The sequence below is a fragment of the Dicentrarchus labrax genome, unplaced genomic scaffold, assembly GCF_905237075.1.
Source record: "Dicentrarchus labrax unplaced genomic scaffold, dlabrax2021, whole genome shotgun sequence".
Classification (NCBI taxonomy): Eukaryota; Metazoa; Chordata; class Actinopteri; family Moronidae; genus Dicentrarchus; species Dicentrarchus labrax.
Genome location: NW_026136704.1, coordinates 22,596,448 through 23,091,922, shown reverse-complemented (window position 1 = coordinate 23,091,922; position 495,475 = coordinate 22,596,448). Strand labels below are relative to the sequence as shown.

Sequence of the window (495,475 nt, the reverse complement as noted above, 5' to 3'; positions counted from 1 at the left end):
TAGGCTACTTAAGTACAAGTCTGTACTTTACACTATATTTCAGAAGTCAATAGCTACTTTTTCTGATACATTTACTTTATAAACTTTGGTAATAATAGTGTATTATAATTAATTATGCCACCCAGCAGTTTATAAAGTTTATGAAATCAGCCCCACCTTTACCAGCTGCATCATTAGTGACTCATTAATGCATTAATACTCTAATATAATTATTTTGAAATAGGGCATTCTGCATAATAAGTACTTTTACTTTTGGTACTTTAAGCAGCATATATTTTGATGCTGATACTTATGAAGGCTACTTTTAATAAGTTTTGAGTATTTGAGTATTTGTATGCTCTGGTATTGCTACTTTTACCCAAATATATAAAAGATAAGAGTACTTAGGACACAAGACACCCATCACTCTGTTGAACAAATAAATCTGTGTCTATAGTGTCAGAAAACATCCACCGTATCTCGGTAAGTTATTTATTTTATAGTTTAAATACACCATTTTTTACACATCATCCATCACTGTCAAATATAAACCTAAGCACGCTGTATATACTTAGACATTTACATGCAGTCCTATATGCACCTACTTTATTCCAGCTCTCTTTTCACTGTTGTATTCTCAGAAACCGTTGACTAGTACATAGACATTGTATGTTGTAGTTCCTTGTTGCTGTTTATTTATATTTATACACAATGTTTTATCTACTTGTGTGTACATAATAGTTATGATTACTTATCTTTGTTCAGCTTATCCTTCCTTTTAACTGTAAGTCTACATCTTCCTGTAAATTGTTATAGGGTCTCCACTTTACTGGCCATGTTCACACATGGCCAGTAAAGTGGATTATGATTATGGTGTGACAACGTTTCAGAGAAATTCATCCTTACATAGAAAATTAGCAAAAATTACTCAGTGGAAACATATATAGCATCCATAGTCCCTCTTTGAAACAACCAAATCAAAACCCAGATATGATGATGAAAAAGTGAAAAAACAAACAACTGTTTAGTTTTTAATTCACTGGAAGGGTAATGGGGGCAGTAGGCCTGTGTTGAGACCTCTTATGCCTATGAGTCTATAAGATATAGACATAAAGAGACTGATATTTACCATAATACAGTGAGTACAATCTATGCTGCTTCATACTTACTGGTGTCACAATATTGAAAAGAAAATTCCTTATTAAAAGGTCTCAGTGGAGACCTAAATGGTGTCTGGTGTACCACCGCCAGGTGTTAGTTTTTAGTTATACAGACATTTCTGGTAGTATTTCGAGACTTCTTATGTATATGACTAAGTTTTGCTCCATCCAAGATCTATATATCTAAAAGAGATATCAAAAAATGATGGATTTTTCTGTCACTGCAAAGCACTAAAATTCAGTGGAAACATTATTTTGTTCACTGAAGGCAACCTCATTTGTCTCCAGGCTGTCTTTATCTATAAACCAAAGATGTTTCATGTTGATGGTCTTTTTCCACCTAAACATTGCTTGATGACTTTTTTTGAAGCAGCCAAAACAAAACCCCCCTGATGAGCTGTGAGGGGCATATTGAGACTTCTTATGCATCACGAGTCTGTGAGACATGTAGAGAGTAACCTTTATGGTAACGAACCAGATTTAGAAAGGTGATGGATTTGGATGTTTTTTCTAGATACTAACATCTTTTGCATTAAAGCAATTTCCAGGATGTTCACTAATAATCACTAAAGAAAGCTTGACTTTACTTCAGGTTGACAGACTAGGACATTTCTATAAAGTAAATGGTTTGTTTATTTTAGTAAAAACATTATTTACATTTCTGAATTAAGTGTTTTTTTCTGTTCCCTTCCTGGTCTCTTTTAACTCTTTCAATTTGGGTCATATGGTCATCTATGTTAAGTATTTTAATGTCTGTTAGAATTTTTTTTACTTGGTTTCTGAATAGTCGTTATTCATACAAATAATCGTTATTACTGGTTGCTGTATCAACTGTGTTATACAACTTGATGTTCAAAGGGAAATTCACCCTGATATTTAGGTATATAGGTGCCTCTTATGTGTACAGTTATTTAAAACATTCTACATATTAAGAAAAAAAATGAAAGCAAAGGCATTTTAAATGCCGACTGAGTGTCTTTCTGTTACACTGGACTCATTCATGGTTTATTTTAGCAGGTTAAAATAAACTTAATAATGTCAAACATTTGTGATGCAAATGCAATTTCTGCACAAAAATCCTCCTTAACATAAAATTCAACTTTACTGGAAGCTAAGGTATATTCCGATTTTTTAGTTTTAAAAGTTATCAATACCACTGTGTGGAAATACTGTTAAAATTAAGTCAAACATTCAAAAATTTCCTCAAGTATAAATACAAAAGTGTTAGCTATAACAATATATCATCCTTTATTAGTTGATTATATTTTGTTGATAATAATGGCAATCAACAAAGTAGCTAAGAACTAAAGTTGTCAGATAAATGTAGTGGAGTGAAAAGTATAACATGCGCCTAGTATAAAGTGGCATAAGATAGAATTACTCAAGTAAAGTCCAAGTACCTCAGAACTGTGTAAAGTAGTAGCAGCAGCAGCAGCAGTGTTGATCAGTGGAGGCTGCGGCTCTGATGCTGTGTAACACAGTGAACACACGGGGGCAGCGCAGTGCCATGATTATCTCCAAACATAAAGTCTTGCTTACTTATGGATAAATTATCAGCCCAAATTGATAAAACATTAATACAGATTTTCCACAAGTTCAGACAGTGAGACCGTTTACTGAAAACAATCCAATCAAATGTTAAAATGTGAAGTAAAATATTCCATCTCTTCCTTAGATTTTTCACTATAATTAAAAATGTAGGCTTCATTTCTTTATTTTTAAAGTTGAATTTACCAAATTCAGTTTTACAACCTATTAACTTATTCAAATGTGTTTTGGATACTTTAGCTTTTAGTTTTAATGAACAAAAGATCAGATTTTAGCCTGATTCTTCAGCTTAATAAATACTAAAACAATACCTAATAATTTACATTTTTATTACAACATGAATAGTTTAATCTGCATTATTCTGTATCTACATGATCTGGAATTCCTTGATCCATGTGTGAATATATGAACTGTATGAGAGATACACATAGCTACAGTTTCCTCTGAGTGATACATCCTTGACAAGGTCATGTTAAAAGAAAAGCAGAGCCCCTCACATGTTCTCTTAATACAGGGTTGAGTTTCATACATAAACAATCAGTCACCCTGTTGTTTTCTCTTCTCACCTGGGAGGTTTTTAGCCCAACAAAACACAGTCAAAGGCCTCTGGAAAAAACATTCTCACTTTGTAATGAAAACGGGTCTTTTTATTTTCCCTTTTTTAGCCGAAATCAGCTTGCGAAACAAACTCTGCTTTTATTAATAATCTGCATCAGTAGTGCAACATTAGACTTAAATTATTATTATTATAGTTTCACCTTTTTATGTTTATGTGCACTACTTTAATTTGTACTGTCATCTTTGGCAAAAAATAAACAATCTTTTTTACCCAAGTACATTGTGCAATCGCTACTCTGCTGAGTTTTTGGCTTTTGGAAACATTAGTCACTGGGGATCAAATCGCAGCAGGGCCTTTGATGAGGGCTTTACTTTCCTGCCTGTGTTAAAAACTGGAGCGTCAGATTACAGACGCACTCTCACGGGTTTTGTGATGCAGCCCAGATTGTGTGATTTAGATGTCTGTTTGTTGAGTCTGGATGTTTCAGGTTGATCAGATACAGACAGCTCTATCAGGCAGATCTAAGTGTGGCGGTTGGTCCTGAGCCATTTAAAGTCTCTGAGCACAACGACCTGCAGGAAACATTCACAAATCTCAGGAGAGTTGTGACTCATGGTATAATAGTGTAAGAAAAAGAAAGTTTCTCTTCAACACTGCTAGTAGAGGAGGTCCAACAAAAGGTGAAATAGGGGAGCTTCCCACAGATCGTGCTATGATTTTAATGCTGAAATAACTTAATTTCTGATGAAAATTACAATGAAGTAAAATAATATCATACGTAAGACATTGGGCATTGTTTTGGGTGTAATAGGCACGTGTTTTTCACAGACCTCACCTTATATTTTAAAGAAAGTCATGTGACTGAAACACAAGCAGAAGAATACCACATGGCTATACATTGGCTAAATAGGTCATTTGCTGGGTGGGATTTGAAAAATAATAACGATGGTAATGGGTTCACCATATGTATTCATTTCATGAGTATGTGGCCATCTGATCCTGTTTGTGCTGAATGCCACTTGTCTGCTTGTAAGTGTTTCATATTTGATTTCAGCCCTACCTCATCAGAGGGGCAGGTGAGCAGCAGTAAATAGCAAACACCTGCAGCCAGCTGTGTTTCTCAGGGCTCTGCAGGGCCTGAAGGTGCCTGTATGGCTTCAAGTCCGGATCTGAGTCTGACACGTGAGGCCACAGGCCAGGATGAGTCTACAATGAGTGACGCACAGGAGATGTGTTAGATGAGGTATCATGGGTGGGAAGGGAACAAATATCCAAGTATATAATGTTCCTATGCGCTCATACACAAATAAGTGTAAAAAAAAAAGTGAATGTGAATTTGGCTAAAAAAACATTTTCCCACATTGGTTTTAAAAAAAAGGATGCATCAAAAGTTACAGAATTATTTTTAAGCTTTGAAACAATTGCTATGAGTCTGCACAGGGCCAGATCAACCCACTGGGGGGCCCCAGGGCAAAAATTAGATAAAAAAAAACATGAGCAACCTGTTTTGGCCAGAGCCCCAAAAAACCAACCAGTACACTGGAATAATCAGCATTTCTACAGCAGACATTTTGACTTGTTAAAGTATGAAAAGCAGTAATGTTACTAATAGCATTGTTTCTATTCAAATGTCATGACACATGCCTCATTCATTTTATTATTTGCTTTTCTTACTCTGACCATTTGTGTAATCACAACCTTTGCCTAACCTGAACAAAATATTGTAGCAGCCTAACCTTCACAATTCCTTAACTGTTATTTATTTATTTATTTATTGCTATAAATTAGATATTCCCCTAACCTTAACTGTAGTTGCCATGCACAGATATGGCTGAAATCACAAGAAAGAATAAGAAAGAAGTGTCTACAACCAATGCTAATGGGTCTGTGAGGCTGTAATACTCATTGCTAAGAAATGTTAGAAATGTTAACAAATTTTACCTAGATGTACATGAAAAGAGAAGGATCACCAAAAAAAAGACAAACAATGTCTGAACCAAATCTAATGGTTATTCATCCAACATTTGCTGTTTTTACACTGAACTTATCAGAGTGTCTGGAGTTTTGCAGCATTGTCCAATATTAATGTTCTTGTCTGGTGAAAGGCTTGTGTAACCACAATATAAACTTAAATATTAAAGGTATCAGGACTAGATTTTGACACAAAGCCTCCACTGTAAGACATCAGGACTAAAGTAAGAATGCTGGAACCACCTTGGGGCCCTCTGTGTTTCAGTTTTTGTTGTGTTTTACAAGTATGTACTACCTCAAGATTTGTAATTAAACAAATTACCACAAAGCAGTTGTCATACAGGCAACATGGGGCCTCCAGGGAAGATGCCTGCTTTGCCTGGTTGTTAATCCAGCCTTGGGCCTAAAGACATGTCTAATGCATACAATCTTTAAACAAATCTTTGAATTAGTAAGAAACTTGAGCATTCCACCCCAAGTGCCACCCCATTCTCCTTACCTCTTTTACTTTGTATTGCCTTTCAGAGGCGGTAGCAGGCTCCGTTTTGAAACTGGAGTGAAGATGCTAGTGTCAAATGAAACTAGATGACCTAATCATCCATTGATATCAACCATGTCCTTGCCCATGTTATGCTAATCCCATGCAGTTTTAGGCAAAACAATGCGGTTTTTTGCATGTGGTATTTAGTTTAGTTATTTCCATTTAGTGTAATTGAATATTTATGCATACTGGGGTCCCTGAGCAGTTTTAAAATTGTATAAATTGGGAATGACAGGAGGGCTAAGACACATATTCATGCCACCCCAGCATATAACAGTGCCCCTCTTGTGCCACCGCAGTCCAAAAAGTCTGGAAACGCCCCTGCTTGAAGGACCTCCAGAACTAACCAATCCTTAGACCTTGGTCGTGATTTGAGCACCATGTAATGGGTAATGACTATTTATATATATAGAAGCAAATGCTGTGTTCATCCCACTGCCTGATAAAGAATACAATGGTATATTCTAAAATGACATTTGACACCTGGGCAAACTCCATCTGCTAAGTTAGATTGTGTGATACGACTGAAAGATCCAGAAAAGGTAATAAATGGACCTTGTGACCATGAAGACAGATTGCACATGCAACAGTGCACCCAATGAAAACAGGCAGTGAAACTATTTGTTGCACAGTATTCTGTCTGTATTCTGTCAAAGTAAAGACTTCAAGGGAAAGAATAATAATAAGAAGGTAAGACAGCAAATAAGCTGTTGATGATTTTGTCAATAAAACAGCCACATACCAGACTTTTATTGATTGAAACCACCAATCAAATAAGTCAGACAATGGATTAGTTTTCAGATATTTCTTCTTGGTGCTTTGCTTATAATCTTTTCATTCTTTTATAATAAAGCAACTTGAGGTTTTGCTAAAAAGACAACTACATTTTAAAGAATAAGGCTATTGTATATTTCTCTGTAAACAGATCCCATTAAAATACCAAAGCCAATAATAAATTGATCTGTCTGTGAAGTACTGACTGTGTAGCAAAACCTGGTATGGCTTATTCCTCTGGGCCAAAAACTACTAAAAAGGTTTGAACTTGGGCACTCATTTATTTGAAGTTAATTTAACGTACACCGCCCTGCTGCCGTAAACACTCGTCAGAGCACCAAATGTGTAATATTTCCTTAAAACTACAGTACTCAGGTTTTTTTAGGAAATTACTTTTGTTAAACATTATATTTGCAAGGTGTTTTTGAAGATTTATGTCTTCAGTATGAACAAATAGTTTGGACTAAGTTGAAAAGTATTGTGGGATGGATATATCTAACATTACACAGATCAATTTAAAGGTGAAATAACTTAAAATCTGCAGAAGAGGAAAAGTTGTTCCTCCTGATACTCCTCATGTTGAACATATTAATATTGTTTTGTTAGATGGACTGCAGTGAAATCAAAGAAGGGCGAGTTATCTGGAGGAAGAGTGTTAAACAGGCTCAAGATTCCACTTTTACCCTCTGCAATGCTGGAGCTGTACACACCACTGAATGCCTTTACTCTAAGTGATGCCTTGTGCATCACAATTACCCACACACAGCCCTGCATCAGACCGTGAGTTGACTTTTATGTTCATGTGAATGTGGGCTGCAGCGGCAGCCGATGACAGCTTAATTCCCGGGATGGGCCCCCCCTGCTGAGGCCCACCATTTGTGTGAGATGACAGACGGAGATCAGACCGAGGAGAGACGAGTGGGAACCCTCTGAGTACGCTCAGGTTTCTGGGCGCTGTGAAAAGATTTGTCCAGGCCATTCACATTTGACGGAGTTTCCCATGTTCTGCACTCCAGCGGGTTTTTGTCAAAGTGTTTGAATAATGAGCCCTTCTATCTTTCTCATCTGTTCACGTAAAGGCTGACGTTGTGTTTAGTTTGGGTCCTTGATGCCACCAAAAACTACATGTTGAACTTTTCTCTCGTCACAAGCCAGCAGAAGAGGAGTCCCAAACAATTACTTTAGAAAAGGCAGGAAACAGGTAAACAGGTGTAGAAAAAATAGAATTCGGGGTAGAGAGAGGGGAGTGGGGTGAAATGAGCTGGAAAGAGGGGTGACCTCAGTTTAAAAGGGGCTGGGTAATAGAGGTTTTGGACTGACATGAGCGACTAAGGTAAAAAGGGGGCAGAGGAAGCAGGATAAGAAGGATTAGGGGACCTGGGGAAAGAAGGTTGTACTACTTTGATAGAGGTCAGAGCGTGCAGCAGTCGAGGAAACAGGCGACAGGAGAGCATTGTTTCTGAACATCTAATTTTGAGATAAGTGTTGTTTTTTAACACATACCTGAGGAATGTGGCTAATGCAATGTTGACCTTCTGAAGATGACAGCGGGCAAACGTCTCTTGAGTGCTGAAATGACACGAATGTGCTTCATCTTCCTGCTGATGAGTAATGCCATTTCAGTCTCCACACAGTTTAATGGATACAACTGTGATGCCAACTACCACAGCAGGTTTCCTGGTGAGAACACAATCCACACACTCGTCTTTCATTCTGCCTACAGGTGTGGAACACTTTAATACATGATTTATAACACACAACTATAAGGGCATTTGAATATTATTTATTTATTATTTGTTTCATTTGACCAATTATAATTCCTTCTATGAAGCATCTGTAACCTGTTTATAAATGCAGTTTCGTACAATGTTTTGTACTTGTGATACTTAAAATATATTTTTCTAAAAATGCTTTTAAATATGTGTGTTACAGCTAGGGCACTTAAGATCATGGCCTCTGTATATTGTCAGTGAATTTGGAGGATGGTAGTACCACAGGGGAGAATAATTGTATTCCTTGGCAACATGGAGAGGGCTTTTAATTAGGAAATTATTGGGAAAGGGATGTTTTTTGAATTAGTCTGTAATGTCCTAATACTTTGCTAAAGAGGTTTCCTAAAATGATTTGGCCACCTGCCTGAATAGATCAAATGTAAAAAAATATCAAGTCATTTAAACATAATAGACACTTTCTTTTCAGCATTTAGATTTGTGCCTACCACCCTGATATAATATAAACACTTCATAGAAAAGAACAAATGTTGAAGTTGTTATATCACCCACTGTGGTCCATAAAAATAACAATAATAAATGTTTTTATTAATGCTTCTATAATTTGGGTGATTTGGCCTCTGAGCTCTGTTATTTGCACAACATTGATTTGAAAATTCACATAATGAAAGTGTTGATTTTCAGACCTCTTTTATAGCTGGTGAATATTAACCGGACTTCAAGCCTCACCTTTGCAGCAGTCTTTTTTTCCCCATCCCACACTATAAGTTACATGTTTTTTCACCAAAAATTCAGCGGCAGTTTGCAGCATTTTTCCTGCATATTTCCTTTTTACGTTATTAACCTTCAGTTTTGACACAACTCAAAAATATATCTGTAATTTCTCAAACCACACATCTAACTAGCTAACATTCTCTAAAGTTAAAGAGATGCTGTTAAATCCTCTCTCTGCCTCCCATCCTCTCTGTTCCTCCAGGCGAGCGGGACATCAGTGTATACTGCGGGGTTCAGACCATCACCTTGAAGATCAACTTCTGCCCTGTGCTCTTCTCCGGCTACACTGACGCAGATTTGGCCCTGAATGGTCACCACAGTGAATCCCAATGCCGTGGCTTCATCAACAACAACACCTTTCCCACTGCCGTCCTGTTTAGCATCAGTCTCAGCACTCTAGAGGCCTGCGGTAACAGCCTGGTGGTAAAGAACCCACAAACACAAGAACATGGTTTTAATATAATCAATAAGCAACTTCATCATGTTGTTTATTGACTTGGGAGAAAGCACAGTGACATGGCTGAGATCTCTGTCTCTCTCTGCAGGTCAGCACAGCCTACGGGGCCAATGCCTACGGGAACATGTCTCTGGTACAAATTGGGAACGTCTCAGGCTATATCGACACCCCTGACCCACCGACTATAATCAGCTACCTGCCTGGTTTGTTGTATAAATTCAGCTGCAGCTATCCACTGGAGTACCTGGTCAATAACTCACAGCTGGCATCGTAAGTTACTAAAAGAAACTCTGACCTTTCAGAAGTTTGTGGATTTGATATTAAGATGTATTAATTTAATTATGAATTAATTAAGATTTGATTATTGTTCTCCTAAACTGTGGTGACAATTCAGCAACTGCCTGAGTGGGTTTGTGTCTTAAGGTTTTCTGAAAACTATTTGTTTTAGAATTTGCATATTTTCTTAATGACCTCGATGCTAATTCACATTCACGCATTCCTCTAAACTGTCATGTAAATAAATACATGTACTATAGCTTTATCATACATCAAAACCTTTGTTTTCCAAAACTATGTTTAATCAGTAAACACCCACAAAAGATGAATAAATAAAAAGCATCCAAATAAATGTGTTGCATCTCTTCCCAGCTCCTCTGCTGCTGTATCTGTCAAGGACAGCAACGGTACATTTGTGAGCACGTTGAGTATGATCCTGTACAATGTGAGTAACACAGTTCATCTTATTATATAGTCGATGATAATTTCCATTGCAATGCGTGAACTCTGAAGCTGAGGTTCAGATGGATTTTCTTTTCTTTTTTTATATGAAAATTGAGTTCATGATCTTTGAATCAAGTTAGTGTTTTAGTTTAATTAAAAAGTATCAGTAGTAGTTAGGAGGCTGAAATATCACCAGATTTATACTTATAAGTGACATTTCATATTTTTCTTACTGTCAACAAATGCTGTGAAAAGACACAGCAAAAATCCTTCATTATAACGAGTGTGGGCACTGTGGTTTATTTTGACTAAATCCTACTGTAAATGTTCACTAGAGCACCAGATGATGCGTTTTAATACATCACTGAAAATAGCCCTGAACAAATGCACTATTTATATTTATCTTTGGGTAACCTTTGCTAAAAACTACACTGGGTACTGTAGTGACTGACATGGTTTTGAGGCTGAGAGACACAAACAAGGCAGCATTAGAAACTATTGTGAGACGGATTAATACATCGGTTTATGGTTTCAGTTATTTCAAGGGATTTATTGACAATAGCAAAAATTTTGAATACGGACAGCATTGTAATTTAATAATAAGTAAATTTTCTTTTTATGTCAGGACTGAGCCCCTTTTATTAATTTCAAGTTTCCAATTTAATGTTGACCCTTTTTGGTTTTCCTCTCCACTTTTTTTTTTCCTGTTACAGGATTCGACATACAATCAACCTCTCTCTATTCCAATGGCAGGACTGGCTCTGAAAACCAGAGTATTTGCTGCTGTGAAAGCCACAAACTTAGACAAACGGTACAAGATGACAGCCAATTATTCACTATACTGAACATTGGTTTTCAGATGTGACAAATCTTTGCAGAAATATTGCTTAACTAGATTGAGATTTTACCATAACAACTTCACTGAAGCGAAGATGATATTTTGAACAATTGCAACATTTTCCCACCCCAATTTTTTTCAGTCCTTTTTTTCCCTATGGTTTGCCTACATTCATTATGCCATTATGTTATTATTCAAAATGAAGGCGCCAGTCCACAGCAGAGAAAGCCATGATCTGTGCTTTCCCATGTTCAGTTAGATCTCTATCCTCCACCCCAGCTTATAGTTTTGTCTCTCTGCAGGTGGAACATCTTGATGGACTACTGTTACACAACCCCCTCAGGGAATCCTAATGATGAACTCCGCTATGACCTTTTCTTTGGGTAATCTTGCTTTTTTTCCCCCTTCAAGATGATGACTTGATAAACCACAAAAGAGAGTCATTACCTATTCAGGCTCTCCAAACGGCTTATCCCAAATGAATGCTACTTTTTCCCCTTTTCAGTGAGTGCTTAAGCACATATCTAGGCATCAAATCTGTCATTTTCAGTGTGTGCATGTACATGTGTGCATCAGTGTGTTGTACTTATTTGACACAGCTGCTACAAAGACCCACAGACGACGGTCTTGGAGAATGGGAAGAGTCAGATGGGACGTTTTTCCTTTGAGGTTTTCCGTTTTGTTAAACACAGACATCAGAAGATGTCAACTGTGTTTTTGCACTGCGTCACCAAGCTGTGCCGGGCAGACGACTGCATCATGCTCATACCAGTAAGTGTAAAAAATCATGATTCTCAGTTTGTGCCTTACTGTGTGGCCTCAATGAGGACTGAAATCTCATGATGTGATTGGCAGATTTGTGGGCGACGGCGCAGGCGGGATGAAGGGCAGAGCCTTGATTCCCCACCAGCAGCATCTGGGAACGCCGTCATCACCGCTGGACCAATCATCACCAGGAGTGGTATGAACAATAAACCGACTCTCAAAAGAGAATGAAAGAAAATCAATTCCACTCACACATCTGTACGATAAATATGAAGCTATTTGGCGTAGCTTAGCATAAAGATTGGATACAAGGGGCCAAAGGTAAAAAAGAACTAGTAAATCTAAAGCTCACTAATTAACACATTATATTTGGTTTGTTTAATCTGTACAAAAAATGAAGATAAAAATATCATGTTATGTTATGTTCGGGGCTATCTCTTGGTCCTTCACAGTGACTTCCTGGAGTAGGCTAGTAGAAATAGTCTAATAGTCTAAAAACCACAAATGGTCATATTTACACTTCAGTTTTTGTATGCATATTAGATGAGATATAACATGTTAATTAGTGGTAGCTCATTCCCCCTACCTCAAGTCTTTATGCAAGGCTAAGCTAACTGGCTGCTTGCTGTTGCTTCATATTAAATGTCACAAGTAATATCTATATTTTCATGTAACTCTCAGAAAGATTGAAAACAGGGGGAAACCATAGATTCTCGCACATAGTCTGTAAAAACTCAGTTTGTTATTTTGACACTTTGGTTTCTGTACAGATTTAAAAAAAAAAAAAAACACCTGATATAACAGATTCATTACTGAGGTGCTGCTAGACAGGTTTTTGTTACTTTTCGACAGAGCTGTCGAAAACTGTTTCCCCTGTTTGCAGTTGTTAGGCTAAGCTAACTGTCTCCTGGCTACAGCTTCATATTCGACACAGACATGAGAGTGGGAATATTTCTCTCAGCAGTCTCAACAAGAAAGTGAAAAAGCACACTTCTCAAATGTCAAACAAATTTAGATCAATACATCCACAGAGCCACTGAAGATTAAAGTATGTGCAAAAATGACTCAATAAACACTTTCCTAACTCTCATTTTTCAGATGAAACTCCTGTCAACAACTCTCAACTTGGTAAGCTCCCAAGGCAATGTTACAAAACATAGAAAGGTTCAAAATATCACCCATGACTAAGTCCTGGGATAGGTGCAAAGACAGAAGATACCCATGGAAATCACTGATTTATGGAACCAACAAAAAGGGCTCCACTTCTTTTTCTGAAAGAAAAAAAGACACAAGCTCAAATCACGTTAAGCCTACGTCAAAGAACATGTCTGTTTCAAGTTTCTGGTTTTCTTCACCTTTTCAGCATCTGGCAACCCCTCCCAGCCAATGAACCCGGTGACTAGTGCTCTAATCTCAGGCGTGGTCATCCTGGGCGGGGTCAGCGTGGGCTTCTTGCTGCTGTCAATACGCCTCCTGCTGAAGTCCCGCCTACCAACAGCCACAGCCTCAGGTGTTTGGAGCCCCAGCTTTAAATGAATAAACATCTGTATATAATGTTGTCTTTATACTGACATATGTGCAGAATGTGTTTAACAAACTGATAATGTAATGTGCATGTGCGCTTTCCTTTGTACGCACATTATTAAATATGTATATTGTATTGTTTTAGGTGTTGTGTATTTATTGCCTTCAATACCTCATTCGTGTTACTCATTGTTCGGTCAGTTACGGTGTTTACAGAAGCTTTATAACTCTGATGAAAATGGAGAAAACGTTCATCCTTAGAACTTGCAATAAAGGACTGCATCAGAAATATTGGTGCGTAGCTTTCAATTTCTTTCTTTGAGCCTTCAGTTCTTCACATTAGCTCTGGAACCAAGACAAAAGAAAAGCCCAAATACATTTTTTATGTTTGTTTGTTTGTTTCACTGTCAAAATTATATCATAACTGCAAAATTTGAAGGCCATGTCAAACTCACTGAAAGCTCGGGGAAAGCACGAGTAGAGCTTGAGCTGATGTGTTTTTTTTCAGCTGCCGTTTCCAAGGTCAAGTCCAAGTTGGATTCAAACAATGATTTTGAATTCTTCATAAACACTGAATGATTCGTTTTTCCTTTATGGGTTGATGGGTTGAATATTTTCTTAGTTCTTAAGCTAAGCAAACAATTTTGAAACCCAATGGATTAAATGAAAAGTGTTAATACTTGAAGCCCCTACATGGACCTTGTGGACAAAAGCTGAGGTGTTTCCACCACCTCGTTTCATTGATTTCAAGGGGAATTCAACCAAATCTAACCCAGTGGCAGCCAGTAGGAATAACTATACAGAAATAGCCCATTTTCTTGCTGATGTTTATATTTATAGGTCATATAGAGGCATCTGTATTAAACTGGGACTGTTTCATAACCAGTTTAAACCTCCTTTTAGTACGTATAATATCAATATAACTAAACAACTTTATTTTTATGTTCTACAACCTATCATCTCCTAATGAATGGCTGTGTACTGACACATATTTGTATTTTTGGTTATAAACAAATCTTTATTTCATACGATTTCCTGCATGATTTATCTGACTACGATCAGTTAAGTCTGCTTTATTCTTTAATATTGGCTCATATCTATGAAAGTTTTCCAAATGTCATGGCCTCATGGGTGTCCAATCTCCAGGAAAATGAATAAAATACCAGGCACTGCCAGAGCTCATTTGATGACTGCCAGAATTAATCTTTCAATTTTTGCCGTATTGATTTGCTTTTCCGATGACCTATATAAATGTCTGTTGGCGGCAGCTGCGTCTCACGTGTCTGACTCCGCGGCTGTTTTTGTGACCCGCACGGCTCGGCTGCATTCACTGCTCTTTATCACTCTAATCCCTCATTTCAACAGCCATTTTGTGATGTATTCAGCGTCCACAATGACCACAGATAACTGAAATGAGAGGAATAAATGTTATCCTCCAGCCTCTCAGTTTACTATCAGCGATAATTGATTAAACCCTCCTTCTTTCTTGAATCCAAGTTCAGGCAGAGTCAAGTCCACAGAAAACTTATTTTTTAAAGACCCGTGGATATATTTGTGTGGGGGCGAGAGGACAGAAGGACTCTTGTCATGTTTAAGTGCACACATCATGACATAATACCATTTGACAGCGTGGTTTCATATGTTTGACGAAATATTGACGGAGACGCCCATCCTCCACCTTGACCCCGATTAGAGCTTTCTCTTCCCAGGTGGCTCAACTGACAAGATCAGGTTTCCAACTGTCCTTCAATCATTTTTTCTCAGTTAAAACTCAACATCAACCTAATTTTAGATGATGCTCCAAATATATGGGAATTTCTACTTTGGCTCTCAAGCACGAACACAAATATTCTTACATAATTCTTCAATATCTGAATAAATAAATGGAAATAAAAAATAAAAATTCACAAGGCATAAACGTGATACACGCCAGTCACATGATCAGTCTGACTAACATGTTTGTTGATATTAATAAATTATGAGCATCAAAAGCCCTCATATAAAAAATCTTTTGTGCCAATTTGTCAAATTAAGGGTGATCCAGGTCACATTTAACTACCAAACACCTCAGAAGACAACAGGTCCTCTTTCCTCTATTATGCGTGAGGTCCCAGGTGAATAGAAACCATACATACTCTTTCTTTATTAAGTTTCATATTAGTAGGCAAAGGCATTTCACACACAAAGTCACAAAGCCTTATGGACATTGTCTGAGCATGTAACTTTGAAGGGGACTGTGTTGGGTTTCCTCATTTGCCTCCAGGAGAAGACCACAGAACCTCAGCCACAAAAAGTGACTTGTTTACGCAAACTGAGGCAGCCCCACCAAAGTGGCTTTGACCCTGTTTCCATCCAATCCTAAAACAGTGTTGTGACCACACAATGGTGATGCTTGCCATATATAAAACAGCCAACTGCTGTCTTGTCCTAAACCAGAAAAGAGACTGAGGAGGTAAGATCCAGGCTAAGATGCAAACAAGGTTTCTCGACTTGACAGCCCTGGATTAAGCTTCTAAATTTGGATCTTAATTGTTAACACCACCTCATTGGATCTTACAGATGTTTTCTTCTGCAATGTGTTGGATTTTTTTATTTACTATTTTTCTGTGTTTGACATCTGTGTGTTTGCCTCAGAATTTTCACAGAGGGCAGAGCAGAGAGATGGCTTTATTCAGGGTCCTCTTCCTGATCTCCTTGTGTATTGCGGGCCGTGAGGCCCTCAGCGTATTGGACTGCGGGGCGTACGCCAGACGACCAGGTAAGATGGCCGTGACCTTCAGGTCATATTGACTTTATTTCAGATATAGATCTTTTAGGGAGGTCATATTGATTTTAGTTTACTTCAGATATTCAATTAACACATGTGAAAGAATGCTGTAAATTGTGCTGGTAAATATGTGTTTACAGAAGAAATTAGGCTAAACCAGTTTAATTAATTAATAGTTATGACTTGATTAATTGTGGTTCTTGTTGTGGAACTATTGTATTCCATTTGAATAGATATATTTGTAATTTTAAATGCACTTTAATTAAGAAATTTCTGCCTTTTTTATTATATTTGTCCATACATGCACAAGAATCTTAATTTTTCTCACAATTCTTCCATATGATTGTACATGCAGAACAGTGGGTTGGGTTAACATGATTCTATTAGTTTATAAGTGAATAAAAATCACATCACAATCTTTAAATTAAAATGTCATCTTATCACCATCAGAATACAGTGATATTTCTGTGGTGTGCGGCACATCTGCCATTGACCTGGCAATTCAAATCTGTCCGGTTATCTACACCGGCTACAACAAGAGCTTACTGATCCTCAACCGCATCCGGGACAATGCGGACTGTCAGGGGACGCTGGACACCTCGGTGGCACCGCCAGTGCTGAGATTTAGCTTCCCCATCAGAGAAGGAAACGCCTGTGGGAGTAACTTCTTGGTGAGTATTGCATCAGTGAAGTGTCCTGAGGGAGTCGTGAGAGGTAGCGTTCTTGGGAGAGTTAGGGCTGATTAAAGAAACTAAAAGGATATCTGAGTGCTGTGTTTTAGGCCAGGTGAAGAAGTGAAAACGAGAGCACTCATGGTAAAAATAGGAGAATTTCACCAAGACATACATGAGGTGAATCAGTCTACTCTTGACTTATTGTAACACAGACACACGCAATTCCACCAGTCTCCTTTACTGAGAGTGAGAAAGTTGTTCCACTTTCTCGCTGCAGTTTCATCACCGCAGCCTGCTGTGCCAGAGACGCTGGCCAACATTTATTTTTAACCATTTCTTAAATAATCATGTTTGTGTTAAATAATTCCTCAGACCACGAGCGCACCAGGGACAGGATTATTCTCAGACTTCTCCAACATCCAGACGGTCAACGTCAGCGGGGTGGTCCGATCCTTTGACCCCACCATTGGGACGATCACCTACAATGCTGAGCTCAAGTATTACTACTCATGTGCTTATCCTCTGGAGTATCTCATCAACAACACCCAGGTGGATGTGTAAGTCATAGCATGTGGGTTAAAACATACATTAACACTTCTAACATTTCACTTGCGTGCCAAGTGTGACCTCATTTCTTTCTTCCTCATAGGTCATCCTCCTCCATTGCTTTGAAGGACAACAATGGGAGCTTCATCAGTACCCTCAGCATGGCCTTGTACCAGGTGCCACCTTACACCTTCCTCACATACTATACATCATATATGCCTGGCACAGACTTAAACTGTAACTTCAGAAGACTGATATTATTCTTTTCTTTTACCTCCTCTTCCTTTGCCAGGATATAAATTACACCACGCCCCTTGTCTTGCCACGCCTGGGTGTCGAGCTGAGAACAAACATCTACGTGCAAGTGGCTGCATCCAACCTGACATCCCAGTAAGAACCATTGACACTGTACGGGTTTTCCTTTGTCTAGTTCACACCTGGACTCAGATTTTACTTCTAAGAAAAACACTGAGGGGTGAGATCCAGAGTGAGATCCAAGACAAGTCAGGCCCCCCCAACCCCAACCCCTACCCGCATACACGCACTAAAAGAATAAAGTATATATATATATATATATATATATATATATATATTGAAAATATGTTTCAATTTGGATTATAGAGAGTTTTGATTATCCAACTGGGTGTGTTATTGGGATTTCATAAATTTAATTTTTGTAAATAATAATTTTGGTGACCTCACAACCTCAGCAAACAAAGTTGTGTGCTGTGATCTCTGGCGCCCCCCCCAGAGGGGGCACGGACCCCAGGTTGGGAACCACTGCCTTAAGTGACATTTGATCAACTTTACAGGAGAGCTGAAGCAAAAGATGTCCATACATGTGGAAGACAATACTTAATGAACAATATTTTTACATTTATTGAAAAAAATATATATATATATATCTTTTAAATACATTTATTTGCTTTTTGATTAATAAATCTGGATTGGTTTAAAATTCACATGTGCCCTCTTGGCAGTAGAAAGAGCTCAAGAGGTTTCATTTAAAATTTTATATAACTAATTTTCTCCCAAAATGTCACTTATGCCCCTCTGGTTCTCACCCCTTGGCATATTTAAGCAAATCTGGTACTTAAGGACAATTTTGTACTTTACTTATGCTAATTTCCTCCACATTTTAGTGAGAAATGTTTTATATTGTACTCAACTTTCAGAGTAAGGTTTTAGATTATAAACAAAACAAAACAAAACAAAACAAAACATGATGAGCTTATAAAATACTGAATGATTAAACCAGATGTGAACCAGATGTACCCAAGATTTTTGGGTTGTGGCCCCTTACAAAATAGACATGTCTAAATTTACCCTCTAAACTTCTCAGATGCCTTCATTTAAAAATATCAAATAAAGTCCCAAAAATTAATCCAGTATTGTGTATCAGGGGCCCATCAGTCATCTGCAGAAGAAGAAAGTACATTTATATGTACATTTTGCTGATAATACATACACTTTACTTTCACTTCAGTAGGATTTTGAATGCAGGTATTTCTACTTAAAGGACCAGTGTGCAGGATTTAGTGGCATCTAGTGGTGCAGATTTCAAACATTTGGAAACAGCTCAACCTTCCAAGCGCGTAGGAGAAAATACAGTGGGCCTGTGAAACACAATAGACCCTATCTAGAGCCAGTGTCCATTCTGGGCTACTGTAGAAACATAACGGTTCAACATATCTATGAACATTATATTCCATTTATGCCAATAGATCCTCCTAAATGTTGCACACTGGACCTTTAAGTAAATGATCTGCGTACCTCACTCCTACTTACAGCAAAGTGTAAGCGTGTCAGTAACATTTAAGGGTAGTTTTCCAGTGATCACATGATAACTCATGTATGACGAGCCCATCAGAGACAAGGATTTACCCTGCCATGTTGGTCATTTTTTCAAAAAGAAAACCCTTAGATTTGACTCAGTGAAAATATGAAATCCTTAACATCTCCAGTACCAATTGACATGTCAAATTAACAACAATATATAAATTAAATAATAGGAAAACAAAAAGAAATGGAGCAGGAATGAAATCCTGCTGCCAGTAGATGACAACATTTGACAAATTCACAGAGAGAGTTTAGTACAACATTTAAAAGTGCAGACAATAAAGGACCCCAAGAGTGACTGTTCATCAATCAGTGGCAGCTTTGTTCTTGTTGTTTGGACACCTGAAAAAGAATCTAATAAAAATAATAGGCCAAAAAGCTTCCCTATTGTGATTTTGTACATTCACTCCAAAACATGTCTCAGTAGATGTGTGCTTATCTGTCTCTGTAGTCATTTTAGTGTCTACTCTTAATCAATTAAACTACAAAAGTATTTTTCAGTTGTAAGAAATGTGATAAACATCTTTTATTCTGAAGTTTGTGAGTTTTAAGGTTAAAAGTTTGACTTTTAGCAGTTTAATAAATGTGGGCCTGGATGTCGGTAATATACCAATGGCTGGTGTGGAAACTGAGTCAGTGTCTAGATTAAAAACAAGACATTTCCTGTCTATTTTAGTCTTCAACCACCTGACTGTTGATAGATTGTAAATCTGAGGATTCTACCTGTGATCTGGAGTCTCTGACTCGGTGCTGGGGGCCTCATTCTTTCTCCACAGGTACTTTGTTCTTCTGGACCGGTGCTACGCCTCGGTGAATCTGCAGCCCTCCAACTCCACCTACTTTAATCTGTTTGTCTCGTAAGTCACGAAAACTCCTAAAGAAATTCTGACAAAAAAAGCGTGAGCTGCCTACTTATTGTAACTTGTGGATTTCTTCCAGTCCTTCAAGGATTGTAAATTGGTTCTGTCTCTCGGTTCAGCAGTCTAGCTTTAAATTTAAACCTTTACACATATCTACAGGTTTTCCTCTTCCGTGCAATAAATGCAGCACAGCTAAATCCAAAGGGAGCCCTAGTCTTGATTTTGTTTCCCTGCCCTTCTACCATTAATACATTGCCTGTATGCCTGTATGTGTGCAAATGGGGCACTTGTGAGGTTCGCCTTCTATTGAAAGGTGCTCCATAGATCAGCTCACCACCATGCTGGAGAACGGGGATAGCCAAAAGGCCCGCTTCTACTTCCCGGCATTCCGCTTCATTGAGCAGCAGAATGAGACCATCTCCACCTACTATCTGCACTGCATCACCCGACTCTGTGAGCGCAGCACCTGCAGCACCTTAAAGGTAGGAAGGCAGCGCATGCATTTCAAGCTGAAATCCCCAATTCCACCAGTCAGATCATCAACTCGTCTCTCCGTCTGGTTTAATCCGCAGCAATGCAACAGGAAGAGGAGGAGTGTGGAGACCACGGTTGTCCAGGAGAGCATCACTGAGCCTTCGGTGCTCACAGTGGCTATAAGGGCCGAGACAGAAACCTGTATGTCCCCTATGTGTCTTCCTTTTTGTGCAAATGAGTAATAGGAGTCAGACTAAAGATCTGCACGCTGTAATGATAGCCACCAGTAGATTTAATAAAGCAAATGTAAATCTTGGTCAGACATCATCAAATAAACACCACAGAGAAAACAGAACAAGCCATATTAATGGAAAACTTTGATATTGTTTGCTTTCTTGCTGAGGTGAGATAGATTGATACCATTCTCATGTCTGCAAGCTAAATGAAGCCACTAGCGGGCAGCTAGTTAGCTTAGCTTCTCATAAAGACCAGAAACAGTTGGAAACAGCTAGCCTGACTCTGTCCAAACAAAACAAAACCCAACTGCCAGAACCCCTGACACGCACTCATCAACACCTTCTATCTCATTCGCTGTTTTGTTCTCACCCTAAGGCTGCCAGACAGTTATTGCTCCCAGCCAAGAAGAAGTCTAGCACACAAACCCCCATAGAAACAGATGTTTTACAGATTAAAAGGTTAAATCACTAAACCTCTTTAATATTTCTAATTATTTCTTGTAAATGCTGACATAGATGCTGATGATAGATGATATGGGCTGATCTTCTTATTAGAATCAGGACTAGTACATCTTAAATAGTCACTAAAATGTGCATAAATATTTTTAAAAAAAGGAAACATCCAAAAAAGAACAGTACATAGAAAAACATAGTCAGACTCCCAACACCTGTAAAAGTTTCTGTATTTGTCAACTCATGATTTTCTGACTTTTCTCTTCTGCTATATTATTTTTCCAACGTTTTGGCAAATATAATATTTTGGATATAATCTCTCATAATGAAATACTGACTCTTATTGTCTTCCTTGCAGCCATTCTCTCAAAAGAAGAGGGTAAGTATGTTATTTAATAACTTGACAGCCATGAGAACAGTCATTCACAAAGTTTTTACTAATTAGATTTCTCCAGAAATGAAAAGCATTTCTTATCTGTAGCAAGTCATAATGTCTTCTGTTGTGTGCTGGAATTAAACATCCCATAATGGTGTCACTCTCATTTGTGCACAGCCTTGTCTGCTGGCCAGTCTGATGGCAAGGGCGCGTCTGTTGGCCTGGGAATTGCTGTGGCTGTCCTCATTGTGATAGGGATGGCAGCTATTTTGATGGCCACATCTTTTTATCGAAAACTGAAGCGGTTAAGCTAGCAGCAGCACCATAATGTTGATGAACAGAGGTCAGCCTGGGCTAAATGACATAACGAGTTTGACAGGGTGACATTCACATACTGGTGGAGGTGCATAATGTATGTATGTAGGACTCTGCTTTACTGAATCAAACTATTGATTGGAGCACTTAATGTTTCTTTCCAATCCTTCACAGACTGTTAGAAGTTATGGAAGGTGAAGTCTGAATAATGCACCTGCCGTGATACACTGCATGTTAAAAAGGAAAGAAAGAAAGAAAGAAAGAAAGAAAGAAAGAAAGAAGATATTTAATTGTCACCTTGAAGGAGTAGTTCAACATTTTGAGAAATACTTATTTGCTTCCTCCAAGAAGTTATAGTCGGTACATACAGTAACTGCCTATAAAACAGCAAATTCTCCATTTTACAAATGAATTAAACAAACAAGATATAAAGTGTTAATTAAAGCTTTAGAAGTTCTGGTGGTTGAACTAACTTAGTTACTCAGAGCCAGACTCGCTGTGTTTCCAGTCTTGACACTAAGCTAAGCTAATCTGCTGCTGGTTCCAGCTACATGTTTAGTTTACAGACATAATTTGGCATTTATGTTCTGATCGCAAGTGTATTTTCCACAATGTCGAACTTTTCCTTTAACTTACAGCCAGAGTCAAAGCAAAAGATCATGGCTAAGAATTGTAATCCTTTTTGTCTCACATTAAATTTGGTTTATTGTCAGTGAGTAAATATTATTTGATTCAAGTACTCAGACGTCTTGTTTATCTAACCTATAGGCCATAAATAAATATCTACATCTGTATATGAATCATGAACATGGATGACACAGTGACAGTGGATTGCACTCCTTGTAACATCTAATAGACTTTTGATGCTTTCACAAGCAGCATAGATTATTTTGTGCAAGCCAGAGCTGACCTGTTGCATGTTATATGTAGAAACACATGTGTTATTAATTAAATTCAAGCTGCAAAATGAGTGTCCCATTGCCCATTCTGTTTGTCATGACAGAAATCCAAAGGTATCACATGAAATGCAACGATACCAAAAGAATGAGCGGGTACATTTAGTTATTTATTTGCATTATTTTTATGTTTGTAAAGCCTGCATTATATCAGGGGGATTTGCTTTATGTACTACTAGTTTTAACAGTTGTAATAATGTATAATCTATATTGTGGCAACTGTTCTGAGAAAGTTTGTACATTTCCACAAAGTGAATGATTGCTGTGTGTATATGTGCACCTTTTTTTCGTGTCACACATGCATTATTTTTACTATTAAAGCTTGCAAGAAATGAAACAAGAGGTTGTGTCTTCTAACAGTAGACACTCACCTGCAGTCCAAAGTATACTCTGCATGCCGTGAATTACAATCCTATGTTAGAGTGCATTTCACAGTCCACATGAAACAGTCCCTGACATACAAGAAGGCTTCGGTTAGCTTTTGTGCAATGTGGGAATAAAAAGGAAATGAAAAGGATTAATTCATCAAACTAGTATAACTGGCACACACACATATGCTGTTTTATAACTGGAGGAATGTAGATTGTACAAAAAGTAGAGCTGTTCAATATGAATATTAGTATTTCAAATTCATACTGTCAGGAGTTTCCTTCAGTTTGAGGTTTGATGTGCTTGGCTTTGGAAGCACAGCGGATAAAAGAAAGTTTGTGTTGAGGTTGTGATGTTTTTGTAATGATCCTCCACTAGAGGGTGTCTAATCACCATATTTTTTTATCTCGTTTTTTTTTAAGGCTTACGAGTACTACAGTTGTGATTTTCAAGCTTACCTGTCCACAGTGCCAGTAGTTATTATGAGGGCTGGATTTGTTTTATTGCCCACACACTACATTACAAGCTTATTTTTTCTTCATGTCAGCTTTCTGAAGGGCACAGGCTGCTTGTATTTCCAGTTTAAGTGGTCATGGGAAGGTAAGATCAATAATTTTCTGAGTGACCCAGTGAAAAGCTAGATGTCTTCTCCTGTACACCGTAAAAAGAACAGGCAAAGCAATCAGCTGGCTTGACAAATGATCTAATTACAAGTTCCTGTATTGTTAAGTAGGCCATGAAAAACTCCATGACAAGACGACCCACTTTGAACGTGATGGGGATAAATCAGCTGAGCTGGTATGTAGTGCTCCATTAGGACTGCAGCAACTGTATGTTCAGGATAAATCCCCCTTTTATGAGTTCCCTGTAATTTAATTAAACCAACAGGAATAAACGCATGCTCTGTCGCTCTCTAATGGTGTGGACATTAACCTTTGGATCCAGCTGCTTTGCCCTCTATAATGTTAATAGCTGTGGGGAAACAGGAGTGAAGAGCAGGAATTTGTAATTCACTTGCTGCTTATGTTGCTCTTGACGCTGCATATTTTACTGTATCTTACCATATTTAAAGTCAACTCATGTTGTGATGCATCTTTATAAGCAGCATTTGTATTGCTGCCATTAAAACTTGCTCTGTTTATTTCAGACTTATCTGCTAAAGGCATTAAATCTCTGTCAGGATGATTGTGTCCTTTTTTACTGGCTTCAACATTTTGGTCGGTTTTGTCCTCAGCTGAAAGAATAATTGTCCTGTCATTTCTATTCTAATTAATATGCATATGAGTCTGTCTGTGGGCTATACATTAGGTTTAGGAGACAGCACAATCATAAAAAATTGATGGACCAATTGTAATTTAGGGCAGGCACATGAACATGAAGACTCTTGGAATATGATGACTTTGAATAAACAGTGTCAGAGTTTTGCTAATGGGCTGATGTGATGTGCTAATGTGCTGAAAAAACGAAGAGAAAGACGGGATGGGTTCAAGGCAGGTAAATGTGAAAAACTTTACAAAGGTTTGAATGTGCTGGACTGCTGAGCAGGCGAAGTCACGCTGGAAGGTCCAGCTGTTCCATTAACCTTTGGTAATGAGACATTGCAGCTGGGAAACTGTGGGCAAAGTGTAATGTCATGTTCACGTCATATCAGAGGAAGCAGAGGAAGAACGAATAGGACACAATTTCTTTGCTACATCCTGTACATGTTAAAGGAAATAATTCAACATTCAACAGGAAATATAATTATTTGGTTCCTTGCCGAGAGTTATGTGGATGAGATGATCGACACTGCTGTCATATCTCTTTCTGTTAAGTCAAGGCCAGGCTGGAGCCATTAGTTTAGCTTAGCATAAAGACTGGAAACAGCTAGCCCGGCTCTGTCTGAAGGTAAAAGAATCTGAATACTAGCACCTCTAAAGGTCACTAATGAACATGTCATATCTTGTTTGACTATTTCTTGAAACAGCCTGCCACAACCCTCCGTAAAACTGCAATATCTGTATTTTTTTCAACTGAAAAATGACAGTATGTTAATTAGTAAGTTTTAGAGTTGCTGCTGGTAGTCAGATTCTGCTACCTTTGGTCTGAGCCAGGCTTCATTTCACAAAGAAAGAGTGCTGAAACATCTTTCTATGAAACATGGGCTTAAAGTCCAGGAATGCCATGTATTTTGACAGCCTTTACATGACTGCTACTGTACCAATTCAATATTATAATAATATAAGTGCCATGCAGGTAGGCTTAGCAGACTTTTTCTTTGACTGAGAAAACCTAAATGAAAATGAAAGCTGTACAAATATTCTCTAATTTCTCGAGATGGGAATTGAGAACCGGTTCCAAATTAAACAGCGATCAAACAGTGGAGCTTTTGTACACCTGAGTCACATGCCTTTTTTCTACTGTGTTTCCACATTGTGTTCATTCTCACAGATAATAAAACAGTTGTGTTGACACTGAAAACCTGGAGGCATACTTTTTGAATTGATAAAAAGTCAGACCAATAAGAAGAATCATTTGAAGCAATAAAATCCTATAAATCCCCATCCCTAACGTCACCTGACCCAAACACGATACATTGAGATGTAGTCTAATCCCTATGTGTCTGTATGAGACAAAAACAAAAGTGTTTGTATTTGACTCCCAATGAATGAGAACAAGCAGGAGGGCTCGCAATATGGGTCAAAAATGTCTACCTGATAATGGTAGGATACATGTTTCCGTGCTTCCTTTGCTTTTGTACTAAGCCAAATTAACAGTCTAACTCTCGCTAAGAAAGCCAAGAAGCAATTGTCCTAAAATGTCACACTATTCCCTCCTTTGCCCATATAAGAAAATCCAAAGTGGCACACACTGGACCTTGCAGGAAAAATATCCTTTCTGTGATTTCAACAAAGACTTGGCAAGGTTTCCCCAGCCAGCATCTGGTGTTTACGTGATACAGTATGAATTCAGCATATACCCAAGTGTATGTAGCTACAGCATCAGTGCAGCCGGTCGTTCTATGTGGAGCATGTGAGTTAGTGTTGGTCCAATTAGTGTTGAGAGCGGAGTGGACAAGGGTGAATGTAGAACACCAGAACACACTGTTAAGCCTTCAGGGGGTGTTGTGGGATAAATTCAACAATCTTTCTATTCTGGTGCCCACTTGGCCGTAAATGTCTTACAAGGGAAGATTATTTCCAATCATTGATCACTGCAAAATGCAAGACAAAAAGAGAAGCCAAAGGGAAGCAAATCTGAGTCATGAATTATATCTGTCAGATCTCAAGACAGTGTGATTGGCATGTAGCTTGAAGCGTAATATGTGAATATGCGAGTTTGAACCTCTAATTAGCATTCATTTTATTTTTATGAAGAAAATCAGTTGCTGTGGAGATTTCAAATCTGGCTTACAACTCTAGAAAGAAAAAACTTGCCTGGTATGATTTAAGGGATAGAAAGTGAACTTGGAGCCAATCAGACTCTAGTGTTCAGCTCAGTTAAATGCCAACAATGAAATTAGTTGTGAGAACACATTTGAATGAGAGCTACAAACGTGTGAGTCATTATTAAAATTAGTAGCAAAGTTCTTTTTCAAAATGTGTTTCAATTTGTGGATCAGAGTGCAATCAGGAACTCTGATTACCAAAATGAGAGGGGACATTTGGCAACAGAAAAAAGGTCATGACACAAGGTGTTGATGATTATTCATCTGAGCAATATATTTAGATTTTTTACATGTGAAATTTAATTTTAGTTATCTGTGATGCCCCTAAAATAACTTTTCTCAACTTTCTTGATGAATGAAACCAAATGTAGCTTATTCCTCTGTGGCACAGAGCTCTGATGTTGTCCAAAAACTATTAAAAGGCGATCAGTGAGCCATTTCAATGGGTGGCATGTTCCCCTTCTTTACTATGGACATGGGCACTTGGTCAGTCCCACATACACCATCCTGATGCTGTTAATACTCACCAAAAACACTATTTGAGTAACTTTTCCTAACACCTACAGTGTCCAGTTGTTTTAGGAAATTATTTTGCCTTTTAAGTATATATTGATGACCTGTTTTTAAAGATTTTGTCTTCAGTAGGCACTAGTGGGCTTGATGCTGAGTGCCACACACAGGTTGGGGAAGTTGGAAAATATTGAGAAACGGACCTACTGTTGGTTTTGTGTTTTTATGAAATTTGCTGACAATATAAATGATCGAATATTAACAGCCTTATCCTTTAATATGTAAATCTGGATTAACAGATTTTTTTGGCAACTTGGGGGCAGTGCAACAGGAGATAAACACAATGCTGACATATCATCACCTAAATAGATTTAAAATGGTGGCAAACAGCTTTCATTTGGAGCCTTTGTCCAGCTGATTAGTATTAGTTCAATATTCATTATACCTTTAGCTCTGTTTTTGGTTTCTACCTACTGCAGAAGGAAATACTTGGCTTTTTAGCTTCAAAATGCTATGCTATGTTCTCCTATCAGTACTGGTTAGGTAGTGTACAGCTGGTTAAAAATAACTTTTTTTCTGAACTGCCTGCTGCAGATGAAAACAGTGTTGAGGATTATGGTGAGTGAACCAAACCAGTAAAGTTTCAATTGGCTAAAAGACTAGAGTTGAGGAAAACTGCAGAGTAAGGTGAGGATTCTCTAACTCTCCATGTCAAGTAGTCATTTGATCCATTGAACTTTAAACACCGTTGTCTGTGCCTTCAGCACCAGATTACAGAACTCATCAGGTAAAATTACAAGTGGGTGCAAGTCTTAGGTATGCTGACAGACGACAAACAGATTTGAGGTTTTGGTCCTTGTGCAAACTTTAGTCAGAATAAAGACAGCTAAAATGTCAGATCCCTACAAAAGGGGGAATAATCCTGCAGATGGCTCCAGTTGTTCTCTGCATCAGCAGTTAAAATCCTCTCAAAGGTTTTTTTCAGGACGGTTAGATTATCAGAGTATGCATCCCTTTACCTGGGTGAGTCCAAAAAAATCCCACTGGAATTTCTCTCTTGCTGGCCACCCATGAGAAAAGTATTAAGTGTCGTCTGTGCCCTAGCACTTCAGAATCCCTAAAAGCATCTGCAAAATTCACTCTGCAAGTTCCGTTTATATCTGTCCACGAGAGAACCCATTATCCATTATTTTCTTCCTCTTAAAATTATGCCAATTTCTATTCAAGATCATTTCATTGCCTGCATTTGGATATTCTATTGTTGTGTCTTGAATAAATTGGCAGAAAAGTGAGAAAAGGCCAGCATCACCTTGTCCTGCTTCATCTTAACTTATTTGTCAAGCTGTCCATCATCCTTTCAACAGGGGGCTACTTGTTAATGATTGATGCGGCACCTCTTAATGTGATGGATGAATCGCCTGCTGCATGATGGGACGGGGTGAGTCACCCACCCCTGCTCCCCTCCCCCAACACTCACCACTACTCTCCATGTAAGGGAGACACACGCCTTGTGTCCATCGATGGAGGAACAAAGGCACATTCAATTTAAGCCCTATCAATAATGTACAGCTGAGGAGGCCTTTTGCTCAAGGAGCCCTGTAAAAGCTTGGGCATTGTTATGGTGTAGCAATGGTTTTTGACTGGTTTATTATCTCCGGATCTGTACACTGAGTCATGTATGGTATCATCTTTTTATTTATTGTTGCATGGCAGCGTCACTGTGATGTCTGAGAGCCCTCTTGAGCTGCTTTGTTTCTCTGGAGGCTGCAGCCCAGGCGCTGGAGAATATGTCAAAAGCAAGATAAGAAGAATGCCATAGTTTTTGATTTATCGCCCATGTCATACATTTACACATGCTGTCTATAAAAAAGGAAATATTTTTGCTTTAAGTAGAAGCTGGACTGTGAATAAAATCTGACGTGTTGAGAGTTTGTTTTTTTATATATTTATATAAAAACACTTAAAAGACACAGTATGGTATGAGACAGGGAGTGATAGTATAAGAAGCAAAGGAATAGGAAATGCAGCAAGCAATCACTAAATGACCTAAATAAGTAAGAACATAAAATCAGAGAAAAACAAGGCTGTAAAAATAGGCCTTAGACAAAAGAAGATGTAATCTCCAATCTTGTCTTTACAGAGTTGAGGAGTGTAAAAACACAGCCCATGACTTTACGGTGACCTGAAATGCCCCATGTGAAGGTACCGGGCTATGCACAATATCTAATGAGCAGTTTAAAGGTCAGGGTCATAGCTTGGGGATAACTCAGACGTGCTTTAGAATAATCAATATCTACCCTAAAATGGAAAGAGAAACAAGTGCCAATGCTGCACTGCTTGATGTTATTGGTTTTGCACCAATTAAAATTCATACACAAACATTTTCTACAACAGAAAACTGAAAGACTATCACTTTCCAAGTTTTTAGCTGCTTTGATGTTTCCAAATTTGGAAGAAGCACCACTCCATAAATGTTTGCATATACAAAGAAAGCTGTCAGAGAGTTTAACAAGAGATTCCAGCCTTGGCAGCTCTCTATACTTTGAACTAAATGCTAACATCAGATTGCTCACAATGCCAATGCTAACATGCCAAGGTTTAACAGGTATAATGTTTACCATCTTGGTTTATCATATTAGTGTGCTAACATTTGCTAATTAGCACAAAACATAAGGTGCAGCTGAGGCTGATTGGAATGTCATTAGTTTATGCAGGTGATCTGCTGTACTTCCATGACTGCTTGGCCACCTACCGCTTCAACACCACAGAGTTTGCTGATGACATGACCGTCAGGCCAGGACAACAACCGCCATCTCAACGTCAGCAAGTTGATTGTGGACTACAGGAAGTAGTCCTATACACCGACACCACCACAATGACATCAAGACAATGGCTCTTCTTCTGCAGGCTGAGGGAGATCAACATGGTCTCCAGCCTGCATACCTAATAGGTAGAATATCCTGACTGGCTGCATTACTAGCTGGTGTGGTTGTTGCACTACCCTTAGCCGTAAGGCTCTACAGCTTCCTCCCACAGGCCATGTCTGTTGAATTCCTGAGCTCTCAATACTACATCACTTTGCTCCTTACTTGTTTATACATGCACAGCTCTCAGTATACATACATATGTATTTTTTTGCTGCTTAAAAACTGCATATTTATGTGCACTTCTTGACTACATGCTTTTCTCACCTGTCCATAACCAGTTCTCATTAAGCATTTATTACGTTACTGTACAAACTGTGTACATACAGTTTATTCATTTAATCACTACTGTACTATAGCATTATATTTTATATTCAGTTGTATTGTATTTTATGTCCTAAAATACAGGACATGTTCTTGTTTTTTTCTTCACTTCTCTTTTATCTAATTTCTTATTTACTTGCATGTTTCTCTTTTCATGTATATTGTGTGAGATTTTTTTCAGGGCACCAGGGAATTAAGAATTTAATTGCCAATGAAAGCTTAATTTTAACTGTTGTGCTTATGACAAATAAAGAACTTGAAACACTATCCAACAGAGAAAGTCAAACTGCTTTAAAGGAGTTTCAAGGCAGCGCAGTGTTTGAGCCTGTCAGGCAGAATCACATGATCAATGGTGTCAAAAGCCGCAGAAAGGTCTAGAAGGATCAAAACAGATGTTTTCCTTCCATCGGCTGCTAAAAGACAGCCATTTACCACTTTCATAACAGTTGGTTTAAAAGTCACGCTGAAACTTTTTTCAAAAGATTATTTCTGTTCCTGAATGCAATCAGCTGATTAGCAATTAACATTTCAAGGACCACAAGTGAAGTTGACTCTGTCTCCCTAAAGACTGGATGAAGAGCTTCACACTGGTCTGAGATTTGAGTATTGTGCTGGAATAAACCTCATAATAGGCATCCCGGTTGGCCAAAAGCAGCAGGACCTCTTTGTAACATGTCAGTCCACCAATTTCCTCCTCATATTTCCTGTCACTATAAAAAAAAAAAACATGAAATTAAAAAAAGGTCTTTTTACCATTGCCAGTTAGGGCCAAACAGCAGTCACACCTGTTCACACGAAGGAATCTTTGGCCCATTTAGCCCTTCTTTTAACCCGACACCAATGTGGTGCACAGAGGGCAAGAGGACACGCAGCACTTTACACAAACAACTGCATCCCCTCATACAATACAAATGCCCTTCGACACCACTACTGAGATGGGCAGCTTTTCCCCCAATCCATCTGTGGCCACTGGGGAGCCTGTGGGGATCATGGTTCATAATTCATAGAAGGAGCCAGAGAGAGACAACCCAAGGCAGGGGGTGGGTAGGAGTTGCCAAAATGAAGCATCCCTTTTCATTATGCATTGGATCTGTGACTCCAAGACTCAGAAAGCAAACGCTGGATGCTCTGTGATTTTTTGAGATCTGTGAATGTGGGTTATTAGCTTAGTCAGATGTGCACTCACAGTCACACTCTCTAGGCTGGCAGGATATACAGAATATACAGTAATTGCATAAATTCCAATGTGAAGTAGACTCTACTCTGTGTTTGCATAGGTCAGTGATTAAGCTGGATGAGCTGGAGCACTCCTGGGATGTAAAGCAGTGACAAACAGAACTGCACTAAAGGGTTTGATAAATCCCCTTAGTGAAGTCAGACTCCCAGTTCTCGGTTAAATCCTGCAGAGCTGCATTCTTAAGAGTTAAGGGAGATGAGAAATGCTAATAGGATGCTAAACCCTGAATTAAATTACTCTATTTTTACCTAAGTCATGTCTTAGGTGATGTTTAATGTTTTACACGTGTTTTCTCTATAATGTCCTGTGTCTTAATGTTGCCATGACACATTTCCACTAAAGTGGGCAATAGAGTTGTATTGCTTTGTATAACAGTGTTTGTTCAGCCTTAGAGGTCCAGAGCTCTGCAACCCAACCAGAACCTGATGGATTTCTTTTCAGTTTCAGACCAGTTTGTTGTCTAAAGCTTCAGGCTCAAAGTGGGTTCAGTCATTTTCAAATGTAATTTATTAAGAAATCTCTTTCTGTCTGACTGTGCCAATTGTCTGTCTATGTGTAGCTCATGGTGCAAGTGGATACACAATTCCCCCTGTAGAAATAGGAAAAGAGACAGATTATAGCCTATGTGTTGCATTAGCCTTGTGAGCTAACATTTTGTTATGGATAAAATAGAGCAAAGTATAGCCTCGCAATGGTACCAGTTGTGTTTAGTTGGGATGGGTCTTAAAGGTCCAGTGTGTAGGATTTAGTGGCATCTACCAGTGTAGCTGCAGATCTCGACCCAGTCACTTCCCGCTAGCCTTCCAAGCCAGATGGAAGAACAACGGAACTCAAACATCACGCTCTAGAGTCAATCAATATTTTTATGTTAACAATAGATCAAATGATTTTGTATGATATGGCAGTTCATAGTGATAAACCCACAGATACTTATTACAGACTCTGCAGCAACTTTTAAGTGCTGGGTTTATTTATGACATGCAACTTTAATGTTTTGGTTCACTCTAAACGCTCTCATCAGTCATTTTCAGACACCGCAAACCGATGTTTTCAGCAGAAAAGCGAGCACTTAGCTAGTTAGCAACTAACTGGTGAACATAGCACAGCACTTAGCAGCTGAATACCCAGGTATTTCCCTCTTGCATTGGTGGAGACCAAATCAGAGCTAAAAGGAGAGTAAATATTGGACTTTTATTCATCAGGTGATCAGAAACATGACACCAAACGAATGATAAAGTCGCTCCGTGTCTGCTGGACAATATCCATACAGCTTGTTGCACTACCTCCAAGCAATCAAAAAAGCTGATTTTCTCTTCCTCCGGCCAAAACAGCCTCACAACCAGAGGACCTCATGTTGGCAGGATTCCACCCTGCTGGAGTGCCTTTCAGTAAGACTCTGCCAGCTCGAAGGGCGCCACTGTGCTGCTCACTGTGCACTTTGACCTCCATGTGTACAAAGTGAAACACAAATGTTCTAGTGGGACCAAGCCAGACCAATGAAATACAACATTATTATTACACTGCTTTAAATAATTTAGTGTAATGTTAAGCTGTTTGTATCCGGTTGACATTTCCTCCAAGCTTTCAATCGATGGAGTGATCGATTTATGTTTATTTGATTATTTCATCTAGATAAAGATATGTATACTATATTACGAAGACAAACACAATAAAGCTGTTAATGTATTGTGTCTGTCACTGAGAACAATGGAGTTATAAACAGAAGACATAATAGTTAATAACATATTTCCATTATGGTCCATATGACAAAGTAGGAATGTTTGCCTGTCCAGCTATAACACACTCCATAACTCTCTCGCACATTAAAATATTTGATTCCACCTTTAGTGGAACAGAATGATGAATTGCATTTTATGCTCTTCATTTGTCTCTTCTGTCTTCATCAGCATTTTTTAAAAACATTCTCTCATTTTTCTCTCTGATAGACTGTGAAAGAGTGATTTCTCACTTTAAGGTGCAAAACATTCAATGACTTTCCTTTTCCACTCCACCTGCAGTATCTGTCTCCTTTTGTCTGACTGTCTGTCTCTGTTTAGTTTTGTAAACTTTATGTATAGTTTGATAGATTTAATTAGACTTTTGGACAAATTATGGATACTAAACTCATGCAGCCTCCCTGTTGTTTTTCCTCTTCTGCTGAAAACAACTGCCTGCTGATTGGGCCATGTGTAAGACTTCTATACCCTCCATATTGTTTACACCGCAGTTGTGTATCCCTCCATTCTCAGGCATTGTTTTGGACAGAGCCCCACAGTACATCTCTCACGTGTGGAAGTCATTCTGTCTGGCCCTTTTTGCATATCTTAGTCCCTCCTCCGGTTTTCCTCCCCAGACAAACCTGGAGGTTCCTCTCCGCTGTGCACCGCCAGAAACCCCTGTTCCTGGAAGTCTCAGCTTTCCTAGATTGGGTACACCCACAAGTTCCAGTCCCATGCAGCTACCAGCATGTCAAGTCTCTTTGAGCTATGAACTCCCTTTGTTTTCCTGCTCAGGACATTGCAGTACCATCAGTGCAGGCCCATCACTGCAGTGACCGCAACATATGGAAAAATGCTCCGGCTGCTGACTGTAATCGGTGCCTCACTGGCCTTCCACCAGATCCCTGCTCCCACTTATCCACCAGGTCGGAAAGTTTGGCTTATATCTAAAGACACTGCACTAAAAAATTAGTTAATTAAAAAATAAGAAGCTTTCACCCCTGCTTCATTGGTTTACATGAGAATGAAACCATCATTAATCTCTATGTTCAGAAACTGAAGCTGCCAGATCCATTAGGGATTCATCCCACCTTTCATCTCTCCAGTTGAAACCTGTTATTCCTTTACCTACACATCCCCTCCGAGCTGCATACCTGCACTCAGTCTACTAATCAAATCAAATTATTTGATGTTATTATTGTCCTCAGTCAGTGGGCAGCCACTGGTCAGTTATACACAAGGGTAAAGGGCACTGGCCTGTGAGACGTACCTAACACAGGGGTTTATTGATGGTGCTGGAAGGCAGAGTACCCCACACAAACACAAGGAGAACATACAAACTCCACACAGAAAGGCCCTGCTCCAGCTGGGAATCGAATCCAACACCATCTTGCACGTTGAGCCACCACACTGCCCAACTCTGTCTTTGTCCACTCCTTGCCAGATCGTTGTTTCAGCCACAGTGGTAGTTCACGTCTCAGGCCCCTTGAACTGTGCATTTAAGTTATTTCTCTTGTGTGTTATTTTGGTTCATCTCTAACCTTGTCTCTCTGTGCCACAGGACCACTACCTGCCTGCCTGCGTGCCTGCCAGCTGCTCAGCCACGCTCACTTCCAGCCATTTCCCTGCTCTGCCACGCTTCATCAACCACAAGCTCCCCTCTTTCCCCTCTGCCTCCTCCATCCGGACTTTTCCCTTCATCCACCTTCATCCCCTGGAATCCAGACAATAAATCTCTTTCTTAATCATTCCAAATTCCCTGAGTCTGTGTCCTGTATTTGTTGATCATTACAGTACTTCTCCATTTCTCTGCCATCTGTGTCTGCTCGGCCTCCTCGGTACTTCATTTTATTTCGTTTCATTTCCTTTATCATTTATTAGACACACACACTTTTATAAGGGCACGGGATAATTAGACATTACATTTGTTTCTACCAGATTAATTTCTTTAATAAATCATCAGGTAATGATTACTTCAATAAATAATCTTTCTTCACGACTTGTTCCTGATTAACGCTGAACCAGCTGCTGAGTGGCACAAAATGAACGGCTGATTACCTAATCATTAGTTACTCTTTTTGTCCCCCTCAAGTAAAGTGATATATCATACTAAGTAGTTACTAAGTAATCCACTATTACTTCATAAATATGACAAGTAGCTCCGTAACTTACCGGTTATACATCTTCTGTGTTGGTCTGTCTATGTCGTCTTTCTTTGAAACACTTTTCTCTGAGCTGCCTTTGTCTTCCTTCTCCAACCTGAGTGGACTACTGGCCTCTGCTATTTATGGGACCTATAAGGTTTTCTATTATGTGACCAATGTGGCCTTTTAAAGGGCCTATAAGGCCTTATGAAACCAGTGTTGACGTCCGTTCATCTGCTCTTTATGACAAACGTAACCACTTTGAAGTCATTGTTCATTTCACTCTGGGATATGATGTCACGTTGTTTTATGTGTTAGTGTGAGACAGAAGATTTGCAAAGATTTTCTTCCTGTAAGTGCAATTTTTTGAACGGTACAGGCAGTTATACATCACCAGGAAAAAAAGAATGATTTTTGCCTTTCAGTGTGTATGCAGTTTATTATCTTTTTGTGCTTCGAGCTACATGAAAACTTCATAATGTGACTATGTGCCTTTGCTTTGCTAAAATGCTTTGCCATGATGAATACATCGTCAGTGTATTATAACACTTCACATGAATTCAGTAATACAAATAGCACTCACTTCACTGATGCACTGATTACAGCAATACCGTATGAAACCATGTCTACAGTCTAATGCACCACATGGTTATCTCCCTGAAATTTCCATCTCCTGCTGCCATTAATCCGTTTCATTCATAAATAATCACTTCCTCTTTTTACTACAGTAATGCATGGTGTTCAAGCAGCACTTATCATAAAATCTATATACTGTCAAGACGCCAGTAATGTAAACTACTGACGAAGAAAGACACTCTTGTGGTTAGCACTCCAGGAAGTAATCAGTAACATGGATGTATTACAATAAAATGTGTGAAAATTGCATTTTAAAAGTAGATCTGTATAAAATAGGAGCTCGGTGTGCAAGTATCATTTCCATTTGCAAAACAAAACTTGACTCAGTGAAAAAAAATCTACATTTCATGAATCCTACATACATTTCCGGTGTCACTTTTCTTATTCAGCCCATGCTCAATCTGCTATGAACTTAATTAACAATCTCACTTTTGCATGTTTATATGAGGACTGTTTTAGATCTTTAACCGGAGGCAAAATGATTAAGTATGTGCTTCACTACCTCCTGTTCCTTACCCTTTTTAAAATGCTGAAATAGTGCAGGGTCCCTGTGGGAGTTTCTGAGGAGGGAACCCAAAACACAGCAGCTTCAGTGCACAGAGAGCCGCTCCCATGACACATTTGTACTGGAGAAGGGGATTTATCCTGTTTTGGGGGAAGCAAGATCTGAGATCTCAGCATCTGCTCTCCAGCTTGGCACAGTGAGTGCTGGAGGCAAGGCACATCACCACCGTTTGATTAAAGATTTATACCCTTTCAGACATGTTTTCTCTCATTTTTAGCAAACCATATCTCCTGCGTTTTGCTGAGAGCTGTTTAAGGTGAGGGAGTGGCTCCTGTCTCAATTGTTTTGCTGCGGTTTTTCAGCATCCCAAACAACAGAGGTGTAGATTTTTAATAAATGTATTCAGTTTGTCTGAGTTAAATATGCAGTAATAAATGATTCAATGGGGCAATATTTAGATTTTCTCATTTTATAACAGAGCAAAAATCATTAAATTTTTTAAAAATTCTATTGATTTTTAGATGTGGATTATCTCCAGTTAACGCATGACTGGACAGGAGTTGAACTCTATTCACTCTCTACTCTAAACAAATGTTTAAAAGCCTCCTTTCAGCAGATTTGCATTTGAATTGGGGATGGCTCTGTACTCTCTGTAAATCATGGTCCACTATTGTAGCGGTTGTCCGTGTTGATGTTCTCCCTCAAATTCATCCAATAAATACACTTTTAATCAAACCATATTTGTGTGAAAAACACCCTGAAGCACAATTTTATAGTCTGAGTGCATTTGAAAACAAATGTATGGAAGGTGAATAATATGACCTATAACGAAAAAATCCCAACATTAAAGGTACTTTGGGGATGCACCCTGCATTCCTGGCTCCATTTTGTTGTTTATTTCTCTGATTACGTCAGATACAGACGAAAGGTTGGCCAGCTGATGTTACATCCAGATAATTCAGTATAGCTGTGATACATTTTAATGGGACAACATGGTAAATGTCAAATGTTCTAGTATTAGTCTTCCAGAATGAGAGAAAAGGCTTTATTCCCCAATATAATAAGCAAGGGGACATTGTTATGCTTTAGATTACAATTTACACTGTAAATGTTTTGTAAATGTGCTGTGCCAATTAAATATTTACTGGGCACCAACCAGTAAGTACAAGGAGGGAAGTACAGGCAGCAGGGGGTAACTAATTTGCCTTTAGGAATAAATTGCACCATAAGTAGCCTACTATTCTAATTACCCAGCATGTATTAAATAATTACAGTGTACACAAAGGACCTTTTTTTTTAGACATTTTGATTTAGAATAGAAAAAGCATGTGTTACTAATAACATTAATGGCTCTTGTCTGTTGGAGTGTCCCAGTAAGTCATGATAGAGTGACAGCACTAATACCAAGACCCTAAAAGACTGGGGCAGATAAATGGAATTCAGCCATCAGTCTTTTCCTACTCTGACAAATGTATTGTTATAGCTACATCTGGTCCCCATGCACACTATTAATAACAATACGTACTACACATTTAAAACGTTTTTACGATGTAATTTTCCAAAGTGACCATTTGTGACAGTATAGAATTTTAAAATAAATGATACCATGACTCATTTTATTGATTATCAGTTTGGTCCAGACAGATGTATTAAAAAAAATATTGGATGGATTGCCATGAAATGTGGTACAAATATTCATGTTGCCCAGAGGATGAACCTTAAAAATCTTGTTTAGTGCTCATTAGCAAATGTTGGCATGCTACGCTAAACTAGGATGGTGAACATGGAAAACATCATACCTGCTAAATGTCATCATGTTAGCATTGTCATTGATGCTGTTAGAATTTAGCTTAAAGTACTGCAGTGCCTAAGTACAGCCTCACAGAGCTGTATGGCTGTAGGCTTTGGTTGATAAATTAGTTAAAAGATTGCTTTCAGACAGCGAGCAGTTGCCAGCAACATCAATGTTCTGTTTGAACCGACAGCAGCAGGGCGCATGACTACCTTCGATCCTCGGATCAACCTGGTATAATCTCATCACACAGCTAGCAAGAGTACAATATAACACAATTAATACAGCCCAGATAGAAAACTATGTGGTGCCCAGGCTGACAGATACAACATGGGTGACAGACCCTTTTTTATTGGGTCCCCAAGTGGCATAACAATGATATGTGAATTAATTTTCCTAATTAAAATAGAAGAGTAGAGAACGCTCTTCTTCTAGTTTAATTAGGAATATTAAATTAGAGGGCTTATATCCCATAAATACTAGTCTTTGCTAAACTCAAAATGCAGAGGAGAGGCCTCGGTGATTTTTATGTGGAGAGGTGCTCAGTAATGAGAAATTAACAAATTGGACAGTCATCTCCAAACGAAGCATTCTCAGTATCAAGTCAAATAATTTCAGTCACATGTTTGAATTGTTTTGGGACTAATCTGTTGATCGCTTCTTTATCAGTAGTTTACAAATGTAAATGTTACAGCAAATCATCATGCATTTTTGTACAGACGTTTCACACACTTCAGTGAACTTTGCGCATTAGAGCAAAATCAGTTTCATGCATGTGGGTGGCATCTGTTTCATGCACCTACCATCATGATCAAAACCGCTTCTTCCCCTCTGCTGCCCTCAGTGACTGCAGGTGACAAGTTACCGTGCAGGGTTGTGAAAGCCCTGTAAGCCACCAAATTTCTCTTTTGGGTCTCGAGCTGAAAAAGTTTGAAAAACCTCTGTTCTACATTGATCAACGCTGATGAAGAGTGAATCATTCAGATACCTATCATATCCCTCGCCGTAGTTTCAGTGGTTGCCATGGTCGCACAGTCGAAAAAGGTGAAGCATCTTCAACTCTGAATGCAGCGGCAAATAGACCCATAAACCCTGTAGTCTTGTCTTCTTACTGTAAACACAGAATTGTTACCCCCTTATTCCCTAACCTGCCGCCATCTTCCCTTCTACTTACATATCTGAAAACATACCCACTATGTACAAAATAATTACACTGTAATTTGTAGCCTGTAATCTAGTGTCACAGGATACGCTGCAGCCACAAGCCATGATGTGTTTTGAAAAAGGATGGTTGACTTTTTGTTTTTCTGGAAAACTGGAAAAACTGGTTCTCTCGCTATTGATTTTATTAGAATTGGGCTTGCTGTTATTGCCCTACGTCTGCAGGAGGCATGCAACAAGTCTGGGCAAACTCTGTGGGGAGTGTTGAAAATAATTCTGGAAATGGAAAACATTAACCGCGGTTAAAATAAGAGGTGGGGTGAGGTAAAGAGAAAACAGCATATATAAATCATAGCTCTGGATCACAACGACCTACTAGAAAACGTCACAATCTGATGATAAATGAGAGGAGTAATTTTGCTTTAAAGGCTGTTGGTTCATATCCACCTGAGTGGGCTGTTTTCTACCAAGGGTGTCAGTCTGTCTTTGCCCTGCAGCCTTGGACAACACCAGTGATTTTAATTGGTCTCTCTGTCAAAGAATCAAAATGCAAAGCCTGCTCTCAGCCCTTTAATTCTCCACTGATTTGCAGGAATAAGCTTAAAGAAGTTCCACTTTTTTTTATGAAGTCATAAGATGTAAATGAGCGAGCACAGGATGAGTTTGTCATCGCAAACATTTCCTTATAAGATGAAAAATTGGTTTTGCTCAGCGACGTTAGGGATCGGGATGAACGAATTAGCTCTTTAATTAATTGTTTTTTTTAATTGGTTCATCAATATTTTCACAAAGAGCAACACAGACACCATCAAATCATCGCGAAAAAAGAGAAGGATGTACGAAATGAAAAATTAAATACAGTAGTTTCGGCAAGCTTGAGGGTTAACCTCGGGCTGATAGTGTTCATTTTTTATAAGATGTGTTTACAGTTGACTCATCGCAAGCGACTGAGTGAGAGATGAATGTGGAAGCAGTGGACGGTGATTCATTACTCAGAAACTTGATGGACTTGCTCACAAGCACATCATTGTTGCTGTAAAGCCTCTGGAAATAGAGGTCTCCTCTCTGAATTAGAGAGGGTACTGGCTGTCAGGATTCAGGGAAGGCTGGGGAGTCGACCTCTGACCCTTGTAAGAGGGATGTGGCCGGTGTTGGCAAGGACGCCTTGTTTGCAGGGAGAAAAAACCAGAAGGCCATGCGGGGGCCTCAGTAGTTAAATCGTCCCTGGAAGCAGAAAAACCACCTTGGGGATCGTTTATTGGAGATAATATAACATGACACTCAAGGAAATTGTGTTTTGCTACAACCTGTCTTATTTTTGTAGTTTTGGCCGGGCAAGGTTACAACAATATTTTACCCACTAATATATTACTGCGAGACAGCGTTAACACTACACTACACTAAACACAAGAGTCAAGTGGGACGAGAAACATCAGTAATGAGATTATCAGGAAGGGTGTAAGCAAATCCCCCGTTTCACACAAAAATAAAATTACTTGGAAGTGAAAATGAAAGAGAATGCACCTGTAATGTGTTCGTTACATTATAAATTTCGACCTTTCTTTTAACTTACAAACAATTTATTTTACAACTGTGTGTTGTTAAGAATTAATATACTCCTACTTGATTTGCCAAGAATGTTTTGAAAGAAACGCAACCGCCACCTTGGCCATGAGGGACAAAGTTTTTCTAGTTAAAGAAGTGTTGCACTGTTGTACTGCACAGAAGTCATAGGGAGATTGTTAGGATGCACTGTTTAAGCAAACAGGAAATGTTTTGGCTTAATATTGAAAAAGAGAAGGCATCCTGTCTCATGTTTCAAGTAACTGTTGAACTTTTTATTATGTAAGCCAGTCCACAATCTTTCCCTAACCAAGTACTTTGAGTTACCTAAACATAACCATAAAAACATTAGGCATGCTTTAGTTGCAAATATTGTAGAGAAAACAAATAAAATATGTGTTTTGCTGATATTTTTCATGAAAAATCGTGAAGAATCTCTGGTCAAAAACACTTCAGCAGCATCTTACATTAGACTCTAAGCTCCCTTACCCCAGAATACCACAGAGAACAACACAACTGTTTTTATAGTCTGTGTATTGCCCATGATCTTGAAGTGTAAAGGCTGCTATATACTCGCCATTCCCGACCTGTAGCGCGACAATGTGACGTCACGGGAGTGCAGTAACTATTTATACTTGCGCGTGGTGGTCGCGACACTAGTTGCAGTCTTCTCCTGAACAGAGGTGTCGCAACTGAGGAAAGGCTACCGACTTTGCTACTTCTACGCACTCGAAGAAGAAGAGGTCGCGGAGGTTCTTCCAAATTTTCCGGCATATGGCCTCCTCTTTTCCAACATTCATGGTGATTTCTCGCCATGAATTCTGGCACCTCTGGGCATCTCTGTGTTCCCTCGTTAAAGGTTCGTACAGATGCCTGTAGAGGCGCACTTGCTCGGAAAACTTGCCCTAGAACTCGTCCATCTTCCTGTTTCCGCTTTGGCGCACTCAGCTGGAAAAAAAAAAGTGGTGCGCAACCTGGCCTAAATCCTGGCGCGCCAGCGAGATCTACGTCATTCTGACGTCACATTGTCGCGCGACAGGTCGGGAACAGCGAGTATATAACAGCCTTAAAATTGGTGAAATGCCCCTTTCGAGATAATCTAAGATTAGGGATGAGTTTACGTTTATGGGTTTGATCTTCTATGATGATGTTACAGGCCGTCAGATTAGCAAAAAAGTTGGTGGGTGTAAGTGAAATGTTACATAACCAACATGAATGATGGCCAAAACTCAGAAAATACAACTCAGGTTGTGAAAAATGATGCATTCTTAATACATTCATGTAAGATTTTGAGCAAGAAAGCTCACAGTAGATTTAAGATCAAAGCAATAGCTCAAAGCAATTTTAAAATGTTTAAACCTCTAGCAGGTCCTGCATACAGAGGAACTGTAGTACACACATATATATACATACATTATATATATATATATATATATATATATATATATCAGATAATTCTCACTATTTTCCCTGAACTCTATTAGTGAAATGACAAACACAGACCAAGGATTAACTTTTGTATTCTGGTAAATATCACACATTTGTTTTCAGGAATGTGAACAGGTCATTATGCTGTCCACGTATCAGGCCAGATTAATGGTTTGTTGTCCTCGTGGCAGTTACCAAGGCTCCTGGAAGATGAATGAAATGTGACTTGTTTCTGTATAAAAGGGACAGCGGGATACACAAAGAAGGAGATTTAAAGAGGTTGTCTAATTGGAGAGAGATAAAGGCAGTCCTACCCATTATCAATACATACAGACACCCGACGTGAAAACAGGGTTGACATCGGTGAGTAATTGCATTACCCCTCACCTCTATCTCCCCTATGCACTGCAACAATATGCAAGAGGTGCACCAAATCTCCCACATGAGCAGGAAGTAAGATGGACTACTTCAATGTAAACAAGCACATATTTAAAGGAAAATGCATTAAAATACCTGGCAGGTGATTGGATGAACCATCTGTCTACCACCAATCTATCAAGGATGAACTTCAACCATCAATGAACCATTAAACATAGTCAAACTTTTATCAATCAGTTGGGAGAAGAGCCAAAACATCTTTTCCATCGAGAAAAGCCTTTTCAGTTAAATTCAGTTTTATTTGTATAACACCAAATCATAACAGCAGTTATCTCAGGACGCTTTTCATATAGTCCAGTTCTGCTATAAGTGCTAGCAGCATCTACACTCACCCCTATGGGAGCCGCCATTGTTGTTTAACGAACAGTGTCCTCTCGCTGTGTCACACCCACCACCCGTCCCAGTAACTGACAGTACATCCTCAAAGGACACTGATTGATCTGGTACCAATGTACCAGGCACAAACGCACAGATTAAAGCAGGGCAAGACGGATTCTTGCATGATTTTTTCACATCATGAGTCCAGCTGCCTCTCAAGGCTAACTTAGCGTAAAGTTTAGAATGACTGCTGACCTTAAGCTTCGGTAGATTATTTGATATAGAAAATAATAATTTACAGCCCCATGCTGAACATTTACCTACATAATTCAAAAACCAAAGAACAAATTCTTTTTCTAAAACATATTTGAGTCATATTCTGATTTGATTTTCCCATTTTATTATAAACAGAAACCAAACATTGCCTGAAAAGTCATAAAAATGGAAAATATCCATTTTGTCCAGTACTCTTAGTATACAGTGTTCTCCAGCCATGCTAACAGCGCTGTGGTGGTTTGAACTAAATTCTCACATTGGATAAGCTGGGACCAAGCAAATGTTTGGCTTTTGTGCTTGACTAATTGCTTAAACAATTAATCAGTAATCAAAATAGTGACAGATTGATTTCCTGATGATCTACCAACCAAATAATCAACTAATTGTTTCAGCTCTAGTTCACCAACCAACATGTCAAATGTCAGATATCAGTGTGTCCCTGAATGCACCAATGGCTAGTTTTCAAAACAGCCTTTAGTACCACACAATGTAAACATACCATTGACAAAATCTGAGGCAGCAGCTTGTCCACAGTGATGGATTACCTGTCTCGAGCAAGTTTCAGATCTCGACAGGCTGATTTTAATAGTGCACAGAAATGAATGGAAAATAATAGCTGGCTAGAAGATAGGAAATCAATCCGCAATCTTATGGTTTGCTTTGGAAAATAGCCAGTAAAATTTAGCAAAGTATACATGATTTGTAGCTAATGAGATGGAAGATTCAAAACTGCCATTATGAGCTTTAAAAGACATCCATGATAATATGGTGTGTGCAGGAGAAACTCATTCAGCACCAGTAACATTAGCCCTGATGTTAAATATTTCGCAGTATGCAAGCTTGGAGGCGTGGCAGGTTCACAGGAGGTGTAAGCAGCCCATTAACCATAAGAGCTGCCGAGCCTCGCTAGAGACAGCTAATCTTGTTTTACTTTGCAAATGCATTTGCTTGCACTTAATTGCAACAGCAAGCAGCCTCTGAGTGGATCAAAATACAAATTTGAGTGATTGTTTGGGCTGCTGTTGACCTCTCATAAATTTAAGGGGTTAATCTGGTTAAATTACTGACTAATAAATTACATTTTGAAAATGTGGTTATCACCGAAATACTAGTGGTGTAAGTGAGGGACAAAGCAGACAAAGGCTTACATTTAGCAGTAATAATGGGCAGTGAAAAGTCATGCAGAGCATTTAATGGATATCTCAAAAATATTCTTCCTCACGCCAAGGACTTTTAAAAATAGGACTGTTGATTCTTTTTTTAGAGCTGAATGGTTTACCTACGATGACTCTGATATTTGCATGGTTGACTCAGACACTGCAGAAACTTTCTCTGCAGTGGATGATAAGCTGCACCTCCTGATTCAGCCTGACAGCAGCCCGACAAGCTAATAATGGTTCACAGAGACACTTAGGTTTCCCTTAATGTTTTCCATTTCACTAACAGAAGGCTGGTTTTTGAATAGCAAGTGAGTGAAATGTTTATTTAATGACCGTTATATATCTTTAGACCCTAGACATGACAGCACATTTATTTTGAAAAAGACCTAAATATAATATATTAATATATTATTAACAATGGATTAAACGTAACGTGAAAGTTGCGGTGGATCATCTGTAGAGCTGCAGTGCATTTTGCTGTCTTTCAGGATAATGTCCAAAGAACTCTGTGCTAGAATATCCTCAGCACCAAACAGCAGACAGAAGAAAATTAGTGAACGCAGTGGAGCATTTAGCAGCTAAAGGAGGCCAGAAACATGACTCCAAATAAATACTAATACTGCTCTGTATCTGCTGAATGTGTAAAAAGGCAACTGTTTGCTAACAATTTCACCATATCAACTTAAAAGATGTTAATATGTCAATGTTGTGTCTACAGCTTTGTCCTGCCGCCTCCAAGTGGCCAAACAATAAATGAGTCAGTCGCTGCAGTTACATGCAGACTTTGAAATCATTACGATTAAAGATTTTAGGTCAACTGTACATGGGATATGATCTATTGCAGTCTTGTGTTTACATGCGTTGACGCATTTAATCGGAACTGTTGTGTGACATGCACGAAAGAGATGAATGTGTCCATGCTTTCATAAAACGGTTGTTGGCCGGGGGCTCATCCACTTTGTTTGGGATTTAGCCTTGTAATAGGCGGTCTTAGAGGTTTTTCAGCATTTTTTAATTTGTTCCACTCATCAGTCTATCCTGGTTTCGTTCATGTTTTTGTGGACTTCTTTGGATAGGTTGTTATTTCTTATTTTTCTACTGTCAGTGTGTTCAGTTCTTGAGTTTGTATCAAAAAATAAACTCTCAGTGGAGGTCCAGTTCAGTTAGGAAGCTGCCATCTTTAGGAAGTGGAGAAACGTACACACACACACATTTATGTCACAGCGGAGGCAATGCACAAAAAGAACGCAGCCAGAAAGTAAATTAAAAATAAACTATAACATAACTATATTTAAATATAACTATAAATGATCCTGGCCATTCAAATTCAAAAAAACCCCTGAATGTCATGCATTTAGCATATAGACTGACTTTCACTCAGCACTCTCAACTCTGACTGACAATTAGCTTCCCTGTAGACTGTAGAGATTTAGAGAGTTACTCTGGATATTGCATGATATATTTTCCAGTTTGAGGTGTACCGTCTGATTCTGAAAACAAAAGTTAAATTTGCCCCTCATAAACCAGAAACTAGCATTTCTGAAATTCAGTTTAGGAAAGGAGTGCAGGGCATTTCAATTAAAGATGGGGTTAAGAGGTCAGTTTTAGTTGGTGACAGCAAATTCATTAAAAAGTTCCCACTTTTTAAAGTTGGTGTTCCTTGTGAAAGGCTGTCCAATCAATGGTTGCTCATCAAATACTTTAACAACTTGCTAAATGAACTGCTAACAAACTACAGGCGTGCATCATAACACTCAAAGTGTTTCTAATAAACACCATCTGTGTCTGGAAGATTTTGCTGCCGCTTACTTTTTTTTTTTTTTAAAGAAAAAAAAAAAAAAAAAAGGTTATTTAGAGTCGATCAGCCTCAGTAATAAAAAGTCATGAAATTCAGAGCTGTCTCACCAGAGCAGGTCTGGGTTGAATGGCAGAGCTAGCTAATCTCCATATGAAATGCATACAACAAAGGGGAAAATTAGCTGCAAAGAGTAATTGTTTGGAGTGAGGCATGGAGAAAGTAAGCATGAGGGAGTAGGGAGCAGAGAAGGGACACGTCAAGTAATGAACTACCCTGTAAATGCCCCACGGGTTTTTTTTGTTTTGTAGTTTTTTGCCCAAAGTAAGGTAAAGAAATCCACAGTGCTTAGCAGGATTATTTCCACCTTGACTGGAGTTTAAAATGCAGAATCAAACCTGGAGAATTTAAATCAAAAAGCTGATTTAAGCCTTTCATGTCTATAAAATCTTTAGCATTTAATGCCATAAACAGTTCCTTGCCATTGGAATCATTTGATCTGAAATATTGTTGTGGCAGAAAGAGGTGAATCAAAATAGAATCAGATGTCCGAGACACAGATGTCAGATGGGGAATCTCTGTATTTCAGACAGATCTTACCACCAACGCAGTCAGAGATATTGATTACAGATTGTAACATGCCTTTTATACAAAAATCAGGCTGTGTGTGTGTATGGGCATACCGGTCTCATCATGTCTTCCAGAACTCTCTGGCCAACTTATTTTACCAGGAAAGGATCATATCTCATGTTGTACTTTGGCCACTTAAGGACATGCTTTTTGGCATCAACACTATGTGTATGATTGTGTGTGTGTGTGTGTGTGGTGACGCTCACTATTTCCCGACATCTGGCTGATGTTCCCGGCTCTATTCCAAGTTCTGATGTTCTTGCTCTTTCACTCCTAACTTTCCTACATATCCTGTTGTTGTTCCCGGCTCTGTTCCAGGTCATGGTGGCCTCTCACCCTTCCAATGGTACCCTAAACAGGAGGGGTCATAATGAAATTCTCCTACAATATCTTTGTACATAAATCAACAAAAATATCACAGAGACAAACCAAAACAACCTAATTTTATTAAAAGTACACCCCAAAGCCTACACAAGTCAAAAAGCCATGTCATGGTTATTTAAATGTAAACATTAACAACAGAGCAAAACATGTAAACACTAAACAGAGCCATTGTATGCAAGGCCAGATTCTAGATATGTGCTGTTTTTGTAAACCATGGCATGGCCTCAGGCTTGTTTCAGTGTCATTTGCATTCTTTTTAACAGTCCTAGAATAAAACAATGCCAAACACCATGCCCTCCTCTACCGCTGCTTCTGCAGCAGCCGGCCCTGCACCACCCAACTGTCTCCCTCTGCAGCTGAAGTTGCATTGTCATGGGCACGGCATGAGGTGGAGGGAAAACTGGTTAGAAACAGAGCTGATTGTTATGGTAACATCCGTTTGTTTGGAGGTGTGGTGTAAATGTAGGTGTGGCTAATTGCACTGTGTTCTCGTAGGTCACCGTCAGTGAGCATAAACTCTAGGGTTTGTTATTCAGAGCCTAAGGGCGTTGAAGAGATAATGTCAGCCCCGGCTTGGGCCAACAAACAGGCCCACTGCTCCTGGCCCTGACTGGTATTAAACCTTCAGGGCAAAGATGCTCCAATCCCTCCACATTCTAGAGTCAGGGGGCTTTAGTCATCCCTCCTTTGCAGTGCAACTGCCTGTGTTTAAACAATCTTAATCAGATCTATGTCGGACTGTTGAGGGCAGGGTTGGATCCGCATTGTTACCTTGGACAATGGCTGGTTTTAGTGCGGCGGTGTGAGGTGACACCTGTAAGGTGCTTCTTTCACACTCTGCAAACAAGGTATTAGGAAGTCAGTAAGTAAGCAAACTTTTTCTATGTGGTGCTTTTCAAAACAGGAGTCACAAAGTGCTCCCCAGACTGAGGCCAGAGAAAAGACCATTAAAATCTGAAAATATAAAGCTAAAGTGATTACAGTACAATGCTGTTTTTAATTTCAAAATAATGTAGCTCAATATAATCTCTCATTAGGTTTAATTTGATCATTGCAGGATGTGAAAGATGCTTCATCTATAATTGTTTTGCAAGGGATTCACTAAAGACATTTAGCAAACCTCTAGCAATCAGAAAAGTCTGAAGAGAAATCACCCAGCACCTGATCACTGAGACATTTTGGAATCACACAAATCTGGTATAATTGCAGGACAAAAACAACGTGCAGTAAAACTGCTTCGCCACTGAGGAACTTGATGCAATTAATGAATTCAGGGGGGGAAAAGTTTTGTGAATGCACGCAGTGTGTTTGTATTTGTGTGTGACTGTCACCAATTGGGACCTGCACAAGGCTCGTGAGCAGCAGTGCATTCAGAAATCTGACACCCCCTCAGAATAAAAGACAAGTCCTATTCTCTGTTGGAGACAAGCATAAATTCAGAGGTCGGGGAGCTATAGATGTTGCACTGCAAACTAGCTTCAATGGAGATAAATGCTGGCTATTTTGGACACTGGCCATATTTATTTCATGCAAAACTGGAATGAATCAAGAGAGGGCTTGATAATAAGATAAAAGCAACAGCCTCCTGCTTTTAGGTAGATATTTAAACTAATAAAACTGACTAACAGGAAAAGGCTTAAAGACATCAGCAGCTCTGTCAAGGAACAATACTTCTGGTCATCGGTCAGACTCATAAAAAAATCAATTTGCTATCTATCACTTGCAGTGCTTCATGATATTCAAAGTTTTATGTGGTTCATCACAAGATTTACTTTCATACATTAAATATAGTGGTCCTATGTTATGTTCCCATCTAAAATGTGATCAAAAGGAAAAGAGTATGAGCAGGGTTGCAAAAATCTACACACATTTAGACTACACATTTAGTTATGTAATGCATAACACAGTTTTATGCATTAGATTATTTGCTTCACACTGAAAGCTGCTATAATCCTTGTTTTTATATTAACATTGGCTCAAATGACTGGGTGTAATGTGAAAGAGACAGTGAGAAACCTACTAATAATAATTATCTCCCAATGCCACAGTTCTCCTCAGCTCTTTGGAGCTTCTCTGGTCTTTCACCTTAATGTGTTTCAAATATACTGGTTTGGTTCACTCTCTCTGCTCTCATCCACTTGTTTTCAGCATTAAAAACACCTCTAGTAAACCCAAAGACAGTCAAAAACAGCCAAAGATAGCAGCGTGTGAAGATTGTGTCTGATATTGTTGCTCCGTATCTGTTGGATGTAAAAAAAAATATCATCATAAACATGATTGCCATATCAACTTAAAAGGAGACACACAATATGTCACGGTTGTTATTTTCCCCAAACTGTCCAAAGACATCAGTTATGCAGGTTTAAGTTACGGTGTGACTTCTACATGAAGCTCAAGCTGATATACCGTATAATGGTGCGTTTCAAATTTTGGATAGCTAGCCGATAAGATCGCACGTCACCATTTTAAATTTGCTAATATCTGTAAATGCCAACATATCCAGGTTCCTCAGGCGCTCAGTGACATGAAGAAACCTCTCGGGGTTTCTGGCACAGTCACCCAGGGGCATCTAAGGGGAATTGTGAGGTGTCATTTTGTAAAAAGTAATTTCTCTGTTGGGACTCCATACCGCCTCACAAATGTGAAAACATAAGTTGAACAGTTTTGTCAGAATCAGATATGTAGTTTTCTCGTGCTATTTTGTAAGTGTTTCCCTGTTTCATTGAAGTCAAAGCGTGGCACTAGCTTAGGTTTAGGGATGGGAAGATTTTATTGATACCAGTAACACTATTGAGTCTTTTTATTGGTCCAATTCTTTACTGATTCCCTTATTGATTTCTGATTAATTTAAATACCATTGTTTTGGTACACCCATTCTGCTTATTGGTCTGATTCTATTTTGATTCCCTCATTAATTGCTGACCAAGTTTCTGTGTGGAAAAAGCAGGTTTTTAGTGCCAATACAACATTTTATTATCTGAGTTTGAACACAGGGTAGAAACAAAGGGTGTACAAAAGCACCGCTGTTTAGTTTGGAACAGGTTCTCAACTGAAACCGGTTCTTGATTACCATCTCCAGAAGTACAAGAATATTTGTTCAGCATTCGTATTTAGGTCTTCTTAGTCAAGAAAAGAACTGCTATGCTATGTTTTAGCATATTGTTGGTATTTTCACCCTTACTTGAAATGATCATTTCATTTTACAGACATTACAACCAGCCCTTTTGTTGTCTTTCTTTGCAAAATTAACCCACTTCTTGTTTAAAGTTTCTAGCGTAGTTCCAGTTTAGTTCCAGCGTAGTTCCAGCGGGATGAGTCTGAGGTCATTGCAACTGTCAGAAAAACATGCTGGCATTGCTAAAAGGAAAATATAAGCTTGGATGCACATGATTCTGATGAATCCGATAATTTGGAACCGGTTTTCAAATGGAAGGCGTTTCGGTCTCTGTAATCCTTTAGATTACAGCGTGAAATCTAGAGAGAAATTATACTGTCATTATTATTTATTTACTGGGTACCTATTCTAGAGCTTTGCAGCATATAGTTATGAGAGTTGTTGAGCTATGTGCCAAAGATCAACACGGCAGTTTGTAGATGTGGTAAAGTGATTATGAAATTGTAGTCTTAGTGCAACACGCATGGCTCTCTAACCTGTCTCTACTACTTCGCCCACATCAGACTGAAACAAAGCTATAGTTGATCAGCTGGATGGTCTAGTACCTAGGATAGGTACTAGTAATTAAATAGTAACTACAGTATATTTTTTCTCTAAATTCTCACAACCGTTCAGATTATTACTAAATAGGTCATACATACCCCGTAATAGCATAATACGTACCCAGTGGTTAAAAAATAACTACAGTATAAGTTCCAGATCCAGAATTGTTACCCCCTTAGTCCATACCTTCACATCCTGTTCCCCAGTAACTACATATGCACTGGTATGTACTTTGTTGTAAAGATTATACCGTAACTCCGGAGTGATTATGCTGTAATCTAAAATGTTACCCTCGATTCCCCTCCCTCGGTTTTAGTATGTGGCGTTTGGCATCAATCTGTGAAATAAACTATTTCTAACAGTGACAATAAATTTATATAGCTACTTGTGTAGCCCCCCAAACTCTCCAAACCTCATCTGGTGACACATTTTTAAACAGCCAAATGAGCATATAGCAGGATTATTGCAATGTATGCAAAGCTCAGAAACAGAACATACAGGCCTCTGTGTCTTACAGCAGGATTTCTTCTTCTACTGCACAAACTACACTTTGCTGAAATCCCAGCAGTCCTACCCAGACCATAAATGGCACCACCTGATTCAGTTGTTGTGGGAAGAAAAAAAAAGTTCTTCTATCTTTTATATTTGATTACTTTGTCATCTGTTTGATATTCTTGACATGCCCTTTTCACTCCAATATATCAAGAGATTGTATCTCACTTCAGCTGGTATCTACTCCTTCTGCTTTAAAGATTATCCAGCAAACAGAATGTCAACCTGCTTTCACCACTGTATTGTAAAAAAAAAAAAAAAAAAAAAAAGAAAGAAAGCAGAAAATGATAGTGCACACAGACAAATTATTCCAGCAACTTTGCCTTTGAAATCCTTGCACAGCGAGGAGTTGTAACTTTTTTAATTCTAGTAAGAGAATTGCCATAACATGACTTATCTTTTGTTTAAGAGTTAATTTCATGGGACATTTGGGTGTTGCTCGTCATTATGAGAAAGAGGCGGAAGACGTATTCCCAAAATGTTCACTGCCATACTAAGGAGGGATAAGAAGAATCTGCCATTTGTGTTTATTCTGGGTTGTTGCTCAAAGCGTCTGCCTGCAGCAGGCGGCATTTAAGTACTGCCGAATCCACCGGCAACGAGCCGCCATTAACTGACAAACCAACAAATAGTTTCAGGCTTAGGTGAGAAATAAACAATACTGACAGCTGACAGATGCCTGAGTTGTAGCAGACCGGTCTACATCTTCATGAATAATTTCTCTGCCTTTCATGTTGCCAATGAATTACATTTATGCATTCACAACCAGGTAATTTGAGAAAACAGACACAACCAGGAGCCAAGCCTGCCAGACTGGGTCGAATATATCACAAATCAACAGCTGCATCCAACGCAGAGCATTTCACCTGTAATACATCTGAACTCTATTTTTCCCCTCAGACCTTGGTGTAATTGATTCTCCCTCACAGATTTTATCCAAAATCAGCAGAGTTGGTTTCCTTGTCTGTTAAATGAGTATAAACAATCCTTGCTTGATTTCATGCTTTCACTCAATACTTGGTCTCCGTCTGTGGTAACAGAAATCTCAAAAACATGACGAATATAGAGATTTTTTATCCAAATCATCACTGCTGATCAAGACTTTACTGTCTTGTTATACATTTTAAAACAGCTTGGATCTAAAGGAGACAGCAAATGCATCATACATAGAAAAGTTACTTGTTTACTCCACTGCATAAATGTATTGTGTGTAATTTGTTCTTGAGAAGACATATATCATGAGCTGTAAGAGAGCAGAATCTCAGAGTTCTTATTCATCACTCTTCTGCTGATACTTATGAAAACTGCAGCAGTTTCTCTGCAGCATCTTTTCCAACAGGTCATAGGCCTGTAGGATTCGCTTTCTTTCACCCAGCACAATGCTTTCACAAGGAATTTGTCTCGGTAAATTTGCGCTGACATGCTGCAACACAGTTCCACAATACAGGATTAACTGACTGCACACAGGATAAAAACCTCACACATGTTAAAAAAGACATTGAGTATGATAATAAAATAAAGACTGTATAATTACATGTTTAAAGCTAAGGAATTGTTCCAGTCTGAAATTCAGCTCAATGGTTAAATATGCAACAGATAGAAGCGCTACTGCAGTGAGGTGTTCTTGACCAGTCATGGAAGAAGCATCACAAGCCTGGCAGCCAGCATAGTGCAGTTTTATTTAGTGTGTTATTCAAAAGAACTTTACATCTTTGCACACTAAATAATTATTGTCTTAACTGGTCAAACTGGTGTTTAATTTATTTGACAGAATAATGAAGAGCCATGAAAGACAGACAGATAAAGAACTGATTATATTACAGCAATACCAGCCAATAGCACTGAAGAATCCGTCAGCACGGAAAAGCATCTTCACACTTTTAACTTGTTAGGACGTGTTAGCCACTTGGTGTGTAAGAAAAATAAAGCTGCTATAGTCAAAATTTTATACAAACAATGGATCAAATGATGACAGAGAATTATCACCCGATTCTGCAGTTCCTCTCAGCTCTACTGAGCTTTTTTCTTTTGCATCTTTCAGCTCATTGTTTTGGTCCACTGGCCCACAAACTTTACTGGTTTGGTTCAGTTCACCACTGTCATCAGTGTTAAATCAAAATGCAGCAGTCAGTGAAAATGCTCTAAAAACCAACTGGGTGCTACCTGCGCAGCAGCAAATGGCAAAAAGACAAAGATAGCTGGTGAACATTGTGGAGCAGCTGAAGAGCCAGATATTTCTCTCAGGGGTTGGTAGACAACAAAAACAGAGTTAAAATTAATTAATTTTGGACTTCAAGTAATCAGATGGCCAAAAACATGATTTCAAATGAGAGCTAATGTTACTTGTGGATTTATAAAGTAGGCAACTGTTCACTAACACATGCGCCATATAAACTTTTTCAGTGTTTACCCATAAAATATCAGGGAAAACAGCTTTAAAGGTCATACATGACAAGATGCATGGAAGAAACTATGTTTTCTGCATGACATCAGTTAGTAATACACACTCAATTTAAAAAGGATTAGAAATATGCGTAACATTGTGTGCATGCTAAATATTGTTGGTACAGTTGCTCACAGTTCCTTTAAGCCAGAAGGAACACAGCAAACCTGGCAACATAAGACATGTCATTTGGTCTCCTGATTTGATTCACTGTTGCTATCAAGAAACAGTTTGTATTGATCAGCTTTAATAGAAGTGAGGTATAGATGGCATGAGGAGCTCAAACAAAGAGATCCATTCTCCTTTTCTTTGTGTAAATGTGAGGATTAGTTGGGGGGAAAAGTTAGGCTCTACAGAGAACAATGAAATCAATAAAACACAGACTCCTCACAGAAAGAGAGGTAACTCTGCATCGACTACAGGCTGCTCACACACTCAATCAGATTAACTAATGAAGCAATTATCGATCCAAAGTGGGGCTGTGGGCTGGCACAGGACTGGCCATTAAGTGGATCTTCCCCTCCCTTGGCCATGCTGAAAATGTCAGGGTCACTGTGTTCGCTGCTTGACACAGTTTACTGAAGCCCAATCTGTAGGAGACTAATCACTCGTCTGCCTTCCCAGGAGAAGTTGTAAAGGGGCCGACACCTCCTCGGGACAGGGGAGAAATTTCATTTTCACAAAGCCTAGAGAGGAGCCAAATTAACCTGTGCCATATTTCCTGCTTGAACCTGGTGAAAATGAAGGAATGCAAGGGAGGACTGACCACTGCAAGGCTGCAAATGAGCAGTATCCTTTTCAGTCTGTAACCCAAGTCACTGGCGTTGTCATACTGTCATTCTAATAAAGCTGGATTTAATTATTTTTATACCCAAACACACCTATGATAATTAGTGTCGACCTGCTACGTGAAGTTGTGGGGGAAGGAAGAAAAAAAAAAGATTTCCTGTCTGCAGCATCCCTGAATGTCAAAAATCTGTACTTTCATTGCCCGAGTCCATAGCAACGCAAGGTTGTTTGTTTCCATGCTCATAGCAGGAGCAGTGTCACAAGATGCCTCACAACATGTCAAAATAGGAGCGCTCATTCTTTCATCAAATAAAAGACAGCAGGAGCTGGTACAGTTCCTCCAATCTGACATGATATATTGTAATTCATTAGTCTGTGTGTAATCTCTTTCTCCAGTCATGGAGACTGACTGAAAATGTTCTCCTGTGAATACGAAATTAACCCGAGCTACAGCTGCGTTTATTCCACTGAAAAGGAACAAGCATGACATAAAGTTGCAGCAGCCTGCTCACTGGTTTACTGTAGATTGTTTTGGTTGGATGAATTATCTGCTTTTGTTGTTTGGTGTTTTTCAATATTTAGTCCTTGACCAGCTTCACCTGAAATCCAAATTATGACCGAGATGTTATTGTTTGGTAATTGAACACCACGCTCCAGGCTTGGTCATCAGTCAGTCTCATTCACTTTCACCCACACGGAAAAAAAGCAAATAGTTCTTTTTTCTCTCGGCGCACTGAGGCAGGAAAAATATTGCTTTGCGGTTAACTTCTAATCAAATTGCATTAGGTTTTCACAGCCTGTGCCCTCACTCCATTTGCACAAACCATCACAGACCTACATGAATTTCACACCCAGGGTGAGGAATACTTACTTCTTCACCCCGATAGATTTCTCCCCTAGCCCAACACACACTGTGCGCACACGCAGACACACACATTTTGTGATCAGACAAGCATGATCATGCAGTTACAGCACAGTGGTAAATCATTTTATTTGCAGCAAGTGTGGTTTTAATGACATTTTACATGCTCTGATGTTATTTTTACCAACTTCTGAAATGGACTCTGGAACTGTCACTGTTACGCTCATTTTAGAGCATGGTACTTTTTTGGCAGAAAACAGCCCTCATCTATAGCCACAATCTATTTGTCATCATGACTTGAAAACGCAACACACCGTGCAAGTAAATATAGATAACTACTGACATTACACAGAGCCAAAAATGAGGAAAGTGTAGAGAAGTAACAGCTATCTCTCTCTACCAAAGCACTCGCATTAATTCGAATTATTAGCATAGTCATTATATGGATATTAATTATTGTGGTGGTGTTCTTGAATGTGCGCAGTGAAATAATTGAAAAGTAAGGAGATGTGAGCAAGGATTTTAATAATTAATCTTGGATTAATTATTTACGTGGAAATTTCTTATAATTAACCTTGGACCCACATCCTATAGCTCCACAGCTTCACAATGGACCTTCTGTCCTCAGCCTGTGAGGCACAGTGTCATTTTCCCTGCGAGAAACAAGTCTAAGGCGGGGGTTGATTGAAACTATACCTCGGGCGTGTGTGCATGTCTGTGTGTTTACATGTAAGTGTGCGCGCGTGGTGTGTGTGTGTGTGTGTGTGTGTGTATGTGTGTTTGTGTGTGTGTGTGTGAGAGAGAGAGAGAGACTGCATTTTGGAGACCACAGAGGTTGCATGTACATTTAGTCAAGTGCAGCAGCAGCAATTTGGAGCTTCTGGCACTTTCCACAGTCCTTTCTTGGCAGACATCTTCCACATTTCACATTTATACATTGTACTTTTTTACCTCACAGCATATAGGCGTGATAGGCGTGATGGACGTAGTTACAAGCTACTTTGCAGATTCCCGGGTTCCTCAATGTGATAAGCTCATAAAATGTCAGTGTTGTCAGTTAAAAATAACAAATAAATAAATAAATGATCTAAATGTCAACTTTTCTGGAACTCTCAAAAAATAGCCTTGTCTATCTTGATGACATACATTTTTGACATTGAACTGACATTGAACTGAGGAGGAATTGTTTACTCTTTTTTAAGGGAGGGGTTCAATATTCACACAACCACAATATTTAAACACTCCGAGATGTAGGCCGTTCTGTTGATACCTGGCTGAAACGATTAGCTGATGAATCCGTTATTCGATGGACAGGAAATCAATCTGCAGCCGTATGACGGTGGTCAACGATTTTTAAAATCAGAAATGACAAACATTACGTGGTTCCAGCTTTTCAAATGGGAGATTTTGCTGCTTTTTATTTTTTATTTTTTGAATCATTGTAAACTGAATATTTTTTAAGGGTTTTGGACCGAAAATTTCACCTGGGCATCTGTGAAACTGTGATTGGCACCTTTCACTATTTTCTGATGTGTAATAGATCAGCCGACCCAACTGAGAAAAATTCAGATAACTAGCTGAGTAGATTTCACTGCTAACACTCACAAACATGTACTTTTCCATCAGTTAAGTTCTTTAAGGCGTGTTAAGGATCGGGTTGTGTTTATTCCACCTCTGGGTATTCTGCATGAAACAAGTCTGAGGAGCAGCTTGACTTAAGGTTTCCCCTCTGTTTCTGTGTGCATGCAGAGTGAGGGTGCATGTTAGAAAGAGAGAAGGGGGGGATGGGGGGGGGGAGTGAAGATGAGCATAAAGGGGGTGAGAGGGAGGAGAAGGATGGGGCATGAGGGGAGAGTTGAGTGTGTGTGTGTGTGTGTGTGTGTGGGGGGGGGGTTCTTAAGAAAAGGGGTGGGGTAAGGGGGGGATACACTTGTGTGTGGGAGGAGGAGGGGGGAGGTGCTGCTGGAGGGGAAGAGGGGAAAGGGAGGAGGGGGCGGTGGGGGGGGGAGGAGGAGGAGTGGTGGAGGTGGGGGTTGTCAGGGGCGGAGCTGCAGACAGCAGCCCCCGCCCTCGCGCTCGTCTGTGTGCCCCTCGCAATTACCTGTTCTACCAGAACTGATGTGAGCTCGAGCACATGCCACGTTGGGAGGAGAGCCAAGTCTGAACTGAACTGCCAGCAACAGGGGCTCGCGAGGACCATTTTTAATTTAACCCACCTCCAAACTCAACTCAACCAAGTGGTTTTTAAACAAACCCTTTTGAAAACAAACTGAGCCCACTGAGGATCTTGAGAGACTCGCAAGGATGCACTTGTTGTCCGCCAGCTGCGTGTGTGCCCTCCTCATCACCGTGCTCGTCCGCCAAGGTAAGCTATTGTCTCATTAACCGGGAAGCGCTGGTGCTCACGCGGGGTGCGCCCGTGCGCTGTAGCCGCAGGTATGGAGGGAAAGTCCCAGCAGTCGCACGCAGGTGCCACCAAAACTTCAGCCCGGCTTATCGATTTTATTTCCGGGGATAAGTGGAGCTGGGGGACGCTGGCGGTTTTTAGTTATAAGTTAGTGAGCTGTTATATAGTTTCTGTTCCTCGGAAGGTCATCGAAGTATTTAAACATGGATGCTCATTTATGTGGTTTGCATATGAATGTATGCTAGAAATTTCCCTCTTTTTTTTTTTTTTAAATGACCAAATCTTGCCAAATCATAATCTTAATGTTGCTTCTGGTAGCTTATAAACCACATATAATGCAGTGGTTACTTTTCTACATGGAAATTGTGTTAAATTATCAAATAAATCCACGTCTAAATGTCTATAATGTATGAAAAAGTCCACAGAAATAGGGCAGAGCAGTTTATTTTAACTTCACCCACCTCACTAAATGGTTTATTGTTGTAAATTCCTGCTCTTATCTCTAAAAGTGACTACTATGTGTATAAACTGCTTATGTGACATGAAATATTATCCATTGTGCCAGCCTTTTTTTTTTTTATCCCCCACATGATGGGAGAGGCAGGCAGGGAGGTAGTCATCACCCAGCCTTCACATGTTCTCATGCCATGATGACATCATGATGCCTCATTTTTAATGTGTTTTCTTTCCAGTTAACAGGATGATGCTGCGTTCACATCCTGTCTGATTTATTGTAATTATGGGCTGCCTGTTTTTTTTTTTTTTTGGGGGGGGAGAGCACTCTTGACAGGCTCCCTCTAGTAATTACACGTAGGATTGGACTCATTTTGGATGTGGGCAGTTGTAATGGGTTGTGTAAGAGAATGCTTCCAAGTTTTATTTGGTTCTTTTGGTATGACGTGAATGCAGCAACTTGGCATTAAGTGGTGGCTCTAAAATGTGCTTTGAAAAATGGATCATTGTGCCCATGGTGGCTCTCTGGAAAGAAAAAAAAAAAGATTAAACAAGGACAAAAAATGTTTTTTGGCAAACACAGTTATGCTTGGTGTTTAATGTGCAGAAGATGTTTCCGCCTTTCTCCAGTTTTCCTTGTTGTCTGCTCTCTCAGGCCAACAGGTAGCAGCACCATGTGTTCACATCACTCAGCCAGGCCATTAAGCAAAGCTGCACAGGAGCTCAGAGCACTCCCTTGGAAAGGAAAGGGGCGGAGAGGTTGATCTCACTGTACTCCCTTCCACCTCGTCACACTACAGTGGCGCCTGTTGTTGTAAATTAACACCACACAGCACCTATCAGTCAGGCTCAGGTGGTTTATTTGAGAGGAAACGAATGGCCCCTTTTAAGGTGTTTTTACACTGCTGTGCCGCTGCAGTGCCGTGTGCTTGAGACTGGAGGAGAGTGCACTGAGTTGGTAATGAGGTTAGACTTTATGGCCGTCCACACTGCTGTGTGTTTAGCAGACGTGCTGCCTGAAGTGATGGTCAAAACATGTGTGTGTGTGTGTGTTGTGTGTGTGTGTGTGTGTTTGCTTGCTTTCACAACAGATGGTCAGAGTTGTCCACTCTGTGTTCTCGGAGAAAGTGAACCTCAAAAGGTTTCTCCTGAGTTATTACAAAACAAAAATATTCGTGGTTCTTTGTCAATTTGCTCCATATGAGCAAAATCTGACTGAGAGGCTTTATTGAGTTTGAGATTTGCAATAAAAACTGCATCGATACTTGTAATAAAAAAAAACCATGCTCTGTGTTTATTATATTTGAAGAGATGAAAAAGCAACAGCTCCCGGGGCTTCGGCGTTAAAGGCCGAGCCAGGGCCACAACCAGATAGAAAAACAGCCCTGAATTACTCTTAGAACAAATAGTCTAGAAAGATGCATCTGTTTTTTTGTTCACTGCCTTGTCTCCACCCTTCCCCCACCACCACCCTCACCCCCTCCTGAACAGACAGACAGCGCGCGGTGTCACAGCTGGTATTACTTGTCGAGCGAGTGGGGCTCTCCCTTTTGCTAATGGACTAATCTCTTTCGGGGGTCACCCAATTTCACCTGAGATAGATTCACTCTCCTTTCTTTCATCTTTAACTAGGTTATGTCGAGACTCGTCTCATGAATGCAATGATGTTAAAGCGCAGGAAAAAGTACGCTTGTGTTGCATGTAAGATTTTGTACAACTGTGTATTTGTGTGCTTGTGCACGTCTCGTCTTGTTTATAGCCGGTTTGCTTTTGAAGTTTGAAGACTGCTCGTCGTTGTTTCTTCTTTGAAAAGAAATTTCTTTGTGACTTGCAAAGTATTGTATCCCTTCATGCAAAATTCAGATGCAGTCATGAGCAAGTATGGCAACTCAGCCGAATCATGGATTTGAATAGAAATGCTGCATCTGTACTTCACTTTGTGCGATCACTTTAATACTTCCACTGAAATAGTTTGGTTATTTGTTGATCCAATTTTGCAAACAGCTTGCTAGCTAGCGATAGAACATAATCAGCGATTATGAAATCAATACTGACCATCTGAATAACATGAGGAAATTGGAGAATATGCAGAATTTAAAGAATTGAATTGGGCTGTAAAAGATCTTGAACTCACAAAGGAAACCTCCTATTAAACCATAGTTCATCTCACTTATTAGAACAGGAATGCTTAAAATGGCTTCAAAATGTGAAATCTACCAACTCATTATCTGCTGGATGCTTAACCCATTATGGCAGCTCATAATGTCTCTCAAAAGGCTCTGTAGCACTCTCAGTACTGTGTGTGGCACGGAAGTGTGAAGTGGAATCTTTTCTAGTGTCGCACAGTTAGTGTACTTGTGTTTTTTTGATCAAAGAGACCCTGAGTAGAAAGTGAGATAGATGCCATTACTCACCCAAGAATGGCAAGATGAGTAAGATATAAGAAAGAAGATGTTCAGTAAGGGGAATTATGTTTTTCTGTGCTTGATTGTGTGCATTATGTCCTCCTCAGGCCATGATCAGAATAAGAAATAAGTGGAAATGTGAGCATAGGGGGGAGCGATGTTGCTGGAAGGGAAAAAAGGGGGACACTATTATGGGCTCCTCAGACAAGAGAGGGCCGTTCAGACAAGCAGGATCGTACTGTAAATTAAAGCAGCATTAGGGTGGGGAGCCCAGTGTCACTTCCCATCAGGGGGTGCAGGATTCCTACCGGCGCCCCTAGCAGCAACGCTTTATAGCCTTGATGTGGAGGATCAAGCTTAATTAACTAGTGACATTGTAATTTGAGCTTTAAATTACCAATAAATAGAAAATAAAGATGAAGTTTTGGGTGAAACTAAAAATGATCAAAAGTTATAATGACATTAAAACTTGTCTGTTACATAATCTTTGATGCAGCTCAAAAAAGGAGAGCAAAGAGCAGGGTTCAGTGCAAAACTAAAATTAGGAAAATATCAGATAAGAGTCAACCATTAACCTGCTCTACTTCTGTGAGAGGAGAAAAATCTTTGGATACTACCGTTTCCAAGAAATTAGGTCGATGCATCAACCTGTCCCCAGAGAAATGATGCTTATAACATATGCATCTGGACCATATGGTATGGTAAGCGCGGACTACGTACAGTAGACCTGAAATTAGACAAAGCAATTGTCTAATTTAGAGTGTGAAAATATATACATAAGTGCGTGAAAGTGTAATTCTGATGTAACACAGTTTAATATAGACATGCATTAATGATTTCTTTGTGTGTGCCCTGCACCCCTCACACAGTGGGTTGGAGTGGTGCACACCGACACACTCACACACTCTCTTGTTTCCACCCCCAGCAGGACACTGAACAGGTGGAGCAGTGTTGGTTTTTAGGGCTGTGAAGGGAGCGAGTGTCTCTTTATGGTTCCTGTTTGTGTGTGCAGTTGTTGAAAAGAAAAAGCAGTTTGCCCCCTTCAACTCATGTTGAGTGAAATTATAATTTTAAAGTTTTAGCTTCATTATTCACTTGATTATAACTTTTTAGATGTCGTCGTTTCATGGCCAGTGCTCTAAAACGGTTTCAGCGCTGTATATATTTTTAGATTTGTTCCAGAATCTCATTACTAGAACAAATAAAACCTTTAGATTAGATGCAGTGAGACAACAGTGCAAGAAATACAAGTTATCACATGAACATGCTGAGTTTCCTACATATCAGAGAGAGCAATTCACTCTCAGCTGGACTCACCAAGTTGGGAGATGTATGAGTGGCTTTGCCTTGAGAAAATGAAAGGACTTGTGTGGCAAAAGTAATCACTCTCAGGCAATGACTCAATGAGAAAAAGGTCTTTTGTTCGCCTGTGACAGTTTTACACACAGGATTATCAGTAAAACAGCAGCAAGTGAATCTTAATTACACTTTGGTGATTGGCTTGGCCCACTTTTAGAGCCAGCGTGTGAGATATATTCAATTTTTATAATCTCGGCTGAAATTGCCTCTTCAGCTGTCCATTTTCTTAAACGTAATTTACCAGTTAGGTTAAGAAAGGCTTGAATTTGGCACTTTATTGGCTTTTTATACATGCTTGTTCATGCTTAGGTGAGATCAGTGAGAAAAAACATTATGATGTTTTACCAAACAGACTACGTCTCAGTTTTCTCTTCGCAATTTTCTCACTTTCCTCACTTGTTTGTTGCTCTGTCGTGCAAAATAATGGTTTATTTGTTATCCAAGGGGAGGGACCAGAGTTCTATTGTTTCAGCTATAAAGAAAAGGCTTAACAACAGGAGAGAGATGACTGTGCTATGCAGTAGTGCTTCTTTCTTTATGCAGGAATACCCCCATTGAAATGCATGAAGGTATCCTTGGTTTTGGTGAAAGACCAACAGCACTCTGAAATTGGGCGGCCCTTGTTTCAGGGACAAAAAGTGAGGTTGTTTCTGTCTTTTGTCATTGACGCAGCCCCCAGCTTTCACTGGATTCCTGTGGACTCCCGCCGACTGTATTGTGAGGCTGGCTCTTTTTAAACAAATGAGTGTATGATAGCGACTTCTTGCTCCTGCTCCTCTCTTTGTCATTAATATGGAACAGCACACACCCCTCGGAGAGGGCACAGAGTAGCTGCTGCCTGTCCCTGCACTTCACATGTGCAACCTGACTGTGGGGGGGGGCATCTCTCCTCCATATGAAAAGCCTGTGGCCACACCCATATTTAACCAGGCCTGGATCTTTGTTCAAATTCTCCATTAGAGTCATTGCTCTGTTTTAATGAATTCTTTGAGAGGCCTCCATTAACTGTGATGTTAATCATTCGACCTCAGAGAATATTCAAGGAATACCATAAAGGGACACATATGTATGGAAAGCCAGAGGGTGCGTGCCTATGTGGCCTTTGTTTTTGTGAATTGCATTTAATGAACTTCTTTTTCTCATTAAAATTCATATTAAAGATTAAGCAAAGACAAAAGAGTAACACTGCTCTCAGCACTGACAGTGTCAGCAGCAGGGTCTCCTACTGACCCACAAAGGGGGGGGGGTCATTGTTGAGCCTCTGATATTTATGCCTGCACTCCCATAAAGTCATTAATTCTGCCTATTTATGAGAGTCAAGTGGCAGGACAGGAGGTTGCCATTGTATCAAACCTGTATTTTGACTTTGTCTGAGGTTCAGGGAAGTCAGTCGGGTTGACACAGCTTTTGTGCAAAAGGTGAAACATTCATTTCAAGCCCCAGGCCAACTAATAAAACGACATGGAGTTTTGTCTTCCCATTCATTTCTGAATCATCCTCTGTTAGTTTCCAACCCTCTTTTGCAATACTAAGAAGTCGCTCTATTCACTCAGACGCTGTTTAGCGATTTTTCATTCATGAAACATCACACTGCTCGCTGTTACGTCTTGCCTTTGGGACTCAACAGAACAGCCCTGTGTCTGTATTTGACCCTGGTATTCACATTCTTGCCATTTTAAAAGCTGGTTCTTTGTGTTGTGCTGATGTCCACCATCCTTTCTTCATAGACTGCAGCAGCAGTCTGCAGTGCCTGAAGCTGTCTTTGATTACATGCTGCTTCAGTTGAATTTGCAGGAGACAGGAGTTCTCATTCAGGGAGACTCTCTCTCATAGGGGATAGCAAGAGTATATCTCTGATTGGAATTAAAAGCCTGTCTTTCTGTTATTGCCTTAATACAAAACAAGATAGAAGGTTAAACGGTTGGCCTGTCTCTGTGGGTCGTCAATGTATCATTACACTTGGGATTACCCCTGAACATTTATAGAGGTCTAAAACATGCTCATGGGGACAAAACCCTGCTCTCATATACTGGATGCCTCTCTTGACATTTTCAAATCACAGTAGACTTTGAGGGTGTTTTTCTTACAATGGTAGATATCTTTTTAAAACTCTCATTTATTGGATTTCAAGCTGCTCTGTATATTAGATTCTCAACCAGAAGCAGTGGTAAAGTTGCCAAGGATCACGAGGAAAGATTGTGCAGCAGGTCGATTAATTAAAAGGAAAAACCCATGAGTTAAAATATCCAAATAGGAAGATCACATATTGGTGTGATGTTGATCTTAAGTTATTTTGTCACAATAACCAGCAAGCAGCTACAATATGACGGACTGACCCTAACCCAGCCTCCAACCAACCTGAGTCAGCTTTAACACCTGAACACTATGTGTTGAAATAGCAATGGATAAACAGTTTAGAATAGCTAAAAGTAATCCATAATAATTTAAAATAATTGATACATTGTCAAAGCGTCGTCTGCCAATCAAAGTGGTAAAATGGTATGAAAAATAATATTAGTGTATAAGGGGTACTTGAGATGGTGTGGTATGTGGTGATATGTCAGACTGAAAACCATGTTGCATATTCTTTGGCTGTCGTTGTAACTACCAACTGATAATTATATGATTTATTGAACAAATTTACCGTAATGAAAATAAGGTTATTATTGGAACCTGTCTGGTTCCCCATTCCCTTTTGAAAGCAAGACATTTTTTACGTTCCAATCCATGAAAACTTTGCCTCAGGGCATGTAATTCCTAATGAGCAACTTCTTGGAAGAAAAAAAACATGATTAAGTGAGAAGAAATATAATCCACATTACAGTATGTTAGTGAAAACTACCTTGTTGTAAGCAAAATTCATCAGCAATAGCGGCAGTGTTTCCTCAGACTCGACATTGGTTTTTGTTCAAAGAAGCCAAGTGGTGGCTTTTTGCATGTCAATTACCACACGAGTGATTCTTACGCTGATACATGACCTGTGGATGTGTTCGAGATAAGTTTCGTGATAAGACGCTCTGCTTTTGCTGTTAAGTATTCAGCTGTTCCACTGCCAGACCTTACGAGGAAGGTGAAGAGATTCTTGTCTGGTAATTGGATGCAATACTTAATTTTCTAATGGGACATCTTAAGAGGTCAAGTAGCCTCATGTTCCTGGGGAGAATTTCTAAGCATTACACATCCCACTGGTGCAATTTAAATACCAACTTTTGTACTGACTTATCCTCTTAGCACAAAAAAAAAACGTTTATTACTCTGGCTCAACTGTAGTGCAGTTGCAAAAGTAAAGGGAGTAATGTGTGATAGTAAACTCACAAGAAGCCAGTCTACCCAAGGCCCTTGTCATATAAAATGCTTTATTACCGTGCCTGGCTATTCTATAGAGTGAGGACGTTGTTAAATGAACTTTGCAGTGTTTAATTTTGAGTAATGAAGACGCCATAACTCATTATGCTTCCATTCATTTCCCCTCCATACAAGTGGTAGATACAGAGGAGATGACACATCATTCCCTCATATAATGATAGTGATTTAATTGGATTGCGCAGGTTCACACAGCAAAAAGTTTGACACTGAAAAATGGACAGTTATTTTCTTTTTTAGTGAGTCTAAGTCAGGGACGTTTAGGGTAAAGTGTATTTTTTTTACTCTTTACCGAGGAAATCCAAGGATTACCTGTCTTATTGCAGAGGGCTTGCTGCAGCACGCTCATCTGCAAACAGAGCAAACACAAACGGATACACCAAACCAAGACAACATCACAGCTACTGTATGCCATTACGAGGATATTTGTTCAAACAATATTATCCCCCAGTGGCTTTCTAATAATTGTCTGTTACCTTTCTGCTCAGGATGGCATTTCTTCAGATGTCATGCTTGAATGAATATATTTCTTATTGTCCTCAGTAATGTCTTGTGTTCACATTTTCATATACCAGGTCATTAAATCTGCAAATATGCATGTTCTTTATATTAATAACAACTGAAGACAAGTGGAATTTTTTACCCCTCTTGTTCTGTTTGTAGTGATATCTTTTTTCCATTTTAGTGAGAAGTTCTTGTTGAACTACAAAATGACTGATTCTACAGTCATGCTAACACCAGCGCACTAACATGCTCACAGTGCTGTTTATCAGGTATAATATCCTGCTAACATCTTAGAACCATCTGAGCATGCTAACACATTATACTACAATAACAACTAAACCAAAGTTATTACAATTTATTCTGAAAGGAGCATCGATGTCTGTATGAGGGCTGCAACTAATGATTATTTTCATTGTTGTTTAATCTGACAATTATGGCCTTGATTAAATTATTAGTTAATTTGTCTGTAAAACTAAAAATAATAAAAATGAACATCATAGTTTCTCACAGCTCATGTCTTCAAATGGCGTTTGTTGTTCTACCAACAGTGCAGAACCCAGTCACTCAAAAGCCCATTAAGTATTGGTTAAGTTACACATCTGACCTTATGGTGGCGCTAGACGAAACATCAGGGATCACCAAAGTCACCAGGCTTAATTATCTGGTTAAAATAAATGTCTTTCATAAAAATCTGTTCAATAGTTGTTGAGATATTTCAGTTTGGAACAAAGACCATTGCCTTCTCTAACCACATTGCATATTTCCAAATAAGTGCATAGCTTCTACCACTAAGATTTAGTTTTTTTAAATCACAATGTGCTCCTCATTATCAGAGATGTTTTGTTCTGTTACAATTTATAGCCTTTTCTGGTCTTTCAGGGGAGCCTTCGCCTCGAGCTCCTACCTTTTTTTGTCTGACCGGGCAGTAAAACCAGCTCATTGCTCCAGAGGACTGAACAGCGTGTTGACTCAGTTTGCTTGAAGGGGGCTAGTCTGTGTAGAACATTCCCATGGAGATTTTAACTCCTGAGTTCTTTTGGCAACATTGTAGATATTTTTATATTTTTTGTAGATATCTCGGTATGTGGAAGAAGAGGTGTTTTTTGCTTATTGACAGGTTTTGTGCGAGGTGGGGTGTTTCTCTGCTGCTCACTATCAGTTAGATCTGCAGGGATTCTTTTGCTCCTGTTGTGGATGTACCACACAAGACAAGAAGCAGAATGGGACCGGTTAGAGATTCGCAATGCCAGAGTGGATGGTTAAAAGCACTTACCTTGATGTATGGCTTCTCCAAATGTCATGATGGAAGAAGAAAATGTAATAGCCACTGCTAATGAAATTACTGTGCCTTAAAGGACCTGTGGAACCAAGACAACAGTGACATATGCTGAATTACATAAACTAAGAGGGGTTATCTCATCTTATAGAAAGAAAAAGACACAAACAAAAGAATAAGATTGGCCTTGTTGGGATCATTTTATTTGCTTTATGTCTTTAAAATAAGGAGGCTATTAGTGACCTTGCTTCAACAAAAGATACGTTGTCGTTTTGGAGATGTATTTATTTCACACAAACAAACATTTTCCCCTTTATAGAATCTACAAATTCATTGTACACAAAAACCAGCTTGGCGCCATCGGAGTTTACACTAATAAAACCTTTCAGCCAAATCATGTTAGTGGTTTTCCCACCACGTAAATCTGAAAGTCCTGAAGTCGTAGGAAGACTCGGTGGTGTGACAGTGCATGTTAATCTCCAACCTTTCACAGTACTCCATCAAAGCAGACGTTGGTCCATGGGTATTAAATTTGAAACCACACAGATTTGATGTGCAAGCAGGTACATAATCCTTTGTGTGTATTATCTGCATTCCATGTATTCCTCCCACCGCTCTCTGCTCTGTTTAGCCAGCAGAGGCTTTAGGACCCCCCCAGAGCCAGAAGCTGAAGCAGGACCCAATTTGAAACCGTCATGCCCTCTTAATACCAACCAGGCTGTTTGGCTTATTGGAATGGGGAGCATTGCCTGCACTGTTTCACAGTGAAGGGTTAGAAGGTCAGGTCTGTCATTATGAGTGCACAACAGCATACATGACTCCTTGCTCAACTAATGTGAAAGTATCACCCTCGCCACGGCAATTACCATAGATGAAAGCTACACAAGCCATCTGCTGAACAAATGAAAATATCTATGTAATAATAATGAATATTTTCTGTTGTTTACAGCATAACAAGGCATACATTATTGATATGGCAATGTAGGTGCTGTGCGTTCAGTTCAGATAATAATAAGACTATCGCACATATATCCATGAATCATCCATTTTGTGTTGGGAAAATATTAGTCCACACCTCATGCACCGCCTAATGAAGCTCTTTAAGATCAATAAGTGGATGCATTCTTGTTTACCCACAAAGAAAAGTGATGGGGTCTGTGCTGATTCATCTCCCTCTTTCTCCATTGCTCTGGTCAGGGCTGTGCGTGGGTTTGTTGTCAGCTCTGCTGTGTACAAAAAGGCTCAATTTACCTTCAACAGGGGTGTGTTGTGGCAGCAGGTTTGATTGGTATCCTCAGGCACCACCTGCAACTGTAATATTGTCATACAGGTTGTATAATAGTAAACACAACTGCTCCTCCAGGACCAACAGGCTGCACATGTTCAAAGGATTTCCTATTGAAAGAGATGTGGGGGCAGGGCCTGGGCGGGGCCAATTTTACAGGAAAGGGAGCACTTGTGGTACAGACAGACAGGCAGATACTTGAACAAACAGCCTGATTGCACTTAGGTAAATAGTAGATTCTGTAGCTGCCAGCTGGGCTAATATTTCAAAATAAAAATTAATTGTGATTCACTGAATTTGCTACCAGTAGGAGGATGCTTTTAGTCTGATGGTGCAGTGGGTATTTCCATCTTGACCCTCCTGTAGTGCCGTGTTTGTTCGCATATATAATATGTCGAGCATGAGGGGTTGTCATGGGTCCTGGCTAGGGCTGCAACTAACAATTATTTTCATTACAGATTCAGCTGACATTTGTGTCAGAAAATAAGGGGGGAAATGCCCATCACATGTTGCCAGAGCGTAAAGTGATGTGTGCAAATTGCTTGCTTTTTAACTATTTTCTGACATTTCATAGACCAAAAGATTACTTAAAACAATCAAATAAAAAATCATTTTATTAGGAAATCTGTTGTGCAGGAGGGTGTGTAATGGGTCTTAATTGCATTACAAAAGAAATTTCTCAATTAACTCATTAATCTTTTAGTCCAAAGAAATAATGAAAAATCCATCTCATTTCCCAGAGATCAAGGTGACATCTTTGAATTGCTTGTTTTGTCTGACAAACAGCCCCAAGACATTCAATTTAGTTTCATAAAACAGAAAAACAGCAAATCCGTATACTTGGAAGTTGTTTGCAGTTAATGATAAATTACATAAACTGTGAATTAATTCTAAAAATTGTTGACTTTTCTGTCAATTGATTAATCAATTAATTGACTAATTGTTCCAGTACCAGTCTGTCGCTCTTTGTCTACCTTTTGCTGTATGGCATTATAGCTGAAAACTCTTCAGACTAATGATAAAATTGATTACAAATAATGTTCAATCTATAATCCAGAGAGCAGACACTTACCCCTAGAAGTCAGTCGTGCTCTAGTTGGCTTGGTTGCTTCAGGCAAGCAAAGCTGGCAGGTTTTATGGACTGTATGCAAAAAAACTGATACCTCCTGTGTGATGTGATACCTCTTGAAGAGACCTGGTGAAACGACGAACACTTTGATCTCAAGAAGGTTGTTTTGAATGTGTCAGGAATATTTTAAAGCTGCCTATTAACACATATTTGTCCGAACAGGAGGGAGAAAAACGTAAATGTTGGAAGAACTTGACTGAGGAATTTATTTCTTGCACTTAGATTTATGGATATCAGTTCAAACACCTCAGCAATTCAAAGGGCACTATATTCATTAGTGAGAAGCATTAATCAGTGTTAGAGGCTCCATCTGGAGTATCACACCATCTGCTGTACCTCTTTAACCCTAGCATTTATTTTATTAGGCTGTAAACATTTATTATATTATCACAGTGACTGTGACTGTTTTAAGCCTTAATTGGGTTGATTATACTTCCCTGTGATTGCTGGAGGAAAAGGGTCTGTGATTTTAATTACATAGGTTTAAAAAAAAGAGTTTTCAAACAGCAAGTTTCTACCCTCGAAGAAAGCGTGTGCATTTATCTGCGCCCCGTAATCTCAAACCCAATAAAAACACCAGGAAACCATGTGATCAGATATCCGTTATGGAGGCTCTGCTAAACTCAGATGCATGCAACTGAAATGTTTTATGTCTAGTTGGAAATCCCAAGAATACACAGTATGGACATGAATCAGAGCTGCAGGTTTTCAGTACCTGTAGGGCCTTCCATGCACACACCCACGATGTAAAGCTGATCACGTGTTAGTATTCTCCTGTATGAACTAGCAAAGTGTGCTATATCGGTGCGGCTGAAAAATCGTTAAACACTGGCCAAAACAAAAAAAAAATTATCTTTGGATTTAAGCTTGAGCTCAACTTTAGCCACCCAAAACAGACTCTTTGAAGAGTTTCAGTAAACTGCGAGACTAAGTAAGTTCAAATTCAAAGCCTCTGTGATTAGAAGCAGAGTTGTTGCGTGTGGATACAAGCTCTTCATTAGGCATGAGTGAGCAGGACAAATTAAATAACGCTTGCAGGATCCTCCAATATAATAAAGTTTGAAGGCTCCTTGGCATATGAGAAAGTTATCACATTTAAATTACTCAGAAATAATTAAAAATGAATGAGTGGTTTCGAATCACACGTCTAAATGGACTGAATTGAGAGTTAATAGGCCTCAGCCTCGCTGTCCTCTACACAAAAGCAACATTTAAAATAAACTAATAAGCAAACTCAATAGGCCTCCGTTCTTTGGTGGTGGCAGTTCATGTATTTCATAAAGATACAATATTCTTATTTCTGTTAAGATTGAAGGTCACTAGTTTTTTATTACTTCTATCTCAAAGGTTTTAAACTCCTGATTGACCTGTCAAAGTCTGTAGATGGCCTTAAGTGCAAGTGAACTCAGAAAGGTGCTGTACGATCATTTGCACATGTCACAACCCTAATTAAAATGAACTTTATCTGTGCAGCAGAGGGATTCAAGTTGGCAATGCCCAGTTTTTCCATTTTAATAGCTAGAAATGATTTGATAGTCCCATTTACCCTGTAAACTAGTGATTGGCTTTCAGGCTCTCAGGCTGTGTCTATTTTTAGGGAATTGCTTTTAATGGATTGGAGGGGGGTGGGCTTTAATATGTCTTTTTGGTGATGGACTTTTTAAAAGTCTTACCTGGGAAACACAGTCACTGTGAAGCAGAGATACGTAGGCTTCCATACACATGCTGGCTTGGCTTGACCAGCACGGCAGGGATTTGCATATCCAAGGTGAAGGTGTGTCTTTGCAGAACAAGTAGGACTTGTCGGTTTCTGTATGTAAAAGCTGTCCCCTCCTCCCCGGCTCAACACACTTGAAGTGAATGAAGAGAGAGCGGCATTAGAGAGAAATAGAAAAGTAAAACATTTTCCGATCGATTCATGTCGTTTACATTCTAAAGCGCAATTGAACACAGCCACTACTCCGCACAACCCTGCGGGAAGGTGCCACATTGTCATATTTTGTGTGAATGCAGCCGAAGCGCATGCTACTGCTATCTGCTACTGACAGGGAATTTAAGTATCTGTCTTGTTCATTCATAACCCAGAGGCTTGGGGGAGGTAACGTCAGCGGAAACAGAAGAATGAAGTCATTGCCAAAATGTTAGGCACTGAGTTGCATTAGGTAGAGTTAATGGATAAGTAGGAAGCGGTGTTCCTGTGCTTTGTTAATGACCTAATGTTGCCTTTAATGGCAAGTCGTTAATGGGAGTTCTTGGTGGATGTTTAGAGTCTGGATTGTGAGCTTGCCTATGATCGCCCCCCCAAGTCTACCCACCGGCATCTCACAACCACTTCTCCCCTCGGGTCCCGTGGCCTGGACCCCTCAAATACATAATTCACGATATAATGGACGTGATTTCTGAGTGCACTTACCACCCGATCACTCCAGCAGGCTGCTGTCTTAAGAGCAGTCCCTGAACCGGCGCAGCTCATATGCTGACGCAATTTATGTCATTTTTTAAGAGGGTTTTTACGGACCCTCGTGTGGTCGAGTGTATAGAGGAGAACATTTCAAAGACTAATGATCATGCCACAAGATCAATTTCTAAGAAACCTTATGGCAAGTCATTTAGAGTGATAATCACCCTTCTTGTAATATGCTTTTATCTTTCCCATCTGTCTCGCCCAGAGAAAAATGTAACAAAATGACTCTGTGATACTGCCAATAATGTGGAAAGGCATAGACTAAATATTAGATACTGTTTCACAGATATTCCACATAAAAAGGCATGTGTTTTCCTTCCTTATTGTGTATACATATGTTCTTCAGCATTATGGTAACATTTATTTGTGCTTCATTCAAGCAGATATTATTGTTCTTTGCTGAAACTTGGCAGAGCAATCTAAATCAAAGCTGAATTATCTGCTTTGATTGTGCTGTCAGCATCGTTAGAGTGAGACAGTAATTTAAAGGAAATTGAACATAATTTATTCAAAACACTTGACAATTGTTCCCCTTTAAAATCTCATATTAAACACACTTGTTAATCAAAGGGAAAAATGCAAGAGATTCTTACATAATCAAATTTTTTCTGAATTCTCTAAATCTTTCAAAGCTTAGTTAGTCAATTAATGATGATGCAGAAATTCAAATTGCACTTGCATTCTGTGTAGTTGTGGATGTATGTAACCCTGGTGGAAGCGTGAATGGGACATGGTTTTGGCAATCTACCTGGCAGTCTGAGGTGTATTTTGTTGCTTGGCACTGGGTTTTTCTTATTACCTTGGATAATGCATCAAACACAGACAAGGTGACACCATGTTGAGATACTTCCACTGCATCCTCATTGAAATTTAATGGAAAACTTTACTATCTAAAACATCAACAGGAAATATAACTTTTTGATGCCAGTCCCTCAAAATCACATACTTTCCTCATTACTTAAAACAGATTGAAAACCAAGAGTAGACAATAAAACAATAAGTTAGTCCGACAGTGTCCTTAATAGACCAGAATGCAATGCAGTCACGAGACATCTTGTGTTTTGAGCTACAGAGCAGGGCTCATTTCTTCCTTTGGGCTTATTATTCCAGTCCACACACTATTATTCTCCTCACCTATAACCCACAGCTGATGCAAAGTGTTTGCATCTGTTCTCTGGGGACTGTCAGCAAGTATTCTGGGAATTGTAGGAAATCACAGAAGCAGAAGCAAACAAGACATGATATGTACATGTACTGTGCAGTCAGAAAGTCTCACATTCAGACTACTAGGTAGGAAAAAGAAGGAAAATAAAGAAAGCGTCTGAAAACTTGGTTTCAAACCTTGTTTTAAAACATTTTCCAACTAAGCCCCACCCATTTAAAAATAAGCAAAAAGCCATAGGAAATTGATCTAATTGAAAATATTGTGTTCATATAAGACTCCATCAGTCGTTAAAAATCTGATAAAAAATAGGATTAAAGGGCCTTTAAAACCTCCATTGCTCATCACAGATTCATGATATATATATTTAACAAGACATTTCTCTAGGCTTTATCACACCGTTCATTACACAAGTGGCTAGAAACACCTGAAGGCAAAATAATTCTTTTTCTGCTTCTTGAGCCCTCCCCTATTTCTTTGTCCCCTCTTCTCAATCCCTGACGAGAGGCGGAAGCAGCAACCTGATCCCTCAGCATCAGGTCTGCACAAGTACTGAGCCCTCCTCAGGATAAGTCTGAAACCAGAGAAAATGGAGCCAGCATTTTCAGTCACAAGGCAACAATAGGAACCCGACAGGTGGGACTGCAGGCGATGCATTAGCCCTGTTCCCACCTGCTGTCGTCTGTAGGTGTCTGTTGACCACACATGATGCAGCAAATGAACATTGTTTTCTTTGCCTGAGGGGGAGAGAACTACCTATATGTCTCTCCAGAAAATATGTTTCACCCTGGAAACTACATTTTATATCTGGCAAGAGGAGAGGGTGAAACAGGTTAGGCCATTCATTTCTCGGGTACATTGAAGTATAAAGATGCATGGAGAACACTGATGAGGGTTATTTTAGAGTACTTTACTCCTCTCTGCCTTTGCATTCTTATATTTTGTTAAACCTCTTATGCACATTAGAGTTCTTTTCCTTTATTTTCCTGAATAACATGCAGTATTAACATGAGTTTTGTGATTGGGTATTTTGTTTGCCAAGCATGATCACTTTTGTTGGCTTGGTTGCACAGTGGTCTAAAAATGTGTCCATGCTGCTGGGGTGAAGGAGGGGAGCCATTATGCTTAATAGACTCAGACTAATAATACTGTGTGTTGTATACTCTACATAATTCCCCATTTGCTGTCCATCCTCCTCCTTAGCAGAGCACAGGCTTGCTTTGCCCTGAGGTGACAAACATGGCTCTGCTCAGTGCAGGCTGTGAAAATGTGAGGGCTTTTTATTTATGTTATTTTACTCTAGCTTTTAAGGCTGTTCGGTTTTTGACACAAAAAAAAAGTTAGAGCTCAAATGATTAATGGATCGACAGAACATTTGCAACTATTTTATTAATCGAACAATCGTTGAAGTCATTTTCGAGCAAAAACTATTCTCTGGTTCCAGTTCCTCTAGTCTGAGGATTTGCTGCTTTTCTCTCTTCTATATAGTTGTAAACTGAATATATTTGGGAAATTAGAAATTAATCTACACACTGCATCTGTATTCCTGCAGATTATTGTCTGGATCAATCATAATGTCTATAAAATGTCAAAGAAAACATTTGCTGGAGCCCGTGACATATTCACATTGGATTTTTTGTCTGACTGACAAAACCCAAATATGTTCAAAATAAAACAAAGAAAAGCAGCAAAAGTTCACATTTAACAAGTTTAAACCAGCAAATGTTTCCCATTTTTCCTTGACAAATGACTTAAAGATATTTAAGAAGATAGAAGAGGAAGATCTTTTTTATTATTATCAAAATAATTGCGAATCAGTTCTCTGTCAATTGACTACCCAGCACTAAAGTAGCTGTTTAGATTCTAAAATTCTAAAAAATATATTCTAAAAAGATATTTTATCATGCATGGTAAAACTGAGCAGGTTTTCAGTTATCTGAATAGTAGAACAGGATGAATTAATTGAAACTTTAAGGACACAAGCCTTGAAAGAGATACCTTGCCTATATGTTGCACAGACAACATAATATTTCATAAGTAGGAAAATAAATTGTTCTCCTGTTCTTTAGACTAATTAACCACTCCGATATTATTTCATTGCATTGTTCTGCATCAATTCAGTGTTATATATTAATGTTAGAAAATATTACACACTCCTTTCAGTCATAAAACTAATAAATATGTTATACTTTGGACAATGTTTCTCATGGTGCTTGTAGATAAGAGAGAGAGTGGATCACTTATTAAAAACAAAAAAAGACTAGACAGGCCTGTTCAGCTGGACAGCATTGACCCTGTGGGGAACATTGTCTGTGAATGAAACCTTTGTCCCAAGTTGTTCTGTCCATAAATGGACCTTCTTTTCAGATTGGCTCTCTCCGAAGGTCAAAGAGACGCAGGGCACCATCTTTAGGGTGTTGGGTAGCTTTCTGTGTCCTGAAACAGATGCAGGGCATAAAATGAGGCTTGGAAAATGGCTCCAAATCTACACATCAGTGCGGTTTGTTTCACATAATGCGGCTTTTGTCAACCCCAGGGTACTTGAACAAACTCATATCTTACTTCTGCAAAATAGATGAATTTAGGCAGCCTGTCGACATCAGCACTACAGCTGAAATGATTTTCAGCAGTTATTCAGCAACTATTTGGATAATCGAGATGATTTGCTGCTTTTCTTCGTCACATAAGATAGTAAACTGCATATCTTTGGGTTTTGTTAATTGCGTGAAATAAGATTCAAGACGTCATCTTCGGATTTGGAAAGATTTTATAGCAATTTTTTGATATTTTCTGGCGACTTCAGACAAAATGGTCAATTGATTGATTAATCAAGAAAATAATCTGCTGATTATGGCACCAGGTGAAAAGTTAAGGGATCACCAAAGTTATTGCAGTTCATCCTGAGGAGAACTGTAATGTCTTTCTCAAAAATAGTAATTATCATCTGGGGACCATGAATGTCTCTACTACATGTTAAGGCAGTCCATCCAACAGTTGTTGACATCGCCATTATAAGAGCTAGCATGGCTAAAAGGTCTGTACCCCACCCATAGAAATGAGAGCGATGTAATATCTTGGAGAATTACTACCATCCTCCTCTTACTGCAACGTACAGAACAGAACATACAGGACAATTCGATGTGCGTGCTTACTCCATTACATGTTTCAAAAATGGAGAGTCACTCAGCTGCGGACATTAGTCGTTTTTGCCAACCAGCTCTCGACACTCCGGTTAAAAACAAAAAAAAAAACACACAAGCTGATGCCCTTAGTTTTATGCTATAAAGACACTGACAGGCAATTACAGTAGGCAGGAAAAAGCAAAATTATAGAGCACACAATGTTGACGTTTGGAATGGTGCTTCCATGGTTCAGCCAGCAACAAAAAGAGAAGCAGTGTGAAAGGGATGTTGTGCAAGTGTGCTGTCAGTTATCCATCAGTGACATGATTACATCCCTTCCCTTGAGAGAGACAGACAGAGATAGTGAGGATGTAGCTGTGTATTTAAAAAAAAAATCCCTCTTAAAGCGAGCTGGTCTGGAACACTTCCTCAGCATGAATTGATACTGTAACAGAATTCAAATACAGTCAGACTTGTCATAGTTAGTAAAGTATGAGCTAAGAGTGTGTACGGAGTGAACGAGCTGACAAAACAGCAGCCTATAGTGCTCATATATTACCAAATAGCTACAAGGATGCTTTGGGGACCCTGGAAGTAGACTGAGCAATTTATCCCAAAAAACCTTCCCACACTTTTTCCATACATATGACAGCAGTCCCTCGGTTTGTCTTGACAGCAAGTAATGACAGATTGAGCGCATTAAATCACTGATCTTTTCTCATTTCTCATATTTTATATAGCTAATCAAAATGCAGCACTTGTTAAATTATTAAAGAAAAGACAAGGACGAGAAGCAGAATGTCATGGAAGGTTAGGTATTCTTTGATTTCTCCCTTCTTAGGCAAGCACTGTTCACTATAAGAATCTAGCCTTTCCTCAAGTATTATTGATCTAGTTGAAGTGGTTCTGTCTGCCCTCCTCACCGCTGAACCGCTTCTGAAGCGAGGCTATTTGCCATCAAGTCTTTGTGGACATGTGCCATGGGATCTTCATTCACTGCACAATCCTCATTTTCAGTACTTAATAAGTTTTGGCCTCGGTTTTTGTTGCAGCCGAAAGATGTGCGCACACACTCAGACACACACACACACACACACACAAATGGGAGGGCGTAAGGTAGCAAAACAGGGATCTAGAGACTAGTGTGGGGAGGTAGCTGATTTCCCTGGTGAGCTTATATCTGAGCTGTCGTCACCTGTCTCTTCTGTGGGATAGAGGCGCCTTAATCAGGAACATGAAAGTGTCTCCTGTGGTGCTGCCTCCTGTCTCTGTCACTCGGTTGTCTATTACTTGATTTTCCATCGCCAAGTGTATACACAAATTTTTTTGTGTCCAGTATGAGAACTCTTAAATTCACATCAAGCCTGAGACGAGTTATTTTGGGTAGGTGTAGTGAATTAGAATACAGTTTTATTTAAGTCAGATCTTCTGTTTGCCCTACTGGAGATCCATCAGTTTGACGCATTATTTCTATTTGAAGTCTCCAACTTTCCAACAATGGAATTTCATATGTTCTGCATCTGTGAGTGGTGTTGACAGTAGTTATTACATTGCACAATCTATATTGAGTTCTGTTTTTTATAACAGTTTAAAACAGTTTGTTCACCATTTCTCTCCAAAACATTGCTAACTTTACAGTGCAGGGTAACATACTGTAAATATATAGAGATGTTCCAATACCATTTTTTTCCTTAAACTCATGATTTCACTATCCTAGGACAAAAATGGTGAAAGGGACACACAACTTAATTATTACTATTTTTTTCACATGCAGCAGTGGGGTCTGTGGGACCCCAAACATTAAGAGGGTAAAGTAACAAAAAAAAAGGTCTGTCTGTTAACCCTTTTCTTCTGTTGCCACCTCATCATATAGACAACTGTTAGCCTTTTTCTGTATGCACAGTGTGTGTGCATGTGTTTGCCAATGTGAAGTCACACTGTTCACCTACTTTTGTTGCGAAGGATTACCTTATCTCAGTAAGCAGCAGGAGCTTTGTCTTCTGTAACTCAACATGTGCGATTAGTTCTCATTGTGTAGCAGTGTAATCTGTTCAGATAAAGCCTTTTCCTTAATACAGACTCTTTTAAAGTTCTCAGAGAGGCTGAACACAGCTTTATTTGAATATTCAAAAATGCCTATTTGAATTTGAAATGTAAGGAGTCTATTAAACAGGAAGTTTGATAACCTTTCCAACACAGCAATGCTTGCAGTGAAACCTGAATATAACTGACTGTTGTTATTTAACAATTGTAAGATTCAGCAGAGAAGGATGTGCAGAACTCTCTCCTGAGAAGTTTGGTTTTCAACACAGAGAGAACATACGTGGACTAGGTTGCCAACTAGACAAAATTTGGATGTTTCCTCAACCATTAGAGTATTCTGGCACCAACACAGCCAGGTGTAGCACATAATCTAGATACTGACAGATTATTTTTGGCACTCTAAACAACTCCAAAAATGAAATGTAGCAGGGTATCATCAGATTTGACACATATGCAAAACATGTCCCCATGTCTTGCACAGAGGGCTCATTAACTGCCTCCCCTTAATAGATTCACAATGTCTCCATTTTCCTTTTTCCGCCCAGCGTGTGCAATCTTTTCTGCCTGGACCAGAAACCTGCATGCCTAGCTGAAGCCCGTTCAAGCATGAGAGTCAGTTTCATTAGATTTACATCAGAAAGACAAAACAAGGGAGTGTGGGATGGCTACATGAGCGTGCTGTGTCCGCACTAGCAATCTGCATTACCATTTCAGGTGGATCGGACTGATGTACACCACAGTTGCCAGAATCTGGATGTGAGCAAGACTCTGTGAAATGTGGGAACACATTTACAGTCCAGCACACTGCCCATTTTATGCTGGGCCTGTAGACGATCAAATAGAACTTCATCAAGTGTTTAAGAAAAGAACTGCTGTGCCTATTTATGAATACAAGAATGCAGAAAATACCCGCAGTGATATTTTGACCGAGCAAATTGTTATATTGAGATCGATCAATGCATGACTTGATTCTAAATAAGCTTTTAATGCTTTTAATCCACTTCATAATGCGAGAGGAACAGATTTTAGGTGTGGCAAATCATGGACAATAAAGGGAATCAATGCAGGAAGTAGTTTTAATTGTGCTGCACTTGACAAGTGACAGGGCTTATCCCTGTGTTTGGTGAAGAATTCCTGGTAAAACTGTCAGCAGTTGAAATGTGTTGAGGTTTGTTTTGTCCCGTGCTGTCACTATTAAACGTCGGCAAGCCTTATTTAAATGCTGGGGTTGTATCTATGTGGGTGAAGGGTTGTGGTATCAGTGTTTCTCAAATAGTTTTTATTGGGTGGGTTACACAGCTTTGATGCTCACATAAGCGGCTACTGCTTCAAGGATAGAGCTGTATTTGGTTTCCTTTTTATGTATTATTATTATTATTATTATTATTATTAGATTATTTTTTTAATTCTATCTAATTTTATATGGATGTCCTGATTAATTAGGAAATCCAAAAACTTGAAAAGTAAATCACACTGTAATGCCATAAATTGGCATTTTGGTTATCTTTGGGAATAGTTTGACATTTTGGGAAATACACTGATTCACTTTTTTTTGCTGACTGGCTGCTGGCTATAGCTTCATATTTAACAGACACACGAGTGGTATCATCTTCTCATCTTACTCTGTGCAAGAGAATTAATTGTATTTCCCATATTTAGCCCTTTAAATTGAGAGTGGCAGGGCACTCATATCAGCAACAGCAAAAAGCAGAAAACAACTTGAAAAAGACAGTACAGCAGAGCTAAAGCAGAGGCAGAACATGCCCTGTTTGAAATCATGAAATTGTCTGTTGTTTGTCATCTGCTTGCCGCAGTGGCTTTGCTGACAGGTTTTACTGGTTAGTTCAGTATCGGACCCCGATGTTGTTTGAGACCTGACAGTTCATAAAGATGAGTGACAAGCATCAGACTCTGAACTTGTTCAGCTGAATGTCAGGAGGACAGCAGCAACAGCAGACTGTGTTGACTTGAGGCAAACTGTTTGATGTCGTTGTGTATCTTTAGCAAAGTAATGCATTTCAAGAGCACATCACCATTTTATGAACTTGTTTAATCGTCTCGATTTCAAATAACACTTGACAAAAGGGGGTTTAACATGAGGGAAACAGAACAGGCAGAGTGGGAAGCAGGCATTTGTGCACCTCTGAACTTGTCCGCTTATCCTGACATCACAGGCCACTGTGCAAATATGCCTTCAGGGTCCCAGTTGTTACTCTGTCCTGATGTAGACAATGGTAACCATAGTAAAAGTATTTACTTTCATTCAAACAGGATTCAAATGAGTATCACGCACAAAGCAAATGAATTAACCGCCCCATCTTTGTACTACTGCGAGGAAACGTTTAAAACTCTGATAAGTTAGGAGGGAAAGTGACAATAAAACTTTTGTTGCAGTGCAGAAATGGCATTGCAGTTCGCAGCTGTTTGTGCATGAATATAATCAGACAATTTCCTGGTTGAATGCACACAGAATATTTGAGCATCTTCATTGTTTTGCGCTTTTCCTGTAAATACACGAACATTGCCACTGATTCACCAGATAGAAACTGGTTGGCCGCTGCGTCGTTCTCTTACACTTAACTGAACTGCTGATGAGCTGTTTTGGAGTTTTGCTGTCAGATTTTCGTTTCAACACACCCACTCGTGCGTTTACCTTAGCTTGAACTCTGAGAGGTCTGAAATGTGAATCTGAATACCAAAAAACAGAGCAACACCTCATTTTCAGTCGGGCCATGGCAGCCTCTTCTTCCCCTGCGGCCCTCTGGCTCTAACCTCTCATCTCAGCCCATTGAGACACTTCTGCTGGCTCCCTCCTCCCATCCCCCTCTCAAGCACTTTGTCTCCATGGCGATGTTTTGAATGAAATTTAGGGCAGGAAAGGTTTGGGTTTGGGAACTCCTAGAAACTGCTGCTCTTAGTGTATGTAGGCGAAGACTAAGTGGTATTGATAAATGTCAGTCAAATATGTACAGAAAGGGGAGACTTTGAAGCATTCAGAATTATAACGGATTTCAATTTTCAGTCAAAAATATCATGCTGTGTTGAAGCTGACCAGATTAGCCCCTCCGGAAAAGTAATTGAAAAATGTGCCTCTGCTTTTCTCTTTTGCAGTCAGCGGTTTAGAGACTGTTATCGGCCTGCATGGGGAAACACTCGAGATCCCCTGCAACAATGGAGCCATAAAAGCAGAAGACATCCTAATCACTAAATGGAAATATGTAAGTCACAGTGGAGGTCAATAGATTCAAAATGGGGAAATCTGTCTGACACCCACTTATCATGTCTGAACCACGCCCAGTCTGAGTGCATATGCCGTGCATTAGACCATGCATCTGTCTCTCCATATGACACCGCATGAACAGAGGGTGTGGAGCAGAGCGCTGTGTGCTTTCATTTGAAATGGAAGCCAATGCCATGTGTGACAGACGTGTAACAAGTGCACTCTACTCTGCTCTCCAGGACAAAGGAGAGGGACTTCCAGGAGACCTGCTGGTCAAGCAGAAAAACCAGAATGTCTCAATCAGTGCCACTGATGAATATAAGGGTCGTGTGAGCATGGCTGCAAACTCCAGCCTGCTGCTTTCTGAGGCCAAGTTGACTGACCAGCGGACTTTCACCTGCATGGTGGTGGCTGGTGCAGACATCACAGAATATCCTGTCAATGTTGTGATTTACAGTGAGTACAAGCTGGCATAAATCTAGAATAACTTTCCTTTTTTCAGACTGTGTTAGTGTAAGTGCTAGAATGAAGAAATCACCTACAATAACACTCCGTTCATTAACACGTTTTTTTTTTTTTTTTATGTTGCAGAGGCACCGTCAAACCTGGAAATTTCTGACAAAGCGGAGGAAATAGAGATTGGCAAGCGTACAAAGGTGAGGTTTTTAATGAAAAACATTTCTTATACCTACATTATTTTAGAAAGTAAACCATGAAGGGAAATCCCTCACTTGAGGTATCTTGAGGCATAGCAGAGACCATGTTACTAGAGTAATAAGTTCTTTCAAGTGATTCTCATGAATTAGTAAAGAGCATTTTCCCCCTCCCCTCCTATTGCAATTAAAATACCCAAAGGATATGAGGGGCTTTAGAAATGCTTTGGGCATTTCATGGTCTATTGCCTTGAAAACTACTTGATTCTGAAATTCTGGAGAGGCACCAAAAAAAAGCTAATTCGCTCTGATGTTTGGTCAATTGAAACGACCAAACCAAGAATCAGATTTATTCTAAATACTTGAAATGGTGATTTTTCTATCAATATTTTATTCCTTGAGTGCTGGCTTTTGCTTTTTTCTCATGTTTTTGATTTCTTTGTTCCACAGCTAGGAAAATGTGTTGCACAAGACGCCAATCCAGCTGCAGAAATCACATGGTTAAAGAACAATAAACCTCTGGTGGCTGATGGGAAAGGTATGCATTCTTCATCCTGTTGCATGATTATAAATGCTAACAAAACAGCTCTTTGGAGTGGTTCTGACATTTATAAATATTACATTTACAAATGTATTTATTCTCCCTGACTGGGACCCTTAGTGTAAATTGTTGTTCAGTGATGAATTATGCTGCACTCGCCAACAGTGTGAATGCAGTGTGTTTTGGTCATTACACCATTTTCTTCCTTGTTAGAGTTTTCAGACGGAGTTGTTTTTTTTCTGTCCAGGGATTTTCATTAAAGCCTCGGTGCTGGTAGACCCTGTTACTGGCCTTACGACCACTACCTCTGAACTGGAGTACTCGGCCGAGAAGGAAGACATGGACGCCCAGTTCACCTGCAGCACTCAGCACGCCGTGGGTGCAGAGCTGGTGTCCTCTCCAGTGATCTTCACTATCACCTGTGAGTCACTGAACCCCACTAACAACTTTCACTGGACTCACTTTCTAAACTGCACCAACTGCTGTCTGCAGACAAGCTGTTGTCAGAGTAACTTCTGCACAAAATGAAAGCCTAAAAGCTGGTTGATCAATGAAAATGTAATACTATAGTTTTATATTTAGGAAGTATTTTTTTTATCTCGATTGTTTCATTGTTGTTGTGTTCTTTTTAACTTGTTAGCAGGATATTTCAAAAACCCGCTCACAGACTTGACTCTGAAGTAGATGAGAGTATCAATACCACTCTCATTTCAGTGAAGTAAATATAGAGCTACAGCCAGCAGGTTAGCTTAGCTTAGCATCAAGACTGGAAACTGCTAGCCAGCCAAGAAATAACCCTGTTTAAAACCACAACTTGTCATTTTTACACCATGGTTTCAATGTAATATTTGAATTACTAAGCTTTAGAGGTGTTGATATGCTGATTTTTGTTTTTTTACCTTTGCACAGAGCCGGGCTAGTTGTTTACAGTCTTTATGCTAAGCTAAGCTGACCATCTCCTGCTGTAGCTTCGTATTTAACAGCGAGATGTGAGAGTGGTATCGATCCTTTCATCTAACGCTCAAGCAAGTCTCTAGCTAATAAGAGTATTTACCAAAATGTCGAGCCATTCCTTTTATCAAAGACTTTAACTCAGTCACTTTCGTATGTCCATATATGAAAACAACAAAAATCCAGCCCATGTATCTCATGATTATCTATCACCTTGGGTATTTTTTGGTAGAGATTGAAATCGAGATGCAAACTATAAATTTCTATGTTGTATTCTTAGAAACAGCAAAAAATACAGCAGTGCAGACTTAGAGCAAGTATGTTCTGTATGAATTCATTCCAGTTTTGTTAAAAATATGAAAAATTTAAAAACAACATTGCAGCAAGGGATTTTTCCACTTTTAGAGAATCACTCTGACCATGCTGTTTTCTACCAGGTTTCTGTGTTTAAGAATTTTCTTATCGATATCTGTGCTTTTTTCCCTCATGAGCTTCATCATTTTTTTCACTTGGAAAAATGTTTTTAAAGTATCGAGAGAAGTGTTTTCAGTTTTCAATTCTGAGCTTTAATTATTGAAGTGGTTTCTATTGACTGTAGTGATATTTAATACGACATGGCATGAATCTAAAAATGCAGTCAGACGTAACCTCAGTCTGACTATTTAATTGAAGTTTTTCCAGCATTACATACAGTGTCTCGCTGGGCTTGTCAGGACTTCATCACTCATGACCCACAAGCTCTCACAAAGACCAAGAAAAATTCTTTAAAAACCTCAGACTGTGGCCTCTGTTATTCTTCAGACTATATTAACAATACTTTTGCTTCCAGCGAGGAAAGACAACAGTAACGACACCTTTAATGGTGGCAGTTGAAAAATGAGGTGTGCATCCTGTAGCTCTGTACTGGGGTTCATACTGAACGCAGCCTGAAATATTGAAGTTACCTGCTCAAACTGGCTTTTTAAAGTAGAACTTATCTGTGCTGGAACGTTTTCTTAGAAGAAATGTGGAGTTTGTCTCAGATGGAGCAGAAACATTGAGCTTTGAAAGGATTGTTTGGTTGAATGCCTCAGAATGTGGCTGCAATTCAACCATCTCCTCTGCTGCATTTGGAAGTTGGTCATAACTAATACTGAGGCACAAAGTCACAGCTCTCCGTAGCGTACTGACACAGTCGGTCACTGCAGTCCCCGCTGTGAGCTGTTGGGGGCACATGCTCCACTTAATATACATCCAGTCTCTGACTTTCTATCTCCTATTTTGTGCACAGATTCCACAGAGAACATTGTCCTTCAGGTCATTGCTCAGGACCCTCTAGTAGAAGGAGCCAACATGACTCTGAAGTGTGTGGCAGATGGTAACCCAGCTCCTACCAGCTTTAACTTCCACATTCAGGTACATATGCTGTTCCTTCCATCACGCTTATTACACCTTTCCATCTGAAACGTATTAAGTTATACTAGGCATCCTAAACTAATCACCTGCCGTTTGTATGTCTTTAAAGGGCGAAGTGGTGAAAGTGGAAGACACAGACTCTTACACCATCACAAAGGTCTCACGTGACACCACTGGTGAATACAAATGCTCTCTCATTGACAACCCAACAATGGAAGCATCTAAGGACATCACAGTCAAATGTAAGAAACCAAAACATGTTGTGTTTCTTCAAAAATAGAAATTACTGCAATTTTGCCACACATCTGTCATTGTCACTGTGATTGCCTTTACTGCCTGTAATCGTATTTGTTACTATGAAAGCAGAAAGTGTTTGCTAGAAAAAAGAAAGTCCTAATGTCTCTCTTTTCCAGCCTATACCTGTCTTGCTGTGCTTTGTGGAGAAAAGTGTTGTGTCAACTGCACTGCCTCTAATAAGCTGCTTCTGCAGGGCTGTGAGCCAAGTGCAGGGTTGTGTGGTTAACAACAGGAATGTTTCGACCCTTGTCAGGCCTCTGAACCATCTTTTCACCGTCCTCACCTCTCTTTTTAGACCTAGACATCAATTTAAACCCCTCTGGAAATATCGTCAAGAGTGCCGGTGAGACCTTGGATATAACTCTCCAGATTGATGCTTCCGGAGAATCAAAGGTCTCATGGACAAAGGTAAAAGCAATCTTTTATACAACAAAGCCGAAATAAATTAAGACAAGTTTAGTGGTTGTTATTCACAGTGCTAATATTTTTCCCCTTTTTTTTTAGGATAATCTTAAACTGGACAAAGAGCCCAAGTTTACCAAGGTGACTTACGCGGACTCCGGTCGCTATGAGTGCGAAGTGACAATGGGGCTCCTCAGCCGGAAAGCTTCTTTTGAGCTGGTTGTCGAAGGTAAGGACTTAAAGGAAGCTCGGAGGCTTTGGGTAATATGCTCATTTGCTTTGTTGCTGAGAGTTAGACAAAAAGATCAACAGCACTCTCATGTCCATACAGCAAATAGGAAGCTACAGCCTGCAGCTAACCCTAACCTACCTAAAAACTACCCCTAACATTCACAAATTAACATATTGTTTCATGTTGATTGTTAATTAAGGTTGTAAGGTTTCTGCTGTGCGGCAGATTTTCTCAGTTAGACTAGCTGGTTCCTGTCTTTATGCTAAGCTTAACTAATTGGCTGCTGGCTGTAGCTCCATATTTCCTGTACAGACTTGTGAGTGGTATGTATTTTCTCTTCTGACCCTCAGCAAGAGGTAAGTGAATAAGGGGATTTCTTAAAATGTCAAACTATTTCTTTAAGCAAAGATTTTCCATAGTGACTGTGGGTGTGTTCGTGAATGAAAAGCAGCCATGATAAAACCATTTTCTCATTCAGATGTATCTGAAGAGTTACGTCCTGTTGCAGGTGCTCCAGTTATCAGGCAGCTATCCAAACAGCGCGGTGAAGACGGCAAACATGAAGTCTTGATTTGTGAAGCTGAAGGTTCTCCAAAACCATCTGTTTCCTGGAGCATCAATGGCACCTCGGTATGCACACTCGCACTCTACACTACAGCATTAGCCTTTATCGTAATTACATTTAAGTCTTCCACTGATAATTGTTACTATCTCTGAAGGTCATATCTATCAATTTATTTATAACTGCACCTACATTTATTCATTGTAATTGCAGGAGGTTTTTATTTTTTCATGAACACTCAGCTCCCTTTGTGCCAGCGCACAGAAAATTATTTTTATTCCTCTAGGCTTTAAGAAACCCCGAAAGGAAACATGCTGTATTATTAACACTAACAAATACAGTAGTAAATGTAAATGTAGTAGTTCTTCTGCTTATTGTCACACGGGAACTAAATGGGAAAATATTATATGTAGTTTGTACGTAAGGATACAAGCTCAAATGTGTGAATTTAAAACCATCTATTCATCAATGGTCTGTTTTGTAACGTGCTAAGATGTTTGGGTTGCAATACTGGAGGTTGGAGGTATCAAACAGCATCTAGGCTTCACAAGATTCTGTGATATCCCCAATGCAGTTACACGCAGGACTTTCCAGATTGATACACGCAGTTAACAAAATCGAATTCAGTGCAAGGCTGAATGCAAACTGTCCAGTGTACTCGGAGTAAGTTTGTTTATGATGTCCATGGAATTGCATTCGAGTTTTAGTGGGAGCAGATGCAGCATACAATCATGAAGCAGTGGGTAAAAACAAGCATAGTGTAGGCACTTGATATCTTGACCAGTTTTAGGACAATGATGTATTGGCGGAGCTATGAGGGAGGGTGTAGGACAGTTACGCAACTTTGATATGCTAGCCTGCGCACACTGTGGTGACTGAATGCAAATTCATGTTAGGTGTTCACTGCCATTGTGAACAGTTCATGCCATATTTCCCCATTTTTTGCAAAGGGGTATTGTTCACAAGCCCATTTAAAAGTTATTGTCTTCATTTGGAAACACCCATGGTTACCGTGGTAATATTAAATGTGGTTTAATACTACAGCAAACACCTCTTGAGCAGCTCCTTTGTCAGAAATAACAGGAGATCAATTACGGCGCAACCAAGCAAACTTGTGTTGTTTTGATGAAGAAGTCGAGTCCTATGAATCCCTTGTGTGTAGGACTAAAAACTACTAAGTGGTCATTAATATACAAGGGCTATTGCTGAATAAAATGCAGAAAATCTCAACAATTATACCTTTAAAAGTGAAATCCGCATTGTTTCACGTGCTACAGCAAAAAATGGCTGTGGACGGTTGTCTTGGTCGTAGAAGCTTGCTCTTAGCTTGAATCAGTCATTGTGAAACTTGCAAAATGTGCCAGCATGGTTGACACTGCTGGGCTTATGGCTCATTTTGATAACTGAACCACAGAATTTATTGTCAGCGTCATCTAGCAGCTGCAACGCATCAAGATGGATATCAGCTTTTACAAGTAACCACACATACTGGTTATTCTTCAGATCCTTCCCTTGCCACTTACAAACACACTCATGGGTGACAGATACACATCATGCTATAAATGAAAGCAGTCATTGTTTCGCTGATAAATCAACTAGTTTTCACAGAAATTCATGAACCATGGTCTTCTTATGTAAGATGGGAGATAGCAGATTTTTCCGGCAGTAACAATTGCAAAGACATCTTTAGTCAGCAGCATCTGAATGTTGTCAACACAGTAGCCAAGACATATTGTAGATTCTGTCTATCTGCAGAAGGTGAATGGGACACTGGGATACACTTAAGGGTTATATTCAGTTTGGTTCATCAAACTACTTCTGAAATAACATCAGCAGAGATGGGAAAGTGTGACTAAACAGATGCAGTCTGTTTAAGCCTCCTCCTCTTAGACAAAGCAAAACAGTCCAGGGTTTGCCAGCATCCTGGTCCTGAGACAGCTCTTGCTTTGCTTTTGCCACTCACCCTGTACTGCAGAGTGAGTGAATACTCCCTGTTATGTGCATAGCAGTTTGCACTGTTAGTATTTTCCCCAGCTGTCACACTTTTGAACTTATCTAGTCCAAACATTTCTTGGCGGTTGAGTAAATTTCTTCATTTTCTCACAGGCTCAAAAACAGTATTTTGCAGCAAACTGTCATGAAGACAATTTGTTTTAAATGGGCCTTTTTTCTCTTTTGTTTCTGTGGCGTACCTGTGTGCACACTGATAGCAGACCCACTCAATGAAGCAGTCTGAATTGCATATGAACCTGAGGGTGTCTGTATGATGTTTTCAATTCTTTTCAGCCCTTTCAGTCAATGCCTCACCTAAAAAATAACCTCACAACCTGAACCTGTGTGCAATAATTAATCAGTTACAAAGGTGCACAGAACTCTTTCACTGAAGGACAATGCATTTTAGAGATAACACACGTTTTCTACATTTCAGTCAAAGTTTATGTTTTTCTCCTCTCTCGTCCCAACATTTAAAGCCTATTCAGAGAGAATAATGTACGGCTTGAATGCAGACTCAGAAATGGGTATTTACAAAATGTCTACATCCGCTTGTATATGTAGGGGATGTGAAAAGGGTGTTGGCAGTTTGTCTTTGTGTCTGAGGTTCTCCTCTGAGACTCAAGTGTCTATATCCCAGAGGCTCACATGCTGTGTCTTTGTCATGGAAAGGCTGAGTCACATTACAATCCAACGTCCCCCCCTAGTGGTACAAAATATTCCACTTCTTATGTGCCGTTGCAGGTTTATAAATCCTACAGTGTCAGATATGTAAATACTAACATTTGTGGGTTTTCTTCTCTGATTGTTCAGCTTGATGAGAGTCCCTTCGTCAACGGAAAGATAACACACAAGATCGCAGTTGTGCCTACTGCAAATCTGACTGTCTCTTGTACAGTGTCCAATGACTTTGGCGTGGACACCAAAAATATAAGTGTGTCATCCCGTAAGTACAAAGTGGTAATATAGTCCCTTGTCTCTCTCCGCTTCCTATTTTTCCTAAAAGCCTAACTCTGCTGTTGTGGATGTTTTTTTTCTGCTCTTGCTCACTCACTCTTTCTGTCTGCATGTTGACTTTACATAATGTTGAGATGCTTAAGTAAAACTATAGTCATTCAGCAGGTATGTACATGAGGGTAAAAACACCTAAATTAGGATTTTGTAATCTGTAGCTAAAAAAATCACATTATTTTGGGTTCATATATACCTTTTTGATATGCTTTTGGCAGAATGTAACAATCAGTTTACTTAAGTGCCAAATTTTAGTCCATAGTAGGGAAAGATAAGTAGTAAGAGATGAGAAGAAAACACGATTTATCAATTAGAAGCAAAAATAAATGCTGCCTTTGAGGTTTTTATCAGATTTTGTAATATTGGTGGTTTGGTTTTTGATCATCTTTTTCACTAAATCACTGCAAATACCTAACCGATGCATGCACTTAGCACTTTGTACACACTGTAGTCCAAAACCGTGCAGTGTTAATCATTCCTTGCTCTCTCTTGCTTACTCATTCCTGCGTGTTTGAGACAGCATTTCACCTCTCTTTTCCCCCCTCGCTCAGTGTGTGTATGTTGGGATGCTGGATTTAATCTGTTTCCTCTTTGAACTACCTGCATGCAAAAGTAGAATAGAAGTAGAGTAGTGATTTTTCTGAACATCAAGCTTGTTTATTCTTTTCTTCTTTTGGTTGGACGTTAATTTTATTTTATATCTGATTTCAGTATTTGAGGATGTGAGAGTGGATAAACAAGGTAAGTTGTAGCAGTCTTCTTGCTTGTAAGAAACGGTGGGGGGAGGGGGGTGAGTAAAGACTATTGGGGAATCAAATGTTCTTTACTGAAAGAAGGATCTTGATAAAATATTTACCTTTATCATCACCTTGGACTCTACGGCTGGAAAATTAATCTTTGGACAGTTTGTTTCCATTAATAAAACACAGATATGAAGGAATAAGAGGAATGGAGCTACCAGCATCCTGACAAAATGTCAACATTGCCCATAATCCCATTGGCTTATGAAATGATTCATAAACTAATAGTATCTGTCATTAACATTTAACTTGATGAGTCATAACCATGTGCAGTGCGGATGTGTCCACTCATCAATGCTTTTATTGCACATACGACTTTTTCCCCCTTCCCTTTATTCATATGCACTGAGGCTGGGGTTTCATACTGCAAAGTGTCTCCTAGGTCTCTGATGTTTCTGTTTTGTCATTGTTACAGACCAATTAGAGGATAGTGACCAAACCAAGTTGGTGGTTGGAGTTGTAGTCGGCCTCCTCGTCGCAACTCTTGTTATAGGCCTGGCATACTGGGTCTACATGAAGAAATCCAAGTAAGAAATGATCCTAATCTTAATAAAATGATTGAATTTACGTATTCATTTCCCCCCCAGGGGTCGTGCAGTGTTGCCCAGTGAACTTACATGGCCTCTTTTTTGTCAGTAGCTTTCTCACATAATCGTATATTAACAGTTGCACAGCTTTTATTTAGACTTAGTTTATTCTTACTTTTTAAAATTATTTTTTAGAGGTGCAGAACAAATCCTGCTTTATTGTCTGATTAATTTACGTACATGGTTTAAATATTATGTTGCAAATGTTATTTTGTGGGTAGCTAAACTGATACATGTATGTAAAAGGAGTATTCTTTTTTTTATTATATAACAGATACAGATAGTAACTTTGCGATATACTCGTAGTGCATACCCAGTTCCTACCAAGTTCCCATCAAATACCCATTGAGTGCACAGCAAAATATTACATCTCAGCTTCATTATGTACCCAGAGAGGAGTAATTTAGTAATATTATCCATGTGAGTATGATAAAAACTAATGAACTGAAAACTATATTTTCATACAGCAATTAAAGGAATAGTTCAACATTTAGGGAAATATGCGTATTAGCTTTCTAGCCAAGAGCAGATCGATATTCATTCTCAAGTATATACATTAGATATTAAGATGAGGCCAGGAGGTGGTTAGCCTAGCTTAGCATAAAGCCTGGAAACAGAAGGAAACAACTAAGTACTAAGCAATAATCAAACAAACAAAACAAAATGAACAGATTAAACAAACAATATGAAATGTGTTAATTGGTGAGTTTAAGAGGCAGATTTCTGTTACATTTGTGATCTAGGTTTTTCTCCCTGCTTTCAGTCTTGATACTAAGCTAAGCTAATTGGCTGCTTGCTCGTGCTTCATATTTGACAGACATAGACATAAGAGTGGTATTGATCTTCTCTTCTAGCTTTTGAATCTTCCTTTAATTGAATTAATAAAAAATCAAACTACCTCATTGAATCTGGGGCTTTTAAGTACGCTTGGGGATTTGGTGTAGTATCCCGTTTTGCTCACCTGGTAATCAATCTTGCAATTGATCATGAACACATAACTAGTAAGTTTATATTAATAGCACAGAGATGTACGCAGCTTCCATTTAATGTAAACAGTTTGTTTTTTCATACTGACTGAAGTGAAGGATTATCAGCATGTTAACAGTGTTTTCTTCTAAACAGGCAAGGAAGCTGGAAGACTGGTGAAAAGGAGAACGGGTCTTCTGAGGAGGAGAAAAAGCTGGAGGAGAAAGTGGAGGAGAACAGCCAAAAAGCTGAGGTGTAAAGAAACCGCAACCATCCTTTTGGGAATGTGAAAGGTAAAAAAACAAAACATTCTCATTTTATGTGTAAATAAGGATGAATAAAATCATCATCTTTTAAATAACACTGTTTTTATTGAATATCTTCTTTTCAGTGAGAACATGGAACTTTTGCACATTTCTCTCCACCTCTGTCTTTGGAAATGAAAAATTGAGTGTACATTGGGATGAAGACGGTTTGGATTTGGTTTCAGGGAGAATTTTACTAAAAAGCATATCCAAACACCCCTCCCCCCCACCCCACTCCGAGACCCTCATACCCTCATACCCTCACCCCTCCATTCCTAAAAAAAAAAAAAGAATGGATACTGTATGTGATATACATAACTTGTCTGCACTACTGATACATGTGTAAACTTGTCTACTATTAGGATTCATGTTTGTTAGAATGGAATTTGGGAAAACCTGAGAAAATGCAGATTCATTTTGGTTTTGTTAGTTGATTCAAGTAAAATTACTACTAGACCAGTTGCCTTTGCTGTAGGGATGTGTAGGCCTGCATTAGTCTGTGTTTTGACTCTTTGGCCCTCAGAAACATAGCAGGAAACGAGGGACAACACCGCCATCGCTTCTTAGTTTAATATCATCACAGTCAAAACAACCTTCTGCCTTCAACATCGTGGTACTAAATCTGTTTATTTGTGCATTTGTTTCAGTTTATTCATTCAGGTGTAAAAAGATGTTGAAATTGAGATGAACTTCCTGAAAGGGCTAAGGGTATATTGTCATACTCGGCGTTAGTTGTAGATGATAATATGATTTGTGTTATGTTGCATTGCAGGAAGTAGGTGATGTGCCAGAGTTCTTTGGTTGTACATGATTTTTTTAATTTTCTGTTCTTGATGTGTACCTCTTTGCAAAGTAAGCGGGAGAGAAAATGACAGAAACTCATTTTGCCAGTCTCTTTTTTCAGATGAACTGTACATTTAACATAACCACTGACGACACAGGCAGGTAGATTATTGAGAGAATGTATAGCGTAACTCAACTCATTTTTACTGGCTTTGGTTTGGCTGTGCAGATTGTTTAACACAAAGCCATTGTTTGCTTTCATTTAATTCAAGAAAATGTCCTTGAGCCTAAAAGGGTTTTTTTTTTTTTTTTTGATTGATCTGTCAAGGCTGTAAGTGAATTCAAAATTTTTGCTCCATCAGTGTTGAGGTATGATTGTTAACTGTGTAGCTATGGAATTATTTTGTAATCGAAAACACAGCGGGGACACGATGTTTGCCTCAAAGTAGCCGTTATGATATGTTTGCCTTCTTTTGAAAATCTACCTGTGATTGCTTCAGTTTGTGATGTGCACTAGGATTCATGTTTTCATGTCACATTTGTGTAGAATACAATGGAAAACACGCAGCTGTACATGTCACAATTTTGGTCCTTTGAGAACATTTGCTAAATTTGAACATATATCAAGACCAGGATGTAATTGTGAAGTATGTGGTTTTAATTTTCTTTTTGCTATTTATATTGTACAAGATAAACCTGGCAGGCAAATTCAATAATTGTCACATAATTCATAACTTGGATTTAAGTCGTTGATAAAATTGCTTGCAGACTTAACAAAAATGTAATTAAGTTCTGAGTCATCAGTAGGTTGCTCAGCGTCTGGTTGAATATAGATTCAGCATGTGATAATCTCAGACCTCCAAGCTGCTGTTTGTTGCCTACCTTGTTAAAAACCATCCAATTGGAAGAATGACCAAAGAAAGTGAACATTGCCATGCAAGTATTGTAAATACCTGATGTTTGTTTTTGTACTTTTGTTTAAAATAAAGTGTACATTTGGAAAAGTTATGTCCACTGAATATTAATTATTGTTGTCACAGTTTTCATCTGATCATCTTTTGAAATAAAGATGGATTTTATACATGCAGAGAATGTCTGGGATGATGGCGTAGAATGACTGTGTGATGACTATAGTTGTACAGTAATTGTACAAAACTAACAATATTGTTGAAAATAACCTGCTGTTATGAAGCATTATGTCAAAATTCTAACCTCTGTGCAGAAAACTGATCAGGATTCTGCATTATTACTGCACCATATATGCTAGACTACTATATCAGGATACCATCTTATAGAAATGGGTTCCTGAACAAGAAACCTGGAAGCCTGACTGTTTCTGAAACTAGCGGGCAAGACGTCACATTTCAAAGAAGGAAACCGTGACCTAAATAGGCTTGAATATCCGTGTGTGACCACAAACACCTTGGAAACAGATGGATCAACGGGATTTGCATCAACCGCTTGTGAACTTTCAGAACCATGTATGCCTTTTTACCATTAGTGGAAAGTTATTACATTACTCAGGTACTGTATTTAAGTACAGTTTTTAGGTACTTGTACTTTACTTTTCATTTACTGCCACTATATTCCTTTACTGCACCACATTTCAGAGGGAAATATTGTATTTTTTACTACACTACATTAATGTCGCAGTTATAGTTACTAGTTAGCTCTGGTCAAGATTTCATATTCAAAATATACGATCAACAAATAAGATATGATGCATTTTTATAGTGTAAATTATCCAAAAGGATATAAAATAGTTAATATTAGCTCTGCCTCCAACAGGTGCAACATCAAAATGCTGCTTAAATGTTAATGCATCAATAATGATAATCCAATAATTCAATGCATACAGTATATAGAATAATATAACATAGCAATACAACACTTCTGTACTTTAGATAGATAGCAGATTTACACTGTGGTACTACTACTTACTTCCACCACTACCGTTAACTGAGAATACTAATCTCTGAAATCTATTTTGACTCAGTATGGCGTCTCTGCATTATGTTATGTTGATGGAAACACCATTAAATCCACCGAACAGCCCACAGATGGAATTGGAAAAGGTCTGTGAGCACATTCATGAGCAGAAAAGGCAGAAATATTTGATCTGCTTTTGAAGGCCACAAGGACATGGCAGATGCCATTAATGCAAAAGACATGCTGAACAGCTGATTTAAAAAATATTTTTCTACTTTAACTAGACACATAAATGTACTTCACACAACCTAAAAACACACTGTTTGATAATCACATAAAATGCAAGATTATCCTTAGTTCAGTGTCCCTAGTGGTTCCACTCTCTTGGCCCTGTGAGAGATACTGCATATGATTAGTCATTACCTTTAACCGTTTAGGCATCATGGACGTCATCACCAGATGGCCTGCATAATGCCAAACAAAATGAGCTTCTGCTGCCATCCTGTGGTTAAACAATATACTGTAATGGGCTGTGTTGGAATCAGGGAAAAATCTGGGTTTTTTTTCTGGGAACAGAGACTGTAGTCACATAGCTGATGTCTGAGAGCATAAGCTACACAGTGGTCTTTTATTTGAAGTTTTAGAATGTGGGGATAAATCTGATTAAGGATCAGAGCTTTATTTAGATTGGAAAAACACCAAACTTTCATACAAAAAGCTGTGTGCTATTTGCTTAACAGTATCGGTCACTGGTGACAGCTTTCTCTCCTGTCTCGTTTGTATAAGTCAAACAGAAAGGAACCCTTTATTTCACACGTTATGGGACAATTCTTGTAACATTTAAACTACAATTTTAATCACATGTGTCCGTTGATTATAGACAATTAGAATCTCAACAGTCTGGTTTATGCTCAAATGGTGACAGTACGTGCATCTCTACATTTTTAGATAATTACATAGTTACAACAGTATTTGGTAACAACAACTTTATGTGCATAGACTACAGTTTATAGAGAATTTATAACATTTCAACTGTTTCTGTTTGTCTGTAGATGTTTAGCAGATTATATGTGACAATTGCGCCTAAACCTAACCTAACCAAAACCAAAACACAGTGGTGTAACATCAGAAAACAATTATTGTTGAATCTCAACTTAAAAGCTGTTAAAATGTTACAAATATTCTTTATCGTTATGAAAACTATCTGTAGGCGGACTATCCAAATAAGGTGTTACCTATAGAATTTCATGAACTTGGAACACAGTAATCACTAAATAACAATTTTGTGATCATGTCACACAACAAACTATTAAAGTGATTACACACACGAGCTCTCAGGCCCTCCATAACCATACTGTTTGTCTAGGGCTACATTGGGGATTAAAAAAATATATTTGAAAACCCCCTTCTCTCAATGTAAAGATCACTTTGAACATGATATTCTAAGTGCTTTCATTGTTTTACTTTGGGTGCATGTGCTTTGAACATTAGGTGCGGTTCGACAGTAGTCATGTATTTGTCTTGCAAAACATTGTTTTCTGTTGCTTCACGTGCATTAGGGTCTGTGTGATGATTGCTGAGGTTTGTGTGTTGTGGTTGAATGCTGTGATGTGATGCAGACACAGATGTTGTTGTGGGCTACAAGTAACATTTTTTGGTCAATCGCTCACTAATACACTCACTCAAAGACACTCAGATGTGACTCTATAGTGACTCTATAGTGTTGGGTTATAAAGTAAAAACGATACAGTAAGGCCAGTAATGACATAGTAGATATAAGTCTTACGAAGCCTGCGTTTCACTTGCAGTTAGATAAGCTTTTAGTGTTGTTAAATGGCCAATATGTCTAACCTGAATAAAAACTATTTCATCCCTCTATCAGTGGATCTGCTAAAGACAAAGGGTGTGAAATGAGGGGTTGTGTTGCATGTATTTGTATTGTATGTGGCAGCCTGTCCAAATTTCCTATGGGGATCAATAAAGTAATCTTGAATGTTTTGTTTTTTTTTTTTTAGAAGAAGAAGAAGAAGTGAAACTTTCATGTAAAAAATTCCTGGCTGAAAAGTGTTGAGAAGTTACTGGAGAAATCATCTTGGTGAAGTTTTCCTTTCAGCTAATGTATTGGCTCTCTCTTGTAAACCTGAGCAGTAACACCAAGGGGGATAGAAATGATTCAACTTTTAAGAAAAAAAAAAAGATGTTGTAATATTGTCATGGAAAAAGGCCATTAAAGCAGTTCATATTGTATGTTTAAAAAAAGGCTTAGTTGGATGTGTTTGTTGTCTGGTTGGTAAAGAAAAGGAGGAAAAATCCGAAGGGAAAATCAAAAGAAAAGCTATAAAAAAAGACAGGAGTGACATATAGGAAAATTGCAAAAAATTAAGGATGACAAGTTTGCCATGCAGGACAGTTTGCCTACATTTAACCATAAGTAGGGTGATATTTCTCTGATGCAGATTTTCCATATATGTTTTACAAAAAGTTTCATAAATATTCAGATGTTATGAAACTTTCCAGTGGTGTACAAGTACAACAAGTACTAAACTTAAGTACATATTTACTACTACTTTTGGTACTATAAATGATGACGTAATATTGCGCAGGTTAAGATACAGCATGATAAATGGGAAAATTCACAAGCTACAGCAGCATATAATGAGCCCCACCTTTAATAGCTGCAACATCAATCAATAATTAAGTAATATCAATCATATATGCATTATTGTGAAATGGTTCTGCATAATGAGAGCTTTTACTATTAGTATGTTTTTATGCTTATTTCTGTACTTTTAAAAAGTAACAATTTGAATGCTGTACCTTTACTTCTAACAGAGTATTTCTACTCTGGAGTTTTGTGACTTAAATAAATCTGAGGACTTGCTCCACAGGGCCAGTGGCATCCACATCAGTGTTGAACTCAGTCAGTAATGAACTTCTGCACTGGACAGTCACTATTTAGGCATGGCAGTGGTTAGTACTGGTGCAAAGTCAGAGGAGATACAGGTTAAGTGAATTGTTAATAGAGACACACGTGGCCACAAACCTTCTCTAGGACTTACTGCAAGCCAACAGGTAAGAAACCTTGGTGTCATCTTTAACTCAGAAGTAAACTTCAGGGCTCATATGGGGTATTGTCACTAAATCTGCTTTTTATCATCTCAAAACTACAGCTAAAGTGCGGCCATTTCTGTCCCTTAGCTACACAGAGAGAGTAATGTATATTTTTATATCCAGCAGGCCCGACAAGTGCAACACTCTCCTATCTGGTCTACCCAAAAAAGTCATAAATCAGTTACAATTGATTCCGAACTTCTGCTGCCTGAGTGCTGATTAGGACCAGAGGGAGAGAACGCATTAAACCTAGTTTAAAGTCCTTACTTTGGTTGCTTGTCAGTTTTTGTATTGATTTAAAAATGATTTTACTTGTCTTTAAAACACTTCATGGTCTTGCACCAGCCTATTGGTCGGACATGCAACGTATGAACCAGGATGGGCCCTCAGGTCCTTTGAGTCTTTTAGTTGCCCTAAAGTGCCGGACAAAAACTTCTGGTGAGGCAGCTTTTAGTTTTTATGCTCCTATCTTTGAATGTAAACACACAACCTGCCTAACCTGTCTTTGAATGTTTCATGGCCATTATTTATTTCTAAATAATTCTGTACTTTATTGTTTTATTTTAAAAAGTCTTAATCTTCTATTTTATTTGTGATAGTGTTTATTTAAATTATTTTTTCTCCATTTTATTGGTTTTATTATTACATTTGCATTATTTTTATTTCTTGTGTGCACTATTCTTAAATAGTTTTGGCTGTAAAACATTTTGAATTGCACTATTCTGTATGGAGGAAGCTATACAAATAAAGTTTGATTGAATGGTTAATTGATATAATAACTTTAAATGAAGTAAAGCCATGTGACTTGCCAACACAAAGGAAATGGCTGTGTTTATTGGTAGCATCTGCCCTTATGAAGAAATATAAAAGAACAAACCCCATGGGAATAACCGGAATATGGTATTCATACAGTTAATCATGTGAAATGTTTATCTGAGTTGGTTTCCCTGCACCACTTGATGACATGAGTGACAATGACTCTCAGTTTATTTCCTAAGAATTTGGGAGGTCCTTAACTCCTTAGTGGGTGGTGTGAAATATGTTCATTCTGCTCCACAAATGGATTAGTGGAAACATTTGTTCAAAGCATGAAACATTATGAAAACTTCATCAGTATTAGTAGTAGTCAATAGTTTTCTGTCTTTTAGAAATGTCTCGCGTGCAACCTTAAACGTTGCAAAATTCTGTGGAAGCACTGATCCCATGTTTAATTTGGCCAGCATCACCGGTGATACTGATCCAGTATAAGTATTAGATCACTAATAAAATGGCAGCAATACACCACCTTAAAGATGGGCCAAAATGTTTTTTTTCTCACATTAATGGCACAGACAAACCCCAGGCCGTTGGGTTGCTCTACAGCACCTCTGGAAACTCCAGCAGCAGTGGTAGAGCTGGAGACAGTGTTGCACTGAAGCCAGTTGCGGGTTGCAGCTGCCAATGGGCCGGCAAGGTCCATATAATGTCTTTACAGTACTTTCATGAAAAACACCCACCCACCCACACACACACACACACAACATCTGACATCTGTACACACAAGACCCAACAAAACAACCAATAGCTTTACGTAATTATATCACCTACAAGATCTAAAATAGGTTAATCAATATAGCAACATGATTTCAAATAAATCAGAATTGATAGCTACACCAATATCATATCTTTAGGAGTAAAACAAACCAGGACTGCATTTGGCAACTCCATTTCTTGCATAAATAAATACAATCTTAATCTGAATTAAAGAGTGTAAAGCAGTGATGTCTGTCCCTTTCTCAGTCCTAACTAACTGCAGCTGTGGGGAGAGGAAGTCATCATTCTTTGGATACAAAATTGGCCATCAAAATGTAAAGTGAAATAAACATATACATCTTTAATTTATATTTTTCCAAAGTAGAATCCAAACCTGTTGCTGTGATGACATCTGCGTTACGGACGTCAAGTAAAGCTGTAGCTATAGCTGTTTGTTTTGTTTAGTAAGTGGTGGTTTAAATGCACTTGAAGTTTTTAGTTTTTAAGAAATCCCCCTATGGGGTTTAGATACAGCAGATGTCATGACTTGACAATTTCCCTCAGATATTATTCTACCTGACATCATGTGACTCAGGATTTAGGGAGATAATGTCCATTGCTATGCAGTGGTTAACTGTCATTACAGTCTGAGATAGATAAAAGCAAGGATCTCAAACTCTGGCCCTCCATTATTTTTAATAATTTTGTTTAGTTGTTTTATATCAATTTAAACTATTCCTTTATATGCAATTAAAATAAAAACTGAATTATTTTGTTGGTGCAAATAATGACAAAAGTAAAGAGTTCCCTCAAATGCGTACAAACGGTTGATAAGATGAGAGCAGGTGTCAGGCCTTCATTTGTTGTTTGGCTGTGAACAACAAAGATGACATAAAATAATTATATTATATAAATGTACAGAAACTGATGTTGTTAATGTTAGTAATGGAAGAATTTTCAGAATGTTCTTGCAGTACTTGAATGTTGAAGTGGCCCTCCTATGAGATGACAATACCAGCAGTGGCCCCAAGCCAATTTAAGTTTGACCCCTGGAATAAAGAGTTTTGGGAGCAGCAGAAAATCTGTCCTAATCAATCAATCAAATTTACTTTTCACACTGGTTTCATTTTTAACCTTTGGCCTAAGTCCCTCCTCTGACTCTTGTTATTTAGCATTGTTGTTACTCTACACACGCCTGAAGTCTGAAGGGTTAAATAGGGGTTTAAGACAATACTATTTTTATTTCAGAAGACTGTAGTTGAAACTAAAGTATACATTTAAATTTTTTCAGGTATGTTTTAAAACAATAGTCAGCTGCTCATGTGTACATTGAAACATGATTGTCTTGCTGTAATCACTATTCTTGTTCTATAGAGATAATTTCCTAAAGCAACTGCAATGTAAGGGGTGTCAGTCCGCTCTGTGCAAAAATATATCCCAAAGTTTATCTTAGGCATATGAGGCCACAGTAGTCCGAGTTACATGAGTGCAGTGGATCTCTTCCAAACTTAGTGTTTTAGTGAAGTTTTTGTTTCTGTTCTTCCTCTACAGCTCAACAGGGCAACCCTGTCTGTGGAAACACAAAGAGAGAACTTTATACTAAAAAGACTGTAAAGAAAAAGAGGAAATACATTTGTTTTTATTTAAAATATATATTAAACTTATAATAATAATAATAATAATAAAATGATTTTTTTTATTGTTCTTGCTGTTCTTAAGAGAAACCTTATTTTTGCTTTCTGGAAAAAAACTGTTTGAGGGTGGTAAAGGGTGTTTTGGGGAGGGGCTTATGACCTCTGTATTTTTATTATTTTTTTAAAACCCTAGCTATGGCTCTACCTGCAAATTATTTTTGGGTTATTATTCTTCAGGTCACCAACACCAAGAAAGAAAACAGTAAAACACAGAGCCAAACATACTGTGAGAGAAGCAACGTACCACAAAGTCACAATCATAAAAGGCAATGGTAAGTTTCAAAATGTAAAAATAAACACAGTCTGGAGATATGCATCTCTGCCGGATGGTAGCAACAGGCCAAACACGGTTAAAAAAGACAGACAGGGACACCACTGGAGTTATATGTGTCCTGTAACTCTGGCCAGTGAGATTTTATTCGTCATTGGAGCATCCGGGTACTTTATTTTTTGATTGACAGTTGCCATGGCAACAAGCTAGAGCATCGCCATTTTGTCAGGAGGTTTTTTTCCCAGCTCAGTCTTTTCAAATGTTCTCCCTTCCCGCCGGAATAATGCTGTCAGTGGATATATATTTGACGTTTTTGGATATCGAAACGCGTCTAGTGGATCGGATTAAGAAGATCAAGAGGCCGACGTTTTAACATTGTTGAAATAATTAGGCGGCGCCGCACTAACTCAGTTGTCCGTGTCTCTGGTCCACCGGGCCGGTTCACTGCGCAGGTTTGGACCGCGCGCCATTTTGTGAAAATTGACACAAAATTCCTAACCAAAATTATCAGAGGACACGGTTTCTGTTTCATGTTTAAAACAGTCTGGGTTTAACCGCACTGTCGTATTTATCGAAGAGGCCGACGCTACACTTTGCACAGACAACGAAAATAAGAATTTGGCATAACGTTTATTTAGCCGTAGCTGGACCTGTTAGCTTGAGGCTAGCCAGAGAAGCTACAGCTAGCCAGGGCAGGTAGCTAATGCTAGCTGCGTTCATTTTGTCAACTAGCTAGCCAGTTCGCTAAGGTTAGCTAGTAAGTTATGCGTGCTAGTTAACGTTAGCATGTTGCTAGTCACCAGCTGATAGTAACGATAGTCAAAAGTTGCTTCGATCGCCGATGTTGCTCGTCAAAGCTGGGGATATGAAAAGCGTGTTAAATCTGGCTGCCGGCGGATTATTTTAAGAGTTTGTGCCGAGCAGAGGACGGGGATTGGATTTATCGTTGACATTACTCGCTAACCGTGCAGGGAGGGGAGAAATCTCAAGCTGGATAAGTTTCCTCATCATACAGGTTATTGGACTTTAAATGAAGATCGTGCCATCAGAGGTGAGTGCAATTCTAACACGTTATCCTCGACATCAAGCTCAACATTTCACGGTAGCGGCACCTGCGGATGTTATATATATTATATTATATATATATAAATGTAACGCGAATGGTTAACAATGATGGACGCGACAGCGAAGTTGAGAATGGTAGCTTATGGTAACGTTATGGCGGCTAGCTAACATTTCGTGGCGGTGCCGACACCGCTGAAGCCAGCGTTAACATTTGCTTCCAGTCAGGAGGTCACCGGACTACTGGTAGCGGGAGACGGGGGCAGTTTTTCCCCGGTTGTTGTGAGCCAGACGGTGCGACGGGATCGTGTGGGCTTGGACGGAGAGTCATGCTGGCACGGTGTTAACGTTACAGCTAACCCTGCGATATTAACACACTGTCATTGTATGATATAAGCGAAATGTTGCCGTTTGATTTCCTCCCAATGCAATACCTGACTGTGTTTATATTTTATATATATATATATATGTGTGTGTGTGTGTGTTTGTGTGTGTTTTAGAGTTACACAGTGCGGAAGCTCACCTAGCTAACCTGGCTAACGCCTGGTAGCTAATTCGGCTAACCTGGCTAATGGTTAACGTTGACTTGTTGACGAACCAGCTGAATGGGCCCCGCAACCCGCTGGCTCAAACACAGCGTCACTAGCTAGCGTTAACGCTGGATTGGTGAGAGATATGCTCGCTTGTCCCGCAGTTTTTTTTTTTTCTTCTTCTTCTTCTTCTTTCCAGGGGGGGGTAACGTTAACGACGACAACGTTTTAGCTAGTTAGACCGCTAACGGTAAACGTGAGCCCCGAATACGTTTTGCCCATTTATATACGACGGGGATCGGAGGCACACACACGGACGATAATGTAGAGAGAGAGGACGCAAATTAACACTGAATATGCTTTCTAAATTCCAACCATGACGAGATCTACCCCATCATCTGTAAGTACAGGTCTACCCGGGCACCGTCTTTATACACGAACCGCAGGCTTTTAATTGTTTTGGATGGGTTGCGTTTGATTCAGCTTTCGGAGTGGATCTAATCGGTTGGGCGTGAGAAGATGACACATAGGCTTGTTACTGAGGTCTTTAGCTATCACTTATGATATGATACAGCTACTAATAGCAAGCTAGCTGTCGTTATATTTACACCTAAATAGGCCCCTTGATGCCGTGATGATGAGTCGAGTCCGGAAAGGAACTGTTCAATATGTCAGTACTGAAAATGAAGAATAATCAAAGGTTTAGGAGAGAGTAAAAAAAAAAAAAAAGCTACAAGTGCGCTTGCACAATGGCTTTGTGGTCAAATACAGCTTAGATTTTACCTAGTAGGGTTAGTGGGTTTTTTTTTTTTTTAAACGTCAAATTCAACCTATAGTTAGGTTAGTCTGATATCAGGTATTGTTTGTAAAAAAAAAAAAAAAAAATGGGCTCAAACCAAACTTTTTAAATTCTTTGTCAATTTGCATAATCCTGTACAGTAATTTTAGTTGGGCTACCTATTTTTTAAAAGTATATTTCAGGTCTTTAACTATTATTTAACAGGTATATTGACAAAGGACATGATGGGAGTAGATCTTGTTAAGTCCACAGTAATATTAATCCTGAAGTGTTATGTAGTCTAGGCCTCTCTGAGTGACAGTTTAACAAGAGCTTCAAATCTTTTGTGTTTTGGAAATGTAATTGCCTGGGCATTAGTTGCTTTTGAATGTTGATCTACAAGCAGCTTACTTCTTTTATTTTTATTTTAGCTTTTTAAAAAAATCCCCCAAAGTTCACACATTTACCCCAAGCCACACTTTTTAAAGTTTTGGGGGTGCCCTCTGTTCTTTAGGGGTCCTCTGTTCTCCTTCTCAACAAAAGTTAAACCACTGTGAAGTTAAATCCCCACCAAAGATGCACAATGATAATGATCTGTTTTTATTCTTTGTAGTGGGTTGTGGTTTGCTGCTGGACTCTCCTCCCAGGATGATATGAAATTTTACAGGAGATGATGCATCCAGGTTAGCTGCTATATATTAAGCCTTAACCCTTTGGTGGGAAGGGTTACATCTAAGATCTTCTTCTCTATCAGTTCTTTTGCTTTTTTTGAATTTGACATCCAGACTGACACATTTTAGCACCTTCTTAAGTGGGGAGAAGTCAAACAACCATTATTCAGATAGGCCAATGTAGAATTAAAATGTGCATTTAATGCAGTTTACTTTTTATTTGAAAGAGCTTAAAGTGATTAAAATTGGACATAATTGTTTTCAGGTCTTAGCTGAACAAACAACAAAAATGGACACATCATATCATGACAAATCAGTCTTGTAATTTCAGTCCTTTGAATTTAAATGTATATAAAATGATTAAAAAGAAAATTATTGGATTTAAGCTTATGTCATTTAACGTAATTAGTTTTATTTTAACAGTTTAGTTGTGTCCATCGTTGCAGCATTATTTTTTTATTAAAAAAATATTTTTACAATAGATCAAAACATTAAAAAAATATATATAATATGTGTATATGTATTCATATATAGCGAGATATATAGATATAGATATATAGAATAAATAAAATATCTTAGTTTCTTAAAATACAGCCTTTCCCTGTGCTCTACCATCTTACAGTTCCTCTTATTTCTGTCAGTGGATGTGTATTTTTTCCTTTTCCAAAGCTGGGTCAGCTTTCTAATGCTCTCAGATGGAGTGCAGGTTTTGGGCTGTGCAGCTATTTTGCTGTCAGGCTCTTGTGTTGAAAGCAGCGTCTAAGTGTGCCAAAGTTCAATTTTATTTCTTGTTTATTTCTTGTTTTCTCATTGGAAAATGGGAGCAGCTCTGCCCTGGCAACAAAAGTAGGCTATTTGCATACTGCGTTGTGATTGGTCTGTGCATTGATGGGCTTGCCAAATCACGCTGTATCTCTGTGGTGATAGGCTATGCTAATTAGGTGCTGTTGCTGGGATTCTGAATAGTGGTTACTGTGTAGCACTGGTGAATTGTGTTGTCTGGTGAGAGATGCTGATAGCTGAACATGCTATTTGATAATTTTTTGATTCCTTCTGGCTTAAAATGAAGGATGATTCACTGTATAGTGTGGAGATGCTTTATTTTCACCCCTTTTCACTGTTAAACCTGCTGTTTTGCTCCTTTTTCTTCACAAAGGTTGATATATTACTGTTATAATTTATTTTGTGGTTATCCTTTGATGCATTTTTCTTAGTTTACATGTTTAACAAAAGACACTGTATTAACCTGACATTTCTTTTAACAATGAATTAATCCTTGTTATTGTTCTCAACATCTTATGGTGTTTTTTGTCTGTGTTAAAGCATGAGCTTGATGATTTCAACATACATGTAAATATTAGACATTTATAATTTGCATTTTGCATATTTCTTTCTGTCCCAAAGGTACATTTAGACCTTTTTGTGTTAAGGAAATTGTCACTGCTTGGATTAAGCAGCAAATAATGCCTATTTATATTGAATCTGTACAATAAGTAGCACATATTTACCTGTATTATTTTGAGGGCAAAAATCTCTTGTGTTAAAGAGGAAATACAGCTGGTTATAGCTACAGTACTACCCTATTTCCTTCATTGTGCTTTGTTGCCTATAATGCTGAATTAAGGTAATATGCAACTCATAGCAGTGTTAATTTCTTCCAGGAGGAGAGACTTCAGCATGCAAACCTTCGTCCGTCCGGCTTGCGCCCTCTTTTTCTTTACACACTGCTGGTCTTCAGATGGCTGCTCCAATGCCCCATACGCACCAGCAGTACAGTGACCGCCACCAGCCAAGCACTGACCAATCTGTTACGGTCTTACCGTACAGCGACCAGACACCACAGCTCACTGCCAATCAGGTACACTAACCCTACCCTACTCCAGCTGTTGGATTGCTTTAAGTCTTAATGTGTAGTGTTACAAGAATTGCAATACTTAATGTGATATGAAAGTCTACTTCCCTTTTTGCTGCTGTCACCAGGCAGAGTAGCTGCTTGTCAAATGTTCTTTCAGTCTAGCCATTTAATATTGTGCAACGTTTATTGTATTAAATTTATGAATTGCTTCTAAGATTTATCATTTGCAATTTAGATTAGTCCCTGTTATTTACAAAAGTATTGCGCATATTTGTTTGTTTATGAAATGTTGTGATTTTCCCTTTCTATACTTCAGAGGCACATGCCCCAGTGCTTTCGTGACCCAACTTCAGCTCCCCTGAGGAAGCTCTCCATTGACCTTATCAAAACATACAAACACATCAATGAGGTTAGATTTGTTTTTCATTGAAGACATATTTCTGTATCATTTGTTTGTTACATTGTAAAGATTTGACATTTTAAAAAGTTAAGAGTAAGATAAAGATTTTGATCATGTGAATTGTGTTATTGTTCATTTTTAGGTGTATTATGCAAAAAAGAAGCGACGGCACCAACAGGGTCAGGGTGAAGACTCCAGTCACAAAAAAGAGAGGAAGGTCTTTAATGATGGCTATGACGATGATAACTATGACTACATCGTCAAGAATGGGGAGAAGTGGATGGACCGATATGAGATTGATTCCTTGATAGGAAAAGGATCATTTGGACAGGTGCTTAATTACTAACTACTCACACATACACACAGTCTTGAGTTTGGAGGAACAATTAATGGTTTTATTTTGTTCTCTATAAAAAAAACCTCAAGATATTTGAAGCCACTTGCTGAAGATTTTTCATTTGCAGTCAACATTTGAAATGTTGATGTGTATTACCACACAAACAATTCTGATTTTACTTTCTGGAATATTACAATATGCTTTTGTGGTATCTTTAGGTTGTGAAAGCATATGACCGTGCTGAGCAGGAATGGGTTGCCATTAAGATCATCAAGAACAAGAAAGCTTTCCTCAATCAAGCCCAGATTGAAGTGCGCCTCCTAGAGCTCATGAACAAACATGATACCGAGATGAAATACTACATCGGTAATGCACTCTTGAAATTTGCCTCTAATCTGACTAAACACATAAAATAAATTTAAAAGCATTTTTCCTGTATTTGACTAACTTGGGTACAATTTGGTTTTCTTCAGTTCACCTAAAGCGTCACTTCATGTTCCGGAACCACCTCTGCCTCGTGTTTGAGATGCTTTCATATAACCTGTATGATCTACTCCGAAATACCAACTTCCGTGGCGTCTCACTCAACCTCACCCGGAAGTTTGCCCAGCAGCTATGCACGGCGCTGCTCTTCCTGGCCACGCCTGAGCTCAGCATCATCCACTGTGACCTGAAGCCTGAGAACATCCTCCTCTGTAACCCCAAGAGGAGTGCCATCAAAATAGTGGACTTTGGCAGCTCATGCCAACTGGGACAAAGGGTATCTAGCTGCAGTTTTTCCTTATCAGCAATAAAATGAATGTATGCAAGAATGTCCCTTCGACATTTCTGATAGTTGTTGCTTCAAAACAACACATTAGGTGTAATGAATAGGTAATTCACAGTTTACAGGCAAATGGGGAGTCTGACCGGCTGTGCTTTCTTTTTGTAGATATACCAATATATCCAGAGTCGCTTCTACCGTTCCCCAGAGGTGCTGCTGGGAATGCCCTATGACCTGGCCATTGACATGTGGTCCCTGGGTTGCATCTTGGTAGAGATGCACACTGGAGAACCTCTCTTCAGCGGAGCCAATGAGGTATAAAGAAAGTGAAAGACTACTCAGACATGTTCTGTGTTGTGTTTTATAATATAACTGTGAATGACATTGATGAGCCTAAAACATATCACACAACACTCAGGTGTCAAGCTTTGAAATTGTTGTCTCCAGTTATTGTGGCCACTCGTCTGAGCCTAAATATTTTGACAATTGTCATCTCAGAATTGGGACTTTTGATGACATTTAACTTCACATACACCGCATATAGAAATGTATCCAGTGTGTAAATGTTACAGTAACTTGATCACTAACGTTTCCCCCAGGTGGACCAGATGAACAAAATAGTCGAGGTTCTTGGTATCCCGCCTAATCACATAATGGACCTAGCCCCAAAAGCCAGGAAGTTCTTTGAGAAGCTTTCGGATGGTACATGGAGTGTTAAGAAGACCAAAGATGGCAAAAGGGTAAGCTCAGTTCTTTGCTGCAGTTAGACTCTGACTTAAATTTGTGTTTTTGTGATCATTGTTAAAAACGAGGTAGATTGTGTGATCATATACTTGAGTCATGGTTGAGCAAATCTCTTAATCTTTGCGTCGTCTGCCTTAAACAGTATAAGCCTCCAGCCTCGCGGAAGCTCCACTCCATCCTAGGTGTGGAGACAGGGGGTCCAGGTGGCCGGCGGGCGGGGGAGTCTGGCCATGCTGTTGCTGACTACTTGAAGTTCAAGGACCTGATCCTCCGGATGTTGGACTATGACCCTAAGAGCCGCATCCAGCCCTACTATGCCCTGCAGCACAGCTTCTTCAAGAAGACTGCGGACGAGGGGACCAATACAAGCAGCAGCGTGTCTACAAGCCCCGCATTAGAGCAGTCCCAGTCTTCAGGAACCACCTCCAGCACCTCCTCTAGTTCAGGTAACTGTCAGCAGAAAACTATGGGCAGACGCTCCACTGTTCTTCCTTTACAGTAGTGAAGCATATTGTCAGTTGTGTGTTCTAAGATAACACAAGAAATTGATCATACCACTTCCCTACAATGATCTTTTTGTAAGGGGTATTTATTTTGTGGAACTTGGTATCAATACTGTAAACTGTAGCAAGTTATTAACAAGAAATAATAATATTTAAACTGTTGAATCTAATCCTGTTGTACCATACGACATATTTTATGTGCTGGTATTAAGGCTGCACTCGTGACACTTCTGTTTAATCCTAAGGAGGATCATCTGGGACAAGTACCAGTGGCAGAGCAAGATCGGACCCTACCCATCACCACTTGCACAGTGGAGGACACTTCGGCACGGCCCTGCCTGCCATCGATGGTGACAGCCTCTGCCCACAGGTCAGTTCGTGATCTGGAACGATCTGAAATTTTATCCGATACTGAGCAGAGTGGTGGTTTTAAACAACAACAAAATTAATACATTTGTCTAATAAACAACTGATAACAAACAAAACAAATGATTTTATGGAAGTGTGACTGTCTCAGTGCTTCCTAAACTGAGAATGATATCAACCTTTAAACTTTATTTCATTAAGTGTACTGAAAACCAGTATGCAGCCATATTCCACAACTGACGCTTGTTATTTCCTTGACGTTGACAGGCAAGACAGCCTTACCCACCCCCACTGGTGTGGGGAGGTGGCGTTGGACCAGAGTCAGTCACTGGAGAGACCCACCCAGTCCAGGAGACCACCTTCCATGTTCCCCCTCAGCACCCTAAGGCCCTGCATCCCCACTCACATACTCATCACCACCACGGGCAGATGATGGCTACACGGCCACGCCCACGCCACTACACCTCCCCGACACACAGCTCCTCGACACAGGACTCCATGGAGGTGGTTCATGGCCATCTGTCCATGACCTCCCTGTCTTCCTCTGCCTCCTCTTCCTCTACATCGTCCTCTTCCACTGGGAACCATGGCAACCAGGCCTACCAGCTCCGCCATTTGCCTGCCGGAGCCCTTGACTTTGGTCAGAATGGTGGGCTGAGCATGGGGCTAGGTGCCTTCTCGAACCCACGGCAGGAGACTGGCATGGCAGCGCACCCTGCATTCTCCATGGGCACGAACACAGGGCCTGCCCACTACCTAGCGGAAGGCCACCTGGGCATGAGGCAGGGCATGGACCGGGAGGAGTCTCCAATGACTGGAGTGTGTGTGCAGCAGAGTTCTATGGCCAGCTCGTGACTGCACTGACATTTGGCTGTGTGTTCCCCCTGTGCGTCATTTTTAAGGTGGTGTTTTTTACTACAAGGTGTGTTGAGAACAAAAGCTGCTCACGTCAGAAGGGAGATATCACTGAACCGCTACTACAGAGAAAAACCTTTGTTAAAAAGTATATATGTAATTTTCATCAGTTTTTCTTTTGCAATCATTAGGCACAAAATAATACTGCGGAATAACCATAGTGAGATTGAGACATCCATCTTACCATTTCACCAGTTTCATGTAACCACCAAGTAATCACCATATGGTATTATGTGGCAAAATCTTCTAAGGAGCATTTCAGAGCGAAGTTTGAAGCTGTTTTGCAGGTAGCTGTTGGTGATGAAATGCTTGGCGTCCTCTTTCGGTTCAAACCGTGGACTGCCTGACATTACTGTTCCACTGGTTCTTAATTATTTTGCCCTTTTTAAGTGAAATTTCTCGTAAAAGCTGCTTGTAAATCCTGTAGCTTGACAATGAGGGGAATTGTTTGCGGTGATATTTCTTGTTGTTGGTCGGTATTGTGTAACTCTGTTAAAGGGGAGCACATAGCAGTGGAGTCCCTGTAGCGTGTGCTGGCCGGGTGGAGAGGAGACCCCGCAGGTGGATACTGACACCAACCGGGTCAAAGGAGAGGGAAGCACCACCCCTCAGGCCTAGAGGCCCCGTAGTCCTGCAAGCTGCAACCGGGCCCGGCACAGATGAGAGCAGCGATGGGGCACGGGAGACGAAAGGATCCAGCCCAGTGAAAGGAAGACAGTCAGTGGCTGGTTCTAGATAACCCTTTGGCCTTATGACTCATGGACTTGGAATGGGATGGAGCTGGACATTATCATTTGAATTAAGATGGCTTTTCTCTATTTTTCTCTCTAGACAGCCCTTAATTCTTTAAGGAAATTAAAAACAACTTAGAAAAGGTAAATAAGAATGGTAATTTGAGGCCTTTCTCGACAAAGATTTCTTCTTCAGCAGGGCCCCACATAACAGGGTCTTATTGTACACAACAACCTCCTAAACATTACTTCCTTGAAAATCTTATTCACTGATTAAGGATTTTGCAGTGGAAAGAACTATCTATTCCAGAGTCTACCCTTTTATGTTTTGTTATTTTTCCCTTTTGCATGTAGTTCCTCATCAGAACCACCTGCACAAGTCTCTCCATCCAAAACATGGAAACTGAAGAAAAAAATGAGTTAAGTGACTGCCTTTTTTCTCCTCAAATTATGCTGTGAATTTTACAAGAATTTATTTTCCCTTTGGATATGTTTTTATACCAAAGCAGTTGTTTTATAGCATATAGGTGTCTGTAACCAATAATGTAGCAGTTCACCACTTTGACGCAAAGTTTATCAAGATCTTATTTTAACGTCAATACAAACAGCTGCAATATATTACTTTAGCAAAACTGGAGACCGTTGTTGAGACCGTTGGCTATTGTGTATTCTGGCCAGATTTGTTTGCAACGTTTTACCAAAACTGTTTCCATATTAATTGGTAGATTATTTTGGGAGTCTTTTAAAACTTTGGTATGTTAGAGAATTTGGTAGTTACTCTGCAGGCTCCGGAGTAGCAAGATAGAAGCTGATGGTTTAAAAAAAAAAAGGAGACTAATGCGTTCTATTTCTGTGTCGTCGTTTTTCTTTTGCCCCCATCATACTATTTCAAAGGGTTTTGCTGCCTTTCATACATCATTTGGTCAACTTGGCTAGTTTCTGCCGTGAAGCAAGACTTAATGTCATTGTCTTGGCAGGGTAAGGATAATTGTGTTGAATGGTATTTTTCTGGATTTGGTAGGGCAGATCCCCCATGATTGTTGTCCTATTCAAAGGGAAAGGGTGTCCGTCAGCCCACAATCACATGCTTTGCCTAAGCAGACATGCATGTCCTCAAAACATTACAGTCAATAACCAGATTTTTTTTTTATATCAGGGATTTTGAAGTGCTTTCTTTCTTCTGTTGCTCATTTTACCAGCTTTGAAATTAGACAGAAAAACCTGCCCACAGCCACCATTCAAATTAAGGGCAGGCCACAGGTCATGCTGTTGCCATTTTAAAGGAGAAACCATCATAAGAAATCATGCTTGGTATTTCCACAAACACAAATGTAAAGCTACCTATATTGAGATTGGGGTTTTATCTGGATGTCAAGGTTAATTGCAAATTTGCAATCATTTTTCATACCCCGCAGAATTTGAGACATTTAGAAATTGCCAGTGGTTTTATTACTGGCACTCATACTGGTACTAAACATTCCAAAAATAAAGACTGAAGAAAAAAAATTGACTGCAGTGACTCGTAAGTGTGCGCCTATTTCAGATCATGCTGATTGACCTCTTATTTAGAGCAGTTGTCATGAAATGCAGCCCCTTTTTAATAGTTGAAATAGAATTTATGTATATATTTATATTTTTTTAATAAAGGAAGTATAGAACTCACTACCTTGCTCCTGCTGGTATGTTGATTATGTTTGTCAATTTGGTGACCATTCAGTGGGCAGGAACTCCTGTTTTCTTAGTGGCAAAACCTTGCCTTTTGGCAAAGGTACTTGACTACATCAGGACAACACTATGAGGTAGGGTTTGAATCAAACAGGGAAAGCTAGATCTTCAAACCTTAATAATTTTCACAGGGTATATTGTAAGTGCATGTACATCACAAACCTTACTTTTTGGTTATATGAGAAGCACATGGTTGAAAAAAAGGTTCCATCTTTCATAAGCCTGTTGAGTTTGTGGGTTATACACAAACACGTATACTTGTTGACATATCTGAACACCCAACAGAAGTTGAAATCCTCTTATTTAATTTGGATTTATCCTTTTCATTTTTGATTTCACATTTTTTCACTTTTTTTGTACATGCAACATGCACTATAGAATTGAACAGCATGGGGGAAAGGATAAGTCCATGTATCCACAGATTGTAAGATCTAGTCAAGACTTTGCTGTGTTTATGACAATGCCCTTTGTATTATATTAAGACAGTCTTATGTATGATATATAAAAAGAAGTTAATTGAATTGCTCTGTGTGTCTTTATTGTTCTCTGACAACTTCATTAGCCACTTTACAAGAAGTCTTCACCCTTCACCCTTCACCCCTGGTAACAAAATCATACATAATCCCAAGAAAGACATAATCTCACAGTGCTTTCGCTATCGTTACCATGCCTAGAGCACATCAATTTACATAACAAAGACAAAAAGATTATGCAATGCCCGACTATGTCTTGTTACAGAATTTTATAAAAGATGAGGAGCTCCGTCCATACGTTCCGGCTCGTTGGTCTAGGGGTATGATTCTCGCTTCGGGTGCGAGAGGTCCCGGGTTCAAATCCCGGACGAGCCCTCTATCTTTTGCTACACAGGGAGGGGCGTTGCTACGCGCCGACGGACTGCGGCTAATACGTGAATGCGTAGGAACACGAAGCAGCCTCAAAGGATATGGTGAGGATGGATGCCACTCGCCTCACCCCCATCCCCATTCCTGCTGTCTCTGCAAGGTTTCCGGGGGCTCGCCATTGTCCCTGTGCTTGCATGTTGCTGTCCGTCTCGAGGGGCCCTGGCCACAGAAAACACAGTGTGCATGTATCTTCGCCACAAAAACGCACTGATAATGCTGCCGAAGCATAGGGTGGGGGGAGAAAATAAAAGGCGGGCTCGTCCGGGATTTGAACCCGGGACCTCTCGCACCCTAAGCGAGAATCATACCCCTAGACCAACGAGCCAGGTATCAATACCATCACATCAGCCACGTTTAGTACCTGGGTTGAACACTAACGTTACCTCATATCTTCTCTTACTTTTATATCGTACATTTATCCATATTATAAACATTATAGCAAAGCTTTTACAGTAATAAATAACGTACATGCGGTTAAGTAGCCACTGATCGAGAGGAATCCGTGAGGGGAACCAATAGCAACACACAACGTCAGCTAGCGTTTATCGATTGGATTACTTTTCTAGAATAGCACTACATACGGTCAGTTAATGGTCTACATCAGAAACAGGTCATCGCATGATAGCCAGCGTACATCAACCAGTTCAGTAAATACAATGACCATCAAACGGGTCGCCCCATCCCTGTAGCTGGCTAACAGTTAGCTCCTGTCTTGCAGTGATGTGGCCGGTTGATGGCAGCAGACCGCGCTCCCTGAAGAGCCGCTGCAACCATGTCCAACGGCGAAGAAGAAACATCGGTTGGCTGTCTTTTCATTGGTCGACAGAATAGATCTGGAACGCGAACGACCAATAGTTGCGCCTCAGAGTTTAGAGAAGGCCAATCAGATTAATTGTGGGCGGGGCATAGCTCTGCAAAAATCGACCTACTCAAAATTCAACCGTTGTGAATGTTCTGTGGAAACAGTCTGCACTCTCGATAGTTGTTTACGGAAACGGCTATCGGACTCTGTTTGAGGTCATATAAGTTGTCAGTCAGTGTTAGTAAACACCTGTGTCCACGCAACCCCCCAACGAAAGCGCTCAAGTTAGCAGATGGTAATAGTAAGCTCAGTTAGCTAAGCTAACTACCTAGCCTGAAGCATGCCCAATTTTTGCGCGGCCCCGAACTGTACACGGAAGAGCACACAGTCAGATTTGGCTTTTTTTAGGTTTCCACGGGACCCAGAGAGGTAAGACATCATATATAACGTTAATAAAGTCAAATATTCATGTAGCTGCCGTTAAACTGTGCGATTTCTTTGTCCGAGTTACTAGAATGACTGAAAGCATAACACTGGTATGTTACTCATCAACACAAATGTTTTCATGTGGAGTGTAGAAATCATTTTCCTGCTGTTTAACCATAAATGTCTGTGCCAATTTTTTGGTATTTTAACTTGAATATGCAGGCTTATTACGAGATTCAAGAGGTTCATTATCGTATGTACAGTATAAACACAACTGTTATTCTGTCATTCTGTGGCAGGTAATGGGAAAGTTAGTGGTTAGTTATTGTAGCATACTGTCAGCTGATGTCTCTGTAATACACAATCTAGCTATGAAAAACTACAACCACTTTCATGTTTGATTATTCCACATAAAACAAGGATTTATTACAGTATCTCTTCATATTCTAACTTGTGATGAGGGCAGTTTTCACCGCAGTGTGACATTTTTCTCACAGCTCTGATTAGCTCTTTGATATTGTTATATATTGTATAACATTTGTCAATATCACTTTAGTTGATGTTGTAATTTTCTAACTTGTATGAACATACTTAATTTATAGACGTTTATACAGACACAGCTATTGTCTTAATGCATTGTGATGTTTATAAATGTCACATGAAGCTGGTTTTTGTGTCTTTTTAGATGCAGAATCTGGGTAGAGAACTGCCGCAGGGCAGATCTAGAGGCAAAAACATCAGATCAGTTGAACAAGCACTACCGATTATGTGCCAAACACTTCGACCCGGCTATGGTGTGCAAAACAGTGAGTATTTCACATAGTTCTAGCCAACAGCCTAATAGCATGTTTCCTCTTATCTCCCAAAAATGGCTTATTTGATTTTATTGTTTTTCAGAGCCCTTATAGGACTGTATTGAAGGATACAGCCATTCCAACTATATTTGATCTGACAAGCCATCTAAGGAATCCTCATACCAGACATCGCAAGCGGATTAAAGAACTTGTAAGGAAAATATTTGTTAACTCTTAGGTCACCTTTTATGGTTGTTTTTAAATGTACCTCCTACACTTCATGGTTTGACCAACCTTTGTCTGATTTTAATTTTAAGTTTTTAATTTCAGACTGAAGAAGACCTAAGGAAGATCAAAGAAAGGAGATGTAAGTAAATATGACATTTAATTATGGTCGTACATGTAAACTAATTGAATATTATTTTAGTCAGTATCCATTTACTTAAAACGATAACTATTCCTTTCTTGTCTGTCTGTCTGTCTGTCTGTTTCTAGTGGCATCTTCTATTGAACAGCTAAACTCCAAAAAAGATGCAGCAGTTGAGGACAGCGCAAGCACAAATGAGGATGAACCTCAGCTGTCCACAGAGGAGAAGGCATTTCGTGAATACCTGAGATCCTTGTTTGAGGTTTTGGTCATGTTGGGAAAACAGAGTATCCCATTAGTGGCTGAAAAAGCATCTGAAGCTGAACACGTGTCCAACAACTTCCAGGCTCTTCTAGACTACCGCATGAATGCTGGAGACGAGGCTTTGAAGAAGCGGTTTGAGGCGACAGCTGTTAACACAGAATACCTCTCTGCAACCCAGCAGAGCCAGCTCCTGGACGTCTGTGAGAACACAGTGAGGGAAGAGATGCTGATGGAGGTGAGAGAGAGTCGCTTCTTCTCCCTAGTGACCGGCGACCTTGTTGAATTTGCCAACGAGAAACACCTGCCTCTATTTTTGCGCTTTGTAAATCAGCAGAACGTCCTTCGAGAGGAGTTTTTGGACTTTATGGCGTTTGATGGCGATGAGTCTGCCCTGGTAGAGAGGCTGGAGGCCCAGCTGACCGACCGTTGGGGGCTCAGCATGGAGGACTGCCGTGGTCAGGCCCACAAGGCCACTGGCACCTCTACCACCAAAATGAAAGCTGTGGCAGTATTATTGATGGAGAAATATCCCCTGGCGTTGCACATGCCTTGCTCTCATATTGCACTGAACCTCCACCTGGCAAACAGTCTGCCTTTTCCTAATGTCCAGGTCGTCATGGAGATTCTGAGGAGGATTGGTGCTTTCTTTAGAACCCCGTTTACGCAGGGTGCGCTAGAAAAAGCCATCTCTACTCACTACCAGAAGAATGAAGAGAAAGGAACTGCGCTGATACAGGCCTGTAGGTTAGGATGGACAGAGCAGCACAATGTATTTGACGTGCTGCTAGACATGTTGCCGCCCCTGCTGCTGTGCATGGACAGCATCCGGGACAACGAAGATGGAAAGTTTGCTGATACTGTCACAGCGGACGCATATTCCATCACAGAAACTCTGGCTGATTTCGAGATCATTGTCACCGTCATCATCTTGAAGAACGTTCTCACATTCACCAGAGCCTTCGGGAGGAATCTCCAAGGGGAAACTCTCGACGTGTTTTTTGCTGCCAACAGCCTAACTGCTGTCCTGCATTCGCTAAACGAGGTCAATGACAACATTGACGTCTACCACGAGTTCTGGTACGAGGAGGCTGTGAGCGTGGCCAATGTAATGGAGATTCCCGTCAAGATCCCGAGGCTGTTTCTTCGGAAACAGCGCGCAGCCGACATGGGCGAAATCCAAGCAGAGGTGTATTTTAAGGAGTACGTGACTATCCCCATTATCCAGGGAATCATGCAGGAGGTGGGGGACATGTTCTCTGAGACCAACCTCAAAGCTCTCAAATGCCTGTCACTGGTCCCAGCTGTCATGGGCCAGATGAAGTTCAACACCACCGAGGAGAACTACGCAGATGTTTACCGCAACGACCTCCCCAACCCAGACACACTTCCCGCAGAGCTACACTGCTGGAGGATCAAGTGGAAGCACAGGGGCAAAGAGGTGCGCCTGCCCACCACCATCCACGAAACCCTTCAGCTGCCAGACGTCAAGTTCTTTCCCAACGTGAACTCCTTCCTCAAGGTGCTCTCCACCTTGCCAGTGCTGAAATTAGAGGACAACAAAAGCGACACCGCAAGTACACGGCTGCAGGCCTATCTTGACGGCATGCCCGCCAAGCAGTGGAACAAAAGTCTCGCGATGCTTAACGTTAACACTCACGTCAAACACGACTTGGATGTTATGGTTGACAAATACTGCAGACTCTATCCAGAGGATGATCCTGAAGCTGAAGCTGAAGCTGAGGCTGAGGCTGAGGCCGAGGCTGAGGCCGAGGCCGAGGCCGAGGAAGTGGCTGAGGAAGTGGCTGAGGAAGTGGCTGAGGAAGATGCTGCGACGAAATGATAATGACAAAGACACTGAGCTAAGCTGTTCGGGACAAAAATGAATGAACAGATATGCTGTCAGTCATTAACACACTCTCCTCTGGTCACTCATTCATGTTTTTGTACACCTTGATGTGAAGTACAAATTTTACTGCAGATGTAATGGATGCCATTTGTATTCAGTCCCGGAGGTCCCCAAGAAAAAATACATTTGTTCTTAATGTTGTATTTAAATGCTTAATCTTGCATTGTAAATAAGCAAATCTGGTAGGAGGAAAACATTGAAATAAATACTCACCGAAGGCTCAATAAAAATCGTAACACCACAAAATGTCTAGAAATATAAGGCAGGTGGGCATGATCTGTAAATATTGGATGTTTTGAGTCTTTGTCAGGCTGTTTCCTTAGACCAGCCTCCTTTGTAATTATACAGTGATCTTAATGAAAGTATTTTCTAACCTTTTTTTTTTCTTCATTGTTTTATTTGCTAAATATGGTGGATGTGGATTATTCTGCACAAATGAACTGCCGTACACAGCTAATTTATTGCTTTCTTTATTATTGGAGGCAAGTGGCCATGTTGATCTACATTACACTGATTCCTTTCCACTGACTATGATGCAGGAAAAGCACAAGAGGGAGCAGTTACACCAACATTGGCAGTATTCCTTGATTCATGCTCAATGGGAAGCACTCTTGTTATAAATAAGAAGCTTATGCAGCTAAGTATTTTGGGTAGTTAAGATGTTTACCTCTTATAGGGTGCATTCTGATTTAAATAGTTCTTGATCAAATAACTGGCATTGAACGAGAGGAATATATCCTGATATGTTGTGAGAAACAAAAAAACTCCGGATGTTGCAGTGATTGTAAGTTATTGTGATCGTTATGGAAACGTGGTTCTCTTTCAGCCAAAATACTCATTAACTAGTTTTGATTTTACATAAACTTTAACAATCTTTATTTTTTTCAGTTTTGTTTAATAAAATAATTTGTGTATAATGCAAAATGGCACTTTGAGTGAGGTTTGTGACATTTTTATTATTTTTGTCTTTTTGTTTTCAGTTGCATACTTCATTTTTGGATCCATCCAGCTTCCACCTGAAACTGAAAAACATGTCAATGTAAAAAAAAATATATATATATGATTCTTATTTCAGATTTTCAGCAATATTATCTGCCATTTCCTCCAAAGGCACCAACAAAAGGCTGCTGTTTTCATGCATCCACTGTGGTATTAAGCTGGTATTCTCTGAGCATGGCAGCACAGGGGTTAAACGTGTCTCCTCCCTCTTTGCTGGCCAGACGGTGACGAGCTCAGGTGATAGTTCACCGTGCAGACTCACGGTGCAGACCCCGGGCATCTCGAAGCATCATACAAATGTGGGTGGGGTCGCTTTGATGCGCAACCAGACAGCAATGTGCACTCCACAGCAAACCCCAAACTCCATTTAAACTTCCAATAAGAACAAATAGCCTGCAAGAGGAGAGAGAGAGAGAGAAAGAGAGAGAGGGTGAGTGAGGGGGAAGCGTGGGGGCTCTACTTCCTTAGTCTCATGCAAAGATTGGTGAGATATACTCATCTGAGAATTACATAAAGCTAGAAGGAGGAATAACCCTGACTGGACAAAAACTGAGAGGGCACAGGGTGAGGGACCGAGCACTTGCAGGTCTTCGAGTCGTGAGTAGGACGTTTATTAACACGTTTATCCCTCATTTAGAGGGTTTTTTTCTCTGTGCATTTATTTTTTTCCTGTCAGACTCCTAGTATTTATCATGGCATGGCCGTGCATTACGCGTGCTTGCTGCATCAACCGCTTTTGGACCGAGCTGGACAAAGCGGACATCGCGGTGCCTTTGGTTTTCACCAAATACTCGGATGTGGCCGACGTGCAGCATCTGCCCCATCACCCGCAGCCGAGACAGAAGAGGGCCGGTGGCATTGCCATAGAAACCCAGCCCCATCCCGACGAGCAGGAGGCAGGGAAGGCACCGCCCGCGACGGGTGCCGCAGCGGGCAAAGATGGCTCTTCTGCGTCCGTCATGCGCCAAGACTTCAAGGCGTGGAGAGTGCGCCCCGAGCCCAGCTGCAAGCCCAGAAACGAGTACCAACGCTCGGCGACCCCGTTCAATAACGAAACTCAGTATCAGAAGGACTACAAGCCCTGGCCTATACCGAAAAAGCACGACCACCCCTGGATCCCCAAACCGAGCCCCACCGGCGGGCCGGAGCGCAGCGCGGGGAGCGGTAAACAGGAGCAGGCGGCCGCCGAGGCCGAGAGCGGCGTGGAGAAGAGTGCGATCGAGGAGAAAACGCAGGAGAAAGAGTCAAAGGAGGCGGTGAAGAAAAGCACCAAGAGGGAAAAGTCAGCGGAGAGACAAACGGGTGAAAAGACGGAGGGACAGGTGGCCGCGGGTGTGGGTGCCGAGCAGAGGAAAGGCAGAGCAGCCGCAGACGCTCTCAACAGACAGATAAAGGAGGTTATGTCGTCTTCCAGCAGCTACAGGTAAAGTGTGTGAGAGAGGGAGACACGATCATGTGTGGTGGCAGGAATGATTTATTCTAAGCCGACTGGAATAAACGTTTTATTCTGTTTTGCTACGACTTTACAACTGTGGCACTGTTACACAACATCTCTTTAAAACTACCAACAGCCCTTTCGAGGTAACCTCTGTATGCCACACAGCCCTGTCCAGTGATAAAACATCATTCAGAGATCATCAGGGGATATTTGGCATTGCGTGGTATCTCCTTACAGTCTCCAGTGATTTCCAAAGCAAACTGATATTGCCACAGATAAAGGTTGCATTATTGATTTTCTGCCTTATCCTCCCTAAGAGTACCAAATCAATGCAATAGCCCATGAACGAGTACAGCCAGTAAAAGGGTCTGAATGTAATCATGTGTTATCCTGGTTTCTTTGCACAGACTTCCTCGGAATTGAATTGGGGATGCATAATGCAAGTTAATAAGACCGGATGGCTTCAGTCCGCCTACTGAAACATTGAAGTTAACATACAATATACCAGTGCAACACAGTTCTGTTCGTTTGTTAAACTTATTCCACATGAACTGAACTGGCCAATAAATTTAATGTGCTACTTATTAAAGCGCAGTTATTATATTATTTCTAGGCCATAAAACACAACCAACTCTTTCATAATTAATGGGATCCCAGATTGATAATTAGAAGCAGTTGTGCAGAAGAACACAACAAACAACAATAATAAACATTAGAGATATTCCTCAGACGTTGACCTTTTATCTTTTAACAAAAACCCTAAATCTGTTTGATAAAAACATTGTTTGCTGCAATTCAAATTAAAATAGTCAGTTAAACACTTTCTTAGTCACTGAAAAAAATAAGATAAAAACAAAATTCAGTACACACTCCAACACCAAAATCAGGAGCATTAGTGGCATTTCAGTTTAAAATAAGAATGATTGTGTTTTCCTTACCTTAGAATTAGACATTTTTATGTAGGGAGCAGGTCCTCTTCCACAGAGGCTGCCATGTTGAACCACCATGTTTCTACAGTATCCCAGAACAAACAAACCAAACAGTGGCTCTAGATAGAGTCCCGGGCCATTGTAGTCTCTCCTACATGCTTGCAACAGGAGGGTGAGGCGAGGGGGTTGCAACTACACCTCTAGATGCCATTAAAGCCTACACACTGGTCCTTTAATATCTAGTTGCTGATTTTATAAATAGGCTATTCTCTAAGTAAGTTTCTTAATACAATAGAAAATATTTACTGTATTTAAAAGTCCATGAGCCTCTATTTTAGTCTATATGATCTATAAAAAGCTAACTGTTACCCTGTCAGAGCTTACAGAGCTAAAGATCAAATTTTGACATCAGTGCGAAAAATAACAGTTAGCCAATATGGAGAAATGAATGGGCGAATATGATCCTGTGACATGAATCAAGTATTCAGCAAAAAACTGGCAGCAGAGCTCTGCACAGCCTGGTGCTGAGCTGCAGTCAACATGAGACCTTATAAATGCTTGAGCAATATAAAAGTCTCTCATTATGTCCAACCTAGTTAGGTCCTGCCATGTTTCAAAATGGACAGCAGTTTGTATTAAACCACATTCAGCTGCACCTGGTGATAAGTAAGTTTGTTTGTGTTTTCTACATTTTTATCAGGACTGAGTTCAAGGCATATAAGGATGTGAAACTAGTGAAGCCCATCAAAGCTCCAGCTCAGTATAAACCCCCGTTGGAGGAGAGCAGTCTGGAAACGAGCTACACTGCCACATTCAAGGGGGAGCAGGTGAAGCCTCACCCCACCGACAACAAGCTGCTGGACCGCAGGAGGATACGCAGCCTGTACAGTGAGCCTGGCAAGGAACCTGCTAAGGTGAGCGCATGCCCACCCACAGATCCTCTTATGTTAGTGTAGGCGTGTGAAAAACTCGTACCACTATTTTAGAGTTACCTGAGTTTCCTTTTAAGTACATTGATTTAAAGTCATGTCTAAATCTTAATTACTCCTGCTATACACTTGATTTTGTCAATTTACTTTGTTTTGAACTTGAGTTCCTACTCACTGGAAGCGCTGCTGCATAAATGTTACGTTATTTTACCCTTCATCCGGGTCACACTGGGGCCTAATGGCAGGTGATTGGTTCTCAGACTTATCAAACACCAACGAAACAGGTTTAAATTTAAATGATAAGACATTTTAAATGACAAAATAAGCATTTGTCATTGCTTTATTATTCGATCATGCATATAAATCGCCCAGTAAAATGTTTAAAAAGCCATTCTGAAAACTATAACTAAACAAACAAGGTAATTAAGCAAATTTTACATATACAGAAAATATTGATTACATGAGTTTGAAATGTTACATTAATATCCCAACTTCAGATTTTATCACCCAGTGACTTCATCCAATATTAAAGTAGGCCTTTATTTTGAAGATATTCTTACATAGATTGGTATGTGCGTGCATGTTATAGACAGTTCAGACGAAAATTGGTTAATAATGTGTCTATAGTAGTGTGTTCATATGGCCACTCCCTCTCTCATTCTTGTAGGACTTCTCAGAGACTGAGAGCAGCTCTGTTCTAAATCTGCTGTAGTCAGGTGTGTTTTCTGTTTCTTCTGGAAGGCATGGAGACTGACCTCAAATTGATCAGAACGCAAACGTGCATACTGTACACACACATGCACACACACACACACACACACACACACACACACACACACACACACACAGTATGCGCCTTGGCTAGTACGAGCCACAATCACATATATATTACCCAGCTGCCAGATGCAATCCTGTAAAAAGTAGCAGCCACATCTTCACTGTTTGCCCACCTCTCAGCCTGCACAATCCACCACCCTGTATGCAGCTTAATAGTTAAAAAAACTGGCCATGCATATTCTGTGCAAGAGGGTTGAGTAACTAATAAAGGGAAGGAAAAATAATCTTAGATTATATTAACAAGTAACAGATAAGAATCAAAAGAGAATGATTTATTGCATCATTGCATTTTTAAAACAGATCTGTGCTGTTTAGGGCTCTATTTTGGTGACCATGTATGGTGCAAATTACACAATGAAAAAATGTTTTTTCATGTCTGCACACAATTGGCTCATGATTAATATGACAGCATAAAAGTGGGTAGAGTGACACAGAAGGGTGTGTGCCAATGGCAGTGGCAAGTGGTGCAGTACAGTTATGGTATCAAGCATTAGTAACACTTGTTTGCAGACGATGTTATCCTTTTGGCTATTGATGTCTAAATGGCGTGGTAGCAGTTTGCAACTGATACAGCTGTGCAGATCTAATTTTATTATTCAAGGTCCACAACATCAAGAAGTGTACTGAAAATGAATACATTTGTTGACTCTAATCTGGGCCGTGAAAATGACTGACCATCGTGGTGCAGAGTGCACTGCTTTTAATTTGTTTTGGGGTCATGAATGGCACAATACCCTTTCACACCCAATGTTAACACATTCATCTGAATTCCATCTTGACTCTTTGTGGCAACAAAATTTATGAGAACTATTGCAATTCCTTACGCATCCTTACTAATCACTTTACACCACAACCCTTTTATTCACAGAAATAGAGCCCTTCATTTTTACTGTCAGAAAGAGCCTTTTACAAACATTTGTCATCTCTTACAATATACACGTTTTTAAGGTTTATTTATTCAGCAAAAGTTGAGCATGTTTGCAACTTTTTTTTGCTGTGCACCTACTCATTTATACAACTTGGACATTTGGAACTCATCCAGAAGTTTTTTTATTGTTGTGGAAACTCCACAACAGCAGAAATAAGTTAATCTCTCATTTTCCCAGTCGGTATGGGAATTTGAACCAGTGATCTTTACCTGCTTCTTAAGCAGCTGGTTTTTGCCACCACTATTAATGGTTGAATGTTAAAAACCTTATATAATTCTTTAAAGTGTAAGACTAACCTCATATACTAATATAAACCATGTACTTTGTATGTTATGGTTTCTTTAAAAGTTGATTGTTAATGTAAAATTGCACGAACCACTGCGCAGGCACAAATACACCTTTTGTGCTGTGTTTTTTTAAAATCTTCATTGCACTAACCACATTAAGCAAATATCACCTGTAGGTGTCATTTGCCTGTCATTATATTAAGTAACAGGATAGAAAAGGTATGTATTGCATGCTAAAATAGGACATTGACATGTTTTAGAGTCTCAATATATTAAGCAGTTGTTTAAAGGAATAGTTTGACAAGTTTTTTGAAATGCACTGATTTGTTTGCCAAGAGTTTGATAAGAATATTGATACCACTGTCATACCTATTGTTTGCTATTAAGTTACAGCCAGTAGCTGATTATACTAGCTCAGCACAAAGACTGCAAACTTGATGGAGTCTTGCTGTAATGGGTAGTCACGACTCCAAGCCAAGACACAGTCCCCTGTAAAACGTTGTTTTTAACCTTTAGAAGGAACCAGGCTAGCCGTTTCAAGTTTGTATGCTAAGCTAACTGGCTGTTAGCAGTAGCTACATATTTGATGAGAGGGTGGTATTGATCTTCTCATCTTAGTCTCTGCAACAAAGCAAATGAAGTGCATCTCCCAAAATACTGAACTATTGCTTTATCAGTTCAATTGACTATTTTTGATATTTTAATCTCAGTGTTTTCCCCTCTCTTTTCTTTCAGGTGGATAAACCAGTGTCTCGCACCAAACCAAAAAAGACACCAACAACAACAACAGGGAAGATGGTGAAAAAATCTAAAGAGAAGCAGATTGCTAGTTCCCAGTCAGCCAAGAAGAAGCCGTCTTTGGGTGCCGCCGAAGCCAAACCAGAGGGAGTTGTCACAAAGAAGAGCAAAGAAATCAGCAATAGACTGGCTGAATCAAAGCATTAAAAGTAGTTAATCTCTACACTTTTATGTGCGTGATCAAAGGCTACTTGACGAATTAGGCAAATTTCTTCCCTTTTGTTTATTTCCTTACCTGTTGTTTTTGCTGTCTTGTCATATATTGTTCACCTTTGAATGGGCACTAATGTTGAGCTTTAGAATAATGCAAATAATTTCACTGTAAACTGCGTGTGAGTGTATGTAAATGTGTGAAAGTATATGATTCCTTGTATTTTGGTGCACAGAACCGCTTTATATTATTGAGCACATAATTTGCACATTATTTATATGAGTTCCATTTGGCATCATATAAAAAAGAGCCATCAGTACACATGTAGTATGTGTATGAAAGGGCATTTTTACCTTTGTCTGAATGGATGACAATTCAGATCAAAATTAAAATGATTGTAGAAAATGTCAAGAGGATGCTTCTTCTCTGAGACTGTATCACATGAGAGGTTTTGTGAAGATACAAAATCTGTTTTACGGTTGTGTTTCCTAGTTACAGTGCCTCCGCTGTATGGTCCTGGTTTTCATTTCATTGTTCTGGATGATATCTGGTCTCATCAGTTTGGTTGCTAAGAAACCAAATGAACTGTAATATAATTGCTACAGCTTGCATGCAAGACCCCGTTTTTGGTTGAGTAGCAACATTTTAGCGGACTATATTGTCACAGTCACATTTTAGCTTGTAAATTGAGCCATTAAAGATAAATGTATAGGGGCGAGACCTTTTGAAATATAATGCATGTGTAGTAATAGATTCTGGTCACCGAAAAACTAAAGTACATACATTAACTAAAATCATAGTCTAGCGGCTGTTAAAGCTATAAAATTAACACACCAGCAAGATGGTTTCACCCACAAACATATTTCTTGCAATCTACATAGAGATCCACTCCTTTGATTTAATGGGAACACTGCAGATTTCAGGATGACTCTGTATTTTGTGACATTGTACGCCATCCTCTCCTCTGAGCTGTGACGCTGTCATTGTGCTAAATAAGAAAACAAAAGGCCTGAAAAAAAGATAACCTACTGTATTAACTTGATAATTTTCACTCTGAATGGGCTGATCTCTCCAGGTGTTGAAGGACAAGGAATGGGCCAGGACTTGTAGTTCAGCTCTTCAATATGCTGCTGTCTGAAAATGCGCAAAATTACATCTGTTCATTGTGAGTGTGACATGTTTTTACTAAAAATGTCATCACAGCCTTCCCTGTCTGATTATAAACACAGTCATCTACCGTGATACCCTTAGCGGCTAACATGGCTGCAATGTGTGAGGGCCGAGTCGAGCACTACCCACCGTGAGCCTGCTTCCAGTTATAGCTTCAGTGTGTGTGTGAGTGAGAGTTTTTCGTGTCTGACCTCTACAGCCTGCTGCCTGCTAGCATCAAGTCTGACCCAACCACTAGACGTGCTGCTATGCACTCCACACCCTGGTGCTATATCTCTCATCGTATATGCTGTCTGGTTTGAACTGTGTGTGTTGTCAGACCAGAGTGAAATGATGATATGACAATGTCATACCGCTGCAGACATGTTGTGATATTGTGCTTGTATTCTCAGCTTGCTCTGAATGAACTCATGATTAAAATGATGATACAGAATCGTGTGTTCTTATTGTATCCTTTGTGTTGGGCATTAGTATTTTGTAAATTGTATAACAGTTTTCTACCTTCACACTGACAAAAATATTGCTTTTGAGTTGCAGAAATGTTAAATGATATATTCTTTAATAAATAATCAAATTTGGTATTTTTTTTGTATTCGCTGTAACAGCATTTGGATGCTATAATAATGAATAATTTAACATATCAAAAAATGTATTTATATATTTTTCTGTCATTTTTCTAAATAAATTAGAAAAATACCAATTGCACAGAAAACATGGCTAACTATATTGCAGAGAACACAAAAAAATGGTGGAAAGTACATGTTTGACATATTATGTCTCAGCAATGTTGTTTACAATTTCCACCCCTAAATATAGTTATATAACCTACATTTTTGATTATATTCATTTGCACCAGTAAAATACCACACTGTGAACTGATACTAAAATGGAGTTTTAAGAAGAGGCTACTGTTGTTAAAGGGGGAATTAAAGTGTTCATACCGGTGTTTATGTCCCTTAATAAATTAAAAAAGCATTTGGGAAATGATATATACAGGCCTGAATTATTTTCCCAAAGCACTCCTGGAGGCCAAAGTAAGCATGGTTTTATAAAGAGTAAGCATGTCGTGCCTCAGCTAGTTTTTGGAGCCACTCAAAGGCTTGTTTCTCTTAATATGACATGTCATCCATGCATTGTTCTCTCCATCTTTCTTACACTTCCAGGATAAACTTAGAGATGCAAAAATGGTCTCATCTCAAAACAAAAAAATCCTCTTAATGAAATAAAGGTCAAATGGAAAATGAAAACGTTATTTGATCATTTTTCAGTCCATTCACTTGCTTATCTTTTAGAAGCGGGTGGTCATTTTCCTGTGAATCAGTCATCCTGACATAAAACTGCATGAATAATTCAGTTGTTATGGGTCCTTATGTTTGCAGAGCAGCATGAAATATTGAATAACAGATCAGCGATGGCACCAGAGTTGCCTAAGCTCTGTCCCCTCTCTAAAAGACTTGTCTGACTGGTTACTGTCTCACCTACATAGCTTATTACATTGTGTTGAAAGGAAAAAAAATGAGATTAGAGATCAAACTGTCAATTTTTGTCATGTTGAAGCAGTAACTGCCATAAATAAAACATTACTGTACAAGCCTTTAGCTTTACCTGTTTATGTGAAAATGGCATCTAGCCATAAAATGTAAACTGATAAAAGGCCAATAAACAGCATGTGGAGAGACTACAGATGGGAGTTCTGCATCAGACCATTTTTGACACACAAATGTGTCTACCTGAAACAAACATTTGGATGAAATGTGCACCACAACATAACTGGCTACTTTTAACATGTGCATTGTTGATATCAGTGTACAATATTGTGTGACTTGCATGCACAATCATGAAACTATTGTATTTCGTGGACAGACCAGACCGGTGCACAGTATGGCACTGATAGTCAGCAAATTATGACCTCTAGTGGTTAGGAGCTATTGCACACTCTCATAGCATCATGTGAATCTGGATAAAAAGCCAAGTGGATGCAGCAAAGTCAGAAAAGTAGCTGAAATGTCCTCCTCCAGTTCTCATGGGTGTCCGCAGATTGGTTGGGATATATAATTCCTCCAGACATAAATTACCTTTCTTCCTGCTTGGCTCTAATCTCTGTTGATGTCACAGACATCTGAATACTTGCCAGCACAAAGAAAACTTTACCAACATGTTGGTTCACCATCTGCTGTGAGTTTTAAACATTTAAAAACAGGGATTCAACTAAATCATTATAACAATTTATTAGTGGCAATCAAGGATGAATGGATGATGTTTTCTACATGAAAAGGAATAATACAAAGAAAATATTACAAACTAGTGTTAAACAAAGGGTTAAACAAAGGGTTTAATTTATAGAGTAAATCATCATTCATCCACAATCTTGGCATTTAGGTATCTCTTCAGGCCTTACTAAACATAGAAATCTCATATAAGTGCAATTCAAACCTATTTCAAATTCATGGAGGAAAAGCCTAAAGTAAGATTATAAAGGTAAAAAGTCATTACCCGTTAACTTATGATTATTTCTTCAATCAGCAACAATGGAAAGGGGTGACTATATGGAGGAGTTTCTATAACTTTCTGGGAGTGTTTAGACTTTTTAAAACTCTATATGAGGAGCTTAGTGTGGTGGTCAATGGTAAAATCAGGCTTGAAGACTTCTGATCAGTGGTGGATCTAGAGGGGTGGCAAAGAGTGGTAGCTGCCTCCCCAGTTTGGTGTCAAAGCGAACACCATAATTTAGATCAGATTTTAAAAATAACTTGTTAAAAACTGAAAATAATTTAATGATCGGTTATGGACACTTTTTAGAAGTTTAGGAGAAGTTTAATTTAAAAAAAGACATGTATTTGGAAAAACAAATAGGTAATAAAACAATTTACTGATTTCTAATGGCGCCTTTAGATATTTCCACTCAATGCTTAACTAATGTGCCTCAATAATGTAATGTTTTTGAATTAAAAAAAAAACTTACCTGGGGGCTTTTCCAACATTTATATATACGATTGTTTGCAATTAAATCAGCATATATTTCTGCCCTATTTATTATTGGCACAATTCATCAACTTCACTGTCACTGCACACAGAAAGTACTGTACATCACTAACAGCAGCTTAGTACTGGCCCAGCAGCAGGTATGTAAGCAGACTTTGCCATTTATATCTCTTAAACTGAATAATAGTTTGGATTTTGTTTTAATTTTATTTTTGTTTTTTTTTGCTCCACTCCCTCGCTCGTTTTGGAAGGGACGAAGAAGAACAACTTCCGCTTTGAGGCTCCCCCCACTGACCGGAAATAAACAAACCCAGACAAGCTCGGAGGAGGGAAGACATCCAGCGCTGCTGCTGCCACTGACATTAATACTCGTAAGAAAGCTTTTACTTAAAAGTTCGCGTTATCACAACTGTCGGAAACTTCAGTGCGTGTTTATTAATCCACCATTAAGACGTTAAAGATGTCTCATACTTTAAAATGTTTAAAAATAGACGATTAACGATGTTTAGAAAAAGTCCGACAGGGAGGGCAAACCTGTGACAGTTTGAGCGGCAGCTACACTGTTAGCCAAAATACTAACTGGAATATAAAAATAAAAAAAACATATTAAACTAGAAATAATCAGCAGTTAGCTAGCGTTAATTGCTGGAGTCGTTTGCTAGTAAAACGCTTGCAGACGTGTTTTGTGTGAAATGTAAACCTTCAACCAGATCGTCTAAGATAGATAATCAGCTAACTTGAGCTAACGTCGGTTAAAATAATCCCTAAGTTACCTACATTAACCTGTGTTCACATATTCCAGCCACCTCTAGGTAGCATTAACTATTTGCTAACCTGTGAAATTGTTTCTAAATGAAAGTGTCGTGGCTCTAAGTGTGTGTCGCTGTGTGTGTTTCTGGTTTAAGTGGTCAGGATTGTGTGCAGCAGCAGCAGCAGCAGCAGCTGGGCTCACAGTGATCACCATCATGATGACAACGAAGAGACTGGACAACTTTGAGGTGGTGTGTGAGTGGGCTTCATGCAACTTCAAGGGCCACACCATGGAGGAGCTGAGCGACCATATGTCCCTGCATCTGAAGGACTACCTGGGGGACAACGATGCCTTAGAGGAGCTGGGTGAGTGAGGAGGACCTGAAATCAATAGGACAGGTCGTTTATTCCACGCTTCATGCTGTCAGGGCTTCTCTTTGAGGTCGAGATCAAGAGAGCCGAGCACAGTAGAAGAAATTAGTACAATAAAGAGACAGAACAGCATCAGAATCGATCGCAGATGTCTTGAAAAGTTCCCATGTTCAGTGTTTACTTGTGGGCTCTTCTATTTTCGCCAATTCTAGGATCTCATCTGTGAACTGTAGTTTTAAATTTGAGAAGAGACGTGATACACAAAGGCATCTAAAATTCAGCTTGTGTTCTTTTGCATTAGTCCTTTTACCCTATCATTGTCAATGTTTGACACAAGGTGTGGGGTGTGAACCTTTTTCAACTCTTGAAGGGGGACAATTGAGAACCACTGCAGTACACAATGTAGAGTACAATCTTTATCTCCTGTAATGATGAGCGGGGAGCACTTGTGAACTAGATTAAATTGTTTTCAAGTGGAATGAGCAGTATGTGTACAGAATGTATCATAGTACAAGTATAGACACGATTGTCAGTTGCACAAGGGTCATCCTGTCCCCTAGACAGACTTCAGTAACACAAAATAAACAGTATCTATTGGAACTTGCAGTGGAAAGTAAATCTATATACTGCTAGCCAATGAAACAGAAAAGAGTAACATTTAATTTAAACACATATTGGTTCATAACCCTTTGAGGCACATGTTTGCTAAGACATAAAAAAGCTAAATAAAAATAGGCTCTTTCATATATAATGCAGCTCTATTATAATTAAATATAAATAATAATAAGAAGAATTGACATTTGCATGTGCAATAGACTATTGTATCTGAAACATGCTCTGATGAGTGATTCTTATGTCTGTACTTTTTTCTTCACCATCCACAAATTCCTTGTGTTTTCTCTCAATGCAACCACGACCGACATGTCATCTTTTTTGCTTTTAATAAACTCTTCGTCATCTGCACTTGGGCCCCCAGCAGTTTATCCAATATCTGATATGATGATATGAGATGTTGTTGGACTTTCAGGTACATTATAACAGCTAGTCTGAAGGAATTTACTTAACATACTGGCATTATTTATACAGTTTTAAGTTGGTTAAAGGTACATTTTCAGTGAGTTGCCCAGCTCAGTCAAATCTCTTTAACCTTTTCTTTCTTCATTGCAACATTTGCTCCTTCCCTCCCTTTGTACAGATGAGTATGCTTGTCTCTGGAATGGATGTGAATTTCTATCCATGGGTAGCCCTGCGGAGCTGGAGGTCCATGCTTACTTCCACAACTACCATGGTAAGCTCAAGTTCGTCGGGTCACAGCTGCTCAAGTCCCGTCCTGATCTGCCCAGCTGCAACCAAGGCTTGCACAGCAACAACCTGGTTCCCGAAGGATCAGACGGATACGTTTGCCAGTGGGAGCACTGTGATGTAGGTATTTTCAGTTCAGAGTTATTCATTGGTCATCAAATGATTGATAGCTGCAGCATTATTATAGAATTTATTTCTTTGTCTTCATACAGAGTACATTTAACAATCCTGAGTGGTTCTACCGACATGTGGACAATCATGTTGAAAGTGCTGAGCCACAGTCTCTCTTACACCAACAGCAGGCTCTCTTCTGCCACTGGACAGGTATGACTGATTAAAGAGGAGATTAAAGAGATGTCCCTGGTGTGTCTTACGTCGCCTGCTCTGTCATAGTGATATCTATACGTCATGTTTTTATTACAGGCTGCGATGCTTTCTTCAAAATCAAGTACCGTTTGAGAGAACACATGCGGAGTCACACTCAGGAGAGACTTGTAGCCTGTCCCACGTGTGGCAGCATGTTCTCCAGCAACACAAAGTTGTTTGACCACTTACACAGGCAGGCCGAGCCAGTAGGTGAGGAAGGACATATTTAATATTTTATAGGATGCTGGTGTGGTAAATGTATTGCATAAATGCATACGTCTGACCATTTACCATTTATCTCATTCGAACAGAGTCGCTGGTATGTGAACATTGTGGCAAAGCTTTTTCCAGCGAGAGGCTTTTGAGGGATCACGTCCGTCAGCATGGTAATCATTTACTTTTATTTACATTTGTTTTGTTTACTAATTAACAAAAAAAATCTAAGAAATGTTTGTTTGTTGTTTGATTATTGTTTTTTGTTTGATGATGAGATACATTTCAATTAGTATTTGAAATATTTAGTTTCACCCAGATAACTATGGCATTATATCATGTTAAAGTAAGTAGATGTGAACAATAAAACTGTATACAAGTTGTTGATCAGATTATTATACAATGCTGCCCATATTATTTTTTTAAGATTTACTCATCTGTTTACTCATCAGTTGGGTTTCAGTTAAGGCAGTCCTTTTCGAGGCTCATCAGTATTATATTGTCAGAGAGGGAGCAATGTGAAAACTCTCAAAGATCATATGGGCTGACGTTAAAAAAGCATTATTGATCGATAAATATCAATCAAGGCTTGATCCATGTCAGATTCTTTCAAAATGTAACAGTGCTCTCTGACATGCTAATTCTTAAAAATGCTTCATTCCTGCAATTGATCAGACACGTTTACATGTCATAATAAAAGACAAAAACTACATTTAACATAATCTGCAGTTAAAAGGGTGGCAGGTGGTTGTTAAGGAGCCCTTTGGCAGGTATTGTATCTAATTATTTGTGTTCTTTTCTTTTGCCCTCAGTCAATCAGGTGAAGTGTCCATTCTGTGACATGACCTGCACCACTTTGGCAGCTCTGAAGATCCACATCCGGTTCCGCCACTGTGATGAGCGGCCCTTCCCGTGTGACTTCTGTGACAAGAGGTAGACCTTCAGAACGGCTGATTAGATTCAACAGCTGTACTTTTGCAAAATCCAGGCTCGGAGATAGTTTGTTAAACATTGTGTAAAACCCCTATAAATCGTGTCTTATTGTAAATGTATCATTACAAGTAGTGATATAAAGCGTCTGCATTCACCAGCTGCAACCATATGTGATTTTTACATATTAATGCATCAATAATCATAATCCAATAATATAATATACATTATAATAAAATGGGCTGTTCTGCCTAATACTTTTGGTACTTTTGATCTTAATACTTTTGTTGTTTTACTTAAATTTTGAATGCAGGACTTACAGTATTTCTACACTGTGGTATTGCTACTTTTACTGAAGTGAAGAGTACGTCTTTCCCCAGAGGTAGTAATGTACTTGACAGTACATTTGTATGGACTCTATCTATGAAATATACTATAAAATAAGAAAAAGACTTTTTGCAAATTAGATTGTGAGCAAATTATGTTAGTAATTATAACGCAACCTTTGTGTAAAGTAGTATTTAAGGACTGTTTCAGTATTGGACTCATATCAGCAGCATAAAATGGTGTCATATTTTCCGTCTTTCTTGTTTTACAGATTTAAGAACCAGCGAGATCTACAAAAGCACACAGAGGTTCACAATGAGGGCACCGTGTATCACTGCACAGTGGAGGGCTGTGATTATTCTTGTCACACATTCCAAACCATGAGCCACCACTTCAAGAGAGTGCACGAGGTTCGTTAGTGCCGACATTAAGCATACAACCTCTTTAGATCATCGTTAGAACGTGCTGTAATCTTGTTGAACGTTATGATGTTAAAGTCATTACATAATATTTACCAACAGGTCGGAGGGATGTCCAAATATAAATGTCATATCTGTGATAAGGTCTTCTCCTGGTGTTACACTCTCACGCTTCACCTTCGCAAGAAGCATGAGCTGAAGTGGCCGTCTGGACATTCCCGCTTTAGGTAACAGCAGTTTCTTAGACCCACTTGACTTCCCCGTCATCAGGGTTGCATCAGATGTAATTAAAGTGATTGTATATATGTATCAAGTAAAACCAAACATGTATTTACTTTCTTCACAGATACAGGAAGGACGTGGATGGCTTCTTAAAAGTAAATATGGTGCGTTTTGAGACTGTGGAAGTGACAAAGGAGATCATGAAGAACATGGCCAAAAAGCCGCAGAGCCTTCGGAAAAGTCAAAGAACCAGCAGTCGGAACAAGAGGGACGCGGTCACGCCAGAGAGTGGCCGAAGCTCCCCTGCAGGATCCTCCTCGCCCTCCTCCAGCTCCTCCTCCTCGTACTCCTCGGAGTTCTCTGGAGGTGAAGACGTTTCGTCTCAGCCCAGCCCCAGAGGCAGTGACTCTCCTGTCTACTGTGTCATGAGCACCATCCCTCACATTGAGGAGGAGCCAGGAGGATTATCTCTGGAGGACTGTGATGGTAGTGGGACATCGGGAGCGGTCCAGGCCTTGACGGAGGTGGCGAGGGGCCTGGGCATGGACGTGGTGTGATTCTTCCACACTTCACTGCACCATGCATCCATTCTGGGCTCCCTTGTAGCTGTTATGCAATTGAATTGGTCTGCTTGTTTTGTATATTTTGCCGTGGAGGTGTCACCGGCTTTCTCATGGTCTGTTTTTACTGTGGTATTACTTGAGATCTCTGCACTGGTTTTGGAGACCACGCTTTCATTATATCAGCTAAATGCCTCAGCTTAGCTTTGTGACGTGTCCTGTGAATGATGTTTCTGACAGTTTACATGAAGGAGATGAGTTAAAGCACTACAAAGCCAGTTCTATGTAATGTTGTTCTGTATGTGTTTTACACGCAATGCTCCATTTTGTGTGATATTTCCATGATCTTGCCCGATGAAGAATTTCATAAGACATTATTTTTTATTGTAGCCTTGGAATGATGCTTAATTTTATTGTTACAAAGTTTAAATACATTTTTGATACAAAACTAAACTTTTCGTTTTTGTACATTTATTTGAAACCTTTAGTTAGTTTGGAGATTCAGATTAATAATACAAAATATAGTCAGCAAATTAATTAGGATTTATTATTAAAGGTTGAAATGAGACTTAATTGATCCTTGGTGAAATTCACAAGCTACTGGCCTCACCTTTACCAGCTGCAACATTAAATGTCCATATTAAAGCTGCAGTAGACAAAACCTGTGCAAACCTATGCACCACCTTCTGCCTCTCTCTGCTGTCTCATATCACTCCGTTAAAGCCCTCCCATCTAAACCACCAGTTTGAATGGCAGCAGAAGGAGTCCCTACAAAACTTCATCCCTCGTAGGGTCCACTCTCCAAGGCTTGAGCCTCACGAAGACCTCTCGGGCAGGTCATCACGACTCTTCTTCTAATAGATGCCCCTCCAGTGCTTTGGAGCCCCATGGTGGGGTATCCCGGCCTTCAGAAGCAGCTGCGATGCAGAACAGCAGGGTGAGAGGCTAGTACGTACACACACGCACACACACCACTGTGCCCACTGTTTTTCGTAACGCCTCTTTGCCACAAGAGCACCGTGGTATGTTTTGTACTATACGCCAAAGGAGGTATGGGAAATAAGTTGCAGGTTGTGCCATTGAATCAAGCTTTCACCATTTGAATGGATGTGCAACCAATAGGAACGCCCTCTCCTCAAAATGACTTATGATTCAAGTCTCCCATCACTCGCTAGATTTTCTAAAGCCTGAATACAGCCAAGAGGAGGCGCCATTGACAGTTTATATAAGGGAGGAGCAGAGGACTAGTTTCCTCAGTCTCAGACCTCTTGGATTACAATATGCTGAAAGCTTACTATGGAATTTTTTCCCAGTGACACCAAAACAAAAACAGCCTACCCCAGCTTTAATGCATCAGTAATTATAATTCAATAATAATAATATGCATTATTCTGACATGTATATTTTGATGCTAATACTTTTGTAAGATATCTGCGTATTTCTGCCACCACTGTTGGTCGGTCCACTGCTTTGGTCCTCACAGAAATATCTCATCAGCTATAATGAGATATATGAGAATATTATACATGCTAAACATCAGGATGATAGCATTGACCTTGTGAGCATTTAGCTCAACGCACTGCTGTGCCAAAGGAGCCTCTTAGAGAAACTAGCATGGCTGTGTAAGGTAACAATGAGCCCATCGTGTTTTAACTCGGCCACATTCAATTTTAGGTTTGCAGATTTACAAAAAAAAAAAATCTTTGCTTTTTCTTCCTACAAACAAGAGCATTGATATCACGTGACCACTTCATGTTCCAAATAGTTTATTGTGAACTTAACATTAATATGAGCAAGCACATGCATCTTAACATATTTAATCAATGAGGGAATCAATACAGTGTAAGCATGACTGCACAGTTGCAAAGTTCCTCTAAGACACTGATGTCAAATATGTCCTTTTATTAATAATGTTAATTTCCTTATTAAAGCTGTTCCAGGGCAAAGAGTATCTTCTGTTATTAATATTTGAGACTTTAATCAAAAGCTTCCCTTTTTCGATGTTTTTTTTCCATATGTTGGACATTGTGGAGCTCTGTTGACTTCATACACAGACCAGAATGACCACTGAACCTAACAGACGTACTGTAAATGAGTGATTGTCGTTTTGGGTACAGCTGCTTTCATTTTCTTGCTCAGGGCCCCAGATAGGGTGTTGCCAGAAATCCGGGATGAGAGAGCTGATGTCTGCAGCGGTGGAGATGACAGTTGTCGTAGCGCGGCTGTAGAAACTCCCTCCCTCTGAGGTAAACGGTGTCCTGCTGCCTCAAAGCAAGAGGTAAATAAAGAGGTGGCGCAAAGAAACCATGAAAAGCCTCTATTTGGCTCTGCGCTACAAGAGGTATCCTGATCGCCTTGCAGGTATTCTGTGAATAGTCTTTTAGGACATTTTGTCCAGAGTGGAGATCCATTCTCTGGTGAACGTCCCACATTGCATCCCATGAAGCAGCTTGGTAGGGATGCACTTCAGCTGCTGGATAAGAGATGAGTCCCCCAGGAATTCTGGTGACATTAAATCTGCTGTTAGGATGCAGATCACTTATGTGTTGCACTGGTACTGTGTGTGACGATGGATGTGTATAAGTTGGATCAGTGTGCAAAGTCTTTGAAGAATCAAACTGGTCATCTGTAACTTCCTTCTTCACCCTCTTCACTTGGATGAAGCCGTCGCACTCAAACTGCCTTTTTCTGCCACGCGAGCCGCTCTGTCTCCCGTGAAGTTCAGGAGTCATTGTTAGATCCCAAGATGTGTCTTTCGCTGTGTCAGTTTGTTGGCACCCGTGTTTCTCCTTCTCAGGGTGCAGGTTCTGGGCCTGTTCCAGCTTCTCCCTCTTGGTCGTAGGGATGTGGCAAGGTGAACGTGGGTTAAGGTCAGAGGGATAACTTGTGTTCATGTCTCTTTCATTTTTGGCTGTTTTTCCCGAGTGTCCACGTGGAGAGTCTAAAAAAATCAGAAGCAAATGAGTTTTAATAATATCACACATACTGTATCATACTGTTGCTATAAGAATTTCTTATACTGTTGGTCTTAAGACTCACCCAGATTTGGGTGAATGCAGGAGGACTGGTCTGATTCCTTGAGTTGCACTGAGTTATGTAGACTGGTGGCAGGATACTCGGGTGTCAGATCTCGACAGACACTGTTGGGCTTTTGCTGTGTTCTCTGTTTAATTATGCATTAAATACAGTTTGTAAAGCACAAATTAGTTTTGAAATCAGATACAAAAGTATAAAACTCCCAATGAGAACATGTAACTGAGAGATATCAGCGTTTTCCAGACTAATGAGCTCGAAGAATGTATAAAATTTTTACTATATGTGCAGCTCCTTAAAACAATGTTTGTAAATCTCCTTTTGTTGTTATTAATAAGACAAATTATAAAACAAATGCAATCAGAATTTAGATACTATTATTATTTTATATGGATAACTAAAGAAAGTGTGTTTAACTGACAGTAATCTCACACAAAAAAAAAGCAAAATAATGAGTTTTACCTTGAGTTGTTCGTGGTAATAAATCTTCCATGCAATGCAGACATGCATTGCACCCCATTTCCCTCGTTTCTAAGACCAAAGTGAAAACACTGATTAACAAACTGTTTTAAATGGAAACAGAAGTAGGGCAGTAAGGCAGTAGTTTCACTCATATGTTTCTACATTTCAATTGCTGTATTGAGCAGTTAGTTTTGATTGTTGCATTTTGGACTCACTGTTGACCCGAAGGACTTCTGTGTTGCTCTGTGAAAGGCAGTGACAGGAGCAAAAGAGGGTCTTGTTGTTCCTCTGGGAAGGTGGGTGCTGAACTGTAGAAAGAGGTAAAGGTAACGCCTTTAACTTATTATTGGTGGCTTTATATAAAAATGGGAGAAGGAAATGGTCATATGACCTTGCAGAAATTATATGTATTATTATTTATTACTATATTAAATATTCAGGTCAGAAGTGGCTTCAGATGGAAAACAAAAAAATCTAATCTAGCTACTAATTAAATGTTAATAATACAATATTGTGACACATCACCTTACCTTATTGTCCTGAGATGCCATTGGAGCAGGTAGGATGGTCAAGGATTGGTGCAGGGTGGGAGGGAAGGCATGCGGGTGAGTGTGCTGATGCATTTGGATATGCTGATGAACCAGGCAGTGAACATATGGAGCGGACTGCTGAGATACAAGGAAAGAAAGTGTGCTTTCATGTTCTGAGCAGGTTGGATAACTCATTCAGTCAATTCAGCTGTGGGCTACAACTTGAGCCTTGTTTTCTTAGCCTATATTTGTTTACATTTTGGCAAGTTGGCTCCATTAAACGTATGCCAAATCGGCTATTAACAGTTCCTGTGTGCAATGTACCCACTGGTGAACTATCACTGGTTTTCTTAGATACTGGTGAAAACTTAAAAACATGATGATTCTTAGGGAAGTTCTGCAGTTACAATAAGGATTACCTGTGATTTTCTAAGCAGATTAATGGCCGTTTATGTGTTATGATACACATTGGACATAAAGCTATCTGTGTGTAAGTATAAGTCATTCTGAATTTACAAAAGCATTATCCTGTCTGTGTGCTCAGGAAGTAGTGCCATTTTTGAAGAAATTTCGGGCACCTGTCCATTTGACCCTTACACATTATCTTTGCCTGAGTCTCACGTCTCTCCCTCATGGTTTGAAAACCTCACAAATAAACACCTTTTTTGTTCAAACCTTCAGTTTGAACAAAGATATGTTTTAACTCAACTAACTTAAACAGTAGAAACAGGGCAAAAATGTTTGAATGTAACCGAGACTGCTGTTGGTTGTACCAGACTGTGGGGTGTGTTTTGGAGCTTGAGGAACTTGAATCAATAGGTTCGGTACATTTCTTTAAGAATGTAAATCGTACATTTTTTTTTTTTTTAATCGTAATTCTTTTTAGGCAATTTGCCTTGCAAATCACATGCAAATGACAATATCTTGTTAGATTGCATTACTGACGGTAATCCAATTGAGACATTCAGTGTGCCAATCCATTTAATTCATTTAGGAGCTATCCGTTCCAAGGACACATGATTAGTAATGCTGTTAGTGAATGGGGAGCACTGAGATATGCAGCATGTCTAAACTATAGAGAGAAGAGGCTACCACTGGGATTTACTGTGTTCTTACTGTATACAAGTGAAGAGAACAAGACTTCCGAGAAGAATCTGAGATACATAAAGAGTTTTAAGCATTTATTGAAGCTTCTGATTCTGAATATAAAGTGGACTTTTGCTGGATTTTGAGTCTCTAAAGCAACCGATTGGTTTGTCGTCAGATTATCAATTGGCACCTATTTTGACAAATGATCATTTGTTTACATTTTCAAGTAAAACCCCACACATGCTCTGGTTTCAGCTACTCAGATGTGAGGATTTTTAGTTTCTTTGGATTTTGGACATTTTAAGACATTCGCCTTGGACTTTGGAAATAGTTACAATCCTTTTCAAAGAATTTTCTGACATTTTATAAATAATTTACAATAATCTGCAGATGAATCAGTCTAATTATCTTCATAAGATTATTAAAATGACAGGAGTGCCTTACAATATAATGGAATCCAATACATCACAAATAAACCCTCTAAAATGATTTTGAATCCAAACCTTTGTGTCAGACAATTAAACATTTCAAAGGTTTCTCAAAGATAATATTTAGCCTCTGTCTGTGGTTTTGGTCACTGAGAGTAAATAATAATTATAAATCCTCCTCCTCTGCATTTAAATTAAAGACCAGAGTTGATTCCTCTCTGTGACTCACCAAACGTTTCTATGAAGGATCTCTTCAATTGCCCCTTTAACCTCTCTAGGCCACAGCAATCCAATAGCCTGATCCCTCCTTTCTCATAAAGACAAGATTAGCTGGAGGTTACACATCCTGTGTTCTCTAAATTTCGTCCATGTCAGCGTGCCACAGAAATCTCTTAATCTCATAAAGGAGATGGTTGTTAGCAGCACAAACAGAGTGAATGAGGCATCAGAAACAGCTTGCTGTGTCATCTGAGGGCACTGAGACCACCAGTGCTCACTTCTAAGGCAAAACATGCTCCATCCTGCATCAGCTGAATCTTAATACTTTAGAACCAACTTGGTGCCTTTTTTATTCTCAGTAGTCCTCAGGTGTCAGACGTATCAAACTGATATCAATTCATATGAAACACTTGTAATTAAAACGCACACTAATATCCAACACATGCATTTTACACCTTGAATATTTCTTTAAGAATTTAAAACTGCAGCAAATAAACTGATTAGACAATTAATCAGTAAGAATTCTGATACGATTTGGTGATTTTTAAGCTAAATTGTGAACATTAACTGGTTCGAGCTTCAAGTTTTCTTTCTCTTTTGGTCTTATATGATTGAAACTGAATATCCTTGGGTTTAGAAATTTAAGACATCGCCTCAGGCTCTGGAAAATAGTGTTTGGAATTTTACTGTCATTTTCTTACACTTTACCAAACAATTTGGTAGTTAATTTGGTAAATGATTCATTAAAAACCGTTAACACCAATGTAAACAGTCCTAAATGGATAAACTGTTGCACATGGACTAATATCAGCAGAATAAAAATAAAAAATAAGTAATTTTGTATCTCTAGATACAATATAAATTAAAGCTTCACTGTATGTTTATTTAAATTTTTTAAAGTTACTTAGACTGAAACATATGAAAAAAACCTGTTTACCTGTCATAGAGGCACCCATCTCACTATGTGATGCTGCAGTGTTTCTCTATTCTGATAAAAAAACAAATGCATTTATTCTATAAACATGCTCCTTACCTGTGTTATGAAGTGGATATAAAATCTTGACTTCCTGATGCTTAAGTGTTTTTATCCAGTGAACAACGTCCAGCTCCTCCGGCCTGTTTATCAGCCAACAAAGTGAAGATTTCTAAAATGTCATTTCCTTCAGTTAAATATCAGCCACATTAACCGTGTCAGTCCATTCAGCTGATAGGACGAAGAATACCCTCCGCAGGTCCTGGACAGTGACTTCAGTGCTGCGGGGACCACCTGTTGCTGCGGGCCAGTGTCAGCTGTCTGCTGGCTCTGGTCAATTAGTCAGTGTTACTTACCAACACCAGGAAAGACCATTAACTACTCCTAATGGCTTAAAGTAATCCCATCAGCCCCCTAAACCCTTCTGATTCAGTTTAGAGAAAGACAGCTTATGTGGCAACTGGACAGATTTTCAGATAGATGCTGTGGAGACAGTTGGACATACAAACAAACAAACAGGTCTCCAAATGCCAAGTGACCAAACCGTTCATGTCTGCACTAAATAATGTGACACTGGCTCTTTAAAGTTCATTTTATTTTTACTTTATGGTTTTTGATATGTTTAGGTTATATGAAACCATTTTGCACATACTTAGGTATATTCTTTTTCTCTTATTTGTTGTATTTCTTGTACTTTGTGCATTTTAATATGTTCTAATGTATATTGGTATGCTTTGTTGAATGTTGTCCTGTCTGTCCTTTTGCACTGAGCTCACCAAGTAAGTTAACTCAGAAACTCACATAACAGATTACTTTACACAGACTATTTTCTTCTATTTCTTCTATTTAATGCATTTCCAGAAACATTCCAATAAATAATATCAATAAATAGTTTGGCACACAACAACTTTTACAGTTACTTACTTACATATTTATTACATAAGTAATAGTACATTTATTTTTAGTTTCTGTATCTTGGAAAGCAGTTAGTATACAAGAAATCAATATATTTTAGTTTCATACTAAAATGAAATTATGCAATAAGGTACTGATGGACATTCATTAGACTGCAACTTTAAAATGTGAATTAAACTTTGCAAACATCAAGCAAACATTTTGTTTTACAAGATTGATGGATGGATAAACTGTTTTGTTTTCACACATGTTCCTGTTTCACCAGGATAACATAGAGTAAGATGCAATTAATGTTGTTGAGCATAAAGAATGATGAGTTTTTTTTATTGTTTTTTTTTACATTTTAAAGGAGCAGAGACATATATTTTTTCTACTTCAAATTTAAAGGTCTTTTAACCTACTAAAGACACTAGATTATGTTCTCTGGTGTGTAGTCTACAGTATGTAGATTTTTTTCTGGGTGTATATATTTATGTATATATGTCTATAAATAACTATATATGTTGTTTTATTTTGTGTTATTGTATATATGTTACTAACAGGAGGTTCGTTTTTTGAGCCACAAGCAGCATGTGAGGTCACTGTGGAGCACACAGAGACACTGAACACAATCAACGTAACATATGCTGGTCACAGACACACTCAATATAGCTCCCATGTTTGGGTTTCCTGATGAAACGCTTTAAACAGATTCTTTAAATTCCGCGATCCGGCTGAAACTCATTGTCCCGAATGGCCCCAGACAAATTAGGCTACCCTTCAATTGGATCCCATTAAGCAGAACATAAGACAGTGATTGGATGAGGCCTTGGGATGACATGTTCTCCTTGATTAGCTAATTCCATTCTCACTAACCATCCAAATCCTGTTAGTATAGTCAGAGTTAAAGCCGCTGCTCCGTCGAGGAACAGTGTTCACACGGCCACGAACCATTACCCTTTATAACCCACAATTCAGTCACATGCCAAGACTTATTAGACAACTTTAAACAGCCTCTCAAACAATGGGAGTCACTGTAGTCTCACTTTGTTCATGGACAGCTATTAAAATGATGTTCTGGTATCTTAAATTCCTAATTCACCGAATCACAAATGAAAATATTCCTGCTAATAAAGAAATTGCAGCACAGAAATGCCAAAGATGTATTCGAGGTATTTCAGAAAGTGTCGCCATTACATAGTTCTATCACCAGAGTGCACTGACGGCTTTCTATTTCGACTGTAAAATGTCCTGTGCAGTACATATTTGGTCACAATTCTATATAAAATAAATAAATAAACTGAAGGATATCATATATTGTTATCATATATTTTAACTCTCAAATATCAGTCAGGGTATCGGCCTCAGAAATCCGACATCGGTCAGGCTCTACAAGTGACAAAAATATAGTATATATACATAGTAAAGATCATAGTGATCATGATGATCTTGTTTCTGTAGCATGAGCATACAAATATAAAGCAGTAAGAAAATAAATAGAGCTGTAGAAGGAAGTAATGTTGCTCTCTTTCTGTGAAGAAAAGGAGTTATATCCTGTAAGTACCTTTAGACTGTTCTTATTTCATAGTCTGACATTATCTGCTTCTTGTTGTGCCTCATTGAAGATGGATGACGTACATACTGTAACTTGAGTGACGTCTGTGTCTTTTGTATGTCCAGACACCATTTTTATGCCTTCACCATTACGTCAAATGGAAAATTCTGTGTCTTGTGCATGTTTTTTTAATAACATGTTTTGTAACGATGCTACGGAAGGTTAAAAAGGCAAATATCACAGATTTTACACGTGAAAATCAATTCACTATTGTAGCAGTTTTGTCTCCAAGGGACCCTGAGAACAGTACTTTGGCTTGGAGACTACAGATGTTTAACTGAATGTGAATGTAGTGTGTATTAACAAGTAAATGTCCTCAAAACAGTCAATATGCATACTAAAAACAAACTGTTGTCCAATATTGTGCTGCAATGTAATACTCAAAGGAACCATTCACATCTGTAAAAGAGACAAATAACTTGTGGTGAAACGGCCCCAAAAATGTATTGGGGAAAATAAAAAGTATTAAATCTGAATAGAGATTTTTCTTCTTATTTGTGAAGTTGAATTGGCAGTGGCTTCCTGGAGTTACAGTTTGATTGACAGTGCATGTGTTGCATAATGTTCTTTTTGTGTAAAAGTATGTGGATTTCTTGTATACTAAAGCCAAGACATTAAGAATATTGTATGTACTGTGTATAACAAGCATGTAGTATAGAATTAAAGACAACGAGGCGAGGACTGTTTAATAAATGATGCTACAAAGTTGCATTAGAAGAAGTGTAGTTTCAGTGTTTTGGAGCTTGACCTATAAAACACCCTTTAAAAGTCTTAACGGCAGCGTAATATTAAATTGCTGAAGTCCTGTTTCAAGAGGAGAAATATTTATTTACCCAAACCTGTTCAAACTTGTCAAAAACAAGCCAACAAGAACAAAGAGGATAAGGTAGACGCACTTTATTCCTAAAACAGAAGCTGCACCATCAGTAGCGGCACACAATTATATGTACACATATACACACACAATTACCTAAATCTGTTATATAAAATATATAATCTGACAATGTACCTTTTAATTCCTCTTCAGAGCTCATTGAGTTACTGTGCGAGAGACTCTGGAGCCAAAGCAGACAGAGAGGTAAGTCTCATCCACTCATTGGGTGGGACACAAATGCCCAGGCCAGCTTTTACTTCATTTTTACAGCATGGCAATAAAAAGGTCTGTACCCTTTGAAAAAATAATATTCTAAAAGCAATCTACAGCAAATTCACTTGAACAGGTTTTTCCATGTTGTAATTGAGAAAATTACACTTTTTAAACCAATTCCTTTACAGTGAGATGTACACACCCTCTAGGATTTGTAATATATAAAAGATATTAAGCATTAAAAATTCCACATTTAAAAACTTACAATAAATAATATATGCAGGCATTTCATTAAGATAAAATTTCATAGATTGCAATCTACAGTCATTAAAAAGACAATTTATTCTCCTTTATGAAACGTCCCTTGATCTTCCAAAATGCTAAAATGGATTCTTGGCATCTGATTGATTGATTGGAAACTTCCAGTCAGTCAGTGTTGTGTGAGATACACCAGGGAGGAGGAGGACGAGGAGGAGGAGGAGGAGGAGGAGGGATGCTTCCTCCACATTTGCCCTGATGGAGTGTGAGGTCCTTTGAGTGTTGGGGGATTCGTCGTAGCAGGAAATCCACGATTCGACTGAGCGATCCATCCAATCAAATCTCAGCAGTTTGATCCCGTTAGAGTTCAGAGCATGTTCATGATAAAGTTGTACATCTGAGTGAGCACCACAAAGTGAACGGGCAGACAGGAGCGTCGGTCCTGGGTGGCAGGGTCGCACGTCAGCCAGGAGAGGGCGTTGTACTGCTCTAGAACAAATCTATCGTGTAGAGGGGCAGACGGAGCAGTGTTAATGTGTGACATTCTCCTTCATTTTAAAAACAAACAGTTCTTCAAGTTTACACACTCTTTGGATTAGATCAGCTTACCGGAGCACATCAGAGGTGTGGTTAGAGTCCAGGGGGTGGGAGTGCTTACTGTGGAGAAGCTCGTCTGATTGGACAGAAGACACGTGCAGGTGCAAAGAGGCCTGGGAAAAAAAAAAAAAAGATGGAAATACAAATTAAATATAAGTCTTTAGAATCATTCACACATCACCTCCTGTCTGAGTACTATGAGATACAGGCCTAAGCAGACAGTATTTAAATAGTATTTTGTCTCATCACTAGTGCTAAATGAAGACTTATTTAGCCTGTGTCTGATTTTTCCAGCTAGAAATGCCTGTATCTTTGTATATTTGTATAAAAATAAGTGTTAGTTGTGGCCCTACTTCAACGTGATTGCCTCCAACAAGCAGTTTCTAGTGCTAATGTACCTTGAGGAAGAGTGGGCACTGGTTCTGGGCTTGAGGGCAGGCCGACCAGAACCAGTCGGGCAGTGGTCCAGCCTTGGCTGTGGAGACAAAGTAGCCCAAAGCCATTGGCTGCTGCAGGATGTTCAGAGCCTCCTCGTGGGACTCCATACGGTCTGCACTCTGGCCCTGCAAGACAACGACCATAAAAATTAATGAACAGAGCAGAATTTGTTTTCTACAACGTGAGCTTTGGATTTAAATAGTCTCTTTCCAGCCATTTTGTGTTATTTATATCCTGTTTATGGCACTGCATATGAATGAAAGGACTTGAACTCTGCAACCAATTCCATTTTACTGGTTAAGGTTTACTGTGAGGTTATGATATAGTGAGCTCAGGGGAAGGATCATTTTTCCTTTACTCAGGAGCAGTTACTTCATTATTTGAGCACACTGGCACACATGTAAGTGTGTATTTATTCAAATGAGTCTTTTCCAATTTCTTGTTTCAACCTTCATCTACAAGTAAAATGGGATTCAATTTTCTTGCATTCTGCTCCACCTGAAGCACACTGGGACATTACATTTAACATTTTGACACTAAATTATAATTTATTCTCCAATTTGAGGGTAAAACAAACAGGAAAACTAAAATTCCACAGTAAGAATTGATGTATGTGTTGATCATGTCAACTGTGTAAACAACACTGTTCTGCATCACAACAGGCATGCAGATAAATAATCTTTATGGTCTGTAATGGACTTATCAATGAGGTGACAGACCTTGCTTCCGTCTCCCCCCTGGTGGTAGTGGGAACCAGGAGAGTGAACAGGGGAGGTTGTGGGGGAGTTGGGCAGGATGTTGATGAGGTCTGGATCCACCATGTCATTGTCAAACAGGTCAAAGAGGCCCATTCCATCAGATCCATCTGCAGAGAAAAAAAAACAGAGTTCATAACACTGTAAACATAACATCTCTGGATAGCAAGAAGATACGGAGGGGATGGATTTCTTATGCCGCCTCGTCAGCTACAGAACCTACCAGGATTTATGGGATTGAAATTGATGTCGATGGGCTCTGAAGTGTTAGTGTTGACCTGCACCATGGCTGAAGTGGGGAACACCAGGATGTGAGTGCAGGATGTGTCCTGAGGTGTGCTCAGCTGCGATGTCTGCATGTTGAGTGTGGTGCTGCGACCAAACACCGAACCTGTTGACACAGAGTCTGCAGACACAAGACAGAAGATCTTGAGTGAGCTTGAGAACGTACAAACGGAACTGTTACAAAGTCCAAATAACCTTGTTACTACTTTTTTCTACCTGGCATGATGACGAAGGAACCCTGGGGCTCCATGGCAACCAGACAGGCGCTAAGGATGCTGGGAGTGTCAGCAGCAGAGATGCCACACATCCTACAAGTCTCCTTCAGACGTTTACTGAGAGACTGCAAGTTCCTCCTGCTCAGCAGAATACTCCAGTCTGAAACGGGGACAGGGTAAGAGCACGTTAGTGTGTGTTAACACATGTAAATACGCCACAATACATGTTCTACAAACACTGCAGGTGTGTGTAAGTACCTCTAAGCTCGCCGTGGCCCATTCTACCAAGCCGGCCAATGACCACCCTCCATGGCAACGATGTCACCTGCACCAGGCCGAGACACCACTCCCACAGCTTCTGCAAACCCACTCTCCTCGCAGAGCCCTTTTTTCTGCGGGCCCAACACACACACACACACACACACACACACACACACACACACACACACACACACACAAACACACAACACATTTACATTTAATAAAAAGATAACTAAACTGGCCATGCTGTGGGGATTGATGGATGTTTTTGTTCCTGCACCCAGCATACCTGTTGGGTACATCAATGCTAATGATGCAGGTTTCCAGGAGTTCTCCGTGTTGGTCGGTGCAGGAGGCCAGCAGCCAGCGCTGGTCATGAGACAAACAGTAGCCGACAAAAAGGACGTTGTATTTCTGGGAGGCCTCGCCGAACGTCTCCCCGAGTTCCGTCTGCTTGTCTTTCACGGGAGCCAAAATGAAGGGCGGCGTGTACAGACGTAGACACTCTGGCCTCTGCACAGAGGGGGGAAACTTGTTAGTTTAAAAAGAGAAACAACAACAACAACAACACAATGTTGGCTGACTTGCTTTTACCAGAAGTCACACCAGTTTCGGATATACAACCAGCATTAAAAGGCAGTTTACCTCTGGGTTTTTGAGTGCCATGTCGATGGCAAGGCCGGGGCCAAAGCCTGTCAGAGCCTTGAAGTTGGTGGAGTTGGGCAGAGGCCGACGGCACTGAGTGAATACTGAGAAGGCCAGCGATTTAAGGTGCTGGCCATAGACGTGACGTTCCCCACTGTGCACCGGCTGCAGCAGATACTGGCAGGGAACAATCTGAAAGAAAGAAAATAACAGTGTTACTTCAGACAGGGTTGACAGATCACACTGAGCTTCACAACGGCCCTTCAGGAACTGATGGGTGGCGTCACTGAGACTACGTCCATTTTTATTTATAAAGCCAATGGTGCATAGTCATGGATTTTCTGTTCTTCAAATGTCATTGTATGTAGGTAAAAATCACTGGTTGCTCTTTTTTGTTTTGTTTCGGTGATAGTGGTTGGATAACTTTTGAGAAGTTGAAAGAAAATTGTGGGTGGCATCAAATGATTTTATTTGTATAATAAAAGTATTTGTGATGTACAAAGCAATGTCCAGCCATTCTTGCCAAGTTACTAGATAGCACAGCTAAGCAGGGAAGTGGAAAAAGTTCTCTATTAAACAGAATAAAATGCTAAAATGCTTAATTTGATGTTTGTAAAAAAAACAGTTTCCAACTGTTTTTATTTGAGTTAGTTGAGTTATTCTTTTTTAATCAATCAATCATCTGCATTTGACCCAGTATCAGGAGCAGCCACCGTGCAACGCCTTTTTTTTTTTTTTTTTTTTTTTTTAAAATGGTGGAGGAAACCAACACAAACACGGGGAGAACATGCAAAAATTGTCCGTCTACCAGATAAAGCTGAATATACTCATTGAACCCAAACACATTTTCTAAAGCTGTTACCTGTGTAAAGGCAATGCATAAATAAATAAGTAATAAATATCACAACAGCAAAACACTGAACCACCATATGTCAAAATATGTATCTGCATACTGGCTTATTAACACTTAGTGAAAAGGCACAGGGGTACACAATTACCACTATATCCAAATAAGATACTGCTTTAACTGGAGCTTTGCTTTACTGAATAAACAAACAATCCTACTTCAAATAATCTGAATCTTCAATCATCAATGACAACATACTGCTTATAAGACAGACATATGCATGTTATGATTGGTGGGTATTATTATATCGGTATGCATCTTCTACCAGTTGTGGTGAAATCAAACATTAAAGATGTGTTATATTCTAATACTTAATATAAAATAAAATGCAATGTGCAGTAGTAGGGTATTAAACATGCTCTATTCTGACCCTGCGCTGATGCTGCAACCATTAACACATTCACACCTCCAGTGCTTCAAAATCCCCTCTGGCATGTTGACGCAATCTTGTGTCACTATATCACAGGTGTAGCAGTTACCACCTCTATTAGTGTCTGCTAATGAGTCCCCTGCTCCTTCTCACCTCCCTCTGTGTCTGCTGGTAACCTGCTCTGTTGTAACTAAACTGTCAAATATGACATCAATCACAGCTCACCAGCAGAGAGACAACTAACTGTGTGAACTTAACTTGTCTCTCTAGTAACACCATGATAGACTTACCGACCTTTAAAATCTTACACATGAAAGAAAGAAAGAAAGAAAGCATCAAGACAGTGAGACAGTCACGGTGGCCTGTACCTGTACTGAAACAGCATTTCTGATGCGAGCTGGCAGGAACTGGAGCATCTCCATGTAGCAGCGCAGTAGGCCCAGTGTGTAGGTGCTGGAGTGGACCTCTCGGTCCGCGTCTTCGTAGCTGAAGGGGTCGACGATGTACACCACGATGGCAGGTGGGTAAGACACAGCGTGGGACTCTCCATCTGTTGGCTTGCCTACTTTGTCTCTCTCCATTGTGCTGTTGATATAAAAGAAGATAATTATTTAGAAAGGCTGTATGTGAATACAACACAGACAAGTCATCAGAGGTCACTAGGCAAACAACATAACACCATCATTTTTGTCCCCAGTTTGTCCCATAGAAACATCACACAGGGAAAAGATTTTCTAAATATAAACTAAAATAAAAACAATGCTTTACTAATATGCCGATTTTGAACGATTTAATCAGCATATATTTCTGCCACACCTTAAAGTCTCTATGCCACCCCGTGAATATTTCTATAGATCCGCCTCTGAACAACACATTTTTCATCCAGTGTCACTTCTGCTTAAATGCATAGTACACTGCGTATACTGCATTTTACACACTGCTCAGTATTCACCAACAGAAAGTCATTTTATGTACACATGGACTTTATGTATGCAAAAATGCTGTAGTTCTGCTTTCGAGCAGACCTTTTGAGTAGCCAGTCAGGAGGAAATGTTTGAGTGGTGTTAATTTATCAAACAAGCCAATTATTTAACTCAAAAAACGTGTCAATAAAAACAAGGTAATTGAAAGAGCATTGATAAACATGGGTAGCCCTACCCCAAAACATGAAACTTTAGAATAGTCTATAAAAGATAAAACTATATAAATTATTACCAGACAGTTTGTTATGTGAACCAAAACAATCAAGTGAGGCCAAAATAACATTAAAAAAACAAGTACACACAGATGAGTTTAAACAGGAACAGGAACAGGAAAAAGCCTGAATTCTACAGTGTCATAGATCCACAACCTCAGTGCAACTATACCTTTGACCACAATCAACTTATTTGTGGTTTCTAAAAAAGGAGTTCAATCGCCATCCTTCCTGTCTGCTCGCTGTCTCACAGCACTGCTATAGCTGTCGCGCTGACAGTAACGTGAAATGATCGTGCTCTGCTATGTCATGTTCTGTATTTTCACATGCGCAACTGGATGACATGCATGCCAAGACAGCTCGCTCTGCGTCAAAACAGCTGGAGACCGCAGTGTCTGTCACAGCCTAAAATAATAATAACTGTGACAGCATTTGTCCACTGTACGAGTACATGCACACCTGGTTTGACAATGCTATAATATAAAATGGTGTATATAAAAGTGTTAACTTACTGAGATATTAAATGTTTCTTGGGTGAAATCAGAGGATCAGAGTGATGGCTTTGTCAGTAATAAGTATTAAAAACAAAACAACTAAACATGCTTGCCAAGAGTGGTTAAAAAAAAGAAAGAAGCAATCTCTCCATCTGGATGATTAATTGACTCTCATAGTGGTAACCTACCTCTCTGGCGCCTCGGTGGGCCCTTGAGGCTGGTTGGCAGAGGGTCCGTTTTCTGCCAGCCCCGCTGCACTCTGTGGGTTTGACTGGGGTCCATTCTGTGACGCGTTTCCCTGCAAGCCTGCTGTCCCAAACGGCGAGTAGGAACTTGGCTTGGCTGAGGCCATTCCCCCGATGGTCTGGGAGCCTGAGGAGGACGCGGGAGGGGTGCTGTTGTTGGTGTAGTGTTGTTGCTCTGGGGGTCCTGAGGAGGTGCTGGAAGAGCTGGAGGTCTGGGAGGCGGCAGAGGCCACAACGGGGCTGCGCTGGGACAATAGAGAGCTATCCAAAGACTGCTCTGACAGGTATGGAGCTGTGTGGCAAAGTAAAAGGAAAAAGATTAGCACTTTTACAAACAACGCGACAATAACAACTTTGGGTTTTAAGATTAACGAGTAAACGCGTTACCTAGATCGTAGCGGCACACTTGAGCAAAGAGTTTGAGCTTATTAAAGGCTTCATTGTTTCCATCTCTGGCAGCCATCTTAAGAAACCAGTCACTAAGGGGCTGCTCCGTCATGCTCCTTCCGTCTGTGGTGCCGACCTTCAATACGCCTTCTGGGTGAGTCTTACAGATGGGCCTGTGTTGCCCAAGCTGGCATGCCTGTCAAGACAAAGGGAGGGAATGCGAAAACGAAAGTGTAAATCATTTCACAGGAGATTAAACTGTTTCTGTGGGCATGTCTGTACAAGATGGGTTGGGCTTTATCCCGCCAGGTGCGTACCTCATACATAGCACTCAGATCTTTGAAGAACGTCTTTGCTCTGCCGAGCAGAGCTTCATTTTCTGGGCAGATGACAACATATCCAACATCCCTCTGGGAACCAAAAGGATCCAGGAGAAGCTTCTCCCAGTAGGGCAACCCAAAAGGAGACAGCACCACAAAATCATACTCATAACCGACCAAAAAGGTGGGGATGGGCAGAGGCTCAGGAGACTCATCTGTGCCTGTAGGGAAAAGAGAACAAAGGGTCAGTCAGCAACCACTACAATATTCCAAAACGGATCTCTGAATGTGTTAAGAGACTAGGTCCAAACACTCTCCACGTACCATATGATCCCCTCCCGGCCATCTTGTGGAACTGTTGCCAGGTGAGCGGTCCCTGAACACCCCAGGAACGCACACTCCTCTTTTTCTGAATGGTGTCCTGCAGCACAGGCTGGAGGGACAACAACACCCGCAGGACGTCCTGAGAGAATAGCTTGCTCATGTCTGCTGCTACAAAGGAACAACAAAGAGAAAGAAGTCTTAGCTTTAACACGTTTGAGTTCAGGAATTACAATTTTTTTTTTAAAACAAGTAAGTAAGAAGATTCAAATGTGTGATACACAAATACATACATTTGCATTTTGGCCACTGATGAAGACAGGTGCTTTTCACTAGTGTTTCATCTACTTTTCCGCCTGACATATTGTCCATGAACTGCCTGCCATGCTCCAGTGCCATGAAGCAGTCATTGTAACAGTCTCTCTCTTCCACCCTCAGAAATGAACTGGGGGCTGAGCCCGGCTTGGGGTATTCCACGCCCGCCATCGGGGCAAAAGGGTTGGTGCACTGGTCCTGCAACAGTAGGATTAGCTCGTCTGGAGGCTTCTCCGTCAGGCTGCCAGCTTTGTGCGTCGTGGAAGCTCGCAGCTCTTCAAAACACCGCTCTGTGTCCCGACTAGAGTCTGAGCCCCGTCCCACCACGTCCAGTTCGTCCTCCAGAAACAGCCCTGCCGATTGGCCAAAGCGTCGGTTGGTGACGGCGCTGAAGCCGCATGTGCAGGGGTACTGGGCCTCGCCGTTATCCTTGAGGTACACGCCTACGTCTGCCCCTCTGATGTTCATGTTGCAGACGCAAACACAACAACTGTCAAAGTTGCAGTCCTTGAAGAGATTCATGACTGACTCAGAAAGTATGAGGGTGACGTAGAGACTGTGAGCCTCGGGGATGGAGGGCACGGTGGCCGGCTCAACAGAGCTGAGTGGTCGGCAGGTGGAGGGAGTGGAGGCGGGGGAGTAAAAGTCAGAGTTGTCGTACTTCATCGAGCCCTGGACGCTTGATGGGCCGCGAGGCGTCCGTGGAGTGCGTGGCGTGCGAGGCGTGGGCACGGAGAACCGTGGCGTGGCTGGGGAGGGCAGAATGCCTGTGCCGCTGTTGCTGGGAGGGGCACTGCTGGACAAAAAGGGTGTGTGGGTCTGAGGCGTGTAGGTCTGGCTGTAGTCTGGCTCCACACTGGGGACGTTACTGTCATACAGAGATAAACAGTGATTAAAATGTTGTTGTTCAAACACATTTTCAAACAACTGACATGTTAACAAACATCTACTGTAATAGACTGCATCTGTGGTGGCTTTAATTAGTCCCCAAATGGTCGCCCATCCCACTGTTCTGAAAAACAGACTAACTGAGGAACACTGCCTGCTATTCAGGACAGCACTGACCCACAGTTAACCCTAACTGCACTAACCTGTCTTTGGTGAGGAGGTTGACGTTCGTCACTGGGGGTATCAGTTCCATTTTGCCCATGGTCCAGCTGGGCGTGTACACAGTGTCTTCGGGCAGTTTGATAGGCAACAGACACTGGCTGGGTAGCATCTTCAGGGGGGCGTACATGGAACAGCCGATGAACAACTGACTCGTCTCCGGCTTGTACACAAAGGAGAAGTCCTAAAGGCAAAGTAAAATTAATGGTGAAGAACACTGATGTAGCAATGTTTCCGACTTGCTCCACACTTGGCAGGTGTGCGTCATCTCTTACCTTTATTTCAGATGGCTTCGGGCTGCAGAACCCCTCCTCCACCTCCATCTTGAAGTGGTTGTTGAGTTGGCTGCCATCAAGCAGGGTGAGGCCCGCCCCTGCTTCTAGGCTATCCTTGCTGCCGGAGTTCATGGGGGAGTATCCCTGCTGCTCCAGGGAGGGCGGGGTGGGAAACATCTGGTGCAGGTCTGCTGAGCCTGGAGAAATAAGACATTATTACTTCTCTTGAAAAAAACATGTGTATAAAAGTGATTAACTGATGCTTAGTCTCCTTACTTATGCAAGACAGGGGGTCCAACGTGGCTGCTTTAGATTCTTTACAGCCAAACTTGTCCTCTGTACCAACTCCAGCTCTTTTAGATCCAGGCTGCGGGGAGAAAAACAAAACTAAATATCTAATACAGCTTCCTTTTCAGGGTTTCAACAGGCTTTAACGGGCCCACATGAGCAGCAGTTCCCAAGCAAATCAAAACACTGAAGTAGTGGTGCAAAGGGTCAGTTGATCTGTGATCCGTATGGACGGCCCCCCACGGTTTGACACGCTTGTGAACGGCAGACTACATTTAACCATCATATAATACAGTTTTACTGCCACGGTTACTTCTTAACGTAATACATTTCCTAAATCTCGATGCAGAGTTGCAGTGAAAATAGGCAGATGCATGCTGGGTTTTTCTCTGAAGCACAAAGAGCAGCTGATGTAAAAGTGGTCGCTTTTAGCCTTCTCCATTGAGTGAAATGCTGCAGACTGATGGGCATTTTCAGCGGTGTAACTGGGGAAACTGGGCATCATAAAAATCAATCATAAGACTGTGATGTTTATTCCATCTTCAGAAATATCTGCTGCCTTCTTCTCAACAAACAACTCCAGTCTCTGCCTGTCTGATCAATCAGATAGTGCTGTGGGTGGGATATTGAGTGAGACTACAAAGTGCAGTGTTATTACACTGTATGGTGTATAACTATTATTCTTATGGAAAGTATAGCATTTATATTTTTTAATAGTCATAGTAGTACTGTATGGTTTTATTACTGAGTGCATTATTATGATTTTTACCATTACTATGGTTGTGACTAAAGGCAGAGAAAGGTGGGTACATTAGAGCCAAAACAAAACATGTTGGATGTGTTAGAAGTTAAACTTTTGGACCAACAATTTCATTTACGATACTGATGCACTTACCGCTAGCTCATCTTCATCAGAATTGAAGATTTTATCCAGGTCGCTGTAGGACACCGCCAAGTCATTCTCGTGGATGAGGCTGGTCGAGGCTAGAGGTTTATTACCTGATGGACCCTGACCATCTAAACAGCAAAAAAAATTGGAGAGGAGACCTTGAATAAGACGTCAAACATTTTTTTTAAAATACATTTGGGGCCAAATGTAAAAAGGGAAGGCGTTCTCACCGTCTGCTGAATTTCCACTTCCATCGTCCCCCTGGGTAAAAAAAAAAATCATTATTATTATTTTTAAGTTGCAGAGAGCCTAATTAAATCATTTTACACAATGTATATTTTTTCAAGGAAACTGCTGCCATTTTACTCTAATTCTAAAAATCATAATGTTATAATGTTAATGTTATAATACTGTTAGGGTTTGTTTTTACCACTGGTATCAAAATTTTACCCCAATAATTTGCGGAACATAAACATGTATTTCTACAAAAACCTTTTTCTTTCATTTTTACAAAAGAAGCAAAACATCTAAAATGATAATATCAGTAAATATATGATGACAGAGGAGGTCAACAAGACTTTTATCTGTGTAAAGACTGTACAGACATTGAAACCAAAACCTGGCTGTGCTCTTCTGTTAAAGAATTTATCAGGAATGAAGTTGAAGGCTGTTTTGTGATTTTGAAATTATTACTTCTCAGGAATAAATAAATCTTTTAATTTAAAGCACACATCCTGAAAGTCCCAGGAAATGGAAGCAGATTTTTGGCGAGAATTCCTGCGATCTCAACCCAGGATATCAACCCTCGTTAGGAACTCACCTTGTGTTTCTTGCTGCCGTCTCTCTCAGCTCCAGGCTTGTCCTTCTTCTCGGTGAAGCTGAACTCCTCATCTCCCTCTACGAAGGCGTAAGGGTCTGGCTCCTCACTGTGTTCTCCGTCTCCCGTGGAGGAGGCAAGATGGCTGTTTCTCCGCTGCGCGTACGTATTGACCAGCTCCTGGGACACCTTCAGAGGCTGCGTGGAGCCCGACATCAATCTGAGAGGAAAGAAACGGTGCACAGATGCTCAGACAGATGTAGGCATGCTGTTTTAAGAAACAGCTACATTTTGTTTTGATGTATTTGAGGATGGGTAATTAAATACTTACTCAGTGACAGACACTACACTTTCTGTCCCTCCGCCCCCTCCAGAATCATCTCGAACTTTATCCACAGGCAACTGGGGTGTCAGGAAGTTGGAGGCCTTCTTCCTGGGCAGGTTGAAATACTTCCATGGGTTGTGGGTGGAGTCTTCATTGGGGTTGATGGCTGAGCCCACAAAGACGGTGGGTTCCAAGGTTTCGCTGTAGGCTGGGGGGAAAGGCAGAGGCATAGGCATGTTCTCCAACTGAGGCTCCTCAGATGAGCCCTTCTGTGGCAGCAGACAGGGCTCCACTGATGGCGGGTAAAACGGTTGGTGAATGGGCGTGGACGAGTTCTTCATACCACCTGGAGTCATGTCACCTTCTACGTGATCGCAGGGATGTGGGCTGAGAGGAGGGGGAGGCGGGGATCCGACGAGGTCTGCGGGGGGACCGTGGGTGTGCAGCGTAGGGGCTTTGGAGGGCACAGTGTCCACATGGTGCAGACTGGGATATGAGCCCTCCTCCTGTGATCTTAAACAAAGCCTCTGGGTCTGCGGCTCCAGGGACTGCTCCTCGCTCACAGAGTTGCGGTGGTGGAAAGGCGTCTGCGGCCTCTTCTGCTGCTTCTCCCCCTTTTCTAGCTTCTCGCCCAGCTTGTGCTTGGGGGCCGGCTGGGCAGGCTGGCCCGATGAAGGCGGATGTCCTGAGGTGCTGCTGGATCGCTGTTTCTGATTCTTGTGTCTGTGTGACAAAACGAATAATGATTAGAAGATACTTTATCTATACTGAGAACCAAAGTCACATGTGAGTGCATTCCATTCGACATACCTTGAGCAGCTGCAATGTGGCCTGTGAGTGGGCTCCACAAAATCCCAAAGTCTAGTCTTATCTGACTCCTCCTCACAGGTGCCATTGGTCAAAGTTGTAAACTTCCTCCTATTAATAAATAGGGCAGATAGGCATTTCATCAGTCAGCATGGAGGCACCTCTTTGAGCAGAAATGCAAATTTTGAGGAAGAGATCACATCAAACATACTTGTGCCCTGTACGGTTTATGTTATACTCCTGCCACACAGATTCCACCATCTGGCTGGCTAGCCTGCGAGGGATTTTACCCCCATGAAGAGTGTTGTTAGAGCTATAGCCATCGGATGAAGACGACAACTTCAGCCACCTCTGGGCAGGCTGATAATCTAAGGAGAAAAAAAACCCCCACATGTGCAAAACTGTTAGTATGCATAATCTCACAGACATAAAGGCATATACACGTGTTTAATTGTGGTCAGTGTGCAGTCTTACCAGTTTGAGCCTCCTCCGGTGACGTTGGGGGAGTCAGAGTGACAGAGGACATGGCAGGATCTCTGTGAGCGGCCTGGCCCTGCTGAGCACCACACAGGCTTCCTGAGGTGTTGGCTGAGCCCTGAGGGACCACAGCAGGGAGGTCCGACAGGGGGAGAAGCACCAGGCAGGAAGGGTAAACCATCCTTACTCCCGCTGCGACCAAACAAACATTTATTTATTTATTTATTTATTTCAAAAATGTGTAAATGCACACCGAGTGCAGAGAAATCATTTGTTCACATCGCAATTAATTTCCACAGATGGTAAATTTGAGGGATTGATAATTCATCATCTTCATTTCAGTTCAATCAAGGCTCTGGACGTTTTTCATGGGCAATTTAATCTCCAATCCATCTTTTTTTCCCCATGAAACTACCAAAATAGTCGTTTTTCAACCCTTTCCAACTTTCCTATCGTGAGACCCAACCAATACCCGAAAAATACACATATCACTAAACGTATCCTTTAACATTTATTTAATATTTATCAAACGTATGTTTGATAAATGTTTGAGCACAGCAACCATCAACACCTTATAATAAACATGATGATGTCTTACCGACAAGGACCTCCACAGCTGCCAGGGAGTCGTCCTCCCAGTCCGTATCTTCCATCTTGTCTTCCTGGACCTCCTTGGGATTGGGGCTGATGGGATAAAACTGCCTCCACTCTTCTATGAGCTTCTGAGTAGGGTGGTCTGACATCTTAAAAGCCTGACCGGTGAGGGTCCCATTCAAGCCGTATGGGCTCAGGATGACTGGAGAGCAGAGGGGAGTGAAAGTACTTAGTAGTGGCTGACACCATCATAAAACTAAAAAATAATAATAATACTAATATTTTTGCAATTGTGCACAGCAGGTGTTTTCCTACCTTGCAAAGGGTTGGAGCTCTGCTGGGCGAGGCTGAGATGCTCCTCGCTCAGTCGCTGGAGAGGCTGATGTTGAGCGATCTCCACACTCGTGCACACGTTGCTGTCGCCGTGTACGAAGAAGGTGAACGCGCAAGACAGGTGCTCGCTGCAAGATGAGTCAAAGACAAAAGAGGCATTTTAACGTTTGTCCCCGAGCATAAACACATCATTAAGTGAAAAAAAAAAAAACACTTTGCAGTCAGCAACCAAAAGCTGAAGTAAAGCCCTGCAGGCTATTGAGGTTATCAGTGTACTCTCCATCATTGTTAGGGGAATGACTGAAGAGAGGAAGAGAGGACTGAAAAGGGTGGAGACAATGAGAGTAGTGCAATTCTTTGCATATTTGGCAGGGCACTTTGATCCGTATCTTGCTTTCAGGTGACAACTGTTGCTTTCACAGATATTGGGTAGAGACATGAAGGCCTCCTAATACCTCCAATCAGATGGTGCACAAAACACGCACTCCGCTTCAACAGAGTCTGAGCCTTTATCAAAACCTTCTCGCAACGCTCGGGCACAAAAATACACATGGGAGATTATTATAGCCCTGAAATGTTAAAACAATATTCATATTTATTCTCTAACTACTTCTGGAAGGCCAGGCGGCTAAATGCACTAAAATAGTACTTGTTGACATGGTTGCTGTAAAACCACATTGCACACTCAGCATTTTCCAAAGACTGCCCTGTTTACCAGCCAGAGAGGGCAGGCGACAGCGAGACTGCCAGACTCTTCTGTTAGAGGTGCTGCACTGTTGCCTCAACACACACACACACACACACACACACACACACACACACATTTATGTAAAGACAGAAGCTGAACACCAGTGAGCAAGAAATTCCCTCCTGTTCTATGCAACAACTCTTTTATATAGCTGCTAAAACTCTCTGAAAGCATTGCCAATGCTGCCAGAGGGAGCTGAGCCAAAGGGCTGTGCATCAAACACAAGTCAGCTTGGATCAACACAGCCAAAAAGCAGAGGCTCAAATTAGCTTGTTAGGGAACTCCAGGATACACCAGCCCCCTCATTCAAGAGCACGGGGGGCGCTAAATCTATGCCACTACCCTTATGTGCGAGAGGTAGGAAATACAGCTGCACAGAACCCCACTCTGAACCAGGCAGTTATTTATGTGCTGCTGCTGGTCCACCTCAAGCTTGTATTTCTACAACAACAACAACAACACAGAGCCGTTTTACCTTGCAGTTGGGAAAAGTGGAGGTGTGGACATTAAACATTACCCTGGAAGTGTTTCTTCACTACCTTAGAAAAGTCTCAACTGCACATAAATTACGCAACACGTCGGATGAAAAATGTGTCACGCTGATGATGCAATTAGAAAACCGAAATAGTCCCGTCATACTATGTCACATTATTACATCTGATTTAATTCCAGGAATCAACATTCTTGATTACGCAAGATCTTGGTGACTCAAAGCGAGTTGTAAATGCCTCATTAATAAGAGTTTAAACTGACTTCAAAAGTATCCACCACGAAAAAAACCTAAAATCAGAGCAGCAGGTACGCAGTCAACAGTCTTGTGTCATGGTTACACTGCTTAACGAAAGCCTTGTGTGTATTTGTTCAAGCTATTTTTCTTATAAAAGAGGATGATCAGTCCAGAAAAGGCGACTTACAAAAACAGTTGAAACAATACAGCTGCGCAGCAACATCTCTCCAGTTGAATCCCAAATGGGAATTTTAACGATTCAAGGCCAGGAATGGTTATAAGACGTTCAGAGCACAACTTTCACATCAATGAGGACGTGTGCCCAGTGAGGCTTTTCCCCCACTGCAGTACACATATGCATAACACACATAATCATCTCTCTTTAAGCTGTCTTGAACAAGCATAATGCTCCACGCATTGATCCCAGCAAATGTCACGTATCACAGTAAATCCATCTATTTGTACAGTAATAGCCAACCCCCACATGCTGCAAATCTCGACCAATACTCTAACACGAAATACTGACTGATATTCGACCCTCCAGCACAGATACAATCCACAACATCTTCTGCTGCCATATGTTTCAGCAACTGTGCTCCTTCTTTTGTTATTAAGAAATTACCATTATGGTGTAGGTGGAAAGGACCTTCGCTGTAGCTACACTAGTTGATAGCCAACAATGCTCTTCTCCACCAAGTTAGCTGACCAATAATCTCTGACCTCGGAGCATTTTCAAAAAATGTCAGCAAGTTAGCATATTCTTATTAAAACCTTCCAGGGTATCCGGGCAGCCTAATATCTTCCATCTACAGGAGGTACTATGATTAATTAACCCCAGCTTAGCTTAACACTGACAAAAGTAGAATCAGTCAGGAGTAAGAGAGTGAATGAGTCAGTGAGAAGAGTATTTCTGTAAAAAAAAGAGAGAAAGAGCAACAGATAGACAAGTATGGCATGACTGTGTTGTACCAATACAACAGGTAAAGGTACTTCCCGCTGACCACAAACAGAGTTTGGGCTTTCATTTGACAATTTATGGCGTGTCATATAACTTTGTTGTCTGCTATTAGGAAGCAGGACTTACCTTTTATTAATGGTCTTCTCTTCCTTCTGGTATGGCTTAACAAACCACTTGCCGATGCGAACAAAGCCACGGTTCATGAGACAGCGCTCCAGCAGGTTGTGGATGGCCTTGAACAGGAGTGTTCGACACTCGTAGGACAGGCCACTCTCCCACTCACCATCCTCCTCACCTGAAAAATAAGGCAAATATGTTACACCTGATACTTCTCACAAAACAAACTTGTCTCCTTACTTATAAAAAGGATAATGCCAACTGTAAACTGTGGTGTGCTAGATGGGTGTGACACATATACAGAGTCCCAGTTTGGTTTGTCAACAACTGACTACAGCACTACGTGAAGTGACCCATTTGAACATGGGAAAAACAACTGATTTCAACATTTAACGAATTGGTTATCATGCAATAAAAAGATCCAAAACATTATTGTGAAAAGTTCACGTGTTCTGCAGGTGAAGTCTACTCATGCATGGACATCTTTTGAATGCTGCTCTGGTCAACACTGTTTTTCAAAAGCCACACTAAATAATGATTACATGTAAGTCGACAACTTCAAATTAAACCTTCCGACTGTCTTTGCAGTTTAGCTGAGTTTAGTGAAATTGTTGCTCCCAGTCTCTGTGGACACTTGAAACTAGAGACAGAATACCTGGTCTGTGTAGCAACCCCTGAAGGGAATTGTTTCACAGATATGATTATCAACAAAGCTGGAACGAACATTTCGTGCAAAAATCTTGACATCAGGTGACTGTGATGCACATCAGCTTGCTTTAATGCTACCATACAAGTCTGTACCTCTGTGCCAGAGAGCCAATGGATTCCACAAGGCTTTGCAGACTTTAAAAGACACGTTAGCCACAAATCAGTTAGACTATCATAACTTATCATCATCAGACTTTGTATCATTAAAACTGCATTAGAACTGTTTGCCGCAGTTCAGAACGGTTGGCATCGTCATCTATCACTGAACACGTTTAAACATGAACAGAGTTTCCACAAATAGACCAATTTTGCCTGCAATTCTCTGTGTGCACATCAGCTCTAGAAAGTATATGTAAATAACATCAACCATTACAGTGTTGAAATGTTTTATCTGATTTAACATCTAGAGTAGTTGTGCCAATTCCAAAGCACTGAACTAAGACGTGAATGTAGTTGTACAAATATTGCCTAACATGGTGCGAATCACTACGTTAGTAAATATCACACATTTTGGATCTGCAGAAGACACAGAGATGTTCATGGAGGTGTTGAATGCACTTACTTGAGAGGTCATTATGGATGAGCTCGGCAAAACTGGGGTCATCACCCCACCAGAAAAGCCAGAGCTCTCTGCGACCGGGGGTGTGGTGCCTTCTCCACACACTCAGCACATCTGCCGTCAGGCATCGGCTGAAACTACACAGGATAGGGTCCTCCTCAGTCACAGGGAAAAGGATGGGCGAAGAAGTGGATCCTTGGCACACAAAACGTCGCCATTTTATTCCGGTCAAATCGGCCTAGAAAAAAAAATATGAGAATTAATAATCAATCACCCATCATCTGTTGTTGACTGCATAACTCAGTGAATGCATGTTACACAAAGTCATGAGAAGCTGAAGACTGCTTGTCCTGTTATACAGAAAATCATTTTCAATGAAAAAAGTTGAAATCTGAGACCTGCTGACATCTTGGAAAGTTTTGCAATACTTTGCACATGTGACTCCACAATCATGCCTGAAAACGTTGCTGTCATGAAGTAATTTACTCCCCAGTTATTAGCAACTGGTGACGCACAACTGCAAGACAGTCTAAAACCAGAGTAGTTGGTGTAATTCATAACAGCAACTATGTGACTTGTCTTGTAATGTGGATATCATTTAATACTGCAGTGTCACTTTAATGTAAGAAAAATAAGACGTGTATAATAATTCCCCTGTTGGCCTTACCTGTTACCATCATGTTACTACCGTTAATGCTAGCTGAATATTTCTGAAACCAATTCAGTGTAAACACACGATTGTGACATTTTAGTGAGCAACTCTCCAATATAGTCTCCCTGCAGTATGTGCTGTCTCTGTTACGAAAGTTAGCTTTTATATCACGATTTGCAAGTTGCAGGCCCGATGCCTTCACGCTAGTCTGCAACTGACGTTACAAAGCTTGTTGCCCTGATTAGCCAAAATGGCTTTCTGGCCTCTCAGTATCACAGCTAACGCTAGCTAGCGCAGAAAGACTTACCAGGCAGAATAGGTTGGAGTGGCAATCCTCCAAACTGGCCCCGTTTGGTACAAAGCACGAACTCATCCTTTCACTGCGGGGTGGTAACGTTAAAGTCCATTGTCTCAATCACCATCGGGGGCAATAGCTGGTCTTCTTAACTCGCTGGCGAAGCGATGTTCAGTTGTAATTATCCCGTTAAAACGCCGACCAACTTGCTAGCTACAGCTAGCTGCCGCTAGTCCAACAGACAACTTCTAACCGGCGGTAGCCACCGCTAGCCCGGTAGCTAAGCTAGCGTTAGACAGACAGTCAGATAGCTGTAAGCTTCTAGCTATTGGACTCATCAATCCTATATGAAATGTATTGTCTGATGTGGTTAGCCACAAGCTTGCTGCTACATTACACTAAACGTCCAACAGTGAGCGTTAACAGGACCTGGGACTAACGTTACATCAAACACCGGAAAAGTTATATGCGCAATTTAAAAAAAAAAAAAAAAAAAAAAAAAATACGAGCTTGAAAACTAAAAAAGAAAAACTTCACCCCCCCAAAAAAAAAAAAAAAAAAAAACAGCTTAGCCCCTGGTGTGCTAATGCTAATGCCAGCTAGCTGATCTGAAACAATTTCAAAGCAAAGGAACTCTCCCCTCCCCCTGATCTCTCCTAGCCTGCTAGCACAAAAGCTAACATACCAGAGCTCCAACGCTAGCTTGCTAGCTAAATAAAACAATTAGCTTCACCGCCCTCCTTTTCTCTAAAACCTCCGCGGTGCTCCGTCATAGTAAAACCTGCTCTTAAAACGGACGAAATGCCAAATTAGCGACACTACTCATCGGCTACTTTTCTCTGGCTGATCCATGGGTCCTGCAGATTTCCATTATTTCAGTTCATGGATTGAATTCTTTAATGGCGGCCAGGAGGACAACTCTGCCTCTCAACTCCTATTGGCCACTTTGGGTAATGGGGGCGTCATCCGTCTTCAAGTAGCTCCATGACTTCACAGTTTACAAGATGAGAGCTCCGGTGCATCTGTCATACAGTCAGTGGTCACTCCTCAGTGATGTCTGTTACTAAACATGTTTCACTGTGCAACATCTGCTGGATGTGACTGTTCCAAGAAAAATAAATAAATAATTTAAAAAAAAATTTACTGGCGGAAAAATATGTTGTTGTTTTTTTTCCTCCACACAGAATATGAATTATTATAAATAGGCATATAAATAAAGAGGGTGCATCTATTGTCTGACTGCGCCTTTTGCTTTGTGCTTTGACTTTATCCTGCAGATATGAAGTTGTCTGGGTCAAGTTGTGCAGACAAAGATGATCCTAACGGTATTTTATAAAGCTAATAGGTGGATCTATCAAAGGTGCATTAACAACTTTGCCCCTCCGCTGTATTGCCGTGCATACACGGAGCTTTTTGCACCTATTAACTTTGACAGTCACATCGCAAAGTATTGCAATTGTCTGCCGTTTTATAACACAATGCATTCAGGCGCACCTAAACGCCATCCTGTCATACCCACACCGAACCACGGGGCGGAGACTTCACGCAAGCCTTCACCCTTTTACGTCTCTCCCCAGGTGGGCGGAGCGTCGGACGCGTCGAGAAAATGTCAACAACATGCCGGAGACTTCCAGAGAAACAGAAACTGAAGGAGGAATGAGTGACAGACAACACAGAGATGGAGGAAAGCAGTCGTCTCACAACATCGTGTCTTTAGTAGCTCAGTTCGCAGATGATAATTTAACACTTGTGCGGGTAGGAGTCTCCTTTCCTGTGACTTGTGGATGGTGTGGATGTGCAATATGGTGCTCGTTGCCATAGTGTACGCGATTCACCTGGATCTACATTTAATCTTTCCTCTGGTGATAGTCTATGTATTGGTAAAAAGAGGGGAAAATCTGTGTTTTCAGGACCATTTCCCTCCCAAATATTCCTCTGTACCATATGGTGCCATGAAATAATTCACCACACTGACCAGACAGGCTGTCAGGCATCACCAGTTCCCCTGTGTCACCATTATCTCTATCAAAGTCCTTCCTCGTTGTCATTGTCCTGCACACATCTGGGTTGAGGGTGTATCACTGTCATCCTGTCAGCTCCTAAATCCATCACTGCTCTCTTGTGTCTCACACAGAACATAAGCACCGGACTGGCAATTGCTGGTGTTGTTGTAATAGCAAGGAGTATCAAACTGGTAAGAGAGGAGTTGCACACAGTTGCACATTTTGTGTTTAATGTGCATTTGCTGTTGTAATAGCTTTCTCACTTTGTTGCAGGCTACATTTTGACACTAGTACTTAGATCTGTTACTTGTACCGCAGTCCAAAATTACCCTATTACAAGGAAAAGTCCTGAATTTAAAATGTTACTTGAGTAAAAGGACTGTATTATCAGCAACACTCATTATGTAGAATGGTTTTATTATTACAGAATATTATATTATTCTGTTATGAATATATGTAAGAGCATTTTAATGTTATAGTTGGTCAATGTGGAGCCAGTTTTAGATACTTTGTATACTACTGGGTAGATAGGCAATTCGTATACTATAAAAAAAGGGATGGTTTTCCTTGTCACTGTGCTTGTTCATGATGGGAATTATTGGGTCTTTATACATAATTTCATAAGGAGTAGTCTACAGTCTAGACCTGCTCTATTTGAATAGTGTCCTGATATAAGTTTTATACGTTTTTATATAAGTTATGATTAGCCGCTATACAAATAAAATTTAATTACATACAATACATTGAACTGAATTAGTAGTATAGTCGCTACTGAATCCTCTAAGCAAATCATACATATTTTACTATAAGAATCAAATGAATAAAGTGGAGTAAAAACTACAATATAGCTACAATATACCCCTTTAAATATAAAGTAGCATATAATGTAATTACTCAAATAAAGTAGAAGTATGTCAAAGTACAGTGCTTTAGTAAATGTACTAAATTCCAACACTGCTTATACTCAGTAAGGTGGAAACTATATAGTTTTTAGAGGTTTTTTTTAGTTATATATAACTATATAGAGCTTGGATAAGGCCAAAAGGCTCCTTTTATTAACCAGTTCATTCAGACTTTTATTGCATATTGTAACATTAGACTTGTAGGATGTGAATAAAATGCATTTTCACATATTTTACCCAAATGAGTCATTAAACGCCGTCACCAAGCTGTCTTATTCCTTCTCCTCAGCTCACCAAATTTCAAGCTGCCTCCGAGATCCCTGCTCGTTTCATCGAGAGGAACGTCAGCCTTCGTGGGAAAGTTCATTCAGTCACAGAGAGAGGAGTTGAAGTGGAACATGTCCCGATTCATGTGCCTGTCCTCTCTCCGCTACTTTCAAAACACAAAGGTAATGTGGGGGTTGTTCTTTGAGTGAAATCATAAAGGCATACACACAGTCAAGCTTGTGTGCCTCCCTGCGCAAGAATAAGTGCAACACAAATCCCACCCACTGCTTGTCTTGTCTCTTTTTATCTTGTTAACAGCAAAAAATGTCACTGTGACATTTTTACTTTGTAAAGTCAGACTGTTGCACTTTATCATCTTTTCATGAGTGAGGGTGACAGGTAACCTTGTTAGCTGCGTTATCAAATCAGTGTGCCCTGAGCAATTAAATCAAGCAGCTTTTGCTTTATATAGAGTGCTCCATCAGCAACTGCAGTGTGTGAAGGACTCGCAGCTATTTCAAATATTACTTTAGTCCCACTTGACCTCCTACATTTTAAAGCTGGTTAGACTGATCGTTTGGACTCGGTGGCTCTTACACAAAGATCATTTACTGGTACTTAAATCACAAATGTGAAGGTCTGAGTTTTCTATCTTACAGATCAAGTCTCACTCAATTTATCTATGTGAATTTTGTAGTCTTGTTTAGTGACTTAGTTACTGATTTGAAGTATTTAAAAAAAATTTAGACCATTTTATGTGGACAAAGTTCTTGTACAGCTGCTTGTGCACAAAGGAAGGATAAAGATAAAAGGTGTAGTTGTGCAACTCAGCACTAGTATTAATGAAACTTCAACAATACCCAGTCCATAATCAATTATCAGTGCTCAACAGAGTGTGCATACTACAAGTCAGCTATAAACTTTACTGTAACATGTAAAGTAAATGGCCCTTTTTTGTCCTCTTTAGGTGTGCGTACATCCACGATGGTGGTGCATCTTGCAGGAGTGGAGCTGACTCCAGAGGGCAGGGTATGGCTGCAGAAGAACCTGGCTCCTGCGCAAACAGTCTGGCTAAAACTTATAAGCCGAGAGGACGACACACTACACTGTTTGGTGTCTCAAAGCACGGTGAGGAATCTAATTCCCCAGACAAAGTTTTATAGCTTATCTATAACACTTAATGTCAGCTAGATAGGAGTTTATTTATGCAGTCATTTCTTTCCCTTGTCTCTCCAGCAGGGCTCAGTGTGGAGCTACTGTATGAACGAAGAGGTTCTCAGGCTCGGTCTGGCTCGGACTGCGCCCGTCGTCGGAGTCCTGCCTGACTCTCGCCTCTACTGGCGTCTCCAAAAACGGCTGCACAGGGCAGAGGTCAAAGCTGAGAGGAAGGGGCGGGGATTGTGGAAGGAGGACAGCCTATGGGACAGGGCCTCCAAGGCTGTCTGGGAGAGCGTTTTATTCAGACTGATGATGAGGATCTTTAAGAGGACGTGATGCACCAAGTGACTAATTGTTCCAAGACATACATGTTTCTGAGCTCTGAAATAATCATAATGTGACAACACACTCTGTTTTATTTACACTGCTCACCTGCTATTGCCTACTGATATATTGTCACATATAAAGGGAGTTTAAAAGTCTCACTACAGGCGTAAAATTGCCATAAGTTGTCAATGTTATGAAAACAGTTAATGTTATAAAGAACCTTTTTACTTTACTTTCCTCAGTACACCTGTTGCCGTGGTTTATGCTTTATTTTTACTCGATTTCACAGTCTTTAGAAGTTTTAAATGATTAAAAGGTTGTTAAAACCTCCCTGATACTAATTCCTTGGCTTTCATTTACCCCATTATACCACCTCCTGTGTGTGTGTATGTGTGTGTGTGTGTGTGTGTGTGTGTGTGTGTGTGTGTGTGTGTGTGTGTGGGACACCCCACCAAACACAAGACAGGGGCGGGGTATGTTAATGTGTTCAAAACTGGAGAGGGGGTCCACTTGTCCCTCTCTGAGATCACTGTTGCTATAGAAACACCCAATGTGAAATACAAAGCGAAGCAAAGGCTAAACTCTATATTGGCTGCCCTCAAACCCCACGGGAGCCTTACATGTTGTGTGTATGTGTGGGGGTCTTTAAGTACCTATAAAGAGGGCCCTTGCAGCCATAATATGATCAAGACATTAGAGTATTTAAGCACTGAAATAGAACAGAAAACAGACCCAGCCTGTAAACTGCCTTTAATTTAATATCATTATGAAAAGCCACAACAGAAGAATAAGATTTTTATCAATTGATTTTGTTCCGATGAGAGTACATCAACCCCTGCTGAAGAACAAACCCAAAAGCAAATATTCTGTGTGTCCAGGATTTTTGCTCATGTGATTGTCATTATTGTTTGCCAAACAAGTCCATTGCCAAAATTACACCTTGTGCCTCCATGTGCTGTCGTTTCTATCCACGCTTCATCCATGCAAGGCAGAGGAGTAGAAAGGAGGAGGGGGAGGAGGAGGGCCTGCAAATGAGGACAGACTGTGATGTGTGTCCTGTGGGGTGCAGGGTGACGGGGGTCTCTCGGTGCAGTGAGAGGTAGTACTGAAGCAGTCAATCCACTGGGCGCAAGGAGATTAGTGCAAAGAGGAGGAGGGTCACAGGGGTAGAAGGGGATTTTGGGACCGAGCACAAAGGCAGGAGAGGAGGAGTCACGGTGGAAGGGAAAGGGAGTGAAGGAAAGGAGGGGGGTTGATGAATCAGCTAGCCTCTCTTTTGTTGTGCAAATGTCACTAGCGACTGTTACGGCCGGAGAGGCTTGTGATTGGTGGGCTGGTTTAAATTGTAAGGTGCATTTCAGGCTGATGGCTGTTGCTGCCAGACTTTGAACTGTCACTGAGGGAGGAGTGGGAGGGAAACCACGGCTGAGACAGACAACAGCAGAGTAAAGTTTCTGAAGCTGCAGATCACAGAGAACTAGTGCTGTTCACTGAGGAAGTATAAATATTTAACATACTCTTTTAATATTTGGTTTGACTGCAACTTTTATCTCCGATCTTAATCTAATATTTGTGCAGATTTCTTTGAGTGCAACCATGCTTACTATTTGACTGGAGGCACTATACTGGACTGTATAACATACATTACTTACCATTTAATCAAATTGAATCTTGAAGTAGCTATTTAATGATTCAAATGACCAAGAACCTCACTTTAAAAGGATTTGAGACGGTTTGCTTCTTCATCATCTTTTAGGCACTAATGGCCATAATAATGACTGATCTGATCATAATAAAACTAAATAATTATAATGTAAAATATGATAAAATTAACATTTAATCAAATTTAAAAAAGGAAATTAGGTATTGTCACACTGGTAAAAGGGGTAATAAGGATATTTTCTTATTGATGTGGATCTCAGTGTTCTTAAATTTTGACATTTTAGGATTTAATGAGTCTGATTTCTTCCTTTTTCCTTCCTAAATTTGAATGTGAGGACTGAATAAATGAGTGGAAAAGTAGTCCCCTTCCGTAATCCAGTCCAGGTTTTCACTAATTCACTGGTCCCACACTGGTAGTAGTCATTTGAAAAGGCACTGTGCTTGATGTAGTGTTGGGTATTTGCCCACACCAGTGAAGTTGTTGGGACATTCTTCCTCCCTGGAACCACACTGTTGGGACTATCACTGGCTTGTATTATATTTTTGCCCTTTGCCATGGACGTTCAGCGCCTCAAGGACTTCTGTTCTGGTGAAAGTGGCAGGATTTTGTGAGGAAGCTGACAACGTGGTTTCAAAATCAGACAAATCAAGACAGAAGTAAGTGAGCCTGTGATGCTTGATGTGATTCATGATGGACTGACATTGTTTTAAGATAATAGCATGGCATTGTAGCTCACAAGATTTATTTAACTAACTTTTAAAAACAGTTTTTTTGGAACTTAACTGCAGTTTTCTGACTACGGCAATCTGCACACAGTTTGCTGTCACTTTAATTTACTGTTGGTAGGGAGCTGTATACAGTATCCAAGCAGATGTGCACCTGTTAAACCTGTGTGCATGGACACATGCTCTGTAAAATAGAAACTCAAGACCTTTCTGTCCTTATCTTTATTGCACCCCTCCAGGTAAGCCACAGGCAATCAGGCTCAAGACATTTTTTAAATTCTTGGATCATTTTGACAACCGCAAACACCCTCAGCTGATGTGATAACTTATATATTTTTGTTGTGTGCTTTGACTTCTTTGTTACCAGAATCAATAATTCATCTATGTGATTGATAAAGCATTTTCTGCTGCGTGCATTTCACATTTCGTGGCTCCTTCCCATTGTGCTTTAACAACAGAGATTTGTGGCAGGGCAGCATAACAAAGGCCTTTATTACACTCAGCCGGTAGCCATCCCGGAGAGAAAGAGATGGGGCACTCCCCCATCTGAGAGCAGAGTCCTTGGGGATTTTTTGATTTGATTTGAGTGGTTGAGGGTAGTTGGCCTGGGTGTGAGAGACAAAGAGATTTAAAGAGACAGAGAGCTGAGAGCTGGTGTGACACTAACTGACATGCACCCCCCAAAAAAAGATGAACTCTCCGTCTCATAAACCTTACAGAGTGTTGTCAACATCTTATACAAGGAGTGTCTTTGTCAGGCAGAGCTGGTGAAGCTAGTATGTAAATTGACACATGCATAAAAGCCTGAGATCCAAATCCAGTCACTTTTAATGTGCACTCTGGAGTTGTTAGCTGAAAATGTATCCATATATGAGGCAGATACTTTCTTTCACCTGCCGTCTCAATAAGCACTTACTGGTAAGCAGCTATAACACTGGTTAGCTATTCCATCACACTCCCACATGCACTAAAAGGTCTGTGTGTGTGTGTGTGTGTGTGTGTGTGTAGGAATGCATCGGCCGTAAAGTGACTCCCTTGTTATTTTGTGACTTGAAGTATTGTGACCAGTGTATCAGCTTGCTGGTGTAGGGTTGTAGGAGTGGGAACATGACTCTTTGTGGGTGCTGTGATCCCTCATGAATTATTGAAGTTTCTTGGTGGAAAGGAAGGGAAGAACACTTTTGGACTGAATGAACCAAACTGTGTATACGCTGTATGCATGTGTGCGAAGGTAAGAAAGGATAGCATAAGCAGAGAGTGACTTTCTCATGCATAACTTTCAGAAAAACTAACAAGTTGTCACTCTGAGCTACTGTATGTCAGAGGGCCAATCACGCATTTGCTCATATCCATTTACAAACACTGAAATGGGAAACTGCGTGCGTATTGGACTCTCTTGGTACAAGCTGACAAGTAGAAAATGAACAGTTCTCTCTTGTCAGTGAGGACACTGAGCAGACAGATTGAGTCCAAAACCTGAGAGTAAAAGTAAAGGATAGGAACAGGAGGGAGAGTCTCTGCTTGAAATAGATCTGAGGGTTTGATTTGTGACCTTACCCACCCCTCAATTCCACGGTAAAGCAAGACGAATCCTCCCCCCCCCACACACACACACCAAACACACACACGCATGTTCTACCACGCACACATGCACACAGCAGCACACATGAAAGTTAAAATAAGATCATAAGACTGAGCTGGTAAAGTTTTCAAGACATACTTGATATTATGGCTCTGGAGACAGAATTTTCACCTATAATGGATTTACAAATGGTAGAAGCAATGGTAGCTTTAGGAATTAATTAATAATTTCAGGATGTACTAGTAAATATTTTGACACTTTCTCTTAGCTTTAAGCAAAAATGCTCTCATGTTGTCTCTTTCAGCTTTAAATCTAGACAGTGCATCCGTTTGGATCCACAGCACTTTTGCAGAGAAGATTTCTCCTCTTTGTTTTTACGATTCCATGATCTTGTACAGAGTCTGCTGACAAGCTCAGATAGCCTCACTGCCCCTCTGCAACACAACTCTGACCCCTCAGTAACCTCGCTGCCTCCTCCTTATCAGGTTCAATGAAATGGCCCTGGCTGGTCAATTTAGATCTTACAACTTCCTCTTCTTTCCTCCCAGAAAGCATTGTAAAAACATATTGTAGCCACTTTGAAGGGCTGAAATGATTAGTGGATTAAGCAGTTAGTTAATTATCAGAAAATTAATCAGCAACAATTTTGATGATCACTTAATTGTCAGTTAACCAGAAGGAATTTTACAACCAAAATTGTCAAATTGTCAGCTTTACAAATGGCTTTGCAGCTTTATCTATATAAACTGAATATCTTTGGGTTTTGAACAGTTGGTCAGACAAGCAATTTGAAGATGTCGCTGTGGATTCTGGGAAATTGTGATCAGTAAGTTTCATTAATTCTTTAGCAGGAATACAAACTGATGTAATGCACCATATGCTTCAAACATTTTAAATGCCCCCTGTGAGACTGATGAGAAGGCAACATCTGACCACCCAGAACACAAACACATGAAACAGAAATGTTATTTTATAGAAAGCATTGCAGAATGGCAATATTGTTACAGGATAGGATACCTATAAGAAACAATTCCTTTTACCTCTGTTAAAAGTCTTTACTTCAATGCTCGAGACCACTCAGGTTGTACCTTGAAACCATCTGTCCAGCCATCAGCATACCAAGACTGTTTACTCTTTGTTCTGCTTAACAAGCAATTACAAGCTACTCATTGACTCTGTAGAACAACAAGGTAGTTTACAGGCCTAATGCCATTAGGATCATGATCCATCCCAACTGACTTCTAGTGAAGAGAGATATGCAGGCAGCAACATAACAGTGTTGGCTATAAGCCAGCTCTTGTGTTTTATGAGCGTTGTCATAACCACTGAGACATTTGCAAATTTTGTCATAATATTCTAAACATGGTTGATAATCACTCAGCTTTTATGGCAGCTGGTCACATAAAATAGCACAACCATTGTATACCTCATTAATCATGTCTAACTCAAGTGCTCTTTGGCATGTGTCAATATGGGGTGACAGATGCTGTTTTTGCGTCTGCGTGTCATGAGAGGACCATTGTTACATGCCATGCAAACGTAGCAGTCCCTTAAAAGAGAATGATGATTTATTACAGCTTGAGTTGTATGTTTTATTATGATAATATTGCACTGTCAATTGCTGAGATCTGGAAACAGGGAGACAGTGCTACAATGAAGTTTGATGGAGCAAAGAAGATAAGCAGTCAGGCAAATAGACAACAGTTTATCAGATTAGCAGATAGTCAAGGTTAAACAGGAGGTTAAATTTGGACTCAAGTTAGATATAAAAGCACTTTTCAAGAAATTATACTCACTGAAAATTGTACTTTTGGGGATAACTTTAAAGGGCCAGTGTATAAGAATTAGGGGACCTACTGACAGAACATGGCAGAAATATAATATTCAAATTAATTTATATCTGGGAGGAGTCATATCTCCATGTCTCCTCTCAATGTTATATTTGACAGACACAATATTACCTAAAGGGTGCAATGTATATGATACCAGAGGTTATTCAGCTAGACAAGAACTGAAATCTGAAATTAGCACTGCATGGACTTCCACAGACTGTATAAAATAGAAATGGATCGCTATATCCTGTCAGATAAAATGTGTGTTTGACATACAGGACAGAAAAGTGCTAAAATGCTTCATCCACACTTTTCAGATTGTATTACTCCTGTTTGATCTAAATATCTACTATAACAAAACTTATAACTTGGGGGCATCCTTGAACTACTTCCTGTTATGGCCTGAGATAGAGTGGCTCATCAGGCAGTGAAACATTTATTTTTAAGCTGCTTTTTGTAGGCTGGTAGACAGGAAAGAACAGACTGTATTACCCTAAGGTTTGGGCCCTCCTATAGACGAGTAGGCTACTAGTGTTACATGTAGTCAGTAGAGGAGAAGCAGAGTCATTTTACTAGCTCACACTACATGCACTGACACACACACAGACACACACACACACACACACACACACACACACACCACACCCCACACACACACACACACACACACACACTCACTCACACACACACATGGCTTGTACTGGTTTGGTTTCATAAACCATGTGTTTGGTTTTTTTTTTAGTTAGATGACAAGATCATCAATACAACTCTAGGTTAGATTAGCTTAGCATAAAGACTGGAAACTGCTAGCCTACCTCCACTGGCAAGATTCCAGCGCTCACTGCTCCCGGCCAAGAAATAGTTCAGCACATAACTGTGCCATTTTACATTTTTTTGTACCAGTTAAGCAAAGGAGAATTGACGTGTTAATTGACTGTGATAATTAATCGTTTTAGGCTCTAGTAGGTGGATCTTGTGACCGTATGACAGAGCTGAGCTGCTTCCTATTTAAGGGACTGGAATGAGAGGGGTTACAATCTTTTTATGTAACTCTTGGCAAGAAAGTGAATACACAAATTTCCCAAAACTTTTCCGTTTATGTTGGTAATATTGTAATAATCATACTTTTATTTATGAATATGATCCCAATATGCAAATATGTAGTCATTTATATTGATTCCATTATCTGTCACAAACATTGCACTCCCAAAAATACTGATGACCAACAGAAATGTAACTTAGATGTTACATTTAGATGCATCAGCATTATAGACACTATATGACCTATGATCATGTTTGCTGTGTTAACTTTGTGCAGTATTTATAAAGCAATCTAACTTTCTGGTAACTTCTTTTTGCCATGTGAGTTCAGTGTTTATGGTGGATTTGTATAATCTCGCTGTATCACGACCTGACATGCCATTACTGTAAAGCTGCCCAAACAATGTCTCTAGTCATGAACCTCTGCTCGGCTCCTATCTCTAATTTGGACTCTGTTATGAAAACAAACTGTAATTTAGAAACATTATTCTATAATTAAGTAGCAAGCCACAAGGGGCCGTGCTCTACAGTGAGTTCAGAGCAGCTAAAAGGCGTTGCAGGCCCAAGGTGAAGCAGAGTTTAATGACAATGAAGAATAGATGACTGTGCTTATAACATTAAAGCAACACAAAGGTTTTCAAAGCTTCCAAACTGAAAATGCTTTATTGTTCCGACATGAAGTCAAAGCTGGCATCAGAGAGCACTGATTATAGCACGAGCAGGAATAAGCTCTGAGCTCATCTGAGGTCTTTTCTGCTTTTCTTTTTTGCTGTTTTCTTAAAGTACTTTCACCATTTTGTTTTTCTCCATGTCTTGTTGTAAAAATGAATATTTTTGCCTCTTATGTTTTTCTTGGAAAGTTAACTTCCTGCACCAGCATTAACTTTGAGTCACCAGAGTGCAGCTTAATATTTAATAAATAATAATAAAATGTTAATGTTATTAATGATGATAAAAAGGGTATTTTTACATTATTCAAAGGAACAGATATTAAACATTGCTTATCTAATTGAGAGCAGTGTTTTTTGCTTTATAACAAACTCGTACTGAAAATACATTTAGGCTATTAAAGTTATCCTTGTTGGCTGAGTTCTGCCTTTTCCACGCACTGATTCACCATGACATGGGTGTCATATTAATTGAACGAATGGGTCTTTCTCCATATGGTCTGTCATAGTCACCACAGACATTAGGGCTTCTGTCTTTTAAAGGGAGGTGGTGGCAGGGTCACAGGAAAGTACTTTCACGTCAAAGATACTTGACCCATGAGCTCTACGTGGTCGACCAGACAGTTACCTCTTCTCAGGTCAGCCGGCACCAGGCGCCAATAACTGTCCCGGAGGTTCCAAGCCTTTCCAGATCTATACATGTCCTGTGTGTGTGTGTGTGTGTGTGTGTGTGTGTGTGTGTGTGTGTGTGTGAGAGAGAGTGTGTTTGTACTGAGAAGCAGTAAATCACAGAAAGACAGTTGAGCAACAGGTGGGGAAACACTAAGCAGTGAAACTGGCAGTGGGAGAGATAGGAATGAAAAGTGATCAGGAGGAAGTGGTGGAAAATTGGGAATCCGGGAATAATGCAGAGGAGAAACAGAAAGAAGATAAATGAGAACACATGGAGAGATACAGACATTCAAAGGGGACAAAGAGGTGGACAACGGGAACTGACTAGATGGGTGGGACCTGGTAGAGATGTAGAGACAGAGAGGATTTTAACCGGAGTGGCTACAAGCTGTCACTGTCATTCATTTTACTCCAACGCATGCTGATTTTGCTCACGATAACATTTTCAAAGAAATCCTAACAACAGACCCGGGGGAAAAAAGTGTTTTGATTTTGATTTTTCTCATATAATGAAGTGTGGGGGGTGGTAAAAAAACACATTGCAAAGATTTTTTTTTTTTCATAATTTCATTTATGTTTTATAACATGTGCACGAGATAAATTAAGTCCCGTTGTACACTACGCACAACAGGACTTAATTTAGCTCGACCCTAACTCATTAACATAATATAAAATCTGGCCGGATATCAACATAACACACACAAACTGCATAAAAACTTCACAAAAACATAGGAAACAACTCTGTCAGGGTCAAATGCACATACAACTCATTCAACTTTTCACTGGCCATAGGCCTAGGATGAACATTTGGTTTGCCAGTTCACAAATACCAATTCATTTGTGATATGTGAGGAAGCACTGTGACTTTTTGGAGACACACAGGAACATGTCACATTTAACACATCTCACATAGGTTCTACTAGTGCACCCAGGCATTCTGCATCTGGAAGGACTTGGACTGGTGACCATTTCAGGCAAGTGGATCGCACCATATTTTCGGATTCTCTCATCTTCCTTTTCTTCAGTGTTGGAGTGAATTCTTCATCACTTGAGTCACTCCAGTCTTGTGCACATGCTTGTCCCCGGGTTATCAGTTCCTCAGCCAAGAGGAGTTTGAACTCCAGGTACTTGGCAGTGTCCTTTGCAGGTCGATACTGAAGCCACGAGTTAGTAATGGCCAAATCAGTGAAGTGGAGCATCGTGCGGACCGTCCACTTCTTCGTCCGGCTGGACATTCTCTAGAAGCTGAGCGTGCGATGTCAACCCCTCCCATGTTGCTGTTATATTCTGCAACCACTGTAGGTCTTGGGACTTCAACTTGCCTCTTTTCTTTCTTTGACCATCTGATGCAGGTATCCTGGGGCTCAATCCCATGGACGGTTGATGCCATGACAACAGGCTTGTTGTCCATTCACTTGGTGACTGCTATTTCATCAGGTCTCCGTATGATCATTTCTGATGACCCTCTTGGTTTTTTGCTCAGGATCTTGTCAGCAGTGAAGTGGCACTCTTTTGGGATTCAATTCTTTTGAATTGTTCCTATAGCAGGCAGGCCCCTTTTCCGAAGAGCGTCCAGGAGACGGATGATGGTAAAATACCGGTCAAAGTAGACCAGTGTCTTTTCCTCTTCTAGCACTTCCAGATCATTGACCACCTTCAGCAAAGATCTGATTTTATAGAAGCGATCACGTGTCATGGAGTCAGCTATTATCGGAACTTTTGTTTTGGCAGCCCAGTACATTTTGATTCGTGGATAACCAAGGCATGCCATGTACACTGACATTCCTAAAAACGTCTCGATTTCTTCTGGTGTTGTGCTTAAGCTAAATCCTGATTCCTGTACCATACGTTGGTTGGTGAAGAAGGACAGTTCCTGAATTAGTTCATTGTTAATGTACTGCTGGAAATACTGCTGTGGGCTCCAATTACTACGGGTGACAGGGGGACCATCTTCTGCAATTCTGTGTTCTTCTAACACAGGCATGAACCTAAGAGAAAGAAAAGGCAAAATTAACATGTTACATTTTTAACCCTCCTGTTATATTCGTTTCTCAGGAACAGCAATGGTGTTTGTGAGAGAGAGAGAGAGAGAGAGAGAGAGAGTGAGAGAGAGAGAGAGACAAACACAGACGGAGAGAGACACACACAGACAGAGAGAGACACACACAGACACAGACAGACAGACAGACACAGACACAAGAGGTTATGCTGCCACTACTACAAGAAGAAGACATTAAAATAAAACAATGATTCAGAGATTTGTCTTGTATAACAGGCCTACAGAATGCAAGTAAATGCAGATTAATTTTTGCCAGAGTATGATCTCACAAACTGTGGAGTCACTTAAGTTTAACATCAATAGAAGGATAAGTTAGTTTTTAGTTTCATTCAATCCTAGACTTTTGCATACGCAACTATAAAACACTTATACCAAGTTGCATAATTTGTCTTGTCTCTTATATAAATATTTTAATATAACATTTTGACTCCACATGTTCTCAGTTCTAGGCTTAATATCCACGAATACTCAGTGAGAATCCACAATTTATGGAAAATCAACTGGTAATACTAATCTTGCAAAATCTCCTTTTTGGTGTTCCCCCTCACAGTAACTCTATCTCTAAGTCCAGAAAGGAAGAAATTAGTTTTTTCCTTCTCTTCTAATATACTGTATCATTCCTCCCATAAACTAGTTTTCTTCTTTTAAACTGCGTTTGTGTGCTGTTTGTCTTGAGATTTGTGAGTTAGAAGAATTTGTGAAGAGACACAAGGTGCATTTATTTTTGTTAAATATATTGTATAACATATTTGATTAAATTGCCTTTTAGATTCATTCGATTCCTGCAAAATGTTTGTACAACACAGTTCAATTCTCCTCTCCGTCATAGGTCATCCAATTGTTCATCCTCCTGGATCCCTCCTCCTCTCACCATGAGCTCCTGGGTGGTGAACAGGAAAGGAGAACCACAGTACCGACGGCACTTCCTCACAGACAACAGAATCTGTCACGGTAAATATCAGACACACACACACACACACACACACACACACAAAAAAGATGGAATGGTCACAATATAATGTACAGTATGTTCTCTGTACTGTATGTCATGGGAATGAACAGTAGAGGGAGACTCTTCTCCACTATTGTGCCTCAACTAGTGACAGCGCAACCAAGATTCAGGCTTGGGACATCAGTAAAAACGGAATGTTTACTGTACACAAAACCTGCAGCAAGCAACTGAATCATTGTGTGACATGAATGAAAAGCTGTCCACATAACTTCATTCAGGCTGTATATTGTTAAGTGGAAATAAAAAAAAAACATCTCTGTACTGGCAGCAGGCTCGATACCTGCCTTGTTTTGCTTTGGATGATTCATACATTTTAGTAAAGTAATCTTTTTTTAATGATATTTCCATCATCCAGCATGTACAAGGGGATGTCAGCTTGAGTACCCTGACATAGGTGCATGCCTGTTAATGCCAGTATGTTATGTTAAGATACGATTTGAAGGTTGCCACTAGGTGTCTATTTTACCTAGCAGATAATCGTTAAACACACTTCAAACTTGACTGAAACAAAAAAAACCTCACCAAAAAGGTCTTTGCCACAGCCTTTCCAACAATCACCAACACTGGTTTGGTTTAAAATAAACCTTGAAATCACCAGGTTAGATACATAAAATACCGGTGAAATGGACTTAATGTTAGCTAATCCTTTGGGACAAATGCTCTGGTCAAAGTGCATCCATTAAAAATGCTCAGATTGTTATTCTGTGTGTCTGACAACATTGTGAAAAGGATCCTAGGAGATAGACCTTTTGTTTAACCAGAAACTGTTGTTATATATATATCGTAACTAGGCTCCACAGGAAAAGGTGGCAATTTAACCTTGCATTTTATTGTAACATCATAACTTCATTCAAAGTGGACAGAAACAAAATAAAACCCAACAAAACCATTGTTAGTCTTTCCACTGTCCCAACAATGACTAACTCTCTGATTGGTCGAAATAAATCCCCAATTCACTGATATGGATGAGAACTACATAAAAAATAGATTATCGCTGCTATTGATGTTTTAAATCTCATACACAAACAACCTTTAATGAACCAGAGAAAATTTTGTTTTCATTCTCCTTAAAGCTGAAATGAATGATTTATGAGTTTCGAGGCGGGGAGACTGCACACACCGCTGCATCCACCAGACAATGACAAATCTCTGATCTCTGTCTGCCTCTGTAGCTCTCACACCTTCAGTAGACAGACCACTTAAAGGCTCACCTTGACTTACTACAGCCAGTGTCCACATCCCAACACCTGCAGACCGTGTAGGCTACTATGAGTGTTTCCTTGTATAGAAATCAGGCTTGACCGCCTCAGTACTCTGCTGTGGATGACGGATTGACCTGATTGACTTGATTGATCTGTTTTTAAGGATATTATCACATTTATAGGAATTTCACATTTTTTTCTCCCTTTGTAAATATACTTCTTCAAGCCAAGGTTGGCTCTCCTTCTGGAATCTGTGGTTAATAGATATTGTTAGACTGAAAATGAACAGCCTGAGCATGAAATTAAAATACATTTTCAGAATAAAATGCACCACCATTCCACCCCCTCCAACCCATTTCTTGTAAGATAACATTATTCTGATGCTGATATATAGCCTTAAGTTATTATGTTCAAGCTGCCATTAATTTTTCCAGAGGGAGAGAGGGAAGAGAAACAGAACAGATTATCTGGGAATAAACTGTTTGTTGTGTCTTCACCAAACTTCCGTTCTGGTTGATCTCTGTCTGTATTCTTTCCTTCACGTCCCTTACAGTTTGTCCTTTCTTGTCAGTCAGAACCATTTAGAAAACATATGCTTCTCTTCTGTTTTCCACATGGCTTTGCTTCACTCTGTCTCTTTCCCTTCCTCCCAGTTGTTTCCAGTCTTTTGTAAATGACAGAGCACTGATGTGTTTTGTTTGGCTACGGTACATAAATCAGTGTGAGAAGGGGGTTTTGGGGGCAGGGGTGGAGACTGTCTGTGATCAGGCAGGTGTGGATGAAGAGAGGTTTACACTTAAATCAAAGTGAGCAATCGATGGAAAGCCACAATTACCTGCTGATACACAGTGAGCAGACAGAAAACGCACACACACACACACACACACACACACACACACACACACACACATGCAGCACTGAACTGAGGGTGACACTGGTGTTCAGACATGTCTTTTTGCTCTTCCAGACAGCACTAATCGATTTGGTAACCTCTGCCTCTGGCCCTCTGTTTGAACACAACTGTCTGTTGCTGTGTCTTTGTGCATGTGTTGTGTGTGCTTGCGTGTGTGTGTGTGTGTGTGTGCTTGGTCACTCCATAATTGTCTTCTGCAGTCCTAAATTAAATGGCTTTAATGTGGACCAATGAACATGACTAATCCAGATTGACCAAACTTTCATTAGGGAATCGACTCAACTAGACACACTCCCACACGCACGCACGCACGCACACACAAGCTAAAAACTCTGAGTGTTTACACATGTGCGCTCTCTCAGTCTCTCTTTCGCACTCCTGGGACTCGGAGCTTAAGTATTTGCACTGTAGAGCATCCCTCATTGTTTCGTGAAGCCTGTGTCCTGCTGTGCCTCTGAGGAAGCATCGATACCTAAACTGACAGACACACTCTAGAGGCACAGAAAGCGTAAAGTGGGTCATGGCGCTGGCATCCCTGCGCAGTGGTGACTTCTCTTTCTCCCATGGATATACCGAGGAATAGCTGAGCAAAAGCAAACAAACAAACAAACAAACAAACGGATGTGACACGGGTTCACTTTGGTGGGGAATTCAAACCGTCGCCAAACAGCTGATCCAGACTGTCATGCAAAGCTGATGAAATGTCCAAATGGCCATCTCTGGCGGTAATGCCACTACTCTGCGCGCTATCACTCACTCTCGCTCACTCCACGCCCGTCTTAAGCGCTTGCTTATTAACAACCACTCTCCGTCCAGTCCACTGAGCGTGTGAGAAATCGGCTTATCGTTGTGCCTCTGTGTTGCGCCTGGTGAGGGGAGTGGATGTGAGAGGTTTGATGGTTCGGGAATCCACGCTGCAGATCAGACAGGGAGGCAGATGCTGAGGAGCAGTTTGTTTCTGGGTTCGTTTTTGGACAAAAAAAAGTGACACTTCATCATCATGGAACGCTTCATGTGAACGTCAGATCATCGTGGAGAAATGGACTAGTCAGGCATGTTTTAATGGTTACAATTAGGAGATACAAAAAAAAAAAAAAATGATGTCCAAAACGCATGGAGGGAGCTTGTGAGAGCGACAACTCCAGTCCTAAATGGCAGAACTTGAAGTTTGCAGGAATCTCAGTTTGGAAAAGGGTAAGTGATCATTTTCAAGCTTTTTTGTCGTCACATATGGAGAGTAATGGTCTGTGTGGTGCACGCATTCCTTTGGATGCCTACTAGTCTACACTGCAAGCAGGCTGAAGCCCATGCGTAATTTCTCCATTGCGCTTGTTGTTGTGTAGAAATTGCATCACCCACGCTGCTACAAACACTTGAGAAAGGAATCTTAATTGAGGGTTGACATTTTGCATGAGGGATTCTTTGTGCAATAATTCATGTGTATCGACATTTTGGGTATAAAACGTCTTTATTCATTTCAGGATATCACTCAGTCGAATGATTCTTATGTGAATTCATAAACTGATGTCACATTTTGTCAGTGTGTATGAGAGAAGAGCAGTTTGATGAAGAGCAGCAGTGGAGCAGCGGGAAACTGTCCCTGGTGCTGAAAATGCCCCTTTGTACTTGTCACTAGGGGGCAGAAAAGCCTCTTAATTTGTTAATCCGACAAGACTTGCTCTGCCCTCAGTCCATATAGCACAAAGGTGTTGATGTGCCACATCCTTTTCAGTCCTGCCTCCTCTGCGCTGTTCACACAAATCCAACCATCTCTGAGATGTTTATAGGTTCGTTCACTGCTGAGAAGGTGCCTGAAAGACTGACAGACCACATGTTTGACATAGCTCAGTAACAGAGGTAGATTTGATCATCAGCAGAAAGAGGAGCCTCTTGAAACCCAGGCAGAGCATGTTAGCACCACAGAATATGACATAGCTTTGGATGAAGCTTTGATGGCAAAATTGAAGCCCCAGCAGTCCCTGGGCTATTAGAGCAACCCTTTGCTCTCTCTCGTACACTGTCAAAAAATATGGCGCATCCCTGGCACTTAGAAAGCAGGAGGTGTCAAACTGTCACTCTTCACCCCTGCAGCGCCTCTTTTTCTTTATCTATGTGAGCGTAGGGAGGCCCCTGCCTGCTTCAGTAGACAAGAGGGCTACCTCTTTATTCATTTTGGCTTGTGCTAAGAAGAGTTGCATGGCACCACAAGCCCTCGCAAAGAGAGAAAAGGAGAGAAAATGATGGAGGGAGGAGGGCTTGGAGGAGCATGCATGGCTGCTAATCTCCTCCACATGGAGGAAATGGCTTTCCCATGTAAAATGTGTTTTTCCTCATGTGTCTCTCCTGTACTGATGATGATGAATCTCAGCATGCACACCCCCCACCCCAAACCCCCCCCCGCCCCCCATCTCTTCCTTGTCCTTTCTGTCGCTCCAGGGCAGAGAAACAGCTAACAGACACCAGTAGAGGGAACATGCTCTCATCCTTTCAGCTGTTCTCTTTTTTTATCCAATTTCTTGTTATTTTCAATCTTCTCTCCTCTCCTTCATACATTATTGGAGCGGGCTCAAATGCATGTATTAGTATTGAAATTGGCACCGAATCAATGTCTGATCAAATTTGCTCCTGATTTAAATCAACATCTTTAGGCAAATTTCTCAAACTAAGTGAAATGAGTATCATTTTGGTATCAATACCAAACTCAGTTAGTGCCAGAAAAATTCAAATACCCTTCCTCTCGTCTCAGGGTAGGAAGGCAGGGTATTGATCCTCAATACTTTTTGGTAAAGACTAGGGTCTTCTGAAAACGTGCCAAAACCTTGTATTGAAGATCTGATCATGTCGTTTTTTTTGTTGTTGCCAATTTAAGAGTTTTTATTGCTCAGTGAGGAATCAAAATAAGTATGGTTTGGACATGTTTTACTAATGTTCAGTTTACAATTTTTATTCCCTGCTCTGTCTTTCATTAAGTCTCCTTTTCACCTGTTGTATCCAGTTTAGCAAAATATGTCACATTTAATCCATATTTGTCTTTTTCACTTGATCTTGAAGCACCATAATTTGCATTTACATAGAATTTCACTGGTGATTCGTTTTTGTGTCCTCCTCCATGTTGACTTAGCCACCTGCACATCACATTTGTTCTTGCGTCAAGGAAATATAGGATGTGAGTGTGAAACATCAGCTTCTAAAACCGACTGGGATTCAAAAGGCTATCATTGGTATAAAGCTGCAGCTGGGCAGTTTGGAAATGCATTTAGAGTGCTCTATATACCTGTGTCTGAGCGAGAAATAGAAAGCAAATTATCCGTAACTACTGGCTTTTATTTCATTTGCTTCCATCCACTCAGCGGTTAATAAGCAACCCAGAAGCTCGGTCCACTTAGTTACATAGTCAACACTATTAGGCTTCTCCCGTGTCCCGAAATGAAGCACCAGGAAGGCGGTTACATTTCATTTGAAGCTGTTGAGATCAGACAGTTTTCATGGTAGTCTGGCTCTGCTGCCAAAGATACTGTATCTCCATCTACTCAGCGTTATCCAGCCTGGCTTAGGGAGGAAAAAAGAAGAAGCTTGAACATTGCAGCAAAAGTCAACATCAATATATACCGAATGTGCCCGTCACACACACATACACACCCACACACACACACACACACACACACACACACACACACACACAAGCTTCAGCTCCCCCCTTTGATGTCAGTACTGAACTCCTCCACTCGGGGAGCCCCCTATAGCATCGTTGGTGAATGCATTATCATGCTGCAGTTGTCATGTGTTTATTTTTATTCCGGTGCTGCTCTACACTCTGCACCCCCGGGGGACCTGGGAACCCATTTGTAGCATTGCCGACTTTAGCACTGCCTTGAGCGCTCTTAATTAGGCGAAGTGAGTGACTGTGAGATAAGCGTGTGTGTTTTCCCTCTTTTTGCTCATCGTTTCCCTGTGTTTCCTAACCTTTTATGTCGCTAATAAGAGGATACACCAACATATTTTTGACTTCTTCCACAGGTTTTGTGTTATTAGTTTGCTTTAAAAAGGTATTTATATTTGAATTTGTCTCCCTAGGTGCCAATGGTTTAGACTCACTAGCATTATGCTGCTGTAGGATGTGAAGCATTGAAGCTGATAATAGTGAGGAAACACTCGATGATGTGCTGCCATTTTCATCAACATTCCCATTTAGTTAGTAGCAGCTTTTTTTCAGTGTCACTAAGCATTTAATGTATGTTTTTGTGATATTATTCACTTTATATGCATTGTATACATAGATGAAGTAGAAGGAAATATGTCAGATGATGGGAAATGAGGGAGAGAAAGTCCACAGATTCAAACCAGGGATGTTGCAGTTCATGGTCATCATTTTAACCACTAAGCCACAGGGGTGCCCTTGTTTATATTTTGTGTGACCTCTAGCGGTTGTGTGAATGATGACTGTTGTTTCTCAAGAGCAAAGACAGAAGCAGAGTGATGTTACTCTAAAAACCTCTCAAGGGGGACATTGGGTGGTTAGATCCCGTTCCAACCCATTGTCAAAATTAGATTTCTTTTAACCTTGACTGAGATTTTCTCCCAGCCTGAACTCACAAATAGTTGTCTAAACACAACCACAGAGGTGCTGTGAATATCATTTGTTCTTCTTCTAACACTGTGGAAGTAAGGGTTGGAAATCTGTGGGTTTGAGATCAAGATTGTGGTCTAAGGCCTCCACAATCTACTTTTCAGGTGAATAACATTAAATATTGCAGTATTTAATGTCCTCCTCCTGGATCTGCGCTATGTGAACAAACCAATGGAGTGATGTTGCCAACAAGATGGCTGTGCTTGTTACTTTACATGGCTCTTCTTTGGGTGACATGTTGTAAACAACTATCACAAAATCACCATTTTGAAACCTGTGTAGTATCTTTAATAACATCTCATGTTAACATCTTTAATAATATTTTAATGGTGCCAATGGATACCTACAGGTAATTTCAAAATCGAGAAAAAAGATCAACTAAATTGAAGTCATTAAATAGATTGTGATATTATTTTGTGGCCAGATCGAACTCCCTGATTTGGAAGGCACTGACAAACAATGTCCTGCTGATTGGGATGCCTGATCAGAAAATGCTTAAATGGATCACGGTGGAATGTTTGTTGGTTATGAACAACACTTAATAACAATAATTAATAACAATACTTTTTTTTTTTTTATCAGAAAAACAGTTGTTTGGTTGTTTGCCCATGTTTATGGACACCAATTAGCTAATGCATTACATTGCGGCTGAGTGTCTAGCTCCACTCCTCTCTGTGTGCGGTCTGCATGCTGTCCCTGCATTCTTTCCAGGTTTCATCTGTGTTTCCCCTCAATGACACACATTAGATGGATGAGAGCTACGAGCTGTCCCACAGGTATGAATGATTGTTTCATTATTTGTTCATTATGTATGATTCATGCTTGAATAAATATGCCCACACAGTAGTCACTTTGTTGGCCATCGCACTGGTGGAGCAGTTAATGCCATGGCTCAAGTGCAGGACTGTCACAAATGTGTTACCGCCATTTGTCCCACCATGGTGCAGCCTGATTTCCCCTCACATCTATCCAGAAGTCATCATCAGTCACAGAGCTGTGCGCCTGACTAAATTAATTTCATAAGCTGTTGAATGTCCTTAGAGAAACAGTGAAACAGGGTTGAGACTAGATGACATAACCCCCAAATTCAGTAGTATATGTAAGAAGAAGATATGATGGGATTATATGAGGTGTCATTTGAGGTTTAAAATGTTTGATTTACACCGATGTGAAAAATCAGGCTATCTTCTTATCTAATCTGAAAACTAAATTTTTAATCTTCGTTTGGTAAATTTTTCTGACATGTGACCAATTACTCATTTAAATGAAAATAACAACAGACTCTGACACTGTTAAATAAAAGACCATCACCTACCGGTACAATGCAGAGACAGCGTACAGACAGTAATGTTCATTTCTGAACATCCCCAGAAATATCCACCCCAGATTGGATGTACTGTATTTCCCTATTCAGATTCAGGATAAAAATGTGAATTTCTCCCAACCTATTGTCAGGAAACCTTCTTTGCTGCCGTAATTTCCGGTGGGTCTTCACTGACAATCCTCTTGATGACTTGATTTTCATTCTTAATCCGACATCATTTAACATCACTCCCGAACAAGTCCCAAGCGTACCACAGGTTTTTACACTGACCTTCCTTACCTCTCACTTCATTTCACCACAGAATGAAAATTAATAAGGACTTTAGATCTCTTGAGATCTGTTGCCATCAAAGTTAAATTCTTCTCCCCCTTAAACATGACATCACTGCTGTGGAATGCAGTTTCTAGTAGAGATTTTTTTTTTACAAGGAACAAACAAATGTATGTAATCCATGTTTGGCAAAAATAAGTGCCTGTTTTCTCTTTGTTTCAGGGTTTTATTTTTAGACGAGACAAATGGTTTTCTGAAGCTGACACTTAAATGTCAGATTTTGTAATTCAAGCTAAAGAGATGTGAGACTCTCTTAGAAAATAGGTTTGTATTTTACAAAATCGTTCATAATTATGTTGTGGTGACAACATAATACCTGCCAGGATTATGTTCAGAGACACTCCAGTTATGTAACATGGTGGAGTCACAAGGACGTGGTTGGGGGTTGGTGGTGGACGCACAAAGTGCAGGACTGGGGGTTGGATGCTCTTATTGCAAATGCAGACAGGGCAATCTAGCTGGCAGAGGTGGAACAGCACTTTAACTGATTACTTAAATCTAAGACACCAAATTTAAAGAAACTTCCAATGGACTTTAAAAACATAATTCATTAATTAGCTTCTATCAATAGACCTTTTTTTCACAGCAGCCACTTTGGCATGAAATAATAGGGTAAATACAGGTGTTACTGTTGATCTTAATTAAGATTCTGATCAATTAAGTGTAGCAGAGGCTTCCCAGTGAGTCAACATGCACAATAGTAACACCCTGACTTTGTTTGACTTAAATGGAACAGAACCTCGATTAGTATCATTAGTAACACCTGTGTTTAGTTTATTGTATGTCAAAATGGATGCTGTGAAAAAGGTCTACTGCTCACAACTATAACCAGCCACATCAATATTCGAGCAGCTGCTGCACCAGTAAACATCAGCTGCCTGCTTGTACCACTGACAGCATATTTGGGGTGATAAATACGAATATTTTGGTCGTTGTGTATTTTATAGTTTTCATTATCAGATGCCTCAGCCTCTCTCTCTGTTTCACGTTGCTGCTTTGAAAGGGGACAGGAATAACTCATGGGATGGGTCATTACCACCTGTTGATTCTGTATCACTCCTAGAAATAATGTATTCAGCCTCTCTTCCACTCTTCCTCTGCCAATACCTGTGATCGACAACATTGTAAACGACGACAAAATATGCTGGTCACATTCATTTGTGCCCTATTTCAGAACCCATTGGTTTTCCATCAAAGTGAATAGATGATACTCTTAAATTAATAATAATAATAATAATTAATTTGGCTGATCCAGTGCAGGAAAATTTAAGCGCACACAGTGGAATGGATGAAGAGGGCTTCAGCCTTAGAAGGGAAAAGCCAATGTGAAACAGAAGAGCATTCAGTACAAGATGGACAGATGTGCTGTCGTTGACTCTTCCTGTTGCGCACACACATCCCACATGTCAACCCATTAAACCTGACTTTTGGTAGTGCATTATCATGAACGTTATGTCATCGTTCTTATCCTCGAATCCCACTAGTTGAACCCAGCTGATATGCAGAAACACACATCTGCTGCACTCTCCTCCTCTCTCACTCTTCATAATCACTCAATAACCTGCACAACAATACTGGAACTGTTAAATGCTAAATCTAAATCTGTGCATTAGGGTAGCATGTTGGCAGCCACACAAACACAGCAGCACATGAGAGACCTGCGAACATCAGAGAGAGCTGGATGGGAAGATGTGGGAGTGGGGAGCAGATGACCAGGAGACAGGTGGAAACGTGTGTGTGTTTTCAGAGAGAAGACAGTCAGTTGAAGGTGGTGCCACAGATCAGAGGACGGTACAGAGGAGGATGAACAGCAGGAGATTTGAGGAGCTCGCTTGCTTGTTTGGAGTGTGGAGGCTTTCTGTATGAAGCCAGTCTGGAGTGTCTGTCAGGACTGAAGTGAGGAAAACCAAAAGTGTTTTTCTTTTTTCAGAGTTTTTAGCTACAGGTGGAGCTGAGTGTGTTGCATACTGGGACTGAGCCAAGGAGGACTCCTACTGGCTCCTTATTTTCTGCACAGAAAATGGAGGAAATTTGTTCTTCTCCCTTTGGTCCCACTGCATTATCTGCTCATAAAGTACGATCCAACTTTATTTATGGTCCTGCTGAAAAATCGGCTGTTTTGACTGTAGCGACGCTCCTGGCACGTAACGTCTATCATATTAGTGGTACTGTGGCTGTACCACAGAAATGCAGGATTTCACACATTGGTGAGTTAATGTGTGTGTGTGTGTGTGTGTGTGTGTGTGTGTGTGTGTGTGTGTGTGTGTGTGTTTGTGTCTAGACACTATAACTCAGTGTACCTTACAGAAAGAAACCCATTAAAAGTAGCACATATAAAGTGAGAATCTTTTTACCTCACTGCATTTTCCACCTCTCAACACTTAAATTGACAAATCTTGTCTAAAAACCTCTGGCCCTTATGTTTTTGTTACTGTGCTTGTTTTCTTGTATAGATTAAATGTGTGTGGACAAACATATTGCATATTGAACATATTGTTTGTGGGGGCTATTTATAGTACAGGAAAAAAGCAGGAGCTCATGTTTATGTATTAGAATATCCCCAGGACGACTGAATTGCTCACTTTCTGCTACCATAACTTTGAACCTGTAGGAAGCTTAATGAACTGTTGCTTATTACATGCAAGAGAAGATTTGTCTAGTTTGTGTGTTCAGTGGACAGTCAGTCAACCAATGCTGAATCACACCTTGATTAAACTTCAGCACACAAAACAAACCTTCAGGTCATGAGAGCTAAGAGGCTGTAACAGAGCAGTAAGTGAAAAATAATGACGCCACACCTCCATTCAGACATTTTTATTTTGGTTTGATTGCCGTGCTTGTTGTGTTTCATCAACAGTCGAACTGGCTTAGATAGTTCGGGTGGTGCTGCCTTATGTTACATGAATAGTGCATGAAGGATCAGGCAGATGCTGCTGAATATGAATTTATGTAGTTATGAATAAATTATGATAAATCTTTGGACATTCCAGTCATCACCCTCACCCCAAATCTTAACAGAGATCTCATGCAGAGCCATTCAAGAATTGAAATATTAGCCCTAACTGATTATAAACTGATAGAAATTGGGCTGCAGCGTGGGCTGAGAGGAATTTTGCGTCATGTTGAGATTAAAAATGACAGTTTAGATTGAAAATGATGAATGAAAACTGCTGCTGTTTCTGTTAGTTGCTGTCCCACCCTGACCTTTATTGTATGGATCTAAATGAGGACAGGCTTTGTTAATCAGGTTATCACAGAGGGATCGCTATCACCTTCCCCATTAAAATATGTTTGAATTGCCTGGGCCTCTGTGGTAAGACAAAGCTTTGATCTGCTCTCTCTGCTCTGTGCCGACAGAGATGATGAGTTTTTACACGTGCACACACATGCACACACATGCACATACATGCGCGTACATACACACAAACACCCACCAGTGAATGCAGACTCTATTTTGCTCATAAGAAATGAGAGCCAAAAAGTGGAGGTTGGCTTGAGACAAAGATGCTTCACGTATTTTTTTTTATTCTCTTACCTAGCTGACAATTTGCTTACATTTGGGTGGAGCTGTTAAGTATGGCTTTCCTTTTGAATCCTTTTCTGTGAGATTGCAAGATCTGGCAAAGCAAGGATTCTGTTGCCACAGACAGCGAAGCATGAAGATTGACACCTGGTTATAACCTGTGTATAAATTCCAGGCAGGGTTAATAAGACATTTAATTATTTTTTTTCCCAGTTTTCCATGTCTTGCAAGACTGGAATTGCAAGTTCAAACTAAACTGTAAATTTAAATCCTCATGCTCACATGGTTTGAGCATTAATGCTTGAGGGAAAAACAGACGAGAGATGGGAGTGAAGACGTGAAGGGCTCCAATCATTTGATTTTAACCATCACTGGTCTTTTGAGAGCCACTTACATTAGTTCTCATCTTTGATTATAAGGCAGCTGCACTCTCCCAGGCAGATATTAATCCTGCTCTTCTCCTTGGATCTTCTGCTTCGCAATCTTCAGCCTAACTAGGTCTGAGATGTGTCTCTTCATGGAGAGTAAAGTGACTGGAGAATGCCTGCAGAAATGTCAAGGAGTAACAGGAATAGATAGATGACTATAGAAAATGGGGGAAAAAACTGAAGGAGAACCAACAATAGGTAGTATGTGGCGCTGTTTTAAGTTGCTTCTTGTCACAAAGGAGCATACAAACAGATGATAGACTTATACCTGTGCATGCCAGTCCACTATTTTTGGAGAACTGGCTTGTGTTGTTGTAGAACTAGATGAAAAGAAACAACAGACTTATGTATTCCCTTTTAGCTTTTTTGTGTGAAATATATCTGACTGCCTCTCTCTCTCTCTCTCTGTCTCTCTCTCTCTCTCTCTCTCTCTCTCGGAAAAAACACGTTTACATATTTACACTCCAAGGGAATTGTGGGAGAATGGGCATGTACTCTCTAGTGGTAGCGAATAGTGTTTATTCACTTTGGGCCTGATTTATGGTGTTACATATCCAGCACTGGAGAAATGTTGCTGGAAGCTTGTCTGAGTCATGGATTTTGTAGCCTGAAACAGTGTAAGATCGAACACCCAGAAGAACACGCTTGTTCACTGGAGCAGAGCACTGTGGATATAATCAATAATACAGTAAACCCACATTTGACAGTGACCGCCATTGAATTCCATCGTTAATGAAGCTGTGAATTTCTGAAGTGGCTGCGTGAGATAAATAATGCAACACGGCCTATTTTCTGGTTTCTGATTAATTATTTTTTCACGATTATCACTGTGTCTTCAGTGTCCCATTGTTTTCTGCAGCTCTGTTTTCTGAGTTCTCACAACAATACAATACACACTACAGTACTTGCTCATACATTATGAGCAGATATAATAGTAGTTTAAGTCCTACAATGTGATAAGTTATCAAATAATTTGCACAATAAATGACATGAGAGCAAAAGTTAACTTAAAACTCGAGTGGCACACAAGAAATTAATTATTAATTAATAATAATTATTCCCATTGTTATCTGCAAGAGAAAACACCTGTTTATCACCTAACATTATAAAGTTCAACAGACTGCAGATACAATTTTAAAGCTCCACTAATCAGTATTTTTATATTCAAATTTGATCAAATCCCGATGCATAATGTGACAGGGGGAATGAGCTCACACAGAAAAATCATCCAACTCTGCAGTTTTCCTGATTTTTACATAGCTGTATACCATCTTTTACATCATTGTTTTGGTTTCATGGCTTTATGGCTTTGGTTGACTTTCACCAGTCTCATAATTATAGATTCCAGCGCAGTGGGCAGCAATTTTCAGCAAAAAGATTTTCAGCTCTGATACACCCACTGTATGCTACATTTCCAGCAACAACCAGCAGACAGACATTCCCCTCTCCGGGCCTGAAAACCTCCTCCCTCCAGCGGTCCAAACCTCCTGTGCAAGCGGTGTAAACACCAACGCTCCCCGGATGCTCCGAGCTCCCAGTGCGGTCTGGGCAGAGTCAGCTAGCTGCACGGCTAACTGAAATATCTACTTCTATTGTTAGAAGCAGTTAGGAGTTAGGCTACTTTAGCAACAAGTAAACCTATTTGTCTATCAGCACTTCTTGTGAAAGATCAGCAACAAAGTTATATTGTGCAAGCATATGCTCGGGGTGCAGACTATCTGACTGACCACCACTCACCCTATTACAAGTCAGTATACCGTCAAAACAATTTTGAAGCTGTTATTTTAAGGTAAAATAGTTGCATGAGGTTGCTTTAAACTATTATACCAGGGCATTTGCTGAAGTGGTTTGGAAAAAACAAAGACTTTTGCGAGAGTTAATGTTGTATTTTCCCATAGTCTCGTTACCACTATTCATGTCAGATGTTCACATGAGTAATCCCTTCTATTTGACATAAACTAAAGCATATAAGCTTTAAATTTTGACCTTTGAACCATTAATCTTAGCAACAACCTAACCTTACCAGATCTATCTATCACTCTAGAATAGACCCATTCCCCATTCCTATTGCCAACTGGATGAGTCCCCACCATGTGTGAATAGATACGGACAGATACACAGACGAACACAGTCTCACACACACAGAGTGACACACACACATACACATACAATCAAACGCACGACCCCCTCCAGGCTCACGGCTGACCTGGAGAAAAGGCATTGTGTTAACAAGATGGCAGATTGTGTGACCATCCATTAGAGTGCATTCATGATTTTTGATGCACCTTTGCACCTTGGGAGATAATACATATACATATACAGGGTCAGGTTAATGTGCTTATGTGTGTGTGTGTAATACTGTCCCTAGAGTGAGCATCTACAACCCAAAGAACTCACTGAATATTGTGTCATTGCTAAGCCTATCCTCGGGACAGAAAGCCTGTTAACAAGTACTCCGCTCAGCGTGTGCTCTGTTAAGTACACTTAAATATGTGTTTTTGGAGCTTTCTGTTTTCTTGTCTTTGAAGATAATCACCCACGACGTCTCAGAATATGCATTTTTATGTTTTTGTGTATACATATGCTTGTGTGTAAGCATACAAAAAATAATTAAAGTCCTACAACTCTACAACCACTCTATTAACAACAAAACCTGAAGACTTTGCGTCAGTAGATTCCCTCGCCAGATTTTCCAACATGGTTTGATTTTATGCAGAAAATTAAATCTACATTTCAGACATTGCACATATTTAGTTATAGGATACATATATACCTAACAAATTAATCTTTAATTTGTAATATATGATTGGTGTGTGGTTCATATATAATAAGAAGTGTTTTGTTTTAGATTTCTTGGGAATTTAAATGTGTGAATGAGATCTTTGCAAACTATGTTGTGTGTCTGTGTATGCTGTTTCTTTTCCGTTGTTGTCTTCCTGCTGCCTTAAACTGTGTGTTGCAGAAAATTTCCATCACATCGAAAAATTAAAATTCACAGAGGTGTGTAATTCCTCGTATTACTCATCTCCCGTTTTGACAGTTCAGGAATGCACACATCGTCAAGTTGTCACCAGCTATCTTCAACCTCCCTTAGTCGCAAGCAGTGGTGTGGCCTGGTTTTATGTAACAGATCAATGCAGCACTCTAAATCTATGTATTTTATTTGTGTGTTTGTATGCATTTAATGTTGAGCTTTAAACTTGATGTCAACCAGGCTATGTTTGGGGGGGGGGCTTATAGACTAGGAATTTATAACCGTCTGTGTTACAACCTGGGAGCTCAAACGACGACATGGGAATTTAAAAGACAGGGAGGGTCTATTTAAGAGATGCTTAAGTTGCATGATGGGAAGTGTGGAATCCAGCTATTTTTGAGCTCCATATATCTCAGTGTCTGCTGCTTTGATTTTGACCATCCTTCCCCCAGCGTTATACATACAATATTAAATCACTGATGTACCCCTAATATACCGATGACTATATGTCATTCCTTTGGGAAATGTGTAATTTCTCCTAAGTCAGTTATTACAATTCATCACCACTTACAGGCTTGCACTTTCTCTCACCTTCTCTGGTTAGTTGAAACATTAGCAGTCATGTCTTCATGGGATGAAAAGAAGAACTGGGAACTAACAAGCTCTGTGCAGGTATTTTTCCATCGTTCAGCACAGATTGTTATTCTTCAGCACCAGGAAGAATTTAAGGGTGTGCTTGGAGATGGCTTCGTATGAGGAGAGTCTGTCCTTATAGGTGGAGGACTTGGCTCGAGCTCTTGCATTAACAATCATTTGACCAGCAGATAAGTGTGCTTAAGAAAGTCCCTGAACTCTTAGAAGCTCCAGGGAGGAGGCTGCATACCTCTATTCAGGCACCATTTTTTGTTACTATAATAGCTGCAGTATATATCGGATCTTACTTCGCATGACTGTTAAAGTGCATCTTCTCCATTGCGGCTGGTATTATATTAGAGAAATGATGGATAAGAATGCCTTTTCATCAGACTTCTTGACCTCATGTATGTGAAAACAGCCAGTTTATATATATTTATATATGTTTCTGCTCTTTCAATGCAGTCAGAAGTTAATATCCAGCCAAAGTGATGTTTAAAAGAGGGGAAAGATAGTCTTGTGAAGAGAGTGGGACTTTTGTCTCTTTGTGCATGAATGGAACCTCAGACACATCAAGGTTGTATAGAGTGAATTATTTTAATTAAATATTGTTCTGTTAACAATTTGATACCATATTTGTTTTTTGAGCTCTTTATTTACTGTAAAGACCAATTGTGGGCTATAAGTGTGTACTAATGCATGTAAAACTAGACATATTTCATGCATACATACAGGAAAACATGTGCTACATGCATAGCCAAAGACATTAACTCATACACACACTTACACACACATAGACGTGCATGCACACACTCCACTAATGAGGATGGAAATCTCACTGTCTCTCTGCTGTCATCCCCGCCTGTATCCCTGCCACCAGCTGTCAGAAAAAGTAAAAAGTTTGAAGATTTGTCTTTTATCCTTCCTCGATGCTGGACAGTGCCAGGCAGTCAAACACAAAGTCACTTCTCACCATCATTTCAGTCCCTCTGTTCTCCTCTTCAGAACACTCCACTATTACCCCCCCCTCCCTGAATCTTCTGTTCGTTTCATGTGTCTTTGATTGAATCTTCGCCTATAGATGATTGCCAGAATTTTTTTCTCTTCAGAGCATATGTCACACATACAGTTTATACTGTACCACAACACATCATTGCAGGAACAGAAGTAGTACATTATTTAAAACCATGACACAGTGGGAATTGGTAACACTTTGCTACCCAACCAGGGCCGGACCATGGTCCTTTGAGGGCTCTGGGCACATGTCTCTTGGATGCTTCTTGTATAATATAGTATAGTTAAACTTGTTTGCATTCACATCTGTTGTACTGGGGAAGAGCCTGAAATCACAGAGACAGATATCTCAAAACCCAAGCACATGAAACCAAAACTATCTGGAGAGGAAAGTCACAGAGTATGTTGTCATTTGGGAGAACCGATATTTTAAATCTTCAGCAACATTATAATCGATTTACTATATTTTGGACAGCCTTTAATGTAGCCAAGTCATAGCTTCCACCTGCCTCAGTATGATGTGGAGATTTCTTCTTGAACAGCCCACAGGCCCTCTGTGAAACTTAGATCAGAGAGACAAACATTAGCTCTGTCTCTCTCAATGAGATCTCTCTCTCTTTCTTCCTTCTCCCCGTTGAAATCAGCAGCAGGTCAGTGGGTAATAGAAAAGCAGCCCTGTGTGTTCACACAGTAGCATCTCTGTTGCAGTTTGGACTCTGACTCACATCAGCTGCTGGCTGCTCTGCTAATTGTGTGACACTGTGACACTTTGCCTCACTTCTTCCTGAGAAAAGACAAATAAAGCCACGCACCTGTTCCCTTTGTGTCTTAATATAGTGCTCCACTGACCCTGATGTTTGTGTGTGTGTGTGTGTTTTTTCTTCTGCAGTGGAGCGATGCATGAGTGTGATGCAGTCCGGGACACAGATGGTAAAGCTGAAGGCAGGATCCAAAGGGCTGGTGAGACTGTTCTATCTGGATGAGCATTGCTCCTGCATTCGCTGGAAGCCCTCACGCAAGAGTGAGAAGGCCAAAAGTGAGTATGCGTGTACACACAGACACAAGACACAAACTCTCTTTTTGTCACTGTCTCATTGTCCTTCATCATTCACATTGATTAAAAGACCAGTGTGTAAGATTCAGTGGAAGTAGCTAACGGTAAAGTTGCAGATCAGCAACCATTTGAATACAGCTGAGCCTTCCAACTGTGTAGGGGAAACTACAGTGCCTGTGAAACTCGCGTAAAACACAACCAGCCCTACCTAGAGGCAGTGTTGGTGCCTCTGTAGATAAAAACTCATTCTCGAAAACACAGCAATTCTTATTTTCAAGTGATTGTACACTAATAAAAATATTATATTCCATTACTGCCAATAGATCTTCCTAAATGCCACATACTTGAACTTTAAGTTGATGGAGCTTTCCGGTGATTTCACACAAGGATCAGTTTACTCATCACGAGGAGTAGCGCTCGATCTGTAAAAATTGTTTATTAATGTGTCCTTTGTGGCTCTGGGTTGAACTTCAAAGACTCAAAATTTGCAACTTAGTGAACAGGGAATGTTGAAAGGCGTGGGTCTAATGAAAGATGTTATGCAGTTGCATCATGAGAAATGTGGGTTCCAGCATTTTTGGAGCTTCACTTGTACCAGGGACTAAAATAAAATATCTTGGCCTTGTCTGCTTTGATTTTTTAAAACATGCCTGTTCCAAGTCCCATCTCTTTATCCCAGTACTTTATGGAAGTGCAATTTGAAATCTCTGGAGTATCCCTTCAATTGCTGAGATGAATCAGGCAAGTTTCTATCACACTGTACACTCCATTGACTTCATCCAACTTCGATCCACTGTACTTGCACTTGTAATAGCAGTCGTGTGCTCACACCGCTTCCCTGTACATTGACAACCATGTCTCCTAAAAATAGTTTTTACAACTAATTTGAAAAAGCAAATATGTTATTTTAATCAACACAATGAGGAAATGGTGTCAATGAACAAATCTGGCTAATGGCAAAAATATTGATACTGAATGTATCAGTAAAATGTTCACTGACAATATATGCAATGCTTTTGTTTCCAGCTAAAATTATCTTTCGAAGCATTATCTGCTTGCAACAACTACAGCATTATTAAACATTTTTATTGTTATGTTTAGGCACTCGGTGCTTGGTTAAGGTCTGTGAGTCACGTTTATTTACATTTAGCAAAAACCATGATCTTTATCCAACCTTAATTAAAGTGCTTTTGCTGCCAAAATCTAACTACATACAGGTCTCTGGCGTGTGCATTGTTATCATAACCGCTAGAAATGATGGCCGAAGCTGCAAAAATTAGACCCAAGTTGATTAACAATAAACTTTAATTAGTTTTTAAAATTACACAATAATAGTAATACTTGTATTTTTGTAGCACAAATCATGTTACAAAGTGCTTTGCAGATTATCTCGGCCTCTGCCCTCATATTTTTCCTTAAATGTCTGAATGTTTAATTTCCACAATCTGAGGCAGACACACTGTTCTGGCTCTGAGGGGATTATCATTATATATTTCATGGCCCCCTCAAAGCATCATTGTCATTTTTTACTATGTGTCAACCTACTGAAGCATTCAGCTGTCTATGGACCTGTCCTTACATGTGTATGACAGTGCGTGTATGCATTAGATAAGCCTCTTCCTCATCCTCTCCATTGACATGATTAAGAGAAACACACAACAGCTGCCCATTTCTTTCTGTGTGTGTGTGTGTGTGTGTGTGTGTGTGTGTGTGTGTGTGTGTGTGTGTGTGTGTGTGTGTGTGTGTTTATGTTGTCTGAGTGGGATCAAACTAGGGCTGCAATATTGTTACTTTCAGTCAGAGGAGAATTTCAGAGATGAGATTATGTAATGGGGAAATGGACATGGATCATTTTGGAATGGATTAGGGCAAAGTATTTTGGGATCTGTAAGAATTAATTGAATAAAATCATCATATCATTAATTGTTTTATCAATTAATTAAACATAATGGTGTTTCCCAAAACATAAAGCTTAGTTGTTCTGAGGAAACACATTGGTGCATTGATGAGGGTCATTAATGAACTGTTTTAACTGAAAGCGTCACCTTTAACCGCATGTTAATGGTCTTACACTGTAAGGAGAAAACAAGCGAGGTGAAGAGGCAGAACATATGTGTAAATATGTAGGACAGGACATTTACTGCAGGCTGTTTCTCTTTCCTAACAAAGACACAGCGTCAAAGATAAGCTGAGTTTAGACTCAAATCTCATTAGACCGTGATACACTCTGAAGCCTCCAGGAACTGCTTCCTCTGTGAGTTTTTACACGATATAGAGGAAAGCAGAGAATGTGGAGAACTCACATAATTCTGGTCATGGTTATTTTTAAAAAAAGCTATGCAGGTTTTTACTGTTATTACAGTTTTTAGATTCTACACTCGACTGATTAATCTGCCTGTTCAACTTCTCAGTCATAATACAGTGTAGGGAACTGTCAAGCACTTTGTTTGCAATATTAACAGATAAGGCTAATTTATTCTACAATTTTTCTATCGTTAACAAATTGTAGGAAAAGATCAAAACCAACAATGTTTTAGTCCATCTCTAAACACTTTCCGACCACCCTACTCTAACCCCTAAGCCCATTTGTCCCTACTGAAGAGTAAATCTTTTGAAACAAGTCACACATACCTCTATATAGTTTTTTTAAAAATCCAATGATTTCCCAGCAGCTGGGCACTAGTGCATTTTTTCGGACTATTTTCAGTTGCGGATTAATACACATTTGGTTCTCCAGTGAGTATTGACAGCAGAGGGACTGTCTATGTGAGATTGAGATTGAGTCAAATTAAACTACAGTGCCCATGTTCATAATGAAGGTACACGTCATTCAGTCTAATTATGTGGCTCATGGACGTGTTTTTAATGAATTTACTACATGAAGCTTCAGCTACACAGTGCATACTTAGTGGTAGGATAGGAAATCATTATTCGTTTTAGTCTTTTCAAAAACACAGAATATCACAAGTCTTATCCTTTAACTTGTAATTCAATAGTAGACAGAAATCATTAACACTTTAAGTATATTAATCAAACTGGTCTTTTCTTTTCCACCCCACCTCCTCTCTCTGTCAGTCACTATTGATTCACTGTACAAAGTCACAGAGGGGGGTCAATCGGACATTTTCCAGCGGCATGCAGATGGCAGCTTCGACCAGGCCTGCTGTTTCACAGTGTACCATGGGAACCATATGGAGTCCCTTGACCTGGTGACTTCAAATGCAGAAGAAGCCAGAACCTGGATAACTGGTCTCCGCTACCTGATGGCTGGGATCAGTGATGAGGACTCGCTGGCCAAACGGCAGCGTACACATGACCAATATCCTTTAAACAAAGAGCTACACACAAATAACTGTTGTCAGGTGAAACACTGAAGCACACTCAAAAGAAATATGTATGGGGTATCTGTGCACATTCAGTGGCTCAAAAGAGATATCAAGCTTGAAATACTTGAAATTATACATATTTTATGCAGATGATACACATTTCATTTTCCTTAATGTTGTTGTGTGTGACGTGGCTGAAGCAGACATTTGAGGAGGCTGATAAGAACGGAGACGGATTCCTGAACATCGAAGAGATCTACCAACTTCTTCACAAGCTGAATGTCAATCTGCCACGCAGGAAGGTCAAACAAATGTTTCAGGTCAGAATATGAAGCCACTTTAATTTATTAACTAAATACAACTGTTTAATTAATAGTCCAGTAAAGCATACAGACTCAGCAGACATTCACTATTTTACATCTCACATATACAAGAAATTTCATTTCTTTCATTTGAACACATTCAGTACTCATGTATAAATATTTTAGATCACTGACATCACATTACTGTTGCATTTTTAACTGTTATGTGCATTTGTGCAATTCAAATAAATGTGCGAAAAATCTTTTATGTATTCATACATGAGAGACACTTTTAGAGGAAAAGCATGAAGTGGTGTAAGGAGAGGGCTGCTTCAAATTTAATAATAGAAGTCACATTGAGTAATATCAGAAATCCACATAAAGTGTCTACTGGCTTTTCTAATGTGGATTATAGTATGCAGTGAGACAGTTACAAATGTCCAATTTCTCACTTTTCTCTTTTATCTGTTGACCACAAAAATATAGTCAATACCAGCAAGGACCCAACCCCAGTAGTTTAGAGCTGATACAGTGGATTTCAAAAGCATTTTTATCACTTCATAATGGGCTCTTATTTTGCACCATAGAATAATTCATCCTTTGGGTTGAGGTCAGATTTGAAATTTCATGAATTCTTTCCATTTAAGCATTGGCAGACAACAGCATTGCTACCTGAACAGCTTGTGCAGTTGCTTAAAATACCATGGAGCTCTTTGTTTTCTGTCCATGCATTTCTGATGAAGTCCATCACAGTGATTTATCCTGCTGGTTGTGTGTAGATTCTGTCTGTGATCGAGTACCCAATGGACACAGCAAGCTCATTATGGGAGTGTGATGAAGGCATTAGGTGGTATTATTAGATTTGGTGTGGATTCGAATGGGCCCCCGTGAGATACAGGTAATATGAGACGCTGGATCCCAGCGAGCAGACAGAACGATGTTGCAGGATAGAACGAGCAGTGAGCCATGCTTTGTGTGTCCTCAGGCAGACATGTAGTGAGATATGAGGTTAGGAAAGAAAAAAATGGGTTGCAGAGGTAATGTGTTTGTGTCATAAAGAGTGTTACAGTGTGTGTGCTAGTGAGTGAATTTGTATTCGTGTCCTTGTGAAAGAGAGAAACGTGACAAGAGATGGAGGAAAAAAAAGGATGAGACAGCTGTTTCCTTGTGCACACCATCGTCTTGTAATTCTAGTGTGCACTGACCAACTGAGATTGGCTTACCACTTACAGCAGTTATCGGTTTTGGTTATTCAGACTGAATTGCCATTAGGCTTTACTTCATTCATTCAGTCTGACATTTTGTTCAAGTTTGCTGATCTGGTTTTTCATTTGGCCCTAATCAATCAGTAGTGAGTGGCGTTTCCATGTTGCCATCATTTGCGGCTGACACAGAAGCGGTGGTAGCAGGTGCTAGGAGCAGCAACTAAATGTTTTTTCACATTTACCAAACAAAATATTCTTTCTGTAAGTCGACAATTTGTTGTGATTTTCCATTAATGTAGCAAGTTATCTAGCTGCCTATGTAACAAAATGACATCCCCATTTTTATTCTTCCCTACTGAGCTGTGATTCGACTGTTCTTATCACCAGTAGAGGACACCGTCAAAGGGAACAATACCAGACATATCTGAATTGCTTAAGAAACCCGAGATGAGGGAGACAATTCAGAGCTCTGGAGCCAGAATACATGTATTTTTAAATATACGAAAAGAAACCGCTGTCTAGTAAACTGCATTTTAAACTTTTATACAGTGTGTTGAGCCAGGAGGTAGATAAGTTTGCTGGTTGGAAGGACTCAGCTTTACACAACAGCACAATAATACACCCTTCCTTGTATTCAGATTGGGGAGAATGGTAACAATTGACCACACAACAACACTTAGTTGAACCACATTCACTTGTAATTGTGAAATAATGTGTGCAGTTTGGAAACAGTGAAGAAAAATAATACGGAACTTATGTCTATACGTCCGTGGCCCCTGTGCATGCTGGGGGGCATGCCTACAGAGGAGAGCTACAATGTCTTTCATCTTTCTTAATTGATCTGCAGTAAATATTTGTTTATATTTCTGGCTATAATTGACAATAACTTCTGGTAAATTTTACAGTTCAAAATGTATTATACTGTATATTTATGGTTACTGTCATTGTTTTATGTCCTAACTTATATTATCTATTTACTAAACTTTAGGGTTCTTTGGTTAAATATATTTTTTGATTGATTATATTTATGTAAAACAATTATTTATTTCACTGACAGATTTGTATTACACTCAAATATGGATATGTTATAGTTTCCCAAATCTAGTAAGGGTTAAGTATTATTCAGCAGCTTTAGAAGTTGTTGTTTCAGATGAGGACTGTGTGGACACACTGCAAGCCAGATTTTGCGTAGTGTGTCGCTGAAGCTTCTTTTGTTGTTCTGCTCTAACCACCAAAATACAATAGCTTGAGATGTGTCACTGATGACATATCACTTCCTCGCCCGCACAGGAAGCAGACACAGATGATCAGCAGGGCACGCTGACATACGAGGAGTTTTCAGTCTTCTACAAGATGATGTCTCTGAGACGGGACCTGTTCCTCCTGATGATGGCGTACAGTGACAGGAAGGACCACCTGACAGTGGATGAGCTGGCCAACTTCCTGCGCAACGAGCAGAAGGTGGGAGGTCATATTGGCTTCGAGCTAGAGCCAATGAAATGCTCAGGCGGTGATGTTAAACCCGACACATTTTTATGATTAGGTGTCCAAACCACTTTCTCTGCAATTTGAGATCCGGCCACATAAAAGAGATTATGTTCCTGCTCTTCCTCTCCTTAGTCTAACATGTAACTCCCTCTGTCTCAGCTGTCTGCCCAGAGGAATCTGCTCCACTAAGCCAATCTATCACTCCTAAAATTGTTTTGTCTCATGGGCGCTTCTCTTGTTCTTTTCAGTTTTTATTTGCTCTTTTTTCCTTCAGTGTTTTTCTTTGTGTTTCTGACACACTCTTTTCTCCCTTACACTGCAGTGGTGTAATTTTTCATGTTGTATGTACCATATCCTGCCCGCAATGCTCGGCATTAATACTTTTCTCAGACGGTGCTGCTTGTTTGACACGGCTGACAATTAATTTAATAGCAACGCACATGTGTTATTCAAATGGGAAAGCACTCTCATTTGTTTTATCATTTACTCTGGGATTGAATCATTGATATATCTCAAAGAGTCTAAACAAGGTCTTTACATGTACTTTGTTCTTCTGTTTTGTGTATAGATGACCAACGTGACTCCAGAGTATGTTGCAGAAGTCATTGACAAGTTTGAGGTGTCTGACGAGAATAAACAAAGAGGCATCATGGGGATTGAAGGTAACTTTTTTCCATTTCTCTGTCTTCTTTCACATCTTTATTTTCACTCGCTGCTCGTGGCACACCATCACTTTGCAACTTTCTCAATTACTGTTATTTTGTTTGATCGTCCGTCTGAAAACAGTTCACCAGACCAGGTATTAATACAGTTTTGCCATTAAGAGTTTGTTGGAGAAGTATCAATCTGCAGGGGCAGAGTCAAACAGATTATGTGCATGGGTTGAGTTCATGAGACATTGGCCAATGCACAAAATAAATGCACCAAGGTGAACACTGAATGATAAATGGTGTGCAAAGTGGGAATAATGGAGATGTTAAACAAAACTAGATTGTTTTTAATGAATAAATTATTGAAGTGTTTATTATGTAATGCATGCAACTATGTCCAGCTCACATAGGTTTTCAAGACACCACAAATTCAAGACAGATTCTAGATAGCTCTGTTTACATTTTCAAACAATTCTGCAGAAAACGTTCAGAAATAAAGAAACCAAATTCTAACAGTCACAACTCTATTGTCTACAACAAATGAACACTGGAGGAATGAGAGCAAATGCTGTTTAAATAATCCACCTGGCCTTTTTTGAAGCTTTTGAGTTACTTAAGCACATTAAAATTAAACAACCTTTCAGATTTAGTTTTTTGATCTGTTGACCAGAATAATGTTGTTTAGTCATTTCACTGAAAATGTAATGCAGACGAAAATGGGACTCCCTTCTCCTAAAGCAGACAGCTTCTGAATATTTATGAATCTGTCAACCACAAAGACCTTTGGCCTATAGTTAAGCAATATGTAACTTGTGTCTTTTAGAAATGAATGAATAACAATATATTTTTTAATTTGATTGCAGATTTACCAATTCAATTGAAAATTCTATCAACCTTTTTTTGTGAATTCCACCCTGATAATAAAAAACATTAAATCCTGACAATGAGTGGCTGGGAAGATAAAGTAATGAGCGTGAATGTTTTGGGACTTTGTCTTTGGAATGTGTTCAGCTCAGTGTATCATTTTAAGTAACGCCACATTTAACTGTCGGGTGAGCTTAAGGGAAAAGAAGGAGTGAGGATTGAGAAGGGTTGCAGGGGGGAACAAATTGGGAAGTCAGAATGAGGACGATGGAAAAGAGAAAATGAGAGTGTGACAGAAATGGGAGGAGTGAGTATGTGCAGAGGATATGAGAGGGAGAGGAGGAGGGGTGAAACTAATCTTGTTGTTGGAGGCATGAAGACACACTGCATGTGTCTGACTGATCAGACCAGTAGGCCTGATGTCTTGCCTGCAGGCCAAAATGTGTGTGTTTAAACATGCATTGTGCGCAGATATGACAGAAATGTACAAACAGATTCACATTAGCATCTTTTACAGTGTGATAAGCTGTTACCTACAGTAGTTGGTCAGTTTATAACCCATGTGACTGAATTGTAAAAGGATTCATGTCACACAGTGTGCTGTTAAAATCTGGATTCAGCCATCATGACACCATGACTAGATTGCATGTCCAGTCTGATCACTGACTTACCATAACAACAACGTCTCCAGTATTTGTATCATATTTTTCCATTTCTTCTCCACTATCTCATTTTCCACATTAACTGTCTGATTATTTTCCCTTGTCTTCCCCTGGCTTGCCTCCTGCTCTTGGTATTCCTGTCTCATTTTTATCCCCCCTCTCTGGATGAAAGGATGCTTTCTTCCCTCTTAGTCCTCTTCATGCTGTACCACCTAAGAAAAGTTGGCTGTGTGAAGTATATCCACCAGTAGCGCAGGTTCAAACCTCAAACCGCTGGTTTGAAACCGTAGCCCTCCGGTTTGAATGTGGTCGTTTGTCATCCTTTGGTATTTTCCTGGAAAGCAACCCGCTGATGAAGTGCAGTAGTGTAGATGTCATTGTTTGAGGCTGTTACACTGTGCATGAATATTAAAGGATATAAAAAAAACGGAGAACATTGGTTGCTGTAAATCTGGTGCAGGAGGGATGCAGGATCACTGCATGACAAGCAATATTTAGAATAGTTTGCTTCGGGTGCCCGGATAGCTCAGTGGGTAGAGCTGGCGACCCATGTACCGAGGCTGAGTCCTTGCTGCAGCGGCCCAGGGTTCGAATCCAACCTGCGGCCCGTTGCTGTGTGTCACCCTCTCTCTGCCCCTCTTTCCTGTCTATCTTCAGCTGTCGCTATAATAAAGGCAATAAAAGCCCCCCCCAAAAGAACAATACTTTGCTTTGTTCCACAGGGGCCTCTGCAACTGACTTCCACTTATCTCTATCTGTATAAACTAACACCTGTGTGTGTACTTTATGGTTGATGAATTAGTCAATCATTTTAACTATAGTATTTAATGGGAATCCATCCTATAGTTGTTGTGACTTCTCACTTAAAAGCACAAAACCTCATGGTGATGCTACAGGAAAGGTCAGCAATCAGTAAAGTCAGTTATTGAAATTTTTGTTCTAGTACAAAGTCGTAGTGAAGCAGTAGTGAAATATCTTGTTGAGACTTTCCAAATTCATGGTGGTGCTAAAGGAAAAGTCAGGATGCATCCACCAGGGATCATGCAAGTTCCTACATATTTTCATGGCAATCCATCTAATAGAGATTTCAAAGTGGCACACTGACCGACAGACACATTGCCATCCACAGAGCTATTCTGCTGACTGAATACAAATGATGTCTGCGCCATCTAATATTTTTAAATCAAAGCAAAAAAACATGAAACAAAGCAGTATTCTTTAACAATGCTTGTTCTAAATAATTTTCTAAATGTGTATTTTCCTTCAGGTTTTACAAGTTTCATGCGCAGTCCAACATGTGACATTTTCAACCCTTTGCACCATGAGGTGAATCAAGACATGGAGCAGCCTCTGTGTAACTACTTCATTGCCTCTTCGCACAACACATACCTGACTGGAGACCAACTCCTCTCCCACTCCAAGACCGACATGTATGCCTGGGTGCTGCAGTCCGGCTGCCGCTGTGTAGAAGGTAAGCACACATCGACCACATAAAACATGGACACCATGCACAAGGCTAATCTGAATGACCATCAGACCATTTCCAGAGATGTCTTGACATGTCACAGTAGGAAAAGCAAAGATGTAAAGACATGGTTAATGTTTTTAGCAACTCCCTTTTCATACTAGGACATTTCAACGTGTCTGCTGTGAAAAAAAGTCAACTTTGATTTGACAAGTTGTTTTTATGAGTCCTTATAATTGCAACAAACTCTCTTTCAACATAATCAATTGCTCTGTTTTCTGCTAAAGCTCGAATTAAACAATCATTGTACACTGGGATGTTAATGGATGTTTACTGCTTAGCAATTTTTTTATTGCTATGTTTATGCTTGGTAATAAAATCAAAAACAAGCCCTTGATGCTGGAACACTGAGTAAACCCCCATAATGTACCACAATCTTGCACCTGCTATCGCTTGGCCATTACATTTATTCACACCCAGAATAATTTTAACACCAGTGTTGAATGTGTAGAATGTGAAATAGCGGAGTATGAGAGCTGTGATAAGAAGTCCAAATAAATAAAAAGTCTGTCCTATATTTAAAGATGAACCACGAACGGTGAGAAAAGACATAAAACTGAAATAACATGATGCAGTGTTTTATTCATGCATCATTTCTCCTGTTTTTCTTTTCCCGCAGTGGACTGTTGGGACGGTCCTGATGGAGAGCCGATGGTCCAACACGGCTACACTCTGACCTCCAAGATACCGTTCAAGTTTGTCATAGAGACCATCAATAAATATGCCTTCATAAATAACCAGTGAGTGAAAGCTCCTTATAGCGGTGTGTGTGTGTGTGTGTGTGTGTGACTGCACGTGAATGTGACATTTTATGGAAAGTAGACACATCCATTGTCCCATAGGTATTGTGCGGGGAGAAAAATGGCCCAGAATTCCAAATAGAAATGCCATTTTAAGTTTTTTTCCCTTCAGTTTACTCTGACTAAATCTGAGTAAAACATCATTTCTGGTTGACATTCTATACAGCAAAGAATATCATTTGCCTCAGGACACAACACACATAGATTGTATTATTGATTGTATTTTGTCCTCTTCTGTTTAATTGTGTTGCATTATGGTCCACTATGGGATGAGATACAATAGCATCAGCCCACTCATAAAAGGGTGTTCCACCATATTTTTAAAAAGCCGCAGAGCTCATGTATTTTTCCTCACAAAGCTAGTCTCCAACTAGCACTCTGCTATGATGAAATATCTATGAATCTGATGAGAGGTTCCCCCACAAGGTTCAACAAGAAAGTTGCAACATTTAGCGGTAAGGTTTGTGCTTTTCAGAGAACACTATGATTCCTGGCAGTAATTAGCACCTATTACTGAGCCATCTGCTTAGCAGCGTTTCCTCTGGCTCCCTGAGGAGCCACTGTTTGTCTCTGGTGGGTCCAACAATACCCAAACAAAGTGGTGAAGGATGCAGCTTCCTGCTGCCACGTTGGCTCGCTATAACATCTATTGCAGCTACTTATGATTGCCTGTGTTATAAAATAATTCATTCTATTCAAAGATGCAATATTGGAGAGGGTTGAATTTATCCAATTAGAAGTGTAAGCACATTTGGCAATATCTTGTAGAAAGTTTCACTTAAACTCTGAAGGTTATTATATATTATCTATTATATTTTTAGTCATCAACTTCTAGTTTATTCTTTCAGCTCTGAGCAAGACCAAATATAGCAACTGTTATTGCTTTTAAAAGAATAGTTTGACATTTTTGGAATGTCAGAAACGTTTTGGCTATCTTGCCAAGAGTTGGATGACAAGATTAATTAATTAATTAACTCTCATATCTGTCCATAAAATATCAATCTACAACCAGCAGCCAGTTAGCTTATCTTAGCATAAACCCCAAAGAGACACACATTTTTGTTGTTTTTGACAAGGACTATAAAATCCTGTGATCAACATAGGAAGTGGTTAAGTGAAATGCAAATTTAGTCAACCTGGCAGCGATCTGCACTCTACTGAAAGCACTTTTAAGATAAGATAGACTTTATTGATCCCACACTGGGTAAATTCACTTAGATGTAGTTTGAACTGCTATACTTTGAAATCCTCCATCATGCATGTGCATCAAGATAACAGATTTTTCAGGCACCAAGACTTTCTATATCAGCAAAATACCGAACATTTCCTTGCTTCATCTTCTTTAGAATGTGACTTTACTGGTTGTCTTTGTCCTATGTGATAGTAAACTGAATGTCTTGCCTAACTATCAATCAGTTAATTGAGAAAATAATTGGTAGATTAACCTATAATGAAAATATAAACTTCAGTTAGAGTTATTCTTTTATCTATTTTGCTTACTAATTAATAATTTCAGTCAATAAAGCTTTTTTTTTCTCAGGGTAACTTTGATAAAGATCTTAGTATTGAATGAAATTAAAGTCCACATGTTCAATGTAGCCTCCCCGAAAGGAAACACTGACACTTGCTAATCAGGAAACACGTTTAAATGCTCAGAAACTAATACCATACTAATTAGCTATCTGTAATACGCTGACAGCAAGTACAGGTGAATAAATTGAACATCCCATGGTTTACCACTCTCTCTCTCTCCATTGTTCTCACCTTTTACATTCAGCTGATATTTTATCATCAGTGCCACCTGTTAATATGATTACTGTCCCCTGGGCTATATTGAAATGGAGCGAGTCTCTACTCTTTCTCTCTCTCTCTCTCTCACACACACACACACACACACACACACACACCCACACACACACACACACACACACACTCACACACACACAAACACACACACACACATTCATCACACTCATTGAGCCTCCTCACTGTTTCACCTGAGAGGAGCCCCTGGATGTCACTGTCTGTGTGTCGAAATGAAATGACTGGATATTACTCTCTTTTTGTCTTTGGAAGAGGACCCGTTTCTGTGTGTAAGTGTGTGTGTGTGTGTGTGTGTGTGTGTGCGCGTGTGTGTGTAGGTGTGCGTTTTGGGGATCAGAGATGGAGTTGAGAGCAGGGCTGCGTCCCCTGAGGGAGAGCTGTCAGTCTGACAAACCTGACATTTGAGCTGTGCTGCTGTGTGGCCACAAGTCATTTCACCTTTTCTAAATGAAAACACAGGCACACACACACACACACATACACACACCTAGACACACACACACACACACACACACACACACACACACACACACACACACACACACACCATGCCACAGAGGTGTTTATGCAACAGAGATATGGAAGTGCAGAAGTGTGTGTCATGCTCATATCAGTAGCTCAGTCTCACTTCAGTCCATCGTCTGCATTCAAGACACATTTTCTAAGTGCTGACAGGTTTTGATGTCATTTATGGAAACCTGAGTATGTATGTTGATGTTTTTTTTCTTTCAGGTACCCAGTAATTCTGTCCATAGAGAACCACTGCAGCATCCAGCAACAGAAGAAGATTGCTCAGTACCTGCGAGAAATCTTTGGAGACAAACTGGATGTGGGAGATGTTATGAGCAGAGACTCCAAAACATTACCCAGCCCTCACAGCCTGCAGGGCAAGATACTCATCAAAGTAAGAAAAAAATCTATGAATGGATGGATACTGGACTGACAGTTTGTGTTTTTAAATGAATAAATAAATCGCTAAATCAGAATTTGCCCAGTCAGTGAGTGCACATGTAAATCAAAGCATCTGCATTACACATTTCCACTTCCTTCTTCTCTATTCAGCGAAGACAGCGGAGGGCTTGTTAAATCTCCATATTTTACTTTATTTGTGTTGCTGAACTGAGGATACAGAGTCTAGGAGGCACTGCAAGGCAGCTAATTATTGTCCATAAACAGATGAAGAGAAGAAAGAGGAGAAAGAGAGGATCAAACTAGGTCATTGTATTAATCACAGAGGGGAAAGGAGAGAAGGACGAGATGCTGGAATATGATAACTGAGTGACAGATTGTTGTTTTTCATTTACACATACACACACATACACAAACAGGCAACCTGGCGACTCAGTTGGGGCTGTCAAACTGTTCCACGATGAACAGATGAATATTTAAAGACATATTTAATTTTGGGAAAAATATGCACCGCTCCCCAGCAGAGTTTAAAGAGAATCACAATTATTCCTTTCTTTCTCAAATCCCTGGTTAAACTAAAATAGCATTTTTGTTTTTCATAATTCTAATTTGAAAGTAAGGGGCTCAATATGACAATTTCCCCTAAATGATTAATAATGAATGATGCAGTTTTTAAATTAACTTAAGCCACCACAGGTAGAACACATATTTAGTCCTCAAAACACCCCTGGCACATATTCAGACTAATGCATTGCTCCAAAGTCACTGGATTATAGACTGGTCCTCTCTTTTGGTTAATGTTAGTGCTTTTTAATTTGGTATGTAAGACTCCCTCTCCAAAGAAACAAGAACATTGGTTATTTGTTTTAATTACATACAGGGAGGAGGTCAGGGTGGATGGTTGGATCTAAAGGTTTGTGTAAAGTCAGTGTAGGTTATTTTTAACTATAATTCATAGTTCAGGCCCTGTGTGTAACATTTAGGAGGATATATTGGCAGCAATGTAATATACTATTCATAGGTATGTATTCATTAGTGTATAATCACCTGAAAATAAAAGTCAATTTTCGTTTCCTTTGAATGAGCTGTTTTTATCCACAGGGAGCAGGTCCTCTTCCATGGAGTCCGCCATGTTGAACTGCCATGTTTCTACAATAGCTCAGATTGTATGAACCAAAACTGGCTCTAGATAGGTCCTGTTGTGTTTTTTAGTGAGTTTCATGGTCACCGTAGTTTCTGCATCACTCTTGGAACGAAAAAGGTGTGACAAAGGCATTGCAATCAGCAACTACACTATACAACTATCTATTATATTTTAGGCAAATCCCAGATAAGAATATGTCTGTTTTGTAGTTTTTATCAGTCCCTTTGTCTGTGATTGACGTTTGGTCAAAGAAAAATAATATTTGTTTAGCCCATTAAATGTATACACTTTTTAAACATTTCCTTACTTGGTGTCAAGCTTATCTCTGTCTCTTTGCAGCACCTACTGTTGTAGTCCCAAAAGGCAGGGCAGGTGTCCAACATGTTTGACATGATCATCCTCAAAAAGAATGAAAACCCAAAAATAAATTAAATAATAAAGCCTTTACTTTGACGGCCTCAGACCCAGGAGATCCTTATCCACCAGAACAGGACTTATTCATACAAAGAAACTGAGAGATACAGGGGAAAAGCTCTCAGCATTTATTGGATTTTAGTTATAAGAACCAGATAAAATTGACTTTATCTGTAATGTAGAAGAATGCCGGCATTGTTCCCAGGGAAAAGGAGCTCCAGCTTCGTCCCCTCCCTGCCAGATGTCTGAAAAGTGAAAGAGAATTATTGATTTTCTATAAAGCCGTTTACTCCACTCTAACAGTTTTCCTCCATCTCTTTCCTCCCCCACTCTGCCCTTTCACCTCTCTCTATCCCCCAGTGGAGCGATAGAGTCACAAGACAATAAAGAAAAATGGCAAAAGGGTTTTTGACAGTCACAGGTGGAAGGAAGAGAGGGGGCAGTGGTTGAAATGAGGGAGTTGATGTCAGTGAGAGACTCAGTGTACCGCAGGAAGCTTGGAGTCTGGCATTGATTTTGGAAGAAGAAGCTCAGAAAATCTTTACTCCCACTCACACCTTTAGAATTGGCTCACTCATGGGCTTCCACTCTGCTGAAAGGGCTGCTCGGGGAGCTTCTTAGAAAATCTGCAGCTGATTGTACTATTTGTCTGTGTTTGCGAGTGCAGGAGTGTGTATTTTGTGCCCTCTAGTGTGACAATAATGGCTTTCACTCTACATACTATGGGTTTGAAAGACTTCAACATGTGCATATTTGTGTAGGCATGTGTGCAGTTAAGTGAGTAAAACATATTGCAATCTGCTGTGTTATTCTTGGACTATCTTAGAGGTGCAACCTGTGTGGGCGTTCTAGTGTATAAAAGCGAGGATTTGTGCTGCATTTAAGACATATGCATGGGTCAAACGTTTCTCACTCCTCCCATCTCCTTCTATCCAGGGAAAGCGCCTACCTGCCTATCTTTCTGCGGACGCCGAGGAAGGGGAGGTGTCTGATGATGACAGCGCTGATGAAATTGAGGATGACTTCAAGCTTAAGAGCAGTAATGTAAGATAGAGGAATTAATTATTAACTTACCACCCCTACCCTCACATGATTTGAGTCTTTCCTCCTTGTTTTTATTAGTTTTTATTATTTTCAAAGAAATTTAACTTCTGTTTTTATTTTTAAGTAATTCTTTCTTTATTTATGTCATGAGCTTTTATCATAGTAAGAGAGTTGTGTAATGACAAAGTAACTCAAAGACATTTTCCATTTAAATCAATGCAAAACATGCCCATCACCTCACAGAGCCCTCATTCCTATTTTTCTACACACCAATGAAACCAGAACAGCTCTGAAATGATTTAATTGAAATCCTCCAGCAAATTAAAACAATATTTTGATTGATAAAACAGATTATGAATTAAAGGACATTGCAAAACTTTTTTTTTTACCTTTACAACACATTTGTCACTGTCTGGGCTGCTTACCTTTGTGGCTCTATTTGTGCTTCTTTTTTTAGATCTTTAACTGCTACTTACTCAGTAGTAAAAAAAAACAACATCCTTTCAGAAAAAAACCCCTCAGTTTAGACTGGCAAGGATTAATGTTAGAGAAAAAGACCCTTCCTCCACATATAGGGACCACAAACGGAAGTTAGATAATGGAATCTTAATGACACTGTTGTGCTCGACGTAATGACTTCAGTAATTGGGTAGTAATGCTGGTGCTTGTAAAGTTTTACTGATCATCAGTGCAGTGATGTTTTGAAATAATCAATGCTTAATGGTGCAGATATAAATATTAAGCAAATGCAAGCATCGAAAAGAGTTTGAGTCTCATCTCTGCCTGCTGCTGCTTGTTTATTTCCTTGTGCCATTTTTATAGTCATTCTTAATCCTGTTCATTTATTCCGTGATACAGTAGTGCCAGGGTTCTCCTCACCACATTTAAAGCACGGAAACACTCAGTTATTCCAGATGGTTCAGTTGTGTAACCGAATATGGCATCATTCTTCGTCATTTAGCTGGAGGCATGAGGCTGCAGATGCTACTTTGGATGATCGTTGCCATTTTAAAAGGGTGGTGGCAAGTTTTAACTGATGAGAGCTTTTGTTTTGAGCTCATTAAACCAGTGTGCTTTCACAGCAGTCACAATTAACATTGCATTAATGCTGTGGTATAGAGCTACAAAAGCTCTTTTTTTCCCCAGTAGTGATTCCAGTACAGTGTTGTTTACTTTTGCTGTACATGACATGAAATATTTCTTTATGTTTTATTTTTTCCCCCTAATTTTAGCAAAAAATATACCACTGTAATAAATGCACAAAAGTACTATTCAAGGTGGTGATACGTACATAAGATATGGACAGTATGCTGGAGATTATAGACTAGATTTTTCACATATTTTATTTTAATATGATCAAAGCACAAGCTGTAACAGTTTTAGACATGCAGACATGTTGATGACGCCTCCTACAGGTAAGAAAAGTAATACCTGCTGCTAATTTAACACGTGGGGCACCAGCAGGAAATTAGTGTTACAGCTCCTCAGGGCGTGTCCAAAATCACTCTTGCACAATATTTACCCACTGACATTTTATTTGTGTGTCTAAATTCTAGAGAATAAAAAGAGTATTGACCATGGCATGTACAGTATTTTCTGTAAAAAAAAAACACAATGTAGTGTGTTGCATTTTATAGATGAGAAAATTATCCTTGAGCAACTGTTATACTATTATGTAGGGAGACAAGTGAATGATTGACTAAGTTGATTTTGACCACAGATTATGTGTCTGAATAGTTTTAGTGTTTTGAATTCTAGACCTGTGCCACCTATTGGATATATTAAAACAATGTGATGCTAACATATAATGGATATTAAACAATGCAGCAGTGCAGCTTGTGGTAGAAAAAAAAACACCAAACACTAACCAGATGTTTGTAAAGAAATATATATATATATATATATATATATGTCATTTTCTAAACATAAAATGAAAGAGCACATGCCATTCAGGTCGGTGTAAACTCTACATTCTTACAATATTAAGCAGAAAATATGATCCAGTTATCTTTTGCAGGTTTAGAATATAAATGTTTAAGCATTAAATATACATGTAGCTATGAAAAGATAAAACTCATTGCCTGCTGATGGTGCAGGATTACACATTGCATCAGTATTTACTTTCCTTGCTTGCAGATGGCGCTCTTTTTTTTATGTTTAATCTGCAGTTCTCAACTGCTGCTGTAGTTAGTTTTCTTGCCAAAAGGTGGTGCTGGTTGGTTTGAAGCTGCAGGTCTGACTGTGGTGCTATAGCTCTGCAGTTGGTTGACATTGGCTGGGCCTGGGTGGGGCTTCACATCAGTGACAGTGTAAGTGTTTTTCCGCCAAATTAGCTCAGGTTCTTGCTCTGGTTCTCTGGTTAGGTTTAAGATTCCGAGAACCTTGGTGCTATCTAACAAACCAGCCCGGTTTCCACCAGTTTTGAGCAGAACCATTGTAATTAAGGAGGTGTCATCGACAGAGACCACAACCCTCTTAATAACTAACTAATAACTTTCACACAGGGCAATGGGCATCACCAGGTGGAGTCTCACATCAGAAAGAAACTGGACTCTCTACTAAAAGAATCTCGGATTGGAGACAAGGAAGACACCGACAGTTTCAGCATCCGAGCTCTGCTTCGGGCTACACACCAGGGCCTTCAGAAGAACCTGCGTCAGGTACCACCCTAAAGCAATGTGTAGAGCTGCATATGGAGCAGAGTAATTCTCAAAACAGAAGAAAGAGAAGAGAGAGGGCATATAACTAGGCCATGATATTAGTCATGGAGGGAACTGAAGAAAATTAAGTAGACTAGTTACTGCACCACTCACAGGTCAAACACACCCACTGAATACGTAAAAATGGACAGCCAACCAGCACCTCCTCAGTCCACTCTAGGCGTCATTTCATCCAAAGCATGTCAAAACAGACTGAAAGTGATGAGAAACTAAATGTCTGCAGTGTTACTTAATATTTAATTTCCCTGCTAGCTTCTTGTGCTATTTATAGAAGCTTCGGTTTCCTGACAGCCATTTTAACATAGTGGGTGTTCTCCATCAGGGTTCCCTTTTCACCTCAATGTCCTTGTAAAGCTTTCTTTCTATCTGTCTTCCTCTCTAGTAATTTTACTTTTTTACTCTTTCTTATTCCTCACTCTCTTCAGCTGTGCTTTGCTTTTTTGGCTAATGTCTGTTGCCGCCCCTCCAGCTACTGAGCTTTAGGGTTTAAGTGACTCACTGGGTGCTAATGTGGTTGTTATTAGATTCACATCGAACCACACATATGAATGCAAACAAGCACACACAAACAGATATAAAGAGTTTCTGAATGTATTCTCCTTGTCTCTAGAGCTCCAAAGGGGTTTTGAAGAAATCCCAGAGCAGATCCTTCATCACAACACTCAAACAGAAGGTGAGGAGCATGGAAAGAGAGGTTGCTCTTTTTTTTCTTTCTTGATTCTTGATCTATTTATGTTAAGTCTGAAAAAAAAAACAGGTAAGTTCAGCTTCAGGTTAGTTGGTGAGTATTTAGCTACTTCATACCACGAGAATTATAGAACTTTAGGTAGTTATCTTCTGTAGGCAACGTTTACTGGACAGCATCCATCTTGTTCTATTGACCTGACACATTAAACTGCCCTTAAAGAACAAACACTGTATTTTACTTAAAACGTTAAACAGAAGTCACGATGGCCTTGGCTGCTGATTTAGCATGCCCAATCAGCTGAAGGGCAAGAGTCGACAAGAGCCGACAAGAGCCAACGGTGATGGAAACTACAGAATACAAGTGAAGGTTAACAACAATAAAATTCCAATGGTGCCTGACGGCCAGCTTTTGGCTCGGTGTGTCAGCGTTCTTTTGATTTCAGTCCAGTAAAAGACCAACAATTTGTTTTTGTGGATGACTGCTAATTAACTGAGGTGACTGCAATGGCTGAGCCATGTGCTTCAAGTAAAGGCAGTTTGCATCCCAAAGGTTGTGCTGAGATGGACCCAAAACGATTTAGTCCAAGGAACAGTCCAGCTCATAACCCCTATGTAAAACCATATATTTACGTATTTACACTGTATATACATTCAGGTTTTTTATATGATTAAACAAACAAAATATGACAATAATTAGAGTTAACTGGTTAACTTCAGAGGTGCAGAGCAGTAGGTGGGATTTTTTTCCCTTACACAGAGTCAGGCTAGCTATTTCCCCCTGATTCCAGTGTTTATGCTAAGCTAAGCTAATTGTGTTCTGGTTCGTCCTTCTTTATATTCACCATACAGATATGTAAGACATATTCATCTTTTAATCTAACTGTTGGCAAGAAATTGAATAAACATATTTCCCAAAAGGTCCAACCACTGATTAACTGCCCACTTGAAGAATTATTCCACCCCTCAAATCCTGCTAAACCCAACTGATATGCAACAGAAGAGTCAGGGGACATCAACATAAGGATCTCCCATTAAACTGGCCACAAAAACATAGAGAGTGTGTCTCTCTAACTGATTAGCATCACATATGGGAAGCAGAAAAGAAGCCTCTTCACTGTCCGCCTGTAGATAAATCATAAAGTCACATAGAAAATGCATACACAAAGCATCCTTTGTAGAATTATCTTCAGCCTGTGGTATGTAGCAGGATCATAATTAAAACCTCCACACTTATCTTCCAATTCCACACTGCAGATCAATGCAGTGAATGCCTGTGTTATGCGTTTCAGTGAAACATGCAGATCTAAAGCATGTACAGTCTTTAGATCCTCTGTAAAGTAGCCTATGTGTTTGTCCGTCAGACAGCTGCTGGTGGTGTAGGCCATTTATTTTACAGTATAATATAAGTATCAGTGTGGTGTGTCTGCGGTTGTTTTCTTACATTTTGTCTATATTCCCTCATTTCTCACTCTGGTTATTTCGCATCTTCTCCCTCTGTTTGGTTCTTTTTCCACCTTCCTCTATTCCCTCCTCTGTTTACCCACTCACATCTCCTCTTCATTCTTTTATGCCTCCCTCTTTGCATATTATGCATCCTCCCACGTGTGTGTATATATGCGTGCATGCATGGGTGCATGTAATCTGTTGGCAAGCAGCCTAAACCCTGTAATTACTGCGACCCTCATCCTCTTCTCAACTTCACTTTAGCCCTAATAGAGATGCTGCTCCTCTCAGAAAAAACGCACACTTCATCTAATACACGCTCGCTATAATTACATACGCTACACCTAAAACACCCACTAACATGCACAAACACACAATCAAACTGCTACTACAAGAACAACACTCTATGAATCCACACAAAAACACATACAGTTTGCTCAAGACACATTATTAACACTCCTTTCCCACTAAAGAACTCTTATATTGTGAGTCTGTGTGTAGGTGGTATCATGTACAATGTCTATTTTAACACATTTGTTAGGAGTTCAGCTGAAGACAAGGATATAGGGAAACTTCTCTTCTGCTTTTCAACCAGTAAGTAAACCTTCATTGCAGTGTAACGTGTGTTTATATATTTCTTTGTGTGTCCGTTGTCCAGAGGCACTCCAAATCCAGGCTGTCATGCCAAAGCGTGGACAAGGAGGACGATGGTCAGGAGAGGTCCAGGGGGGAGGCTGGAGGACAGTTCAACAGGTGACCTTTGACCCTTTTCACCACAACACTTACAATCCTTGACAAGTGAGATGTTTGATAGCTGCTGAGTGCTCAGAGCATTGAACAATCCAGGGCAGCAGTAGAGCCATGCAAAACCACTAAAGCTTCTTCAGCAATAATTTATGTTTGTATGAGGGGAAAGAATGATGTATTTCAAGCCCTGAGCTACCACTGACAGCAAAAGATGGGAAGCCAGATTTTGATTCCCCTCTCCTTTTATGTATCATTTATGATGTTACATTTACGATCTCACAGTAAATGCAGGAGGCGGTGTTTATTCTTTAAGCCTCGCTGCTCAATTATGACTTCCTGCTGAGATCCGGTTTTTCACTTTTTGGGAGTTTTCACATTATATTTTTAATGTAGGAAGTCTCTTTACTGAACTGACTTTTACAAGTGCAAAAGACCAAAGACAGAACACCCGGGATGAATGAAATTGAGGCCAAGACTAGAGACATCACATATGGTGTTGTCGCATAGCTCCAGTGGCTCATAGCAGTGTTTATTGTATACAGTAAAATTCAGCAGTGTCTGCTTTCTTTATTGGATTTTTTAAAACAGTTTTATTATTTTGCTTTGCCATAAAGCCATGTGACCAGTGGTTGAAGAAGTAGGATCATTTATTTAGTAAAGTTAGCAACACCACAGTATAAAAATACATTACATACATTGGACTGAAAGTATAGTGATACTGGCAACTCAGTGGAAAATAACAAAAAGTACACATTCAGCAGACTGCCACTGTAAGTATTATATTTTTATATCAGATATTACATTATTATATTTGCATTAAAGCAACACCATATAAAGTTTAAAAGAAGAAATAACTAAATATTCCCCTTAAAAATGAAAAGTTTAATTCATAAAGTACTAAACAAACCTTTGCTCATTTCAATACACTCATACTTTAAATACGTGTAGGAAAATCTATAGCAGTGTACCCCATTTTATAAACAGATCATATGTTTTGTATATAAAATCTTAATCTAAAAAGTAACTAATAAGCTAAGTTAATAGATGTGATATACTGGCTATGTCACTCTGAGCTATATTTTAATTACTTCCAAAATATTCCACTGCTGCGGTTCTCCATCTTTGGATTTTATGAGAAAAATGTTGCATTGGACTAACATACAGTAAATATCACATGGGCTCTCAAATCAGTGTTGAGATACAAGTTCCATTGCCACAAATGAGATATTCACCAAATTTGGGACCGTCCCTGAAAGAGATCCGAATCAGAATTCATTGTTTCAGAATCAATGTGCTTCTTCCCATTCACACTATTATTATAAATCAGATCTGATTACCTAATGAAAGGGAAAATCTAATTGCGTCTGTTTTTGTCTGAAGCATGAATATATCCCAATTCTTTACCACAACACATTCTTTTGTCCACCTCTGTCTCAGTTTTCCTCTTTCTTTGTAAGTGAGCACTGGGCAAGAAGTATGGAAATTCAGCTTTGTTTTCCTCCCTCAGTCACTTTATGTGCATAAGGCCTTTGTCTCTCTTTGTTCTCCCAGTCTCTGTTGCTGCCTGCATTTTCATATTCGCAAGTCCTCGGGAACTGTCACAGCACAGATTCCTGCAAGCATGTGTCTGAGTGGCTATGTGACTGTCTTTTCGCAAGACTGAGTGTGTGTAGTTGTATGTGTGCGGAAGTAGTGTGTGTGAGTCTTGCTGCACTGCATGCGCTCTGGTCCCTATTAAGCTTTTTGCCTTTGATGCTCTTTCCTGTGGTTTGCAAGCTGCCTCACTGATGCACAATCATCTCTTGCCTGCTATGGTTTTGCCACCATAAATGCTTAAACGAATATATGAATGTGTGCATATCGTACTTCACGTTCGTCTTGCATTACCTGTCTCATATATCTTTACACAATCTCACTCACTCTCCTCTATCCTCTCTTGCAATTGTCTTCTGTCATCCGGCAATTGTTTTAGGGGTGGAAGGAAGAGGAAGACGATGAAACTGAGTAGAGATCTGTCAAACCTGGTGGTGTTCACCAACTCTGTTGCCTCACAGGAGTGTTTGAATGAAGGTGAAACACCAACGCTCTGACACCTTCACAAACACAAACACACACACACACACACATATATAGACACATTGCCGTGTTTACCTTGGAGACATTTTCCCATGCCTGACCAACCCATGTTTCTTTTCAGGTACTCCAGGTGACGTTCTGTCATTCAGCGAGACCAGAGCCCAATCTCTGGTAAATCACAGAGCCGAACAGTTCCTGGCTTTTAACCAGAGGCAGCTGTCACGGATTTATCCCTCAGCCTATCGGATCGACTCGTCCAATTTCAACCCCCAGTTTTACTGGAATGTGGGCTGTCAGTTGGGTAAGACAACCGTCTGTCGCTCTAAGCTTTTGACCTGTTTGTAGGTTGTCTCTTCTTGAAAACAACAGGCATCTTCCCTTCAGCCACATACCTGTCATTACACATTAATTGGCCCTGCATACCACGTGCATGCACACACACTAACTGATTTCATCTGCGGCCTGTACACCACACACTTCATTTGCATATGACATTGTGTGTGAACACTAACTCAGTTGTACAGGATATGTGTGTGTCGTATGTATTAGCATGTTGTGCGTAACTGAGTGCCAGCAAGATTATTTGTGGGGCCACAATTGGATCAGGAATTTGTGAGGATTAGTGAGAAATACATAAATAAATGAAAAGACAATACGATAATGAAAAACAGTTGGAACTGAATATTTTTATCTGGGCAGAAATGAACAGCATCAGGAAATCCAAGATTCAAGGATTCCCTGCCTGTGCCTGCCAATTATTATTATCACTTTTTGTGTGTGTGTTAAATTCAGAGAGCAGTATTGCCTTCTAAGAAATTACCATTCCAGGTATACAAAAATAAAATCTGTTAAAAAGGACAGAAGAAGGGGAAAAAACATCAACAGCATTTGGCAAATGTAAAAAACAATAACTACTAGAGTGACATGATCTTCATATGATTTTTGCATCCTCAGTGATTTTCACATTATACTACACCAATATATTTAGCATTAATTTATATCGTAAGTGGATTTTTTCTCTTTCAGTTGCTCTTAATTACCAGACAGAGGGCAGGATGATGCAGCTCAACAGAGCCAAGTTCATGGTGAATGGAGGTATTGGCTATGTCCTCAAGCCCCCTCCCATGTGTAAAGGTACTGCAACAACGACTGCATGCACACAAACAAGCACACATACATGCATGCAAATCAGTGTTTGTTCACATAAACAAAAACTGGTGTAGAAATCAGTCTTTATTTGTTATGATTGGATGTATGAAATAAAAAGTCATAAGCTAAGAGACAACATAGGTACATGTAGGAATTGGACCATATTGGATGATCTGTTCAAAGAAATACATAGATGAGTATGGGAACTTCAAATGTAAAAGTTCAATTAAGAGAGCGGATAATGTTACATTTGATCTTCCCCATGAAATAAAAAGTACTGGATGAATACAGAATGTAACATGTGATATTGTTATGTAGTTAAAGTTAGGTGTATATAACCTATATATGATTATATATCAAAAACTCTTAGTTTTCCATTGAAATTTCATGTTTCGCAGTATTACATGTACAATATATATTGTATCTGCTTGCTCCATTGAACCTATATGATATTTTCAGGTAAATATTCAAATACAAGAAGACACAAGACTTTTATCAGTACACAATTACAGGAAAGATAACTAACTGCATCATACATTTTCTTGTAATGCAATGTGACATTTTTGTTCTGTTTTGGAAATGTTGGGATCTCAACTAGAATTTTTAATTGTTTTTTTTTGTTGTGTTATGAGGTATGTTTCTGTACCACATGAGGTTATAAAGATGATCTCATCCCCTTTATTCTACAGTACTGTTATACAACTGAGGATTTAGCTACATAACAAAGCAGAGGCATAGATGTTGTTCATAGTCTTCTGCACATGTAGTTTGCACTGCTGCTCTTTATGATGTAATGCTTATTGAGAGCGTACTGGGAATGTAGCTGTAGCCAACATGTGTCAACATTATCTAATCAGTCACAGAAATGGGTGTATATCGGTTATTTTCACCCTTGCATATTTATTTTGCATATAAATATATGGACACTGCAACAAACAGAACAATCAGGGAGGATTTGAGGATTGAGTGAGGATGAGTGATGACATAAATCAAAGTTCTTGCTCTGCTGTCTTTCATTCCCTCCAGGCTCCTTCAACCCATTCAGTGATGACCCGCTTCCAGCTTACCCCAAGAAGCAACTCATTCTCAAGATCATTAGTGGACAGCAGTTGCCCAAACCACCAGACTCCATGCTGGGGGACCGCGGAGAGGTACAAACACACCAAAAAAAGACACCAGATTCTCCATCTGTCTTTTTCTCTCTTTCTGTCTCTCTCACACAAACATACTACAACACACACACACACACACATACAAGCACGCATGCAGTATTATACTCGACTACTCACAGATTTGTCGCTTGCTCTCAGCAGAAATACCTTCAGTGCTATGCAAAAAAATATAATTAATTTTGTCGCCTTTTCTCCTTCATCAGATTATTGATCCCTTTGTTGAAGTGGAGATCATCGGTCTGCCAGTTGATTGCTGCAAGGAACAGACACGCGTTGTTGATGACAACGGTTAGACACACACAGATCAATTTAAATATCACTATACTTTACACTCACTGAACCCCTGAAAAATTTTAAACATGTCATCTTGCACAACAGAAAATAGCTTGTAACGGCTCTAATCGATATTATTATAATAACAAGTATCAAATTACATTGTGAAAACTATGTGACAATGTCACTCGTAGTAATGAACCTACAGAAAATTGTCACCTAAAGTGCCAGCTCCCCTCAACTTTACAGAGCTTTGTAGTGGAGTTTCAGCTCATTGTTTAGCTGTCCATCACAGCACTCTGCTGTTTTGGTTCATTCTCACCAGCCTTATACCGTCATTTTTGGCTGCAGCAGTTTTCTGTGAAAAGCTCTAAAAACTGTCGCTGCCACTTGGCCAGGTTGTCATTGTAAATGAGAATTGATTTTTAACCGACTTAGATGGAGGTTAAAAAAAAATAATTCATCTAAAAATCCATAGCACATGACCTGCTCAGCACAAGATAGACAGGCACTGTTAGCAACTGGCTGGTGAACACAGTGGAGCATTTAACAGTCTAAGAGTCAGATATTTCCCTCAGGAGTTGGTAGAGACCTAAAAAAGTCCACAATTTTGGAGTTATATTTGTCGGTTGACCACAAAAACGACCCAAAATGAATCATAATGTTGTAGTTGTTGTATCAAGTCGATGATATGTTACTGTTGTGTTTATGAATTGATTTTTTCTGCCACCAAGTGGCCAATGATTAAGAAGTCATTATCATTTATGGATACATTACGAATTACTTTGAATTCTATTCTATTCTCTGGTTGTAACGTCCCCCTTTTTACTTCCAATAGATAACTAACTAGTTCCTGTTGGTAGGGTAATCAGAATTTCAAGTCACATGTTGGCCTGTAGGCAAATAGGACTGTAGTAGAGATCAGATTTCTTCAAGTTTTGCATCTTTACACTCAGTACCTATTACTGTATGTACTGCATTACATTAATAGATTTAGCTGTCTATGAATAAAACTGAACCAATTAGTTACACTTGAGCTTTTCCTACTATGGACAATTCAAAATGTCAGCTGTGAAAAAGGCCTATTGATGAAAAATTGTATACCCAAATAGCAAAGATCATAACCTAAGGTCCTGTTACAGTACTCCATTTTTGACATTTAGATGACAAATATCCAGTCCAATCCACTCCACCTCCTGCCTGGAACCAATGGATACTAAATACATTGCATTTCAAATTTTTTCTCTCTGGAAAGTGCCACATGCATACATATAGAACATACATATAGTGTATATGTGTATTACTCTATACATAATATAGAACATTGTGTATGTATGGAACACAAAGAGAAACAAATATAAACTGATGTCATCTCAATGATAATAATTATTGACATAATTCCTAAAAATAAGATCAGAGCAGAGATCAAACGATGCCATGGCCACAGATGCTACACTTTGCGCTGTGGTGCACTGCCAGGATCAAAAGTCAGATTAATTAATTAGAAGCACAAAGGAAGCAAAACAAAGGGGTGTGCTGGTATCACCCCTAACATGTCTCCACAGATTAGGGTGCCCAGCAGGGGGAGGGGAAAAGCCCTCTATGGGAAAGGTTATGGAGCCCTGGGAGCTCAACAGTATTATAAGATTAATGTGCAGGGCATTAATCCACGAAATACATAATTTGACACATCACAACAATCAACTCCATCTTTTATAGTTTTTTGGACGTCTTGTATATAAAGGCTTTACTGAGATACTGACGCACCAGATCCTAATTATAATGAGCATATATGTGTGTATTTTCCTCAGGTTTTAATCCAGTATGGGAGGAGACTCTGTCTTTTACACTTCACATGGCTGAAGTGGTTTTGGTGCGTTTCCTTGTCTGGGACCATGACCCAATTGGACGGGATTTTATCGGTCAACGGACTGTTGCCTTCAGCAGCCTGATGCCTGGTCTGTGCATAATTCTTCAGTATTTTAATCTTAGAAAAATAACTTTGCTTGTTGTTTTGTTGTTGACATGAATTTATCATGGTACACAGTTTGTCATTGCAAGTTAAAATCATGATAGTTCTGCCATTTAACACAGCAAGACAGACAAATTTATTCACACATAAACACATAATTTCCCTTATGGCTTTGGCAGTGCTGTGGCTGTGGGACACATTATCCTGTGTCTAGTGAACCATGATTTGTTTGATTTGTAAAGTAAAGGACCTGTGGCTTGGCAGGTTATTTTTGTTGTCCACATCCATCAGAGTTGTCCCTGAACCCTTGATGCCCTCTCCTCAGGGAACTACTACACAACTACCATTCTGGTGACAGCTGTTATGTTTCTTTGACTCACTTTCTCACTCACATGCTTTCTTCTCTAACAACAGGTTACAGACACGTTTACTTGGAGGGGCTGACAGAGGCTTCCATCTTTGTGCATGTGTCAGTGCATGATGTCTATGGGAAGGTAAGTGCTGTACAGTCCTGGTGTTTGTTGTTACATTCCTCCTTTGAGCCTGTTTTGTCAAATGAGATTATATTTTGGAGGTTAAAAGGATGTTTCTCTCAACACGTCAAACCATTTAAGCTATGCTCCTTCAATCCTTTGTCTTTCTAGTGGAGCCCTCTAGTCCTGAACCCCAGCTTTACCATAATGCACTTTCTAGGATCTAACAAGGTATCCTGATGCCCTAGGCTCTGCGTGGTGCTGCATGACACAGTAATGCATGATGCAAAAGTGCAGTTTGTGTTCAGCCGTATCTTTAATGACTTGTTTGTGTGTGACATTAAACAACTGAGTCATGCTGTTTGCTCATAAGGTCATTTTTATTCAATTGTTGATGTCTCATTTTCAACAAAGATGGAATTATGCAATGTAAGAGTGCATGCATAACCCACAACAGCTTCCTGCATATTGTTTGTTGTGATAAATTAAGGAGTAAGGGTGCCATCTATAGGCAACGCATAAAAAAAGCATGCAATTGTTACATTTGCTGCAAACTAAGTTCAGTACATGCATACATGGCATATGTTTTCAATGTTATCATGAAAATTAACACTTAAACTTGTGTGAAAATGTTGTGTTAAGTCTATGTCAGAAGTCACTGCACCTTGGCTGATAATGTGTGAAGCACATTTCCTCTTCTCTTTGTTGATAATTTTTTCCCTTTGTATTTTTTTCTGGTCCTGTTCCTCCTACTCTCAGGGTCATCAGCTGCGAGGCATCCGGAGTTTGTTTAACCGCTCTTCCAAGTCTTGTGTTGATACAAGCTCCGGTGGCCTTCGGAAACGCTCCATCAGTGATCACCTCCTGCGACGCACAGCCAGTGCCCCAGCAAAGGGACGGAAGAAGACCAAGATGGCGCTATCAGAGTCAGTGGCTTCGATTTCAGACCCAAAGAATGGCACAGGTGCAGGAGCAGGAGGCGAGGGCATGTCAGGAAAGGAAGGAGGGGTGGAGAAGCGTCTCCAGCCCCGTGCCCCCCTCACCCACAGACCTATCTCCATGCCCTTAGACAGGCTTCTGCAAGGGCAGCTATCCCTCTGCTCCCAAAACAAGGAACAACATGACAAGGGTGCAGACACTGTCATTGGTGGGTATTTTTCATTTCATCATGGTAAAAGCATTAAATATATTTTGGAATTATGCTAATTACACACAAATTACATCATTTTTAAATTTAATTATATAATATTAAAACAAACCAAGTCATAGCAATCTGTGGCATTTATATCAGAGTCACGATTTGTTTGTTCTTTCAAGTAATCTTTTAAAACTGTATGACTGTAAAAAACTTTTTGTTATAATATGCCTGTAGATGGCACGTCTTAATGCAGCAGTTTGCATCGACTTGCTTTGTATACTGATTAATGTAAAATGTTACTTTTTCTAATTTCTCTCCTTGCTTTACTTAACCTGCTACAACAATCTAAAACTCATGTACAGTAACCATGTAAACTGACAGAAAACAGACTACTCTCCATGATGCCTTAACATGCTTTTTCTGTCCCATCTTCATTTGTTGTGCTTCTTATAGTAGAGAACTGACTAGGATATTCCTGCAGGTAATCTAAAATACCTATTGTCTGAAGGTTGCATCGTTCAAAAACATACCAGTATTGCGTCCACCCAGTGTATTTTGTTCCAAAGTGGTCTGAGAAATATATTGCTGTGTCATTTGATCCCATTTGACCAAACCAATCCCATTTGACCATCTCTTTCCTAATCTGATGTACGCAAACATGGATTCTTCCTTTTTTTAACCTTCACAGCCTCATTTTCCAGCTACCCCTTCACAGTTGTACTTGGTGATCCATTTGTCTGTGTATTGCTATTGCCTGGTATTGGCTGGACTGTTAATTGTTGTCATTTAATTGTTGATTGGCTTGATGTTGTACATCAAATGCAAGTAGATAAGCCTGTCTTAATCTTTTTGTTCAATTATCTGTGTCCACAGGAGCTTGCCCCTTCAACAGGCTCAGATCTTCCTCTTTGGACCCTTTCACCGAATCATCATTCTCTATTGAACCAAACATCTCTTCCCCTTCTAAAACATACGTTAACAGAAACAACAAATTTGACCAATCAAAGGACACTTCTTATCTGGTTATTGGTGGAGGAGAAGAAAGAAAGGAAGAAGATTATGCCAATTACCAGTCAGAAGACAATGGAGTCAACAAGTCAAAGATCAGCTCCACAGTAATAGAGAAAAACAGTTTTGTCTCACCTTCCTCGAACAGCCAGATGAGATCAAATAAACCACAAACATCATCAAATAGCACAACATTCACAGTTGCACCTTCCGTCTCCTCGTCATCCTCCTCTGCCCCCTCCTCTTTAGCCCCTCTTTCCCCTGTCAGTATGGACTGTGATCTGAAGTGTCCCAGCTCTTTGCATGACAGCGCCATCTCCAGACTCATTGATGCTGTGTCCTACAACGAGCAAGACACATGTGGCTCTATTTCTGCTTTGATTGGTCAGTTTGAAAGCACTGTTGACCAAAACGATCTCACAACTTTATCTCATAATCATACCCCCTTCCGCCACTCAAACTGCAGGCCTATCAATCCTCTGCAAGAGTTAAGGTCTCCTCTCAAGACCAACACTGCATCCACTAACATGAAACACCTATTAAGTCCCCAAAAAATAGCTCAAAAAACAAATAATGTAAAACATGAAATCATCTCACAGACAGATGCACCTGCTTCAGCCCTCCTCTCCAGCCCAGAAACTGCTGAGCTTGAGGAGGTCTACACAATTCTGGATGAGGAGGTGCTATTGCCTGTGTCAGTGTACAACCTGAAGAAACAGACTGTCCATATTCAGGCAGACACTATGGGGAGCACACCATCAAACGGCTTAGGGTCTTCTCCAGCAAAGACAGTTCAGGGTTTAGGGAAAGGGCACAATGTGGGCTGGGATGAAATGAGAAAGAGGGGCGAGAGTGAAGAAATTGAGGAGGCTGAGGAAAGTGTATACGAGGAAGTGCATGATCCCCCAGCACTACTACCAGAGATAGAATGGGGTACTTCTAAAAGGTACATGGGCTCCTCTGTAAACAATGACTGTTTTCAGTTTCTCCAGGACTCAGCTGGTAATGCTTTTGCAGAAGTGGAGATAAATGTGGATGAGGATCCATTGGAGATAACCCTGACCTCGCCGAGACATAACAGTCAATGGGAGGGGCTCATAAGTCCAACCAAACGGCATGCTATTTACCAAAACCATGAGTCCACACCGAACTACTACCATCAAAAACAGCCTTCATCATACCGTGACCCTCAACAACAGTACCTGTCCCATGCACCTCATGTAGCATTTTCACAGTGTCCCTCCCCAATGAATCAACCTTCCTATCAGCTGCCCAATCACCACCAACATCTGAACAACTCCCAGCCTTCTCCGTTTCACAGAACCGCCAACACTAGACCTTCCAACCCGAGTCCACTGCGTCAGAACAGCTACCCCGTTCCTCTGAGCAATTCTGAGGCCTTTAGCAACAACAGAGACTTCAGTAGTTCCTACACACAACAGAGGAGCTATAGTGGCAGCCAGATTCTAAATAGGTGTCATCAAGATAGGTTAGGGTATGAACAAATAGAGAGGGAGCAAGTAAGGTCCTTTTACAATGGTTTCTCCTCATCTGAAAGCCTCCCTGGCCAATCTTCTGCTTCTTTAAACATCTGCAAAGACAGAACTCTATATTCCCCTTCTTCAGACTGTGATGCAGTGTACAGCCACCTGGACTATGACTGCATCATCCCCCCATCAGAGTCTTCGGTCCCTCAAAACACCCAGCCATACTGCCAAAGGGAAACACAATCATACACTCCAAAACAGTCATGGAACCAAAAGGTTTCCCTTAATAATACAAGGCACCAGCCACAGCCTGAATCCAGAGTTTCACTGCACTCAAATTTAGACCCTTTATCAATAAAACCCCAGCCAGATACCATAGACTCCACAGCCCCGAGCCCATGTAAGTCCAAGTCCCTGGGAGACTTGACTTCTGAAGACATATCATGCAACTTCCAGAGCAAATACCACATTATTAGTCGCAGTTTCATCACTCCCCATATGAGGAAGCAAAAGAGGATGGGCACCATGGGGGGATTAACTCTCCAATCACAGTCTTGTGATCCACTCACAGAACAACTTCGTAGGCTGGTCAGTCTGGAGGGGGATGATAGTGACAGAGATAGGCCCCAACCTCCTCAGTTGCACCAGGAAGCAAAATCCCCAGTATCACAGCCACAGGCAACAAGTATAGCTCCTGTTGTTCCCAGGGATGTAGATGATTCCCCTCCACTCCTGACTCGCCGCTTATCCTCTCGCAGTCAAAGCCGAGTGCGTCACATCAACAGCCGTGCCCGCGAAAGACAGCAAGAGGCTCTGAAGCCTCGGGCAGGTGTGGTGATCAATAGTACTGCCGGCCTTGGGGGTGTAGTATTGAGGAATAAACCAGCCTCACAGAATCCACCAGCTAACAGACACTCTACTGGTTCTTACATAGCAGGCTACCTTGGCCAGCTGGAGGACAGGGGACTTCCTGAAGGAGCTTGTACATCATTACGTTATGGAAATGGGGATCATTATGGAGATAGGTATTATACTGATGACTCTCTTCCACCTGCTGACTCCAACCACTCTGCGTCAGAGCCTGAGGTCTACTTTCTGCTTAGACTGTAAAATGAGATGAACAATCAAGCAGTGATTCTTGATGATGTTCAATTACACCAAAAGCCAGAAGATGAAGAAGGAGATAAATACTTGCTATAGTTTGTTCCCATGTTCACAGACCAGTAGGTTTCTCTTATAACAGTTCAATTAATCTTATTCTGGGCTAAAGATACAGTATAGTCTGTACAATGTAAGTGAAACACCACATAATCCATGGTTGGATCTGACAGCATGAATTTCCTGTATGAAATGTCCACTATCTAATAGTGAATGGTCTTTCTAGTCTGGCAGTGTATTGTCTATATTCTGCTTGATGTGTAAATGTTCGTGGGAACTTTGATTCCCTCCAAAAGGCTTCCTAGACTGATTGTACAGATACTTGTTATCTTTGTCCCTGTGATGTACCGTCCAAACTTTGTACATTGACTATGAAGCAAAAAAAAGAAGAATTGGGTTGTAAGCAGAGAGGGAATGTCTTTCTTTGTATCATTTGAATGTGTGGTATAATCAAACAGCTACTTTTAATAGATGGGATTCATCTTTTCAAAGATCAAATGTAAGTCTTCCTTCTCTTTTCAGTGGTATTTCTTTATTTGTGTTGTGTATAAATATTCCTGTCACTGTTTTTAATCTAAGATGGGTTTTAGTTGATAACCAATTCTAACTGTACATTTATGTTTGTGCATGTTACCTGTGAACATGTCAGGCATGACTATGCACCAATTTATACAATAGATGTTGCATCGCCCAACAACAATTGCACAGAGCAAATAGTTGCATTGGATACAACAGAGGACAAAGGCTTGTTTGTGTTAGGTGCAATACAAAACTTCCATGCTTGGACTTGTTGCTGTCTATGATTTGTAGAATTTGAAAACATGATTGCAAATCTTAAAGATTTGGAGTTTAAAGGTTTTTATTTTTATAATTACTTTGATACAGCCTGCAAAAATAATCTCTTGTTGGTTATGGTGATTTTATTTTGTATAACTTAATGGAATGAAAAACAGAATGACAACTACACAGGGCCAGGCTGAGGAAGGGAGGGTGGTAAAGCAGTTTTTTTTTATTGTTTCAGTGTTACACCATCCTTTATTCTTTGTATTGTTGCTCATCGGAGGACTGTGAGCATTTTCCTACCAATGCAATAAAATATTGAAATATTTGATTCCAAGAAATTCCATGTTTATTTCCTTTTATATTCAAGATGATATATAGTAACAGATAATTAATCAAGATTGCAGCTCAAGCTTAAAATCTTTGTATTGTAAGTCAAAAACAGCCTCATCTTTTCCCATATGCCACCTTGAACATAATGGGATGTAATTGCTCATGAAATTACTGTTTAATAGAGCTGACAAATGGCACACCTGTTGCTCCGGGCATACAATTCCCCATACTGGTTTCAACCTAGACTCACCTACACTTTGATAAGTTTTATGAATCAATCACAGTAAAATATTCCTTGTATATCTAAGCAAAAAGGACACATACAGTTCTGTTTCAACTTTTCAGCTGATTAAGATAAGAGTTAAACAGCCAAAACATTTCACTTGCTTATCTTTCAGTACAGCATCTCATTTACCTTAATTCAAACAACATCATGCAGTATTGTATCTATAGGAAACATAACATACACACATACACACACGTCACTGCTAACTAGCTAGAATTCGATTGTTTTTCCACTATCACTCTAGAGAGGAATCATTTTTTGTTGTGTTCTGCTTGTGTCATCAGTTTTCTTCCTTGCCAAACGCTTTACACCTATTATAAATACTCACATCAACACTTCACATGTGCAAAGTGGGAAGGGGGGTATGTTTTAGTCAAGATACCTTTTTCAGAGTTGAAAATTGTCTTTTGATTGATTTGTGATTTCTGTTTGCAGGTGACATGAAGTTATGATGACATTTGAATTTAATGGGATTTGTCTTTGATAACAGGAACTGTTTAACATTGTCTACAAGGTACTTTAAAAAGAATTTCTGAACTCAATGCACATTTTGGTCAGGTTGGATGTGAATTGTGTTTTAATGCATTAATTGCATTTTTTGTGCATATTCTGATATTCAGATTACAATTGTTTATATGTGTTGAATGTCCAGAACAGCTGCATCCATGTCTTGGTTCCTCTGGCTCCTCACTCGGTGGTACTCCTCAGCGCTCTCCCTGCTGCTTCTCAGTGTAGTGGGCCGACACTTGGGGCTGGAGGTGGTTCAGGCGATACTGTGCTCCCGGTGGGGTGCACCGAGCGAAAAGAAGCTCTCCCAGGATGGAGATGTGATTATTGGAGGACTGTTTAATCTATATTATATACCTTCAGCTGTAGAGCAGAGCTTCACCGAGCTGCCACATTATAAACATTGCACCGGGTAAAACTTAATCAGAACATGTGTTGCTGTTGAATGTCTTGTGGTTTTTATGTTGTTCATATGATGACTTATTGTCATGTTCATATGTTTTTGTTATCATACAGGCAAGATTAATTCTAATCTGAGCTGGAAGGATATGAAGCTATGATTATTGTGTATTTTTCCATACATATTTTGGGATATTAACGGTTATGAATGAATACATTTCCATGATTAAGTTTCTTTTACTAATTGATTTTGAAGTTTATTTTACTCACTTTTCCTTTCTTCCCATGGTCTCAGTTTAGATTTAGAGCCGTTGAAATATACATATGCTATGGTGTTTGCGGTGGAGGAAATCAATCGTAACAGCACTCTGCTACCAGGAGTAAAGCTGGGCTACCACATACTTGATAGCTGTTCCCGATACCCCTGGGCTCTGCAAGGTGCAATGTCAATGGTCGGAGGAGACACACACAGCTGTAACATAGCAGCCTCTATACCTCATTCTGCAGCTTATGAACAACCTGAAGAGACAGCAGGTATGACTTGATATAATTTAGTATGCAGTTAACATTTGCTATGTCCAACAACTATTATGATTGTATTATAAAAAAGATTTTTTCAGCAGGAGGTCAACCTGTTCCGTTGCTCATTGCTGCTGCTTCATCTACAACAGGCATAATACTGTCTAGGACCCTGGGGCCTCTCTCCGTGCCAATTGTGAGTTTCATTAACCCAGAAAATAAACCTCTGATTTACCTTTTGTGTACAGTCAACAGCAAAAGGCTGATACGATTTAAAACATTTCGATCAAAACTGTATGTCTTTCCTTCAGATCAGCTATTTGGCTAGTTGCCCCTGTCTTAGTGACAGGACAAGGTTTCCTAACTTCTTCAGAACAATCCCCAGTGATATTTACCAAGCCCGGGCCATGGCACAACTGGCCATACGATTCCACTGGACTTGGATGGGAGCAGTGGTAGTAAACAATGATTATGGTCAATTGGCAATACAGGTGTATATATTTTTTTAAATTATAAAATGCCTGAAAAAGTCTCTTTTGTATGTCCTTTGTGTATATTACAAATAAGATATAGGTATGTATGAACATATTTCTTGTTATTACTTCCGTATTTCAGGTATTTCAGGAAGAGACTAAGGGGAAAGGGGTGTGTTTGGAATTCATAGAAACTGTCCACAGAGAAACTATTGTGAGTGATGCCAGGCGAGCAGCACTCACAATTCAAGCTTCGACTGCGAGGGTGATTCTGATCTTCTGCTGGTATACAGATGTAAAGAAAGTATTTCTGGAACTGACCAAGATAAATGTGAGCAACTAGCATGCAAATATGTCTAGACTAAGGGGTTCATCATTTAACCAAGACATGCAAGAACAACATTTTTCTTATCATGATTTATTTCAGTATCCTCTCACTGTAGGTGACTGACAGACAGTTTCTGGCCAGTGAGGCTTGGAGTACCAGTGATGATCTTCTCCAAGACATTGCCATCTCTGAAGTGGCAAATGGTGTTCTTGGTGTGGCCATTCGTAGTTCAACAATACCTGGATTTGAAAATTATCTCAGGCGTTTGCACCCAATTAATCGTCCCGATGATGCACTCTTACGCGACCTCTGGAAAGAGGAGTTTGGATGCAGTCCTGAAGCTAAACAATCAAATGCAACATCTCTCTCTTTATATTTTTCTTCACCACTAAAAAATGACTATCTGTCAAATACTTCCAGCCGGGTAGAGAAACTCTTCCTCCAGAAAGCTACTCTACCACCCTGCAGTGGAACAGAGTCCCTGGAGGGAGTGCAGCATCCTTTCACTGACACCTCTCAGCTAAGGGTGGCATATAATGTATATCTTGCTGTTTATGCTGCAGCCCACGCCCTTCATAGCCTTCTGTCCTGCCCCGATAGAGACAACCCTTCTGGAAACAACAGTTCCACATGCGCCTCTCCAAAACACATCAAATCGAGAGAGGTAAATGAGAATATCACTGTGTCATCCTATCCAAATAATTAGTTCTTCAACTGAATATATGTATTTTTCATACACAGTTTCTTCTTTCAGCTGTTGCATCACTTGAACAAAGTGAATGTCACCACACCACAAGGGGAAACGTTTTATTTCCAAGGTGCCGACATTCCAGCAAAGTATGACCTTGTCAACTGGCAAAAGACCCCTGAGGGGTCACTCAAACTTGTTTTGATTGGTCGTGTAGATGGGTTCAACCTCCATCTTAATGAGTCAGCTATTCAGTGGAGCACAGGATCCAATCAGGTAGTCAGATCAACAAGTTGTCTCAAGGCTACTGAAAAAAAATGCAGTTTAAATTAATGTCTTATTACAAAATTGAGAATATGAACTGTCTTTTTGTTTAGGTGCCTGTTTCAGTGTGCAGTGAGAGCTGCCCCCCAGGTACCCGAAAGGCCAACAGGAAAGGAGAACCTCTCTGCTGCTTTGACTGTCTCCCATGTGCTGATGGGGAGATTAGCAATAAAACTGGTGAGAAAATCATTACATAACATGACAGAAATGTTTGTAATGTAAAATTTGTAATCTTAATTTTCCTCTTTGTGTTTTATTTTTCTTCCTTGTCTCTCATTTTCTCCTTTCCCAGGTTCCCTTCACTGTGAGCGTTGTCCTTCTGAGTTCTGGTCTAATGTTGAACAAACAGCCTGCGTAGGACGTCAGCTGGACTTCCTGTCCTTCAATGAAACTTTGGGCATTACTCTGACTACAGCAGCTGTGTCTGGTGCCGCTGTGACAACAGCTGTGTTTGTGGTGTTTCTTTACTACCGTAAAACACCTATGGTAAGAACCCAGAGTGACATAACAGGGAGTTTGTTGCTTTTGAAATTCTTTCACATTTCTCTCTGAAAAAATACTGCATTGTTGAAATTGCCACATCTTTGTCTGTTAATCCGATTCACCTGTAGGTGAGAGCCAACAATTCAGAGCTGAGCTTTCTGCTTCTCCTGTCGCTGAAACTCTGCTTCCTGTGCTCACTGGTCTTCATTGGTCGTCCATCAGTCTGGTCTTGTCAGTTCCAGCAGGCAGCTTTTGGGATCAGCTTTGTACTTTGTGTTTCCTGCCTTCTGGTGAAAACCCTTGTGGTTCTTGCTGTTTTCCGCTCAGCTCGACCTGGTTCAGAAACCTTGTTGAAGTGGTTTGGTCCAGGACAACAGAGAGGAAGTGTCTGCCTCTTTACCTGTATACAGGTGTTATTATTGTTTTATTGATTAAATGATGAGAACATTTTATTATATATATGATCAAGTGCACTGTGTATGAAAACATATCACTGAAATGTGTTTACTTTTCATTCAGGTTATCATCTGTGCCATATGGTTGTCCCTCAGTCCCCCAGTGCCTCAACCTGATCTGGGTTTCAGAGGGTCAAAGGTCACGCTGGAATGTGCCATGGCCTCAGTGGTGGGCTTCTCTCTGGTTCTGGGCTACATTGGCCTGCTGGCCTGCTCCTGCCTTCTTCTGGCTTTTCTTGCTCGGAAACTCCCTGACAACTTCAATGAGGCCAAACTGATCACCTTCAGCATGCTGATATTCTGTGCTGTCTGGGTTGCCTTTATCCCTGCTTACGTTAGCTCTCCTGGGAAGTATGTTGTTGCTGTGGAAATTTTTGCAATCCTGGCCTCCAGCTATGGGTTGCTGCTCTGCATTTTTGCCCCCAAATGTTTCATCATTCTCTTGAGGCCTGACAAAAACACTAAGAAATACCTGATGGCCAGATAGATTTTCTGGCTTGAATGTGAGCACATGACTCTTCATCATATTTGCCTGGTGGCCCCCCAGCTTGCCCCGGCCCTATATAATGCATGTGCTCATGTGCATGTGTTATGTAAAATCCTCTAAATAATGTTCATTCTTGTGCTTAGCTTTATGAAGTAAACTAATGTCTTGCACCCACACATAGTTATAGCTTTCATTGCTAACTGAATATATAACAATATTTTCGCTGTTCTTAGACATCATTAAATGCCAATGTAACATTATGTATCGACCATTAAAGAAAATTACAAATTTAGATTCAATGCTCCTTACTAAAATGTTATTAATGTATTTTGTAATCATGTATTTGGTTGTTCTTTTTTTCTGTGTTTTAAATAAAAATAGTACCTCAGCTGAATAAAACTCTCAGTTTCTCAGAAAACAAAATATTTTAAAGGAAATAACATTACATTAGTAGATTAGTTATTCACAGAAAAGGGGTTGCTGTTCGTGGCTATAGCCCCCCATCAGGGCCCAAGCGAAATACAACTGAAATATCATTTCACCTTTTTATATAATATTTGATCAAAATAAGGATAGCGGTTTCCTTTCAAGTGTTTGTGGATGCATTATTCTGTTGCAGTACGACAAAAATGATACATTTGAAGAGCAATTATATCTATATTTCCATAAGTATCCTGATGTGACACCTCAGCTAAAAGTTCAGATGAGCTGAGGAACATAACTATCCATGGCAAATTAGTGGTGCAACATAAAATAGCTGATTTCATAATTGTCATCAAGAAACTAATAATAAGCTATCTTGAAAATAAACCTGAGAGTGAGGTTGCATGTTATCTGTACATCCTCAAGTGCATCTATTCTGAAGTTATGCTGCCTGAAGGCTTTTTGCCTTCTGCTGACTTCATACACACTAATCACTTTATTTGATTGTTTTTCCACCATCACTCTAGAGAGGAATATCTTTTGGTTGTGTGCTGCTTGTGTCATCAGTTTTACTGAAAACGCTTTACGCCTATTATAAATACTCACAACAACACTTGGCTCACGCAGAGTGGGGGTACAATATGTTTTAGTCAAGAACTGAAAATTGTCTTGTGATAGGAGCTTTTTAACTGAGTGCAACATGTTTCTGCTAATAACATCTTTTATTTTTGCAGGTAACTGACATCAAGCTATGATGTTTCATTTGGACATGTTGACTTTAATGGGATTTGTCTTTGGTAACAGGGACTGTTGAACACGAGGTACCTCTTCTGTCGGGTTTGATGTGAATTGTTTTTTAAAACAGACTGAATTAATTGCTCCTATGTTTGGTGCAGACATCTAGATAACAATTATGTTTATGTGTTACATGTCCAGAACATCCATGTCTTGGTTCCTCTGGCTCCTAACTCAGTGGCCCTCCTCAGCCCTCTTACTCTTGCTTCTCAGTGTAGTGGGGCTGGAAGTGGTTCAGGCGATACTGTGCTCCAGGTGGGGTGCACCAAGGAACAAGAGCCTCTCCCAGGATGGAGACGTGATTATTGGCGGACTGTTTAATCTGTTTTATATACCATCAGCTGTAGAGCAGGGCTTCACAGAGCTGCCACATTATGAACCTTGCACCGGGTAAAACTTAATTACAGCATGCATTTTTGTTGTTGAATTTCTGGTGATTATTATGTTGTTCATATGAAGACAGCACATTTTCTGTATTTTTCAATATTTTCTGTCATGTGCATGTTATGCAATATTTATAGAACTCATAATGTTTAATAATAGGTTCATTTTTAAGGAAAAAAAGCAAAGTTATACATGAGATAAAAACATTTTGTTCATAGTGTACTAATTAAAAGATTTATATTGGCATGTATACATATTTTATGTACTTGCTATTTCTATATTCATGTCCATGATAATTATTGTTATCTTTCAGCTGATATTGTAGTGTATTTCATTCACAGTTCCTGTCTTAATGTGGTCTCAGTTTAGATTTAGAGCCGTTGAAATATACATATGCTATGGTGTTTGCGGTGGAGGAAATCAATCGTAACAGCACCCTGCTACCAGGAGTGAAGCTGGGCTACCACATACTTGATAGCTGTTCCCGATACCCCTGGGCTCTGCAAGGTGCAATGTCAATGGTCGGAGGAGACACACACAGCTGTAACGTAGCAGCCTCTATACCTCATCCTGCAGCTTATGAACAACCTGAAGAGACAGCAGGTATGACTTGATATAATTTAGTATGCAGTTAATATTTGCTATGTCCATGAAAATAACAACTGATATGATTGTGTTATAAAAAAGATTGTTGTTATGTAATTATATGTCTAATGCCTTCAGCAGGCAGTCAACCTGTTCCATTGCTCATTGCTGCTGCTTCATCTACAACAGGCATAATGCTCTCCAGGATCCTGGGGCCTCTCTCTGTGCCAGTTGTGAGTTTCATTACCCCAGATTCACCTTTTTTTCTAGTCTATATGAAGAGGCTGATGTAATTGTTAAAACATTTTGATTAAAAATAAAATGGTGTTATTGCTGTAAAATTAATGTCAAAAACCTGATTCTGTGTCTGGCCTTCAGATCAGCTACTTGGCTAGTTGCCCCTGTCTTAGTGACAGGGCAAAGTTTCCTAACTTCTTCAGAACAATCCCCAGTGATATTTACCAAGCACGGGCCATGGCACAACTGGCCATACGCTTCCACTGGACTTGGATGGGAGCAGTGGTAGAAAACAATGATTATGGTCAATTGGCAATACAGGTGTATGTTTTTGTTATTATACTGTAAATTAAATCGAAAAGTCTCTCATGTATCTCCTTCATATGTAGTACAAATAAGATATATATTAACATACCAATATTTGTTTTTCCATTAATATTTCAGGTATTTCAGGAGGAGATTCAGGGAAAAGAGGTGTGTCTAGAATTTGTAGAGACTCTCCAAAGGGAAAATATTGTGAGTGATGCCAGGCGAGCAGCACTCACAATTCAAGCTTCGACTACGAGGGTGATTCTGATCTTCTGCTGGTACACTGATGTAAAGAAAGTATTTCTGGAACTGACCAAGATCAATGTGAGCAACTGGAATGGAAATTTGTGTAAACTAAAGGGTTCATTGTTTAACAAAGACATATATTTTGTGAGAACAAATGCTTTTTTTCTTGTCATAGGTGACAGACAGACAGTTTCTGGCCAGTGAGGCTTGGAGTACCAGTGATGATCTTCTCCAAGATCTTACCATCTCTGAAGTGGCAAATGGTGTTCTTGGTGTGGCCATTCGAAGTTCAACAATACCTGGATTTGAAAATTATCTCAGGCGTTTGCACCCAATTAATCATCCTGATGATGAATTCTTACGGGACCTCTGGAAAAACGAGTTTGGATGCAGTCCTGAAGCTACACAATCAAATGCAACACCTCTCTCTTTATATTTCTCTTCACCACAAAAAAATCAGTCAAATACTTCTGCTCCTGCCAGCCGGGTAGAGAAGCTCTCCCTCCAGAAAGTTACTCTACCACCCTGCAGTGGAACAGAGTCCCTGGAGGGAGTGCAGCATCCTTTCACTGACACCTCTCAGCTAAGGGTGGCATATAATATCTATCTGGCTGTTTATGCTGCAGCCCACGCCCTTCACAGCCTTCTGTCCTGCCCCGACAAAGACAGCCCTCCTGGAAACAACAGTTCCACATGCTCCTCTCCAAAACACATCCAACCCATAGAGGTAAACATAAAGATAGCTGTCTGTGTCATCTTATCCACGCAAATAATAGTCCTGAAACTGAATTTACATTTTACGCATACACACTTTTTCAACATTTAATGTTTTCAGCTGTTGCATCACTTGAACAAAGTGAACGTCACCACACCACAAGGGGAAATGTTTTATTTCCAAGGGGCCGACATTCCAGCAAAATATGACCTTGTCAACTGGCAAAAGACCCCTGAGGGGTCACTCAAACTTGTTTTGATTGGTCGTGTAGATGGGTTCAACATCCATCTTAATGAGTCAGCTATTCGGTGGAGCACAGGATCCAATCAGGTAGTCAGATCAACAAGTTGTCTCAAGGCTACTGAAAAAAAATGCAGTTTAAATTAATGTCTTACTACAAAATTGAGAATATGAACTGTCTTTTTGCTTAGGTGCCTGTTTCAGTGTGCAGTGAGAGCTGCCCCCCAGGTACCCGAAAGGCCAACAGGAAAGGAGAACCTCTCTGCTGCTTTGACTGTCTCCCATGTGCTGATGGGGAGATTAGCAATAAAACTGGTGAGAAACTCACTACATAACATGACCTAATCATCATGTCATCTTAATTTTCCTCTTTGTGTTTTATCTTCCTTCCCTCTCTCTCATTTTCTCCTCTCCCAGGTTCCCTTCACTGTGAGCGTTGTCCTTCTGAGTTCTGGTCTAATGTTGAACAAACAGCCTGCGTAGCACGTCAGCTGGACTTCCTGTCCTTCAATGAAACTTTGGGCATTACTCTGACTACAGCAGCTGTGTCTGGTGCCGCTGTGACAACAGCTGTGTTTGTGGTGTTTCTTTACTACCGGAAAACACCTATGGTAAGAACCCAGAGTGACATAACAGGGAGTTTGTTGCTTTTGAAATTCTTTCACATTTCTCTCTGAAAAAATACTGCATTGTTGAAATTGCCACATCTTTGTCTGTTAATCCGATTCACCTGTAGGTGAGAGCCAACAATTCAGAGCTGAGCTTTCTGCTTCTCCTGTCGCTGAAACTCTGCTTCCTGTGCTCACTGGTCTTCATTGGTCGTCCATCAGTCTGGTCTTGTCAGTTCCAGCAGGCAGCTTTTGGGATCAGCTTTGTACTTTGTGTTTCCTGCCTTCTGGTGAAAACCCTCGTGGTTCTTGCTGTTTTCCGCTCAGCTCGACCTGGTGCAGAAACCTTGTTGAAGTGGTTTGGTCCAGGACAACAGAGAGGAAGTGTCTGCCTCTTTACCTGTATACAGGTGTTATTATTGTTTTATTGATTAAATGATGAGAACATTTTATCATATATATGATCAAGTGCACTGTGTATGAAAACATATCACTGAAATGTGTTTACTTTTCATTCAGGTTATCATCTGTGCCATATGGTTGTCCCTCAGTCCCCCAGTGCCTCAACCTGATCTGGGTTTCCAAGGGTCAAAGGTCACACTGGAGTGTGCCATGGCCTCAGTGGTGGGCTTCTCTCTGGTTCTGGGCTACATTGGTCTGCTGGCCTGCTCCTGCCTTCTTTTGGCTTTTCTTGCTCGGAAACTCCCTGACAACTTCAATGAGGCCAAACTGATCACCTTCAGCATGCTGATATTCTGTGCTGTCTGGGTTGCCTTTGTCCCTGCTTACGTTAGCTCTCCTGGGAAGTATGTTGTCGCTGTGGAAATTTTTGCAATTCTGGCCTCCAGCTATGGGTTACTGCTCTGCATTTTTGCCCCCAAATGTTTCATCATTCTCTTGAGGCCTGACAAAAACACTAAGAAACACTTGATGGCCAGATAGTTATTCTGTAGTTTTCTTGAATGTGAGCACATGACTCATATTTTTCTGGTGATATAATGCATGCATTTGTGTGTATATGTTTTTTCAAATCATTAAATCTAAATAATGTTCATTCTTAATGAGCTCTATAAGGTAAAAAAATAAATGTCTTTCATCCAAACATAGTTAAAGCTGAACTGAAACTGAAAATTTCTTCTTTTCTTAGACGTCTTTAGACATTAAAGAAACACATTTAAATTAGATATGTTTGATATCTATGTACCTTTCTTGCACACATGTTTAATTGTGACAAATTATGTAGCGGGTGTACCATTGTATGTTATTTTCATTATACTTTATACATGCATTACTTCAAAGTGAATAATAAAAACATTTCACTTTCACAGTGGGTCAATGTCATATGTTCTGGCTTGACATATTTGGTTAAAATAAGTTTAGGCTACCTGCTATTAAAAAACTGGGGCTTCAGAATGTCTCATCCAAAAGTTGATATTGATATCAAAATCATATCAGTGAGAAAATTATTAAAATCTGCTATACATTATTCTACACTTAATACACTTTAAATATGGAATGATGAGGCCTGACAACATGGACATCGTCTTGCTTAAACTGCACATACTGAATAACAACCACTAGATGGAAGTATTATACCATTTAAAGATGCTGTGAAGCTTCTGTCCTCATTTCTCAACAAGGTTTCTTCCTTGTGGGACTTGCAGTTGTACATCTGAAATGATCATGTGCAGCTGTGCAACATATTCTCTGTCATTCTCTACTGTTAATTTAAGTATTTGCTTTAAAAGTAATATTCAGTAACATTCTCTAATCTAAGTACTGATCAAGAGAATCTATTCTGTAGTTAATAGACTTTTTTGATCCCACACTGGGGAAATTCACTCGGTACAGCAGCTCCAGATACAAAACAGCAGATAAGAAAAATACACAAAGAAATAGAATAGAAAAATACAACATAATAAAAAAATAGAATAAGAGTAGTAGTATACTATATACAACTTTTTTATACAGATGTGATTGATATATGGAACATTGCACAGGCTACAGCAGGACATAGTGGCATGGTGTAAAAAATAAATAATAGCACAGGACAAAAATATATACACAGCAGTATAGCTTAGCAGAAAATATAGACTAGGGTATGAAAATACAGTACAGGTCTAATTACTAGTTATGTGTGTGTAGGACATATATATGTGTGTGAAACAGTATAGTAGTAATAGTGCAAATTGTGTATTAAATAGTGCAAAAAAAAAAAACTGACTGTGATAAGTGTTGACAGATGTTACAGAGACAAAATGGGGCTTCATTATGTTGTTACTGAGTTAAAGAGTCTGATAGCTGTTGGGATGAAGGAACTGCTGTAGTGCTCCTTCTCCTCGCACTATGTGTGCAGCAGTCTGTTGCTGAAGGAGTTGCTCAGGGACCCCACAGCAGGCAGGGGTGAGAGGTGTTGTGCATAACTGACCGTCAAACTGAATGCATCACAGTGAGTGCATAGGTAGAAGGTAAAGCCAGTATGAAATATAATAAAGCTTATTGCAACCTTTCTTCCTTTTCACTTGTGTTTTTGATAATGCAGAAACTGGATCTGTCATAGTGTTTGAGGGCAACATTATTCAATCTGTTCCAAATTTGCATAGAGAATAATTGATCTACTGTAGATATTTTGTTTTAAAATGATAGCAGTGTGCTAGCTATCACCTGCAAAGCCATGAAAAACAACAACAACCATGCATACAGCTTAATTTTTCCCCTCAGTGCCACCTCTCTGTCAGTGTGTAATGGGATGTAATTGCTTGTAAAATGAACAATGATGGAGGTGAGGAATATCACACCTGCGGCTCATAAGTACCTCCTCGCGTAACCGACATGAACTAATTTTCATTTTACTGATGAGATGACCCTATGCCCTTTAGAAGCAGCCATCCAGGCCCAATGAGCCTGAGCAAAGTCAGACTTGCTTCCCCAACTCATTTTCATTTTGTAAATTGACAGCATGCAAACCCTAATTTTTACTGTAAGTAAGAAAACCTGCTACTCCACTTTTTCTGCTAGCTGCCACTGATACAAGGCAAGAATATACTGACTTTGTGTCCCCTGTTATCTTGCAGAAGCAGATGCATGTCGAACTCACTAGAATACAATGTGGACTATATTCGTGCCTTGTATCAGTGGCAGCTAACAGAAAAAGTGGAGTAGCAGGTTTTCTCGCTTCTAGTTAAGCTGGAAGGGCAGATGGCGGTGACTGGCAAGGCCATGGCCTCCTGGATGGAGAGGAGCCACATCTTGCTAGAAAACATCTGCCATGTTTTGCCTAGATGCAAATAAGATGCTCCTGCACTCTTCATATGTTTGCCACTGTGCTCTGGAAATGTTGGGGACACTTTGGAAACTATCAAAGGGTTGTTGTGACCTCATCACTTTGTTTTTCTATGGAAATCGTAGGGGTTGAGCCGGAGATATACTGACTTTTTAACCATGCGTTTTGCATCACAGATGTATCAGATCTGCCACCATGCAAATTCATAGTTAAAAGCTTATAAGCAAGTATACCTCTGGCCTTACTCCGCTCTGAAGAAGGCAACCTGTCCAATCATGGGATTTAGAGTTAATGTTGGAAGCCTTTCAGCATGAGCCATTTGAGCTGAAATGGCTCATGCTCAAGTCTGCATTCTTTTGACTAAAAGACTTGACTTAAAGAAGGGGAGAGCTGCATCAACCTTGGAGAACTGCTGCTTCCTGGCTGGATGATGCAAGGTGGTGCTAGGCCTGAACCAGTGGGCAATTACTGCTTTGCCTGTCAGGTCCTTAAAGGTATACCTTTATCGGACATTTGTGCATGGTACACTAGACAAATTTCATTGGAACCATTGGAACTATTTTCTACTAAAAAAATGACCCATTCAGTAAGTCCACAGTGAGGTCTCAGCGATGTTGCTGTTGATTGAATATCTCGAAACCTTGACAAATTAAATCATAATTATCTCCATGGATAGATTGATTTGGACTTACTGCTAGTTATTGTAATACTATATATATATATATATATATATATATATATAAAGCATTGTCCTTTTTACTTTCCATCACAATAATAATACCGTGTATGTACATTTTCCAAAAGGTCTTCATACTGAACCTTTATTGACATAACAGGGTGGTTATGCAGCCAAGAGAAGGCGTGAGAGGTGTGGCCCTGTTTTTTGTGAGACCCTGTGGATTAATTTATTAAAATGAAAATCTATTTGATGCAGCGTTATCCTGTTTACTATCATTCCACCGTGGGCTTTACAGCTGTTATAAATATCCAGAACAACATCTATGTTTTGCAGAGCAGGAGGAGGGGTATGTCATGCTTTAGATAACTGTCTGTTGTCAGTGCAAGTTGCACCTGTCATAACATGCATTTTTGTCACTAAAATCATTTTGCTTTGCAGGTGGACTTCTCAAGACCAACATATTAACTTTAATTTCCTACATTAAGAAGAATTTTTCATTTCAGGAACTGTTAAATGTTTATTGCACCTCTAATTTGTTCCAATGAGACGTTATGTAACTGAATATACTGCACATATTTAAACTTTCCAGAACAGCTCCATCCATGTCTTGGTTCTCCTTGCTCTTCACTCTGTGGCCCTCCTTGGCCCCATCCATGCTCCTTGTGGGGCTTGTGGGCAGACAGCTGGGGCTCAGGGTTGGCTTGCAGGTGGTTCAGACAATGACTTGTTCTCGGTGGGGAACACCGAGTGCCCAGGGTCTATTCCAGGATGGAGATGTAGTTATTGGTGGGCTGTTTAGTCTTCACTATCAACCTCCAGCTACAGCCCATGACTTCACTCAGCTGCCACACTACAAACCTTGCACTGGGTAAAACTCTGAACTGCATTGTCAAGTGTGAATACTGTATAATACATATGAATATGTTTGACACACAAGACCTATTTTAGCTGTATCTTATTATCTTAATATCTTACCTTAATTATTCGTGGTTCCTTCACTTTCAGATATTAATTGTGTTGTTAAAAAGCTGATATATTTGCTTATCCAATAATGATACAAAATTATTACCTAGCAACAGATTAGCAGCTTTGCAACTGATATTTTTCTCATTCCTTATTTCCTGTGGTCTCAGTTTGGAAAATCTCCCATTACAGTACATATACGCTATGTTGTTTGCGCTGGAGGAAATCAATCATAGCTCAACCTTGCTACCAAATGTGCAGCTGGGCTACCATATTCATGATAGCTGTGCCCTGCCTCCTTGGGCTATGCAGGCAGCACTGTCACTGGTTGGAGGAGACAGCACCAGCTGTAATTCAGAAGCCCTGCCAGATTATTCTGCTGGGTATGGAGAGGGAGCTGGAGAAAGCAGAGGTACTAAATCAAGCTTTGCATGGAACTGATGTACTTCTCAATTAATAACATCATGAATATAATTATGACAGCATAAACACTGTAATGTTGTGTTTAAACAGAACTAAGTATTATGTTTGTTTAATAAATGACTTTATATCAGTATGTTTTATAATGCCATCAGGTGATCGGCCTGTTCCTTTGATCATTGGTGGTTCCTCATCTATAACAGCCATGATACTCTGCAGAGTCCTGGGGCCACTCTCTGTACCGCTAGTGAGTTTGATTAAATTCTGCAATTTTTATTGGTTTATGTAGAAGATAAAGAAAAACACTTTAAATTAAAATTTGATTGATAAAATAACTATACTTCTATTTTTCACAATGTGAAAACTTTATGTAATATTTCGGAATAATTATGTTATTTCAGAATATCTATGTAGCTATGTACTGTATGTTTGTTTGTCTTTTAGATGAGCTACACAGCCAGCTGCCCCTGTTTAAGTGACAGGCGCCAATTTCCTAACTTCTTCAGAACCATGCCTAGTGATATTTATCAAGCTCGGGCCATTGCCCAGCTTGCCATTCGCTTCAATTGGACCTGGATCGGTGCAGTAGTAGCAAACAACGATTATGGCCACATGGCAGTAAAGGTGTTTCCATTTTTTGTAGGAGAAATGTTATGGCATCTATACAAGAAATCCACATTAATAAATATATAATAATAATATAATACTTAATTAGTCTAATCTTTTTGCTCCTTTCAACCATATGCGACAGGTATTCCAGGAGGAGACTCAGGGGAAAGGGCTGTGTTTGGCGTTTGTAGAGACTCTCCAAAGGGAAAACATTGTGAGTGATGCCAGACGAGCAGCACTAACAATTCAAGCCTCGACTGTGAGGGTGATTCTGATCTTTACCTGGTACACTGATGTGAGGGAACTGTTCCTGCAGCTAGCCAATATAAATGTGAGCAAATGAAATAAAAATGTGTATCAAATATTGTCAATGCAATCCAGATTTTATTTTAGAAACAATATAGCTTTTTAAAAATCATGTTAACTTGATCTTGTCTCTCACTAGGTGACTGACAGACAGTTTCTGGCCAGTGAAGCTTGGAGCACCAGTGGTAATCTTCTACAAAATCCTGTCACTTCTAAAGTGGCAAAAGGTGTTCTTGGTGTGGCCATTCGAAGTTCACCTATACCTGGATTTGAAAATTATCTCAGAAGTTTGCACCCATCTCGTCGCCCTCACGATGAAATTTTAAAAGAATTCTGGGAAAATGAGTTTGGTTGTAGCCCTGCGGCCACATCTCTTTATTCATATGCCTCTCTACCACCAGCTAATGCTAACAGGTTGCTTCAAAAAGCTACTCTACCACCCTGCAGTGGGACAGAGTCCCTGGAGGGAGTGCAGAATCTCTTTACTGACACTTCTCAGCTAAGGGTGACATATAATGTATATCTTGCTGTTTATGCTGCAGCCCACGCCCTTCACAGCCTTCTGTCCTGCCCTGACAGAGACAGCCCTTCTGGAAACAACAGTTCCATTTGCTCCTCTCCAAAACACATAAAACCCATAGAGGTAAACACAATTATGTATATTTCCACACTTGTGTGAAATGCATTTAGACTTTCACCATGTAATGGGGACATTAAGCAGTTGCATTTGTCACATAAAACAAAGTGCCAATACTTTTAACCTACTTTAAGTAAAATATTTACTATTTAAACAATTTGATGCTTTCAGCTGTTGCAGCACTTGAACAACTTGAATTTCACCACACCACAGGGTGAACTGTTATATTTCCAAGGGGGCGACATTCCAGCAAAGTACGACCTTGTCAACTGGCAAAAGACCCCTGAGGGGTCACAAAAACTTGTCTTGATTGGTCGTGTGGACGGGTTTGATCTACAACTGAATGAGTCAGCTATTCAGTGGAGCACAGGATCCAGTCAGGTGGTTATAAAGTAATAATCTTGAGGCCACTAACAAAATGTGTATCGAATTAAATCTTTTCTGTGATTCAAGACATATGTATGTACATGAGAAAATAGTTTAACTTTTTGTTTAGGTGCCTGTTTCAGTGTGCAGTGAGAGCTGCCCCCCAGGTACCCGAAAGGCCAACAGGAAAGGAGAACCTCTCTGCTGCTTTGACTGTATCCCATGTGCTGATGGGGAGATTAGCAATAAAATTGGTGAGGAAATCATTACATAAGAAATTCCAATAAATATTTTATCCTGTCAGTACTGAATTTGCAATAACACAATCTGCCAATATGCAGTAACCCTGACTTTGTATAATGCATTCAGCTCATCTGCAGTTTTCCCATTTAAATATGTCCTCCTTCCCTCTTTTGTGTGTCTTCCTCTCCCAGGTTCCCTTCACTGTCAGCGTTGTCCTTCTGAGTTCTGGTCCAATGCTAAACAAACAGCCTGTGTTCCACGTCAGCTGGACTTCCTTTCCTTTAATGAAACTTTGGGCATTACTCTGACTACAGTAGCTGTGTCTGGTGCTGCGGTGACAACAGCTGTGTTTGTGGTGTTTATTTGCTACCGCCAAACACCTATGGTGAGAACCCAAAAATTCACTTTTTCTACAAAGGGGTGCTTGTCTTTTTAATATCAATTTAATCCAAATTCTCATGTTAAAGGTAAGAGCCAACAATTCAGAACTGAGCTTCCTGCTTCTCCTGTCGCTGAAGCTCTGCTTCCTGTGCTCACTGGTCTTCATTGGTCGTCCATCAGTCTGGTCTTGTCGGTTCCAGCAGGCAGCTTTTGGGATCAGCTTTGTACTTTGTGTTTCCTGCCTCCAAGTCAAGACGATAGTAGTTCTTGCAGCTTTCCGCTCAGCTCGGCCTGGTGCTGGAGCCTTAATGAAGTGGTTTGGTCCAGGCCAACAGAGAGGAAGTGTCTGCCTCTTTACCTGTATACAAGTCAGAATTGCACATGCATTTTTTAATGAAAAAATTCTCTAGTATTCAAATTATTATATTGCTACATACATTCCCTGACATTGTGCAATGTTTTTTTCCCCCATTAAGGTTATCATCTGCATTATTTGGCTATTGCTGAGCCCTCCGGTGCCCCAAGCTGACTTGGATATCCCGGGATTACAGGTCACCCTGAAGTGTGCCATGGCCTCTGTGGTGGGCTTCTCTCTGGTTCTGGGCTACATTGGCCTGCTGGCCTGCACCAGTCTCCTCTTGGCCTTTCTTGCTCGGAAACTCCCTGACAACTTCAATGAGGCCAAACTGATCACCTTCAGCATGCTGATATTCTGTGCTGTCTGGGTAGCTTTTGTCCCTGCTTACGTTAGCTCTCCTGGAAAATATGCAGTTGCTGTAGAGATTTTTGCAATCCTGGCCTCCAGCTATGGGTTACTGCTCTGCATTTTTGCCCCCAAATGTTTCATCATTCTTTTGAGGCCTGAGAAAAACACCAAGAAACACCTGATGGGCAGGTAGCAAAGAAAATAAAAATGCATGATGTGACTTAAGAAATGAGAGGGAAAAAAATTAAAAATAACACTTCAAGTAATATATCAGATATTGATTAAAAAGTAAAGCAATATATTAAGTTATTACATCATTATTAATCTATATAGTACTCTGTGGTCTTTCTGACATATATATTGTGAGTGATGAATTTCTGCTACTGTCTGCTAGCTACTGTCATTTGTTTGACAACATATTATCAAGTTTATTCACACTGTCAACTGAATTGTTTGTGTTATGGATAAAAAAAATGCATTTTGTATATTTTTCAAACAATGCAATCAAAATATAGAAATGAAAAATGAAAATATAGGCCTGTTTTAATTCAATGGTTGCCACTATTACTAGTGTAACAAACATTGTACTGCATAAGATAAATAACATTAATAACCAAAAATAAAAGTGAGTTGCAAGGTTATGTTTTTGTCGTTTGATTTTTTGTGGTTCACAGGTTGTGCCATGATCACTAATTTTGAGAGAAGTTACATAAAATTACACTTCACAATAGCTGAAAGAATTGCCATTTTAGAGAGAAAGTTAGAACCCCAGAAATGAGCCCATTTGAAGTATTATAGGCAAAGTAATGAAAGGGTGCTCAGAATATAAGAACTTACATATTAGAGTTCTAATGCCATTTGTGGTTAATATCAAAATAATTATTAAACCGTTTCTATACAGTATATGTACTGAATTAAATGTTATTGAACCTAAGGAAAGCTAAAGCTGTTTTGGGCAACTTGAACCCTTGCTGGTTAAACCATAACCTCTTCACTTAGTCATCAGCGCATCTGAATCAAAGGAGCGAACGGTGGTCTCATTTAAAATGCCCACTAATATAAATCAAATATTTTAAACTACCATGATATCTCAGTTGTAATATAGTCTGGATCCTCTGCATTTTACTTTTCCAGATGAAGCTTCTGTAAAACCAGTCCAGATCATTAAAGTTTTGCAAAGAAGAGGGAACGGGCAGCATTTAGAAAAAAATATGTACCCAAGGAACTCTATTCATCTTTATGAGTGAAAGTGAAGAATCCTGCCAACATCCTGCGTAATCTTGTTAATACTTAAGAATCACTGACCTTACAAAATGAAGAGTGGAACGTGTTTCTATGTCTGAATAGGTGATACCTGTTATCTCAATTTTTGGTTTGTTACCACGCTAAAAGCCAAGTTTCCCATGCAGCACAACAAAGACTCAACTGATTTTGTGAGCTATAAGAACAGATGTTGCCCAAGAAAGAGTTAAAAAACTTTTAACACACTTAAATCCCCCAGGTATGATGCTGTGATATAAGACTGAAAAGTAAGATATCCTCAGCATACAAAGAAAACGTATGGTGAGATTTTGGATGAGGACCTGTATCCAGATCCAATAGTATACACATTTATGGATCTGTACCCAGATCTGTATATGATATTATAATAAATCATACTAACAATAAAAAATAAAATCTGTCAAAGATCCAGTCTGTAATCTTCATATCACCCCCTTGGAACTTTCCACATTTTTGTGAATTTATTCCAGTTTTATACCCATGTTCTAATGGTAAAAACAGACAAAATACTATACTGACTTGCACTTCAACCTCTACCACCTCCACAAACCATAATTATTTGCAATCATGCTGTTGTTTTTCTGTCACCCTTGAGAGGAGTGATTTGGGGTTGTGTGCATGTGACATTGTGTTTACTTGCTTGCAAAAATGCTTTACATCTTTTATAAATACCCACATCTACGGTTCAGCTGTTCTGAGGAGGAGGGGGGTATTGTACAGTTTAGGTAGTCAGTGGCCACGGAAGTTATGTTTGGTGTTTGAAAATATAAGTTTTGCAATTCAAATTGTCATTTTTCTCTACAGGTGGATGTCTTCAGGCAAAAACAGCAATTTTTCCTTACTGCATTGGGAGGAATTTGATCTGATTTAACTTTTTTCTTTGCAGTAACTGTTTATAGATATTGAATGTATTGCCTATCAGAAACAACCTAACTAAGCATACTGTTAAAGTGTCCAGAACAGCTGCATCCATGTCTTGGTTATCCTGGCTCTTCACTCTGTGGCCCTCCTTAGCCCCATCCCTGCTCCTTGTGGGGCTTGAGGGAAGACAGCTGGGGCTCAGGGTGGGACTGCAGTGTGTTCAGACAATGACTTGTTCTCGGTGGGGCACGCTCAGCAACCAGGGTCTGTTCCAGGACGGAGATGTAGTTATCGGCGGTCTCTTTAGTCTTCATTACCAACCTCCAGCTATAGACTACGTCTTCACCCAGCTGCCACACTACAAACCTTGCACTGGGTAAACCTCAGTGCTGTACTACTTACTGTCATTACTGTACAATGAATGAAAGTATAAGAGCAATTAGCCTTTTTGCATCTATGGTAAAACTACATCTGTCCTGGTAGTTTTACTGACTGATGACTGATATTTCTCTCATTCATTCTCTCCTGTGGTCTCAGTTTAGAACTTTCTCCATTGCAATATGTATATGCAATGGTGTTTGCGGTGGAAGAAATCAATAATAGCACTACGCTGCTACCAGGTGTGACGCTGGGGTACCATATTTTTGATAGCTGTGGTCGACCACCATGGGCTCTCCAGGCAGCATTGTCACTTGTTGGAGGAGACAGCACCAGCTGTAATTTAACAGACCCTCCAGATTATTCTGCTGGAGAGGGAATTGGAGAAAGGAGAGGTAGCTTTTATATCGTACTCTGTCCATAACATAACCAAATTAAATGATGACGGCAAAGAAAACACAAAGCTGTGTTTAAAACTGAACCAAAGATTGTTTTGTTTCTGTTAAAATATTTTTTTATGTAACAAAACTTGAATTTAATCTTTTAACACTGTCATCAGGTGATCGCCCTGTTCCCTTGATCATCGGTGGTGCTTCGTCTGTAACAAGCCAGATACTCTCCAGAATCCTGGGGCCACTCTCTGTACCTTTAGTGAGTTTTGTTTGGAATATAGCTTAAACACTATATTGTAACTTTTCTCTTCTTATTTCAGAGAGCTGATGCCATCTTTTAATTCACTATATTTTACCTGAAGCACTGCTTTTGTTTTGCCCTCTGGGAGAAGACCTCACTTTAATCTAAATTGCAGTAAAAATGTCTCCTCTTAGAAGAAGAAAACAACACAGCAACTTTTGGGGATAATGACAAAAAACATCTGAATGGAAATTAGTTTTAAGGAAAAAGTATGTTTTAATGATAAAAACTGATGATGAAACTTTTTACTTTCAGATTAGCTACCTGTCGAGCTGCCCCTGTCTAAGTGACAGGCGCCAATTTCCTAACTTCTTCAGGACCATCCCCAGTGATATTTATCAAGCTCGGGCCATTGCCCAGCTTGCTGTTCGCTTCAGTTGGACCTGGATTGGGGCAGTGGTAGCAAACAACGATTATGGCCACATGGCAGTAAAGGTGTTTCCATTTGTTATGTAGACTGTTTTATATGAACAGTTATATTTATATTGTTATATATACAACATGTATTCATAAATACACCACATAAATATGTTTCATTCATCATTTATCACAGGTATTCCAGGAGGAGACTCAGGGGAAAGGGCTGTGTTTGGCGTTTGTAGAGACTCTCCAAAGGGAAAACATTGTGAGTGATGCCAGACGAGCAGCACTAACAATTCAAGCCTCGACTGCGAGGGTGATTCTGATCTTTACCTGGTACACTGATGTGAGGGAACTGTTCCTGCAGCTAGCCAATATAAATGTGAGCAAATGAAATAAAAATGTGTATCAAATATTGTCAATGACATCCAGATTTTATTTTAGAAACAATATAGCTTTTTAAAAATCATGTTAACTTGATCTTGTCTCTCACTAGGTGACTGACAGACAGTTTCTGGCCAGTGAAGCTTGGAGCACCAGTGGTAATCTTCTACAAAATCCTGTCACTTCTAAAGTGGCAAAAGGTGTTCTTGGTGTGGCCATTCGAAGTTCACCTATACCTGGATTTGAAAATTATCTCAGAAGTTGCCACACATCTCGTCGTCCTCATGATGAGTTTTTAAAAGAATTCTGGGAAAAGGAGTTTGGTTGTAGCCCTGCAGCCACCCCTCTTCCTTCATATGCCTCCTCTTCCCTCAAGTCTGTAACACTTGCAGAAAGTTCTAGTCATTTATTAAACATTTCTACAACACCCCCTGCCAGTAGACCTGTTCAAAAGGCTTCTCCACCACCCTGCAGTGGGACAGAGTCCCTGGAGGGAGTGCAGAATCTCTTTACAGACACCTCTCAGCTAAGAGTAACATATAATATCTATCTTGCTGTTTATGCTGCAGCCCACGCCCTTCACAGCCTTCTGACCTGCCCTGACAGAGACAGCCCTTCTGGAAACAACAGTTCCACCTGCTCCTCTCCAAAAAACATCAAACCCATAGAGGTAAACCCAATACTAGCCTGTCCCTGAGAGGGAAAATCTACCCCTTTCACAATCTCTGCTTTTAAAACTGAGAATGAGAAAAATAATAGATTTGTCACATGCATTTTAATATGAGCAGTATCAATATTTTGATGCTTTCAGCTGTTGCAGCACTTGAGCAACGTGAGTTTCACCACGCCACAGGGTGAAATGTTTCACTTCCAAGGTGCCGACATTCCAGCAAAGTACGACCTTGTCAACTGGCAGAAGACCCCTGAGGGGCCCCTCAAACTTGTCTTGATTGGTCATATTGATGGGTTTGACCTCCACCTTAATGAGTCAGCTATTCAGTGGAGCACAGGGTCTAATCAGGTATAAAATAGGAAAATAATGTTTATTCAGATCAGTAACAAAATGTATACTTTTTTAAAATTTGACTATTACCAGAATACATTTGTTTCATGTTTGAGAATATGGTTTTACTTTTTGTTTAGGTGCCTGTTTCAGTGTGCAGTAAGAGCTGCCCCCCAGGTACCCGAAAGGTCAACAGGAAAGGAGAACCTCTCTGCTGCTTTGACTGTATTCCATGTGCTGATGGGGAGATTAGCAATAAAACTGGTGAGGTTTTACAATATAAAAAATCTGATAGTCATGTCAAAATGCAGTGAGACTGACTCCTCAATCTGCACGTTTCGCCTTTTTGTTTTACTCTCTTCTCCCATCCACTCTTTTCTCTTCTCCAGGTTCCCTTCACTGTGAGCGTTGTCCTTCTGAGTTCTGGTCCAATGTTGAACAAACAGCCTGTGTTCCTCGTCAGCTGGACTTCCTTTCCTTCAATGAAACTTTGGGCATTACTCTGACTACAGCAGCTGTGTCTGGTGCTATGATGACAACAGCTGTGTTTGTGGTGTTTATTTGCTACCGTCAAACACCTATGGTAAGAACCTAGAGTGATGTAAATGAAACTATTTCATCAAATCCTCACTGCTGTGAAGTTTTAGTTGTATGAAGTTATTGTAGGTCTATTTCATTTAATACACCCTACTGTGACATTTTTTGCTGCAAGGTGGAATTATTACATACTGAATCATTCTCAGTTTGGCTGTTAATGTGCTTGCATTTGACTATGACTTCTCCTTTGCAGGTGAGAGCCAACAATTCAGAGCTGAGCTTCCTACTTCTCCTGTCGCTGAAGCTCTGCTTCCTGTGCTCACTGGTCTTCATTGGTCGTCCATCAGTCTGGTCTTGTCGGTTCCAGCAGGCAGCTTTTGGGATCAGCTTTGTACTTTGTGTTTCCTGCCTCCAAGTCAAGACGATAGTAGTTCTCGCAGCATTTCGCTCAGCTCGGCCTGGTGCTGGAGCCTTGATTAGGTGGTTTGGTCCAGGCCAACAGAGAGGGAGTGTCGGCCTTCTCACCTGTATACAGGTGCTTGTTTTATTTTTCACATAGGTTATGGTGTAGTATATATTAAATAAGTAAAATTATTTATTTTTATTCAGGTCATCATCTGTGCCATATGGCTGTCCCTCAGTCCCCCAGTGCCTCGACGTGATCTGGGTTTCCAAGGGTCAAAGGTCACGCTGGAATGTGCCATGGCCTCAGTGGTGGGCTTCTCTCTGGTTCTGGGCTACATTGGCCTGCTGGCCTGCTCCTGCCTTCTTTTGGCCTTTCTTGCTCGGAAACTCCCTGACAACTTCAATGAGGCCAAACTGATCACCTTCAGCATGCTGATATTCTGTGCTGTCTGGGTTGCCTTTGTCCCTGCTTACGTTAGCTCTCCTGGGAAGTATGTTGTTGCTGTGGAAATATTTGCAATCCTGGCCTCCAGCTATGGGTTACTGCTCTGCATTTTTGCCCCCAAATGTTTCATCATTCTCTTGAGGCCTGAGAAAAACACTAAGAAACACCTGATGGCCAGGTAGCATGGCTAAATTACCAATACACATAACTGGTTCATCCATATCCCATATATAGCTTTTTTTGAGTCCTCTTAGTCTTCTTTCCTTTTCACTTGGCACAGATTCATTATATTATATCATATTTTTTACACTGTATAATGAAAAATGAAAAGGTTATAGTTTTGATTTTCCAAAAAAAGAAAATATGATATGATGACACAGTTACTATTGTTTGTTAAAAGTGCACCTACTGTACATTACCTGATGGCTCTATCTCAAATTTCTTAAGATATTAAATTACCTTTGACAGAATAAAAATAAATAAATAAATAAACGTTCATATTATATTGTCAATCATTTGAAAAGCACAGAATGAAAGCAGGGTCCTGTGTTGTGTTAAATATTTCAAATCGAGTTGTGTTAACGTTCGAATCACAGATTTTTACCATAGATTAAACATACATTCATGTTTTTTTATCAATGAAAATAATCAGTATCTCTAGCTCATAAATACATACATTGTTGTGAAGTGACTGATCAATATCAGGAAGACAAATACTATCTAGTAAAGTGGCCATACAAAATCTATTGGCAAAATAAGCTAATAAGCTAATAAGCTAAGAATGTTCAAAATAAAATAAACATAAAGTTTTAGCTCAGTTTCCAGCACTACTGAGAAGTAATCAGTTCCTGAAACTTGCAGTTCATTCAGGTTCATTTTAATTCATCTTAAATTCATACAAACACTTTAGTCTGGAGCAGAACTATTTCTGTGTGTGGTCTGGGCATTAAGGCACTGGGAGACATTTTAGAGAACAAGCTTGACTTTTGATAAGCTAATTTATTTTCAAGTCATTATGTATTTAAATCCCTTTCAATCTGGGACTGTTATGAATTGAAAATCTTTCCCAGTTGACATGGTGCAGTAAAACACATTCCAGCAGCTCATTTGACGACTATAATATTTTGTTAAATAAAAATTAATTTCATCAAGAACATTGCAAACGTTCTCTTCCAGTGCAGTGATTTCATCCCATTTCTACACTTCATCAGAGGCTGGCAGAGGCAGTTCAGATTAAAATTGAATTGCTGGTGAAAGGACATGAGCCTGCTAAGGGAGCAACATTTGTTCTGTCATCTGAAGCTACTTAACTCGCCTGAGAATTTATCCATCTGCAAAGCTCTTCAGAGATAAAAATGCAGTCACTGAGTTATTGGAGAATAAAAAAACGACATCAGCCATGTTCTTGGAAAATAGTTATGTTCACCTGCAGCTTATCACCACTATGTCTTGTTTATGAGTTTCAGTTGATGACTATGAAGTTTTATGATATGGAAGAATATGTGATAACAGGCTGGGACTAGACAGGTACAACAATACAATAATTGATAAGTGCAATTTTAATATAATATAATCTTTAATAATATTAATATCATATAATCAAGGCCATGTTAGCAACCTTTCTAACCAAATTTTAATTGTGGATGATTGCAAGTGAGGTCAACCAAAATTTGTATGACAGTCATATTGAGTTTTTATTAGTTGTTTAACTTAAAATGAATGTCACATGAAAATTACACTGACATGTAGTTTATATTATAATGTAGACTGTTTCACCTCAGTTGAAAACATCAACTTGCATTGTTGAAAGTTTTCTTCAGAATCACTTTGCAGTTTAAAACCTGAGCAGAATTTGTGACAAGCATACCAAATTAAACTGCACAAAGCAGCCCTGAATGTGGATTTAACTATTAAACATTAACACAGTTTGTCCACTAGATGGCGGCAGCATACTAAGACATATAGTGAAATAATTTTTGATAGAGGACTTTGTATCTACCTGGCACACAGTAACGTGTGAGATATTAGATCAGTTCTGCAGAAACATGTGTGTAGGATAGGTTACCTACCATTAAACTGTCACATTATAGTTGTTATGCTTTTATTTGGTACTGCAAAATGATATCACTGTTGCCTGCAATTCCACTCAAGAACAGTCAATGATCACTGTTGTTGTTTTTAACACAGATATGACATTTCATGTTTGGAGACTCAGGAGATAAGAGAAGCTTTTTGCATTTGGGGGTCATATAAAACCGGTGAGTGTAGCTCCAGACAGGTCAATAATAAATGCATGTAATAGTGTCAAATGAATCCAAATAGTAAAGCATAATTTCTTCAGGGAAACTTGTAACTTGTACAAAAGCAATATTAGCATCTCAAGTGCAAGTCCTTTATAATTTAACTCAACTTAGAAAAGAATAACTTTATGCAAGCGGTAAGATATTTAATATTCAGATACATTTATTAGGCATCAGCTGCTTTCTTAATATTTTAATATATAAACTATTGCCTACTGCCTGCATTGTTGTATTCTGTAGAGAAAAAGGATTTATTCCCCGTTTATTAAGTTAAGCGCAATTTTTATTACTCGATGCCTCGACCCATGATTGCTTTCTTTGTGTTCCTCTCTGGTCTCAATAGGATTATGTAACATTTGGGTCCAAACAGTGCTCCCAAAAGGCCAAAACTGGAGGCCAGGATGGCAAATACCTCCACTGCATCTGCATATTTGCCTGGAGAGCTGACATAAGCAGGGACAAAAGCCACCCACACAGCACAAAAGATCAGCATGCTGAAAGTGATGAGTTTGGCCTCATTGAAACTATCTGGAAGATTCCTTGATATGAATGCAATCAGAAAACTGAGAATTGCCAGTGAGCCAATATATCCCAGTAAAACTGCAAAAGCGACTGTTGACCCAACAACACACTCATAAACTATCTTGTCACTATAGTATTGAGTGTTCTTATGAGGAGTTGGTGAGGCAGATACAAGCCATGCAGTGCAGACTGCTGCCTGAATAGAAGTGAGAACCATAACAGTCCCTCTCTGCTGCAAAACACCAAACCACTTCAGATTGGCTCCACCTCCTGGCTTGGAGGCCTTGAACACAGCCAGAACCACCACGGTTTTCACCAGGATGCATGAAATGCAAAGCACAAAGCTGATCCCAAATGCTGCATGTCTCAGCTGGCATGTCCATAGCCTGGGACGGCCGATAAACAGCAGTGAACACAGGAAACATAGCTTAAGTGACAGCAACAGCTGGAAGCTCAGTTCTGAATTGTTGGCGCGTACTATAGGTGTACTGCGATGATGGATAAAGATCCCCAGGACAACAGCACAGATAATTGTGCCCAGTAATGAGGCAGCTGTCAGGCTGATACCCAGAGGCTCATGGTAGGAGAGGAACTCTGTTAGCTTAGGAACACAGCGGTCACGCTGGGGGCCAGACCAGAAATCCTCTGGACAACTGATGCACTCAGTGGAGTCTATGAAAAAAGGACAGTCTTCAGATACATGTGTTCATATTATATCTCCAAATTTCAATGTTTAAAAGTCAGTACCAACCAGTGTTATTGCTCATCTTTCCCTCAGAACAAGGGATGCAGTCAAAACAGCACACAGGTTCCCCTTTCTTTCTCGCCATGCGTGTACCTGGAGGACAGTTCTCACTGCACACTGATCGAGGTGGCTATGGGGAGTAGAACAAATATCTGGTTTCTACACCACTTTAGACGAAGCTAATGAGTTATCCATGGGCCAAAAAGTAGGTGTCACAAAATCATGAATAACCTTCTTTAATGGAAAGTTCCAGAAGATTTTGTCTTCATCAATTGTGAGTTCTTCTCCTTTGAAGGCTGATCTCTTAATCTCACCCACATTCTGAAGTTTAATTCTTCCATCAGGGAGCCATAGCCAATTCATGATATCATATATTGGTAAGGCATCACCATTCTCATCAAATGACACTTCATCACCAAACGGTGTGGTGAAGTTGACCTTTCCCATGTAATACACAAGCTATGAATTACAGAATAAGGGACAGAGGAAAAGCAAAGTGGACTTTAAAATAATTCTATATTACCATGGTGAACACAGTGGTACCTAGTATTAAATTATCAATACGCATACTACACTTGTGAACATATGAAGAGATTAATCTATTACTAACTTAATAATAATATTCACTACTATCAGCGGTAGGAAAATCGGTCTGCTGGGCACTTTATGATTCATAATCTTATAGTTTTATATTTAATCCTGTACTCCAAATGGGGGTCGTGACCTGAATCAGGAGTTGCCAAAGCTTCATGGGGTTTGGCGAGGCCTTCTTGGTTTCAAGAGGTGTAAGAAAACTGAAATATACATAGTACATAGCATTTTCTTCATTTTTGTACAGAATTTTGTGAGAACACTGAATTAAATAGTTATTTATAAAGTTTTAGATTATTAACAGCCTCTTCCTGCATTGGAGTTCAAACAACCAAAGAGTTAATAAAACAATGAGAAAGAACCCTATTATGTATTTTTGTAAAAACAAAAACAACAACAACAACAAAAACAATACACAGAGAATTCTATAAAATATTTCTAAAAATATCAAGAAAACTAATTTCTGATGATACTCGCAAGAAATAATCTGCTCAAAATTCATCCAAATCACTTGTTTTATACCAACGTCTTACAGTGGGGTCATTATTTAGGTTCACTGTACAGTTTATTTTCTGGATCTGTACTGTCATTATTGTATATTAAGTATAAAATGAAATATCCATAAAATATGTCACTGAGTCAGGGCCGTGAATTTACTCAATGATAGGAAAGGAGTCTCGTAATGACAAAGGTTGGGAACTACTTAACTAAAGCATATGATTTAGACAGTGTAAACCTGATACCTGCCATGGCTCCAGTCTTTGCAAACTGCCACAGCTGTGCCCGTGGAAAGGCCCTCTCCCTGGCTCACACCGCAGCATGTCATCAAGGGCATACGCCAGAGCATACACAGCCTTGTACACATTATACTCTGGCCTGAGGTTTGAAATGTCCAAATACTTAGTCTCCATATCTTTTAGATCTTCCTGTCCAGTGCATAATGCTCCCCCACCTTCCACCCAACCTGCTGGAGTCGGTGCAAATCTACACTGAAATGAGTATTCCCAAAACTCTTTTACCTGAAATGCATAAAAAAATGCATGTTAACAGAAGAAATATTCCATCAATTTGTCTTTAAATTGTAAGGTTAAACGTTCACCATGCTATTTCCGTTGCTGTTGTTGTGGTGTTGGTCAGGACGTATTTGTAAAAGGAATTCCCGGAGTCCTGGTATTTCTCCTCGACGGATGGCGATGCCCAATGTGCCAGCCAGGTATGGCATAAGGTGGGGGGCCTGGAACACAGTGGCTGCTGTCCAAGCTTCACTGGCAATCCACTGCAGGCCTGTGACATTCTGCCTCACCACCTGTGCATTATACCAAATGTATGAATACATACTGCCATGCAACTAAAGTAGTGTCTTATGTTTACACAGTATAACAGTTTACACTGTCTCATTTATAAACAGGTGCAATCCTGTGTTTTACACAGTATTATGATCAAAGAGATGCACATCAATATAAATGGAGTTCAGAGTAATTGGCTAGAGCAAGTGATTTAAATCTATTTTTACAGGTTAATATGTGATTGTAACTTAAATCCTTAAGTCTGATGAATAAAACATTGAGTAGTATAATTAAGACATTTTTTAAAAGCCAACCTCTGCCATGAGGTTAATCATGTGATTCTCATGTGCAAACACAATGACCACACGAGCTGTGGACTTTTTCATCACATCCACAATCCTCCTTAGTTCAGCTGGATCACCGCCCCAGGGTAAAACTTCTAAGAAGGCCAGACAACCTCCACCAGAGTGAACAAAGTCAGATTGGAAGGATCGAGCGGCGTGGAGTCCATAGTCATCATCACCGATCAGCAGACCTGCCCAAGTCCAGCCAAAGCGGTTTAAAATCTGAATCATAGCGCGCACCTGAGTGAAAACAGAGTTGAGAGATTAGTTCACATACAGGCTGGAATAATCTCTCCGCAAAATCTGATCAACTGGTTCGTGTTTAATTATTGCCTTTCAAGGTATTAGTTTTTCATTGCAGTGAAGGGTTGTTATTTCTGAGGAGTGTTTAATTGCACATGCTTTCTGCATTTTCATTTTGCTGATAGATGGTCACCTGGAAAGCATCACTTGGGATCGTCCTAAAGAAGGATGGAAACTTCTGCCGGTCACTCAGGCAGGAACATGTGGCAAAATAACTCACCTGTGAAAGATACAGACTGTACATCCTAAAACCATTCAAAGCCTTTTCCGGCTCTTTTAACTCTTTACAGTTTATTACTCCATGTTGACAAATGATATTAAATTTAAAATTAAATCAGTATTATCCAAAAGCACTGTTAGATGGCAAGGCGGAAAACTTACCATGGGTACTCTGTACAAACTTAAGACAGTGGAGATGGCAATAGAACTTGTAGAGGAAGAATCACCCACAATCCCTAGGACTGGAGGGGTTCCAACACATGTCTCGTCTAATGTAAATTGCTCCTCTTGACCACTGACTAAGGACAACGCTGCACGGAATCCAATCCCTAGTTTGACACAGTTATCATAAAGGCTGTATCCCAGAGTCACATTAGGCAGCAGGTTGGGGTTTCTGTTGATCTCATCAATAGCATAGGCCATGGTCATGGCATTCCTGAACCCTGGAGTGTCAAAACTAACACAAACAGACATACAACACTGTTAATTCTTGAAAAAACAATTGATATGGTAACTGACAACTACAGACTTTGCAAATAAATTAAGACAGTGTAATACTTCAATCAAACCATTCAAAATAAGCAAAATGTTTAAAATAGTATGAATGCAAAATTGAAGATTTCAGGTGATCAAAAATATATGCTTTCAATGGGATTGATCTCCCTCACTTTCTCCTTCTTGCTTTTTCCCTGACAGACTCACCCGTGGCAGGTAGGCTGTTGTGGCTCTGAGGTAAAAGACAGGTCAGAATAGACAGAAAAGAAGTTGATCTCAAACAGTCCACCTAGAACCACATCTCCAGCCTTGTGCATCCCACTTAAATGAAACTGTTCCTGTAACCGGCAGGAGGAGGAGGAATAAAGAGGGGAGGACACAGCAGAAGAAATGTAGGAATACAACAAAATGAAATACATAAGCAAGGACAAGTTGATTACTAAAAATGTCCACATGGCTTTCCTCCTGTTTACCCTTTTCCTGAGCCCAGTCGGTTTTATTGCTATCACAGCCCCTTTTATTAGTTAGTAGTATTGTCATCAGGGCAAAGGCAGGGGTCAAAAAGGGGCAGGGCCTTAAATGCTTTTGAGATTTATTTTGTATTGAGGCAGAGTTGATTAGTGCACTTTTAATGACATACATACCTAATGTGAATGTCAAATTAAATTGACATTGATGTGTAAGTTATATTATAACATAGACTGTTTCACCTCACCTGAAAACATCAAGTTGCATTGCAAGTTTTCTTCAGTATCACTGTGCAGTTTAAAACCTAAGCAGAGTTTGTGACAAGCATACCAAATGAAACTCACCAAATGCACAAATTAGCCCTGAGAATGTGGATTTAACTATTACACATTAACACAGTTTGTGCAATTCAGGCTAACATATTATAGCTCTAATGCTTTTATTTCGCTTCATAGATTACTGTTTGGTTTTTTTAAAAACACAGACTTTGTGACATTTAATGTTTGGAAACTCAGAAGCTAAGAGAAGCTCTTTGCCTTTGGGGGTCATATAAAACAGGTGAGTGTAGTCCACATGGAGGGAAGCCTGTGAGCTAGTTCAGGCAATCAACTCGAGCTGCGCTGCTATACACACATGACATGCCTCACACTAAATAATCACTAACCAAGCACACCCTTCCAATCTGGCGGTCTATTTAAGCTGCAAAATTTCCCAGCTCTCCCTCTGCTTTTTCAATGCCGCTGCTGCCCTCCTTCAGTATTGCTGCCTGCTGCTCTGTAAAGCCCCATCACCACCCGAGCATCCACCTGTGGGCTCTGGCTAGGGATCTTAAGGTATTTGCTCATCACTCCCCAATATGTCTACATTAACATATCTGCAAGGAGTGATGAGGTCGGAGCCTAGACTCCAAAATCTAACTTTGCTATACTGCTGTAATAAATATCTCAAACGTGAGTTGTCTGACTGAGCAACACTTATAAACATATGAAGACATTAATCTATTACTGACTTAATAATACAGTTCTATTCACTGCCATCAGCGGTAGGGAAAATCGTTCTGCTGGGCACTTTATGATTCATAATCTTATAGCTTTGTATTTAATCCTGTACTCCAAATGGGGGCCGAGAGCTAAATCAGGAGTTGCCAAAACTTCATCGGGGCTGGCGAGGCCTTCTTGATTTTAAGAGGTCTAAGAAAACTGAAATATATACAGTAGGCCTATAGCTCAACATTTTCTTCATTTTTGTGAAGAACACTAAATTAAATAGTTATTTAAAAAGTTTAGATTATTAACAGCCTCGTCCTACATTGGAAGTTTAAACAAGGATCAACAATCAAAATAAATGCATATAATGATGTCAGATAAATCCAAATAGTATAGAATAATTTATTCAGAGAAACTTGTAGTTAATCAGGTGTATGGTTAACTTAAATCATGAACTCACAAAGGTAATAATAGCATATCAGGTGCAGGTCCTTTATAATTCAACTACATCTTGGAAAAAACTAAAATAACTTGATCCAAGTGGTAAGATATTTGATATTCAAATTAATTAATTAATTTATTGGGCATCAGCTTTGCCTTCCTCATTTTTTGATATGGCTGCCTGTAATTTTGTATTGTGTAGAGAAACATAATTTATTCCCATTTTATTAAGTTAAGTACAGTTTTTATTACTCAGTGCCTCGACCCATGATTGCTTTCTTTGTGTTCCTCTCTGGTCTCAGCAGGATTATGTAACATTTGGGTCCAAACAGTGCTCCCAAAAGGCCAAAACTGGAGGCCAGGATGGCAAATACCTCCACTGCATCTGCATATTTGCCTGGAGAGCTGATATAAGCAGGGACAAAGGCCACCCACACAGCACAAAAGATCAGCATGCTGAAAGTGATGAGTTTGGCCTCATTGAAACTATCTGGAAGATTCCTTGATATGAATGCAATCAGAAAACTGAGAATAGCCAGTGAGCCAATATATCCCAGTAAAACTGCAAAAGCGACTGTTGACCCAACAACACACTCATAAACTATCTTGTCACTATAGTATTGAGTGTTCTTATGAGGAGTTGGTGAGGCAGATACAATCCAAGCAGTGCAGACTGCTGCCTGAATAGAAGTGAGAACCATAACAGTCCCTCTCTGCTGCAAAACACCAAACCACTTCAGATTGGCTCCACCTCCTGGCTTGGAAGCCTTGAACACAGCCAGAACCACCACGGTTTTCACCAGGATGCATGAAATGCAAAGCACAAAGCTGATCCCAAAGGCTGCATGTCTCAGCTGACATGTCCATAGCCTGGGACGGCCGATAAACAGCAGTGAACACAGGAAACATAACTTAAGTGACAGCAACAGCTGGAAGCTCAGTTCAGAATTGTTGGCGCGTACTATAGGTGTACTGCGATGATGGATAAAGATCCCCAGGACAACAGCACAGATAAATGTGCCCAGTAATGAGGCAGCTGTCAGGCCGATACCCAGAGGCTCATGGTAGGAGAGGAACTCTGTTTGCTTAGGAACACAGCGGTCACGCTGAGGGCTGGACCAATAGTCCTCTAGACAACTGATGCACTCAGTGGAGTCTATAAAGAAAGGGACAGTATTGTGATACATATGTTTACATTATATCTCCAAATTAATTTCAGCGTTTAAAAGTCAGTACCAACCAGTCTTATTGCTGATCTTTCCCTCAGAACATGGGACGCAGTCAAAACAGCACACAGACTCCCCTTTCTTTCTCGCCATGCGTGTACCTGGAGGACAATTCTCACTGCACACTGATCGAGGTGGCTGTAGGGAGAACGATAAATATATGTCATTCAACAGTACAGTACTCATCCATGAAGCTATCTAAAAAATAGATGTCTGGAAAATCACAAGTAACCTTTTTTGATTCAAACTTCCAGAAGATTTTGTCTTTATCAATTGTGAGTTCTTCTCCTTTGAACACAGATCTCTTAATTTCACCCACATTCTGAAGTTTAGTTCTTCCATCAGGGAGTCGCAGCCAGTTCATGATATCATATATTGGTAAGGCATCACCATTCTCATCAAATGACACTTGATCACCAAACTGTGTTGTGAAGTTGACCTTTTGCAAGTAATACACTAACTATGAGAATAAGGGATAGAACAAGAACAAAGGACAAATGAAAAAATATATAACCATAGTGAACACAGCTGAAACTAGTATTCAATCATCAAAGTGCATACTACACAGAAATGAACATATCAACATTCCCAAAATGCACTTCCTTTAAAGTTGTCACAGCTCTGTTTACCTATTGACAAGATATTGTTGCCTCTGACCAGATAATAATATCGACTGGTACAGGGAATCGAAAATGCTTTTAGCTATCTCCTCTCTCTGATTTGTAATCTCATTTGTAGTTAATGGTAAAGCGTAGAGTAACACTTTATATTAAGGTCCTTATTAAAGTATTACTGCAGTGGGTTAGTAATAACAATATTAAGATCCAGTTCCTCCAAAAAGCATAGTTAACTCTTAATAAGTGCATAATAAAGTATGTAATTCTGAATGAATGTATTTTTTAGGACTCTTTTATTAACTCTTACAATCTTATTAACATATCATATTACTAATATGCATCTAATGATTATTACAAGGACCATAATATAAAGTGTTACTAAGTGTAGGATTAGAAACAGGTAGAGTGTAAATTGATATCACACCTGCCATGGCTCCAGTCCTTTCAAATATCCACAGCTGTGCCCGCTGAAAGGCCCTCTCCCTGGCTCACACTGCAGCATGTCATCAAGGGCGTACGCCAGAGCATACACAGCCTTGTACACATTATACTCTGGTCTGAGGTTTGAAATATCCAAAAACTCAGTCTCCACATTCTCCAGATCTTCCTGTCCAGTGCATAATACTCCCCCAGCTTCTAACCAACCTGCTGGAGGTGGTGCAAATCTACACTGAAACGTGTATTCCCAGAACTGGTTTAACTGAAATATATTTAAAACATGCATGTGTTAACATAATAACAATAATAAAATTCTTCCAATTTGTCATCAGATTGTAAGCATAAACTTTCACCATGCTATTTCCATTGCTGTTGTTGTGGTGCTGGTAAGGACGTATTTGTAAGAGGAATTCCCTGAACCCTGGTATTTCTCCTCGACGGATGGCGATGCCCAGTATGCCACCCAGGTATGGCATAAGGTGGGGGGTCTGGAACACAGTAGCTGCTATCCAGGCTTCACTGGCAATCCACTGCAGGTCTGTCACATTCTGCCTCACCACCTATGTATTATACCAAATTCAAAAATCCATACTGCCATGCAACTAAAATTGTGTCTCAATATATATAGTTTACATAGCTGATGTCTTGTCTTAGTGATTCATAAACAGGTGAAATTCGGTGTAGAGAGTACTCAGTATGAGCAAAGAGATGCACATCATTATAAATGGAGTTCAGAGTAATTGGTGTGTGTAATCTCTGAAACCCTGCTAACAACACCTTTAAATAATACGTTTAATCAAATTAAATCTATTTTTACAGGTCAGTATGTTATTTTACTTAAATCCTTCAGTCTAATGAATAAAACATTGAGTAGTATAATATTATAATATTTAAGCCCAACCTCTTCCATGAGGTTAATCATGTGACTCTCATGTGCAAACACAATGACCACACGAGCTGTGGACTTTTTCATCACATCCACAATCCTCCTTAGTTCAGCTGGGTCACCGCCCCAGGGCAAAACTTCTAAGTAGGCCAGACAGCCTCCACCATACTGAGCCAGGTCAGACTGGAAGGATCGGGCAGCATGAAGTCCATAGTCATCATCACTGACCAGCAGACCTGTCCAAGTCCAGCCAAAGTACTTTATAACCTGAATCATAGCACGCACCTAAGTGAATATAGAGTGGAGGAATTAGTGCACAGGTTGGAATAATCTTTCAGTGGGAAACCTGCTAAACAAGTTTTACAACGGATCACATGTGTGTGAACTAAACAATAGCTTTCGGGGGAGCTCACTTTTTCAACCGGGGGAATGCGTGTGAATTCATAGCTGCATCTGCCTACTCTCTTTATGTCATCACATCTGTTATTTAATAATCAGTGAAACTGAGACATCAAATGCAAGGGTCAAATATCAAACCTAAAATACTCAACCCTTTGAGTTAATGTGAGCAATGTTTATGTTTATATAAGTCACATTTGGTCATGGCAAGGATTGCATGCATGTCGATGTCTTTATTAAAGTGAATTAAGGATCACTGATGAATCACCATCATGCATGAATTATACATCAATAGTTTTCACAATAATTTCACATATGAACCATGATGACGAAGATAAAGAAAACTAGAAATACATGGTGAAAATAGCATTCTAGTGGGGTTTTTTGCATTTTCATTTTGCTGATAGATGGTCACCTGGAAAGCATCACTTGGAATCGTCCTAAAGAACGATGGAAACTTTTGCCGGTCACTCAGGCAGGAACATGTGGCAAAATAACTCACCTGTGAGAGAGAAGGCAATACATCCTAAAAACATTCAAAGCCTTAACCGTCTCTTTTAGCTTTTTATGGTTGATTACTTCTTGTTTACAACTGACACATTTGAAATCAGATCAAAATTATCCAAAATAATTATTTGATGGCAAGGCGGAAAACTTACCATGGGTACTCTGTACAAACCTAAGACAGTGGAGATGGCAATAGAACGTGTAGAGGAAGAATCACCCACAATCCCTAAGACTGGAGGGGTTCCTACACATGTCTCTTCTAATAAAAATTGCTCCTCTTGACCACTGACTAAGGACAGCGCTGCACGGAATCCAATCCCTAGTTTGACGCAGATATCATAAAGGCTGTATCCCAGAGTCACATTAGGTAGCAGGTTGGGGTTTCTGTTGATCTCATCAATAGCATAGGCCATGGTCTGGGCCAGCCTGAATCCTAGAACATCAAAACTAACACAAAATATACCACTGTTTACAACTGACAAATACAACATGATATGTACATGTTTTACAACTACAGATATTGCAGACAGTTGATTAAAAACTTAACGAAATAATAAAGTGCAAAAAGTTAACTGCCTAAAATGGCATAAATCACATGCAATTATTTCAGAGTAGGAATTATCTGATTTCAAAAATACATTCCATACATAGGATTGATCTCCCTCACTTTCTCCTTCTTGCTGTTTCCCTGACAGACTCACCCGTGGCAGGTAGGCTGTTGTGGCTCTGAGGTAAAAGACAGGTCAGGGAAGACAGAAACAAAGTGGATTCCAAACAGCCCACCGAGAACCACATCTCCAGCCTTGTGCATCCCATTTAGATTAAACTTTCCCTGTAACTGGCAGGAGGAGGAGGACTGAAGAGGGGAAGACACAGTGGAAGAAAAGTACAAATACAACAACATGAAATACATGAGCAAGTGCAAGTTGATCTCTGAAAATGTCCACATGACTTTTCTTCTGTTTACCCCTTTTCTGAGCCCAGTCAGTTTTATTGCTATGTCAGCCACTTTTATTGACTTGCAGTATTGTTTATTCTTTTGCACCACCCATCAGTGCATAAGCAAAAGTAGGGGCAGGGTCTAAAATGTATCTCATTGTGTGATAATTAATTTGTGAGCATTGCTGTCTGGAGCTGGTGGTGCTGGCTCTGAGAAACTGCCTCATCTTCTCTGCATCTTTGGAGCAACAACTATTGCAACAGTTTGCAAACACACAAGCTAGCTAATGTTAGTTACATTACTTCCTGTGTTTTTCATCATGGTATTTGTCATGGTTTCTCTAGAAATGCTTACCTTGACTTCAATAATTGAGGTCTTATGAAATTTGCATGGCAGTCGATATGTATGTTAAACTGAAGATTAAGTAGACTTTTTCACCTTCCCATAAAACATTTGCTTAATCACTCATGAGCAGACACATAGAGTATGTATCAGTAGAACCACTTTGTACAAAGTCTAATCTCAAATTTGTGTGTGAGACACCAAATACACAAATTGGCCCTGAGTATGTGAAACATTAACATTAGCTTCCATTAGATGGCAGCAGCATACATTTGGCGAAATAATATGCGTCTTCCCATTTATTTTTACATTTTTCATTGCACTGTGTATTTCATAGATTGCTATTGTGTCTATTGTGGCACACAGTAACTTTACAGATAATTGATATGATCAGTACTCCATCAACCTTTGTTTATTTGTTATCTGTCTAATTTAAACTTTACAGATTTGCTCTTCTTAAAATATTCATATATGTCAACATGCCTTCATGCACACTGGCCTTCAAGTCATTCTCTCAGAATCTGGTTAAAAATGGTTTCGATTACATTCAGTATCGATCAGGGCACCGATTTATTCTAATTATATTAAAATATATTTTACCACCCTCTGTGATAGATTCTGCTTTTAACTCACTCACTGAAATACTTGGAAATTAAACATTTTAACCCTGGAGTGTTATTGGTGGTTATAAGAAGAATTTTTTTCTGTTTTGATTTTTTGAAAAAGTTCAGTTTTAGGCTTGAAATCAAAGTCAATGATGTCTAGGTGGCACAACAACAATCTGTGGCACTGCAGGCCTCCTCTTCCCATAGAAAGACTGAGCAGACAGCTGCTGCAAAAGAAATATGCTACATCAATATACCATGAAAATATGTAATAAACAAGCCATAAGCAAATCAAGATCAAGCCCACTTTCAGTTATTTGTGAAAGAAAGCCGTAACAGTGAAGTATATATTAGTATATCACCTATAAAACAACCCCACCAAAATATGCCATAGAAGTGTAATTAAAACCATCATAAGGAAGTGACCATATATGGTTTCTCGCTCGATAAAGAGTTAAGAGCTGGAACAGTAGTGGTATACGTGGCTTTAAGGATCTGTATATCGATTAGATATTTGCCTTGTTTACTTAATTATCTTAAAATGTATTATCCCACACACCAATTTGTTACATTTTTTACAAATTCAAAATGTAATACATAGCAGATTTGTTCCCCAGTCATTCCGTCTAAATGGCTTTATATGGATTCCCAACATAAATTTGCACAACAGAAGACTAATCAAAGTGATATATTATATTATTTATTAATCGTTTCATCTATACAGTTTTTTATGTGATAGTTCTTTTCTTCTTATTTTCTCATTTTCGTTTTGTACAATTTGTCTTTATTTTCTTTTGGAAGGTTAAAAATTAACAACATGCAAATTATGGCATCTGTATGAATGTATTACTAAGGTTAATTGTTATGAAGATATATAAAAAAATAATAAATTATAGAAAACAACCTTACATATGTCAACAGGAGGACATCCACGCCAACACAAGGACAAGATGCAAACTCTACACAGCAAGGCCTTGATCCAGCCAAGATTCGAACCCTGGACATTCTTGCTGTGAGGCAACTATGCCAGCCACTGTGCGGTGCCCATGTTGTTGTCTGCAATTCTTCAAGAAAAGTAATGAATTATTGCTTTTTTGTTTAAAAGTCTTTGACATTTGGAAAGTCAGAAGCTGAGATGAGCTGTGATTGTACATGAATGAAAATAGACTTCACACCAGGAAAAGTCAAAAAGGTAATAGCATTTGAAGTGCAAGTACCTTGTACTTTAATTGTATCCTGAAAAAAGTAGAATAAATGGTTGTGTTTGAAAATTCTCACATACATTATCCAAGTTGTAAAAGCTTTAATATTCCAATATGTTTATTTGTCATCAGCCATGCTTTCTCAATATCTTAACATTGCTATCACTCTTAATATACTTTTCTGCCTGTATTTTTGTATTGCGTATAAGATTCAGTATTTCCAATAAAATGTAGTTCAATTTTTATGACTCAATGCCCCGACCCATGATTGCTTTCTTTGTGTTTCTCTCTGGTCTCAGCAGAATTATGTAACATTTGGGTCCAAACAGTGCCAACAAGAGCCCGAAACTGGAGGCCAGGATGGCAAATACCTCCACTGCATCTGCATATTTTCCTGGTGAGCTGATATAAGCAGGGACAAAAGCCACCCACACAGCACAGAAAATCAGCATGCTGAATGTGATGAGTTTCGCCTCATTGAAACTATCTGGAAGATTCCTTGCTATAAATGCAATCAAAAAACTGAGAATAGCCAACAAGCCAATATAGCCCAGTAACACTGCAAAACCAACAGTGGACCCAACTACACACTCATAAACTATCTTATCATTGTAGTATTGAGTGTTTTTATGAGGAGCTGGTGAGGCAGATACAAGCCAGGCAGTGCAGATTGCTGCCTGAATAGAAGTGAGAACAATAACTGTCCCTCTCTGCTGCAAAACACCAAACCACTTCAGACTGGCTCCTCCTCCTGGCTTGGAGGCCTTGAACACAGCCAGAACTACCATGGTTTTCACCAGGATGCATGAGACAGCAAGCACAAAACTGATCCCAAATGCTGCATGTCTCAGCTGGCATGTCCATAGCCTGGGACGGCCGATAAACAGCAGTGAACACAGGAAACATAACTTAAGTGACAGCAACAGTTGGAAACTCAGTTCAGAATTGTTGGCGCGTACTATAGGTGTACTGCGATGATGGATAAAGATTCCCAGGACAACAGCACAGATAGATGTTCCCATTAAGGAAGTGGCTGTCAAGCAGATACCCAGGGGCTCATGGTAGGAGAGGAACTCTGTTAGCTTAGGAACACAGCGGTCACGATGGGGGCCAGACCAGAAGTCCTCTGGACAACTGATGCACTCAGTGGAGTCTATAAAGAAAGGGACAGTATTGTGATACGTATGTATACCTTATATCTCCAAATTAATTTCAGTGTTAAAAAGTCAGTACCAACCAGTCTCATTGCTGATCTTTCCCTCAGAACAAGGGATGCAGTCAAAACAGCACACAGGCTCCCCTTTCTTTCTCGCCATGCGTGTACCTGGAGGACAGTTCTCACTGCACACTGATCGAGGTGGCTAGGGGGGATTAAAAAAAAAAATCTGTTTTCTACACCACTTTAGACGAAGATAATGACTTTTCCATGGGCCAAAAAGTATATGTCAAATCAGAAGTAACCTTGTTTAATTCAAAGTTCCAGAAGATTTTATCTTCAACAATTGTGAGTTCTTCTCCGTTGAAAGCCGACCTCTTAATCTCACCCACATTCTGAAGTTTAATTCTTCCATCAGGCAGCCACAGCCAGTTCATGATATCATATATTGGTAGGGCATCACCATTTTCATCAAATGACACTTGATCACCAAATGGTGTGGTGAAGTTGACTTTTTGCAAGTAATACAGAAGCTATGCGTATCAAAATAAGGGACAGAACAAAACCAAAGAGGACAGATAAAACTGAATTCTATATGACCATGGTGAGCACAGCAGTAAACATTTTAAGACATTAACAATTCAAACAAAACAGTGAAGTTACATCTCCATATACCTAGAGAAAAGATGTTTTCTTTGACCTGATAATAAATCCACTGCTATTTTGCATTGGTGGTAAAAATCCTTTCAAGTATCTGCTAAGCTCTTTTCAATTACCAATTACTTACCTCTGTATTTAATCCTTTACCCAAAATGTTACTCTGCATGAAATAGTGAAGTGTAAGATTTAATAATTTAAACACGAGTGGAGTGGAGTGGAGTGGAGTGTAAACTGATATCACACCTGCCATGGCTCCGATCTTTGCAAATTGCCACAGCTATTCCCACTGAAAGGCCCTCTCCCTGGCTCACACTTAAGCATGTCATCAAGGGCGTACGCCAGAGCATACACAGCCTTGTACACATTATACTCTGGCCTGAGATTTGAAATGTCCATGACCTCAGTCTCCACATTTTTCAGATCTTCCTGTCCGGTGCATAATGCTCCCCCAGCATCTACCCAACCTGGGGGTGGTGTAAAACTACACTGAAATGTGTATTCCCAAAACAGTTTCACCTGAAAAGCATTTAAAACCTAACATCAATTAACATCAATAATAACAATATTATTGTCACAATGTGTTGTCAGATTATATCGTATTTTTAAATTCTCACCATACTATTTCCGTTGCTGTTGTTGTGGTGTTGGTCAGGACGTATTCGTAAAAGGAATTCCCGGAGTCCTGGTATTTCTCCTCGACGGATGGCGATGCCCAGTATGCCACCCAGGTATGGCATAAGGTGGGGGGTCTGGAACACAGTAGCTGCTATCCAGGCTTCACTGGCAATCCACTGCAGGCCTGTCACATTCTGCCTCACCACCTGTGCATTGCATTATATCCAATGTATGAATCCATACTGCCATGCAACTAAAGTAGTTTCTGTCTTCTGATTAATACAGCTTACACAGTTAATGACGTCTCTTACTCATTCTTACTCATTTCCTGTTTTTTCAATGTTTTACGGGCTAAGTAATGTATGTCATCATAACTGAAGTTTTGTATAATCTTTGTGAGTAATCATCTAAATCTAAAACCTATCAGGGCCTTTAACAAAGAAGAAGTGAAATTTATTAAATTAAATATATTTATCACAGACCAATATGTTATTGTAACTTTGACAAATAAATCACTTTTGAAAAAAAAAGTTTTATTAAATTATAATTCAAATGTATTTCAAGCCCAACCTCTTCCATGAGGTTAATCATGTAACTCTCATGTGCAAATGCAATGACCACACGAGCTGTGGATTTCTTCATCACATCCACAATCCTACTTAGTTCAGCTTCTTCATAGCTCCAAGACAAAACCTCTATGTAGGCCAGACAACCTCTACCAGAGTGAACAAAGTCAGATTGGAAGGATCGAGCTGCGTAGAGTCCATAGTCATCGTCACTGATCAACAGACCTGCCCAAGTCCAGCCAAAGCGGTTTAGAATCTGAATCATAGCATGAACCTAAGTGAATACAGAGTGGAAGGATTAGTATGCAGGCTGAAATATCCTTTCAGTGTAAAACCTGCTAAACAGGTTCAACAATGGACCTTTTTTAATTATTGCCTTTTAGCTTTGTTATCTGAGAGTAGTATTGCACGAAAGGACTAATTTTGCATTGCAGTGAGAAGACATTCTTTCTGAGAAGTGTTTCTTTATTGCATTTTAATTTTGCTGATAGAAAGTCACCTGGAAAGCATCACTTGGGATTGTCCTAAAGAAGGATGGAAACTTTTGCCGGTCACTCAGGCAGGAACATGTGGCAAAATAACTCACCTGTGAGAGAGAAGGCAGTACATCCTAAAAAACATTCAAAGCCTTAACCGTCTCCTTCAGCTTTTTATAGTTGATTACTTCTTTTTTACAACTGACACATTTGAAATCAGATCAAAATTATCCACAATGATTATTTGATGGCAAGGCGGAAAACTTACCATGGGTACTCTGTACAAACCTAAGACAGTGGAGATGGCAATAGAACTTGTAGAGGAAGGATCACCCACAATCCCTAGGACTGGAGGGGTTCCTACACATGTCTCGTCTAATATAAATTGCTCCTCTTGACCACTGACTAAGGACAACGCTGCACGGAATCCAATTCTTAGTTTGATGCAGTTATCATAAAGATTGTATCCCAGAGTCACATTAGGTAGCAGGATGGGGTTTCTGTTGATCTCATCAATAGCAAAGGCCATGGTCTGGGCCTGCCTGAATCCTAAAACATCAAATCTAACACACATACAAATACAGATTAGCACTGTTTTCTATTGAAAATACAACACAACACAGTAACTGTGTCAACATGTACATGCAACTACAGATTTAGAAAAACAAACAATTAGGACAGTAGAATGACAACAAGTATAATCATTAAAAATATGACTGCAATATACAGTGTCATTCTTTAAAGTAATATCTGATCACAAAAAATACATTATGCTAATGGTACTGATTGTCCCCAGTTTCTGCATTTGCTGTTTCCCTGACAGACTCACCCATGGCAGGTAGGCTGTTGTGGCTCTGAGGTAAAAGACAGGTCAGGAAAGACAGCAAAAAGGTGGATCCCAAATAGCCCACCGAGAACCACATCTCCAGCCTTGTGCATCCCATTTAGATGAAACGGTTTCTGTAACTGGCAGGAGGAGGATGAATAAAGAGGGGAGGACACAGCAGAACAAAAGTAAGAATACAACAACATAAAATACATGAGCAAGAGAAAGTTGATCTCTAAAAATGTCCACATGACGTTCCTCCTGTTTACCCCTTTTCTGAGCCCAGTCCGTTTTATTGCTATGTCAACCCCTTTTATTGACTTGCAGTATTGTATAATCTTGCGCACCACCCATCAGTGCATAAGCAAAAGTAAGGGCAGGGCCTAAAATGTACCTCATTTGTGATTGATTTTGTATTGAGGCTGAATTAATTTGTGAGTATTGCTGTTTGGAGACGGTAGTGCTGGCTACCGTAAACCGCCTCGTCCTTTTTGCATGTTATCTTCGCAGCAGCAACTGTAGCAACAGTTTGCAAAACCACAACCTAGCTTATGTGAGTTACATTACTTCCTGAGTTGTTGTCTGCACAATATCTTGGTATTTGTGAAAGTACTGGATTTCTCAAGAGTCACCTATCCCAGCTTTTCGTTGTAGATGACTGCAATGTTTGAGGTCTACTGAAATTTGCATGACAGTTATATGTTTCTTTGTTTTGTTTTTTTAATGTCATATTAGGTGGACTTTTATATTTATGCTATATTGTAGAAAGTAGACTGTTTCACCTTCTCATGAAACATCTACTTACATTTAAGTAAAATAAATTGTTTTCTTTAGAATCTCTCTGCAGTTTAGAACTCTGATATGTATAGTATATGTATCAGCCACTGTACTGAGAATAATCCTAAATTTGTGTGTGTGAGAATAATACCAAATTATAGACCCCAAATGCACAAATCAGCATCATAAATGTGGAATTCACTCTCAAACATTAACGAAGTTTAAGAAAATATCCACTAGATGGTAGCAGAATACTATGACATTTGATGAAATATTATGTCGTCTCATCTACTTTTCATTGCTGTGTCTTTTACACAGTTACTTATCAGATATTAGATATGATCAGTTCTTTAGAAACATGCATCCAAAACAGATTACTTTAGGCCTTCATCTGTCTGATTTAAAATTTTGTAGATTTACTCTCTACTCTCTTTACTTTTTAAGGGGCACAATCTCCACCCCCAACATTGCCAAAAGACAATGAATACAGTTCTGCACAAAATATGACAGTATAAGTTATCAGAACTTAGGGAACCACAAAGACCATTGTTTGTGGACCATGTTAGGCATTACACACAATTCAGAAAAACAAAAATGTGCATTAACTATAGGCCTGTATTTATTATATTATGAATGAAATGTGTGTTATTTGGAAGAAAGTCGAAGTGTGACTAACTTCTAGTGGATCCCTTGTTCCCCCCTTGTCCGTTCCATTAGGGAGACCCAGAGGTGAACTGTCCCCCGCCCCCTGGGTGCTGGACAGGTGAACCGCTAGATACTAGAGCACAAGGCTGGTGACAGGAGAGCATAGCAGGAGGCCAGAAACAATACAGAGGTTTCTTGTGTGGAGATGGCCGACTGAGGATCTGGCTGATGAGGAGATGGCAGGCAGCAGGTTAATTGAGGTGCAGGCTGTAGGCTAGCAGGCAAGAGACACAGGCCGGATTGAGGCTGGAGGCCAGCAGGCCGGAGGTTTGGTGAATGGAGGAAGGTTGGCCAGAGGCTTGCTGGCTGGGAAGAAGGCTGGAACAAACTTCCACCTGTAGAATGTCATTTCTTGCATAACCATAGTGTCCCACTTCAATAAAACAGCAAAAGACTTTATATAGCCTAGCTCTCCAAACTTGTGACAAGACAGACCAGACAGACAAAGGAGTTCAGGGATTTATTGATGAATTGAAGGAGCTTACAGGCTGGTAGGCAGACCGACAAGTATAGGTATCAACTGTCAGGTGAAGGGTTCAGAATACAGGTTCAGGGTGCAGGAACTGGTACTGGCTGAGGTTCAGGTACACATTGCAACCTTGACAATCTGATAGGGATTGAGGGGCTGGTTGTATACAGCAGACTGGAAAGGGACATGGGGAACATGTTAGCAGGTAGGTGGAGAAGATCTGGTGAATTGTGGGAAAGGGGTTACTGCAGGGCCAATCTGGGAACCCATTGGCAATAGTTGGTTGTTAGCCACTGAGGGCAATAGCCAAAGCTTTTGGGCTTATGGTGTAGCTGGGGGATTTCTGGAAAATGGATAACATACATCTGGGCCAAGACTTCCACTACAGTTCAATAAAAACAGTGTTACAGTTAGGAAAGGAAAGGAAATAATAGCATCCAAAGTGCTAGAGCTTTGTGTTTAAGTATTCTTACACATATGATTCAAGTACTATCCAAGAGATTGCATTCAGATACATTTGTTTGTTATCAGCTTGCTTTCTCAATATGTTAAGCTATATTAACCTACTTTACTGCCTGTAATTTATTTTTTGTATTGTGTATAGAAAAACGATTTGTTCCCATGAAAATAAGTGCAGTTTTTATGACTCAATGCCCCGACCCATGATTGCTTTCTTTGTGTTCCTCTCTGGTCTCAGCAGGATAATGTAACATTTGGGTCCAAACAGTGCCATCAAGAGGCCAAAACTGGAGGCCAGGATGGCAAATACCTCCACTGCATCTGCATATTTTCCTGGTGAGCTGATATAAGCAGGGACAAAAGCCACCCATACAGCACAGAAGATCAGCATGCTGAAAGTGATGAGTTTGGCTTCATTGAAACTATCCGGAAGATTCCTTGATATAAATGCAATCAGAAAACTGAGGATAGCCAGTAAGCCAATATAGCCCAGTAACACCGCAAAACCAACAGTGGACCCAACTTCACACTCATAAACTATCTTATCATTGTTGTATTGAGTGTTTTTATGAGGAGTTGGTGAGGCAGATACAAGCCAGGCAGTGCAGATTGCTGCCTGAATAGAAGTAAGAACCAGAACTGTCCCTCTCTGCTGCAAAACACCAAACCACTTCAGACTGGCTCCACCTCCTGGCTTGGATGCCTTGAACACAGCCAGAACTACCATGGTTTTCACCAGGATGCATGAGACGCAAAGCACAAAGCTGATCCCAAATGCTGCATGTCTCAGCTGGCATGTCCATAGCCTGGGACGGCCAATAAACAGCAGTGAACACAGGAAACATAACTTAAGTGACAGCAACAGCTGGAAACTCAGTTCAGAATTGTTGGCTCGTACTATAGGTGTACTGCGATGATGGATAAAGATCCCCAGGACAATAGTGCAGATAAATGTTCCCAGCAAGGAGGTGACAGTCAGGCAGATACCCAGAGGCTCATGGTAGGAGAGGAACTCTGTTTGCTTAGGAACACAGCGGTCACGCTGGGGGCTGGACCAAAAGTCCACTGGACAACTGGTGCACTCCATGGAGTCTATGAAAAAAGAGGCAGTCTTGAGATCCATTTTTATATTATATCTCCAACCTGCAATGTTTAAAAGTCAGTACCAACCAGTCTTATTGCTGATCTTTCCCTCAGAACAAGGGATGCAGTCAAAACAGCACACAGGTTTCCCTTTCTTTCTTGCCATGCGGGTTCCTGGAGGACAGCTCTCACTACACACTGATTTTGGTGGCTGTAGAAAGAAAAATGCATTATTCTACATCACCTCACACTGCTATAATGAGTTATCCATGGTAAATCATATAGATAACCTTTTTAGAGTCAAAGTTCCAGAAGATTTTGCTTTCATCAATTATGAGTTCTTCTCCTTCGGAGGCTGACCTCTTAACCTCACCCACACTCTGAACTTTAGTTCTTCCATCAGGGAGCCACAGCCAGTTCATGATATCATATATTGGTAAGGCATCACCATTCTCATCAAATGACACTTGATCACCAAATGTTGTGGTGAAGCTGACCTTTTCCAGGTAATGCACAAGCTATGAATTTCAGAAATAGAGTAAACCAAAGAGGACAGATACAAATAATTATATGTGACTGTGAACAAACTCAGACTTGACACTGTAACTGATCCCTATGAGTGACTAATGTAAGTCTGACTTAAAAAACCCTGTTGTGCAAGGTATTATGAGTGAAATAACTTCACTGAACTTCAGCAAGATAAATTAAAATTGAAAATGGAAGAGTAAATACTTTCTGTTCTGTAATTGAGGCAAGTTTTAACATTAATTTACTGAGACTGCAGTGCTATATTTCTTTTTGTCACATTGTAACTGAATGGATGTTCTCTTCTTAGGGCTCTTTTATCTATTTATTTTTATTCTTCAGCACAGAGCAATCACTTTTTTTGAAGAAAGTTTCACTCTTATTACCAATGTAAAATTTGCTTCACTCTTGTCCTTTTTTGTTGCAAAAATGATCAATTGATCGAACAGGTAGAATGTAAATTGATATCGCACCTGCCATGGCTCCAGTCCTTTCAAATTTCCACAGCTGTGCCCGCTGAAAGGCCCTCTCCCTGGCTCACACTGCAGCATGTCATCAAGGGCGTACGCCAGAGCATACAAAGCCTTGTACACATTATACTCTGGTCTGAGGTTTGAAATGTCCAAAAACTCAGTCTCCACATTCTCCAGATCTTCCTGTCCAGTGCATAATGCTCCCCCAGCTTCTAACCAACCTGCTGGAGGTGGTGCAAATCTACACTGAAATGTGTATTCCCAAAACTGTTTTACCTGAAATATATTCATAACAGCATGTTATAGATAATGACAATGTGGTTTTTCTTGCAATTATCAGATTGCATGGCTAAACTCTCACCATGCTATTTCCATAGCTGTTGTTGTGGTGTTGGTCAGGATGTATTTGTAGGAGGAATTCCCTGAACCCTGGTATTTCTCCTCGACGGATGGCGATGCCCAGTGTGCCACCAAGATATGGCATAAGCTCAGGGGTCTGGAGCACAGTAGCAGCTGTCCAAGCTTCACTGGCCATCCACTGCAGGCCTGTCACATTCTGCCTCCCCACCTATGCATTGCATTATACCAAATTCATACTGCCATTGCAAAATAGTAGTTCCTAGTCTTGTGAACAGTTTACACAGTTGATATCTTGTCTTACTCATTCATACACAGATGCAGTCCTATGTTTTAGCAAAGTGATGCATATCATCATAATAATAATTTGTCTGGGTAAATTATCTCACTCCAAAACCCTTCTAACAAGACCTTTAATAGATAGCAAAGGTGACCCATTCAATTATATATATTTATCATAGCTCAATATGTTGTTATTGTAATATAAGTCTTTCAGTTTGACAAATATAAGATTATAATTCAGTTGTATTTCAAGCCCAACCTCTTCCATGAGGTTAATCATGTGACTCTCATGTGCAAACACTATGACCACACGAGCTGTGGACTTCTTCATCACATCCACAATCCTCCTTAGTTCAGCTTGGTCATAGCCCCAGGGCAAAACCTCCAGGTACGCCAGACAGCCTCCACCAGACTGAGCCAGGTCAGATTGGAAGGATCGGGCAGCATGAAGTCCATAGTCATCATCACTGATCAGCAGACCTGCCCAAGTCCAGCCAAAGCGGTTTAGGATTTGAATCATAGCACGCACCTGAGTGAGTGAGCAAGGAAAGAAAGGTGTTTAGTGTAATGTCTTAAAATAAACCTGTATTATAAAACTTGCTAAATAGGTTCAACAATGTACATTTTTATTATTGTTTTATTTTTGCTTATTTACTTTCAATGACACAAATAATGCAAGTAGTATTACAAAAAAGGAATATAATTTGCATTGCAGTGAGAAACGTTTAACTGCATATGATTACTTTATTACATCTTCATTTTGCTGATAGATCGTCACCTGGAAAGCATCACTTGGGATTGTCCTAAAGAAGGATGGAAACTTTTGCCGGTCACTCAGGCAGGAACATGTGGCAAAATAACTCACCTGTGAAAGAGACAGACTGTACATCCTAAAAACATTCAAAGCCAATACTGGCTCTTTCAACTCTTTAAGGTTGATTACTCAAATCATCCAAAATAATTCTTACGGAAGGTGGAGAACTTACCATGGGTACTCTGTACAAACCTAAGACAGTGGAGATGGCAATAGAACGTGTAGAGGAAGAATCACCCACAATGCCTAGGACTGGAGGGGTTCCTACACAGGTCTCATCTAATATGAACTGCTCCTCTTGACCACTGACTAAGGACAATGCTGCACGGAATCCAATCCCTAGTTTGACACAGTTATCATAAAGACTGTATCCCAGAGTCACATTAGGCAGCAGGTTGGGGTTTCTGTTGATCTGATCAATAGCAAAGGCCATGGTCTGGGCCTGCCTGAATCCTAGAACATCAAAACTGAAAGAAGAAATACAACATAACTGTGTCAAGATGTACATATTACACTGATTTTGCAAACAATTAAGCCAGTTGAAAGTATTAAAATACTTAAACTGTGCAAAAAACATGTTTATATTGCATAAATACAGAGCGTAATCATGTCAGACTAATATTTTTCATCAAAAATGTATATATATTTTTCCAATTTTCTCCTTCCTGGTGTTTCCCTGACAGACTCACCCGTGGCAGGTAGGCTGTTGTGGCTCTGAGGTAAAAGACAGGTCAGGAAAAACAGAAAAGAAGTTGATCTCAAAAAGCCCACCAAGAACCACATCTCCAGCCTTGTGCATCCCATTTAGATGAAACTGTCCCTGTAACCGGCAGGAGGAGGAGGAATAAAGAGGGGAAGACACAGCAGAAGAAAAGTACAAATACAACAACATGAAATACATGAGCAAGAGTAAGTTGACATCTGAAAATGTCCGCATGACTTTCCTCCTGTTTACCCCTTTTCTGAGCCCAGTCAGTTTTATTTCTATGTCAACCCCTTTTATTGACTTGCAGTACTGATTAATCTTTTGCACCACCCATCAGTGCATAAGCAAAAGTAGGGGCAGGGCCTAAAATGTATTTCATTTTTGATTGAGTTTGTAATGAGGCAGAATTGATTTGTGTGCTTTTAACAACATCTAACCAAAACCATGTTCGTAAACTTTCCAACTCAAAGTTAAATTCCAGTGACTGACAGAAGTTTATGCAGCACTTCAATGCTTCTGACATATATATTTATGTTCTTTGGTGTAACCCTAACAACAAGATTAGCCTACTGAAAATGAATTAAAAATACCTTGAAGTGTAAACTGACAGGTGCAGAGGCTACAATGTGGGAGAGTGGACGTGGCAAGGATGAGTACTTGACTATTGAGATGAGGTGCAACTGGTGTGGCTCTGCTCTGACTCTAGCACACCTGTCTCCACTCAATCAGTCACACACACACACACACACACACACACACACACACACACACACACACACACACACACACACACACACACACACACACACATACACACACACAGGGAGAGAGCCACTTAGGGGGTGGAAGCAGAGATAAGGAGGAGACACAGGAACATAGTCCAGGAGATGTGTAACTTGGTCCACATGTTAAATTTGGGACCCTAAGCATTTTCAGAAATGGAGTATTTGCAAAAAACACCTCTTGGCTGCTATTTTACTTTCCACAAAAACAAAACACGATAACACAGAATAGGTGATCTCTACCCTGGATGGTCAAAGACGACAGTGACACTATATATAACATCATAAACTGTGAATAGTTAATTATGTTTTCAATGATGTGAGAAGGAAATCACAGAATCTACAAATCTTTAGACTTTATAGTAGTATTGCATGCATGTTGTGAATAGTTTTAAAAGCTTCATCCTTTTGTTCATTCAGTTCATTCAACCCTGATAATACAGTGACTTTAAAGAGAAGAACAATATTCAATATGTCCAGTCCTTGTGTACTAAATTTCTTTATTTTTACAAAAAACAAAATGACCACAAAATATTATGTGTGGAGGGTTAATGTTAAACATTAATAACAATTACTCAAATACACTGTAGATGCCGATGTTTTAGACATTTTAATATACTTTCTGGCCAGTCAGTTTTGGAATATAACAATTGATGAAATTTCAAGACACTCACAGTCAACTTTCAACTCTGATGCCTGTATTTGACTCAAGAAAAGTCATAAACGATTGCTTCTTTTAAAGACAAACCTTTTGACATTTAATGTTTGGAAATGTAGGAGCTGAGAGAAGCTTTTTGTGTTTGGGGACAATGTAAAAATAGGTGAGTGTACCTTTAAGTTCACATTAGCTCCAGACAGGTCAAAAATAAATGCAAATAATGAAGTCAAATAAACTGAGATATTTAGCATAATTTATTCAGAAAAAGTAAAAAATAATCAGGTCTAAGGTTATCTTACACCAATAAATGTTTGAAAGGAATAATAGCATTTGAATTGCAAATACTTTGCATTTCAACTACATCCTGGAAAGAAAAACTTGTGTTTAAGTATTCTCACACATGATCCAAGTGGTAAGATATTTCCTATTCAGATAAATTTCTTTGGCATCAGTCCTGCTTTCTCAGTATGTTAACAAAGATATTAGCCTACTATTAGCCTACTTTTCTACCTGTATTTTTGTATTATGTAGAGAAAAAAGATTAATTCCATCTCATGAAATTAATTGCAGTTTTATTATTCAATGCCCCGTCCCATGATTGCTTTCTTTGAGTTCTGCTCTGGTTTCAGCAGGATTATGTAACATTTGGGTCCAAACAGTGCTCCCAAAAGGCCAAAACTGGAGGCCAAGATTGCAAATACCTCCACTGCATCTGCATATTTGCCTGGAGAGCTGATATAAGCAGGGACAAAGGCCACCCACACAGCACAAAAGATCAGCATGCTGAATGTGATGACTTTGGCCTCATTGAAACTATCTGGAAGATTCCTTGATATGAATGCAATCAGAAAACTGAGGATAGCCAGTAAGCCAATATAGCCCAGTAACACTGCAAACCCAACAGTGGACCCAACTACACACTCATAAACTATCTTGTCACTATAGTATTGAGTGTTTTTATGAGGAGCTGGTGAGGCAGATACAAGCCAGGCAGCGCAGACTGCTGCCTGAATAGAAGTGAGAACAATAACTGTCCCTCTCTGCTGCAAAACACCAAACCACTTCAGACTGGCTCCACCTCCTGGCTTGGAAGCCTTGAACACAGCCAGAACCACCATGGTTTTCACCAGGATGCACGAGACGCAAAGCACAAAGCTGATCCCAAATACTGCATGTCTCAGCTGGCATGTCCATAGACTGGGACGGCCGATAAACAGCAGTGAACACAGGAAACATAACTTAAGTGACAGCAACAGCTGGAAGCTCAGTTCTGAATTGTTGGCGCGTACTATAGGTGTACTGCGATGATGGATAAAGATCCCCAGGACAATAGTGCAGATAAATGTTCCCAGCAATGAGGTGGCTGTCAGGCAGATACCCAGAGGCTCATGGTAGGAGAGGAACTCTGTTGTCTTAAGAACACAGCGGTCACGATGGGGGCTGGACCAATAGTCCTCTAGACAACTGGTGCACTCCATGGAGTCTATGAAAAAAGGGACAGTCTTGAGATCCATTTTTATATTATATCTCCAACTTGCAATGTTCTAAAAGTCAGTACCAACCAGTCTTATTGCTGATCTTTCCCTCAGAACAAGGGATGCAGTCAAAACAGCACACAGGTTCCCCTGTCCTTCTGCCCATGCGAGTACCTGGAGGACAGTTCTCACTGCACACTGATTTTGGTGGCTGTAGGAAGAAAAACAAATATCTGTTAGTCTACACTGTGTCCCTATTCTATCTTATACTGCTACAATGTGTTAGCTATGCAGTGTCTGAGAAATCCAAATGAACCTTTTTTGATTTAAAGTTCCAGAAGATTTTGTCTTCCTCAATCGTGAGTTCTTCTCCTTTGAAGGCTGATCTCTTAATCTCACCCACATTCACAAGTTTAGTTCTTCCATCAGGGAGCCACAGCCAGTTCATGATATCATATATTGGTAAGGCATCACCATTTTCATCAAATGAGACTTGATCACCAAATTGTGTGGTGAAGTTGACTTTTTGCAAGTAATACACAAGCTATGAATATCAGAATAAAAGATAGAGGAAAACCAAATTAAAAAAAATATGGCAAACACAGCAGTACCTAGTATTCAAAAATCCAAGTGTACACAATACTTATGAGCGCATGAAGACGTAAAAGGTCCAGTGTGTAACATTAGAAGGATGTGTTCTCACAAATAGACTATATTATCCATATGTATCTTTTCATTTGCGTATAATCACCTGAATATAGGAATTGTTATATTATTGTTACTTGAGAATTACAATGCCACCGGTCAATTGCATGCGATGTAAATCATATCACATGATACTACTCAGCCAATCAGATCTGTGCACCCTAATGAGCATTATTACTTGAATCAGTGAATGACATACACAGAGGAGACAGACCAGAGAATCAGTCTGATAAATAAGTGAGACAAAGAAAAGTATTTTCACAAGGTGTGCTCTGAAAAGAGAAAAGTTAGAGAAAATGTCCTTAAGCAAAGGTCCGGAACATCATAATGTCTAACTTGTTGTTGTACCAACATCAGTTTGTAGTCAAAAACTGACTATCAAATCATATAAAGAAGGTATAATTCAAAAATATTTTAACAATATTCTTGTCAAAACTGACCAGAATATTGTTAAAATATTTTTGGCAATTGGAGGGATTATAAATAATGAGTACTCTATTAATAAATGAATGTTCTTTTCTCATTTCAAGTAAAATAAGGGCTGTATTTAGAATTTGGTTTTGAAAAATATGCATCTCAAAATTAAGTGCTTAGTTTTAGAAAAAAAAAAAAAGTGTAGCTTCAGTTTCCCCATTACTTTTTTTTTTTTTGTTAATTCCATTCCACATTTTAACAATCTCAACCAATTTTAACAAGAGAAATTGGGAGGAGTTGGATATAAGAGGGAAAAAAAGAGGAAATTAGTTGTTGAACCTGTTCAGTTTTTAAGATGTGTTGAGACTGTTTTATAAAATTGGTTGGTGATAATGCATATTAGACATTATAATCTTCCGGACCCCTGTTAGCAGAAATATTCCATTACTGGACCGCTTTGAATTTTAATTGAATACCCCTGCTCTAGTAGCAGAGAGAGTGCAGGGGCATATGGTAGTCTAGTCTGCCTGACTCATTGATCCTTTCTATGACTGAGGTTTGTGCATGTTAGAATCTATGGCTTCAACCATGGCTCTGAAATATCAGTTTTGTCTTGGATATATGATATTCTCTAAACTATACAGCTTATATAACGGGTTATTTGAATTGGTTATTTCATCTCCCACTGGACCACTGTACTACTGAATAAACCTATCACTGATCAGATAGTACTATCCACTCCTATTACCCAGCAGTAGGGAAGTCCTTTCAATTATGTTATTCATTTCACAATTAGTAATCTCATAGGTTTATATTTAATAATATAGTCTAAATACTCTTATGATTTAGTCATACAAACAGGTGGAGTGTAAATTGATATCGCACCTGCCATGGCTCCAGTCCTTTCAAATTTCCACAGCTGTGCCCGCTGAAAGGCCCTCTCCCTGGCTCACACTTCAGCATGTCATCAAGGGCGTACGCCAGAGCATACACAGCCTTGTACACATTATACTCTGGTCTGAGGTTTGAAATGTCCAAAAACTCAGTCTCCACATTCTCCAGATCTTCCTGTCCAGTGCATAATGCTCCCCCAGCTTCTAACCAACCTGCTGGAGGTGGTGCAAATCTACACTGAAACGTGTATTCCCAAAACTGGTTTACCTGAGATATATTTATTCACGTTAATGTTTTGTTATAGTTAATGACAATATAGTATTCTTGCAATTACAAGATCAGATTCGACTTTAAAACTCTTACTGTGCTATTTCCATATCTGTTGTCATGGTGTTGGTCAGGACGTGTTTGTAGGAGGAATTCCCTGAGCCCTGGTATTTCTCCTCGACGGATGGCGATGCCCAGTGTGCCACCAAGGTATGGCATAAGGTGGGGGGTCTGGAGCACAGCAGCTGCTGTCCAAGCTTCGCTTGCCATCCACTGCAGGCCCGTCACATTTTGCCTCACCACCTGTGGATTATATTAAATATATAACTAGGGTCTAGTGTTCAGAAACAGTTGGTGTCTTGTCTCACTCATTCATACATAGATGTAATCCTATATGTTACACAGTATTACTGTATGAGCAAAGTGATCTATATCATCATAACTAGAGTTCTGTATAATATGTCTCAAATGATCTCACTCTAAAACCAAAAAAAACAGGACCTTTAACAAATAAGAGGTGTGACTTCTTCAAAATTATGTTTGTCACAGACTTATATATTATTGTAACTTCTTTCAGTTTGACAATAAAACATTACATTTTATAAAGTAGTAATTAAGTTAAACCTAACCTCTTCCATGAGGTTAATCATGTGACTCTGATGTGCAAACACTATGACCACACGAGCTGTGGACTTCTTCATCACATCCACAATCCTCTTTAGTTCAGCTTGCTCATAGCCCCAGGGCAAAATTTCTAAGTAGGCCAGACAGCCTCCACCAGACTGAGCCAGGTCAGACTGGAAGGAACGGGCAGCGTGATGTCCATAGTCATCGTCACTGATCAGCAGACCTGCCCAAGTCCAGCCAAAGCGGTTTAGAATCTGAATCATAGCATGCACCTGAGTGAGCAAGGAAGGAAAAGTGTTTAGTGTACAGAATATGTTTTTCATTGCAGTGAGGAGATATCTTTCTGAGTCTGACTGCATGCTTTCTTTTCTGCATTCTCATTTTGCTGATAGATGGTCACCTGGAAAGCATCACTTGGGATCGTCCTAAAGAAGGATGGAAACTTCTGCCGGTCACTCAGGCAGGAACATGTTGCAAAATAACTCACCTGTGAAAGATACAGACTGTACATCCTAAAACCATTCAAAGCCTTTTCCGGCTCTTTTAAAGGTTGATTACTCTGTGCTGTCAACTGGCAATACAATTAAAATTGAATTAAAATGATCCAAAAGAAAACTTACCATGGGTACTCTGTACAAACCTAAGACAGTGGAGATGGCAATAGAACGTGTAGAGGAAGAATCACCCACAACCCCTAGGACTGGAGGGGATCCTTCACAGGTCTCTTGTAATATAAATTGCTCCTCTTGACCACTGACTAACGACAACGCTGCACGGAATCCAATCCCTAGATTGCCACAGTTATCATAAAGGCTGTATCCCAGAGTCACATTGGGTAGAAGGTTGGGGTTTCTGCTGATCTCATGAATAGCAAAGGCCATGGTCTGGACCTGCCTGAATCCTAGAACATCAAAACTAACAGAAGAAATACATCTGTTTACTAATTTAAAGTACAACATAACTGTGCAACAATGTACATGTTACACAACTACTGATTTTGCAACTAATTAAGCCAGTTGAAAAGAAACAAGGATTACAATACTTAATTTAAACTGTGCAAAAAACAAGTTTAAAACTGCAAAAAATACACAGTGTAATTATGTAAGACTAATATTTGATTATGAAAAATACATTTGATAAATAGGATTGATTTTCCTTAGTTTCTCCTTCCTGCTGTTTCCCTGACAGACTCACCCATGGCAGGAAGGCTGTTGTGGCTCTGAGGTAAAAGACAGGTCAGGAAAGACAGAAAAGAAGTGGATTTGAAACAGTCCACCGAGAACCACATCTCCAGCCTTGTGCATCCCATTTAGATGAAACTGTCCCTGTAACTGGCAGGAGGAGGAGGAATAAAGAGGGGAGGACACAGCAGAAGAAAAGTGCAAATACAACAACATGAAATACATGAGCAAGAGAAAGTTGATCTCTAAAAATGTCCGCATGACTTTCCTCCTGTTTACCCCTTTTCTGAGCCCAGTCAGTTTTATTGCTGTCAGCTCCTTTTATTGACTTGCAGTATTGTTTAATCTTTCGCACCACCCATCAGTGCATAAGCAAAAGTAGGGGCAGGGCCGAAAATGTATTTCATTTTTGATTGAGTTTGTAATGAGGCAGAATTGATTTGTGTGCTTTTAACAACATCTAACCAAGGCCATGTTCGTAAACTTTCCAACTCAAAGTTAAATTCCAGTGACTGACAGAAGTTTATGCAGCACTTCAATGCTTCTGACATATATATTTATGTTCTTTGGTGTAACCCTAACAACAAGATTAGCCTACTGAAAATGAATTAAAAATACCTTGAAGTGTAAACTGACAGGTGCAGAGGCTACAATGTGGGAGAGTGGACGTGGCAAGGATGAGTACTTGACTATTGAGATGAGGTGCAACTGGTGTGGCTCTGCTCTGACTCTAGCACACCTGTCTCCACTCAATCAGTCACACACACACACACACACACACACACACACACACACACACACACACACACACACACACACACACACACACAGGGAGAGAGCCACTTAGGGGGTGGAAGCAGAGATAAGGAGGAGACACAGGAACATAGTCCAGGAGATGTGTAACTTGGTCCACATGTTAAATTTGGGACCCTAAGCATTTTCAGAAATGGAGTATTTGCAAAAAACACCTCTTGGCTGCTATTTTACTTTCCACAAAAACAAAACACGATAACACAGAATAGGTGATCTCTACCCTGGATGGTCAAAGACGACAGTGACACTATATATAACATCATAAACTGTGAATAGTTAATTATGTTTTCAATGATGTGAGAAGGAAATCACAGAATCTACAAATCTTTAGACTTTATAGTAGTATTGCATGCATGTTGTGAATAGTTTTAAAAGCTTCATCCTTTTGTTCATTCAGTTCATTCAACCCTGATAATACAGTGACTTTAAAGAGAAGAACAATATTCAATATGTCCAGTCCTTGTGTACTAAATTTCTTTATTTTTACAAAAAACAAAATGACCACAAAATATTATGTGTGGAGGGTAAATGTTAAACATTAGTAACAATTACTCAAATACACTGTAGATGCCAATGTTTTAGACATTTTAATATACTTTCTGGCCAGTCAGTTTTGGAATATAACAATTGATGAAATTTCAAGACACTCACAGTCAACTTTCAACTCTGATGCCTGTATTTGACTCAGGAAAAGTAATAAACGATTTCTTCTTTTAAAGACAAACCTTTTGACATTTAATATTTGGAAATGTAGGAGCTGAGAGAAGCTTTCTGTGTTTGGGGGCAATGTAAAAATAGGTGAGTGTACCTTTAAGTTCACATTAGCTCCAGACAGGCCAAAAATAAATGCAAATAATGAAGTCAAATAAACTGAGATATTTAGCATAATTTATTCAGGGAAAGTAAAAAATAATCAGGTCTGAGGTTAACTTACACCAATAAATGTTTGAAAGGAGTAATAGCATTTGGATTGCAAATACTTTGCATTTCAACTACATCCTGGAAAGAAAAACTTGTGTTTAAGTATTCTCACACGTGATCCAAGTGGTAAGAGATTTCCTATTCAGATAATTTTTTTTGGCATCAGTCCTGCTTTCTCAATATGTTAACAAAGATATTAGCCTACTATTAGCCTACTTTTCTACCTGTATTTTTGTATTATGTAGAGAAAAAAGATTAATTCCATCTCATGAAATTAATTGCAGTTTTATTATTCAATGCCCCGTCCCATGATTGCTTTCTTGGTGTTCTGCTCTGGTTTCAGCAGGATTATGTAACATTTGGGTCCAAACAGTGCTCCCAAAAGGCCAAAACTGGAGCCCAAGATTGCAAATACCTCCACTGCATCTGCATATTTGCCTGGAGAGCTGATATAAGCAGGGACAAAGGCCACCCACACAGCACAAAAGATCAGCATGCTGAATGTGATGACTTTGGCCTCATTGAAACTATCTGGAAGATTCCTTGAAATGAATGCAATCAGAAAACTGAGGATAGCCAGTAAGCCAATATAGCCCAGTAACACTGCAAACCCAACAGTGGACCCAACTACACACTCATAAACTATCTTGTCACTATAGTATTGAGTGTTTTTATGAGGAGCTGGTGAGGCAGATACAAGCCAGGCAGCGCAGACTGCTGCCTGAATAGAAGTGAGAACAATAACTGTCCCTCTCTGCTGCAAAACACCAAACCACTTCAGACTGGCTCCACCTCCTGGCTTGGAAGCCTTGAACACAGCCAGAACCACCATGGTTTTCACCAGGATGCACGAGACGCAAAGCACAAAGCTGATCCCAAATACTGCATGTCTCAGCTGGCATGTCCATAGACTGGGACGGCCGATAAACAGCAGTGAACACAGGAAACATAACTTAAGTGACAGCAACAGCTGGAAGCTCAGTTCTGAATTGTTGGCGCGTACTATAGGTGTACTGCGATGATGGATAAAGATCCCCAGGACAATAGTGCAGATAAATGTTCCCAGCAATGAGGTGGCTGTCAAGCAGATACCCAGAGGCTCATGGTAGGAGAGGAACTCTGTTGTCTTAAGAACACAGCGGTCACGATGGGGGCTGGACCAATAGTCCTCTAGACAACTGGTGCACTCCATGGAGTCTATGAAAAAAGGGACAGTCTTGAGATCCATTTTTATATTATATCTCCAACTTGCAATGTTCTAAAAGTCAGTACCAACCAGTCTTATTGCTGATCTTTCCCTCAGAACAAGGGATGCAGTCAAAACAGCACACAGGTTCCCCTGTCCTTCTGCCCATGCGAGTACCTGGAGGACAGTTCTCACTGCACACTGATTTTGGTGGCTGTAGGAAGAAAAACAAATATCTGTTAGTCTACACTGTGTCCCTATTCTATCTTATACTGCTACAATGTGTTAGCTATGCAGTGTCTGAAAAATCCAAATGAACCTTTTTTGATTTAAAGTTCCAGAAGATTTTGTCTTCCTCAATCGTGAGTTCTTCTCCTTTGAAGGCTGATCTCTTAATCTCACCCACATTCACAAGTTTAGTTCTTCCATCAGGGAGCCACAGCCAGTTCATGATATCATATATTGGTAAGGCATCACCATTTTCATCAAATGAGACTTGATCACCAAATTGTGTGGTGAAGTTGACTTTTTGCAAGTAATACACAAGCTATGAATATCAGAATAAAAGATAGAGGAAAACCAAATTAAAAGAAATATGGCAAACACAGCAGTACCTAGTATTCAAAAATCCAAGTGTACACAATACTTATGAGCGCATGAAGACGTAAAAGGTCCAGTGTGTAACATTAGAAGGATGTGTTCTCACAAATAGACTATATTATCCATATGTATCTTTTCATTTGTGTGTAATCACCTGAATATAGGAATTGTTATATTATTGTTACTTGAGAATTACAATGCCACTGGTCGATTGCATGCGATGTAAATCATATCACATGATACTACTCAGCCAATCAGATCTGTGAACCCTAATAAGCATTATTACTTGAATCAGTGAATGACATACACAGAGGAGACAGACCAGAGAAAAAGTCTGATAAATAAGTGAGACAAAGAAAAGTATTTTCACAAGGTGTGCTCTGAAAAGAGAAAAGTTAGAGAAAATGTCCTTAAGCAAAGGTCCGGAACATCATAATGTCTAACTTGTTGTTGTACCAACATCTGTTTGTAGTCAAAAACTGACTATCAAATCATATAAAGAAGGTATAATTCAAAAATATTTTAACAATATTCTTGTCAGTTTTGACATTGAATTGTAGGGATTATAAATAATGAGTACTCTACTAATAAATGAATGTTCTTTTCTCATTTCAAGTAAAATAAGGGCTGCATTTAGAATTTGGTTTTGAAAAATATGCATCTCAAAATTAAGTGCTTAGTTTTTGAAAAAAAAAAAAAAAGTGTAGCTTCAGTTTCCCCATGACTTTTTCTTTTGTTAATTCCATTCCACATTTTAACAATCTCAACCAATTTTAACAAGAGAAATTGGGAGGAGTTGGATATAAGAGGGAAAGAAAGAGAAAATTAGTTGTTGAACCTGTTCAGTTGTTAAGATGTGTTGAGACTGTTTTATAAAATTGGCTGGTGATAATGCATATTAAACATTATAATCTTCCGGACCCCTGTTAGCAGAAATATTCCATTACTGGACCGCTTTGAATTTTAATTGAATACCCCTGCTCTAGTAGCAGAGAGAGTGCAGGGGCATATGGTAGTCTAGTCTGCCTGACTCATTGATCCTTTCTATGACTGAGGTTTGTGCATGTTAGAATCTATGGCTTCAACCATGGCTCTGAAATATCAGTTTTGTCTTGGATATATGATATTCTCTAAACTATACAGCTTATGTAACGGGTTATTTGAATTGGTTATTTCATCTCCCACTGGACCACTGTACTACTGAATAAACCTATCACTGATCAGATAGTACTATCCACTCCTATTACCCAGCAGTAGGGAAGTCCTTTCAACTATGTTATTCATTTCACAATTAGTAATCTAATAGGTTTATATTTAATAATATAGTCTAAATACTCTTATGATTTAGTCATACAAACAGGTGGAGTGTAAATTGATATCGCACCTGCCATGGCTCCAGTCCTTTCAAATTTCCACAGCTGTGCCCGCTGAAAGGCCCTCTCCCTGGCTCACACTTCAGCATGTCATCAAGGGCGTACGCCAGAGCATACACAGCCTTGTACACATTATACTCTGGTCTGAGGTTTGAAATGTCCAAAAACTCAGTCTCCACATTCTCCAGATCTTCCTGTCCAGTGCATAATGCTCCCCCAGCTTCTAACCAACCTGCTGGAGGTGGTGCAAATCTACACTGAAATGTGTATTCCCAAAACTGGTTTACCTGAGATATATTTATTCACGTTAATGTTTTGTTATAGTTAATGACAATATAGTGTTCTTGCAATTACAAGATCAGATTCGACTTTAAAACTCTTACTGTGCTATTTCCATATCTGTTGTCGTGGTGTTGGTCAGGACGTGTTTGTAGGAGGAATTCCCTGAGCCCTGGTATTTCTCCTCGACGGATGGCGATGCCCAGTGTGCCACCAAGGTATGGCATAAGGTGGGGGGTCTGGAGCACAGCAGCTGCTGTCCAAGCTTCGCTTGCCATCCACTGCAGGTCCGTCACATTTTGCCTCACCACCTGTGGATTATATTAAATATATAACTAGGGTCTAGTGTTGAGAAACAGTTGGTGTCTTGTCTCACTCATTCATACATAGATGCAATCCTATGTGTTACACAGTATTACTGTATGAGCAAAGTGATCTATATCATCATAACTAGAGTTCTGTATAATTTGTCTCAAATGATTTCACTCTAAAACCAAAAAAAACAGGGCCTTTAACAAATAAGAGGTGTGACTTTTTAAAAAATATATTTGTCACAGACTTATATATTATTGTAACTTCTTTCAGTTTGACAATAAAACATTACATTTTATAAAGTAGTAATTAAGTTAAACCTAACCTCTTCCATGAGGTTAATCATGTGACTCTGATGTGCAAACACTATGACCACACGAGCTGTGGACTTCTTCATCACATCCACAATCCTCTTTAGTTCAGCTTGCTCATAGCCCCAGGGCAAAATTTCTAAGTAGGCCAGACAGCCTCCACCAGACTGAGCCAGGTCAGACTGGAAGGAACGGGCAGCGTGATGTCCATAGTCATCGTCACTGATCAGCAGACCTGCCCAAGTCCAGCCAAAGCGGTTTAGAATCTGAATCATAGCACGCACCTGAGTGAGCAAGGAAGGAAAAGTGTTTAGTGTACAGAATATGTTTTTCATTGCAGTGAGGAGATATCTTTCTGAGTCTGACTGCATGCTTTCTTTTCTGCATTCTCATTTTGCTGATAGATGGTCACCTGGAAAGCATCACTTGGGATCGTCCTAAAGAAGGATGGAAACTTCTGCCGGTCACTCAGGCAGGAACATGTTGCAAAATAACTCACCTGTGAAAGATACAGACTGTACATCCTAAAACCATTCAAAGCCTTTTCCGGCTCTTTTAAAGGTTGATTACTCTGTGCTGTCAACTGGCAATACAATTAAAATTGAATTAAAATGATCCAAAAGAAAACTTACCATGGGTACTCTGTACAAACCTAAGACAGTGGAGATGGCAATAGAACGTGTAGAGGAAGAATCACCCACAACCCCTAGGACTGGAGGGGATCCTTCACAGGTCTCTTGTAATATAAATTGCTCCTCTTGACCACTGACTAACGACAACGCTGCACGGAATCCAATCCCTAGATTGACACAGTTATCATAAAGGCTGTATCCCAGAGTCACATTGGGTAGAAGGTTGGGGTTTCTGCTGATCTCATGAATAGCAAAGGCCATGGTCTGGACCTGCCTGAATCCTAGAACATCAAAACTAACAGAAGAAATACAACTGTTTACTAATTTAAAGTACAACATAACTGTGCAACAATGTACATGTTACACAACTACTGATTTTGCAACCAATTAACCCAGTTGAAAAGAAACAAGGATTACAATACTTAATTTAAACTGTGCAAAAAACAAGTTTAAAACTTCATAAATACACAGTGTAGTTATGTAAGACTAATATTTGATTATGAAAAATACATTTGATAAATAGGATTGATTTTCCTTAGTTTCTCCTGCCTGCTGTTTCCCTGACAGACTCACCCATGGCAGGAAGGCTGTTGTGGCTCTGAGGTAAAAGACAGGTCAGGAAAGACAGAAAAGAAGTGGATCTGAAACAGTCCACCGAGAACCACATCTCCAGCTTTGTGCATCCCATTTAGATGAAACTGTCCCTGTAACTGGCAGGAGGAGGAGGAATAAAGAGGGGAGGACACAGCAGAAGAAAAGTGCAAATACAACAACATGAAATACATGAGCAAGAGAAAGTTGATCTCTAAAAATGTCCACATGACTTTCCTCCTGTTTACCCCTTTTCTGAGCCCAGTCAGTTTTATTGCTGTCAACTCCTTTTATTGACTTGCAGTGTTGTTTAATCTTTCGCACCACCCATCAGTGCATAAGCAAAAGTAGGGGCAGGGCCGAAAATGTATTTCATTTTTGATTGAGTTTGTAATGAGGCAGAATTGATTTGTGTGCTTTTAACAACATCTAACCAAGGCCATGTTCGTAAACTTTCCAACTCAAAGTTAAATTCCAGTGACTGACAGAAGTTTATGCAGCACTTCAATGCTTCTGACATATATATTTATGTTCTTTGGTGTAACCCTAACAACAAGATTAGCCTACTGAAAATGAATTAAAAATACCTGGAAGCGTAAACTAACTGGTGCAGAGGCTACAATGTGGGAGAGTGGACGTGGCAAGGATGAGTACTTGCAGAGGTCTCAACTACTGAGATGAGGTGCAACTGGTGTGGCTCTTCTCTGTCTCTAGCACACCTGTCTCCACTCAGTCAGTCACACACACACACACACACACACACACACACACACACACACACACACACACACACACACACACACACACAGGGAGAGAGCCACTTAGGGGGTGGAAGCAGAGATAAGGAGGAGACACAGGAACATAGTCCAGGAGATGTGTAACTTGGTCCACATGTTAAATTTGGGACCCTAAGCATTTTCAGAAATGGAGTATTTGCAAAAAACACCTCTTGGCTGCTATTTTACTTTCCACAAAAACAAAACACGATAACACAGAATAGGTGATCTCTACCCTGGATGGTCAAAGACGACAGTGACACTATATATAACATCATAAACTGTTCAGGTGAATAGTTAACTATGTTTTCAATGTGAGAAGGAAATCACAGAATCTACAAATCTTTAGACTTTATAGTAGTATTGCATGCATGTTGTGAATAGTTTTAAAAGCTTCATCCTTTTGTTCATTCAGTTCATTCAACCCTGATAATACAGTGACTTTAAAGAGAAGAACAATATTCAATATGTCCAGTCCTTGTGTACTAAATTTCTTTATCTTTACAAAAAACAAAATGACCAAAAAATATTATGTGTGGAGGGTTAATGTTAAACATTAGTAACAATTACTCAAATACACTGTAGATGCCAATGTTTTAGACATTTTAATATACTTTCTGGCCAGTCAGTTTTGGAATATAACAATTGATGAAATTTCAAGACACTCACAGTCAACTTTCAACTCTGATGCCTGTATTTGACTCAAGAAAAGTCATAAACGATTGCTTCTTTTAAAGACAAACCTTTTGACATTTAATATTTGGAAATGTAGGAGCTGAGAGAAGCTTTTTGTGTTTGGGGGCAATGTAAAAATAGGTGAGTGTACCTTTAAGTTCACATTAGCTCCAGACAGGTCAAAAATAAATGCAAATAATGAAGTCAAATAAACAGAAATATTTAGCATACTTTATTCAGGGAAAGTAAAAAATAATCAGGTCTAAGATTAACTTACACCAATAAATGTTTGAAAGGAATAATAGCATTTGAATTGCAAATACTTTGCATTTCAACTACATCCTGGAAAGAAAAACTTGTGTTTAAGTATTCTCACACGTGATCCAAGTGGTAAGAGATTTCCTATTCAGATATTTTTTTTTGGCATCAGTCCTGCTTTCTCAGTATGTTAACAAAGATATAAGCCTACTATTAGCCTACTTTTCTACCTGTATTTTTGTATTATGTAGAGAAAAAAGATTAATTCCATCTCATGAAATTAATTGCAGTTTTATTATTCAGTGCCCCGTCCCATGATTGCTTTCTTTGTGTTCTGCTCTGGTTTCAGCAGGATTATGTAACATTTGGGTCCAAACAGTGCCAACAAGAGGCCAAAACTGGAGGCCAAGATTGCAAATACCTCCACTGCATCTGCATATTTGCCTGGAGAGCTGATATAAGCAGGGACAAAGGCCACCCACACAGCACAAAAGATCAGCATGCTGAATGTGATGACTTTGGCCTCATTGAAACTATCTGGAAGATTCCTTGATATGAATGCAATCAGAAAACTGAGGATAGCCAGTAAGCCAATATAGCCCAGTAACACTGCAAACCCAACAGTGGACCCAACTACACACTCATAAACTATCTTGTCATTATAGTATTGAGTGTTTTTATGAGGAGCTGGTGAGGCAGATACAAGCCAGGCAGCGCAGACTGCTGCCTGAATAGAAGTGAGAACAATAACTGTCCCTCTCTGCTGCAAAACACCAAACCACTTCAGACTGGCTCCACCTCCTGGCTTGGAAGCCTTGAACACAGCCAGAACCACCATGGTTTTCACCAGGATGCACGAGACGCAAAGCACAAAGCTGATCCCAAATACTGCATGTCTCAGCTGGCATGTCCATAGACTGGGACGGCCGATAAACAGCAGTGAACACAGGAAACATAACTTAAGTGACAGCAACAGCTGGAAGCTCAGTTCTGAATTGTTGGCGCGTACTATAGGTGTACTGCGATGATGGATAAAGATCCCCAGGACAATAGTGCAGATAAATGTTCCCAGCAATGAGGTGGCTGTCAAGCAGATACCCAGAGGCTCATGGTAGGAGAGGAACTCTGTTGTCTTAAGAACACAGCGGTCACGATGGGGGCTGGACCAATAGTCCTCTAGACAACTGGTGCACTCCATGGAGTCTATGAAAAAAGGGACAGTCTTGAGATCCATTTTTATATTATATCTCCAACCTGCAATGTTTAAAAGTCAGTACCAACCAGTCTTATTGCTGATCTTTCCCTCAGAACAAGGGATGCAGTCAAAACAGCACACAGGTTCCCCTGTCCTTCTGGCCATGCGAGTACCTGGAGGACAGTTCTCACTGCACACTGATTTTGGTGGCTGTAGGAAGAAAAACAAATATCTGTCAGTCTACACTGTGTCCCTATTCTATCTTATACCGCTACAACGTGTTAGCTATGCAGTGTCTGAAAAATCGAAATGAACCTTTTTTGATTTAAAGTTCCAGAAGATTTTGTCTTCCTCAATCGTGAGTTCTTCTCCTTTGAAGGCTGATCTCTTAATCTCACCCACATTCACAAGTTTAGTTCTTCCATCAGGGAGCCACAGCCAGTTCATGATATCATATATTGGTAAGGCATCACCATTTTCATCAAATGAGACTTGATCACCAAATTGTGTGGTGAAGTTGACTTTTTGCAAGTAATACACAAGCTATGAATATCAGAATAAAAGATAGAGGAAAACCAAATTAAAAAAAAATATGGCAAACACAGCAGTACCTAGTATTCAAAAATCCAAGTGTACACAATACTTACGAGCGCATGAAGACGTAAAAGGTCCAGTGTGTAACATTAAAAGGATGTGTTCTCACAAATAGACTATATTATCCATATGTATCTTTTCATTTGCGTATAATCACCTGAATATAGGAGTTGTTATATTATTGTTACTTGAGAATTACAATGCCACCGGTCAATTGCATGCGATGTAAATCATATCACATGATACTACTCAGCCAATCAGATCTGTACACCCTAATAAGCATTATTACTTGAATCAGTGAATGACATACACAGAGGAGACAGACCAGAGAAACAGTCCGATAAATAAGTGAGACAACGAAAAGTATTTTCACAAGGTGTGCTCTGAAAAGAGAAAAGTTAGAGAAAATGTCCTTAAGCAAAGGTCCGGAACATCATAATGTCTAACTTGTTGTTGTACCAACATCTGTTTGTAGTCAAAAACTGACTATCAAATCATATAAAGAAGGTATAATTCAAAAATATTTTAACAATATTCTTGTCAGTTTTGACATTGAATTGGAGGGATTATAAATAATGAGTACTCTATTAATAAATGAATGCTCTTTTCTCATTTCATGTAAAATAAGGGCTGCATTTAGAATTTGTTTTTGAAAAATATGCATCTCAAAATGAAGTGCTTAGTTTTAGAAAAAATGAATAAAAAGTGTATCTTCAGTTTCCCCATTACTTTTTTTTTTTGTTAATTCCATTCCACATTTTAACAATCTCAACCAATTTTAACAAGAGACATTGGGAGGAGTTGGATATAAGAGGGAAAGAAAGAGAAAATTAGTTGTTGAACCTGTTCAGTTGTTAAGATGTGTTGAGACTGTTTTATAAAATTGGCTGGTGATAATGCATATTAAACATTATAATCTTCCAGACCCTTGTTAGCAGAAATATTTCATTACTGGACCGCTTTGAATTTGAATTGAATACCCCTGCTCTAGTAGCAGAGAGAGTGCAGGGGCATATGGTAGTCTAGTCTGCCTGACTCATTGATCCTTTCTATGACTGAGGTTTGTGCATGTTAGAATCTATGGCTCCAACCATGGCTCTGAAATATCAGTTTTGTCTTGGATATATGATATTCTCTAAACTATACAGCTTATATAACGGGTTATTTGAATTGGTTATTTCATCTCCCACTGGACCACTGTACTACTGAATAAACCTATCACTGATCAGATAGTACTATCCACTCCTATTACCCAGCAGTAGGGAAGTCCTTTCAACTATGTTATTCATTTCACAATTAGTAATCTCATAGGTTTATATTTAATAATATAGTCTAAATACTCTTATGATTTAGTCATACAAACAGGTTAAGTGTAAATTGATATCGCACCTGCCATGGCTCCAGTCCTTTCAAATTTCCACAGCTGTGCCCGCTGAAAGGCCCTCTCCCTGGCTCACACTGCAGCATGTCATCAAGGGCGTACGCCAGAGCATACACAGCCTTGTACACATTATACTCTGGTCTGAGGTTTGAAATGTCCAAAAACTCAGTCTCCACATTCTCCAGATCTTCCTGTCCAGTGCATAATGCTCCCCCAGCTTCTAACCAACCTGCTGGAGGTGGTGCAAATCTACACTGAAATGTGTATTCCCAAAACTGGTTTACCTGAGATATATTTATTCACGTTAATGTTTTGTTATAGTTAATGACAATATAGTATTCTTGCAATTACAAGATCAGATTCGACTTTAAAACTCTTACTGTGCTATTTCCATATCTGTTGTCGTGGTGTTGGTCAGGACGTGTTTGTAGGAGGAATTCCCTGAGCCCTGGTATTTCTCCTCGACGGATGGCGATGCCCAGTGTGCCACCAAGGTATGGCATAAGGTGGGGGGTCTGGAGCACAGCAGCTGCTGTCCAAGCTTCGCTTGCCATCCACTGCAGGCCCGTCACATTTTGCCTCACCACCTGTGGATTATATTAAATATATAACTAGGGTCTAGTGTTCAGAAGCAGTTGGTGTCTTGTCTCACTCATTCATACATAGATGCAATCCTATGTGTTACACAGTATTACTGTATGAGCAAAGTGATCTATATCATCATAACTAGAGTTCTGTATAATATGTCTCAAATGATCTCACTCTAAAACCAAAAAAAACAGGGCCTTTAACAAATAAGAGGTGTGACTTCTTCAAAATTATGTTTGTCACAGATTTATATATTATTGTAATTTCTTTCAGTTTGACAAATAAAACATTACATTTTATAAAGTAGTAATTAAGTTAAACCTAACCTCTTCCATGAGGTTAATCATGTGACTCTCATGTGCAAACACTATGACCACACGAGCTGTGGACTTCTTCATCACATCCACAATCCTCTTTAGTTCAGCTTGCTCATAGCCCCAGGGCAAAATTTCTAAGTAGGCCAGACAGCCTCCACCAGACTGAGCCAGGTCAGACTGGAAGGAACGGGCAGCGTGATGTCCATAGTCATCGTCACTGATCAGCAGACCTGCCCAAGTCCAGCCAAAGCGGTTTAGAATCTGAATCATAGCACGCACCTGAGTGAGCAAGGAAGGAAAAGTGTTTAGTGTACAGAATATGTTTTTCATTGCAGTGAGGAGATATCTTTCTGAGTCTGACTGCATGCTTTCTTTTCTGCATTTTCATTTTGCTGATAGATGGTCACCTGGAAAGCATCACTTGGGATCGTCCTAAAGAAGGATGGAAACTTCTGCCGGTCACTCAGGCAGGAACATGTTGCAAAATAACTCACCTGTGAAAGATACAGACTGTACATCCTAAAACCATTCAAAGCCTTTACTGGATCTTTTAAAGGTTGATTACTCTGTGCTGTCAACTGGCAATACAATTAAAATTGAATTAAAATGATCCAAAAGAAAACTTACCATGGGTACTCTGTACAAACCTAAGACAGTGGAGATGGCAATAGAACGTGTAGAGGAAGAATCACCCACAACCCCTAGGACTGGAGGGGATCCTTCACAGGTCTCTTCTAATATGAACTGCTCTTCTTGACCACTGACTAACGACAACGCTGCACGGAATCCAATCCCTAGATTGACACAGTTATCATAAAGGCTGTATCCCAGAGTCACATTGGGTAGCAGGTTGGGGTTTCTGTTGATCTCATCAATAGCAAAGGCCATGGTCTGGACCTGCCTGAATCCTAAAACATCAAAACTAACAGAAGAAATACAACTGTTTACTTATTTAAAATACAACATAACTGTCCAACAATGTACATGTTACACTACTACTGATTTTGCAACCAATTAAGCCAGTTGAAAAGAAACAAGGATTACAATACTTAATTTAAACTGTGCAAAAAACAAGTTTAAAATTGCATAAATACACAATGTAATTATTTAAGACTAATATTTGATTATGAAAAATACATTTGATAAATAGGATTGATTTTCCTTAGTTTCTCCTTCCTGCTGTTTCCCTGACAGACTCACCCATGGCAGGAAGGCTGTTGTGGCTCTGAGGTAAAAGACAGGTCAGGAAAGACAGAAAAGAAGTGGATTTGAAACAGTCCACCGAGAACCACATCTCCAGCTTTGTGCATCCCATTCAGATGAAACTGTCCCTGTAACTGGCAGGAGGAGGATGAATAAAGAGGGGAGGACATAGCAGAAGAAAAGTACAAATACAACAACATGAAATACATGAGCAAGAGAAAGTTGATCTCTAAACATGTCCACATGACGTTACTCCTGTTTACCCCTTTTCTGAGCCCAGTCAGTTTTATTGCTATGTCAACCCCTTTTATTGACTTGCAGTATTGTATAATCTTCTGCACCACCCATCAGTGCATAAGCAAAAGTAGGGGCAGGGCCTAAAATGTATTTAATGTGTGATTGATTTTGTAGGTTGATTTTGTGCACTTTTAACAATATCTACCCATGGCCATAGCAGTTTTTCTTAACCACAGTTAAGTTGTGGATGACTGCATCCCTCATAGCAAAACTGGTCTTGCCCCGCGACAACCCACGCGGCCCGTTATACTCGGCCCATATACAGAAATGAATTTCACATGCTGTCCAGATCTAGTAGCTACACATTGTCCATGACATTGCCATATCTCAGCCAACTAGGAGGCCCTATCATGGCTGTTGGACCAGTTTCAGCTTAGGTCCCAGATGTCAGGTTTGACTAAGCTTTAACAAAAACAAATAATAAATAAATATATATATATATATATATATATATATATATATATATATTTTTTTTTTTTTTTTTTTTTTTTTGCCTTTTATTGCCTTTATTATAGTGACAGCTGAAGATAGACAGGAAAGGGGGGGCAGGTCAGATTCGAACCCGGGCTGCTGCAGCAACTCTGTACATGGGTCACCAGCTCTACCGACTGAGCACCCATAACAGGGCACCCATATAACAAATGTTTATTGATTTTTTACACAACACCATTTGCAACACTGTTATTTGTCAAACAATCTCTTTCTTCTCTTCAACTCCTCTGTTCCAACATGGGACCAGAACAGGGCCAGCTATGGTTGTACAGTTGGCTGAGATATGGCTATATCATGGGCAGTATGTGGCTACCAAATCTCGGCCACATGTGGACTGTAATTCATTGCTGTATGGACCAGACCAATTTTGTGGAAATGTTTGAGGTCGACTGATATTTGCAAGACGGTCATATTAAGCGTTGATAAGTCATATTAGTTTAACTTTGACATGTAAGTTATGTTGTAAAGTACACAGACTGTTTCACCTCAACTCAACATCTGCTTGCATTGTTGCAAAATACAAGTTTTCTTCAGAATTGCTCTTCAGTTTAAAACATATGCACATATAGTATATGTTTCAGAAGAGCCCATTTGTACTGCGTATAATCCCAAATGTATGTGTGTGACAACCATACCAAATTAAACTCACAAAATGCTTAAAACAGAGTATGTGGATGTTAATATCCCACATTAATGAGTTTAAGTTTAATCAAATGTCCACTAGATGGTAGCAAATGATGAAATAACACCTCTTCCTATTTACTTTTTATTGCACTGTTTCTGTTTGATGGATGCCTATTGTATCTGTCTGACACACAGTAACTTATAAAATATTAAATATGATCAGTTTTGCAAATAAAATGTGTCCATTGCAGGTAATCCCATTAGACTGCCGTCTGTCTAATTTGCCATGCTATAGATTTGCTCTTTAGAGTGTTTGTTAAATACTACGTTGGCGCACCTTCACACACACTCACATTGTCTTAAGTCTTAAAGTACAACATGGTGACTGTATTTTTATATTTACCGGAAGAAACCTATGAGGGAGGTCTAAATATTTATTTAAACTCGCTACATTAATAGTGATTGCATACACATACTAGAAAATACTGCCTAACCCAAACCCAAGAAAGCATCTTATTTGGGAGGGATTTAAGAAAAACACATTGCAAATTGAACTCTAACATAATGAGGATAATATGAATTTCATAGTCTCCTGCATTAAAATACTGATTAAAATTAGGCAACCATCACGTGCAATTAAAATAATTAAGACAGACACTTTAAATCAGCGAAAATTAATTTCCATTCAGGCTTTAGAAAACAATTATAACAATTAATGCAAAAATACCAAAACGTCTTTTATTTTTTCTGTATAATGTCCAGCCATTACCTAGTTATGCTATTTTGAATGTCAGTGGGGTTGGGTATTTTATTATTTCACTTTTTGATAATTCTTTTTAGAAATGAAATTGAGAGTTAATAAGGGCTATGGGGTTAATCTGTAGATTTAATAACAAATATTATTGCCATTTATGTTCATGAAGATTAAAAGCCATTTAGTTTATTGGAATGACAGGCAGGGTTGTGAAGGGCAATCGTAGACCTGCAGAGTCCTGTGGAGCACGACGGATGTGGACAGGCCGACAGGAGGCCCGGGCGACAATTGACACAGCGCATTGGGAGACCTACCTGGAGAGCCAATAGGAAGTGAGGATGGTGAGAAGAAGACTGAGGCCCAGGCATCAGTCAGTTGCCCAATGGGGCAACAACCGGTCACACCTCTGCTGTGTGGCCTGAAAACCACCCCAGCAAGAACCCCTCAGCATCTAGAGTCAAACAAGCTATGTGCTCACCCCTGACACTGAGTGGCCCAGATGGGCTGGCAAACCTGTAATGATCCTTGCGCAAGTTCACTTATGAAAACCTTGATACAACGTTTACTTCCTGAAGATAGTCAAGTATGATTGTCTGCTCAGTGCTTCGCCATAGGCCATGACAAACTTCGGTGGGCCCCTTTCAAGGACCTCACTAAACTGTCAAAGGGTGGTGACAACATGAGCTTATGACCTGCCTCTTGGTGAAGGACAGATGGTGATCCATTGTATTGTGGATGTACATATGACCAAACATTTGCATGACAGTACTTTTTAAGATTGTATTTGGTTTTATTGTATATCAGTGTTTTTTTGGGGGGTTTGATGGTTAAACAAACATTTCTAGGCCTTTATATAGATTTATAGTGGCTTATTCTACTGGCAGGAGTACAGAGAATATAAAAACATTTTAATGTCATAATGTATATTCTGACAGCTTTGATTACAGAAAATTATACACTATATAAAGGAATCAGAATGCATGGAAATTGAGACTATTAGACCATTAGGAAAATGTTTACTGTGCTCATAAATCAAGAGTGAACAGTATCAGTGTGTTATTGCAGCCAATGGAGCTCTCCCTGCTGGCCTTTACATGGAATGCAGGTTTTAAGACACTTGCACGTTGGCTTCAATTTTCAGACCCGGAAGCTCTGTTCATTATATATACTGTCAATGGGTTTAGATTATGCACAGTGTCACCTCCCTAGTAGCAAATTTATTGGTTATTAAATCAATATTTACCATTGTGCTATCACTATAAAAGTATCTGCTGGTGTTTCTGCTAAATGACCAGACACAAACAGCATTAATAATGTAACCCTACTATTTTATTAAAATGTTTTATTGCTTCTTGTTTCATCTGGTTATGATCATTGTTGAATGCAAAATATAAAGTGGATCCATAATAAACTTAAAGTGCTAGTTTTATGCTTTTGTGGTGGCTCGACCCATGATTGCTTTCTTTGTGTTTCTCTCTGGTCTCAGTAGGATTATGTAACATTTTGGTCCAAACAGTGCCACCAAGAGGCCAAAACTGGAAGCCAGGATGGCAAATACCTCCACTGCATCTGCATATTTGCCTGGTGAGTTGACGTAAGCAGGGACAAAGGCCACCCACACAGCACAGAAAATCAGCATGCTGAAAGTGATGAGCTTGGCCTCATTGAAGTTGTCTGGAAGATTCCTTGCCAGGAAGGCTAACAGGAAGCTAAGGATTGCCAGTACACCGATATAGCCAAGTAACACAGTAAAACCAACTGTAGACCCAACTACACTCAAAAAATAATTTGTTCAATGTACTTAATATAGTTATGTCAACAATTTCCACAAAACTGTGTTGTGTTCAAACTAATTTAATACTATAATTACAGAGAAAATAATGAACTTATGTGAAACCAACAAGACTGTATTAAGTAACTTCAATATTATCTGGTCAAGTTAGCCTTAATTGATCAGGCAGTGTTCAGCTAACTAAACAGGCATTCATTACACTGACCTAACTCACTAATTTATGTGTAACTCAGCTGCATTGAGTAACACTAATTGAACAACCCCTTGTAGTTCCAACTAAACTGACTTGAATAATCAGTACTTACATAGTTTTCATTGTTATCAAGCTAGTGAATAATGTTGGACTTACTAAACCTAGTTATGTCAACAATTTCCACACAATGTAGTTAAGTAAATTCAAATTACAATACCTTAGTTCTGTGAAAAATATTATTTATTGCCAATGGAAAACTACAACAATCACAAACAAAACAAACAAACAAATTTTAAACCACAAACTTTGAATTTGCGTGAGTTATACCTTAAAATTGCTCCTGCATATCAAGCAAACCATTTTTCAACATGTATAGCTTATTTTTATTTCCCCATTTCTAAATAAAAATGTTTATATTAAAATGTTTTTATGCTATAAAATACTAAATTTTGTTTACAGTTAAATTTGTATAAAATGCCCAATGAAAACAAAAATCTCTTACAGGACCTACAAAACCAAACCAAAACTTAAAGCTATATTCTTTAAGAAGCAGGCAGAATGAACATGGCTTTTTTCCCTCACAATTACTGAACACTGTACAATGAAACATTAGATACTGATTTTTTAAAGATCCATCCTATTCATGTAGAACCATCTACATGAATAGGGTGAACAAATGTCAAGTAAAAATACTTCAAAATTATCTTTTCCTCCCTGCCACTTCAGCATTGTAGGGGTAAAAAAACAAACAAATCAGTGCAGTGTTTTCTAAAATTAAATCACAAAGGAAAAAAAGGAAAAATAAAAAAGTAGTCCAACGTACATTTTCAACAGACAGTACCAAATCTTATGAACAGGAACTTGGTCAACGTTTGATCACAGCACCATAAACACGATTTCGATTTGTTTCTCTCATCCTCCTTGCTACAACTTTCAATATTCACCCATCACTCTCCATTTCACATTGTTGATCTCCACTTCTGCAGCTGACGTGAATTCAAACTTCTCATTTGTGTTTTTCAAGTTTGTTATTGTCTCTTTTGTAAACATTTTCTCAACTCTGTTAAACATTTAGTGCATCTGATCCACTCTTCACAGTTCACAGTTCACAGTTCAACATGCAGATCCAAAAATCAGTTTTCTGCCAGATGGTTTGGGATGGAATTTGTCCTCCAAGTTTCCTCTGTGCTGCTCAGGAGCACTACACTCTAAAATGTTCCTTCAAATAGTTTGTTCTTTAGCACTTGAGCCTTTGTTGAAAGTTTGTTGCCATCTAGTTCCATCACAAGTTTTTGCAGAACCTCAAATGTGTACTTCAGGTTTGTTGGATAGCTCAGGTCCAGTGAGTACATCAGGCCAAACAAAATGGCGACTGCATTTGCAGTGTTATCAAGGTCATGGAGCACTTCCACACCTTCAATGATTATTCCAACATCTGCCAGGCCATCTGTAGACTCTGCACCTTCCATCTTTATGGCAAAGATTCCCAGGACTGTCTGGTCCATAGCCTCCTGGTTGTCTTCAACATCCTCAAAAACAGAACAAATACACCTTCAGTTACAATATACACACCATTTATTATCCATCCAGCCTCCAATAATACCTTAAGACAGTAGTTCACAAACTGCTTTTAATGTGATTTCAATGAGGGAATTTTACTATGGAAGCATGTCCCAAATCTTTCTGTCTGTTAGAATGTCAGGCAATCTGATGCATTTTTCTTGTTGTCCATAAATGTCATGTTTGGATCCAAGACACTAAGGAACTGCCTGCTAAGAAGTTTTGTGTGTGTACCCTAAGCCTGCATGATATCTTATTCGTCTGTGTGATAGACTTGTCAAAAACTTCTAAAATAACAATCACATTTTCAGTTTCTGGAGAGAAAGTACAGTAGAAACCAAAGGCCAAAATACTTACCATGTACTCTCTTATGAGATTTTCAGGGTCTTCATTGAGGTAAACCATTAGTGCTTTCAGTACACAGGCTCTTCTTGTTTCAACAGCATCATTCTACAGCAGAGAACAAGGGAAGTGTGTAAGAGTAGTTATATTGGTATTGCATTGTGCAGCAATTACCACTACAGATCATCACTGCTCAGCCAAACTGGTCAGACTACTAATTTTCCGCCCTACAGTGGCCAGCTGGTTCGTCTTCATCATAAAAAATAAATTAAATAAAAAGTACCTTATCCAAGTCTGCCATGATAGTCCTTATTTTCCGCCCTGCTGCTCCTCCTTTTTTTTGAAGATTGTAATCAGCCGTGTAGAATGATGATCCAGCTGTTGCATGAATTTCGATCTCAGTGGTACAGTGGTGATGCAAGTAAAGTCTGCTTCTACCTACAGACATTTAACAAAGTATAAAAATATCAACACAATACAGCTCAAAGGCAATAATAATCAAATTACTGGACTAACGAAATGTTATTGTGACTTCCTAAGATGAAAATTTTGTCACATGATCAGGTATTGTGTGGATCATTAAATTAATGCAATATAGGACTACAACAAGGATATCCCTTAGTTATTTTTCCCAAAAGTTATAATTTTCACAGATATGATTCTGTTACCCAGTTCCAATGACCACCACATGCTTGCAGTACAACAAATTTGACACAATGCTTTTCTGGAAAATTACATCACATGAATAAAGACACTTCACCTTGCATTTAATAAATTCATAATTCTAATTTTCACCTTTGGGTGAAGATCCTCCAAAAGAACAATTTAATGAATCTGCTGTGGCATTTTTCACAATTCCAGCTTTTAAATCATTCAGTGTATATGTCCTGTGTTTTTGTTCTTGTGGGTTTGGTATGTTCCGTAAATATTTGTTTGAAAGGAACAATTCTCAAAATGCAACATATAGTTTCGTGTTTTTTTAGATGGCTATTAACATGAGTTAAAAATTCTTTCAATGAAGCAATGTGGCTATTTGAACAATGGTGGCAGTTGAATGTTGTGCAATATACTGATATTTGAGAGGTCTGATCAAAATGTGATCTACCCAGGTGACTTCGCAGTGCATTCCAAGTTTTAAATGTGCACAGGCAATTTGAATATGTGCATGGATAAGGGTGTTTGCGGCCAAAGTGGCCATGTTTTAACCTATAGTGCTTCAATAACTGATACCTTGTCGTTTCCTCTGCAGCACACTCTTTACACTTCCACATTCATAATGCTGGAAATGAAACACAACCAAAAAAAAAAAATTACTATCCCATATACAGTATTAGATTTGAACATCTGTGGATACTTAAAGGTTAAGTCTGGATGTATTACTTCGTAACTGTACTTACCACTACTGAAGAGCCACAAACAAATGCAGACTGTCCAGTCCTCAAGCTCACAAATGTATGGAAGACCTGTAAAATATAAATACAGTCTATTTAATATCAGTTAGACTTATGATAAGCAAACAGTTATAACTTGAACATATTGAGAGCAAACACATGTTTAGTTTTACAGTTGGGATAGCACTGAAACCTGAAAGTGATATATCATTCAACACATAACCAGCTCTGGGTGTGGTAAAGAAAGCATTCTTTGTTTTATATATAATTGGCTATTCATTAGTAATATTATCAATATTTTCATGCATTTTCAGGACTCTATCATCCACATTTAGTTATGTATTATTAATGATACAGAAGAGCCTTTTGTATTCATAAACATATACATGCAGAAATTAATGTTCTTCTAAAATATTTGGGAATATATTACATGAGTAATGTTTTTAAAACTCCTGCAGTACAATCATCTGACAGTCCGGCGTGTGCTCCCTGCCTTGCTCATTCAAACAGCCTATCATATCCCTGAATGATATGAGAGACAGGCAAACAGCCAATCATTTAACAGCTATGTAGTTCAGTAGTGTCAAAACAGCTGTAGTGAGAACATAAGGCTAAAGAAGCAGAATGGTAACCAGTAGACCGTTATTGTGCGTCTGCCCCAATTCTGAAGCAGGCAGCAACAGTTACGTAGTGGTGGAAAACTAATCATACTAGTTTAAAATTTCCTTTGTATTATCATTCAGGCTAAGGCTAAACAACGGTCCAAAAGTCACTTTTCTGTCACAACATACAGCAACATCTGACGTATTTTTCAAACTCTGTTTTCCTCAAAGGCACTGTGACTGCATAGTATATTTTATCACAAAATTTGGCCCATAATATACTTACACACAGAGCTATATTCCTTTGCAAATGCTGACTCAGTTCTGAGTGATCAGCGCAGTCTGTCCTGACGGAGCTCCCTCACTCTTGGTCGCCCACTCACTCACTCGCTAGCATAAAAAAAAAAAGTCACTTAACTAGCTTACCATTAGCTGCTGGCCTGCAGCTTAAATACAAGCTAATGACACTGTTTTTAACTAAGCTGTTAAAAAACTTATGGTCCCAAACTTGTAAACCACCAACACAATTTTTAAGGTCACCTTACCTTGCTACCAGGAGCTCTGCTGCCCATACAATGAATTGTTAACAAAAAAAAAAAAAAAAATGCCATTAAAACTAAACCAATGTAAGGTTGCATTTGGTGAGATGCTAAACTAGAATTCCAGAGTTAAATTGTTATTTTAATGTATGTCTGTCATATGGCATTTTGTTAATTGGCTAGCTTGTTAGCGAGCTAGCATGAGCTAAAATGTGCTCATATATGCTAGATTTTCGCAAGACAAGTAAAGTAGCACCACCAATATCACTCTCTAACCATCCACAAATGTTAAAACATCAAAAAATATACTTACTCAGACAGAGATAGATGTCATTTGATGAAAGCAGGGTAAGATCTTGACCGAGAACACATTGCCCGCCAATTTGCCACAGCAACAGTGGAGTTTGTGGAATCAGCTTCTGAGCATGCAGAAAGCCATCTAGAGCATTCTTAGTTTGATTGTGCAATTCACTCAACAGTGTTATGTTGAATTTACTTAGCTGGCTTCTTTTGCTTTGAGAAGTTTTCATTTTAAGTTAAACTTATTAAAGTGGACTTGGTTTTAAAACCAAACACAGAAATGTTAATTAAATGTAATATAGGATCATTTATTTAATTCAACAACTCACAGAGTTCACTTTTTGAGTGTACACACTCGTAAACTATCTTGTCATTGTGGTATTGAGTGTTTTTATAAGGCTCTGGTGAGGCAGACACAATCCAAGCGGTGCATATTGCTGCCTGAATGCAAGTAAGAGCTAAAACTGTTCCTCTCTGCTGCATAGCACCAAACCACTTGAGATTGGCTCCACCTCCTGGCTTGGAAGCCTTGAACACAGCCAGAACTACCATGGTTTTCACCAGAATACATGAGACAGAAAGCACAAAGCTGATCCCAAATGCTGCATGTCTCAGCTGACATGTCCATAGCCTGGGACGGCCAATAAACAGCAGTGAACACAGGAAACACAGTTTAAGTGACACCAAGAGCAGAAAACTCAGTTCTGAATTGTTAGCACGTACCATGGGTGTACGCCTATGATAGGTGAAGATGCCCAAAACAACGGCACAGATAAATGTGCCCAGCAACGAGGTGGTTGTCAAACAGATACCCAGAGGCTCATTGTAGGAGAGAAACTCTGTTTTCTTAGGAATACACTCGTTACGCTTAGGGCTGGACCAAAAGTCTTCCGGACAACTGGTGCATTCCATGGAGTCTGACACAAAAGCAGAAGATATTAACTTTATATAGCATTCATTAAGTAAAATAAAAATATTGAAAACATAAATACCCACCAGTCTTATTGCTGATCTTTCCCTCAGAACAAGGAATGCAGTCAAAACAACACACAGGTTCCCCTTTCTTTCTGGCCATGCGGGTTCCTGCTGGACAGCTCTCACTGCACACTGACTGGGGTGGCTGTAGGGCGGTAATTTTATTTGTCATTTTTTATCATTGTACATTGCTAAGATCTACAGTAGGAGATGTGTTTGAAAAAGCAGAAATAACCTTGTTCGATTCAAAATTCCAGAAGATTTTGTTTTCATCAATTGTGAGCTCTTCACTTTTGAAGGCAGACTTCTTAACTTCACCCACATTCTGAACTTTAGTTCTTCCATCAGGGAGCCATAGCCAGTTCATGATATCATATATTGGTAAAGCATCACCATTCTCATCAAATGAGACTTCATCACCAAATTGTGTGGTGAAGTTGACCTTTTGCAAATAATGTACAAGCTACAAATAGAGAATACATAATGAAGAAAAAAAGATAAAGAGTGTGACAGACTCCATTCAAAAGCAGGTTTAACCTACTTTTCAAATGATTTGCAACAAAATCACGAAATTTTAATTTTAGTCTAACTGGTTAAATAGCAGTCTGTGATCTTTGTCACAAAACAAAATAGTAATGTGTTTTATCCTGCTACTTGTAGTATTAAATATTTTACCTTTTAAAGAAATAATAAAATTAGTAGCCACTATCAATTCCATTGCAAAATGTATTTTTTCTATAATATCCTATATGAACAAAACTAAATTCATTAAGTACCTCAAGCAGAAGCAGCTGTTTTCAAAACATAAACAGGTGGAGTGTAAATTGATATCACACCTGCCATGGCTCCAGTCTTTCTGAAGTGGCACAGCTGTGCCCACTGAAAGGCCCTCTCCCTGGTTCGCATTGCAGCATGTCATCAAGCGCATATGCCAGAGCATACACAGCCTTGTAAACATTGTACTCAGGCCTGAGGTTAGAAAGATCCAAAAACTCAGTCTCCACATTTTTAATATTTTCCAGTCCAGTACATAGTGGTCCCTCTGCTTCCACCCAACCTGCTGGATCAAATCTACATTGAAATGTGTATTCCCAAAATTGTCTCACCTGAAATATTAAAAAGTCAGTATTAAAAGAAATGACAACATATTATTCTTGCAATTGTAGACCAAATTGTGGAATTAAATTCTTACCATGCTATTTCCGAAGTCACTGTCATTTTGGTTAGGACGTATTTGTAAGAGGAATTCCCTGAGTCCTGGTATTTCTCCTCGACGGATGGCAATGCCCAACGTCCCAGCCAGGTATGGCATGAGGCTGGGTGTCTGGAGCACAGTAGCTGTTGTCAAGGCTTCACTTGCTATCCACTGTCTGCCTGTTACATTCTGCCTCACCACCTGCATAACATTATATAAAACAAAACTGTTAAAAAAATACAGTCTACTGCAAATGTTGATTTGTGTACAGCAATTATCTACACACATTTTTTGTAACATAGGTAGAGATAAAAAAAAAACATATTCTTAAGTACAGGACAAGGTGCTCAATTTAAAAAAGGACCTGTTTAAAAAAGGAGCACATATAAGTGTGGTAAATAAGCACAACTCTTTGAGTGTTCTGTTTGTTGTAAGCTTCCCTTCATAACCAAGCCAATTTAATACAATTATTTTAATAATTAAATTATTTATTTCATTATTTGGGAATGGTCCTTACGTTTCCAAAAATCATTAATTTCATTCATTACATTATAATTCCAACCTCTTCCATTAGTTGAAACATGTGGATTTCGTGGGCAAACACCATGACCACACGAGCTGTTGATGTCTTTATCACATCCACAATCCTTCTGAGTTCACTTGGCTCACTGTCCCAGGGCAAAACTTTCAAGTAGGCCAGACAACCTCCACCAGACTGAGCAAGGTCAGACTGGAAGGATCGAGCAACATGGAGTCCATAGTCATCATCACTGACCAGCAGGCCTACCCAAGTCCAGCCAAAGTGTTTTAGAATCTGAATCATAGCACGAACCTAAATGGATATATTAGTGTGAAGCAATTAGTACACAGACAATATGTTGTCCTAAAATAACATATATCTAACTTTAATCAGTGTAACTTATAGAGTTAAGAGTTCAGGAAATAAAAAAATAAAAAATAATTGAGGACATATTTCACAAGCTTGCTATACTGTCTGTACTGTGAAACATATTTTTGCAGTTTTTAATTTTGCTAATGGAGTTTCACCTGGAAAGCATCACTTGGAATTGTTCTAAAGAAGGATGGAAACCGTTGCCGATCACTCAGGCAGGAACATGTAGCAAAATAACTCACCTATAAAGAAACACATACGTACACACAGGTAACTCATCTCATACAAGTCAGACCCATTTGAATTATTTTCATATTTTAGCAATGTATTACTTTGAAAGATGAAAATAATTCAAACACTGTGCATTAAAAATACAACAGTACAAGGCATAGAAGACAGAAAACTTACAATGGGCATCTTGTATAAACCAAGCACATTGGAGGCGGCAATAGAAAATGTTGAATAGTGATCACCCACAATCCCCAGGACTGGAGGGGACCCGAAACAGTTCTGTTGAAGCAGAAACTGCTCCTCTCGTCCACTTGCCAGTGATAATGCACCACTGAATCCAACAACAAGTGCACCACAGTTATCATAAAGACTGTATCCGAGAGTCACATTAGGTAGGAGATTGGAGTTCTTGTTGATCTCATCAATAGCAAAGGCCATGGTCATGGCATGCCTGAATCCTAGAGTGTCAAAGCTAACAGACAAAATGTCACAATTAATCACTAAAAAGTAATATGGCACTGTGAGAACTGGGTAGATGTATATGAAACACAACAGTAAAGCTATGGAAATACCACATTATACAGAATACAGATGCATTTTTAAAAATAAGCCTATCACTAAAACTGTCATGAAAAGTTGCATTACTCATGTTTCATAAGCACTGCAGCACAGTGACATTTTCTTCTGTACCAATGAATACTCTGAGTAGATGAGATAATTTGCACAGATTTGTGCTGGCTTCTGTATGTGTGTCAAACTTACCCTTTGCAGATGGGCTGTTTTGGCTCTGAGGAAAATGTTCGCTCAGGGAAGACAGAGGTGTAGTGGACCTCAAACAGCCCACCTAGAACCACATCGCCAGGCTTGTGCACTTCATTAAGATGAAACCTTCTCCGTAATTTACAAGATGAGGGAATAGAGGAAGACCCAGGGCATAAAGAGAAGGAAGACAAAAAAAACAAAATAAGGTGGACACACAGAAAGAAATATGTGTCAAAAAAAGCTCCCATAACTGCCCTCCTCCCTTCACAACAGTTTCTATTCTTCATATACGGTTGTTTCATTTTATATGCAGGGCTATGTCATCACCATTGCATGCTTTCCGTCATTATTTGGTCTTTCACATCCCTCATGAGGGCACAGGCTATGGGGGCAGGACAAGACACACAAATAAACTTGATTATCTTATTATAACATATACCACTTGGGTAACACTTTATAATGAGTACACACCATTAAGCATTAGTTAAGCATGAATAAATACTGAATTCATCATTTATAAAGCATGAATACACATTAGTATGTAGTTTATAAACACAGTTAAAAATGTTTTATTCATCATTGATAAGCACATTAATTATGGATTAGTAAATACTGAATTCATCATTTATAAAGCATGATTCTGCTGTAAATAGTCATTACTATGTGGTTTATAATCACAGTTATAAATGTTTTACTCTTCATTGTACTGTACATTTCTGCATGCACTTGCACATCCACTATTCAGACATGTATTAATGATTAGTGACTGTGTTAGCAGATGTTTTATAAAAACTCACAACAAATTAATTTTCTAATGATGGCCTATAAACAGTGATTAATGCAGGAATTCACAGTTATAAAGCACTTACTACTCGTTAATTAAGTATTTTGCGCGAGCTTATCTAAAGTGAGCACTATCTATGGCTTATTAAGCATTTACAAATGAGATATAAAGGCTGACAATGCCTCAAGACTCACAAAATGTTCAGTTATCTTAACAGACGAAGGAGAGACACAACACAAAGGGATATAGAACATATTGTATTGATATTTACTGAAACTTCCCAAGATATTGTATGAAGACGAACAAGGGTGGTTTATGAAGACATGCTATTGTTGTGATCTTATCTGTTTGGGACGTGTACGTAAATATGACGTAACATCCAACGTGATGAGAGCGGGAGGCGGGATGTTACGTCATATTTACGTTAACTCTCAGAAGTTTCTGACAGTGCAGCCAAGGGGAGCATGGAGAAGCACATTGGAGTCGGCGGCCGTCAGCGGCACTAGTGGTTAGTATGTCTTTGTTTGGTAGCACACATTATGGTGAAAGCTAACGTTAGCTTGTCAACAGCTGCAGGTGTTTGCCCTCGCTCCCCGACTAACGTTAGTAACGTTACTAACGTTACCGACCCGCCCGCGGTGGCTAAGCCGACCTAGTCTAGTCTAGCCGGGCGAGGTGAGTACCTAGCAGCGGCAGGTCGGAAACTTCTGAGAGTTAATGTAAATAGGACGTAACATCAGCACGTCATCAACGTGATGAGAGCGGGAGGCGGGATGTTACGTCATATTTACGTACACGTCCCAAACAGATAAGATCACAACAATAGCATGTCTTCATAAACCACCCTTGTTCGTCTTCATGCAATATGTTAGGAAGTTGCAGTAAATATCAATACAATATGTTCTATATCCCTTTGTGTTGTGTCTCTCCTTCGTCTGTTAAGATAACTGAACATTTTGTGAGTCTTGAGGCATTGCCAGCCTTTATATCTCATTTGTAAATGCTTAATAAGCCATAGATAGTGCTCACTTTAGATAAGCTCGCGCAAAATACTTAATTAACGAGTAGTAAGTGCTTTGTAACTGTGAATTCCTGCATTAATCACTGTTTATAGGCCATCATTAGAAAATGAATTTGTTGTGAGTTTTTATAAAACATCTGCTAACACAGTCACTAATCATTAATACATGTCTGAATAGTGGATGTGCAAGTGCATGCAGAAATGTACAGTACAATGAAGAGTAAAACATTTATAACTGTGATTATAAACCACATAGTAATGACTATTTACAGGAGAATCATACTTTATAAATGATGAATTCAGTATTTACTAATCCATAACTAATGTGCTTATCAATGATGAATAAAACATTTTTAACTGTGTTTATAAACTACATACTAATGTGTATTCATGCGTTATAAATGATGAATTCAGTATTTATTCATGCTTAACTAATGCCTAATAGTGTGTACTCATTATAAAGTGTTACCAAAACTTGATGTGAAATTGTATTCTATATCATTATGTTTTTTTCAGCAAATATAATCATAATATAATCCATTAACCACATTTTATAAATGATTTTTACCCTCCTCCTACCAGCATGTTCAACATACAACTTGGATGACAACTTGTTGCTGTAGTAGTATAAACTACTGTAACAAACAATTATCATAGCAAAATGTTAATTTATATTTTCCCAAAGCATTATTACTTATGTAATAATGTTGATTTGCAAATTGTGTAAAACTGAAATAGCACATGATATCAGGTGTTTTAATAGCACACCATCACACATTGTCACAACACCTGATAGTGTGTGATACTTTGGGTGCTTTTGACTGGGCTCCCCAGGACCCCAATACATTGGGGTCCTACATTCATTATGAACACACTGATTGTCAAAGTCATGAAAAACTGGAATGATAGAAAGCACTTCTGAGACATGATAAAAAGTATATCTCTATATTCTACAGGTACCCCAGTGAGTAGGATGAGGGTTAATGTTTATCTTCTTTTGTTTTTCTATTGGAAAATCACAACCCATACAGTTTATTATTTAAAAACATTTTATAAATGTCTGGGAACTATAATCCACCACATGACATTTACTGAGGAGCCTATTGTTTTAGTCCTCTTTACTTACCTCTTTAATATTTTAGATTTCTTTCTTTTTATATTATATATTGTTATTATCTTGGTATTACACATGCCATTTCATCAATAAAATGTAATATATGTACCATATGTTTGTGGGGTAGTTTGACATTGCCTTGTAATGCTTAAAGGTGTGGGTCATGCTGTAATTAACCATTTTTTAGAGAGGAGTGGTTTTATTCTGTTCTGTAATAGTATGATATGGTGTAGCTATGGTGTTGTCATGAGCTCAAGCTAAATTAATTCCGCTGCAATCATAAATTCTGCACCCTTGGATGGCTACGGTGAGGTGGGGGTATTTAGTTGGTTGTAGTCTGCAACCTCACTGCTAAATGGCACTAATTCCAAAAAGTATAAAATTTACTGACTTGACTGAAAAGGCAGTATAGCCAAATTGCCTTCCTCTAAAAGACAGACTTAAATGATGTAAAACACTTGTAATAAAAGCATAGCTTATTCATCTTTTTCTTAAAAGATAAAAGGGGATGCATATTTAGTGTCCAGAGGATTGCCTCTTATGATTGAAAAGATTGTATTGAGCGTAAAATGTTCACTTAACTCTTTATGTAATATTTTTACCTCAATTTGTCAAGTCAGACCAAATTGGTTTTATTAAGCATAGGTTGTCTGCTAATTAGACACTTGATTTATATTAAACCAACCATGACCTGCTCCATCAGAAATCTTGAAATTTGGAACAAAAATGGGTAGCATCATGTGAATACACAAGGTTAGGTTTTAGAGAAATTGTTATACTCTTTGTACTTGTGTATTCTGTGAGGGTTATTGTAAATGGGAACCTTAAAAACTTTAAAAAGGAACATGCAAATGAGCCATTTACAAACATTTTAATTCACAATGACCTTAAGGGTGTCAATTCGGGTACAAAAAGTAACAGAATCACAATCTATGCAGATGATGTTTTGCTGTTTGTCTCAAAGCGAAAACCTCTATACATGATGTAGTGAATATTGTGTATTGTGTTTTAGCTGCTCTTCAGGTAGTAATGTAAGCGCAACCTGGATAAGTCATGCTTCTTGGCTCATATTCACATACAATGACAACATTTCAGATTTGGCCTTTATCTTAATTCCACATTATGAATGTTTCCATTAATCAGACTTGTGTAAATTATTATGACCATGATGTAATGATGATGATGTGATTCCTGTTGTTTTTTTCTCTTGTTTGGAGACAGCTTCTTCATAATCAACAGTCACAGGAAAAGTAGTTTAATTTAATCTTTGAGTTTTAGTCAGGTAGAAACTGAAGCCTTTCAGATTATCTCATAATCTAGGCAGAAACAATAAAGTAAGATTCTGTTTCACACAAACATTTAACTCTTCTGGTTTCTTCCAAATTTCTGTTATACAGTAAAAACATTTCTGAAGTTATTAAGCAGGTTACTTCTGCTGGCAATTTAAGGGGAAGATCACTAATGAATGAATGCAAAATACATACTAATGGTTATGACTGATAATTTTCCTGTAAATGCTGCTTTCATGACTTAATGGTTCCTCGACCCATGATCGCTTTCTTTGTGTTCCTCTCTGGTCTCAGCAGGATTATGAAACATTTGGGTCCAAACAGTGCCAGCAAGAGGCCAAAACTGGAGGCCAGAATGGCAAATACCTCCACAGCATCGGCATATTTGCCTGGTGAGTTGACGTAAGCAGGGACAAAGGCCACCCATACAGCACAGAAAATAAGCATGCTGAAAGTGATAAACTTGGCCTCATTGAAGTTGTCTGGAAGATTCCTTGCCAGGAAGGCTAACAGGAAGCTAAGGATTGCCAGTAAGCCAATGTAACCCAGTAACACTGCAAAACCAACTGTGGACCCTACAACACACTCATAAACGATCTTGTCATTATGGTATTCTGTATTTTTATGAGGAGCTGGCGAGGAAGAGACAAGCCAAGCTGTGCAGATTGCTGCCTGGATAGAAGTAAGAACCAGAACTGTCCCTCTCTGCTGCATAGCACCAAACCATTTCAGACTGGTTCCACCTCCTGGCTTGGAAGCCTTGAACACAGCCAGAACCACCATGGTTTTCACCAGAATACATGAGACAGCAAGCACAAAGCTGATCCCAAATGCTGCATGTCTCAGCTGGCATGTCCATAGCCTGGGACGGCCAATAAACAGCAGTGAACACAGGAAACACAGTTTAAGTGACACCAAGAGCAGAAAACTCAGTTCGGAATTATTGGCGCGTACCATGGGTGTGCTTCGATGATAGGTGAAGATTCCCAGGACAACAGCACAGATAAATGTGCCCAGCAATGAGGTGGTCGTCAAACAGATACCCAGAGGCTCACTGTAGGAGAGAAACTCTGTTTTCTTAGGAACACAGTGGTCACGCTGAGGACTGGACCAGAAGTCCTCTGGACAACTGGTGCACTCCATGGAGTCTGAAAAAGGGAGATGGTGAGATACATTCTTGATAACCCGTATATATTATATCCTTAAAATAAAATTAAATACTGACCACAAACACTTACCAGTCTTATTGCTGATCTTTCCCTCAGAACAAGGAATGCAGTCAAAACAACACACAGGTTCCCCTTTCTTTCTGGCAATGCGGGTTCCTGGAGGACAGTTCTCACTGCACACTGACCGGGGTGGCTGTAGGGAGATAATTGAATCTGTTATTCTGTTATTCTATTATTCTATTATACTACTATATACTAAGTTTTAAATTTCATAGAGGAGAGTTATTTGAAGAAGCTAAAATAACCTTGTTCGATTCAAAGTTCCAAAAAATGTTGCTTTCATCAATTGTGAGTTCTTCACCTTTGGAGTCTGACCTCTTAACCTCACCCACATTCTGAACTTTACATCCTCCATTAGGGAGCCGTAGCCAGGTCATGATATCATATATTGGTAGGGCATCACCGTTCTCATCAAATGATACTTCATCACCAAATGATGTTGTGAAGTTGACCTTCTGCAAATAATGTACAAGCTACAAATGGATGATAGAAATATAAATGAACAAATTAAGAGGGTAAAAGATTATTTATGTATAACACAATCATGAAAGTTTATCTTCCAAAAGTTTTATCCAAGTATTGAGACACCCTGAAATTCAGACTGTCATTTGTCTATTTAGCATTTTGTCGTTAGTCAGTCATCACTGTCACATAATAAAATGGCAATGTGTGTTATCCTGCTATTTCTGGTGTAAAATATTTTACTCTTGAAAGAAAATTCACTTAAAAGTACTCACAAAACTAAATTCAAAAAGTACCTCAATGCGTAGCAGCTGTTTTTAAAACATAAACAGGTGGAGTGTAAACTGATATCACACCTGCCATGGCTCCAGTCTTTCCAAAGTGGCACAGCTGTGCCCACTGAAAGGCCCTCTCCCTGGCTCGCACTGCAGCATGTTATCAAGCGCATATGCCAGAGCATACACAGCCTTGTAAACATTGTACTCAGGCCTGAGGTTAGAAAGATCCAAAAACTCAGTTTCCACATTTTCAATATTTTCCAGTCCAGTACATAGTGGTCCCTCTGCTTCCACCCAACCTGCTGGATCAAATCTACACTGAAATGTGGATTCCCAAAACTGCCTCACCTGAAATACAATGTATTGTAAAGTCAATGTTGACAGAAATGACAAAATATTATTTGTTATCTATTAAAATAATTTATTACATAGCTAAAATTGTAGGATTCAGTTCTCACCATGTTATTTTCATTGTTGACGCTGTTATTTTGATCAAGACGTATTTGTAAAAGAAATTCCCTGAGCCCTGGTATTTCTCCTCGGCGGATGGCGATGCCCAGTGTGCCAGCCAGGTACGGCATGAGGCGAGGTGTCTGGAGCACAGCAGCTGCTGTCCAAGCTTCACTTGCTATCCACTGCTGGCCTGTTGCATTCTGCCTCACCACCTGTGTAGCATTATATAAAATATATCTTTTAGACTTCTCGTGTAAAAATCTATTTTTATTTGCCGCAAATCTGTCGAAAGGAATTCCTCTGCCTGTCTTATTTTAAGACACATGCACAGACGCACAGATTTAAATAGTGTGGGCATATTTCAATTAATGTTAAAAAAATGTCACAATGGATCTAAATAGGTAAATAAACACTTGTTTGTTTAACAGCTGTTTTTTCATGCATAATGGGTGGTTTGGTGCTGTAGGTTTTTATTTATTTATTGAAACTTGATTGAAACTGTCATTGAAATATTAAAATAAAATGTTTATAAAAGTTTCTTGACACTGGAATGTTTTGATTTGTGAAAGGCATGGACACTGTGCAGAAAATTACAGATTGGATTATTGATAGCTGTTATGTTTTTATATAATATGATATGATCTGGTATGTCCATGGCATGAATACAGATCTATAAACTTATACCATTGGATCTTTCCGGATACAGGTCCTTTTTTTCCAGTGTGAACTCATGGATTTATTAATTTTATTACATTTTAAGTCTAGCCTTGTTTCATTCATTGTTTCATGTTTTATGGAGCTGATTTTCAGTGGTGTCATTCCAATTGGGGCATGTGCAATAATTCTATTCTGTGTATCACCTTATGTAACATGAATTACTGAGCCTTGGACATTGGATGTCTCCTTAAGAAAAATAACCGACCAGTCTGATATGTGAAGATGTGAGTATAGTTATACCATAGAAGCCTGGTGTTGTTTTCTGGAAAAACTTCTCATATAGTATAAAGCAGCTTTTGACAGCAGATACTGTAAGAATCATTCATTCATAGATCAATGCAGACTGATTTACATTCCTACTTTAACCACATTAAACGTTATGCTTCTTCTGATACATTGTGTTTGAAAATACAGTTATTACCATATCAGCAGGCTGCTTTCCATCTGTGGCTTTATTATCTATATTCTCTAAATTAATTTACAATGTAGATACAATCTTTTTATGTGAATTTATGCTGCATAGATCTCTAGATGTCTATTTCTTATGTACAATCCTTAAAACCCTGCAACAGTGCCTTTAACAGAGGTGTGAATTATTCAATTTAATCTACTCATCACAGGACCATTGTTACAGTAACTTTTTCATTTTGATAAATATGATATAGGAACATTAAGTTGGATCATTATATTAAGTTATGATTAAGTTTGAATCATACCTCTTCCATGAGGTTAATCATGTGACCCTCATGTGCAAACACCATGACCACACGAGCTGTGGATTTCTTCATCACATTCACAATCCTCCTAAGTTCACTTGGGTCATGGTCCCAGGGCAAAACCTCCAAGTAGGCCAGACAACCTCCACCAGACTGAGCAAGGTCAGATTGGAAGGAACGGGCAACATGGAGTCCATAGTCATCATCTGTGACCAACAGGCCTACCCAAGTCCAACCAAAACGTTTTAGAATCTGAATCATAGCACGCACCTAAGTGAATATATTAGTGTGAAGAGATTAGTGCACAGATGAGTACAGTATTCTTTTAAAGGGACATATATAAGCATGTTAAATCATTGCAGCTTATATACATTACATTATTTACACATTTTTCACCATAGAATCACAGTTAATTAATCCCACGAAGAGAAAAGTTTGCTGTGCTGCCTGAAACTGTAATTCTCAACTTGGTAATAGTGATTCACCTGGAAAGCATCACTTGGGATCGTTCTAAAGAAGGATGGAAATCGTTTGCGATTACTCAAGCAGGAGCATGTGGCAAAATAACTCACCTATAAAGAAACATGAGAGTCAGACCCATTCAAAATATTTTCATTTTGCAACAATGTATCACTTTAAAAATGGCCTTCAAAGATACAAAAGATAGATACAGTTTATAAAATACTACAATACAAAATATAGAGGACAGGAAACTTACAATGGGCATTTTGTATAAACCTAGCACATTGGAGGTGGCAATAGAAAACGTAGAGTAGGAATCACCCACAATCCCCAAGACTGGAGGTGTCCCTAAACAGTTCTGCTGAAGCAGAAACTGCTCCTCTCGACCACTTGCCAATGATAATGCACCACTGAATCCAATGACAAGTGCACCACAGTTATCATAAAGACTGTATCCCAGAGTCACATTAGGTAGCAGATTGGAGTTCTTGTTGATTTCATCAATAGCAAAGGCCATGGTCATGGCATGCCTGAACCCTAGAGTGTCAAAGCTAACACACAAAATACTGTATCATTATTAACCACTGAAGAGTAATATGGATCTATATATATTGCAATACTTAAACCATACTATCAAACTTAAACTAAACGGTCATGAAAAGCTACATTACTCAGGTTTTATAAGAATTTGTGCACAGTGCCATTTTCATTCTTACCAATCAATACTCTGAGTATATGACAGTATTTGCACAGATCCATGCTGGCCGCTATACAGTATGTGTGTCAAACTTACCCTTTGCAGATGGGTTGTTGTGGCTCTGAGGTAAATGTCTGCTCAGGGAAGACAGAGGTGTAGTGGACCTCAAACAGCCCACCTAGAACCACATCACCAGGCTTGTGCGCTTCATTGAGTTGAAACTTTCTCCGTAATTTACAAGATGACGATGATAAAGAAGAGGGGGATGCAATATATAACGAGGACGAAGAGAAAAATAGCCAGATAAGACAGACACACAAAAGGAAATATGTTCCAAAAAAAGCTCCCATAGCTGCCCTCCTCCCCTCACAACTGTTTCTCTTCCTCATCCACCGTTGCTTAATTTTATATACAGGGCTATGTCATCCACATTCCATGCTTTCCATCATCGTTTAATCATTCACACCACCCATCAGGGCACAGGCTAGGTGGGCAGGACATAAAACACAAATAAATAAATAAAATGCTATGCCATATTATGGCAATTATGAACCATATTACATATTTTGAAAATAATTTTTATATTCATCTTCTTTTGTTTTTCTATCGGTAAGTTAAAGCCCATCTTGCTTATTATTTAAATGCATTTTTAAAATGTCTGGGGAATGAACTACGTAGCATTAATTGGGATTCTATTGTTTTTTTCTCAGGTGAGCATTATTTTTTCTTTCTCCTTCTTCTTCTTGATTGGATTCTTGCATCTATGGTATTATCATGGCTACAGGGAAAATGAGCTCACTTAAAGTTAAAAGTTTCAGTCACAAAGGGTAAAAAGTTACTTAATTCACTAAAGAGGCTGATTTCCTCTGGCAGGTTGTTCCGGAGTTGTGGGGCCCAGACTGCAAAGGCCTGTTCTTCTATGGTTTTTAGCCTTAAGCTAGGAATTATTATTTTGGTTTGGTTTGGTTTGGTTTCAGTGATAATCAGGAGGCAACCCCATGTGTGCTTTAAAAGTAATCAAATTTTTTAATCAATTTTAATGTGTGTATAAAACCAATGTAGAGATGCTAGGCATTATGTGGGCTCTTCTACTGGATTTTGTAAGTAGTCTTGCTGCAGCGTTTTGAATTGTATTGGTGAGACAGGAAAACAGCCTTTAACCAGGATGTAATGAAAGCATGGATGACAGTTTACCAATGTTCAGCAGATACCTTTTTTTGAGTCAAACGCACGTTTTGACAACTGACTTCACCTGGTGGTCAAAGTTAAGTTTCACATATGTTGGGACCACTGGGACTTCACAGATTAATTTGATCATTTGGTAGAATTTAAAATGAACTTTTATTATGAAACGTAACGCCATAACATTTCTGGTCACTTCCTGGACATGTCACCATGACAAGGCCCTCTTCTTTCCTCTTCACTCTTTTCTCCTCTCCGAACCTTGGTGCTGTCCGCTCAGAAAAGTTGTGCTCCTTAGCGTGTACAGTGGTGGCTACAAGCGTTCTACTAATATTTTTTTGGGAAGGGAAGGCTGTTGCAAAGCCGTGGAGCCATGACTGAAAACGCACAGTCTCCTTGGTTTTAAGTCTTAAGAAGTCTATTTGAAAAACCTGCTCAGTGAAAACTTTTGTTATGAATTGGTACAATACAAATAAAATTTAATTCCACAGAGGAGTGGTCATTCATATTATTTGGGATCACTGCTTTGATGTCAATAGTCACAAATAATTAGTGAGAATATGGGGGGCTCAGTCCGAGGAAGCAGCGGGGTGCTTGAGGTGCGCCAATTCTGTGAAGGACAGTTCCATCGATAGGATGAACCTTTTGTTTAACTTGGCTTGAACTTGCACTGTAGCTTTTCCATCCTTAAATGGTGACATGCTTCAAGTGACCAGACAGCAGTGGAAAATGTTGTTCATTCATCATATCAAATCTGCTGGATATCTTGGTGCTGAGGAGACTGGGAAAAGGATCTCTTACGTTTTTTTGGGATTACATGCTCTAGTCCACTGCTCCTGCAGATGCGGCATGGAGCTGACAATTGACTTTGGCCTTGCTCTAAGCTAGATCCACAGATCAATGGGCAGAGATGGAGAGGTGTCACCTGTGCACAAAATAATCGAGTCCAGCTCTGCTGCAGCTGTTGCTGCAGGTCCACACAGGTACGAGGGTGTCCATGAGTCTTTCTGTGTCCTTGATCTAATAGAGGGGATGTTCTTCCCTCCAGCTCCTTAACTTTAAGGCTGAAGTGCAGCTCTCACAGTCAGAAATGGTGAGTGGAAGCAGGTCTGGTTACTGGTGCCACAGAGAAACACAACTATGGCCAGTATGAATTGTACAGGAGGTGAATAACACCAGTTAACAGCAGATGAGAGACAGTGGAAGACAGACCGGCACGATTACACGAGGGCTCCTGTCTAGAGCCTGCAGTGTTGTAAAAGGCAATGCATACACCAACAGCTGTCAGACAAGTTTCAAGTGAATGAAACATACCAATCAGGACCCAAAACTGGGCCCACTTCCATTCCAATAGAACTGATCTTGTTCATGTTGATCCTTCACTGAAAAGAACAATGCCCCCCTGGATTTTTTCTCAGGATAGTAGACAGAATCTGTTGGAAAGTAGTTGCCGCAAATATGAACACTAAAAAAACAAACTAGTTCTGATGCTTCCCATGGATTTTTCTCTTACTTTGGGTAAGTTGGGGAAGCTTGCTCAAAATTGAAATAGTCTTTTTTGGGGAACCTGTTTGAACAAAGGCCACATTAAAAGTAGTTTAATTTCATCTAGTTTCAGTTAGTTTTAGTTGGGTGGGAAATGAGGTAAAGCCTGAGAAAGTCTCTAAAATCCAAGGGAATGTGATCAAGCAGAAAATGGGCACTGATAAAGCATATTTTTCACACAAACATTTTTTTATTGCTTTCAGTTTCTTCTAAATGTATTCTTTACAGTATAAACAAAGTTAAAAAGCAGGTCAGATATCTGTTATATTGGTCATTTCAAGGGCAGTTCTCTGCTAAATGAAAGCAAAATATACATTGGGTCAGACTAGTTGATCATTTTAATCTAACTGTTACATTTATGAGTTGGTGGGTGCTCGACCCATGATTGCTTTCTTTGTGTTTCTCTTTAGTACGTGTTGTTTAATTTCATCTTTTAGGTTGTCAGGTAGAAACTAAAGCAAAGCCTTTCAAAGTCTCACAAGGATTATTTACAAAAAAGACATTTTTTTAATTTAAAGAGCTGGTTACTTGTGTTGTACATTTGCATTTAATAGCAGATCTGTCATGAATACATACAACATAAGTACTGATTCAGACTAGCTAATAATTTTACAGATAATCCTACTTTTATGACTTGGGGGTGCCTCGACCCATGATTGCTTTCTTTGTGTTTCTCTCTGGTCTCAGCAGGATTATGTAACATTTGGGTCCAAACAGTGCCAGCAAGAGGCCAAAACTGGAGGCCAGGATGGCAAATACCTCCACTGCATCTGCATATTTGCCTGGGGAGTTGACATAAGCAGGGACAAAGGCCACCCACACAGCACAAAAGATCAGCATGCTGAAAGTGATAAACTTGGCCTCATTGAAGTTGTCTGGAAGATTCCTTGCCAGAAATGCTAACAGGAAGCTAAGGATAGCCAGTAAGGCAATGTAACCCAGTAACACTCCAAAAGCAATGGTAGACCCAACTACACACTCATAAACTATCTTGTCATTGTAGTATTGAGTGTTTTTATGAGGAGCTGGTGAGGAAGAGACAAGCCAAGCCGTGCAAATTACGGCCTGGATAGAAGTAAGAACCAGAACTGTCCCTCTCTGCTGCATAGCACCAAACCACTTCAGACTGGTACCACCTCCTGGCTTGGAGGCCTTGAACACAGCCAGAACCACCATGGTTTTCACCAGAATACATGAGACAGCAAGCACAAAGCTGATCCCAAATGCTGCATGTCTCAGCTGACATGTCCATAGCCTGGGACGGCCGATAAACAGCAGTGAACACAGGAAACACAGTTTAAGTGACACCAAGAGCAGGAAACTCAGTTCGGAATTATTGGCGCGTACCATGGGTGTGCTTCGATGATAGGTGAAGATTCCCAGGACAACAGCACAGATAAATGTGCCCAGCAATGAGGTGGTCGTCAAACAGATACCCAGAGGCTCATTGTAGGAGAGAAACTCTGTTTTCTTAGGAACACAGTGGTCACGCTGAGGACTGGACCAGAAGTCCTCTGGACAACTGGTGCACTCCATGGAATCTGAAAAAGGGGGAAGATGGTGAGATACTTTTAATATCCTTAAAATAAAATTAAATATTGACCACAAACACTTACCAGTCTTATTGCTGATCTTTCCCTCAGAACAAGGAATGCAGTCAAAACAACACACAGGTTCCCCTTTCTTTCTGGCCATGCGTGTACCTGGAGGACAGTTCTCACTGCACACTGACCGGGGTGGCTGTAGGGAGACAATTAAATCTGTTATTTTATTATTCTATTATACTACTATATACTAAGATTTCATAAAGGACAAGTATTTGAAAAAGCTAAAATAACCTTGTTCGGTTCAAAGTTCCAAAAAATGTTGCTTTCATCAATTGTGAGTTCTTCACCTTTGGAGTCTGACCTCTTAACCTCACCCACGTTATGGACTTTAGTTCTTCCATCAGGGAGCCATAGCCAGTTCATGATATCATATATTGGTATGGCATCACCATTCTCATCAAATGACACTTCATCACCAAATGGTGTGGTAAAGTTGACCTTCTGCAAATAATGTACAAGCTACAAATGGATGATAGAAATGCAAATAAACAAATTAAGAGTGTGAAAGATTATTTATTTATAACACAATCATGAAAGTTTATCTTTCAAAAGTTTTATCCAAGTATTGAGTCATTTTTGTATTTAGCTTAATGTCATTAGTCGGTAATCACTGTCACATAATAAAATGGCAAGGTGTTTTATCCTGCTTGTTACTTTTGAAAGAAAATTCACACAGGAATTACTCACAAAACTAAATTCAATTAGTACCTCAAGGCATAGCAGCTTTTAAACACACAAACAGGTGGAGTGTAAACTGATATCACACCTGCCATGGCTCCAGTCTTTCCAAAGTGGCACAGCTGTGCCCACTGAAAGGCCCTCTCCCTGGCTCGCACTGCAAAATGTTATCAAGCGCATATGCCAGAGCATACACAGCCTTGTAAACATTGTACTCAGGCCTGAGGTTAGAAAGGTCCCAAAACTCAGTTTCCACATTTTCAATATCTTCCTGTCCAGTACATAGTTGTCCCCCTGTTTCCACCCAACCTGCTGGATCAAATCTACACTGAAATGTGGATTCCCAAAACTGCCTCACCTGAAATACAGTGTATTGTACAGTCAATATTGACAAAAAAATGACAAAATATAAAAATATATCTATTAAAATGATGCATTAGATAGATATATAAAACTGTAAGATTAAATTCTTACCATGTTATTTTCATAGTTAATGTCATTTTGGTAAGGACTTATTTGTAGGAGGAATTCCCTGAGTCCTGGTATTTCTCCTCGACGGATGGCAATACCCAACGTCCCAGCCAGGTATGGCATGAGCCGGGGTGTCTGGAGCACAGTAGCTGCTGTCCAAGCTTCACTTGCTATCCACTGCTGGCCTGTAGCATTCTGCCTCACCACCTGTGTAGCATTATGTCAAATATTTCAGACTTCTCCTTAATACAGCGAAATACATTTTACTTTGTAGAAAATCTGTCAAAAACAATTCCTCTGCCTGGCTTTTAAGTCACACCCACAGGTGTAAAACTCTTATTAAGTGCAAGATGCCCAATTTAAAATTGGGTGGGCATATTTCAATTTATGTTAAACAGTAGCAGTCATTATGGACCTAAATAAGTTAATAAGCACAACTGTTTTTTCATGCATGATTGGTGGGCTTTCTCAAAATGCATAACTGAAGGTTACAATTTGCTTTAGTTTGTGGGACAGCTGTGCGTAATGGAACAGTACTCTGGCAAAGCACTTCTCAGAGGCTGTATAAGCCCTGCTCCCTTCAGATGCTGCAGGGACTTCATGAACTGAAGGAAAAGCTTTTTATACAGTAAAAAAGCAGCTCTTGAAAGCAGATACTGTAAGAATCATCCATTTATAGATCAATACAGACTGATTCACTGACTTTCCTGCTTTGACCACATTAAACATTATGCTATGTATACTGTCTTTTTTTTCATTTTAACAAATAGAACATTAAGTAGTTTAATTATATTAAGATATAATTAAGTTGAAGCCCAACCTCTTCCATGAGGTTAATCATGTGAGCCTCATGTGCAAAAACTATGACCACACGAGCAGTGGATTTTTTGATCGCATCCACAATCCTCCTCAGTTCACTTGGGTCATGGTCCCAGGGCAAAACCTGTAAGTAGGCCAGACAACCTCCACCAGACTGAGTAAGGTCAGATTGGAAGGAACGGGCAACATTAAGTCCATAGTCATCATCAGTGACCAACAGGCCTGCCCAAGTCCAGCCAAAGCGTTTTAGAATCTGAATCATAGCACGCACCTAAGTGAATATATTGGTATGAAGAGAATAGTGCACAGATGAGTATAGTATTATTTTACAGGGACATATATAAACATGTTATATCATTGCAGCTTATACACATTACATTATTTATATATGTTTCACAATAGAATCACAGGTAATTAATCCCCTGAAGAGAAAAGATAAGTTTTGTGTAATCAGGAACAATTTCTACAAGCTTGCTGTGCTGCCTAAAAACAGACATAGTTTGTAATTCTCAACTTGGTAATAGTGATTTACCTGGAAAGCATCACTTGGGATTGTTCTAAAGAAGGATGGAAATCGTTTGCGATCACTCAAGCAGGAGCATGTGGCAAAATAACTCACCTATAAGGAAACATGAGCGTCAGACCCATTCAAAATATTTTCATATTTCAACAATGTATCACTTTAAAAATAGCCTTCAAGAGGTCCAAAGATACAAAAGATAGATGACAGGAAACTTACAAGGGGCATTTTGTATAAACCTAGCACATTGGAGGTGGCAATAGTAAATGTAGAATGGGGATCACCCACAATCCCCAAGACTGGAGGTGTCCCTGAGCAGTTCTCCTGAAGCAGAAACTGCTCCTCTCGACCACTTGCCAGTGATAATGCACCACTGAATCCAATAACAAGTGTAGCGCAGTTATCATAAAGACTGTATCCCAGAGTCACATTAGGTAGCAGATTGGAGTTCTTGTTGATCTCATCAATAGCAAAGACCATGGTCATGGCATGCCTGAACCCTAAAATGTCAAAGCTAACACACAAAATACTATATCATTATTAACAACTGAAAAGTAATATGGTTCTGTTGCAATACTTTTTAAAGATGTATTTGAATGTTTTTAAATATCAAATACAGTGACATTTTCTTCCGTACCAATCAATACTCTGAGTAGATGACAGTAATTGCACAGATCCATGCTGGCCGCTATACAGTATGTGTGTCAAACTTACCCTTTGCAGATGGGCTGTTGTGGCTCTGAGGTAAATGTCTGCTCAGGGAAGACAGAGGTGTAGTGGACCTCAAACAACCCACCTAGAACCACATCGCCAGGCTTGTGCATTTCACTAAGACGAAACTTTCTCCGTAATTTACAAGATGAGGGAAAAGAAGAAGATACACAGTTTAAAGAGGGAGAGAAAAACAAGATAAGGTAGACACACAAGAGAAAATATGTGTCAAGAAACGCTCCCATAGCTGCCCTCCTCCCTTCACAACCGTTTCTGTTCGTCAAACAACATTGCTTAATTTTATATGCAGGGCTATGTCATCCACATTACATGATTTCCGTCACTGTTTAATCATTCACACCACCCATCAGAGCACAGGCTACGGGGCAGGACATAATACACGTATAAACTTAATTATGTGAATATAACCTATAAAACGTACCTATAAAAAAGTAAAATGCTGTGGCACATCACCAAGTGTTTCAGCAAATGTAACCAATGAAGCACATTATGTGAATAATTCTAATGTGTATCTTCTTTATTTCTTATTTTTTATCAGAAAATTAAAGCCCGTCTTGGTTATTATTTGAATACATTTTGAAAATACCTGGGGTTTTTATGAACTACGTAGCATGGATTGGGAGTTTATTCTTTTTTGTTTCAGGTGAGCAGTATTTAATTTTTTTTTTCTCTTTTTCAACTCTTATTTTATTTCTCTTGGTATCACACATTCACATTCACAACGCACGGTCAACCTTGGTTTTCAGTTTTGTCAGTGCAGAGGAGTGGTCATTCATGATATTTGGGATTTTTGCTTTAATATCCAAGACCTTAGCACAAGGGTAGGAGACTGTTTTACTTGTTTTCTTTGGTACATGTCCCACAATTGAGGTCAGCAATTATTAGTGAGAATATGGGGCACGCCAATAACGAGAGGTGAGGTGCCCTAATTCTGTGAAGAAGAACACTTCTATGGGTAGGATGAGGTTTGTCCGCGTTTAACTGCTCAAATCGATGCTGTAGCTTTTCCATCCTTAAACAGTGAATTCTGGGTACCTTCCACAGGCTGCAGGTGACCAGGTGTTCATTCAGGAAGTCTAATCTGTTCAACTGCATAACTTGGAGTGGAGGGGACCAGGAAAATTATCTTTTATACTTTTTAGGATTACACACCTACTGCATGTAGCTGACAGGTGCTTTTGGCCTTGCTCCTAGCTAGATCCACAGATCAATGGGCAGAGATGGAGAGGTTTACGGTGGCCGACAAGGGCAAACGCGCCGCAAACGGCAAAACGCTGCAAACACAGGAATGATGCAAAACCAAGAACACACAAACACATAAAACAAATGCAACAGAAAAACGCAGCAACAGAAAAACGCAGCAACAGAAAAATGCTGCAATCACAGAAACGAAGCAGAAGCAAAAACTTACAAACCAACAAAACAAATGTCAAAGAAAATGCTGCAAAAACCAAAAACACACAAAACCCCAAAACAACTGCAATAGAGAAATGCTGCAAATTCACTCTACTCTCTGTGAGGGGAAAGAGGAGATTATTAAATCGGCAAGATTACGTCAGAGAGAGTGGATATTTCATTTTCCTGAACATTTAAATAAGACCTTTTTTAATAATACACTTTCAGTAAATTATATAGGTGTTTGATTTGTGTTTTCTGTGTTGTGGTCTCATTTGAACCTCTCTCCACTGCCGTCCTCCTCTATTGTCTAACATTAGTTAGGCATTATCCCTTACATAAACACAAGCTGTTATAAATCAAAGTTTCCAGCACGCTAACATTAGCTATGTTGCTTCTATAATATTGCCAACTTTCTTCTTTTTCTTCTTCTTCTTCTTCATGTCTTTCGGGTCTGGTCCCACAGGACTGGTCCATCCCTCAGGTTGGGTCCCCCTAGTGGCTTGGCACTCTTACGTTTTGTGGAGTGAATTTGCAGCATTTCTCTCTTGCAGTTGTTTTGGGTTTTTGTGTGTTTTAGGTATTTGCTGCGTTTTTCTGTTGCATTTGTTTTATGTGTTTGTGTGTTTTTGGTTTTGCATCATTCCTGTGTTTGCAGCGTTTTGCCGTATGCGGTGTATTTGCCCTTGTCGGCCACTGTAGAGGTGGCACCTGTGCACGTCCAGCTCTGCCGCGGCTGTTGCTGCAGGTCCAACAGATACAAGGGTGTCCATGATCCTCTCTGCATCCTTGATCTGATACAGAGTGGATATTTTCCCTCCAGCTCATTAACTTTAACACTGAGGCAGGTGCAGCGCTTCCTATCAGAAATGGTGAGTGAAAGCAGGTCTGGTTACCGCTGCCACAGAGAAACAAAAGTATGGCCAGTATGGATTGTAGAGGAGGTGAATAACACTTGTTCACGTCAGACGAAAGACAATGGAAGACTCCTGTCCAGCTTTTCTGTTATAATAGAAAATGCACACACTAACAACTGTCAGATAGGTTTCAGATGAATGAAACTTACCAATCAAATTACTGGTCTTGTTTTATCCTTAAGTAAAAGGAATGAGCAGCCCTTGGATTTTTCTCAGGATAGTGGATGGAATCTGTTGTCCAACCTGTAGTGAGCCGGTGGCAGCAAATGTGAACACCGGTTCTAATGCTTTCCATTGCTTTTTGTCTTTCGTACATAGGATGCTTGAGCAGCGCATGACGGCTGCCTCACTGAACGGATACCTGAGGTGACCACACAGAAATGGATTCTGCTGCAGAGCTGCTGCTGCCAGCCCTATCTTGCTATACTGAGTTTGTGTTTGATAAATAAAATGCAGTTAAAGCCTTATTAACATATGACTGGATTCTTTCCACAGAAAAACAAGAGAGCTTTTAATCTGAAAGAGATACAAAAAATATATATATCTTTTTTTCATGTCTGCGACATATTCTACAGACATAGACATAAAAACTGTAGTGAAAGGTGTAAATGCTGTTGGTATGATGTCGATCTGATTATGAACAGATAATTTTAATTGTATTTTTGCTGGAAACTGCACATGACTTATAGAAAAAGTAGTTGAGACTCAGAGTAGGGAAAAAGCCACGAGAATGTCATCAGGCAGAACATGGGCAGTGTGTTGCACAGAAACAATTCTTGAGTGCTTCTAGTTTCTTCTAAATATATTCCTTACAGTAAAAACAAAGTTAAAAAAACAGATTAGTTATTTGTTAAAATGGACATTTAAAGATCAGTTCTCTACTGAATGAATGGAAAATATACACTGGTTCAGACTAGTTGATCATTTTGATGCAACTGCTGCTGTTATGAGTTGGTGGGTCCTCGACCCATGATTGCTTTCTTTGTGTTCCTCTCTGGTTTCAGCAGGATTATGTAACATTTGGGTCCAAACAGTGCCACCAAGAGACCAAAACTGGAGGCCAGGATGGCAAATACCTCCACTGCATCTGCATATTTGCCTGGTGAGTTGACATAAGCTGGGACAAAGGCCACCCACACAGCACAGAAAATGAGCATGCTGAAAGTGATAAACTTGGCTTCATTGAAGTTGTCTGGAAGATTCCTAGCCAGAAATGCTAACAGGAAGCTAAGGATAGCCAGTAAGGCAATATAGCCTAGTAACACTGCAAAAGCAATGGTTGATCCGACTACACACTCATAAACGATCTTGTCATTGTAGTATTGAGTGTTTTTATGAGGAGCTGGTGAGGAAGAGACAAGCCAAGCCGTGCAAATTATTGCCTGGATAGAAGTAAGAACCAGAACTGTCCCTCTCTGCTGCATAGCACCAAACCACTTCAGACTGGTTCCACCTCCTGGCTTGGAAGCCTTGAACACAGCCAGAACTACCATGGTTTTCACCAAAATACATGAGACAGCAAGCACAAAGCTGATCCCAAATGCTGCATGTCTCAGCTGACATGTCCATAGCCTGGGACGGCCAATAAACAGCAGTGAACACAGGAAACATAGTTTAAGTGACACCAAGAGCAGAAAACTCAGTTCGGAATTATTGGCGCGTACAATGGGTGTGCTGCGATGATGGATAAAGATCCCCAGGACAACAGCACAGATAAATGTGCCCAGCAATGAGGCAGCTGTCAAGCAGATACCCAGAGGCTCATGGTAGGAGAGGAACTCTGTTTTCTTAGGAACACAGTGGTCACGATGGGGGCCAGACCAGAAGTCCTCTGGACAACTGATGCACTCCATGGAGTCTGAAAAAGGGGGAAGATGGAAGATGGAAGTACATTCTTGCTTTACAGTAATATTCTTAAAGTAAAATAAAAAATATTGACCACAAACAAACACCAACCAGTTTTATTGCTGATCTTTCCCTCAGAACAAGCAATGCAGTCAAAACAGCACACAGGTTCCCCTTTCTTTCTGCCCATTCGGGTTCCTGGTGGACAGCTCTCACTGCACACTGACCGGGGTGGCTGTAGGGAGATAACTAAATCTGAATTACATACGAAGAATCAGTCCAAAAAAGGGAAAGTCGTCTGAAAAAACAGAAATTACCTCTTTAAATGCAAAGTTCCAGGAGATTTTGTCTTCATCAATTGTGAGTTCTTCAACTTTGGAGTCCGACCTCTTAACCTCACCCACATTATGAACTTTAGTTCTTCCGTCAGGGAGCCATAGCCAGTTGACAATATCATATATTGGTAAGGCATCACCGTTCTCATCAAATGAGACTTCATCACCAAATGGTGTGGTAAAGTGAACCTTTTGTAAATAATGTACAAGCTACAAATGGATGAAAGAAATAAAAATTAACAGATAAGGAGTGTGACAGACTCTCATCTAAAATGACGTTTATCCTACTATGCAAACATTCTTTAACAAAATCAGGAACTGTTTGTTTTTCTAAGACAACCTTAAATTGAAGCTGTTGTTCATCTTACTAGCTTATTAGTATTAGTCATCCTCTGTCAGAAAACAATATTTGTTTTATCGCATTATTTCCAGCATCAAGTATTTTACTTTTTAAAGAAAATTATGAAATTAACAGCAGTCTGTGCTTACAAAAAGTACCTCAATGCATAGCAGCTGTTTTTAAAACATAAACCGGTGGAGTGTAAACTGATATCACACCTGCCATGGCTCCATTCTTTCCAAAGTGGCACAGCTGTGCCCACTGAAAGGCCCTCTCCCTGGCTCGCACTGCAGCATGTTATCGAGCGCATATGCCAGAGCATACACAGCCTTGTAAACATTGTACTCAGGCCTGAGGTTAGAAAGATCCAAAAACTCAGTCTCCACATTTTCAATATCTTCCTGTCCAGTACATAGTGGTCCCTCTGCTTCCACCCAATCTGCTGGATCAAATCTACACTGAAATGTGTATTCCCAAAACTGCCTCACCTGAAATACAGTGTATTATAAAGTCAGTAGTGAAATGACAATATGCTAATATATTTTATAATTTATTTTATTTTATTTATTTATTTCAAATTGTTATGATTTAACAATTAAAAACATTATTCCAGATGTCAAGATCTTACCAAATTATAGTTGTTGCTGTCATTTTGGTCAGGACGTATTTGTAAAAGGAATTCCCTGAGCCCTGGTATTTCTCCTCGACGGATGGCGATGCCCAGTGTGCCGCTTAGGTACGGCATGATGCGGGGTGTCTGGAGCACAGCAGCTGATGTCCAAGCTTCACTGGCTATCCACTGCCGGCCTGTTACATTCTGCATCACCACCTGTGTTACATTATATAAAATATATCATACTTGTGTCTGCTTTTTGGCAAATATTTGCGTCTGCAACAATTTCCTTTTCCCGCTTTTTTTCAGTAATGTAAGCAAATGTGTGAAAAAGTCATTAGGTGCAAGACACCTAATTTAATATCTGCATATCAGACTCAAAAAACAAGCAGTCGTTTCTTGCATGCATGGGTGGTTTGGGTATTCTCAAAATGCAAAACTGAAGTTGAGTGGCTTCCTTTTTGTAATCTTTGCTTTAAAACCTAAACAATTTTATCTAAAGGTCTAAATGACTTGTCTTATTCCTTTATGTAGTGGTCCTTTCATGCCTGCACCCTGATGGAAACCCACATTTATTCAAATGTTTCAAGCAATGATTTTATTTAGCTGAATTTTTGACAAGTTGAATTTTTGATAATATGTACAGGATAAGTTATCAACATTATTAATAGTTTTGACCTAACGATGATCAAACTATAATTGTAATCAGTTTTTGTAGATCATTTTGTTTGAATGAAACTGATTATAATTTATAGGATTCTGGAAAAATTATGGTTTGGAGAAACAAATAAACAAAATCTTTATATTATGTTTCTTACAATTACAGATTTCTAAATTATATACATTTTATTCCAACCTCTTCCATTAGATGAATCATGTGGAACTCATGTGCAAACACCATGACCACACGAGCTGTTGATGTCTTTATCAAATGTACAATCCTCCTGAGTTCACTTCGGTCACTGTCCCACGGTAAAACTTGTAAGTAGGCCAGACAACCTTCTCCAGACTGAGCCAGGTCAGATTGGAAGGATCGAGCAACATGGAGTCCATAGTCATCATCACTGACCAGCAGGCCTACCCAAGTCCAGCCAAAGTGTTTTAGAATCTGAATCATAGCACGCACCTAAGTGGATATATTAGTGTGACGGGATTATTGCACAGAAAATTATATCTCTGAAATTAGACTACATATACAATTAACTTAAATTATTGTAATTTATATCAATTATATATTCAAATACATTTCATGCATGGAATCACACCTAATTCATCCCACTAAGAAAAAAGGCAAAATTTATGCCTGAAACAGACATAGTTTGCAGTTCTCATCTGGGTAATAGTGATTTACCTGGAAAGCATCACTTGGAATTGTTCTAAAGAAGGATGGAAACCGTTGCCGATCACTCAGGCAGGAACATGTGGAAAAATAACTTACCTATAAATACACATATAAACTCACATTACCCATTTCATACAAGTCAGACCCTGTGAAAATAGTTTTATATTCAAACCATATATCACTTTTAAAAGACACCAATTATACAGTTTATAAAATACTACAATACAAAATATGGAGGACAGGAAACTTACAATGGGCATTTTGTATAAACCTAGCACATTGGAGGTGGCAATAGAAAATGTAGAGGGGGAATCACCCACAATACCCAGGACAGGAGGTGTCCCTGAACAGTTCTTCCAAAGCAGAAATTGCTCTTCTCTGCCACTTGCCAGTGATAATGCACTACTGAATCCAACAACAAGTGCACCACAGTTATCAGCGAGACTGTATCCCAGAGTCACATTAGGTAGCAGATTGGAGTTCTTGTTGATCTCATCAATAGCAAAGGCCATGGTCATGGCATGCCTGAAACCTAAAGTGTCAAAGCTAACACACAAAATAGCATTATTAAGCACTAAAAACTAAAAGCACAAACAAAACAACTAATAACATAATACACGATAAAATGCTACTGCTATTCAGGTTTCAAAAGCATTTCAGTATTGTGAAATTTTTTTCCTTACCATGCATACTCTGATCAGACAGCAAAGTTAGCACCGATCCATGCTGGCCGCTATACAGTATGTGTGTGAAACTTACCCTTTGCAGATGGGCTGTTGTGGCTCTGAGGTAAATGTTCGTTCTGGGAAGACAGAGCTGTAGTGGACCTCAAACAACCCACCTAGAACCACATCGCCAGGCTTGTGCACTTCATTAAGATTAAACTTTTTCCGTAACTTACAAGATGAGGGAAAAGAGGAAGATGCAAAGTATAAAGACGAGAAAGAGACACATACTGAGATAAGGTAGACACACAAGAGGATATACGTGTCAAGAAAAGCTTCCATAGCTTCCCTCCTCCCTTCACAACCGTTTCTGTTCTTCATACAAGGTTGCTTTATTTTATAGGCAGGAATATGTCATCCCCAACTGCATGCTTTCCATCCTTGTTAATTCATTAACACCACCCATCACAGGCTATGGACGCGGGACATAATATAGATTTAATAAATTATTTAACATGTAAAAACATGCAAATGCAATGCCATAAAAGTGTTTCAGCAAATAGAGGCCAAAAACCATATTATATATTTTGTAAATCATTTTAATGTTTTTCTTCTTTTGTTTGTGTTAGGCCATACTGTTTATTATAACTTAAATAATTCGGAACATGTTAAATAAATTGTGGTTTACTCATCTTCAAAAATAAAAGGGGATGCTTATTTGGTATTCACAGGATATCCTCTAATGAGGATGCATGTTTCTCAGTGTGTTATGTCAGACCAAATGAAGACCCTTAAGATAACACCAACCAAAAAACAAAACAAAAAATCATATTTCTCTTAATGCTGAAAATACTGAAATAAAATACTTACAAAATTCCATGTGTGGATTTCAGAAAATTTTATTGAGTGCTTTGGACTTTTATATTGCAACTACAACAAGATTGTGGGTTATCTTAAATTGAAATGGTAATGTAACATCAACCTGGATCCCGTCCTGCTTTTTTTTTTTCAGTGCTATCTCAATTGTACTGCATATTGCATATAGTGTATATAGTTTTCATTTATAGTCTAATATCTTCTATTATATTTTGTTAATATTTTTATATTGTGATTCTTATTGTACTTGTACACTCTGTACTCTTTGTACTACATGCCCCTATGCTGCTGTGTCTGACTTGAATTTCTCATATGGGAGATCAATAAAGGTACATCTTATCTTATCTTATCTTATTGTATCTTAATCGAAGCTTTCTTTGATTATATTTCTTATTTGGATAAAAAACATTCCCTCAGTCTAAAATAAATATGAATATGTTCATAGAAGCATAACCCGTATTCTGATGCTGCCCACTGCTATTTATTTTACTTTGTGGATAGTAGCGTGGATAGTGAATGTGGTTAAATTTAATCTTTTAGGTTGTCAGGTTGAGATTGAAGCAAAGCCTTTCAAAGTCTCACAAGGACTGTGATCCAGTAAAACGGCAATAATAAAGCATTTTTCTAATTGTATTATTTACAGTAAACACATTTTCATTAATTATAAAGATTTATATTTGGATTAAAGAGTGGCTACTTGTGTTGAACATGGCAGATCTGTCACAAAATAAGCGCTGATTTAGACTAGCTAATTTTACAGTTAATGCTACTTTTATGACTTGGGGTTGCCTCTACCCATGATTGCTTTCTTTGTATTTCTCTCTGGTCTAAGCAGGATTATGTAACATTTGGGTCCAAACAGCGCCACCAGGAGACCAAAACTAGAGGCCAGTATGGCAAATACCTCCACTGCATCTGCATATTTGCCTGGTGAGTTGACGTAAGCAGGGACAAAAGCCACCCACACAGCACAGAAAATCAGCATACTGAAAGTGATGAGTTTGGCCTCATTGAAGTTGTCTGGAAGATTCCTTGCTAGAAATGCTAACAGGAAGCTAAGGATAGCCAGTAAGCCAATGTATCCCAGTAACACTGCAAAACCAACTGTGGACCCAACTACACACTCATAAACTATCTTGTCATTGTGGTATTGAGTGTTTTTATGAGGAGCTGGTGAGGAAGAAACAAGCCAAGCAGTGCAAATTGCTGCCTGAATAGAAGTGAGAACCAGAACTGTCCCTCTCTGCTGCATAGCACCAAACCACTTCAGACTGGTTCCACCTCCTGGCTTGGAGGCCTTGAACACAGCCAGAACCACCATGGTTTTCACCAGAATACATGAGACAGAAAGCACAAAGCTGATCCCAAATGCTGCATGTCTCAGCTGGCATGTCCATAGCCTGGGACGGCCGATAAACAACAGTGAACACAGGAAACACAGTTTAAGTGACACCAAGAGCAGGAAACTCAGTTCTGAGTTGTTGGCACGTACCATGGGAGTACTACGATGATAGGTAAAGATCCCAAGGACAACAGCACAGATACATGTGCCCAGCAATGAGGCGGTAGTCAAACAGATACCCAGAGGCTCATTGTAGGAGAGAAACTCTGTTTTCTTAGGAATACAGCGGTCGCGCTGCGGGCTGGACCAGAAGTCCTCTGGACAACTGGTGCATTCCATGGAGTCTAAAAACAAGGGGAAGATTGTAATTTTTTGAAAGAATTTTCCCTTTATTTCCCCTGCCCTGCTGCTGCTATTGCAACAAAAATACCATAATCCTTCCCACTTTTGAATACAGGCATTTATGACTGTGGGGGATGGACCCCAAGTTTCTGCTGTTAGTGGGCATGTGCTTTCCCTCAACACCAACTGAGCACCTGTATGGTGATACATTCCTGCATACAAATTAGTCCATCACAAAGAGAAAAATAACTTTTTTAATTGATACCAACCAGTTTCATTGCTGACCTTTCCCTCAGAACAAGGGATGCAGTCAAAACAGCACACAGGCTGCCCCCTTTTCCTGGCCATGCGGGTACCTGGGGGGCAGCTCTCGCTGCACACTGACCTGGGTGGCTATAGGGAAAGAATAGTGAAATCACAGTTATTCCAAACCATGTGGTGCTGCTATTGCATGTAATACTAAAGCAAACACAACAATAAATATAAGTAACCTCTTTCAATTCAAAGTTCCAGAAGATTTTGTCTTCATCAATTGTGAGTTCTTCAACTTTGGAGTCAGACCTCTTAACGTCACCCACATTCTGAACTTTAGTTCTTCCATCAGGGAGCCGCAGCCAGTTCATGATATCATAAATTGGTAAGGCATCACCATTCTCATCAAATGACACTTCATCACCAAATGGAGTGGTGAAGTTGACCTTTTCCAAGTAATACATAAGCTACAGAAGGGAGAGACAACAGGCTTTTCATGTTGATTGGATTAAGGTTCTGTGTTTAAGGCTTGCTGGGTCTAGTCATTATCGTGTTGAAATGAAGTGTACAGAAAACTGTTTCAAAATTCTCTACAATAATGAGTCATTATAAATATAAGTTTTGTTTGTTTGATTGAGATATTTCCAGAAGTAAAAAAAAAAAGAAAAGTAATCAACAATCAAAAACATTTATGTTTTTCCTACTACTTCTGTCGATGAAATATATTATTTCATCCTCATTAAGGAAAATTACATTTAAATAAAAGGAAGTTACTAGCATAATCTTATACATTTTTACATAGTGGCTTTTCCCGTAATGTTCTACTCTCACAAAAATGCATTCAGTTAGTACCTCAAGGTGTAGCAGTTGTTTTCAAAACATAAACAGTAGTGTTAACTGATATCACACCTGCCATGGCTCCAGTCTTTGCAAAGTAGCACAGCTGTGCCCGCTGAAAGGCCCTCTCCCTGGCTCACACTGCAGCATGTCATCGAGGGCATACGCCAGAGCATACACAGCCTTGTAAATATTGTACTCTGGCCTGAGTTCTGACACATCCAAAAACTCACTCTCAACATTTTCTATTTCTTCCTGACCACTGCATATTGCTCCCCCAGCTTCCACCCAACCGGCTGGAGGTGGTGCAAATTTACACTGAAATGTGAATTCCCAAAACTGCTTTACCTGAAATGCATTAAAAACAGAATGTTAACCAAATTAATAACAATATGTTATTGCAATGTGTCACCAGATTGTAAGCTTAAACTTTTACCATGCTATTTCCATAGCCATTGTTGGGGTGCTGATCAGGATTAATTCCTAACAGGAATTCCCTGAGTCCTGGTATTTTTCCACAACGGATAGCGATGCCCAGTGTGCCACCCAGGTACGGCATGAAGGCAGGGGTATGAAGCCCGTCAACTAACGTCCAAGCTTCACTGGCAATCCACTGCAGGCCTGTCACATTCTGCTTAACCACCTGTGCATGGCATTAAACCAATCTTTTTCAGACATTTACAACATACACAATTCTCCAATATAGCTGTTTCTTTTAGTGACGTAAGCACAGATACGATTACATTTTTCAGAGCAAGGTGATTTATGTAAATCACTGTCTGCCTAATTTGATCTTTTTTCAAAAACAACTGAGTTATAGAAAAATAACTATGAATAGTATATAGGATCAATAAATGGACAACACAGGTATACAGATGAGCATAGATATTTGCAAAAACGTTTTTAGAGAATGATATAGAGTTTTGTTTTCTGTTTTTAGTGCCAACTTGATACATTAAAAATTAGTAACTGATAATTCACAGAATGAGGTGTGAACATTTGAATTTAATTAATTATTTTATGGAGCCATGCAATGAAATTATAAATATCAATGTATTTTCATCCTCCAACCTCTTCCATTAGTTGAATCATGTGCATCTGATGTGCAAACACTATGACCACACGAGCTGTGGATTTTGTCATCAGATTCACAATCCTCTTATATTCTTTTGGATTGTTGCCCCAAGGCAAAATCTCTGAATAGGCCAGACAACCTCCACCAGACTGAACCAGGTCAGATTGGAAGGATCGGGCAGCGTGGAGTCCATAGTCATCATCACTGACCAGCAGACCTGCCCAAGTCCAGCCAAAGTGTTTGAGGATCTGAATCATAGCACGCACCTAAGTGAATACACAGTGGAGGGATAAGTGCACAGACTGGAATATAATTTTCTAGTGGAAATTTATACATACATGTTTCATGACAGAATCGTAATTAATCGTATTAAATTTTTTTACCTAATTGCATACAATCTCATAAATGATTCACAGAGACAATATATGTTATGCACACAATATGTTTTGATTGACAAGACATACTTGCCAGTTTTCTATACTTATATATGCAGTTATTATTTTGGTAGTAGTGTTTCACCTGGAAAGCATCACTTGGGATTGTTCTGAAGAAGGATGGAAACTGTTTGCGATCACTCAGGCAGGAACAAGTGGCAAAATAACTCACCTATAATGAAACACATAATGCACACATGTGCATCTTGTGTGAGTTAGTAAAGACATTCTAAATATTTTACTTATTTTAATCATTTATAATCAGTTTAAGTACAGCATGTCAAAAGCACACAAGAAATCAAAGACAGTAAACTTACAATGGGCAGTTTGAATAAACCAAGCACATTGGAGGCGGCAATGGAAAAGGTTGAGAATGGATCACCCACAATACCCAAAACTGGAGGAGTCCCTAAACAGTTCTCCTGAAGCAGAAACTGCTCCTCTTGACCACTTGCCAGTGATAATGCAGCACTGAACCCAATACCAAGTGTAGCACAGTTATCATAAAGACTGTATCCCAGAGTCACATTAGGTAGCAGATTGGAATTCTTGTTGATCTCATCAATAGCAAAAGCCATAGTCATGGCATGCCTGAATCCTGGAGGGTCAAAGCTAACACACAACATATCTCCATTAATCGCTTAAAATAACATAATATTGTGTGTTGTCTGATACATGTACAAGATCTGACACAAGACTTACCCTTGGCAGCTGGGCTGATTTGGCTCTGAGGTAAACGTCAGCTCAGGAAAGACAGAGGTGTAGTGGACTTCAAACAGCCCACCCACAATCACATCACCAGGTTTGTGCATCCCATTAAGATTAAACTGTCTCCGTAATGTACAAGATGGGGGAAGATAGGAAGACTCAGAAAATAAAATAGAGAAAGAACTAAAAATCAGATAAACAGATGAGAACAAATATTTGACAATTATTGGCCCCATAACTGCCCTCCTCTCTTAACCTCTGTATATAATCTTCATGCATGGGTACTTAATTTTATATGCAGGGCTATGTCATCCCCTTTCGTCAATGTTTAATTGTTCACACCACCAATCAGAGCTTGGCCGACAGAGAGGGATGGGCATAATATACATTCCACATCAGCAGGTGTTTTGGTCAATACATGCCCTAAACCAGCGGTTCTCAGCCTGGTGCCCAAAGACCCCCAGGGATCCTTAAGGGCATGCCAGGTGGTCCCCAGAAAAATGGGAAGTGTTTTACTATTATTTCATTAACTAGTTAGCCCATTGAGAGAATTTACAAGAATAACTGTTCTTCTCATAGGTTACACACTCTTTATTATTAATCCAATCTACAGTACAGACAGTTATCAAATACAGGTCTGCAGCCTGATGTGCAGCAATTTGGTGGTGACAATAGCCCATTTTGAATTCCTGTCTATAGTGTGTTGATATTAAATTTCAATATGACAAGTGCTTTATACCTTATACTCAAACTGAGGATACAATACTTTAATCACAGTGTAACTGATATTTTAAGAATTGCAAAGCAATAACAACAACAACTCTTTTGTACAAATCTATATTTATTTTACAATAAATTATATGTATATTTAGTGAAAGCTGGAGGCCTACATTTGTAATGAATTTGGTAGGTATAAAAATGTATGTTGAAAATTAAAATCAGACAGTTTGCAGTTATATTAGGGGAAATGGTCCACAGAAAAACATAATGTGCCGAGTACATTGTTAGCTGTAACATGTTTTAAATGTTGAATAAAGACACATGGAACTAATTATACACGTAAATTTAGAAGTGCTGATAATGAACATACAAGTCTAATTTCTACATTTTTTGCCAATTTTCCTCAAATCTAAATTTTTATGAACAAATAAAAAGTAAATTAGAAAATAAATAATAGACAAATTTCTAACTGGCTAACAGTTTTCTGTTTGGTGTCAGTTTTTCTTTTTCTGTGACTAATGAAACTCATTCTCTACAAATGTAAAATACTCAATAAATAAATAAATACCAAACAAAAAACATTACAAATTTATTTGAGATGCAATTACAAGCAACAGTAAGACAGTCTCTTTAGTCAAACAGTAGACAGCAGAACCAAATCCAGCTCCTGGACAAAGTGAAATGTACACCGATCAGCCATAACATCATCACCACTGACTGGTGAAGTGAATAACACTGATTATCTTGTTATCGTGGCACGTGTCAGTGGGTGGGATATATTAGACAGCAAGTGATCATTTAGTCCTTAACTTGATGTGTTCGAAGCAGGAAAGTGAGTGACTTTGACAAGGGCCAAATTGTGATGGCTGACTGGGTCAGAGCATCTCCAAAACTGCAGCTCTTGTGGGGTGTTCCCGGTCTGCAGTGGTCAGGCCCTATCAAAAGTGGTCCAAGGAAGCCTGTGAACCGGTGACAGGCCAAGGCTCATTGTTGAACATGGGGAGGGAAGGCTGGCCCGCGTGGTCCGATCGAACAGATGAGGTACTGTAGCTCAAATTGCTGAAAAAGTTCACGCTAGTTCTGATAAAAAGGTGTCAGAACACACAGTGCATCACAATTTGTTGTGTATGGGGCTGCATACCATGAAGTGATGGCTGATTTGTGTAAACATATGTTGTTTGGGGGCTCTTGCCCAAATAACTTCAGTCATTCTTCCTGGGAGGACAATCTCACTTTATAAGTTGACAATATGTTGGTTGTGTGATTTTTCTGCTATTTCCAAGTGGCCATACAAATCAATTAAATCAGCTTTAATAATCAAGTGAATGTATTGTATCATTGACTCTTTGAAATAATTCAGTCACTTCAACAGTAAAAATAGAATACAATAACATTTATTCATATCTTATAGTTTAATTTTCAAATTTACAAAGGTTACTTATTGTGTGCCATATCACGAGCAGATGACTGTTGAATACATTTCAAATACAGGCTGATTGAAAATGATTCATATTTATTTAGAGTTACTTTTTATGACTTGGGGTTGCCTCGACCCATTATTGCTTTCTTTGTGTTCCTCTCTGGTCTCAGCAGGATTATGTAACATTTGGGTCCAAACAGTGCCACCAAGAGGCCAAAACTGGAGGCCAGGATGGCAAATACCTCCACTGCATCTGCATATTTTCCTGGGGAGTTGACGTAAGCAGGGACAAAGGCCACCCACACAGCACAAAAGATGAGCATACTGAAAGTGATGTATTTGGCCTCATTGAAGTTGTCTGGAAGATTCCTAGCCAGGAATGCTAACAGGAAGCTAAGGACAGCTAGTAAGCCAATGTAACTCAGTAAAACTGCAAAACCAATTGTGGACCCAACTACACACTCATAAACTATCTTGTCATTGTAATATTGAGTGTTTTTATACGGAGCTGGTGAGGAAGAGACGAGCCAAGCCGTGCAAATTGCTGCTTGGATCGATGTAAGAGCCAGAACTGTCCCTCTCTGCTGCATAGCACCAAACCACTTCAGATTGGCTCCACCTCCTGGCTTGGAGGCCTTGAAGACAGCCAGAACCACCATGGTTTTCACAAGAATACATGAGACACAAAGCACAAAGCTGATCCCGAATGCTGCATGTCTCAGCTGGCATGCCCATAGCCTGGGACGGCCGATAAACAGCAGTGAACACAGGAAGCACAGTTTGAGTGACACCAAGAGCAGAAAACTTAGTTCTGAGTTGTTGGCCCGTACCATGGGTGTACTGCGATGATGGATAAAGATGCCCAGGACTACAGCACAGATACATGTGCCCAGTAATGAGGCAGCTGTCAAGCAGATGCCCAGAGGCTCATGGTAGGAGAGGAACTCTGTTGTCTTAGGAACACAGTTGTCACGCTGTTCATTGGACCAGAAGTCCTCTGGACAACTGGTGCACTCCATTGAGTCTAAAAAATAGGAAAGATTCTCTTAATTCCTGCAATTTATGATATTTCACTTTTTAAACCATTGTTACCTTCTGTTTAACTGGCATGGCCAGTTTTCCATTTTGTGTAGCTCTTGTCACTACTAACTTTCTTCAGTTGGCCAGGGGAGAGTGTAGACAGGCATAACACACAGAGAGGTACATACCATTGTTGCATATCCCCTCTAGACAGCCACCCTAACCAACCATATTATTTGCTTGCTCAATACAAAGACATTGTCCCTTCCACCTGTAAACACTGACAGTATTGTTGCATGAGCCATGTCAGGAATTGTACTTGTCTTCATTACCTGGGCATCAGGATGACTGCTAAATACAAGTTAATTTTTCATTATAACATATAGTTGATATCATAATAATACCAACCTGTTTTATTGCTGAACTTTCCCTCAGAACAAGGGACACAGTCGAAACAGCACACAGGCTGTCCCTTTTTTCTGGCCATGCGGGTACCTGGAAGACAGCTCTCACTGCACACTGACCGGGGTGGCTATAGGGATTGTAAAAGTTATATCATGGTTACTCTGCACCATTTGATATTTTTCACAGCTGCCATTTTGACAATAGTAGGGTAAACACAGGTGTTACTAATAATACTAGTTAAGGTTTTGTTCCATTCAGGTCAAACAGAGTCAGGGTGCTGCTATTGTTTTCATTTAAAAGTGGCTGCTGTGAAAATGTCTATTGTGTGACATACAATACTGAGGCCAAAACAACAATAAAAAATAAGTAATAACCTGTTTGGAGTCAAAGTTCCAGAAGATTTTGTCCTCCTTAAGTGTGAGTTCTTCACCTTTGAAGGCCGATCTCTTCACCTCACCCACATTCTGAACTTTAGTTCTTCCATCAGGGAGCCACAGCCAGTTCATGATATCATATATTGGTAAGGCATCACCATTTTCATCAAATGACACTTCATCACCAAATGGTGTCGTGAAGTTGACCTTTTCCAAGTAATGCATAAGCTACAAAGGGGTATAATGCATATATATTGTAAGATATTGTGACAGAGGGACTCACAAAAATGGACTTTTCTTGATTGGGTATATGCTTTTAGATGTTCTGAGGAAAAAATTACTTGGATTTAATCAATCAAATACAGTTTTTTTTTGTTTTATGAAGACAATCAGGGGATACAAAGTGGCTACTAATGCCATAGGCACTTTGATAATAATGTTTCCTTTTCCCATAATCTATTTCAGTAAACACCTATAGATGTAGCAGCTCTTTTTAAAAAATATAAACAGGTGCAGTGTAAATTGATATCACACCTGCCATGGCTCCATTCTGTGCAAATTTCCACAGCTGTGCCCGCTGAAAGGCCCTCTCCCTGGCTCACACTGCAGCATATCATCAAGGGCGTACGCCAGAGCATACACAGCCTTGTAAATATTGTACTCAGGCCTGAGGTTTGAGACATCCAAAAACTCAGTCTCGACGTTCTCTAAGTCTTCATCTCCAGTGCACAGTGCTCCCGCAGCTTCCACTGAACCTGATGGAGGTGGAGCAAATCTACACTGAAATGTGTATTCCCAAAACTGCCTCACCTGAAATGTATTCAAAACAAAGTATAAACAAAAATATCAATATTATATTTTTGTAATGTCATATCTTATTGTGAGTTTACAGTCTCACCATGCTATTTCCATCATTATCGTCATGTAGGTCAGGACGTATTCTCAACAGGAAATCCCTAAGCCCTGGTATTTCTCCTCGACGGATGGCGACGCCCAGTGTGCCACCCAGATATGGCATAAGGTGAGGTGTCTGGAGAACAACAGCGGCTGTCCAGGCTTCACTGGCCATCCACTGCAGGCCTGTCACATTCTGCTTTACCACCTATTTATAGCAAAAAAATATGAAACAAAAGTTATAAACCTCATGCTAGTGTTATTTCGTTAAGAGACGGCTGACAGCACTCAAATATTTGGTCAGTTATAGTAATAGATGTAATATTGTTAGAAAATACTGAATTGTTATGTTTTTTTATTATGCAGCTCTTGAGACCATAATATAATAAATGTAAAATAACAATAAACATTTGGGAAGAATTGCTGTGTGCTAAAATTAAGTCAATAAGCATTATATTTTCTTCATGCACAGTGAAGTTCCCTTTACTTTATAAACCAGTCAATATAATGTAATATGTAATGTAGATAGATAGATAGATAGATAGATAGATAGATAGATAGATAGATAGATAGATAGATAGATAGATAGATAGATACCTCTTCCATTAGTTGAATCATGTGGATCTGATGTGCAAACACTATGACCACACGAGCTGTGGATTTCTTTATCACCTCCACAATCCTCTTTAGTTCAGCTGGGTTGTCACCCCAGGGCAAAATCTCTGAGTAGGCCAGACAACCTCCGCCAGACTGAGCCAAATCAGATTGGAAGGATCGGGCAACATTGAGTCCATAGTCATCATCACTGACCAGCAGACCGGCCCAGGTCCAGCCAAAGCGTTTTAGAATCTGAATCATGGCACGCACCTAATTGAGTATGGAGTGGAGAGTATAGGTTGGAATAATTTGTCAGTGTCAGTGGTTACGCTCTTTCTTCTAAAACTGTTTAGTTTAATAAACTATGCAAAAGCAAATAAAGTACTATTCTTTACAAGACAAAATATTTATTTGATTGAGAGCCATTTTTTGAAGCTCACTACACTATTTTGAATTTGTTATTTCTAGAACAGACTTTCACCTGGAAAGCATCACTTGGGATTGTTCTAAAGAAGGATGGAAACCTCTGGCGATCACTCAGGCAAGAGCATGTGGCAAAATAACTCACCTATAAAGAAACATACAGTGTACATACAAGTTGTGCTTCTTGTGCAAGTCATTAACATTTTCAAATGATTTCACCTATTTAACAACTCATCATTTTAAAATCTAAAGTAAAATTATCTCTGCTTGCCAAATAAAGGCTTTTTGGAGAAGCTGAAGTTAGGCTTAGCTTTATTGTATATGTCATATACTATCATTTTAAAATTTAAAATTGATTCAAATACAACTCTTTAAAAGCAAGTTAAGACTGAAGGAAAGGAACTTACAATAGGCAATTTGAATAAACCTATAACATCAGAGGTGGCGATAGAAAATGTCGAGAATGAATCACCCACAATCCCCAGGACTGGAGGGGTTCCCAAACAGTTCTCCTGAAGCAGAAACTGCTCTTCTCGACCGCTGGACAATGACAATGCCGCACTGAATCCAATTACAAGTGTGGCACAGTTGTCATAAAGACTGTATCCTAGAGTCACGTTAGGTAGTAGATTGGAGTTTTTGTTGATCTCATCAATAGCAAAAGCCATGGTCATGGCATGCCTGAACCCTGGAGGGTCAAAGCTAACACACAAAATATAATTGTTATCATGAGTAAAATACTATTTAAAGATTTGCACAGATTTATGTTGTCTGCTGCATGAGTTTGAGACTTACCCTTGGCAGCTGAGCTGATTTGGCTCTGAGGTGAATGTCAGTTCAGGGAAGATAGAGGTGTAGTGGACTTCAAACAGCCCACCCAGAATCACATCACCTGGCTTGTGCATCCCATTCAGATAAAACTGTTTTCTTAATTTGCAAGATGAGAAAAGAGAAGAAGATTCTGATGAGAAAAAGGAGGAAGGTAATACAATCAAGATTAGGCAGACATACAAGAACGGAAACGTGTCAAACAATGCCCCCATGACGGCCCTCCTCTCTACGCCCATTTCTAATCTTCATGCACAGTCACTTTATTTTATATGCAGGTTAATGTAATTTCCTTCGTGGTTTTCGTCATATTTTCACATCACCTATCAAGGCACATTCAGTCGTTTGGGGGCAGGGCATTCGCATATCAAATTAGCTTTCAGACCCACAATATCAGAATAACAATTAATGCGCTGAACTTTCTGTTCATCAGTTTAATGTTATAGGTCTCAATTATTCCCTTTACTTTCTGTCTTTAAAACACAAAGAATGATATTGAATTTAATGATAAATTATGTTTTGACAATGAAAACACACAGTGGAGATGAAAGATATATATAAAAAAAAAAGCAACACAGCAAAGACAATTATGTTAACACTATGAGTACATTTTGTCAAGCAATTCCTGAAATTCTGACAATATTAATTTTAGGCATACTTGATATGCGTTCAGTGCTAGGGGAGTTATGTCCTAATTACTATAATAAATCTGATAAACTGAATCTTAAAGTCTAAATAGAAAAGTTACAGATGCTGTAATATGAATTACAGTTCCTCTGCCAGTTAACAGTACAGTACTCCTGTATATTCAATTAAAGAGATAAGTAAAAGTGAAATGAATCAACAGTGATTTATAGGTGAACAACACAATGAAAAAACTGCTATCAGTCTAGTAAATGATACAATACATACAGGGTAGTTGTGTATCAATCTCTGTTGACCCTGCATTAAAACATCATCATCAGTAATCTTATTATAAGTTACTAACCAATTACCCTTAAAGATAGGGTCAGTCATTTTGGAGAAAGATAGATGATTGTTGAGTCTCATTTCAAGGTTGTCAAATACAAACACTTTGAGTTATTTATTAATGAGAAACAAACAAAGTGGCTTGGAGAGAGCCACACAATGCAACAGGTTTCATTTGGGCTCCCAGGTTGTCAAAGAGACTAAATAATTGCTATTTGACGTCCTGGGAATGAAATTCAACAATGAACTGTCTTTCTCCAGAATGACTGACCTTTAAATGCTAATGCTCAGTTTCTATCTCATCGTATAAACTTTAAACAGGTGAAACTGCAGGTTCTGGAGTTGCACTCAAAGCAGACCCTTTTAGCCTCTCATCAAGTCCACTCTATGTTGCTGTCCTGGTGTATATGAAGGGATAAACCCTTTTGCCATAGAGTTGTCTTCAAGGACTACTCTGACTTGGAACAAAGAGCATCTGGGGCTCCATTAATGCCACAGTAGTGGACTTCTAAGGATAACCTAATTGCTGATTCACCCTCAGCTGGGCCTGCCTTTGCTGGGAGAATGAAGCATTTCATTACCTCAATGTATCAAACAGGTCATGGGGTGAGAAGTCTTTTGCTGCTGCTTTTGCCACCCCCACTACTGCATCAAATCCTTGTCTCATCAACTGCAGAGGAGGTGGAAGGGGTGGACGACTTAGAAACCATGGTTAATCGCAGCGTCAGTTCAGCAGGCAGCCTTCAGAAAGATCCATGGCCTGAACCTTCCAGGGGCAACTTGCTACTCCCACCAGGAGTAGCCAAGTCCCTTTCAATGCTGCGTAATGTCCCACCTTGTTCATCAAAGTTTTCCCCATTTCATTTACTACTGTCAGCACTCTTCAGGTTCAGTTCAGGGGGAGAAGGGAATGTGTCAAACAGTGGTCAACAGAAGTTAAGTTTGAGCCAGGTTTTTCATCAAAGCTTCCAGTGTTGCTTTTTAGGGCATAGCCTTTTAATATCAGATGCTGGCATGAAAATGAGAGCCTGGCTGTCCTTATCACGTCTGGATGTTCAACGTAAACTCTGCTTATTGATGAGGCTTTCCAGCCCAGAAATAGAGAACAGTGAAAAAAAACTGTGTCCTTGAGACAGTGTTTCACTGTTTCGGGGGTACTCTATTTTTTGGGGTGGGAGGGTACTGTACACGTGCACACGCATGAATGCGTCCTTATGGAACCCTAATTGTACTGTAAGGAATTGTTATGTCAATGTGAATGTTTCTCTCATTCACCAGATAACAAATTACTTCCTTAGAATAATGAAAATACATCGGTTGTCCATTTCACATGGTGACTAAATGAGCAATCCTTTATTGATTGTCAAGCAGATCTTTTTTTACCTTCTTTATATCAGTGATTAGATGTGTATAGACACACAGTCTAGGAAATGCATTCATATTTTTGTTTTGGCCTTTAATGGATTTGGAGTGTGCTGTCAAAATCTCATATACCGCCACTGCATTAAAAGTGGAATTTTTAATCATTTTCTCAGGAGTGTGCCATAGAAAATGAGATAGTTTGGGTTCCAAACACTAAAGATGAAACAGCAGGTGAGTAGATATTGATGCAAAGCCAGTGCCATGTGGAATAATTCTAATTTCATGTCAATAAATGGTGATGCAACTATCATCAGAAAAAACTAGTGCTGTCAAACGATTAAAATATTGAATCGCGATTAATTGCATTAATGTCATAGTTAACTCGCAATTAATCTCACATTTTTATCTATTCTAATTGTCCCTTGATTTCTTTTTGTCCCATTATTTTTTCTCATTTTAATGCTCTTATCAACATGGAAAAGTGGATCGGCTTGATGAGGGGCGGAGAATTCGCATCAGCTGTGTGCTTGGCCATCAAGTGGTATTTCAGACTGGACGTGCTGCGATGATAGCTCAGTTCACAACGACAAAACACACAGATCACTTTGGTCTTGTCAATGGAACCATTTGGCAACTTTTTAAAAGTAAACTTTCCATTCAGAATATTATTGGCATCCATTTTACCATCTACTCAAAACGTTACGTCTACTATTCTTAAACAAGTCTGTGCGGCGTGCCTGTTGTTTTGTTTCCAGTCTAGCTAGATACGATATGGTGTTGTAGTTTTTCTAACGTTACTAGTTGTTGCAACAGCATGTGAAAAAAACTACAAAGTGTGCTAGGCCAAAACGAACGTTAATCTCGCGATAAAAAAATTTACGCCATTAAAATGGGTTTGCGTTATAAATAAGTAAATAAGAAATAATCTGTCAAAAAAGCAATAATGATGAAAGACTCAGTTCTTGATTCATAACTTTATTCATTTTCGTTTCATTCTGCTCGTATATTGTGACAAAGACATAAAGTTACAAAGAACGAAAAACTAGGAGCAGATCACTCTTGAAGGATTGTAAAATACAGGCAGCATCTTTCTTTTCTTTTTCTTTATTCTTGGATCTCCATTAGCGGCCACCAAGGAAGCAGCTACTCTTCCTGGGGACTGCACATGGGTTCTGTTTCATGTCTTGGGGGTGTCTCGACCCATGATTGCTTTCTTTGTGTTCCTTTCTGGTCTAAGTAGGATTATGTAACATTTGGGTCCAAACAGTGCCACCAGGAGGCCAAAACTGGAGGCCAGGATGGCAAATACCTCCACTGCATCTGCATATTTGCCTGGAGAATTGACATAAGCAGGGACAAAGGCCACCCACACAGCACAGAAGATCAGCATGCTGAAAGTGATAAACTTGGCCTCATTGAAGTTGTCTGGAAGATTCCTAGCCAGAAATGCTAACAGGAAGCTAAGGGTAGCCAGTAAGCCAATGTAACTCAGTAAAACTGCAAAACCAATTGTGGACCCAACTACACACTCATAAACGATCTTGTCATTGTAGTATTTCATGTTTTTATGAGGAGTTGGTGAGGCAGATACAAGCCAGGCAGTGCATACCGATGCCTGAATAGAAGTAAGAACAATAACTGTCCCTCTCTGCTGCATAGCACCAAACCATTTCAGACTGGTTCCACCCCCTGGCTTGGATGCCTTGAACACAGCCAGAACCACCATGGTTTTTACCAAGATGCATGAGACACAAAGCACAAAGCTGATCCCAAAGGCTGCATGTCTCAGCTGGCATGTCCACAGACTGGGGAGGCCGATAAACAGCAGTGAACACAGGAAACATAACTTTAGTGACACCAAGAGCAGGAAACTCAGTTCTGAATTGTTGGCGCGTACCATGGGTGTGCTACGATGATAGATAAAGATCCCCAGGACAACTGCGCAGATAAATGTGCCCAGTAATGAGGCAGCTGTCAAGCAGATACCCAGAGGCTCATGGTAGGAGAGGAACTCTGTTTTCTTAGGAACACAATGGTCACGCTGGGTGTTGGACCAGAAGTCATCTGGACAACTGATGCACTCCATGGAGTCTGACAAAAACAGGAAAGATATTTGATGAGTGTCTATATTATATCCTCAACCGGTGTCATTGCTGAAATCTCCCTCAGAAGAAAGAGACAAATTTGTTACAAAGGATAGGTATTTTCCAGCATTTTTTGATAATTTGGAGTGGCTAGTTTCTCATGCACTGCATTGCTTGCTCATATATTAGCTTGGGGAGGGCGAGACACCCTTGTCAGCTCTAATACACATGAAATCCTCCACTACTAAGGAATGAACTACATTACTTTAGAATTGACAGACCTGTTTCATTGCTGATCTTTCCCTCAGAACAAGGTATGCAGTCAAAGCAGCACACAGGTTGTCCCTTCTTTCTGGCCATGCGAGTACCAGGAGGGCAGCTCTCACTGCAAATTGAGCGGGGTGGCTATAGGGAAGAGTTATCATTGTTCTACACCATTTCATGCTGTTATTTGAAAAAAAATTGAGAAGAATTCAGGAAATCAATAAGAAGAAGTAACCTGTTTGGGTTTAAAGTTCCAGAAGATTTTGTCTTCATCAAGTCTGAGTTCTTCACCCTTGGCTGACTCTTTAACCTCACCCACATTTTGAATCTTTGTTGTTCCATCAGGGAGCCACAGCCAGTTCATGACATCATAAACTGGTAAGGCATCGCCATTTACGTCAAATGACACTTGATCCCCAAAAGTTGTGGTGAAGTTTACTTCATCCAAATAGTACACCAGCTTCACATGGGTGAAATGAATTAAACAAAATATTAAGGATGTAACAGTCTCAATCCAAATATGTACCTGGTCCGATACAGCTATCAATTATTCTGTGCTCTTTTGTTAAAAAAGTATTCTTAGCTTTGCTGGAATTGTCATGTTTAAAATGTAACTTAACAACAGACCCAAAAACTTTGTTTTGCTGACTTCTCTAGTTGTGTTGTGTTTCACCTCTTATTGGTGTGCAAAAATCAAAACACTGGAGGTATGCATAGACTAGATTTCCAGGAGGTGTTCAGTTACTCCCTGAATATAGAAAACTGAATATATATACAGAAATTTAAAATATAATCATATTTGTGAGTCACCTTTAATTTTAATCTGTTTTGTCCAATTTGTTGATTATCATTTATTTATTACATTGTAGAATAATTACTTTATTACTTATCTAGTATCTCTATAAATGTACATAAATAACTGCATGTGTTGTTTTCTATTTTATTTTATTCTATTCTACCTTAAAATATTTGTATTATGTTGTATGTGTGTAGCATGAAGGGGCTACAATTTACATTATATTGTGTTGTAAAATGACAAATAAATGAACTTTATTCTTCGATTATCTCTGTCACAAAACATAATGGGAATCTGTTTTGAATAAATATTTGTCATTGATGTCATAGTTAGATAATGTGTTTGATTTAAAAGATAATGATATTCCTACTGATAAACTGCATTCAATTTGTACCTCAGCCGTATTTGGAAACATAAACAGGTGGTGTAAATTGATATCACACCTGCCATGGCTCCAGTCTTTGCAAAGTGGCACAGCTGTGTCCGCTGAAAGGCCCTCTCCCTGGCTCACAGTGCAGCATGTCATCGAGGGCATATGCCAGAGCATACACAGCCTTGTACACGTTGTACTCTGGCCTTAGGTTTGAAACATCAAACAACTCACTCTCCACACTATGTAGATCCTCCTGTCCAGTGCATAGTGCGCCCCCAGCTTCCACCCAACCTGCTGGAGGTGGTGGAAATTTGCACTTAAATATGTATTCCCAAAACTGATTTACCTGAAATATGATAAACATTCACTGTTAACTGAAATATTTAATATATGACAACATATTATTACTTCAATCTCAGGTTAGATTGTAAGGTTAAACTCTCACTATACTATTTCCATAGTTGTTGTGGTAATGGCTAGGGTGTATACTGAAGAGGAAGTCCTCGAACCCTGCCATTTCTCCTCGACGGATGGCAATGCCCAGTGTGCCACCCAGATATGGCATGAAATCTGGTGTCTGAAGTACATCGACTGATGTCCAAGCTTCACTGGCCATCCACTGCAGGCCTGTCACGTTCTGCCTTACCACCTGTGAATTACATTTTAAAACAACAAATATTTTTTCCAGACAAAAATATAGTCTGCTTTGTGGTATTCATCTACACCACAAAGCTGACATACAGAGTTATTCACATTATTTTTCTTTACTTTTCCTCCTGCAGCATGGAGGGAAAAAAGAATAATTCATTCATCATCAATTATTCATTGATTTTGTGAATTTGGATAAATGTAATAAAAACTGGTAATAATTGAGAGAATAACATCTTTTGTTAAATTGAAAACACATAAAACCTAGATTCATAAATTACATTGTATTTTGAACCCAACCTCCTCCATTAGTTGATAAATGTGGATTTCATGTGCAAACACCATGACCACACGAGCTGTTGACTTCTTCATCACATCCACAATCCTCCTTAGTTCAGCTGGATCACTGCCCCAAGGCAAAACCTCTGAGTAAGCCAGACAACCTCCGCCGAACTGAGCCATGTCGGATTGGAAGGATCGAGCAACATGTAGCCCATAGTCATCGTCACTGATCAGCAGGCCTACCCAGGTCCAGCCGAAGTGTTTTAGAATCTGAATCATAGCACGTACCTAAATAGATAGAGAATATTGTTTGACTTAGTGTACGATTCACATTAGAATCGGAAGTAATTCAGTGTCATCTCAATCTGTATTTTTTCATGCACAAAGCACATATTTCACCCGGCCCTAAAACACTGTATATTTCATTGGGGAGACTTATTTTCAAGTATGCTATACTGTCATATATTACAGTTCTTATTGTCCTAATAGTTTCACCTGAAAAGCATCACTTGGGATTGTTCTGAAGAACGATGGAAACCTTTGCCGATCACTCAGGCAGGAACATGTGGCAAAATGACTCACCTGAAAAGAGACTATTTACAGTAATAGACCCCTTTGAATTGTTTGACCCATTTCAACAATTTATCAATATTTAATATGGGGAAAATTTTTTAAACAGCTTATTCAAAGCACAGAAGAAATGTGAGCTCACCATGGGCAATCTGAACAGACCTAGCACATTGGAGGTGGCAATAGAAAATGTTGAGTAGGAATCACCCACAATCCCCATGACTGGAGGGGCTCCTAAACAGTCCTCCTGAAGCACAAACTGCTCCTTTTGACCACTGGCCAGCACCAAGGCAGCACGAAATCCAATAACAAGTGCACCGCAGTTATCATAAAGATTGTATCCCAGAGTCACATTAGGTAGCAGATAAGAGTTTCTGTTGATCTCATCAATAGCAAAAACCATCGCCATGGCATGCCTGAACCCTTGAGTATCAAAGCTAAAACAAAATGTGACTATTATTTAAAGACAGTGTCAGAACGCAATCAACAACCATATTATTCACAGTACCACATTAGTGAAACATTCTGTAATAATGTGTCCTACTTTTAATGGCTGCATTTTAAACTTGTAGAAAAATCCCATATATTGTGAATTTTTGCTGTTTTCTGTGTGAAGCTTACCCTTGGCAGGTAGGTTGACGTGGCTCTGAAGTGAATGTCCACTCAGGGAAGACCGAGGTGTAATGAACCTCAATCAGCCCACCCAAAATCACATCCCCAGCCTTGTGCAACCCATTGAGATGAAACTGTCTCCGTAATTTACAAGATGTGGAAGACATACAATAGAAAAAAGAGGAAGAGAACAAAAGCAAGGACAGGTAGACACCAAAGAAGTATATATCAAAAAATTTCCCCATGACTGCCCTCCTCCCGTCACCTCAGTTTCTAATCTTGATGCATGGTTACTTCATTTTATATGTATGACTGCGTCATCTTCTTCATGTCCTTTTCGTCATTGTTTAATTTTTCACACCACCTATCAGGGCACGGTCAGTAGTATGGGCCTTGACATATAGACTGTATTGAGATTACACAATTACATAATTAGACATAAATAGTTAATTTGTATACAACATGAACAAATATTTATTATGCCAAATTACATAGAATTACTTTAATGTTCGTTTTTTGGAGTGAAAAAAAACTCAATTATAGTGAGAGAATAAAAAACATGCAACAAAAGAGCATTTCTGTGAAAACAAAAACAGGGATACACTGTGGTTTTGATAATAAATAATTGAGTATTACATATTTTTAAAAGAATGGTTTAAACAGTTATGTTGAGCCCACCTTAAAGACAGAGATGACCTGTACAATGTTTCATTGAGGAGACCAAAGTGTGTACTTGTACAAAGCATCAGTGTAGAAAGGTAAATCTAAAGCATTCTGATGGTTTAAAAGTTATGAAAGCTGCCGCATCAAATTATAAGGAAAATAAAATATCCTCCAGTGAAACGTGGTGTTACAGCTCCAATGACCTGATGGCCTCCTTGTTGCAACATCTTCAAAATTAGTGCTTTTTCTAGTTTTTCAGAATGAGCAGTGATACAAAATAAAATATTCTTGTCACTGAGGCCCTGCAGTGTGTTTCTGTGTCTGTGCCCACTGAGCCTGTTCAGTATCTGGGCTGTTTCCTGTAGCTGCACTGTGTTGTCATCGTTCAAGAGTTCTCATTCCAGGAAGGACAAAGGGAAGCTCTTCTGTCTTGACAAATTCTAACAGTAAGGAAGTCAGTAAATTGGTCGGGGCCATCCATCGGGGTCTTATACAAGTTACAGGGCCACCACACTTGGTATCTGGGCAAATTCAGGTCCTTTTTGAGGTCTATTCCCAGCAGTCAAGCAATGGTTACATGGTTATGTGGTGGTTTCATGTACATCAACCTGCCAAGCCATCTTAACAGACTTACAGCTGCTTCTGCTCCTGATATTGCATATAAAGGCTCCTCTGCAGAGAAAGGCCAATCTTCGTCTGTGTGTAATACTAGAGTTACATGTACAATGTGTTCCTTTAATTGTCCATTCTTCTTTTCCATTGTATGTATCTGTAACTTGGATTTTTGTTATTTGTGATGCATTTGATACTGTTATGATTCAAATTACCATATTCTATGATGATATTAGGACACTGTTATGAGGGGGCTGTAGCTCACCTGATAGAGCTGGCATCCCATGTAACAAGGTTGAGTCCTTGTCATGGGTTCAAGTCCAACCTTTGAAGTTGTCTAGTCCTTTAAAGGCAAACGGCTCAGTACAGTTATGCAGTGTACTATTACTCACATCTATTTAATCTACAGAACTATATAATCTCTGAGCTTCCATTCCCTGACATATATATGATATCCACTAGGTGGTAGTAACAGAGTTTACAGTCTGGGTGGCACCATGGTTAGATAAAAAATAAGCACACATTAGCATTGAAGGCAGGATACTTTACTGGATCTTAGAGTGGCAGTGGCAAACATACATACATACATTGTGACAAGAACTTAAGCATATATGCAAAATACCACGCAATGAATTATTTTAAATACATTTTACCTACATCAAACCAAAGAACAATATAATAAACGGCCTCACCAACTTTTGAAATAACAAGAAAATAAAAAGTGGATCAATTCCTCAAATAAAATGATAAAATGTCCTAAATGTCTATCATCTTAGCTTATATATAAGGTCAGTTTTACTATCATGATTTTAAACTGTCATGGCTTAGTTTAATGTCAGTCAGACTCAGCAACAGTACTTTTTCAAATTGAAATATATTGTCAGGCTAAACATTCAATGCTTAATAGCTCAGAGAAATTAATGTAATCTGTCAGACCACACTTTTATTGAAAGTGTGTACCATTCTCTCTCTGTTAAACTGGCAAGGAACTGACAGTTTTATTAAAGCATAACAATCAAATTCACTAAATATTATTTAGTATATCACTGTGGAACAATAATTCTTATTATGTTTTTATTTATTTAAAACGTGATTAAACAATTCAGACAACCAATTAAAGGTGTGAATTAAAGAATTAAAATTAATTATGTAATATGAGCTTCATCATAGACTACCAGAAGGGCATTCTCTTTCTGGTGTATAGTAAAGTGACGTACAATAGAAGGAGGGAAGCTTTTGACAGAAAATCTATATAAACCAGTTAAAACACCTATACAGACACTTGAGGGATGGAGATCTCAGCTCTCTTTATTGGCCTGATCTTGTCTCTGGGTTTCTGTGATCTGAACTTAGCTCTTGTCTTGAATGATATTGATAATGGTCTGAAACAAAGGGCTGGGCTTACTGAGGATAGGACTGTTGCTGGGGTCAGCACTGAGGCCTCATCAGTGACATGTAAGCTCCAGGGTAGCACTCGTCTACCTGCATTCTCAATGGATGGTGACTACGTTATTGGGGGTGTTTTCTCCATACATTACTACATGCACACAGTGAAGCATAACTACACCACAATGCCTGAGCCACTGAGGTGCACAGGAAGGTTAGTAAGAGGGAGAAGTGGTGGATATATTGATGTTTGACTGTGTGGGGATAGAAATGTTTTGATTTTGACTGATGAGCTTACAATCGGGTTGCAAAGCATTTGTATAGCATATAAAACTTGAATTTGTGCCAAATAAAGTATTTGGTCATATAAATTGCAGGCATTAGTTCACAAAAAATAGTAGAGTATGACTAAAGAAAACATTTGAATTTTTGTGTTTTTGAACTGAAAACATTGGTGTGTTGAAAATATTCATAAATATTTAACATAATAAAAACAACTTAAAACTGACTAAATCTGTGCATTACAATTCCTCTGAATTTTAGATTGATATCCAATGCTGTGTTTTGAATGTTGGTGGTCATGTAACTCTGTGATAAGTATTTGGTTTACAGATACATGACAGCAATCAGTTATTTATTGCCCATGAATTGCAGTTCTCCTTTATTGTGTGTTTTCTGTAAAAATTTGAATTGTCCTCATGTAAATTTGAACAGTGACATCAGTGTCTGTGTGCAGCATTGACGCCCGTGAACTGCGCTTCTCACGCGCAATGGTGTTCGCCATCGAGGAGATTAACAACAGTACACAGCTGCTGCCGGGCATCAAACTCGGTTATCAGATCCACGACTCGTGCGCCTCAGTGCCTGTGGCCGTGCATCTGGCATTTCAACTTGCAAATGGCCTGGACCCGGTGTTTTACACTGGTGACAACTGCTCCCAATCTGGTTTGGTGATGGCTATCGTTGGTGAGTCTGGGTCCACGCCATCCATCAGCATGTCGCGCATCCTCGGATCCTTTAACATTCCTCAAGTAAGTAAGTGAGTAAGTAAGTTTTGACTTTCTGATAAACTATATGTTTTAATATGGGCCAGTGATGATCTTTTTGTCTCTTTGGCATTCTCGTTAAATAATTGCACTGTTTTCCTTTAGGTGAGCCACTTTGCCACTTGTGCATGTCTGTCTGATAAGCAGCAGTACCCGAGTTTCTTCAGAACAATCCCTAGTGACCAGTTCCAGGCTGATGCACTGGCCAAGCTGGTAAAACACTTTGGCTGGACTTGGATAGGTGCTGTCCGGTCAGATTCAGACTATGGCAATAATGGCATGGCGTCTTTCCTGGACGCTGCACAGAAGGAGGGGATCTGTGTGGAATACTCTGTATCTTTCTATCGGACCCACCCACGTAGCAGGATCCAGAGAGTGGCTGATGTTATCCGCAGGTCTTTCCATAATTGATTATACTTTTATTGCTGACACTGCACAAAAAAAATCACGAACAATATTTTGTCAAATATAAGATGGAAGATTGATTTTGTTTTTCATGATAATTCTCTCATATTTATTACTGATATTGTGATAGTCAGTAAGACCAATTATGTATATTTAACCCTTGTGTAATGTTCATATTGTTGTTACTCAGCCAGTGTTTGTGGACCCGTTGCATTTTGTGGCTTTTAATGCCTCACAATCAAACACTTTTATGTTAAAATACTGAACAGATGTTTACCTTATCCCAATTACAAGCAGTATAAACAATATATATGGTTAATATTTGCCCTTTACCTTTGTTAGGTCACATTGCAACATTGTTTGTCAACACTGTCTGCTCTCATTTTCTCGCACATTTGACCCTCTGATGTTCTGTGTACCTACACTCTGTCCTCCTCCTGTCTAGGCCTGCTGTGTGTGTGTGTGTGTGTGTGTGTGTGTGTGTGTGTGTGTTGTGTGGGTGTGGGTGTGTGGGTGGGTGTGTGGGTGTGTGGGTGTGTGGGTGGGTGTGTGGGTGGGTGCGTGTGGTACACAGAACATCAATTTCCACACTTCTATTAGCCCCGGGTCCAGTGGACCCGGACATCTTATATGTAATAGAAATGTGTAGGGGGGGTGTATGGTGTGTGGTCATTAAATATGTATTCTGATATATGTTCTTCACAGAAAATGAGCCAAAGTCAGTGAGTCTCAGTTTGAAAAATTAATTAATTGTATCATTTTTCTTTTAATAAAAAATGAAAACGGGTCCCACAGACCCGAACACCACACAAGGGTTAAAACAGCAAAATATATACAGATATTCTAATGCAGTTTAATTTCTCTCCAGGTCAACAGCTATGGTTATCGTGGCATTTGTAGCAAATGGAGACATGAGGATTCTGTTGGAGGAGCTGTCCCACGAGCCTTTTCCACCTCGCCAGTGGATAGGCAGTGAATCCTGGGTAACTGACCAAGACATGCTGAGGTTCAGCTTCTGTGATGGAGCCATCGGATTTGCCATTCAGCAATCTGTCATCCCAGGTCTGAGAGAATTCTTGTTTGATCTCTCTCCCACTAAAGTGGCTGCCTCTCCACTGCTTACTGAGTTCTGGGAGGATGAATTCAACTGCAGGCTGGGAAAAAGTGAGAAAGCTATGCTGATTTTTAACATATTTGACATTCACAGTCAGGTCCTTACAGTTGTGTTGTTGATTGCCTGTCTGAGGGGTAAAGAGTCAGCAGCTGCTTCAAACCCCAGATTTATATTGAGAAAGAAACTATTGATGTTGAGCAATAATGTTGAATAATCTCACTTGATGGTTTCAGGTCAAGTTTGAAGATTTTCTATGAACTTGGCTGCAGGGGTTTCACAATACCTACACTGACGTCCTGAACAAACTCACAGAGACAATCTCCAGGCCATGAAGCTAAATTAATATAACTACAGTCAGTTACAGTATTTGCAGGTGTAATTGTTTTACTGACTGTGATTTCAGATCATTTTTTATTTATAAACACACTAAGACAGGTCAAGTCTGGTCATGATTAATGGAAAAATTGTGGACATCATTCAACAGGAATTGGAATACATGAAGGCCTGACACAAATTGAAACAAGAGCTCTTTCAAATGAAACAGTGCTTTGAAGTGTAATGAACAGTTTTATAAATAAATTAGAACAATTTGTGTCTGTGCAGGGCATGTTTGGTCGGTGAAATAACTAATAAACAATCAGGGAGCAAAAAAGACTAATAAATGTATAAAAAAGAATAATAATGTAATATCATTGCCAAGACAAAAAACAAAACAAAACAAAAAACACCTTCCTCTGTCTCTGTGTGTTTTTAGGTGCATCCATAGACAAGAATGTGTGTGATGGAACGGAAGAAATACAGACGCTCCAGAGCCCGTACACTGACACATCTCAACTCCGGGTCACTAACATGGTTTACAAGGCTGTTTATGCAATAGCACATGCCATTCATAATGCAGTGTGTCAGGATGCAAATTCTACAACTCAGTGTGACAAAATCACCAGGATAGAGTCAAAACAGGTCAGTCAATATGAAGAAACCCAATGCCCATTTTTTCCCTACAATGTACCTTTTCTGAAATTAGAGATTCATTTGATTTGGCATTTTTCTTTCTCTCCCTCACTGTCATACTTTACTTCATCCTTGCAGGTCCAAACTCAGCTGAAGAAAGTACATTTTTCCCAAAATGGTTATGATGTGTCATTTGATGCAAACGGGGATCCCGTGGCCAAATACGAGCTGGTTAACTGGCAAAAAAGTGAGAGTGGCAGCATTGAGTTGGTGACAGTAGGGCACTATGATGCATCACTGCCGGTGGGCCAGGAGTTCCGTATCAACAAGAACCTCACGTGGGTGGAGGGTGGCACACAAGTAAGGGAACCAAAAGCAATAATTTAACATGTGTCCTGAGATAACTTCTGTTATGAATTGGCGCTATACAAATAAAATTGAATTGAATTGAATTGAACATATTCAAATTTATAGAAAAAAATCTCTTCAAACCTGAATGTATGACAGGTGTGTTGAAAGAAGGTGCAACTTGAAAACAATGAGGAACTCCAGCACACTCTCTGGCTGACTTGAGATGAAGGTTGCACAGACCCTAACATTGTGTATAATTAAATATTGTTTTCAGCAGTAAGCAAGATAGTGTGCAGTCTGTACAGTCTGCTTGTTTTAAAAATATTCAAATTTCAAATATGGTGATCTTAAAGGGGTACAATATGTGTTTTTGGTCCCTGTTCCCTCTGTCCATATTGGCTGTGAAGAGATCCATTGCTAATATAATTCCACTGTAAAGGATGTAGGACAAAATTCAAAGCCTCATTCTGTGCAAAAGTGCATCCAATATTCAGATGATATGAGACTTCAGCAGTCTAAGATAGAAAAATCATGTGGGTATCTTCCAAAGTTACAGAATTTTTAGTGTGAAGCAGTGTTCTCTTTTTGAGCTACAGCAGAGGCATAATTTGGACTAAAACAGCTAAGTTTGGAAGATAGCCACTTCATTTGTCTGACTCTGACTGCTGGTGCCTCATTTTAACATCAGCCAAATTTGAAAAGGCCTTTTTACACATTATCATTACTGTGGATTTTGTCCTCCAGCAGTTACATTGAAATGGCTATAGCAAGGGATATATTCACAGGCCAGAAGAGGAGTGGTTACAATGACCAATGCAAGTTTAAATACACATATTGGCATGTGAGTATTGTTTTAAGACAGTCGTGAAAAAATATTTACTTTTATGCTAAGATCTGCATAGCAGTCCTGTATATGTGTGAGTTCTTTGCATTTATGTGCCAGGTGCCTGTGTCAGTGTGTAGTGACAGCTGTTCTCCAGGAACTCGTAAAGTATTGCAGAAAGGAAAACCCATCTGCTGTTATGACTGTATACCATGTCCTGAGGGAGAGATTAGCAATGCTACAGGTAATCTTTTTTTTTCTAATGCATGTCTATAACATCATATATATAACTGCTAAAACCCTTTGTTGTTTTTATTTATTTTAGATTCTCCTGATTGTTTCCCTTGCCCCAAGGAGTTCTGGCCTAACGCAGAGAGAGACACTTGTTTCCCCAAGCCTGTAGAGTTTCTTTCCTTTGACGAGGTCCTAGGAATCATCCTGGCTGCATTCTCAGTTGGTGGTGCCTGTCTTGCCATCATAACAGCGGCTGTGTTCTTTCGTCACAGAACATCCCCGATTGTCAGGGCCAACAACTCTGAACTGAGCTTCCTGCTGCTCTTCTCCCTGACTCTGTGTTTCTTATGTTCATTAACTTTCATTGGAGCACCCTCTGAGTGGTCCTGCATGCTGCGCCACACAGCGTTTGGGATCACCTTTGTCCTCTGCATCTCTTGTGTTCTGGGAAAAACTATAGTAGTGTTAATGGCCTTCAAAGCCACACTCCCAGGTAGTAATGCAATGAAATGGTTTGGTCCTCCACAGCAAAGAATGACTGTAGTGTCTTTCACATTCATTCAAGTTTTAATATGTACCATTTGGTTGGTTGTCAGTCCCCCTTTTCCAATAAAAAACCTAACCATATACAAGGAGAGAATCATCCTGGAGTGTGCATTAGGTTCAGCTATTGGGTTCTGGGCTGTACTCGGGTACATAGGCCTTCTGGCTGTGTTTTGCTTTGTGTTAGCTGTCCTAGCCCGGAAACTACCTGATAATTTTAATGAAGCCAAGCTTATCACATTCAGCATGCTGATATTCTGTGCAGTCTGGATCACCTTTATCCCAGCGTATGTCAGCTCTCCTGGGAAATTTACAGTGGCTGTAGAGATATTTGCCATTTTGGCCTCTAGTTTTGGACTAATATTGTGTATATTTGCTCCAAAGTGTTTCATCATATTGTTTAAGCCAGAGAAAAACACAAAGAAACATTTAATGAACAAAAATCCATCCTGAGACGTCTGAGGTTTAGAAATAGTCTATATATTACATAACAGATAGAGTTGCGGTGCACCTGCATCACATGCTTTTTTACACTATATATTTTCAAAATTTCAATGTAATTTTTTAAAATGTAATTTGAATATGTTATGCTATTATTTCACAAATATTTTTTTTGCCGTGTACTAAATAAAGTAAAAGTTCTATGATAAAGTTCTGTCTCTACTTTTTGATTTCAAATATTTTATAGCAGAAGAATAAATCTTGTGATTTGCTTAACTGTAGCTAAAACAATCAAGAAAGGTGTAAGAGTAGAACAAAATTGGGAAAAATATCTGATGTTTATAGTGAAAGCTTCGCAGGTGGAAAGAGACAGAGACACTTATTGGAGATTATATTGTACATGCTGCTCATGGAAAAGACTTGGACAAATATTCATCAAAGACCATTGGGTAAGGGCATCCTCTCCAACATGTACAGTAAGCTGACGTACAGTAGAAGGAGGGAAGATTATGTCTAACAATCTATATAAACCAGTGAAAACACAGAATGCCCACATACAGACACTTGAGGGATGGAGATCTCAGCTCTCTTCATTGGCCTGATTCTGTCTCTGGGTTTGTGTGAGCTAAACTCAGCTCTTGCTGTGAATACTTCTGAGGATGGTTTAAAACAAGGGGCTGGGCTTACTGAGGATAGGACTGTTGCTGGGGTCAGCACTGAGGCCTCATCTGTGAAATGTAAGCTCCAGGGTACATCTCGTCAACCTGCATTCTCAATGGATGGTGACTACGTTATTGGGGGTGTTTTCTCCATACATTACTACATGCACACAGTGAAGCATAACTACACCACCATGCCTGAGCCAATGAGGTGCACAGGGAGGTTAGTAAGAGGGAGAAGTGGTGGATATATTGATGTTACACTGTGAGGATAAAAATGTTTTGATTTGTAGGATGTGCTTATAATTGTGTTGCAAAGCTTTTGTGGAGTATTGAAAGCTTAAAAAATATTGTTTTTGACAGGATAAAAACAAAGCTAGATTTTGAATAATGCTACTGTCTGTAAAATCCTGTGTTTTCAATTTTGGTGGTCAGATAAATCTGTGGTGTTTATTTGATTCAAGTTATTTTCCATAACTATGGATTGCAGTTCTCCTTAATTGTTCATTTTCTTTTTAAATTGTAAATTTTCCTTATCATAATGTAAATTTAAACAGTGACATACACATACATCTGTGTGCAGAATTCAATCCCGTGAATTGCGCTTCTCACGTGCAATGGTTTTTGCCATTGAGGAGATCAACAACAGCACACAGCTGCTGCCGGGCATCAAACTCGGCTATCAGATCCACGACTCGTGCGCCGCAGTGCCTATTGCAGTGCATGTGGCATTCCAGCTTGCAAATGGCCTGGACCCGGTGTTTTACACTGCTGACAACTGCTCTCAATCTGGTATGGTGATGGCTATAGTCGGTGAGTCCGGGTCCACGCCATCCATCAGCATGTCACGCATCATTGGGTCCTTCAACATTCCTCAAGTAAATATTTTAAAATTATGGCAAACTTTGTTTTATTTAGGCCTGTATTCTTTCTTTGCTTGTCCCATTAAAGAAGTACACTGTTGTTTTCCTTTAGGTGAGCCACTTTGCCACTTGTGCATGCCTGTCCAATAAGCAGCAGTTTCCAACTTTCTTCAGAACAATCCCTAGTGACCAGGTCCAGGCTGATGCCCTGGCCAAGCTGGTAAAACACTTTGGCTGGACTTGGATAGGTGCTGTCCGGTCAGATTCGGACTATGGCAATAATGGCATGGCGTCTTTCCTGGATGCAGCACAGAAGGAGGGGATCTGTGTGGAATACTCTGTATCTTTCCATCGAACCCACCCACGTAGCAGGATCCAGAGAGTGGCTGATGTTATCCGCAGGTCTCTACATCACTGATAGTGCTTTTGTTCCCTGTGTTAACACTGAACCCCTGCACACCAAACCATAACTAGTGTTTTTTCAAGCATAAGATGTCAGATTATTTTATTGTTTTAGTAGCAAATTGACAGTTTTTATCTTTTTTATCATGTTTATTTTCCTTATATTTATGAGAGATATGGTTATTAAATTAGAGGTAGTGGCAGTAATATTGTATGTACAACATAGCAATAAATACAGTATTTGTCATGTTTCTTTGTGTTTACTATCAAAAAGCTTTTTAAAAACGTAAATTGTATGTTAACATTGCTATAATATATGCACTATATTGTCTCTCCAGGTCGACAGCTTTGGTTATTGTGGCATTTCTAGCCTCTGGTGAATTGAGGATCCTGCTGGAGGAGCTGTCCCGTGAGCCGTCTCCACCTCGCCAGTGGATAGGCAGCGAGGACTGGGTAACCAACCCAGACATGCTAAGGTTCAGCTTCTGTACTGGAGCCATCGGATTTGGCATTCAGCGATCTGTCATCCCAGGTCTGAGAGAATTCCTGCTGGATCTCCCTCCCTCTAAAGTGGTTGCCTCTCCAGTGCTTACTGAGTTCTGGGAGGATGAATTCAACTGCAGGCTGGGAAAAAGTAAGACAGTTTAGTTTTATTTTAGTGGCAATGATTTCAGATCAGTTATCTAATCTAAAAGCATTAAAATAGGCCAATTCAGTTGATGATATGGAAAAGTTGTGGACCCTTTTGCCTTTTATAAATGGAACTAATTCTGTGATGACTAACGTGTGTTGGTAAAAGTAAGGGTAAAAACTAAAAATAGGGACCTACATAAACTAAAACAGCAACTATTTAATAGAATACATGAATATATGAAAATAGTACTTTGACATATAATGTAAAATAAGCGTTCTATTAGTAAATTAGAACCATATGAGTGTATCAGTTTGTTACATGTGGCGGGTTAAAAAAAGGAATAATAAACATGAAAAAGAATAATAATGCAAAATCACTGTCAAGACTAAAAAACACTTCCCTCTGTCTGTTTTTAGGTGCCTCCATAGACGAAAGTGTGTGTGATGGAACTGAAGACATACGGACGCTCCAGAGCCCGTACACTGACACATCTCAGCTAAGAATCACTAACATGGTTTACAAGGCTGTTTATGCAATAGCACATGCCATCCATAATGCAGTGTGTCAGGACACAAATTCTACAACTCAGTGTGACAAAATCACCAGGATAGATTCCAAACACGTCAGTCAAAATAAATAAATGAACACCCCTATGCCTTTTTTTCACTATTATGTACCTTTTATGAAATTAAGTATACATTTTATTTAATCACCCTCACTGTCATACCTTACGTCATCCTCACAGGTTCTCACTCAGCTGAAGAAAGTAAATTTTTCCCAAAATGGTTATGATGTGTCATTTGATGCCAATGGGGATCCTGTGGCCACATACGAGCTGGTGAACTGGCAAAAAAGTGAGAGTGGCAGCATTGAGATGGTGACAGTAGGGCACTATGATGCATCACTGCCGGTGGGCCAGGAGTTCCGTATCAACAAGAACCTCACGTGGGTTGAGGGTGGAAAACAAGTAAGGAGCCTAAAAGCAATGATTTAACAATGTAGAATTGGTTGATCTCAAAGGGTACGACATGTGTTTATGGTCTCTGTTTCTCCTGGCCATACTGGCTGTACAAAGATCCATTGCTAATACAATCACAATGTAACAGATGTGTGACAAAATGCACAGTCCTGCTCAGTTGCATAACAGCCATCCAAAATTCAGTTAATATGAGACTAAAGCAGTCAAAATGTGAGTTGGAACGAGCACATCATTTAGTTATAGATTGCTATTGATTATAATGAAAACCATAACGGAGATGGGTTTTTCTTTTCAAGGGCATAGGTTTATATCAAACAATGTTGTTCATTTAATGTGAGTTCTTCTTTGAACACAGGTGTGTTTTCAAGGTGGCAGTTTAAATCACGTGCAAAGGCCCTTTCTTCAGCCAACACGCTGTTGGAGGGCTCACTACCCCTGCAATATCCTGACATAAAGACAATAAAACTACCCTGACCCATAAAGGCCGTTCTAGAGTGAAATAAAGCATCACACTGCCCCATGCTATTTAGCCAGAATTTACAAAGCAAACACACTATCAAAACTTGTTTATTACATATGAAAACAAAATACATGACCACAAATATGACAATACATTGGTGGACGTCATCATTACATTGAAATGGATTTAGAAAAGGATACTTCACAGCAAGTATGACCAAGAGGAATTGTTATAATGACCAATAACACTTTCGATACATTTATGGACATGTTTATGTTGTTTAAAGAAGGACTTGTGAAATCATGCTTTATTCATAAGATCTGCAAAGCCAACCTTAATATGTGTGAGTTTGTTTGTACCTATGTGCCAGGTGCCTGTGTCAGTGTGCAGTGACAGCTGTCGTCCAGGAACTCGTAAAGTGCTGCAGAAAGGAAAACCCATCTGCTGTTATGACTGTATACTGTGTCCTGAGGGAGAGATTAGCAATGCTACAGGTACATTTTATTTTGTAACTTGTCTACAACACCAAATACATGACTGCTAAAAGTCCTTTTTGATTTATTTATTTCAGATTCCCCTGATTGTTTCCCTTGCCTCAAGGAGTTCTGGCCTAACGCAGAGAGAGACACTTGTTTCCTCAAGCCTGTAGAGTTTCTTTCCTTTGACGAGGTCCTAGGAATCATCCTGGCTGCATTCTCTGTTGGTGGTGCCTGTCTTGCCATTATAACAGCAGCTGTGTTCTTTCATCACAAGACATCCCCGATTGTCAGGGCCAACAACTCTGAACTGAGCTTCCTGCTGCTCTTCTCCCTGACTCTGTGTTTCTTATGTTCATTAACTTTCATTGGAGCACCCTCTGAGTGGTCCTGCAAGCTGCGCCACACAGCATTTGGGATCACCTTTGTCCTCTGTATCTCTTGTGTTCTCGGAAAAACTATAGTAGTGTTAATGGCCTTCAAAGCCACGCTCCCAGGTAGTAATGTTATGAAATGGTTTGGTCCTCCACAGCAAAGATTGACTGTAGTGTCTTTCACATTCATTCAAGTTTTAATATGTACTATTTGGTTGGTAGTCAGTCCCCCTTTTCCAATGAAAAACCTAACTGTATACAAGAAGAGAATCATCCTGGAGTGTGCATTAGGTTCAGCTATTGGGTTCTGGGCTGTACTTGGGTACATAGGTCTACTTGCTGCCTTTTGCTTAGTGCTAGCTGTCCTAGCTCGGAAACTACCTGATAATTTTAATGAAGCCAAGCTTATCACATTCAGCATGCTGATATTCTGTGCAGTCTGGATCACTTTTATCCCAGCGTATGTCAGCTCTCCTGGGAAATTTACAGTGGCTGTAGAGATATTTGCCATTCTGGCCTCTAGTTTTGGACTAATACTGTGTATATTTGCTCCTAAGTGTTTCATCATATTGTTTAAGCCAGAGAAAAACACCAAGAAACATTTAATGAACAAAAATCAGTCTTAAGACATCTGAAGTTTGGAGGTAGTTAAGATAAAACATAACACATAGAGCTTATGCGGTGCACATTCAACAATGTATTCACCTAGCTGATTTAAATATTTGCATCTACAAGTTTTTTGACATTATATATTTTCTTAACTTCTATGTCATTTTTTAAACATCCTTTTAATATGTTATAGTATTACTTTTGTGTGCTAAATAAAGTAAGTTCATAACGAATATGTGTAGTACTGAGTTCTATTTCGACTTTTTGACAGCTCCTCCATTAGAAGTATTTAAAATGGTTAATAGACTTAATCAAAGACCATTGGTTGAGGGCATCCTCTCTCTGATGTACAGTATGCTGACGTTCAGTAGGAGGATTTATTTTGTCTAACAATCTATATAAAACAGTGATAACACACAGTATGCCCACATACAGACTCTTGAGGGATGGAGATCTCAGCTCTCTTCATTGGCCTGATTCTGTCTCTGGGTTTGTGTGATCTGAGCTCAGTTCTTGCTGTGAATACTTCTGGGGATGGTTTGAAACAAGGGGCTATGCATACAGAGGATAGGACTGTTGCTGAGTTCAGCACTGAGGCCTCATCAGTGAAATGTAAGCTCCAGGGTATCGTTCGTCAACCTGCATTCTCAATGGATGGTGACTACGTAATTGGGGGTGTTTTCTCTATTCACCACTACATGCAAACAGTGGACCATAACTACACAACCATGCCTGAGCCACAAAAGTGTTCAGGGAGGTTAGTAGGAGGGAGATGTGTTGAATATGATGATGTTACACTGTGTGAGGATAAAAATGTTTTGATTTGTATAATGCACTTCAAATTGTGTTGTAAAACGTCTGCGTAGTATTGAAATCTTTAAACACATTATTTTTACAGGATAAAAACAAAGTAAGATTTTGAATGCAATGCAGCTGTCAGTTACTTATTGTCCAAAAACATGAATTGCAGTTCTCTGATACTGTGTGTTCTCTGTTAAAAATGTCAATTGCACTTATCACATATTTATGACATAAATTTGATCAGTGACATAAGTGTCTGTGTGCAGCATTAAATCCCGTGAACTACGCTTCGCACGCACAATGGTGTACGCCATTGAGGAGATTAACAACAACACAGAGCTGCTGCCGGGCATCAAACTCGGTTATGAGATCCACGACTCGTGCGCCGCAGTGCCCGTTGCAGTTCATGTGGCATTCCAGCTTGCAAATGGCCTGGACACGGTGTTTTACACTGCTGACAAGTGCTCGCAATCTGGTATGGTGATGGGTATTGTTGGTGAGTCTGGGTCCACACCATCCATCAGCATGTCGCGCATCATTGGGCCCTTTGACATTCCCCAAGTAATTATTTTTAATAATGGCAAACTGTATTTAATATTGGCCAGTGCTGATTATATGTTTGTCCCATTAAAGTAAATGCACTGCTGTTTTCCTTTAGGTGAGCCACTCTTCCACTTGTGCATGCCTGTCTAATAAGCAGCAGTACCCGACTTTCTTCAGAACAATCCCTAGTGACCAAGTCCAGGCTGATGCGTTGGCCAAGCTGGTAAAACGCTTTGGCTGGACTTGGATAGGTGCCGTCCGGTCAGATTCAGACTATGGCAATAATGGCATGGCGTCTTTCCTGGACGTAGCACAGAAGGAAGGGATCTGTGTAGAATACTCTGTATCTTTCTATCGGAGCCACCCACGTAGCAGGATCCAGAGAGTAGCTGACGTTATCCGCAGGTTTCTAAATCACTGATTATGTTTTTATTCCCAGGGTTAGCACAGATCTTTTGTGCACAAAATCATAAACAATGTATATTCAAGCTGTTAGATTATTGTATGGTCTACGTGGCTAATTGGCAGTTTTTATCTTTTTTTCATGATGTTGATTTCCATCATATTTATTAATGATATTGTCATTAAAATAGTATTAGTGAGACCAATACTGTACATAGAACTTGCCCATAGCCAAAGTATTTCTCATGTTTATATGTGTTTACTATTTTAGAATTGTTTAAAAAGGAAAATTTGAAGTTTATATTTGAATAATATGTTCACTATATTGTCTCTCCAGGTCGACAGCTTTGGTTATTGTGGCATTTCTAGCCTCTGGTGAATTGAGGATCCTGCTGGAGGAGCTGTCCCGTGAGCCGTCTCCACCTCGCCAGTGGATAGGCAGCGAGGACTGGGTAACCAACCCAGACATGCTGAGGTTCAGCTTCTGTGCTGGAGCCATCGGATTTGGCATTCAGCAATCTGTCATCCCAGGTCTGAGAGAATTCTTGCTGGATCTCCCTCCCTCTAAAGTGGCTGCCTCTCCAGTGCTTACTGAGTTCTGGGAGGGTGCATTCAACTGCAGGCTGGAAAAAAGTGAGACAGTTTTGTTGTGTTTTAACATAGCTGACATTTACAGCAGGGTCCATGTGGTTCTGTTGCTTTGTTGATTGTATGTCTGAGTGGAATTTTCTGGCAGCATTGGTTTCACGATGCCAACACAGTATATAAACAGTCCCCCCGTCACCACATTAAACCAAGATTAATAATTGTACTTACTTACATGTATTAGAAATAGTATATTTAGGTCTAAACAGGCTATTATAGTGGCAATGATTTCAGATCCTTTATTTCGTGTAAACATTAAAATAGGCCAAATCAGTTGGGGATCTATGGAAAAGTTGTAGACTTTTATAACTGATACTAATTGTGTGATGTTTGATTCCTGCTGACGTGTGTCGGAATACAAAAAGGTAAAAATAGGTACACATGAATTGAAAGAGACATGTTCTTAGATATTATGTAAGGGCATGTCTGCAAAATTGTAATTTGACATGAAATGTAATATAATAAGCATGTTTTATGAATACATTTGAACCATGTAGGTGTATCAGTTTGTGTAAAGGCACATTTGGGGGGTTGAATCATATGAAAACAAAGAATAATGATGTAATAACACTGTCAAGACTAAAGAAAACCTTCCTCTGTCTCTGTGTGTTTCAGGTGCAGCCACAGATGAGAGTGTGTGTGATGGAAGTGAAGACATACGTACGCTCAAGGACCTGTACACTGACACATCTCAACTCCGAATAACTCACATGGTGTACAAGGCTGCTTATGCAATAGCACATGCCATTCATAATGCAGTGTGTCAAGACACAAATTCTACAACTCAGTGTAACAAAATTTCCAGGATAGAAGCAAAACAGGTCAGTCGAAATGAATAAGTGAACAACCCCAACCCCATTTTTCACTATTATGTACCTTTTATGAAATGTAATATCCAGTTGATTTTATATGAATGCCTTTTTCTCTTACTCGTCCTACTTTACTTCATCCTCACAGGTTCTCAATCAGCTGAAGAAAGTAAATTTTTCCCAAAATGGTTATGATGTGTCATTTGATGCCAACGGGGATCCTGTTGCCAAATATGAGCTGGTGAACTGGCAAAAAACTGAAAGTGGCAGCATTGAGGTGGTGACAGTGGGGTACTATGATGCATCACTGCCAGTGGGCCAGGAGTTTCATATCAACAAGAACATCTCCTGGGTGGAGGGTGGTTCACAAGTAAGGAGCCTAAAAGCAATTATTCAACATATTGCAAAGTAAAATTCATTGATCTCAACAGATACAATATGTGTTTATGGTTCCTGTTTCTCCTGGCCATACTGGCTGTCAAGAGATCCATTCCTAACACAATTACCATGTGAAAGATGTGTGACAAAATACAGAGTCCACCTTCTTTGCAAAAATGGCATCCAAAATTCAGATAATATGAGACTTGAGCAGTCAAAGGAAGAGTGAGTTAGAATAAGAATATAATTTTGTCATAGGTTGTTACTGATTATAATGAAATATATGAAACATAACGGAGATGGGTTTTCCTTGATGTGCCAGGTGCCTGTGTCAGTGTGCAGTGACAGCTGTCGTCCAGGAACTCGTAAAGTGCTGCAGATCGGAAAACCCATCTGCTGTTATGACTGTATACCATGTCCTGAGGGAGAGATTAGCAATGTTACAGGTATTTTCTGCTTTTATTTTTATTTTTTGGAATGCATTTCCACATCAAGTACATGACTGCTAACAACTTTTTATTTTATTTTAATTTTTCAGATTCTCCTGATTGTTTCCCTTGCCCCAAGGAGTTCTGGCCTAATACAGAGAGAGACACTTGTTTCCCCAAGCCTGTAGAGTTTCTTTCCTTTGACGAGGTCCTAGGAATCATCCTGGCTGCATTCTCACTTGGTGGTGCCTGTCTTGCCATCATAACAGCGGCTGTGTTCTTTCATCACAGAACATCCCCGATTGTCAGGGCCAACAACTCTGAACTGAGCTTCCTGCTGCTCTTCTCCCTGACTCTGTGTTTCTTATGTTCATTAACTTTCATTGGAGCACCCTCTGATTGGTCCTGCAAGCTGCGCCACACAGCGTTTGGGATCACCTTTGTCCTCTGCATCTCTTGTGTTCTTGGAAAAACTATAGTAGTGTTAATGGCCTTCAAAGCCACACTCCCAGGTAGTAATGTTATGAAATGGTTTGGTCCTCCACAGCAAAGATTGACTGTAGTGTCTTTCACATTCATTCAAATTTTAATATGTACTGTTTGGTTGGTAGTCAGTCCCCCTTTTCCAATGAAAAACCTAACTGTATACAAGAAGAGAATCATCCTGGAGTGTGCATTAGGTTCAGCTATTGGGTTCTGGGCTGTACTCGGGTACATAGGTCTACTGGCGGTGTTTTGCTTAGTGTTAGCTGTCCTAGCCCGGAAACTACCTGATAATTTTAATGAAGCCAAGCTTATCACATTCAGCATGCTGATATTCTGTGCAGTCTGGATCACCTTTATCCCAGCATATGTCAGCTCTCCTGGGAAATTTACAGTGGCTGTAGAGATATTTGCAATTTTGGCCTCTAGTTTTGGACTAATACTGTGTATATTTGCTCCAAAGTGTTTCATCATATTGTTTAAACCAGAGAAAAATACCAAGAAACATTTAATGAACAAAAATCCGCCTTAAGACACCTGAGGTTTGCAAACAGTTAATATATAACATAATATATAGAGCTTATGCTGGGCAAACACAGTCTTAACCTAGGTTATTTAAATATATTAAGATTTTTAACATTACATATTTTCTAAATTTCTATGTAATTTTTTGAACCTCCTTTTAATGTTATGGTATTATTTTAGAAATAATGTTTGTATTGTGTGCTAAATAAAATAAGTTTAGTATTGAGTTCTGTGTCAACAATTCTGTGTCAACAATACAATACATTTCCTTATTTATTTAAGAGGGGACCAAACCATATAAACAACCCATTAAACGTGCATTGTGTAGACTGTAGCTAAAACAAAACGAAAAGGTGTAATGTTTGGATAAAATTAGGAAAATATCTGGTGTTTATATTGATGACAGGGCCACTTAATGGAGATTATATTGTAGATGCTACCTATAAAAAAGACAATAGTTAATAAAAGGCCATTGTGTAAGGGCATGCTCTCTCTGACGTAAAGTAGAAGGAGGGAAGATCCTGTCTAAAAATCTATATAAACTAGTGAAAACACACAGTTATGCCCACATACAGACACTTGAGGGATGGAGATCTCAGCTCTCTTTATTGGCCTGATTCTGTCTCTGGGTTTGTGTGAGCTGAACTCAGCTCTTGTCTTGAATGGTTCTGATGACGGTCTGAAACAAAGGGCTGGGCTTACAGAGGATAGGACTGATGTCAGCACTGAGGCCTCATCAGTGACATGTAAGCTCCAGGGTAGCGCTCGTCTACCTGCATTCTCAATGGATGGTGACTACGTTATTGGGGGTGTTTTCTCCATTCACTACTACAAGCACACAGTGAAGCACAACTACACCACCATGCCTGAGCCAATAAGGTGCACAGGGAGGTTAGTAAGAGGGAGAAGTGTTGGATACAAGTACCTTGTGGACCACTTTGTGGGGATATAAATGTTTTATTTAAGATTAATTAATTTTGAAAGCTTTTGTGTGGTATGATTTTTTTTTCTATTTAAGTAACACATTTAGAATTTAGCTTTAGTTGACTGTTAATCCGCACAACTGATACTGATTGCTGTGTTTTTTAATTTCATTGGTCAAGTAAGTCTGTGGTGTACAGTATATTTTGTTCGCAGTTGCAGTGCCCATAACTATGAATTGCAGTCCTGCTTTATTGTGTGTTTTCTGTTAAAATTGCATTGCTGTCAGCCTTGACTACAGTGAACTGCGCTACTCACGTGCAATGATGTTCGCCATCGAGGAGATTAACAACAGCACAGAGCTGCTGCCGGGCATCAAACTCGGTTATCAGATCCACGACTCGTGTGCCGCAGTGCCTGTTGCAGTGCATGTTGCATTTCAGCTTGCAAATGGCCTGGACCCAGTGTTTTACACTGGCGACAACTGCTCGCAATCTGGTATGGTGATGGCTATCGTCGGTGAGTCAGGGTCCACGCCATCCATCAGCATGTCACGCATCATCAGTTCCTTTAAAATTCCTCAAGTAAATATTTATTTTCAATTTTGAGCCAACTGTATTTGATATGGGCCACTGGTGATTTTTTTGTCTATCTTGTTAATTGTTGTATGTTTTGCTATAGGTGAGCCACTTTGCCACTTGTGCATGCCTGTCCGATAAGCAACAGTTCCCGAGTTTCTTCAGAACAATCCCTAGTGACCAGTTCCAGGCTGACGCGCTGGCCAAGCTGGTAAAACGCTTTGGCTGGACTTGGATAGGTGCTGTCCGCTCAGATTCAGACTATGGCAATAATGGCATGGCGTCTTTCCTGGATGCAGCACAGAAGGAAGGGATCTGTGTGGAATACTCTGTATCTTTCTATCGGACCCACCCACATAGCAGGATCCAGAGTGTAGCTGATGTTATCCGCAGGTTTCTACATCACTGGTTACGTTTTTTCCTCCTGTGCTGACACTGACTTTCAGCACACAAAATGACAAAAATATTTAGTCAAATATAAGAGGGATGATTATTTTATCACATTATTTGCAAATTAGCAATTTATCTGTTTTTCATGTTTATTTCTCTCTTATTACTGATATTGTTACAAACTAGTATTAGTGAGACCTATACTCTACATTGAACACACCACATACTAAAGTATCTCTCATGTTTCTTTGTGTTTATTATTTTGACTCTTGCATGGGTGTAATACCACTGCATTGTCTTTCCAGGTCAACAGCTGTGGTAATTGTGGCATTTGTAGCCTCTACAGACATGATGATCCTGACGGAGGAGCTGTCGCAGAAGCCTTCTCCACCTCGCCAGTGGATAGGCAGTGAGTCCTGGGTAACCAACTCCGACATGCTGAGGTTCAGCTTCTGTGCTGGAGCTATCGGATTTGGTATTCAGCAATCTGTCATCCCAGGTCTGAGAGAATTCTTGCTGGATCTCCCTCCCACTAAAGTGGTTGCCTCTCCACTGCTTACTGAGTTCTGGGAGGATGCATTTAACTGCAGGCTGGGGAAAAGTGAGAAAGTTGTGCTGACTTTTAATATATTTGACATTCAAAGTCAGGCACTTGTGGTTGTGTTGTTAATTTGATTGTCTGTGGTAAAACATAAGCAGATGCTTTAAAATCAAACCCCAGAATTCTATTGTGAGAGAATTCTAGTGATATTGAACAAAAACATGAGATGGACATTAGGTGCATCTCTGTGAATAATCTCACTTTATGTTAATGTAGGAAATTGCAGTGGTTTCACAATACCAAGACCAAAGTCCTGAACACAAGCACACAGTTTAGCCAGTCTCCAGACCACAAAAAAAGATTAAAACTTTTATTTACTATCGATGACGGTATGGGTCTAATCAGGCCATTATACTGACAGTGATTTCAGATCATTTAATTATTTTACACCCATTGAAACAGTTAAGGTAGTGGAAAATGATTGGCATTCGTGTGTCTTTTATAAATGTGACAAATTGTGTTATGATTGATTCATGTTAACATGAGCTGGTATACATAGGCTACATGTTAAAAATAAAAATAAATAGTAAGACCCATACAAACTGAAAAAAGCATCTTTTTCAAAGAAAATACATACAGTAATGTCTCCAAAACAGTAGTTTGAATAGCAAAATATAATAAACATGTTTTGTAGAACAATATACATAAACACTACTGTTTAAAAGGTTGGAATCACTCTGTAATTCTGACTAATAATGACTAGTTTAACAAAGATGAAGACCAAAACTAAACGTATTACTTACTTACTTACTTACTCCCCACAGTGTTGCAAAATAATGGAAAATACTGTTACTGTTTCCCCCATCCTTTGTTTTGTTATGGTTTTCGCCGAAAGCTTGATCTTATTAAAACAAACGTTTTTCGGCATGGGCTGTAAATATTTTGGCCTTTTTGTACCCCTCTGTTGTCTGGAAGATTTTGAGGAACTGGGCTGCGTGTTTCTATACTATACTAGAATTGACCCGGTCTCGCCACCGCTATGGACTTATATTTGTTTTCACGTTCATTTACGTTTGGGCTCTTTATTGTGTTTCATTTTTTTATTTTAACCCAGAGTGTGTTGGTGTAATGGGTGTTTTTTTTTGCCACTTTTATAAATGTGACCAATCTTTGCAATCTTCGCTAGATGGGAGAAATTCCTACACAATGTCCCTTTAAATAAAACAAAATTTAAAGAAAAAATAAAGATAAGCATAAAAAAAGATTAGAAAGTGATATCATTTCAAGGCTAAAACCACCTTTCCCTGTCTCTGTTTTTTTTTTTTTTTTAGGTGCAGCCACAGATGAGAGTGTGTGTGATGGATCTGAAGACATACAGACTCTTCAGAGCCCGTACACCGACACATCTCAACTACGAATCACTAACATGGTGTACAAGGCTGTTTATGCAATAGCACATGCCATCCATAATGCGGTGTGTCAGGACACAAATTCTACAACTCCGTGTGACAAAATAACCAGGATAGATTCCAAAGAGGTAAGTCAAACTAAATAATTGAACACCCCAATGCCCTTTTTCACTATAATGTACCTTTTATAAAATTAAATATACATTTTAAGTGACCATTTTCTTTCTCTCCATTGGCTGTCATACTGTACTTCATCCTCACAGGTTTTTACTCAGCTGAAGAAAGTAAATTTTTCCCAAAATGGTTACGATGTGTCATTTGATGCCAACGGAGATCCTGTGGCCACATATGAGCTGGTGAACTGGAAAAAAAGTGAGAGTGGCAGCATTGAGTTGGTGACAGTAGGCAAATATGATGCATCACTGCCAGTGGGCCAGGAGTTCCTTATCAACAAGAATATCACCTGGATGGAGGGTGGTACACAAGTAAGGGAGCCCAAAATAAATCATTTAAAGGGTATAATATGTGTTTTTGCTCCCTATTCCCCTTGTCCATACTGGCTTTGAAGAGATCCATTCCTAATACCATTCCGTAAGACATGTGAAACAAAATCTATGATCCTCATTATGTACAAAAATGACTTACGGTATTCATATAATATAACAATTTAGCAGCCTTAGGCAGACGGATCAAGTTCCTTAAATGAGCTGTGGCAAGGGGGTAGTAACAAAAAGACGGAATATGCACAACAAAATACTGTAGTATTTTTCAGCCAAATTGTAGTATGCATTCTCTACACAAAATGACTACTGTGGATTTGGTACTGAGTTGAGAAAGGGATCTCTTAGTAACAGGAATGGTTACAATGACCAATAAGCATTCACTGCATATACTCGCACGTGACAGTTGTTGAAAGAAAGATTTGAAGGAAAAGTGAATTTATACTTTAATCCTAAAATCTCTGAGCACACCTAATTATTTGTGAGTTCTTTGTACCTATGTGTCCAGGTGCCTGTGTCAGTGTGCAGTGACAGCTGTCCTCCAGGAACTCGTAAAGTATTGCAGAAAGGAAAACCCATCTGCTGTTATGACTGTATACCATGTCCTGAGGGAGAGATTAGCAATACTACAGGTAATCTACTTTTTTTCTAATGTATTTTTTACAACATCATATATATAACTGCTAAATCCCTTCTTATTTATTTATTTCAGATTCTCCTGATTGTTTCCCTTGCCCCAAGGAGTTCTGGCCTAATGCAGAGAGAGACACTTGTTTCCTCAAGCCTGTAGAGTTTCTTTCCTTTGACGAGGTCCTAGGAATCATCCTGGCTGCATTCTCTGTTGGTGGTGCCTGTCTTGCCATTATAACAGCGGCTGTGTTCTTTCATCACAAAACATCCCCGATTGTCAGGGCCAACAACTCTGAACTGAGCTTCCTGCTGCTCTTCTCCCTGACTCTGTGTTTCTTATGTTCATTAACTTTCATTGGAGCACCCTCTGATTGGTCCTGCAAGCTGCGCCACACAGCGTTTGGGATCACCTTTGTCCTCTGCATCTCTTGTGTTCTTGGAAAAACTATAGTAGTGTTAATGGCCTTCAAAGCCACACTCCCTGGTAGTAATGTTATGAAATGGTTTGGTCCTCCACAGCAAAGAATGACTGTAGTGTCTTTCACATTCATTCAAGTTTTAATATGTACCATTTGGTTAGTAGTCAGTCCCCCTTTTCCAATGAAAAACCTAACTGTATACAAGGAGAGAATCATCCTGGAGTGTGCATTAGGTTCAGCTATTGGGTTCTGGGCTGTACTCGGGTACATAGGTCTACTAGCTGCCTTTTGCTTAGTGCTAGCTGTCCTAGCTCGGAAACTACCTGATAATTTTAATGAAGCCAAGCTTATCACATTCAGCATGCTGATATTCTGTGCAGTCTGGATCACCTTTATCCCAGCGTACGTCAGCTCTCCTGGGAAATTTACTGTGGCTGTAGAGATATTTGCCATTCTGGCCTCTAGTTTTGGACTAATACTGTGTATATTTGCTCCAAAGTGTTTCATCATATTGTTTAAGCCAGAGAAAAATACCAAAAAACATCTAATGACAAAAAATCAGTCTTAAGACATCTGAGGTTTGGAAATAGATATTATATAACACAACACATAGAGCTTATGCTGTGTACATTAAACATAGTCTTCACCTTGCTGATTTCAATCTTTTTAAATTGTGTTTTTTTATTTTTATTTTATGTCATTTGAATGTGGTTTTAATATATTGTTCTCATATTACAAATAAACTTTTTTATTGAGTGCTAAATAAATTCCAAACGAAAATGTGAGGTACTGAGTTCTGTCTCAACCTTTTGATCAAATTATTTAAAATATTTAAAAGTGGAACAATACATTTTCTAATTTATTTAAGAACAATAGAAACATCACATTAAATATGCATTCGTTAGCAACTAAAAACAAAAAAGTGTAATGGACAAAATTAGGAAAATCATGATCCCTGTAGAGGAGAAAAAAGACTCTTAATGAAGATTATATTGCACATGCTGCACGTAAAAAAAAGGCTTGGACAAGATTTCATTAAAGACTATTGAATAAGGAAATCCTCTCTTACCTAGTAGAAGGAGGGAGGATTATGACTGAAAATCTATATAAACCAGTGAAAACACACAGTTATGCCCACATACAGACACTTGAGGGATGGAGATCTCAGCTTTCTTTATTGGCCTGATTCTGTCTCTGGGTTTGTGTGAGCTGAACTCAGCTCTTGCTGTGAATACTTCTGGGGATGGTTTAAAACAAAGGGCTGGGGTCAGCACTGAGGCCTCATCTGTGAAATGTAAGCTGCAGAGTACCACTCGTCTACCTGCATTCTCAATGGATGGTGACTATGTTATTGGGGGAGTTTTCGCCATACACCAGTACGAACAAACAGTGACACATAACTACACCACCATGCCTGAGCAGCAAAGGTGCACAGGGAGGTTAGTAAGAGGGAGAAGTTGTGGATATGAGGATGTTACACTGTGTTAAGATAGAAATGTTTTTATTTATATAAAAAGGTTACAATTGTGTTGGAAATCTTTTGTGGAATATTGAAAGCTTAAAAAAAAATTTCTTTTATTAACAGAATTAAAACAACTTAAGACTTTGCATTTATTTGAGTACTGTTAAGCCTTATATTTAAATTTCTTTGAATTTTGGACTGATATCTATTCCTGTCTTCTGAATTTTGGTCATCAGGTAACTCTGTGATGTATATTTTATTCACACATAAAGTGCAGATATCACATATTATTAGTATTTTGTGATATTTTGATGGTGTGATGTTCTTTGATGTCATTCATAAATTTGAACATTGACATGAATGTCTGTGTGCAGCATTGACGCCCGTGAACTGCGCTTCTCACGTGCAATGGTCTTTGCCATTGAGGAGATTAACAACAGCACAGAGCTGCTGTCGGGCATCAAACTTGGTTATCAGGTTCACGACTCATGTTCTGCAGTACCCCTGGCAATGCATGTTGCATTTCAGCTTGCGAATGGCCTTGACCCAGTCTTTTACACTGGCAACAATTGCTCTCAATCTGGTATGGTGATGGCTATCGTTGGTGAGTCTGGTTCCACAAGATCCATCAGCATGTCACGCATTGTTGGGCCCTTTAACATTCCTCTGGTAAATATTTTTAATTTCTGGCAAACTATGTGTTTGATATAGGCCTGTCTTATTTCTTTGTCAGTCCCATAAAAGATTTACACTATTTTTTTCTTTAGGTGAGCCACTTTGCTACTTGTGCATGCCTGTCTAATAAGCAGCAGTACCCGAGTTTCTTCAGAACAATCCCTAGTGACCAGTTCCAGGCTGATGCACTGGCCAAGCTGGTAAAACACTTTGGCTGGACTTGGATAGGTGCTGTCCGGTCAGATTCAGACTATGGCAATAATGGCATGGCGTCTTTCCTGGACGCAGCACAGAAGGAGGGGATCTGTGTGGAATACTCTGTATCTTTCCATCGGACCCACCCACAAAGCAAGATCCAGAGAGTAGCTGACATTATTCGGAGGTTTATTCATAACTGATTGTGCTTTTGTTTCCTGTACTGACACTGACCCACACATAAAAATCACAAAACAATTTCAAAAAAAGTAAAATTTAAAATGGAAGTTTATTTTATTATTAATTTTTTATACTTTGTGTTATGTGTCTTGACAATTGTAGTGACATAATATAATACTGATAATGTCTCTCCAGGTCGACAGCTATGGTTATTGTGGCATTTGTAGCCTCTACAGAACTGAGGATCCTGCTGGAGGAATTGTCACGCGAGCCTTCTCCACCTCGCCAGTGGATAGGCAGTGAGTCCTGGGTAACCAACCCAGACATGCTGAGGTTCAGCTTCTGTGCTGGAGCCATTGGATTTGGCATTCTGCAATCTGTCATCCCAGGTCTGAGAGAATACTTGCTGGATCTCTCTCCCTCTAAAGTGGCTGCCTCTCCAGTGCTTACTGAGTTCTGGGAGGATGCATTCAACTGCAGGCTGGGAAAAAGTGAGAAAGTTGTACTGATTTTTAACACAGGTGACATTGACAGTTTGGCCCTTTGGGTTGTGCAGTGTTGTGTATTGTCAGTCTGAGTGGAGTGGCCTGTGTTAAAATGTCAGCAGGTGCGTTCAGATAAAACCCCAGATTTCTATTGAGAGGGCAATCCAGTGATATTGAACAAAGACATGAGGTGGACATGTCCAAGTGCCAGAATGAAGTGACTGAGGGGGCTACTAAAAATCGTAAAGGGGGAATTTTAATCAGAAAATAAAAAATTGTGATTTGTCATTGTGTGCAATAGTTTTAAAAAGCTAAATAACAACACCGTAAGGGATACTGTTCCATAATGAAAGAATACATTTATTAATCATAACACTGACATGAGAACCTTGCACTAGGAGAGCGAAAAATGTTTCTTATAATTTACTTATTATTGTCTGTAAAAATCAGCTGCAGGTGTGTCAAAATAGCTGTTTGTTGTTTGCAGGTCTTTATCTCTCTCCTTTATTGACTATTCCTTAAATTCCCTAAGGGATGTGATCTATGTCTATCCATCTATTGAGCTCCTTATTTTCTACAGACACAAAGTTTTAACAGAGGGGACAAAACTGAGGGGGCTAAGCCCCCTAAACAACCCTTATGGTGCCAGGCCCGAAGGTGCATGTCTGTGAATAATCTCACTGGATGATTTTAGGTCAAGTTTGATGTCTAGAAGACGATTTTGTATGAACTTGGCTGGAGTGGGTTTGCAATACCCACAGTGAAGCCCTTAACACGTGTTATGTTATCATGTCAAGGCTAAAGAGACTTTCCTCTGTGTCTGTGTGTTTGTAGGTGCAGCCGTAGACGAGTATGTGTGTGATGGAACTGAAGACATACAGACGATCAAGAGCCAGTACACCGACACATCTCAACTCCGAATCACTAACATGGTGTACAAAGCTGTTTATGCAATAGCACATGCCATTCATAATGCAGTGTGTCAGGACACAAATTCTACAACTCAGTGTGACAAAAACATCAGGATAGAGTCAAAACATGTCAGTCTAAATAAATAATTGAACAACCCCAATACTATTTTGTTTTTACTACAATGTACTTTTTATGATATCAGATATTAATTTTATTCTACTTTTATTCTCTCCGTCACTGTTTACTTTACTTCATCCTCACAGGTTCTTACTCAGCTGAAGAAAGTAAATTTTTCCCAAAATGGTTATGATGTGTCATTTGATGCCAATGGGGACCCTGTGGCCACCTATGAGCTGGTGAACTGGCAAAAAAGTAATAGTGGCAGCATTGAGATGGTGACAGTAGGGTACTACGATGCATCACTGCCGGTGGGCCAGGAGTTCCGTATCAACAAAAACCTCACCTGGGTGGAGGGTGGTACACAAGTAAAGAGCCTAAAATAAATAATTTAATGTAATCAAAATTCTAATTTGGTGATCTCAAAGGGTACAATATGTGTTTTTGGTCACTATTCCAGCGTAAGAGATGTGGGACAAAATTCACAGTCCTTTAATACTAAGTGCTGCGTTTGTGTGTACCTATGTGCCAGGTGCCTGTGTCAGTGTGCAGTAACAGCTGTCGTCCAGGAACTCGTAAAGTGCTACAGAAAGGAAAACCCATCTGCTGTTATGACTGTATACTGTGTCCTGAGGGAGAGATTAGCAATGTTACAGGTATTTTATTTTATAATGCATATCCACAACATCAAATAAATGAGTACTAAAAACCTCTTTTTATTTTATTTTTTCAGATTCTCCAGATTGTTTCCCTTGCCTCAAGGAGTTCTGGCCTAATGCAGAGAGAGACACTTGTTTCCCCAAGCCTGTAGAGTTTCTTTCCTTTGACGAGGTCCTAGGAATCATCCTGGCTGCATTCTCTGTTGGTGGTGCCTGTCTTGCCATTATAACAGCGGCTGTGTTCTTTCATCACAAGACATCCCCGATTGTCAGGGCCAACAACTCTGAACTGAGCTTCCTGCTGCTCTTCTCCCTGACTCTGTGTTTCTTATGTTCATTAACTTTCATTGGAGCACCCTCTGATTGGTCCTGCAAGCTGCGCCACACAGCGTTTGGGATCACCTTTGTCCTTTGCATCTCTTGTGTTCTTGGAAAAACTATAGTAGTGTTAATGGCCTTCAAAGCCACACTCCCAGGTAGTAATGTTATGAAATGGTTTGGTCCTCCACAGCAAAGAATGACTGTAGTGTCTTTCACATTCATTCAAGTTTTAATATGTACTATTTGGTTGGTAGTCAGTCCCCCTTTTCCAATGAAAAACCTAACTGTATACAAGGAGAGAATCATCCTGGAGTGTGCATTAGGTTCAGCTATTGGGTTCTGGGCTGTACTCGGGTACATAGGTCTACTTGCTGCCTTTTGCTTAGTGCTAGCTGTCCTAGCTCGGAAACTACCTGATAATTTTAATGAAGCCAAGCTTATCACATTCAGCATGCTGATATTCTGTGCAGTCTGGATCACCTTTATCCCAGCGTATGTCAGCTCTCCTGGGAAATTTACAGTGGCTGTAGAGATATTTGCCATTCTGGCCTCTAGTTTTGGACTAATACTGTGTATATTTGCTCCAAAGTGTTTCATCATATTGTTTAAGCCAGAGAAAAATACCAAAAAACATCTAATGAACAAAAATCAGTCTTAAGACATCTGAGGTTTGCTAATAGTTATTATATAACACAACACATAGAGTTTATGCTGTGTACATTCAACATAGTCTTCACCTTGCTGATTCAAATCTTTTTTACATTGTGTTTCATTTATTTTATGTCATTTGAATGTGGTTTTAATATATTGTTCTTATATTACAAATAAACTTTTTTATTGAGTGCTAAATAAATTCATAACGAAAATGTGAGGTACTGAGTTCTGTCTCAACCTTTTGATCAAATTATTTAAAATATTTCGAAGTCGAACAATACATTTTCTAATTTATTTAAGAACAATAGAAACATCACATTAAATATGCATTCGTTAGCAACTAAAAACAAAAAAGTGTAATGGACAAAATTAGGAAAATCATGATCCCTGAAGAGGAGAAAAAAGACTCTTAATGAAGATTATATTGCACATGCTGCACATAAAAAAAGGCTTGGACAAGATTTTATTAAAGACTATTGAATAAGGAAATCCTCTCTTACCTAGTAGAAGGAGGGAGGATTATGACTGAAAATCTATATAAACCAGTGAAAACACACAGTTATGCCCACATACAGACACTTGAGGGATGGAGATCTCAGCTTTCTTTATTGGCCTGATTCTGTCTCTGGGTTTGTGTGAGCTGAACTCAGCTCTTGCTGTGAATACTTCTGGGGATGGTTTAAAACAAAGGGCTGGGGTCAGCACTGAGGCCTCATCTGTGAAATGTAAGCTGCAGAGTACCACTCGTCTACCTGCATTCTCAATGGATGGTGACTACGTTATTGGGGGAGTTTTCTCCATACACCAGTACGAACAAACAGTGACACATAACTACACCACAATGCCTGAGCAGCAAAGGTGCACAGGGAGGTTAGTAAGAGGGAGAAGTTGTGGATATGAGGATGTTACACTGTGTTAAGATAGAAATGTTTTTATTTATATAAAAAGGTTACAATTGTGTTGCAAATCTTTTGTGGAGTATTGAAAGCTTAAAAAATATTTATTTTATTAACAGAATTAAAACAAATTAAGACTTTGCATTTATTTGAGTACTGTTAAGCCTTATATTTAAATTTCTTTGAATTTTGGACTGATATCTATTCCTGTCTTCTGAATTTTGGTCATCAGGTAACTCTGTGATGTATATTTTATTCACACATAAAGTGCAGATATCACATATTATTAGTATTTTGTGATATTTTGATGGTGTGATGTTCTGTGATGTCATTTATAAATTTGAACATTGACATGAGTGTCTGTGTGCAGCATTGACGCCCGTGAACTGCGCTTCTCACGTGCAATGGTCTTTGCCATCGAGGAGATTAACAACAGCACAGAGCTGCTGCCGGGCATCAAACTTGGTTATCAGATTCACGACTCGTGTACGGCAGTACCCCTGGCAATGCATGTTGCATTTCAGCTTGCGAATGGCCTTGACCCAGTCTTTTACACTGGCAACAATTGCTCTCAATCTGGTATGGTGATGGCTATCGTTGGTGAGTCTGGTTCCACGAGATCCATCAGCATGTCGCGCATCATTGGGCCCTTTAACATTCCTCTGGTAAATATTTTTAATTTCTGGCAAACTATGTGTTTGATATAGGCCTGTCTTATTTTTTTGTCAGTCCCATAAAAGAGTTACACTGTTTTTTTCTTTAGGTGAGCCACTTTGGAACTTGTGCATGCCTGTCTAATAAGCAGCAGTACCCAACTTTCTTCAGAACAATCCCTAGTGACCAGTTCCAGGCTGATGCACTGGCCAAGCTGGTAAAACACTTCGGCTGGACATGGATAGGTGCTGTCCGGTCAGATTCAGACTATGGCAATAATGGCATGGCGTCTTTCCTGGACGCAGCACAGAAGGAGGGGATCTGTGTGGAATACTCTGTATCTTTCCATCGGAACCACCCACAAAGCAAGATCCAGAGAGTAGCTGACATTATTCGGAGGTTTATTCATAACTGATTGTGCTTTTGTTTCCTGTACTGACACTGACCCACACATAAAAATCACAAAAAAGGTCAAAAATAGTCAAATTTAAAATGGGGGTTTATTTTATTATTAATTTTTTATACTTTGTGTTACGTGTCTTGACAATTGTAGTGACATAATATAATACTGATAATGTCTCTCCAGGTCGACAGCTATGGTTATTGTGGCATTTGTAGCCTCTACAGAACTGAGGATGCTGCTGGAGGAATTGTCACGCAAGCCTTCTCCACCTCGCCAGTGGATAGGCAGTGAGTCCTGGGTAACAGACCCAGACATGCTGAGGTTCAGCTTCTGTGCTGGAGCCATTGGATTTGGCATTCAGCAATCTGTCATCCCAGGTTTGAGAGAATTCTTGCTGGATCTCTCTCCCTCTAAAGTGGCTGCCTCCCCAGTGCTTACTGAGTTCTGGGAGGGTGCATTCAACTGCAGGCTGGGAAAAAGTGAGAAAGTTGTACTGATTTTTAACACAGGTGACATTGACAGTTTGGTCCTTGTGGTTGTGCAGTGTTGTGTATTGTCAGTCTGAGTGGAGTGGCCTGTGTTAAAATGTCAGCAGGTGCGTTCAGATAAAACCCCAGATTTCTATTGAGAGGGCAATCCAGTGATATTGAACAAAGACATGAGGTGGACATGTCCAAGTGCCAGAATGAAGTGACTGAGGGGGCTACTAAAAATCGTAAAGGGGGAATTTTAATAAGAAAATAAAAATTAGTGATTTGTGATTGTGAGCAATAGTTTTAAAACGCTAAATAACAACACCGTAAGGGATACTGTTCCATAATGAAAGAATACATTTATTAATCATAACACTGACATGAGAACCTTGCACTAGGAGAGCGAAAAATGTTTCTTATAATTTACTTATTATTGTCTGTAAAAATCAGCTGCAGGTGTGTCAAAATAGCTGTGTGTGGTTTGCAGCGCTTTATCTCTCTCCTTTATTGACTATTCCTTAACTTCCCTAAGTGATGTGATCTATCTCTCTATCGATCTCCTTATTTTCTACAGACACAAAGTTTTAACAGAGGGGACTAAACTGAGTGGGCTAAGCCCCCTAAACACCCCTTATGGTGCCAGGCCTGAAGGTGCATCTCTGTGAATAATCTCACTTGATGATTTTAGGTCAAGTTTGATGTCTAGAAGAAGATTTTGTATGAACTTGGCTGGAGTGGTTTTGCAATACCCACAGTGAAGCCCTTAACACGTGTTATGTTATCATGTCAAGGCTAAAGAGACTTTCCTCTGTGTCTGTGTGTTTGTAGGTGCAGCTGTAGACGAGCATGTGTGTGATGGAACTGAAGACATGCAGACGATCAAGAGCCAGTACACCGACACATCTCAACTCCGAATCACTAATATGGTGTACAAAGCTGTTTATGCAATAGCACATGCCATTCATAATGCAGTGTGTCAGGACACAAATTCTACAACTCAGTGTGACAAAAACACCGGGATAGAGTCAAAACATGTCAGTCTAAATAAATAATTGAACAACCCCAATACTATTTTGTTTTTACTACAATGTACTTTTTATGATATCAGATATTAATTTTATTCTACTTTTATTCTCTCCGTCACTGTTTACTTTACTTCATCCTCACAGGTTCTTACTCAGCTGAAGAAAGTAAATTTTTCCCAAAATGGTTATGATGTGTCATTTGATGCCAATGGGGACCCTGTGGCCACCTATGAGCTGGTGAACTGGCAAAAAAGTAATAGTGGCAGCATTGAGATGGTGACAGTAGGGTACTATGATGCATCACTGCCGGTGGGCCAGGAGTTCCGTATCAACAAAAACCTCACCTGGGTGGAGGGTGGTACACAAGTAAAGAGCCTAAAATAAATAATTTAATGTAATCAAAATTCTAATTTGGTGATCTCAAAGGGTACAATATGTGTTTTTGGTCACTATTCCAGCATAAGAGATTTGGGACAAAATTCACAGTCCTTTAATACTAAGTGCTGCGTTTGTGTGTACCTATGTGCCAGGTGCCTGTGTCAGTGTGCAGTAACAGCTGTCGTCCAGGAACTCGTAAAGTGCTACAGAAAGGAAAACCCATCTGCTGTTATGACTGTATACTGTGTCCTGAGGGAGAGATTAGCAATGTTACAGGTATTTTATTTTATAATGCATATCCACAACATCAAATAAATGAGTACTAAAAACCTCTTTTTATTTTATTTTTCCAGATTCTCCTGATTGTTTCCCTTGCCCCAAGGAGTTCTGGCCTAATGCAGAGAGAGACACTTGTTTCCCCAAGCCTGTAGAGTTTCTTTCCTTTGACGAGGTCCTAGGAATCATCCTGGCTGCATTCTCTGTTGGTGGTGCCTGTCTTGCTATTATAACAGCGGCTGTGTTCTTTCGTCACAAGACATCCCCGATTGTCAGGGCCAACAACTCTGAACTGAGCTTCCTGCTGCTCTTCTCCCTGACTCTGTGTTTCTTATGTTCCTTAACTTTCATTGGAGCACCCTCTGAGTGGTCCTGCATGCTGCGCCACACAGCGTTTGGGATCACCTTTGTCCTCTGTATCTCTTGTGTTCTCGGAAAAACTATAGTAGTGTTAATGGCCTTCAAAGCCACGCTCCCAGGTAGTAATGTCATGAAATGGTTTGGTCCTCCACAGCAAAGAATGACTGTAGTGTCTTTCACATTCATTCAAGTTTTAATATGTACTATTTGGTTGGTTGTTAGTCCCCCTTTTCCAATGAAAAACCTAACTGTATACAAGAAGAGAATCATCCTGGAGTGTGCATTAGGTTCAGCTATTGGGTTCTGGGCTGTACTCGGGTACATAGGTCTACTAGCTGCCTTTTGCTTAGTGCTAGCTGTCCTAGCCCGGAAATTACCTGATAATTTTAATGAAGCCAAGCTTATCACATTCAGCATGCTGATATTCTGTGCAGTCTGGATCACCTTTATCCCAGCCTATGTCAGCTCTCCTGGGAAATTTACAGTGGCTGTAGAGATATTTGCCATTCTGGCCTCTAGTTTTGGACTAATACTGTGTATATTTGCTCCAAAGTGTTTCATCATATTGTTTAAGCCAGAGAAGAACACAAAGAAGCATCTAATGAACAAAAATCAGTCTTAAGAAATATGAGGTTTGGAAATAGTAAATTTATAACATAAGTTTATACAGTGCACATTCAACACAGTCTACACCTAGCTGATTTTAGTGTGTTTCATCATATTGTTAAACCAGATTAAAACACCAAGAAAGAAAAATTAGTTATAAAACAATATATATGGCAATATACAGCACAGAGCTTATGCCTTCACCTAGTGGATTTAAATACTTGACAAGTTCTTTTTTACATTACATATTGTTTTTAGAGTTTAATGTCATTTTTTAAAATGTCCTTTTATGTTTTTCTCTTGATTCACACATAGTTTTGGAAATGTGCTAAATAAATCCTAAATTAATAACAAAAAAGTGTTTGAGCTTTGTATTGACTTTTATATACAATTACCTCAAATATATAATTGTGTCTTCTTCCCTGACTTTGTGTTACACCCCCTTAACAGCCTCACCTTTATTTCCTAATACACAGAAAGCATTTCTTTCAGAAAGCATTTACAAAAATAAAACATATTTGTCATTACACCACAACCCAACATTAGCCTAATTTGCTAATAGTCGTCAACTTTCAGAAAAGACAGGACCTTCCTCCTACACTGTACAGTATATAAGATATATAAGACATATATGTAAGACAATTTAGCAAGGGAATTAAGTATTTTAAATCAGATTTGTTCCCACAACATTGGCTAACATTCCCTACAAGTTCTAAGTATTCTTTAAAAAAACTTTTCAATAAAATGTTTAAAGAACATTTTAAGTATTATAGGATTACAGATTACTGAATATTGTTATAAAACATTGACAAATTGTTACATGATAACAAAGGAGGACCATTTTCAATGCAACATCTGGAACATTTTTTCAAAGATGTTTTAAAGGCCTGAGATGCCTGAGCATTTTTATAAAACATTCCTGTAATGTGACATGTTAACAAAGGTAGAACATTTTTCCTGTAACACTCTGAGGATACATTGATAACATTATTGAGGTTACAGATTATACAATATTATCTTTATAAAAGATCCACATTGTTACATCGTAACAAAGACAAAAACAATGAAACATTTGGAAAATGATTTAAGAATGTTTTTGAGGGCCTCAGATGCCTGAATGTTTTTTGAGAAAATGTTCCTGTAATGTGACATGTTTACAAAGGAAGAACATTTTGCCTATGAACATTCTGAGGATGTTTTAGATTATGGAAGGTTTATGATTATGAATCATTCGCAAAATCTTAAGGATAGGGTTTTTTCATAATATTGGAACAATTTTATAATATCTTAGTAAAATGTTTGTGTTCTTGGTTTGTTATTCCTTTTTGTTTTCCAGATGCTGGTTAGGGGTGAAGGGTCATCAGGCTGATAAGCCACACCTGGGCCACATAAAGTCACCACATGCCACTTCCAATTTATGGAAATGTTAATACATATAGCCTACTGATAAGCAATAACATTATGACCAACTGGGCACCCTGGTCCTGCCATCACAAAAGCCCTTGTCAAAGTCGCTCAACTCCTTACGCTTGCCCATTTTTTCCTGCTTTTAACAGGAAGTAATTTCAAATTTGGTGATCTCAAAGGGTACAATATGTGCTTTTGGTCCCTGTTTCCTATGTCCATACAGGCTATGTAGAGCTCCACTCCCGATAAAATTCCAGTGTACGACACATGGAACAAAATCCACAGTCCTCATTCGGTGTTCTGTGCTACCTCAGCTGTCTAAGATAGACAAATAAGAGGGTCTCTTCCACACTCATAGTATTTTTTGTGTGAAAAAATGTGGCCTTGCTGAGTTGCAGCAGAGGGATAAGTATAAAAAGAGGCAATTTGTGCTAAAAACACTGCCGGTTTGGAAGATAACCACTTGATTTGCCTGACTGCCGAAGCCCCATTTTGTGTTCAGCCTAATCTGACGCACACAAGATATGTGTGTTTCTCAGACACACACACCTACAGTGGGAGCAATAATTATTTGATCCCTTGATGATTTTGTAGGTTTGCCCACTTACAAAGAATTTAACTGTGTATAATTTTAATCATAGGTACATTTTAACATTGAGAGACAGAACATCACAAACAAATCCAGAATAACAATATCGTACACATTTTATTATTATTTTATTATGATTGATTATCATATTTTCTTAAGAAATAAGTATTTGATCCCCTACAAACCAGCAATAATTCTGGCTCCCACAGACCAGTTGTTTGTCCATTAAGAAGCATTCCTAATCTCAACTCATTACCCAAAACACCTGTGTCAACTCATTACATCGTTATGTAGCTGTATAAAAGACACCTGTCCACACAATCAATCACATTCCAACGTTTCCACCATTGACAAGACAAAGGAGCTGTCTAAGGACATCAGGGACAAAATTGTAGACCTACACAAGGCTGGGATGGGCTGCAAGAAAATAAGCAAGCAGCTTGGTGAGAAGTTAACAACTGTTGGAGCAATTATTAGAAAATGGAAGAAACACAAAGGCATCGCCAATCTCCCTTGGTCTGGGGCTCCATGCAAGATCTCACCTTGTGGGATAACAGTGATCATGAGAAAGGTCAGGTATCAGCCCAGTACTACACAGGAGGAGCTTCATGATAATGTTTGTTAATGACCTGAAGGCAGTTGGGACCACAGTCACGAAGAGAATCATCGGTAACACACTACACTGTGAAGGATAAAAATCCTGATGCGTGCGCAAGGTTCCTCTGCTGAAGAAAGCACATGTACAGGCCCGTCTGAAGTTTGCCAAAGAACACCTGGATGATCCGGAGGAGGCTTGGGAGAAGGTGATGTGGTGAGATGAGACCAAAATAGAGCTATTTGGCATCAACTCGACTCGCCGTGTTTGGAGGAAGAGAAATGCTGAGTAGAACCCCAAGAACACCATCCCCACTGTGAAGCATGGAGGTGGAAACCTTATGCTTTCGGAGTGTTTCTCAGCTAAGGGGACAGGTCGACTTCACCGTATCAAAGGGAGGATGAATGGGGCCATGTACTGGGAAATTTTGGGCGACAACCTCCTTCCCTCAGTGAAAGCACTGAAAATGGGTTGTGGACGGGTCTTCCAACATGACAATGACCCAAAACATATGGCCAAGGCAACAAAGGAGTGGCTTAAAAAGAAGCGTATTAAGGTCCTGGAGTGGCCTAGCCAGACTCCAGACCTAAATCCCATCGAAAATCTGTGGAGGGAGCTGAAGCTTCGAGTTGCCAAGCAACAGCCTCGGAACCTTAAGGATTTGGAGAGGATCTGCAAAGAGGAGTGGACCAAAATCCCTCCCAAGATCTGTGCAAACCTGGTGAAAAACTACAACAAACATCTGACCTCTGTGCTTGCCAACAAAGGTTTCTCCACCAGGTATTAAGTCCTATTGTTCTATGGATCAAATACTTATTTCATGAGAAAATATGATAATAAATATATAAAATTTGTACGATGTTGTTATTCTGGATTTGTTTGTGATATTCTGTCTGTCAATGTTAAAATGTACCTATGATTAAAATTAGACACAGTTTCATTCTTTGTAATTGGGCAAACCTATAAAATCAGCAAGGGATCAAATAATTATTGCTCCCACTGTATCTGCAGGCTCTTTCCAACGGAGAACTGTTACTCATACTCACTTTACTCATAATGAGCTCTATTGATTTTGTTCCCCAGCATTACATTGAAATGGCTTTAGGAGATCTACAAAGCCAGTATGAACATGATACATAGTTACAGGGCCTAGTAACACATCCTTTAATCTGAAGAGATGCATAGCTAGACTATGTGTCAGTTTGTATTTATCCACATTCCAGGTGCCTGTCAGTGTTCACTGACAGCTGCTGTCCTGAGAGAGATTAGCAATACTACAAGTAATTTTTTGTCTAATGTATATCTACAACATCAAACATATAAATGCTAAAAGCCTTTTTTGATTTACTTTTAAAGATTCCCCCGTTGGCTTCCCTTGCCCCAAGGAGTTGTGGCCTAATGCAGAGAGAGACACTTGTTACACCAAGCCTGTAGAGTTTCTTTCCTTTGACGAGATCCTAGGAATCATCTTCTCAGTTGGTGGTGCCTGTCTTACCATTATAACAAGACATCCCTGATTGTCATGGCCAACAAAAAAAAACTATAGTAGTGTTAATAGATAGATAGATAGATAGATAGATCCCAAGCTGGGAAATTGCAGTGTAGCAGCAGCATTACACACAGTAACAACACACAGACATATCAAAAAAAGCAATATAAAATGCAATATAAAAAATGTATAAATAAGCGGTCTAAGGGCCTGTCCACACGAATACGCGGCCTCACCCAATATGATGTCGTTTCGAAAAAAATCTCCGTAAACATGGCGTAGTTTCCAGAAATATCTGCGTCCACACGGATTCACTGAAATGACCTGTATGTGGTGCTGTGACGCCGCCACACCAATATACTAAAACCGGAAGAGAAACCATGGAGCATGCGCTGTTTACAAACAAGTAGTAGTACTCCGCCATTGTTGTTGTTATGACGCGTCTAGCGGCGGCGGTTGAGGTTAAAGGCTTAAGAGGCAGGGCTAATACGTCATCGTTTCGGAAAAAATCCGTTATTGCCGTCCAGATGACTCCGGGCAATCCGGCGTTTTCAGATTTTCCCACTCTGGGACCCGTTTTTAAAAAATAACGTTTTCACACCCCAAAAACACCGTATCTGTCTGGACGCGAGGCCGATAAAGTAAAGTATTTATCCCAATTCGAGAAAAACGTCCTCGTGAGGACAGGCCCTAATTGTAGTAAGTTGTAAGTGCACAGGCTGCCTTCTCACAAGAGGGACATACTTGGGAGTCATCATGACCAGGTTGTGGTCTGACCTGCCGAGGGGGGGAAGGGCTGTGGCGTAATATGCGTCCATGGCATTAGCATATAATAAATCCAATGTTTTACTGTGTCTGGTGGGGCAGTCAACATATTGATGGAAGTTATTTAAAGTATTGTTCAGTGAGGCATGATTGAAAGTCTGCAGTTTAGCGGTGGCGGAGCTGATGACTTCACAGGCCACCACTGCATCAGCTGATGGGGGGATGTAGACAGCAATAAAAATGGTGGACGTGAACTCCCTAGGCAAACTATACGGGCGCATTCCCACAGCCAGCAGTTCAATGTCCGGGGTACAGAGACGTTCCTTCACACTGACATGTCTGGGATTGTACCACCTCTCACTCACATAAAGTGAAAGCCCCACCATTCTTCTCCTGACTTTTGGAACAGTCTCTGTCTCCACGTACCAAACTGTAACCGGGAACCTCAATGCTGCTGTCTGGGATGTGCCAGTGCAGCCAAGTTTCACTGAAGCAAAATGCTACACTCGCGGTATTCCCTCTGGGTCTTCACCAGCGCTAAAAGTTCGTCCATCTTATTCCCCATAGACCTCACGTTTCCCATTATAATTGCTGGGACCGCTGGCTTGTGTCTTCTCCTTTTCTCCCTCCGTTTGGTTCCAGCCCTGCAACCCCGGCGTATCCTCCGTAACTCCTTCAGGACCGCAGGTCTGTCTCCAAGCAGCAGCACAGGCTTACACAGCGCAATCGGGTGTTCACGCGTGTAAACAATGCCCCAACTACTACCGGCAAAGCTCTCTGTAACAAAAAGTAAAAAAAAGTAACAGAAGAATGTGGAGAAAAGTAACAAAACTTAGTCCAGCCATTGTCTCAACGTTTATGCATGGACTGTTGAGTACTACTGTTAACGAAAAGACTGAAACCAACAAATAAACAAAGTTAAAAAACACGACGGGAGCTGCAGCTACAAGCTGCCGCCTGAGTCACCTAATGAATGAATGCTATGAAATGCTTTTGGCCAGCACAGTAAAGGATGACTGTGGTGTCTTTCACATTCATTCAAGTTTAAATACTGTTTGGTTGCTTCAAGAAGAGTCATCCTGGAGTGTGCATTAGGCTCAGCCATTGGGTTTAGGGCTGTACTTGGGTACATAGGCCTTCTGGCTGTCCTTTGTTAGCTGTCCCAGCCCGGAAACTACCTGCTAATTTGAATGAAGCCAAGCTTATCACATTCAGCATGCTGATATTCTGTGCAGTCTGGATCACCTTTATCTCAGCATATATCAGCTCTCCTCTGAAGTTTATTGTGGCTTATTTGCCATTCTGGCCTCCAGTTTTGGACTAATACTGTGTATATTGGCACATCAACGCCAATAAGTATTTAATAAACAAAAATAAATTCTAAGACATCTGAGGTTTAGCACATACTCATTGCTGTGCATGACATGACATTATTATTATTATTTTTTTTTTTATTGACTTTTAAACAAAAATCTGTGGAACTGAGTTCTCTCTCCACATTTTGTCATAGTGGGAAATAAATCTTGTGATTTATTTAAGATGGGATTAGACCACATAAACAACCCAATAAAAGTCTGCATTGGTTAGACTTGAATGTAATATGAACCAAAATCAAAATCAAAAAAAGGTGTGAGGGTATTGGGATATCTGTTTTTTACAATAATAACCTTACAAGAGGAAATAGAAATGGAGGGAGATAACATTGTACATGCCACCCATACAAAATACTACCAATAATTCATCAAAGACCTTTGGATAAGGACATCCTCTTCCTGATGTACAGTATGCTGACGTACAAGTAGGAGGGGAGCTTCTGGCTTAAAATGTACATAAACCAGTGAAAACACACAGTATGCCCACATACAAACACGTGAACAATGGAGATCTCAGCTCTCTTCACTAGCCTCATTTGGTCTCTGGGTTTGTGTGAGCTGAATTTAGCTTTCGCCATTAATGGTTCTGGGAATGATCTGAAACAAAGGACTGGGTTTACAGAGTATAGAACTGTTGCTGGGGTCAGCACTGAGGCCTCATCTGTGAAATGTAAGCTCCGGGGTGCTGTTCGTCTACCTGCATTCTCAATGGATGGTGACTACGTCATTGGGGGTGTTTTCTCCATACATAACTACAAACACACAGCGGAACATAACTACACCATCATGCCTGAGCCACTAAAGTGCACAGGGAGGTTAGTAAGAGGGAAAAATGGTTGGTAAAAGGATGTTACACTGTGCTGGGTTGGAAATGTTTTATTTTAATTATGTGCTTACAATTCAGTTGCAAAGCTGTATTGATTTTTTTAACAGGATAAAATAAATTAAGATGTTAGATTTGTTTGACTGTTAATCCATGACTTAAAATGTTGAACTGATATCTGATGCTGTGTTTTTTAATTTTGGTGCTCAGGTAACTGTCCACAGATGCTGTGCAACTATGAACTTTTCCATGACTATTGATTGTCATTCTCTGTTACTGTGTGTTTAATCCTTATTATGTCAATTTGAACTGTGACATGAGTGTCTGTCTGCAGCATTGACTACCGAAAACTGCGCTTTTCACGTGCAATGATCTTTGCCATTGAAGAGATTAACAACAGCACAAAGCTGCTGCCGGGCATCAAACTCGGCTATCGGATCCACGACTCGTGTGCCTCAATACCCGTGGCAGTGCATGGGGCATTTCAGCTTTCAAATGGCCTGGACCCGGTGTTCTACACTGGCGCCAATTGCTCGCAATCTGGTGTGGTGATGGCTATCGTCGGTGAGTCAGGGTCCACACTGTCCATCAGTATGTCACGCATCATGGGGCCCTTTAACATTCCTCTGGTACATATATTGAATTTCTGGCAAACTTTGTGTTTAATATAGTCCTGTGTTATGTCTTTGTCAGCCCCATTAAAGGATTACACTGTTTTTTTTCCTTTCAGGTGAGCCACTTTTCTACTTGTGCATGTCTGTCCGATAAGCAGCAGTTTCCCAGTTTCTTCAGAACCATCCCTAGTGACCATTTCCAGGCTGATGCGCTGGCCAAGCTGGTAAAACACTTCGGCTGGACTTGGATAGGTGCTATCCATTCGGATTCAGACTATGGAAATAATGGCATGGCATCTTTCCTGAATGCAGCAGAGAAGGAGGGGATCTGTGTGGAATACATTGAATCTTTCTATCGCACCCACCCACGTAGCAAGATCCAGAGAGTAGCTGATGTTGTCCGCAGGTTTCTACATTACTGGTTTTGCTTTATTGTTCCGTGTGCTGACACTGACCTTCTGCATACAAAACAGCAAAAAAGTTATTTTATTTTATTGGCTTAGTGGCAAATTGGAAATGTATTTTTTTAGGAGTGTGTTTATTTCTCTCATAATTATTATTGATGTTATAAAATTTGTAAGACCAAAACCTAAAATATCACTCATCTTTCTATGTGTCTATTTTGACTCCTGCATTGGTATAATATAACTATAATGTGTCTCCAGGTCGACAGCTATGGTTATTGTGGCCTTTGCAGCCGCTGCAGAAATCGGGCTACTCCTGGAGGAGCTGTCAAGTGAGCCTTCTCCACCTCGCCAGTGGTTAGGCAGTGAGGCCTGGGCAACCAACCCCGACATGCTGAGGTTCAGCTTCTGTGCTGGAACTATCGGAGTTGGCATTCAGAAATCTGTCATCCCAGGTCTGAGAGAATTCTTGCTGGATCTCTCTCCTTCTGAAGTGGCTGCCTCTCCACTGCTTACTGGGTTCTGGGAGGATGTGTTCAACTGCAGGCTGGGGAAAAGTGAGACATGCCTTTTTTTTTTTTTTTTACACATTTGACATTCACAAGATGATCCTTGTTGTTTGCGTTGTGTGTTATTGTTTTGATGTCTGAGCAGAGCTTCCTGTGTTAAAAGTCAGCAGCTACTTTAACGTCAACCTCAGATTTTGTTTGAGATGGAAATCTACTGATAATGAAAAATCGAGTAAATATGAGGTGGATGTAAAGCACATCTCTGTGAAAGAGTTTTTTTTATATCAGGTCAGTTATTGATCATAAAAAAAGCTGTGGACATTGTCTTTTACAAATGTCACTAATTATTTGTTAACTGAGTTCTGTTAATGAGTTGGTTTAAAGAAGGTAAAAAAAACCAAAACAAAAAAACAGGGCCTGATAAACAGAGCAGCATTTCTGGAAAAATAGTACAGTGAAATGTAATGTAAAATAATGTTTTATGTGTATACTTATTATTACTTATAGTTAGCTTTATTGAGGGGTTGATTTAACGGGGCCTGAGACATACTGAAACACCTAAGAAAAAAGATGGACAGTCTGGACACAGTACTTTAAAATGTAATGTAAAAACACGTTTTATGAATACATAGATGAATGAGTTTCTGCAAGGCACATTTGGTATGTGAAATAAGACAAACATAAAATAAACTAATAATAAACACAGAATCATAATGTAATATCATTATCAAAGCTATAAAAAAACTTTTTTTGTTTTTAGGTGCGGCCACGGACGAGACTGTGTGTGATGGAACTGAAGACATACAGACAGTCAAGAGCCCGTACACTGACACATCTCAGCTCCGAATCACTAACATGGTTTACAAGGCTGTTTATGCAATAGCACATGCCATTCATAATGCAGTGTGTGAGGACACAAATTCTACAACTCAGTGTGACAAAATCACCAGAATAGAGTCCAAAGAGGTAATTTAAAACTATAATGTACTTTTTATTAAATTAAATATTCATTTTATTTCACATTTACCTCTTTCTTGCTTACTGTCATACTTTATGTCATCATCACAGGTTCTTACTCATCTGAAGAAAGTCAATTTTTCCCAAAACGGTTATGATGTGTCCTTTGATGCCAACGGGGATCCTGTGGCCACATATGAGTTGGTGAACTGGCAGAAAAGTGAGAGTGGCAGCATTGAGTTGGTGACAGTGGGGTTCTATGATGCATCCCTGCCAGTGGGCCAGGAGTTCCGTATCAACAAGAATATCACCTGGGTGGAGGGTAGGACACAAGTAAGGAGCACAAAAGCAATAATTTAACATTTTAATTTCAAAATGTTTGATCTCAAAGGATACAATATGTGTTTTTGGTCCCTGTTGCCCCTGTCCAAACTGGCTCTAAAGAGATCCATTTCTAATAGTTACATTGTAAACGATGTGGGACAAAATCCAGAGTCCTCATTCTGTGCAAAAATGGTAATCTTCGAAAGTTACAATAGTTTCAATATATATTAATATAAAAAAAGTGTTCTCTTAGAAGTTAACTACTTTACGTACATATTGACATGTGAGTATTGTTTACTAGCAGATTTGAAAATCCTTTTTTGCTTTGTGTTGCACAGTACACCTGAATATGTGTGAGTTTATTCTCGCCAGGTTCCTGTATCAGTGTGCAGTGACAGCTGTCATCCAGGAACTCGTAAAGTGCTGCAGAAAGGAAAACCCATCTGCTGCTATGATTGTATACCATGTCCTGAGGGAGAGATTAGCAATCTTACAGGTATTTTATTTACTAATTTTGTTCACATGAAGTTTACAAAATCAAATATTTCTACACATTTGAGTGTGCTGATGCTTTTCTCCATTGTAATGCAACATCATATGACTGCAAAAAGCACTTTTTCCCCGTCTTTTTTTTCTTTTTTTCTCAGATTCTCCAGATTGTTTCCCTTGCCCCAAGGAGTTCTGGCCTAATTCACAGAGAGACGCTTGTTTCCCCAAGCCTGTAGAGTTTCTTTCCTTTGACGAGGTCCTAGGAATCATCCTGGCTGCATTCTCACTTGGTGGTGCCTGTCTTGCCATTGTAACAGCAGCTGTGTTCTTTCATCACAGGACATCCCCGATTGTCAGGGCCAACAACTCTGAACTGAGCTTCCTGCTGCTCTTCTCCCTGACTCTGTGTTTCTTATGTTCATTAACTTTCATTGGAGCACCCTCTGATTGGTCCTGCATGCTGCGCCACACAGCGTTTGGGATCACCTTTGTCCTCTGTATCTCTTGTGTTCTCGGAAAAACTATAGTAGTGTTAATGGCTTTCAAAGCCACACTCCCAGGTAGTAATGTCATGAAATGGTTTGGTCCTCCACAGCAAAGAATGACTGTAGTGTCTTTCACATTCATTCAAGTTTTAATATGTACTATTTGGTTGGTAGTCAGTCCCCCTTTTCCGAAGAAAAACGTAACCATATACAAGGAGAGAATCATCCTGGAGTGTGCATTGGGTTCAGCTATTGGGTTCTGGGCTGTACTCGGGTACATAGGCCTTCTGGCTGTCTTTTGCCTAGTGCTAGCTGTCCTAGCCCGGAAACTACCTGATAATTTTAATGAAGCCAAGCTTATCACCTTCAGCATGCTGATATTCTGTGCAGTCTGGATCACCTTTATCCCAGCGTATGTCAGCTCTCCTGGGAAATTTACTGTGGCTGTGGAGATATTTGCCATTCTGGCTTCTAGTTTTGGACTAATAGTGTGTATATTTGCTCCAAAGTGTTTCATCATATTGTTTAAACCAGAGAAAAACACCAAGAAACATTTAATGAACAAAAATTAATCCCAAAACATCTGAGATTTGGAAAGAGTTAATATGGCTATACTGTGCATATTCAACACACTCATCGCCTAGTTGATTTACATATTTACACTGACATGGTTTTTACATTTCATGTTTTCTAGATGTCAGTATCATTCATTGAATGTGCCTTTAACATATTGACTCATTTCATGAATCATTTTTCATCCTGTGCTAAATAAAGTCTAACGTCATAACAGAAATGGGTCTCAAAATGTTTCACACAATTCTTTCATATACTGTATATCATACTGGAAAAATAAATCTCATGATGTATGGTTAAACCCTATCAAGAACCAATAAACCATCATCCTGTAACACATTTAACATACTGGGGGGGACTACTGACAGGGTCCCAGAGAATAAACTAGCATAAGAGACATTCATCATAGTAAAATGTTAACTTATTTCTTCTCAAAACATTATAATTTATCTAATTGTCAAAAAACAAACCAACAGATTATTTATTTTCAAGGAATTTTGCATTAATTAATTTGCATATTGTGTAAAAAGAAAACAGCACATGAGAAAATCAGTTCCTGCCGGATCTGTGTGTGATACTTTAAGTTAGGACCTATGGCAAAATGACTAAATAAATAGTTAAATCTATTAAAACTGTATACAGGGAATAAGCAGTGATGACAAAGTGACAGAAAACAATATCAAGCTATTAGAAAGAGAGTGATTTACACAGTCATGAAAATAGACTGGACTGTAACATGAGCTAGAACAATGCAAAAGAAGGTGTGAGGGTAGGAGGTATAGAGTGCACAGGGGACTGACTGATGAATACCTGTGTACAGCCCTTCCAATAACAGTGCCCAGGACTTTATTCCTCTTTCAACAGAGCATATACACTTAACACTGGGAAACAAACAACAAACAATAAATTAATATATGTGACATAGATAAGGAATATTGAAAGTATAAAAGATACTGGTCTCTCCACATCACCATACTATACAACGGGTAAAATAGAATACATCAAGCAATCTCATGCGGCCCTCTTTTGGCTAAACACTGATATAGAATAAAGCATTTGTTTGCTTATGCAGTAGTTACATTTTCATATAAATGACAATCTTGAAAACAATAATCGAACTATGACTACAACAATACTGAGCACAAGGAAGTACAGGACCATGTACTTCCAAGTATAATAGCAAAGTAAAACAACAGGGCTACACACAGGCTCAGGAATGTGCCATGCCTTCCATGTAGGAGAGGACACAACTGTGTGTGAGTCAGTCCACAACTGTGTGTGAGTCCAAATGGTTTGGTTATGCCACCATTTACATCTCCCCAGAAGCTCCTTTAGGCCATAAACTGCTGGAGGAAACATCCCACCACCCCATGAGCAGCAGATTTGGAGTGACAGGATCCATATACGCACTGTCAGATGATACATAACACCAAGGGGCTTAGAATTATGAATCCCCTCCGATCTGAGGGATCTTGGTGCTGACGATCCAGTTGCTTATGACAAATGTGCTGACAATGAGACATAGTCATCAATAATCACCCTGAAAGATCTCTCTGCAAGGTATGGGGAAAACAACAGTGTCAAAGGCGGCGGACAAGTCTAACAATATTAAAATGGAATGATAGCCTGAATCGGCATTCATAAGAATATCATTGACTGTGAATATAGTGATTTTCAGAAGAGTAGTTTCAGTATTATGGAACTGGAAAATACCTGATTAAAGTGGATTAAGGATGTTATTAACTACAACTATTTCTAATAGATTTTTTTGTAACCATTTTTTCAGTGATTTTTTAATTTAAGGGCAATTTAGAGATTGGTCTGTAATTGTGAGGGACTGTTGGATCAGAACCTGGTCGGCCGGGCCACCGCAGAAGAACCAACTAGATGTTGGCTGGTCTACAGACGGGGAACCAGGAACAGGTGTCTGCCAATGAAGTAAAACAAGACCATTGGCGAGGAACGAGTTGCAGGCATCGGCCATACTGCTGACAGGGAACCAGAAGAAGGTGTCGGCCAGGCCGCAGACAGGAAACCAGAAACAGATGACAGCTCAGTAGTGCCTGGCAGCACCGTGGCCAAAGAGCTAGGCAGCTGAGACTCTGTGGCACTGGGCAGCTATGTATCTGGAGCACTGGAGAGCTGAGCCTGCCAGGGGTGTTGGAAGCCTCAACGACCATGTCACCTTCTATGCCTCCAAGGGACCCCGTGAAAATAGCCAGGTGAGTGCCCTGACAAAGTGAAGTGTGTACAAGGATCTGAACTCCACTGAAGACAAGCAGTACAGGAACAGTTTCAATAGTTGCTGCTGCAGCCTGAGCTCTGGCCACTGCTCTGCCCTCCAAAAGAGCACAAGTCCCAAACCCAGCAGCCAGCTCTGCAGACCCGGACAACAACAATCCCATCAATCATTGATTCAGCATCCAGTCATCGCTTACCAGCTTGAACTCCAGGATCCAAGGCCTGGATCGCTGTTGGCCCGTCTCCCTCCTCGTTGACCGCGGGTCCCGTGCATGGTCCAGCATGTGCAACGCTGGATGGTGATTGTCACTACAGCGCGCTTCGATGGCATCATGTTCCCGTGGAGAACGCTGGGAAGTGCATTCCCAGTCTCACAAGGGTTCCATTCTTTGCTCTGGCTGCTGCAAGACTGGCCCCGGACTTTCTAAAATACTAACTCTGGCCGAATTTAATGTGGCTTTAGCCGTATATAGAGATGTCATAAGCTAAGTTTTTTTCATCCTGTAAAGCTGAACTGAAACCAAAGCTGCCATGTACATTCAAAGGTTCAACCAGAGACTGGACTGGTCAGTAGTCGACTGGCTCTCATGAGACATTTCACAGGTCAGCGAGCTCTGTCTTGCTCCATTTGTAGCTCCTTCTTTCGCTCTCCCAATCTGTTCCTGAAATTTGTGACTGTAGGCCGACCACCCAAGCCTTTTTCAAACCCCCCAACCTGGAAGGTCTAAGCTATTGTGGAGACGGGCATCCCAAATCAGTGAGCCTGGGACAAACCCGCCTCTTGAAAAGGGAAGGGAGAAAATAAAGCCATCAACACCAGTCAACAATCTTAAGCAGAAGATGACCATCTGCCTATAGCCTCAACCCAGCTAAGAACCCTTGAACCAGTCCTGTAATTAAAGTAACTGACAAAACAGCAGTTGGGATGCTTTCTTAGTGCCTTCCCCACCTCCGGGATGTTGCCTCCGGCCACAGGCACAGGCAATCCTTCTTGACAAAAGTGGTCCTGACTGAACTCTTCTCCACTAGTTAAGAATATTTACTTTTGTTTTAAGATTCTGTTTTTTATTTCAGTACAATTTTTTTGAGAATCCTTTTCAAATTGTATTCCCTTATCCAAAAATGTTTTTCATGAATAAAGTCTAAGGCTGGCTTTACACGACAACGCTTCCGGATGAAACCTATAAAATATTTAATGAGATGTGCCTTTCGTTTAGACTGTGACGGCGTTTTCGGGGCTTAAAAACACAAAAAAATGAACCCACCCTCCAGATTGGAAATCTTAAAAAATCTCCACCGTTGCGTTTCTGTCTAAAGGATTAACAACGCAAAAGTGTGCTGTGATCTGCTCACGCTGGCTCTTGTTGCGTACGTGTTGACGTCACATAGATGTGCAGTACAGGCAAACAACAACAAACATGTCGGATTGTTTCCATCAGTCGGACATTCAAGTTGCCCTAGCTGCTCTGATATCTATCCAGGAGTCACCAAGTAATCACAGATAATATAACAGAACAGAGAAGGCGCATTAATTACCTAGGGCAATTGTTTGATGCACCAATTCGGCGGGGGCGAACCAGACAGCTATGGATAAGACCCGGAAGAACCAGTCGATGGTAGGACAACTTTGTTCAAGGCGAAGTTGACGACAGAGCATGGCGTGAAAACTTTCGCATGTCCAAAGACTCGCTTGTCGCCTTGAGTGAGGAACTTCGCCCATACATGGAGGGCGAAATAACCAACATGAGAGCACCTGTGGGGGTTCTGAAAACGGTAGCTTGTACTTTCTATTATTTAAGCGACGAGGGATGGCTAAGGAAAACAGCGAACGCCTTTGGCTTATCACGGCCGACTGTGTCGGTCATCGCCGGACAAACGTGCAAAGCCATAACTGTCCACCTCGGTCCGAATACATCCAGTTGTCATTTACTGTGCCCGAGGCAGAGGAACTCGTTTCCGGCTTTCTGCGCGATCATGGAATGCCCCAATGTTTGGGAGCGGTAGAAGGGACACATATTGACATAAAACAGCCAGCCATCAATGCCATGGATTACATAAACAGGAAAGCCAGGTTCTCCCTGAATGTCCAAGCTGTGTGCGACCACAAATACAGGTAGGCCTAATCAAAGTTTTTGAGGTCTCTTGTGCTCTTTCTATAGGCTATCCCATGTATGTTTCACTATTGTCATTGTATTTGTTTTAAAAATGGTAAAGCACTTTGAGTTAAAAGGTGCTGTTTGCTTGCCTTACAGATTCATGGATGTGGTAATAACATGGCCTGGAAGTGTTCACGATGCGCATGTCTTTGCCAATTCCAAAGTGAGCACCTACTTCAAGACTGGGAAGATACCTTCACTTGAAAAGCAGATAGTGGATGAAGAGGAGCCAATACCTATCTTTCTCTTGGAGGACCCTGCCTACCCCCTTGTCCCTTACCTTATGAAAGTTCAAGTTTACCCGAGGGCAAACCTATCTAACAGAACAGAGTGTGGGCCTCTGCCCAGCGGTTGAGAAAGAATTAAGTGCTTAAACAGCAGACAGGTACTGAACAAAAATTGTATAACAAAATGTAAACAAACTTGGCACTTTGTCTTTGACAATGACAAAAGGTCAACATCTTCCTCATCGGAGTGTTCCTCTTCTAGTAATGATCTGTAGGAGGATGGAGGTACAGGGGCCATGGGCTGAGCAGTGTATGAATGTGCAGGGCCCATGTGTTGTGGTGTGTATGGATGTGCAGGAGCCATGGGCAGTGCTGTGTATGAATGTGCGGGGGCCATGGGTGATGGTGTGCGCGAATGTGCGGGGTCCATGGGTGGTGGTGTTTATGAATGTGCGCGGGCCATGGGTGGTGGTGTGTATGAATGTGCGGGGGCCATGGATGGTGCTGGTGTGAAAGCATTAGGCAGGGCATGGTTTGCTTGTGGCTGAGAGGTGATGTGTCTCACAAGGAAATCAAAGCTATGGCTTATCCTTATTTGAGCCGCTGCAATTGTGTCCAGCCTCTCTCTGTTGCTCCTTTCAGCCTGCTCAATGATGTCTACGATGATATCAATGATCTGTAGGAGGATGGAGGTACAGGGGCCATGGGCTTAGCAGTGTATGAATGTGCAGCGCCCATGTGTTGTGGTGTGTATGGATGTGCAGGGGCCATGGGCTGTGCTGTGTATGAACCGAAATTCTTGTTCTTGGCCCCAAAAACCTTAAAGACTCACTGTCTAAAGATATAGTTACTCTAGATGGTATTAACTTGGCCTCTAGCACCACTGTCAGGAATCTTGGAGTTATCTTTGATCAGGATTTGTCATTTAACTCCCACATAAAGCAGACCTCTAGGACTGCCTTCTTTCATTTACGTAATATTACAAAAATTAGACACATACTAAGAAAGTCTTGAAAAAATGGGAACTTATCCTTTAATCCTGAAAGCTGCACAGTACACTTGAATAAGTCTGTGTGTTTGTACCTATGTGCCAGGTTCCTCTGTCAGTGTGCAGTGACAGCTGTCCTCCAGGAACTCGTAAAGTGTTGCAGAAAGGAAAACCCATCTGCTGTTATGACTGTATACCGTGCCCTGAGGGAGAGATTAGCAATGTTACAGGTACATTCTTTTTTTTTTTTGCAATGCATTTCCACAACATCAAGTAAATGAGCACTAAAAGCTCTTTTTGATTTTTTTCAGAAGAGAGACACTTGTTTCCCCAAGCCTGTAGAGTTTCTTTCCTTTGACGAGGTCCTAGGTATCATCCTGGCTGCATTCTCACTTGGTGGTGCCTGTCTTGCCATTATAACAGCGGCTGTGTTCTTTCATCACAGAAAGAGTTTCTTTCCTTTGACAAGATCCTAGGAATCATCTTCTCAGTCTCTCCAGGCCCTTTAACACATGCGATGTTAGGGCGACTGGTCTGTAGTCTGCCGGGTCAGATGGCCTCGACTTCTTGGGGACTGGGACCAAGCAGGAGGTCTTCCACAGCAACGGGACTTTCTCCTGACTCAGGCTCAGTTGTACAGATGTCCCAGTACAGGGGACAGCTGGCTGGCACAGGTCTTCAGGATCCTGGGTGAGATGCCATCAGGGCCTGCAGCCTTTCGCTGATGCAGTTTTTCCAGCTGCCTCTTTACCTGGCCTGTAGTCACCGTTGGGCGGGGGTTGGTGCAGATGTCATCAGTGGAGGAGGAGGAGGGGGTGGGGGGGGAAGGAGAGGGGGCAGTTGGAGAGGTGTTATACAGGAGAATGCTGGGGGGAGGGTCAAGCCATTTGGGACAGTGTGAGTGTGTCGGGGGCTGGGAGTGTCGGAGGGGTAGCAGGAGGTGAGCTAAATCTGTTGAAAAACTGGTTATACTGGTTAGCTTTATCCAGGCTCCCAGATGTCTGCCTGTCTTTCCTCTTCATCCCTGTGATGTGCTTCATGCCCGCCAACACATCCCTCACACTGTTCTGTTGGAGTTTGGCCTCCAGCTTTCTCCTGTAGTTGTCCTTGCACGTCCTCAGCATCTTTCAGTTTGTGCTGCACTCTCCTCTGCTCCTCTCTGTCTCCCGACCTGAAAGCCTCCTTCTTCTTGTTCAGGAGTGCCTTCAGGTCACTGGTAATCCAGGGCGTGTTATTGGAGAAGCAGTGAACGGTCCGGGCTGGCATCATGGTGTCCTCGCAGAATCTAATATAATCTGTAATGCATTCGGTCATCTTATCGATATCCTCCCCATGTGGCTCACAGAGTACATCCAAGTCTGTTGACTCGAAGCAGTCCTGCAGTGCCTCAGCGGTCTTCTGTGTCCACCTCCTCACTGTCCTGGTGTGCACAGGCTGCCTTCTCACAAGAGGGACATACTTGGGAGTCATCATGACCAGGTTGTGGTCTGACCTGCCGAGGGGGGGAAGGGCTGTGGCGTAATATGCGTCCATGGCATTAGCATATAATAAATCCAATGTTTCATTGTCTCTGGTAGGGCAGTCAACATATTGATGGCCACCACTGCATCAGCTGATGGGGGGATGTAGACAGCAATAACAATGGTGGACGTGAACTCCCTAGGCAAATAATACGGGCGCATTCCCACAGCCAGCAGTTCAATGTCCGGGGTACAGAGACGTTCCTTCACACTGACATGTCTGGGATTGCACCACCTCTCACTCACATAAAGTGCAAGCCCCACCATTCTTCTTCCGCTTTTTGGAACAGTCTCTGTCTCCACGTACCAATCTGTAACCGGGAACCTCAATGCTGCTGTCTGGGATGTGCGAGTGCAGCCAAGTTTCACTGAAGAAAAATGCTAAACTCGCGGTATTCCCTCTGGGTCTTTACCCCCACTAAAAGTTCGTCCATCTTATTCCCCAAAGACCTCACATTTCCCATTATAATTGCTGGGACCGCTGGCTTGTGTCTTCTCCTTTTCTCCCACCGTTTGGTTCCAGCCCTGCAACCCCGGCGTATCCTCTGCAACTCCTGCAGGACCGCAGGTCTGTTTCCGAGCAGCAGCACAGGCTTACACAGCGCAATCGGGTGTTCACGCGTGTAAACAATGCCCCAACTACTACCAGCAAAGTTCTCTGTTACAAAAAGTAAAAAAAAGTAACAGAAGGATGTGGAGAAAAGTAACAAAACTTAGTCCAGCCATTGTATCAACGTTTATGCATGGACTGTTGAGTACTACTGTTAATGAAAAGACTGAAACCAACAAATAAACAAAGTTAAAAAACACGACGGGAGCTGCAGCTACAAGCTGCCGCCTGAGTCACCTAATGAATGAATGCTATGAAATGCTTTTGGCCAGCACAGTGAAGGATGACTGTGGTGTCTTTCATATTCATTCAAGTTTAAATACTGTTTGGTTGCTTCAAGAAGAGTCATCCTGGAGTGTGCATTAGGCTCAGCCATTGGGTTTAGGACTGTACTTGGGTACATAGGCCTTCTGGCTGTCCTTTGTTAGCTGTCCCAGCTCTCCTTTGAAGTTTATTGTGGCTTATTTGCCATTCTGGCCTCCAGTTTTGGACTAATACTGTGTATATTAGCACATCAACGCCAATAAGTATTTAATAAACAAAAATAAATTCTAAGACATCTGAGGTTTAGCACATATTCATTGCTGTGCATGACATGACATTATAACAATTTTTTTTTTAATTGACTTTTAATAATATTGTTTTATTTCACAACAAAAATGTGTGGAACTGAGTTCTCTCTCCACATTTTGTCATAGTGGGAAATAAATCTTGTGATCTATTGAAGATGGGATTAGACCACATAAACAACCCAATAAAAGTCTGCATTGGTTAGACTTGAATGTAATATGAACCAAAATCAAAATCAAAAAAAGGTGTGAGGGTATTAGGAAGATATCTGTTTTTTACAATAATAACCTTACAAGAGGAAATAGAAATGGAGGGAGATAACATTGTTCATGCCACCCATACAAAATACTACCAATAATTCATCAAAGACCTTTGGATAAGGACATCCTCTTCCTGATGTACAGTATGCTGACGTACAAGTAGGAGGGGAGCTTCTGGCTTAAAATGTATATAAACCAGTGAAAACACACAGTATGCCCACATACAAACACGTGAACAATGGAGATCTCAGCTCTCTTCACTAGCCTCATTTGGTCTCTGGGTTTGTGTGAGCTGAATTTAGCTTTCGCCATTAATGGTTCTGGGAATGATCTGAAACAAAGGACTGGGTTTACAGGGTATAGAACTGTTGCTGGGGTCAGCACTGAGGCCTCATCTGTGAAATGTAAGCTCCGGGGTGCTGTTCGTCTACCTGCATTCTCAATGGATGGTGACTACGTCATTGGGGGTGTTTTCTCCATACATAACTACAAACACACAGCGGAACATAACTACACCATCATGCCTGAGCCACTAAAGTGCACAGGGAGGTTAGTAAGAGGGAAAAATGGTTGGTAAAAGGATGTTACACTGTGCTGGGTTGGAAATGTTTTATTTTAATTATGTGCTTACAAATCAGTTGCAAAGCTGTATTGATTTTTTTTTAACAGGATAAAATAAATTAAGATGTTAGATTTGTTTGACTGTTAATCCATGACTTAAAATGTTGAACTGATATCTGATGCTGTGTTTTTTAATTTTGGTGCTCAGGTAACTGTCCACAGATGCTGTGCAACTATGAACTTTTGTCCATAACTATTGATTGTCATTCTCTGTTACTGTGTGTTTAATCCTTATTATGTCAATTTGAACTGTGACATGAGTGTCTGTCTGCAGCATTGACTACCGAAAACTGCGTTTTTCACGTGCAATGATCTTCGCCATTGAAGAGATTAACAACAGCACAAAGCTGCTGCCGGGCATCAAACTCGGTTATCGGATCCACGACTCGTGTGCCTCAATACCCGTGGCAGTGCATGTGGCATTTCAGCTTTCAAATGGCCTGGACCCGGTGTTTTACACTGGCGCCAATTGCTCGCAATCTGGTGTGGTGATGGCTATCGTCGGTGAGTCAGGGTCCACACTGTCCATCAGTATGTCACGCATCATGGGGCCCTTTAACATTCCTCTGGTACATATATTGATTTTCTGGCAAACTATGTGTTTAATATAGTCCTGTGTTATGTCTTTGTCAGCCCCATTAAAGGATTACACTGTTTTTTTTCCTTTCAGGTGAGCCACTTTTCTACTTGTGCATGTCTGTCCGATAAGCAGCAGTTTCCCAGTTTCTTCAGAACCATCCCTAGTGACCATTTCCAGGCTGATGCACTGGCCAAGCTGGTAAAACACTTCGGCTGGACTTGGATAGGTGCTATCCATTCGGATTCAGACTATGGCAATAATGGCATGGCATCTTTCCTGAATGCAGCAGAGAAGGAGGGGATCTGTGTGGAATACATTGAATCTTTCTATCGCACCCACCCACGTAGCAAGATCCAGAGAGTAGCTGATGTTGTCCGCAGGTTTCTACATTACTGGTTTTGCTTTATTGTTCCGTGTGCTGACACTGACCTTCTGCATACAAAACAGCAAAAAAGTTATTTTATTTTATTGGCTTAGTGGCAAATTGGAAATGTATTTTTTAGGAGTGTGTTTATTTCTCTCGTAATTATTATTGATGTTATAAAATTTGTAAGACCAAAACCTAAAATATCACTCATCTTTGTATGTGTCTATTTTGACTCCTGCATTGGTATAATATCACTATAATGTGTCTCCAGGTCGACAGCTATGGTTATTGTGACATTTGCAGCCGCTGCAGAAATCGGGCTACTCCTGGAGGAGCTGTCAAGTGAGCCTTCTCCACCTCGCCAGTGGTTAGGCAGTGAGGCCTGGGCAACCAACCCCGACATGCTGAGGTTCAGCTTCTGTGCTGGAACTATCGGAGTTGGCATTCAGAAATCTGTCATCCCAGGTCTGAGAGAATTCTTGCTGGATCTCTCTCCTTCTGAAGTGGCTGCCTCTCCACTGCTTACTGGGTTCTGGGAGGATGTGTTCAACTGCAGGCTGGGGAAAAGTGAGACATGCCATTTTTTTTTTTTTTACACATTTGACATTCACAAGTTGATCCTTGTTGTTTGCGTTGTGTGTTATTGTTTTGATGTCTGAGCGGAGCTTCCTGTGTTAAAAGTCAGCAGCTACTTTAAGGTCAACCTCAGTTTTTGTTTGAGATGGAAATCTACTGATAATGAAAAATCGAGTAAATATGAGGTGGATGTAAAGCACATCTCTGTGAAAGAGTTTTTTTTATATCAGGTCAGTTATTGATCATAAAAAAAGCTGTGGACATTGTCTTTTACAAATGTCACTAATTATTTGTTAACTGAGTTCTGTTAATGAGTTGGTTTAAAGAAGGTAAAAAAAACCAAAACAAAAAAACAGGGCCTGATAAACAGAGCAGCATTATTTAAAGAAATGAAGAAGGCATTTCTGGAAAAATAGTACAGTGAAATGTAATGTAAAATAATGTTTTATGTGTATACTTATTATTACTTATAGTTAGCTTTATTGAGGGGTTGATTTAACGGGGCCTGAGACATACTGAAACACCTAAGAAAAAAGATGGACAGTCTGGACAAAGTACTTTAAAATGTAATGTAAAAACACGTTTTATGAATACATAGATGAATGAGTTTCTGCAAGGCACATTTGGTATGTGAAATAAGACAAATATAAAATAAACTAATAATAAACACAGAATCATAATGTAATATCATTATCAAAGCTATAAAAAAACTTTTTTTGTTTTTAGGTGCGGCCACGGACGAGACTGTGTGTGATGGAACTGAAGACATACAGACAGTCAAGAGCCCGTACACTGACACATCTCAGCTCCGAATCACTAACATGGTTTACAAGGCTGTTTATGCAATAGCACATGCCATTCATAATGCAGTGTGTCAGGACACAAATTCTACAACTCAGTGTGACAAAATCACCAGAATAGAGTCCAAAGAGGTAATTTAAAACTATAATGTACTTTTTATTAAATTAAATATTCATTTTATTTCACATTTACCTCTTTCTTGCTTACTGTCATATATTATGTCATCATCACAGGTTCTTACTCATCTGAAGAAAGTAAATTTTTCCCAAAACGGTTATGATGTGTCCTTTGATGCCAACGGGGATCCTGTGGCCACATATGAGCTGGTGAACTGGCAGAAAAGTGAGAGTGGCAGCATTGAGTTGGTGACAGTGGGGTTCTATGATGCATCACTGCCAGTGGGCCAGGAGTTCCGTATCAACAAGAATATCACCTGGGTGGAGGGTAGGACACAAGTAAGGAGCACAAAAGCAATAATTTAACATATTTTAATTTCAAAATGTTTGATCTCAAAGGATACAATATGTGTTCTTGGTCCCTGTTGCCCCTGTCCAAACTGGCTGTAAAGAGATCCATTTCTAATAGTTACATTGTAAACGATGTGGGACAAAATCCAGAGTCCTCATTCTGTGCAAAAATGGTAATCTTCGAAAGTTACAGTAGTTTCAATATATATTAATATAAAAATAGTGTTCTCTTAGAAGATAAGTACTTTACGTACATATTGACATGTGAGTATTGTTTACTAGCAGATTTGAAAATCCTTTTTTGCTTTGTGTTGCACAGTACACCTGAATATGTGTGAGTTTATTCTCGCCAGGTTCCTGTATCAGTGTGCAGTGACAGCTGTCATCCAGGAACTCGTAAAGTGCTGCAGAAAGGAAAACCCATCTGCTGTTATGATTGTATACCTTGTCCTGAGGGAGAGATTAGCAATGTCACAGGTATTTTATTTACTAATTTTGTTCATATTTTTTCAACTGCTATGCATATCTGAATTAGACATAAAAAACACTGTTTATCAGGTATCAGACTTGAGCAAGGTCTCTGACCTGAAGTTTACAAAATAAAATATTTCTACACATTTGAGTGTGCCGATGCTTTTCTCCATTGTAATGCAACATCATATGACTGCAAAAAGCACTTTTCCCCATCTTTTTTTCTTTTTTTTCAGATTCTCCTGATTGTTTCCCTTGCCCCAAGGAGTTCTGGCCTAATTCACAGAGAGACACTTGTTTCCCCAAGCCTGTAGAGTTTCTTTCCTTTGACGAGGTCCTAGGAATCATCCTGGCTGCATTCTCACTTGGTGGTGCCTGTCTTGCCATTATAACAGCGGCTGTGTTCTTTCATCACAGAACATCCCCGATTGTCAGGGCCAACAACTCTGAACTGAGCTTCCTGCTGCTCTTCTCCCTGACTCTGTGTTTCTTATGTTCATTAACTTTCATTGGAGCACCCTCTGATTGGTCCTGCATGCTGCGCCACACAGCGTTTGGGATCACCTTTGTCCTCTGCATCTCTTGTGTTCTTGGAAAAACTATAGTAGTGTTAATGGCCTTCAAAGCTACACTCCCAGGTAGTAATGTCATGAAATGGTTTGGTCCTCCACAGCAAAGATTGACTGTAGTGTCTTTCACATTCATTCAAGTTTTAATATGTACTATTTGGTTGGTAGTCAGTCCCCCTTTTCCGAAGAAAAACCTAACCATATACAAGGAGAGAATCATCCTGGAGTGTGCATTGGGTTCAGCTATTGGGTTCTGGGCTGTACTCGGGTACATAGGCCTTCTGGCTGTCTTTTGCCTAGTGCTAGCTGTCCTAGCCCGGAAACTACCTGATAATTTTAATGAAGCCAAGCTTATCACCTTCAGCATGCTGATATTCTGTGCAGTCTGGATCACCTTTATCCCAGCGTATGTCAGCTCTCCTGGGAAATTTACTGTGGCTGTGGAGATATTTGCCATTCTGGCTTCTAGTTTTGGACTAATAGTGTGTATATTTGCTCCAAAGTGTTTCATCATATTGTTTAAACCAGACAAAAACACCAAGAAACATTTAATGAACAAAAATTAATCCCAAAACATCTGAGATTTGGAAAGAGTTAATATGGCTATACTGTATACAGTATAGTGCCTTTGCTGTGCATATTCAACACACTCATCGCCTAGTTGATTTACATATTTACACTGACATGGTTTTTACATTTCATGTTTACTAGATGTCAGTATCATTCATTGAATGTGCCTTTAACATATTGACTCATTTCATGAATAATTTTTCATCCTGTGCTAAATAAAGTCTAACGTCATAACAGAAATGGGTCTCAAAATGTTTCACACAATTCTTTCATATACTGTATATCACACTGGAAAAATAAATCTCATGATGTATGGTTAAACCCTATCAAGAACCAATAAACCATCATCCTGTAACACATTTAACATACAGGGACTACTGACAGGGTCCCCAAGAATAAACTAGCATAAGAGACATTCATCATAGTAAAATGTTAACTTATTTCTTCTCAAAACATTATAATTTATCTAATTGTCAAAAAACAAACCAACAGATTATTTATTTTCAAGGAATTTTGCATTAATTAATTTGCATATTGTGTTAAAAGAAAACAGCACATGAGAAAATCAGATCCTGCCGGATCTGTGCGTGATACTTTAAGTTAGGACCTATGGCAAAAATGACTCAATAAATAGTTAAATCTATTAAAACTGTATACAGGGAATAAGCAGTGATGAAAAAGTGACAGAAAACAATATCAAGCTATTAGAAAGAGAGTGATTCACACAGTCATGAAAATAGACTTGACTGTAACATGAGCTAGAACAATGCAAAAAAAGGTGTGAGGGTAGGAGGTATAAAGTGCACAGGGGACTGACTATGAGGAATAACTGTGTACAGCCCTTCCAATAACAGTGCCCAGGACTTTATTCCTCTTTCAACAGAGCATATACACTTAACACTGGGAAACAAACAACAAACAATAAATTAATATATGTGACATAGATAAGGAATATTGAAAGTATAAAAGATACTGGTCTCTCCACATCACGATACTATACAACGGGTAAAATAGAATACATCAAGCAATCTCATGCTGCCCTCTTTTGGCTAAACACTGATATAGAATAAAGCATTTTTTTGCTTATGCAGTAGTTACATTTTCATACAAATGACAATCTTGAAAACAAAAATCAAACTATGACTACAACAAAAATAAGCACAAAGAAATACAAGACTATGTACTTCCAAATATAAAAAAAAAAAAAAAAAAAAAGTAAAAAAAAAAGCACAAAAAAGCTACAACTCCTTCCTTTAAGAGAAAAAAATTTTTAAAAAAAAAAAAGAGGGAGGGGGCCCCAAAAATTTTTTATTAATTCCACAAATATTTTTTTTTAAAAAAAATTTTTTTTTTTTACCTTTTTTTTTTTTTTCAAAAATCCTTTTAAAAAAAAAAAAAAAAAAAAAAAAAACCCCCCCCCCCCCAAAAAAAAATTTGTGGTAAAAAAAAAAAAAAAAAAAACCCAAAAAAAAAAAAAAAAAAAAAAAAAAAAAAAAAAAAAAACCCCCCCCCCTAAAGATGTTTGTTGTTTTTAACAAATTTTTTTATAAAAAAAAATTTAAAAAAAAAAAAAAAAAAAAAAAAAAAACCAAAAAAAAATTTTTAAAAAAAATAGAAAAAAAAAAAAAAAAAAAAGGCGGACAAGTCTAACAATATTAAAATGGAATGATAGCCTGAATCAGCATTCATAAGAATATCATTGGCTGTGAATATAGTGATTTTCAGAAGAGTAGTTTCAGTATTATGGATTATAACTGGCAAATACCTGATTAAAATGGATTAAGGATGTTATTAACTACAACTATTTCTAATAAATTTTTTGTAACCATTTTTTCAGTGATTTTTTAATTAAAGGGGAATTTAGAGATTGGTCTGTAATTGTGAGGGACTGTTGGATCAGAACCTGGTCGGCCGGGCCACCGCAGAAGAACCAACTAGATGTTGGCTGGTCTACAGACGGGGAACCAGGAACAGGTGTCTGCCAATGAAGTAAAACAAGACCATCGGCGAGGAACGAGATGCAGGCATCGGCCATACTGCTGACAGGGAACCAGAAGAAGGTGTCGGCCAGACCACAGACAGGAAACCAGAAACAGATGACAGCTCAGTAGTGCCTGGCACCACCGTGTCCAAAGAGCTAGGCAGCTGAGACTCTGTGGCACTGGGCAGCTATGTATCTGGAGCACTGGAGAGCTGAGCCTACCAGGGGTGTTGGAAGCCATGACGACCATTTCACCTTCTATGCCTCCAAGGGACCCCGTGAAAATAGCCAGGTGAGTGTCCTGACAAAGTGAAGTGTGTACAAGGATCTGAACTCCATTGAAGACAAGCAGAACAGTAACAGTTTCAATAGTTGCTGCTGCAGCCTGAGCTCTGGCCACTGCTCTGCCCTCCAAAAGAGCACAAGTCCCAAACCCAGCAGCCAGCTCTTCAGACCTGGACAACAACAATCCCATCAATCATTGATTAAGCATCCAGTCATCGCTTACCAGCTTGAACTCCAGGATCCAAGGCCTGGATCGCTGTTGGCCCGTCTCCCTCCTCGTTGACCGCGGGTCCCGTGCATGGTCCAGCATGTGCAACGCTGGATGGTGATGGTCACTACAGCGCGCTTCGATGGCATCATGTTCCCGTGGAGAACGCTGGGAAGTGCATTCCCAGTCTCACAAGGGTTCCATTCTTTGCTCCGGCTGCTGCAAGACTGGCCCCGGACTTTCTAAAATACTAACTCTGGCCGAATTTAATGTGGCTTTAGCCGTATATAGAGATGTCATAAGCTAAGTTTTTTCATCCTGTAAAGCTGAACTGAAACCAAAGCTGCCATGTACATTCAAAGGTTCAACCAGAGACTGGACTGGTCAGTAGTCGACTGGCTCTCATGAGACATTTCACAGGTCAGCGAGCTCTGTCTTGCTCCATTTGTAGCTCCTTCTTTCGCTCTCCCAATCTGTTCCTGAAATTTGTGACTGTAGGCCAACCACCCAAGCCTTTTTCAAACCCCCAACCTGGAAGGTCTAAGCTATTGTGGAGACGGGCATCCCAAATCAGTGAGCCTGGGACAAACCCGCCTCTTGAAAAGGGAAGGGAGAAAATAAAGCCATCAACACCAGTCAACAATCTTAAGCCGAAGATGACCATCTGCCTATAGCCTCAACCCAGTTAAGAACCCTTGAACCAGTCCTGTAATTAAAATAACTGACAAAACAGCAGTTGGGATGCTTTCTTAGTGCCTTCCCCACCTCCAGGATGTTGCCTCCGGCCACAGGCACAGGCAATCCTTCTTGACAAAAGTGGTCCTGACTGAACTCTTCTCCACTAGTTAAGAATATTTACTTTTGTTTTAAGATTCTGTTTTTTATTTAAGTATAATTTTTTTGAGAATCCTTTTCAAATTGTATTCCCTTATCCAAAAATGTTTTTCATGAATAAAGTCTAAGGCTGGCTTTACACGGCAACGCTTCCGGGTGAAACCTACAAAATATTTTATGAGATGTGCCTTTCGTTTAGACGGCGACGGCGTTTTCGGGGCTTAAAAACACAAAAAAATTAACCCACCCTCCAGATTGGAAATCTTAAAAAATCTCCACCGTTGCGTTTCTGTCTAAAGGATTAACAACGCAAAAGTGTGCTGTGATCTGCTCACGCTGGCTCTTGTCGCGTATGCGTTGACGTCACATCCATGTGCAGTACAGGCAAACAACAACAAACATGTCGGATTGTTTCCATCAGTCGGACATTCAAGTTGCCCTAGCTGCTCTGATATCTATCCAGGAGTCACAGAGTAATCACAGATAACAGAACAGAGAAGGCACATTAATTACCTAGGGCAATTGTTTGATGCACCAATTCGGTGGACGCGAACCAGACAGCTATGGATAAGACCCGGAAGAACCAGTCGATGGTAGGACTACTTTGTTCAAGGCGAAGTTGACGACAGAGCATGGCGTGAAAACTTTCGCATGTCCAAAGACTCGCTTGTCGCCTTGAGTGAGGAACTTCGCTGATACATGGAGGGCGAAATAACCAACATGAGAGCACCTGTGGGGGTCCTGAAAAAGGTAGCTTGTACTATATTATTTAAGCGACGAGGGACGGCTAAGGAAAACAGCGAACGCCTTTGGCTTATCACGGCCGACTGTGTCGGTCATCGCCAGACAAACGTGCAAAGTCATAACTGTCCACCTTGGTCTGAATACATCCAGTTGCCATTTACTGTGCCCGAGGCAGAGGAACTCGTTTCCGGCTTTCTGCGCGATCATGGCATGCCCCAATGTTTGGGAGCGGTAGAAGGGACACATATTGACATAAAACAGCCAGCCATCAATGCCATGGATTACATAAACAGGAAAGCCAGGTTCTCCCTGAATGTCCAAGCTGTGTGCGACCACAAATACAGGTAGGCCTAATCAAAGTTTTTGAGGTCTCTTGTGCTCTTTCTATAGGCTGTCCCATGTATGTTTCACTATTGTCATTGTATTTGTTTTAAAAATGGTAAAGCACTTTGAGTTAAAAGATGCTGTTTGCTTGCCTTACATATTCATGGATGTGGTCATAAAATGGCCTGGAAGTGTCCACGATGCGCATGTCTTTGCCAATTCCAAAGTGAACACCTACTTCAAGACTGGGAAGATACTTTCACTTGAAATGCAGATAGTGGATGAAGAGGAGCCAATACCTATCTTTCTCTTGGGGGACCCTGCCTACCCCCTTCTCCCTTACCTTATGAAAGAGTACTCAGGTGGAGGCTCTACCCCATCAGAACAGTACTTTGGACTCAGTTTGTGTAGGGCCCGTATGGTGATTGAATGTTCATTTGGTCGGCTCAAGGCCAGGTTTGCAGCCCTGAGGCGGCCCATGGACATAAGCCTCCGTCATCTGCCTAGTGTTATTTATGCTTGCTTTGTCCTCCACAACTACTGTGAGGCCTTTAACGACACTGTGGATCACCAAGTTGAGCAGGACGCTATACAGTGTGACAGGGATCTGCAGCCTCCCACCCAGGCAAACAGCTATCTCACTGAATGTAATGAGGGAAGAGGAAAGAGAGTGAGGAGAATCCTCACCAAATACCTTGACCCTTAATGGCCTATGGACTAGACTCTGCACGTATGGACAGTGACCAAGGTAGCTGACTACTGGCTGTACGTTCTCTACAGAAAGGTGAGCACTGGATCCATGAGGACACCGTGATTTATACAGATCAGTATACCTATTGTGTATTCAGCACAGCATTGTTAAAAGGACTTCTTTGATTGAACTAACAAGCCACTTGTATTTCTTCAGTTATTAGTCGACTTGATCAGTGTTTAATCTCATGTGTGTTTCAACATCTGCTTGTTTAGGCTGCAAACTAGTTTTTTTTTATTGCAATAGACAACAATAATAAAAAAAACGATGCAATGAATATTAAAGTGCCATATTCATAAAGTGTCATATTCAAGTTTACTCCAGGGCAAACCTATCTAACAGAACAGAGCGTGGGCCTCTGCCCAGCGGTTGAGAAAGAATTAAGTGCTTAAACAGCAGACAGGTACTGAACAAAAATTGTATAACAAAATGTAAACAAACTTGGCACTTTGTCTATGACAATGACAAAAGGTCAACGTCTTCCTCATCGGAGTGTTCCTCTTCTAGTAATCATCTGTAGGAGGATGGAGGTACAGGGGCCATGGGCTGAGCAGTGTATGAATGTGCAGGGCCCATGTGTTGTGGTGTGTATGGATGTGCAGGGGCCATGGGCAGTGCTGTGTATGAATGTGCGGGGGCCATGGGTGATGGTGTGCGCGAATGTGCGGGGTCCATGGGTGGTGGTGTTTATGAATGTGCGCGGGCCATGGGTGGTGGTGTGTATGAATGTGCGGGGGCCATGGATGGTGCTGGTGTGAAAGCATTAGGCAGGGCATGGTTTGCTTGTGGCTGAGAGGTGATGTGTCTCACAAGGAAATCAAAGCTATGGCTTATCCTTATTTGAGCCGCTGCAATTGTGTCCAGCCTCTCTCTGTTGCTCCTTTCAGCCTGCTCAATGATGTCTACGATCTTCCTTGTCATGTCGAGGTCGGTCTGCACCGGATCCACCCGAAGTCTGTTCTGGAGCCTTTCACTTCTATGGCCATCGAGCCTTGCCTTGAGAAGAGCAGAGAGCATTCATTAGCTAATGATATCTTTGGTATTGACAGTGATGAATCATATGGCATAGTGTATGGCGCTATTCTTAAACACTTTGAACCTATACTCCCCTCTTTTGCTATTTATTAAATTACTTCCTGATATTCTTTCTATCAACCCTGCACAAAAAGTTGAACATCCAAATGCTATTTAACTACATGTAATACAGTAGTATTTCTAGTATGTGACAAATAAACTCCTTGTATTTTTGTATTGTCTTGTAAACATACCTGAAGTAGATCTCTCCTGGACTGGACTGAGGTCTGGGGGCTGACTATTGACTCTTCCGGCGGATCAGGCGATATGATGGTCGACTCGCTAGCAGTATCCACTGTGTCGTTTAGTTCAGATGTTTCGACACCAGCCTCTATTGTGTTTGTGGCTTGCAACCCACCCCACATGTCATTGCTTAAATAAAAAAAAAAAGAGAGATCACTCTCCCATGGCCACTCCGCCGTTGAGTATCTGCAGCCTGCCTATACTTTGCTCGGACTCCTTTCAGTTTTGATGCTATCTGCGTTTTGCATATAGCCTCCTTCTCATGGGGATATGCCGTCTCTCCAGGTACAGGATACTAACGCAGAAAGTCGGTCCATATATTCACATATATGGACTGACAGGACTCCCAGTCCACTCCCTCGTGCCTTTGTGGCCTTGTAATCCAACGTAGTTCTCAGCAATAGCTCGACCTCCTTGTCTGTCCAGACAAAGTTGTCTGTCGTACTTCGCTTCTTCGCCATGTTTTGGTTTTCGACTGTAGGCTATTTCGCACTACTAAGGAGAGAAGTAGAAGGAAGTTTCAACGCATGCGCGTGCTCTTGGTAGTGTTGTGTGGCAGTGCCTCACAGAACCACCTAGCCACCTGGCATGCACACTACATCAAATTTCACACACTTTTGCGTCACCGTGTGCACAGACAGCAAAATGTATTTGGCTGGCAAAATGCTAATGAAAACCTGGCCCAAATCTGTCCCAGATTAAACCATCTGATGGTGTGATGCTTGATCTCCGTGTCGGTGGCTTTGATTGTCATGCGATTTTTCCTCACTGCACCTGTCAGACGTACAAAAAGCACACAAAGCAAAGAAACAAAGAACAAATATTAGATTCAATATTCAAAGATTCTTTATTACATGACATTATAGTCATATGCTTGCACAAATAAATAATAATAAATATATGACTAAAGTGGTGTGGAGTGAGAAGTGAGTGAATGAATGAGAGAGTGGTGATTAAGTAAAGACTGAGTGAAAGGCATCTATATATAATATTTACGAGCCAAAATGGCCTTGGTTTGGCCTTTTTCTTTTGTTCATCCCTTTCCAATTTATTGAATTGCCTATATGAGTTCACGTTTGCGATGCAAACTATAGATCAAGCTGATAAATTGGCACTGGTATTTCAGCCAATGAAGTGGGGTCAATATTATAATATATTATTGTAATATAATATCAATATTATATTGAGATTTTTTTTAACACATTCATTTTCAATGTAAATCTAGGCCTATTAATGGGGCAGAATCAAGAAGTGCATCCCAAATTTTGGGAATGCAAAATGCAAAATGTAAATGTTGTCTAGTTTGTAGCAATGAAACAGACAACACCACCATTCAACAATGTATTTATTTAAATACAACATTAGAAACAATGATCAATTCTACACACCTGACTGCAATTTGTCTTTCTGAAATGTCTCTTTTAGAACAAAAATGAATAGAAAGACTGGGCATGTCTCCTTATCAACAGCAAGACGAAGGGCACGTGTAGATGTTCAAAAAAGGCTTCATCAATTTAGGACAGGCATGGCTGACATGACTGACATGGACATAACAGGAATAGGGGCAGATGACAGCGTTCTTTCTGAGAACACTGCCCCACCCTCTTCAGCTGCACATGCAATGCCAGAAGTGCACATTTTTGCTGAAGAGGACATGGAATTGGAGGCAGATTTTGATGATGTGTATTGTGATGGGTGTGATGGGGATGGGACATCAGGTTTGGATTCTGAAAATGATGATGACCTAACATCACTTTCTGATAACATTGCCAACTGGGCAGTGAGTTTTGGAATTTCCATCGTTGCCCTGACTGCACTGTTGAGTACACTCAGTATAACCCATCCCAATCTGCCAAAGGATGGTCGGACCCTTCTCCAGACAAAAGTGCATTATGATATTCAGGAGAAGGCTGGGGGGAACTACCATCACTTTGGCATCCTTTCCTCCTTGAAAGCCACTATAAGCAAATATGCCAAAACACTGGCAAAGGGCATGACATTGGGGCCGCAGATTAATATAGATGGTCTACCTTTATTTAAAAGTTCCACTGTACAGCTGTGGCCCATTCTTGGCTTACTGGTTACCGTTCCCCATGAAAGAACCTGTGGTCATTGGGGCCTACTGTGGACCAAAAAAATCTAGTTTGGCCACAGAGTTCTTATCTGATTTTGTGAATGAACTACAGGAGCTAGAGGCTGGGTTTTGCTTTGGAGATAAGAACCTTAAAATTGAGCTTCACACGGTAGTCTGTGATACCCCTTCACGGGCCTTTGTGAAAAACACAAAGGCCCATAATGCTTCCATGGGTGCGATAAGTGCCAACACCCCGGGCAATACCAGAACCGCTGTATGACATTCCCTGGACCAGAGGGCCCCAGAGAACTGACATCTCATTCAACCTGATGGATGATGAAATACACCACCATGAGGGGCCACATCCATTTACAAATGTCAAGGTTGGCATGGTATCGCAGTTTCCCTTGGATTATATGCATATAGTGTGTTTGGGCATTGTAAGGAAACTGCTCAAGACCTGGCTCCGGGGTCCATTAACAGTAAGACTGCCGTCAAACTCCAGTCAGTGAGGCCCTACGTGCCAATTGAGTTTGCCAGGAGACCACAGTTGCTTAGGGAGTTGGACCGTTGGAAGACAACTGAATTCCGACAGTTTTTACTGTACACTGGCCCTGTGGTGCTGGCGGGATTCCTGGACCGGAACATGTACTACAGTTTCATGCTCCTGTCAACTGCTATATCTCAACCTTGCTGACTATGCTGGACAACTACTAAAATCTTTTGTAAACCATTTTGGTGAGCTTTATGGGACAGACCAGATTGTTTACAATGTCCACTGTCTGGTCCACCTGGCAGACAAGGTGAAAAGGCATGGCATGGCTGTCTGGACTCTTTTTCAGCGTTCCCATATGAGAACCATCTCGGGAGAATAAAAAAAACTCATTAGAAAACCTGAGTTCCCTCTAGCTCAGCTCATTCGGCGCCTTTTGGAGGTTATAGCTACCAAATTGGATGCTGATGCAGACATTACTCTGAAAAGGGAGCATTTTGTGGGCCCAATTGTTGTTGGCATTGGAGTTAATGCGCAATATGGGGAAATGCGATGTGAAAGGTGGACCATCAAATTAACAACAGGGGACAACATGTTTCTGGTGCGGGATAGAGTCTGCCTTATCAAAAACATTATCCAAAATGATAATGGTGTGTAAAAAAAAAAAATTTCAAAAAATTGCAATAGTACCCTACTTTACGGTTTAGCTGAAGTTCTACCTAACTATTATGACCTGTACTTTTTCCTTCCTTATACTTCTTCCCACCTTGGGGAACCATTCAGGTTAACTTTCATCCCATCTTACTTGCTTATTTGTATACACTGTACACTTGTGCATGCTTTAGTCCATGTTCATCTTTTTTGATGATAATAAATACCCCCTTTCTTTCTTTCCACATTAAGGATGCCTTTTCATCTAGTTGAGTTACAATCAACCGAGGACATTACTGTTGTGCCAGTTGACTGGTATGATGACGGGATGGTGTGCTGGCCCAACTTTAAGAGCACAGAACGTGTGAAAAAGGCAGCCGCTAACGAGGAGAAGCATGAGCCAAACTGGCCAAGATATGACGTCAAGGTCGTCAGAACTTGTGGAATGCCAATTCATAAAATTCTTGTTTAAAAATAATTTCATGGTTGCTTCACCTTCTGCTTGGAATAACCTATTCTTTCTATGTTCTGAAAATGCACATGAAGTCTTTGCCTTGCATTGTTTAAAATGTTCCATTTATATCTACCGATGCTATTCTTGGCCAGGTCTCTCTTGTAAGAGATATTTTGTGTTCTCAATGAAACCAACCTGGTTAAATAAAGATATTATTAATACTATTTATAATTATAATCATCATCATAATAATCATCATCATCAATAATAATAATATTCTGTGCAACTCTACAGCTGATCATGTTCATTTTAACATATTCAATTTTAGACTACAACTACAAAGATGCCATTAGGCTTATGAACCAGTATCAGACCGGCTGCAACACCTCTGACCTACAGTCTGAGGCAGAACAGGAAGGTGAGCTGCTGCCAGAGAAAAGAGTCAGGAAGCCAATGTAAGTGTGTTCTGTCTTGTTTTTGTTATGTTTCTACAGTAATAGGTAGGCTATTTCCCGTAGCATTCAAAAATAGACAAGAGATGCCTGTACTATATGGATATTTGGCAATTTTGGGATTGCAATAACCATAATGATATGGTTACTTAACAGCCATCGTTTCGGGGACTCAGATGACAGTGAAGAAGAGCCAGTAAATGGTGACTTCGCCACCTTGGAACACCCTTCACCACCTCAACTGCCTGCACCCACAATTAACATGCGGAGAGTTACTCAAGGTAGGGACTGAGCTCCGAAATATTAGTGAATAGAAAGGCCCCATATGTATTATCAGTCATGGTTAACATTTGACTACCATTTCATACAATTGTTTCCCCCTCTTGCAAACCGCCCACCTCACTAAGGGACAGGAACAGCAGGAACAGTAGTCCCTCCTCAACTCCCTCCATCCCCCGCACCCGCAATTAACATGCAGAGAGTTACTCAAGGTACTCAAGGAAGGGACTGATCTCTGAAATATTAGTGAATAGAAAGGCCCCATGTGTATTATCAGTCATGGTTAACAGATGACTACCATTTGATAAAAAATGTTCCCCCTCTCGCACACTGCCCACCTCACTATGGGCCAGGAACGGCAGTCCCTCCTCAGCTCTCTCCACCCCAACACACCAGCCCTCAACATGCGGCGAACAGAGGAGCCCTCTTCAAGCCTGGTCTACAGACCAACATGGCGAGGGGGAGCAATAACTGACAAATACTGACAAATACTGGAGGGTCATTCTGTGCCAATAACTAATGTAAGTCACAGACAAATGCGTGGGTAGTGGGTAACATTGGTGCTAACATGGCTACGATTTTGCAGCTAACACACAATGGACACGATATTCAGCAATTTAAGCAAAGCTCACCGATTCAGCCTATGTTCACATTAGTTGTGGATGTTTATAAGAACTTAGACTACCAGCTAACCGTAGCCTAGGCGCTATACTACCCAGCTTGTCTGACACGTCTCAGGTTGTCAGAATGTAATAATATCAGTGTAAACTAAGTTTGTGAACTATATGTTTGTAAACTTTTATGTTTAATATAAATATTTAAAAGACTAACGTGACATCAACACCAGTTTACTTTTAACATTTTACTTGTATAATGCACTTACCAATAATGACAAAGACGGTGCAGAGGCATCCTGCAGTCTTCCAATCTGCATAAAGTCAGATAGAGTTGCTCGGGTTTAGCTATAGACAAGTCTGGCACAAAGTTGGTTCAGATCTGCATAGTGAGTGTGACAGCTATGCGAATCTGCTGATTCGAAAACGGATCTGGCACAGATGTAAATGCTGTCTGGGGATCGTTGTCGTCTAAAGCCACTAAATTCAGTGTCAAAAGTTTTGTCTCAGATTTTCACAATACATTTTAATGATGTATTTACATCTTCTCAGCTTCTTTTTTTTGTTCTCATGATCTTTTGAATGACAGATCTTAACATTCAAATCTCTGGTTTACTAAATCTTATCTTCAGGTCCACAGATTTGCTGCTAAATATTTTTAGAGATTCTCCCAAGGTCATATTTTTACATACACCAATCAGCCCATGCGCAACAAACTGCATTGCATTATGTGTTATGACACCTTTTTATCAGAACCAGCATTAACTTTTTCAACAATTTGAGCTACAGTAACTTGTCTGTTGGATTGGACCACACGGGCTAGCCTTCACATCCCACATCACATCAATGACCCTTGGCCACAAGAGCTGCAGTTTTGGAGATGCTCTGACCCAGTCGTCTAGCCATCACAGTTTGGCCCTTGTCAAGGTTGCGTAAATCCTCACACTGCCCATTTTTCCTGCTTCTAACACATCAACTTGAGGACAAAATATTCACTTGTTGTTTAATATATCCCACCCACTGACAGGTGCCATGATAACCAGACAATCAGTGTTATTCACTTCACCTGTCAGTGGTCATAATGTTATGGCTGATCACTGTAATGTATATGTAAATGTTTGTGTATATCTATTTTTTAATTACGCTTTGCCTTGTCTAAACGTGAAGTATACACGTGTATAAAAGTGCACTAGAAAGACTCTGCGTGGGGAGGAAGACAGTGGTATAAATGGGTAAAACAAAACAATTATCACCCAGCCAAAAGTCAACATTGACTTATTCAGGTTAGGCTCAGTGTATGTTTGTAAGTTAACTTACATAACATACTTACTTACGGCAGGTACATAACTTCAGATCCTTTCCTAAACCAAACCCAGTACTTTTGTTGCGTAAACCTAACCTAACTGCAACCTCAGAAAGATAATAACTTTAAAAAACTATTTTATTATTGCTAGCTTGGGCGCAGAATGAGAACATGTTGAAAACATTTCATTGGCACAGCGCCACACAGTGCACTTCCTTTGTCAGGCTTAAGTGCAATATGAGCTAAGAAATACACTACTCACAAAAAGTTAGGGATATTCCACTTTTGGGTGAAATTTAATGAAAATGTAAAAAGTTGATGCTACAGTGATATTATATCATGAAAGTAGGGCATTTAAGTAGAGAAGTTCAAATTAAGATCACCTGGAAAGGTTATAGTGCATTTCATGTACATTCTGAAATTTCATCCGAAAGCCGAATATCCCTAACTTTTTGTGAGTAGTGTATCTTGTGTTTACAATCATGACTTTAGAAAAAAGAGACAGGGACAGGGACCCACCATCGGAAGGACTTGATAAAGAGTTCGTCAAACACCATTGGGTGAGGGCATTGTCCCTCTGATGTACAGTTGCTGACGTATAGTTTAAGGAGGGACACTTTTGTCTCAAAAGCTATATAAACCAGTGAAAACACACATACAGAAATGTGGAGGATGGAGATCTCAGCTCTCTTCATTGGCCTGATCTGGTCTCTGAGTTTGTGTGATCTGAACTTAGTCTTCGCCTTGAATGGCTCTGGGGATGGTCGGAAACAAGGGGCTGGGCTTACAGATGGTAGGTCTGTTGCAGGGGTCAGCACTGAGGCCTCATCTGTGAAATGTAAGCTCCAGGGTAGCACTCGTCTACCTGCATTCTCAATGGATGGTGACTACGTTATTGGGGGTGTTTTCTCCATCCGCCACTTCAAAGACACAGTGGAGTATAACTACACCACCGTGCCTGAGCCACTGAGGTGCACAGGCAGGTTAGTAAGAGGGAGAAGGAGTGAATATATGAGGATGTTACACTGTGTGGGCATAGAATTGTTTTGATATGCATAATGTGCTTACAGTGGTTTTGGAGCTATTGTATAGTATTCTACACTTATCAAATATATATATATATATATAATTAAAATATGGCCATATACATTCATAAAAATTGAGTGTGACTGCAAAATATATGCAAAATATTTTTTATATTTGTTAACTGCAAATATAGATGTGTTTAACAACTTATTTATACATATTGAACTGGCTAAAGACAAGGTAAGACTTTAGATTTTGTGAAGTATTGCTATTCTAGGGTTTAAAATGTGATATGTTATCCTTTGTTTTCAATTTTGGTAGTCAGGTAACTGTGTAATATATATTTGTTTCAGAGATGTCGAGCAGCTATAACATATTGCCCATAATTATGAATTGAAGTTCTGCTTTATTGTGTTTTCTTTTCTATTAGAATTGTAAATTGTCCTTATCATATGTCAATTTGAACAGTGACATGAGTGTCTGTGTGCAGCATTGACTCCCGTGAATTGCGCTTCTCACGTGCAATGGTTTTTGCCATTGAGGAGATTAACAACAGAACAGAGTTGCTGCCGGGCATCAAACTCGGTTATCAGATCAGATATTATGTCATCATCACAGGTTCTTACTTCTAAAGATGAGAACATTTTAGAGATTAATGGAAGAGTGTATTTTTTTTAAAAATATAACTCCCACTAATATGGTTTAAAAAAAAGAAGGAAAAAAAAAAAAAAAAAAACCCAAACTTAAAAAAAAAAAAAAAAAAAAAAAAAAAAAAAAAAAAAAAAAAAAGAAAAAAAAAAAAATTTAAAAATAATTAAAAAAAAAAAAAAATTTAATAAAAAATAAAAAAAAAAAAAAAAATAAAATTTTTTTATAAAAAAAGAAAGGAAATTAAAAAAAAAAAAAAAAAAAAAAAAAAAAAAAAAAAAAAAAAAAAAAAAAAAAAAAAAAAAAAAAAAAAAAAAAAAAAAACTAGTGGATTGGTGATGGAACTGAAGACATACGTACGCCCCAAAATTTTAAACAAAAAAAACCCAACCCCCAAATAAAAAAAAAGGTGAAAAAGAATGTTATTAAAAAAAAAAAACAAACAAAAAAAGGGGGGGGAAAAAAAAAAAAAAAAAAAAAAAAAAAAAAAAAAAAAAAAAAAAAAAAAAAAAAAAAAAAAAAAAAAAAAAAAAAAAAAAAAAAAAAAAAATTTTTTTTATAACAAAAAAAAAAAAAAATAAAAAAAAATAATAATAAATTTTTTTTTTTTTTTTTTTTTAATTTTAATATTAATTAAAAAAAAAAAAAAAAAAAAAAAAACTGAAGACAGTAAACTTTTCCCAAAATGGTTATGATGTGTCATTTGATGCCAACGGGGATCCTGTGGCCACCTATGAGCTGGTGAACTGGCAAAAAAGTGAGAGTGGCAACATTGAGTTGGTGACAGTGGGGCTCTATGATGCATCACTGCCAGTGGGCCAGGAGTTCCGTATAAACAAGAATATCACCTGGGTGGAGGGTAGGACACAAGTAAGGAGCACAAAAGCAATAATTTAACATATTTTAATTTCAAAATGTTTGATCTTAAAGGGTAGACTATGTGTTCTTGGTCCTTGTTCCCCCTGTCCAAACTGGCTTTAAAGAGATCTATTTCTAATAGTTACATTGTAAACGATGTGGGACAAAAATCCAGAGTCCTCATTCTGTGCAAAAATGGTAATCTTCGAAAGTTACAGTAGTTTCAATATATATTAATATAAAAATAGTGTTCTCTTAGAAGATAAGTACTTTACGTACATATTGACATGTGAGTATTATTTTACTAGCAGATTTGAAAAAATCCTTTTTTGCTTGGAATGTTGCACAGTACACTTGAATAAGTGTGTGTGTTGTACCTATTGTGCCAGGTTCCTGTATCAGTGTGCAGTGACAGCTGTCCTCCAGGAACTCGTAAAGTGTTGCAGAAAGGAAAACCCATCTGCTGTTATGACTGTATACCGTGCCCTGAGGCAGAGATTAGCAATGTTACAGGTACTTTCTTTTTTTTTTTTTTTGCAATGCATTTCCACAACATCAAGTAAATGAGCGCTAAAAGCTCTTTTTGATTTTTTTCAGATTCTCCTGATTGTTTCCCTTGCCCCAAGGAGTTCTGGCCTAATGCAGAGAGAGACACTTGTTTCCCCAAGCCTGTAGAGTTTCTTTCCTTTGACGAGGTCCTAGGAATCATCCTGGCTGCATTCTCTGTTGGTGGTGCCTGTCTTGCCATTATAACAGCGGCTGTGTTCTTTCATCACAGAACATCCCCGATTGTCAGGGCCAACAACTCTGAACTGAGCTTCCTGCTGCTCTTCTCCCTGACTCTATGTTTCTTATGTTCATTAACTTTCATTGGAGCACCCTCTGAGTGGTCCTGCATGCTGCGCCACACAGCGTTTGGGATCACCTTTGTCCTCTGTATCTCTTGTGTTCTCGGAAAAACTATAGTAGTGTTAATGGCCTTCAAAGCCACACTCCCTGGTAGTAATGTTATGAAATGGTTTGGTCCTCCACAGCAAAGAATGACTGTAGTGTCTTTCACATTCATTCAAGTTTTAATATGTACTATTTGGTTGGTTGTCAGTCCCCCTTTTCCAATGAAAAACCTAACTGTATACAAGGAGAGAATCATCCTGGAGTGTGCATTAGGTTCAGCTATTGGGTTCTGGGCTGTACTCGGGTACATAGGCCTTCTGGCTGCCTTTTGCTTAGTGTTAGCTGTCCTAGCCCGGAAACTACCTGATAATTTTAATGAAGCCAAGCTTATCACATTCAGCATGCTGATATTCTGTGCAGTCTGGATCACCTTTATCCCAGCGTATGTCAGCTCTCCTGGGAAATTTACTGTGGCTGTAGAGATATTTGCCATTCTGGCCTCTAGTTTTGGACTAATACTGTGTATATTTGCTCCAAAGTGTTTCATCATATTGTTTAAGCCAGAGAAAAATACCAAGAAACATCTAATGAACAAAAATTAATCCAAAGACATCTGAGGTTTTGGAAATTATGTTCACATTCAACACAGTCTCCACTTAGCTGATTTTATATATTTACATGTTCATGTTTTTCTTTTCATATTATATATTTTGTAATTATTTTTGAATGTCCTTTTTTTCTTAATTCATAGATCATTTTCAAACTGTAATATTTTGAATGTCCTATTAATATGTTATTATCTTATTTAACTGAACAATTTTGGTCATGTTCTAAATAAAGTCTAAATTCACAACTGGTGTCACTGAGGTCTATCTCAACATTTTGGTTCCAATATATCATAGCGGAACAATAAATCTTACTTATATAAAGACTCAGTGTAACATTTATTAGGATTCATTGTCAGACATTAAAGATAATATGCATAACTATGTTTTTATTAATGTAAAAAACCTAGAAAAATAAAATAAAATAAGAATTTTAATTTTTTGTTACTTTTCGCTGCTGCATTTTCCCCTTAATGCTTGGAAGGGGAGAGTGAAGCAAAGCAGTTGTAATCTGCAACTACATGGGTAGATGCTGCTGAATCTTACACACTTGTCCTTTAAGATGAGAATAAGTCACATAAACAAAGGATTGCATTTGTTAGGGTTAACTGGATGAGCTAAAAAACAAAGTGTTGGGGTAGGAAAAATCTTTAAATATATCTAGTGTTTACATGATAATTTTTCAAGAGGAGAAAAGAGACAAAGGGAAAGGCTTGATAAAAAGTTTCTCAAATACTATTGGGTAAGGACATCCTCTCTCTGATGTATTAGTAGGGGTGACGTACAATTGAAGGAAGGAAGGTTTTGTCTCAAAATCTATATAAACCAGTGAAAACACACATACAGTATGCCTGTATACAGACACTTGAGTGATGGAGCTCTCAGCTCTCTCCATTGGCCTGATCCTGTCTCTGGGTGTCTGTGAGCTGAATTCAGCTCTTGCCTTGAATGATATTGATAATGGTCTAAAACAAAGGGCTGGGCTTACTGAGGATAGGTCTGTTGCTGGGTTCAGCACTGAGGCCTCATCAGTGACATGTAAGCTCCAGGGTAGCACTCGTCTACCTGCATTCTCAATGGATGGTGACTACGTTATTGGGGGTGTTTTCTCCATACACCACTACGTTCACACAGTGAAGCATAACTACACCACCATGCCTGAGCCAATGAAGTGCACAGGGAGGTTAGTAAGAGGGAGAAGTGTTGGATATAATGATGTTACACTGTGTGTAGATAGAAATGTTTTGATTTGAATGATGTGCTTACAACTGTATTTCAAAGCTTGTATGCAGTCTCGAAAGCTTGAAAAATCCTATAATTTTGACAGGATAAAATAGACGATGAAAGTAGATTTTGACTATTGAAATGTGAAAGGAATTGTTCTTATCATATGTAAATTTGAACATTGACATGAGTGTCTGTGTGCAGCATTGACTCACGTGAATTGCGCCTCTCATATGCAATGGTCTTTGCCATTGAGGAGATTAACAACAGCACACAGCTGCTGCCAGGCATCAAACTCGGTTATCAGATCCACGACTCATGTGCTGCAGTGCCCTTGGCGGTGCATTTGGCCTTCCAGCTTTCAAATGGCCTGGACCCGGTGTTTTACACTGGCAACAATTGCTCGCAGTCTGGTATGGTGATGGCTATTGTCGGTGAGTCTGGGTCCACACCATCCATCAGCATGTCGCGCATCATTGGGTCCTTTAACATTCCTCTGGTAAATGTTTTCAATTTCTCTCTCAATTTCTGTTTAATGTTAAGCCAGTGCTGATTTTTCTGCCTGTCAGCGTGAGTTACACTGTTGTTTTTCATTAGGTGAGCCACTTTGCCACTTGTGCATGCCTGTCTAATAAGCAGCAGTACCCGGCTTTCTTCAGAACAATCCCTAGTGACCAGTTCCAGGCTGATGCGCTGGCCAAGCTGGTAAAACACTTTGGCTGGACTTGGATAGGTGCTGTCCGGTCGGATTCGGACTATGGCAATAATGGCATGGCGTCTTTCCTGAACGCAGCACAGAAGGAGGGGATCTGTGTGGAATACTCTGTATCTTTCTATCGAACCCACCCACGTAGCAGGATCCAGAGAGTGGCTGATGTTATTCGCAGGTCTCTACATCACTGATAGTGCTTTTGTTCCCTGTGTTAACACTGACCCTTTGCACACAAAACTATTAACAATGTTTAGGCAAACATAAGATATAAGATTATTTTATTTTCTTTGTTGCAAATTTGCAGTCTCTTTTTTAAAATCTTTTTCATAACATACCCTAACTGAAGTATTTCTCATTTTTCTTTGTGTTTACTGTATAAGAATTGTTTAAAAACGTAATTGTTATGCTTATATTGTTATTCTATTTAATGCACCATATTGTCTCTCCAGGTCAACAGCTATGGTTATTGTGGCATTTGCAGCCTCTGGTGACCTGAAGATCCTGCTGGAGGAGCTGTCGCATGAGCCATCTCCACCTCGCCAGTGGATAGGCAGCGAGGCCTGGGTAACCAACCCAGACATGCTGAGGTTCAGCTTCTGTGCTGGAGCTATCGGATTTGGCATTCAGCAATCTGTCATCCCAGGTCTGAGAGACTTCTTGCTGGATCTCTCTCCCTCTAAAGTGGCTGCCTCCCCAGTGCTTACTGAGTTCTGGGAGGGTGCATTCAACTGCAGGCTGGGAAAAAGTGAGACAGTTCTGTTGTGTCTTAACATAGCTCACATTTACCGCTGGGTCCCTGTGATTCTGTTGTTTTGTTGATTATATGTCTGAGTGGAGTTTTCTGGCTGCAGTGGTTTCACAATGCCAACACTGATGTCCTAAAAACAAACACACAATGTATAGACAGTCTTCAGATCACTAAGCTGAACAGAGATTAATAATTGTATTTATTAGCATGTATCAGTAACAATCTAGGTATAATATGGCTATCATACTTACAGTGATTTCATTTCCTTTATCAATTTGAAGGACATTAAAACAGGTCAAATTAGTTGGTGATTTATACAAAAGTTGAAAACCTTTTGCCTTTTATTAATGGAAACAATTGTGTGATCAGTGATTCTTGTTAAAGTGTGTTGGAATACATAAAGGTAAAAAATAAAAACAGAGCCTGACATAAATTGAAATAGCAGCTATTTAAAAATGATATGATGGTATTTCTGCAAAATAGTAATTTGCAATGTAATGTAGAGAGATATATGAGTTTGTGCAGGACACATTTGGCGAGTTAAATAAAACAAAAAAAGCAAAAAGGAATCATAAATACGGACGGAAGACAGATTAATGTAAAATATTTGTCAAGGCTAAATAAACACCTTCCTATGTCTTATGTGTGTTTCAGGTGCAGCCATCGACAAGAGTGTGTGTGATGGAACTGAAGACATACAGACTCTCCAGAGCCTGTACACTGACACATCTCAACTCCGAATCACTAACATGGTTTACAAGGCTGTTTATGCAATAGCACATGCCATTCATAATGCAGTGTGTCAGGAAGCAAGTTCTACAACTCAGTGTGACAAAAACACCAGGATAGAGTCAAAACAGGTCAATTGAAATAAATAAGTGATCAACCCCAATTACATTTTTTTTTTATATCTGGTATATTTTATATGACTTTATTTTTTCCCTCACTTTTTTACTTTACGTCATCCTCACAGGTTCTTACTCAGCTGAAGAAAGTAAATTTTTCCCAAAATGGTTATGATGTGTCATTTGATGCCAATGGGGATCCTGTGGCCACATATGAGCTGGTGAACTGGCAAAAAAGTGAGAGTGGCAGCATTGAGATGGTGACAGTAGGATACTATGATGCATCATTGCCAGTGGGCCAGGAGTTCCGTATCAAGAGGAACCTCACCTGGGTGGAGGGTGGCACACAAGTAATGAGCCCACAAGCAATGGTTTAACAAATTGGTTGATCTCAAATGGTACAATATGTGTTTTTGTTTCTCTGTCTCTCCTGGCCCTGCTGTCTGTGCAGAGATCTTTTCAGATATTATGAGACCTCAGCAGTCTAAGATAGACAAATGAAGTGGGTATGTTACAGTATTATCAGCCTGAAATCCCCCCCTTTATAGTTTTTTGTAATACTTTTGGTGGAGGGGTAGCACCAAAAAGAAGGGATTTGCACAAAAGGACTAAGTTTGAAAGGTAATGACCTTATTTGTTTGACTTTGACAGCTAATTTAAGCATCAGCTGAACTTTAGAATGGGTTTGTACGTAAATGTGATACTGAACTGAGACCAAATAGATAATAGTTTCTGCAAAAATTACATTGTGGAAACAAATGAAACAGGGAAACTTCACTTAATTTACCCTTAATTTGTGTATTCACCATATAAGTATTTTTCTTTTACTACATTGTTTCAGTTTGTTAATGTATTGTCCTCATTTGCAAAATACATATTCCTTAAACTAAAATAGATTTCTAAATGGAAGCGTCCAGTCTACTAAGTTATTCATTCTGTTGGTTCATCTACCCAAAATGAAATAATAACAAAAACTGCCACACTTCTAGGTTGTCTCATGTGACCTAAAAATAAAAACAGGTCCTCCTCTACAAACTCATGTTCAACTGCCACATTTCTAATCTATTTCAAGACCTGGGAATGAGAACAAGGTGTTTAAATGTTTAATGCCCGATCTACAGCCAACGTTAGTTTGTTTTTTATGGGCTTCTGTAGACTACGTGGCGGACACCATGGAAGGCGATCCATGGCGTCTGTAGATAAAAACGTTTCCTTCTAAGGTCATGGAAAGATTACTACATTCAGATTATTATACACGAATGAAAACATACCTATTAATATTACATTTCTGTCAGTAGGTCCTCCTAAATGTTACATGCTGTACCTTTAAAAAATGTGAACCCATCCCTTAATACTAAGAGCTACATAACACACCTGAATATGTGAGTTTGTTTGTACCTATGTGCCAGGTGCCTGTATCAGTGTGCAGTGACAGCTGTCGTCCAGGAACTCGTAAAGTGCTGCAGAAAGGAAAACCCATCTGCTGTTATGACTGTATACCATGTCCTGAGGGAGAGATTAGCAATGTAACAGGTACTTTCTTCTTTTTTTGCAATGCATTTCCGCATCATCAAGTAAATGAGCGCTAAAAGCTCTTCTTGATTTTTTTCAGATTCTCCTGATTGTTTCCCTTGCCCCAAGGAGTTCTGGCCTAATGCAGAGAGAGACACTTGTTTCCCCAAGCCTGTAGAGTTTCTTTCCTTTGACGAGGTCCTAGGAATCATCCTGGCTGCATTCTCTGTTGGTGGTGCCTGTCTTGCCATTATAACAGCGGCTGTGTTCTTTCGTCACAGAACATCCCCGATTGTCAGGGCCAACAACTCTGAACTGAGCTTCCTGCTGCTCTTCTCCCTGACTCTGTGTTTCTTATGTTCCTTAACTTTCATTGGAGCACCCTCTGAGTGGTCCTGCATGCTTCGCCACACAGCATTTGGGATCACCTTTGTCCTCTGCATCTCTTGTGTTCTTGGAAAAACTATAGTAGTGTTAATGGCCTTCAAAGCCACACTCCCAGGTAGTAATGTTATGAAATGGTTTGGTCCTCCACAGCAAAGAATGACTGTAGTGTCTTTCACCTTCATTCAAGTTTTAATATGTATTATTTGGTTGGTAGTCAGTCCCCCTTTTCCAATGAAAAACCTAACAGTATACAAGGAGAGAATCATCCTGGAGTGTGCATTAGGTTCAGCTATTGGGTTCTGGGCTGTACTCGGGTACATAGGCCTTCTGGCTGCCTTTTGCTTCGTGTTAGCTGTCCTAGCCCGGAAACTACCTGATAATTTTAATGAAGCCAAGCTTATCACATTCAGCATGCTGATATTCTGTGCAGTCTGGATCACCTTTATCCCAGCGTATGTCAGCTCTCCTGGGAAATTTACAGTGGCTGTAGAGATATTTGCCATTCTGGCTTCCAGTTTTGGACTAATACTGTGTATATTTGCTCCAAAGTGTTTCATCATATTGTTTAAGCCAGAGAAAAATACCAAGAAACATTTAATGAACAAAAATGAGTCCTAAACCATCCAAGGTTTGGAAACAGTTAAGATGACAAGATACAGTTCATACTGTGCACATTCAAACAGTCTTTGCCTAGGTGATTTAAATATTTACAAAACTATAATATATACAAATATTTTCTAGCTTTCAATTACATTTTTGAATGTCCTTTTAACATGTGATTGTCCTATTTTTCATCATCATATTCTAAATAAAGTTAAAATTCATAACAGAAATGTACAGTACTGAGTCCGGTCTCAACATTCTTTGAGAGAAATTATTGCTATATTTTTGTATGACTGAAAAACAATTTAAATGGTGAGAATGCACAGAATGGGGTAGCTACATGGAATCTGATCTTTTAAATTCTGATTTGGGCCACTTTCATATGTGGTCAAAATATGCAGGGGGAGGCACGACGAAACAGCTATTTGCACTGTCAAAGTGGCCAAAGTCTCAAACTTTTGTGTTCTGCTTGTTCAACAGCTGTTTGATAAACTGATCATACTATCACCCTTTTGTTGAAATTGTGGATAATGAGCACTGTCGTGTTACAGTAAAATATATAATAAAGTCTGTTTTTATTCCCTCTGACGTAATGACGGCATCGGAAGGTGATGCCTTGAACAGGTGAGAGTAGATGAAGACGTGTTGGTTCTTGCAGCCAGTAACAATTGGCGTGCTTTGCATCTGTAACACATCTTTGTGATACCAGTTAAAACAACAATGGCAGCCAGCGAGACAGATTCATTAGATTTTGGTGGACTGGACTGTAGCCTAGCCTATGGTGGTGCCGTGTTTCTCTATGATGTCATAGAGAAATGAAAGAAAAGGCTGAATACAAATGAGGTGTGTCAAACAGCGCAGGAGCAGTTGTTACTGTGGGACACTCCCTTTGCTCAATAATGATGAAAGACTCAGTTCTTCCTTAGCAGCTTGATTCTATCTCAATCCATTCTGTTAGTAAGTTACATTCAAAGGCCCAGTGGGTTACTTTTAGGAGGATCAATTGGCAGCCACTGTAGTTTCTCCTACATGTTTGGAAGGGGAGGGTGAAACAAGGGAGTTGCAATCTCCAACTACACTGCAATATGCCACTAAATACACTTGTCCATTGTCATCCTTAAAGGAATGTCTCAGCAGGACTACAAACAGTGCCATCAAGATGCCAAAGCTGTAGACTACAAAAGCAAATACCTCCACTATATCTGCATACTTGGAAAAAATTATAAGCTTGGCCTCACTGTGTCTGTGACTGCTAGAGTCTTGGCTGTTCCCCAAGCTAATGTAGGACGTGGCAAAGACAAGGACTGACATGCATGTGAATGTGGCCATTCCAAATTGCGATAAAAATTGGAAAAATACAATTTGACTTTTTCTGCTGAGGGAAATACCAGCAAACAAACTGGTTTGTGTTCATTTTAAAGCACCCTAGGTTTCCTTTAAGTATATATATTAATCAACATTTGTCCTTTTTTATCAGACACAATGGAATGAGTTGGAATAAAGCAGCTGAACTTCAGGTAACTCACAAGACAGTTTCGTAATAGCATAAGTATGGATTTTGTGGGAAAAACAAAAACAAAAAAGGTATAATGGCAGGACAATTATGAAATGAGAAAACAGACAGGGACACTTGATGAAAATTATATTGCATATTCAAAGAACATTGGATAAGGGCATCCTCTCTCTCTCTCTCTCTCTCTCTCTCTCTCTCTCTCTCTCTCTCTCTCTCTCCCCCTTCTCTCTCTTTCTCTCCCTCTCTCTCTGATGTAGAGTAAGCTTACGTACAATTGAAGGAGGGAAGCTTTTGTCGAAAAATCTATATAAAGGAATGAAAACACAATATGCCAAAACACAGACACTTGAGGGATGGAGATCTCAACTCTGTTTATTGGCCTGATCCTGTCTCTGGGTTTGTGTGAGTTGAATTCAGCTCTTGCCTTGAATGGCTCTGGGGATGGTCTAAAAGAAAGTGCTGAGCTTACAGAGGATAGGACTGTTGCTGGGTTCAGCACTGAGGCCTCATCTGATAAATGTAAGCTCCAGGGTAGCACTCGTCTACCTGCATTCTCAATGGATGGTGACTACGTTATTGGGGGTGTTTTCTCCATACACAGCTACATGCACACAGTCAAGCAAAACTACACCACCAAGCCTGAGCCACTAAAGTGCACAGGGAGGTTAGTAAGAGGGAGAAGTGGTGGATACAAGGATGTTAGACTGTGTGGGGATAGAAATATTTTAATGTGTATGATGAGCTTACAATTGTGTTGCAAAGCTTTTGTGTCATGTAAAGGTAAAACAAAAAAGGGTATAGAGCCACACAAATGACAGGTATTATATTTGGAAAAAAATAGAGCATACAGTGTGACTATTTGAAAAATAAGCATTTTATATTTCGTAACTAAAAATGTAGTGTTTTCAAAAAAATCATTACTATTTAGTTGTCTATGTTAAATATGTGCAATATGAAATCTTATCCCGTGCTTTGGATTGGAACTCTGTGATATGTATTTGGTTCACAGATGCACTGCAGCTAACATGTTATTTTCCATATCTCTGAATCACAATTCTCACTTATTGTGTATTTTCTGTAAAACAAAATTGAACTGTTTTTATCATCAGTAAATTTGAACATTGACATGAGTGTCTGTGTGCAGCATTGACTCCCGTGAATTGCGCTTCTCACGTGCAATGGTCTTCGCCATCAAGGAGATTAACAACAGCTCAGAGCTGCTGCCCGGCATCAAACTCGGTTATCAGATCCACGACTCGTGTGCCTCAGTGTCCCTTGCAGTGCATGTTGCATTCCAGCTTGCTAATGGCCTGGACCCGGTGTTTTACACTGCTGACAATTGCTCACAATCTGGTATAGTGATGGCTATAGTCGGTGAGTCTGGGTCCACGCCATCCATCAGCATGTCGCGCGTAATCGGGTCCTTTAACATTCCACAAGTAATTATTTCGAATTTATGCCAAACTATGTGTTTTAATATAAGCCAATGTCAATGTTCTGTGTGTCCCATTAAAGAATAACACTTTTATTTCCCTTCAGGTGAGCCACTTTGCCACTTGTGCATGTCTGTCCGATAAGCAGCAGTTCCCGAGTTTCTTCAGAACAATCCCTAGTGACCAGTTCCAGGCTGACGCGCTGGCCAAGCTGGTAAAACGCTTTGGCTGGACTTGGATAGGTGCTGTCCGGTCGGATTCGGACTATGGCAATAATGGGATGGCATCTTTCCTGGATGCAGCACTGAAGGAGGGGATCTGTGTGGAATACTCAGAATCTTTCTATCGGACTCATCCACATAGCAGGATCCAAAGAGTAGCTGATGTTATCCGCAGGTCATTGATTGCTCTTTTGTTCCCTGTGCTGACATTGACCCTCCGCACACAAATCTAAAAAACATTTAGTCAAATATGAGATTGAAGATTATTTTATTAAATTATCAAATTATCTTTTTTCAATATGTTTATTTCTTATATTCATTATTGATAATATTTTAGGAATAGATTCAGTGAGACCAACACCACATTCTATGTGTCAATATTGTTTTTATTATTTTTTATGTTTGTTTTGTTAACACACTCACTTTATGTTTACATTGGTATAATTAATGCACTTTAATTTCTCTCCAGGTCAACAGCTTTGGTTATTGTGGCGTTTACAGCCCCTGGTGACTTGAAGATCCTGCTAGAGGAGCTTTCACGAGAGCCTTCTCCACCTCGCCAGTGGATAGGCAGTGAGGCCTGGGTAACAGACCCAGACATGCTGAGGTTCAGCTTCTGTGCTGGAGCCATCGGATTTGGTATTCAGCAATCTGTCATCCCAGGTTTGAGAGAATTCTTGCTGGATCTCTCTCCCTCTAAAGTGGCTGCCTCCCCAGTGCTTACTGAGTTCTGGGAGGATGCATTCAACTGCAGGCTGGGAGAATGTGAGAAAGTTAAGCTGATTTTAAACATAGTTGACATTCACAGGCCTTTGTGGCTGTGTTACTTTGTTGATTGTCTGTTTATGTGGAGCTTCCTGTGTTAAATAGTCAGCAGGTGCTTTAAGATCCAACCTTAGATTTCTATTAAGAGGGAAATCTATTGATTTTAAAAAAGGACGAGGAGATGATGAATGTAGAATATAGATACATAAAGCTGCTAAAATGTACTTGTACTAGCCTTTATCAGTAGCAGTAGCCTGTGTGTAGGTCTATTTATATTGTCAGTGACTTCAGATCATTTATTTTAAACACATTGTGGAAAGTTGTGGACATTTTTTGTGATCTGCTGACTGTTTTATGTTGAGTTGGGATGGAAGACCCTATATAAAGGTAAAGAAAAAAACAATCAGGCCCAAACTGAAGAAGACACTATTTGACAGATAACAAATAAAGGCATGGCTTAAAAAGTGTTTCTGTAATGTAATATACAATAAGTATATTTTATGAATAAATCTGAAAAATATAGATGTATCACTTTCTACAAGGGACAATTGGCAGTTGAAATAAAACAAGAAAACAAAAAAAGAATATTAAACACGTTAGAAAGAATAACAATATAATATAATTTTTATGGCTAAAAAACACCTCCCTCTGTGTCTGTGTGTTCTTAGCTGCAGCCACAGATGAGATTGTGTGTGATGGATCTGAAGACATACAGACTCTCCAGAGCCCGTACACTGACACATCTCAACTCAGAATCACTAACATGGTTTACAAGGCTGTTTATGCAATAGCACATGCCATTCATAATGCAGTGTGTCAGGATGCAAATTCTACAACTCAGTGTGACAAAATCACCAGGATAGAGTCAAAACAGGTTAGTCAAAATGAAACAAACAAACCCGAAAGCATTCCTTTTCACTGTAATGTACCTTTAGTTAAATGTAATATGTATTTGATTTGACATTTTCCTTTTTCTCTCCCTCACTGTCACTGACTGATGACTTCACATCCTCCTCGCAGGTTCTTCATCAGCTGAGGAAAGTAAATTTTTCCCAAAATGGTTATGATGTGTTATTTGATGCCAACGGGGATCCTGTGGCCACATACGAGCTGGTGAACTGGCAAAAAAGTGAGAGTGGCAGCATTGAGTTGGTGACAGTAGGGTACTATGATGCATCACTGCCGGTGGGCCAGGAGTTCCGTATCAACAGGAACCTCACATGGGTGGAGGGTGGTACACAAGTAAGGAGCACAAAAGCAATAATTTAACATATCAATGACGTTACAACAGCAGCTACATTGAAATGGCTTTATGAAGGCATTTCTTCAGCCAGTATGAACAAGATGGTTACAATGACCAGTAACCGTTTCTGTACACATATTGCCATGTGAGTATTGTTTTAAAGGTGCAGAGTGTAACATTTAGTGGGGTCCATTGGCATGATTGGAATATAATATGCTAAACTATGTTTTCATTCGTGTAAAATCACCTTAAAGTAAGAAAGGCCACCATGTTGAACCATCATGTTTCTACAGTAGCCCAGAATGGACAAACCAAACCCTGGCTGCAGATGTAGCCATTCTCACATTTCATGGCAACCTTAGTTTCTCCTTTGCACTTTGAAGGGGAGGGTGAAATGAAGGAGTTGAGCATTTGAACTACACCACCAGAAGCCACTAAATCCTAATCACTGGACTTTTAAGTCAGACTTGATTCATTACTGACTTCATTAATCCTAAAATCTGCAGAAAAAGACATGAAAATGTGTGAGTTTGTATTTATGTGTCCAGGTGCCTATGTCAGTGTGCAGTGACAGCTGTACTCCAGGAACTCGTAAAGTGCTGCAGAAAGGAAAACCCGTCTGCTGTTATGAATGTATACCATGTCCTGAGGGAGAGATAAGCAATGTTACAGGTACTTTCTTTTTTTTTTTTTGCAATGCATTTCCACAACATCAAGTAAATGAGCGCTAAAAGCTCTTTTTGATTTTTCAGATTCTCCTGATTGTTTCCCTTGCCCCAAGGAGTTCTGGCCTAATGCAGAGAGAGACACTTGTTTCCCCAAGCCTGTAGAGTTTCTTTCCTTTGACGAGGTCCTAGGAATCATCCTGGCTGCATTCTCTGTTGGTGGTGCCTGTCTTGCCATTATAACAGCGGCTGTGTTCTTTCATCACAGAACATCCCCGATTGTCAGGGCCAACAACTCTGAGCTGAGCTTCCTGCTGCTCTTCTCCCTGACTCTATGTTTCTTATGTTCATTAACTTTCATTGGAGCACCCTCTGAGTGGTCCTGCATGCTTCGCCACACAGCGTTTGGGATCACCTTTGTCCTCTGCATCTCTTGTGTTCTTGGAAAAACTATAGTAGTGTTAATGGCCTTCAAAGCCACACTCCCAGGTAGTAATGTTATGAAATGGTTTGGTCCTCCACAGCAAAGAATGACTGTAGTGTCTTTCACCTTCATTCAAGTTTTAATATGTACTATTTGGTTGGTTGTCAGTCCCCCTTTTCCAATGAAAAACCTAACCATATACAAGGAGAAGATTATCCTGGAGTGTGCATTAGGTTCAGCTATTGGGTTCTGGGTTGTTCTCGGGTACATAGGCCTTCTGGCTGTGTTTTGCTTTGGGTTAGCTGTCCTAGCCCGGAAACTACCTGATAATTTTAATGAAGCCAAGCTTATCACATTCAGCATGCTGATATTCTGTGCAGTCTGGATCACCTTTATCCCAGCGTATGTCAGCTCTCCTGGGAAATTTACAGTGGCTGTAGAGATATTTGCCATTCTGGCCTCTAGTTTTGGACTAATACTGTGTATATTTGCTCCAAAGTGTTTCATCATATTGTTCAAACCAGAGAAAAATACCAAAAAACATTTAATGAACAAAAATCAATCCAAAGATATCTGAGGTTTGGAAATAGTTTAGATAGCAATAGAGCGTATGCATTCAAGACTGTCTTCACTTAGCTGATTTTAATGTTAATTTACATTTACAAGTGTTTATACAATAAATATTTTTTAAACGCACTGTAATTTTTTTAATGTCCTTTTAATGTCATATAGTTTCCATCGTGTTCTAAATAAAGTCAATATTCTTAACAAAAATACAGAGTTCTGTCTTGACATTCTGCTAATATTGTTGTTTGAAAAGTGATTTTGAAATTTAAATTTGAAAATAATTTAAATTGAGAGAATGCAAGCTTAATGCAGAAAGAGTTGGCTATTGTTGCCTCCATAAAAACAAAGGGATAATTATTCTATACAAGCATTTTGCAATTAAAATCTAAAGTTTATTACAAGCCATAACTCTGTTTCCCTGGTAACACTTGAGGTCCTTCCTAATTCCTGGAAGAATCATTACCATACCATAATATTCTAATGCAATGGAAATGTTGTTCACTACTCAAGTAAATAGGACGAACCATTACGACTTGGCAATGAGAAATGTTTCTACTTCCCTCCGCTCAGAGAGCCCTTTGGCTCAGCTATGAGAAAGGGAGCTAACGTTATGTTCGGAAGATTCAAAGTCAATAACAGTGCATAATGTCGAGAAAGGGTTAATATAAATTCACAGTATGTTTAATAACAAGGCAAACTACCTCTCCAGCCATGTCATTATCCCAAAATCAATATTGATTTTCATGAACGAAAGGATTATGATATATACTATATATATTATAATGTGATGGCTGATCAGTATATTTCTGTATATTTGAGTGTTGACATAAGCAGGGATAAAGGCCATTCACACAGCACAGATTGATGAACCTGGCCTCACGTTACATGTGACACATAGTATGGCACATAGTATGGCTGTCTACACCGTCCCTCAATCTAAAAGAAGGAGCTAGCGAAACAGCAACTGTAGTGCATGGGAAACTGGCCATCCAAACTGGCAGAAAAAATGGAAAAGTTCTGAAAAAATAGCTTCCCCTTTACATTCGTCTTTTTCATCTAAGAGCAATTTCAGCAATGAGACTGGTTTCTTTTCATCTTAGCACCCTTGGTTTCCTTTGAGCATAACATTTATCTTACCATTTTCCTCTTTTTATCAGACTTAATAAAGAGAACCAGTTGATAACAGAGCAGCGGAACTTTAAAATGAAATTCACAGTTTTGTAATAGCATAATATTATTATTATTATTATTATTATTATTATTATTATTATTATTATTATTATTATATATGGATATTATGTTCAAATAGATCATACTGAAACAATGTGATTTACACAAATGTGGTTTATTTAGAATGGAAAGGAGCAATGCATTAAAGATGTGAATTTGTTACGCTTAACTGTAATAGAAAAAAAGTCAACCAAAGACAATTAAGTATCCTCCCTCTGATGTACAGTAAGCTGACGTACAACAGAAGGAGGGAAGCATTTGTTTGAAAATCTATATAAACTTAAAAACACACATATATATGCCAATACGCAGACACTTGAGGGATGGAGATCTCAGCTTTCTTTATTTGCCTGATCCTGTCTCTGGGTTTGTGTGAGCTGAACTCAGCTCTTGCCTTGAACAAATCTGATAATGGTCTGAAACAAAGGTCTGGGCTTACAGAGGATAGGACTGTTGCTGGGGTCAGCATTGAGTCCTCATCAGTGAAATGTAAGCTCCAGGGTACTGCACGTCTACCTGCATTCTCAATGGATGGTGACTACGTTATTGGGGGTGTTTTCTCCATCCACAGCTACATGCACACAGTGAAGCATAACTACACCACCATGCCTGAGCCAATAAGGTGCACAGGGAGGTTAGTAAGAGGGAGAACAGGTGGATATGAGGATGTTAGACTGCGTGGGGATATAGATGTTTTGATTTGTATGATGTGCTTAAATCATGTTGCAAAGCTTTTATGAAGTATTGAAAAGTTTATAATTTCTGAAAATATAGGTGTTGTATAGGGGTTTTTAAAAACAGTTTTATAAATATTTAACAGGATGAAAACTGTTAAAATTTCGATTGTTGACTATGTTTAATATGTTCATTCAGAATTTTGGATTGATATCTAATCCAGTGTTTTGAATTTGGTAACTGTGTGAAGTATTAAATATGTTAAATATGTGAATTATTAATTCTGGACTGATATCTAATCCTGCCTTTTGGATTGTGTGCAACTATGATGTATGTTTGGTTGACAGATGCAATGCAGCTTTCAGTTATTGTCCAAAACTATGGATTGCAGTTCTGCTTTATTGTGTGTTTTCTGTTAAAACTGTGAACTGTTCTTATCATGTATATATTTCAAGAGTGACATGAATGTCTGTGTGCAGCATCAAATCCCGTGAACTGCGCTTCTCACGTGCAATGGTCTTTGCCATCGAGGAGATTAACAACAGCACACAGCTGCTGCCGGGCATCAAACTCGGTTATCAGATCCATGACTCGTGTGCCTCAGTGTCCCTGGTGGTGCATTTGGCATTCCAGCTTGCAAATGGCCTGGACCCGGTGTTTTACACTGCTGACAACTGCTCTCAATCTGGTATGGTGATGGCTATCGTTGGTGAGTCTGGGTCCACGCCATCCATCAGCATGTCACGCGTAATCGGGTCCTTTAACATTCCCCAAGTAAATATTCTGAATTTCTGACAAACTTTGTCTTTTTATATTAGCCAATGCTAATAACATAAATAAATAAATAAATTAAATAATAACACTTTTGTTTCCTTTCAGGTGAGCCACTTTGCCACTTGTGCATGCCTGTCTAATAAGCAGCAGTACCCGAGTTTCTTCAGAACAATCCCTAGTGACCAGTTCCAGGCTGACGCACTGGCCAAGCTGGTAAAACGCTTTGGCTGGACTTGGATAGGTGCTGTCCGGTCAGATTCAGACTATGGCAATAATGGCATGGCATCTTTCCTGGACGCAGCACAGAAGGAGGGGATCTGTGTGGAATACTCTGTATCTTTCTATCGGACCCACCCACGTAGCAGGATCCAGAGAGTGGCTGATGTTATCCGCAGGTTTCTACATCACTGATTTTGCTGTTGTTCACTCTGTTAACACTGACCTTCGCACACAAAACCAGAAACCATGTTTCATCAAATATACCTATAATTATATTGGTATTATAAAATGCACTACAATGTCTTTACAGGTCAACAGCTATGGTTGTTGTGGCATTTACAGCCTCTGGAGACATGAGGATCCTGCTGGAGGAGCTGTCACGCGAGCCTTCTCCACCTCGCCAGTGGATAGGCAGTGAGTCCTGGGTAACAGACCCAGACATGCTGGGGTTCAGCTTCTGTGCTGGAGCTATCGGATTTGGTATTCAGCAATCTGTCATCCCAGGTCTGAGAGAATTCTTGCTGGATCTCTCTCCCTCGAAAGTGGCTGCCTCTCCACTGCTTACTGAGTTCTGGGAGGGTGCATTCAACTGCAGGCTGGGAAAAAGTGAGAAGGTTTTGCTGATCTTCACAGGCCCTTGCGGTTGGGTTGTTTTGTTGATTCTCTATTTGAGTGGAGCTTCCTGTGTTAAATATTCAGCAGGTACTTTAAGATCAAACCCTAGATTTTTATTAAGAGGGAAGTCTATTGATATTGGACAAAAAAAAAAAAAAAAAACGAGGAGATGATGTGGAAGTAAGGTTCATCTCTCTATATAATTTCAGTTGATGACCTTTCAGGTCAAGTTTTGTCCCTCGGCTGTCTTTCAAAAATATTTAGTTTGGACTTGCCTGCAACCATTTCACATTACTCACACTGAAGCCCTGAACACAAGCACACAGAATATACACAGTCTCCAGGCCATCAATCTAAAAAAAGATGTAAAAATGTTCTTCCTAGTATGCAACAGGTCTATTAGGTGATTGTATTGTCAGTGTTAATAAAAATAAATGATAAATTGTGTTAATTTGGCATGAATATATGAAATTGAAATTGATGAAATTGGAATTAAATTACCTACATAAAGGTAAAAACAAAACAAATCAAGCCAGACATTAATGAGAGAAAAAGAAGAAAAAGAGGCTGTTAAAAAGATAATTGATGGAGCATGTATGACAAACAGTACTTCTGTTAAGTAATGTAAAATAAGCATATTAACATTAATGGTATCAAACTGTTATTGCAACAAGGCACGTCCCTCTGTCTCTGTGTGTTTTTAGGTGCCTCCATAGATGAGAATGTGTGTAATGGATCTGAAGACATACGAACGCTCCAGAGCCCGTACACTGACACATCTCAACTCCGAATCACTAACATGGTGTACAAGGCTGTTTATGCAATAGCACATGCCATTCATAATGCAGTGTGTCAGGACACAAATTCTACAATTCAGTGTGACAAATTCTCTAGGACAGAAGCAAAACAGGTCAATCAAAATTAAAATGGGAACATCCCAATGCTACTTTCTTTCATTATAATGTACCTTTTATGAAATGTAATACTCAATTGATTTCACATTTTCCTCCCTCTCCCTCTCTGTCTTCCTTTACTTTATCCCCACAGGTTCTTACTCAGCTAAAGAAAGTACATTTTTCCCAAAATGGTTATGATGTGTCATTTGATGCCAACGGGGATCCTGTGGCCACATACGAGCTGGTGAACTGGCAAAAAAGTAATAGTGGCAGCATTGAGATGGTAACAGTAGGGTACTATGATGCATCACTGCCGGTGGGCCAGGAGTTCCGTATCAACAAGAACCTCACCTGGGTGGAGGGTGGTACAAAAGTAAGGAGCCGCAAAGTTACAATTTAACATATTCAAACAAAAAAAAAAACTGATTAAAAAAGCAGATATTATTTGCTTGTTTAGTTAAATATAATTGCACAGAAAAAGTAGCGCACAGCATAATAATCAAAATGAAATATATCTATATCGTGATATATACATTGAGCAGCCCCATTAGCAACAAACTGTAATGCACTATGTGTTCTGACACCTTTCTATCAGAAACAGCATTAACTTTTTCAGCAATTTAGTAGTTTGTCTGTTGGATCAGACCACACGGGCCAGACTCCGCTCCCCACATGCATCAATGAGCCATGGACACCCATGACGCTGGTTCACCACTTTTCAGCCCCTAGGCCACTTTTGATCGGTACTGACCACTGCAAACCGGGAACACCCCACAAGAGCTGCAGTTTTGGAGATGCTCTGACCCAGTTGTCCAGACATCACAATTTGGCTCTTGTCAAAGTCAGTCAAATCTTTACGCTGCCCATTCTGACAAATTGACTTTGTGGAAAAAAATGGCCATTTGCTGTCTAATATATCCCACCCACTGACAGGTGCCATGATAACCAGATAATCAGTGTTATTCACTTCCCCTGTCAGTGTATATACAGAGAGACAAACTATATTCAGATATTTTTATCTAAATGTATGCATATATGCACATGATATTTGCAAAGCATACCTGAATAATGTGCAATGTGTATTATACATTAAAATGATATATAGTGTGTATAGTATGTAAATGCTGTGTATATGTATACATTTGAATAAGTAGGATGATAAACCTGAGTTAAAGATATGATGAATAGTGAAAAACTGTAGCTGTTGTGTTTAAACCAATGAAAAAACAGTACTAAATGATGTCATGCTAGAGTCGGCCATTGTATTGAAGGAACTGCGGTAGCGCTCCTTCTTCTTGCGCTGTGGGCATGTCAGTCTGTTGCCCAAGGAGCTGCTTAAGGCCCCCAAAGTCTCATGCAGGGGGTGGGAGATGTTGTTCATGATTAATGTCAGCTTGGTTAATATCCTTATATTTTTGGTCCCTATTCCCCCTGTCCATACTGCCTATGAAGAGATCAATTCTGCAGTGTAAGATGTGTGGGACAGAAACTACAGTCCTCATTATGTGCAAAAATCGCATACAATATTGAGTCAGAGATAATATGAGACTTCAGCAGTCTGAGATTCATACTAAAAAGAATAACTTTGACTAACTTGACTCAAACTGCAGAAACATCATTGTAGCTTCACCTGAACATTAGAAGGCATTCTTACACAAAAGAATACTGCATTAATTGTTTTCTCCAGCAGTTACACTGAAATGGTTTTAGGAGGGGATTTCTTCATGGCCAGTATGTACAAGAGGAATGATTACAATGATGAATACAAATTTCAGTACAAATATTAAGCCAGAATTATAACAAAAGAAGAACTGTGAAGCTATCCTTTAGCACTAAGAGCTACATAACATGCCAGAATATGTGTGAGTTCTTTGTACCTATGTGCCAGGTGCCTGTGTCAGTGTGCAGTAACAGCTGTCGTCCAGGAACTCGTAAAGTGCTGCAGAAAGGAAAACCCATCTGCTGTTATGACTGTATACCATGTCCTGAGGGAGAGATAAGCAATGTTACAGGTACTTTACTTATTTCTAATGTATATATACAACACCAAATACATGACTGCTAAAAGTCCTTTTTGATTTATTTATTTCAGATTCCCCTGATTGTTTCCCTTGCCTCAAGGAGTTCTGGCCTAATGCAGAGAGAGACACTTGTTTCCCCAAGCCTGTAGAGTTTCTTTCCTTTGACGAGGTCCTAGGAATCATCCTGGCTGCATTCTCTGTTGGTGGTGCCTGTCTTGCCATTATAACAGCGGCTGTGTTTTTTCATCACAGAACATCCCCGATTGTCAGGGCCAACAACTCTGAACTGAGCTTCCTGCTGCTTTTCTCCCAGACTCTGTGTTTCTTATGTTCATTAACTTTCATTGGAGCACCCTCTGAGTGGTCCTGCATGCTGCGCCACACAGCGTTTGGGATCACCTTTGTCCTCTGCATCTCTTGCGTTCTCGGAAAAACTATAGTAGTGTTAATGGCCTTCAAAGCCACACTCCCAGGTAGTAATGTTATGAAATGGTTTGGTCCTCCACAGCAAAGAATGACTGTAGTGTCTTTCACATTCATTCAAGTTTTAATATGTATTATTTGGTTGGTAGTCAGTCCCCCTTTTCCAATGAAAAACCTAACTGTATACAAGGAGAGAATCATCCTGGAGTGTGCATTAGGTTCAGCTATTGGGTTCTGGGCTGTACTCGGGTACATAGGCCTACTTGCTGCCTTTTGCTTAGTGTTAGCTGTCCTAGCCCGGAAACTACCTGATAATTTTAATGAAGCCAAGCTTATCACATTCAGCATGCTGATATTCTGTGCAGTCTGGATCACCTTTATCCCAGCGTATGTCAGCTCTCCTGGGAAATTTACAGTGGCTGTAGAGATATTTGCCATTCTGGCCTCTAGTTTTGGACTAATACTGTGTATATTTGCTCCAAAGTGTTTCATCATATTGTTTAAACCAGAGAAGAACACAAAGAAACATTTAATGAACAAAAATTAATCCAAAGACATCTGAGGTTTGAAATTATTTAAGATGGCAATAGAGCTTATGCTGTGCACATTCAACACTGCCTTTATCTAGCTGATTAGGTATATACATATTATTTACAAATGACATACATTGTATATTTTCTAAACTTTGAATGTCTTTTTAATATGTTATAATATTATTTTACAAATAATGTTTCATTATGTTCTAAATAAAGTCAAAATTCTTGACAGAAGTACTGACTTCTGTCATGACATTCTAATAAAACCATTGCTATTTGAAGAATCATTTTTCTATAGAAATTTTAAAATAAGTTTGTTAAAACTGCAAGAGTGGGCTATGTTATGGCATATTACATAGAGTATAACAAAAAGAAAAGCAGCTTATATTGCCATGAATGTTTTGCAACAATGTTTGCAAACTCTTGTGCTGCCATGTCACCAGAATACATTTTCATAAATGAACTACAGCAACTGCAAAACACTGGAGGATGTCAGGTTCAACTGTTCAACTTTGCAACAACAAAACTTGTGTAATTCCTGTCATGCCCTCTGCCTCCTCCTTGCCAGGAATCTCTCTCTGTCTGTCTGTCTGTCTGTCTGTCTGTCTGTCTGTCTGCGTGTGCTTGATTACAAGAGTGGGATCTGGTATGTAGGTGCCAAGTGGCCAGGTGCTAATTATCCTCAATCAACTGCTCTTTATATACCAGGCTTCAAGTTCACCACACCACCAGATCAAACTCTCAGACACTCAGTTAGTCTCATTAAAGCACATGTCTTTTAAGTGAGTGAATAAGGTCAAGAGGACATCATTAATGTCTGCAGTTAATTGACTGGATGATTTACTTGATTCCTTTTCCAATGTTCTTACTTTGTTATGTCACAGATAAGTGAGATACTATCAGTTCAACTGCATATTTGCCCTGAAAGTGAGCATACATGTGGATAAAGGCCACTCGCACAGCACAAATGGTAATAATGATGAAATCGGCCTGACTGAGGTTTTCATGTTTGTTGCATGTGACTGTCTACACCCCACCCCAACCTAAATATAGGAGCTGGTAAAGACAGGGACTGCAGTACATGGGAAATTGGCCATCCAATTTCAGAGAAAAATGCAGAAAAATAGCTATCCCAATGAAACTGGTCTGTCTTCATCATAAAGCAGCCCTGGGTTTCCTTTGAGCATAACATTTATCTTAACATTTTCCTCTTTTTGTTAGACGCGATGAACTAGTTGATGACAGAGCATCTGAACTTTAAAAGAAAATTTTACAATTTTGTTATAGCAGTATTTTACTGGAAATTATTTTAATTTATTCAATTCTGATTTATTTAGAATGTAAACAAACATTGCATCATCATCGACAAGATATGCATTTGTTAGGCTTAACTGTAATAGGGAAAAAAAGTTAAAGACCATTGGATAAGGGCATCCTCATGCTGGTGTACAGAAAGATGACGTACAACAGAAGGAGGGAAGATTTTCTCTGAAAATCTATAAACATGAAAACACAAGCTGACACACAGACACTTGAGGGATGGAGATCTCAGCTCTCTTTATTGGCCTGATCTTGTCTCTTGGTTTGTGTGAGCTGAACTCAGCTCTTGCCTTGAACAAATCTGATAATGATCTAAAACAAGGGGCTGGGTTTACAGAGGATAGAACTGTTGCTGGGTTCAGCACTGAGGCCTCATCAGTGAAATGTAAGCTCCAGGGTACCGCTCTTCAACCTGCATTCTCAATGGATGGTGACTACGTTATTGGGGGTGTTTTCTCCATACACAACTACATGCACACAGTGAAGCACAACTACACCACCATGCCTGAGCCACTTAAGTGTGCAGGGAGGTTAGTAAGAGGGAGAAAGAGGTGGATAAGAGGATTTTACACTGTGTGGGGATATAAATGTTTTGATTTGTATGATGAGCTTACAATTGTGTTGCAAAGCTTTTGTCTAGAATTTAAAACTAAAACATTGTACATATGTCAAATCAGTATACAGCCTTTTTAAATGATGGGTATTATATTAAAAAAAGAGAGAATACAGTGTGACTATTTGAAAAGTTAGCACTTTATGTTTCTTAACTGAAAATGTAGGTATGTAGGTAACAGATTTAGTTGACTCTTGAATATGTGAATTATTAATTCTGGACTGATATCTAATCCTGCCTTTTGGATTGTGTGCAACTATGATGTATGTTTGGTTCGCAGATACAGACAGCACTGCAGCTATCAGTTATTTTCCATATCTGTGGATTGCAGTTCTCATTTATTGTGTGTTTTCGCTTAAAATTGTGAATTGTCCTTATCATGTGTAAATTTAAACAGTGACATGAGTGTCTGTGTGCAGCATTGACTCCCGTGAAGTGCGCTTCTCACGTGCAATGATCTTTGCCATTGAGGAGATCAACAACAGCACAAAGCTGCTGCCGGGCATCAAACTCGGTTATCAGATCCACGACTCATGCGCATCAGTGTCCCTTGCTGTGCATGTGGCATTTCAGCTTTCAAATGGACTGGACCCAGTGTTTTACACTGGCGACAACTGCTCTCAATCTGGTATGGTGATGGCTATTGTCGCTGAGTCTGGGTCCACGCCATCCATCAGCATATCACGCATCATCGGGTCCTTTAACATTCCCCAAGTAAATATTTAGAATTTCTGGGAAACTATGCGTTTTAATATGAAGCAATTTCAATGTGTTGTCTGTCCCATTAATGAATAATAGTGTTGTTTTCCTTCAGGTGAGCCACTTTGCCACTTGTGCATGTCTGTCCGATAAGCAGCAGTTCCCAACTTTCTTCAGAACAATCCCTAGTGACCAGTTCCAGGCTGATGCACTGGCCAAGCTTGTAAAACACTTTGGCTGGACTTGGATAGGTGCTGTCCATTCAGATTCAGACTATGGCAATAATGGCATGGCATCTTTCTTAAACGCAGCACAGAAGTTGGGGATCTGCATCGAATACTCTGTATCTTTCTATCGGACCCACCCACGTAACAGGATCCAGAGAGTGGCTGATGTTATCCGCAGGTTTCTACATCATTGATAGTGCTTTTGTTCCCTGTGTTAACACTGACCCTCTGTACACAAAACTATTAACAATGTTTAGTTTAATATAAGATAAAGTTTATTTTATTATATTTGTGGCAAATTAGCAATTTATCATTTTTAATGTTTATCTCTTCCATATTGCTGATACTGTAATAAAATAGAAGTCCTATACTGTACATCGCACACACCAAAATCATGTTTCTTGTGCTAATTATTTTAACTCTTGCACTCTTATACTAACACTGTATTGTCTCTCCAGGTCAACAGCTATGGTTGTTGTGGCATTTACAGCCTCTGGAGACATGGGTATTCTGCTGGAGGAGCTGTCACAAGAGCCTTCTCCACCTCGCCAGTGGATAGGCAGTGAGGCCTGGGTAACTGACCCAAACATGCTGAGGTTCAGCTTCTGTACTGGAGCCATCGGATTTGGCATTCAGCGATCTGTCATCCCAGGTCTGAGAGAATTCCTGCTGGATCTCCCTCCCTCTAAAGTGGCTGCCTCTCCACTGCTTACTGAGTTCTGGGAGGATGCATTCAACTGCAGGCTGGGAAAAAGTGAGAAAGTTGTGCTTCTTTTAAACATAGTTGACATTCACAGGTCATTGTGGGTGTGTTTGTTGATACTGTTGAATAGTTAGCATTAAAAATCAAAAATAATTTTACTTGATGACCTTTCAGGTGAAGTTTTGTCCCGCGGTCGTCTCACAATACTCACACTGAAGCCCTGGACACAAGCACACAGAATATAGACAGTCTCCAGGCCACCAAGCTAAATAAAAGTGTAAAATATAATTACAAGCATTTATCAGTAACAGTAGCCTCTATGTAGGTCTAATTAGGTAATTGTATTGTCAGTGATTTGAGATAATAAAAATTATAATTACAGTATAAATTCAGTTGGTGATTAATGGAAAGTTGTGGACTTCTTTGCATTTTATAAATGGGATGTTCGGATGGAAAACCCTACATAAATGTCAAAAGAAAAAAAATTCGAACTGGCAAGATTAAAAGATAACAGATAATGGGATGTTTAAATAAACAGTACTTGTGTGTTTTAAAAATAAATTAGATTTATAATTTTCTACAATAAATTCAATGCAATATAAAAATTATGGCTAAAGAAACACCTGCCTATGTTTCTGTGTCTTTCAGGTGCAGCCACAGATGAGAGTGTGTGTGATGGATCTGAAGACATACGGACTCTCCAGAGCCCATACACTGACACATCTCAACTTCGAATCACTAACATGGTGTACAAGGCTGTTTATGCAATAGCACATGCCATTCATAATGCAGTGTGTCAGGATGCAAATTCTACAACTCAGTGTGACAAAATCAACAGGATAGAGTCAAAACAGGTTAGCTGAAATAAATAACGGGACATCCCCAATGCTTTTTTCACAAATATTCATTTGATTTCACATTTTCCTCTCTCTCCCTGACTTTACGTCATCCTCACAGGTTCTTACTCAGCTAAAGAAAGTAAATTTTTCCCAAAATGGTTATGATGTGTCATTTGATGCCAATGGGGATCCTGTGGCCACATACGAACTAGTGAACTGGCAAAAAAGTGAGAGTGGCGGCGTTGATTTGGTGACAGTAGGGTACTATGATGAATCACTGCCAGTGGGCCAGGAGTTCCGTATCAACAAGAACCTCACCTGGATGGAGGGTGGTACACAAGTAAGGAGCCAAAAGCAATAATATAACATATTCTGGACTATATGGGTAATGGGACAGACACAACAAACAGTGTTCATTTGTGTCATGATGGTTTTGAAGAGTCTGTGGTAGCACTCCTTCTTCTTGCACTGTGTGTGTAGAAGTCGGTTGCTCAAGGAGCTGCTTAATGCCCCCACAGTCTCATGTTGATGGTGAAACTGTGGGGGATAACATCCTCTTCTCATCCCACCTCCTCTATGGAGTCTAGCAGCAGTCCAGGAAACTCTTCATCAGTTTGAGTTTTTTTTGTTCCCTCTCCATGCGTCTGCCTCCCCAGCAGACTACTGTGTAGAGGTGATCTCAAAGGGTATGATGTGTGTTTGTGATTTTGGTACCTGTTGCCCCTGTCCATACTGCCTGAAAAAGATCAATTTATAATACTATCCCAGTCTAAGAGATGTGGGACAAAATCTAGAGCAGTGTAGCATTTAGGAGGATCCATTGGCACAACTGGAATATAATATGCATAACTATGTTTATATTAGTGTAAAATTACCTCAAAATAAGAACCTTTATGATTTTATTTCTTTAGGATGAGCCTTTAATATTTACAGATGCCACAGGCCGCTTTCCAAGGAGGCCACCATGCTGAACCGCCAGAATGGACAAACACTGGCTGTAGATGCAGCCGTTTGCATTTTATGAGCATTTTGCAGCAACGATAGATTCTCCTTTGAGCTTAGAAGGGGATGCCACTAAATCCTACACACTGGACCTGAAAGTCAGACCTGAGAAAATGTGAACCTATCCTTTAATCCTAAATTTGGCATAGTAGACGTGAAAATGTGTGAGTTTGTACCTGTGTCCAGGTGCCTGTATCAGTGTGCAGTAACAGCTGTCCTCCAGGAACTCGTAAAGTGCTGCAGAAAGGAAAACCCATTTGCTGTTATGACTGTATACCGTGTCCTGAGGGAGAGATTAGCAATACTACAGGTAATTAATTTGTTCTTATGTATATCTATAACATCATATATATAACTGCTAAAAGTCCTTTTTGATGTATTTATTTCAGATTCTCCTGATTGTTTCCCTTGCCCCAAGGAGTTCTGGCCTAACGCAGAGAGAGACACTTGTTTCCCCAAGCCTGTAGAGTTTCTTTCCTTTGACGAGGTCCTAGGAATCATCCTGGCTGCATTCTCTGTTGGTGGTGCCTGTCTTGCCATTATAACAGCGGCTGTGTTCTTTCGTCACAGAACATCCCCGATTGTCAGGGCCAACAACTCTGAACTGAGCTTCCTGCTGCTCTTCTCCCTGACTCTGTGTTTCTTATGTTCATTAACTTTCATTGGAGCACCCTCTGAGTGGTCCTGCATGCTTCGCCACACAGCGTTTGGGATCACCTTTGTCCTCTGCATCTCTTGTGTTCTTGGAAAAACTATAGTAGTGTTAATGGCCTTCAAAGCCACACTCCCAGGTAGTAATGTTATGAAATGGTTTGGTCCTCCACAGCAAAGAATGACTGTAGTGTCTTTCACATTCATTCAAGTTTTAATATGTACTATTTGGTTGGTTGTTAGTCCCCCTTTTCCAATGAAAAACCTAACTGTATACAAGGAGAGAATCATCCTGGAGTGTGCATTAGGTTCAGCTATTGGGTTCTGGGCTGTACTCGGGTACATAGGCCTACTTGCTGCCTTTTGCTTAGTGCTAGCTGTCCTAGCCCGGAAACTACCTGATAATTTTAATGAAGCCAAGCTTATCACATTCAGCATGCTGATATTCTGTGCAGTCTGGATCACCTTTATCCCAGCGTATGTCAGCTCTCCTGGGAAATTTACAGTGGCTGTAGAGATATTTGCCATTCTGGCCTCTAGTTTTGGACTAATACTGTGTATATTTGCTCCGAAGTGTTTCATCATATTGTTTAAGCCAGAGAAAAATACCAAGAAACATCTAATGAACAAAAATGAATCCTAAAACATCTAGTTTGAAAATAGTTCATTTATAACATTAAATATAGAACCTATGCTATGCACATCCAATACAGACATCTAGCTGAAGTTTTTATATATTATACATTTTCTACATTTCAATGTAACTATAAAGGATACACTATAAAACTATGAACTATGTCATTTTAATATGTTATAGTATTATTTTACAAATAATGTTTCAACATGTCATAAAGTTAAAATTCTAAACACAAATACCAAGTTCTGTCTTTTTTTCATTCTGATAAAGTCATTGCTATTTAAAGAATATTTTTGTTTGATTAAAAAACACTTTAAATTGTGAAAATGCAAGTTTGACACAGAAAGATTTATGTTATGACATATTGGCTTCAACTCACTGCCTGGTTGTACATTCAACTACTCAGAAGGGGTGTGCATCTCTCCTATCTAAGTCTCTCCTATCTAAGTCAATACATGGGCTACCATATGATTAAGGGATACTGTATTTCAGTATGGAACAGTTTGGTTTGATTTTGATGCAATCTCATACAGTTCTTAACCTCTGTCTAATGTAGACATTAATTCTAAATTAAAATAAGCCAGTTCTATAAAGGTTATATTGCTCTCGTTCAAATACATATATTTTATAAAATACCAGGGAATAACAAGTGTTTTTTTTTCCTTTATGGCATTGTACTTTTCTTTATTCTATTTAAATAAAATGGAAACAAATAATGCATCAAAGATGGGCATTTGTTAGGCTTAACTGTAATAGAAACAGTTAATCAAAGACCATTGGATAAGGGTATCCTACCTTTGATGTAAGCTGACGTACAACATAGGGAGGGAAGCTTTCATAAACTCTATATAAACATTTAAACACACATCCATATGCCAACATAGACACTTGAGGGATGGAGATCTCTGTTCTTTTAATTGGCTTGATGCTGTCTCTGGGTTTACGTGAGCTGAATTCAGCTCTTGATGGTCTGAAACAAGGGGCTGGGCTTACTGAGGATAGAACTGTTGCTGGGATCAGCAGTGAGTCCTCATCAGTGAAATGTAAGCTCCAGGGTACAGCTCGTCTACCTGCATTCTCAATGGATGGTGACTACGTTATTGGGGGTGTTTTCTCCATACACAACTACATGCAAACAGTGAAGCATAACTACACCATCATGCCTGAGCAACTAAAGTGCACAGGGAGGTTAGTAAGAGGGATACGTGGTTGGTAAGAGGATGTTAGACCGTGTGGGGTTGGAAATGTTTTGAAAGGAATGATGAGCTTAAATCATGTTGCCAAGCATTTGTGTAGTATTGAAAACTTAAAAAAACAGTAAATGGCCATATATAATTTTGGACTGATATCTAATCCTGTGTTTTGAATTTTTGGTGGATTGCAATTCTTAATTTATTGTGTGTTTTCTGTTAAAATTGTGAATTGTCCCTCTCGTGTTAATTTAACAGTAACATGAGTGTCTGTGTGCAGCATTGACTCCCGTGAATTGCGCTTCTCACGTGCAATGATCTTTGCCATCGAGGAGATTAACAACAGCACAGAGCTGCTGCCAGGAATTCAACTTGGTTATCAGATCCATGACTCGTGTGCCTCAGTGTCCCTGGCGATGCATGTGACGTTCCAGCTTTCAAATGGCCTGGACCCGGTGTTTTACACTGGTGACAACTGCTCTCAATCTGGTATGGTGATGGCTATTGTCGGTGAGTCTGGGTCCACGCCATCCATCAGCATGTCGCGCATCATTGGGTCCTTTAACATTCCTCAAGTAAATATTATGACTTTTATGCCAAACTATGGCCAGTGGTCTTTTTTTTTTTTTTTTTACTGTCCTGTTAAATAATAACACTTTTCCTTTAGGTGAGCCACTTTGCCACTTGTGCATGCCTGTCTAATAAGCAGCAGTACCCAAGTTTCTTCAGAACAATCCCTAGTGACCAGTTCCAGGCTGATGCGCTGGCCAAGCTGATAAAACACTTTGGCTGGACTTGGATAGGTGCTGTCCGGTCGGATTCAGATTATGGCAATAATGGCATGGCGTCTTTCCTGGAGGCAGCACAGAAGGAGGGGATCTGTGTGGAATACTCTGTATCTTTCCATCGAACCCACCCACGTAGCAGGATCCAGAGAGTGGCTGATGTTATCCGCAGGTTTCTACATCACTGACTTTGCTTTATTGTTCCCTGCACTGACACTGACCTTCTGCATACAAAACCACAAACATATATAGTCAAATATAAGCTAGAAAATATGACACTTTGAAAATCTATCTTTTTTTCATTATGTTTACCTTTCTCATATTTATTATTATTGATTTTATAAAAATAGAGCGTGAACAAATTCAACCCATTAAAGAAGTATTCCTTATGTTTGTTTGTGTTAGCCATCTTTGTACCTTTAAAACGTGAATTTAATTTTTACAGTAATATAATGCACTATCATGTCTCTTCAGGTCGACAGCTATAGTTGTTGTTGCATTTGTAGCCTCTGGAGACATGAAGATCCTGCTCAAGGAGATATTGCAAGAGTCTTTTCCACCTCGCCAGTGGATAGGCAGTGAATCCTGGGTAACCAACCCTGACATGCTGAAGTTCAGCTTCTGTGCTGGAGCCATTGGATTTGGCATTCAGCAATCTGTCATCCCAGGTCTGAGAGAATTCTTGCTCGATCTCTCTCCCTCTAAAGTGGCTGCCTCTCCAGTGCTTACTGAGTTCTGGGAGGGTGCATTCAACTGCAGGCTGGGAAAAAGTAAGAACAGTGCACAAGAAGAGTTTTATCATAGTTTACATTAACAGTTGCATCCTTGTGGTTGTGTTGTTTTTTTTCATTGTCTGTTTGACAGATGGCTGCTTTAAGATTAACCCCAGTTTACTGCTGAGAAGGAAATTTATTGATCTTAAAGAAAGACTCACTCAAATAATCTTTCAGTTCAAATTTAGGCCCTTGCTGCCTTTGAAAAGATTTTATATGAACTTGGCTGAAGTGGTTTTACAATAACAACACAAGTCTATCCTAACACAATCACACAGCCTTCATACAGTTTCCTTTATATAGTATATGTTTAATTAGGCTATTATACTGACAGTGATTTATTATCAACATATTAAAATAAGTCAAGTCAGTTGGGCCTGACACAAACTAAAACAGCTGGTTCATTTAAATAAATGATGGCATGTAAGCTTTTTTCAATAAATTCAAACATTATAGATACACAAGTTTCTGCATGGTATGTATTCAGGGTTAAATAAATAAACAGAAAGCAAAAAGAGAAAAATAAAAAAATGCAAAAGAATCATAATGTAATATCATTGTGTATTGTTAGGTGCAGTCATAGACGTGAGTGTGTGTGATGGAACTGAAGACATACAGACGCTCCAGAGCCAGTACACTGACACATCTCAACTCCGAATCACTAACATGGTGTATAAGGCTGTTTATGCAATAGCACATGCCATTCATAATGCAGTGTGTCAGGACACAAATTCTACAATTCAGTGTGATAAATTCACCAGGATAGAAGCAAAACAGGTCAGTGAAAATGAAAAAGAGAACAACCCCAATGCAGATTTTTTGCTAAAGTGTACCCTTTTATGAAATTAAATGTTAATTTGAGTTCACATTTTCCTCTCTCTCTCTCTCACTGACATTATTTAATCCTCACAGGTTCTTCATCAGCTGAAGAAAGTAAATTTTTCACAAAATGGTTATGATGTGTCCTTTGATGCCAACGGGGATCCTGTGGCCACATATGAGCTGGTGAACTGGCAAAAAAGTGAGAGTGGCAGCATTGAGATGGTGACCGTAGGGTACTATGATGCATCACTGCCAGTGGGCCAGGAGTTCCGTATAAACAGGAACCTCACCTGGATGGAGGGTGGTACACAAGTAAGACACACAACACAAAAGCCTCATTTTAGCTTCAAGTGAACTTGAGAACACATTATGAGCACTCCTTTAGTTACATTGAATCAGCTTTAGGAAGAGATTTCTTCACAGCCAGTATAAACAAGAGGAATGGTTACAGGGGCCAAACATTTTAATACACGTATGTGAGTATTGTCTTAAGACAGACATGAAAAAATATGAACCTATCCTTTAATCCTAGGATATGCATAGCACACTTGAATATGTGTGAGTTTGTACCTATGTCCCAGGTGCCCGTATCAGTGTGCAGTGACAGCTGTTCTCCAGGAACTCGTAAAGTGTTGCAGAAAGGAAAACCCATCTGCTGTTATGACTGTATACCGTGTCCTGAGGGAGAGATTAGCAATACTACAGGTAATTTACTTTTTTCTGAAGCACAACTACAACACCAAATACATGACTGCTAAAAGGCTTTTTCATTTATTTATTTCAGATTCTCCTGATTGTTTCCCTTGCCCCAAGGAGTTCTGGCCTAATGCAGAGAGAGACACTTGTTTCCCCAAGCCTGTAGAGTTTCTTTCCTTTGACGAGGTCCTAGGAATCATCCTGGCTGCATTCTCTGTTGGTGGTGCCTGTCTTGCCATTATAACAGCGGCTGTGTTCTTTCGTCACAGAACATCCCCGATTGTCAGGGCCAACAACTCTGAACTGAGCTTCCTGCTGCTCTTCTCCCTGACTCTGTGTTTCTTATGTTCCTTAACTTTCATTGGAGCACCCTCTGAGTGGTCCTGCATGCTGCGCCACACAGCGTTTGGGATCACCTTTGTCCTCTGCATCTCTTGTGTTCTGGGAAAAACTATAGTAGTGTTAATGGCCTTCAAAGCCACACTCCCAGGTAGTAATGCTATGAAATGGTTTGGTCCTCCACAGCAAAGAATGACTGTAGTGTCTTTCACCTTCATTCAAGTTTTAATATGTACCATTTGGTTGGTTGTCAGTCCCCCTTTTCCAATAAAAAACCTAACCATATACAAGGAGAGAATCATCCTGGAGTGTGCATTAGGTTCAGCTATTGGGTTCTGGGCTGTACTCGGGTACATAGGCCTTCTGGCTGTGTTTTGCTTTGTGTTAGCTGTCCTAGCCCGGAAACTACCTGATAATTTTAATGAAGCCAAGCTTATCACATTCAGCATGCTGATATTCTGTGCAGTCTGGATCACCTTTATCCCAGCGTATGTCAGCTCTCCTGGGAAATTTACAGTGGCTGTAGAGATATTTGCCATATTGGCCTCTAGTTTTGGACTAATATTGTGTATATTTGCTCCGAAGTGTTTCATCATATTGTTTAAGCCAGAGAAAAATACCAAGAAACATCTAATGAACAAAAATCAGTCCAAAGACATCTGAGGTTTGGAAATAGTTTTAATGGCAACATATACTACAGAGCTCATGTTGTGCACATTCTATGTAGTCTCCATCTAATGTATTTAAATATATACATCATCCATTTTTTTTTTACGTTACTTATTTTTTTATTTTAACATCATTGATGTTTAAGAATATTTTTCCATCATGTGATGGATATAAATTGAATAAATAAAGTCACACTTCATCACAAAAGTGCTTGGTTTCCAGGGGTATTCATTTCAAGCAGGTTAGTAAACCCTTTCAAGAATCTTTGAATAATGCAATTTCACTAAAATACAGCACATAGTATTTGAAATCACTATCTGTTGAAAACTGGAAAAAGATATCACTTACAATGGTCAATTTGTATAAACCTAAAATCCACAAGACTGGAGGGGTCCCCACACAGGTCTTATACAAAAGAAACTGCTCCTCTTGACCGCTAGCCAGTGACAATGAAGAACGAAATTCAATTCCAAGGGTGGAGAGTCACAGAGGGTCCAGAGTCACATTAGGTAGCAGGAAACAAAGATAAGATGTTCCTTTATTGAGCCCTCATAGGATAAATTCAACTTAGGGAAAAAAAAAAGGAAATCTAATAAAATAAAAACAAAATATAACAAAAAACATAATAGAAATCTTGAATATCTAAAATATATACACTGTATACAATAAAGTTGAATATGGTCCAGATGGATAACTGGAATAGATAACCGTACATGTGCAACAGGGTATTGTGCAATACAAAAGATAAAACAACAGTTGTGCATAGCAGGTTAATGGTTAACAGTTCAGTCAGTGAAGGTGGGGGGTACTGGGTGCTGGGGTGTTGTGGAGTCTGATGGCTAATGGCAAAAATGATCCTCTGAAGCGCTTTGAGGCACGGGGCTGGATCAGTGTTCCGAACTGAAGCGAAGTCAGAGGTGCAGATGAACAGAAATGGTCAGAGGTACAGGTCCTTAGTGTGTGCCAGTGCAGCTCATCACCATGTCTGACAAGCAGCTGTGCAGCCTGACATACTGTGGTCTGTCGGTGAGGTAGTCAGAGTGTGAGTGGGGATACCTGAAGCGGTGGAGGGGGGTTTGTCATGAGTTGTCGAGTCAAACCTGTTGAAAAACTTGTTTAACTCGTTGGCACGTCCCTTTGACAGGCAGGGAGGACAATAGATAATAGACAATGGACAATTTCTACCTCCATTTGCACATCCATTTGCACTGTTTTACTTCCATTTGCACTCCACTCCATTTGCACTGTTTACTGTAGCTACTGTTAATTTAATATATATATATATATATATATATATATATATAATATTTTATATTTTATTTTATTTTTTATTTTATTCTTAAGGTTAGAGTTTTTAATTTTAGTTTAATGTATGTTTATGTATGTAATGTATGTTTTGTATTTTGTATGCTACTGGATACTTGAATTTCCCTCTGGAAAAATAAAGAATCTATCTATCTATCTATCTATCTATCTATCTATCTATCTATCTTGTCACCTCCATTGACATCTTCTTTTTGTTCAATAGGGCTTTGATGTCCCTGTTGATCCAGGGCTCCTTGTTGGGGAAGCAGCGATTTCTGTTGTTGGGGATAATGCTTTCCTTACAGAACCTAACAACACGCCTGTAAGTAGGCATAAGCTCTATCAGGCAGTGGTCAGATTTGCCAGGGTGGGAGGTAGGGCAGTAGTTCTGTAAGTCTTCTTTATATTTGTATACAGCAGATCCCATGTCTTATCCCCTCTGGTGGTGCAGGTCACGTACTTGATTAAGTTGACAGGGGTCCTTGAGATTTTAGTGTCAGCACAAATATTATTATGAGTGCGCTGGGATGCCGTGTCTGCAGATGGAGGAATGTAAACAGTGCCAGAAATGGCTGAAAACTTCCAGAGCAGATAGTTTGTCCTCAACCTGATGGCCAGCAGTTAAATATCAGGTGTGCAGATTGTTGCCTTCGTAATAACATGTCCTGGATTACACCATTTGGAGTTAACAAAGACAGTAAGCCGCCTTCCCGACTTCATACCACTGTAACCCCAAACTAGCGTGCAGCCGGCTAGTTCCACTGTACAGTCTGGTATATTCCCATTCAGCAATGTCTCAGTCAGGCATAACATGATCAGGCTTGTCAGTGAGCATACATTCCCAATGACAACAAGGCTTGTATCTCCACTGCTTCTCTGTCTTCTTGTTCCTCACCTTCATCTCCTTAACTCCACCGTGATCTCTTTCGGACATGCAACATGTAGATCCCGATACTGAAGGGAAGCAAAGTAACTTAACGTTATATACAGAACCTTGTCATCCCCCTCACCGATTTACATCATTGTTTGTTTAATCTTTTACACCACCAATTTCTGCAGGTGTAGAGGCTTGACACAGGACCTAATACACATTTGCCATTTATTAATGGATTGAATGCTAATGATCAACACCATCCAGCCTCTATGACTGGCAGAGAAGCTTTCTGTGATGCAGGTGGATCAGGACCCTGTGGCCTTGATCACTGACTACCTCACCAACAGACCACAATATTTCAGGCTGCACAGCTGCTTTTTAGACGTGGTGAACAGCAGCACTGGCACCCCCCAAGGAACTGTACTGTCACGGTTCCTGTTCACTCTCTACACCTCTGATTTCTGTTCCAACTCCGGAGGGTGCCACATACAGAAGTTCTCGGATGACTCCTTCATTGTCGGCCGTATCACGGATGTTCCACCAGTCTGTAGTGGCTGGAGAGGAGGCGTCGGGACTAGGGGTGCCATCAAGCTGAACAAGCTGGTAAGGAAGGCCAGCTCGGTGGTGGGGATGGAGCTGGACAGTGTAGAGGCTGTGACTGAGAAGAGGATGAGAGGGAAGCTGAAAGCCATCATGGACAACCCCTCTCATCCTCTCTACACTGAGCTGAGGCAGCTCAGGAGCACTTTCAGTCACAGACCGACCCAGCCCCGAGACTCAAAGCGGTTTGGAGGCTTATTTGTACCATCAGCCATCAGACTACAACGCCACAGCACCTCCAACTCCTGGTGACTAAGACTGGTTTTAACTTCAACCAAACTCTGGCACAAACTATTTATCTTTAATCTTTCGTTTGCACATGTACAGTTTAGTTTAGTTTTTCAAAGGAAATAACAAATTTTTTGCACATCATTTTACTGCATATTGCATATAGTGTATATATTTTTCATTTATAGTCTTATATTTTGTTAATATTTAGTGGTGGGATTCGATTAAAAAAAATAATCTAATTAATCAGAGGCTTTGTAATTAATGAATCTCAATTAATCGCATATATGACACGAGAAGCAACATTATTCAATTTAAATGGATTTTGGTATATGACTGAATCAATGAATAGACACATAAATAAGCGCAAGCAACAAAATCGTGTTTTTTTTTCATCACTGAGTGTTAACATAAAGTGCAATATGAATAAAGAATATTATGATCGCATTGTTCACAAGGCACAAACTTAAATTCAAGTTAGCTATATTCAAGCTTTTTCAGGACTTTTTGTAAACTTTCTATGCCTTAAACACATTTGTTTTTGTTTATTAAAATAAAAAACAGCACTTAGTACAGTACATTCCAGAAAAGTGGAAACTCTGAATCCCTGTCATCTTGTCGAGTGTGGATTGGCGACACTGCCTGCTTGAACTAGGAGTGTTGTCTGTGCTAGCTGCAACATGTTTGGCATTGAGGTGGTAGCGGAGGCTGGAAGTGCTCTGGTGATAGGCAAATTCTTTCTTGCACAATTTGCACACAACTGTGCTTTTATCCAGGTTTCCACCCGGTAGTTTTTTAAAACTAAAATTTCCGCCCACTGAACCCAGCAACGACTTCTAATCGGTTTCAATTTCTCGTGTTGTGTCCTGTGCATCAGTATTACGGGTTTGTGCAACGAGCAACGTTCCGCGCTGTTTGGAATGCAAAAATAAATTGCGATTAAATGCGTTATTTCTTTTGTCGCTTTATTTTTTAATTAATTAATCGTAATTAACGCGATAAAGTCCCAGCCCTATTAATATTATTATTTTGTGATTCTTATTGTACTTGTACGCTCTGTAATCTTTGCACTGCATTCCCCTATGCTTCTGTGTCTGACTTGAAGTTCCCCTATGGGGATCAATAAAGGTACATATTATCTTATTTTATCTAATCTGATATTAAATTAGATTAGTTGCATTGACTTCAGTGAGGGTCCACTTCCTACATGCTTTTGTTCAGGTTTCAAACGGATCAAGCACATCCTGTTTTTTGTTTGGTTTGAAACAAACACACAGCTCAGTGACTGAATAATCTACTTTATTTTAAAGAGAAAGCCATTCAGATTTTGGGACGGTGCACTTTGCAGACCAACTAAAACAACAATGCACAGCTGTGACAAGGCTAGAAGCATTTATGCCACTTAATAATGTTCACAGTCGCTTTACAATATAATGTCCAGTAGGTGGTAGCAGTATACCAAGCCATTGTCTATGAGTTGCAAAATAATAAAAAAAATAAAAATAATAATTAACTACAGTAGGATTTGTTTTACAAATATTACCAAAATACAAATATTTACTATTTCCTAATACTGTTTAATATTTCCTCTTCATGTTATTGTTTGGTTGTGCCATACTACGTGTTTCTCCATAATTTATATACTTTATTTATATAGACTTTCTTTTTCTTTTAGCATACTAATCTATAAAAAGAGATCAACATCTGCTATTTATCTGATTAAAGTTATACAAATAAAATGAAAAGGTGGATACAGTAGTAGTGAATATGGTAGTTCATGCGAGCCACATCTTGCCCCCACTGGTGCCACTGGTTTTCATCATGATTGGCTGATCCTGCAATGACTCATATGACCTACAAAATGACGCAAGCATCACAGTTTTTATATAGTCTACATTATCCTTTCAGAGACTCTGTTGGAGAACCATCGTCTCCAGCACACACACTGTCTTTATGGGGTCTGTATGGACACTGCATTCAAGCCTTGTTGGGGCATCACCCTGGCTGCTTCTTGGGGCATTGTTTATCTTTCTCTTTCCAGTGTTCTCTTATGTTCCACAAAGAGCGAAGGAAAGGAAAGAGCTAAGTTTAGAGAGAGGTGTGGTGAAAGAAGAAGAGATTATAACAGAGAGACTGAGTGATTTGTGGATAGAGGGAGTGAGTGGTGTTGCTTCTAACTTAGCTCAATGTGTGAAACTAACAGACAGTGAGCCTCTGGCCCTGCAGTTTGGAGGGGATGTTGTGATTGGAGGATTTTTCCCTCTTCATTATGTGGCCCCTAAACCACAGCACAGTTACCGCAGTAAACCTCAGCTCACTCCTTGCAGTGGGTGAGAATACTCCCACAAAATTTCACTCTTTTACACATATAAGTAACTGAAATAATTTCTTCTTGCTGTGATTTGATGGCATTGCTTTTAAACTGTTTACATGTTCTGATATAGATTGTGCTGTGATACTGTGTTTTTTGCCTCATGATAAATTACACACACTGCATACAATTCTATTTAATTTCTGCAGCTTTGACCACAGAGCCTTCCGCTGGATGATGACCATGGTGTTTGCAGTGGAGGAAATTAACCGTAATTCAAGCCTATTACCAGGTGTTAAACTAGGCTACCGGTTATTGGACAGCTGTGACCATGTCCACACCAGCATGCAAGCTCTTTTCTCTTTAGTCACTCACTCCACAGCAGTGGTGAGTGAGGTGACACAAATGGAAGAAACTGAAAAAGAATTAAGAGATACTAAAATGGAGGAAGTAAAGATAGAAAACACAACAAAGGATATGATGCTGACCACAGTCAGAAAGAAAGATGCTGAAATTAGTACTGCAATGCCTCACAGTTTTGAAAGAAATGGGAATTATATTAAGGAAAATGTAACAGAGGAGAGAATGGATAGGAGTACACAATCTGAAACTTTGCCCTCATGTCTGTCTGATTCTCCTGTGCCTGCTGTGATCGGTCTTGCATCTTCTTCCCCTACAAGAGCTGTAGCTCAGACGCTTGGCCCTTTCAACCTCCCACTGGTAAGAAAGGGATGAAAAGACAGAATCATGCACAGTATTCATTGTTTTATACGCTGTTCTTCCACTCACTCATCACACAACAATGTTCTGGTTTGGGCTTCTATCATATCTCATTAAAGATGAATTTAACTTATCTCCCTATAGGTGAGTTATTTTGCCACTTGTACGTGCCTTACTGACAAGCGTATGTACCCGTCATTCTTGCGGACGGTGCCGAGTGATCTCTTTCAAGTTAGAGGTCTTGTTCAGCTGGTCACCTTCTTAGGCTGGTTCTGGGTGGGCACAATAGGAACCACGGTGAGATCAATTCTTCTTTTACACTATCATTAGTCAGTTAAAGACACAAACATGGTATAAAAAACTTTCTCTATACATTTCAGGATGACTACAGTCACTATGGCATCCAAGCATTCTCTAATCAGTTTAAACAACAAGGTGGGTGTCTGGCATTTCATCTGACTATCCCCAAATCACCCACAGCGGCTGAAATACAAGAAATGGCAGACAGGCTGCAGAGTTCAACTGCACAGGTAGTGGTGGTCTTTGCCACAGAGGGACAGCTGCTGGAACTACTCTTAGAGGTAAGCACTCTATGTCTCAGTTAATGTATGTGACTAGGTATAACAAGGAGAATAATCAGTATTTAGTAGTGATATGGTAATAAGGAATATCAAAGGAATGTTGGTGCTCGTGATCATCTGTTTTGCTATCATTCATTATCAGATTTCTTTATGCCTTTTTTTCCAGTTGGCTCAGAGAAATGTGACGGGGATCCAGTGGGTAGCTAGTGAAGCCTGGGTGACTGCTAGCGTGCTGACTTCACCCCACTTTCACCCTCTCTTAGAGGGCACACTAGGCTTCTCTTTCCCTGGAGTTAGTATTCCCGGCTTAAAACAGTTTTTGTTGAATGTCCGGCCTTCCCCCAAACCTGGGATGGAATTTGTCAACATGTTCTGGGAAGAGCTGTTTGGCTGTAGGCTTGAGTTTAGTTCAGACTCTCAAAACAATTCAACATACAGTACATTCAAGGCATCAGATGATGAAAAGCCTATATGCACTGGTTCAGAGGATCTGAGGTACACTGACAGCAGTTATACTGATGTAGCTCAGGTCAGAATATCCTATAACGTGTATAAAGCTGTATACGCAATCGCCCATGCTCTGCACACTTTATTGAACTGTGGTTCTGCAGGATATGAGGGACTGTGTGAGAAACATAAATCATTTACTACTAGTCAGGTAAGTTGAACAACTACAAAATGTTTAAATCAAATATATGAATGAATTATGTAATTATTAAATTTTTTTGAATCATTCTTTTTCCTGTTGTTCTTTTTGCTGTTTCTTCTTTCTTTCACACAGTTACTGCATCATCTGAAGATGGTAAATTTCACCAACCAGTTTGAAGAGAAAGTATATTTTGACTCCAACGGAGAGCCGGTCCCCCCTCTATGATATCATTAACTGGCAGAAGGACAACAAGGGTGACATCAGGTGGAATATTATACTTCAAAACAAAATCTTCAAGACACAAGAAAACAAACTGTCTCTTTAAGGAATCATGTCAATTTATGTTCATTGTAGCTATTTAATTTTTATCCAAGTTATGATAAAAACTGTGACACATTGTTTGGCCTGATTTCACAAATTTTATGTTGTGTTAGATTTGTCAAAGTGGGAAGCTATGATGGCTCAGCTCCAATGAAACAACAGCTGCAGATGGAGCAGAGCGCCATTGTATGGACAAAAGGACAGTCACAGGTGGGGCATATGTCTCCTAAACTAATTTCATATGTGTTTTCAAAATATTAAAGTTTTGTTCATAGAATACCTGGTCTACATGATTATTATTATTATTATTATTATGTTATTTTTCTTCTGTAAAAACCCATTGTTCCACCAAGCATCTAGTCTGCAGCAAAGCAAATATTGCTGTGTAATTTTACACCTTTTTGTTCAGGTGCCTGTATCTCAATGTAGCGCTCCATGCTCCCCTGGCAGCCGGCAGGCCAGACGTCCAGGAAAGCCCCACTGCTGCTTTGATTGTTTGCCCTGTGCAGATGGAGAGATAAGCAACCAGACTGGTAGCCCATGTTTTTTCATTCTTATATTATATTCATATATTTGTTTTAAGTTCTGTAAAAAGAAGGCCATTAAAATCACAGAAATGTTGTGTGGATGCAAACTGTTGCTGTGTAGAGTTTAAGATCGTGTGTGTTGACTGTATGTTTCCCCAAAGGTTCCACAGAGTGCACAAAATGTCCTGAGTACTACTGGTCAGACAAAGACAAGGTGAAATGTGTGGCTGGGGTTGAAGAATTCCTGTCTTTCTACGACACCATGGGCATCATCCTGGTTGCACTCACACTGCTGGGTGTCATCCTGACAACCGTCATCACTAGTGTCTTTCACCGTTTCCGCTCCACACCGATTGTCAAGGCCAACAACTCAGAAATAAGTTTCTTACTTCTCCTGTCACTCAAGCTCTGCTTCCTGTGTTCCCTGGTGTTCATTGGCCAGCCATCTGTGTGGACATGTAGGCTCCGCCAGGCGGCATTTGGGATCAGCTTTGTCCTCTGTCTGTCCTGCCTCCTTGTTAAGACCATTGTGGTTCTCTTGGCCTTCCGGGCTAGTGCACCTGGTTCCAGAGCTGTGAAGCTGTTTGGTCCCTCTCAACAGAGGACTTTAATCCTGTGCACCACAGCTCCTCAGGTGGGAGGGCTAAAGAAGCACCACTCATCTTAATCTCAATTTGTGACCATTTAAAGTTTTTAGTTTTAGTTTGTTTTACTTAATTACATATCTTCCCGTCTTGCTGTCAGGTTTGTCTCTGTGCTGGCTGGCTATTGGGCGCGCCTCCCTTCCCATTCAGGAACCCAACCTACCAAGCCTCAACTGGAAAAGTAAGAATGACAGTGTCCCACAGTGTCTTTTTTGACACTACCATTAGGAGTGAAAGTCAGAAATGTTCATATCCTACACATAGGGGCTTTAATGTTTATCATTGAGGTCAGAAAGGAACCAAAAAATAATTAAATAAAATTAGTTATTTTACAATCCCATGCAAGTAGTACTACAATAATTAATCTGTATTCATGTATTGTTGGACATAATTAGATTGTTGTGGAGTGTAAGGAACCATGGCCTCCTGGATTCTATCTGGTCCTGGGCTACATTGGCCTGTTGGCCTTCCTCTGCCTCCTCCTCGCGTTCCTCGGACGCAAACTACCTGATACATTCAATGAGGCCAAGCTCATCACCTTCAGCATGCTGATCTTTTGGGCCGTGTGGATTTCTTTCATCCCAGCTTATGTCAGCTCTCCTGGGAAGTTCACTGTGGCTGTGGAAGTATTTGCTATATTAGCCTCCACTTTTGGACTACTACTATGTATTTTTGTGCCTAAATGTTATATCATTTTACTGCGGCCTGAGAGAAACATTAAGAAAGGAATGACTGGGAAACATCCGAAATGAATGCACTTTTTAATTTGAAATTATGAGACATTTTTATAGTCAAAATTTTGAAAAAAATCTGCTGTGCTTATTTGAATGTGAAATTAAATAAAATGCCACATGAAACATGTTTCCATGTTTTGATTTTTTCTTTAAGTAAGAGATAAGATAAGACAGACTTTATTGATCCCGTAATCGGGAAATACAAGTAGAGATTAGACTGAAAGTTTTCCTCATTACTGTAAATTAACATGACTGCAGCGTGTGGATATGTTTTCCTTTCACTGTACAGTGTCCTATATAATAACTCTTTATTTGGTGAGAAGTTCAATTCCTTTACAGATGTTAAAATTTGCATTCCAAATGGTAAATAACGCATTATAAAACGGATAGTTCAGTTCCTTAATTATGATGGGCTCAGCTGTGTTCAAAGCCATTGTAAAATACATAAAATATATAGCAAGGGTCTTGTCAAAAAAGTCTGGCTTGATGTGCAGCTGCATATGGGACGCAGAACTAAAGAGGGCAACCGCCAGCTGAAACCTGAATCAATTATTATCCACCAGAACAGGAAGAAATATGCAATGCTGTCAGTCAACAAATGCACCAAAAATACAAACAAAGAAAGCCTATGGGGATTTATGTTTGACCAACCAGGGAACCTGCTGTGTCCTGTCGCCTCATTAGATAAATTCTTCTTGTTGCTGCTGACGAATCATCCAGCCTTATATTTTCATCCAAAGCATACAAATTACACCAATGATCCGTCTTAAGTTACAATTTAACTTTTGCTTGCATTCATGTCTTTATTTATAGCCTATGCTTAACTTTCTTTGGTTATGTTATCACTTGCCAGTGACCATATTTGTGGTTTCCCATATAATGTATTCCGTTTTGGGTACGTCCCTACTCCTTTGGTCAGTTTCGCAACTTGCAGGTTGACCTGAGTGGCCACTCATTCCCAGGTTTGACCTCTGCGTCTTGCAGGGATGTTTGTCTGTTTTCCATTGGTCAGTCTTGCCTCTTACAGACAAACTTGTGCAGTCCTTCTGCCTCTCAGGCTTGGCCTTTTCATCTTGTGGGATCTTGGACTGGTTGGTTATGTAAATCATTTTTAAATTTGAGACTTTCATGGCCTCTACCCAGTCATAAAAATGGTTGCTATGTTATTTTCATTCATAATAGTAGCACATTATTTATGTATATCATAAATAACATGTAGATTATAATATGTACTGTACAGTAGAAATACTGAAACTGTTTTGGCAATTTAGCTTGGTTGATGTGTCTATTGTGAATAGGCTCATAGAAGCATCATTAAATCTTTTGATAACAACAAAACTGTTGCTTTTCTTTGTGATTGGTTAATCATACAATGACTCATATGACCTACGAAATGAAGCAAACATGACAGTTTTTATATAGTGTACTTCATTATCCTTTCAGAGACTCTGTTGGAGAACCATCGTCTCCAGCACACACACTGTCTTTATGGGGTCTATATGGACACTGCATTCAAGCCTTGTTGGGGCATCACCCTGGCTGCTTCTTGGGGCATTGTTTATCTTTCTTTTTCCAGTGTTCTCTGATGTTCGTAAATATGCAAAGGAAAGGAAAGAACTACGTTTAGAGAGAGGTGTGGTGAAAGAAGAAGAGACTGGTTTGGGGATAGAGGGAGTGAGTGGTGTTGCTTCTAGCTTACCTCAATGTGCGAAACTGACAGACAGTGAGCCTCTGGCCCTGCAGTCTGGGGGGGATGTTGTGATTGGAGGGTTTTTCCCTCTTCATTATGTGGCCCCTAAACCACAGCACAGTTACCGCAGCAAACCTCAGCTCACACCTTGCACGAGGTGAGGATACTCAAATCTGATAGAGTTCCATGTTAAAAATCTCACATTTATACACAAATAGGTTATTGAAATAATTTCCTCTTGCTGTAACTATATCGTATTTCTGTTAAACTGTTTACATGTCCTGATATATGTTGTGCTGTGATACTGTTTTTTTCTGCCTCATGATCAATTACATACACATCCAACTTTATTTAAATTTCTGCAGCTTTGACCACAGAGCCTTCCGCTGGATGATGACCATGGTGTTTGCAGTGGAGGAAATTAACCGTAATTCAAGCCTATTACCAGGTGTTAAACTAGGCTACCGGTTATTGGACAGCTGTGACCATATCCACACCAGCCTGCAAGCTCTTTTCTCTTTAGTCACTCACTCTACAGCAGTGATGAGTGAGGTGACACAAATGGAAGAAACTGAAAAAAGATTAGATATGGTAAAGGACAGAGATACTAAAATGGAGGGACTAAAGATAGAAAACACAACAAAGGATATGATGCTGACCACAGTCAGAAAGAGAGATGCTGAAATTAGTAGTGCATTGCCTCACAGTCTTGAAAGAAATGGGAATTGCATTAAGGAAAATGTAACAGAGGAGAGAATGGATTGGAGTACACAATCTGAAACTTTGCCCTCATGTCTGTCTGATTCTCCTGTGCCTGCTGTGATCGGTCTTGCATCTTCTTCCCCTACAAGAGCTGTAGCTCAGACGCTTGGCCCTTTCAACCTCCCACTGGTAAGAAAGGGATGAAAAGACAGAATCATGCACAGTATTCATTGTTTTATACGCTGTTCTTCCACTCACTCATCACACAACAATGTTCTGGTTTGGGCTTCTATCATATCTCATTAAAGATGAATTTAACTTATCTCCCTATAGGTGAGTTATTTTGCCACTTGTACGTGCCTTACTGACAAGCGTATGTACCCGTCATTCTTGCGGACCGTGCCGAGTGATCTCTTTCAAGTTAGAGGTCTTGTTCAGCTGGTCACCTTCTTAGGCTGGTTCTGGGTGGGCACAATAGAGACCACGGTGAGATAAAGAATTTTTTATTCACCCGACTGTTAAAAAAGTAATTTTACCATGCCAACATGATTCACAAAACCTTTCTCTATACATTTCAGGATGACTACAGTCACTATGGAATCCAAGCATTCACTAATCAGTTTAAACAACAAGGTGGGTGTCTGGCATTTCATCTGACTATCCCCAAATCACCCACCGCGGCTGAAATACAAGAAATGGCAGACAGGCTGCAGAGTTCAACCGCACAGGTAGTGGTGGTCTTTGCTTCAGAGGTACAGCTGCTGGAACTACTGTTAGAGGTAAGCACTCTATGTCTCAGTTAATGTATATAACTAGGCATAACATTTTATATGCTTTAGTTAAATTAATATACAAATTAGGAATATCAAAGGAATGTTGGTGCTCGTGATCATCTGTTTTGCTATCATTCATTATCAAATTTCTTTATGCCTTTTTTTCCAGTTGGTTCAGAGAAATGTGACGGGGATCCAGTGGGTAGCTAGTGAATCCTGGGTGGCCGCTAGCGTGCTGACTTCACCCCACTTTCACCCTCTCTTAGAGGGCACACTGGGCTTCTCTTTCCCTGGAGTTAGTATTCCCGGCTTAAAAGAGTTTTTGTTGAATGTCCGGCCTTCTCCCAAACCTGGGATGGAATTTGTCAACATGTTCTGGGAAGAGCTGTTTGGCTGTAGGCTTGAGTTTAGTTCAGACTCTCAAAACAATTCAACATACAGCACATTCAAGGCATCAGATGATGAAAAGCCTATATGCACTGGTTCAGAGGATCTGAGGTACACTGACAGCAGTTATACTGATGTAGCTCAGGTCAGAATATCCTATAACGTGTATAAAGCTGTATACGCAATCGCCCATGCTCTGCACACTTTATTGAACTGTGGTTCTGCAGGATATGAGGGACTGTGTGAGAAACATAAATCATTTACTACTAGTCAGGTAAGTTGAACAACTACAAAATGTTTAAATCAAATATATGAATTATGTAATTATTAAAATGTTTTTAATCATTCTTTGTCCTGTTGTTGTTTTTGCTGTTTCTTCTTTCTTTCACACAGTTACTGCATCATCTGAAGATGGTAAATTTCACCAACCAGTTTGAAGAGAAAGTATATTTTGACTCCAACGGAGAGCCGGTCCCCCTCTATGATATCATTAACTGGCAGAAGGACGGCAAGGGTGAAATCAGGTGGAATATTATGTGCTATATACATATGGCTTTTTAATTTATTTAGTTTTATCTGAGTTATGATGAAAAACTGTCACACATATTGTTTGGCCTCATTGCAATTTCATGCTGTGTTTAGATTTGTGAAAGTGGGAAGCTATGATGGCTCGGCTCCAATGAAACAACAGCTGCAGATGGAGCAGAGCACCATTGTATGGACAAAAGGACAGTCACAGGTGGGGCAATATGTTGTTTTGTTAGGGGATAGTAAAGATTACCTGGGATACATGATGACAATTCTTGTATTGTTTTTCTTTGAAAACCCATTATTCCACGAGGCATCTAGTCTGCAGCAAAGCAAATCTTGGTGTCTAATTTTACATCTTTACTTGTTCAGGTGCCTGTATCTCAATGTAGCGCTCCATGCTCCCCTGGCAGCCGGCAGGCCAGATATCCAGGAAAGCCCCACTGCTGCTTTGATTGTTTGCCTTGTGCAGAGGGAGAGATAAGCAACCAGACTGGTAGCCCATGTTTTTTCATTCATATATTTCATTCATATATGTGTTTGAAGTTCTGTAAGAAGCAGAAGGCCATTAAAATCACATAAATGTTGTGTGGATGCAAACTGTTGCTGTGTAGAGTTTATGATCGTGTGTGTTGACTGTATGTTTCCCCAAAGGTTCCACAGAGTGCACAAAATGTCCTGAGTACTACTGGTCAGACAAAGACAAGGTGAAATGTGTGGCTGGGGTTGAAGAATTCCTGTCTTTCTACGACACCATGGGCATCATCCTGGTTGCACTCACACTGCTGGGTGTCATCCTGACAACCGTCATCACTAGTGTCTTTCACCGTTTCCGCTCCACACCGATTGTCAAGGCCAACAACTCAGAAATAAGTTTCTTACTTCTCCTGTCGCTCAAGCTCTGCTTCCTGTGTTCCCTGGTGTTCATTGGCCAGCCATCTGTGTGGACATGTAGGCTCCGCCAGGCGGCATTTGGGATCAGCTTTGTCCTCTGTCTGTCCTGCCTCCTTGTTAAGACCATTGTGGTTCTCTTGGCCTTCCGGGCTAGTGCACCTGGTTCCAGAGCTGTGAAGCTGTTTGGTCCCTCTCAACAGAGGACTTTAATCCTGTGCACCACAGCTCCTCAGGTGGGAGGGCTAAAGAAGCACCACTCATCTTAATCTCAATTTGTGACCATTTAAAGTTTTTAGTTTTAGTTTGTTTTACTTAATTGTATATCTTCCCATCTTGCGGTCAGGTTTGTGTCTGTGCTGGCTGGCTGTCGGGCGCATCTCCCTTCCCATTCAGGAACCCAACCTACCAAGCCTCAACTGGAAAAGTAAGAAAATGTCCCAAAGTGTCTTTTTTGACACTACTATTAGGACTTCCCAAAGTCAGAAATGTTCAAATCATACACATAAGGACTTTAATGTTTATCATTGAGATCCGAAAGGAACCAAAGATAATTATAAAAATTAGTTACTTCACACCCTCATGCAAATCTGAATATATTAATTGAATCCTATTTGTGTATTGTTGGACATAATTAGATTGTTGTGGAGTGTAAGGAACCATGGCCTCCTGGCTTTTATCTGGTCCTGGGCTACATTGGCCTATTGGCCTTCCTCTGCCTCCTCCTCGCGTTCCTCGGACGCAAGCTACCTGATACATTCAATGAGGCCAAGCTCATCACCTTCAGCATGCTGATCTTCTGGGCCGTGTGGATCTCTTTCATCCCAGCTTATGTCAGCTCTCCTGGGAAGTTCACTGTGGCTGTGGAAGTATTTGCTATATTAGCCTCCAGTTTTGGACTGTTACTGTGTATTTTTGTGCCCAAATGTTACATAATTTTACTGCGGCCTGAGAGAAACATTAAGAAAGGAATGACTGGGAAACATCTCAAATGAACTCAGCATTTATGACGAGGGTCATTTTAAGTGGCTGTCTGGCAAAGCATGCTTTTTAATTTGAAATTGTAATTAGAAAATAATTTAGAATTTTTTTTATGATGAAACAAAAATAAAATGCCACATGAAACATGTTTCAATAATATTATTTTAATACTACGCTTCAAGTGAGGACCTAACTGAAAGTTTCCCTCTTACTGTAAATTAATATGAGTGAATTCCTATAACTGCATTAATAAAATGTATAAGCTCTATATACAATGTGGTGTCAGTACTATCTGGAGTATCTGTGTGCAGTTATTTCCCTTCAACTCTGGAAACAGTGTCACAGGTTTCTGGAGACGTGCCTTTGCAAACGACATAGTTACCACTGTGTATGTAAGTGTAAATCTGGTATGGAATTTACATAATTAATAATAAATGACAATTAATGATTTTATTTTTCATCAATGACCAACTTTGCATGGCAGTGACACAAAGGATTGTGCCATGACTGCAATTAAGCTAAGCAATGGCATGAAAAAGCTATCCATTTCTTCACCACACAGTTGCATAAAGGTTAGCATCAGTTCATGCAGTTGACATCCAAAAACACCTACACATTTTAACTTCATTGATAATTTGACCCAAACTTCTAGTCCAGCTCTAGTGTACCACACCAGAACCATCCATATAAACGTTGCCACATTTATACTGTGTACAAGATATGCAGGAATGGAGTTTATTGTAGTTTAAATAAAAAAGTTCTACATGAATGCAATATGTAGCCTGAGCTGATAAGACTGTCCTGCCTACATAATGAATATCATTAACTGTTCAGTCTAACTCAGTCAATTCCACCTTTAACCATGATCATTGTGCGCAATGGTGCACCTTTTTTGCTGCCCTTTCTGTGGTGGATGTATCCCTGTGTTGTGTTCGATGCCCCCCCTCCCTGTGCATTTATTTCCCAGAGCATCATGATCTAAAAGCTTTCTTTATTGATCCATGGTTCTGTACAAGCAAGTAATAACTGAAAATCACCACAAATATTTGTCTTAAGTTCCCCTCAGGACAAAAGCCTGACTATGTTACAATACAGTGGCACACAGTACTTTGCAAACATCAGAGTATTTTGAAGTATAATCAATAATTACTTAATTGTCATTTATTTTATTCCTTTAGAGTGTGTACATTTCCAAACCCATTGACCTTGAATGAATCCAAAACTAAAAAGCTGTCTTTTCCACAAAATAATTTGCCCCTACTAAATATCATACACAAGTTATACAAGTCAGAAGCTTCTTGTAACTTGTACTTCCTTGTACACTGTACTTAAGTTACAGTGTTGCAATATGAGTTGCTTACTGTCTATCACTGCTCAGTTAAAACAAATGTAAAATAAATCCTAATTTGTGAAGACAACGTTTGAATAACAATTACAGTGTTGAATGGAAATCTTAAATATTTTAAAAAAGGTTAAGTTATGACAAGTTACTTTTTCCCCATCAGGTGCTGTTTTGTATTCTGTTCTGGTTTCAGTAAAATAATGTAGCACTTTGGAGCAAACAGGCAGAACAACAAGCCAAAGCTGGACGCCAGAATGGCAAATGACTCCACTGCATCTGCATAATTTCCAGGTGAGCTGATATAAGCAGGGATAAATGCTAGCCACACAGCACAGAAGATCAGCATGCTAAAAGTGATGAACTTGGCCTCGTTGAAGTTGCTTGGCAACTTACGGGCCAGAAAAGCCAGGACGAAGGACAGACAGGCCTGTAGACCAATATACCCTAGAACACACCAGAATGCGAAGCTGGAGCCAACGCTACACTCCAGTATGATCTTTGAGCGTTCATATTGTGTATTTCGGGATGGAAAAGGAGGAGCATCAATGAGCCAGGCAGCACAGATAGCCACCTGAACCAGAGTGCAACTGAAAATAATGAACCTCTGCTGCTTGGGCCCCAGCCACTTCATGATGTTGTTCCCTGGCCTGGTGGCAGTGAAAGCCGCCAACACCACCAGAGTCTTCCCCAGAATGCACGAGAAGCAAAGTGAAAATGTAATGCTAAAGGCAGTGTGGCGCAGCATGCAGGACCAAGGTGTTGGCTCTCCAATGAACACCAGGGAACACAGGAAACACAGAGTCAGTGCAAAAAGGATGAAGAAGCTGAGTTCAGAGTTATTCACTCGGACAATGGCTGTGTTTCTATGATAGAAAAAGACTGCAAAGACAGCCATAGTGAGGCAGGCACCCACCACAGAGATCACTGTCAGGACTATACCCAAGGAATCATAAGCCAAGAACTCCACCTCCTTGGGGATGCAGGCTGTTCTGTCTTTGTTTGACCAGAAGTCCTCCGGACAAAATGTGCACTCTATTGAGTCTAAAGGGAAAAGGGTTAAAAAAAGAGTAGCTCATTTTCAAATATTAAAAATATAAAAATAAATATTCAAATATTAACTGATTGTAATAGAATATTTTGAATTTTTGCAATATGTATTGCTTGGTTTCAAGCTCACTTGTCTGATTGCTAATTTTGCCACTGTCACATGGTACACAGTCAAAACAGCAAACAGGCTCCCTATGACGGACAGCCTTCCGGGACCCTGGAAGACAGCTGGCACTACATACAGACACTGGAACCTAGGGAGAGACAACGGCTTTCAGATCTGTAGTGTGAAATGAGAGTGCTGAAATCACTAGTCAATTACTTGATTAGTCCAATGTCTGACAGAAAAAACACCAATATTTGCTGGTCCCAACTCCTCAAATGTGAGGGTGTTCTTTTCTCTCTTGAACTTTATTGTTATTAAATGTCTTTGCATTTTTTACTTCTGAAAACAAAACACTGCGAGCAGCTTGCCTCACTCTGATGCCCTGCCCAAATGATCCTGTCTTCCTGGATCACCAGCTCCTCTCCAGCAGGCTTGGTTCCATCAAACAACCCCACGTTGACAAACTCAATGTTTCCACCTGTGCCTCTCTGCCAGTTGATGATATCATAATAGGGTATGGAGTCGCCCTTCAGGTCAAAGTTCACCTCCTCCCCGGCAATTTCAAATTTCACTTCCTGAAGGTAGTATTGGAGCTTGAAAACCAATAGATAATATGAAATACTCTTTCAAACAAGATTTTCAGTTTGATACTGTAACAGTAAGAATACTGGATTATACCTGCCAGGGGTGTATGTTGTTGCTTTGAGCACATGAGTTGTTTTGGAAAGGCCCACTGCCTGGTTGACAGAGAAAAAGGTTGTGGAGGGAATGAGCAATTGCATGTACAGCCTTATAGACATTGTATGCTACTCTAGGGCTGGATGTATTCATGTAGGCCGAATGCTGTTTCAACAGGGACTCCTGCCCTGTGCAGGGAGGCAACTTGGAGTCAGAGGACACAGAAGGTCTGCAACCATACAGAGCCTGCCACAGCTCCTTAACCAAAAGATTATTTGGATACATCTGAGGGTTTACTGTTTGGAGGTAGTCACTGAGTCTGGATATATGACCTGTTCTTATTCCAAACCCAATGGTGCCCCCCATGTAGGGGTAATACTCGCTCCCTGCAAAGACAGATGCTGTAACCCAGGCCTCACTGGCCACCCATTGGATTCCAGTGATGTTCTGCTTCATGTAATCTTTCAAGAAAGGTGTCATCTCCCCCTCAGATGAAAACACCACCACAACCTTTGCTGCAGAGGTTTGCATCACCTTTACAGAGAACCAGATGTTGGTGGAGGAAGGAGGTTTGCAAGGAAAAGAGAAGGAAAAAGAGATCAGGTTAAATATAAAAACATTACGACATGATAAGAAATAACAATTTTTTAGATGCCCACAGTATATGTATTATATGGAGAATGTCCATATCTGTTGACACAGAGTGGTATCAAAGCAGACACTGTGGCATGCAATTTGAGCCAATACCCCTGGGTCCATGGTAGTCTTGCATTGCCTAAATCTCCACAGTTCGTTTTAGCGCTCTGCCAGTGCTGGATCAAGGTCTAGTTGAAACCATAATCATTCTGCTCTAGGAAAAAAAAATGCTGGCTTGTTTAGTGCCACTAGCCCTGGATGCGGTAACGGTGCCCTTGCAAAATAGTGTTGAAAGATAGTTGAACGGGAGAAGATGATAGTTGCTCAATGGCAGATTTATTACCAGCGGCCTATTTCCTATTAGCCAGACTAGATCCATGGAGGCATGGATCCAACTTGGGGACACTGAGATATATGGGCTGAAAGCAAGACTGCAACATTTTTTGCCAGGATTATCACATTCTTAGGACAAACTAATATAGAAATTGATATGCGAACAGTAATAACAACTCTCTAATGATGTAAAACATAGTTATGTCTGTGTTGCTACCTGCATGATTTCCAGTGCCCTCTGATGACTGTAGAGCAGAGGGATCATTTCTTGGTACGCTATACATACTTTGGTACCCTGTAATTCCCTTAGTAAACCTTCCGCAGCGAAGCGTCCATATTCACGGTCTCCCCGGACCAGCCCCACCCAAGTCCAGTTGAACCGTACCAGCAGCTGAGCAATGGCTTTCACCTGGGTTCAACAGAAACAAGTGTCAACACAGTGGTCTTAATACAGACATTTTGAGAGGACATTGATATTATTTATTAAATGTGCTGTTACATTGATTTACTTTTTATTTTCCAAAGATGTCTTTTTACAGCTACAGCACTGAAATGTTATTAAACCCTTTTAAATCTGAGGCCAAACTCTCACCTGATATTCATCACTCGGGATAACTCTGAAGAAGGTAGGAAATCTTCTTCTGTCAGAGAGACAAGCACATGAAGAAAAGTAGCTGATCTGTGTAAAGGAGAAACAGGTTACAGGGAAAGGGACTGTTATGGGTGTCTGAAAAAGCATTTGATCATGTTAAGTGGCCTTTTTAATTTTAATTTTACATTTAACATTTATTTAATCTTGGCTGAGGTCATAGATTTTGTCAGAATAAACATCATTAGACATTTGCTGATGTTTTTTTCATGTACCTAACTAACTTATATATACAACTCTTTAGAATAGTTTTTTTAGAATATCTAATGGTCTCAGGTTACAAAATGGATATGGAAACAAGAGAAATAATGACAGTAGGGAAACATAACACAGTACTTACAACAATTACAACCAGTAAATATTTATCTTGTGTATGAGGTGACGATACGCAACAGATGTATAACAAAAAATCGATTTGCCAGTAATATGAAATATGACTTAATTAGGAAGAACCAATCTATTTACAAATGACGTGGCTCCCAAAGTATATTCTGGTAAAACATATTCTAGTACTCTTTTTACATACAAAAAACAAAAACAAAAAAACATGTCAACTTTATGATAAGACATTTGTCGTGTTTCATTAAATCTTAGACGAAAAATAGTCTTTTGGCTAATTCTAGCATTTCTTTTTTTATTTACCATGTGTATTGATTTGTACTCTCTTGTTTAAATAAACTGAACAAAGACAGATTATATAACACGTTAATGTCGTGAGGGGATAACACAGGAATAGAGACATCATTACCATCGGTATTCTGAATGGCTGCAGGATTCTTGACATCACCATAGACAGTGTAGAACCAGATTCTCCAATAACAGCAAGGAGTGGAGAGGCACCGCTGCACATGGGAGAGTTATCCTCGCTCAGCCCGTTCAACACAGCCAGAGCAGCCCTCTGGCCCGTCAGCGGATATGAACATGAATCAAATATCTGGTATCCAAGGGTGTAATTGGGCAATAGCTCTGTACTCTGGTTTATCTCCTCCACTGCCAGCCTCATAGTCTGAACCCAGCGGAAAGCCCTGGGATCAAAGCTGTAGCCCCGCAGACACAGATGCACACACCACACACACAAACAAAGCAAGTATGGAGAAAAAGGTCAAATTAAAGGCAGAGATTTGTTTTGATTTTAAGTTGGTCCAAACTGTATCTTTGCAACTATCTTGAGTTGAATTAACTGAGTGGTTTCCTTTTGCTTTGCCCATATTTACTCATCCTTTTTCTTCCTCATTTGTCACCATATGTCTTTGGTAATGCTTTATTTTACAGGTCTGTAATAATAATTTAAAAAAGCCTTATCATTTCTATTTTTTTGTTATCTTGAAAGACCCATGTAATTTGGGAAAAATCATTAAAAGAGTTTCACAACATTTGTGTTTGTTCTAAAAAAACAGACACCATATGATTTCCAGTCCACATGTATTAAACTCACCCATTGCACTTCACTGGCGGTGGTCTGTAGGTGCAGTTGAGGTCTGGCATCTCCTGGTTATAGTGAAGGGGGAATATCCCCCCAATAACATAGTCACCCTTGGCCACAAAGGCTGGCTGAAAGCTGTTTTGAAGTGTGCACACTTTAGCTGCAGATGGGGTTGGAGAGGTAAAGCTAGAAATTGGATTATACGTTATAGTGAGGACAGAGACAGAGTAAAGTAAGGGAAATAAGACAAGTAGAGTCATATTGTTAGACATCCCCAAAGAGATAGATAGATATATATATATATATAGAGAGAGAGGGAGAGAGAGAGAGAGAGCAAGGAATGATGCACGTTATATACAGTATGTCACCTGCTTGTTCTTACATCATCAAGACATCAAGACATTGGACACCAGCAGGCTTGCCTAATTTAGTATGTTTATGGTGACAGATTGAAATGATGTAACAGGACATAAATACTGGAGACTGAATGTTCTAAAAAAAAACACATATTTTTGTAAATTCACTTCCCAGTTTATTAAATTCACCGGATTAATGCAGTCGAATGGGATAAATCCGACCTTCATGAAGGTTATACTGATTTAACTTTTTGGAGGCTGTAGTTTGTGGTGCTGTTAAATTAAACTACATTATACTGAGGTGTTTAAAATAATGGGTAGGTCATTTGGGTCTAGCAGGTCATCCATCAATGACAGCATCAGCGGTTCAGTCTCCAGCTCCTCCTGTCCACATGTTGAAGTTTACTTACTTTTAGCCCCCTTTGCTCACGATGGTCAGACCAACACCTTGCATGGTAGCTTGCTGCCATCAATGTGTGTGGGTAAAAAGGGGAATGAAGAATGTGAGACAAGTTATAAAGTGATGCAACCATTTACCCACTATTTATTGGATTTGCTTTCCTTAACATACCAGTTTATTAGGTGTTAAAATATTTGGCGATCAAGTCAGACCAGCTAGTCATCGGAAAAGTGGAAAACAAAAACAGTCTCACATTGTAATGTACACAAAACTTGCTACCCAGTTTTCTGTCATTACAATGACTAGTGCACTACCCATAGGAAGTATGTATTGCTATAGAAAAGTGTGAGGTTAAGTAGCTTTTTCATGGATGGCCAA

General features: G+C 39.7%; 33 protein-coding genes, 5 long non-coding RNA genes, 2 other non-coding genes and 1 pseudogene across 123 annotated transcripts; 26 read left to right on the top strand and 15 right to left on the bottom strand.

Moving 5' to 3' along the window:
• The first annotated feature begins 7,894 nt into the window (after positions 1-7,894).
• Positions 7,895-13,608, top strand: zpld1b (zona pellucida-like domain containing 1b). The gene is made up of 10 exons (XM_051397645.1): positions 7,895-8,212; positions 9,239-9,459; positions 9,582-9,763; positions 10,142-10,214; positions 10,927-11,024; positions 11,354-11,434; positions 11,651-11,822; positions 11,907-12,012; positions 12,915-12,944; positions 13,180-13,608. Exons 1-10 carry the CDS (start codon positions 8,074-8,076, stop codon positions 13,350-13,352), a joined length of 1,275 nt encoding a protein of 424 aa, XP_051253605.1. The 5' UTR covers positions 7,895-8,073; the 3' UTR covers positions 13,353-13,608.
• A 2,373-nt stretch (positions 13,609-15,981) lies between these two features.
• Positions 15,982-23,170, top strand: si:ch211-229d2.5 (zona pellucida-like domain-containing protein 1). The gene is made up of 10 exons (XM_051397607.1): positions 15,982-16,098; positions 16,558-16,778; positions 17,154-17,338; positions 17,431-17,503; positions 17,620-17,717; positions 19,943-20,023; positions 20,340-20,508; positions 20,599-20,701; positions 21,548-21,568; positions 21,743-23,170. Exons 1-10 carry the CDS (start codon positions 16,002-16,004, stop codon positions 21,877-21,879), a joined length of 1,185 nt encoding a protein of 394 aa, XP_051253567.1. The 5' UTR covers positions 15,982-16,001; the 3' UTR covers positions 21,880-23,170.
• Positions 23,171-23,639: 469 nt separating this feature from the next.
• LOC127362887 (uncharacterized) lies at positions 23,640-30,657 on the top strand. The gene is made up of 2 exons (XR_007884601.1): positions 23,640-23,805; positions 28,507-30,657. It is a non-coding gene; the product is annotated as an uncharacterized LOC127362887 (long non-coding RNA).
• A 27,384-nt stretch (positions 30,658-58,041) lies between these two features.
• Positions 58,042-94,616, top strand: LOC127362208 (CD166 antigen homolog). Of its 4 annotated transcripts, none has more exons than XM_051397658.1 (16): positions 58,042-58,304; positions 82,023-82,129; positions 82,371-82,587; positions 82,723-82,787; positions 83,235-83,322; positions 83,573-83,746; positions 85,547-85,671; positions 85,781-85,913; positions 86,264-86,376; positions 86,473-86,599; positions 87,111-87,232; positions 89,970-90,102; positions 90,879-90,908; positions 91,383-91,494; positions 92,677-92,813; positions 92,912-94,616. In XM_051397658.1, exons 1-15 carry the CDS (start codon positions 58,244-58,246, stop codon positions 92,777-92,779), a joined length of 1,710 nt encoding a protein of 569 aa, XP_051253618.1. In that variant the 5' UTR covers positions 58,042-58,243; the 3' UTR covers positions 92,780-92,813; positions 92,912-94,616. The 4 variants fall into 4 exon arrangements, with proteins under 4 accessions (XP_051253618.1, XP_051253617.1, XP_051253620.1 ...); XM_051397657.1 differs by having other exon boundaries at positions 87,081-87,232; XM_051397660.1 differs by lacking the exon at positions 90,879-90,908.
• A 7,712-nt stretch (positions 94,617-102,328) lies between these two features.
• dyrk1ab (dual-specificity tyrosine-(Y)-phosphorylation regulated kinase 1A, b) lies at positions 102,329-114,026 on the top strand. 5 transcript variants are annotated; one of them, XM_051396651.1, is made up of 12 exons: positions 102,329-103,176; positions 105,109-105,178; positions 106,828-107,024; positions 107,338-107,430; positions 107,564-107,752; positions 107,977-108,124; positions 108,232-108,518; positions 108,690-108,836; positions 109,121-109,261; positions 109,408-109,711; positions 110,014-110,138; positions 110,402-114,026. In XM_051396651.1, exons 2-12 carry the CDS (start codon positions 105,166-105,168, stop codon positions 110,987-110,989), a joined length of 2,232 nt encoding a protein of 743 aa, XP_051252611.1. In that variant the 5' UTR covers positions 102,329-103,176; positions 105,109-105,165; the 3' UTR covers positions 110,990-114,026. The 5 variants fall into 5 exon arrangements, with proteins under 5 accessions (XP_051252611.1, XP_051252613.1, XP_051252612.1 ...); XM_051396652.1 differs by lacking the exon at positions 102,329-103,176 and adding an exon at positions 103,919-104,117; XM_051396653.1 differs by lacking the exon at positions 105,109-105,178.
• Positions 114,022-115,220, bottom strand: LOC127361768 (uncharacterized). The gene is made up of 2 exons (XR_007884350.1): positions 114,876-115,220; positions 114,022-114,566 (listed from the first exon to the last, which is right to left on the bottom strand). It is a non-coding gene; the product is annotated as an uncharacterized LOC127361768 (long non-coding RNA).
• trnap-cgg (transfer RNA proline (anticodon CGG)) lies at positions 114,282-114,353 on the top strand. The gene has a single exon. It is a non-coding gene; the product is annotated as a tRNA-Pro (tRNA).
• Positions 114,661-114,732, bottom strand: trnap-agg (transfer RNA proline (anticodon AGG)). Its single transcript has one exon. It is a non-coding gene; the product is annotated as a tRNA-Pro (tRNA).
• A 128-nt stretch (positions 115,221-115,348) lies between the features above and the next one.
• On the top strand, positions 115,349-119,890 carry thap12b (THAP domain containing 12b). 3 transcript variants are annotated; one of them, XM_051396650.1, is made up of 6 exons: positions 115,349-115,638; positions 116,321-116,441; positions 116,533-116,640; positions 116,760-116,796; positions 116,925-118,819; positions 118,856-119,890. In XM_051396650.1, the coding sequence occupies exons 1-6, from the start codon at positions 115,550-115,552 to the stop codon at positions 118,898-118,900; spliced, it is 2,295 nt and encodes a 764-aa protein (XP_051252610.1). In that variant the 5' UTR covers positions 115,349-115,549; the 3' UTR covers positions 118,901-119,890. The 3 variants fall into 3 exon arrangements, with proteins under 3 accessions (XP_051252610.1, XP_051252609.1, XP_051252608.1); XM_051396649.1 differs by having other exon boundaries at positions 115,350-115,638; positions 116,925-118,801; positions 118,838-119,890; XM_051396648.1 differs by having other exon boundaries at positions 115,350-115,638; positions 116,925-119,890.
• A 222-nt stretch (positions 119,891-120,112) lies between these two features.
• On the top strand, positions 120,113-127,866 carry map6b (microtubule-associated protein 6b). 2 transcript variants are annotated; one of them, XM_051396658.1, is made up of 4 exons: positions 120,113-121,388; positions 123,033-123,246; positions 123,929-123,977; positions 126,050-126,138. In XM_051396658.1, exons 1-3 carry the CDS (start codon positions 120,658-120,660, stop codon positions 123,971-123,973), a joined length of 990 nt encoding a protein of 329 aa, XP_051252618.1. In that variant the 5' UTR covers positions 120,113-120,657; the 3' UTR covers positions 123,974-123,977; positions 126,050-126,138. The 2 variants fall into 2 exon arrangements, with proteins under 2 accessions (XP_051252618.1, XP_051252617.1); XM_051396657.1 differs by lacking the exon at positions 123,929-123,977 and having other exon boundaries at positions 120,127-120,562; positions 120,642-121,388; positions 126,050-127,866.
• A 2,835-nt stretch (positions 127,867-130,701) lies between these two features.
• On the top strand, positions 130,702-136,329 carry zgc:112083 (uncharacterized protein LOC550461 homolog). The gene is made up of 10 exons (XM_051398735.1): positions 130,702-130,786; positions 131,321-131,531; positions 132,733-132,959; positions 133,052-133,163; positions 133,263-133,415; positions 133,517-133,591; positions 134,231-134,351; positions 134,947-135,085; positions 135,197-135,321; positions 135,441-136,329. Exons 2-10 carry the CDS (start codon positions 131,381-131,383, stop codon positions 135,871-135,873), a joined length of 1,536 nt encoding a protein of 511 aa, XP_051254695.1. The 5' UTR covers positions 130,702-130,786; positions 131,321-131,380; the 3' UTR covers positions 135,874-136,329.
• A 1,296-nt stretch (positions 136,330-137,625) lies between these two features.
• On the bottom strand, positions 137,626-142,921 carry LOC127362140 (uncharacterized). The gene is made up of 6 exons (XM_051397515.1): positions 142,671-142,921; positions 139,902-140,039; positions 139,587-139,679; positions 139,372-139,440; positions 138,916-139,039; positions 137,626-138,817 (listed from the first exon to the last, which is right to left on the bottom strand). The coding sequence occupies exons 2-6, from the start codon at positions 139,992-139,994 to the stop codon at positions 138,012-138,014; spliced, it is 1,185 nt and encodes a 394-aa protein (XP_051253475.1). The 5' UTR covers positions 139,995-140,039; positions 142,671-142,921; the 3' UTR covers positions 137,626-138,011.
• A 3,005-nt stretch (positions 142,922-145,926) lies between these two features.
• Positions 145,927-165,813, bottom strand: LOC127362192 (mediator of RNA polymerase II transcription subunit 13-like). Its single transcript, XM_051397620.1, has 30 exons — positions 164,903-165,813; positions 163,947-164,181; positions 162,686-162,854; positions 160,109-160,254; positions 159,798-159,995; positions 159,197-159,391; positions 158,934-159,090; positions 158,726-158,833; positions 157,922-158,638; positions 157,594-157,810; positions 157,004-157,034; positions 156,780-156,901; positions 155,873-155,963; positions 155,597-155,793; positions 155,306-155,505; positions 154,193-155,082; positions 153,903-154,070; positions 153,576-153,799; positions 153,259-153,454; positions 152,815-153,163; positions 151,306-151,522; positions 149,661-149,852; positions 149,296-149,528; positions 149,013-149,146; positions 148,756-148,914; positions 148,478-148,660; positions 148,219-148,364; positions 147,460-147,624; positions 147,074-147,174; positions 145,927-146,964 (listed from the first exon to the last, which is right to left on the bottom strand). The coding sequence occupies exons 1-30, from the start codon at positions 164,966-164,968 to the stop codon at positions 146,832-146,834; spliced, it is 6,339 nt and encodes a 2,112-aa protein (XP_051253580.1). The 5' UTR covers positions 164,969-165,813; the 3' UTR covers positions 145,927-146,831.
• A 648-nt stretch (positions 165,814-166,461) lies between these two features.
• c18h3orf33 (c18h3orf33 homolog (H. sapiens)) lies at positions 166,462-169,877 on the top strand. 2 transcript variants are annotated; one of them, XM_051399106.1, is made up of 5 exons: positions 166,462-166,645; positions 167,025-167,084; positions 168,085-168,244; positions 169,030-169,190; positions 169,302-169,877. In XM_051399106.1, exons 1-5 carry the CDS (start codon positions 166,508-166,510, stop codon positions 169,554-169,556), a joined length of 774 nt encoding a protein of 257 aa, XP_051255066.1. In that variant the 5' UTR covers positions 166,462-166,507; the 3' UTR covers positions 169,557-169,877. The 2 variants fall into 2 exon arrangements, with proteins under 2 accessions (XP_051255066.1, XP_051255065.1); XM_051399105.1 differs by having other exon boundaries at positions 169,299-169,877.
• A 1,144-nt stretch (positions 169,878-171,021) lies between these two features.
• plch1 (phospholipase C, eta 1) lies at positions 171,022-233,604 on the top strand. 5 transcript variants are annotated; one of them, XM_051398097.1, is made up of 25 exons: positions 171,773-171,866; positions 180,619-180,740; positions 198,659-198,805; positions 201,899-202,142; positions 202,340-202,469; positions 204,947-205,117; positions 205,713-205,806; positions 208,588-208,791; positions 209,465-209,585; positions 212,202-212,373; positions 214,873-214,980; positions 217,485-217,640; positions 218,311-218,373; positions 220,489-220,583; positions 222,550-222,647; positions 222,775-222,954; positions 223,680-223,787; positions 224,829-224,953; positions 225,178-225,262; positions 227,059-227,205; positions 227,634-227,713; positions 227,864-227,923; positions 228,452-228,839; positions 229,284-229,311; positions 229,704-229,800. In XM_051398097.1, the coding sequence occupies exons 2-24, from the start codon at positions 180,662-180,664 to the stop codon at positions 229,292-229,294; spliced, it is 3,066 nt and encodes a 1,021-aa protein (XP_051254057.1). In that variant the 5' UTR covers positions 171,773-171,866; positions 180,619-180,661; the 3' UTR covers positions 229,295-229,311; positions 229,704-229,800. The 5 variants fall into 5 exon arrangements, with proteins under 5 accessions (XP_051254053.1, XP_051254057.1, XP_051254056.1 ...); XM_051398093.1 differs by lacking the exons at positions 171,773-171,866; positions 229,284-229,311 and adding an exon at positions 171,022-171,045 and having other exon boundaries at positions 229,704-233,604; XM_051398096.1 differs by lacking the exons at positions 217,485-217,640; positions 229,284-229,311 and having other exon boundaries at positions 229,704-233,604.
• Positions 233,605-234,218: 614 nt separating this feature from the next.
• Positions 234,219-238,837, top strand: LOC127361688 (extracellular calcium-sensing receptor-like). The gene is made up of 12 exons (XM_051396493.1): positions 234,219-234,396; positions 234,535-234,801; positions 235,084-235,322; positions 235,409-235,503; positions 235,619-235,798; positions 235,923-236,111; positions 236,224-236,772; positions 236,863-237,072; positions 237,174-237,297; positions 237,413-237,606; positions 237,732-238,013; positions 238,123-238,837. The coding sequence occupies exons 1-12, from the start codon at positions 234,350-234,352 to the stop codon at positions 238,543-238,545; spliced, it is 2,799 nt and encodes a 932-aa protein (XP_051252453.1). The 5' UTR covers positions 234,219-234,349; the 3' UTR covers positions 238,546-238,837.
• Positions 238,838-239,578: 741 nt separating this feature from the next.
• LOC127361698 (extracellular calcium-sensing receptor) lies at positions 239,579-244,412 on the top strand. The gene is made up of 12 exons (XM_051396514.1): positions 239,579-239,789; positions 239,905-240,153; positions 240,512-240,750; positions 240,871-240,965; positions 241,111-241,290; positions 241,414-241,602; positions 241,700-242,251; positions 242,360-242,569; positions 242,671-242,794; positions 242,897-243,090; positions 243,216-243,497; positions 243,607-244,412. The coding sequence occupies exons 2-12, from the start codon at positions 239,912-239,914 to the stop codon at positions 244,027-244,029; spliced, it is 2,730 nt and encodes a 909-aa protein (XP_051252474.1). The 5' UTR covers positions 239,579-239,789; positions 239,905-239,911; the 3' UTR covers positions 244,030-244,412.
• A 2,907-nt stretch (positions 244,413-247,319) lies between these two features.
• LOC127361689 (extracellular calcium-sensing receptor-like) lies at positions 247,320-258,523 on the top strand. 9 transcript variants are annotated; one of them, XM_051396497.1, is made up of 12 exons: positions 247,320-247,395; positions 247,639-247,917; positions 248,183-248,424; positions 248,588-248,679; positions 248,877-249,056; positions 255,447-255,635; positions 255,750-256,307; positions 256,449-256,658; positions 256,781-256,904; positions 257,030-257,223; positions 257,431-257,712; positions 257,787-258,523. In XM_051396497.1, exons 2-12 carry the CDS (start codon positions 247,652-247,654, stop codon positions 258,207-258,209), a joined length of 2,760 nt encoding a protein of 919 aa, XP_051252457.1. In that variant the 5' UTR covers positions 247,320-247,395; positions 247,639-247,651; the 3' UTR covers positions 258,210-258,523. The 9 variants fall into 9 exon arrangements, with proteins under 9 accessions (XP_051252457.1, XP_051252456.1, XP_051252454.1 ...); XM_051396496.1 differs by lacking the exon at positions 255,447-255,635 and adding an exon at positions 249,184-249,372; XM_051396494.1 differs by having other exon boundaries at positions 248,877-249,071.
• A 365-nt stretch (positions 258,524-258,888) lies between these two features.
• On the bottom strand, positions 258,889-305,388 carry LOC127361686 (extracellular calcium-sensing receptor-like). Of its 39 annotated transcripts, XM_051396454.1 has the most exons (19): positions 300,379-300,473; positions 291,855-293,379; positions 291,281-291,575; positions 284,070-284,183; positions 283,578-283,847; positions 283,041-283,247; positions 282,680-282,955; positions 281,972-282,199; positions 281,769-281,892; positions 267,690-267,883; positions 265,040-265,170; positions 264,500-264,794; positions 264,252-264,338; positions 263,786-264,055; positions 263,285-263,491; positions 262,929-263,204; positions 261,826-262,053; positions 261,601-261,724; positions 258,889-261,521 (listed from the first exon to the last, which is right to left on the bottom strand). In XM_051396454.1, exons 2-19 carry the CDS (start codon positions 292,100-292,102, stop codon positions 260,614-260,616), a joined length of 4,482 nt encoding a protein of 1,493 aa, XP_051252414.1. In that variant the 5' UTR covers positions 292,103-293,379; positions 300,379-300,473; the 3' UTR covers positions 258,889-260,613. The 39 variants fall into 39 exon arrangements, with proteins under 39 accessions (XP_051252414.1, XP_051252419.1, XP_051252421.1 ...); XM_051396459.1 differs by lacking the exons at positions 281,972-282,199; positions 282,680-282,955; positions 283,041-283,247; ... (3 more) ...; positions 291,855-293,379; positions 300,379-300,473 and adding exons at positions 295,081-295,308; positions 296,746-297,021; positions 297,118-297,324; ... (2 more) ...; positions 298,269-298,563; positions 298,842-300,031; XM_051396461.1 differs by lacking the exons at positions 281,972-282,199; positions 282,680-282,955; positions 283,041-283,247; ... (3 more) ...; positions 291,855-293,379; positions 300,379-300,473 and adding exons at positions 288,070-288,297; positions 289,758-290,033; positions 290,130-290,336; ... (2 more) ...; positions 298,269-298,563; positions 298,842-300,031.
• LOC127361699 (uncharacterized) lies at positions 286,387-293,606 on the top strand. The gene is made up of 2 exons (XR_007884343.1): positions 286,387-286,478; positions 293,490-293,606. It is a non-coding gene; the product is annotated as an uncharacterized LOC127361699 (long non-coding RNA).
• Positions 300,522-319,069, bottom strand: LOC127361693 (extracellular calcium-sensing receptor-like). Of its 2 annotated transcripts, none has more exons than XM_051396507.1 (9): positions 318,788-319,069; positions 318,203-318,497; positions 317,950-318,036; positions 317,465-317,734; positions 316,900-317,103; positions 316,544-316,813; positions 315,943-316,170; positions 315,729-315,852; positions 300,522-301,771 (listed from the first exon to the last, which is right to left on the bottom strand). In XM_051396507.1, exons 1-9 carry the CDS (start codon positions 319,033-319,035, stop codon positions 300,864-300,866), a joined length of 2,634 nt encoding a protein of 877 aa, XP_051252467.1. In that variant the 5' UTR covers positions 319,036-319,069; the 3' UTR covers positions 300,522-300,863. The 2 variants fall into 2 exon arrangements, with proteins under 2 accessions (XP_051252467.1, XP_051252468.1); XM_051396508.1 differs by lacking the exons at positions 315,729-315,852; positions 315,943-316,170; positions 316,544-316,813; ... (3 more) ...; positions 318,203-318,497; positions 318,788-319,069 and adding exons at positions 301,850-301,973; positions 302,079-302,306; positions 303,747-304,022; ... (3 more) ...; positions 305,271-305,565; positions 305,844-306,272.
• On the bottom strand, positions 313,059-314,653 carry LOC127361700 (uncharacterized). The gene is made up of 3 exons (XR_007884344.1): positions 314,180-314,653; positions 313,298-313,363; positions 313,059-313,179 (listed from the first exon to the last, which is right to left on the bottom strand). It is a non-coding gene; the product is annotated as an uncharacterized LOC127361700 (long non-coding RNA).
• A 3,493-nt stretch (positions 319,070-322,562) lies between the features above and the next one.
• Positions 322,563-328,427, bottom strand: LOC127361691 (extracellular calcium-sensing receptor-like). 2 transcript variants are annotated; one of them, XM_051396504.1, is made up of 9 exons: positions 328,106-328,427; positions 327,569-327,878; positions 327,336-327,422; positions 326,851-327,120; positions 325,423-325,629; positions 325,043-325,312; positions 324,470-324,697; positions 324,234-324,357; positions 322,563-324,143 (listed from the first exon to the last, which is right to left on the bottom strand). In XM_051396504.1, exons 1-9 carry the CDS (start codon positions 328,396-328,398, stop codon positions 323,230-323,232), a joined length of 2,703 nt encoding a protein of 900 aa, XP_051252464.1. In that variant the 5' UTR covers positions 328,399-328,427; the 3' UTR covers positions 322,563-323,229. The 2 variants fall into 2 exon arrangements, with proteins under 2 accessions (XP_051252464.1, XP_051252465.1); XM_051396505.1 differs by having other exon boundaries at positions 327,569-327,863; positions 328,106-328,426.
• A 2,479-nt stretch (positions 328,428-330,906) lies between these two features.
• Positions 330,907-337,564, bottom strand: LOC127361696 (extracellular calcium-sensing receptor-like). Its single transcript, XM_051396512.1, has 9 exons — positions 335,546-337,564; positions 335,051-335,345; positions 334,844-334,930; positions 334,313-334,582; positions 333,496-333,699; positions 333,110-333,379; positions 332,575-332,802; positions 332,353-332,476; positions 330,907-332,277 (listed from the first exon to the last, which is right to left on the bottom strand). Exons 1-9 carry the CDS (start codon positions 335,785-335,787, stop codon positions 331,364-331,366), a joined length of 2,634 nt encoding a protein of 877 aa, XP_051252472.1. The 5' UTR covers positions 335,788-337,564; the 3' UTR covers positions 330,907-331,363.
• Positions 337,565-338,358: 794 nt separating this feature from the next.
• On the bottom strand, positions 338,359-343,811 carry LOC127361692 (extracellular calcium-sensing receptor-like). Its single transcript, XM_051396506.1, has 9 exons — positions 343,110-343,811; positions 342,602-342,896; positions 342,360-342,446; positions 341,865-342,134; positions 341,024-341,224; positions 340,614-340,883; positions 340,038-340,265; positions 339,832-339,955; positions 338,359-339,733 (listed from the first exon to the last, which is right to left on the bottom strand). Exons 1-9 carry the CDS (start codon positions 343,394-343,396, stop codon positions 338,820-338,822), a joined length of 2,676 nt encoding a protein of 891 aa, XP_051252466.1. The 5' UTR covers positions 343,397-343,811; the 3' UTR covers positions 338,359-338,819.
• An 87-nt stretch (positions 343,812-343,898) lies between these two features.
• LOC127361695 (extracellular calcium-sensing receptor-like) lies at positions 343,899-349,158 on the bottom strand. Its single transcript, XM_051396511.1, has 9 exons — positions 348,876-349,158; positions 348,491-348,785; positions 348,259-348,345; positions 347,736-348,005; positions 347,101-347,307; positions 346,737-347,012; positions 346,067-346,294; positions 345,845-345,968; positions 343,899-345,577 (listed from the first exon to the last, which is right to left on the bottom strand). The coding sequence occupies exons 1-9, from the start codon at positions 349,115-349,117 to the stop codon at positions 344,664-344,666; spliced, it is 2,643 nt and encodes an 880-aa protein (XP_051252471.1). The 5' UTR covers positions 349,118-349,158; the 3' UTR covers positions 343,899-344,663.
• Positions 349,159-350,979: 1,821 nt separating this feature from the next.
• On the bottom strand, positions 350,980-355,789 carry LOC127361694 (extracellular calcium-sensing receptor-like). Its single transcript, XM_051396509.1, has 9 exons — positions 355,530-355,789; positions 355,142-355,436; positions 354,793-354,879; positions 354,312-354,581; positions 353,719-353,922; positions 353,355-353,630; positions 352,821-353,048; positions 352,450-352,573; positions 350,980-352,045 (listed from the first exon to the last, which is right to left on the bottom strand). Exons 1-9 carry the CDS (start codon positions 355,775-355,777, stop codon positions 351,132-351,134), a joined length of 2,646 nt encoding a protein of 881 aa, XP_051252469.1. The 5' UTR covers positions 355,778-355,789; the 3' UTR covers positions 350,980-351,131.
• A 3,063-nt stretch (positions 355,790-358,852) lies between these two features.
• Positions 358,853-363,805, bottom strand: LOC127361697 (extracellular calcium-sensing receptor-like). Its single transcript, XM_051396513.1, has 9 exons — positions 363,532-363,805; positions 363,053-363,347; positions 362,836-362,922; positions 362,359-362,628; positions 361,856-362,059; positions 361,481-361,756; positions 360,477-360,701; positions 360,259-360,382; positions 358,853-359,984 (listed from the first exon to the last, which is right to left on the bottom strand). Exons 1-9 carry the CDS (start codon positions 363,765-363,767, stop codon positions 359,071-359,073), a joined length of 2,631 nt encoding a protein of 876 aa, XP_051252473.1. The 5' UTR covers positions 363,768-363,805; the 3' UTR covers positions 358,853-359,070.
• A 2,391-nt stretch (positions 363,806-366,196) lies between these two features.
• On the top strand, positions 366,197-387,769 carry LOC127361890 (extracellular calcium-sensing receptor-like). Of its 9 annotated transcripts, none has more exons than XM_051396968.1 (9): positions 366,197-366,397; positions 366,920-367,214; positions 367,335-367,624; positions 368,503-368,798; positions 369,503-369,708; positions 369,838-370,059; positions 371,007-371,117; positions 371,199-371,296; positions 387,711-387,769. In XM_051396968.1, the coding sequence occupies exons 1-8, from the start codon at positions 366,291-366,293 to the stop codon at positions 371,274-371,276; spliced, it is 1,605 nt and encodes a 534-aa protein (XP_051252928.1). In that variant the 5' UTR covers positions 366,197-366,290; the 3' UTR covers positions 371,277-371,296; positions 387,711-387,769. The 9 variants fall into 9 exon arrangements, with proteins under 9 accessions (XP_051252928.1, XP_051252923.1, XP_051252925.1 ...); XM_051396963.1 differs by lacking the exon at positions 387,711-387,769 and adding an exon at positions 376,758-377,780 and having other exon boundaries at positions 370,994-371,117; XM_051396965.1 differs by lacking the exon at positions 387,711-387,769 and adding an exon at positions 376,988-377,780 and having other exon boundaries at positions 370,994-371,117; positions 371,199-371,526.
• Positions 377,885-382,787, top strand: LOC127361889 (extracellular calcium-sensing receptor-like). Of its 2 annotated transcripts, XM_051396960.1 has the most exons (8): positions 377,885-378,304; positions 378,615-378,909; positions 379,007-379,296; positions 379,631-379,926; positions 380,554-380,759; positions 380,896-381,117; positions 381,448-381,571; positions 381,664-382,787. In XM_051396960.1, exons 1-8 carry the CDS (start codon positions 377,994-377,996, stop codon positions 382,566-382,568), a joined length of 2,649 nt encoding a protein of 882 aa, XP_051252920.1. In that variant the 5' UTR covers positions 377,885-377,993; the 3' UTR covers positions 382,569-382,787. The 2 variants fall into 2 exon arrangements, with proteins under 2 accessions (XP_051252920.1, XP_051252921.1); XM_051396961.1 differs by lacking the exon at positions 381,448-381,571 and having other exon boundaries at positions 381,664-381,838.
• Positions 383,062-399,038, top strand: LOC127361886 (extracellular calcium-sensing receptor-like). 10 transcript variants are annotated; one of them, XM_051396955.1, is made up of 9 exons: positions 383,113-383,452; positions 383,772-384,066; positions 384,164-384,453; positions 384,756-385,051; positions 386,323-386,528; positions 386,664-386,885; positions 387,409-387,532; positions 387,613-388,014; positions 398,194-399,038. In XM_051396955.1, the coding sequence occupies exons 1-9, from the start codon at positions 383,148-383,150 to the stop codon at positions 398,694-398,696; spliced, it is 2,643 nt and encodes an 880-aa protein (XP_051252915.1). In that variant the 5' UTR covers positions 383,113-383,147; the 3' UTR covers positions 398,697-399,038. The 10 variants fall into 10 exon arrangements, with proteins under 10 accessions (XP_051252918.1, XP_051252915.1, XP_051252913.1 ...); XM_051396958.1 differs by lacking the exon at positions 398,194-399,038 and having other exon boundaries at positions 383,062-383,452; positions 387,613-388,734; XM_051396953.1 differs by lacking the exons at positions 383,772-384,066; positions 384,164-384,453; positions 384,756-385,051; ... (3 more) ...; positions 387,613-388,014; positions 398,194-399,038 and adding exons at positions 389,786-390,080; positions 390,179-390,468; positions 390,657-390,952; ... (2 more) ...; positions 392,508-392,631; positions 392,709-393,808 and having other exon boundaries at positions 383,114-383,452.
• Positions 399,039-405,388: 6,350 nt separating this feature from the next.
• On the top strand, positions 405,389-410,296 carry LOC127361894 (extracellular calcium-sensing receptor-like). Its single transcript, XM_051396972.1, has 8 exons — positions 405,389-405,713; positions 406,056-406,350; positions 406,452-406,741; positions 407,001-407,296; positions 408,009-408,214; positions 408,317-408,538; positions 408,902-409,025; positions 409,177-410,296. Exons 1-8 carry the CDS (start codon positions 405,403-405,405, stop codon positions 410,073-410,075), a joined length of 2,643 nt encoding a protein of 880 aa, XP_051252932.1. The 5' UTR covers positions 405,389-405,402; the 3' UTR covers positions 410,076-410,296.
• Positions 410,297-418,853: 8,557 nt separating this feature from the next.
• On the top strand, positions 418,854-423,910 carry LOC127361892 (extracellular calcium-sensing receptor-like). Its single transcript, XM_051396971.1, has 8 exons — positions 418,854-419,197; positions 419,544-419,838; positions 419,940-420,229; positions 420,488-420,783; positions 421,519-421,724; positions 421,827-422,048; positions 422,414-422,537; positions 422,768-423,910. Exons 1-8 carry the CDS (start codon positions 418,887-418,889, stop codon positions 423,664-423,666), a joined length of 2,643 nt encoding a protein of 880 aa, XP_051252931.1. The 5' UTR covers positions 418,854-418,886; the 3' UTR covers positions 423,667-423,910.
• Positions 423,911-437,103: 13,193 nt separating this feature from the next.
• LOC127361885 (extracellular calcium-sensing receptor-like) lies at positions 437,104-454,279 on the top strand. 2 transcript variants are annotated; one of them, XM_051396947.1, is made up of 8 exons: positions 437,104-437,417; positions 449,154-449,448; positions 449,525-449,838; positions 450,133-450,428; positions 451,097-451,302; positions 451,449-451,670; positions 452,220-452,343; positions 452,424-454,279. In XM_051396947.1, exons 1-8 carry the CDS (start codon positions 437,107-437,109, stop codon positions 453,335-453,337), a joined length of 2,682 nt encoding a protein of 893 aa, XP_051252907.1. In that variant the 5' UTR covers positions 437,104-437,106; the 3' UTR covers positions 453,338-454,279. The 2 variants fall into 2 exon arrangements, with proteins under 2 accessions (XP_051252907.1, XP_051252908.1); XM_051396948.1 differs by lacking the exon at positions 437,104-437,417 and adding an exon at positions 448,361-448,673 and having other exon boundaries at positions 449,549-449,838.
• Positions 439,827-446,012, bottom strand: LOC127361896 (uncharacterized). The gene is made up of 2 exons (XR_007884367.1): positions 445,935-446,012; positions 439,827-439,891 (listed from the first exon to the last, which is right to left on the bottom strand). It is a non-coding gene; the product is annotated as an uncharacterized LOC127361896 (long non-coding RNA).
• Positions 441,330-446,730, top strand: LOC127361888 (extracellular calcium-sensing receptor-like). Its single transcript, XM_051396959.1, has 8 exons — positions 441,330-441,648; positions 441,894-442,188; positions 442,287-442,576; positions 442,851-443,146; positions 443,804-444,009; positions 444,123-444,344; positions 445,404-445,527; positions 445,607-446,730. The coding sequence occupies exons 1-8, from the start codon at positions 441,338-441,340 to the stop codon at positions 446,509-446,511; spliced, it is 2,649 nt and encodes an 882-aa protein (XP_051252919.1). The 5' UTR covers positions 441,330-441,337; the 3' UTR covers positions 446,512-446,730.
• A 470-nt stretch (positions 454,280-454,749) lies between the features above and the next one.
• LOC127362038 (uncharacterized) lies at positions 454,750-467,643 on the top strand. Its single transcript, XM_051397299.1, has 16 exons — positions 454,750-455,191; positions 455,712-456,006; positions 456,112-456,401; positions 456,536-456,831; positions 457,545-457,750; positions 457,888-458,109; positions 459,625-459,748; positions 459,829-460,722; positions 462,254-462,566; positions 463,069-463,363; positions 463,464-463,753; positions 464,034-464,329; positions 464,927-465,132; positions 465,236-465,457; positions 466,306-466,429; positions 466,509-467,643. The coding sequence occupies exons 1-16, from the start codon at positions 454,881-454,883 to the stop codon at positions 467,411-467,413; spliced, it is 5,289 nt and encodes a 1,762-aa protein (XP_051253259.1). The 5' UTR covers positions 454,750-454,880; the 3' UTR covers positions 467,414-467,643.
• Positions 467,644-467,726: 83 nt separating this feature from the next.
• Positions 467,727-472,891, top strand: LOC127361895 (extracellular calcium-sensing receptor-like). Its single transcript, XM_051396973.1, has 8 exons — positions 467,727-468,595; positions 468,878-469,172; positions 469,265-469,554; positions 469,857-470,152; positions 470,727-470,932; positions 471,068-471,289; positions 471,559-471,682; positions 471,762-472,891. Exons 1-8 carry the CDS (start codon positions 468,303-468,305, stop codon positions 472,673-472,675), a joined length of 2,640 nt encoding a protein of 879 aa, XP_051252933.1. The 5' UTR covers positions 467,727-468,302; the 3' UTR covers positions 472,676-472,891.
• A 4,728-nt stretch (positions 472,892-477,619) lies between these two features.
• Positions 477,620-482,298, top strand: LOC127362495 (extracellular calcium-sensing receptor-like; annotated as a pseudogene).
• Positions 482,299-483,598: 1,300 nt separating this feature from the next.
• On the top strand, positions 483,599-488,655 carry LOC127362487 (extracellular calcium-sensing receptor-like). The gene is made up of 11 exons (XM_051398255.1): positions 483,599-484,022; positions 484,231-484,756; positions 484,901-485,053; positions 485,146-485,346; positions 485,510-486,001; positions 486,121-486,251; positions 486,370-486,466; positions 486,628-486,751; positions 486,910-487,382; positions 487,493-487,573; positions 487,785-488,655. Exons 1-11 carry the CDS (start codon positions 483,664-483,666, stop codon positions 488,139-488,141), a joined length of 2,994 nt encoding a protein of 997 aa, XP_051254215.1. The 5' UTR covers positions 483,599-483,663; the 3' UTR covers positions 488,142-488,655.
• Positions 488,656-489,098: 443 nt separating this feature from the next.
• Positions 489,099-494,649, bottom strand: LOC127362498 (extracellular calcium-sensing receptor-like). 2 transcript variants are annotated; one of them, XM_051398275.1, is made up of 8 exons: positions 494,354-494,649; positions 493,667-493,955; positions 492,862-492,948; positions 492,487-492,678; positions 491,301-491,834; positions 490,991-491,215; positions 490,647-490,770; positions 489,099-490,510 (listed from the first exon to the last, which is right to left on the bottom strand). In XM_051398275.1, the coding sequence occupies exons 1-8, from the start codon at positions 494,611-494,613 to the stop codon at positions 489,615-489,617; spliced, it is 2,607 nt and encodes an 868-aa protein (XP_051254235.1). In that variant the 5' UTR covers positions 494,614-494,649; the 3' UTR covers positions 489,099-489,614. The 2 variants fall into 2 exon arrangements, with proteins under 2 accessions (XP_051254235.1, XP_051254237.1); XM_051398277.1 differs by having other exon boundaries at positions 490,991-491,197.
• Between the last annotated feature and the right edge of the window lie 826 nt (positions 494,650-495,475).

Coding starts and splice junctions, on each gene's coding strand:
- zpld1b (XM_051397645.1), top strand. CDS start 8,074: ATGACAGCGGGCAAACGTCTCTTGAGTGCTGAAATGACACGAATGTGC. Junction 9,764..10,141: donor AATAACTCACAGCTGGCATC/GTAAGTTACTAA, acceptor ATCTCTTCCCAG/CTCCTCTGCTGCTGTATCTG. Junction 11,823..11,906: donor ACTGCATCATGCTCATACCA/GTAAGTGTAAAA, acceptor TGTGATTGGCAG/ATTTGTGGGCGACGGCGCAG.
- si:ch211-229d2.5 (XM_051397607.1), top strand. CDS start 16,002: ATGGCTTTATTCAGGGTCCTCTTCCTGATCTCCTTGTGTATTGCGGGC. Junction 16,779..17,153: donor CCTGTGGGAGTAACTTCTTG/GTGAGTATTGCA, acceptor ATAATTCCTCAG/ACCACGAGCGCACCAGGGAC. Junction 17,718..19,942: donor GCATCCAACCTGACATCCCA/GTAAGAACCATT, acceptor CTTTCTCCACAG/GTACTTTGTTCTTCTGGACC.
- LOC127362208 (XM_051397657.1), top strand. CDS start 58,244: ATGCACTTGTTGTCCGCCAGCTGCGTGTGTGCCCTCCTCATCACCGTG. Junction 85,672..85,780: donor GCTTTAACTTCCACATTCAG/GTACATATGCTG, acceptor ATGTCTTTAAAG/GGCGAAGTGGTGAAAGTGGA. Junction 90,103..90,878: donor AAATATAAGTGTGTCATCCC/GTAAGTACAAAG, acceptor ATCTGATTTCAG/TATTTGAGGATGTGAGAGTG.
- dyrk1ab (XM_051396651.1), top strand. Junction 107,431..107,563: donor CATACAAACACATCAATGAG/GTTAGATTTGTT, acceptor GTTCATTTTTAG/GTGTATTATGCAAAAAAGAA. Junction 108,837..109,120: donor TCTTCAGCGGAGCCAATGAG/GTATAAAGAAAG, acceptor CGTTTCCCCCAG/GTGGACCAGATGAACAAAAT.
- thap12b (XM_051396648.1), top strand. CDS start 115,550: ATGCCCAATTTTTGCGCGGCCCCGAACTGTACACGGAAGAGCACACAG. Junction 116,641..116,759: donor GCAAGCGGATTAAAGAACTT/GTAAGGAAAATA, acceptor TTTTAATTTCAG/ACTGAAGAAGACCTAAGGAA. Junction 116,797..116,924: donor GAAGATCAAAGAAAGGAGAT/GTAAGTAAATAT, acceptor GTCTGTTTCTAG/TGGCATCTTCTATTGAACAG.
- map6b (XM_051396657.1), top strand. CDS start 120,658: ATGGCATGGCCGTGCATTACGCGTGCTTGCTGCATCAACCGCTTTTGG. Junction 121,389..123,032: donor TCGTCTTCCAGCAGCTACAG/GTAAAGTGTGTG, acceptor CATTTTTATCAG/GACTGAGTTCAAGGCATATA. Junction 123,247..126,049: donor CTGGCAAGGAACCTGCTAAG/GTGAGCGCATGC, acceptor CTTTTCTTTCAG/GTGGATAAACCAGTGTCTCG.
- zgc:112083 (XM_051398735.1), top strand. CDS start 131,381: ATGATGACAACGAAGAGACTGGACAACTTTGAGGTGGTGTGTGAGTGG. Junction 132,960..133,051: donor GCCAGTGGGAGCACTGTGAT/GTAGGTATTTTC, acceptor GTCTTCATACAG/AGTACATTTAACAATCCTGA. Junction 135,086..135,196: donor ACTTCAAGAGAGTGCACGAG/GTTCGTTAGTGC, acceptor ATTTACCAACAG/GTCGGAGGGATGTCCAAATA.
- LOC127362140 (XM_051397515.1), bottom strand. CDS start 139,994: ATGCATCAGCACACTCACCCGCATGCCTTCCCTCCCACCCTGCACCAA. Junction 139,441..139,586: donor AGAAGTCCTTCGGGTCAACA/GTGAGTCCAAAA, acceptor CTTTGGTCTTAG/AAACGAGGGAAATGGGGTGC. Junction 139,040..139,371: donor ATTACCACGAACAACTCAAG/GTAAAACTCATT, acceptor ATAATTAAACAG/AGAACACAGCAAAAGCCCAA.
- LOC127362192 (XM_051397620.1), bottom strand. CDS start 164,968: ATGAGTTCGTGCTTTGTACCAAACGGGGCCAGTTTGGAGGATTGCCAC. Junction 158,834..158,933: donor ATAAACCGTACAGGGCACAA/GTATGTTTGATG, acceptor ATTTATTAATAG/GAGGAAGTTTACAACTTTGA. Junction 147,175..147,459: donor AGTGCCCACTCTTCCTCAAG/GTACATTAGCAC, acceptor TTTTTTTCCCAG/GCCTCTTTGCACCTGCACGT.
- c18h3orf33 (XM_051399105.1), top strand. CDS start 166,508: ATGCCGGAGACTTCCAGAGAAACAGAAACTGAAGGAGGAATGAGTGAC. Junction 168,245..169,029: donor GCTACTTTCAAAACACAAAG/GTAATGTGGGGG, acceptor TGTCCTCTTTAG/GTGTGCGTACATCCACGATG. Junction 169,191..169,298: donor GTTTGGTGTCTCAAAGCACG/GTGAGGAATCTA, acceptor TTGTCTCTCCAG/CAGGGCTCAGTGTGGAGCTA.
- plch1 (XM_051398093.1), top strand. CDS start 180,662: ATGAGCTCCTGGGTGGTGAACAGGAAAGGAGAACCACAGTACCGACGG. Junction 205,118..205,712: donor TCCTGCGCAACGAGCAGAAG/GTGGGAGGTCAT, acceptor TTTTGTGTATAG/ATGACCAACGTGACTCCAGA. Junction 209,586..212,201: donor TATGCCTTCATAAATAACCA/GTGAGTGAAAGC, acceptor TTTTTCTTTCAG/GTACCCAGTAATTCTGTCCA.
- LOC127361688 (XM_051396493.1), top strand. CDS start 234,350: ATGGGATTTGTCTTTGATAACAGGAACTGTTTAACATTGTCTACAAG. Junction 236,773..236,862: donor AACACATCAAATCGAGAGAG/GTAAATGAGAAT, acceptor TTCTTCTTTCAG/CTGTTGCATCACTTGAACAA. Junction 237,073..237,173: donor GGAGCACAGGATCCAATCAG/GTAGTCAGATCA, acceptor CTTTTTGTTTAG/GTGCCTGTTTCAGTGTGCAG.
- LOC127361698 (XM_051396514.1), top strand. CDS start 239,912: ATGTCTTGGTTCCTCTGGCTCCTAACTCAGTGGCCCTCCTCAGCCCTC. Junction 243,091..243,215: donor ACTACCGGAAAACACCTATG/GTAAGAACCCAG, acceptor ATTCACCTGTAG/GTGAGAGCCAACAATTCAGA. Junction 243,498..243,606: donor GCCTCTTTACCTGTATACAG/GTGTTATTATTG, acceptor CTTTTCATTCAG/GTTATCATCTGTGCCATATG.
- LOC127361689 (XM_051396494.1), top strand. CDS start 247,652: ATGTCTTGGTTCTCCTTGCTCTTCACTCTGTGGCCCTCCTTGGCCCCA. Junction 248,425..248,587: donor GGGAGCTGGAGAAAGCAGAG/GTACTAAATCAA, acceptor TAATGCCATCAG/GTGATCGGCCTGTTCCTTTG. Junction 256,308..256,448: donor AAAACATCAAACCCATAGAG/GTAAACCCAATA, acceptor TGATGCTTTCAG/CTGTTGCAGCACTTGAGCAA.
- LOC127361686 (XM_051396454.1), bottom strand. CDS start 292,102: ATGCGGACATTTTTAGAGATCAACTTTCTCTTGCTCATGTATTTCATG. Junction 291,576..291,854: donor CAACAGCCTTCCTGCCATGG/GTGAGTCTGTCA, acceptor TTCTTCTGTTAG/TTTTGATGTTCTAGGATTCA. Junction 263,205..263,284: donor ACAGCAACGGAAATAGCATG/GTGAACGTTTAA, acceptor TATGCATTTCAG/GTAAAAGAGTTTTGGGAATA.
- LOC127361693 (XM_051396508.1), bottom strand. CDS start 306,091: ATGTGGACATGTTTAGAGATCAACTTTCTCTTGCTCATGTATTTCATG. Junction 304,023..304,118: donor ACAGATATGGAAATAGCACA/GTAAGAGTTTTA, acceptor AATATATCTCAG/GTAAACCAGTTTTGGGAATA. Junction 302,307..303,746: donor AAGGACTGGAGCCATGGCAG/GTGCGATATCAA, acceptor TGATATTCATAG/CTTGTGTATTACTTGCAAAA.
- LOC127361691 (XM_051396504.1), bottom strand. CDS start 328,398: ATGAGGAAGAGAAACAGTTGTGAGGGGAGGAGGGCAGCTATGGGAGCT. Junction 325,313..325,422: donor TCAACAATGAAAATAACATG/GTGAGAACTGAA, acceptor ATTGTATTTCAG/GTGAGGCAGTTTTGGGAATC. Junction 324,358..324,469: donor GGAACTTTGAATCGAACAAG/GTTATTTTAGCT, acceptor ATCTCCCTACAG/CCACCCCGGTCAGTGTGCAG.
- LOC127361696 (XM_051396512.1), bottom strand. CDS start 335,787: ATGGGAGCGTTTCTTGACACATATTTTCTCTTGTGTGTCTACCTTATC. Junction 333,380..333,495: donor TTAACTATGAAAATAACATG/GTAAGAATTTAA, acceptor ACTGTATTTCAG/GTGAGGCAGTTTTGGGAATC. Junction 332,278..332,352: donor AAAGATCAGCAATAAGACTG/GTAAGTGTTTGT, acceptor CCCCTTTTTCAG/ATTCCATGGAGTGCACCAGT.
- LOC127361692 (XM_051396506.1), bottom strand. CDS start 343,396: ATGAAGAACAGAAACGGTTGTGAAGGGAGGAGGGAAGCTATGGAAGCT. Junction 340,266..340,613: donor AAAGAATGGAGCCATGGCAG/GTGTGATATCAG, acceptor ATCCATTTGTAG/CTTGTACATTATTTACAAAA. Junction 339,734..339,831: donor AAAGATCAGCAATAAAACTG/GTTGGTGTTTGT, acceptor CCCCTTTTTCAG/ACTCCATGGAGTGCATCAGT.
- LOC127361695 (XM_051396511.1), bottom strand. CDS start 349,117: ATGGGGCCAATAATTGTCAAATATTTGTTCTCATCTGTTTATCTGATT. Junction 346,295..346,736: donor AAAGACTGGAGCCATGGCAG/GTGTGATATCAG, acceptor TCCCTTCTGTAG/CTTATGTATTACTTGGAAAA. Junction 345,578..345,844: donor AAAGGTCAGCAATGAAACTG/GTTGGTATCAAT, acceptor CCTTGTTTTTAG/ACTCCATGGAATGCACCAGT.
- LOC127361694 (XM_051396509.1), bottom strand. CDS start 355,777: ATGGGGGCATTGTTTGACACGTTTCCGTTCTTGTATGTCTGCCTAATC. Junction 354,582..354,792: donor TCCCAAGTGATGCTTTCCAG/GTGAAAGTCTGT, acceptor ATACTCAATTAG/GTGCGTGCCATGATTCAGAT. Junction 353,631..353,718: donor ATAATGATGGAAATAGCATG/GTGAGACTGTAA, acceptor AATACATTTCAG/GTGAGGCAGTTTTGGGAATA.
- LOC127361697 (XM_051396513.1), bottom strand. CDS start 363,767: ATGGGGAAATTTTTTGATATATACTTCTTTGGTGTCTACCTGTCCTTG. Junction 362,923..363,052: donor GTCTGTTCAGATTGCCCATG/GTGAGCTCACAT, acceptor GTCTCTTTTCAG/GTGAGTCATTTTGCCACATG. Junction 362,060..362,358: donor TTTATCAACTAATGGAGGAG/GTTGGGTTCAAA, acceptor TGTAATTCACAG/GTGGTAAGGCAGAACGTGAC.
- LOC127361890 (XM_051396962.1), top strand. CDS start 372,663: ATGGAGATCTCAGCTCTCTTCATTGGCCTGATTCTGTCTCTGGGTTTG. Junction 374,016..374,353: donor GTGGCTGATGTTATCCGCAG/GTCTCTACATCA, acceptor TTGTCTCTCCAG/GTCGACAGCTTTGGTTATTG. Junction 374,650..375,065: donor CAACTGCAGGCTGGGAAAAA/GTAAGACAGTTT, acceptor GTCTGTTTTTAG/GTGCCTCCATAGACGAAAGT.
- LOC127361889 (XM_051396960.1), top strand. CDS start 377,994: ATGGAGATCTCAGCTCTCTTCATTGGCCTGATTCTGTCTCTGGGTTTG. Junction 379,927..380,553: donor CAACTGCAGGCTGGAAAAAA/GTGAGACAGTTT, acceptor TGTGTGTTTCAG/GTGCAGCCACAGATGAGAGT. Junction 380,760..380,895: donor CCAGGATAGAAGCAAAACAG/GTCAGTCGAAAT, acceptor TCATCCTCACAG/GTTCTCAATCAGCTGAAGAA.
- LOC127361886 (XM_051396949.1), top strand. CDS start 383,148: ATGGAGATCTCAGCTCTCTTTATTGGCCTGATTCTGTCTCTGGGTTTG. Junction 383,453..383,771: donor CCAATAAGGTGCACAGGGAG/GTTAGTAAGAGG, acceptor CATTGCTGTCAG/CCTTGACTACAGTGAACTGC. Junction 384,469..384,755: donor CGCAGGTTTCTACATCACTG/GTTACGTTTTTT, acceptor TTGTCTTTCCAG/GTCAACAGCTGTGGTAATTG.
- LOC127361894 (XM_051396972.1), top strand. CDS start 405,403: ATGGAGATCTCAGCTCTCTTCACTAGCCTCATTTGGTCTCTGGGTTTG. Junction 407,297..408,008: donor CAACTGCAGGCTGGGGAAAA/GTGAGACATGCC, acceptor TTTTGTTTTTAG/GTGCGGCCACGGACGAGACT. Junction 408,215..408,316: donor CCAGAATAGAGTCCAAAGAG/GTAATTTAAAAC, acceptor TCATCATCACAG/GTTCTTACTCATCTGAAGAA.
- LOC127361892 (XM_051396971.1), top strand. CDS start 418,887: ATGGAGATCTCAGCTCTCTTCACTAGCCTCATTTGGTCTCTGGGTTTG. Junction 420,784..421,518: donor CAACTGCAGGCTGGGGAAAA/GTGAGACATGCC, acceptor TTTTGTTTTTAG/GTGCGGCCACGGACGAGACT. Junction 421,725..421,826: donor CCAGAATAGAGTCCAAAGAG/GTAATTTAAAAC, acceptor TCATCATCACAG/GTTCTTACTCATCTGAAGAA.
- LOC127361885 (XM_051396947.1), top strand. CDS start 437,107: ATGGAGATCTCAGCTCTCTTCATTGGCCTGATCTGGTCTCTGAGTTTG. Junction 449,449..449,524: donor GGTCCTTTAACATTCCACAA/GTAATTATTTCG, acceptor GTCCCATTAAAG/AATAACACTTTTATTTCCCT. Junction 449,839..450,132: donor GTAGCTGATGTTATCCGCAG/GTCATTGATTGC, acceptor ATTTCTCTCCAG/GTCAACAGCTTTGGTTATTG.
- LOC127361888 (XM_051396959.1), top strand. CDS start 441,338: ATGGAGCTCTCAGCTCTCTCCATTGGCCTGATCCTGTCTCTGGGTGTC. Junction 442,577..442,850: donor GTGGCTGATGTTATTCGCAG/GTCTCTACATCA, acceptor TTGTCTCTCCAG/GTCAACAGCTATGGTTATTG. Junction 445,528..445,606: donor AGAGATTAGCAATGTAACAG/GTACTTTCTTCT, acceptor GATTTTTTTCAG/ATTCTCCTGATTGTTTCCCT.
- LOC127362038 (XM_051397299.1), top strand. CDS start 454,881: ATGGAGATCTCAGCTTTCTTTATTTGCCTGATCCTGTCTCTGGGTTTG. Junction 460,723..462,253: donor GAAACATTTAATGAACAAAA/ATTAATCCAAAG, acceptor CAGACACTTGAG/GGATGGAGATCTCAGCTCTC. Junction 464,330..464,926: donor CAACTGCAGGCTGGGAAAAA/GTGAGAAAGTTG, acceptor TGTGTCTTTCAG/GTGCAGCCACAGATGAGAGT.
- LOC127361895 (XM_051396973.1), top strand. CDS start 468,303: ATGGAGATCTCTGTTCTTTTAATTGGCTTGATGCTGTCTCTGGGTTTA. Junction 469,173..469,264: donor GGTCCTTTAACATTCCTCAA/GTAAATATTATG, acceptor CTTTTCCTTTAG/GTGAGCCACTTTGCCACTTG. Junction 470,933..471,067: donor CCAGGATAGAAGCAAAACAG/GTCAGTGAAAAT, acceptor TAATCCTCACAG/GTTCTTCATCAGCTGAAGAA.
- LOC127362487 (XM_051398255.1), top strand. CDS start 483,664: ATGGGGTCTATATGGACACTGCATTCAAGCCTTGTTGGGGCATCACCC. Junction 487,383..487,492: donor TGTGCACCACAGCTCCTCAG/GTGGGAGGGCTA, acceptor TCTTGCGGTCAG/GTTTGTGTCTGTGCTGGCTG. Junction 487,574..487,784: donor ACCAAGCCTCAACTGGAAAA/GTAAGAAAATGT, acceptor GGACATAATTAG/ATTGTTGTGGAGTGTAAGGA.
- LOC127362498 (XM_051398275.1), bottom strand. CDS start 494,613: ATGTCTAACAATATGACTCTACTTGTCTTATTTCCCTTACTTTACTCT. Junction 491,835..492,486: donor GGGCACTGGAAATCATGCAG/GTAGCAACACAG, acceptor TTCTCTGTAAAG/GTGATGCAAACCTCTGCAGC. Junction 490,771..490,990: donor GGGCAGGGCATCAGAGTGAG/GCAAGCTGCTCG, acceptor GTCTCTCCCTAG/GTTCCAGTGTCTGTATGTAG.